Source organism: Danio rerio, chromosome 6 (assembly GCF_049306965.1).
Source record: "Danio rerio strain Tuebingen ecotype United States chromosome 6, GRCz12tu, whole genome shotgun sequence".
NCBI classification, from domain to species: Eukaryota; Metazoa; Chordata; class Actinopteri; order Cypriniformes; family Danionidae; genus Danio; species Danio rerio.
Window position 1 is genome coordinate 8,391,084 of NC_133181.1, and position 576,716 is coordinate 8,967,799.

At 35.5% G+C, this 576,716-nt stretch overlaps 10 protein-coding genes, 2 long non-coding RNA genes and 4 other non-coding genes across 53 annotated transcripts; 6 read left to right on the plus strand and 10 right to left on the minus strand.

Moving 5' to 3' along the window:
- Positions 1-9,623: 9,623 nt before the first annotated feature.
- Positions 9,624-75,615, plus strand: erbb3a (erb-b2 receptor tyrosine kinase 3a). 4 transcript variants are annotated; one of them, XM_005165701.5, is made up of 29 exons: positions 9,624-10,110; positions 33,618-33,775; positions 34,408-34,594; positions 39,826-39,951; positions 40,704-40,766; positions 42,578-42,696; positions 42,773-42,914; positions 43,594-43,707; positions 44,917-45,040; positions 46,221-46,294; positions 47,106-47,196; positions 48,363-48,380; positions 49,137-49,354; positions 50,867-50,999; positions 52,827-52,920; positions 53,011-53,168; positions 55,213-55,266; positions 55,357-55,498; positions 57,520-57,639; positions 57,755-57,853; positions 60,190-60,375; positions 60,469-60,624; positions 63,289-63,364; positions 63,451-63,597; positions 63,985-64,082; positions 65,128-65,307; positions 68,369-68,437; positions 69,553-69,817; positions 72,253-75,615. In XM_005165701.5, exons 1-29 carry the CDS (start codon positions 10,008-10,010, stop codon positions 73,053-73,055), a joined length of 4,317 nt encoding a protein of 1,438 aa, XP_005165758.1. In that variant the 5' UTR covers positions 9,624-10,007; the 3' UTR covers positions 73,056-75,615.
- A 1,633-nt stretch (positions 75,616-77,248) lies between these two features.
- Positions 77,249-94,708, plus strand: pa2g4a (proliferation-associated 2G4, a). 3 transcript variants are annotated; one of them, XR_012407208.1, is made up of 13 exons: positions 77,249-77,422; positions 79,798-79,926; positions 83,860-83,965; positions 84,984-85,053; positions 85,994-86,086; positions 86,374-86,437; positions 88,384-88,462; positions 89,127-89,205; positions 89,315-89,523; positions 90,906-91,052; positions 91,147-91,274; positions 91,741-91,794; positions 93,518-94,708. XR_012407208.1 is itself a non-coding variant. In XM_073952643.1 (13 exons), the coding sequence occupies exons 7-13, from the start codon at positions 88,386-88,388 to the stop codon at positions 93,578-93,580; spliced, it is 630 nt and encodes a 209-aa protein (XP_073808744.1). In that variant the 5' UTR covers positions 77,249-77,422; positions 79,798-79,926; positions 83,860-83,965; positions 84,984-85,053; positions 85,994-86,086; positions 86,374-86,788; positions 87,201-88,385; the 3' UTR covers positions 93,581-94,708. The 3 variants fall into 3 exon arrangements, 2 of the variants coding, with proteins under 2 accessions (XP_073808744.1, NP_001002070.1); XM_073952643.1 differs by having other exon boundaries at positions 86,374-86,788; positions 87,201-88,462; positions 89,315-89,448; positions 90,958-91,052; NM_001002070.2 differs by having other exon boundaries at positions 77,286-77,422; positions 89,315-89,448; positions 90,958-91,052; positions 93,518-93,631.
- LOC141386179 (uncharacterized) lies at positions 91,217-97,395 on the minus strand. Its single transcript, XR_012407631.1, has 2 exons — positions 96,555-97,395; positions 91,217-91,835 (listed from the first exon to the last, which is right to left on the minus strand). It is a non-coding gene; the product is annotated as an uncharacterized lncRNA (long non-coding RNA).
- Positions 96,672-217,850, plus strand: myh10 (myosin, heavy chain 10, non-muscle). 11 transcript variants are annotated; one of them, XR_012407609.1, is made up of 45 exons: positions 96,672-96,832; positions 99,161-99,535; positions 109,643-109,799; positions 132,029-132,056; positions 134,504-134,606; positions 137,384-137,413; positions 138,045-138,062; positions 144,139-144,231; positions 144,854-144,917; positions 146,508-146,606; positions 147,280-147,423; positions 148,324-148,419; positions 151,786-151,904; positions 153,529-153,681; positions 155,367-155,540; positions 155,852-156,025; positions 158,069-158,183; positions 167,524-167,717; positions 167,800-167,921; positions 168,277-168,346; positions 170,004-170,164; positions 170,294-170,402; positions 170,529-170,660; positions 173,018-173,224; positions 173,450-173,587; positions 173,679-173,802; positions 173,880-174,051; positions 176,836-177,048; positions 180,270-180,414; positions 180,574-180,780; positions 181,788-181,892; positions 182,177-182,329; positions 182,643-182,891; positions 186,179-186,391; positions 188,677-188,889; positions 189,589-189,750; positions 191,750-191,878; positions 191,966-192,054; positions 194,566-194,689; positions 195,867-196,075; positions 196,211-196,319; positions 196,395-196,567; positions 200,448-200,633; positions 203,466-203,583; positions 216,361-217,850. XR_012407609.1 is itself a non-coding variant. In XM_009302145.5 (44 exons), the coding sequence occupies exons 2-44, from the start codon at positions 99,182-99,184 to the stop codon at positions 200,581-200,583; spliced, it is 6,045 nt and encodes a 2,014-aa protein (XP_009300420.1). In that variant the 5' UTR covers positions 96,672-96,832; positions 99,161-99,181; the 3' UTR covers positions 200,584-201,849. The 11 variants fall into 11 exon arrangements, 6 of the variants coding, with proteins under 6 accessions (XP_009300420.1, XP_009300424.1, XP_073809697.1 ...); XR_012407608.1 differs by lacking the exon at positions 216,361-217,850 and having other exon boundaries at positions 203,466-204,039; XM_009302145.5 differs by lacking the exons at positions 203,466-203,583; positions 216,361-217,850 and adding an exon at positions 162,317-162,382 and having other exon boundaries at positions 200,448-201,849.
- On the minus strand, positions 203,140-230,159 carry ubn2a (ubinuclein 2a). Of its 4 annotated transcripts, XM_005165715.5 has the most exons (17): positions 229,614-230,159; positions 226,918-227,034; positions 226,721-226,822; positions 226,321-226,449; positions 224,430-224,530; positions 222,827-223,340; positions 218,734-218,804; positions 218,496-218,625; positions 215,936-216,045; positions 215,704-215,814; positions 215,466-215,606; positions 214,529-214,576; positions 211,925-211,970; positions 209,658-210,941; positions 206,904-207,111; positions 206,619-206,687; positions 203,140-204,498 (listed from the first exon to the last, which is right to left on the minus strand). In XM_005165715.5, exons 1-17 carry the CDS (start codon positions 229,914-229,916, stop codon positions 204,452-204,454), a joined length of 3,531 nt encoding a protein of 1,176 aa, XP_005165772.1. In that variant the 5' UTR covers positions 229,917-230,159; the 3' UTR covers positions 203,140-204,451.
- Positions 230,160-232,054: 1,895 nt separating this feature from the next.
- Positions 232,055-254,894, minus strand: ift56 (intraflagellar transport 56). Of its 8 annotated transcripts, none has more exons than XM_073952915.1 (18): positions 254,635-254,894; positions 254,455-254,523; positions 253,228-253,374; positions 252,571-252,663; positions 252,346-252,460; positions 249,682-249,731; positions 249,439-249,584; positions 248,304-248,475; positions 246,181-246,358; positions 246,030-246,085; positions 243,499-243,552; positions 243,337-243,400; positions 241,071-241,159; positions 240,903-240,986; positions 239,179-239,230; positions 236,930-237,036; positions 234,839-234,972; positions 232,055-232,461 (listed from the first exon to the last, which is right to left on the minus strand). In XM_073952915.1, the coding sequence occupies exons 2-18, from the start codon at positions 254,455-254,457 to the stop codon at positions 232,350-232,352; spliced, it is 1,656 nt and encodes a 551-aa protein (XP_073809016.1). In that variant the 5' UTR covers positions 254,458-254,523; positions 254,635-254,894; the 3' UTR covers positions 232,055-232,349.
- A 205-nt stretch (positions 254,895-255,099) lies between these two features.
- On the plus strand, positions 255,100-255,172 carry trnar-ccu (transfer RNA arginine (anticodon CCU)). Its single transcript has one exon. It is a non-coding gene; the product is annotated as a tRNA-Arg (tRNA).
- A 1,735-nt stretch (positions 255,173-256,907) lies between these two features.
- Positions 256,908-263,850, minus strand: rpsa (ribosomal protein SA). 3 transcript variants are annotated; one of them, XR_012407271.1, is made up of 8 exons: positions 263,805-263,850; positions 261,481-261,652; positions 260,810-260,928; positions 259,411-259,656; positions 258,382-258,970; positions 257,580-258,249; positions 257,174-257,209; positions 256,908-257,057 (listed from the first exon to the last, which is right to left on the minus strand). XR_012407271.1 is itself a non-coding variant. In NM_201052.1 (8 exon segments), coding segments are annotated over 7 exon segments (927 nt in total). In that variant the 5' UTR covers positions 261,614-261,652; positions 263,805-263,850; the 3' UTR covers positions 256,908-256,962.
- LOC137496038 (small nucleolar RNA SNORA62/SNORA6 family) lies at positions 260,603-260,741 on the minus strand. Its single transcript, XR_011016119.1, has one exon. It is a non-coding gene; the product is annotated as a small nucleolar RNA SNORA62/SNORA6 family (small nucleolar RNA).
- LOC137496037 (small nucleolar RNA SNORA62/SNORA6 family) lies at positions 261,240-261,381 on the minus strand. Its single transcript, XR_011016118.2, has one exon. It is a non-coding gene; the product is annotated as a small nucleolar RNA SNORA62/SNORA6 family (small nucleolar RNA).
- Positions 261,728-261,869, minus strand: LOC137496039 (small nucleolar RNA SNORA62/SNORA6 family). The gene has a single exon (XR_011016120.2). It is a non-coding gene; the product is annotated as a small nucleolar RNA SNORA62/SNORA6 family (small nucleolar RNA).
- Positions 263,851-263,981: 131 nt separating the features above from the next.
- On the plus strand, positions 263,982-294,966 carry LOC141386178 (uncharacterized). The gene is made up of 3 exons (XR_012407630.1): positions 263,982-264,149; positions 281,504-281,762; positions 293,908-294,966. It is a non-coding gene; the product is annotated as an uncharacterized lncRNA (long non-coding RNA).
- On the minus strand, positions 264,803-278,609 carry slc25a38b (solute carrier family 25 member 38b). 2 transcript variants are annotated; one of them, XM_073953319.1, is made up of 10 exons: positions 278,420-278,609; positions 277,991-278,074; positions 277,759-277,853; positions 276,694-276,771; positions 273,971-274,095; positions 271,867-271,951; positions 270,203-270,382; positions 269,938-270,106; positions 269,693-269,859; positions 264,803-267,524 (listed from the first exon to the last, which is right to left on the minus strand). In XM_073953319.1, the coding sequence occupies exons 4-10, from the start codon at positions 276,742-276,744 to the stop codon at positions 267,402-267,404; spliced, it is 900 nt and encodes a 299-aa protein (XP_073809420.1). In that variant the 5' UTR covers positions 276,745-276,771; positions 277,759-277,853; positions 277,991-278,074; positions 278,420-278,609; the 3' UTR covers positions 264,803-267,401.
- myh9a (myosin, heavy chain 9a, non-muscle) lies at positions 279,411-319,315 on the minus strand. Of its 4 annotated transcripts, XM_005165694.6 has the most exons (41): positions 319,156-319,315; positions 311,322-311,653; positions 307,901-308,057; positions 307,789-307,816; positions 307,425-307,518; positions 306,847-306,867; positions 303,889-303,981; positions 303,746-303,809; positions 303,155-303,253; positions 302,646-302,789; positions 302,337-302,432; positions 301,355-301,626; positions 301,104-301,277; positions 300,811-300,984; positions 300,590-300,704; positions 300,120-300,310; positions 299,684-299,805; positions 299,481-299,550; positions 299,224-299,384; positions 298,165-298,273; positions 297,957-298,088; positions 297,237-297,443; positions 296,966-297,103; positions 295,368-295,491; positions 295,034-295,205; positions 293,170-293,382; positions 292,441-292,585; positions 291,885-292,091; positions 291,690-291,794; positions 290,766-290,918; positions 290,410-290,658; positions 289,426-289,638; positions 288,198-288,410; positions 287,746-287,907; positions 285,225-285,353; positions 284,900-284,988; positions 284,659-284,782; positions 284,374-284,582; positions 282,511-282,619; positions 281,551-281,723; positions 279,411-280,466 (listed from the first exon to the last, which is right to left on the minus strand). In XM_005165694.6, the coding sequence occupies exons 2-41, from the start codon at positions 311,646-311,648 to the stop codon at positions 280,358-280,360; spliced, it is 5,886 nt and encodes a 1,961-aa protein (XP_005165751.2). In that variant the 5' UTR covers positions 311,649-311,653; positions 319,156-319,315; the 3' UTR covers positions 279,411-280,357.
- Positions 319,316-334,034: 14,719 nt separating this feature from the next.
- plppr2b (phospholipid phosphatase related 2b) lies at positions 334,035-491,296 on the minus strand. 6 transcript variants are annotated; one of them, XM_073953652.1, is made up of 8 exons: positions 491,129-491,296; positions 458,826-458,929; positions 383,958-384,146; positions 344,917-345,037; positions 342,906-343,156; positions 340,205-340,381; positions 337,269-337,417; positions 334,035-334,782 (listed from the first exon to the last, which is right to left on the minus strand). In XM_073953652.1, the coding sequence occupies exons 2-8, from the start codon at positions 458,901-458,903 to the stop codon at positions 334,674-334,676; spliced, it is 1,074 nt and encodes a 357-aa protein (XP_073809753.1). In that variant the 5' UTR covers positions 458,904-458,929; positions 491,129-491,296; the 3' UTR covers positions 334,035-334,673. The 6 variants fall into 6 exon arrangements, with proteins under 6 accessions (XP_073809753.1, XP_073809754.1, XP_017212052.1 ...); XM_073953653.1 differs by lacking the exon at positions 491,129-491,296 and adding an exon at positions 481,701-481,772; XM_017356563.4 differs by lacking the exon at positions 491,129-491,296 and adding an exon at positions 479,759-479,988.
- palm3 (paralemmin 3) lies at positions 490,973-576,212 on the plus strand. Of its 2 annotated transcripts, NM_001080085.1 has the most exon segments (9): positions 490,988-491,372; positions 548,422-548,476; positions 550,948-551,028; positions 556,303-556,421; positions 562,846-562,951; positions 570,141-570,171; positions 571,820-571,879; positions 572,914-575,656; positions 575,843-576,212. In NM_001080085.1, coding segments are annotated over 7 exon segments (1,296 nt in total). In that variant the 5' UTR covers positions 490,988-491,372; positions 548,422-548,428; the 3' UTR covers positions 573,765-575,656; positions 575,843-576,212.
- The last annotated feature ends 504 nt before the right edge of the window (positions 576,213-576,716 follow it).

Consider the following 576,716-nt stretch of genomic DNA (forward strand, 5'->3'; position numbering starts at 1 on the left):
TAATTAGATTATGCCACATTTTGAAGTTCCGCTATTATGCTATTTCAGATTATTTTCATGTATCATCTGATATATAGCTGTTTGTGAATGTAAATGTTTCAATTTTTTGACATAAAACTATCAAATCCTAATTAATCTGTTCAAAAAGTAATCTAAAAGTAATCCGATTACCTGAAATGTGTAACATAATCCAATATTTCATTTCCGTCTAGTGTAACGGAGGCCAGCTCACCAGTAAACCTCACTCCTCTGACCTCTAAAGGTGCTCTAGCCACAAAAGCTAGAGGCCATGGTCTTTAGCCTCCTTGTTAGAGCAACCGACTCCCATGCGGAAGGTCTCCGGTTTGATTCCAGCTCGGAGCGGGTTGCGTAGTGAAGGACCGGCGGGGTTACACTAGCATTACTTTAAATTAGTGATGTGTATGAATACTCATTAAAGGGATAGTTCACCTCAAAATTGTACTATCATTTACTTACTCTTCACTTGATCAAAGTGATTTGTTCTCCTACTTTGGAAGTGGATGGGTGCCAGCAACCAGCATTCTTCAAAATATTACACATAAAGAATCCCATAAAGGTTTAAAACCACATGAGGGAGAATAAATGAAGCACTTTTGGGCGAACTATCCCTTTACGAGTTTACAAAGTAGATCAGCAGTTACACTCATTCCACAAACATCCATTTTTGTTATTTAATAATGCCAGGATATCAGAGAATGACATTCTTTTTTTCTGTAAATGAAAATTGCGATGTTTTAGCTTTTCGTTTAAGTTCAAAACAGATGGAACCAAAGCTAGTGTTTAGATCAAAACTAATGTTGTCTTGAGCTTGTCTTGCATCTGTGTTTCTGCATCCCCCCTTGCCTAAATCGTAAGTCAAACGTGGCACTGTTGCGTAGTCCAAAGCTGTAAATAAAGCTTTTTCCAGTTAGAAGCCCCTCGACGTTGTTGTAGAATTGACTTGGCTAATTGTTGCATGAATAAAACCGTATTGTTCCGTAAAAATCTCAAGCATTGTCTGCATGGCGTGCATGCTGTGCTGTTAGTCCAATAGATACTGTAGGTAGGTATGTAGTAGGGCAACACTATGTATCGTAAGATGTATCGTTATCGCGATAATAGTATATGCGATATACGCATCGCAGACATTTGTCATACATTACGTTTGTTTCATGTATTGGTTGTTTATTTAAATTTGACCAGATGGTACCTTACTATCTTTAGCCCCGCCTCCTCATAAGTTGCTGTTCGGCTATTGGCTGGAGGCCCCAGAGCTGCTGAAAATAAACACAAATGGCGGGAAATGACAGCAGCCAATACATCGTAAAAATGAACGTTATCGTGATAATAGTATATATATATATATATATATATATATATATATATATATATATATATATATATATATATACTGTTATCACAATATATACTTATTGCAATATACTTATCTTATAACATACTTACTATATATCCCAAACGTGGGATAAATTACATTTATTTTATGCATTAGTTGCTTATCTAAATTTGACTAATCAGATGAAGCCTTACTATCTTTAGCCCCGCCTCCTCATTAGTTGCTGTTCAGCTATTGGCTGGAGGGCCCAGAGCTGCTGAAAACACTAACACCCAATTCACACAGGGCTTCAGCGTCAAAACTAGATGGAGAGTGTGTCTGAAGTTAGGACTGATGCAATTGTCATCGCAGCATCAGCTAATAAATTTGGCTGACGCTTCCTTTGGCGCTTGAAAAGCTATAGCATCGCTGCTAAGCGGTGCTGATGGATCCACAATTCAGTTCGACAGCACATGATGTCACCCTTTCAAAGTGAATGGGAAGCATTGACGCTGACGCCCCGTGTGAATGGACCGTAATGGCGGGAAATGACAGCAGCCAATATCGTAAAAAGTATCGTTATTGCGATAATAGTTTATATACTGTTATCACGATATATACGTATATATATATATATATATATATATATATATATATATATATATATATATATATATATATATATATATAAATATATATATATCTTTAGGCCCACCTCCTGTTTATGCCTCCTGTTCTGTTATTGGCTGGAGCGGCCCAAACGCGAACCCAGAGCTGAAAATAAACACTTATGGCAGGAAACGACAGCAGCCAATCAGAGTCAGAATATCTGCTGAAGCTTTTACTCACTCATAGTGTTTTAAAGACTAAATGCTTGCACCATGACACGGTTCTTTAGTCTGAATTAGATTTAATTTGATCTCAAGCATATCTGTTTATGTTAATATCATTAATTAAATAAAGGATTTAAAAAGTAGCTAATACAAATAGCAGTTTTTATTATATGAAATATTATCGCAAAACTCAACAACAACATTGCATGTTTTTCCAGCATTGTACAGCCCTGGTAGGTAAGTAGGTAGGTAGGTAGGTAATGTAGGTAGGTAGGTAGGTAGGTAATGTAGGTAGGTAGGTAGGTAGGTAGGTAGGTAGGTAGGTAGATAGATAGATAGATAGATAGATAGATAGATAGATAGATAGATAGATAGATAGATAGATAGATAGATAGATAGATAGATAGATAGATAGATAGATAGATAGATAGATAGATAGATAGATAGATAGATAGATAGATAGATAGATAGATAGATAGATAGATAGATAGATAGATAGATAGATAGATAGATAGATAGATAGATAGATAGATAGATAGATAGATTTGCCACTGACATGATTAGTTGCTTGTTGTGACACTAAACCTATAGATATCTTTGCACAATTTGAATCCTATTAATTAACAGCACACACATGTAGTCTTGGTATGTCAGTGGTTTGTGGCGAACTGCATAATAACGCATCTGCTTCTGTGTTAGTTACCATGTTTCTTGACATATCAACCCAATGAATGTGAATTTCTGTGCGTTCTCACTCATTCAGCGTTTGTTCGTGATTTGTAGTTCAGAAACAAGCACATGTATAGATATAGATATTCAGGTTTTCTTTTGCGCCCAGTGCTGATGTATAATTCAGAGTGCTAACATGATATCTTTGTGTTGTAGGCTTCGTGAGCAAATGGAGACTCAAATGAGAACATGTTTTACTGTACATACAACACAGCTACTTATCCTGCATTGCCTACATCTCTGGAAATGTTTAAGAAAACACTTCCGTTTGAAATATATTATTATTATTATTATTATTATTATTATAAGTTGTTAATATTTATAATGAGTTATTATTATTAATTAAGTTAATCTTAATTAATTTACTTAATTGATAATATTTAAGTATTTATTATATATTTATAATTAATTAAGAACTAATCAATGATATATAATAAGTTAATATTGTTTTGGGGGGTTTTGTCAGTAGTTACATGCTTTCAGTATTTCTTAAAGGGATAGTTCACCCCAAAATTAAAATGTACTCACTATTATACTCATCTTCAAGTGTTTCCAAACCTTTTATGAGTTCCTTTCTTCTGTTAAAATCTAAAGAAGATACTTTGAAGAAAGCTGAAACCGGTAACCATTGACATTACATCACAAAAATACAATGGAAGTCAGTGGTTACAGGTTTTCAGCATTCTTCAAAATGTCTTTTTTTTGTGTCTAACAGAAGAAACTCAAACAAGTGAATGATGAGTAAATGATGATAGGATTGTCGTTTTGGGGTGAACTATCTCTTTAATTTGTGTTTTATTTAATAAACTATGTAGTTTTTGATCATCATTTTGAAATATTATCATTTAGAAGAACGATTTGCAGAAAATGAGAGTTTTTCGACCTTGAATATTAAGTACTAAATGCTCTAAATAATAATATTTAACATATATGTACACTTTAAGGTAATGGCAGATTCGTAAAATAGATAATAACTCAGAAGTGTCCTGTTAATCTTTTTCCAGAGGTGTATGTTGCTAATCCGTCATTCATATGAATCTAATCCAGTTTGTTTGTATGCTTATTTATTTGTGCAATAAAATTATCGGTTTGCTTCTTTTTACAGTCTAAACTTCCTAAATAGACTTTTACCTTTCAAAAAGGCGAGTCTTTTCAACATTCTGTATTATTTTGAGTGCTGGATTGGAAGAGTTACTGAAACAATTGTCATGTAACCTCAGATCATCCATATGCTTGGTTATCATAACATTCAGACAGCATTTCAGCATCTAATGCAAACAGTGATACGTCCGCAAGGCCGTTTCTACACAAGTGTGCAGTGTGAACCGTCCAGTCTGTTAAGTTTTGTGGCCTTAACTTCTTACAAAAGTGTGTTTGGCAAGGTTATTTATTAACTGGGTCACTGAGTTACTCGTTTTAGTTGGTCTGGGAGCAAAAGGGGTAAAAAAAACCATCTCAAATACATTGATTTTGTTCTTTGCATTAAATAGTTTGTGTGCTTATCGAGTAGCTAGGGAGGAAAATTCTAGGGTTTAAGTTTGATCTATATATTTTTATTTATGTATTTATTTCGGTGAGTGTTTTGGTGAATGTGTTTTTACCTTTGTGTGCTTACGGATTTTCTTTTTATTTATTTATTTATTTTATTTATGTTGGGTAAATCATTTTGATGGCTTATTATACAGTGTCAGTGAACATAATCAACGAAGGGGAAAACGATTGAACAGTGAAATAGAAGTCTTAGAAATCATGAACGAAATGTTGTAATTATCTGTTACAGTAGATTATGAAAGATTATTGTTGATTATTATGATGTAGACACCAAAATCTTTCTCTCCCTCTGATCCTTTGACTGTAACACTACACTCAAATAAATAAAAAAAAACGTGGAAACTACCACTTTTTTTGGTTGTGTTTCATTTTTTGTGTCCTTTTATTATCAACTCGGACATTACGTTGTTAGAATCTGAGGAATAAACTAAAAGCAAAAAAAATGTATACTTAGTACTTATACTCACCGGCCACTTTATTAGGTATACCTGTCCAACTGCTTGTTAACACAAATTTCTAATCAGGCAATCAGCAGCAATGTCATGGTCAAGAAGATCTGCTGCAGTTCAAACCGAGCATCAGAATGGGGGGAAAGGCGATTTAAGTGCCTTTGAACATGGCGTGGTTGTTGGTGCCAGACGGTCTGGTCTGTGTATTTCAGAAACTGCTGATCTACTGGGATTTTCACGCACAACCATCTCTATTGTTTACATAGAATGATCTGAAAAATAGAAAATATCCAGTGAGTAGCAGTTCTGTGGGCGCAAATGCCTTGTTGATGTCAGAGGTCAGAGGAGAATGGCCAGACTGGTTTGAGCTGATAGTAAGGCAACAGTAACTCAAATAACCACTCGTTACAACTGAGGTATTGCAGAAGAGCATCTCCGAATGCACAACATGTCCAACCTTGAGGCGGATGGGCTACAGCAGCAGAAGATCACACCAGGTCCCATTAGCACCAATTGAGCATCATGTCAATGCCACAGCCTACCTGAGTATTGTTGCTGACCACAGTGTCTTCATCTTCTGATGGTTACTCCCAGCAGGAGAACACTCCATGTCATAAAGCGAGAATCATCTCAGACTGGTTTCTTGATTTCACTGTACTCAAATGGCCTCCACAGTTACCAGATCTCAATCCAATAGAGCACGATATGGGGGAACAGGAGATTCACATCATGGATGAGCAGCCGTAATAATGAGCTTTGGTAGGCGCCAGTAAGGATCAAGTCTATTCTTACATTTAATTGCAGTTTAAGCAAACAGCATTATTCATTGCTAAGGTGTCACAAAGATCAACTCTGCTCTTAAACTTCTAATAATGGGATGTTACTGATATTTGCACTTTTTGTAAACATGATTGTGAAGACATTTGTCATTTGTTTTTTTTCATGCAAAAAATCATCTTGCTTTTCCAAGCGGGGCAACACGGGAGCACAGTGGTTAGCACTGTCGCCTCACAGCAAGAAGGTCGCTGGTTCGACTCCCGGCTGGGTCAGTTGGCATTTCTGTGTGGAGTTTGCGTGTTCTCCTCCTGTTTGTGTTGGTTTCCTCCGGGTGCTCCGGTTTCCCCCACAGTCTATAGACATACAGTTGAATTGAATGAATTAAATTGACCGTAGTGTATGTGTGTAAATCTGAGTGTATGGGTGTTTCCCAGTACTGGGTTGCAGCTTTAAGGGCTGTGGTGACCCTAGATTAAGAAAGAGACAAAGCTGAAGGAAAATAAAAGAATGAATGAATGAAATGTGATACTTGAAAAAAATATGACAAGGTCTTTCATGCTACGTGAATTTTATTTATTTGATGTTTTAACTGTGTTATTGTTTATTGCATTATTATTATGATTATTATTTATTTTATGTATTTACATTTTTGGTTTTGCTCTTCTTTCCTGTTTATCCAATGTGTATATTGTGTAAAAGAGCTGTTTTCTTTTACTGTATACTTCATTCATTCATTCATTCATTCATTTTCCTTCGGCTTAGTCTCTTCATTCATCAGGGGTTGCCACAGCGGAATGAACCTCCAGCATTTGTTTTACACAGCGGATGCCCTTCCAGCTGCAACCCAGTACTGTGAAACACCCATGCACACTCATTTACACAACTCATACACCACTGCCAATTTAGCTCAATTAATTCACCTGTAGCGCATGTCTTTGGACTGTGAGGGGCTCCCTGAGGTAACCCACGCCAACACAGTGTGCACATGCTAACTCCACAGAGAAATGCCAACTGGCTCAGCCAGGACTCGAACCAGCGACCTTCTTGCTGTGAGGCGACACAGTGCTAACCACTGGGTCATAATGCCACCCTTTATTCTTTATTTAAAAAATAAACTTCTAATCTATTGCAGTTTCTCATGTCGGCCAGGAGAGGGCAGAACTATTTTGAAAACAGCTTTTTACAGTCTACAGAAAAACATTCACAAATTCAGACACTTTTCAGTGCGGAAAGTTTTCTCTTTGCTATGTGTGTAAGAGTGTGTGTGTCTCTCTCTCTGGTTTGTGTTTGTGTGTGTCTGTCTCTCTGTAGTGTGTGTGTGTGTGTGTGTGTCTCTCTCTCTGGTTTGTGTTTGTTTGAGTGTGTGTGTGTGCGCCTGTATCTCTGGTTTGTGTGTGTTTGTGTCTGTCTCTCTCTCTCTCTGTTGTGTGTGTGACTGTGTGCATGTCTGTCTGTCCTGTGTGTGTGTGTCTGTGTGTGCCTGTCGTCATCGTATGTTTCTGTCTGTCTGTGTGTGTGTGTGTGTGTGTGTGTGTGTGTGTGTGTGTGTGTGTGTGTGTCTGTCTCTGGTTTGTGTTTGTCTGTGTGTGTCTGTCTCTCTGTAGTGTGTGTGTGCATGTGCGTGTCTGTGTGTCTATCTTGCTGGTTTGTGTTTGTCTGTGTGTGTGTCTGTCTCTGTAGCATGTGTGTGTGTCTCAGTTGTGTGTGCGCGTCTCTCTCTCTCTGTCCTGTGTTTGTGTGTGTGTGTCTGTGTGTGTGCCTGTCTTTACCGTATTTTTTGTCTGTCTGTGTGTCTATTTCTCCGTTATGTGTGTGTGTGAGTGTGTGTGTGTGTGTGTGTGTGTGTGTGTGTCTGTCTCGTGTATGTGTATGTGTGTGTCTGTGTTTTTCTGGTCTAGTGTGTCTGTTTGTTTGTTTGTCATCTGCCTTTCTGTCTACTGTTACTCTCTCTCCTTGTCTGTGTGTGTGTTTGTGTGTGTGTGTGTGTGTGTGTGTGTGTGTGTGTGTGTGTGTTTATGTGTGCCTGTCTGTCTCTGTTATGTGTGTGTACTTGTTTGTTCAATCAGTTCTTCTCTCTCTCTCTCTCTCTCTCTCTCTCAGACCAGTCCTGCAGGTAGATCTGGTCTTTAAACCTGTTGATCAACTGAGGCTGCTCCTCTGAACACACACACACACACACACGCACACAGACAGGACGACTGAATGATGAACAGGGGGAAATAACTGCAGGAAATCTACCAGTATGAACACAAGTTTTACAAGTTACAAGTTTGCTCAGTGGTTAGCACTGTCCCCTCACAGCGAGAAGATTGCTGGTTCGAGTCCCGACTGGGTTCAGTTTCCTCCGGATGCTCTGTTGTCACTCAGTCCAAAGACATGCGCTATAGGGGAGTTAGATTAACTAAATTGTCTGTATGTGTGTAAATGAGTGTGTAAGGATGTTTCCCAGTAATGGGTTGCAGCTGGAAGGGCATCCGCTGCCTAAAACATACGCTAGAATAGTTGGTGGTTCATTCCGCTGTGGCTACCCCTGATAAATAAGGGATTAAACCGAAGGAAACTGAATGAATGTATGTAAAGCATTTAGCCCAGGCATGTGCTTTAGGAACTGTGTTGATCAATAAAACTAAAAATAAAAGGTGTAATATCAACTCATTGACATTCTTTTCGGCTTAGTCCCTTTATTAATCTGGGGTCGCCACAGTGGAATGAACTGCCAACTTATCCAGCATATGTTTTGAACAGCGAATGCCCTTCCAGCTGTAACCCAGTGCTGGAAAACATCCATACACACTCATACACTCTCATACACTACAGTCAATTTTAGCTTACCTAATTCACCTATGGCGCATGTCTTTGGACTTGTAGGGGAAACCCACGCCGACCTTTGATGAACATGCAAACTCCACACAGAAATGCCAACTGAACCAGCTGGGACTCAAACCAGTGACCTTCTTGCTGTGAGGCGACAACCACTTAGCCACCCATATGTTTATTTATAAACATATTTGTTTGTTTATTCCCCAAATTGAAGCTAATACTTCACAATTTGGGTGGCGCAGTAGGTAGTGCTGTCGCCTCACAGCAAGAAGGTCGCTGGTTCTTGTCTCAACTGGGTCAGTTGGCATTTCTGTGTGGAGTTTGTATGTTCTCCCTGCGTTTGCGTTGGTTTCCTCAGGGTGCTCTGGTTTCCCCCACAGTCTAAAGACATGCGGTACAGGTGAATTGGGTAGGCTAAATTTTCCGTAGTGTATGAGTGTGAATGAGTGTGTATGGATGTTTCCCAGAGATGGGTTGCAGCTGGAAGGGCATCTGCTGTGTAAAACATGTTGCCGGTTTATTCCACTGTGGCGACCCCAGATTAACAAAGGGACTAAGCCAAAAAGAAAATGAATCACAATTTGCCTTTAATATATATTTAGTCAGGATTTACAGCGAATACACTTCAAAATGTACATTAAATCTATCTTATTTAAATCATTCGTTGCGTGTGTGTGAGTGATGTGCTGAACTCAAACACGGTGCTGTTCTGTGGCCATCTGAACTGAGGGACAACAAAGTGGCCTTTATGAGCCTGTGAGTCCAGAGCCATCAAAGAAACAGTGATAAACTAGTGGAAGATACTGGCGCACAATGGCAGCCTTGACTTGTGCACAATGAAACCCCTCACTCCAAAATCACATTATTATCAATACAGCCGAGCCCGGATGTGTGCAATTGCGTGTTTGCTCAGAGAGATAGATAGAGAAATTCACCTCAGTCTTCTTCAGCAGCTGTGCCTGCTGTCGAGCTGTCAGGAGTTCATTATTATGACTTGTTTACATGTTGGAAATAAATCACTGCACTGGCTTTGGAATCAAACAGACGACGTCACGCGTGATTTAGCCAATCAGCAGCGCGGAGTATCGCTCTCACCTGTCCTCGTAAACAGGTAACAAACATCGAGACAACATTCCTGCGCGCGACAGGCTTTACACTTTCACAAACATCCTTAGCCTCGTGTGTATTTCGATGCCTTTCAGACTTGTTTTGTGTTATATTATGTTTGTTTATGAGCTGACGTGTAGCGACTGACGGATTTTATAGTCGAGCCAGGCTATAAACACATCGAAATGGACTACTTCATTTATATTATTGCTTTATCTATATAACATTTCATATTTGAAACATTTTGGGGAGCAAATAGGAAAGAAAACAACAAGCGAACAAACGTATAAGGATTTCTGTCAGACAAGCCCAAGCGAAGGGAGCATCATCTCTTCAGCGATCCTTTCGCCATGGATATTTAACTGGCACCTGAGCCTGACGGATTGACTTCACATCTATAATATCCTGATGAAAATTATGAAGATGAAATCAGCTATGCTCCAGATGATCGCGATGTGCCTAGCGCTCCGTTCACCTGCGCGCGCTCAGACGCAGGAAGGGAAACCTGAAGGTAAACCTGCTTCACTGTCACTCACGACGCACCTGTTTGTGCCACTGAGGTAAAAGTTAGTTTTACATTCACACATTCAGACTTTCTCCTTAATATGATATTCTCATAAAAGTAGTATTTGCAAAGCTGTCGCTCGAGTAGGTCGCTCGAGTCCCGGGTGGCTAGTTGGCATTTCTGTGTGGAGTTTGCAAGTTCTCCCTGGGTTTGCGTGGGTTAACTCCGGGTGCTCCGGTGCCCCCCGCAGTCCAAACAATATGAATAAACTATGTGTGTGAATGAGGGTGTATGGGTGTTTCCTAGTACTGGGTTGCAGCTGGAAGGGCATCCGCTGTGTAAAACATGGTGGATAAGTTTGCGGGTCATTCCGCTGTGGCGACTTCTGATGAATAAAGGGAATAAGCCCAAGGAAAATTAATGATAGGAAGATTATATTAGCAGCCAAAAACGAAGTTCAACATTGTTCACAGTAAATTAAATAGTGCTAATGTTTTTTTGGCCGGTTCATTTTACTGTGGCGACCCCCTGATAAATGAGAGACTGAGCCGAAGGAAAATTAATGAATGTTGTCATACTTACATGTGATTTCAGACCGAATATTCAAAGTACCATGGTAAACATAGGGAGCGTGTCACAAGTTACTGAATGAATGTGTGAATATAAAACCAACTTTACCTCAATGTTTATACCTAACAGCAACGGAATAAACATTTTTAAATTAGAATGCTTACGCTATTCTCACAGTTGGTGATGTCATATCCATTGTGGGTTCCAAAAACAACATTGTCGTTTAAAAAAGAACGTTTTATAATATGAAGAATCTTGTGAGGAACATCTTGTAGAACACGTTCCATACATGTTCAAGAATCTGTATTTTAAGAGTGACGCATGACTATCTATATATATACCGCTTTAATAACAGTTTATATTGCATTTATTCCATGCAAAATTGCAAATATGTACGTAATATTAATAATCCAATTAAATATGCATATAAAAAAGTGCATAAGAAGAGTTCAGATGCAGAAGCATTTAAATTTTTCTTCTAAAATGAGCATTTTTCCAAGATTCCTCCCAGCAGGCACAGGACATCAACATGACGTCAGATTGACGTTGCACCCCAACAACATGGGGACTTTGCATTTTGTTTGGAAATGAAAGTCGAGTTGACATCAGAACCCGACATCAGGCCAACTTCACTGTTCAACGGCCTAAATCTAATCTAATATTAACGTCATTGTGTGCCTGCTGGGCTAAGTTTATGTTCAGTTATTTCACTTTAAAGGCAATAAAATGAAACCTATTCATATAGCCAAAGAACCTAATCGAACTAGAGCTGTGCAATATTGGAAAAATCTGACATGTGATATTTTGTATTTCTGCGGCTATACATTGCAAAATAAATTTAATTTCAACAGATGACGTAAATAGGAATATTTGTAAACAATTATTTAACTTTCTATTCATTGGCATGATTTAGTAGATGTAAAAATCGTGCACGGAATGTAATAAACAAATTACAATACAGCTAAATACAGTAGAGCAAACATAAAAGTGAAATAAGCAGTGCTTTTTTTGGTTTTCATGGTAGTCCAATCACATTCAGTTACAGAAATGAGAAAAATCTACTATAAAATAACACTGCAAAGATTTTACTGTTTAAATAGTTCAATAAATGTATTCTCTATGAAAGCTACAAATGGTCAAATTGCTTGTGTCTGAATGCTTTAAAATCTTTTAAGTACTCAAAATGTGCAAATGAAGAGCTTAGATGCAAAAACCTCTAAATGCTTTCTGAAATTTTTCTCTAAAATGAGTATTTTTATCAGGCTTCTGTGTGTATGTTCATTAATATCACTTTATGGCAAAGAATAAGTTTTTTTTCATGGCTTTGAAAGTAAATTATCTAAACATAAACAAAGGAGGCTGAGAAAAATGTTCACTTTGGATGGAAATTTCAGTTTTTGCATTCTGAACTCTTCAAATGATCGACTTTTGCTTCATTATGGTTAAACTCTGCTGTAACTCAACAAATGCATTTTGAACTGTATGACTATATAATCCCAATACAATATTCATAATCCTAAACTATATAATCCCAACTCAACAATGCAGATCTTATAATGTGATTATTGCGTATGCACACAATGCGATATCAATGCTTAAACGATATATTGTGCAGCCCTAAATCAAACCCATAAATCTTAAATAGCTGAACATAAACATAGGAGCCAGAGAAAAATGCTCATTTTAGAAGATAATCTCATATAACTTTTCATATAATTGTAATCTAATTTACATACATTTCAAAACATATGTGTTTTCAGATCAATATGCTTACACATTGCTTTATTTTGCTGCTTTGATCTCAGAACACTGTCAGCAATGTCTACAGAAATTCAACACTGTTGTGTCCAAGTGATGGAGATGTTTTTGTTTATCTTTGATTGTGAGTGTAAAAGCAGAGGTTTGTTTCCTGTACTAAATCACTGCTCGGTTCAAATAACAAGTGACTCAACCTGTAGACTTTGTTAAACCAGTTCCCTGACTCAACGGCTGTTTTCTGCAAGGATACAATCAGAGGAGTTTGAACTTGTGATGCCTTTGTTTTACAGTTCCTTGTGTAAAGAAAGGGTACAAAAGTTGTCACTGAGGCAGTATAACCTTTTAAACTGTACACTTTAGCACCTTTTGTACTACTATAGTGTGCTATTTGTTTTATTCAATCTACAAATTAGTACCTAAATGGTATATATTAATACCATTAGAAAAGGTATAACATTTTAATAATTCATTTTGATAGAGGTTTATTTTGGTTTAAACTCAAAGGGCTCTATTTTAATGATAAAGGCGTAAAGTCTGAAGCGCATGGTGCAAGAGCATGTTCTAATCCACTTTTGCTATTTTAAGGACGGAAAAATACACTCTGCGCTCTGGTTCATGGTCTAACAGGGTTGTGCTTATTCTCTTAATGAGTTATGGCTGTGTTTTCAGTATAAGGTGCATTTGACCAATCAGAGTCTCATCTCCCATTCCTTTTAAGAGTCAGTTGTTTTTGTGGCATGGTGCATTTGCTATTTACATGGAATTACATGGACTTGAGGAAAAACTGAGCACTTTGCTAGTGAGAAAGCAGTTAAACAGATCATCTGCAGCGTGAGGATCAAGAATGAGCCTCCTCCAATCGGCCTTCACATTCTCTTTACTTTACTTTTACTCTTTACTCCTTTACTTTTGTGGATAATGAAATGGTGTTGTACACAGTCCACCAAAGACATCCATTAGCCTACTTATATAATTTAATTTGTGAGGCACAAATATTTGTTTTAAAACTATTTCTAAATTTAGTTCTAATTTCCAGCAAACGAATAAATGAACAATAATAACGAAGTGTGCCCAAAAAACTGAATTATATCAAACACAAGTTCTGTGCTCCATATGGTTCAAAACCCAAGAGGTGGACAAATCTAAACTAGTTTTTATTAAATCAATTATAAATATGCATATAATAAATAATTAGTGGTTACAGTGCCTCATTAGTGGCAGTGGTTTTTATATTTATGTAGAAATTAATAATTTTTGTAACATTTTAATCCTTCATTTTTCTTCATATGTAAAGATATTTGTGTATTGCTGTATATCCTATGTGTATTAAGCAACGTGTATGTGTTTTGGACCTGCATGAGCGCATAATTAACGCATTAGTTAGCGTTAGACTGGCTTTTAGTTGGTCAATGGCGCAGTCTATTTCAGTTCCTCAAATTACAACGCAACAACCATGCGCCTTTACACACCTCTTTTCTAGACCGGAGTCCGCAAAGTCACACAAATGGATTTGCTATTTATACAACGTGACGCAAAAAGTGAAATATTACTGTTGCGCTGGTCTGAAAATAGCAACAAATCTCGCCAAACACGTCTTGTGCCTTAATGTGCCGGCTGTATGATACTGTAGCTCCCAAAGCCCAAAGTGTTTTTTTTCTTTTCAATAAGAGCATATCACTCTTAAGTATAGTGATATGATGATAAATAATTCAGCAATAATTAAAGTAGATAATTCCTGCATTAAAACATAAACAATCAAATTAAGGAACTGTATATGCACAAACAACTACAGCTTATTTAACAATACATACAGCCAAATATTTAATGCCGGAGATCACCAAAAATAAAATATCTATTAATGAATATACATTCAAAAAATAACTTTTGCTGCTTGTTTAAATTAAATACTTAAAATAAGTTGAAACAGCACACTTCATAAGATTTCTTTGAGCCAACTTAATTGGTTTATGTTCAATCCACTTAAAGTTGTACAAATTATTAAGTTAATTTATTCAAATGCGATGTAAATAAAAATACTGGGTTCCACACAATTCCTTCATGTTGTCCCAACACAAACCGATTATATTAACTTAATCGGTTTTACAAATTTAAGTGGATTGAACATAAAACAATTAGCTTTTGTCCCCAAAAAAACGTAAATAATTGTGTTGTTTCAACTTGTTTTAAATACGTAGTTTAATTAAGAAGCAAAAGCCTTGAAATACAGACCAAAACACATCAGGTTTAGCTTGCACACACACACACGCACACACACTCGCACAGATAGAGACTAGAGCGACGTGATTTGATGCACTGCTTGATCTTTGCCCTCAGCAGTAATGTTGACTAAGAAGGGTGGGGCACAATGGCATGAACAACAACAACAGGTGTGTGTAGTTCAGATGATATCACTGCGAACAGGTCAAACTACTGGAGCAAACGTCATCTTGCAGACCATTCGATTTGACTGCAACCCCCTGAATCAGCATCTCCTACAAACTAACAATAGCATTTAAATGACCAGTAAATGTGCAGAATAGATGTGCAGTAAATATCATAAAGGCACATAATTGATCTCAGATTTCTTGTTTTGCATATGACTCGTTCCAGAATTGCCGGTACATTTCAAGCATTTTCAATTTTTTTTTCTTATAGTGGAATTATTACATATAAGAATGTAAAATTTACGTCAAACTAAATAATGTAATTATTGGAATATGCTTATATTTGTGATTGAGAACATTTGATTCTGTTGCTAATTGTTGTTTAACTTATTGTGAAACTTTTTAAACCACCACAGAGTTGACATTTTCCACCATTTTGGGCTTTACACTGTCAAAAATGCTGGGTTCCTGCACACACAAAAAAAAAAGATTTGTGTTGGACACTTCATAGAATTACGTCAGCTTATTAGTTTTTACAGATTTAAGTGAATTAAACATAAAACAATTAAGCTGTCAGAAAAAAAAACATTTTTAAAATTTTATGTATTTAGTTTAAACAAAGGGCAAACATTATTTTATTAGTTTAGCTCAAGATGCTAACCTCAAACCAGACACATGGCATGAGTAAAATGACTGCATTTGATGTATTTTCCTAATATTATTGTTTTTAAAAAGTGGATGAGGAATTCACCAAAATATCGCAATAACAATAGTTGACAAATAATGAACCTACACTGTAAAAAAATATTGCAGCTTAATTTCTTTGTTAAATTTAATTACATTTTTTAGTCATATCAACTTAATTTAATTAAACAGACTCAAAAAAGTTAAGCTTTGTCTAACTTAAAAACATTCAACTTAATAAAACAGGTTAAAGTGACATAAAAACATTTGTTGTCATGACTTTTTTCCTATCATTTTTTACAGTGTACTATTGGTCTATCCTAAACACTCTGTACAGAATAACGAGAGAAGAACAAAAATGCCTTCCAAAACTCCCGCCTGATGAAGTGACGTCACACTATTCTATCAATGCTTTAAAATAACATTTTATTACCATTGTAACAGAGTTGAACAGAATGTAGAGACTCAAAATGTATTTTTTATACTGAGGTGACAAATAATAAAAGAATAGATGTTTCCCCTACAGTCCAAAGACATGTGCTATAGGTGAATTAAATAAACTAAATTGTCCGTACTGTATGTGTGTGAATGAGTGTTTGCTGTGTAAAACATATGCTGGATAAGTTGGCGGTTCATTCCGCTGTGGAGACCCCTGATAAATAAGCCCTAGGAAAAAGAATGAATGAATGAATGAGACTTAATTATTTCAGGATAATTGAAGCCTATATGATTCAGGAGGTGGAGACAGTCCAAAATAGGTATAGTGTGAGTCTTTAAGTTAATATTTTATTACATACAAACATTATTTTAAGAGATATAATTTTGTGTCATTTTAAGTGTTTCATTAAAGGTTTTGACAATGAATAAAAAGTTTATCTTAGAGATGCTAATGTATCAGCCATTCAGGAGCCAACCATTATTTATTGTCAAGTGATTTAAAATCTCACAGTTCTTTCAGATCCTTACTCTGTACTCCAAAATACAACTTATCTACCCAAGAATTCAAATGAAGATTTATTAGATTTACATTTATTTAGTTATTTAGTGAAAATTTTGCCATTTCCAACCTCTTTGGTCCATGCATTCCTGAGAGTGAAGGAAAATGAGTCATTTTAATCAGATGTTTTATTTAATTGTTTAGATTAATCATAATTTAGATTCATAATTTGTTCCTTGTTATGAATCACAGTGAAAGCGTTCTCGTTCTGATGACTCAGTAGCTAAATGGAGGACAATTATCAGCGAATAACAACTTCAGCTTTGATTTTCTGTTAAAAAGAAACTCTTTCGTTTTGGAGTAATTGTGGTTTGACATAAGCAAGAATAAAAGCTGAAACACACTCGACAACCTTGAAAATATGAACACAATGCATTTTGCGGACTTTGTAAATGGTAAAAGAAAACAAAATGGCCATAATACACTTGCTGACTCTACTAGAGGATCAGACTTTCATCAGATTAGGGCTGGGGAAGATGGCACAAATGCAATCTCTTTATTATTTTCCATATTGAATGATAAATTTATACAGTTGAAGTCAGAATTATTAGCCCCTCTGTTTATTTTTTTCCCCAATTCTGTTTAATGGAGAGTAGGTTTTTTTCACCACAATTCTAAACGTAATAGTTTTTAATATCTCTAATAACTGATTTATTTTATCTTTGCCATAATGAGAGTAAATAATATTTGACTAGATATTTTTCAAGACACTTCTATACAGACTAAAGTGACATTTAAAGGCTTCACTAGGTTATTTAGGTTACCTAGGCAGGTTAGAGTAATTAGTCATTGTATACTGATGGTTTGTTCTGTAGACTATCGGAAAAAATATAGCTTAAAGGGGCTAATAATTTTGATCTTAAAATGTTTTTGGAAAAATTAAAAACTGCTTTTATTATAGCCAAAATAAAACACATAAGACTTTCTCCAGAAGAAAAAATATTATCAGACATACTGTGAAAATTTCCTTGCTCTGTTAAACATCATTTGGAAAATATTTTAAAAAAGAAATTCAAAGGTGGGCTAATAATTCTGAATTCAACTGTATATTTCGATATAAGTTGTTGATTCTAGATTTAAAAAAGACACCCAACAATGACTGAAGCCACAAAAATTACAGTGTCCATTAAATGGCATAACATAGTTTTTGGCCGATACATTTTCGGTGGCCAAAAATCCGGTACATCTCTAATATTAATACACTTTTAGATTCCCATTGTTGCACATTTCTACTATGTGATTGGCGCTTAGATCATTATAGAGGAGTGGTTCTCAAAATGTGGTACGTGTACCACTAGTGGTACAAGGGCTTTCTTCTAGTGGTACGCGGATGAATCGAATATGTCATATGGACATGCTACATATATTTAAATAAATGATCAAAAATGATTTATGTATGAATATGATGACATAAAGTCTATATTTGTGAGGTCCAGGCAACATTTCCAGGTGCTGATAAACTCGTTTTTTTACTTTTTAGGAACTGTAACGTACCATTTTTAACTTTTAAAAGCACATTATAATTTAAATCTTCTTAATATTAGGAGCTTATATGCCTCGTTTTTGAACTGTACAGAGTTTTAGCTGCTTTACTGGACCAAATACGCTACTATATTTCAATACTGCTCATTATGATGGTACTTGCAAAGACAACTTTTTTCTGAGGTGGTACTTGATGAAAAATCTTTGAGAACCACTGTTATAGAGTATAAAAGTCCAGAACTTATCATTGTTATTGACCTTAATTGCATCGCGATTCGATATAATATCATTTACATCACATTGTTCAGAGCAATGCACATTTTTTATGTTTTTGGTATTATTATGAGGGTTTTATACAGGTGATTTTGGGGGAAAAAAGATGTACTGTAGATGTGTCCTTGCGGTTTCTTTATTTTCTGTAGTTAGGTTTTAAGTTGTCCACTTAAGTTGTATGTACATTTTTGTGCCTATATTTTAGTTATCAGCTTCTAAAAATCTAGTTATTTGTATCAGTCAGAATTGCATAAAATTTCACCTCATTCATTCATTCATTCATTCATTTTCCTTCGGCTTATTCCCTTTATCCATCACTACAGCGGAATGAACTACCAACTTATCAAGCATATGTTTTACACAGAGGATGCCCTTCCCGCTGCAACCCAGTACTGGGAAACATCCATACACTCTCACGTTCACACTCGTACACTACGGCCAATTTAGTTTATTCAATTCACCTGTAGCGCATGTCTTTGGAGTGTGAAGGAAACTGGAACACCCGGAGGAACGCACCAACACCAACACGGGAAGAACATGCAAACTCTACACACAAATGCCAACTGACCCTGCTGGGACTCGAACTAGTGACCTTCTTGTCGTGAGGTGACAGTGCTAACCACTGAGCCACCGTGTCGCCCAAATTGTCACTTTAAATGTTTTAATTTTAAAATATTTTTACTACTGTATGTCAATAATTTCATCCTCACTTGGAAAACTCAGTGTTAGGTTTGTCAATGTCATATTGAACACCACAGTGTATTTACCTTGCTAGAGGAGTAATGTTGAACACGCTGAGGTATTCTGGTGTACAGAATGTACTGTGTGCCGAATAGTTTTCATGGTGACAGATTGTCATTGTCAGTCATGTCACAAGAGCTGCTGAGGCGCATTTATGAAAACAAAGAACAGGACTGTGAAAAGAAGTGTCAGGAACACCTGTGTTTATGAGAGATGCAGAGACAATGAGACTCATATACAACACTAAAAACATGCTTTTAAGATGATCAGTGCTCTTGAATGGTACCAACCGTTGCCCATAATGCTCTCAGAATATTGCATATCGTTTCTTAAAAGCTGTGTAGATGTTAGCATAAATAAAGTTTTTGGGTAATGATAAAGTTATTCTTAGAATATTAATTTATTAAGACTGGAACATTCCAAAACATTTAAACACCATTATTATAACCAATAACATTAAGATATCATTTAAAAACTGACAGTCTAAGAATAATTCCACAAAAATGTTTCAATTAGTATTTTATAATAATATTTTATAACATACAAACATTACTTTTAAAGTTAACCTGATCAAATTTGTAGTATTAATTAAAATGTTTCATTAAAGTTTTTATTTTTGAAAAATAATAACTCAGTATTTGAAGGTAATGTCAAATGATTTAAACTCTCACAGTTCTTTCAGATCAATGTTCTGTACTCCAAAATAGACTTATCCAACCATTAATTCAAATTAAGATCATTTATTTAGTTATTTAATGAAAACGTTGTCATTTCCAACCTTGATTCATGCATTCCTGAGAGTCAAGGAAAATGAGTCATTTTAATCAGGTCTTTCATTGAATTGTTTAGATTAATCATAATTTAGATACATAATTCGTCATCATTCTTAGAATATTAATATATCAAGACTGGAACATTCAAAAACATTTAAACAATGTTTATAATAACCAAACAATAACATTAATAAATCAGCTAAAAACCGACATTCTATGAATGTTCCTCAAAAAAATATTTATAAGTTACCAACAACATTAGGGAAACGTTCTTAAAACATGAATATAATGTGATTGGAATATTCTTATAATGTTCTGAGAACAATAACTAACATGAGACTGAAATGTTATTTAAACATTTGAGTAACAACATTATAACCAATGTAATGTGTATTTATATATTGGGATATGTTCCAACAATCTTCCTTTAAAAACGTGTTTACATCTTATGAAGAACATTTGGGAAACATTCTTAGAACATTAATATGATTTGAATGTTCTTGAATGTTTTAAAAATGTTCTGAGAACAATATAGTTTCATACTGAAATGTAAATAAAATGTTTTGAATAACGTTATTATAACCAAAAATAATGTTAAAACATTGTCTAAAAACTGGACGTTCTAACAATCTAATAATATAATATTTTAAATAACGTTCTGAGAACATCACTCATGAAATGAGACTGAAATGTTATGAAAGCATTATGTTCTTTTTATAACCAAAAATAATGTGAACACATCATCTAATAAGTGGATGTTTAAACAATCTTCCACAAAACGTTTTTATAACTTATGGAGAACATTATGGAAACGTTCTCAGAACATTAATATAATGTGAATGTGAATGGAGCATTCTAATAATGTTTAAAATAACGTTTTGACAATATTGATATATTTTGAGACTAAAACGTTATTAAAATGTTTGTGAATAATGTTATTAAAACCAAAAATAATGATAAAACATTGTCTCAAAACTGGAGGTTCAAACAATCTTTCACAAAAACGTTCTTATAACTTATGGAAAACATTAGGAAAATGTTCTGACAACATTAATATAATGTGAACAAAACGTTCTAATAATGTTTTAAATAACGTTCTGAGAACATTAATATAATTTGAGGCTGAAACGTTATTAAAACGTGAATACTGTTATTATAAACAAAAATAATGTTAAAACATTGTCTAAAAACTGTATGTTCTAACAGTTTTCAAAATAAAGGTTTTATAACATTTTTATAACTTATAGACAATATTAGGCAAACGTTCTTAGAACATCATGTAAATGTTTTAATATTGTTTTAAATAACGTTCTGAGATTTCCCAGAGATGGGTTGCGGCTGGAAGGGCATCTGCTGCGTAAAAACTTGCTGGATAAGTTGGCGGTTCATTCCGCTGTGGCGACCCCGGATTAATAAAGGGACTAAGCCGACAAGAAAATAAATGAATGATAACATTCTGAGAAAATCAATATAACACGAGACTGAAACGTTAATAAAATGTTTGTGAATGAGACTGAAATGTTATAAAAGCATTTTGAATAATGTTATTATAACCAAAAATGATGTTAAAATATCGTCTAAAAACTTGAGGTTTGAACAATCTTTTCCAAAAACGTTTTTAATAACTGAGAAGAACATTAGGGAAACGTTCTTAGAACATTTATATAATGTGAATGTAATTGAAATGATCTAATAATGTTTTAAATGACGTTCTGAGAACATTAATATAATTTCAGTCTAAAACGTTTTGAGTAACATTATTATAACTAATAAATAAAGTTAATATCATTTTGAATGTTCTAAGAACTTTTAAAAACATTCTATAGCTTAATGGGAACATTAAGAGAACATTGTTAGAACCTAATATTGATTGACGGGTTTATGCGAAATGTCAAAAGATTATGGCAGATGTTGACCCTTTGCCATTGTTCTGTAGACGTCAGTATGAGCAGAAGAGCGTTTGTTGAAGACTCCCACACACATACTGAAGGCCAAGAGCGTTGAATAGATTCACAAGCGCTGTGTGTGTAGCCTCTCTGTTTCTGCTGTCGCCTCCGCATTCACTGAACATTCATTTATGGAAATGCTCAGTTTTGAGCACTGCCAAACGTTTGGTTTACGTCAGACGTTCATTTCAGTAGCAAATAGTCGAGCATAAATGGAACATCCTATGAACATTTCATTTTACGATTCAAAATGTATGTAATCTATATATATACATACCAACAATTTGGTTAGGAACGTACACTTTTTCATTTATTTATTTCATCTCTATATGATCAAATAAAGATGTTCTAACAATTAAAACAAATAATTGTTTAGCTCTAGATCAGGAGTGCTTAAACTTTTTTCTTTAAAGGCTCAAAAACCAAGCTTGATTGATGACTGTGTGCCAAATATATACCAAACCTTATTACAATAAATTTGCAAAGGGGAATTTCCTAATTTATTTTAGGTAAAAAAATTTTAAAATAGAAAACGTTGCTTCAACTCATATTAACTAAACCAATGTAATGTTTAACATTTTATAATGATTTTATTACAGTAAAAACAAAAATTCCATTTATAACAGATTGGAGTTCAATGCTGAATACACTAATCGAGCTGCTCCTTGCTGCCTTTACCTTGATTTCCTCGCAGATGACTTGTGCGTTGTCCTCTATCTGTCAAGTGACAGTATTTACATTTTAAAAGTCTGATTAATTTACAACATTTAATTGAATCATTTCATTTCAGTTGGCTTTCTTTTTTTTGTTGCTCAGCAATCAAACAAAGAAACAAAAGGTTACGTTAAATTCAAAATGAGGATAATCGCTACCAAAGGCTTTCACCTCAACCATCTCCATCAATCTCACCTGTTTTCAGATGGTATGGTGGGCCAAATCAAAGGTTACTGGACCCTACTTCAGGCATCTCTGCTCTAGATATTCAGTTATAACCCGCTATTTCCCGATGTTATCAGTTTGTCTGGTAGCTCAAAACGTATGTCAGCAGACTTGAGAAGCAGAGTGGGGTTGACCACAATGATGGGGTTCGAGTCCAGTAAAGAGCTGTTCTAAAAAGCAGGTAAAACAAAAGCCAAAAAATAAAATGAAGAAGTAAATAACAGGGTGAGATTGGGGTAAAATCTGAAAACAAGGTTAAAATTAGTTTTTTTTCTTTTTCTGGATTGCTATTTAAAAACGGTGCAAACAATCAGTGCTTTTGAAAACACTATTAGTTGGGTTAAGGAAAAGGGGAGAGTGGGGGATCGGTCAGTTGGTTAGTCAGTCAGTTAACAGCGCCCTCTGGTGGATTTATGTGAGAACAGCAGGTGCGAATGGCACTTGCGAGAGAATCTTGAGATCTCAAAAAGTGTACACAGCGGCCTCTGGTGGATTTACGAAAGCAAAAACTGCAACAAAACTGCAGACCTGGTGAAGTGCAATCTGAGCTGCATCCAATGCTTTTTAATGGGCTCACCTAACCTCACCCCTTACCCTACCCCTCACAATGACATCACTCACTCCATTTGAGTGCACTATGTCTGACATTGCATCGCAGAGTGATGCAATCTTAGCTTGCATCATAAAGGCTGCATCCAGATACTATCAACAAAATGTACCTCCTAGGACAAATTTTGCTCTCTCCAGAAATTTATATAGTGGTACATAATCAAAATGAGCCTGAGATGTAAGATATATTTATATTTTATGAGTTTTTTTTTTTTTATCAAATGTTAATGCAAAACATTTAAACATCTAAACAATTTTCCACTTGTACAGTTTTTTCCATTGTGTAATAAATATAGTAATGGCAAATATGTGCCGTTTTTCTGTGGGTGCTTGGCCCACCTGATGTTTTATTGTATTGCCAAAATGTCCATTACATAAACATTTAAAAAGAAAGATGTCTTATTTTAGCCTTCATTTGTAACACAACATTGTTGATGATCCACGTGCAGTTTATTTATAAGATTAGTCAAGCAGGCAATGGTCAAAACAGGGGCAAACAAATACATACAGATAATCCAGAATCGTGGTCACAAACAGCCGAATGGTCAACACAGGCGGCAAGAAATCAAAAGGAGAAAACAAAGCAAGGACTCAAAGCACGGCTAGGCTAGACGAGACAAGAGAACGCGTCGTAGTGTAACAAGATAACAAGACTCAGCGAAGTCTGTGTGTTTGTGTGCTGTATAAAGGTTCTATGTGATCAGTCTTTGAGCAGCTCCCAGCTGTGTGTGTGTAATCAAAGAAGAACCGGAACAGGTGTTAGTGTGTGGTGCATGACAGGGTTTTTAGTTCCTCTGATGACAGGATTGTAGTCCGGGTGATATGGAATGTTTTCCAGCGACCAATCAGGGTTAGATTGCTGGTGATCGTGACATCATTACAAGATATTTGCATATTGACAATTAAAATCTATTAATAGGGTAATTCTTAGCCTTTAACCCTTTTACGGTGCCATCAAATTTGTTTGTTTGTTTGTTTGTTTGTTGAGTGTTTCTTTTTAACTGCCAGCTGTCATGTGAGAGGTTATTTCCATCCTTCAAAAGTTATCATTCACTATCACTCGTCAACACCAGGAACTATTACCATTTATTTACTACTTACTACAGTCATTTCATTATTGTGGTTTTGTAGCTTCCACTATGGCCTGCGCACATATTCACATTCCCCAACATGTGTCTGATAAATCAAAATAATGCATCTGCGCCTTCTTTTGCCTGAGGAACAGGAGTAACCTGTAACTTAAAATGGCTTTTAGCTGCAAAACAAAGTCATTAAGCGAAGTATGGTTTCTGTGTGTGTGTGCATGCCTGTGAGTTGTCTGTTACACGACTCAATAATGACAATAAATGGTTCAGACATTAATGTGTGGATTAATTTTATGCTCGTGAGAACTGACCTGTCAGGTTTGGTTAATCTCTTGGTGACCAAGGCCAAGTTTCTGTTTACCAGGCAGATCTGTTGTGTGTGTGTGGTTTTAGACCTCCCCTGGCTTTTGTTTTTGGTACCTGTTTCTGTAATTGTGATGTGAACCTGATAGCTGAATCTAGTGTGTGTGTATTTTGTGCACGTTTGTTTGAGTTTTGGCGGGTTCCTACACTTGTTTTCGCGCTCTGCTTGAATGGGAGCATTGTGTCATTGTCTGCATGCTTGAGTTCACAGCACACTGAGGGCCGTTCACACCAACACACTCCTGCATTTAGCATTGAGAAACAGAAAAATGAGCATGCATATTTGTATGAACTGAACTTCTTTGAACTAACTTTTTGTCTTTAATAATGCAGAATTCATGTTTGAGATATATTCACAGATTTATTTTTTTAAAAAAGGATCTTTGTAGGCTTTATTATATTTTTAACGGAGTGCTACGCTGTAAAACCCAACGGTCAATTTTATCAAATGAAATAAATGTAGTTAACTCAAACTTGACTGAAAGTTAATTCTACTTATTTGAAGAGTTTTGGGCGAAGCAGTGGCGCAGTAGGTAGTGCTGTCGCCTCACAGCAAGAAGGTCGCTGGGTCGCTGGTTCGAGCCTCGGCTCAGTTGGCGTTTCTGTGTGGAGTTTGCATGTTCTCCCTGCGTTTGCGTGGGTTTCCTCCGGGTGCTCTGGTTTCCCCCACAGTCCAAAGACATGCGGTACAGGTGAATTGGGTAGGCTAAATTGTCCTTAGTGTATAAGTGTTTGTGTGTAAATATATGTATGGATGTTTACCAGAGATGGGTTGCAGCTGGAAGGGCATCCACTGTGTAAAAATGTGCTGGATAAGTTGGCGGTTCATTCCATTGTGGCGACCCCGGATTAATAAATGGACTAAGATGAAAAGAAAATGAATGAATGAAAAGAGTTTTGAAACCAGTGTTGAAGTAAATGAGTTTATTAAATACCTCATTACTTCGACTTAATGGATTAAGTTTACAATACTCATATACAGTAAATTAGTTTTTTAACTTAAATGGTTTGTTGCAATCGGTTTCCTTAAACGGTTTGAGTTACCTTAACTTATTGGGTTTTGCAGTGTAATAATGGAAAAACATTATGTGAATGTAAATGGAAGATTATAATAATGCATTAAGTAACATTATGACAACATTTATATAATTTGAGATTAAACATTATTAAAATGTTTGTGAATAATGTTATTATAACCAAAAATAATGTTAAAACATGATCTAAAAACTGGACGTCAAACAATCTTCCACAAAAAAATTTTTTATATCTTATGAAGAACATTAGGGAAACGTTCTTAGAACATTAATACAATGTGAATGTGAATGAAACATTCTAATAATGTTTCGTATAGTGTTTCATTTTGAATGCTTTAAGAACTTTTTTAAAAACGTCATATAACTTAATGGAAATGTTAAGGCAACGTGTTTTTTTTATGTTGGAGATATATTTGCAGAATTATTTTTTAAAAAGGATCCTTGTAAACTTTTATATACGTTTAAAAGTAGTGCTAATAATCGGAAAACATAATGTGAATGTAAATGGAAGATTATAATAATGCTTTAAGTAACATTCTGACAACAATAATATAATTTGAGACTGAAATGTTATGAGAACATTTGTGAATAATGTTATTATAACCAAAAAAAAATTTAAAACATCACCTAAAAATACAATTTTTAAACAATCTTTCCCAAAAAACTAAACGTTTTTAAAACTTATGAAGAACATTGGAGAAACGTTCTGAGAACATTAATATAATGTGAATGTGAATGGAACATTTTAATAATACTTTAAACAACGTTCTGAGAATAATAGTATAATTTCAGACTGAAACATTATTTAAACTTTTTGAATAATATTATTATAACCAAAAATAATGTTAAAACATCGTCTAAAAACTGTATGTTCTAACAGTCATTCCCAGAAACGGTTTTATAACGTATGGAGAACATTAGGGAAATGTTCTTAGAACATTAATATAATGTTAATGTTAAGGGAATATTCTAATAATATTTTAAACAACGTTCTGAGAATAATAATATAATTTCAGACTGAAATGTTAATAAAGCGTTTGCATAAAGTTATTATAGCCATAAAAAGTTAAGTTAAAATATCGTTTTTGAAAGATTTTCAGAGATATATTTACAGAATTATTTTTTGAAAAGAATCCTTGTACACTGTACATTTAAAAGAAGTGCTAATAATGGAAAAAAATAAACAATGTGAATGTGAATAAAAATGTTTTAAATAACATTCTGAGAACATATATATAATTTTCGACTGAAACGTTATTAAAACGTTTTGTGAAACGTTATAACCATAACAAAAAAGTTAATATATAATTTTGAATAAAAACATTGACTAAAAGATGGTCTAAACTCAAACCAGGCAATTATGTTTTGTTATTTATAAAGTACAATAGGATATTCATCTATATAAGTGCGTACATGTTGCTTATTACACACCGAGGGATGCTCAGCAGGACATAAATCTTTAAATATGAAAAAAAAAGAAAGGATAAAAATGTAAATAATTATCATTGCATACATAAATATAAAACAACTGCTCCCTCATTTCACGCCCTCTTGCCTCAGGGGGCTTTGGTGGAATTTGGCTCATTCCGTGTATGATCTGCTTGCAAAAACCTCACGCACAAGCAGATCCATTTCCTCGCTAGTGAAGTGTTCAGTTTTTCCTCTTACAAAGTCCGCCATGAAAATAGCAAATACACCAACTCACTCTTTAAGGGAACAGGAGATTATACACTCTGATTGGTGAAGTGCTCATTACACCCAAAACACACCCATAACTCATTAGGAAAAAATAGCTAAACTTGATTCAGACATGCCCTGAGTGCACTTTTGACGTGCATATTAAACCATGCACTTAGATCCTTAAAATAGATACATGTCACACTTTCTGATTTAAAACTCTGCAGGATGTTTTCATTCGCTTAGAGCTGTTCTACACACTGCATGGAAGGCAATTTTCAGAAATAAATAAGAGTGGCGCTTTAAGATTAGAATTGCTCGTGATGCTGTTACGTGTACACTTTTCACTGGGTGAGTTATGAAATGACTCTTGACTTGTGTTTGTTAGTTTCATGCGTCTGTTCTGGGGTTTGGAGCATTACGGTTGGAATGCAGTGTTGCTGCTTCCTTTCAATGGCCTCTGTGAACTTAAACCCAGAGGAGAATTACAATGCTCCGAGACTACTGTTTCACAACACAGGAGAACAAGTGGTGTAGCAACTTTTTTTAAAGTGTCTTTATAAAAGTGTATACCTTAAATTGAAATGAAATTAAGGTTGTAATAAATGAGGTGGGAGTTTGCATGTTCTCCCTGCATCGCGTGGGTTTCCTCTGGGTGCTCCGGTTTTCCCCACAGTCCAAAGACATGCGGTACAGGTGAATTGGGTAGGCTAAATTGTCCGTAGTGTATGAGTGTGTGTGTGAATGAGTGTGTGTGTGGATGTTTCCCAGAGATGGGTTGCGGCTGGAAGGGCCAGTGCAGAGCCTTTACATTCTTTGATTTACATCTTTACATCTAAGAGCATTTTAAAAGCTATTTTTTTAACTTCCTGATATATTTGTAAGTATTAATAATAAGTAGTAGTATTAAGTAAAGAGAATTACAAGTTCTCCTTATTTCCTCTGCGAGACAAACAAGTGTAAAAAGCCACAAACCCCAGTAGATAGGACAGTATTAAGACAGGAAGCAAAGTGGGAGAGAGGGGGTAGGGTAGGGAAATGTCCTCAAGCCGGGATTCGAACTCACGACGCCCTGTCGTGCTGTTGCACCATATGTTGGTGCGCTAACCACTGGGCTATTGCACCGACATCTTGAATAGTTTTTAAGGTCTAAGCATATTTTGACATTGCTGAGATCTCTTCTGAATGTTTAGTGAAATTAGTTTAGTGAAATGTTTAGTGAAATTAGAGATTAGTGCAGCTAACTGAGTATGTTCTCAGGACAAAGGGCTGGGCGATACGGATAATAAATTGTTATTATAATATCAGTTGATATTAATAATTAACACAATAAGGGTCAAATCTTTTTTGTTTGTTTTGCAAAAGTTGTAGAAACAAGTCAGTTAATCAATCATGGCAACATTTTCACTGTTTTGAATGTTTTTCTCTTAGAAATAACAGTAGCTTGAATGGCGGTTGAGATGAGGATCCATTTTTAAAGAGTCAAATTGAAATATAATGACTGTTTTTAGTTAATATTAAAATTAAGCACTGCACCGTAAAAACTATTCATAAATTACATATTTTACATATTTTGTGATTCATGTTTTATTTTTTTTTTAAATAAATTTTATTGTTTTCATTTTTTTAAGGAAGTTTATTTCTGCTTTTAAATTGCATTATGGTACTTTGATCTTTTTTCCAACAACTTTTAACCTTAGAAAAGTTTGAAAAGTGACTTTTATTAACATTTGTAATAGTTTAAAGTTATATATTGTCTGGGTTGGTGTTGGATATTACAGTTCAAAACTTTGCAATAAACTTATTTCTGATATATTATATGATTTAAATCAACTAAAAAGTCAATAAAAGACTTTGTTAAACTTTAAGTTGGATTTTCAACATCAAAAGTCAACAGAGCAGAGATCAACATGCCATAATGCAATTTATAACCATAAATAAATCGAAAACACTTTTTATTTTTTACAGTGTTTGGATCATGTCAACCACAGATTCATTTTTGCATTAGCAGTAATAATTAGCAACATTCAATTGTTACTAACATTCATTCAAGTGTTCTAGTCATTATTGAGGCTTTCAAAGCATAAAAAAACATTATATACAGTATAAGTATAAGAAGTAAGAATTATTAGCCCCCTTTTGATTTCTTTTTCTTTTTTTAAATGTTTCCCAAATTATGTGTAACAGAGCAAGAAAATGTTCACAGTAGGTCTGATAATATTTTCTCTTCTTGAGAAAGTCTTATTTGTTCTATTTCGGCTAGAATAAAAGCAGTTAACCATCGTTATACAATGTAATAAATAAATCCATAAAATTTACTGTAAAAAAAAACATCAGCTGTGGTTGCCAGTATTTTACCATTAAAAAATAAATAATTAATGATAATAATAATAATAATAATATTAATTAAAATACATAATTGACTTCTGCTGTCTTCATTAATTTCAAAACCACAGATTTCTTTACAACACATAAATAAAAAAAACTGTAGAGCAGATAATTTTAGGGGTTTTAAAACCTTGACTTTTTTAAACCGCGGTATACCTTGAAGCTGGTTATTATCCTATGACTAATTGTAACCTATTTGAAACTTTAACAAAACATTTTCTGAACATCCTTTTTTTATTTAGCTGCATGGCTAGACATTTTCCTTGAGAGCATGCAAACGCTCAAAACGTTTTACCCTTAAAAATGCAAACTTCTGGTTTGACTAATGCTTCGAAGCCGTTTCTGACATTACTGGCCTTTCCTGTCTCATAGTTAGCCATTACGACATGCTGAAGTCTCAAATCAAGATCTTATCACTTCAAGTTCCCAGCACACGTATCTATAGTATGGGAATTGTGTGTATCTGTTAAAGGCAAGACTGTGTTTGTTTAAGTGTGTGTTTTGCACTGAGAGAAAATAGATAAATCCCAGTATCTCAGTGCTCGGTGAGTGTGTGTTTGCTCTTGAGAATTTCTTGAGCATTTCATTGCATTTACTAAAGGAGAAGTTTGATAAGGTTTCCAAATACAGGCTGGAAATGCACAAATTCTTTCTGGAAAGCATTTCAACACAATGTCTGACCCACAACCTCACCTGCGTGGCTGGAATGAGCACCTGTTTGCATTTCACAAGAGACTTTTAGACTGATTTGTTGGACTCTGTAATGCTGTTAAGGGTTTATATGTGTGTTATCAGCAAGCGCCTGTGCTTTTCGGTTCATTTATGTAAAACGAAGCAGCACTATATCGCGTTTCAGCATCAACATCGTATTGTGAGCATATGCAATAGTCACATCGCAGGATTTAAACTGTAGCTGACCAGGCACAAAAGACTTACTACAGAGTTTAATTGTAAAGTCTAGAAGGGATACAGCTGCAGATACTCACCTCAATATAGCATAGTTTTTGTGATGCTGTACAACAATAATTTATATTCTTACATTACTGTGAGGGTTGGGGTGGTGATGTGCGTTAATAATCTACAATTTAATGGGTATTTTAATAAATAATATGAATAATAATCTGTATAATTACTGTTTTTACATCACTGTGAGGGTTGGGGTGGTGATATGCATTATTAAAATAGAATTTAATGGGTAGTTTAATAAATAATATGAATAACAATCTGTATAATTGCTATGTTTACATTACCGAGAGGGTTAGGGTAGTGATATGTATTAATAATATACAATTTAATGGGTAATTTAATAAATAATATGAATAATAATCTGTATATTTACTGTTTTTACATTACTGTGAGGGTTAGGGTGGTGATATGTGTTAATAATGCACAATTTAATGGGTAATATAATAAATAATATGAATGATACTCTGCATAATTACTTTTTTACATTATTATGAGGCTTGGGGTGGTGATATGCATTAATAAAATATAATTTAATGGGTAATAAAATAAATAATATGAATAATTCTCTGTATATATACTGTTTTGTACATTATTGTGATCGTTAATAAAATACAATTAATGGGTCATTTTTTAATAAATTATATCAACAATTCTTGTTAATTTTCAGTCGTAGCTGTATACCTTCTCGCAACAATTGAGTTTAACCCTAATTGAGTGAAAGTTTATCATTTGCATGTGTTTTTAAGGCCTGTATGAGCATTTTAAGAGAGCTTAAAGCATTCTGGCACAAAGCGTTGTGTGTGTTTAAGTAACTTTACTTAAGATTAGTTTTATTGAACTTTTTACACAGTGAATGCACTATGCTGTGCTGTTTTACACTTGACTATTTACTTTCTGTACCTAAGAATCACTAGAAAACTGTAAAGCACTGTTTATTTCATTTGTATCTTTGCTCTACTGAATTTATCTATTCTTGTAATATGTTTATTATATTTTATGCTCGATTCACTCACTTACAAACCCCTCTAATCAATCAGAAATAATTAATTGTTTCCAAATAGTGTTATTTCAAAATATACTGTAAATTGCAATTTTCCAAGACTGTGCAGCTCCAAAATGAAGAGATACAATAACTGCAAAATGGGCTCATTCTGAAAATGTAGCCCTATGTACATTTCTGGAGACTGTGAATTATGTATCCAGAAATATGTATGGCTGCATTTCGTCTTTAAAAGGAATGCTGCGGATTCCTTTTTACGATTACCAACTGACAGGTTACCTCCGTTTGGATGGCTTTTCTGCAGTTACCAGTTTGCCCGATGGCTCGTTGCGTACGTCGTCGGACTTGATGTAGAGAGAAGTTGACTACAATGACGGGGTTGGAATCCGATGAAAAATGATTGCAGAAAGCGGGTAAAACAAAATCAAAAGACAAAAAATAAAATAAACAAGTATATAACAGGGTGAGAATGTGAACTCTAAATACCTGGTAAAAATCAGGCTGCCTCAAGGGCTTTTATTTTTCTGGACTGCTTTTGAAAACTTTCAGTTGGGTTTAGGGTAGTGAGTGGGAAATGGTCAATCGGTACTTTTGAAAACACTATTGGTTGGGTTTGGGGAAGGAGGAGGGGGGGGTCAGTCGATCATTCAGTCATTCAAGTCGGTCAGTCAAGTCAGTTAGTCTCAACTTTTCTCAGATCTCAAAATCGCGAAAACAAAAACTGCTAAAAAAGTACCTTCTGGGACGTATTTGGTGCTCTCCAGAAAGGTATATAGGGGTACGTTTTCAGAATGAGTCTGTGTAAGATGTAGAAACTGGATTTCTATAAATGTGGAATTTTCTGCAAATTAATTTTTATTTAACTCAAATAAACTTTTCTTGTTATCTCAATTTACATCAATCAAACGGACTAAAAATATTAAGATAAGCTTTGTATAACTTAAACCGTGTAGCTTAAAAAGGTTGGTTGTCATGACTTTCTGTCATATACATTTTTTTACTGTGTCATACTGTATCTTCAGCTGCAATTACGTGGTTCTATTCTTACATGCAGTATTACTGAACCTGATCTTAAAGGGTCATGAATGGCCAATTTTCCAAGAAGAACACTTTGTCTTTGAGTTTTAATGTGTAAAGGTTCCTGGGGCCATTTCTGAGTACCTCTTTGAGTATTAGCCATATTATGTTTTCCTAGAGTCGCACCTCAGTAATGGTTTGTTTTGACCGTGGCGCATTTGAACCAAGGACAAAATTTGAAATGCAAAGTAGTTTTACCTCAGACTCCCTCAGAGCTTTTTAATAAGGTGTAATGTGCACCCGCTCAGGCATTGTTGTAAATAATAAGCTCTGACAAGTAATTTTTTGATGATATACAATTGCTGGTTATTGTTTGACTAATTACAATGTTTGTTACCACTTTAATACCAAAAAGCCTTAAATATTTAAGATTACCTAATATCACTGTGCGCTGTGTAATTCATTTTAGCAGTCATTAGAGAACCATGCAAAGATCTACAAAGACAGTACAATTTTTCTTTGAGGAAATTAATATAACAAATTTAGCAGCATAGCAATTTTTACTGTTAATAATAATAAGAAATGTTGAAATGCTGTCTAAAGGACCATGTGACAGTGAATGATGCAAAAAATTCAGAGGAATAAGTCATAGGAATATTATTGATAGATAATTTGTAAAAATATGCCATGATACTTCTATGTAGCTGGCTTTTTAAGCTAATAAATGCAGCTTGAGAGCATAAGAGACTCTTTTCAAAGACATGAAATGTATAAATGCATGTGTATTTGTGTTAATAAATTCACTCTTTCTCTGTCTCTCTCTGCAGTTGGAGTGTGTACAGGCACTCAGAATTTGCTGAGTGTGACGGGAAGCTCTGAGGTCCAATACAAACTCATGAAGGAAATGTACACAGGTTGCCAGATTGTCATAGGAAACCTGGAGATCACACAGATGGAGCACAACCGCGATTTCTCATTCCTACAGGTGGGGAAAATAGATCTTTGCAGTTTTTACTGTATATACCTGTAGAGTGCATTTGTGCATACTCACTTGATCAATGGCATTGGTTCCAGGAGCTTTTTTTAGGGATGCACTGATATTGAATTTTTTACTGATACCGTTACCCGATAACGCTATCGAATTGGAGGCCGATATATTAGCCAGTAAACATACCAGCGACCTTTTTGCTGTGAGGCGAACGTGCCATGAACTGCGCCACCGTGTCGGCCCTTATGGGAAATATGATAGATAAATAAAAGATTTAAAGGGGGCTGATCATTTATTTATTTATTTTATTTAAATTAATTAATTAATTTATTTATTTATTTATTTATTTATTTATTTATTTATTTATTTATTTATTTTTTATGATTTATTTATTTTATTTATTTATTTATTTATTTATTTATTTATTTATTTATTTATTTTTTATTCATTCATTTAAATCTTGAAGATAACATATAAAAAAGTTTTAATTAATATAGATAGATATAAAGCTATTGTAGATATAAAGCTATAGATATAAGTTGCTCTCTTTAACAAACAAAAACGTGAATAACGTGAAGTGTCTGTAATGTTTCATCAACTGAACGTTGGAACTTCATCTCTCTCCACAGTCTATCCGTGAGGTAACCGGCTACATCCTCATCGCTATAAACCAGTTCAGACGTTTACCGCTGGAGCAGCTGCGGGTTATACGGGGAACGTCTCTGTATGAAGATAAATTCGCCCTCGCTGTCCTTGTCAACTATCAGAAAGACGGAGTGTATGGACTGAGGGAGCTGGGCCTCACACACTTGACAGGTGACACATTCTCACCCACAGAAACACATTCTGTCAAAACACCTACGCGCTTTAACAACTAGACACTTGAGAGGGTGTGGTGTAAAGAGTGAGTCAACGGATGGAAAAAAAAATTTGCGCCATGTGTGCTTTATAAAACCTTGTGTGTGCGTCTTTGTTGGAGTTTTTTGTCTTTTTTGTTTTAGTTTGGCAGTGTTAATGCAAACAGTATTTACTAGTGACGTGACGAGATCTCAACCTATGAGATCTCACGAGATTAAATTGTGATGAGATTTCTCATCAAGGTGAGTTGTGATGTTATGATTGAGTGTGAGGGTGAATTTAGCACTGAAGATTGGAGGCAGAATTGGATTTGAACTGCACATTAAGTGCTTTACACACACCTGGCAACCCGGGCTGCCTCTGTATTGCACGTCACACGTTTGCTTGGGTGAACGCGTACCTGCTTTTTTCACCGGAGTTCAAAGGTTGCCGCATCCAAAGGTAGAGACCACCACAAACACAACACAAATTAACTGGTTCATAGCCAAGCGATGGAGTAGCACTTTAGATATGCTTAAAGTCATGATCGTTGTAAACAGAAATCAAACTAAGACATATGGGGTATTCCTATTTCAGTCGCATTATTGAAGTGCAGTACAAGCATGTTAACACCGTAATCAAATTATTACCGTCAACTAGAACTTTTAGCCACATTTTGTGACAGGATAAGCCATACACACATGATTGTTGGACACTATTCTATACACCTACTGAATCAGTGTCAGTACATCAGTAAGTCAAATAGTCAAAATACTTAGGACCATGTGATATTTCTGTGTTTTTCTCACAACTTAAAGCATTTTAGCAAATGGTTGCATCATAACAAAGGTCTGAATACTTTCCGTACCCACTGTACGTATATATATATATATATATATATATATATATATATATATATATATATATATATATATATATATATATATATATATATATATTCAAGAACCAGACAGAACTGTTATATATATATATATATATATACAGTTCTGTCTGGTTCTTGAATCTGATTGGCTGATAGGCTTGTGATATTCAGCAAATAACAGCAGCACATTTACAGCCCCTTCACCCTTCACTCCGGTGTATTACTCCGCCCACATGCAGCAACAAGCAGAGGGTGCTCTACAGTTTGACTAATATTGCTGCTGTTGGACAACATACTGTACTCTTTTTTAGTCAAGAATGTGGTTTAGTTTGCGACCATGTAATTGTTTACAAGGATAGTGCCTATTTTAAAATATTTATAATTTTGGAGGCCCAGATTCAGTGCATCAGCCATCAGCCTGTCATACTGTGCAGACCAACGAGAGTGATGGTTGACGTTCCGCCACAAGATGGCGATGGAGACCACAAAATAAGTCCTTAGAGTGAGAATAACCTTAGCGTTTTCTCAACGTAAGTCAAATTATTATAAATCAAGTAAGTGAAATTCTGAGTTGATCTCTCCTTTTTGTATGATGTAATGCTGTATTTATACCACATAACTTGGTAGTGTTTGCTTTGCTTCTGCTATTTCGGGGTTAATTATTGTGATTTCCTGATTGCAACAGAGAAATACTGGGAAATCTCTGTAGACTGATGGCATTTCATGCCGTTCAGCCTTATAATCTTAAAATGTGAGCAAAAATGACCTGTTTTGTCATCACCTTAGACATTAAGCTAGAGAATCATTCAAATAGTAGCACTAAAGTGACGTTTGTGAAGTAGCAGCGGTTTCTGCTGGTCAGCTGCAGATAGTAGTTCCTCTTACAAAAAGGTTTTTGAGAAGGTGTTTGATTTTCATTTTTATTTACACGATTATGCCGTCGAACTGTTATATAAGCACAATATCACACGAGTAGCAGTGCGATGTGGCTGTATATCATAATGTCATAATTATATATATATAATACACATTCATATTATTTATAAATACAAACTTTTATTTCATATTGGATGCGATTAGTTGCGATTAATCATTTGACAGCTCTGTCGTTAAAATCCTTAAAATTAACACAATTTAAATTCATAACTGGTGCTGGTAAAGAAATTGATGTCAAGGAAAGTGTAAGAAACTATTTATATATATATATATATATATATATATATATATATATATATATATATATATATATATATATATATATATATATATATATGTATATATATATATATATATATATATATATATATATATATATATATATATATATATTTAACTATATATATTTAACTATTTTAAAATATATTTTTTTTAACTGACATTTTTGTCCTTTCTAAACAATGTATAACCTTTCCAGTTCAACACACAGTGGTTAAAGAAACCACTTGCATGCAATTGTGCATTCAGTCATCTTGGACCAGCACATACTTTCTAATTGCCTTGAGCGCTTCATAGCTTAAGGAAAAATCCTATAATGTATTGTTCCCGTGATGAATTCCAGTAGATTGGCGTTAGATGGCTACAGTTAGACGAGAACATGTCTCGACCTGCTTCAGCAAACAACACACATCTAAAGTGAAATTCAAGCCTTGTAGTTTTATCTTTCCATTGTGTGTCTCTGAGTGTGTGAATCAATGAACATGTTTGTCATGATTTCCAGTGCCCTTCCTCTAACCTCCTTCAGATGCCATTGTGACTCAGTGTGTAGAATCAATACAAATGTTACTTATTTTTCAAATGAATCATGGTACATGTCTTTATTAAGAGAGATTTCTAGGTCAAAATCTCTGCTTGAGTGTGATTGGTTTCTTGGAGTTCATTTAGGAAACCACCTTGAATGTTTATGCATTTGCCAAACAAAACATTTATATCAGCTACTTTGTGGGGAAGCACTACTCAAATATTCATTCATTCATTTTCTTGTCAGCTTAGTCCCTTTTATAAATCCGGGGTCGCCACAGCGGAATGAACCGCCAACTTAACCAGCAAGTTTTTACGCAGCGGATGCCCTTCCAGCTGCAACCCATCTCTGGGAAACATCCACACACACATTCACACACACACACTCATACACTACGGACAATTTAGCCTACCCAATTCACCTGTACCGCATGTCTTTGGACTGTGGGGGAAACCGGAGCACCCAGAGGAAACCCACGCAAAGGCAGGGAGAACATGCAAACTCCACACAGAAACGCCAACTGAGCCGATGTTCGACCCAGCGACCTTCTTGCTGTGAGGCGACAGCACTACCTACTTCGCCACTGCCTCGCCACTAATCAAATATTATAAATGAAATTAGACGAAATTAGACTAACTTTTTATAAAAAACACTTTTCGGTTTGTGGGTCAAAGATTTGTGGTCCCTGCCCTGAAGAAAATGATTCATTGGATTTACTAGATTTTTGTAAGGTACAGTGGGTGACACTTTAAGAAGAGCATTACCGCCATGAGTCGTACCGCCGCCGCACTAAAGGAGTACAAACGTTTTTTTAGGTACAACAACAATTTGCGACTATGCTGCCCGGTGGCACAAAGGGACCGGATGCAAACGGACAGAAATATACAGTAGCTGTAAATACCTTGCTACTTATAAGATAAAATAAAGATAAAGATAAAATAAAGAGACAAAGCATTTTAATTCCTTCATTCATTGTTAAAAACTTTGATGACAAGCTTTATTATCATTGTAAATGTGTTAAGTAAAATGAGGATTCACTTTGGAAAGTAAAATTAAAAAAATAAAAGACAACAAAAATGAAAGTACAAACATACACATAAATAAGTCTACCCTAAATAAACAAATAATTCTATATAAATAAAGCAGTTTTTTAGCCTAAAAATAGAGAGATGTACAGTGTTTGTTATTTTAAGAGTGATAGGACTAAGACAGTCAATAGAAAGTCATTTACAGTTTTCTTTTACATTTTCGTTGTTGATTATATTTTCCAATCTAATTTTATGTCTCAATTACTGTACATAAATTATAAATTAATAATTAAATAGGCCTAAATAATTAGTTAGACAGTGGTTTGCAAAAAAATATATGGGCTGAATATAAACAAACACTAGGTTGGACATTACTAAATTTCATTTGTTTGTTTAAATTTAGCCCAAGTTTGCAAAAACATTTAGTTAATCCAATGAATCATTTTTATTCAGTGTGTATCAAATTTTAAAAATCTTAACTGTGATTTTATTTACATAGAAAGGATATTAAATGCAAAAAGCATCTAACTGAATGCTTAAAATAACACTTGTGAAACAAAAGTGTCAAAATATAAACAGTATTTATGCAGAAGCTAGCCAACACACATATAAGATGTACAGTTGAAGTCAGAATTATTAGCCCCTTCGATTCTTTTTCTTCTTTTTTAAATATTTCCCAAATGATGTGTAACAGAGCAAGGAAATTTTCACAGTATGTCTGATAATATTTTTTCTTTTGAAGAAAGTCTTATTTGTTTTATTTCGGCTAGCATAAAAGCAGCTTTTAATTTTTTAAACACCATTTTAGGGACAAAATTATTAGCCCCATTAAGCTGTATATTTTTTTGATAGTCTACAGAACAAACTATTATATTTAGAAATCAATCTGTTGTAACCAATCTGCTCTCAGTTAAACAGAAATTGGGGAATAAATGAACAAGCAGTCTAATAATTCAAGGGGGTTAATAATTCTGACTTCAAATATATATATATATATATTTTTATTGCTTATTATCCAGAAATACTGAATGCGAGAATTTTAATATGTCATGAAATGATTCTTGTTTGGGTGGCATAATGGCTCAGTGGTTAGCACTGTCGCCTTACAGCAAGAAGGTCTCTGGTTTGTGTCCTGCTGGATCAGTTGGCATTTCTGTGTGGAGTTTGCATGTTCTCCCGTGTTGGCGTGGGTTCATTCTACTGATGAATAAAGCGGCTACACCAAAGAAAAATGAATGAAGGAATGATTCTTGTTTTAAATATCTGACATTATTTGGGGACAAATAAACCACTGTTACACTAAATGACAGTTTAGCAGTTGTCTTTCATAAATCAATGTTAACAATGACTATTTTTGCTCTGAAAATGCAAGACACATTTTAATTAATACAATTTTAATGTATTAAAGCATATTAAAGCACACTTTGACTGTTATATATTACTTGATTGTCAGTTCATGGGTGGCACGGTGGCTCATTGGTTAGCACTGTTGCCTCACAGCAAAAAGGTCAACAAGAATGAATAAATCATTGTCATTTCAATTTCCTAAATTCGTCTACAGAGATCCTGGAGGGTGGCGTGCAGATCATCCAGAATAAATTCTTGAGCTACGCACCGCAGATTAACTGGCAAGACATTGTGAAAAACAGTGGAGCAGAAGTCATCATACAAGACAATGGACCAGAAGGTAAGGAGACAATACTAAATGCATTCATTATTTTCACATCTTCATTATAAAATTTACGGTCAGGAGGATTTCTTAATCTTTTGAAATACATCTCTTATGTCCAATAAGGCTTTATTTATTTGTGCATTTGTGAAATATTATTACATTTTGAAATCATTGAAAACAATATTTTATTTAAAAAATATAGATTAATTTAATTTCTGAGGCAAAACTGCATTATTACTCTGGCCTTCATTGTCACATGATCCTTCAGAAATCATAAGAATACACTGATTCGCTTCTCAAGAAAAATTTATTTTCATTATTAATGTTAAAAACTGCTTAATATTTTCATAGAATCAATTAGACATTTGATCATGCAAGCAGAATTTACTTTTAAAAAAGAGTTTTATTTGCACCAAAAAACGCATCTTTGCTTTTTTAATAGTTTTATTCAGCAAGGATGAAATATTTTTTTACAAGAAAAAAGTCTTACTGACTAAAGATTTTAATATATATATATTAATGATGGTGATATGTCATGTTTTATTTAATAATCAAATGTTGTTTGACTTTTTTATAGCTATTGAGTTTACCAATTTTCCAGTTCCAGGTTGCTTAACTTGTTTTATATATTCAGATTTATAAAGTATGAATACATTTTTAAGATTTGACTATATTTGTTTTGAATGTGTAGATAAATAAATAGAAAAACTCTCACTTTGGCTGCTGATCTTAAGGAAAAATATAAATTATTGTGGATTTTTGTTTAGTTCCCTGTCATGAGTCTTGCGGGGGTCCATGTTGGGGTCCAGGAAATGACACCTGTCAAATCTGTAAGTCCCCAGAAACTCTCTCTCTCTCTCTCTCTCTCTCTCTCTCACACACACACACACACACACACACAAAGTCATTCATTCATTGATTAATTTATGTTCCTTCGGCTTAGTCCTTATTTATTTATCAGGGGTTGCTACTGGGAAACACCCATACACTCTCACATTCACACATGCTCATAAACCACGGCCAATTTAGTTTTACACACACACACACAAACACAAATATGTGGCTTAAAGCACCTCTTGAAAACTCCTCCTATATTATAGTAGGTGATGTAATCAAGGTAGGTAATATATAAAAGTTCAAAAATACTTTCAATTTATCAAAACATGCATTGAAGCTTTAGAACTTCTCCCGTTAAACTCCAACATTCTTAAGGAGCTTTTACACCTGTAGATTGAATGTTTTGTTCCAAAACATGAGTTTAAATTGTTACAATGTTGCTTTTACACGGGGTATTTCTAAACTAACCAAAATTGTTCAAACAAGTCACGTATGAGTAAACTCTCCTCACGGTTTATTTTCCGGCATTCCGTTTATAGTCGTCATACGTCATTTTAATTGATGATAATGAGCAATAAGACATTTAAATTAGGGCATTATAAACTAAAAAGGTGCATATTAATTTTAAATGGTGACACCCACAGACATCGTCACCAAAGAGATAATACCTTTTGCTTTCATTCACATTTTAATGATTAATTATGCACTTACAGACTGAGTTGACTGGAATTCTGCAATTATGCATTTATTTATGGAGAGGATTAACAGATGAACCGATTGCATTCAGAACACTATGCAGATTAATGTTTGATCTTTCTTTCCAAGTGTCCAGTACTGGGTTGCAGTTGGAAGGGCATGCACTGTGTAAAACATATGCCGGAATAGTTGGCGGTTCATTCTGCTGTGGCGAGCCCTGATTAATAAAGGGACTAAGCCGAAGGAAAATGAATGAATCACTAGATTATTAAGAAAAAAAATCATCTTCCATGAAGACCTTTTTTTTCTCACTAGTTTTATGCATTTTGATTGGTAAGATGCATTGCTAAGAATTTAATTATAAAGGTAATTTTCCCAATATTTGTATAAAATAAAATATTCAAATAGATTTATCTTGGACAAATATTATTGTGCAAGAGTGGCTTGACACAAGGAATGTGACGGCTGAAACCCATGTCTTGCATACATCTGTGCGTAGTGGCTCTTAAAGCACTGACTCCAGCTGCAGTCCACTCTTTGTAAATATAGCTGAAGTCAGATTTATTAGCCGTTCTGATTTTTTTCCCACCAATTTCTGTTTAACGGAAAGAAGATTGTTTTCAACACATAATATTTTAGTAGATATTTTTAAGATACTAGTATTCAGCTTAAAGAGCAATTTAAAGGCTTAACTAGGTTAATTAGGCAAGTTAGGGTAATTAGGCAAGTCATTGAATAATGATGGTTTGTTCTGTAGAGAATTGGAAAACAATATAGCTTAAAGGGGCTAATAATATTGACCTTAAAATGTTTTTTAAAAATTAAAAACTGCTTTTATTCTAGCTGAAATAAAACAAATAAGACTTTCTCCAGAAGAAAAAAATATTATAGGAAATACTGTAAAAAATTCCTTGCTCTGTTAAACATCATTTGGGAATTATTTGAAAAAGAAAAAAATTCAGAGGAGAGCTTATAATTTTAAGATTAAAATATGAAGGAAAAAAATGCCAGATGGTAATTTCGGACAGTTTGGCCCCCATTAAGATCTTGTTAATTAATCAATATTACAATTGATTTGTATCTTACTGTATTTCTCTGTTATTCTCAGTGACTAAGACAGTGTGCGCACTGCAATGTAACGTGCGCTGTTTTGGACGCAGCCCGAGTGAGTGTTGCCATAATGAGTGTGCCGGCGGCTGCACCGGACCCCTCGACACCGACTGCTTTGTATGTTCAAACACAACAACCCAACAACATGATTCCAGCAGTGCTAAATTTGACTTGAGCGTCTGTGTATTCACAGGCCTGCAGAAACTTCAACAACTCGGGCTCGTGTGTGTCGCAGTGTCCAAGGGCTGATATTTACAACAAAGTGACATTCAAAATGGAGCCCAATCCTAACGCCAAATACCAGTTTGGCTCCATGTGTGTGTCACATTGCCCTCGTAAGTGATTCCACGATTAATTTATGAAATACATTTCTCTTTAGCAAGGCATCAACAATAGCTAATATATCAAATTTTATATTATAAGTGACCTGGGACAACAAAAGCAGTCTATATTGAATAGCCAAACTGTCTTGTATTGGTTATTTTGCCAAAAATCACTAATATATTTAGAAAAGGTCATCTTGAATGTTTCCAAACCTTTTATTTATTTTTTTATTGTTTTGTTTTATGAATTTTTTGTAATATGCATGGCTAAGGATTACATGTTAAAGGTTTTTTCCAATATTTACCTATATATATTTATAATTTTTATATAAATATATTTATTTATATTTATAAATATATATTTTTTCTCTTCCTATCTTTTTTTAATCTTTTTTTTTATTTCTCAAATCCCTTAAAATTCGATCAATCTAATCTGTTGTAAGTCAGTTTATATGATATATTTGGCTGGATATATATGTGTTTCACGTAAATCTTATCTCCTATCAGCTCAATAATATGTATATAATAAAATAAATAATTAAACAAATCTCAATTTTTAAAAAATGCTTATGGTTCAGGAGTCACATATAAGAGTTTATGAAGAACTTACTGTGTAAATAATAATAATAATAATAATAATAATATATAATAAATAATATATACTGATTGGCCTTATTTTTTTGTGCTCCAGCTAATTTTGTTGTAGATGGCAGTTCGTGTGTTAGCAGCTGTCCAGCAGACAAGATGGAGGTGGATAAAACAGGGGTGAAAAGGTGTGAGAAGTGTGAAGGCCTCTGTCCTAAAGGTAACAGCACTGTTTTCTTTGCCTTTAATTTTTTCTTTAAACTTGTGTTGCATGAACCATATTTCCTATAAACTCTAAACCACTCTTTAAAAACTGCTTTTAAGGTTTTTTGTTTGGTATTTTTTCCTTTGTTAATATAAAATAGTTAGAGACATTTTGCCTAAACAAAAAACAAAAACAAAAAGTTTAATGGACAATAATATAATTTATAAATAAATAAATAATTAAAAATAAACATTCATTGATTTTTTGCAAGTGCAATTACAAAATATAAAATAGAATTCTATTGTTAAACATACCTCAAAATTACGAAAACAAAATCTTTTTTTATACTTTTATTTTTATTTCTCTTTTTAAGGAAGAAAAAGAAAAAAGAAAAGCAATACAAATACAACTAATAAATGATAGATTAAAAATAAATAAATGCAATAACACATCGGAACTTAAATGAACATTGAATGTTGTCTGGTCACATATTTCCTTACAGGTCACATCAACAAATACATATAGAGATCAGTTCACTCTGTGTAAAGGCATAAGTACAATCCATTTCTCCCAATATTGCAGGTCTTTGTCCATTTGTAGTTTTAAAGAAAAAGTCATTCTCCCCATATTTTGAACATTAGATACGATATCCAACCATTCCGATTTTGTAGGCGGTTCGAATTGTAGCCACTTTCCAGTTACAGTTTTCTCACTGGTTGCTAGAAGTATTTAAAAAGAAAGTCATTTTTTCTACTTTTTGTTTACTTTTTTCTTTTCATATTATTATTTTTACAAATATATATATATATATATATATATATATATATATATATATATATATATATATATATATATATATATATATATATTTTTTTTTTTTTTTTTTTTTTTTTTTTTTTTTACCTAGTTGGTATGGAAGATTACATTTTTTTTACCATAATTTTATCTATAATTAAACTTTAACCTAAATCACTATATATGGGAAATCCTCAAAAAGCTCCAATATTATTATCATGAAAAAGACACTTGTAAATGTAAGGTATCAATATGAAAACAGAATACAACGGTAATAAATATTGAAATAATGAAATTACGAATAGGCTACAATAATTACAGTACATGTAGGCTCTTGAATTCCTCAGGTTATGGTAATCATTATCGTAGACATATCTCTTAACATAGTGAAGAGGTGAGTTGAGTTTGTGTGTTTTTCTCTGTGTTCAGCCTGTGTTGGCACCGGCACCGGCACCGCCTCCAGACAGACAGTAGATTCCCAAAACATCGACAGCTTCATAAACTGCACCAAGATTCAGGGCAGCCTGCACTTCCTTGTCACAGGAATTAAAGGGTGAGTGGAAGAACACTGAGAGATTGTAACTTTGAACCTGGATGTAAAGATTTAATCATTATCATTTCTAATCAAACACCTAATTTTAAGTATTATTAGGGTTAGGGTTATTCATGTAAAATTTTAAATGTAAAAAAAAGTTTTATATAATTTACTTTTATATATTTTAAATGATGATAATAATCATCAGATGATAATAATTCATCGAAATGTTATATTCCCTCATTTGTTTCACAAGTTAACCATTTATGCAAAGTTTTTAACAAAGAAAATAAAAATGTGCAAGAAGTGATGCATGAACTGAAATGCGAGATGTCTGATGAAAGAAGTGTCAGACATGCTGTAATATGATGAAAGTGAAATTAATGTCACAAAGGGAAGAGGATTAGACACTTTTATAGAAAATGAAATGTCCATCATTTTTAACGGTAAATAACAGAATATACTGTATAGTGACTGGAATGTTTCTGGTAAAAATTAGTTCTGTTTTTATATCTACTGTTGCACACGGTGGACAAAAAACTAAAGGGTAGATAGATATACAGTTAAAATCAGAATTATTAAACCCTCTTTGATTTTTTTTTTTTTTTTAAGTAATTCTTAAATGATGATTAACAGAGCAAGGAAATGTTCACAGTATATCTGATTATATTTTTTCTTCTGGAGAAAGTCTTATTTGTTTTATTTCGTCTAGAATAAAAGCAGTTTTCAAATATTTTAAAACCATTTTAAGGTCAAAATTATCAGCCCCTTGGAGCTGTATATTTTTCGATAGTCTAACAATCATCATTCAATAACTTTCCTAATTACCCTAACCTGCCTAGTAAACCTAATTAACCTAGTTAAACCTTTAAATGTCACTTTACACTGAATTGAAATGGAATAGATAAAATAAATCAGTTATTAGAAATGCGTTATTAAAACTATTATGATTACAAATGTGTTGAAAAAAAATCTGCTCTCTGTTAAACAGAAATTGGGGAAAAATAATTCAGGGGGGCTAATAATTCTGACTTCAATTGTATATAGAGAGAGACTGAATGATGTCTTAAAGTAAATTTTCTAAAAAATAAATTCTGTATTATTTTCTGAACACTTTTTATTTTTTGTAAATCAGTGCTCAAAGTTAAAGGTAATGGAAAATGCTTCATCTTAAATCATGTCTCTCTTCCCTCCACAGAGACAGTTATAATAACATCAGTGCTCTGGATCCAAAGAAACTTAAGATCTTCAACACTGTCCGAGAGATCACAGGTGTGTGTACCTTGTATTGCTTAAGTTGTGGAGACCAGATGTCCCAATAAAGGATAGCAATAGCAGTAAATTGTGACCTTGTGGAAATTTAATTTGGTCCCCTTGAGGCAAACGGCTCGTAAATCATCCAGAATGAAGTATTTTGAAAGTGTAAAAATTCAGATTTTCTGTCTTGTGAGGGTTGGTTTTTGGGATAGGAGTGAGGAATCGCCATGCATTTTTAACGCTTGTATTGTATTCTATTGTTTTTATTGTGTTTTTATTTGAATTTATTGTTTAGCTGTCCTGTTCGGTGACCTTGAGTGTCATGAAAGGCATCTTTAAATAAAATGCATTATTATTATTATGTAATAAGCAGTTTTTACAGTATATAATACATTCGGACTATGTAGAGCCCAAATATGTATTTTATACTGTACAATGTGGTTATTGTACAGCCTTACTGTACTTTAAACCTTTAAAACTAACCCTCAAAGGAAACCTGTGGCAAATTTTGAATGTGAAAAGACCCTGTTAACTATGATTGTTAGGAATTTTGAATTACACGGACACAAAGCATGTCCTCATAATCCGGCTTAATAGAGTACAATTAGGTCATACTTAAGTCATTATATAAGTTTGTGTCCTCATAAACCGCAATAGAAGTACACATGTATTTGTGTGTGTTCGCCATTCTGCACTCTACATTCAGTCTTTTCCGTATCACTTTTAATGCATCATCCATAAAGTATTATTGCGTGTTGTATATGATTTGTTTGTGATAAATAAAAATCTTGATTCGGTCTAACTCACCTCTCGATCTGCTTAATAGACATTCTGAGTATTCAATCTTGGCCTGAAGAGCTGGAAGATCTTTCTGTTTTCTCCAATCTAGCAACAATACAGGGAAGAACACTGTATAGGTGAGCATGGAGTAAAAAGCATTCATGTTATATTAATATTTGCACTGAGAGTTTTTTAAAAAGATTCTTAATTAGAGCAGTAAAGGCTATAATATACTCACAGTCAAGCGCATATATATTCCCAAAGTATACTTCATTTGATAATGTGCAAACACAGGCATTCGACACGTTGACACAATGCTAAAAAGATTCCCTCTTGTAGAGTTTTATACTGTTATACTTGCTGTTTTTGGTACTTCAATTCAATAAAAAGTGCAACTATTAGCTAAATTAAACACACTATTACAAAAACTATTAGGTAAATACAGTACTTAACATATACAGTATATAGACCTAGCCTAGTCATTTATTTTTTTCATTATTTTATTTTATTTATGTTATTTTGTTATTATTTATGCACTTTTATTTTTCTGAATTACCTTTTATCTTTATATTTTGTGTTTTGCATTTTTGTTTTTCTTTAGGTTTTAGTCATTTGATGTGTATATTTGTAATATATATATATATATATATATATATATATATATATATATATATATATATATTATATATTTTTTATCATTGTTTTATATATATTTTTTATCATTGTTATATATATATTTTTTTTTTATCATTGTTTTATATATATATTTTATCATTGTTTTATATATATATTTTATCATTGTTTTATATATAATATATATATATATATATATATTTTTTTTTTATCATTGTTATATATATATATATATATATATATATATATATATATATATATATATATATATATATATATATATATATATATATATATATATATGTATGTATATATATATATATATATGTATATATATATATATTATTTTTATTTATCATTGTTTTTTATGTATATACTACTAGGAGTTTTAAACATTTAATTTGTTAATTCGTGACTATATTTTGCTGTAGATTATGTGTTTATCTAATAATTTTGTTTTAATTATCGAATGCAATTGATACAAAAACAAGCCTAGTTTACTTTTTTTTTTACAATAATATTCAACAATGTTAGGGAATCATCCAGACCTCTAGCTGTAGTTTTTACATTGACAATCATCACTAAATGCTTTTTTAGAAAACTGAACATTTCAAGTCTCTAGAAGTTATGTAGCATTCATTTGCATGCCGCTTTTTTATTCTTCCTCCAGAGGAGTGAGCTCTAAGAGGTAGGATTGGATTTGGATTTTTTTTTTTGCTCTATTTTCTCTCTTTATCTGCTTTTTAAAAATAAATACTGCAAACTTATTCAAATTTCAAATTTCACAGTTTGCATGATTTGTCATTGCTTCACAATCAGCCCTGTGGTGTGGTGTTTCTAAGCTTCAGATTGGTGGTTGGAAATCTTGCATGGGAAACATTGATGTGGAGATTATAAACTCATTTACTGTCAAGATTTCACCTGGGGTGCATTTCCCAAACAACGACATAACTCGTGGCTGAATGCATTGTTTGTAACACAGGCTCATTCTGAAAACGTAGGCCTATACATTTCTGGAGAGCCCCAAATATGTCCTAGGAGGTCGTTTCTTTTTTTTTGCAGTTTTTGTTTTTGAGAATCCACCAGAGGGATATAGGGATATAGTTGCAAGTCTACAAGTTTTCGAATGTTTGTTGGATTTAAGAAACACCAATCAACGAACTGTGCATGTTTTTAACAATAGAACTTGCCACCTTAGTTGGGTAACGATGGGTTTCGGAAACGCACCCCTGATTTCCAGAAAAGTTATTTTTTATATGATGTGGATAAAGCCATCATGGAAATGCATGGCTGAAGCAAACCAATTAGTTCTTTGGGGAACTTAAAAGGGTTCTTCTATGATATCACTTTTGAAAATGTTTTTTTGTTTATTAGAGTAAATTCATGACATGCAATTTCGTAAGATATATCTTGAGTATTTTTCCACTTACTCCCTCTCTCTCAGGGGTTATTCTCTTTTGGTAATGAAGATCCCAACGCTGAAGTCTCTGGGCCTTCGCTCTCTGAAGCGAATCAGTGATGGAGGGATCTACATCACAGGAAACACACAGCTCTGTTATCATCACACTGTGAACTGGACGCGTTTGTTCGGCAGCGGTCCGCGAGCCCTGCGCCGCCAAAAATCACTGGACATCAAGGAGAATCGCCCTCAGGAGCAATGCAGTGAGTACTTCTGAAGATAGCTTTCCTTGAGTTATGGGCTGTCTGAACTACTATATTGAATGCGTCCCTATTTTACTTTAAAAACATTTTTCTAAAGGTGCTGTTGACTTGAAATTTTCAACAGATGTCAGCAACAACCAAAAAAATCCATGCAGCCAAATAAAACAAAACTGATTACTTTAGAAAATAAATTATGTATAATAAAATGAAATGACAGAGGGAACAAAAGTATTAAACACATGAAGAAAGGGAGGCATGAAAAGTCATGGAAAGCCCAGACAGCAGCTGAAATCTCTCAGTAGTAATTTAGCACCTACCGCTCATACAGTAAGTGTAATGAATATCAGCTGCTTCAGTCCCAAACTACATTAGCAGCATGATGAAGATGAAACCAGGGTGGACATTTCAGCAAGACAATGATCCCACAGCCAAGGAAACTTTGAAATGGTTTCAGAAAAGAAAATAAAGCTGCTAGAACGGCCCTGCCAATCACCTGACTTGAATCTAATAGAAAATAAGAGCTAAAGGTCAGAGTTCACCAACACCCACAGAACTGTCATAAGTTTTAGACTCTTTTGAAATGTTCACGACTGCATTCTCCATACAAGAGGCGTTCTCATCGCCCAAAAAAGCCATTTATTCATTGTAAATACATGTCACTAGTTCAGAATTTTCAGAATTTTCTCCTTTCATTGTTATTGCACATTCTCATTTTGTTTAAATGTATGTTTGGGGTTCAATTTCATGTCAACAGATTCTTCAGAAATATACTTACTTGGAAAAATCTTGACGTTTTCAATATGTAATTAATATGCTATATTGTATATGAAAGTTTATTTTTATGTAGTATTGCAGTATTTATTAGAAACCATTTATACTACAAGGCTATTGAATGCTTACTTATGATTGGTTGATGAAGATTTGCAGTTATTTTCAAGGAAAGCGTATATAAAGTCATTTCAGGCTGGTTTTGATCACTTTAATTATACCCTGAATTATTTCCAAGGTTCTCACAGCCTTCAACAGCAAAATAACAGAAAGTCATTGTATAAGCATGAAAAAATATTAAACTATAGGCTAGAAATAATAAGTTTTTCCAATGTTAATATTTTAGTTTTTCTCTTAAAATAATATTTCTTGTCTACTGAAAGCACACGCTCTCTTGTTCCTGTTTTTTCCTACTATACAAACACACATTAATTCAGTGTAGATGCACACAGAAACATACACGACACAAAAGTGTGTCAAATCCCCAACATTGATGAATGTTTTTGGTAGTTATTAACAGGACCGATGCTGGTGAAGACATCAGTCAAAAGCAGAAGAAAATGTTACAGATAGTGATCATTTCGGCAGTTAACATTAATTACATTTTTGTCTATCAAGACGCCAACAATTCTGTCATCTAAGGATTGATTTATAACTTTTTTAAATGATGCAGCGCTGGGGTTAATCTTTGTTTTCATAAATATCAATGTGTGCCTATGTGTGTGTGTGTGTGTGTGTGTGCAGAGTTAGAAGGCCATGTGTGTGACCCACTGTGCTCCTCTGAGGGATGCTGGGGTCCGGGACCCGATCAGTGTTTGTCCTGCAAGAACTTCAGAAGAGGAGGAACATGTGTACCAGACTGCAACTTCATGTCCGGGTGAGTGAACGACCGCAGATCAACACACACTAACAAGGGCACTGCATTTGTGCAGACCAGCTTACAATTCCCGTGTATTGAGCAACCACTGCATGTAGGAATTTCTGAAATGATAGTTTCAGTACATTGGAATGATTTTGACTCTAAAAAGGTGCTTAGAAATGGTCAACACCCTGGGCAGTGAAGTAAGGAGTGGTTTGAGACACACCTAGTGTGCACTTTTGATGTGTGTTCTGTCGATAGATAGACAGACAACAGTGGTGTTTTAAAGGGACAGTTCACTCAAAAAATGGAAATTTTTTCATCACTTACTCATCCTTCATTTATTTTAAAAGCGTTTAGGGTTTCTTTTTTCTGTTGTTGAAAACAAAAGAAGATATTTTGAAGAATGCTAATTACTGGGACCCAGTTTTTGGAGGAGATTTATGAAGGAGATTTTGACAATGTTGACAACTGTCATTTTAAATGCAAAAGATTACATAGTTTGAGATGTCTTTGTCATGACAACTTGACTTTACTAAGACAACATAACTTAATCATCATGATAATACTACTACTACTACTACTAATAATAATGATACTACTACTAATAATAACAATAATAATAATAATAATAATAATAATCATCATGATAATAATAATAATAATAAGATTCATGATAATAATAATAATTATGATAATAATAATGATAACAATAATAATAATGATAATAATGATGATGATAATAATAATAATGATAATAATAATAATAATAATGATGATAATAATAATGATGATGATGATAATAATAATAAGGATGATGATAATTATAATAATAATATTAATAATAATGATGATGATAATAATAATGATGATAATAACAATAATAATGATGATAATAATAATAATCATAATGATAATAATAATAATTTTGATAATAATAATAATAATAATAATGATGATAATAATAATAATAATAATCATAATAACATTAATAATTATGACAATAATAAGATTTATGATAATAATAATAATAATAATAATAATAATAATAATAATAATTATAATAATAATAATAATAATAACAATAATAATAATAATTATTATTATAATAATGATGATAACATTAAAAATAATGATGATGATAATAATAATAATAATAATAATAATGATGATGATAATATTAATAATAATAATGATGATTATGATGATGATGATGATGATGATGATGATGATGATGATAATAATAATAATGATGATAACATTAAAAATGATGATGATGATAATAATAATAATAATAATAATAATAATAATAATAATAATGATGATGATGATGATGATGATGATGATAATAATCATCATCATTATGATAATAATAATCATGATAATAGTAATAATAATAATAATAATCATGATGATGATGATAATAATAATAATAATAATAATAATAATAATCATATTAATAATAATAATAATAAAACATATAATAATATTTATAATAACAATAATAATAAAGAGAAGAAAGTCATTCATTAGATTTACTAATGTTTTTTAAGGTACCTGGTTGCAAACAATTGATATGGGCTGAATTTAAACAAACAAATTAAGTTGAATATTAATTCAATATTGTTTATATTCAGCCCATATAATTTGTTTTCAATCATGTCATGGTTATAAAGCTTATGACAGTCTTCATGACAGTCTTATGAACAACCCCTTCAAGTAAACACTAAAATGAGTAATTAACTCTGATCTCCAGTGTGTGTGTGTGTGTGTGTGTGTGTGTGTGTGTGTGTGTGTGTTGTGATGTGATGGTGCTGTCTGAATCCTCTGTCCTGCTCTTCACAGTGAGCAGCGTGAGTTCGCAGGCCCTAAAAACGAGTGTATGGCTTGTCATCAGGAGTGTGCGCTTCAAGACAGCGGAGACACCTGCAAAGGACCGGTAACACACTGTCCTCTGATGAAAAGCTGCTGTCTGTTTGCAGTTATTGTTTGATTCATTGACTAACATGCCATCTCGCTGGTCTCGCAGGGCTCTGATGAGTGCAAAGCGTGTGCTCATCTGCAGGACGGCCCGTACTGTGTGTCCTCCTGTCCAGAGGGAGTTCAGGGGGAAAATGGACTCATCATTTATAAGTTCCCTAATAGACAAAACAAATGCCAACCTTGTCATGCCAACTGCACCTTGGGGTGAGGAAGCAAATATGCATGCATTTTCATATTGTTTTATTTTGTGTTTTTGATTATGTTTGTTTAACTGGTTCTGCTTAACCCTCATATTGCATTCAAAATCTGCATGCGATTTTCACATTGCTTGCTTTTTAGCACCAGAAATTGTTAAGCATTTTTTCTATTAAATAGGCTCATTATACAACTCCTCCAGAGTTAACAAGTTGAGTTTTACCATTATAAATCCATTTAGCTGGTCTTCGAGTCTGGGGGGAGCACTTTTAGCTTAGCTTAGCATAGATCATTGAATCGGATTAGACCATTAGCATCTCGCTCAAATAAAAGCTGACCTTGTCATGCCATCTGCACCTTGGGGTGAGGATGCAAATATACATCAATTTATATATGTATATATTTGATGCTAGTGATTATATTTGTTCGACTGGTTCTGTTTAACTCTCATATTGCAAAATTTATGCATGATTTTTACATTTCTTGCTTGTTTGGCCCCAAAAATTGTTAAACACTCCACTTTTTTTCAAAATAGGCAAATTTTACAACTCCCCTAGAGTTAAACTGTTGAGTTTTACCATTTTTACCAATTTTTTGCCGAGTCTGGTGGAAGCACTTTTAGCTTAGCTTAGCATAGATCATTAAATCAGATTAGACCATTAGCATCTCGCTTAAAGAAATGGCAACTTCTTTTTTCGAAATAGGCTCATTATACACTCCCCCTGAAGTTAAACAGTTGAGTTTTACTATTTTTAAATTAGTTCTGTCAAACTTCGAGTCTTGTGAGAGCACTTTAAGCTTAGCTTAGCATAGATCATTGAATTGGATTAGACCGTTAGCATCTCACTCAAACAAATGCCAACCTTGTCATGCCTGCTGCACCTTGTGGTGAGGAAGCAAATATGCATGCGTTTTTATATTGTTATAGTTTGTGTTTAAAATTATGTTTTATTCAAAATCTGCACACAGTTTTCACATTCCTTGCTTGTTTGTCCCAAAATTGTTTTTTTTTTTTTAAATAAGCTCGTTATACAACTCCCCTAAAGTAAAAGAGTTGCATTTTAACATTTTTAAATTAATTCAGACGATCTTTGAGTCAGAACTTTTAGCATAGCTTAGCATAGATCATTGAATCGGATTAGACCATTAGCATCTCGCTCAAACATTTAAAAAACAAATTTGATGTTTCGAATTTTATGATAATTAAAATTTTTGTATTTAAAGCTAGACTCTTCTGAATGAATTCTAGAATGTCTAGAAACTACTCTCATTCTGGTGCAATGACATTATGCAACAACACCTGAAATTAAGTAACAGTGCTACCTGAAAAACTTTAACAGAAATATTAACAGAAGTTTAGCTTAGCTCAGTTTAGTTCAGTTTAATTTAGTTATGTTTATTAACTTGTAATGCACAATAAAAAAAAAAAACAGAAGTTGCAACCAAAATGCTGTACAGAGGTCATTAAAACAGAATAATAATAAAAAACAATAATAATGACACCAAAGTTAACATTCTGGATCAAAATCCACAGGGACAAATGTAACAATATGGTACACTTTATTTTAATTTACAATTCACGCTAATAACAAACCGTTAACAAATCATTACCATTTAGCTCAATATTATTTTTAGTAAGTAAGGTAGTAGTTGGCTTTAGGTATTGTGTAGGATTAAGTATTTAAAATAAGACATTTAAGTGCTAATAAGTGCTAATACTTAAGTGCTAATAAATAGTTAATGTCTTAATAACAGAATGTAATAAGCCAGTAGTAAATGGTGTGAATTGTTACTTAAACTACATATTACCAAAAATATAAAAACAACTTCAATAACAACATAAAAAAAGGAAAATTACGTTTTTGTTAATTATTTATTTATTTATTTGCTTAAAAGTTGTTAATTTTTCTTAATTTACTAAAACATATGCTAAATAAAGGTGCTCACTTCTTTCATTTTAGGAATGTCTTTTTGAACAATAGTGCATGCCACTGTGACTGTAATCTTTAACATGACTGATAAACTAAAGCTGTGTTTTGCGTGTGTGTGTCAGGTGTTTGGGTCCGGGTCAGAATGACTGTGTGGACTCGTCCAGGTCCAGCGCTGGGTGAGAGTCTCCCTCTGCTGGTCTCTTCATGAATCGCCTGCATTTTCCCGTCAGCTCAGCTCATTATGGTGTTAATATTGTGCGTTACAGGCTGCCGGTCACCGCCATCGTGCTGAGCGTCATATTCTGTGTCCTGCTCGCGTTTTCGGTGTTTGTGCTGAGTGTGCTTTACCGCAGGAGTCTCTCCATCCGCAGAAAACGAGCCATGAGGAGATACCTGCAGAGCGGAGAGGTGTGTGTAGAAAACTTATTATGAATGACTGAATGAAACATGATGAAGGGTTTAAAGATTTAATATGTTATTTCTTTTGTCTTTGCCAACACTTTATAAAATCTTCTTGGTTATTTTTCAAGTTACTACACTGTAAAATCCTACAGTCAGCTTTATCAATTGAATTGAATGTAGTTAACCCAAAATTGACTGGAAGTTAATTCTGCTCATTTAAAAAGAGTTTTGAACTCAAGGTAATGAGGTAAGGAGTTAATTAAATACCTCAGTACTTCAGCTTAAATAAAGTAAGTTCACAGTACTCATATTGATTTTTTTATACTTAAATGGTTTGTTGCAATCAGTTTCCTCAAATGGTTTAAGTTGCCTTAGCTTATTGGGTTTTACAGTGTAGTATTCACCTTAAAGTGTGATTTAAAGGCTTAAATAATTTGATTAGGTTATCTATGCAGGTTAGGGTAATTAGGAAAGTCATTGGACAACAGTGATTTATTCTGTAGACAATAAATATATTTAAATATTTTTTTTATTCCAGCAAAACTAAAAGAAGACTTACTCAAGAAGAAAAATATAATAGGAAATACTGAATTATTTTCTTTGCTTTGTTAAACATCACTTAGAAAATATTAAAGAAAAAGGAAATTAAATAGTTATTAATTATAATTTTATCTTCAACTATTTATCTGCTGAAATATATTTAAATATTTTACTACTATATTTATTGGAAATATTGTTTGTGTATTTTTAAAATTGTAAAGTTTATTTAAATATATATATAAATATATATATAATAAATTATATATATATATATATATATATATATATATATATATATATATATATATATATATATATATATATATATATATATATATTATACACACACACACACACACACATATACATTTTTATATAAATTATGCAAGAAAAAAAAAAAAAAAAAAATATATATATATATATATATATATATATATATATATATATATATATATATATATATATATATATATATATATATATATATATATATATATTTATTATTATTATTTTTTTTTACATCACATCTAAAAGAAAGAAAGACTTGATCCAGAAGAACAATGTAACAGGAAGAACTTTGAAATTATTCTTGCCCTATTAAGCATCACTTAGGAAAATCATACATATTAATAATAATTTTGTCTTCAAATATATATGGTGAATATATGCTATTTAAATGCACTTTCTAAAACTATATACTATTTTAGCTAATTTTCTGTATTTCTGATATATATTTAAAAAAAAATAAAAGATTTTTTAAATAAATAAATGTTAAAATAAAATAAATGTTCTGTTGTTTTCATGATAATACATGATCATTTAACACTGGACTTTAATCTTCATTTGATGTTTAAAATTAGGAAACCCTACAGGAAATGACTACCACCAGAACAAACTAATATTACAAATGTATATAATTGCCTCAGCAACAAATACTTTAGATCTCCATCCACACTGTATTGAATCAATAGAAAGACATTTTTAAATATATTTTTTGTATGAAGTATTGAAACATTGAACATAGTGAAGATTGAAATTAAATATAATTCCAATTACATAATATTTTATTGAGCCTGACAAATTATATTGAGAGGTAGAATGTGTTTTAGCATAAAATAAATTCCATTTACAGAAACTGAATTGTTGTTAAATGTTCTGAATGTGAAAATGTGTTTTAGAGGATGAATAAGGTCACTGTGGTGAGACGCACGGTAAAAGTGCAATTATCTTATTTTATTTATTTATTTATTTATTTATTTATTTATTTATTTATTATTATTATTAATGTTGTTGCTTTACTGTTATTTTTTGTATGTGTGTTTTTTATATTATTTGTGTTTACTGGACTTATGATAGCAACATCTAACTGTAACTGCCTCTGTTGGTGAGGGTAGAAAAAAGGGTAAAAGGATGTAAAAAATGTGTAAAATGATGGAACTGTTAAATTATTGGAGAAAAAAAAAATTGAAAAAAAAAATGTGTTTCAGAGCTTTGAACCGCTGGAACCCGGAGAGAAAGGTGTGAAAGTTCATGCTCGGATTCTGAGAACTTCTGAATTGAAGAAGATCAAGCTTCTGGGCTCTGGAGTGTTCGGGACGGTTCACAAGGTACTGCTCTCATTACCTGAGCTCATCCTATATGCAAATAACTGGCATCACTTTCCGAAGCTTCCTCTCCAGGTGATCTCCTAATGTTTCTCCTTCCTCTTCTGTGTGTTCACAGGGCATCTGGATACCAGAGGGAGACACGGTGAAGATTCCCGTGGCCATCAAGACTATTCAGGACCGCACGGGGCGACAGACCTTTCAGGAAATTACTGATGTAAAAACACAATCGCTTATATACATTTCTGTTCCAAAGTAAACTATTTGTCTTTTAATATTTGCAATAAGCAAGGATGAAATAATTAAAATGGTTAAACGTGACAGTAAAGAATAGATTTCAGTGAAATGCTGTTCTTCTGAACTCTTCTCTAACAAATTAGGTACAAACATTTTTGTTTTAACTTTGATAATAATCATAAATGCTTATTGAGAACTAAATTATATATATATAAAAAAATACACTTTCCGGCCACTTTATTAGGTACATCTTACTAGTACCGGGTTGGACCCCCTTTTTCCTTCAGAACTGCCTTAATCCTTCGTGATGTAGATTCAACAAGGTACTGAAAATATTCCTCAGAGATTTTGCTTCATATTGACATGATAGCATCACACAGTTGCTGCAAATTTGTCAGCTGCACATCCATGATGCAAATCTCCCGTTCCACCACATCCCAAAGGTGCTTTATTGGATTGAGATCTGGTGACTGTGGAGGCCATTTGAGTACAGTGAAATCATTGTCATGTTCAAGACACCAGTCTGAGATGATTCAAGCTTTATTACATGGTGTGTTATCCTGCTGGAAATAGCCATCAGAAGATGGGTTATAAAGTGATGGACATGGTCAGCAATAATACTCGGGTAGGCTGTGGTGTTGACATGATGCTCAATTGGTACTAATGGGCACAAAGTGTGCCAAGAAAATATCCCCCACACCATTACTCCACCACCACCAGCCTGAACTGTTGATTCAAGGCAGGATGGATCCATGCTTTCATGTTGTTGAACGCGCAGCAGAAATCGAGACTCATCAGACCAGGCAACATTTTCCAATCTTCTATTTTCCAATTTTGGTGAGCCTGTGCAAACTGTAGCCTCACTTTCCTGTTCCTAGCTGACAGGAGTGACACCCGGTGTGGTCTTCTGCTGCTGTAGCCCATCCACCTCAAGGTTGGACGTGTTGTGTGTTCAGAGATGCTCTTCTGTATATCTCAGTTGTAACGAGTGCTTATTTGAGTTACTGTTGCCTTTTTATTGACTCGAACCAGTCTGGCCATTCTTCTCTGACCTCTGGCATCAACAAGGCATTTGTGCCCACAGAACTGCCGCTCACTGGATATTTGATCTTTTTCAGACCAGTGATTGGCTGATTAGAAATTTGTGTTAACGAGCAGTTGGATAGGTGTACCTAATAAAGTGGCCATTGAGTGTGGATTAACTAAATTGTAATTAAACTGCAGTAATATGTACAACAATATTACTGTTTCAACTTACAAAATTATGTAAAAATCTAAGAATGTGATCATAGACGTAATGTTATTTTTATTCATTTATGGTGACAAGTTACTCTGACAGAATTTTACAGCCTGATCTAGTATTTTACGTTTTGTCAGTTTAGTGGCTCGAATGAAAATGCACGATTTTAAAAAGGAGGCATGGCACCTGACCCCACCCCTAACCCCAGCCGTCATTGGGTGATGAGCAAATCATACTAAATTGTACGAATCAGATCGTACAAATTCATACGAATTAGCCACTAAATCAAAAAGTTACGAATTGCCGTGAGATTGCGTTGGAATTTTACCCATTCTTTAATGCCATTTAGTGATATTTTAGTATTAACAAACTTAATTTAAATAGTTTAGTGTTTTGTCAGTTTTTAAAGTATATCAGTTTAAATCAAGGTTTGAGGAAAAGTGCAATATTTCTTTTGAACTAGTTAACATAAAATAAGTTTAATTTCTTTACATCAGCACATACACACATTCTTGTATATATGGTTTATGAGGACTCTTCGTAGGCATAAAGCTATACTGTAAAACTGGCTTATTACATGGTTTAACCCTACTCCTAAACCCAACCCTCACATTAAACCTGTAATGTCAAAAGACCTTGTTAAATGTGATTTTTAAATGTGAAGACATGTCCTCGTAAACCCCCATAAAATAGTACAACTAGGTCAAAGCCATGTTATTATACAATTACATGTCCTTGTAAACCACATAAACCTGTACACACACAGACACACATATGAATGTATTCAGTAACACTCAAGATGATTTGTAATACCTGTGTTATTAGCTTAAGTGGTTGTTATCTGGGAATAACATACCTTGTAAAGTCATGAGTTACCAATCGGAATCAAGTATTTCAGGGAGCTGTGTAAAAATGCCACCTGCTGGCCTGTCATGGAAAACACGTTTCTGTTTTAAACAGATTGCTGCCAAGTAATCTTATCCTTAGTTTTATTGTTTTAGCACATGAATATAAGTCAACAGATTAAAGATTAAAAACCACACATGCCTAATAATGATGCCTTTTCTGTCCTGCAGCACATGTTGGCAATGGGTAGTCTGGATCACGCGTATATTGTCCGCATCCTGGGCATCTGTCCGGGTGCCAGTCTGCAGCTGGTCACTCAGCTCAGTCCACAGGGCTCTTTACTGGATCACATCCGCCAGCGCAGGGACAACCTGAACCCGCAGAGGCTGCTGAACTGGTGTGTGCAGATCGCCAAGGTCAGACACACTGAGAACATGCATGCTTTGAGTTTTACCAACATTTCCAGCACACAAAACAGCTAAATCACTGCTCGTCTGCTTCTCTTCTAGGGCATGTACTATCTGGAGGAGCAGAGGATGGTGCACAGAAACCTGGCTGCCCGAAATATTCTGCTCAAGAGTGATTTAATTGTTCAGATAGCCGATTATGGCATCGCTGACCTGCTCTATCCTGATGAAAAGAAATACTTCTTCAATGAAATTAAGGTAGGGCAGATTCTGAGTTGGTTGATCAATAGATTGCATCACACAGACAGATCGCTGTTTAATAATATAATATATTATAATAAAATAAAATATAATATAATATAATATAATATAATATAATATAATATAATATAATATAATATACTGTAATACACAGTTCAGTGTTTGAACTCTCAGTAATGATTAAATCACACTGAACTGAGCTAAACTGAACTGAACTGAACTTAAACACTAAAACCTGAACCACACTGTTCCAGTTACTATGACCATTTATGTGAAGCTGCTTTGACACAATCTACATTGTAAAAGCGCTATACAAATAAAGCTGAATTGAATTGAATTGAATTAATATAATAAACATAATATAATATAATATACTGTAATATAATATAATATACTGTAATATAATATACTGTAATATAATATAATATAATATAATATAATATAATATAATATAATACACTGTAATATGATATAATATAATATACTGTAATATAATATAATATAATATACTGTAATATAATATAATATAATATAATATAATATACTGTAATATGATATAATATAATATACTGTAATGTAATATAATATAATATAATATACTGTAATATAATATAATATAATATAATATACTGTAATGTAATATAATATAATATAATATACTGTAATATAATATAATATAATATAATATACTGTAATGTAATATAATATAATATAATATAATATAATATACTGTAATATAATATAATATACTGTAATATAATATAATATAATATAATATACTGTAATATGATATAATATAATATACTGTAATGTAATATAATATAATATAATATACTGTAATATAATATAATATAATATAATATACTGTAATGTAATATAATATAATATAATATACTGTAATATAATATAATATAATATACTGTAATGTAATATAATATAATATAATATAATATAATATACTGTAATATAATATAATATAATATACTGTAATATAATATAATATAATATAATATACTGTAATATAATATAATATAATATACTGTAATGTAATATAATATAATATACTGTAATATAATATAATATAATATAATATACTGTAATATAATATAATATAATATACTGTAATGTAATATAATATAATATACTGTAATATAATATAATATACTGTAATGTAATATAATATAATATAATATAATATAATATAATATAATATAATATAATATAATATAATATAATATAATATACTGTAATATAATATAATATAATATAATATACTGTAATATAATATAATATACTGTAATATAATATAATATAATATACTGTAATATAATATAATATAATAAATATAATATAATAAAATATAATATACTGTAATAAAATGGGCGATGCGGTGGCGCAGTAGGTAGTGCTGTCGCCTCACAGCAAGAAGGTCGCTGATTCGAGCCTCGGCTGGGATATGTTGGCGAGATTGCTTGTTCTCCCTGCTTTCGCGTGGGTTTCCTCCGGGTGCTCCGAATTCCCCCACAGTCCAAAGACATGTGGTACATGTGAATTGGATAGGCTAAATTGTCCGTAGTGTATGAGTGTGATTGAGTGTGTATGGATGTTTCCCAGTGATGGGTTGCAGCTTGAAGGGCATCCGCTGCGTAAAATATTTGCTGGATAAATTGGCGGTTCATTCCGCTGTGGCGACCCCAGATTAATAAAGGGACAAGGTTAAAAAGAAAATGAATGAATGAATAAATGTTTATTTATTTCATTTTTACCATGACAATTTAAAAGCATATAAATATATAAAACATATAAATTTATTATATTTTTTTATCATGGCAACTCAAAAGCATGATTTTAAAAAGTAATATTTAGTAATTAGAGTAAATATTAAATAGAATATAAAATAGTAATTATATATAGTAAAATAAATAATAATTAGATAAATAGTAACTTTTTTAGAACTTCTTTACTGCAGTTTTGATCAATTTAATGCGACCCAGCTTCAAATGTGTTTTGTTTAAAAACAAATCAAGTTTCTTTTGCTCAAGATAATATTTATTTATTTATTTTTTTATTTATTATTTTATTTTATTTTATTTTATTTTATTTTATTTTATTTTATTTTATTTTATTTTATTTTATTTTATTTTATTTTATTATTTTATTTAATTTAATTTAATTTAATTTTATTTTATTTTGTTTTAATATCAACGCTGAAAATTGTCATACGGCTTCATTTTTATATAAACTATGACACACTATATATTGACAAAGTCCTTTTATTCATCAAGGACACATTGACTGATCAAAAGTGACAGTAAAAATATTTAGATTTTATATAAATTCTGTTAATTTTTTCCCAGAATCTTGGTAAAAAGCATTTTGTTGTGCTGAATAATATTTAAATAAATAAATACAGTTTCCACAAAAATGTTAAGCAGCTCAACTGATAATGATTGATAATAATGAGAAATGTTCATTGAGAAGAAAGCCAGCATATTAAACTGACATCTGAAGGATTGTGTCACTTTGGAGGAATAAATAAGACTTGTTGACCATAAGGCACTTCAAAAACAGTTCAAATCTATAAAGATAATGTTTTTTAATTTTAAACCAGTCATCACTACACTCTTCCTGACTTTATTCCTACTGTTTTGTCATTTCTAGACTCCTATAAAGTGGATGGCCCTTGAGAGCATCTTGTTCCGCAGATACACTCATCAGAGTGATGTATGGAGCTACGGTGAGTTCATGTGCTGCGAGATAAAATGTAAATGCTACACTGGAAGCTGGAGCAGAAGATTCAATAGAAGGGTTCTGTATCTTTAGGTGTGACGGTCTGGGAAATGATGTCATACGGGGCAGAGCCTTACTCTGCGATGCGACCGCAGGATGTTCCTGATCTGTTAGAGAAAGGAGAACGACTCTCTCAGCCTCAAATCTGCACCATTGACGTCTACATGGTCATGGTCAAATGTGAGTCTTCTTATCTTCCATGATGCAAAGTGACAGTGATCTCATGATCCCATAAATCTTCTAGACACACGCCATATTATTAAAAATTCATTTGGAATTTAGAATGTACCTGGAAGTCCTGTATCGGATAAAGATGATTTCTTTATCATTATGTGATATAGGATATAAGTATTGAACACGTCACCATTTTTCTCAGAAAACATATTTCTGAAGTTGCAGTGGATTAGAATTTTTCCCTGGATATATATATATATATATATATATATATATATATATATATATATATATATATATATATATATATATATATATATATATATATATATATATATATATATAAATCTCTATTGGCTTATCTATATTGTTCTCTGTGCAAATATTCAACAGGCTGGATGATTGATGAAAATGTACGTCCAACTTTTAAAGAGCTGGCCAATGAATTCACCCGAATGGCTCGAGACCCACACCGTTACCTGGTCATCAAAGTAAGTCAAACTCCTTCAGTTATTGATGATTTTTTTTTTCTTTTTTTTACCATGTCAATTTTAAAGCATATAAATATATTTTATTTTTGTATTTATTTTTTGTTTGTTTGTTTATTTTATTTATTTGTTTAATTTAATTGTAATTTTAATTAATGACTTATTTCATTTTGTTTTACTTTATTTAAGTTTTTGTTTGTCTATGTATTTATTTAGTTAATTTATTTATTCATTTATTATTTGATGATTTTATTTTATTTTAATTTGATTTGTTTGTTTGTTTGTTTTAGTAGCATGGCAATTTAAAAGCATACAAATATATTTTATTTGTTACTGTATTTTATTTTTTGTTTGTTTGTTTAATTTTTTTTGTTTATTTTTATTTTTTATTGTAATTAATTAATTAATTTATTACATTTTTAGTTTTTTGCTTATTTATTTTTATTTGTTTATTTAATTTTTTAATAACTTAATTAATTAATTTATGTATTATTTCATTTTTTTGTTTATTTTTTTTTTATTTTAACTTATTTATTCGTTTGTTTGTTTTAGTACTATGGCAATTTAAAAGCATATAAATATTTTATTTGTTTATTTGTTTATTTGTTTATTAATTTATTTTTTGTTAATTAGATTTGTTTATATATACATTTTTTTATTTAATTAATTACTTTATTTATTTATTGTTATATTTTTTTTTATTTGTTTGTTTGTTTTATCACCATGATAATTCAAAAGCATGTAAATATTTACTTTACTCATTCTTTAAACTGGTTTAAACCTTTAAACTGGTTTAAACCTTTACCATGTGAATTTTTAAAGCATGCTTTTAAATAGTAATATTTAGGAACACTTTACTAAATAAAGTAGTATATCGTTACTGTCACGTTTGATCAATTTATTGCAACCCAGCTTCAAAAGTGACAACTCGTTTTAAAAAAATTATCCAGCTTCCTTTGCTCAAGATAATAAAAAAATTTACTTCATTTATTGATGATGTAGCTGAATGTGTTTACATGAGTGCTGTTGGTTGATGTTCCACCATCAGGAGGAAGACAGAGCCCCAGACTCAGCCTCAGATGAGACTCATCAGAATGGTACTGAAATAGACATTCTCGGGGTGGCACTGGAGGACCAGGATGATGAAGTCTTGGAGGATGCCATAGATGCTCCACGCTATATAACACCATCTAGAAGCTTCTCTAGACTGCGTATAGATTCTCATCGGGTACGTCATATATTGTTGACCATAATCAATGCATAATGATTTGAAAGTAGAGTAATATATGCTAACATTTGAAAGTTTGGTATGGTTGGATTTGTAATTATTATGCTGACCAAGGCTGCATTTATTTGATCAAAATGCAATAAAACTGAAATGTTATTATAATTTGAAATTAGTGACTTAGTTAAAAAAATCTATTTTTTATTTTTCACTTTTTAAAGAAATCAGAACAATAAACACTTTCAAAAGACAACATAAAACAAAAAGACAGACAATATAAGTGCCATGATCACCGGATACCATCTTATTTACATTAAAAAGTTTTGTTTAATCAGATCCAGTTTTGTAAAGGGTTAAATATGAAAGATAGAAAAGCTCCAGATATATAAATAAAAGCACCCCAATAAAATAAAAACATTAAATTTTTTCTCAATCACTTTCCCCAGTATGAAGAAATTTTATAGGATTGTGGTCTTAAAGGGGTGGTCCACAGTGTATTTTTAAGGCTTGGTTGTGTTCATAAGAAAGCAATGTGTGCTCATTTTTCACTTGTAGAAAATCGCGTTATTTTTTCATACACTGTATCTTACTTTGATTATATACAGCTACTTGGCTAACATGAAAACGACTATCATATTTCCTAGTTCCTCTGAAAGCCCGCCCTCTAGAGGCTCTGATTGGTCAGCTAACATAATGTTCTGTGATTCACGGATTGGCTCTATGTCACCAGGAAAAGCATCACGCCCCTACTAGTACGCACTTTTGCGTTGTGTAAACAGTCATTCAGAGCAGCTGTTAGCATTGTTAGCTGTCTGAATCATTTGTAGCTAAATTGTTAGCAGCGCCAAACAGCATTTCCCTTTGTTTACGTCCTCGCTACAACATACCGTTAATGCTAGAAACTATGCATGTAATAGATCAATTCAAAATCCACAGCTTCGTCTATTATGGTTGGAGCTGCTCCTTCTTTGAAGAGTTTTTGCCGAATCCAGCTCTGAATTGAGAAAGATTCTAGAAGTTGTCCTGTGTCAAATGCTAGGTATATATTTTATAGTTCTCTGGAGCATAATTAAAATTAAACTGTAAGCTTTTCTCTCTTTGTGTGTCGTGTCATTTGGAAGCCCAAAAACAGAAACAGAACAAGCTCTGTGGAAATAGCAGCATTTGGATGCCATTTTAGCTTTCTCTACTACAGTACAGCACTACAGCGCCTCTGGCCACGCCCATTTGTTGCGCGGGTTGTATGCGCTTGCACATAACCTAAAAAGCTAAAAATGTCTCCCTTTGCATTAAACTTGAGCATTATACATTCAGAGATGTTGTTTATGTTCACACAGCTACATTACACATCAACTAAAGCTTCAAATATGACATGGTAGTGGACCACCCCTTTAAAGAAATACAATATCATGCCATTCACCTAGAAATGGAGGATCTTCCTTGAGTCATTTCTTTGTAATGGCCTTTTTACTAGTTGTTAGCAATGTATTAAGGAAATATGTCTCATTTTTTTGGCATTTCTGAAAAATAAATTCACAAGTGCTTAGTTTTAAAATGATTAATTATTTACATTTCCAGATTCAATCCTGTTATTGCATTAATTTCTTTATTCAGATCTTATTCAGTCTCGTGACTTAGTTTTTAATGCATTTTTAAAATAAAAGGACAGTTCAGCCAAAAATTGTCTGATTTGAAAGTTTCTTTCTTCTGTTGAACACAAAAGAAGATATTTTGAGGAATGTTGGTAGCTGGCACACATAAACTTCCATTGTAGGGATAAAAATTACTATAGAAGTCAATGGATGCCAGCAACCAGCATTTTTTCCAAATATCTTCAATTGTGTTCAGCAGAAGACAAAAAGTCAAACACGTTTGGAATAAGTGAAAGGTGAGTAAAGCATAACAGAATTTTAGCTTTTGGGTGAACTTTGCCGTTATTTTTCATTGTCACTCTTCCAGTGTTCACATGATTTTTCATAAATCCTCCTTATATATGCTGATCACTGCTCAAGAAACACTTATTATCATTAACAATGTTGAAAACTGTTAGGCTGTTTATACCAACAAAACTATTATACCATCTTTTGAAGTAGAAAGTCTAATAGAACAGCATTTTGTTTGGAAATTGTAACATTTTTATTGAGTTTTTTTTTTTTGGTCATTTCAGATGCACAATGCTCAGCATATATAACTACACCCCTCACATCTTTTAAATTTATATTTTTAATAGGAAGCTAGACAATATTATATTTGCCCATGTACATTAGTTTAGTCAGTACCGAAGCCAAATCTGGAGCTTATCTAACAAATAACTTAAGATAACGGTCCAAAAACTAGTACATTCAAATTTATGTGTTATATAATATTAAATACAAATTTTAAAAATGAGGAAAAATAAAGAGAAGCAAAAAAAAAGGGCAAACTTTGTTTAAATTTTGTAGGTTGTAATTTATTTTAGCAACATTTTGCTTAAATTTAATTGTATTTTCTTTCAGTTTCTAAATATGTTTGGTGACTAAATTATTATTTTAATAAATATATCTGTTTAATAAATCAGTTTTGTTTAAATGCACCAAAATACATTGGCTATATTCACTGAGAAATGGACAAAATATTAATTTTCAAAATGGGGTGTACTCAGTTATGCTGAGCACTGTAATTGACATTAATTAGAACAAAACAGTAAACAAATAGGAAAAACTACAAGAAGAAAAATATTATTATAAGAATAATAATTGTAATACTATTAATACAAAGGGAAAAGTATAATAATACATTATACATAGATTATCTTATAGCGACCCACGAATTCATCTTAAAATAAATCTACACATAAAAGAGGGACAAAAAGAAAAAATTGTAAAGTTTAGTAACACAAATGTCTTCTATCTCTGTAGAGCAGTTTATTTCATCCAAGTATTAGTTTAAGTATTTTAAGAATTTACATTTCTGACTCCAAACTTGAATGGCGATGTACATGTTCAGACGATCTGTGCAGGCTTTGTGAAAGCATGCATTAGAATACTCTATATTTATGACACTTTTCTTTTTATTGTGACACCAGTCAAGTTTGACTCCATCCACTACTGCTGGATATCTACCTATGACTCCGGGTCTGGAGAGCTCTGTACAGGTCAGTGCTTCACCAAATCATGCCTAACTCCTTTTAATGTTAATATTATTAGTAGTATAATTTATTATATGAATATTTAGATTTGCTTCAATAAAGACAAGTTTATATTTGTCCACCTGTCAGGTTTTGGAGCATATACAGTACATCACCACACTCTCAGAAATAAAGGTGAGCTGTCACTGGGGTGGTACATTTTAAAAAGGTACAAATTTGTACCTAAAAGGTCTATATTAATACCTCAGGGATACATTTTAGTACCTAAAAAGTACAAAAGTGTTCCTCTTAAAATTTTTATATACTAATATATACTTCTGAGGTACCAATATGAACCCTTTAAGTACAAATGTGTACCTTTAGAAAAAGGTACCACCCCAGTGAGAGCTTGTGTACTTTACTTCTGAGAGTGCCTATGGGGCATAAGAATAGGACGTGTGTTTGGTTTTTTGACCACACTTCATTATTATTGTTTATTAATCGTTTGCTGGAAATTAGAACTGAATTTAGAAATAGTTTTGAAACAAATCTTTTGTGCTTAAATTGAATTAAATATGTAGGCTAATGGATGTCTTTAGTGGAGTCATACAACACCGTTTCCTTACTCCACAAAAGTAAAGGAGTAAAGAGTAAAAGTAAAGAGGCCAAATGGAGGAGGCTCATTCTTTATCCTCGCGCTGCAGATGGTCTGTTAAACTGTTTTCTGGCTAGTGAAGCATTCAGTTTTCCACTTACAAGGTCTGTCATGTAAATAACAAATGCGCCATGACTCAATGCAACTGACTCTTAAAGGGAATGGGGGATGAGACTCTGATTGGTTTAATGCACATTGTGCTCAAAACACACCCATAACTCATTAAGAGAATAAGCACAACCCTGGTAAACCATGCGCCATGGTGCAAACCATATTTTTCCATCCTTAAAATAGCAAAAGTGGATTTGAACACGCTCTTAATGCTTTTGTGCTTTAGACTTTGCGCCTAGATCATTAAAATAGAGCCATATATATAAACACAGTTAACCTGCAGTTATATAGTGTATAGATGATGTCTATGTGTAAATGTTACATACAAAATATTGGCCACATTTCCTCAATATATTATTCACCTCGTTTGCTGTAGACTGGATGGGCGTCTCGGTCCCGTCTGGACTCAGCGTGCACTGTTTCTGAGAGCTCGGAGGGACGAGGAGCGCTGGAACTGGAAATGAATGACGACTTCTCATCCGTTGGCAGTCTAAGGAGGGTCAGACATCGTGAAGACAGTGCTTACATGTCACAGCGGGACAGTCTTTCAGGACCACCAGAAACAACCTCCACAGGAACTCAAGGAGAAGAAGACCAGAATGAATATGTGCTGCCTGGATTCGGTGAAAGCCCAGAGAAAGGTTAGAATTAACTTATTAAAAGGGGGCGCTAGGGGGTGGGGGGATGGAATTGTGAGGATGAAATCCAGCTATTTCAATAACAATCCATTCAATCAGGAGTTTTGCTTGAGAGCAAAAGTTTTCCTTGTTTACGTTTTGTAACATACTGTAAGTTAGTCACATAATTTTACCACTATCACCAGTTAAAAGTGCTTGATTTTAGAGTTATTTTACATAAAAATGAAAATGTTATTATTTTTATTAATTATTCCCCTTCATGTCATTCCAAATACCTGAGACATTTTTTAAGCTTCAGAACACCAATGAAGAAATTTGAGAGAAAATCCAAGAGCTCTCTCATCCTTCATAGATCGCAATGGTCTTGAGACATTTAAAGTCTCATGAAAAAAAAAAGAAACAACATTGTCAAAACATTTCATGTGACTTCAGTGGTTCAACTGTAATCATATGAAGATCCAAGAACACTTTTGTGTGCCAATAAACTGTAAAAACGACTTGTTTGCCTGTGCTCTTTAGTGTTTGAACTCTCAGTAATGATTAAATCAAACTGAACTGAGCTAAACTGAACTGAACTGAACTTAAACACTAAAACCTGAACCACACTGTTCTAGTTACTATGACCATTTATGTGAAGCTGCTTTGACACAATCTACATTGTAAAAGATAATATACAAATAAAGCTGAATTGAATTGAATTGAATTGTTCTCATCCGTGCCGGTCAGGGTGCATGTTTACTATGGGCAATACAATGCTTGCATGTTGTGCTGCTGACTCTAATGACAATAGATCATAGGTTCATTAGTTCCATTCAGAAGGGTACATCACTATGCCCTAACCCCTTCGGAAGGTCTCTCTGAACAGATAGGGATGAGCCCTTCCAAACTGAGTGCAGTCTATGATACCAAACAATTCCCCTGCTCAAAGGATCATGGCAGCTAGCTCGTCGCAGCTAGCTCTCTGCAACTCTCACATGGTCACTCACTGAAGCTAAGCAGGGCTGCGCCTGGTCAGTACTGGGATGGAGACCACATGGGAAAGCTAGGTTGCTGTTGAAAGTGGTGTTAGTGAGGCCAGCATGGGGCGGTATACGTGGGTTCTAATGCCCCAGTATAGTGAAGGGGACATTATACTGCTCAGTGAGCGCTGTCTTTTTGGATGAGACGTTAAACCGAGGTCCTGACTCTCTGTGGTCGTTAAAAATTCCAGGATGTCCTTTGAAAAAGAGCAGGGGTTTCACCCTGGCATGCTAGCCAAATCTGCCCACTGGCCTCTGTCCATCATGGCCTCCTTACCATATCCATATCATAATTGGCTTCATTACTCTCCACCAATGAGCTGGTGTGTGATGTGCGGTCTGCCGCAAAATAGCTGCCGTCGTGTCATCCAAGTGGATGCTGCACACTTTTGGTGGATGAGGAGATTCCCCCTATGTGTAAAGCACTTTGAGTGTCCAGAAATGCTCTATATAAATGTAAGTAATTATTAATTATTATTATTATTATTATTATTGCAAAATCCTTCATTCCAAAATGCCCTTTGAAGTGGCCAGTTTCGAGCACTTTGGTATGAAATGACACTTCAAAATGGCAGCCCTGATTTTTTTCACTGTGAAGTGTCCTTTAGAGGTTGATGTATCCTGATATAACTGGCCATAGTAAACAATTTTACTGATTTATGGTGCACAAAAGTTTTTTTGGATCTTCATCTGATTGCAGTTAAATCACTGATTTCACGGGGAATGATTTTACAATGTTTTTAGTTCATTTTCTGGACTTTGAATGTCTCTGGACCATTGCTGTCTATGGAGGATGAGAGAGCTCTCATAATAATCACATCTAAAATATTTAAATGTGTCTTCTGAATATGAACGAAGGTCTCAGAGGTTTGAAATGAGTTGAGGATGAGTAATTAACGACAGAATTTTGGTGAACTAACCCTTTAACATGACTTCATACATCATAATCCCATTGACAACAACTTTGCCTGCAATATTTGTCCCAGTAACACCATCACACCTTTAGAAAAAAAACAACAGCTTTAACTCATGCATAAGGGCCATTCTTCAACTACGGGCACTTTTAGCCTTGTGAAGTTGAGTAAAAAAACTTGAAAAATGTACTATCATAGCCTCATAAGTTTAAACTAATTGTCTAGTTTTAAGATCTGTAAGTGGACAACAATGAAAACTGATTTTGACACGTAAAAGGAGGTTAAATAATATGAAAAATATATAATAGAAAGCTGGTAAATTTTTTAAAAACAGGCTTTATTGTTAGTTTAACAAAGAAAGAGGAATTTTGAACAAAATTATATATATTTTTGGAAATATGATCAAAGGACATAAAAGTGCCCGTAGTTGAAGAATTACCCGTAAATAAGCTTCCATACTTATAAATACCTACATGAACATTTTTCCTTTTATGGTTTTCTTTAGAAACTCTTCTGTTCACATCATCACGTTCAACGCTTTCTCAAAAGAGACTCTCGAGAGGTCATTCTGGAGACTTTCTGGAAGCCAACAGAGGTGCTGGTGAAGAATACGAGTACATGAACAACCAGACGCTCTCTCTCAGCCACATACCAGGACAGCTAAAAGAGTACAATCAACGAGCGCCACGAAACCGCAGCGCCTCCTTTAACCCTGGCGGGATGTACAGCAACCACAAACCCAGCAGACCTAGTAAGAGGTCATCGATCGAGGGCTCGGAAAGCAGCGGAGGACTCTCTCAATCCTCAACTGACCAGAGGAGTCACAGCGATGGAGATTTCCTCTCCAGTGAAGCAGAATACACAGATGGGGATCTGGAGGTGGAGTACGAGTACATGGACATCCGTGGTGCAGGAGGACCAGCAGCAAACATGCTGCTCAAACTTCACCTCCCGAGACCCGTTTCCAATCCTCCTCTCAGAAGATCTCCAGAAGATGATGATGAAGATGAAGATTATCAGTACAGCAACCATCAGCCCCGGTTGAGAAACTCGCTCAGAGTGCAGGGCGGTGGAGGAGAAGCGTATGAATATGAGGATATGGACTCACTGGCTGCAGGCGGAGCTTCGGGAGCTGAATATCAGAATCTGGATGGAGAAGATGAGGAAAGGGATGAAGATTGGTCTGGAGGACCTCGTAGCCCGGGACCGTATGTACAGGTGCACGCTGGGACCAATCATAATGCTTTTGATAACCCTGATTATTGGCACAGCAGATCATTTCATAAAACTAAAGCTGTCCGCACGTAGAAACGGAAACAGCTTGAAGGAACTTCATGCAAATGATCAAATGTTCTGGATGGTTTTCAGAAATGCACTTCATACTGCTATGAGTCCAGGGGAAAAAAACTGATGCGATGTATTTTGATGTAAATTGTATTGTTGTTGTAAAATAATGGGGCATTAAAAGGTTAGTAGTGCTGTTAAAATCAACAGTGTGAAATCAAAATGGACAATGTTTATTTTGCTAGCGCATATTGTTATTCCAACCTGATCTCACGAGGAAACGTAACTATTTTACGTTGTGTCAGTTTAGTAGCTAATTCGTACAAGTTCAGTCTTATGAAAATGTACGATTTTAAAAAGAAGCCCACCCCTAAACCCAACCATCATTGGGGGATCAGCAAATCGTACTCAATTGTATGAAAAACGATTTTATACAAATTAGCCGCTAAATCAATAAGTTATGAATTGGCGTGAGATAGCGTTAATCCAATGCATTTGGAGTGATGGTGCTTCTGTTGACGTCAGGTCAACCACTCACACATTATTTTTAACCATGCCCCATTTGCAATTTATATAAGGGAATGATGCGCAAAATGTAAGCCCCGCCCCCTTTTCAATAGTCCTTTTAAGTTGAAAGTACATCAACTTCCGGTACGCGCAGACTTTAAACGAGTAATCGTGACTTATCGCATACAAAGCTAAATTTGCAAGTGTGATTATTATGAATATATAAATACATCTATGCGTATCTACATGTATAGAAAATGTTTGTTTATATTTAGATTATTATAACCCAAAATTATATATCATGCTAGAATATATGAAAATTAGTATATACACATGCATATGAGTACATTTGTATTGTCACGTAAGTGTTTGAGACAACAGAGGCGAGGATCCACGTGCGGTTTATTAACAAGCATAGTCAGGCAGGCAACAATCAAGACTTGGGGAAACAGGAACTTGCAGGAAATCCTGAATTGTAGTCAAAAGCAGGGCGAATGTTAAGTACAGACAGCAAAGAATCAAGTTAAATCGTAAAACAAGGCAAAGATCAAAACAATGGAAGGCAAGACGAGGATAGCGCTTGCGTGATGCTCTAAACATAAACAAAACAGCAACGTTGTTCTTCTAGTTTTATGACTGATGCCGCGGTCACGCTAGAGTTTGAACATGCAAAGTTCTGTCATACGGCACTGCGAAAAGGGGCGGGATTAAAGAAGAGGATTAGACATTTAAAAAAGTGAACGATTGGTCCATATTTTAAATTTCTGTACAGAGAGGTCATGTTTTGATCTTTGATTGGTCTCACACAACCACATGATGCGATATTGCAGGTCAGAGTTCACCAAGGTTGAACTTTCTAAATCAGCCAACTGCAAAACTTGTCGCACGAGCTTGCATTTCCAGTCTGTCACATTAGCGTGCTTATGGAATGGAAGTCTATAGGGAGAGAAGTGCAGCGTAACCCCGGCATAATAGTGCATTACAGCCTTCTATCTTTCAAATGGACCAGACACTCCTGATTCCTGATTGACCTACATACCCACAGACAATCACTCTTGGTTAAACCAGTAACTGGTTCAGAGACTTCATTGAGTTTCCTCCTTCCACCCTTAGTACTCTTGGTGAGACTCAGCAACAATGTGTGTGTGCTGTGTTTATGGTGCATCTAATTAGTCCTGAACAGCTTTAACTGTGTGTGTTTGCAATCAAGGCCAGGTGTGTGAGTGAAGCGCATGATGGGATTTGTAGTGCAGATGAATGTGAGTGTTTTCCAGCAATCTGCAAGAGCAACACTACTGGTGATCATATGCATAATAAATATACACAATACACACACACTTATTATGTACATACAACTTTTATTTTGTACTTGATTAGTCACGGTTATTGTTAAACAGCGCTAGTTGAAATAGCATAGCAGCTTTGTTCTTGTATATATATGTGTGTGTGTGTGGTGGTGGAGGTACTAGAATGACCAGATGCATAGCTACACGTTGAATGCACTGATATTTACATATGAATGAATGCGTGTGTGTGTGTGTACGGTACGTGTGCGGTGGCTGTCAATGTTCTGTCAGTGCCAAGTTTGTGTAACTCATCAAGCCATGTGTTTGTGGATTTAAAAGTGAGTGTTGTGCTAAATATGTTTTTAGTGTGTTTATGAAGTGCCCTATTCAGCCAACAGCTGTTAATGCTACTCTATATGCTAAATCACTGTGCATCTGTTCTTTAAAAACAATGTAATGTTTGAAAAGTGTCAAATCTGTTGTATATACATGTGGAATTTATACGGTTATCATTTGATGATGCTAGTTGAACAGCATATTTGTTGAATTTGGGTTGACTTTTTGCTTTGAGAGGTGTTGTCCGTGCCTTCTGAACAAACCCTAATGAAGTACTTGTGTAACGTTTCAAATGGAATGGCCAGTAAACAAGCTTTTACAACAGAACTATAGTTTTGTACACACACATATCAGACTAAAGTATTTTCTAAACTTTGTAATAGATTTTTTTATTCACTGTTTGTTAACTACTTGTATCTTACACTTTTAATAAAAGGTTTGTATATAAATATGAATCAACATTTGAAACCTTCACTTTCAGACATACACCCTATTTTATGTCTGTCATTTATTCATTTTCTTTTGAGCTTAGTACCTTTATTAATCCGGGGTCTGAACTGCCATTTTATCCAGCACATTTTTTATGCAGCGAATGCCCTTTCAGCTGCAAACCATCCCTGGGAAGCATCCACACACACTCATTCACACTCATGCACTAAGGACAATTTAGCTTACCCAATTCACCTGTAGCACATGTCTTTGGACTGTGGGGGAAACCGGAGCACCAGGAGGAAACCCGCTCCAACGCAGGGAAACTCCACATGCAAACTCCACACAGAAATGCCAACTGACACAGCCAAGGCTTGAACCAGCTACCTTCTTGCTGTGAGGCGACAGCACTACCTACTGCTCCACTGCATCACCCCCTATTTTATTTATTTCATTTGGTAGTGTCACAACACATTATTCCTTCAAATTCTTTTCGGCTTAGTCCCTTTATTAATCTGGGGTCGCCACAGCGGAATGAACCGCCAACTTATCCATTATATGTTTTACTAAGCGATTGCCCTTCCAGCTGCAACCCATCACAGGGAAACATCCGTACACACACATACACTACGGACAATTTAGTTTATTCAATTCACATATACCACATGTCTTGTAGGGGAAACTGGAGCACCTGGAGGAAACCCGCTCCAACGCAGGGAGAACATGCAAACTCCACACAGAAATGCCAACTGACCTGGCTGGGGCTCAAACCAGCAACCTTCTTGCTGTGAGATGATTGCCTATATTAAATTAGTTATTATTTAGTTTTTATATTTTTTGGTCGATGGCTATTTATTTTATTATATTTATATGTATTTTAATTAATGACATTAATATTTCTATAATCAATCCATATCGCCAGCAAAGCTTTAAAGTAGGACATTTTAGTGTTAAATCATAATAAAGTTTAAAAAAAACATGTTAGCAATAATATAAAACAAGCAATTATGCCAAAAGATACTAGTAATATGTTAGCAATGTGCTAAAATGCAATTGCCATGTTAAAATATGCTAGTGAAATGTTAGCAATCTGCTAAAACATGTTACCAGCGTGCAAATGCTTTGCAGCATGTCAATAGAGCAATAGAGCATGCAAATACTTCAAAAACTGAAAACCAAACTTCCCTCGTGAGGCACATTCTCAAACAATGTTTATCTTGGTAAACTTTTAACATAGATAAACTATACAAATTGTGCTATTTTTCTTACTGATTGCTTATTAATAGTTAGTTTTTTAAATAATTATCTTATTTAATATTTATTAATTTAATAAATGTATTATTAATTAATTAATTTATTAATTTTATCGTTCTATTTATTTATTTTTATTTATTTTTTTTTTCTGTCAGTACTGCTTGTGAATGTTCAATCAAAATGCCTGAAAAGGTGTAGCAGTGGTTACATAAAGCTTAATCTTACTGTAGAAGCGTATTGGACCAAAAATTAAATAATTAATAAAAAAGGGGAAAAATACTTTTCTGGAAAGTATCCAAATGCCTGTCGGTTTTGGCGCCATAGAATATGACGACACCTCTGACGCGGCTGCGTAGTGGGCGTGGTCACGCAATGCGTGGAGGTCGTGGGCGGAGCGGCACGTTCGGTGAGCCGCCTGGTGGTAGCGTGACTGATTACTGCTGTCCGTTCACCGTACAGACTCACAGAGAGCCTCTTCCAGAGCCGGTGCAACGATGTCCGACGACGAGCAGCAAGAGCAGACCATCGCCGAGGACTTGGTCGTGACCAAGTACAAGATGGGCGGTGACATTGCCAACCGTGAGTTTGACGTTTTGAGGTGTTGAGTGGCTGACACACGGGCCTCCACGCCGCTTCTCATGCATGCCATGTGTTGGGACGAGATGTGCAGCGTGGGTCGACAGATATCTATCTGTTCCGGAGCTGTGACCTTACGCAACACACAGCTGCATTAAACCTCTTTTAAATGCACGGCTGTTCCTCCGGCGCGTGTCTGTAAAGCACATAACATTACACTTTAGTGCAGTCCTACATTATGGAGGTAGTCATTCTGGAGCTAATGCTAGCTAGCATTAGCCCTCAGTGCATGTCAGGGGACACTTGTGGCTCTCTCGTTGCCAACTGGTGTGTGTTAGTCCTCAAAGGCGTGTGTTACTAGCTCGACTAGTGATATCCACTGCTGGCTTACTGGGGCAGAACAGCAGTCCTGTGTCAGCAGTGACAATTCTGGAGATGCTGACGGGTTTTTGACTATCTGTACCGAGCAGCTGGTGTCAGTGACTGGCTCATTGTGCCTATTTACACTGTGAACTTGAATGGTTGAGCTCCATTATTGGCTCGACAAGGACTAATAGTTCTGCCACATTAGTCTCAGAATTTGTTATTGATATTTTGCTTGTATTAGTTAGCACTTGTTAAATAGATTTCTAATCTTGTGATGTTAGTACTTAAATATTTTCAGGACCCTAATCACTTATTTTTAAAACCTTGCAATAAAGCCTCATTAGTAAATGTCTAATAATGCATTAGAATCAGGAGAAATAACCATATTATAGTTAGATAAAAATAGTAGTAAAGTAAATCCAAACCAAACTTATAAAAATATCTCCATTTATTGAGATGTTTACAATTAGTTTTAATACTTCATTAGGCATTAACTAAGAAAGGAACATCACCTATTAATAATAAATTCACATCTATTAAGTCTTCAAGCATTTGTTGCTGCCGAAAGCACTGGCAATATCACAATCTGAACCTTCATTGAAGGCACTCTAAAAGCTTAATAAATAATAATTCACTGTATCTTGAAGTGCTCATGACATCATTATAGTGCATGTTCATTATCACTATATATTGAGTTATAGAATATCAGCATGTGCTTGCTTCTTGTTGAGCTATGCTTCACACTTCACAGCCATATCACCCTGCAGCCCATATCACCCTGCAGCCCAAGACTGTTTACTCTCTGAAGCTAAGCAGGGCTGAGCCTGGTCAGTACCTGGATGGGAGACCGCATGGGAAAAACTAGGTGGCTGTTTTAAGTCGTGTTAGAGAGGCCAACAGGGGGTGCTCAACATGCGGGCTATGCCAGTCCTAATGCCCTAGTATAGTGAAGGGGACACTAAACTGTCAGTGAGTGCTGTCTTTTGGATGAGACATTGGGGTCTTGACTCTCTGTGGTCATTACATTTACATTTAGTCATTTAGCAGACGCTTTTATCCGAAGCAATTTACACAACTAAGAGCAACAATGAATAAGTGCTGTAGGCAAGTTTCAGGTCTGTAAAGTCTAAGAAGGAAAGTATTAGTAAATTTATTTATTTATTTATTTATTTTAGTACAGTTAGTGGTAAATCCAGCGAGGCAATTGCAGATTAGGAAGTGAAGTGGAGACTAAATAGTTGAGTTTTTAGTCGTTTCTTGAAAACAGCGAGTGACTCTGCCGTTCTGATGCAGTTAGGGAGTTCATTCCACCAACTGGGCAGATTGAACGCGAGCATTCGGGAAAGTGATTTCTTCCCTTTTTGGGATGGAACCACGAGGCGACGTTCATTCACAGAACGCAAGTTTCTGGAGGGCACATAGATCTGCAGAAGTGAGAGCAGATAAGAAGGGCCAGAAATCGCTTTGTAAGCAAATATCAGAGCTTTGAATTTGATGCGAGCAACAACTGGCAGCTAGTGCAAACGGATGAGTAGCGGAGTGACATGTGCTCTTTTATGTTCATTAAAGACCACTTTAAAAATTAAAAATCCTATGGCAGCTCTCGTAAAGAGTGGAGGTGTAACCCTGGTGTCCTGGCCAAATTCCCTAGATCATCCCTTACCAATCATAGCCTCGCAATCATCCCTATCCACAAAATTGGCTCTATCACTGTCTCTCCGCTCCCCCTATAGCTGGTGTGTGGTGAACGCACTGCCGTCTGTGTCCTGTGGCTGCGGGTCGCATCATCCAAATGGATGCTGCACACTGGTGTTGGTGTGGAGAGACCCCCCCCCCCCCCCCCCTTCATGATTGTGAAGCGCTTTGGATGTATGACCATACACGATAAATGCGCTATATAAATACACATTACATACATTACTTCACTAAACAGTAAAAACGAAAGGTTGGACTTTGAAATTGCACCATTACACTTGTATATTATACTTGAATGCATTGTGTTGTGTCTGTAGAGGCGTTGAGGGCGGTCATCGAGGCAGCCAAACCAGGAGTATCAGTTCTCAGCCTCTGCCAGAAAGGAGACGCTTTCATCATGGCAGAGACTGGGAAGATCTTTAAACGGGAAAAGGACATGAAGAAAGGTGAGACCTAAATATACAGCGCACAGCATGAATGAGTACACCCCTATTAAAAAGCTATCTATACAGGGTGCAACGCTAAGGATTTTTTTTCTACTGGTTCGATCAGGCCAATGGTTCAGATTTTTAACTTGCCCTGCCAAAATTTTCACTGGCCCCACCAAAGAAAAAATAAAATTTTATAGCAATTTTAAGCCACATATTTTAAACACTGTGTCAAAACTAATGTCTATAATTATTTAAATGTTAATAATTATTCAAATAATGTATTTAAATAAAATTTAAAAGTTTTAATAAATGTATAGTGAGCAAAATCTTGTGTTAGCAAACCAAAAAGAGCAGTAAGGAAGATGGGTGTATTTTATTGCAGTTTAAAATTATTTAACAAAACGCGGCCCCAATTGGGGCAGGAATGATCCTGTCTACTGTCTCAAGCGTCTCTCACACTGGCAATCGAGCAGTCCCTATTGTTGAATACTGATATATATTAGTCCAGTTCTCAGTGAATATAGTCTATAGCCCCTTCACACAGGGATACCGATAAATATCCTGAAAATTTCCGACTTTACCGGTAAATTCAAAAAAGCGCTGTTCACACAGGCGAGGACGTTACGGAATTTTTCCGGAAAACAGCATTCACACATCCATCGCAAAATGCCGGTAAATTCTGACATCATTAACCAGAAATGAGCTTTAAACGGCTGCGCTTGTGTTTGTAAACATTTGACTACATTTAAAACTCTTCGGATGGATCAGTATTGAGTACAACTCCAATGAAAACATAGAGAAACACTTTCGCATGTCGAGATGTTCATGATATGTGTGTGTGCTGGCGCTATGGGCGCTCAAGGGCACACGCAAAGCTTGAAGGTAAGCAAACAACGGATTATCATAAACATTTTATCGATAATTATTTACACAGTTGGCATTAAGAAGGAACATAAAAATGTTATCTGACTAACATCTAGCAGCTAAATGTGTCTGGAAAAATATTTAAAGGCTTTTATTCTCATAAACCGCGCGGACGTAAATGCGTCTGACTGTTCTGATTGGCTAAAGTAGACGTCTTACGTCAGCACGTTCTAGACATGTGCACGCGCGCTCTTTCCGGCAATCTTCCTTCTGCATTCATACATCGCAGCATTCCGGCAAATTACCGGTAATGTTACAACTTCTCTTTCCGGAAAATAGCCAGACTGAATTTACCGGTATTTTCAAAAAGGGCCTGTTCACACATACAACCTTTCCGGAAAATTGCCGGTAATGTGTATGTGTATGTGTGAAAGGGGCATATATCAGGGGTGCTCAACCCTGTTCCTGGAGATCGATCTTCCTATAGTGTTCAGCTCAAACCCTGATCAAACACACCTGAATCAATTAATTAGGACCTGAACAGCACTTGATAATTACAGGGAGGTGTGTTTAATATGGGTTGCAACTGAAATCTGCAGGAAGGTCGATCTCTAGGAACAGGGTTGGTCACCCCTGGTCTATATAGTTTGGTGCATTTAAACATTCATTCATTCATATTCTTTTCGGCTTAGTCCCTTTATTAATGTAGGGTCGCCACAGCAGAATGAATCGCCAACTAATCCAGCATATGTTTTACACAGTGGATGCCCTTCCAGCTGCAACCCATCAGTGGGAAACATCCACACATACTCATTCACTACGGACAATTTAGTTTACCCAATTCACTTTTATCACGTCTTTGGACTTGTGGGGGAAACCTACGCGAACACAGAGAGAACATGCAAACTCCACAGAGAAACGCCAACTGACTTAGCTGAGGCTCAAACCAGCGACCTTCTTGCTGTGAGGCGAACGTGCTACCCACTACGCCACTGTGCTGCCCTGCATTTAAACAACGCAGCTTGATTAAAAGGTTATATTCATCAATTTTCCAGTTTGGTCCACTGAACATCATTGGAAATACAAGATTTTACATTTAAATTTTAAATGAGAAAAACAAATGGGTACAAACTACAAAATTTTAATTAAAGCTGCAAGCAGCATTGAGGGGCCCCAACCATCGGTGGCTTCAGAAACACAGTGCACAACAGGCTAGAGCTGGAGATCTTTGCTCAAACCCAATGAGACTTGATGAGTCCTGACGGGTTCAGTCAGGTTTGTGCTTAATGTCTATCATTTTACACTGTAAATGAGCGTTTATGTGATGCATTTCGATTTGCGTTTGTTCCCCAAACATTATTAGTAATAGAAAGATAATACATTTCAATTTACAATGAAGTGTTACGAAAAAAGAATTACAAACTCCTAAATGGCGTAGTGGTTAGCATGATCGCTTCACAGCAAGAAGGTTGCTGGTTTGAGCCTCGGCTGAGTCAGTTGGCGTTTCTGTGCGAGTTTGCATGTTCTCCTTGTGTTCATGTGGGTTTCCTTAGGGTGCTCCGGTTTCCCCCGCAAGTCCAAAGACATGTGCTATAGGTGAATTGAGTAAGCTAAAATTGTCCGTATTGTATGTGTGTAAATGAGAGCGTATGGATGTTTCCCAATGATGAGTTGCAGCTGAAAGGGCATGCGCTGCGAAAAACATATGCTGCATAAGTTGACCTCTGATTAATAAATGGACTAACTTAAAAAGAAAATGAATGAATGAATGATTTAAACTCCAAAATTTTACCTTTGGGTGCAAAAAACTTATCGATAATTATCGAAACTGAAATTTGTTGTCAACGAATGGCGTTATCGATTAATTTGGCTGCTCACATAACTGAGCAGGATATTGACGAACATGCCCCCCCAGTCCTCCAAGGCAGGGGAGAATGTTATATTAAATGCATCTAAGAAGACTGTAACATGCCCGCTATTCAAGACAGCTTTCATGGACGGAAAGTAGCTTACCATAGTCGTCATCATCGTGTCAAAGTGGTATAGTTGAAGTTAGATTAGTTAAATTAATGATCTATTAAATTAGATCAGTTCAGTTGCTACTCGTGAGTATAACATAGTGATGATTCATTAAATGACGCTACTTTAACTAAAATTAAGCGCTGCGAATAGAGTGAGACACCACATATTAAAAATCAGCATGTGTGACAATTAGTCAATGTTGTGGTTTGCAGCGAATTCTAATAACGTTCCATTTTGCACTGAGCAGTGGAGTATGCCTGCTCTTCTGATTTCTATCTCAAAAATAAATATATATTTATTATTATTATTATTATTTATCATTTTTATATGTGAACACATTGTGCTGCTTAATATTTTGTCAGTGTGTTTATTTTAATTTTCTAATGTGAATATAGTAGGAGTACAGCACCTGTTTTGCTTTTTTATAGATTTCTTTTTCGTTTCCCCCAAACTTAGTTTCTCATTAAAGGTTTTAAATGTCAAAATTAAATATAATTAAACTCCATTAACAATGTGGCTTTTGCATTTTTTTACTTACTTTTATACATAAATACTACCCTGATTTACTGTTTTATGGATTTATAAGAAGCAAATTGTCAAATAAAAAAAGACATTTAGTTTTTATTCAATTAATCACGAAAGAAATAATCACGCAGCTTATATATCGTCAAAATAATCGTTAGTTGCAGCCTTAATTTCAACAACATTTTTAATCTGTTTTTTAATGTTTCTCTTGATTTAAAAAAAAATCTTTTTTCTTTTTATTTAATTAACAAAAATATTTTACTCTAACAGATTCATTTAGGTGTACTATTTTTAAGTTATATGTTTTGACAGTGATTAATCTAATGTTGTATATACACATATTATTGTAAAGCATCCTGTTGAAAATCTGAATTTCAAAGCGAGATCTGAGAGGGGTGTACTCATTAAATTCTCGTGGTTCATAAGAGAGCGAGTGGGCTTCATAGGTGTGCAGGTTTTATTTGAAGCGTCTCTCTCTCCTCACACATTATGCAGAAGGTCTTTTTGTTGAGGATTGGTGGTTGTCCTTTCTTGCAGGTATTGCGTTCCCCACCTGTGTGTCAGTCAATAACTGTGTCTGCCACTTCTCTCCCCTGAAGAGCGACCCCGACTACATGCTGAAAGATGGAGATTTGGTCAAAATGTAGGCAAAACTCCTCCAGCTCGTCTGTCTAACCTCCCTGTGTCTTTTCCTTCAGTCTCTGTCCTTCAGTCCATCTTGTATGCAGTTGTCCCTCAGTGATGCATCCCAGTGCCGTCTCTACCCCTTCTTGTCTTCCTGCTTGTTCCCTTGTTTTCTGTGATCCTCCACACATGAAGCTGTTTGTTTTTTAGACATACAGATGACATCTAAAGGATTAGCCCTCTATCAAAATTTTGATTCTTTTTCAAATATGTTTGACAGAGCAAGAAATTTTTCACAGTATTTCCTATAATATTTTTTCTTCTGGGAAAAGTCTTATTTCTTTTAGTTTTACTGGAATCGGAACAGTTAGAAATATTTTTACACTTTTACACACAGTGTTATTCAATAACTTGCTTAATTGTTCTTACCTGCTTAACTAACATAATCTAGTTAATGTCGAGTTCAGTCTGCACGATTTTCCACTGCATGACTTTTTGGGGTAGCATTCCGTTGATGCTGTGTTTACACTGAAAGATGTATCGGCAACAGGGGGTTTCACACTGCATGACTTTACAATAGGAGAATAATTACTATTTGAGCTAAATACTAGTGTCTTGCAAAGTAAATAGTAAAATATTATGTACTCTCATCATGGCAAAGACAAAAGAAATTAGTTAATTAAAATATTACATCTAAAAATCTACTTAATATTTGTAAAAGAATAAAAATTTCACAGGAGGGCTAATTTTGATTTCAACTGTACATATTTAATAAGTGGTGTGAGTGTTTTAATGTAGATTCTGTGGTATAATAATTATGGAATGTGTTTTTATAGATGTAATTTTCTTTTTCAATGTGATTCCTCTTAGAGCAAAATGCTCAATGTTTTCCAATGGACCCTTTTCACATGTCTAGAGTTCTCCCAAGTAAAAGTCATCAGAGTTAGTTCACATAGGAGTTTCATTGACTTTCCCCCTGGCTGTATGTTTTTATTTTTCTGTATTCTCTCCTAAATTTCTCTCATTGCTTTCAACAGTGATTTAGGAGTTCATGTTGACGGCTTCATCTCTAATGTGGCCCATAGCTTTGTTATTGGAGCTACTAAGGTTTGTGTGTCTGCCTTAATATTTATTCTCTCGCTGTTACTTCTGTTTACATAATATAAGCAACATTTTATTTTGTCAAATCCCTCTCAAGCCTGCTTTTTTTACACCATGTGCCTAACCCAGAGAGTTTTTTACTCAGTGAATACTTTTGTAGAAATCTAAACACAGTGAAACCTAATATTATTTTAGAGTTTTTAGAAAAAGTCTATTATAAACGTCAGATTTTTAGTTTTAGCTCAATTTTCTTGCCATGATTCCGTCATTATTTACTCATCCTCCACTTGTTCCAGACCTGTTTATTTTGTTAAGCACAAAAACAGAAATATGTCGAAAAATACAGCCATTGATTTTTTTTTTTTAGTATTTTTACTTTTTTCTATGGATCTCATTAGCTTTTTTTTCTTCATCATTCTTCAGAATATTGTGTGTTGTGTTCAACAACAACAACAAAAAAAAAATTAATAAACATTCAGACCTGCTTGAGTGAGTAAATGGTGAGAATTTTCATTTTTTGGGTAAACTATCCTTTTAAACCAACTAACAAACTTCATGGTATTATCTATGATAGATTTTGGACGATACTTTGTCTCCATTAATTCGATCACATCACAATACAATATGCGGTGCTGTTTATTTATATTATTATTTTTACATTTGCCTTTCTACAAGTATTACAATACAATTTTACAGTGTTTTACAGATTTTCCCATGGGTAAATGTTGACTCGTCTTCTGTTTTTTCCCACATGCCTGTAAATTACGCTGTTATGGTCAATGATCTCCAACATGGCCTTACTATTTATTTTTTATGGTTATTCTACAATTTTCTAATACTAGCTTGTTTCCTCAACTGCATAGTGTAATAGTTGAATAATTAAATGTGATGTCAGTTTATTCAATATATTATTTGTGACTGATTGTACATTATCACCTGCTTTCAGGAAGCACCTGTGACAGGAAGGAAAGCTGACGTCATCAAAGCAGCACACCTATGTGCAGAAGCAGCGCTGCGTCTTGTTAAACCAGGCAACCAGGTTAGTACATTACCTCAAGCTAGAATCAGAAATGAACATGGTGTCCCCATACATTCAACCTAAAGGCCAATTAAATGAAACTATTACGGCTATACTGCGCATTTTTGGCTCCATAATTAAAAAATGCACCAAACAGTAAAGCTTTTTAGCAACTTTGACAACGTTGGCGGTCAGCTCTTCAATGTGAGTGAGCAGAATAGACAGCTTAATGTTAATATTAATGAAGTGATGGTCTGTTTCTCATGCAATGTCTTTTGTCTTTTCTGCCTGCCCAATTTACCTTGAAGAACACTCAAGTAACCGAGGCCTGGAACAAGATTGCCCACTCATTCAAGTGCAATCCAATTGAGGGTGAGTTTTGGCTGATGTTTCTTTTGGTACAGCCTGACCAAAATTTAAAGATTATCCACCCAGAAAGCAGTTTGAAGGTGTGGATTGTATGAGTAAACACATTAATTAATATAATGATTTGAAACAAAAAAACTTGATAGATATCACATAACTGCATTAAAGAACCAGTTTAAGAAATGTTATCCTGCAGAAATCAGAGTATTTTTTTAATTAAAGTTTATAAAGACAGTGTTCATACAGTCATGGAAAACCTGCAAAAGTCCTGGAATTTTGACATGCCATTTTCCAGGCCTGGAAAAGTTTTGGAAAAACAGAAAAACCCACAAAGTTTTGGAAAAGTGATGGAAATTAGTTTAACAAATATCTGTATACTTGAATTAGGGCTGCACGATATTGGAAAAATATGACATTATGATATTTTGTATTTCTGTGATGTATATAGCGATGTGAATACAATTTCACCAGATGATTTAACAAGTTTATTTGGATTGATTGGGGGGGAATTTTGTAGAGGAGTGAATCTCGAATAATACACAACAAACAAATTACAAGCAGAGATAAATAAAATATAGTAAAGATCAAAGTGAATTCTAGTTTTCAGGTATTTACTATTCAACTACAGATATTGAATAATCAACATTGCATAGTCTTCCTTTGTACATTATTTAATCTTTATTAAAGTTTCAAAACATTTCTTGTAGCCAGATGTTTCAAAATTTGAAATATTGAAATGTTCACACAGTCACAGGCCTTAAAGAGACAGTTTACTTAAAGATTCAAATATTTACTCACACTTGTTTCAATACTATAGGAGTTATTAATTATATTGTTTTTGTGTTCATTTAAAAAAATGAATGTTTGAAACAAGTGATGGGTGTAATGAGAATGGTATGTAATTTCTGGCTGAACTATCTCTTTAAATATGCATGCAGATGATAAACTTTTACTCCATTAGGATTTAACTCCATATTAAACTATAATCCCAACATTGCATATCCTGCGATGTGACTATTGTGCATGCTCACATTGCATTATCAATGGTGAAACAATACATTGTGCAGCCCTAACTTGAATACAGGTTAGTTGTCTTCTTTCCTTGGCCAAAAACTTGCTCTCACATTGTTAGTGTTGCGTAAGCATAATCAAAATCAATATAAAAACAAATGTTAACAAAATAGATTGTTGCGTGTTCTATGATGTGCTGTAATAAATCTGAACGTCGTTGTGTTTCTAATTATTTATCATGTATATGTAGACATTACAAGAAACATTACGTTATGAAAATGTACCTGCAAGTTGTGGAAAAGTCATGGAATTTTAGTAGTAAAAATGTGTACGACCCTGTAAAGAGATGATGCTTGCATACAAGTAAGTCTTGTCAGTTGGGCATTTTAGTCTTTTAAGGAAATAAATCTAGCTTTTATTCACATAACTTTGGTTATTGCAAATACATGGAGCACTTTAAAGACCTCCTTACATTTGGTAATAAAATCTGATCAAGTAGACTGCAGTTAGTGTTAATTGGTGGATTTCAATTTTGCAGTTTGGTTTAAAGATGTAAAAAGCATTCTGTTCTGATTGCAGATTAACTGTTGTTATTTCACTGTTGTCTTTCATCTTAATGTGTAAACTGCACACATTTATTTTGCAATGTTGTATTGAAAGTTCAGTAGCAGCCAATATGTATACCTGCAAAAAACGCCCCCTCAAAAAACTAAAAGTTGGTTGAAAGTGTATGAAAGAGACCGATTCCTTGATCACCCTGTGATCCTGCTGGTCATTTTAATTGAACACATATTAACATTAGAACATGTTTCAGTTATGAGTGAAATAATCACACAAAAGATGAAAGGTGTGAAGAACTCGATGTACCTGCAGAAATCAACAGGAATGCCTGACTTTCTGTGTGTGCCATTATTCAGTGTTTCTCTTCTGTTCATGGATAGGTATGCTGTCCCATCAACTAAAGCAACATGTGATTGATGGAGAGAAAACCATCATCCAGAATCCTACAGATCAACAAAAGTATAAAAGACAAACATTTCAATTTAAATAAAATGTATTATTATTTTTACAGTTATTTTATATTTGCAGGTTTTTATGCCACCACAGAGCTTGGTTTATATTTTTCTGCTATTAGTTTATATACAATATCTCCATGTGAATAATCTGAAGGCAGGAAAAAGTATTTTATTCCCTTTAAATTTTTGTTTTTTAGAAGTAAGATTTTAGTCTAGTGGATTATTTTACGGGACAAAAAATCCATGTGGGGTTTGATTGTATTGAAGCAAGCTATCAGCTAAAACAGCCTTGCAAACACATGTACTAAAACAGTATTAGTCAGCAGATTTTAAAGACAACTAGACAAGATTTTTATACTGAGAGCAATTTGGATGTGTTTAAAAATGTGTTACTGGGAATAACCAAGTAATTTATAATATATTGGACTGAAAATAATCCTATGTAAGGTTTTTAATGTAAAATATATAACTGTTTTTCAATTATGAAGTACATTGTAAGTTGTTATTATCATGTATTATACTTTTACCTATATTTATTTTGTCAAGACTAATGTGGCAATTTATTTTGGCAATTTATTTTGTCAAGTTGCTAATGTGTCAACAAATAAAATCAAAAAATAATTTGTCATCAAATTTGCATTGACTGGCTTCTGTTGGTCTGGTTACAGGAAGGACCATGAGAAGGCAGAGTTTGAGGTTCATGAAGTGTATGCTGTAGATGTGCTGATCAGCTCAGGAGAGGGGAAGGTGAGGGATAATCCTGCCTTCTCTCAGCTTTATTGTTGTCATCTCATAGATGTGATTTGTGTTCAATAAAAACAACTGGAATATTTAGCTTGTCTGCTCTCTGTCATAGGCTAGAGATGGAGGCCAGAGGACAACCATCTACAAAAGAGACCCCAGCAAGCAGTATGGGCTGAAGATGAAGACCTCTAGAATGTTCTTCAGTGAGGTGGAGAGACGCTTCGATGCCATGCCCTTCACTCTCAGGTTGGAGACACTTTTCTTCAGTTCTTTCATTAAAATCAGGTCGCTAATATAAAGGCAGAATTATATAGTCTGTTTGTCTGTGAATGTTTAGTTTGACTAGAAGACACTGAACACCTTTGAGAAGTCTTTGATATGATGGATGCAAGCTTGACTCTGAGGATGTCATTTTTGTTGTCTACTTTAAAGGTCCCATGAAATAAAAAAGTTTTTTAGATGTCTATATCAGTATTGTTTTTAGGATATTTACAAGCTAGTGCGCACTAAAACAGTGAAACAATTCAGGTTTAGAAGATACAAATATGATATAAACATGTAAAGCTTGCAGTTTGTCACTTCGCCTAAATGGATCAACGCTTTTTTTTTCATCACCTCATACTTCAGTTTCTCATCAAATCGTGACCAATGAAATGCTCTCTAGTATCTGACATGCCCCACCCCCTTTAAGACACTTTTCATATGATGCGTTTGAGCTCAACTGATCTCACTAGTAAAATGGTGGTATAACATAACACTATTGGCTGTTTTTTTTAAGAAAGGGAGGAGCTACACCGTCCCGCCCTCTGCATGTTTCAGTTGAGATTGGCAAACATTAAATAAAAGATTTCAAATCAGGCTATTGCGCCAATGTGATCTTGATATTTTAATTGTTAGTGTTACATACCAATGTTTTTTCAATGAAAATATACCAAGTGAAGTTTATTTATAAACTAATTTTGAGAGGATCACATGATTATGATTGAACACAGCTGGTTCTGCATTAGCTACGTATGATCCACCAATCAGGCCAGTCCTAACCCACTATAAAGAGCCAGGGTGTCTCGCTAAAGCCATCTTCGATTTGAAGAATTCCCCCTTCCACCCTTCTCCACCTTTCCCTTCATAGGGCGGCACGGTGGCCCAGTGGTTAGCACTGTTGCCTCATAGCAAGAATGTCACTGGTTCAAGTCCTTCAACAGACCGGCGGTCGTTTCTGTGCATAGTTTACATGTTCTTCGTTTCTAAGCATAGTTTACATGTTCTTCCCGTACTCTCATGGGTTTTCCTCGGGTTCTCCGGTTTCCTCACACATTCCAAAAACATGCACTACAAGTGAATTGATCAATGTAAATTTAGCACTATAGTCAAACTCTCATCCTGCAGCATATCTCTTCATAGCATTCATTTTAGTCATCAGCTCTTATCAAGGGGGGAGTTGTCGAGATCTAGCCGAGCTCAAATCTCCCCTCTCACCCTGCAATCAGGAGGGAGCCCAGGGCTCTCTCCCGGGACAGCATGCCAAACTTGCTTATAATCAATCATCAGCTAAGTGTGAACTCTTGAAATACTAATACCGTCATCTCACAATTTAAGATTGTTTGTATGCTCACAGATTTATTCTTAGTCACAAACACAAGTGAAATGCTCACACCGAGCCCTGATGTTTGTCATGTCATGGAAATTCTAAGAGAATGATGTAGTGATGGACAGCTGATTGAGATGTCAGTGTAATTGAGTGTTGGTATCCTGCAGGGCGTTTGAGGATGAAGGAAAAGCTCGTCTTGGAGTGGTGGAGTGTGCCAAACACGAGCTCCTGCAGCCTTTCAGTGTGCTCAATGAGAAAGAAGGTCAGTCTTAATATCAATTTAGTAGTTTCTCTTCATTTGACCTCTTTGTTTACTTCCACAATTGGTAAATCGTTGTTTCCACCTCTTCCTTTAGGTGAATTTGTGGCTCAGTTTAAGTTTACAGTGCTACTGATGGCCAATGGGCCTTTGAGAATCACCAGTGGACCACTTGAAGCAGAACTCTACAAGTCTGAACATGACGTTCAAGATCCTGAACTGAAGGTATACAAGACCCATTTATTCTGTTTACATTCGCAGTAATAATAATACAGTTAGGCTGGCACGGCCAGTTAACGGCAGTTAGCACTGTTGCCTCACAGCAAGAAGGTCGCTGGTTTGAGTCCCAGCTGGACCAGTTGGCATTTCTGTGTGGAGTTTGCATGTTCTCCCAGTGTTGGCGTGGGTTTCCTTCGCGTGCTCCGGTTTCCCCCACAGTCCAAAGATATGCGCTATATAGGTGAATTGAATGAACTAAACTTGCCGTAGTGTATGTGAATGTGAGAGTGTATGGGTGTTTCCTGGTACTGGATTGTGAATGGAAGGGCATCCGCTGCATAAAATGTAAGCTGGATAAGTTGGCGGTTCACTCCGCTGTGGCAACCCCTGATAAATAAGGGACTAAGCTGAAGGAAAATGAATGAATAATACAGTTTTTCCTACCATGATGTTTCCACTTCTTTATTTTCAGTCTCTGATCCAGAGTTCTGCAAGTCGTAAAGCACAGAAGAAGAAGAAAAAGAAGGTGAGGCTTCATGTTGTCGAGCATGTCTGGCTTTTTCTGACCTAAAACACAAAACATGGTTTGATGGCCTTTTTTCATATAATTTATCATACATACTGTTAAAGTCAGAAGTAAAACAAACAAGACTTTATCCAGATGAAAAAATATTATAGGAAATACTGTGAAAAATTCCTTGCTCTGTCAAACATCATTTGTAAAATATTTGAAAAACAAATTCACAGGAGGGCGACTCATTTTAAATTCAACTGTATACTGTTTGTATGTGATTAAAGTGAATAGTAGTTGTAGTGTGCATTTATCTATCTCTCCAGGATTTAAAAAATATAATTCAATCTGATTTTGTGATGTTTTATCAACCTGTGGCATTGTTTGCTTCAATTATTGTGTTTTGCTGTGAAAACACACAAAAATCATGTCAAATGTATCTCTTTTTATCTCAAGAACTATTGGAGTTGCAAAATCCTGGAGGGACTGACTTACACACTGAACTTTTTATACCACGATCCACTGGATGCAATAAAACTGAATTACCACCACTATTGCGCTACACAAAGAAATTCTAATGTTCCATTCATTGCACAATGTAAGATTGTCCAATTCTGTTATTCAACATGAAACATAGTGTTAGTCTGCAGACAGGAAAACAGATATGCAGATTTAAAGTGTATACTGTCATGGCGTTTTGTTTAGGTTGCATTATAGTGTTGTCTCTATACTGGAATTCAGTACTAATCGATATTGAGATTTTAAAAACGTCCATTTCCTGCTAACATTTGAACCTGTTTGAAAACATCGCTGATTTGCCATTGTGTTCACGTGCTCAACAGAAATGTCTGTGATTGGCCGTGAAGGTCATCAGTTTACCAAACTCACCACTGTTTAATGAGTGTAACAACAGATACAGAGACACTGGAGCGCTTTAAAGTCACGTCGATCAGCTGCTTTGTCTATAAGCTGAGGTACGGTCAATCCGCTGACGAATCGTGTCTTTAAAACGCTCCAGTGTTTCTGTATCTGTGTTTACACTCAGTAAACGGCTGTGAGTTCAGTGAACTGATGACCTTCTCGGTCAATCACAGTCATTTCTGTTGAGCACATGAACACAATGGCTGTTTAAAGAGCCCCTATTATACATTAAAAGGGGTCATATTTTGGTTTTAAAGGTCTCCAACAACAGGCTGATATGCATGCAAGGTCAAAAAACACTTTCATGGTCTTATAATAAGCATTTATTTTTACCTAATTATCCTAGTGACTCCCATATGAATCGTACAGCGACTCATTTGTTCATAAACCCCTCCTTAAAAGCTAATCTGCACTGATTGGACCAATGACAGCCTGTTGCGATTGGTCGACAGCGCGAGACAGAGTGAAATACCCACCACGTCTTATCAGCAATATTGAAGTAGTCAGAGTGCTGAGTGTATGTATGAGCATGCCTGCCAACACTCTTGTTTTTCCCGGGAGTGTCCCGTATTTCAGCCCATCTCCAGCCACCCTCCCATTTTGTTATTTATCCTGGAAAACTCCCATAATTTGAAAACCCATAATAGGGGCTCTTTAAGAACATGCTCAACAGCACTCACATGTTAGCAGAAAACGGACGTTTTAAAAATGTCAGTATCGACTGGTACCGAATTCCAGTATCCTGACAGCACTATTGCATAATTGAACACCACCAGTTCATAGTCTGTATTCACTTTTCTATTGCTTTTGATTGCAGGCCTCCAAAACTGCAGAGACTGCAACAGGCCAACCAGCTGAGAATGAAGTTGCAGCCAAATAGAGGCAACTCAAGCCTCTCAAGACCCCCACCCCCACCCCTGACGAGCAAAAACTCCCAACATTTCTCTCCGTTTTACCCTCATCACTCATTCGATCACGAGCCACTCTTAAACCTGTGTTAAACATGTCTGCCTCCCCCCATTACGGAGAAACGCCACTCCACTACGAATTTGTATTTTCATAATGAATCTATTTGCCATTTTGAAGCACTCGATTTGCATTTCAACTGGAACGCAAAGCCTTTTTCAAAATGTTATTAAAAAAGCTGCGCAATTCTTTTGTAGAGTTGCGTTTTTCACAACCGTTGACTGTTTGAAATGCTTTGTTTGGCCCTAAGGTTAACTTAAAACCGCATTACGTTTGATTAGATTAAGTGGTTCGAGGCCGATAATTCAATTGCAGCTATTTCTCAGGGTTTCAAAGATGAAACAATCTTCTTTATCTGAGAAGTAGGATCGAGAATAGCTTACAGGGGCATTAGAAATCAAATTGAGTATATAGATTTCCTCATTACATTTGTACATCTGAAGACGACTCCTGAATACTGGAGAATTATTTGTTCATATCTTGTTAATCCCGTTCTTCATCTTTTAAAGTGTGGAATAATTTTGTTGGTGCAGGGCTGTTTTTCCAAACAAATCTGACATATTATTAATTCAACTTAGCATTAGAAAGTCTGATTTATCATGGGTTTGCTTTAAAGGTCTGATCTAAAATACATCTGAACTCGCTGAAGCTGAGTTATTACTTCCTCTGGACAAGGACCAACACGTTATCACTTTACTTTTACTGAGCAATAGAGTGTCCGCTTGACTGAATATTCAGATCAAAACTAGGCTCGGACTGGATTGTAAAGCTTTTCAGGCATTATTGTTCAATCCAGTCAGTGCAACAATTCCAGAAGAGGTGATGGGAAGTGGTTCTGTAATATTTGACTTTTTCGCAGGTTTGGTTGAGGCTCAGTAGATCGTCCGAAATGTTGGTTATTGTGACATGCTTACAGAGTGTAAAGGTTTGTGTGGGAGAGGAGAGTGGAGGTTTGGAATCGACACGATCTTGTTTTTGTAGTACAAACCATCATATGGGACTATTTTACAACTAATGAAATAAAACATAACTTTGAATATAATTTCTTTGAAATTGTCATTATTAATTGAAGAAATGTACACACTCGGGACCTCTGCATGGTTTCTTTTTTATAATAATAATCCCTTATGTTTAAAGCAATTTTCAGGGAACTCAGCGTTTTGCACATTTTTACGAAATGACAGGAGCATGCTGGAGGGTTTGTGTCACTATATTCTATTCAAGGCAGATAATTCTATATCTACCGATATGGTTCAGTGTCCAGCAAAGAGATCTTCTTAGTGTTAAAGTAGATCTGATTAAAGCTGACAGGTGGCGCTGTTTGGCCCAGACTAGCAAACTCATGTTGAAGTTTATTCAGTTCATTGGTTAAAGATTTTAAATTGTTTTATAAATACAAACAGACAATTATTGAAAACTATTTAAGAGCACTGGAAAATATAAAAGCAGAAGTGTTTCTCAATGAAAACGTTTCAATTTTAATTTACTTTAAAATACAACATTTCTAATAAGTATAATAATATTAATATCTCTTACATTTATAATACTTTTTATAACCAACCTTTATATTATTTATATTTAATAACATTTATATAATGTTAGATCATTTTGCAATACAAAAATAAACGTCAATTAAATTTAGAGTTAAAATGTCTTAATTTAATCAATCACAAAGTGGCGTTTTAATCTTTTCCATAAAATTACTGGTATTACTGTTATCAGTTTAAGGTTACGAGTAAAATTACGGATATAATCCTTCATCATTTACCATGTTTTTACACGAATCGTGGTTTAGAGTCGGATCTTTTGAATGAATCACTGATGAATTCGACTCTGAATTAATTCGAACAAAAGAGAAACATTACATAATATATTGCTGCAGCTTTATTTTACAGCCTATATATTAGACCAGATGTAAACTTTAAAATATTTTATGATATTTACCCATCTTCTGTGTTTCTTAGACTTAATTTTGATCACAATAATTGTACATTCTGTGAGGTTAGCATTGAAACAACTTTTATTTTTTGACTTTATGTAGCACAACCATAGACTGTAAAATATAGAGCAGAACCTTGGTCTGATTCGTTCGAGTGGTTAAGTTTCTCAAGTTGTCCTCTCTATTTTCAAAAAAAGTATATTTATTTGGCTTATTAAGGGAAAATATTAATATTTTTTTAAAAAATTATATTTATAAATGCAAGTGCCTTTAAACAAAACCACTGTTTTTGGTTTTCCAAAAGGAATTTTGGTTATACTGTAAATCTTTAAAGTTGGTAAAAATCTAAATTATGAAAAAATGAAATTAATAGAAGGCCCTAAATGTTTATTTGTTTGTGTGTCTATTCTGTTAAAAAATTTTTTTGCATTATCTTATTGATTTGATTATTATTTGTGCTCTGTTCTGTAAATGTAGATAAAAGTTTAATTTTACCTTATTGTATTTGTGTTATAATGTATAATAATAATTAATATAAGACTTGTCAGCATTTGTAACCTGAAACAGATAAAAATTTATATAGAATAAAGTTAATTTTGAAAGAATCGATTTGTAAAGAATAACAGCATCATCAGAAAATCAAGGAAACTTAAATCTTTGTGAGATTGTAAACGTCAATCTTAGATAGGCATTAGAGATTAGATACATCACTTGGTTTTATAATAAGTTTTCAACTTGTATTATGTTATTTCGCATATTATTTTTAAACACTTCTATTTGTAAGACATTTCTGCTCTTATGCTTGTACTTATAATAATAATATTTTTTTTATTATAAAACGTCCTGTCCTCGCGGCCTTGCAACCAATGTATTTCTATGGATTCTGCTCCCGCTAGAAGAAAGCTTGCGTGAACAATCACTTTTTGTTGGGGGTGTAATGGTAACAAACCAATAGCTTGTGGTCAAGGCCCGTTTCAATCCAATCCCCGTTCCATCAGGATCTCAGTGGGTGTGACCGAAGGGGCGGGCGCAGCAGAATGCGATGCTGAGTTCGGTTGAGGAGTTCGGAGAAGCGGCGGCGCTGCGGACGGTGGCATCAGTGCAAAGGGGCGAAACAAGGGAATATTTGGCCGACTTTCAAAATAACTGGATTATAAAAACTGGACGCGCTGGATAGCCACTCATTCATCTCTTCGTGCACGTAGCTCTCATCTCTGACCGCCCGTGGTAAGTTTATGCGTCTTTTCAATTCGCCTCAGCTTTTTCCTCCGTTGCAGTGTAACGGATTATTTTTCGCATTACTTTTCAAGCAACCGGGAGAGCTCGCGCGCTAACCCACGCTAGCGAGTTTGTTATTGCGGCTGTTTTAAACAGGGATACAGTCCTAAATGGTACGGTTGTTAGCCGTTGGGTGGTCACGGGCTCCATATGTTGGCTAAAACACTTATAAAACCGTTTGTCCGCTTCGCCACAGGCCATATAACGGGAGATGGTGATGATGTTGAGGAGGAGGAGGCGCGTGCAGCTCCCGGTTTGAGCACGCGCTTGGCGGCCTCAGAAACTTCAGCTCGTGCTGGAGAATATTGTGTCCTAGCTAACAGTCACTTCGTCCCATTAACGATATAACGTTACAAATGTAAAATATCTGTCGGCAATTTTAAGTTATTTATGAGAGTGACCGTTAGAAATGCGTTTTTTGAGGGCGTTATCATTGAATGAATTTTTGAAGGACTAACGTTATCCCGGCCCAGGAGTCTCGCTTCAGTTTACCGGGCATTCATCTCCCGTATAACGGATCTCGTGTTTGAAATAACAGGCATGACCTATTTTTTGCCATGCTTGCCTTATTTTAGCTTTATATTTCCTCTGTGGGAATTACAGTAACTCCAGTTGTAGGCCAGACCATCTGGTTTTTGAATTTATTGAGTTGTTTTTTGTTAATTCCACTGTGAAGAGCCACTCAAGGTATATAAATTAACAGATTAAGCCTAAATCATCTGGCATGTGTGGAATGAATGATACAGAAGCTGTTTACATAATTTTTTTCTGCTGTGTGTAACTCCTACTTTTGGATTTCATCTTCAAACATCGAGCTTGAGGGGTATTTCACATATGCACTTTTTTGTATTTTAAGCATTTATCAATTTCTTAAAATGAGAGTTGAATGTCAATATTAAAAAGACAGATCAGACACCCTAAAATGAAAATTTGCTGTTTATTTTCACATCGTAATTTCATCCAAGATGTGAGCAAAGAATGTTCAGAAGAACATTCAAGATATTTAGTAGCAAGTCAATAGTTCTCGCACTTTGAGAGGAAAAAATACACCAGCACAGCTAAATTAATACCTGTGGAGGCTGCAACCTACATTCAAAGATAAGAATACATCAATGTTTGTGATCTTAGAGATTAATTCTCTCAGATTTCCAGCATGTTGCATCAGAAAGCTTGCTCTCTATGCAAAATCTGTGAATTGAAGGTAAAAATTATGTAAATATTCTTCAGTTAATTATCTGATTGTCCAAGACCTTAGTTTTATTAGTATGTGTTTTGCCTGTAATAATGCCAGTAGTTTCAAAATAGTGGTGCCAATTGACTTTTGATATTTTTTAAAATCGCAATGACCACGGTATCAGTTTAAGATCTTTAATGTTGTTTTACTCAGAGAAAAAAAGTCACTTTAACAGTGTAATGTATTTATGTAAATGCTAATCGAACATTCCCTATATCCCCGTAAATATTAATAACCTTTATTTAACTAGGTAAGTCAATTGAGAACCAGTTCTCATTTACAATGACGACCAGGCCAAGAGGCAACATGAAAAGCAGATACAAAGCAGTAGGGACACAATACAATAACAATTTCACAAATGCAGATAATAACATATAAATCCAACGAAAAACTAAAAACAAGCACAGTGATCTTGAACTACTGACTGAATTGAATTATTATAAGACGATGGTGGAATGAAAGTGCTGGGCTTTGAGTTCTGCTGGAGATGATTCCAAGCATCAGCAGCAGAAAACTGAAAAGAGTTACGACCAAATAAAGTGCGAACTTTGGGTATGCAAAGGTTAATGAAACCACTAGAGCGCAGATTTAAAAGTGATTCCTGAATGTTAAGAAGTGACTGTAAATATAGTGGAGTTTTTCCAGTGAGAGTTTTGTTAATGAACAGAAACCAATGAATTTGTAGACGTGATAGAAGAGAAGGCCAATTCAGTAAGGAATACAGTTGACAGCGATGAGTATTAAATGGCGCACCAATAACAACCAATTGCTGCATGATAAATAACATCCAGTTTGCGAAGAAGAGTTTTGAAGCTGATCGGTAAATAAATCCCCATAATCGAGAATTGGTTATACTGTTAATTTGACCAAATGCTGCTTTGAAGAGCGACTAAAGGAATATTTGTTTCTGTAAAGAAAACCAATCCGAGCTTTAACCTTTTTGAGTAAAACCAATTGACCCTTCGAAATGTCATATTACATAAACCCTCAGTGAATCTCTGTGCCTTCAAATCACCAAATAACACTCTAACACTTTTTTTCAGGTGGCCTATTTTTAGTTCCTCATGCCGGAGATGGCGCAGCGGAGTGGGCAAGAGGACCCTGAGCGGTACCTCTTTGTGGATCGGGCCGTGGTCTACAACCCAACTACCCAGGCAGACTGGACGGCCAAGAAGCTGGTGTGGGTTCCTTCTGAACGGCATGGATTTGAGGCGGCCAGCATCCGAGAGGAGCGTGGAGAAGAAGTGCTTGTGGAGCTGGCTGAAAATGGCAAGAAGGCCATGGTGAACAAAGATGACATCCAGAAGATGAACCCGCCCAAGTTCAGCAAAGTGGAGGATATGGCTGAACTCACCTGCCTGAACGAAGCATCTGTGTTACACAACCTGAAGGATCGTTATTACTCTGGACTCATATACGTAAGTGGGATTGATATTTGTGTGATTTCGATTTGTTCTCAAGCTGAGCATTGTAGCCAATCACACATTTCTGTCGTGCTCATGAATTCAGCAGCCAGTTTTGGTGTGATATTGGTCACTGCATGAAAAACACTGGATTTTTGTTGAATGCTCATGCTCACAGCAGGGATCTCTAGACCAGGGGGCTCAGGCCCTGTTTACACTAGTGCGTTTTAGTTTGAAAACGCATACGTTTTGCTACGGTTACGCCATCCGTCCACACTACGCCGGAGTTCTCGAGCGCCGAAAACGGAGCTTTTTGAAAACGCTGGAAAGGTCGTTTTCATTCTAAAACGCTGCTGCTCCGTCTCAGTGTGGATGGGGAAAGACGGAGACATCTGAAAACAGAGGCGGGGCTGCAAACGTTCGCCTATCTGATTGGGGCTTTTCCTCAATATTAAGTAGCCCACACACAGTTCAGTCTCGCATCCTCATCTTGTAAGTTAAGACTTCGCAAGTTTGATCAAGGCTGCAGTCTCCCCCTTCTCAGTTTGATATGGAAAACATACCGAGGACACGGGTAAATCTTCAAAGGGAACAGTGTACTTTATAACTTCATTCACATCACCTTGGCTACGTTGTTTCACTTTCTCAACAATAAAATGTAAACATGATTTAAGGAACTGCCTATTTTCTTTTTAATATTAGCAACTTAACAGACAGCAGAAATGTTGAGGCGTCGTGCTGCATATATGAGCGTCATCTTCACTGTGTGGATATTTATAACAAAACGGAGCCTATAACAACTGCCTCCTTTCAATTTGAGTGAAAATACGAAACGCACCCTCTCTTTTGCTGAATATCAGTTTTAATAATCGATAATTATAAAAGTATAACATACAATAAGTTTATACATTGTTGGAAATAAAGGCAAGCGATCAGTCAATGTACCTGGATTAATCATTAACTTATCTTTGCGCTTAACCAAAACATGTTACACGTGAACAAGTAACTTAATAGATTCCAATGACCAAAGTCAGAGAATTGGCCTTTGTCGTTAGATAAAGACAACAACATGAATGAAATATCACGTTTAGCAAATATAGTGAGATTAGATCCAGCGGGAGATGCTTGATGAGCAGTCCGACAAGCAGAGCTCTCATCTGGGTAGAAATGCTGGAGCGCTTGCCCGAGAGAGTGTGTGTGTTCACGTGATGTGCGTTTTCAGCGTTTTGGTGTGGACGGAGAGCAGTTCAGAAACGCTGGGTAAAACGCGAGTGTGGACGCGGATCGTTTTCATTCTACAACGCCGTTTTAAAACTAAAACGCACTAGTGTAAACGGGGCCTCAGCCCTGTTCCTGGAGATCTAACAGCCTGCAGAGTTCAGCTCCAACCCTTATCAATGATAACTAAACCAACTAAAGGCTGATTTATACTTCTGCGTCAAGCTCACACGTATGGTTCGGCACAGCCTTCACACGCTCCCATAGCTCTCGCTGTGGCCAATGCTGATGTGCACTGTAATACCCAAAAGTTACCATTTTCAAATGAAATGAGTGTAGTTAACTCAAAATTGACTGAAAGTTAATTCTACTCATTTGAAGAGTTTTGAACACCGTGTTGAAGATAGTGAGTTCATTAAATACCTCATTACTTTAACTTAAATAAAGTAAGTTCACAGTACTCCTATAGATTAGTTTTTAACTTGAATGGTTTTTAGCAATCGGTTTCCTCAAATGGTTTGAGTTGCCTTAACTTGTTGGGTTTTACAGTACTCCGTTGGTTTGAGTTCTCTTTATTTAATGGGTTTTACTGTGCTCAAATTGCTTCATTTACTCAAATGGAGTAAGTTCACAGTACTCATCAGGATTAGTTTTTGAACTTAAATGGTTTGTTGCAATCGTTTTCCTCAAATGATTTGAGTTACCTTAACTTATTGGGTTTTACGGTGTATGAAAAAATTTAACTACATGTCACAACGACACATATCTCTGTCTGCATATCAATCTGTGATTGATCGGCTTGGTAGCTGTGACGAGCGTTGGCGGTGCTGAGACCACGAGCCTGATGGAGCGATTATTTACAAGTGTGGAGTCCCATAATGGAGCTCCAAATGAAAACTTTTGTTTTGTGTTTACCTTATGATTAGGGTCGCTAATAATTCAGGAGGGCAAATAAATCTGATTTTATAAATGCACAGGTTTTTTCCTCCCTGTAAATAAGGAAGGAAATAAATGCAATAGAATAAAATATGAAACAAACTGTGCTTTAAGCATCTTCACTATAAGAAAAAACTTAAGCTACAAAAGCTCTCCAGTCAAGAGCAGTGAGGGATTTTCTCCTTTTGTTGTTTGATTAATAATAAAAACAGTCGGAAGCAGGAAAATTGCGCACTGTCACTTTAAGAATAGATTCTCTTTTACGTGTCTTTTGATTCTCAACTTGTTTGTTTGTTACACGATGAGGGTGAATATGAATAATCACTAAACACCGCTCTCTGACACAAATGTGCATGTATTTGACCGTTAAAGCGCTCACATTGAGATGGCGTTAGATGTGTGTGCTCTGCTCGTCGCCGAGGCTAAGCGCGTGTACACACTCAGAAGCATGCTATGCGGTCCCGTTCACGCTATTAAAAATATGAATGATTTGAAGTGAACGTACATCAATAAATGATGCACATCTCGTGCTGCAAACGTTACATTACAGCACATGCTTTAAGTCATTTTCATGTGAAACTGAGCTTTGTAGAGCAACAAATGTGTACAACTGTCACTTTCTATAACAGAAATTTATTATTATTTTTTTCCTGAGGGGTGATTTTGAATTGACGGATGGGGCCGGATCAAATGTTCTCACGTGCCGGATGGGGCCGGATCAAATGTTCTTAGGCCGGATGTTCCCCACCCTTGGTTTAGTTGAACATTAAAAAAGATAATGTGAAGAAAGCTGAAAACCTATATCCAGTGACGTCAATAGTAATATGAGGGTGCTTTCACACCTGTGAATCGATTCAGTTGTTCCGAAACAGAGATTACAATTGTTACGTTGTTGCTCTTTGCTCTTGGAGCGGTTCACTTTCACACTGAAAAGTTTCTAATCGGACCAAAAGAGCTAAAACAAGTCACATGCGAGTAAACTCTCCTTACATTGGTCAGAGTGTCAGGGTTTATTTTGCAGCGTTCTGCTAAGCTGTCAGGAGAGGTGGTGGTTTGGTGGTGATTGACAGGGTGTGGCGCGCGACGTGTCTGAGGAGAGACGCGGCGGGGAGGGGTGAGAAGGGTGCGCGACGATGCCTATTTGAGGACCGGGAGGGAGATGCGAGATTAACAGGAGATCCTCACTCGTTTGCGGGCATCCGGAGACTCGCGAAACTTCCTGCCATACTCATAATTCTCTCTCTATATATAGCCGTATTCCTATTACATATCCATAAAACACTGTGATATAACCGCGCTCGGATCGGATCGCTTTCTCACTGCAATCGAACCGCTCCAGGGTTCGTTTCAATCGAGCGGAGACCACCTTATTCATGCGGTCTTGGAGCGATTACTTTGGTGCCGAACAGAGCTTGATTGCCCTGTTCACATATGCCAAACGAACTGTGCTAACTGGGCAAACGAGACACGTTCCGAAACAAAAGTGTAGGTGTGAAAGCACCCTAAGAGTATTAGTTTTGGGTGAAAAAACAAATTAATTTAACTTCATATTTACCATTACTGGAAGTTTTTCAGGTCATCGATGTCAGAGTTCGGCTGATTTGGCCACAATTTTAGATGTTAAAGCAGTCCCTGTTGTCATTTTACATGGATTGTAATTCTTGTTCTCTGCCTTTTTTTAAGCCTCTGTTCCATGTGGCCGCTGTGCTCCCTCCCTACAGGCTACAGTAATTGGCCATAGAGGCCCATGCTTGGCCTAGTAAAAGCAGAAGCTTTATAACAGGACCTTTGTGTTTGGCATTGCGCAGGCTCGTAATATCTGTGAGATGTCAAGATGTCAGACTGACTGTTGACAGCACCTTCACACCGCTGCATTCCCCACATTTCTCAGGTTCCTTATTGCTGTTGGGTGATGCTTTTGTTAAAAGAAATACAGTCTGCGTTAATGGAGGTGGAATGTTATATATTTACAGAAAGGTTATATATATTGTCTCGTATGTGCGTGGATGGTGACCAGAGCTTAGGCTGGTGTGTGCGGTATACGTGCACTCATATCTGCTGTGTGGGCAGAGCTGTGGAGGTGCTGCGTTCCTCTCTGCCTTCCCACGCCCCTCTGTTCTTGAATAGCATGTTGGGTGACGAAAGACAGGTTAGATTTTATTCCTCTCTATGGGCTGTTATATTCCAGTTGCTTAAAATTAGCATGACATGAATTCTTTTAGGTTAAATGATAAAGCTACTTTTTAAATCTATGCTTGTTTTGTTTTGATGACATTTTTAAGCTTTTAATTAGGGCTGCACTATATACGTTTCAGCACCGATATCGCAATGTATGGATCCGCAGTATAGTCACATCGCAGGATCTGTAGTGTCGAGATGATATTATAGTTGAACAGGAGCCACAGTTCAAAAAAAGGCCTCATTTGTGGAGTGGTTGCCACTTTTTAACCATAGATTTAACAAATAGTTGCATGTGTTTTTAAGGCCTGTGACTAAATTTAAGCACAAGGAATTATGTTTGTAACTTTAAGAAAGATGAATTGTATTTATGTGCATATATCAATTATTAAGATACAGTATACAGTGCTATTTTAAATTTGATTATTTCACTTGTGCCTGAATACTGCTAGACTGCCAGAAAAAAACAAACAAGAAATACTGTTTATTTAATTAGTATATTTTGCTCTACTCTGTTTATCAATGCTTGTGATTGGTTTGTTATGTTTTGCGCAGATACACTGCCCTACAAAATAATTCCAGTTAATCTATTTTATGATTTTTCTTTTTAAAATGATAGATGCATTCATTTTAATCTAGTGAAAGTATCCTCAATATCGCAATATGTATTGCAGGAAAAAACAAAATATCACATTGTTGTTGTTTTTTTTAATATCATGCAATCGGGCTGCTCGATATTGAAAAAAATCTAACATTGTTTTTTTTTTTTTTTTTTTACTGATTATATATTGCGAAACGAATACAACCTCACTAGATGAGTTGAATGACTATTTGGATATAAATTATAATTTTAGATTAATTGGGATAATTCTGTACTGGAGTGCATAAAATATAATAATCTACAAGTTTAGAGCAATTCAGTAAAGAAAAATATACAAATTAATTAAACAGCGTTTTGTTTTCTGAGGAGTCGAACTGTCTTCAGGTATACAGTAATTAAACAATGAAATGTAAAATAATACTGCATAGTAGGGCTCGGCGATATGGGCAAAAAAATGATATCTCTGTGTTTTTTGGAGGAATGACGGTATACAATATAAATCCGGTATTTTCCCATAAATGGTTACTTGATGGTCAAAGTCTTTATTAAAAGTTTATCGAAAAGTTTTTGAATGAAATATAATTCAAACACATATTGTTATTTGTTTAAAGAGTAACTAACAGTGAGATGTTAAAATAGAAAAAGAAATATTTGGTAGACAAATGCATGTTTTTATATTTGACTTTTTTTTTTGTTTTGTTTTAATACTCATTTAAACCACCAACTGTTTGTACACTAGGCTCACGCGTCAAATCAAATCACGTCTTCCAGTTAAGGGGCTTAAATAAATCAATCAAACAGAATGACTAAATAATTAAATAAATACAATGATTAGAATCGGAATTGAAGTCAATATGCAATAACAGAGCAGAACGCAGAGCTAAATGTGTTATAATGTAAATGTAAAGAAGAGACCGTTGTGTAATAAATACTGAACTTATAATAATAAGTGAATATGAGGTGGTTTTACTTTCAAAATACAGTATAAATTTGTCCCATTTTGGCGTTTTTAATTCTTTTATACGCATTCAGGTGCTGCTTGTCAATTTGACAAGGCTTCTATGTTCGTTGTGACTGTCAATTGCAGAAGAAATGATCGATAAGGCATGGTGTGATGCACAAGCTCGCGAGGGGGAGTGAGATTTGTTTGGGGAGTCAACACTGGCACTGCATGTTCCTCCATGTCGCATCAGTGATGGGTCGTTCTTGAACGATTCGTTCTTTTTAAACAAATCTTTTGTATGACTCATGGAGTGAATCATTCATTTGCGCATGTGCACATTTGTGCAAGTGGAGCTCGCGTGCTACCTTGGAGTGGTCTGTTTCTCGCAGAATCCACGTGTGTGACCAATATTGGATAATCCCGCATCGCATTTGGAAGTTATATTGATATATCCCCAGAACTAGATTTACCGCCTAGCCCTACTGCATAGTCTTTGTTTTATAAACAATTCAATAAAATGTTAATAAATTATTAATTTTTATGCCTGAATGTTTTTTTCTAAACCTTCATACAGTTATAGGCCTCAAAAAACACTTGTGAAATGATACATTTATAATCCAGACTCAACATTGCAAATACTCGTGATGTATTGCGAATCATTACATTGTGATAACGATGCCGAAATGATATATTGTGCAGCCCTATCGTGCAACCCTACTTGTAATTATAGACTTTATTTTCACCTGATGTTGACTTGTTGATCTGACCCTGGTGTTCAGAAACGCATTATGGCATCTACAGAAACCGTATTCACATCTCAGATTTCATAGAGAACATTTCCTCATATTATACTACTACTTCTTTACTTTCTCAGAGAAAGCATGCATATTGTGAGAAATTAATAGTAATAAAGCAAAAATTTCTGTCTGATTGTCATATGCCAGCTACTTTTTCTGAATCTTAATTTTACGTTGGATTAACCCATAAGGACAATTGGCCACGGTCATTATTATAATATATATATATATATATATATATATATATATATATATATATATATATATATATATATATATATATATATGTATGTATATGTATATGTATATGTATATATATATTTTTTATCAATTCCTATTACTCCCAGACACTTAAAATATGTTGTAGGCGTCTCAAAGGACCTTCAAAATTCAAAATTTACTACGTTGATAGTTGTCTTAACATCTAGAGCCTTAAGCAAGCTCTGTTGAGGATGGTTTATAATCATGACCACTCAAATGGATTTGTTAGTGATATTGTATGTAGATTACTAAACATTTAGCATCTAAAACCGTAAATGTGCTAAGTATAAGTTACATAAGCTTTGAGGATTTGGGACATAACATCATTCACAACAGAGTACCTTATCATGGCTAAAGCAGTACGTTACGTTTCTTAACCCTTTATCTGTCAACACATTTTGAGCACACTCTTGAAAATGATATTTGAGTATCAATATTGAAGTTAATTTTCTTAATAAATATGTACTAAAAACCTCCCTCCGATTAAATTGCTTTTGATTGGACTAGTGCATAGCTTATATATGAGATAAGCTGTTTTCCTTCATATATAGCTTGAAAAACATGGAGGACGATACTGGAGAAACAACTTTCCAGCCACAAGTCTCCTGAGTCTCAAGTCTATTGTTCTGTCTACTTTGTCTATCTACTTTGGCAGGGCGGCTTTGTCTAGTGGGGCGTTAGGAGTTGGAAGTAGGCAGGTCTGTCCTCTGTGCACCCCCCCCCCCTACTTTTCCACACCCATATAAATGCCCTCTCGTAAACACAACCCAGCCAATAAAAAAAGACGCTTTGCTAGACGGGATTAGCTCTCCCCTGATTTACCCCTTACCCTTGTGTCTGGATCCAGGACTAGGCAAAAAAAAAAATCAGTATTTGCCCAATGTTGTTCAGTGAAATAATGATAAAGATTCTAAAAACAAATATATTGTAGGGATTTTATACACTTATTGTACAAAAAAGGTTAAAATTACATGACAATCTTCATTGTAACACCACAATCTATAATAAGTTTGTTTGTTTTTTTAAATAGAAGTTAAATAGACTAAACTGTTTTGATTGCCCCATTACAATAGTCACTTCGCAGTTAAGTAGGGTTGTCGCGATACTATTAATTCACATTACGATACTATACCAGCTGAAGTATTGTGATACCAAGTAGCATTGCAATACTGTAATTTATCATAACTCAAATCTATAAAATAAAGAAAATTGTCAGAAATACTATATTTTATGTTATAACAGACCTACTTGAATTAAATTCATAATTCCCTTATTATTGATGATCACTTCACCTAAAATGCATTCGTTCTTATTGTTATTTTGTGGATAACTGACCAACAAAAATATATTAAAATAAAGATACAAATTATACCAAAATTTGTTACAAAAAGAGCAAATTAGGCTATATGAAGTGATCAAATTGTTTCAATGTTTCCTGTTTTCTGGCTGTCCCATCCGTTTGTTAGATGTTTGCTCTCACTTATTTGCAGTCTAAAGCGCTTCAAATGCACAAAACAACCAATATGCGCCACAGCAAGTCTAATCGCATCTTTGCATTGCCTTCACATGTAAATCACTCGCGCTTCATCCGCGTCTGCTTACTGCACAGTCTGCAAAACATTTCCTCCTCTCTCGTTTATTGTATTGATTGTGAGGACGCAAGTGAGATGTCTTTTTTGAGAGACACTCAAATACATCACGTGCGCTGCATATGCAATGTCTAACGGGATTACATGGTTTGACATTAGATGTTTTAAGAGATTATTTAATTTTTTGCGATTATTTTGCAGATCACAAAAATTTGCGACTTTGTTGATTTTTCGTTGGAATCAGCGATTGTGAAATTGTAAAAAACTAGGGTGTTTGTCTTTTAAAGCCACTCATTTAAAGCTTGACTTATTTAGGACAGTGGAATAGTAGAGTGTACACTATTTAATACTGAAGCTGTTTTGTAGATATAGTCTTATCACTACGTTTGCACTAATTTAAATGCATTCTAACCATACCTGTCAACATAGGTATGTGAAAATAATGGATATGCCCACCACACCAAAGGGATTTCCCCTACACCCCCTTTAAAAATTCCTAAAACTACTAAATATGTTAATTTGGAGCTGCTTTGTTGTAAATAAACAGTTAAAGGGTCAGTAATATCTTTATTATTATTATTAAAAAAAGAAAAAATAAATAGTATACATTGGCGGCTAATAAATTAGCGAACAGTTCAGCTTATTAAAATTAATAGCTATTATATAGAAATAGAATCAAGCTATCAAATCCCACTAGCCGTTTCTTCACTGTATAACTCACACTTTCTGATTAAAGGGTAACAAATGAATGATTATTTAGATTTTTTTGTTTGATTACATTAAATAACAGAGTTGTCACTTTAAAAATGCTCACATCTAACGTTATAATGAAAGCATTCAGTTGCTTTCCTAACTTTTTATGCTCATTTAGGATGAAATTAAATCAGTTTAGGAAACAGTGTCTATTTAACACTATAGAGTCAGCTGACAGTCATATATGAATTGCATATAAAGGGGAGATGGCACCTGTAATGAAAAGGAAGGGAATAGCGCTGTTTTTATTTCAGTGTTTTCATGCCTAAAAGCGAAAGCACAGAACAGACTCGCATTTAAGAGCAAGAGGTGGCCCCTGGTGGTTCAGCGGTATTGGTTGAGTATAAGCAGGCTCGGCTCTTTAATGTTTATTTGCCACCCTTCAGAGAAACACTGAAAATACAGGAGAAATATGGGATGATAGCGGGATAGAACTGTAAAATATGTGAGAATCCCGGGAAAATGGGAGTGTTGACCGGTATGATTCTAACTACGTTGAAAGTTGTGTACAGTTGCAGTTTTGTATGTGAAACCGCCGAAAGTAAAGGGTTAATATCTTGTAACTGTCTTCTGTAATTTAGTGCGTGATCGCTGCACGACAGCTGCAATCATTGTGAATGCATGCCAGCATTGCTCGGGAAAAATACCTTCATTGTGTTTCAATGTGTACAATATTCTGGACATGGAATAATAATGCTAATATTAATATTAGAAACTTGCTGTTTTACTGTCCCTTCATGAACTGCAACAAAATGTAAATGTAAAATGTTTTAAATTAATAATGAACAGTAAAGTTTATTGCATCTCATTAACAAAGTGTTTATGTTTTTGGCTTGTGTTGCACAGACATACTCAGGACTCTTCTGCGTGGTCATAAACCCATACAAAAACCTCCCCATATACTCTGAGAACATCATCGAGATGTACAGGGGCAAGAAGAGGCACGAGATGCCGCCTCATATCTACGCCATTTCCGAATCGGCATACAGATGCATGCTTCAAGGTAAGACCACATTTGTGAAGTATTCCTTCAGATTCCTTCCTTTCAGTGGCTCTATGTGTTAGAAAAACAGCACAGAATTCTGCACTCCCCCTGATGATATTGCAGTGAAAGTAATAGTGGCTGTGTTGTGTTTTCTTAATCTTTGTTCAGCATTCGCTTTGATGGATGTAGTGTAGATGAGACCACCCTGTGTTGAATTAAAAAAAAAAAGTCTCTCTCTTTTGTGCTTTTGAGCAAGACTAAATTTCCTACATGAATTCCATACTCAAAGCTGTATCTGAACTTACGGCAAGTTTCAGCCAACCTTAAATTGTATTGTCGGTACACTACCAGACAAAAGTCTTGTCGCATGTCCAAGTTTTAGGAACAACAAAAAATAACTTGACTTCTAGTTGATCATTTGGTATCAGAAGTGGCTTGTATGATGGGTAAAGGCCTCTAGATTTCACTTATTTTACCAAAATAAAATATGTTCATGATTTTTAATTACTTAATTATTATTAAATGTGATATTATTAAATTATTATTATTATTTAATTAGACAAAACTTACTTGGACAAAAGTCTTGTCACTTAACAGAAATAATGTAGAGTATCGAATATAAAGTCATGGTGCAGTGGAAAATTAATTAATATTGTGTATGACTGCATGAGCTTGGAGGACTGGATCCATACATCTCTGTAAAGACTCAAAGTTATTAATAAAGTCATCTGGAATGGCAAAGAAAACTTCTTGCAGGACTCCCAGAGTTCATCAAGATACTTTGGATTCTTTAATGCCTCCTCTTCCATCTTACCTCAGACATGCTCAGTAATGTTTATGTCTGGTGACTGGGCTGGCCATTTCTGAAGAATATTGACCTTCTTAACTTTCTGGAACTTTGATGTGGAGGCTGAAGTATAAAAAGGAGCGCTATCCTATCCTAAGTGTTTTCACTCTCGGGTGGTTTGTAATGTAATGGGCAGCACAAATGTCTTGATACCTCAGGCTGTTGATGTTGCCATCCACTCCGCAGACCTCTCGCACTCCCCCATACTGAATGTAACCCCAAACCATGATCTTTCCCTCACCAAACTTGACTGATTTCTTTGAGAATCTTGAGTCTATATGGGTTGCAGTAGGTCTTCTGCTGTATTTCTTATGATTGGGATGCAGTTCAACAGATGATTCCTCAGAAAAATCCACCTTCTGACACTTTTCCAAATTATCAACAAGAAGTCAAGTTATTATTTGTTGCTCTTACAACTGGGATTTACGAAGGTAGGTAGTGTACTTAGTTTGTTACGCAAGCAGAAATGGACTGATCTCCATTTCCAGTACTATTTATTATATTTCAGTTTGTTTTTCCACTCTGAGAGTTAAATTGATTTCTCTGCCACATCTGGTATTCTCAGATAAGCCCTGAGGATGGAAAGAAAAAGGGCTGAGTTTTTCCGAATTTCACTGCGGTGGGTTTGAGCTTTTTTTTAGGCCTGCTGTGCATGTTGAAAGATAATATACTTCAGCTACTACTATTAGATTCTGTGTTGTTCAGCTACTGACTTGTGTTGATTTAGTGAGTCAAGATTTTCAATAAAACCACGTGTCTAATGCCTCTGTCCATCATAGTAAGAGCTCAGAAAGTAAGCCTCATCACTCGTCTACTTGGACAATTGTTTTCTTAACTCAGTAAAGCGGATAGGTTAAGGCTAGTTGTGACTGGTGAGATCAGACTTAACTCTGTGATTCGGTCAACCATGCTTCTTTTTTTCTACCACTGTCATAATCTTTAAGTCATCTCTTAGTAAATCTGGGGCAGTTGGATATCGCAGTGGGCAACTGTCTCACAGATTAAGATGTGTTTGGCAAGGTGTGCTCCATTACAACTGTAATCATTTCATCTCTTAACTCTGTTTAATTCTTTCTGCATTTTGGAGTGTTTTTGAGTAGCTTATACAATCACTGAGCTGCAAATTTAGCCATGCATAACTGTTTGCTCATACTTTTTGTTCAGATCTTTTGGACTTGTTTGGTGGGCATCATGGTTTGGATTGTGTTTTCTGTTTTTTAAGATGCAAATTTAATGGAAAAATTGAATTTTCGAGTGTGTCGAGTGCAGCCTGTTTGGCCTGTCGTGATAAAAAAATATATAAAATAAAAATAGCCCTGAATATATATACAGTTATATTGTATTACAAGTTACCTGACAATTTCTTTTTTTCCTTTACATCTCATATACACACATTTGACTTCTTACATTGGTGATTCTTCTTAGTAGTGAACAATCATTCAAACTTTGAATTAACCAAATTCTTTGGGCATTTGGAGAAAGCTTTGGACATTAATGCAATGCAGAATTATCTCCTGAAGCTGACACATAGTAGGACAGAGCAGTTGTCCAGATCTGTCAGAGGCCAGGGAACAAGAGCCGTCCCAGGCTGGGAAGGAGAGCTGACCTGCATTGTGGGGTACAATATGTCCTTTGTGTGGCGATAGTGGGGGGGCAGCACATAGTGTGACGTGCTGGGTCAAGTGTGGCCGGCGCACATGGATCCTGGTGTCTGCCTCTGGAGGAAACACCCCAACAATGCTGCACGCGCCCACTTCATTAGATCTGCAGGGATTACAGCAGTGGAACCAAGCTGTTTACTTTTCCTCTTGAGACGTTTCCTTCATCATGGCTCAGTTCCAGTTTTTGTCCAAGTGCACTTGTGGTTTGTTGCATTAATAGTTGGAAACCTTTCTGTTACACTCTTTTATCAGAACACCAAAACCATCCAAGTTTTGATCAGACTGTCTGATATGCTGAATTAAAGTGTAATACTAACTGGCCATTAGGGCTGCATAATACTGAAAAATTATGCGATGTTATTGACTATTGCTATTTCTTATCTAGAAAAATGCTATTTTTACTAGCTATGTTTTTAAATTATTTATTTATTTAATGATGTTAAAATAAAGTGGTAATATATATATTTTTTTTCTTTTCTTTTTTTTTTTAAGTCTAATTGATTCTAGTTCCAGCTAAAAAAACTGTGTCTGTGCAAACATTTAGTCCTTAAAACATTATGAATGAGTGTAATCCTCAGCAGACATTCCGACTCTGATTGGCTGTTGCCATCTTCCTCCCTTGTCTTGACTCCAGCCTTAAGTATTAATTTTTAGCTCTGGGTTCACCTTTGGACCGCTCCAGCCAATAGCAGAACAGCAACTACTGGACAGACAGGGAAAAAGATAGTTAGGCCCCATCTTATTGGTCAAATTTAGATAAACAACCAATGCATAAAATAAATTAAATTTTTCACAAATATCTTTGATACGTGTATAGCATATGCTATTATCACAATAATGATAATTTAACGATATTGTTAGTGATAACAAAAATGTTTAACTATAACAATGTTTCTTGTGTTATTCATCTTTTTTTTTCAATAGGAAAATTCTTTCTATATTGCCTTTCTGGGCTTAGAAATATCCACAAAAGTCGCCTGCTAATCAATTTCTGTTCGGAAGCAGATAACCAATATATTGAGAGACTGATAAATATTAAGTTTTCTCAGCCTCATAATAAATAAATGAAAAAAGCAGGGGTAATTTCATTTAAATGCCATAAAATTGCAAAAAAAACAAACAAACATCTATGTTATTTTCCCAAAATCATTTAAAATTTGTAGTTCTTAAATCTTTTTTTTTTGCTCTCATAGAAATATGCACAACTTCAACATCTTATTTTCCAATAACAACGCTTTACCATTATGGCTGCCAATATATTGTCCATCAGTAATGTATTGTATTGGTCAAATGTATTGGAGTCCAGTCTAATTGTAGTTAGTTAGAAGTTGTTCAGTTAGAATTTCGTAGGTGAGACTGGGTTGCCTTCCCAAAATCAAGTAATCCGTTTATTTTTACAAATTTTTATATTGCAAGAATAAGGGCTGCACTATTAATTGAAATAAGATTGTGATCTCGATTCGACCCTACACACAATCTTAATTTAGCTTTTCTACTATTTAGCCAATCATATTTTCAAGGTCAGGAGAGAAGCATAAAGGCGGTCGCACAAGTCTTTACATTGTTGTCAATGACAGATGACAAGCACATGTCTCAAACATAAATCATCGTTAGAATTATGAATGGTCATATTCTGATGTCATTACTTTACTTTGAATTAACAAACATGACAATATTTAAAGTCCACCATTCCAATTCTATACAAAATTTAGCATTTTAACCAACAGTAGACCTACACACAGGCCTAATATTACTGTTGTTTTACAATTTGCAGGGTGTCCGCGGGGTCTTAAAGTATTCTAAAGTTGATAAATCAAATATAAGAAAATTAAGGCCCTTAAAAGGTATTAAAGTCTTAATCGCATTTTTATGAGATCTTAATTTTTGTTCAAGGACTGTCCAAAGCGTTTGACTCCAAAAAAGCACAAATATATAAATTTTACTTTAAATATTAACATTGGGGTGCTCGAGCCACATGATGAGTTTGGGCTGGGGCGCGTCTGGCCTAGGGTCACGTAATTTGCAACGCTCTGCACATGTAGCCATAGAGCAAAACAGATGGCAAAATGTAAGTTTGTGTACTCCTAGTTGGAGAAAGACGAGTTTAAACAATGACTGAAGACTGAAGCCTGTCGCTGAAAACAACCACATAATTTATTCTTTGAAGCTTTGTTTCGTCCGAGCTTATCCGAGTTCTGTTGCATGGTTGTGCTTCATTGACTTATTAAACTACAACTGTTTATTAGCAACCGTTTAACAAGTTAATGTTTGTTTACTGATTAAAACTTGAAGCTGCAAATGAGGTCTTAAAATATTCTGAGAAGGTCTTTGAAAATTCTTAAAAAGGTAATGACATTATCATTAGGATTCGTGCATATACCCTGATTTGTTTGCGAAATAACAATTAAAATTGCATACTCATATTAACTTTTATTTTACATTCATAGAATTCTGAGAAAATAGTGCAAAATAAAGCAAAGCAAAATAAATTGTGATTCTCATTTTAACCAGAACTCTGCAGCCCTAGCAGGAATTAGTTTAGTCTACTCTCACTAGACATTTGTAGTGTGTGCCCTCCTCTCCAGTAAATGCAATGAACTTTGTGCGGTTACTTGAATTTGATAAATTACAACAAAAATGTTGTATTTGTCATGTTTCATATGAGATTACCTGTGTAGTTGAAGAAATGTTTTCCTTAACACAATTGACATGTACTGTACCTGATAATATATATCAAAACAACATTTTTGTAAGCCAATTGAATCGAGAGCTTGTTTATCATTATCAAATTCATTCAAGTGTTCAATTTAGCACTGTGCTTGAGTATATTTGTAAATCATTTTTATTTTCTGATATTCAAATTAAAAGGTTTAATGAAATTTAGCTCAGGCAAAGGTCAATTTTAGAATGTCTCCACCGGATGCACTTACACAACCGCACATCTATTCACATCTGTCACTGATTAGTGAACTAGCCATAATCTGCCTGTTGACTGAACTCTGTTATGAAGTGCTAATTATAACAACTTGAAGAACTCTGAAACTGCTGATCTTCTCTTCTACAATAACATTTTTGGAAAAGGCCCAGACGGTGCAGCCACTGGAGCGCAGGAATGTCAGTGGCACCCGTCTTTTCTATAAGGGATATGGAAGCTATGAAATCTAAACACAGTCACGGACTGGAAAGTTATGTCTGAAACGTATAATTACAATCTTTAAAACTCCAGTCTTCCAACCACATTTTGCCCAGTGTAGAGGCACACTTAAATTACAATTACATCGAGTCCCCAACTTATCAGCATGTAGCAGAATGGGTTTTGTACTATGATGTGGGAGTTTTTTGTCCCACCTGGTACTAATACCTGTGTAATGAGCTGTAAATTGTTTCATGTCTTTTGAACTCAGTCCAGGTTGCTGCAATAAAGACCTTGTCTATCCTGGTCTACTGGAACATAAAGATCTTGTGTAGATTATGGTGACTAGAGAGACTCTGTTTCAAAGGCATTCCAAGGTGATCTCAAAAAACATTTTTGTACCTGTTTTAGATCAACTCTCCTTTTTTTTAGACTGGATAACTAAGAGGTATTACTGAAGAGGATTTTATATATTGTTTACCAGTGGCCCCCAACCTTTTAATTACCTCGGACCGGTCAACGCTTGATCGGTTCACCACGGCCTGGGCTGGTGGGTATACTTGGATTACTAGGCAAATCAACCGTTTTCTCACAAGACTTCAAGCTGACAAAACATTGCTGCAACTCTGATACAAGTTATATTCTGGGAGAAAATTTAAAAAAAGCACGGCAGTGTTTGGGTGTTCTGTGTTTGCAGGGGTGGACTTAACCAATAAGCAGCCGCTTAGGGCCCCGGGGAATTAGGGTCCCCCGACCAATGCCAAGAAGCCTAATCAAATAGCTCTTTTATACATTTTCTGTCGTATGTTGTAAAATCTTGAGATTTTTTAAATTAATTTTTTTTATAAAATTTTGTAGAGACTCTAATGTGTCTGTGCCATTCCTAATGTTACTCTTCACGACGAGGTGCGGGTGATGCCGTCAGACTCTTGCCCTGCCTCGGAGCACTCAAGGTGGCACAGTGCCACACAGCCATCTCTCACACCTGCAGGATTGGGAGTAGATCATTCCTCTGCATACCGACAGCAAATGTTTTAGCACTGTGAGCGTGAGGTATTTGGGATAGTCAAATCCATCTGCTTCTACTCTGTTTTAAATATAATAATTTAAATGAACCGTTTATTATTTTTTTACTGTTGTTAGTGACCAGAGTAGATCAGAGTAGAGGTAGGTAAAGTGTGCAAGAGTGAGAATTTTGAGAACATGTGGGGAAAAAAATAGAAATACGACAAACAATGAAACGCAGCTTCATCCGTGATCCTGCTGCGTGGCCGAAACATAATTTGTGAGTTTATTGCCTTTAATTGTTCCTTGGCAGTTGCTTCATTGGGTCTTTTCCCCTTCGCAAAGTAACTTTCCAAGACGTCTGTTTCATACTTCCTTTGCTAGCTTTAGGGTTAAATTTTAGTGCTCAAGAGAACGAGATAAAACTGAGAGAATACGGTCGTTTTTCAAAATAAAATATTTTTTCAAAATAAAGGATCGTTCGGGCTCAAAAAAGACTGTCCAGCAAACCACACGCAGTGAATTGTGCAGAGTTTCTGTGTTTCTTAGGTAGTTGGAGTATTTTCATTACTTGCACTCGCCTCCCTTGCCATAGTAAGCTTCTGTAATATAGCGCATATGAGATAAATGACATCAGTATGTAATAACCGGTTAGGATCTATTACTAAAACGATACTGAATTGTTCGCGTCTGCACCAAGGTGCACAGATGAAACAATTAATTGTGACACCCCTAATGGTTTCCATACTTTATCAGTTGACATTATTATGATATAACTATAATTGCCATATCATCTGGCTTAGACTACAAATATTTATTACATTTCAAATTTTTCAAAAATAAAACATTCGTTCCAGGTTACATGTATAATATGTCTGGTTAGTAAACTAAATTGTTTAAATGTAAAGTTCACCCAGTAATTAAAGTGTACTCTTCCTCGAGTGGTTCCGAACATTTGAGTTGATTTTTTTCTGTTAAACACAAAAGAATATATTGTGAAAATGTTAGAAACCTGTAATTGTCTATATCGATAAGTAGGAAAAACAAATACTTTGGAAGTCAACAGATTTATGGATTATTATAGAAGTCAACATTTTATTTATTTATTTTATTTTATTTTTTTATATTTTGTGTTCAATAGAAAGAGAAACTTAAAAAGGTTTGTGACAAGTCAAGGTTGAGTAAATGATGAGAGAATTTTCAGTTTTGGGTAAACTATCTACATTCCTCCAGACTGCATTTGCAGTAGATGGGCTCTTTATTCTCTCGCCGATGCTGGTGGTTGCATAGTACTTAAGTTCATGTGAATGATTCACCCATAACAATTTGTCTTAGCGCCTATAGTTGAAGTCAAAAAGATTAGGCGTCCTGTGAACTTTTAAACAATATTTACCAAATGATGTTTAATAGAGCAAGTAATATTTTACAGTATTTCCTAAAATATTTTTTCTTTTGGAGAGAATCTAGAATATCAGCTCGAATAAAAGCAGTTTAATTTTTTATAAAACCATTTTAAGTTCAATATTATTAGCCCCCTTAAGCAATGTTTTTTTTTTCCGATTGCCTACAGAACAAGCCAACGTTATGCAAAGACTCGCCTATTTAATCTACTTAAGACTTTAAATGTCACTTTAAGCTGAATACTCTTATCTTGCAAAAAGTCTAGTAAAATATTATGTTCTGTCATCATGGCCAAGATAAAAGAAATCAGTGATTAGAATTGAGTTATTAAAACTTATGTTTAGTAATGTGTTGAAAAAATTCTGGAAATTGGAAATATACAGGGGGGCTAATAATTTTGACTTGAACTTCAACTGTATGTGCTTGTTTTTTGTCTGTTCACATTTGATATTATTCACGTCGTATGAAAATTTTGTGTTTAAATATTTCTAAAAATGTCACTTCGCTTTTGTTAAAGGCTAAGTTTACCTGAAAATGAAAATTGTGTTATTAATTAACCTCCTATCGTTATAATGCCTTGAGACCTTTGTTCATCGTCGAACACAAATGAAGATATTTTACAAATTAAAATCTGAAAGCTTTCTTATTCTTATTCTCAGTCCTTGCTGATTTTGTTGGTACCATTGGCATAGAACGATGATCATTGAACTACCTGTACATTTGTGCCAAAATCTTTGAACTGCAAGCCATGAAATAACAGAAGAAAGAGAATTAAAGTCTATTAAAACAGCAGTCAGTGTGGTTAATTTAACGATTTTATCAACTCATTTTACAGGGTTGCTTGTCTAGACATATAGGTCTTTACGTGAGGCACTTAGTAATAAACAGAAAACCTCTTTATGTGATTGTTTTAATAATGCTCAACGATTATTTTTTTGTTTTGTTTAGACTTTGAACATTTACGGACATAAGGGTTTACCACGGTTGTTTGTGTCTGATGGCCATGACCTTTGAGGTGTTTGTTTTTTCAGTAGTTTGAGTCACTCCTCAAACACAACAGGATCAGGAAAACAACTGCCCTCCTACGCTACATGGCTACAGTATCCCATAATGCTTCTCTGAACTGAGCCTCTGACAATGCAGATGAGATATTCTTAGCTTGCTAAATATCAGCTGATACCATGATGCTTCATTATTTCATTCCAGCGGTCCTGGTCTCTGTTTTCATCTCCTGTCTGTATGTAGATTGGATTTTAAGCAACCGCATGTTTATAATATCAGTAATATAGTTAGGATGTAATGAAATCACTAAGTGCTTGTATTCTGAAGGTGTTTAGTGATGGTGGCAAACATGATGGTGTTGTTTGTTATAGAGCTGCAGTCTTCAGTGGTTTCTGATCAGACCATATCTGGCTCGTCTCGTCAGTAGAGTAGCTACTGAGTCATATTTCTGTGTGTGTGTGTGACTGACTGGCTTGTCACGTTAAACAGCTACATGCTACATTCCTGCACACTGCATTTGCAGCAGATGGGCTCTTTATTCTGTCGCCGATGCTTTCGGTTGCCCTCTTGTTACATAGTGCTTAAGTTCATGTGAATGATTCACCCATACCGATTTGTCTTAGCGCCTATAGTTGAAGTCAAAACGATTAGACGTCCTGTGAATTAAAAAAAAATATTTACCAAATGATGTTTAACAGAGCAAGGAATTTTTCACTGTATTTCCTATAATATTTTTTCTTCTGGAGAAAGTCTGATTTGTTTTATTTTAGCTTGGATAAAAGCAGTTTAATTTTTTATAAAACCATTTTAAGGTCAATATTATTAGCCCTCTTAAACAATTTTTTTTTGATTGCCTACAGAACAAACCAACGTTATGTAATGACTCGCCTATTTAATCTAGTTAAGCATTTAAATGACACTTTAAGCTGAATACTCTTATCTTGAAAAATATATAGTAAAATATTAAGATCTGTCTTCATAAAATAAAAGAAATCAGTTATTAGAAATAAGTTATTAAAGCTATTATGTTTAGAAATGTGTTGAAAATCTTGGAAATATACAGGGGGGGGCTAATAATTCTGACTTGAACTGTATGTGCTTGTTTTTTTGTCTGTTCGCAATTGATATTTTTCACATTGTATGAAAATATTGTTTAAACTGTTTCTAAAGAATCTCACTTTCGCTTTTGTTAAAGGCTAAGTTCACACGAAAATTAAAATTGTGTTATTAACCTCCTATCGTTATAATCCCTTGAGACCTTTGTTCATCGCCTGTACACAAATGAAGATATTTTACAAATTAAAATCTGAAAGCTCTCTTATTCTCAATTTACAGCAGTAGACATGGGCCGGTATACGATTCTGACGGTATGATAACCTTGGGTAAAAATACCATGGTTTCACTGTATTATGGGAACGGTAGAACAGAACATTTTCGCGGTATTAAAACCTTGACTTTTCCAAACCGCAGTAAACCTTGAAACCAGTTATCGTCCCATGCCCAGCAGTGGTCCCAGAACTTTTAAAGTCCAGAAAAGAAAGTTGTCAACTTTCAATGTGATTTCAGTGGTTCAAATGTAAGCATGTGAATCTCTAATGTCGTGTTCACACTAGACGTGGTACGTGCGAATACATTGCGCTGTTTGTGCGTAAATAGACACGTGAACATTGAGCTTATTTGCTTCATTCGTGCATCAAATTCGCTTTACAATAGACATGGATTCACGTCATAAACAGGGCTTTTTTTGCCCGGTGACTCTAGTTTTGTTGCTAAATCGCTAACATGGATTTTATTCAGAGAGTAGCTGTGTCTTGTGTGCTTAGGAATGCTGAAAAACAGTGTAGATTCATGAGTGTCTGAGTCCACTAGATCCATTCTGTGGTGAACCCAACTCTGAGTTCAATAACTCCTCCAGAAACTATACCTGGATGATGGAAGCTTTCATTGATGTTTTCGCAGTGGCCGAGGCCATTTTGATGAGCTATTGTCTGGTGTCGGCTGGAGGATTTCCCCTCGGTGCACCAACAGCAGGCCCTACATCATAATCACACCCCTATAAGAGCAAGCTCCTGATTTGTTATATGGCACGAATGTCCGATAAAGTCCAGATTTTCCAAAACGAGCAATTCACGCTTTTAGTGTGTCAAATGTTTAAACACTCAATTTGCATCTCCTCATTTGCACGAATAGCGCTGCAGGATGTCTATTCACTTCTTTGCATTGACTTAACATGTAAATCACTTGCGCTTGATGCTTCATCTGCATCTGGTGTGAACACACAATAAGAACGCAGACTATTAACTTTGTACTTGTTTCTGTGTATTAGATTTGTGCATTAGGTCTTAAAGGAACAGCAGCCTGTAATCTGTTCCGATAATTTTAATTCAAAGCTTTTCTTAATGTAACTCCACTATTGTCTGCACACGGTTAATATTCACCTTATTCTTCACGTACGAGGAGGTGTAGCCATATGAATCTTTTTGGCTTGAGACTTCCGCTCTCATTCACTTCCATTCATTTTTAGACGTTAAAAAGGGCTTGTTATGCTGCTTGATGTTGCAAACTGATATTTTCTTATTATATTATTCTACTTGGTCTGTATAGTCATGGAAATACTTCAAATCACTTTTATTGTCACATCATCAGCAGCACGTGTGCTATGAGTGAAAAACTTGTTTGTAGAGCAAGTAGTTTGACCGTTTTCTGATGTAGTTTTTATTCCTAGTCATTTCTCCCATATGCAGCTGAATGCGAAGTTCTAAAACAATCACAAAAACGAGCGCACCTCGCATTGAAGAACAAGGTCAATTGGACCTGCTAACAAAGCCTGTATACAACATGTCTATAATTCCACCCACTTTAAAGCTGTACTAATCTGCAGTGTAAATATTATTTATACATGGAGAGAGTTGCAGACTTTGTCTATTATCTTTAAGCATGGTCTAATCTTCCTAAGAAGTCCAGTTGACCGTTGTTTTTTTCACTTTGCGCTTTACTTTCACTTTGCATCACCAATAGTGGTGAACCAGACCCGATTGTCTGACCAGTTTGTAAACACTGCCTCTGTCATCATCACTGTTCGAAATTAATACATTATTAAAATAATTTCCTACACTTTTGCAGCTCTATGCACTTATTTTTGCACTTATCAAGGTTTTTTTTCTTCACTGCTATAAAGTGAAGTTTTTTTCCCTCTCTGCTGTCGCCACTGGCTCGCATGGTTCAGAATTGGTAGAGCTACACATCGATGAATTTTCTCTTCAGTGTTTGAATTCTCAGTAATGATTTTAAACCACACTGAACTGAGCTAAACTGAACTGAACTTAAACACTAAAAACTGAACTACACTGTTCCAGTTACTATGACCATTTATGCGAAGCTGCTTTGACACAATCTACATTGTAAAAGCGCTATACAAATAAAGCTGAATTGAATTGAATTAAACTTATTAGCAGCTCTTTTGTTAAATTATAAATGCATGTCTGTTGTCATTTCTTTCAGCTGCATTTTCATGTTGCTTTTGGTTTGATTGGAGGCACAATTCTCTTTTAGTAGCATTGTGAACTTTGTTTTATATAAAAACTGGTTTCAGATGTTGAACTCATTCCTGCTCGAGCACAATGTTTTATTTGTTTTGTGTCGTCAACTGAAATTGTTCCAAAATCTGTGGGATCCTATTCGAATTCTGTTCATGCACAAATGTTTTTGATCAATTCTTCCATGCTTTATGCAGTTCCCATAAACAGCGCCACATTTCAGTACAGCCATTAAAAGTGTCAATAAACTGTATTTGTTAAAATCAGTTGTTAAGTAAGGACTTGAGCGTGTTTTCTGTCCAGCAGCTTAGTTTACTAGTCCAAGCACATGCACACATAAGATAGTGTAATGAATGCTTCTGCATCCCGTGTTGCTGAGGCGAATGTGACTTTTGTGCGGTTTTCTCTTTGTGTCTGTGTCCACCCTCCTCTCTCTGGGGTCTGGCAGCGATGCAGTTTGGTATGTTAGGAATGTGTCCTGTTGTAGGTTAATCCAGCAGAAGGGGGTGGCGGGTGGGGTCGGGTGGGCCAGCTGAGGGGTGCGAAGTGAGAATTTGGAGTTGCAGCTCGTATTGTCAGACTGGAGGTCTGGGCAGAATAAACACTGGCACCCTAATATGTTACCTAGATATCTTAAATAACTTTAGAGCTTTGGGTTATAGAAAAGCACATTATAAATTAAATATATTATTATTATTATTATTATTATTATTATTATTTTTATTTTTATTATTGTTATTAGTATTAGAGAAAGGTTTATAAAAGGCTTGGGCGGTATCCAAATTTTGACACCATCAAATCTCCTCCCTATTTTACCTCGGTATTCGGTATTACCATGCATAATAAAAAAAAATAATATGACGTAAGGCTCAGACAACGTCACCAAACTGTTGGCTTGTGCCTAAAACATTCAGAAACTGAATACAGTGTATGCGACCTTAGGTTCGCGGTTACCTGTTTGTCTTTTTTGTATTAGAGATCTGTGCGGGACGCTCTCTCATTCGCACGTACGCACGCACGCACGCACGCACGCACGCACGCACGCACGCACGCACGCACACACACACACACACACACACACACACACACACACACACAGAGAAAGAGAGACAGCACCAAGCGACGCACAGCACCACATTTCTCTCTCATTCATTCACTTACTCACTCACTCACACACACATACACACACACATAGAGAGAGAGCACCAAGCGACAAAGAGCTTCACACTCTCTCACATACACATGCATACACACACACACACACACACACACAGCATCCATGCGGATGCGCGCGTGCTCGCTCACTCGGGAGCGATATTGTTAGACAGCTCTCCCGCTTTCTTTCAAATTACACCAGAGTTACCAACCGCTCTCGTGCTTTATTCAGAAATTTATTCCTGCACCGCAAGAAATCTGGTTGGCTCCCGTGGTACAGCGGGATTGCAGACCTCTAGTTCGTATTTACCACGTCTACCACGTTTACCACGTAACCACAGATACAGGGACACTGGAGCATTTTAAAACCCTAGTGCCATGCCTCCTTTTTAAAAAATGTAACATTTTTCACATGTCTTGTGTATTGCCCTGCATTTATACTTCTGCGCCCGGTTTGTGTTGCTCTGCTATAATACTTCCGAAACGCTAGCTGGCAGTAAGTGTTTCGTGTTCCTCTGTATTGTGTTTCTTCGCTGGTGTTTTGTTTTTTCTGAACGTGACCTTAATGTAGAAGTAGCTCAAACGCACTTATTTTGTGGCATGAACCGGGGGACGTGCAACAACTTTAATCATAAGGTAAAACAACAGTTTTCATCTGACGCTCCTTCATGGGAATCCACACCTGTAAACACTCACTCCAATGGGTTCGTGCTGCTCTCCGTCCCACCCACACTCGTCAGCGTTATGATCAATCACTGAACTTGCGCTACGTGTCGTTGTGACATGTAGTTAAATTTTTTGAGAGGTGCGCATCAGCGATGGCCACAGGCATGTGTCCATATGCAGGCTGTGCCGGAGCATAAGCGTGCGCTTGACGCAGAAGTGTAAATCAGCCTTAATAATTCCGTCATGTTGCCCCAACACAAATTGATTGCCTGGAACCCAGTGTTTTTTAAAGTGTATAAGCACATTTACATGTGAACTTAATCTTCAGATCTGCTCTGAGATTCACACTGCAAGCTTTTTACAGTTTTATGTAAGAGAAGCGATTGATAGATTGTGTACACACAAAAACTGTTGTCATTAAAGGCATCCTGTCAAAAAAAAAAAAAGTTATACTTGGAAATTGTTGCTGATATGTCTGCGCAGTGGATTGCACTTCTCTTGTAATAGTGTTTAAAACTTTTTGTTATATTATTAATAGGGGTGTAACGATTTATCATTGTACGATTTATTGCGATGCAAAAATGTCACAATATGCATCGTGGCTTTATGACGATTTGATTACGATATGACGTCCGTTTTCTCTTATTAGTTGAGCTGTTTGCACGTGAGCTACGTTCCACCTACTGTTGCATGTGAGTTCAGATTGCAGCAGCAGTAATGTTAGCAGACCAAGATGAGTGGAGTTGAAATAGAGGATGGCCCATCCTCTCAAAATCAGACGTCTGGCAACATTTCGGTTGTACAGTCATTGCTTTAGACTCGTCCGCTTTTTGACACGCATACTGGGTCAAACACTGCCTAAGTTTTAAAGTCTTCACAGTGATTTACATACTTTGCACTGCGACATGAATACCTCCTAATGGTGTTGAAAGAGTCACATACTGTATTAATAAGGTACAATTCACCCTAAAATATCATTCTGTCTTCATATAATGATGTATTGGCGGACGCAAAATCACACATGACGTGAGCTGACCGTGAGGGCGGACTATGAAAGACGCGCGCGTATGGCAAGCCGTTTTAGCATTTAAACTCTTGTTCTGACTATCCATAAATATATTTAGAGATATCTCTAATTATATTTTGACTAGTCATAATTATAATTCGACTAGTCAAAATGACAATTAGAGATATCTGCAATTACAATTGTATTAGTAAGAAATCAGATTGGAGATATCTGCAAATATATTATGACTAGTCATATTCCTCCATTGACTTCCATTGAAAAATATTTGCAGATATCTCTAAATGAGTTTTGACTAGTCACAATTGTAATTAGAGATATCTCCAAATGAATTTAATTAAATATGAATTAAATACCTGGAAATGTGGATTTTTTTTGCACACACAAAAAACGCAAGTGACCAACCAAAGCCTTAAGCTCTTACTGTTAAATTTAATTGAATAGAAAGCTTATTTTTTTTTGCACCTTTACTTAAATTGTTCCTTAATTTTGTCTCTGTCATTTAATTAATATTTTTTAAGAAGTTTTTAAATTGTTTTATTTTCCAGAGACAGGCCTGTTTAATTTATTTTCTTAAAGAAGGTTCAGTTTAACAAGTTGAAACAAAAGAAATACATAAAAAATAGTTTACTTGGTAAAATTTGCATTTCAGTTTAATTTTCAATTTTTATTCCAAATATCGTGATACATATCGAACCGTGAACATTATATCGTGATACACATCGTATCGTGAGCTGAGTGTATCGTTACACCCCTAATTATTAATCATTGTTAATAAATAGTTCATTAGACATAATTGTTTTTTTAAGTTTATTTTGACCGGAATCAAATGATTTTCAAGAGGAAAGAAGTAAAATATTTGGGATCCTAAAATGTATTTATTACACTTATTAAATTCTTAATATTAAAAAGTGTTATAATTTTTTTTCATTTTTAATTGAAGTATTTTATTTTCATTTTAATTGAATTGATGAAATTTTCTATAGTACAGAACATGTAAGAAAAGGCTTTGTTTAATAGTAAGTTATATCTTTTTAAAAGTTTGCATCCATTTTCTTAAGAATTCGCTTCCTTAATGTCAGAAACATTTAATCACTTCAGAATCATGAAACTCTTCCAGTTCAGATCAGATGTAGAACTAATCAATGAACAAATCAAATAAAAACCTGAAGTATGCAAGTTATTGTATACTGACCAAATGTTGACGCATTACAATGATAGCCGGTTACAACTATCAGATAATGTTCTATGAGTGCTCCATTTCATTCTTAATTATTATTTTCACACACCCCTATCTCACTCTGCCTCTGTTTTGCCTGTCTGCGTATTCTGGCATCACTTTAATCAGCCATTTATTATTCAGAGAAGTGTCGCTAAGGCCTTGACAAAGGATGCAGTGAAAAGAAGTCAAGAGGCTTCTCTTGACTCGATTATATGCTTCTCTTTTCTGCAGCTGTGCTGATAGGAGAGGCCATTCTTCAGAATCCTGGGCTGCCATATCTGTGTGTCTGTATCAGAGGCCGATAGTGTCATGAACATTCACAGAGGTTGATGTACACCACACAAAAGGAAGCGTCTCTGAATGGCCTCCACCCCAGCAACTGCTTCCAGTTCATGTGACCCAAGCCTTGAACTTTTATCTAAAACAAAAGAGTTTTTCCTAGTTCTGCTTAACCCTTATGTGCTGTGGGATGTTTTCATCCACTTTAGGGGTTTTGAGTTCTGATTTGGCCACAACTTTTTTTGTGTTTTAGCAAATGGAATGATTTTGGTGACAAACCTTCGACACATATTCTGGGAAAATTCTTTAAAAATTAAAAACAATCAACAATAAACTGTGGGCAAATTGACAAACTTTCTTGTATGTTCGTGGGTGTTTTTGCCACATTGACTTCCATTATAATTACATTTTTTGATTGCCTAGCCATGACACCTGGCGTCCCAGTGGCGCAGTAGGTAGTTCACTGGTTCGAACCTCGGCTCAGTTAGCGTTTCTGTGTGGAGTTTGCATGTTCTCCCTGCGTTCGCTTGGGTTTCCTCCGGGTTCTCTGGTTTCCCCCACTGTCCAAAGACATGCGCAATAGGTGAATTGGGTAAGCTAAATTCTCCATAGTGTTCCTGTTGATTCATCCATGATGACACTTTGAGTTATTAAATTCTTCAGTTTTTCTGCTTTATATCTTTTAAACTAAACACGTTGCACATTTCCTTTTATGGCACTATTCTTCTCTTCCACATTCTCTTACGTGTTTGGCCTCTGAAACAAGGGCGAGTTCTCAAATGTTGGACTTCTAGTGAGCAAACTGAGTCCAGGTGGAGGAAACCCCATACCGAGGATCTGCCCAGCTGTAGATCCTCTTCATTTCAGTTGGCCCTGACCTCCTGCCGACTGCACAGGAAAGCAGTCAGCACTATTTTATCTTCAGGCATCCTCCGTTCCCATAGGTAGACTTAGTTAAATACTCCCACGTCCCATTAGCAGACTACAGAACCCAATCCTTTCCAAGCCAATAAGGAGGAAGTCAATTGCTTTTGGCGTTCTGAACGACTACACACTGCAGTTAAAGAGTTTGATAAATCTTCTACATGAAAGTCCTTTGAGGTGTGTAAATTATGTATAAAACAGTCAGTATTCTGACTGCTTTAGTAGAGCGGTGATCAGTCTACTATATGAGGCTTTCAAGAGCACAGCTGGTGTTTTATTTGGAAAAAAAGTTCTTGGATGTTTTCATGAAGGCTGATTCACACTAAGTGACATGTATCTTGACATAAACAAAAGAACAACTGGTAATGTGCATTTGCTGATAAATACCTTTTAAAGATGATTTTTTTCAGTGTTTTTACTTTTTAAAATACTACTTTTACTCAGTATTTTTTTTTCTCTCTTTTTTTTTTTTTTTGGAATATTCAAATTCTAGATTTTTAAATGATTGTGTGTCTACCAAATCCTGTCCTATCCTAACAAACCGTGCATTAGTGACAAACTTTAGTGCACCAAAACAATTTTATAGATTTGTTTTAATATATATATATATATATATATATATATATATATATATATATATATATATATATATATATATATATATATATATATATATATATATATATATATATATATATATAAAATGTTTGTATTAATTGTTTTGTTCTATTTTTTTATTATTTTATATAATATTATTTTATATAATAAAATTTTTATTTAATTTTATTAGTTTTTTATATAATTTTATATAATTTTATTTCATTTTTATTATTTTATTTTATTTTATATAATATTATATTTCATTTTATTTTTTATTTTATAGTAATTTATTTGTTTTTTATATTATTTTATTTTTATTTTATTATTTTATTTTATATAATTTTCTTATTATTTTTAATTTTTAATTTTATTTGGTTTTTAAAATATATAATATTATTTATTTATTTTGTATGTTTTATTATATTATTTTAATTTAATTTTATTTTTTAGATTATTTTATTTTATGTTTTATTTTTATTATACTGTTTTATTTTATATTATGTTATTTTGATTATTTTTATTTTGTTTAATTTTAGATTTTATTTTATTTTGATTATTTTTTATTTATTTTAATAGTTTTTTTATTTTTATGTTATATTTTATATTATATTATCTAATTGTTTTATTATATTGTTATTTTTTTGTTTTTTATACAACATTTTTGATATTTGTTTTTTATATTTTATTTTATTTTATATTATTTAATTTCTATATTTTTATTATATATAATTCATTATATTTTATTTAGTTTTGTTTTGTTATATTTTATTTTATATTATATTGTTCCATATTTTTTTTTTGTTAGATTTTATTTTTATGATTTTATGTTTATGTATTTATTTATTTATTTATTTTTCTTGTATGCTTTAAGCAAAAGTTGTCTGTAACTACTTTTTTTTTGGAGTGGGTTGGCCAGGTTTATCTTATCTAGTGCTTCTTGGTTCCACCAGACACACACAAATGCCAGAGGTTTCAAGGATGGCCTGTACTCGGCAGCTATCTGATACCACAAGAGCAACAGTTTAACAGTGACATGAAGTTATTTATCTGCATCATTAGCAACATTCTGCAGCTACAGATTCGGGAACTAAGACACCACCCAAATGATCACTTGGAAGAGCTCCCAGTGTGGATGTGTGTTCAGTTGTGTACATTTAGCAGACCATAGTTTGCAAACATAATGTATTCGAGTGAATCACAGGATGCAGAGAGCTGTTAAGCTCTAATAAAAGGCTTTATTAATCATCTAAGGAAATAATCAATAAGGAAACAAATCATTATTAAGTGTGTGTGTGGGATGCACCAAACCATCCTAAAACATCGAGTACTGTGTATTTGACTTTGAAACTAATGCAGAGGAAGCAGCTTGCTCTTTGTAAGCTTATTAAATCAGACGTCCTGCATGAGGATATTAAGTTGTATATTGAATCTGATGATCTTTGTCCACTCAAATGTTCTCTACCGCTACAGATTGGGCTTGACCTGAGCCTGCTGTGTCCTGACATTGTGGCCAATATTGGCTGTAGTTTCTTAATACTCCAAACCCATTTACCCACTGTCCACTCTTTGATTTAAATGAGCTGAAGTTACTGCTTTCACTGCACTTAAAGCATATCAGAGGCTTTGTAGAGCTCTTGTGTTCATGCCAGTAGCTTTGGTTTGGCAGAGTTGTTATTTAACTCTTTCCGTTTGGGAAGTGATCTTCATAACAAGTGCAGAATATAAGAGATAGCTTTGAAGTTACTTTCAAATCTAAATGCATAAAATATTACGTATATCACATGATGCCTTCCGTCTTGCTCTTGCAGAGGTTTAATATCATGGTTTAAGAAATGATTACTTGCTTCAGAATTGGTTGAAATCACAAAATTATTTCATTTCTTTGAAAGACTGACTTGTTTATGAAGTGAGATTTTACAGATGAGTGAGTAACCCACTTTAAATAAAGCCTAGATGCGACTCGACTGGTTTCCCAGATGTTTTTTTGCCTCTGATTTTAGTCCAGCACAGCATTTTCAGTTGGCGCTCATTTCCATTTTCTAAATGTCTTTCTCTGTGCTGTGTTTTCTTTAACTAAAACTTTCCATCTGTCAAATAGGCAGAATAGTCATAATATACCAGGTTTGGTTTATGCAATTTCGACAGTTTGAAGTTATAGGCGAAGACAAATAAATCTTAAAATAGGTTTATCGTTTCTGTTACCCCATTGTGATAGTCTTCTGTATTTGATTTAGCTTATTATGATTTTATTTGCTTATTTAAATAGTACTGGGCAATAAAATCTGCATCGATATTTATTGATCCAACACCATTGTCAATATTGATTATTTTGGGTATAAAGCGCTATAGTTTTATTTTAATGTGGCTGCTGAGTGCGTGCCTTGGAAGCAGTGCCAACAAGCATAGAGTGCAAGTTTCATACGGAGTCATTTCTAATTAAGGGTGCTTTCACACCTACACTTGTTTCGGAACGTATCTCGTTTGCCCAGTTAGCGCGGTTCGTTTGGCATATGTGAACAGGGCAATCGAGCTCTGTTTCGCGCCAAAGTAATCGCTCCAAGACCGCATGAATGAGGTGGTCTCGGCTCGATTGAAACGAACCCTGGAGCGGTTCGATTGCAGTGAGAAAGCGATCCGATCCGAGCGCGTTTATATCACAGTGTTTTATGGATATGTAATTAGCATACGGCTATATGAAGAGAGAATTATGAGTAGGGCGGGAAGTTTCGCGAGTCTCCGGATGCCCGCAAACGAGTGATGATCTCCCGGTAATCTCGCGTCTCCCTCCCGGTCCTCAAATAGGCATCGTCGCGCACCCTTCTCACCCCTCCCCGCCGCATCTCTCCTCAGACACGTCGCGCGCCACACCCTGTCAATCACCACCAAACCACCACCTCTCCTGACAGCTTAGCAGGACACTGCAAAATAAACCCTGACACTCTGACCAATGTGAGGAAAGTTAAATCACATGTCACTTGTTTTAGCTCTTTTAGTCCGATTAGAAACTTTGCAGTGTGAAAGCGAACCGCTCCAAGAGCAACAATGTAACATTTGTAATCTCTGTTTCGGAACAACTGAATCGATTCACAGGTGTGAAAGCACCCTAAGACACATGACGTGCATGACGCGCACATGGGAGTGAACCGTGCGCATTTTTTAGCCACACCTAGTTAAAAAAACATCTCAACTTTTCTGAGTGCTGTGAGTGCACCGCGATACATGCAAGTAGAACGAACCAATCTGCTTCACACTTTGTATGAATATACATGTTTCAGTAACAGCAGACTAATTACCTCAGACAAACACAGCGCAGCAAAGGTTTGTCCATTTGTCATCCTCTGAGAAATTGGTTGATGGTCACCTACTGTAGTTACAAGTGACGCCAAGGGACTTCAGGTCTGGTCAGAATAACAACACATGTGAAAATGAGTGCCGTATAGCAGCAGTGAGGAGATTGTAAATTAAAAAGGGTGTAAGGATGTCACCAGAGTAGCTTTTTGGTTTCTTTTCTTGTGCATCCCAGCCACTAGCTCCCTATCAGAAATATCTTTATCATAGGGGGTAATGTAGTCATTCAACTTCATTTGTAATGTTGCAGTTTGTATTTGAATAATGATGGTTGCTTCCTTTACTTGAAAGCTCAGATTTGATCATCATAATTTGTGTTGTTGACAGAGTTTGAAGTGTACTGTATTCTTGTATTGAATTGAATTAAATTGTTGAATTAATTGAATTAAAATGTTCCTACAAAATGCTGACCTTTTTTCCCTATGTCTCTTTTTTTTTTTGCAGATCGTGAGGACCAATCAATTCTTTGCACGTGAGTAACTGTTAAGTCATCTCTCTTCAGCAGGTTGCGTCAGTCAGTCTGGACTAATGGAAGTGATGTCAGAAATCAGTGTTTTTGGAATCAAACACACATGTCCGAGTCATGTATTTTTTCGGTATTGAATATCAGTAGCTGCAGCTGTTTGGCATGTGAAGCATCTCACACCAAGTCATGTCTGTCTGAGCATTCATGGATGGAAATATCAGCTTTAGATTGATTTAATCATGTCTTCTTTGACGTTGTAAATAAGTAAACATCCTCTCTTATATCATGGTGTCACTGTAAAAGGTTATGAGAGTAGATTTTAGCATCTTTCCCTCAAAGTTGTCCCCTTTTGACATACTGATATACCACTGCAGCACATGCCGTCCTGCACACCCACTATGCAGACATGATGTCCATGAAGCCATATGTCCATGTTGCTGGAATGTATATTAAAGGAATCTCACACTCAGCAGCTTAACGGCAAATAAAAAGCAGACATGCCAAGTGCATTTACACACAACATACATTTATCATTTATTCTGAAACACTCAAGACTTAATCTCTTTTGTGTGAAAGCACATCTTTAATAGCATAACGGCCAAACTGTTCTGTTTTATACAATAAAAATGGTGTCCCCGGTTAATGGCTTTGCATGTTATGCGCAAATCGTATTACTCAAATCATCGCAAATTACATAAATACATTTTGTATAGGTATCTTGAGAGCCCCCTCTTTGTAAAAAATACTACCGTGACATAAAGTTACAGTATAAATGTTTCCATAATCATCCTAAACTCAATATAAGTGTCTCTTATGAGCAGCTTTTGTGTGATTCACCCATTTTTATGAGATTTTGCTTTTGTTTTTCATTAGATAAATCCACTAATAAGTAAATGACTTTACAGATCTGCGTGGAAAAAGTCTGCCTGAGTCTTTCTAAAGGTTGTTTTTTCCATTTATGGGCCGATTTTGGGAGATGAATATTTGGATAAGAAGAACCATATTTCTCACATATGTATTATACAGTGTTTATGATAAAGTCCTAATAGCCTCATGAGCTACATAATAGTTTTAATAACTCATCTCTAGTAACTGATTTATTTTCTCTTTGTCATGATGACAGTAAATAATATTTTACCAAATATTTTTCATGATACTTCTATACAGCTTAAAGTGACATTTAAGGGTTTAACTAGGTTAATTAGGTTAACTAGGCAGGTAATTAGGCAAGTTAATGTATAAATGTAGACTATCGAAAAAAATTAGCCTAAAGGGGCTTATAATTTTGTCCTTAAAATGGGGTTAAAAAATTAAAAACTGCTTTTATTCTAGCCAAAATAAAGCAAATAAGACTTTCTCCAGAAGAAAAAATGTAATCAGACATACTGTGAAAAATTTCTTTCTCTGTTAAACATCATTTGGGAAATATTAAAAAAATAAAAAATAAAAATCATATGGGGGCTAATAATTCTGACTCCAACTGTACCTGTGAAACGTCGGCGCAATAGCCTTGTGGTTAGCGCACTAACATATGGTGCAGTAGCACGTTTAGAGTTGGAATCCCAGCTCGAGGACATTTCTCATCCCTACCCCCTCTCTCTCTCTCCCACTTCACTTCCTGTCTGAAATTCTGTCCTATCCACTTAATAAAAGCAAAAAGGCCAAAAATAAATCGTAAAAAAAAAAACATACTTGTGAAAATGGTATTATAGTTAATGAAAACGAACAAAAAAAAAATTAAGCTAGAATTGAAACACATTTTTGATAACTGAAATAAAAATAAAAAGGAGAGTAAAAAAAAAACTAGTTAAAAAAACTAGAACTAACTAAAACTGCATCCTGTCTGAACTAAACTAACTGAAACTAACTAAAATTATACCAAAAACATTCTTCGTTTTCTTCCTTGTAGTTGTATGAAATACATAAGGCTTTTAGAAGTAAATTTATTTATTTCGTGATGCCAGTTTTACACAAGATGTTTGACCATACAGCGCTTCGGAGTCTGTAATCCTGATGCCATTGGCCAGATCAAGCCAGTCCTCCTCCAGTCAGGTCCTTGCTGTTGCTACCGTGACAAAAGCAATGAGTGGATATAACAGCAACACAGTGACTATTTTAAATATGACCCGAGCAGACAGTTAAAAGTATTCATTTAACACATTTATGTCCAATAATGAGTTTTATTTCCGTATTAGTGCTCTCGATCGTGAACAAATCATTCTTTTTTATGGTGAAACTAGCTGAATTTAAAAACAAAAAGTCAAAACTAAGTAAAAACTAAAACTAATGAAAAATCTCACCTATTATAACCATGACCTGTGATACAGCAGCTTGAATCCATTGATCAAACAAATGTGCATAAAGATGGTCCTAATCTTTTTTGTGTTTGGGGTGTATTATATGTGTAATGACATGAGTTGATGGTTGCTTTTGATTGCTAATTTTTCTTGCAGCGGAGAATCAGGTGCTGGAAAGACCGAAAACACCAAAAAAGTCATCCAGTACCTGGCTCACGTCGCATCATCTCACAAAGGAAGGAAGGACCACAACATTCCAGTGAGTTTCTTTTCTCTCGGCTGTCCTCAGAGTTAATGCAGAGATTAATACAGGCGTGAAGGGCAGGATGTTGGGGTATTCTGGGAAAGACTTCAGCAAGGTTTTTGCTGAGCAGAATATACAGTAGGCTTGCATATTAAAATCTCACTTAGTTTTATTGTCTCATTTAGAAGGTTGAAAAAAAAACTCAAAAAAGAAATCTCAAAGTAAAATGTAGACATGATTCTTTTAAAGGTCTGGATTAGTGAGAGGGTTTTTACAATAATTTTTTTTCTCATTTTAATCTTAATCAGTCATTTGGAAGTGTTTGTACTTTGGGTGGGAAAAAAATCAATTTACAGATGGATCCATGATTTTTCTCTAATGATTTTGAAGCTATTCTCAAAGGTTATTATATTGCAATAATGTATGCCTGTGGGCCTTTTTTTATTCAAAAATAATTGTTGAATATAATTTTTATATAAAGATTATTAGTTTTAGGAGATTTATTTGTGAAAAGGGGTTATAAACAACAACAACAATTTATATGAAATAGGAACTTTTTTTCCTTAATTGCTCTTTTTAATCTGACATTTCAATGTTATATTCAGAAATTATAGCACTACTGTTATAGATTCCAATCATACTTCTATTATGGTTCAAATGTAAAGTTGAAAAGATGTATTTACACTGTCGAACAATTAGGAAAACATACATAGAGAATCAATTTAGAATCGAATCGTGACTCCCAGAGGTGCCTAAAGATCCCAACACTTAGTTTGTAGTATAAATGGTGCCCTCCAGGATTTCGTGGGACTTTTTTCAGAATTTTGCTGCCTAAAATGAATAATTTTCCTGTAGCTTTTCTTAACATTTGCAGCAATATTTTTGGTCTTATTTTATGTTGATTTGCTGTTAAAGAAATTATACCACAGACAAAAGTCTTTATTAAATATAGTTTTTATTACTCCGAGACCCAGACACTGGGTTCTGGAACTTACATTTAAAAGATACTGTATGTTTAAAAAAGGGCTAATAATTCTGACTTCAGCTGCTGGTAAATGGAAACAGAAGCCACCTACTATCAGGATGTGTGTAAAATAATGGCTAAGCGAGGGTTGTTTGCGTCCACATAGCCTTTGTTTTGGGTAAATCTGTGTCATGATGACGTCATAGAAATCGTCAACACCTCGAATTTCAGAAAAAATACGCCAAATTTTCCAGAGTTTGCTGGATTTTGCGATAATATCAGCGATTGCGAAATCATGAAATCCTGGAGGGACTGACTATTGCTCTAATTTGGCTGCAAGTCATTTACAGTTAACGCATTCACACTGTGTACCACACATGGTGGAGTGTCGTGATTATTTGGTTTCTTTAGTGATACTATTGCACTTATTGCACATATCATTTATGTATGATACTGAACATAATGTACATCAGTTATCACAATGATTGGTCCCACTATTAGATATAATACACTAATATGCACTTTAATCACAGACAATACAGTGTAATAGGCCTTTATTAAAAAGAACGGTGCAAAAACTAAATTTAAACAATAGGCAGTTACATGCAGCAAAAGAAGTCACACAGATTGCTTGTGGCACTGCACAATGTACATTCATAGTTTTTCATCTTACGTCAGCTTCAATGACATCAGGGTGCTTTTGTGTGAAGGGTCATTTTTAACCAAATTAACAGAACATAACATGCACTTGTATGTCATTGTTAGTGTTGTGTGTAGATTTGAATGTACACTACCTGACAAAGGTCTTGTCGTCTGTCCAAGTTTTAGGAACAACTAATAATACTTGACTTTTAGTTGATTATTTGCGATCAGAAGTGGCTTGTATAAAAGGCAAAGGCCTCTAGATTATGCTTGAAGTAATCTGGAATGGCAAAGAAAGCTTTCTTGCAGGACTCCCAGAGTTCATCAAGGTTCTTTGGATTCATCTTCAATGCCTCCTCCTTCATCTTACCCTACACATGCTCAATAATGTTCATGTCTGGTGACTGGACAGGCCGATCCTGGAGCACCTTGAGCTTCTTTGCTTTCAGGAACTTTGATGTGGAGGCTGAAGTATGAGAAGGAGCGCTATCCTGCTGAAGAATTTGCCCTCTCCTGTGCTTTGTAATGTAATGGATTTCACAAATGTCTTGACACCTCAGGCTGTTGATGTTGTTATCCACTCTGCAGATTTCTCACACGCCCCCATACTGAATGTAAGCCCAAACCATGATTTTTCCTACACCAAACTTGACTGAGAATCTTAGGCTTATGCAGGTTCCAGTAGGTCTTCTGCAGTATTTGTGATGATTGGGATGCAGTTCAACAGATGATTCATCTGAATAAACTTACCGTCTGCCACTTTTCCAAACGATCAACTAGAAGTCAAGGTATTATTTGTTGCTCTTACAACTGGGATCGACGACAAGACTTTTGTTAAGTACCATGCTGATAATGCTGGCTAGATGTTTATCCATTAGTATCTACTAGTTCTGGTTGTATGTGTGTATGTGTAGTATATTATGGGCACATTGTGTATATTTAAAAAAAGGCTCGTGTGCTGGCTTGTAGTTTGCCATCCTTGTGCAGTTTCTTGATATATGATAACATGTTTAAATATATGAAAGCATGTTGTTCATGCTGCAGTCATTGACTTTACTGTATTCGCATGGCCAATTATGTGCTACATCCTAAAGGCTTCGAACTGTCCCCATTAGTCTAAAAGATATTGGAGAATGTGGCCCTTATGCCTTCTAACATATTACATCTGTTTATTATATACGAACAGCCAGAATCACCTAAAGCAGTCAAACTCCAGGCAAGTTCCCTTTAAGCTTTTTTTTTATTCCTGCTCTGCTTGTGCATGCAAAACTAACCTCCTGTATAAAATACGACTGGGATATAGTCAATTTAAAGGGACATGTTTCTGTATACTGGGAATTTTTGTCATATAAACAAAGATTGTATTAATTTACTGGTGATTTATTTGTCACATGTTTGTTAAATGCTTTTGAATATATGCACTCTGCTCTGTCCTTCATGTAGGGTTATTGTAAGCATCTTTAATGCTGGATGAAACGTATAAGAGATTAACCTAGTTAACATCTATGGATGGCTGGGGCCAGAACGTATACAGTATTTAAGCTTGCATGACGTAACAACTGTCATTTAAATAGCATTTTCGTATTTAGCCTTGTACATTGATGACGCATTTCAGATCTTTGCATGTTAAATCATTTAATGTATTATAAAGTGTTTATTATTTAGACGAGCCACATTCTAAACCAGCCAGAAATTGAGAATGCTTCCTTTAGGAATATTCACAACTCATTTCTGTTCAGTTTGAAGTCACCCCTTTGCTATGCGTGTTCTGTCTGTCACATGTTTGTGTATTTCCTGCTGTGTGATATTAATACCTCTGTGTTTCCATCATAATAATTTGATTACAGAACGGAATCCTGTTTTATGTGAGTAGCTTGTAGTTCTTTGTTTTATTTCCCTCCATTTTCTTTCGTCTGTCTCCCCATAGTTCTTACTGCTTACTATTTTTGTTCATTCTACTTTTTAAATAGTTTTTTTACTAACCACTTCCCATTCTGCCATGTAACATCGGCTTAATTTTTTTTCCTGGTTTCTAAATCCTACACTTTTGGGGTGATGTATCTCTGTTAAACAAAATTCTGCATGTAAAAGTACTGCATAGTTGTGGGTCCCCATTCTAAAATCACATGCTGTCCATTCATTCAGTTGGAAGTTTCTGGAATGTCCATTTACAAAGAGCAGCTCAAATGCCAGTAGTTCTTGGCACAGTTTCTTTAATGATGGAAGTAAATTAGGGTGTGTTCACATTTTGCTGGTTTGGTTCTATTAAAACACAAAGTGGGGGGTCTTGGTCTGCTTTCAAATGATTTTGAGTGCTGTTTGACTGAAATATGAGTGCAACATGGACCAAAAGAAATGAAAAATAACCCATATCAGAACCTGATGTCAAAAGATGTGCCTTTATTACTTAGTAATGCAGCTTAGCAGTTATTTTTGTCTTGATGTTTTGCGTTACAGTTCAATATGGTTGTCTGAAACTCGCCTTCATGTATTATAAGCTTTTTAAAAGGTCATTATGGATAAAAATACCATCACTTTACACTAAAAGGACACATAGCATTGTATTAGATGTTTAGTACATTTTAAACAGTAGGGCTGTGCGATATGACGACAGTTTCATAACACAATATGTCATCTCATGTTCTGATAATAATATACATCACTATATAGTACCTTTGTCTGCATGTACATTGACCACGTGGAAAATTTACTACTAATAATAATAAAACGGTCTTAAATTTCACTCAGTAAAATGCTAAATGTAAACCTTTTAAGACTGACGATAGACTTTTTATTTTGACCTTAAGACATACTCACCGGCCACTTTATTAGGTACACCTTACTAGTACCGGGTTGGACCCCCTATTTGCCTTCAGAACTGTATTAATCCTTCGTGGCATAGATTCCACAAGCTGCAGGAAATAGTACTTAGAGATTTTGGTCCATATTGACTGATACCATTAGCAGTTGCTGCAGATTTGTCGACTGTACATCCATGATGCGAATCTCCCGTTCCACCACATCCCAAAGATGTACTCTATTGGATTGAGATCTGGTGACTGGAGGCCCTTTGAGTACAGTAAACTCATTGTCATGTTCAAGTCTGAGATGATTTACGTTTTATGACATGGTGCGTTATCCTGCTGGAAGTAGCCATCAGAAGATCGGTACACTGTGGTCATAAACGGATTGGTCAGCAACAATACTCAAGTAGGCTGTGGCATTGACATGATGCTCAATGGGTACTAATGGGCCCAAGGTGTGCCAAAAACATATCCCCCACACCATTACACCACCACCACCAGCCTGAACCATTGATAAAAGGCAGGATGGATCCATGCTTTCATGTCGCTGATGCTAAATTCTGACCTGACCATCCAAATGTCGCAGTAGAAATCGAGCCTCATCAGACCAGGCAACGTTTTTCCAATCTTCTATTGTCTAATTTTGTTGAGCCTGTGCGAATTGTAGCCTCAGTTTCCTATTTTTTAGCTGACAAGAGTGGCACCCAATGTGGGCTTCTGCTGCTGTAGTCCATCCGCCTCATGTTTGACGTGTTTTGTGTTCAGAGATGCTCTTCTGCAGACCTCTGTTGTAACGAGTGCTTATTTGAGTTACTGTTGCCTTTCTATCAGCTCCAACCAGTCTGGCCATTCTCCACTGGCATCAACAAGGCATTTGCGCCCACAGAACTACCACTCACTGGATATTTTCTCTTTTTCCGGCCATTCTCTGTGAACCCAAGAGATGGTTGTGGAAATCCCAGTAGATCAACAGTTTCTGAAATACTCAGACCAGCCCGTCTGGCACCAACAACTATGCCATGCTCAAAGTCACTTTCACCTTTTAAAATCACCTTTCTTCCGAACTTTTATGTTCAGTTTGAACTGCAGCAGACCATGTCTAAATGCATTGGGTTGCTGCCATGTGATTGGCTGATTAGAAATTTGCATTGATGAGCAGTTAGACAGGTGTACCTAATAATGTGGCCGGTGAGTGTGTATGCCCTACAAAAGAATATAGCAGTAGAATATGTCTTAAAGGTCTTTTTTTTTTTTTTTGTATCTTTAGACTTCATCTTAACAAAATGCAGTGTGGATACCAAGCAAACCATGACTAAATGCAGATTTTTTTTTCTAGACCAAATAAACCAAGAGAACTAAGCTACAAGTGTGAACAAACCCTTAAACCATCAGACTTTCTAGAAAAGTTGTCACTAGCAGCTTTTGTATAAATGTTTTCCTACAAAGCTTCCCTACTATTGCTTTTTTCAAAGTTCACTCCAGTCTCCTAGATACACCAAAATATGTTTAAACAGTTTAGCTATTAAATACAATTGGATGGATGCTGCAGTCTATTTTCACCCTTTTGTAATATTGGATTTCCAAAAGCATGAAAGTGTTCAAACTTTAAACCACAAAGCCTCCCTGGACTTTATCCACTCTTCTTCTGCCATTTGGTTTACGTAATGGGAACAAGAGTGTCAAATCACAGTGGTCATTCTCTTTTGCCGTGTTGTGTTCCTGTGTCACGACAACAGCAAGAACAATGGGACACCTGTCCAAACTTCCTATCAGGTGGACGTGGACAACACTGAGGGGCGTTAGGGGGGTGGATGTCCCAGATTTGCTGCTGAGATGCAGGCTAGCTCTGTGATGTGGCACAGTGGGACTTTGGGCGTCTGTCGTTGCTAATTTGAGGAGTTTCCTCTCCAACCCCCAGTGCCTGCGTTTCAGATTTTGAGCAAAAACCCTCTCATGGCAACCCATGCTTTAATTAGGTTTGTAGGGTAGTGTATTTTTAACTTCAGCTAGATGTTCTGCTTCTGGTTTAGGGTCAAATGCAGAAAGCTGGCTTTACTGTAGAAGCAAGCAAACGTATATCTATACATATATTTAAATTAGTGCTGGGCAAAGATTAAACTTGATTAATCGCATCCAAAAAAAAAAAAGTTTGACTTGACCTGTGCATATTATTATTTATTTTAACTTTTTTTAAAAAGGAAAACAGTCACTGTTGGTTTTAAGCAATGTGTGTTTTAATTTTAGTTGTTCAGCGGTGATGTTCAATAAATAATTGTAGATAGTGTGTGTTTCCTTCAATTATTTTAAAATTCAGTAATGCACCCTTCATTCAGAAATCTTTCACTTGTATTATATGAGCATATTTACTATACAAAACTTGTCAGGTTATTTTTTAGGGCAAAAAAAATATATAAATAAATGAAATAATCATTCATTTAATCATAATCAAGCTAAAATGTTTAATTAATTAAGATTTAAATTTTAGGCCAAATTGGCCAGTCCTATTTTAGACAGGTTTTCTTTGGGGGAAATGCTTAACATTCATTACCTTTGATTCGTTTGTGTTCTGACCACATGTGCTTGGTTGTGTACTATATCAATAAAGTCTTTTATAAACACTGTTGTAATACATTGAACCACTAAACATTTAAACATTTTTCTACGGGAGGAAAACGCAAATGACCTTCAAATACTTGTCAAATATAATACAATATTATAAAAATATAGCCTGTGTTAGTAAATGCAAGGCTATTTATGAAATCCAGGCATAACACTGTATGTCAACGTTTCAAATGACTGTTTAGTGCCTACAGCTAATCAATCTGGCAGATTCTGAAGTGCATTAAAGTTTTAAATACAATTATAGATGGTAAATAATATTAAGTAAAACAAACACATTTAAAGATAAAAGTATTTAAAAATTTCTCTCACCTAGGAAATGGAGGCCACATGAATGGTTTGTGAGCACAATTAAGTGCTCAGTATGCTATCTGATAGTTCCGAAATTCTCTAATAATCCCAAAAGGCAACTGACTGTGTAAAGTCACTCAAAACTAAACAAAAATATGATGTATATGCCGAGTTCAGCGGCTAATCAGCTAGAATCAGCTGATGGTGATGAGACAGCAAGCAGCGAGAACTAGCTGTCACTCAAGAGGCCACGCCCTTAATTAAGGAGACTTAATATAAATGAATCGAATTGAGTTATAAACTAAATTCACTTCTCTCACAGTTGTCATGAAGGATGATTTTAGCTACATGCACCAAAACAATCTTGTGTACCAGGCTGTAAACATGTTTTTATCAGCTGTAAATTTGGCTAACTTAGCTTTGCAGTCATCTGGGGTTTGTGGAGCCAGCCCTCTGAGGCCAGTCGATGAATTGCAATTTCAGTTACTTCCATATTAGCTTCACAAGAGAGAGCAGGATGTTGCCGCTTGGTTTAATCATGATTAATCTCTGCCCAGCACTAATCTAGATCTAATAAAAATGTTGTGTTGGGATTTATTTATTCCCCCTTTTCCTAATTGAATGCTGCAGATCTGACATCAAAAACGAAAAGACTAAATTACTGCTGATTCCCTCAAGATTTTTATGATTTGGGGTTTTCAACTAACAAGTAACAAGTTCTTTGGTGAACAGCTTGCACTTGAATGTTTAGTCATATAAAAACAATACACACCGCATAGATTTTTATGCACTAATCTAGTAGAAAAATGAGCTGGTTTCAAATACATGTTTTAGTAATTCATGTTGTAGAGCATTATTTGGAAAGTTAATTTTTACCACAGGTCTTGATTTACTCACGAATTGAGAAAAAATCTGTTGGAAAATCCTGAGGAAGCCGCTGGTAAATTGGTCTTTTGTTTTTTGAGGTCACGGCTGCTGCACTTTATACGTTTAAATGTGTTAAAATGGATGATGATAAACTGATTTGATTTGCTTTGATTGATCGGTTGAACCTAACTAATAATACAGACTAACACAAGATGATCTGCAGTATACAATAATGGGATAGTTCATCCAAAAAATAAAGTTTTTTGCATTAATTTACTCCCTTAAAATTATTTGAGTTTGTTTCTTTCTGTTTTTCCTACTATGGAAGTTGATGGGTACCAACAATCAACATTTTTCCAAATACAGTGGTCCCTCGCTATAACACGGTTCACCTTTCGCGGCCTCAAAGTTTCTTTTGTGCAATTTGACATGCTTCTTTTCAAGACTTCTGTGTCTTGATTGACTGTAGACCATTGTCATTAAATCTCCTCCATGCCATGTCTCTGGAACAGTAAAGAATGTGTTCAGCTTGTCAGGTTTACACAAATCTTCGATCGCTAGCAGTGCTGTACAGGTTATTTGCAGGCCCCCCCCCAACAAATTCCACAATGTCGACGAAACATTCTGCACCATCAAAGGCACCTGCAGTAGCACCAAAAAGGCAGAGAAAGATGCTAACCATCGCTTAAAGTTCTTCTGGATATGATAAAGGAAGATAGAAGTTTTGCTGCTGTACAGCGTCCTTACAGAAAAAATAAATCTTTGGTTCGTTACATACAGGAGGAAGAAAATATTCTATAATACTGAACTTATTTTTCTAGGAAGGTTTGAACTTTGAGAGTGTTTAAACAACAGAGAAAAGTGTGAAAATTCAATTCATATAATGCTATTAATTGTTAATAGCAATAAATTCAATTAAATGTTAATGCCTGTCTAAAAAATTGTGTACAAAGTGTGTAGTGAGGGGGTTTTACAGCCTTAAAACATTTAGAATTGTATCAAACAAAGCTGACTACTTCGCTATTTCGCCTATTGCGGGTTAGTTCTAGAACGATACTCTGATTAACGGGGGACCACTGTATCTTCCTATGTGCTCAACAAAAGAAAGAAACTCATAAAGGTTTAACAGTAACATAAGGGAGAATAAATGATGAGGTAATTTGTGGATGAACTATCCCTTTTAGGCAGTAAATGCTTAAATTGTTATAGTATTAGAAAGGTTTCTGGTAGTTCAAATTTTTCCAAGCAGTTTTTTTTTTCCTCCAGATTTTTTTTCAGAACTTCAAATTTTGTCCGTACTTGTATGAAATGCAATCATCCTAGTGGTTAGTGTTTCTAATCAGTGACCATTGCTTTATAGGGAGAGTTGGAGCGTCAACTCCTACAGGCAAATCCTATTCTGGAATCCTTTGGAAATGCCAAAACAGTGAAAAATGACAACTCTTCACGTTTTGTAAGTTGACCAGTTACATCTAATCTGACTATTCCTATTGTTTTTCCGACTGTAATGTTGCTTCAACTTTAAAACATATAATTAATCTTTCTTTACTTAAGGCATTTGCACACATTTAGTGTGCATGTAGCATCTGAAAATGGACATTTAGGCACGCACGCGCACACACACACACACACACACACACACACACACACACACACACACTCACACACTCACACTCTCATCAAATCCACATTCAGCAGTCTGAAAGATCTAGGCGTCTGTCTTGCATCGGCTCTTCTGTCCAGCTGATTGAGTTTTCGCTGGCATGCGTTAAAGTCAGCAGAAAGCTTTTAAGCACACAAACAAATCAAAAGCCACAGAGGAATTTGTTTCTTCAGGCCTTCCTCTGGGGAATTATATTGGGGGCATTTGTTGCAAATAAGCATGTCTGTAAGCTTCTAATTACCAGTTTCGGCTTATACATACTCAAACCTCTCTGTCTGATCGATAACAAGACAACAATAATCTCTATTTATTCTTAGAGATGTTGGTTAGGCTCATAAAATATAATGATATTTCCATGATGCAATTGAATGGTTTGTAAAGCATGAACAGTAAAAAATCTGTCTTTCCACAGGGCAAGTTCATCCGCATCAACTTTGATGTAACCGGTTACATTGTGGGGGCCAACATTGAAACCTGTATCCTGATCTGATAGCCGTTCCATTACATTTAAGCAATACTGCAAACAGCTGTCAAGTCAAAGCAAGCATTCAGAAACACCGAAATAGTTGAGTTTGTGTATGCATCATCAATGTTAATGGTGCAACTTTCTATGAACTTTTAGAACAGCAACACCGTTTTGTACAGCTACAATAGATGGTATACAGTAGGAAAAAAAGTCATTTGAAGTAGTATCCCAGATAAACACCACATCATAAGCAAGCTTTGATTTAACAAATAAAATTGTTTTTACTATGAAAATGTTTGTACAACCCCAAAGCAGAAAAAGTTGAGACAGTATGGAAAACGCAAATAAAAAAAGAAAGAAGTGATTTCTAAATTTACTTAGACTTGTATTTCACTAAGACAATACAACAAACATTATTTAATGTGTTCCTCATGATTTTTTTTAATAAACAAATTCCAATTTTGGCTCTTGCAACAAATTTTTACTTTTAAATGCTATGGACACTGTTAACATATGGCTTCCATTTGACACAGTACAGTTTTCACTGGCATTTGTGGATGTGAATATGTATGGTGGTACTTGACGAAGGTTTGCCAAAGTAGCCCTGAGCCCATGTGGTGATATCTCATATAGATGATTGACAATTCTTGAAGCAGTGCCGCCTGAGAGATCAGAGGTCATGGTATAGTTCAGCTTAGACTTGCCCCCTTTGTCGGACTGTAATTCTTCCAGATTCCTTGAATCTTTTAATTATGCCATGCACTGTTGAAGGTGAATTATCGAAATGTCTTCCTATCTTCTTTGAGGAACATTGTTTTTAAACATTCAATAATTTTCTCATGTATTTGTTGGCAAATTGTTTATCCTCGGCCCATATTTGCTCCTAGTGGACTGGACCTTTCTTGGATGCAACTTTTTTACCAAATCATAATTATTATAGTTACCTGTTGACATCACCGGTTTCAAATCACATCCTTATTTAAACAATTCCTCTCATTACTAGCCGTAAATTGCTCCTGTCCCAACTCTTTTTTTTTTTTTTTTTAATGTGTTGCAAGAACCAAAATTTAAAACATGTTAATTTTAAAAAACACAAACAATGAAAATCATGAGCAACCCATTAAATAATGTTTGTTGTTTTGTCTGCAATAAAATATCCTACACTGTAAAAACTGTTCAGTTGACTTTACTTCAAATAAAGTGAGTAAACCCATTTTCTTAACATTATTAAGTTATTAGAGGTGTGTGTGTGTGTGTGTGTGTGTGTGTGTGTGTGTGTGTGTGTGTGTGTGTGTGTGTGTGTGTGTGTGTGTGTGTGTGTAATTCCTAAAAATTAAGTTAAATTAACTTAACAGTTCTGAATTACAAAATAATTACTTCCAGTTTTGAAGTAAGATCAACTTGTCTCTTTAAAGGCAATGGATTGACTCACTTCTTTTAAGTAATTGCTTCTTACAGTGAACTCTCCTAACTATTTTTCTGAGTTGGGGTTGTAAATTAAGGTGGCATTAAAAAATGTGTAAAACTTAACTTATTTGACACAAAGTGATATAAAATTGGCTGTACAATAGGCTTCACTTGCCCTTAACACAATCTCAAGATCTTCTTGAAAAGTCCAGGGCCATTCGCCAAGCCAAAGATGAACGCACCTTCCACGTCTTCTACCAGCTGTTGGCCGGTGCTGGAGAACATCTGAGATGTGAGTGATTCTTTTAACATGATGACTAGGGTATCTAGAAATGAACTTGCACTTAGATTAAAAAGTCTATATAAACATGTTTGTGTCCTTTAATAAATTTGGGATATTTTTAATAATAATAGTGATGATAAAAAGGAACAAACTTGCTATGAGGTCTGAGGTTGCTGTATGTTTTTGTTGAACCCATCTGTTCATATTGTTTTAAAGCTATACTGTTTAAATTTGTAAAGCCAAATGACATTAATGTGGAACATGTCACCAACTACAGCAATGTGAAATAAAAGTGCTCTTGAGCATAAATGCTGCTAACAATATAATCAAGTCTGCCTCCATGTGATCTCAGAATATATGATTTTATATTCTGCTTTTGTTTGTAATTTCATTACCAGTTGCAGTGCCTGATTGGATTGTAGTATATGAGTACATCGTTTCGTACCACCTTCTTATAGTCTGGTTTTCATGTACTACCTTGCTTCAAAAAATAGATTGTAATGTCTCCACGTAGTTATTTGGCTTGATTCATGTCTTGTAGTACTTTAAACTAAGACTTCTTTGAATATTTATGATAAAAATGAATTGTAGAAATGCCAGTGCTGATGGAAAAAAAAGGTAGCATGCGTTAACACTCCCTGTGATTGCAGTTGTGTGATTAATCCTCTTGTTCTTTTGGCAGCTGATCTACTCCTGGAGGGTTTCAATAGCTACCGCTTCCTCTCCAATGGTAACATTCCCATCCCTGGCCAACAGGACAAGGATAATTTCCAAGAGACCATGGAAGCCATGCATATTATGAGCTTCAATCATGAGGAAATCTTATGTAAGCATTCCTGAAACTTACACATCTCTATGTAGTTTATTTATTGCTGTTTTATATAGGCTTGCTAGTAAATCATAGTTCTTGTTAAGCATTTGTAGAATTTTCCCCCCTTTTTATTATTTGGATTAGATTACCTTTTGCATTCACTAGCCCAGTGTTTCCCAACCTTGTTTCTAAAGGCACACCAACAGTACACATTTTCAACCTCTCCCTAATCAAACACACCTGAATCAACTCATTAGAATATTATAAGAGACTCCAAAACCTGAAAATGGGTCGGATACTGTTGGTGTGCCTTTAGGAACAGGGTGGGGAAATACTGCACTAGCCCATGTGCAATGGTCCTGCGGTGGGATTATTCTCTTTTAATTAATGGGTTTTTAACAGTATGTGTTAAAATATCAAGCTGTCCACATTAACACATGCATTTTTTTATATTTTATAACTTAAATTACACAGTTTACCATACAAACTGAATATAAGCTACATCTCCAGTATACTTTTTCGCACCTTGACAAAGACTGTAGAAGCCGTCATGCCATTAAACACAAATAAACAGTTCAACACAGTTTAATTGTTTGTGTGTTTGAAAAGTTTGATTAGTGAGAACCAAAATTTGGCATAGATTTCTCAATATATAAAATCAGGTTTGCTTACAGATAAATAATTCCTTAATTAAACCAGTTAGGATCTTTAAAGAAATGTATAAAACTTATTTGATATATTTATGAAAGGTTAAGTGGAATTGTTATCAGATAATATAATTAATATTAAGTATACAAAAGTCTGCCAAGTTCTGGTCATAGTGGTTTTGTATTATAAGCATGCCACACTGGACAGAACTTTTTTATGTCAAATCCCTGCATACAGTTGAATGTCCTTGTTTTTCTGTCACTCCAGCAATGCTGAAGGTGGTTTCAGCCGTCCTGCAGTTTGGTAACATTGTGTTCAAGAAGGAGAGAAACACAGATCAGGCCTCTATGCCTGAAAACACAGGTACCACATACTCGCTCACCTGTTTCAAAGGCATTTTTGATGGGGGGTGGGGGTGGTGATTGGGAGGCTATGATGGGCAAGGGCTGATGTCTCATGTGTTGTGCGTTTTCAGTGGTGTGGTGTAGATGTAGAGCTGTTCAGAAACGCAAGGTGAAACGCTAGTATGGACGCGGATCGTTTTCATTCTAAAATGTCATTTTGAAACTTAAACATACTAGTGTAAATGGGGCCTTAGACCGTACTCACACTAGGTATAGTTGCCTCGAACCGGGCCAAAGCACGCTTGTCCCCCCTTCCTTCTCCCTCGACGGCCCGCGCTCACACCACAAACGGGCCTGGGCACGCTTACGTCATCGCTGCTGCGCTGTTCAGTGAGAAGCGCTCTCTCACTCGGCAGCACAGTGGAGATTTCTCTAGTTATATCGTTTCAGTCGTTTGTTATGCAGTGACATGCAGTCAAATATTTCGCCAAGCAGTCCTTAGGGATGCGGTGACACGCAGTCAGATATTTCGCTGAACAGATCCGCCACTTTTGACGCTCATAAACAATCATAAAGCCCTCGGGCTGTAGGAATGAGGACGTCTGCTGAAGCCGCGCAGCTGTCGTGCTGTGAGCAGTTCTTGTCTTTAATAAACTACGGCAGTTTGCGTTCACTGAACAGTAAGAATGATTAATAAATCCATATGAAATAGCCCCTTAAAAGTCACGACTCGCTTTTAGTTTCGGGCTTTGTCGCGTTTTGCACTCACACACAAGCGCACCGTGCCAAAGCCCAAGTGAACCGCGCTCAGACACACCTCTTCCAACCGGGCCAGGGCCGGCCAAGTGAACCGTGCTTGAGCCCGATTCAGCGCACTCACACTTCTCAAACGATCCGGGAAACAGGCCTGGGCATGGTACGGATGGCATAGTGTGAGTAGGCCCTTAGAGACATTCTGGCAACACCTGAGCCTTTTATTGCCTGTTGTAAAAAGAGCATAATAGGAACATTATAAATTTTTCAAAATTGCAAAAAGCCCTATTTTAACTTCCTAATGTGTGTGTGTTAAAAATACTCATGTGTGTGCATAGTAATGCTTGTCACAAACAATCTATCTGTGTAATAATGGATTTCTTATAATTTTCAATCAAGTATCATAACCTTCTTTCTCCTCTTGAAATTACTTTTTGAAAAAAGGACTTAACTTCCGTTTTATGGTGACTTTAAAGTGACGTATAAAAACAAGGCGTTTTTTTTGTATTTACCCAAGCTGTTTTTGTTTTTCTCACAGCACAATATAATAAACGTTCTGTGGGGTATTTTAAACTTAAACTTTAGAGACATTCTGGCAACACCTGAGCCTTTTATTGCCTGTTGTAAAAAGGGGCATAATAGGAACATTATAAAGATTGCAAAATTGCATAAAGCCTTATTTTAGCACTGAGTTAACATCTTTTTTCAGTAATGGAAATTTGAATGCATTATGTGATCGTACTTCAATAACTCCATAAATCATTTGGCAGTGCATTAGCATTAAAGTGTGTTCAGTATCCAGACTGCCCTCCAGTATAACCCATGCACCAGATGTGCACTGCGTTGTTTTGACAAATTACCCGTTGGACTTTGCTTGGGCTCTTTTAGTGACAGCTCGAATGGTTCCTGGATCCATTTCATATTAAAAGAAAATACCAGAATAGTTGTGCTAAATCAAAACGCGTTTACGTAAGAGCCTCAGAAGCAACCGTTTTTTACAGCCACGATGCATTCCAGCAGGCTTACTCCACTGGCGTTTGAATTAATTTATTTTTATTCTCACCGTTAATGGAAAGATATTGAAACTTTCTTCTGTTTAAGCCACGGTTCAAGCTTTTGCATTCGTAACATAAAGCTAGAAAGTTATAGTTCTGCTGGTGGTCCTGAAGGGGAACTTTTTATGGCTGCAGAATGAGCTGTATGGATTTAAAAGTCAGTAAATTGCAATAACGACCTGGGTTATTTGAAATATCTTTTATACACGAGCAAATATGCCTTATAATAACTTCTCTCACCACCATTTAAGTGCATAAGGGAAGCTCCTAAAATCCTATAACTCGAGAAGGAATCGTACCATTTTTGGTCAGTTTGCATACAGATATTTTTTTCATCTTTCATTTTTATTTCTATAGCGCTTTTATTCTGTAGGTTGTGTCAAAGCAGCTTAACATAGAAGTTCTAGTAAATTGAATATGAACGCTCATCGTGAAGAAGCTGCATGTGTGAGTAGGTCACTAGTCTCAAGCTCTTCCCTCCTTCATGACCGCCACAGCATCTGCTCAGAATACGGCCTGATCTAGTATTAAGGAGACCTCGAGATAATAAAAAAACAGACTAACATAAGCATAGATGCCATTCAAATTATACGTTTTTTTGGGAAGTGTTCCTGGTTCCGGTTGCCCTAATTAACCTCCTTGGGCAGGGGTGTCCAAACTCTGTCCTGGAGGGCCGGTGTCCTGCAGATTTTAGCTCCAACTTGCCTCAACACGCTTGCAGGGATGTGTCTAGAAAGCCTAGTTAGAGCTTAATTAGCTAGCCCAGGTGTGTCTGATTGGGGTTGGAACTAAACTTTGCAGGACACTGGCCCTCCAGGACCAAGTTTGGGCACCCCTGTCCTAAGGCTTAGTGGCCACATACGTGGACAGCGCATTTTAGCTTTTATGTTTTATGTTTTGTTACTAATTTCGAAAGGAGCACGTGGTTATGATTGAACACGACTGGTCCTGCATTAGCCAATTCATGATTTACCAATCAGATGATTCCTAATTCACTATAATGTAAATAAGCAGAGTTTCTCAGTTATCTTCGCCTTGAAGGATCCCTCCTTCCACCCCTACTCCTCCACCTTTTTCTCTATAGGGCGGCACGGTGGCCCAGTGGTTAGCACTGATACCTCACAGCAAGAATGTCACTGGTCCAAACCCTTAACAGGCCAGCTGTTGATTCTGTGCAGAGTTTACATAATCTTCCCATGCTCGCGTGGGTTTCCCCCGGGTTCTCCGGTTTCCTCCCACAGCCAAAAAAACATGTGTCATAAGTGAATTGATCAATTTAAATTAACACTATAGTCGAATTCCTAACCAGCAGTATTTTTTTCTACACAGCAAATTTGATCTGTCATCAACTCTAAAAAAATGGTGGATAGTTCTCCAGACCTACCTGAGCTCAAACTCCCTTCTTGCCCAACAAACGGGAGGGAGCCCCGGACTCAAGGATCTTATGAGCTCAGGGCTCTCTCCCAGGACAGCTTCCCAAACTCACTTTATAATCAATCATCAGCTATGTGTGAACTCTTGAACAATCCTTTAGAGGACTTGGATTTTAAAAGCATTTGTGTTTTATGTGTTTTCAGCTGCTCAAAAACTTTGCCACCTGCTCGGAATGAATGTCATGGAGTTCACTCGTGCTATCCTGTCTCCAAGAATCAAAGTGGGCAGAGACTACGTACAGAAAGCCCAAACTAAAGAACAGGTAATGAGATAATCACTTCCCCTTTGTAAATCTGTCAGATCACCACCCCTTCAGCTATAAGACAATGTTTTCTTTTGGATCCTGATAATTTCCCTTTGTACCTCTCTGTCCATTTACAACAATAGGCTTACAGTGTCCTGTCATAAAATTGTCATCACTATTATTCACATTTAACTGTGCAAATGAATGCTTTTCTTAACATTTAAAAGTCCTGTGATATTAAAAAAAAAAAAAAAAAAAAAAAAAAATATATATATATATATATATATATATATATATATATATATATATATATATATATATATATATATATATATATATATATATATATATATATATATATAAGCTAGTTTTAAGGATATCTATTAGCTAGCTGTTCCAAAACAGTGAAAATTCACATTTACACTTCCTGACAAAAGTCCTGTTGTCAATTCCAGTTGTAAGAGCAGCAAATAATAACTTCTAGTTGATCATTTGGAAAAGTGTCAGAAGGTGGATTTTTCAGATGAATCATCTGTTGAACTGCATCCCAATCATCACAAATACTGCAGAAGACCTACTGGAACCTGCATGAACCCAAGATTCTCACAGAAATCAGTCAAGTTTGGTGAAGGAAAAGTCATGGTTTGGGGTTACATTCAGTATGGAGGTGTGCGAGAGATCTGCGGCGTGAATAGTAACTTCAACAGCCTGAGGTATCAAGACATTCGTGCTGCCCATTACATTACAAACCACAGGAGAGGGCAAATTCTTCATCAGGATAGCGCTCCTTCTCATACTTCAGCCTCCACATCAAAGTTCCTGAAAGCAAAGAAGGTCAAGGATTGCTCCAGGATTGGCCAGCCCAGTCACCAGAGATGAACATTATTGAGTATGTCTGGAGTAAAATGAAGGAGGCATTGAAGATGAACCCAAAGAATCTTGATGAACTCTCGGAGTCCTGCAAGAACACTTTCTTTGCCGTTCCAGATGACTTTATTAATAGGTGATTTGAGTCTTTGCAGAGATGTTTGGATGCAGTCCTCCAAGCTCATGGGAGTCAAACACAATATTAAATCTTTTTCCACTGCACCATCACTTTATATTCTTTACTGTGCATTATTTTTTTAAGTGACAAGGCAATTTGTCTAAGCAAAGTCAGACCTTACTGTCCTAATTAAATAATTAAAAAGCAAGGTATGATCATATTTTATTCTGGTAAAATAAGTGTAATCTAGAGGCCTTTGCCTTTCATATAATCCTCTTCTGATACCAAATAGTCAACTAGAAGTCAAGTTATTATTTGTTGTTCCTAAAACTTGCATAGGAGACAAAACTCTTGTCAGGTTGTGTACATAATATAAAATGTGCTTGAGTTTCACCACTCTCACTGGCAGTTGAGATTACGTCAAACATCGAATAAAAAATGCCCATTTCAAAGCACTTCATTGGCCTTTTTAAAATTGTAAGAAATTTTTTTTTAAATAAAAACAATTGCAATAATAATTGGAGCAAAACTAACATAATTACTAATTAAAATCTTAATGTTTAGTCTTAGATTATATTTTGTGTTTTTGCATTAATATTAGCTTGATTATATGTTCTAATGCAAAGGTTTGTTGACTTTCTCTGTTTCTCTATCTAGGCTGACTTTGCAGTGGAAGCCCTGGCCAAGGCCACTTATGAAAGGTTGTTCCGCTGGCTTGTTCACCGCATTAATAAAGCTCTGGACAGAACCAAGCGCCAGGGAGCTTCCTTTATTGGCATCCTGGATATTGCTGGCTTTGAGATTTTCCAGGTGCGGCTTCCTCGGGTTTAGTGCTCAGCTGTCTGTTAGATATTAATCACTATGCTGCCACAAATCAGAGCTTGTGCGATTGAATGTTTTTAGAAATTCAGGCAATGCAAGTACCTGAAAATGCTAAAAGTTTCTGTACTTTTGATTTTAAACATCAAATATCACAGATTTACACTCACCGGCCACTTTATTAGGTACACCCGTCCAGCTGCTCGTTTACACAAATTTCTAATCAGCCAATCACGTGGCAGCTACTCAATGCATTTAAGCATGTAAACATGGTCAAGACGATCTGCTGCAGTTTAAACCAGGCATCAGAATGCGGAAGAAAGGTGATTTAAGTGACTTTGAACATGGCATGGTTGTTGGAGCCAGACAGGCTTTTCTGAGTATTTCAGAAACTGCTGATCTACTGGAATTTTCATGCACAACCATCTCTAGGGTTTACAGAGAATGATCAGAAAAAGAGAAAAGTAAGCAGGAGTTATGTGGGCCCAAATGCCTCTATTGATACCAAAGGTCAAAGCAGAATGGCCAGACTAGTAAGGAAAGGCAACAGTAACTCAAATAACCACTCATTACAACCGAGGTATGCAGAAGAGCATCTCTGAACACACAACACGTCTAACCTTGAGGTGGATTTTCAGATGCCTTCAATTGATTGATATTTTTTCATTTTTAAAAAAAGTGTAATATCAGAAATGCTAAATATATTTGAATGGACTCTAGAACTAAATGCATGTAAAACATTGTAAAAATGATTAAATTTAAATCTGTCATTCGGATGAGATGTTAAATCGAGGTCCTGACTCTCTGTTGTCATTAAAAATCCCATGGCACTTCTCGTAAAGAGTAAGGGTATAACAAAAGTGTCCTGGCCAAATTCCCTCCATCGACCCTTAGGATCATGGCCTCCTAATCATCCCCATCCACTAAATTGGCTCTATCACTGTCTCTCCACTCCTCCTACAGCTGGTGTGTGGTGTGCGCACTTTTCGCTGTTGTCCTGTGGTTGCCGTCACATCATCCAAGTGGATGCTGCACACTGGTGTCGGTGTAGAGAGACCCCCCCATGATTGTGAAGCGCTTTGTGTATATGACCATACACAAAACATGCACTATATAAATTCACATTACTTACTTACTAGATAATGTCAATATTATATTATTTAAATGTAATTGATTAAACATTCTTATTCATTATTAGATTTTAGTTGTGCTAAATCATTAAAAACATTGTCCAGAAAAATGTACATGTAAATGGAAACTAATTTTACAAATATAAAAATAAACTTCCTAAAGATTTGAAGATATGACAATTGTAAAACTTAATACATTTTGTTGTTATAAATTAAAAAACAACAACAAATTAATTTTGAGTACAAAACCTAGTTATTGCTCATTTGAGCTTTCTTCTTTCAGGTTTCATCTCAGAGCTGGACTTTGCTTTGGATAAGATGCATCTGCTAAATTGAATAATATAATTATGACTTTGTTAGGAAACCAAATAACAAGGTTTACAGTAAACAGTGTAATTGGACACCCACTCATAGCTGCGATATCCAGTTAGTTGATATCGATGTTGCAGATCTTGGTTAAAGAGCCAATTAGGCCTGTTCTGGGGCTAAAAATACTACGGACAAAGACAACTCATTCATGCTTAATTCTCTTCTATCTCTCTGTAGCTCAACTCATTCGAGCAGCTTTGTATCAACTACACCAATGAGAAGCTCCAGCAGCTCTTCAACCACACCATGTTCATCCTGGAGCAGGAGGAGTATCAGCGGGAAGGCATCGAATGGAGCTTCATCGACTTCGGCCTCGACCTGCAGCCCTGCATTGACCTCATTGAGAGACCCGTGAGCAGCTATTCGCAAATGAAATTGTCCTTAAATTGGTTGATAGAAATGTTTTTGCTCCTACTTTATATTACAGGGTGACTGCGGGGTCTTAAATAAAAAAAAAAACGAATTTTTTTACAATATTTACTGTACACAATAAGTACATTGTAACTGAATAATTTCAGTGTAAGTACATATTAGTTATGGACACTTGATATGAATTAGGACTATATTTTCTAACCCAGATTTGAATGGCAGTAAAGAATGTTTTCCTTTGGCTTTTCTGCAAATATAGTTGTCCTAAATGGTCATTTTTTTGTACTTCTTAGGCAAATCCTCCTGGCGTGTTGGCTCTGTTGGATGAGGAATGCTGGTTCCCCAAAGCCACAGATAAAACCTTTGTGGACAAACTTGTTCAAGAGCAAGGCACCCATGGAAAGTTCCAGAAACCACGGCAGCTGAAGGACAAAGCCGATTTCTGTATCATTCACTATGCTGGAAGGGTATGTTTACATTTATGATGCCACACTTACTTTAGGCCCACACAGAATCTGCGGATCCGAATGGATTTGCATTGTAAACATTAAATAAATGTTAAAATTTTTTTTTTTTTGCCATAACATTTTTTATTTTCATTTTCAGTTTGTACACATTTAAATACAACACTTTACGTACATTTTTATACAACAATAACCTTGCTGCATTTACAAATTATATAAAATAAAAGGATATCTATATATATTAAAAACTAAGCAAAAACAAACATCAAACAAACAAACAAAAAAAAAACGCTCATTTTTTCGTTAATCTTTTCAAAAGTGATCATTATAATGCTTCTGAGTACAATGTACAGCAAATATATATTGAAGAGTGTGTCAATACAGATAGGGAAGACTAGTACTACATTGTCCACACAAAACTTATTCCTCAACTTTTTCCTCTGTTAATTCCACATCTTTGGTTTAACTGATGATAGCACTCCATTAGCCTTATTATACACCCGGCGCAATAAGCTGCAAGACGTGCTTGTCACGATTTGTTGCTATTTTCAGGCCAGCACAACAGTTATTTTTATTACTATTTTTTATTTTTCATATTATTTATTAGATGCCTTTTTATATTTGTTGTAATAAAAACAAGTTTAGATTTGTCCACCTGTCGAGTTTTAGACCATATGGGGCATAAGAATAGATGTGTGTTTGGATATAACTCGCTTTTTTATTATTGTTCATTTATTTTTTTGCTGGAAATTGGAACTGAATTTAGAAATAGTTTTGAAACACATCTTTGTGCCTAACAAACGAAATGAAATATGTCAGCTAATGGATGTGTACAACAGTTTCCTCATCCACGAAAGTAGAAGTGTAAAGTAAAAAGTAAACATTAAGTAAAGAGGCCAAATGGAGTACACTCATTCTTTATCCCCGCACTGCAGATGCTCTGTTAACCATTGTCTCACTAGTGAAGTTCTCAGTTTTCCACTTACAAGATCCGCCATCTAAATAGAAAACACTATTGACTCTTAAAGGGAATGCCGGATGACACTATGGTTGGTTTCATGCTCAAAGCTTACCGTAACTTATTAAGAGAATAAGCACAACACCATTAGACCATGAGTCGTGGCGCAGAAGCTGTCCGTAAAATAGCAAAAGTGGATTCAGACAGAGCCTTAATGCTTTTGCGCCATGCCCTTTAGACTTTGCGCCTAGATCATTGAAATAGAGCCCCATATGTTTTCAAATATATGCTGTTTAGCTTTTAGTATGCGATTTATATTTCTAATGGAAGGCTTGAAAACATCTGTCTTATCCATTGAGTAGTGTTTGGTCTTTGCGTTTTTGTCCATAGCAAAGCTACACATAATTTGGCATAAAGCAAGCTGAGGTCTATAGATACTTATTCGCTTCTTTAGTTATTTTTGTTATATATATTATGTTTTCAGTTTTGATTTTCCCAAAATCATTCCGCATAAATCCACAGATTTTTTACAAAATTTTGCTCAGAAATAAATAGATTTTGTGTGGCCCTTCTTATAAGGTGCGATATTTACCTTTTGTGCTTCAGTCTGAATTCAGCCCAGTTGTTAATGTTTAAAAGAAGCCTGGAATGCATGGTAACCTTATGTAATTGGATTTAGTCAGGTCATCCTGGCTTGCAGTTGAAATGTTGCATTGCTGTCTTTCGAGTGCTGCAGAATCCAGCTGTGGTATGTGCTAACCATAGGCCACATCTGGTTCAGATCAGCAAACTGTTTGCAATAGAAACTTGACGCTGCATGAAATGAGGAACTTTTAATATTTCTCTCCCTGAGAGCTGTTTTTAGGTTAAAAGCCAGAAAATTGCTGCTTGCTTTGTTTCCTGTTGTTTAAGAAAAGAACTAAAACGGTTGATTTATACCTTCAGTAATACTTCTATAAGACTATGCAAACAGCCAATGACTACCGAACTGCAGAAGCACAGAATCCAGACTGTGCAGGAGTAATTCAGTTTTTCTCATTCTGAGTGTTAGTTTATTAATGCAGTGCTTATTTCCTTTTATTCTGCAGGTTGATTATAAGGCTGATGAGTGGTTAATGAAAAACATGGACCCTCTGAATGACAATGTGGCTACGCTTCTGCATCAGTCCACGGATAAGTTTGTGGCTGAGCTGTGGAAGGACGGTAAGCAGTTTCTTCTCAACATGTGAAATATTAAACGACCCATTTTTATTGCTCTCGCCCTCCCACTCTGTGAAGAAAGAGACTGTTGTTTTCAATCCTCAGTTTCATGTATTTAAGAAAAAAGAGCTTGTCATGCATTTCAATGGCTTGTGCGAATATCTTAACATAGCAGGAGAGAACTATTAATCCAAGAGGAGAAATGTCAAACAAGAGATTTTGCAATGTATATACCACAGCTGATGTTTTTATATGCTATAAGTGAGAAAGACTGCTTTACATTTGGAATATGTAAATACAAGTGAGAGCAGGGAAGACATATTTAATAGTGTTAAAATACAGAGTGGGACGTGCATGTTTGGTGGCTTTATTTTATGACAGCTTTTTCACTGCGATTCTAGAAAAAATAACACTGTATGTGTGTCAAAGACAAGGCAAATATTTTACAATTAATTTAACATGTAATGAATTTATTTAAAAGTGATTTTATATAGAAGGAAAACATAATAATGCGAGTGCAGTGTCTTTTTTAAATATTTCAAAAGTCTTTTGTGTACATAAATTGCAAAAAAAATGATATTGTATTATTATATTATCATTCAGTAGCTGTGTTCTAAATCACATTCTGCATCTTCTGAAAGTTGAAACTGATTGAGTCACCAAATGTCAGCAGAGAAATACCGAATTACACTTTAAAATGCACCATAAGTATATTGTTTCAAACAGTACTTCAAAAATTCCTTTTCTTATATTTTTTTGTCTTGTTTCTAATCCAAATGTCTAAAAATACTTAAAGGTGCAGTAGGTGATCTGCCAAAATGCTAACCGCTTAGCATATTATCTTTGGATGGCGGGGAGGGACTGGGATTTCAAAGCCACACCTCCTGAAATTGTGAGCGCGCACCGCGTCACAACAGCAGACAGACAACCCACTAGTTCATGTCATTCGGCAGTTAGTTAGTGTTAAGCCAGCGCCGTGCAGAAATTACATTTATAACTTAGCCACACTTACATGCTTTTTCAGAGCGAATATTCAGAGTAGCATGGTAAACAGTATTGGAAGGCTGTCATTGTTCAAAATTGACCCAATGTGAATAAAAAAGCAACTTCAGCTCAATAAAGCAGGTTAGGCGAAATAGCACTATTTTCTGATGTTTTGTTGTTAAACTAAATATAAATCTACATTATCGATGCTGTCAAAGGACCTTATGAAACTGAAAATAATCCCATCAATCTTTCACCGGGAGATTTCAGTGGCTTAACAACACGTCTGTGCATATAAGTCATTCATAACAGAACGCAATCTAACATAAGCTAAGTCCGACTAAAACAGTTTTAAAACAGAACATTACCTGTCTAACTGTAATACTTCAGCCATGGTTTCGTCTTTCCTCCAGTGTGCTAAAGTAACTCGGATATTGATTCAGGTTTTTAAAAGTTTCAATTCAGCATTTGATTTCTCCCGGTCTGTCTCGTGACCGCGCGGCGCTTCTGCAGACAGGCACGTGCGAATGGCGGATCTGCTTGAACAGTTGCGCAGAAGTCCAAATCGACATTTGCTGACGGACAGTCTGAGCTGCTTATCGGAATTGTGGGAGATGTCGGTCCGACAATATTTAATGGATGAACATTTTTTAGTTTTATGCTTTACCCAGAATATAGAAATACATATAAACACATTTAGATCATTTACTGTAATCATTACTATTGGACTGTGTGGAGACTTTCAACCAGCACAACAACAAATGTTTCTGAAGACAAAAACCTACTGCACCTTTAAATCAAAAAGCATTTTCTAGGCAAGCAAAAAATCTTTGAATTATTTTAAGAAATAATAAGTCAAAATTAAGTGAGTTATAAATGCGGTTGGCAGTATAATCTTAAATCAAAAGGAAAAACAAGATTCTGTTGGTTACCTCATTGGTAGGTTATTTTGAAAAAAATGTTTTTTCTTAAAACATGCAATATTTTTTGCTGCTGGGTTTAAGAAGTTTTAGGACTAGACACAAGACAAAAAGGTTTCAAGTCAGAAAAGCATTTTTTTGCTCTGTAAAATGTTCAAAAACCACTGAATATGCAGTTTGTTAGCAGTATTTCAGTGTAACAATTCATTTTAAAGAGCCCCTTATTATGCATTATAAAATGTCATATTTTGGTTTGGGGTGTCTCCAACAACAGGCTGATAAACATGCAAGGTCAAAAAACACTTTCATTGTCTTAGAAAATGCATTTATTTGACTTAATTATCCCAACGACTCCCATATACTTGTACAGAGATTCATTTATTCCCAAACCCCTCTTTTGCATGATGCTAATCGTCAGTGTTTGGTCTGAGTCTAGTGTGATTGGTTGACTAGGTTCAGCATGAGATGGAGAGAAACGGCCAGCACCGTTATAAAGTAACACAGAGTATATATGTGAACTCGATGCATGCAGGCAAAAGATCAGAACAAAAGACAAATCATTAATTTGACTCTATAGAATTAATAGATTTAAACACAATGCAAGGTACACTTTTAAGATTTAAACCTCAGCTGGATGTTTCCCTTCGCTTACAGCTGTGTTACACACTGCATGGATGGTTATTTTCAAAAACCCATAATAGGGGCTCTTTAAAATCATACATATAAAAACCCTTATAGTTATTTAACAATCTGTGACATCATCCAAATGACAGCTGCAACTCTGATTTTGCTTCAAAAGTAATTGATTATTTTTAAATATGTTAATTTCACAATTTCATGGTCTGGCAATCTAAATGACAAAAAACACATCATCAATCAGTGAAATGCCCCTAAAAAAGCTATTTATTGTTCAGTTGATTTTGAAATAAGTAGATGTGATATTTTATATAGGTGTCCAGTTGATAGCCTGCAATATTAAGCTGAATTAGAAGTTTCATCGCTCAGGTTAATGCTTTGTTTAGTGTAATACAGATTCTCTGTTAACCGCAGTGTCATTCATTACACTGAACTACAGTATGCCTGTATGTTTGCAAGCAATACTTTCTTATAAATAAAGCTGCAACAGGAATTTTTTGACTTAACTCATTATCTCAGGAATATTGTTGTAACACATTAAATGATATAGACGTAAAACCTTGGACTATCAGTATTTTCTCCTTTTCTGCAAAACATAATTCAGTATAACAAAAATCGTCTTTTAGCGTTTTGTCTTTGACCCATATACTAATATCCTAATAATGTAGTTGTAAATAAAATGATTAATATATTCGCAACATACACTGGGGGAAATAATTATTCAACAGCTTAAAGATGTCTCTCATCTGGAGAATGAAGTGAAATATACAATTTTTATTTATATTTTTTTTACAGACTTCAACAGAGTATTAAAATCTTGATGGTTCTGTGGGTCTCGTTTAGCCAAATCTGATCTTTATTTTCTATTTTCTATTGGATTCAAGTCAGGTGATTGGCTGGGCCATTCTACAGCTTGATTTTCTTTCTCTTAAAGCATTTGAGAGTTTCCCTGGCTGTGTTTTGGATCATTATCTTGCTGAAATGTCCACCCTGGTTTTATCTTTATCATCCTGATAATGTAGATGTTGTGCTGAAGCAGCCAATATTCATTTACAATGACGAAAGGTAGAGGGTTGCTACTGAACTACTGAGAGATTTCAGCTGCTGTCTGGGCTTTCACTGCCTTTCTGCACCTCCCTTTCTTCATGTGTTCAATACATTTTTTCTATGTCATTTTATTTTATTACACATCATTTGTAAACCAATAAGATTTGTTTTCTTTTCATATATGTGTTTATTTGTTTATAAACATCTGGTGAAAATTTCAAGTCAACAGCACCTCTAGAAATATGTTTTCTGAGAAAAAAAGGTGACATGTTTAATACTTATTTCCCCCCACTGTAATTACCTAAATGAATACAAAATTAAAATTGTGCGTGTGTGAAGATCTTAAAAAGAAAAGCTACCGAAACATTACACTATTGCAAATGGAAATAACTTACTGTTGCTTGTTCTCACCTGTGTTGCAAAGCACTAACCAGTGTGTTTACTACCATTTATGTCTTTATGTTCTAGCTGTGTTTTACTACTTTTTTATTTTGCTTTTTTTTTCTTGTTTATCCCCCCCTTTGCCTCTTCTCTGTCTCTCGACCATAGAGATTCAGAATTTCCAAAGAGCGTCTTTTTATGATGTCTCTAGTCTCCATGAATCGCCAGGTGAAGGTATACGATGCTGTAGGTCTCTGCTTACCAGCGCATTGTGTACTTTCAGACTCTCCCATGGCTTGTAGACCTGGGCCCTGGACCCTTTAGCTGGCTAACTTTAGAGTTAGCTGGATCCATTTGAAGCAAAGCTTGACTTGGCTGATTCATTCAGATGTCCAAATGGCTTGAATGAAGATTGCATGAAAAATGAGTGCATGTGCATAGAATTAATGGAGAGTATTGACGTAAACAAACTATTTGAGTTTCTGGGTAACTCTAGGTGACCTGGCTACAAGGATTAGGGCCCTGCTTGTTCCTTAGTGCCTTTCAGCAATTTTGAGCAGTTCCCATGCCCTGTAACTGTTAATAATTAGTCTAAAAATTGTTAAAGGAATATCAAATATTGCAACTTGTCAGACGATATTAAAAAATGTCTTTTTGATGGGAAGAAAACAAGTCAATCTTTCAATATTTGTCAGGAACATGTAAGCAGCTCTGGAAGATATTAGAAGACCACTTGAATTTTCTCATGGATTTACTTGATTTATTAGTTATGGGTTTGAGTAGATGTGTTGCAATTTATTTCATGATGGTCTGATGACATTTCTTTAAAAAAAAATTATGTAAATAAAAGCTATTTATTCTCAGAAGATTTCAATTATTAAGTAAATATAAAATGGTTAATGAAAAACGGGTTATGCCACCAAATATTGATTTCTGAACTCTTTCTGAACTCACATCACAATCACATTGGGTAATGTTTAAACCGAAGTTAAAAATCACAACAAAAAGATTTAAATTCAAAAATATATAACAGCAAAATAGTTTACAGAATAAAAGAGTTTAAACTTGGGCTGCACGATATTGAAAATATTATTTTATTTTTCTGCGGTAAATATTGCAATATAAATACTGTTTCAGAAGATGGTTTGAATAGCTCTATTTGACAGTTTTCTGGGAAGTTTTTACTTTTATTTACTTTTTGTTTTGTTTCTAGTCAAAACACCAAAAAAATACCAAGTAACCAACTAAAAATATTGCTTGGTTTTCACTGTCAGAAGAAATAAGTCAAAATCAAGAGATTAACTAAAATTCTAAGCAAGAAATTAATTTTATTTTTTATTTTTTTGCATAGATAATACAGTAATTAAATAAAATTCTATACTGTGGCTCCTGGTCAACTATCATTCAGATGGGATATTGCATATCATTGCGATATGTTTATTGCGGATGCACACATTGCGATATCGATTTCACTGTAGAACATATTTATAAACTATATACTATAAACTATATAAATTTTCTCCAATAATTAGATTTCTTATTTCACCCTGAAATCTAACAGATAATAAAAAAGTAATTAATGATTTATTAATTCATTTTATTAGTTACTTACACATATTTATACATATTTACATATTTTGCTTAGAATTTAATAGAACAGTTAAATGTTAGACTTAATTGTAGAAGTCTATCAAATATTTATACTATTATATATTTTTTCTTAAAAAACAACAACAAAAATTTGTTAATTAAAATTATTTTTATTACAATAATCCATATCTGCTTGTTGAGTCTGATGTCACGCAAAGTGGCTTCCGGGTCCAAACTGTATGGGGAGACTCAACAAATGGTAATAATAAACGTTTAAAAAGCAATATGCTACTATCGAAAATCCCAATTGCAATATACAGTTGAAGTCAGAATTATTAGCCCCCCTGACTTATTAGCCCCTCTGTTTATTTTTTACCCAATTTTTGTTTAACAGAGAAGATTTTTTCAACACATTTCTAAACATAATAGTTTTAATAACTCATTTCTAATAACTGATTTATTTTATCTTTGCCATGATGACAGTAAATAATACTAGATATTTTTCAAGACACTTCTGTACAGCTTAAAATGGCATTAACCCCCCGTATCTTAGACAGTTAAATATAGTGTTTGAAACATTTCATATGCTACAAAACAGTTGCAGGATGACACTGTATGTCTGTAAAAAAATATAAAACATTTAAAGTATTTTAAACTGCCACTTAAGAGCTAAAATGTGCTGTCAACGTATGAGCCACTAAGCCCTAGGAGGTTAAAACCACAACAAATAAAGTGTCTGTGCACATTATGGTTATTTTAATTTTAAAGAGTTACTGTTGAACAAACAGTGAACACAAATGAACAATTACAAAAGGTAAAAATAGTAAAAAAAACCCTAAAACAAATTAATATTTCTTATTTAATTTGTAATTATTATTATTTTTTTATTTGTGAGATTTTGGCTGAAGTGATCAATGTGTGTGGTATACCATTTTGCCCCTGCTTCTCGCAGTCAGACAACTTGTTTGTTTAAAGTGTCAGACGGTGATTTGATAGGCCGTGTGTGAGGGAAATGGAGTTTGGGTGAGGGGTGGAGGAATTCTGTAGTGTCTCCGACAGGCAATGTGGAACAATACAGGTCTTGTTTCACTGGAATCCAAAAGACTTGCTGTCTGGGCCAGTCAACACTGACAGCTCAGTAGATTCTCCATAGAGGAAACGGAAATCATGTCAAGAGCCTCTTTATGAGCAGAGCAGTTGCTTGAAAGCGGTTCTTAACAATGACGTTTACAGGAGCGTAGCAAGACCTAGAGTTTCATAGATCTACTGTACCAAATGTACTTAGACATTGTCATCCTCCCTTTGATTTATAAATTAATTTGTCTTTGTATTTTTAATTGTTTTAACAGATTAAACATTTATAAATACCTTTTCTGATTAGAATTTAGCCATTTATTGCTATGCACATTTATTTATTCAGTTGCTGAAAGGATACTTTTTTAGCAGTGTGACTCTGAGTGACAGAACTTCATATCTGGGTCATATTTCACTCCAAGAAAAAAAGCTTATTTTTTTCTTAAATTAGATTACCACATACATCCAAAGCTTTTACTTTTTTTGTCATTTGTTGTTGTTGACTTATTAAAATCTCATTACTCTAATACAATAGGAATAACATCAAACCTTTTGTTTGTATTATTATAGTAAGCATTATCCGCTTGTTAAGTGTGACGTCACGCGAAACGGCTTCTGGGTCCAAGCGCTCTATCAAACTGTATTGGAAGATTCAACTAATAGTAATAATAAACGTTTATAAAGCGATGTTCTACTTTTAAAAATCACAACAGAAACTATGTTTGTACATCTATCTCCCACTTTGAACTGTTAGCAGATGAACATGATGTATATAAATGACCTTCTACCTCTCCTGATGCCTAATTTGATTTCCCGTTTTCTAGATGTTTTTACTGGTCAGTTCGACATATCTACTTTGTATTTGAAATATTTAGACATTCGAATTACCAATGAGGACTGGAAAAAATCTATCAAGGTCATAACCAAATGTTCTACATGTTACATGTTCTATTAACTCAAGAGACCAACTTATCCAATGTAAAGTAGTACATCTGCTTCATTATTCTAGGGTTAAGCTTAATAAATTCTACTCCTCCATCTCCTCTAAATGTAACACATGTGAATCTGTGGAAGGCTCTTTAGGATATCTTTTTTGGTCAACGTTTTCTAGCGAAATTTTATATTTATACTAGCCTAGAAATATACAGTTGAACTCAGAATTAATTGTTCCCCTTTGATTTTTTTTTTTTTTTTTTTTTTTGGTTTCTTTTTTAAATATTTCCTAAATAATGTTTAATAGAGCAAGGAAATTTTCACAGTATGTCTGATAATATTTTTTCTTCTGGAGAAAGGCTTATTTGTTTTATTTCGGCTAGAATAAATGCAGTTTAATTTTTTTTAAAAACCATTTTAAGGTCAAAATTATTAGCCCCTTTAAGCTATATTTTTTCGATAGTCTACAGAACAAACCATCGCTCTGCAATAACTTGCCTAATTACCCTAACCTGCCTAGTTAACCTAATTAACCTATTTAAGCCTTTAAATGTCACTTTAGTCTGTATAGAAGTGTCTTGAAAAATATCTAGTGAAATATTATGTACTGTCATCATGGCAAAGATGAAATAAATCAGTTGTTAGAAAAGAGTTTTTAAAACTATTATGTTTAGAAATGTGTTGAACAAATCTTCTCCGTTAAACAGTAATTGGGGACAAAAATAAACAGGAGGGCGAATAATTCTGACTTCAACTGTATATGTGTAACATTGTTAACCTATGTATAATACTGGAGGAAAGAATACGAAAATGAAATGAATATTTTCTCAATTTGAATGAGTATAGCAGCTTGGACCTGAAAACAATCTTCTATGCGTCACAACTTAAGTGAATAATACCGTTTATTTTAAATACTTTTCAGTTTGCATTGTTTGCATTGTTGTTATTATTTGTAATTTATTATATAATAACGAGAAGGAATGATTCTGCATTTTATAAATGAAAATTATTTGGAATATGTGCAGATCTTAAAGTTAGCACTTTTATAACCATTCTTTCTGCCAAATAGTTTAATACTTTAAAAAAGAATTAAGAGAAATTATAAAACTAGGAAGGCAAATTATTCACCGCCATAGTTGAAATTCATTCTTGCACCAATTTGTTGTTCAATTTATTAATAACCAAATTATTGTTCACCAGTTTTGTAAATAAGAGATGCATTCAAAGTGTTGTCCTATTCACAAACAATTGATTCCTACTTTTGAAAACACTGTGTCTCGATGAACTGCTGGGTTTCGGGGTGAAATATGTCCTATAGATGGTTGTGTGGTTCAACCTTCCCTTTGATTTCCTTTGCAGCTTGTGCTTGTTTATAGATGTAGTCTTACCCTTGGCTTTCTCCATCTATTTCATGTCTCCATTTGCCTAGCACTGGACCTGCTGGCGTAGTAAGGGCCGTTGGCTCTTGGATTGACCGAACTTGTGGCATTGAGTCAAAATACACTGTACCACTTTCAGAAAGCTATTTTCTGCTTTCTTTTGGGATATGATGACTGAAAGAATCTAAGGAAAGCTTTTTTTTAAAGCGCAGAAACACACAGCGTATTTTGACCTTCTGCTTGGTTGTTGTTGAATTAGAGTTTAGATGTAGATTTCCCTCTTTCATCTTCACATGATTTGGCTGTGCTGTGTCACTATTATTTAATTCTATTGCTTTAAATACTCTTTCACAGACCTAACTGATTGGTATCTTGTTTTCTTCTCACTCTTCATGGCAGTGGACCGTATTGTTGGTTTGGACCAAGTGGCAGGAATGAATGAGACTGCATTTGGAGCCGCATATAAGACCAAAAAGGGCATGTTTCGCACTGTGGGTCAACTATATAAAGAGTCCCTTACAAAACTCATGGCCACACTCCGAAACACCAACCCCAACTTTGTTCGCTGTATAATCCCCAATCATGAGAAGAGAGTAAGTGACATTAGTGCCTTTAGTCTGAAGTAAATCTGAGTAAAAATACAGCCCATTGTCATAATCTCTGTTCTTCTGTTAGGCTGGTAAGCTGGAGCCCCATCTGGTTCTAGATCAGCTGAGGTGTAATGGAGTTCTTGAAGGGATCCGCATCTGCAGGCAGGGATTCCCTAACCGCATCGTCTTCCAGGAGTTCAGACAGAGGTGTGTTTCAGAGATGTGTTCAACAGTAGAGAACCATTGCACCTCTTCTTTCTGTACACTGTAAAATCCAACAGTCAACTTTATCAAATGAAAGTTTATGAAAGTTAATTCTACTCATTTAAAAAGAGTTTTGAACTCAGTGTTAGTAGTGAGTCAATTAAATACCTTAATACTTCAACTTAAATGGATTAAGTACTCCTACAGTACTCATATAGATTTTTTTACTCAAATGGTTTGTTGCAATCGGTTTCCTCAAACGGTTTGAGTTACCTTAACTTTTTTGGTTTACAGTGTAGCATTAGTTTATTGTGTTATTTTCTAAGTGATTAAACTGTGATTTCTGTTTTCATTTCAGATATGAGATTCTTACTCCTAATGCAATACCTAAAGGCTTTATGGATGGCAAACAGGCTTGTGAGAGAATGGTGAGATATTTTAAACCTCAGATGACTATAAAATGAGACTGGAAAGCTCTCATATAAAGGTCTAAAGTACAAAATAAACTGAATAAATCATAATATTTAAAAACATCAGTATATTACTAAATATTTTTTAATGAAGACATTCTGGTGTAAGCTTCATTTAGCTTATTTAGAAAGAAGGTAATGCATATTTTTATTCTGCAAGAATTCAAGGTCAAGGTAAAATCTATTGTATCCCGTAGGAGAAATTTGTTTTAGAACAAAAAGGTTCTGCTGTACATAGACACCCAACAAGACAACATATAACATACATACACATTAATAATCTGATGCTAAAGTACCTCCTAATTTATACACCGTTCCATAAAAATAAAATAAATACAATGTGCCCCCACTGCCCTCTGTTATGCCAACCAATGCAGCTATCTTAATCTTTGACCGCCCTACCCTACTTGCTCATTGATCAATTTAATTGTAAAAGGAGCAAAAGAATGTTTATATTTATTATATATGCACAACGGGACCCTGTATCTTCTGCCAGAATTCATCAGCTTATACTCCAACGACAACACATGTTCAAAGACTCAAAACTTTAGTGAACCAAGTGTCTCAATTCCCATGATTTTACCTGCCAGTCTCATCAGGTGTTTACCTGGGTTCTCATTTATACAGTCAGATTTCCAAACCAAACAGTAATTCCATATCCTAAAATAGACTCCAATATTGAATTTCATCAATTTATTGAATTGATGAAAAGTGACAAGTTTAAGTAGCAATGTTCTTTTGAACTTTTTTCCCATCAATTTCTAGGAAAATGTTGATTCTTCTCCACAATAAAAATGTTGAGCAGCTGTTGGTAATGAAAAATATTCAGCTGAACAGAAGTGTAATTGTTTTAATATGTTCTAGATAAATATCTAAAATACACTCAATTTAAATATTAGATTTTTCACGATGAAAACATGTATGGCCATATTCCAGTCTAAATAATAGACATTTCAGAATCACACCTGATAGTGCCTTATAGCAATGCTCGTATATAATAATATGTCATTTTTATAATGGACCCTTTTCACATTTCCAGGTTTATCAACAGCAGTTGTCATAGTTGTATAAAGCGCAGTGAATGGGAGAGTACAACAAATAATTTTTTTACATCCTATTTGATAAAATAATGGAAGAAAAACTTCACGATAGTGTTCTCAGGACTTTTAGGAAAAAGGAAAAAAAAAAGTTTATCGCATATGTGATAACATTAGCCAGAAGACGTCACATTTACTGTCCTGCTCAATAGACACTGCTTTAGAAAGGCCTCACACAAGCGGTAATTCGTTTTTTTTTTTTTTTTGTAATTTGTTGCAAAGATGATGTAATACATACGTGAATACATATAAATGTACATAGTTTTTTTTTAAATATCTAAATATTCAAAACTTTCAAGGATTTATGATTATGATGACTTGTGGTATTGTGAACATGGTCCATTAAAATTAAATTAATATTTAAAAATATAAGGACACTTAAAGTTTAATTGTTCTGCTTTCAGTACTTCGACGTTACATTTCATAGTTATTTAATTCTGAATAATGTCCAGTACTAAAAAAGTAGCATTAGAAATTTAGCTGCTGATCAATATGAAGCATCAACTTAATATTTGCAGATTCGAGCTTTGGAGCTCGACCCAAACCTCTACCGCATCGGTCAGAGCAAGATCTTCTTCCGCACTGGAGTTTTGGCGCACCTGGAGGAAGAGAGAGACCTGAAAATAACAGACATCATCATCTACTTTCAGTCGGTCTGTCGAGGATACCTGGCTCGCAAGTGAGTACAAAGGCAAAAGACTGAAAAAAAAAAACTAATCCACAGGGACTGGTGAAAAAACATGCAGCTTTTACTGTTTGTAGTGTACAAATTTACAGTATATGAAATGTGAATGTGTTTGTTTCTTAGGGCCTTCGCTAAAAAGCAGCAGCAGCTAAGTGCTTTGAAAGTCCTCCAGAGAAACTGCGCTGCTTACCTGAAACTGCGCCACTGGCAGTGGTGGAGACTCTTCACTAAGGTTGGTCTAGGTTGATATAATTCTTAGGATGGTTTGACCAGCTAAATCTATGTGGTTGTCCTAACTTATTTGCATTATTTTTGTAGATGTTTTTAATTGAGACATGCATTGGATCCATGTTTGCAGGTGAAACCCCTCCTCCAGGTGACCCGCCAGGAGGAAGAGATGCAGGCCAAGGATGAGGAGCTTATTAAAGTGAAGGAGAGGCAGGTTAAAGTGGAAAACGAGTTGGTAGAAATGGAGAGGAAACACCAGCAGGTTAGCACATGCATTACCACCCACTTCCTCCCTCGCTCTTTAGAAAATTACATTAATATTTAGTGTGGTAAATCCAATATTGTTAGACCTAATGTCTGATTCAGTGAGGAAAATTCAAGGCATTTTAACACATCTACGCTTGAGAACTACGGGTATGAGATATCATAATCATAATAGAGATTTGAAAGGTTTTGATTTGTAAACTTTTATCACATGAGAATGTACAGAGCTGTTTTTTCGTGAAGGGAACACACACTAGAGCAGTGGTCACCAAACTTGTTCCTGGAGGGCTGGTGTCCTGCAGATTTTAGCTCCAACCCTAATCAAACACACCTGAACAAGCTAATCAAGGTCTTACTTGGTATACTTGAAACATCCAAGCAGGTGTGTTGATGCAAGTTGGAGCTAAACCCTGCAGGGACACCGGCCCTCCAGGACCAGGATTGGTGACCCCTGCACTAGAGTTTAGATTCTCTGCCCGAGCCCAGACTTGACCTGACCCCGATATTTTCTGCCACTATTTTTTCCCATTTCCACTGACTGGAACAGTACGGAACAGTATCGGTCACCTTTATCAGGCTTGTGTTACCACTACCTAAAAGGTACCAAGAGTATCCTTTTGGTGGGCGAGGTGTACGACAGAAAGTTTCAGTTGACATCATTCTCGCTCGAGGAAATCTCGCTCAAAGTAAAGCTGTACGGGTGGTCCCATACCATATGAGAAGCTCTTCTCACAGAACAGATGCTATATACACATAAATACTTGATAGATCAATGATAGCCTACAGTAACGACTGCAATTATATAAAATAAATAAATAAATGCAACATATATGAACACATACAGACTTCTACTGTCTCTGATATTTCACCATTTACAGAAAAACTGCACGCAGCATATTTTGAGTCCTTATTTAGGTTCAAAAACAACACATAACATATAACCCATTCATTGCAAACCTCTTATCTGTATCTTTAATCTTCAACAGCACATGTAGCCTCTTTTACAAAGTAATTCCGTCATTCCGAGTTCAAAATAGTCCAAAAGGCGATAATAAACATGTCAGTTTGTTCATGGTTTAGGTTGAAAAAAGAATCATTTGTTTCAAGAATCATTTGCCTGTTTTTCAGGCTTCTCCTTTGTTTCAAAGATGTCAGAAGCACTTCAATAATCACACGCACGTTATTATCATCAGCAGTTCGTTATTTCAAATATAGACGCGCACACAAGAGATGAAGGGCTTCCTTGAAAAAATGAAACCGCTCGCACTTTTAGCCTCGTAAAACAAAAACAGGACACGGCAAATTTTGTTCTTTGTGGCTGTTCATCAAGACAATGACACGGTTTGTTTGAGCTCAGGTTGACCAAGGTTCATTATTATATGCATATAGCATTACGATGTAATGTCTCGGCTTTGTTTTAAAAAATGGCTGTTTCTTTGTTTTCATTCTTCTGTTTGTGTATGCATGAGTGACGCTTCTCTCTAAACCAATAGCGTTCAGCTGCCCTATTTATGTAGGACTGATGCGCTGCTTCTGCATGCAAGATGAAATCTGTTAGCATGGATGCCAAAATTGCATGTGCGATGTGAAAGGTGTTATGATAGCTAAAAACCTGGGACTTCCACGATGAACAGACACTCGAAGCAGGCTTGCCATGGCAGAAAGGATGATAGTCAGCTTTCAGTGACCTTTTTTGTTACGTTCCATTCAGTAAACAAACAATGCAGTTTACATGCTTCGTCCTTATTACATTATTCATTAAGATAAATCTAAACTAATTTCTGTAGTTCAAACAACTCAGAATTGTAGTTGAGAACGTCTGTTAAAACAGGCCACGTATTAGGCTAAAAAATTGTCCGGTGTAAATTGGGCTCGGGCTTATAATTATGCCATTGTCAGATCGGGTCGTGCTCGAGTGCGATCAGGTTTAATTTTTTGGGCTCGATCTAAGCTCTAACACATACTTAATTTATATTAAATATTTAATGACTACACTCTGTACTGTATATAGATTATATAGACAGTTAATACATATAAATAAAATACTAATAGTAATAAATACATGTCCTAATCCTTTTATTTGAAGTATCTGCTGCACACTATTGAGAATATTAAGCTCTAAATTGCAAAATCGAATCAATCACAATATCAATTAGAAAAATCGCAATTTGGTTTATTTATATTTTTCCCTAAATTACACAGCCCTACTAAGAACACTTATAAACAAATGCAATGTATCTTTATTCCATGATCTTCTTTAGCAAAGCTAAATTATAGTTGTTGTTTTTAACCAAATTCATTCTTAAAATTGTTGGAGAAATGGATAAAAGAGCATGTTTTCGTGTTGTTTTCCAGCTCTTGGAAGAGAAGAACATCTTGGCCGAGCAACTGCAGGCCGAGACTGAATTGTTTGCTGAAGCTGAAGAGATGAGGGCTCGTCTGGTGGCTAAAAAACAAGAGCTGGAGGAGATTCTTCATGACCTGGAGTCCCGCGTGGAGGAGGAAGAGGAGAGGAACCAGTCGTTGCAGAACGAGAAGAAGAAAATGCAGTCACACATACAGGTGGAGCAGTCACACTACATCTCAATCCATCAAATTTCATTTCACGTTCAGAGTGAAATATTAAGCTGTGATGTCCAGTGATGGGAATAACGGCGCTATAAATAAACTGTGTTACTTACGGCGATTCTTTTTTTCAGTAACGAGTAAATTTAAAGTATTTAAATTTAGCATTAACAGTTTCACAGAATCCTACATCAGTGCTGGATGCATATGCATGTTTTATAGGACCTAGAGGAGCAGCTGGATGAGGAGGAGGCTGCTCGACAGAAGCTGCAGTTGGAGAAAGTGACTGCTGAAGCCAAGATCAAAAAGATGGAGGAAGATATTCTGCTGTTGGAGGACCAGAACTCCAAATTCCTAAAGGTCAGTGTAGATGTTAACCAAAATGCAGTCCAGGGACTTTCTGATAAGCATGCTCGGAGATGTGCTAATTTCTTCCCTCGTTGTGCCTCAGGAGAAAAAGCTCCTGGAGGACCGTGTCGGTGAGATGACCTCTCAGCTGGCTGAGGAAGAAGAGAAGGCCAAGAACCTCGGCAAAGTCAAAAACAAGCAAGAGATGATGATGGTGGACTTGGAAGGTGAGGACAGGGTTGATTTTGTTTTGTTCTATTGGATATAAAACAATAAGTTTTACGTATTTGTGTTTGAACATCAGAGCGTCTGAAGAAAGAGGAGAAAACTCGACAGGAGCTTGAGAAAGCCAAAAGAAAACTGGATGCGGAGACCACAGACCTACAAGACCAGATAGCTGAGCTGCAGGCCCAGATTGATGAACTTAAGATCCAACTGGCCAAGAAAGAAGAGGAACTGCAGGCTGTGTTGGCCAGGTAAAGATCTGTTCAGGGAGAAGCACTGAATAATGATAAAAATAGAGGTTATTCCAAGAAGACTCTCCTCTTGGAGCCAAAATAGTTTTGCTGTCATGTAAATGACCGTGTCTAAATAATAACTTGTGGTAGACTGAATTTTTTTGAGGTCAAGTAAATTGGAATATTAGTCATGGAATAAATCTATTCTTGACCTTTGTGTTGGTTTTTTGTATCGCATTGGTCAAATGTATGACATCACACCATAACCATGTTAACATGCCCATGCTTACTGAAATATACATCATTTAATAATCTTCAAATATTTTACAGTTCAAACATTTGGAGTCTTAGATGTTTACGTGCAAAGAAACATAGCACACATTGATTCTGTTTTTTTTCCCCCTTCTCCCCTTCTAACGGCAGCCTTATCCATACTCTGGACAATGATGACATTTCGGACACTAACAGAGGTGGTCTTGAGTAGTAATCTAACCAACTTTCTCTATACCACCACCAACAGTTTAAAATGCAACTCTTCTTTAGGTTTTACCTTTTAAAACTTTTGTCTTGGAGCTTTTGTCATTCAGACTACATCTCACATTAGCACTCTAGGAAATTGCGGAATTAGGAAATTGTATTTTGTTTTTGTAGTTATTTCTTCAGATTTTACCCAAAATGGGTCATTTAGAACTAGCTGCATAAAAATGACCAGAGTTTTGGAGATATGATTTTATTTTATGATGATATAAACTTAACAGAGTAATTTAAAGTTTTGATCATTTCTGTTCAGTACTTTTTATTAATCAAAAAGAAAGTCCATCATGCCTTCATCAGCAGCATCATTTGAGAATCTTTTCCAAATTTTGTAAACGGGGCACCTACTGATCATGAGATCTAAAAAAGAAAACTTAAATATATATATATTTTTACTTTCTAACTTTTCAGTAGAATTAGGGTTTTATTTGTATTAATTACAGATTTTGAAGTTGCAATTTCTTTTTAATTCAAGACATTGGCAAAAAGTTTAATAATGATCATTGAAGGAATGTTTTGAAGATACCTGAGAAGTTCAAACACAGCGCCACCTAGTGTTCTAGAACTTTTTTCTTTTTGGTTCATTTTTGTGCACAAAATGAAACAGTAATAACCCTTTTTAAGGATTCTGTGATGAATCAACCTTTCAAAACCATCTAAAACTATTAGACCAAGAAGCATTTTCTAGACAAGCAAACAATATTGTCTTGTTTTCAGAAATAATAAGTAAAAATTATGGGAGTTTTTCTTGAAAACAAGTGAAATAATCCGCCAATGGAGTAAGCAAAATAATCTAGTTTTCACTTTGACATAAGGTTATTTTGCTTAGCCCATTGGCAGATTATCTTGCTTGTTTTGAGGTAAAACTCACTTAATTTTTGCACATTATTTCTGAAAACAAAACAATGTTGTTGTTTTTTTGCTTTAGAAAATCCTTCTTTATTTTAAGAATTTCTACATATTTAAACTAGAAACAAGACAAAAAATATTTTTTTTCTGTGCATTGTTTAATTAGAATAAAAACCTGTCAAATTGAATTTAAATCGAATTTTTATGTGTCTTTGCTAAATGAAATTATTAAAAGTGCTGTTTGTAACTTTTGGACTCTTCTAAAACATAAAAATACCATCATATGTTTGCAGATATTTATGAAACATTCTAAGTGAACATTCTAGTTTATCTGAAAAACAATGCTGAAGTCACGTATTCTGCTTTGAAAATATCTGAGCAGCTGTCTTTATTTTGGTTCTTTAAACCCGCCCACTGCCATTTTAGTCAATAATATTTGAGCACTCCTGGTTGCCTTCATGGAAAACAGCGTATTTCATTCATTCGTTCAGAAAGGCTCTCTAAGCATGTGCCCACAACCGAAAATGCAACCTCCGGTGGACAGTAACAACCCTGAAATGAGACACAGATTCGGAGTTCCACATAAGGTGGTTATTAATGAGCAAATAATATAAGTATTACAAATGTAAACATTAGTGAGCAGGTTACATTGTAACCACACGTCCTAACAACATGCTATATGTCGAGATTTGCAGTAATAAGCAATTTGCACCAGATGCAACACGACAGAAATTTAAGGACAGCCATTCAGAAGCATAGAATAGTGCGCACACTCTTGAAATGGGAAGGTTTATAATCTTATCAATACATAATAAACCTCTTACCATTATTACATCTACATGCTGAATGACTTATATTTGTTAACTTGGCTCGCACTAAGTCCCAGTTCTATATGGTTTATTTTATTTTCAAGATCTGAGGTGAACTATCTGCTGCTGCTTTCAGTATATGGCAATAAATGTCACGTGAAATGGCATTCAAACTCACATTATTAGCATTTAACACTGGATAAAGCAGATGAGGTGTACCTGAGGTGATCATAGTTCATCCTGTTGTTCACCTGTGAGAAATAGAAACCGTTTCTACGATAGAAATTTCAGGTGTTGTTAGAACAAAAACTCCTTTTAATATGAAAAATATTTGTTATATTGCGTAACATTGCTTTTAATTATAAAACGGCTCAAATCAGCCTTAAATCAGCCTTTAGGCTCGATAGTCAGGCACACGACCTGTTTGAGGAGCCAAGTAGAAATGTGTTTTGATCAAGGAGTGCAATACCTTGTTTAACCACTGGGTGTCAAACTTGCACACTGCACCTTTAATTCCTAGTTTGTAAACAAATGTCTATTAATAAAGCCCCTGTACATTTTGCCTGCATTGTTTTGCTGATACTCTCTCCTCGTGTTTGTTCTTCCACAGAGGTGATGAGGAGGTCGCTCAGAAGAACAACGCCCTCAAGCAATTACGGGAGCTGCAGGCCCAGCTAGCTGAGCTGCAGGAGGATCTGGAGTCTGAGAAAGCAGCCAGAAACAAAGCAGAGAAGCTTAAGAGAGATCTGAGCGAGGAACTGGAAGCTCTTAAGACTGAGCTGGAAGACACGCTGGACACCACCGCTGCCCAGCAGGAGCTCAGGTACAAGTCTGCTCCACCAATCTGAGACTAGATGGAATTAGAGACTGTTCTAAATCGGATATTTATCGCTGCAAGGATTCATTTCAATCATTTGTTCAAACTATTTAATTACTTAAGATAAATTATTGTGATAAATGTTTGTGTTTGTGTGTTTTAATTTAAAGCAGTTAAGAAACTAATCAAATGCGTGCTATTAGACCAGTGCATTTGGCATTATGGTGACAGCACACTGAGGGTTAATCAAACAACAAAAGAATCATTCACTAAATCACTCACAACTATAAGTTTATTAAGAATCCATGTGCAGTTAACTCAGATTGTTGAGGCTATTCATTGTCTTTTCTATTTAATTACTTAATTCAATTTCTTTTTATATTTTTGGCAGGCTAAATTATTTTATAACCCTTACTTTTTATTGCTTTACTTGCAGTTTTAGCTCACTGTCATGTTGTGTAACAGATTAAGAGTTTTAAAAATCACATGTACATAAGTATTCACAGCCTTTGCTCAATACTTTGTGGATGCACCTTTGGCAGCAATTACAGCCTCAAGTCTTTTTGAATATGATGCCACAAGCTTGGCACACCTGTCTTTGGGAATTTTTGCTCATTCCTCTTTGCAGGACCTCTCAAGCTCTTTTGGGTTGGATGGGACGCAACAGTGTACAGCCATTTTCAGATCTCTCCAGAGATGTTCAATAGGATTTAGGTCTGGGCTCTGGCTGGGCCACCCAAGAACATTCACGGAATTGTTATGAAGCCACTCTATTGATATTTTACCAGTTTGCTTTGAGTCATTGTCCTACTGGAAGATGACAAAGGCTGTGAATGCTTGCGTACATGTGATTTCTCAGAATTTGCAACAATTTCTAAAAATCTTTTTTCACATTGTCATTATGGGCTATTGTGTGTAGAATTTTGAGAAAATATATACATTTAATCCATTTTGGAATAAGTCTGTAACATAAACAAATGTGGAAAAAGTGAAGCACTATGAATAATGTAATCTACTGTAATGTATATTTAAAAATATTACATTTTGTATCAGTTATTTTGAAGAATAATTAAATGGTTCACAAATAAAGCATTCATTTGTTTCTGGTTACTGTATAAATAATCATTTCATCAAATTAGATTCTCTTGAACAAATTTGAACTTTTTTTTTTACATTTCTAAAGATTTAATTGATACATTCTCCATTTGTTGCTTCACATTACTTTAAAAATTGCTCTGCTATTATATCTATATATCTATATATTATATCTGCTATTAGCTCTGCTTCTATGGTCACTATTAAAGGCAGCATTTTTGTTTATTTCCAAAAGTAAACATTTATTACTGCACTTCTGTAGTTTTGTAACCTTAACAAAGATTAATTGCATTTAATGATTTATACATGAGTCCATAGACAGTTTTTATTTTCTACTTTTTAATTTCATTTTCTGAACCTGAATACCTTTAGATTTTATACAGTGCTCAATATAATTGAGTAGACCCCAATTTGAAAATGAATGTTTTTCTCCATTTCTCAGTGAATATAGGCAATATATTTTGGTCCATTAAAACAAAACTAATTTAATAAACAGATATATTTATTAAAATAATATTTTAGTCACCAAGCATATTTAGAAATTAAAATAAAATACAATTAAATTCAAGCAAAATATTGCAAAAATAAATTACAACCTACAAAATATAGTTTTGTTTTTTTTTTGCTTCTCTTCTCATTTTTAAATTTGTATTTAATATTTTTCTATGCCATATAAATTTGAGTGTACTAGTTTTTGGACTGTTATTGTAGGTTATTGTGTTAGATAAGCTCCAGATTTGCCTTCAGCACTAACTAATCTAATGTTTATGCGCAAATATTATATTGTATAGCTTCCTTTTAAGAAGATTAACTTAAAAGAGAGATTTGTGAGGGTTGTACTAATATATGTTGAGCACTATATATACCTTTTACCCACATCACATAAATAGTTGACTATATGCAACTATAAGCAAAACATTATTTCTTTTCAATGGGTTAAAGTAAAAAAAAAAGAAAGAAAATCCACTATTTCTCTTTTATGCTATTCCATAGCCATGTGCATACACTGACTGGTAAAAATCAGCTTCTCTGTATCTCGCATTCAGGGTAAGGTTGCTTTATTGGCATGACATTTTTGTAGAGTATTGCCAAAGCATTTTAGATGTATAAAATATGTAATAAATTGACATCATCAAATTAATAAAATATACAGCAAATAAATAAATGACTGAAAAAGAAAATCCCAAATCCCTGACATTTTAGTCGATTTAGAAACCCCGGCCGGACGCAAAAAAAGGTGCTTCTCTGTGGGTCTGCAGAGCATGTGAGACTGCTTGTATCAGTAGAAAACGAGTTAATGAGAGAAGACTTTCCTCTACGTAATCGATTGCGGAAGTTTGGTAATCTATGGCTGATACAAAAAAAAGTGTAAAAAGATGATAATAATCCAAAAAAAGTGTGACTAAATACTTGGGCTACCATTATAAAAACATATTATTACTGTTGTTATTATTTTAATTTCAGTATTAAGACATTAAGATAAACCTATTCAAGTATTCTGGTGAAACTGTATTTGTAACGCTATATTTGACAGAAAACCTAAATGTTGTGCAGTTTTAATTTAAATGTTTAAATAATTTCAAAGAACTAAACTGTGTTGAAAAGAATGAAGCTGCTTCATTTGTACGGGGTGTTAAAACTAATAAATCAATTTAGAGAAATTTAAGACCCTTTAAAAGTATTAAACGCTATTTTACAAGGTATTAAATCTTGTATCAGTAGACTAAAGTTTGCCTGAATTTAATCTTTGAATATTGGGATGCTGTGTAGTTTATGAAATTAGACAAATCCTGCTAGATTTGACATCAGGTTGCTTTGTTTACTGCAGTAACCAGGGAAACTCTTTTATTCCTGCTGTTGTAAAGGCGCCACCTGCTGGATTAACATTTTCATTGAGTATATAAATACAGTTTTAATTTAGGATTCATTTCTTGCTTTCAGTATTTAGTAAATATGCTGCAAGTTAAAATATCTGCATTGTTACTGGTTGAAACCTGAAGTGGTGATGAGGTCTTAAAATGTATGCAAAGAGTCTTAAAAAGGTCCCTGTTGTACGTAAGCCTCACTTTTATTTACTTTTTTAAAAAAAAAATTTTTAACCCTTTTCCCTCAAATGTGTCTCACCAATGAAGGAGTAAGCGAGAGCAGGAGGTGGCGGAGCTGAAGAAGGCCATTGACGACGAGACGAGGAACCACGAGTCTCAGATCCAGGAGATGAGACAGAGGCACGGCACGGCACTGGAGGAGATCTCCGAGCAGCTGGAGCAGGCCAAGAGAGTAAGAATCAACCAGAGCCCTTTCACTGCTAATATCTGGACTGGAGCGCAGCCAGTTGTCTGCTGTCAGAATGATGTGTTTGGCGTTAATTTCCTCCTCCAGTCTTGGCTTAGACCGAATTCTGGCTCCGTCTCATACTATCTTGTCTGTCAACGCTAGGTCAAAGGAAATCTGGAGAAAAACAAACAGACTCTGGAGAGCGATAATAAGGAGCTGACCAATGAGGTGAAGAGTTTGCAGCAGGCCAAGTCTGAGTCCGAACACAAGAGAAAGAAACTGGAGGCTCAGCTGCAGGAGGTCATGGCCCGCTTCAGTGAGGGGGAGAAGGTTAAAGGAGAGCTGGCCGACCGTACCCACAAGATACAGGTCAGTGCTTTTACAGAAACCACATGTGAGGGATGTTAATCTTTCTGTCATATGATGAGCACTCAGAAACGCTTCTGTCTTCACATCAATCCATCAAAATAAAGTTTTTTAGATATTAGCATCAGTATTGCTTTTTTAAAGATATCTATAAGCTAGTGTGCTCCAAAACAGTGACAAAATTTATGTTTAGAAGATGTAAAACTGATATAAACATGTAAAGCTTGTAGTTTGTCACTTCCACCTAAATGGATCAATGGTTTAATTCAAGTCAACCCATACTAGTTTCTCATAACGTCATAACCAACTAAATGCTCTATCTGACATGCCCCGCCCCACTCAAGACGACCACTATTTAGAGAGCTATGAAAAAGCAAAATCATATTGGCTCTTTTTTAAGGGGAGGAGCTACACTGTCCCGCCCTCTTTTAGTGTTTCATTTAAGATTGTGTCAAATATTGAATCAAAATGCACAATTCAAAGCACTTCACGGGACCTTTAGATTAAACATTGTGACAGAAATATAGGCCTATTCATTTTACATGAGATAATACTTTCCAATGTAAAATAAAAAGGATGCATTTACTAAAATTCATCAGTAAGTAGCAGAAATAAAATGTTGTTTAAAAGTATTTTTTTATATTTAAATATGATTATAATTTAAAAATGATTTAATGTATACATTTTATTTTTAAGTTTATTTGACTTTGTAAATACAATTTTGTTAAATTACTATAGCTAAAATGGGGGGGGGGGGGGAAATTAAATGGAACTTATGGGCAAAGGATTAACTTTTTTAAGATTAGACTTTTGCAGATGCGCACATTGCGATATCAATGCTAAAACGATATATTGTTCAGCCCTAATGCATTTCTTGAGTCACCAATTGCTTATATAGACTCATTTTCATTTTGTTCCTGTATATTTTTTTAATCATTTGCAAACTTAAATCCAGAGTACTTGTGAAATATCCTCCCACCACAGAGTTTAATGCTTATCATATGTTGCAGACGGAACTGGACAATGTTTCATGCCTTTTAGAAGATGCCGAGAAGAAGGGAATCAAACTGACCAAAGACGTCTCCAGTCTAGAGAGTCAGCTTCAGGATACTCAGGTAAAGTGTCTCTGACCACAGGACATCCACTTGCTAAATCTACTTTCTAATGTACAAGATTGATGCTCATTATGTTCCAGCATGTACTTCACTGTTGAACCTGCAATAGAAAAGACTGCACAGAACTAATGCAAACCGTTTATTTGTGTGTGTGTGTGTGTGTGTGTGTGTGTGTGTGTGTGTGTGTGTGTGTGTGTGTGTGTGTGTGTGTGTGTGTGTGTGTGTGTGTGTGTGTGTGTGTGTGTGTGTGTGTGTGTGTGTGTGGTGTGTGTGTGTGTGTGTAGGAGTTGCTTCAAGAGGAGACGCGTCAGAAGCTGAACCTGAGCAGCCGTATTCGTCAGCTGGAGGAGGAGAAAAACAATCTTTTGGAGCAGCAGGAGGAGGAAGAGGAGTCACGAAAGAACCTAGAGAAACAACTGGCAACACTACAAGCCCAGGTACACACAATCACTAACAGAAAAAAACTGATTAACCAGTATTGCCTCACATACAACCAATGCATCAATTTACATATTCTTTTAAATGGTCAAGGACTGCCTTTTCCAAACTTTTGTACTCCTCTCTAAGGCCTGCTCATGAGGTTATCAATACTTTTACATAAACAACTACATAATTTACAAGAAATAGGCCACATAGATTGAATAGAATTGGCTAATTGTAGACTCCAAAGTCAATGACCGCTGCTATGATTGGGTAACCATTTTAGGAACAAAAAAGGCAGTCGTTTTAAATCCTCGTTTTTTTGGGTAGCTGGTGGAGACCAAGAAGAAGCTGGAGGATGATGTTGGAGCCCTTGAGGGTCTGGAGGAGGTCAAGAGGAAGCTACAGAAGGACATGGAGGTGACCAGTCAGAAGCTGGAGGAAAAGGCCATTGCTTTTGACAAGCTGGAGAAAACCAAGAATAGGCTGCAGCAGGAGCTGGATGACCTCATGGTGGACCTAGACCATCAGAGACAGATCGTCTCAAACCTAGAGAAGAAACAGAAGAAGTTTGACCAGGTAAGTGTCAGTTTTGGTTAAAGGAAAGCAATTTGAAATGAAAGTAACTTACCCATCCTTATACTGTTAAACCAATGGGATTTTCATCCCTGATTGCTCAAATAAAGATATTTTTGATAGTCCTTTCCACCACAACGTTGCTCACATATTTTTAAGGCTTAAAATTGTTTCATGGGTTTACAAAGTTGATTGTATATCATATATACGTCGAACAGAAATATATTAATAACAAGTAAAGAGTCTTTAATGTTTCAAATAACATAAAAATAAAGTATGAAAATAAAAGTTTGTATTATTCCATCATTATTCAGCATTGCAGATATGACTATAAAATTAAAGAATATACATACAGTTGAAGTCAGAATTATTAGCCCCCTTTTGATTTTATTTTTATTTTTTTATATTTCCCAAATGATGATTAACAGAGCAAGGAAATTTTCACAGTATGTCTGATAATATTTTTTCTTCTGGAAAAAGTCTTATTTGTTTTATTTCGGCTAGAATAAAAGCAGTTATTAATTTTTTAAAAAACATTTTTGGGACAAAATTATTAGCCCCTTTAGGATATTATTTTTTTCAATAATCTACAGAACAAACCATCGTTATACAATAACTTGCCTAATTACCCTAACCTGCCTAGTTTACCTTATTAACCTAGTTAAGCCTTTAAATGTCACTTTAAGCTGTATAGAAGTGTCTTGAAAAATATCAAGTAAAATACGTTTTACTGTCATCATGGCAAATATAGAATAAATCCGTTATTAGAAATAAGTTTTAAAACTATTATGCTTAGAAATGTGCTGAAACAATCTTCCCTCCATTAAACAGAAATTGGTGAAAAAAATAAACAGGGGTGCTAATAATTCAGGGGGGCTAATAATTCTGACTTCAACTGTATTACCCGTACTTAAAATATATAAAAGATTACATCATCATACTTAATTTTAATGAAAAACTTTTTTGCTGGCAAATGAGTAAAACCTAGTCGTTTTAAAGTTGGTGGCAAATTGCTAAGAATTTAAATTGCAAATAGTATATGAGGCAGCATTTTCATTCATAGGGCATTTGCAAAGAAAACTAATCTAATTAGTTTACAAATCAAGTAATGCGTAATAAAATTAAATGACACAGGAAATGTATTTAACACACAAAGAAAAGGGGAAGGTGTAGAAAGGCAGTGAAAGCCCAGACAGCAGTTAAAATCTTTTAGTAGATCTTCAGCACCCATCTGTAACTGAATATTAGCTGCTTCAGTCCAACATCTGCATTATCAGGATGATGAACCCCGGTGGACATTTCAGCAAGACAATGATCCAAACGCACAGCCAAGCTAACTCTCATATGCTTTCAGAAAAAGAAAATAGAGCTGTTGAGTGGCCCTGGCAATCACCTAACTTGAATCCGATAGAGATTACTAATCAAAGATCAGATTTGATAGACAGAACCATCATGACTTCATTCTCTTTATGAGAGGTATCTTAAAGCTCACCAAAAAAGCCTTTTATATAAAGTATTAAATACATCTCAGTAGTTCAGCACTTTCTCCTTGTGTCATGGTTACTCATTTTTCAGATTTTTTTTTGTTGTTTAATTTTTATGTTTGTATTGCATTTACATTTAGTCATTTAGCAGACGCTTTTATCCAAAGCGACTTACAAATGAGGACAAGGAAGCAATTTACACCGCTATAAGAGCAACAATGAATAAGCTGTAGGCAAGTTTCAGGTCTGTAAAGTCTAAAGCCTGATTTATACTTCTGCGTCAAACACCGGCGTATGCTACGGCGCTGACGCATAGCCCTTCGCCGTGGCCATCGCCGTCACTGACGTGCACCTCTCAAAAAATGTAACTACACGTCGCAACGACGCGTAGCATAAGCTCTGTGATTGGTCGGCTTGGTAGCGCTGACGAGTCTGGGCGGGACCGAGAGGCGCGCGAATGGCGCGACGCCGCGCGAGCGATTGTTTACAAGTGTGGAGTCCCGTGAAGGAGCTCCGGATGGAAAGTTTTGTTTTGTGTTTACCTCATAGTTAAAGTTGTTGCACGTCCGCCGGTTCCTGCCTCAAAATGAGCGAGTTTGAGCCACTTGTACATCCCGGAAGTGTTCAGGAAATGCAAAAAAGTAGCGAAGAAACTTGACACAGAGGAACATTTACACCTCACTGCCAACTAGCGTTTCGGAAGTGTTAATGCAGACCGGCAGAGACAGCGCGCAGAAGTATAAATGCACAGCCACGCGCGTTGCCTGCGCCGTGGGTTACGCCGGTCACCTGACGCAGAAGTATAAATCAGGCTTAAGAAGGAAAGCATTAGTAATATATATATATATATATATTTTTTTTTTAATTAGTGGTATATCCAGAGAGGCAATTGCAGATTAGGAAGTTAAGTGGAGAATAAATAGTGGAGTTTTTAGTCGTTTCTTGAAGACAGCGAGTGACTTTGCCATTCTGATGCAGTTAGGGAGTTCATTCCACCAACTGGGCAGATTGAATGTGAGAGTTCGGGAAAGTGATTTTCTTTCCTCTTTGGGATGGAACCACAAGGCGACGTTCAGAACGCAAGTTTCTGGAGGGCACATAAATATGCAGAAGTGAGAGCAGATAAGAAGGGGCGCAGCCAGAAATCGCTTTGTAAGCAAACATCAGAGCTTTGAATTTGATGCGAGCAACAACTGGCAGCCAGTGCAAACGGATGAGCAGCGGAGTGACATGTGCTCTTTTAGGTTCATTAAAGACCACTCGTGCTGCTGCGTTCTGAAACAGCTGAAGAGGCTTGATAGAGTTAGCTGGAAGCCCCGCTAGTAGAGAGTTGCAGTAATCCAGTCTGGTGAGAACAAGAGCTTGAACAAGGAGTTGAGCTGCATGTTCAGATAAGAAGGGTCGGATCTTTCTGATGTTATAGAGTGCGAATCTGCACGATCGAGCAGTTCTAAAAAATGTGGTCAATTGTTTGGGTTTTTACCAAAATCTGGTTCAATTTCATGTCAACAGCTCCTAACAAAAGCGTAATGTGTTCAATGCATATTTATGTTCTTTTAGTGAATGGACCGAAATCTCACGTTTCATTAAAGCAATCTGCTAAGGTGATCAACAAAAAAAATCATGTGTTTATAAGTAAATTAAGTGGCATGAGGGTGATCAACTAATGGCAGAACTTTATTTGTTGGTGGACTATCTCGTGTGAAGTTTTTATTTGTATATAGTTTAGATATACAGTTTATTTTTTCCATTGGAGCCTTTAAAACTGCTGACAATAATAAGTGCATGTGTAAATGTGTGTGACAGATGCTGGCGGAGGAGAAGACCATCTCTGCGCGTTACGCTGAGGAGCGGGACCGTGCCGAGGCCGAGGCTCGAGAGAAGGACACCAAAGCTCTGTCTATGGCCCGAGCCCTGGATGAAGCTCTGGAGGCTAAAGAGGAATTCGAGAGACTCAACAAGCAGCTCAGAGCTGAGATGGAGGATCTGATCAGCTCCAAGGATGACGTAGGCAAAAACGTAAGTCACTGTGGCCACGTTCACTAAACCATATGTGCATAGTTTTAGGGTGCACAGACCATACACAAAACATGTTCAGCAGATGCAAGGGGAAAATTGACAATGCAACTAAACATTCGCTCCCAGTGATTTATTTCATTGGTGACTCAATAGTCTTTACTCAATAGTCTTGCCAGATATTGCTAGAAAAACTTTGCTAGAGAAATATGAGCAAAGACATAATAAACATAAACCCTAATGCTTTATCTTGTCACCTCATAATAAGTGGACAGGATTTCAAACATATAAACAAAAAAAAACTTGTGGCAAAGGTGATTTAGATGTAAAAATTGACCAAAACAATCCTAGGGTAATCACTTTTATATTGCAGAAAGTGCAGATGTCAAATAGATGAGATGAGTTTAATTGCCACAGTGTTAATCATCGCGTTTCCCAAGAGTCAAGTACACACAATTGGACAATTTGTGGGTTTTACGGTTTCAATCCCGTTTCTTTAAACGCAGCTGTCACTCCTGTATCGTTAATCTATGTACTTGTCCAGACTATTTATGAGTGATTGATTATGAGTGTAATTAAGTAGGTTCTGTTTACTCCATGTATGGTGATGGTTGAAGTCATTATTAGCGTTTGAATCGTTTTTGGTGTTTTGTAAACTGCAGATTGTGTTTTGAGAGCTCATAATGTGCTCACACCCTTCGGCATGTGTTAAACGAGTGTGATAAAGCAAGTTTCAGGTGTCAAGTAATTTGCCTGTCATCACTGCCACCAGAATATGTAGCAAGATGCAAAAATAAGCCTGTCAGAACATTTGCATTGTTAGTATTACAGCATGAAAGATTGGAGACTATAATTAATTTTGTTTAATACTAAATCCTGACTTTTTTTTAATGACGAAACGAGTTTAGCATATCTTTAGCTTACTAGAACTAATTTGGACAGAAAGTACAGCCAATCAATCGTTTTAAATCCTATGCAAGTGTAATAAAGTGGTAAACTTGACCAGGGATGCGTTTCCGAAAACCATCGTTAGTCAACTAAGGTCGCAAGTTCCGTCGTTACAAACATAGTTGGTTGATTTGGCATTTCTCAAATCCATCGTTCCAACGAACATTCGCTAACTGCGTTGCAAACTTGTATGCTTGCAACTACACCTCTGGGGCTGTTGTTAGAAACATAGTTCCTGGCTGTGTTCTATTCCCAGTTATCCTCCCTATGTTTTATCGATCTTCATGTTTACAATTGCGCTCTCTTTGCAGTGCACTTTTTTTTTTTTTTTTTTTTTGAACATTGATGTCATTTTGAACACAAACGTGGCTCATGACAAAGCTATTGGTAACCTATTATTAAAAAATCTGAATTTATGTTACATCTCTAAAGCTTGTGAAAACAAAAAACACAGCATACGTTAATGCTTTTCATTTATAGTAGGTTATTTATTAAGTATCTGTCTGTATATGTCATGGGCCTGTAGGTTAGACCATTTCTGCAGTGGTTTGCATGTGTCTAATTGTAAAAGTAGGCTTGAAAAAAAAAATAAGTAAACAATATCATACTTAATTATAAAAATCATCATCATCATTGATGTTATCATTAAAGTAGGATTTGTTTTTTTTCCCTAATAAATAATACATATTCAATTTCATTTATTAAAAAATTGCCTCATTATTTATTTATTTATATGATTTATATATGATTATATTAGAATACGTGTTAGAGTTTGTAAGTGATTTTAAGTTTTAGAATAGAAAATGTAACGTTCTCAGTAATATTTGTAAAGGAAACACCGGCCCTATATGTGCCATTTACACGTATTTAAATAAATATGGAAAGCAAGTGCATGTTTTTACCAAAACTAATATTGGATTTTTTTTAAATGCGTGTGTGTGTAAAACAATATTATTTGTACAAAGAAATTATGGGGTTCTTCTCTAAAGAAGTTGTTACCACCCTGTTTTGAACATAAATATGGGCATTTTTCGTTATAACTAACGTGGTTTAAACGATGGATCTGCAGTAGAAACTACGGGTTTGGGAAACACTCATCACTACATCGCTCTTTTCTCAAACTATGCATCATACTATGATAGTTTAGCCATGAGTTACGTCGTTGTTTGGGAAACGCATTCCAGATGTGAAATTCCTATTCTTGAAAAATGGAAATCTTGGAAATAAGGGATTAAAACAGACCAAAAAAAGTCATTGTCATTTATTGTTAAGAAAGAGTGGCAACTGTTCGTCACATTGTGATCATCACTGTGTATTCATTTCCGTTGTAAAACGTGCAGGTCCACGAGCTGGAGAAATCTAAGCGGACTCTGGAGCAGCAGGTGGAGGAGATGCGCACTCAGCTGGAGGAGCTGGAGGACGAGCTGCAGGCCACTGAAGATGCCAAGCTGCGTCTGGAGGTCAACATGCAGGCCATGAAGGCCCAGTTTGACCGAGACCTGCAGGCCAGAGATGAGCAGAACGAGGAGAAGAAGAGGGCGCTGGTTAAACAGGTCTGTGACATGTACAGTTTACCAATTAAAAAACTGTGATTGAAAATAATAATTCAGAAGGATTTTATTTCATTTATTTATTTAATAGTTACTGGCGTCAGTTCCTATGAACTTTTATTTTTTAATGTTAAACATTATTCTTTCATTTGGCTTTCTAAAATTGTTAAACAGATGAAGTTTTTAGTTGTTGGATGGCTTTTTAGAGTTGAAGATTTGATCTATAATTTGAATTGAAATTTTTACTTGAATTGAAAACTATCTGATGTTCCGAGGGTATATTTTTAAGAATGGACATGATATTTTATGCTAAAACTCATTAGGCTATTAAAATCATGTTTAATTCTGTAATTATATCAAAACTTTATTTTTGATGAGTAATCAACATTGCTATGAACTTGGTTTGTACACGATTTAAAGATGATTTTATTATATTCTTTTGTAATCCTAAGATTCTAAATTGCCAAATATTGTCCTATCCTAACAAAATCTCACTTATAAAAAGGGACGCTTATGTCTGTTTTTTTAGTTCTGGCTCACATTTATAAATTGTAATTGAACATTAATATTCTTGTGTTTCTGTTTCCTTTGAGAAACAACAATAAATGTGTGACAGCCTTCAAGAGTTTTCCTACAAGATAAACCTGTGTGTTTCTGTGATCTGGTTCAGTTTTTTTGATCCATGAGTCCTCTTGTCTTTAGGTGCGTGAGATGGAAGCAGAGCTGGAAGATGAGAGGAAGCAGAGAGCTCTTGCTGTTGCTGCAAAGAAGAAGCTGGAGATGGACCTGAAAGATGTGGAAGCTCAGATTGAGGCTGCAAACAAGGCCCGCGATGAAGCCATCAAACAACTACGAAAACTCCAGGTAAAATCTTTTCCTGAATGTTGCAGTTTAGAAATGTGATGACGCTGTAATGACCGTGAAAGTAATGACACAAAAAAGGATTTTAGACAACCACACTGCAATGGATTTGGTTCAGTCTGCAAAAGTTTAACATTTGGATTCTGACGGTATGATAGTTTGGATTAAAATATCACGATATTGTGATAACGGCTCTAAAATGTGTTCTTTTTAAATGTCTTTTAATTGAATAAACATTTAAAATATTTTAGTACAGTAAACATTAAAATAAATAATTGACTTTGACTGTTTTTATTAGTTTAAAAAGGTTTATTTACAACTTAAAAAGGCATCTTTTGGATATTTTTCTTTTCTTTGAATATGGACGATCCTTTTCTGCTGGAGATGCTGTTGCCCTAAAAAACTAAATAAAATGGTCGTAAAAAACACGTAAAAAAACAAAATGAAAAATTTGCATATACCATAGGAATGGTACGATAAAATAGAAAATTTTTGCAGTTTTTAAAACCTTGATTTTTACAAACTGTGGTAAACCTTGAAACCGGTTTTCATCCCATACCTTTTGTACTTTCATCCACACAACACTTTTTGTATAACGAGTAACAAAGTAGAAAAATCTCAAAATGCCATTCCAAGCGTAGCCATGTGGATAGACAAAGTGCCACTTTTTGTAAACGGTGACATCACAGCATCAAGTAACCAGAAGAAGCAAGAACGCTGCATGTAACTAGTGGCAACAACAATAAAGTCAGTTTACAGAGCTGTGTTAAATGTATTAATACAATTACAGCAAAACCTGGTAATGCTGTATTAACTATGAGGCATTCCACATTAAGTTACACGCATTCAGCATCATTCGTGTCTGTACTCGGTGCACTGAAGAAGGACTTGCTTGCTGCATTCTTCTTTGATTTGTGTGTCTGTGTTTGTTTACAGCACCACATATAGAGGTGGCTTGCAGTGGGGAAAATAGGTATTGAACATGTCATCATTTTTCTCAAAAAACATATTTCTAAAGGTGCTGTTGACTTTAAATTTTACCTGAATGTTAGTAATAACCAAAGAAATCCATATATGCAAAGAAAAAAAATCTAATTAGTTTACAAATGAAGTTACATGTAATAAAAAGAAATGACGCCAGAAGAAAGTATTGAACACATGAAGAAAGGGAGTTGCAGAAAGGCAGTGAAAGCCCAGACAGCAGCTGAAATCTCTTAGTAGTTCTTCAACATCCCTCTGCCCTTCCTCATTGTAAATGAATATTCGCTGCTTCAGTACAACATCTACATTATCAGGATGATTAAGATGTAACCAAGGTGGACATTTCAGCAAGACAATGATCCAAAACACAGCCAGGGAAACTGTCGAATGCTTTCAGAGAAAGAAAATCAAGCTGTGGAATGGCCAAGCCAATCACCTGACTTGAACCCAATATGAAATACAAAATAAATCTTAGATTCAATAGACAAGACCCACAGAACCATCAAGATTTTTACACTCTAATGAAGTCTCTGAAAAGCTCACAGCTGAGCAATTCATGTGACTTTATTCTCCATAAGTTAATAAATGTGTTTCAGTAGTTCAATACTTTCTTCTCGTGTCATTTCTTTGTTATTACACAGATTTAATCTCACAGATTTTTTTTTTTTGTTTAGTTTTATTTTGATGTTTGTATTGTTTGGGTTTTTACCAAAATCTGGTTTAATTCCATGTCAACAGCTCCTTCAGAAATATTATTCCCAGGAAAAAAACACATGTTCAATGCTTATTTTCCCTGCTGTATGTGTTGTACCGTTTTTAACCCAGTTTTTCCGTTTACAGCTGAACACTGAGATTTCTTGAAGTGATACATGTATGCATGCGAACATTTTACAGAATCCGTAAAAGACAACAAAACATGATCGTTGCTGTGTGGACGTAACCTTAAAAGCTTGTCACCGCTGCATTAGTCTTGGTCCAAAATGCGAGACGTATAGACGACAACATCTCTCTTTTCAACCAGGCTCAGATGAAGGACTACCAGAGGGAGCTGGAGGAGGCACGCACTTCACGAGACGAGATCTTCACTCAGTCTAAAGAGAACGAGAAGAAGCTCAAGAGTCTTGAGGCTGAGATTCTGCAGTTGCAAGAGGTAAACTGACACTTCTGAAGAGAACTGATGGTGTTAATTGAGATTAGTTTGTCTTGCAAATTCATGGTTCTGTTTCTGTGTTTTTAGGATCTGGCATCTTCAGAGAGAGCCAGACGCCACGCTGAGCAGGAAAGAGATGAACTTGCTGATGAGATCTCCAACAGCGCCTCTGGAAAGTAAGTCTTTGCTCTGTAAACTTCTTGCAGTGCATGTTTAGTTTAGTTTATTTGTTTACAGGGACAATGCACATTAATAAACACTAAAATGTGCCAGAAATAGTCAAGAATGGGTATTTTTAATTTGTAGACCCTTAACAGAATATTAAAAAAGTCATTCATTCATACATTTGATACATATCAGAGGTCACCACAGCGGAATGAACCACCAACTATTCCAGCATATGTTTTACACAGTGAATGCCCTTCCAGCTGCAACCCAGTACTGGGAAACACCCACACACTCTCACATTCACACACTCATACACTACAGCCAATTTTTGCTGACCCAATTCACCTGTACCACATGTCATTGGACTGTGGGGGAAACCGGAGCACCCGGAGGAAACCCACACCAACACGGGTGAACAAACTCCACACAGAAATGCACACTGGTCCACATTAAGCTGAAAGTGTTCTTCAATGTTGTTTCTGTTGTTTGCTCCAGCTTACCGTTGTTATTTCCGTCATCAGCACAGTTCATTTACGTCTGTGCACGCCATTCGTGTGTATCCTGATTTGAGTGAATGACGATTTGAACACTCCAACACTCCAAAACAAAAGGTCCCCTAGTTTGTGTGCATCCACCATAAACATTAACACTAATGGTGAATAGAAGTTCCTACAATAGGTTTGCATGCTTTATTGTGTAAGAGCCCTGGTGATCTTCCCAGGCTGTTTTAAACACTATTTCTGAGGGGAAGCTTCAAGCTTATGATGGCAAACAATTGTTTTCTGTCAGTTGACTTGCATAGATCAATTGCATAGTTTAAAACTTGCTGGAAATGGTGTGAAATTTGATGCATTGTGAGTTTTGAAAGTTATTTTAGTATCTCTTGCAAAGTACAATTAGATTTTTATTATGCAAATGTTGATTAAATACCATCAGAATTCATAGATTATGTAATGGAATGTTTAAATGTAGTCAACTGCAGTCTAAGGAATGCATAAAATATTCCTTTCTAATTTCCAAACTTATGCTTCTGAATAAAATATATATATATAAATAATGTTTGAATATAATAATAGACCTTTGAAATACAGGTTTGCATACATATTAACATTCAGCTGTTGTGAGAGAGAACATCTTTATCTTTAAGACAACTTAAAACAGTTATTTACCAAAGAGAGTTATTACAGGGTGTCCGCGGGGTCCTAAAAAGTATTAAAAGTTGATAAATCAATGTAGAGAAATTAAAGCCCCTTAAAACGTATTAAAGTCTTAAGCTATTTTGCAAGGTATTAAATCTGAGAGCATTTTTGATTATGCAACGTATGGTTATATGCTAAAGTTTGCCTGAATTAAATCTGTGAATATCAAGCTGCTTTGTTTTACTGCAGTAACCAAGGCATCACCATTATTTCTGCAGTTCTACATGCGCAAACCTGCTGAATCAGCTAGATTTAATATATTTTTATCGAGTATATGAATGATGTTTTAGTTTTGGATTAATTTCTTACATAAATATTTTGTAAATATCCTGCGTGTGACAACATGCCAAGGATGTTTTTTTTCTGTCTCTGTGTGCATTAAAAACCAAATCAAACCCATTTATTTTCATGCTCTAATAAATTTATCCTGTCTGGTTGGCACCAATAGCCTAGTGGTTAGTGCATCGACTTATAGTACCCAGGTTCTCGTGGCAACCCGAGTTCGATTCCTTTGCGGATCCTTCCCCTCTCTCTGCTCACCTTACTTTACTGTCTGTAAATCTCCACTGTCCGGTCATTAAAGGTGAAAACCCCAAAACAAAAGTATCCTGTCTGCTCTTATAGATGTCAACATTGTTTGAATGTTTTATTAAATATACAGTAAATGTTTACTAACTTGTATCCGTATGGCTTGATCAGTAAGTTCTAAATAATTTTTTTTACGTCTAACCTCCCATCCACAGAGGAGATACAATCTGACAGGATCTCTTCAGAAATCATCACATTTTCTTATTTTAAACGTTGTCAATAAAGTCTAATGATTATTGTCGTAGTTTTTCAAAAACATGTCTTAAACTCACTGAAATATTGTCTTGGAGGTCTTAAATCGTTTTAAGCAAGTCTTAATTTTCCATTGTTTATGTAAAGCTAGCCAATCAATTCAACATCTCAATAAAACTATTTATAACTAACACAGTAACAGTCTGTTGTGCATGCATTTAGTTTTAAAAGATTTTATGAAAGTTTTGTTGAAAAAAATGTATGCATACAACTAAGATCTGCTTGCTTTGACACATTATTTAAAATATGTGGCCAGGATATTATTTATTTTTGCTGGGCCATTAAAGCAAATCCTTTGTGTTTAGCCGGGTATAAGTTTAAAATGTCATCTTTATGGTCTTAAAAAGCTCTTAAAGTCTTACATTTGACTTGGTGAAACCTGCAGAAAGCCTGGTTTAGGTATTGTGCAGTTTTCATCTGTAATAAAGTCAGATTATTGAACAATGACATGAACAAGCATTTGTGCTTGTTTTTGTTCAGGGCAGCCCTGTTGGATGAGAAGAGGAGACTGGAGGCTCGTATCGCTCAGCTGGAGGAAGAGCTGGAGGAGGAACAGAGCAATATGGAGCTCCTGAACGACCGCTTCCGCAAGACCACTATGCAGGTGTGCAGTGCTCAGAACCCTGCTGTCATTATGAGCAATGTATTTGCAAAACTCTGCACCCTTGTGAGCTTTCTGTAGTTGGTGCAGAGAGCAAGCCCATGTAGGCCTGTCACTATAATCACTATATCGACTCATTGCACAACACATAGGCATGAGCTCAATCATTTTTGGTGATGTAATATATATATATATATATATATATATATATATATATACACAGTTGATGTCAGAATTATTAGCCCCCTTGAATTATTAGCACCCCGGTTTATTTTTTTCTCCAATTTCTGTTTAATTGAGGGAAGATTTTTTCAGCACATTTCTAAGCATAATAGTTTTAAAAACCTGTTTCTAATAACTGATTTATTTTATATTTGCCATGATGACAGTACATAATATTTTACTTGATATTTTTCAAGACACTTCTATACAGCTTAAAGTGACATTTAAAGGCTTAACTAGGTTAATAAGATGAACTAGACAGGTTAGGGTAATTAGGCAAGTTATTGTATAACGATGGTTTGTTTTGTAGACTATCGAAAAAAGAAATTGCTTAAAGGGGCTAATAATTTTGTCCCAAAAAGGATTTTTAAAAAATTAACGGCTTTTATTCAAACCGAAATAAAACAAATAAGACTTTCTCCAGAAGAAAAAATATTATCCGACATACTGTGAAAATTTCCTTGCTCTGTTAAACATAATTTGGGAAATGTTTAAAAATGAGAAAATAATTCAAAGGGGGGCGAATAATTCTGACTTAAACTGTATATATCCCATAGATTAATATCAACTCTAGTCACATATTAGCTGACTGTGTTTTACTGGAGGTGTCAGTGGGTTTGGTTAAAAAATACTTTAGTATTTACTGTAAATTACTTTGGTATACTTTCATGTGGGTGAGTGATGAATGACAATAGATCTAGTGGCAGATATGGCAGCCTCTATTACTTTTTAGCTTGCACTTTTTGTTAACATTCATTATTATTTATTAGTTCAGGATATATGTGTTTTCAATCATAAACAGATGTATCAATACAATGTTAACATATGCTTTCTCTGTGAATTTATATTTTAAGTTTTTACTCCGAATGTCTCATCCAAAGCGTTGGAATTGCTCTGTAGTTCTGATCTTTGTAAGTGTTTAGATGTTTAGTGAGAGCTGCTGTGTGTGAATGTTCAGGTGGACACCCTGAACACAGAGCTGGCAGGAGAGCGCAGCGCTGCACAGAAGAGTGAGAACGCACGTCAGCAGCTCGAGCGCCAGAACAAGGACTTAAAATCCAAGCTGCAGGAACTCGAGGGATCCGTCAAATCAAAGTTCAAGGCCTCTATCGCCGCCCTGGAGGCAAAGATCCTCCAGCTAGAGGAGCAGCTCGAACAGGAAGCAAAGTACGCAAACGTTTTCACAATCACTACTCAGAAATGAACCGATTGAGTTATTGTTTTCTCTAATACAACAGGTTACTTGAGTAAGGACATTTTTTATCAGTGTTTTGCTGAAGCTGAATGCTTGTCTGATCACAGGGAAAGAGCTGCAGCTAATAAGATTGTGCGTCGCACAGAGAAGAAGCTGAAGGAGGTGTTCATGCAGGTGGAGGACGAGCGGCGCCATGCAGACCAGTATAAAGAACAGGTGAGATGAAGCTTCTCGCACACTGCCAGTCAAAGCAAACGAAACACCTCTGACACCAGTGTTGTGTATGTTTAGATGGAAAAGGCCAACTCGCGCATGAAGCAGCTGAAGAGGCAGCTGGAGGAGGCTGAGGAGGAGGCGACGCGAGCAAACGCCTCCCGCAGGAAACTGCAGAGAGAGCTGGATGACGCCACTGAAGCCAGCGAGGGGCTGAGCCGAGAGGTCAACACACTCAAGAACAGACTCAGGTACACACACACACACTCATAGACTGATGTACTTTATAAATGGCCATTTATAAATCTATGTACAGAGGTGGGTAGAGTAACTAAAATGTACACTCAGGTAAAAGTACAAGAACTTGAGGACGTTTTTACTCAAGTACCAGTAACAATCTTTTTTTTTTTTTTTTTTTTTTTTTTTTTTTTTTTTTTAAACAGGACAGTGGTACTGGTATCTCGTAACAATATGTACAGCAGTTATTGTTACATTCTGACAAATGCATACAGATGCAAAAAGCAAAGACAAAGATAAAAGAAGATTATAAAACAAATTTAGAAAGACATGGTTATTGAGTATTTTCAAGGAAAATCCAGAAAGAGGACCAAATGCGCCAGAACACCTCAGATCTTTGATGTAGATCGTAAGTCAGTTTTTCCAGTGGTAGGAGTCTGATTGCCTGACTCAGCCACATATTGACTGAAGGTGTCTGCGCAGTTGACCACAATAACAATACATTTTTTGGCCAAATATATATAATAATTCGATATACATTATTTGTCATGATCAAGACACAGTTCCGATGTACAATTCAGAAGGTATACCTTTGGAGACGAAGCAAAAGTCTCTCCAGTTATTTTTTGAATCATTTTGGGAATCTCTTTCCAGTACATTTTAATTTTGTCACAGTCCCAAAATACATGCATAACTGTGCCAATGTCTAACTTGCATTTGAAACATAGCTGGGAACAATTGGGAAATATTCTATGGAAGCGAACTGGAGTTTGATAAATCCTGTGAATACATTTATAATTTTGCTCATGAACCGAATTGAAGTACTTTCGGGATTGATATTTGAGCAGGCAGATCCTCCTCATCACTAAAACTAGACCTCAGATCCTTTTCCCATATTGCCCTTAAAGAATCAAAGATTAAAGGGCCAGTATTACACAGCAATGTATATAATTCAGAGATCTTTTTTTTAATCATACATAAAGAAAAAAGCTGTTTTTCTATTTCAGTAAAAAAAATTGTATGTTACCTTCTTTTAACTGGAACTCTAAAAAGTGTCGAATTTGCAGGAATTTATAAAAATCTTTACTGGGAAGATTAAATTCCTGTCTTAACTGCTCAAATGATTTTATTTGGCCGTCATCGAATAGGTGACCTAATTCTGACACTCCAAGTCAAAAGGCCATTATTCTGTATTGTAGTGGGAAAATCAGGATTAAGGGTAATAGGTGACTTCAAGTAACAATCTTAAAAGTTACTTGAGTAAGAGTAAAAAAGTATCCAATGAAAACTTACTCAAGTAACTACTTACTTTTAATCTAATATCAGACCCGCAAGTTTTTTACTTTTCCACGATCTCTGAATCCAACACAAAATCAACAAAAAAACAACATTTTTTGTAATCCTGCAAAATTCTTAATTAACCGCAAAATAATTGCCAAAAATATAAATAATCTCATAAAGCATCCAATTCCAAACCATATAATCAAGTGATGTTCATTTCAGTTTGCAATTAATTGTTTTACATAACTCATAGATGTTGCATACGCAGCACATGCGATTGTATTCGAGTGTCTCTATAACAATGATGGCTTGTGGGTTTGAAAGACCCACCCTTCATTGACAGGTCCAGAATTGGTCCCCTATATGAACTCACTTATCCCATGTTTGACTTCTATGCTATCATAAATTAAGAAAATAACCAATCAAAGAAGGCTTTAAGACCAAGAGGACCCTTCTGTTGGATTATTATTACATTTGAATATTATGTGTGAATTATTCAAATGGTCAAATTCTGAAGTTGAATGAGCTGGCCAGTTTGTTATGTGCATATAGACTTCAGTTTTTAAATTTAAAACAAGTTTTAATAGATCCATAAAAAAGATTTTAATGATGGAGGATAATAAAAATTTATTTTAAAAATAAGAATCTTTTTAAATTTCTTTATTCTAAATATATAAAAACTTGCCGTTTAAATGTTACAAATTTAGCGTTAATTTACCTGTAAAAAAATTTATTCATGCGTTCCTCACTTGTGTTCCGAACCGTGAGTTGTGATCCGTACAATGTGATTTATAATGCATTGGATTTATGATTTGGGCAGTTTTGATGCACATTTTATTAACAGACACATTCAAGGTATGAGTAAATGTCATTTAAAAGGGTAGATGGCAGCAGTTCAATGTTGTGCTTGGCAGTTTCCTTTGAATACTATAAAAGAAAATAACATCTGATACATGATGAGGTGTGCATATGTGTGTAAATATGTCATGTGTCACATTTATAAATTGCTTGAACATTGAAAGTGTAAAGCTGGAATTATACTTGCGCCACATCGCGCACCTCTGCTGACTGCGCGTGCACCTTGTGAAACGGCCGGGGCTTTTATACTCGCCACGTTCGCCATTGTGATATTCTTTAAAAATACAGGAGGTGGTCAAAAGAAACCCACCGTAAAGTCAGACGGATAAACGGAGAAGTAGAAAGTTTCCGGAACTACGTCATATCATAATATAGTTCAGTATTTTTAAACTACTGATTTTGTATTGTTTTTATACATTATTTTAATGATTATAAGTATTTTATTATAACAATTCAAGATTTCAATATTTTTTTATCAAAATTCAAGATTTTTTTTATCAAATCACTTGCTTTTGTTCTTATCTTGACTAGATTTACCATTTAAAGTTTATTATAATATTAATCACAAGAGAACACGAGTTGCTTTACAAATATATTTTATTATGGCAAGAATAGAAGCAAAAAAAAAAAAAGATTTTTTTAGAAAAAGATTCTTCTTTCAGATTTAGCCCCTCCACAAATATATAAATCAGTGTTACCAGTGAAAAAATTTTTGTTAATTTGTAATTAATGACAACAGAACATGAGTTACTCTACAAATATATGTTTTATTATCACAAAAAAAGCACACTTACTAAAAAAATATAGATTTTTTTTTAGATTTAGCCCGCTCCACAATTCACACATTATTGTCTGGCTAGTTTCTGTCCTCTTATGCTTAAAAGGCAATGATGGTCCAACATTACAGATCATTATCACCAATAAAGCCCAGAGAAACAGGGCATCAGTATATTGTAAACCGATAGGTTTAAATATTCCTTCCCAGTTGTCAAAGAAATACTTCTGTGACTTCATTAGTTTTGTAACTATTAAACTGTTTTAAATTCAAAATTAAACAAAATACATCAGTATAAAACCTATAAATGGTGGAAAAACATATTCTGTGATTGTGTACCGGGTCTCCACTTTTGCCATGGCCTCTTTTTGTTTTAATAAATTTATTCTTCAGGTTTTTCCAAACCGTTTTAACAAAAACGTTCTCCTTTCCCACGGCTGTTGCTATTTCTAGCCAAGAATTATTGATCATTAGGTTATCTCTCTGATCACGGGTCATTAGATGTGTGTACAGTCGTACTGTTTCAGACAAAATCTCTTCAAAGTGTAGCGCGCACTGTTCGCTCGAGTCTCAAAAAATGCCCGACGCACCGCCAGCCGAAATCATGTCGCATGCACCCAAAGAGAACCTCCGCAAACTCCGCTATGACGTCACATTCGCCGCGCGCACTCAAGCAAACAAGCGGACGCGTCGAGTATAAACCAGGCTTCAGAAACCTGAATATAGTAAGTCCACCAACCTGATTTCACCAAGTAAGACAAGTTCCTAAACTAACATCTGTGTTGATCCTGGAACAACACTCCGGTCAGCCAATCAGAATGAAAGAATATGTTTACTGTTTAAGGTTAGGTTTATGATTGTTCTCCATTTATTATTCCCCTCTGATTTTGGGAATAATTTACAGTTATGGTTGGGTTTGGAAGTAATATCACACTTGGCAAAATCATGACGTGTAAGTCTATGATGTGTGTGTCCTGCAGACGTGGCGGTCCAGTGAGCTTCTCCTCCAGTCGTTCAGGACGCAGGCAACTGCAGATGGAGGGAGACTTCTCTGACGACGACGCAGACAGCAAAGCCAGCGATCTGAACGAGAACCAGCCTCCTCCAGCAGAATAACATAACACACCCTTCATCAACACCTCATTCTGCTCCTGCAGCTCTCCGTGGTACACAAACACACACACACACTCAGTCAGAAGCTACATCTCCATCAACTCTGCCTTATTCCCAATTCAAGATGCTTCAAGACCCATTAGTGTTTTCCTGTAGCCTTCCACGACACTATAGAAGTGCATTTGCTCCGCTCATTCGGTCAAAACGGTCACTCCAATCTAGTTTAGCTAGCTAAGCCAACGTGACGGATCGCATCTTAGTTGTACAGTTCAGAATTTCGGGCTCGGTTGAGATGCATGTGCTGCTCGTTCGCTTTAAAAGCAACTAAATCAAGTCCTATGGCTCGAAATAAATGTGAAACCACTACATCTCGTCACCGGGCTTCGTAATTTGGGCTTGGCTTCACTCGAGGCCTCCTGTTTGGGAGATGTTTTACGAAATTTGACGTAACTGCGAATCGCTTTTAACTGCACATCATTTGAGAAGCCATGCAACTGGAAACCAATATGACGTTTTCTGGATGCACGTCAAGCATTACAAGCCTTTACCTATATATATATAATCTATTTAGGTTTCCCCCCCTATATGTGACACAATGATGGTACATCCCAAATCCAGCTGCTCTATTTGATACACTACATGTGAATCACGGCCACTAGAGGAAGTGTATGGAGGAAGACGTTTGAGACACTAACGTCTAGATTGGATTCGTCAACTGGAACACGTTCATTCACAGCTACTTCCTTAAAGACTTGAGTTTAGGGATGATTTGAACAATAGATGAATGGAAAGTGTACTAACCTGTTAGCATTTAATGACGTGTTTCTTAAAGTGCCTTAGACACTAACTAGAAAACATCCATGAGAGTTTGTCATGAAGAAACGCTAACATGAAGGTAAAAGCGGATGAAGGAAATTGGAATAAAACTGTTATGTAACCTCCTCCCCCCTATTTTTTTTTGTTGTATTTTACCGTGGTATGATCATATCCAGTATATCAGTCTCCTGTATTTGAGGATGATCTGGGGAATCAGTGTTAATGATGGTTTGCTATAGAAGTGAAGAGAACTCATTTGGTTTAAAGCTTTATCATATCATCATCATCATCATCATCTTTATTATTATTAATGCGGTATTATTATTATCACTTCTGTTGTTGGCGAGCAGACGTCTCTCCTCTTGTTTTTCCTCTTGTATACTGTAACTATTTCTAGATGACAGTGAGTTTTGTAAAGGAAAAAACAATAAATAAAAGGTTGATTGTAGAAGAGACGGACGCCTCTTCCTGTTTCTGATGCTCATCTTCATTACTTGCACAAATAAGCAACGAGTGCTCATGTGGAGAAGAGTGCTTGTTTGAGTGCTTGCACAGTTGATCTGGGAGTTTATTCATCCACTTCAAATGTGTTTGTGTTTGTGTGTCTGCTTATGTATTTGTGTGATTGTGTGTGTCTGTTATGTACGTCTATTTGTGTTTGTGTGTTTGTATGTATTTGTTAATATTTTTTTTTCTGTGCATCTGTATATTAGTGTGTGTGTGTGTGTGTCTGTCTGTGTATTTATTTGTGTGTGTGTGCGTATATATTCATATATAAATATATTTATAAATAAATATATACGTGTGTGTGTATATATTTTTGTTTTTGTTTGTGTCTGTATTTGCCTGTATGTGTGTTTATATATTTATACATGTGTCTGTATTTGCGTGTGTGTATAGTTGTGTTTTTGTTTGTGTATATTTGTTTTTTTTATATATATATATATATGTGTGTGTGTGTGTGTGTGTGTGTGTGTGTGTGTGTGTGTGTATTTTTTGTGCGTTTGTGTGTGTGTATATCTGTTTTTGTTTGTGTCTGTATTTGCGTGTATGTGTTTATATATTTATTGGTGTTGCTGTATTTGCGTGTGTGTGTTTATTTTTGTGTGTCCGTGTGTGTATAGTTGTGTTTTTGTTTGTTTATTTGTATACGTGTACATTTGTGTGTTTGTCCAATTGTGTATTTATGTATATGTATTTGTGTGTGTGTCCGTGTGTCCATATTTATGTGCTTTTTTTGTGTCTGTATTTTTGTGTGTGAGTGTATGTTTGTGTGTCTGTGTTTTTGCGTGTATATGTGTATTTGTGCATATTTGTATGTTTGTTCTGTACATGTGTGTGTGTTTGTCCATATTTGTGTTTTTTTTCCCCTGTAGATTCATGTGTATTTTTGTGTGTATATATATTTATTGGTGTGTCTGTATTTGTGTGTGGATGTTTTTGTGTTGTTGTTTTTTTTCTGTGCGTCTGTATATTTATGTGTGTGTTTGTGTGTGTGTACATATAAACTATCCATTGCAACTATGTATTTTGCATACACACATTGTTTATACATGTATATTTTATAGATGACTGCATGTGTTTCTGTATAACGGGTGTACACACATGAATGTTTATTATATTTAAATGCATAGACAACAACTCGAACACGCCTGAACATTTGACTATTCTCATCATAAGTGTGTTGGTAATCATACTGGACAACGTTCAACTTAAACAGCAGCACATGAATAACACCACCCCCAGTTTTAAAACCTTTTTTATTGAATTAATCTTCAGAGCTTGTACTCGAAACAAAAATGACAGCATTATAATTCCAGGATCAAGACAAAAATAATCTACCCATAAATCATTTCAAGGGGAGCGTCAGTTGAAATCCTGCCCGCTCCAATCGAGCGCTTTACAAATAAAATAAAGCAAATATATAAAACTCCATTTGAAAAGTCTGTCCATCACGATATAACCACAGAGAGAGAGACGAGCAGAGATCACACACACACACACACACACACACACACAGAGAAACAACGAGCACACACAGACACCTGACCTGTTGCTTGTCCACACAGAGTGAACGCCGCCGTCATCTTTGGTGCCATTGAAACACAGTCAGAAGATGCAGATGAGCAGTGCTGGACATGATTAGTGATGATGAGATGCAGAAGGAAGATCTAGCTGTCCAGTGAGGTATTGGGGAGGAAGGGACCAGACAGATGTAGACAAACACACACACACACACACACATTAATCTCCACAACCACAGCTAAAAGTGGAGCTCTAGCTTACATTGCATTGAAGCATTTACAGACCTGCATAGTTATTAAACGTACAAACTAAGGCGTCTTATTGAAAGTCTTGGGAGTTTCTGTACTGATATATTATTATTATTATTATTATTATTAAGCAAAACTAAAAGTTCAAGTAGGCTATAATCATCATAATTTATTATCTCTGAAAAGCTTTCACATGTCATTCATCTGTAAAAGAATCTTTCACAAGGTCCAGTGAGATACGCACGCAGCACCAAAGACAGCAATACATGAGGAACGTCATACATACCAGCCTCCAAAATCGAGCACACAGTATTCATGTATACTTTCTATATACATACCCATTTTATTCTACAGACACGTCATAATATGTCCCTGTGGAAAACATGATCAATAATTTACTCATATGCATTATTCAACAGCTACTATTCTAACAGTCTGGAGAAGGAACCGGTCGGACTAACCCGTCCCTTTAGGAGTTAACAAAAGATCTACTAAGAAAATAAACAGGTTTCCAGCCGACTTTAACTTAAATAGAAATTACGTTGCTTTGCTTCGTACTCTTCTTCCTCCTCTAGTTCAAAGTCCACAGTGATTAAGGTCTCGTGTAAACATGTTGACGAACAAAATCTAAGTAAAATGCAGCAGCTCACTCCAATCATCCTGACGGATTCAAAGCAGAACGGTGTTAACTGAAGGGGGCTTGATGAATGCGCAGTACAGTGTCCGTCCACCATCTCATCTGATCCGAGCAGCTGAACACATCTACATTCTGCCGGCGGAGGTCAGTGGGATTTCCTCTTCGTGTCTCCCCCCTGACTTTGGTTTGCATCTGAGGAAAAATAAAGGTAGGGTGGTCACCATACTGGAACTCTGGATCTCACAAATAAAGGATTTTTCCAACAAAGGCCACCAGGAGGCAGTCATGCCTGATTATTCTTAAAGGACACTTATTTGCCACTACATCATGTTACTTTTCAATCACAATCGCAATATTTTGGACTAATACTAGAAATGGGTTTTGTTTTGACTGTTAAGTCAATTTAATAAGGCAGAATTATTTAAAGGGGCAGTTCACACAAACATTAATCGTCAACAATTACCCTCTTCACTTCTTCAAAACCTTTTAAAGTTTCTTTCTTCTGTTGAACACCAATGAAGATACTCTGAAAATGCTGGTTGCTGAGACTCATTAGCTGTTTTCATCCAAAAATGCAAATTAATTTTATGCGCAAAACTGGAATATCACATAAAAGACGTGGAAATAAAGCAGCGCTGAAACGAGTCCAAGCAAACAAAATCGCCACTTCCTGATTAACTTACAGCAGATATCAACGAACTGAATTCAAACTGAATTCTTTAATAAATGACTGGCACCTCAGAAGGCAATCCTGACATAGTGAATGTGCGGTGGCGTTTGAGACTCGGAGCACAGATGCTCTTGATTCTGGAGGTCATTAATAATATAATAACACTAATACTCAGTCAAGTTTAGGTGTTTTAGAATGACCAAAACAACATTTCAGATGATTTATAGTGTGCTCAGCCTGCCGGTTTGTCCAATCAGACTTATTTTTATCATCACATGATCCCTCATAACAAAATCACACGACTTTAATGCGCACACTGCAATTTGTTTAGTAAAAGTGCGCATCTTTTGAATAAAAAGTTTATCCTACTCAATTATGCGCTTTTTCAAAATTTATGCGCATCTTGGCGTTTCCATCAACCGTTTTTTATGCACATGCTGGATGGAAACATAACTAATGACTTTCAAATTATTATGAAAGTCCAGCAACCAGCACTCTTCAAAATATGTTTAGAAACTCACAAAAGTTTAAACCACATGAGTGAGAGTAAATGATGTGAGGGTGAACTCTCCCTTACAATTGTACAATTTGGAACACGAGAGTTTGACAGATTTATATCTATCTACATCCATCCCTGTATATCTTGCATTGGTGGAAATATTGATAAAGATAAACATAATTTATATATAATATATCTATACATACATATGGATAGATGTGTATACACACACACACACACACACATATATACATATACATATATATATAGATAGATAGATAGATAGATAGATAGATAGATAGATAGATAGATAGATAGATAGATAGATAGATAGATACAGATGAAGTCAGAATTATTTGCCCCCCTTTAAATTTGTTTTTCTTTTTAAAATATTTCGCAAATGATGTTTAACAGGGCAAGGAAATTTTCACAGTATGTCTGATAATATTTTTTCTTCTAGAGAAAGTTTTATTTGTTTTATTTAGGCTAGAATAAAAGCAGTTTAAATAAAAAAAAAAAAAACATTTTAAGGTAAAATTATTAGCCCCTTTAAGCTAGTTTTTCAATAGTCTACACAGAACAAACCATCGTTATACAATAACTTGCCTAATTACCCTAACCTACCTAGTTTACCTTAATTAACCTAGTTAAGCCTTTAAATGTCACATTAAGCTGTATAGAAGTGTCTTGAAAAATGTCTAGTAAAATATTATTTACTGTCATCATAACAAAGATAAAATAAATCAGTTATTAGAGATGAGTTATTAAAACAATTATGTTTAGAAATGTGTTGACAAAATCTGCTCTCCGTTAAAAAGAAATTGGGGAAAAATAAACAAGGGGGGCGAATAATTCAGGGGGGCTAATAATTCTGACTTTAACTGTATATATATATGTATATAAAAACTAGAAAATATAAATAGCTTTTGAAATAAAATGAAAAACATTTTGACTGCTTAGCAAAGAAAGCAAATCTACCCAAGTGAAAGAATAGCTGCTTATCAGCACACTAAGATTTGGAACAGAGCCGATTATCACAAACAGCGATTGAAACAAGCAAAGGGAAGTACAGAAAGGTGGAGATCAACAACACAAGAGGGCGACAGTGAGCTGAAGGGAGTGAGAGTTTACTGCAGCATTTACCTGAGAAAGCAAGCTGCAAGTGAGGAGGTAGAGCAACCTGAGACCCTGGCTGAAGACTTTTAAACAGATCTGGGGGAGGACAGCAGGACAGGGCAAACACAGAGCACAGAGAGAGATGCACAGCAATCCAGCAGCACACCAACACAGGGGAAGAGAAGAAGGGGATAAAAACAGATTAGGGAGATGCAGAGAAATGCACTACACACGTCTGCTTGCTAGCTATATCACAAACACGGACAACGTCAGCATACGGCCGCGGGAAACATTAAATCTGCACACACTCACTCTGTGCCAGCGTGTATCCTGAGTTGGGGGCGGGTGAAGAGCCCAGGTTACTGCAGCTGGGGACTCCGGGACCTGTGGGGCTGAAGTTGAGGAGCGACGGGAACTGGAAGGGGAGAGAAACAGGCACTAGACCCCCGAGCATCCCAAAACCCAAGGGGAGTGAAGGGGGCACAGAGCCCAACAGGTTACTTCCAGAAGACGGAGACCCCTGCAGGAGAAAAACTTCATTAATGCTTACAATAAAAGAACTGTTCTGACAATAACACATGCAACATTTTCTATTTTTTTGGTACATTCAGACCAATCATAAAGAAAAACTTCACTGTTTTGGGGAAACAAGCTCATTTTACAAGTCACTTAAAGGTCCCATGAAATTAAAATAAAGTTTTGAAGATGTTAGTATCAGTGTTGTTAGTTTAAGATATCGATAAGCTAGTGTGATCCAAAACTGACAAAATTTGCATTAAACCCATAAAATTGCACAGACGTTTCCTATAGGATAATGAGACGATGTACAAGAGTATTTACAAGAGAATTCACTATCAAACTAAAACTTTGTCTGAATTTGCCTGGGTTATGAATAATTACAAGCTTGCCATGAATATATTTTACCTCTCTTATCTCTATACAGAAATCTGAAATGGTCATATATGAACATTAGGCTACAAAATTAGGCTAGTTTTAAAGAATAAATCTTGATAGTAACTTAATCTAGCTCAATTCAGCCTGCTTCCATGCAACTCAGTCATGGTTAAGCCTGGTTTATACTTCTGCGTCGAGTGATCGGCGTGACCCACGGTGCTTGCCTTGCATGTAGTCCAGCATGTATAATTCTGCGTGCTGTTTGTGTTGCTCTGCAATAACACTTCCAAAACGCTAGCTGGCAGTAGGGTTTTATTTTCCTCTGTGTCGAGGTTCTTCACGGGTGTTTTGTTTTTTTCTGAACGCTTCCTTAAAATACAAGTAGCTAAAACTTGTTCGTTCAGAGGCAGGAACCAACAGACGTACAACAAGTTTAAAGGGCCATGAAACCCCCTCGTTTCAGCAGGGTGTTTTCACACCTCTACTTTGGAAAAAGTCAGAAAAGTGGGCGTGTCCAGCTCTGTTTAGGGGGGAGTGTCGGAGGAAGAAAAGAGGCTTGGTGTGGGAGTGTCTATTTGGGCGCGCTGAATTTCAGAGTCAAAACACACACCCACAGCGGACAATGTGACTGTGTTTACATGGACATCTGTTGTCGAATTATTTGCCAAATTATTAAATGGTGGACTTTAACTGCAGTTTGGCTCTTTTATTCAGGGAATTCATTCATGCCCCTCCCGACAAACGAGATATTTGATTCGAGGAGCTGCTCTAAGCGTGTATTTTTCATGCAATGTTTGATATCGCACGGCGAATGAGAGAAAAAAAAACTCAGCATTTCCCGGAAACTTAGATACACACGGCAGGTAGCGTCAGAAAGCCGCGTGTGTTATTCCGGTCACAAAATCCAACACGAGGTTATAGTTTGGTTGTAACTGTTAAAGCTAACTTGTTTACACTGGTGCAATAGTTTGTTTGATACGAATAAAATACGAACTGAATAAACAAAGAGCACTGGTCGCTCACTTACCAAATCTGTAGAGACAGGACAATCACCAGCAACTAGAGCCGCGTCTTTATTTAGAGGAGACTACAAGCGAATCCAGATCTCAGCGTTTGCAGATGAGAACAGCTCTCAGGTAAACAATAATCCTCCTTAGACACGCAAGTTATTGTTGTCGCGCGTCGCGTACACTGTAATCCACGCGTGACTCTGAGCTCTCACAGAGAGAAAATGAAAACGAAACTTAACTGCAGCAAACTATAAAAGCAACACTTCACGCTTGTTTTGCCAACACAACGTGGCGTCTCTGCCGTCTACACTCTGACAGTAATGAATATTAATGAAGTTGCACAATAGAGCGTGCTGATTGGTTTGAACCAAGCCTAACTCATGCATTAATGCAGCACACTGTAAGACGTAACAAGACTCACTCTGGCACAGACGCCCAGTCTGCACGCTGGAATACAGGCTATTATGTCATGACCGTGACGCAGCTTCAAAAATTAGTTTCAAACCGGAAGTACAAATTTGCTTGATATAACGCAAAAACAACCAATTTACACTTTTTAGTGAAATATAGGTGTCTTAATAGTGTTTTTAGCAGTGTGGGACACATATACGACTGTCAACAGCTCAAAAAATGTGTTTTGGTGTTTCGTGACCCTTTAATCATAAGGAAAACACAAAACAAGTTTCCATCTGGAGCTCCTTCACGGGACTCGACAGCTCTCAGCACTACCCACACCCATCACTGCTACTAAGCCAACCAATCACAGAGAACATTTTTGAGAGGTGTGTGTCAGCGCCAGCCATGGCGATGGCTATGCGACCGCACAAAGGCTGCCCCGGAGCATATGTGTGCGCTTCACACAGAAGTATAAATCAGCCTTCAAATTCAGCAAGGATAGCTTGAAAATTCCAGCTTAACCCCTTTTTGATTTTGTGCAATGCCACTCAACAATCATCATTGTTTGTTGCAACCAAAACCTAAAAAAGCAGCAAAGGAACCAACAAAGTGAAACAACCAGACTTACCTCAGATGTATAAATGCTAATGACAATGTCAGGCATGCGAGTAGCAAATGATGTAGGCTACAGCATTCACTGACAGGTTTAGCATGAGCAAGTATTTTGTATAACCCAGTTTGGAGTGACTGAGGGTGCTGGACTGACCTGTGACAGATGAGAGGAGACCGGTGGAGAGGGCAGGGTCATGGCTGATGCCCGACTTGTTGAAGACTTGGCAACCTGGCTAGCCCCTCCCACCTGCCTCTGCCGCTGGTTGTGATTGGCTAGTGGTGCAGAAGGGGAGGGACTGCCGTCCTTGCACGCAGCAGACAGGGGTGCAGTCATTGGGGTGGTGTTGGTGATGCTAGCTCCACCAACAGGAGGACTGGCGGATTTGTGTCCACCTGCAAAACTGTAACTAGCTTGTCCTGAAATGGATTTGACCGCAGATGTGACTCCGGCAGCTTGTGTGGTGAAGGGAGGCCTGAATGCAGGGCTCTTAGGGGTGAACTGATGTGAGGTGGGGATCAATTGGGGTCTGGGATGAGTAAGAGAAGGGGATGATGAAGGCGAGGGTGAAGATGATGGAGGAGGAGTAGGAACAGGGGGTCGTGGCGTGAGTTTGATGATGGGAGAGTTGCTACTGTGGGAGGACTTAGTGAGAGTGGCCTGCATTGGCGTGATGAAGTTCGACTGGTTGTGTGGGATAGTCTTAACTTGTGCCAGCAAGGTAGAAGGAGATGACGTGGTCGGAGGAGGAGGAGACTGCTGTGAGGGATTAGCGTTCACACGTGGCTGAGAAACTACAGTATTGCCACCAGTAGTGGGTTTATTAGCACAGTTTTTCACTAGGGGTGGAGTCTGGACCATCTTCACTCCCATTGTCCCATATGACCTCTGCTGTGGAGGCAAGAGGGGTGAGGCAGTAGGGGGTGGACGGGGTTTTGCGGACTGCACCGTGCTCATTCCTGAAATGCCAGCTCTGTGAGTCGGCGTCCCCGAGAGTCTTTGCAAGGCCCCGCCGTCTTTTAGCATCCCGAAGTTGTCACCTCGCATGGAAGATGACGGAGACGAGATGGAGAGGGAAGGAGAGGTAGATATACTGCTCATATTCCCCAGAGGGATACCGGAAGGCTCCATTTTTGCTGAAAGGGTGGAATGTGAGAGAGGAGAAGAGTAGTGAGTGACTCCTGATGAGGATCCGGGGACACTGGGAGCAGAGGAGGCGGCGATGCCGTTGTTGGGCGTCAGGCCCTTGGCAGCGTTACTGAGGAGAGCGAGAGCTTGGGAGATGGAGTCCAGAGAGTTGGCTGCCAGATCCTCATCCAGTGAATCTGAGAGGCAGATGGGCTCAGACGGGGATGAAGGTCTGCATGCAGACGCAGGTAAGGCTGGTGAGGCTGAGGTGGATCCAACACCTGGAGCAGGTCTTTGTGTCCAGACCATATCCTGCAGCAAATTATAGGTAGAACAAAAGATACGTCTCAGAAGGACATCTAAACATGTTTGTAATCCCATGCAGATGTAGATTATATTCATGTTTTATACATTCTTTTTGTTAAAAACTTAAAGTGTAATGCTGTGTTCACACTAGACGAGGAACGCGCGGACAAATAGCCGTGTGAACATTTAAGTTTACTCGCTTCATTCGCGCGTCAAATTGAGTTCAGAACAGATGCAGATTTGCATGATGGGCAGGGCTTCTCACTTCTGCCCTGTGACTCTAGCTTCATTGCTAGAAGGCTAGCAAGGATTTTATTAAGAAAATAACTGTGTTTATGTGCTTTATAAAGGCTGAAAAACAGCGTTGATACGTTTAGGGCCGTGTCTGAGTCCACTGGATCCTTTCAGAGGTGCATCTAGCTCTGAGCCCATAAACTTCTCTAGAAACTTAACCTGGATGATGGAGGCTTTCAGCTGTGCTTCTGATTGTCAGTGTTGGCTGGAGGATTTCCCCCGGGACATCAAAAACAGGTGCTATGTCACAATCACGCCCCCACAAGAGCAAGCTCCTGATTGGTTAACGCGGTGCGAATGTCCATTTAAGTTCAGATTTTTGAACAAGAGCGATTTGCACATTAAGCGCAAATTCGAGTCATTAACGCCACGCCATTCACATGTATCGCACCGCAGGATATCTATTCGCGCATTTGCATTGACTTAACATGTAAATCTCTTGTGCTTGACACTCCTTCCGCATCTGGTGTGAACACAGCATTAGAGTGTTAAAAAATGCTTCAAAAGAATCATCTAAATAACAAATTCCTCACAGAATTGAACGTGACAAAGACTATGACAATATGCTTGATAGTTAAAATGCTTTTACGCAAAAAAAAAAAAATCTTCAAGTATTAATAACTTGCATCACACTACAGCGGATAAAAAGATCTGGTCCTTTACCAATAGATGCAGTTCAGTCAAGGTTTACATACCGTCATTTTGGCAGCTTTTGGGGTTGGAACAATCCTTTTCTTGCCTCTGTTAGACAAATAAAAATAAAAGTCACCAATCACAAAGAATCTTTAAAATCTTTTCTATATAATGAGACTCGAAATCATTTCATATGATCTTGATTTCCATGTTCCAGCTTTCTATTTTTAACATCTACATGATCTACCCTTTCCCACACATTATTTATTCAGGTGTTTGTAGTCAAATCTATTTTAGGAACAAAGTTACCAACACTGGTGTTTCACTCTCTTCAAATCCACCTCTTGTTTGTCCACGTAAAGAACATCAAGGATGTGAATATACACCAGCTTCTTAATATCCACAACCACATCAACAGGGCAGGTGAAATTCACTTTATTTTTTCATGCCGCAATGACACAGAGATCAGCTTCAGTTAAGGGAACATCAAATTAAATGAAAATAAAGCCCTTTTTAGGACCATATACAGTTTTTGTATGGTGAAATTTATTTCATCCTGATTTGCCCTCAAACAGAATCCTGTCACAGAATCGAGAATCAAATTAAATTAGAGGGAAGCCCCTCTGGACCAGCATGTGGTTTAATGTGTTGTCCTCTAGGCAAGGAGACAGAGTTCACTTACACTGCCCATTTATATTTCAGGAGCTGAAATTAGAACATCTACTATAGCAGGGGTCACTAAACTTGTTCCTGGAGGGCCGGTGTCCTGTAGAGTCTAGCTCCGAGCCCAATAAAACACACCTGAACAAGCTAATTAAGGTCTTACGTTGCGGTCACACTGCATCTTTCACACCATAGACAGCAGACCTGGAACACAAGCTCATTCAGCAAGTTTTGTATAACGCTGCGTTCCAAAGTTTTATTTTGGTTGAACTCTGACCTGCGAAATTGCACCATGTGACTGACCAACAAGAGTTAGGAACGTGACCTCTCTGTATAAACAATTTATGCATTTTCAATGTCTAATCTTGTTTTATCCTGCCTCTTTTCGTAGTACCATACGACGGGATTTTGCAAACTCAAACTCTCGTGTGTGTGGCTTTATTAGGTACACTTAAAACTTCCAGGCAGGTGTGTTGAGGCAAGTTGAAGCTACACTCTGCAGGAATACCAGCACTCAAAGAGCGAGACTGGTGACGCCTGATCTCTAGCATAAGGTGCTAGAAATGTAGCTTCTTCATACAGTATTAGTTTGCATCATTTCAAAAGGTAAAATGAGTAATGGGGAAATGCATTAAAACTCGCAATAAGGATTAAACAAGGACCAGAACCTACACAAGTAAATGCTGCACATCACTGATAGTTTTGCAAACTAGCATGAAAATAAGTCATTTTGAATGTCATTAAATCTTTTTTAAATGTTCATAAATCAGTAGGACCACCAGTGTTGGGGGTAACGCATTACAAGATTACAAGTAACTCAAGTTACATAATAATATTACTTTTCTAAAGAACAAGTAACGCATTAATTTAAAAAATAAGTAATAATATTTGAGTTACTCTTTTGAAAATGTAATGCGAGTTTAATCAATTCTTTTATAAATTGAATTGCTGAATTAAAATTAAAGAAGTCACAATAAATCATGCAGTCAATGAGAGAATGTTTTCATTATTTTGAACGCAGTGGAGAAAAGGAAAAGGACATTATAGCCTCAATGGACAGGGGTTTTACTTCAGACAAATAGTACAAAAGTAGCAAACACATTGCTTTAATCTTTCAATAATCTGTATAAATGGCATGTATAGCTCTGGGGTCAGGAAGTTCTCAGATAACATCATCCTGAAATATTTCTTTATGGTGCTTTTTTAAAGGTAACTGAAGGTGAAGGTTATACAGTGCGTTGTTAATTGCGGAACTCCTCTATTTAAAAAAGAAAAAAAGTTCTGAAAGAGGTTAAGCCTCAGTCAGCTAATAAAAAGTAACGCAAAAGTAACGTAACATAACCTACTTATCATAAAAAGTAACTAAGTAATGCAACTAGTTACTTTTTTTGGGGTGAATGAAATTGGGCATATAAAAATACTGTTTCCGGGTCCAAGCCTCTACTTGAATGAATTGAGAAAATATTCGTTTATGACCACTTTTTAGTCATATCACACATTAAAGGGATTTTTAAAAATAAAATAATGGTGTATACAACAGTCTCTGTACTTGCTGCATCTCAGACATCAATATTTTAACAATTTATAAATAAAAAAATATCACTTTCTGGCCATCTAATATTAGGCATGAATATATATATATAAAAACATGTACAAAACGCTATAATAATTACCATTTGTTGAGTCTCCCCATACAGTTTGATATGGCGGTTGAACCTGGAAGCCGCTTCGCATGACATCACACTTATTAAGCGGATTGTGATATATTACTTTCAAAAGTAACTTTCCCCAACACTGATGATCAGTGAAACATCGCCAACCCATTAATATCCCCTTAAATGTTGCTTTCTCATACACATCTGCTAAACACTAGTACTATATTTTCACAAAAACAATTCCAACCTGTCTGTAAGAAGCAGCAAAGCGCATTACTCTACCCCTCCACAATACATGTTATTGATTGGTGATTGCAAACGTGGAAATGTGCATGAAGATTTACTCACAGGCCAGTGAGGTGTCCATGTACTGCACGACTCTCCTTAAAAAGCATCCTGAAAGAAAAAAAGGGAAAGTCTCTTTTAGTCACACTATAGCAGAGCAGGAATAAAGCTTCATTCACACTATCAGCGACATTGTAGCTGCCTTTTGCATTTTCAGCTTCATCGTATTGATTGAGATCATATCCTGTCGCTCACATAACCGCTGGTCGCTAACTCTTCACTGAAATAAATGGTCACTTTTGCTTTGTCACTGTGTGTCACTGTTAGTATAAAAGTTATAGCACATAGATTCTGTAATTTTCTCGCATTAAAAAATACATTTGACCTCACGCTGTGTCAATCCTATTGAAACCTGCATCATCACAAAAAAAAAATCATAGAGTTTTTAAATACAAAACACAATTTATGAATTCACAAGTTAGAAAAGCATAAATATTTTCGCGAAATAATTGGATTTGTGTATTTATTATGAATTGTGTTTTGAATTTACGAATTGGATTTGTGTATTTATGAATCGGATTTGTGTATATTACGAATCGTGTTTAGAATTTACGAATTGAATTTGAGTATTTTCGAATTGTGTTTTAAATTAATGAATTGGACAAAGCGTTTTTTGAACCTACGAATTGAATATCTGCATTTTTTAATCATGTTTTTAAATTTACCAATTGAATTTGGGCATTTTTTGAGTTGTATTTTATATTTGGGAATTGGATTAGTGTATTTACGATTTACTTTTCAATTTATGACAGAAACCATCACTTGAGCCTTCAGGAGAGATAACAAAGAGAGACGAGAACAAAGCATCGTTGCTTTAATCGACTGAAATGTTTTACGTTTTTCTAAATGAATTTATACGCATTGGACTCAGTATGCAAGGTTTGTGCATTTAACCAATTTTTCGAATATGAACACAAAACACACAGAACCACACACGCACCTGGTCTGCATCCAGCCTTTGGGCCACAGGGGCTTCACTTCATTCTCCATGAAGGCTTTGAGATAGTCCTCCACAGACAGAGAGCACTGCTCCAACTGGTAACAGCTCAGCTTCACACGCACCAGGTTACACAACAGAGTCCTGAGAAAAAAACAACACATGCACACATTAATGGAAAAACAGATTTAAAGGGCAAACCTCGCTATTCTTGCCGTTTGAAATGAGGCAGATGTTTAACCTGAGTTTGTCATCCCATATGAACTTCTTCCTTGGTCCCATCACCCTCTTTCCTGGTTTTTCCTCATCGTCATCCTCTGATCCGTTCTTCTCTCCATCTTCTATCTGCTGTCTGCAACACAAACAGTCAAGCTCATATAATATCCACTTTCCATTCTCCACAGTTTATTACACAAAGCTTAAACAGATCATGAAAGCAGGCAGAGGCAGGAAAAAAAGACTTTAAGACTTACTTGGCGGCAACTTTTGCCATGCAGTCCATGTTATATCTGGCGATCTGCTCTGGCATCACGCTGCACACAGCCAGTTTGAGCTTTAACAAGGGTGTGCGGAGACTGTCATCCTGCCAAACAGAAACAAAGACATGTGCTAGACGTGAGTTATACAGTGTTGAGCTACTTATATCTATAGGCTTCTTTGTTGTGTAATCTAAGTTTTGAAATGAAGGTCGTCCTCATCAGAGTATGCATAAATCTACTAAAGGTAATGTGTGTCTATATGAGCATATTTGTACCCAGAACTCAAGTGTGTTTATGTGCACACTTGTGGCAAATTAATCTCATTCTGATTCTTGAATTTTCTTTAAAGCTCATTTTTATTCAATTCTATTTGAGCACTTCAAACTTTCCAGAGTCAGATATTTTGCCTTCTTCTGCAGAAGAGCATCTCTGAACACACAACACGTCCAACCTTGAGGCGGATGGGCTACAGCAGCAGAAGACCACACCGGGTGCCACTCCTGTCAGCTAAGAACAGGAAAACTGAGGCTACAATTCACAACAAAATTGGACGATAGAAAATTGGAAAAACGTTGCCTGGTCTGAGTCTCGATTTCTGCTGTGACATTGAGATGGTAGGGTCAGAATTTGGCGTCAACAACATGAAAGCATGGATCCATCCTGCCTTGTATCAACAGTTCAGGCTGCAGGTGGTGGTGTAATGGTGTGGGGGATGTTTTCTTGACACACTTTGGGCTCATTAATACCAAATGAGCATTGAGTCATATTGTGGCTGACCATGTCCATCTCTTTATGACCACAGTGTACCCATCTTCTGATATCCCAGCAGGATAATGCACCATGTCATAAAGCACGAATCATCTCAGACTGGTGTCTTGAACATGACAATGAGTTTACTGTACTCAAATGGGCTTCACAGTCACCAGATCTCAATCCAATAGAGCACTTTTGGGATGTGGTGGAATGGAAGATTCACATGATGGATGTGCAGCCTACAATTCAGCAGCATCTGCGTGATGCCATCATGTCAATATGGAGTAAAATCTCTTGAGGAGTATTTCCAGTAGCTTGTTGAATCTATGCCACGAAGGATTAAGGCAGTTCTGAAGGCAAAAGGGGGTCCAACCTAGTACTAGTAAGGTGTACCTAATAAAGTGGCCGGGTATTGAATATTGCGATATGAAAACAAATCATAACATACCAGACTTTGTAGGGATTGCATGAATATAAACTATAAATAATAACCAAGCAAAAGATAAATAAGAAAATGAACAGTATTTTATAAGAACGGCTGTTTGCAAAGCATGAAGCCGCCATCTGCTGTCAAAAACAGCTCAGATTTGATTTAAAGAAAATAGCGATGCACTTTGAAAATGAAAGAATCAATAGCTTAAACTACATCTGTAATAGCCATGACCATAACACTACTGACAAACGGTTTACAAATAGCACTTGAACTGAAAATAATCATTAATAAAGTAATGAAAGGTTTAAGTAGATTACTCAACACATGTTTTTAATTTTTAATCTGCCAGCCTAAGCGATTTTGGTGAATTGTCTCACCAGTATAAAATTGTCATGTTTAAGACTGGATTTCTTGAAAAATCTGTGATCTTCACTGCCTGATATACGATATAAAGTAGGGTTCAAACCGGACAAAAAAATATTGCATTAAATAAAATTATGGAACATTGTCTTCAAAACAATATTTTCAATGGAGTTTCTGTGCAAGCCTGCGTTCTCTGCATGCTGCTGACATTTACACTGTTTTTCATATCATTTTACACTTGAACAACTAAGTGAACACTAAAGTCTATTTAACAGATTGTATTTTAACAACATTACAACGACGATGCTGTAAAAAAATCAACATAATAAAATTTAAATTGGGTCACATTACCCTTACACTGGAAGTACATCTTTGGCTGAAAAACACTAGCTGTGCATAAAGCTCATTGTATGGTTAAAAACTGGCCTCAAGCGCCATCTGTTGTGCAAAACTCAGCTCAGAACCAATTAAAGAATTGCATTTTCAAAATCTCAGGTTCGATAGAGAATTGATTTCTGAATGCACTGGAGAGTGTTTACTAAAGCCATCAGATTGAGGTTTGACAACCTCTAGAACAGGGGTGTGAAACTCAGTTCCTGGAGGGCCCTCACAGTTTAAATCCAACCCTGCTCTGACACGCTTACCTGTAGGTTTCAAACAAACCTGAAGCACTCCATTCATTTGATCGGGTGTGTTTAATTAGGGTTGGAACTAACCTGTGCAGAGCTGCGGCCCTCCAGAAACCGAGTTTGACACCTGTGCTCGAGAAAGTCAAATGTGGACTCAAAGCCAAAATGTTTCAGAGACTTTTTACATTATTATCTACAGTCGTCCACTTATCATGAGGCTAATAAAAATGTATCTTAATACCAGATTTAAACACCTAATAACTAGAATAGAGGCCCTAGTAACTCAAACATTATCTGAATAAATATAGTGGTTGTGCTGCTACTATTAAACCTCAATGTGCACTTATGACACAATATAATATGTATAGTCCTATACCTGTATGTTGAGGCTGAGCTTCTTCAGTCGTTTGAGTAGCGCCTCCTTGTTACAGGGCACAAAGGCCTCTAGATGAGAGTAAACCTCTGAACGCACGTGGTCCGGCTGCTCCTGAACCTGCAGCTCAATACTGAAGAGAAGACAAACGATCAATGGCAAGAAATTACAGCCTGTGAAATTATCAAGGAATTTAAAGTGGTGGAAACAGCGGAACGAAACACGCTCATATTTCACTTACTCCAGCAAGATATTATTCATATCCAGAGTGAAGAATTTCTTTCTGCCCTCTTGATCAAATTGCCTCGATGCCTGAGTTGGAATAAATAAAAGCAAGAAGAAAATAAAGTTATACAGCAAAATGGTATTGCTTTCAGAACATGAAGTCCCTGGAGCGGATTGGTGGGTGTATATTTGCTCTCAGTTCCTCTATGCGTTTACCTCCGGTGAAAACATTTAATGCATCACATTTTAAACTTGGTTACCAGTTATATAAACAACATTACATCTATCACAGAAACATTCGGTCGCCTTTACTTTTTAATATCCATCCCAACCTGTGGGAGAAGAATGAATTTTAAAAACACCTTCAGCTTTAAAGAGATCCTTTTAGACAGAAATTTCTAAGACTTGTAAGAGCAGACTTGGGTTTACCATTGATATATAGTTTGAACTGTGCTCTCCTTTAAAACCAAATTTCTTTGCAAATCCTGCATTACACGATGGCTGAGTCCCAATTCACATAGTAACCATCCTAAATAGTATTTGAAAATAGAAGTAGTATGTCCCAAACCATGTTATGTTAAAAAGATTATGCCAAAGGTTCGCGGATGATTTCCTATTTCCAATAAAAATAGTAAAAAAAAAGTGTAGAAGTGTCCATACTCTAACCGCTAGTATTACCCAGAATACATTGCATGGTGGACGTGATTTTGATTAGAACTACAAACTTGGGTAAAAAGTGTAAAGAAACTACAAACGTGGCGGATGCGCGAGACCAACCGACAAGTAGAGAGATTTTGAATGACCGTTTATTATATCTAGCCATCTAGAACACATTTAAGCTGCATTTCCATGGTATATTTCATCTGCAACAACAATGTGAACTTATACAGCATCAAGATAGCCTATGCTTGGACATCCATATAACTTCTGAATGCATTACCCAAAGGCCTGAGGACATTTCTGTGCAAAATAAACTCGTAAATGGGAGATTAACCTGCTGCTGCTTCTCCAACATGGAAGGCAATTAAAAATGAGCTTGTAACTAAGCAGCATAGCGATCTGTAGTAGTTTTTACCAAAGGTTGCATACTCTTCTGTTACACACTCAAAAGTATAAACTTTTCCTTCACAAAAAAGTGCATACTTTTAAGGCGTACTAGTATAAGTATGTGAATTGGGACACAGCATATAAGAAATCAGGGTTTCATGTAATGAAAAGTAATGTGTATTTATATAGCGCATTTATTGTGTGTGACCATACACCAAAAGCACTTCACAATCATGAGACGGGGGTTTTTACACACCACCCCCAGTGTGCAGCATCCACTTGGATGATACGGTGGCAAGTACAGAGCAATGACGCCAGTGCGCTCACCAGACATCAGCTATAGATGTAGTGGAGAGACAGTTATAGAGCCATTTCAGTCGAGGGGATGATTGGGAATCCATGATGGGGAAGGGCCGATGGAGGAAATTTGGCCAAGACACCAAGGTGACATCTCTACTCTTTAAAAGAAGTGCCATGGGATTTTTAATGACCACAGAAAGTCTGGACCTTGGATTATACTGAAAGTATATTGTCCCCTTCACTATACTGGGGCATTAGGACTCACACAAACCACTGGTTGAGCGCCCCCTACTGGCCTCACTAACACCACTTCCAACAGCAACCTAGTTTTCTGTGGTCTCCAATTCAATTCAATTCAGCTTTATTTGTATAGCGCTTTTACAATGTAGATTGTGTCAAAGCAGCTTCACATAAATGGTCATAGTAACTGGAACAGTGTGGTTCAGTAACTGGAACAGTGTGGTTCAGGTTTTAGTGTTTAAGTTCAGTTCAGTTCAGTTTAGCTCAGTTCAGTGTGATTTAATCATTACTGAGAGTTCAAACACTGAAGAGCAAATTCATCGATGCGTAGCTCTACCAATCCTGAACCATGCGAGGCAGCATCAAGATAGTGATCAAGATAGTGATATTCAGATACTGATCAGACTCAGCCCTGGGCTGCAAGATGATAAGGCTGTGCTTTATTATCATTTTCATGAATAGTGAAAAAATTATATATATTTGTTTGCTTTTGGTTCAAATGAATCGAGTATAACTCCAATTCAACCTAATGCATTCCTGTTGGAAAACTTGAGTTTTATGCCTATCTATAAATATTATGTTCACTCTCCCTTTTGTGTGAATGAACATTGTGTAAAGGGATATATTGCTGTAATTATCATGAGGAATTGTGCAATTGTTTTTAGTTTTTTTTTCCTATTAGAAGTTTAAATGAAGAGAATTTGCTGTAAGCATGTCTAACTGCTGTTGGGAATTGTCTCTTTGCAAAAACAAAATTGTCTATATAAAAATGATTTAGATGGATAGTTGGTGATTGGATGGCTGTCGGTCTGATTGGCTAAATCTACTTGGACAACATTTAAAAGTAAGCCCTGTTTAAAATGATTGAAGACCTACAGCAGAATATTTCAGCAAATTTTAGGGCTGCACGACTCTAAAAAGAGAATCACAATTTTATTGCTTAAAATCAAGATCACGATTTTTTCACGATTTTGTAGATGTAGAATAAAGGTTAATGTAAGTAGGCTATGATTATTGTTAATTATCAAAGATGGCAAAACAACAAAAATACTATTAGGCCTGTGTGTAGCTCAACTGTTGGGTAAATTGCTCAGTTTTGTATAGACTTGGAATGGTGGACTGGAACAGACTTTAAGTTTGTCCTGGTCAGTAATGTACAGTAAAGTGATGCATCAGGATACAACTATTCATAATTCTGATGTTGAATTATTATATTTGAGTAATGTGCTTGTCATTTGTCATTGACAACATTATTAGACCATTGTTTTGACTGGTAAAATGAGACAATTGTCTTTATCAGATTATCTCCTGCATTATATTTAACATTATACAGGCTAGAGTAGTTATACTGACCCAGTAAACATTTATTTTCATGCACAACACTTTGTGTTCACTATGAAAGAAAAAAAAACATATCAAATGCTTCTCGTAATCATAACTCTAAAATGCGATATGATCGTTTAAATTAGGGGTGTCCAAACTCTGTCCTGGAGGGCCGGTGTCCTGCAGATTTTAGCTCCAACTTGCCTCAACGTACCTGCAGGGATGATTCTAGAAAGCCTAGTAAGAGCTTGATTAGCTAGCCCAGGTGTGTCTGATTGGGGTTGGAACTAAACTTTGCAGGACACCGGCCCTCCAGGACCGAATTTGGACACCCCTGATTAAATGATGCAAGCAGTTTCAGTTTCTCTTTCACGGCATGGTACGCTCATGTCATGGCTGCTGTAACTTAGAGGAAAAAAAAAACAACATGCATACAAATCATACTTCCCGCGTGGCTCTCAATTGATCGTGCTGTCCATCAAACTTACAACTTTATTCCCTGTTATTTAAAGCCTATGCAGGTTCTGTTCACTAAAGTAGACATCTTTGGCAGGCATGCACGCGTCCTCTCTGTAGTAAACAGCGAGTCTGCTCGTGTGTGATTTCACGGCTGCAAATACATCATTACATTAAAACAGAAATGACATTTTTGGGTGAATTATACCTTACAAATACAGTATGTGATACTTTTAACACCATTTTAAGGTGTCCATGTTGCTGAGCAATGTGTGTAAAACAGCGTAAAGACTTGTGCGACCACCTTTATGCTTCACTCTTGACCTTGAAAATATCATTTGCTGAATCGTAGAAAAGCCGAAATAAGATTGTGTGTAGAGTCGAATCGAGATTACAATTTTTTTTTGATAAATTGTGCAGCCCTAGTGAATTTAAGACTTTAAGACCTAAAATTTTGTTTTTGAAATTTAACACAAAGACTTTTTAGGATCCAGCGGACACCCTGGAAAATCTAAATACAGGCCATGCTGAAATGTGCAGACAAAATCAGCCTGAAATCATCAGGGACCTGATTAAAAATAAACTTCAGTCACTTAACATTACAGATGCATACAGAGCATTTCATTTCACTAGATTACTTTGTGTGTGTGTGTGTGTGTGTGTGTGTGTGTGTGTGTGTGTGTGTGTGTGTGTTTCAACCTAATAGGATTGAGAATTTGAAAAGTGACAAAAACAGGACTCACGGCTCGTAGGTCCTCTATGCGCTTGATCAGAGGTGCTGGAAGTCCATTGGGAAGAGTTGGAAAAGACACAACCCCGGCCTGCCCTCGATTCAGCCCCCCTACTCCAATTTTGTTCCCCAATGACGAACCCATCCCAACCTGCCCATTCTCCCTGCATGATGGGGGAGTCTGGGGCGCTGCGTCCAATGAACTGAAGTCCAGGTCGCGCATGATATCCTGGAGTTCACTCTCATTGGCCGAACTGAGCAATGACATCATGGCAGGGTCAGCGGTCAGGTCAGCTAGAGAGAGGTCAGTGTGGTTGGCATGGCCAATGTGCAAATGAGAGTTCTGCAGTAGGTTGTTGGAGTTAGGAGCGCTGGTGAGACCCAAATGAGAACTGCTGATGTCCTGTTTCCGAATCTCTTCTTTCTCTCGAGTGAAGCGGCGGAGCATTGCAGCCAGACAGAGAGAATCCTTCATCAGTTTCTTTCTCTTCTTTTTCTCAGGACGATGAAGGCTGAGACCAGCCACTCTGTGAGCAGTAGAAGTCAGAATTATTAGCCCCCTGTATTTCTTTTCCCTAATTTATTTTTAAGGGAAAAGTCATAACAGTTTTAATAACTGATTTATTTTATCTTTGGCATGATGACAGTAAATAATATTTGACTAGATATTTCTCAAGACACATCTATAAAGCTTAAAGTGACATTTAAAGGCTTAACTAGGTTAATTAGGCAGGTTAGGGTAATTAGGGAAATCATTGTATAACGATGGTTTGTTTGTTAGACAACAGGAAAAAAAATCTAAATTTAATCAAAACTGCTTATTCTAGCCGAAATAAAACAAATCAGACTTTCTGCAGAAAAAAAATAAATATTATAAGAAATAGCATAAAAAGTGCATTACAATGAATGTACCCTTTACAAGAGCTGTCCCTGACCGCAGTTTTTGCTACAAGACTCTACTTTAATTGTAGCATACCTACATCAACATTAAAACGTCATTTTGTTTTAAAAATAAAGTTAGAAAACCAGCACGCAACACTTTCTGTGCACTTGGACTCTGCCTTCTGAAATAGTTTCAGATTTTATGACAAGAGTTGGCATAAATTTTATACAAAGCCTGCGGGATACCTGTGCCCAAGTCCACAACACATTTTCACTATTTTTTTTGAAGAAGCTCCAAGTAGTGCTCACAGCAGGCAGAGCTCGAGCTCCTCCATTCTTGCAGTGATGTCACTGGGGGTAGGGTTAGGGGTGGGTGTACACATTAAAACAGCTTATAGGAGGAGGAGCGAGAGCTCAAGCTCCCCCTCGCTGGAGCTCAAGTGGCTCTGCAGCGAGCAGTGTCTTGATGTTTCTCCACTAACTCCACTATATATTTTGGTCTGTTTTACACACAAAATTGAAGCTAAAATAGGAGCACATCATTTTAGCACAATGACTGGTCAGATCTGTCAATCAAACTCCATGCAAAGGGTCGATAAAGTTAAAATTACGCATTCTATAAAACAAAATATTGTTTTTACAAATATACCAAACTAGACCTTTTTTAACTTTTTAAATTGCATGATTCATTCAAGCAGTTGCTACATTTTTAATTTCCAGTTTTTTCCCCTCACCCTTGTTTTGCTACTTTGTTCTTCCTGGGTTTTTTCTCCTCTATACCGATTACATCTTTCTTCTTCCTTCTTTTCATCAGTGGTTCTTCTCCATCTCTTATCTACAAATAAAAAAACAACGGTCACAATTTCATGAATGAAAAAAAAAACATTAAAACAAACGTGTAAAGGAATGTTTTACGCAAGAATGGTCATTTACTCAATTTCATGTGAAACTTTCCTTCATCTTTCAAGCACAAATAAAGACATTTCTAATGAGATTTCTGTACTGAAATAATAGTAAAAAACATTGTTCATATAAACATAATAACAGTAGTAATAATAAACATAATAACAGATTTATCCAGTAATAATAAACATAACAGTTTTATCCAGGCACTCTAGAGAGAGACAGTGTTAATGTGATAAACAGATTCTGAGCAGAGCAAATTTATCACTTTTCATCAAAATATCTCAATTTATTCATTCATTCAGTCATTCTCCTTCGGCTTAGTCTCTATATCAGAGTTTGCCACAAGGGAATGAACCACCAACTATTCAAGCATACGTTTCATGCAGCGGATGCCCTTCCAGCTGCAACCCAGTATTGGGAAACATTCATACACATTCATTCACACGCACTCACACACTACAGACAATTTAGTTCATCCAGTTCACCTATAGCGCATGTCTTTGGACTGTGGTGGAAACCGGACCACCTGGAGGAAACTCACGTGAACACGGGAAGAACATGCTAACTCCACACAGAAATACCAACTGACCCAGCTGGGGCTCAAACCAGTGACTTTCTTGCTGTGAGGCTAACCACATCAGCCACTGTAATTCTCGGGCGAACTATCTCTTTAACAGGTCTATACAGCATTTAGTGTCCATGTTTGCACAGACAAAAACCGTCTGTGGTGATCTGATCACAAGTGCTCACTGAAGTCACATTATAAATAGAGGTGTAAATGAAGGCCACATTGTTTTCGTGATCTGATCACTTAAGCCACGTTTGAAAATTAGTGACATTTTGACATGACCGAGAGTTTCAAACTATGATGATTTCCTGCTCCTTAACCTGATATGATTTGGAAAAAGTCGTCCTTATTTCTTGACAGACGTCATGAAAAGTACTGACATCTGATACAAAGCAAAAACACATGATTGAAATGTCATGGGGTAAGATTACAACTCAAACCTGTATTAAGCATCAACAGTGTGCTGATTCTTTAGCTTCTACCCCCAACCCAACCCTCACAGTAATGTAAAAATATGTCAGGGCTGAGTCACAAAGATAATGCTATATTGATGCAAGTATCCGCAGCTGTATCCCTTCTAGGCTTTACCACCCAACAAAATTAATATATTATGCAAAACATAAGTTCTGCTGTTGTTTATAAACTCCAGTTTTGATGTATACGGACATTCTCATGTCGCACTCTGAGACCCAATGTGTAGTGAACCAAGCTCATCGCTGTCCTTACCAGTGCCCGAATTCATGTGCACAACGAATACAGGGAGCTGACTGAGACGCACCACATACCTCTGACAGCATTTAGAGCAGTTTTTCTCAACCACACTCCTGGTGGACCACCAAAACTGCATGTTTTGGATGTCTCATTTGTGAGTCATACCCATTACCGGTCTTTCAGTCTCTGCTAATGAGCTGATGATCTGAATCAGGTGTGTTTGGTTAAGGAGACATGGAAAACGTGCAGGGCTGGTGGTCCTCCAGGAACGTGGTTTGGAAACACTGATTTAGAGAAGTCACTAGAAGATCCCAAAAGAAATGCACAATTGAACAGCAAAAATGTCTCCGCTCCCCATTTCTGATCAGGCTGGCTGTTAATTACCAGATGTAAACATTGCTGGAGTGTCATTTGGCACGATCGCCATTTGCAAAACTCACCCTGGGTTTTTCATCTTTCACTTTGTCCTCTCCCTCCGATTCAGAGGCAGCTCGAAACTGCAAAGTACCCGTATTAATGTAGAATCCGCCAAGCTTGGTGGTCAGGGAGGCTGGTACAAGCTCATCATACTGACAGGAAAAAGACACAACGACTTTAAAATGCTGTTGGCTGACTACATTTCTGGGGCTATGTCAGAGTTTAAGGAAGAAAAAAAAAACACTCATTTGAATCAATCCATTGAGTAAATCTAAATATATCCATCACTGATATGATTATGAATGAAAATACACCCTTTGAGTTCAAAGAGCAATGAGAGAGAGTTGGTAAACAGCATGTTAAATGCCAATCGATCATCTCCATAGTGATGTCTGTCTGTTGCCATGGCAAGTGCCCACTCACTGCTTCCGAGTTGTCTATGAAGGGGTCACTCTCATCATAGCCGAAGCCAATGTCAATCAAATCCTGCATCCGATCTTTCCGCCTCTTTTTCCCTGCATTACCCTGTAAGGACGTCAGCAGTAGCGGCATCGTGACATTTGGCATTTGAGGGCCCACACATTTGAAAATGCAACTCGAAATCATCAAGCAGTACTTACGTATTTGCTTTCGAACTTTTTGGCCAGGGCTTCGACCTGCAGACGTTCCTTCTCATCATCGTTAAAGGGATCATTGGGGTCCAGGGAAGACTTTGAACATGGTGGATTCTTCTTGGGCTGTGGGGGAAATATCAGTGCACCTGATCAATCCAGTCATTGATTTCTCCAGTTTTGAACTGGTGGATCAGCATATAATATATTCACAATCAGTATTATTCATTATTGCGCTTCTGATATGTGATGTGGAACTTTTTATGCATCTATTTAAAAAATTAAGGAGATGGTTTACTTCCCTAGTGGTTTATTTTACTACAGAACACAAAATATTATATACACACACCGGCCACTTTATTAGGTACACCTGTCCATCTGCTCGCTAACACAAATTTCTAATCAGCCAATCACATGGCAGCAGCTCAATGCATTTAGGCATGTAGACATGGTCAAGACGATCTGCTGCAGTTCAAACAGAGCATCAGTGATTTAAGTGATTTTGAACGTGGCATTGTTGTTGGTGCCAGACGGGCTGGTCTGAGTATTTTAGAAACTGCTGATCTACTAGGATTTTCACAAACAACTATCTCTAGGGTTTACAGAGAATGGTCTGAAAAAGAGAAAATATCCAGCAGTTCTGGATGATAGAAAGGCAACAGTAACTCAAATAACCACTTGTTACAACAAAGGTCTGCTGAAGAGCATCTCTGAATGAACAACACTTCCAACCTTGAGGCGGATGGGCTACAGCAGCAGAAGACCACACGGGGTGTCACTCCTGTCAGCTAAGAACAAGAAACTAAGGTTACAATTCAAACATGGTCAGTATTGTTGCTGACCATGTCCATCCCTTTATGACCCAAGTGTAGCCATCTTCTGATGGCTATTTCCAGCAGGATAACACGCTATGTCATAAAGCTTGAATCATCTCAGACTGGTTTCTTGAACATGACAATGAGTTCAGTGTACTCAAATGGTCTCCACAGTCACCAGATCTCAATCCAACGGATTACCTTTGGGATGTGGTGAAACGGGAGATTCACATGATGGTTGTGCAGCTGACAAATCTGCAGCAACCGCATAATGCTATCATGTCAAAATTTCTCTAAGGAATATTTCAGTATCATGTTGAATCTATGCCACGAAGGATTAAGGCAGTTCTGAAGGCAAAAGTGGGTGCAACCCAGTAGTAGTAAGGTGTACCTATTAAAGTGGCCGGAAAGTATAGATAATAGTTCAACGGCTACTAATTTTCATTATTTTTCAGTGTAGCTTATTTTATATTCAGAAGAGGAAAGAAACCCAAACATGTTTGGATACAATTGACAGGAAATCATGATGTTTTTTTCCACATTTTTGGATGATTAATCGATTTAAAATGATAGGGCACACAAAACTGTTCTAATTCAAACTGACATGGATGTATGCATTTTCTTTACATGCAATAGAACCAAATAGAAGCAAAACTGTTTGGTTATCAACATACTTCAAAATATCTTAAATAGGAAAAGGTGCACTGGCCCTTTAAGGCTCATTCACACTAACAACAACAACAACAACAACATGCAGAACTTTTTATAATCATTTGAATTCTTGAAGAATAGAAAATTTTATAAAAAATTACCAGAATCACTTTTAAAAAGGATGACCAAACAATAAAAGCTATTTAAAACACAGATTTATAAAGAGAGCTCATCCAAAATACTGAAAATACTGCCGTGATTTACTCATCTTTCACATAGCCCAATCCTATTTGGGCTTCTTTCTTCTGTTGAACACAAAGGAAGATATTCTGAAGAATGTTGGTGGGAAAAGGCAGCCATTGGTTTTGATAATATTACTTCCGATTAGGAGCGTCGATGGCTGCTCTTCTTCCAAGATTCTTCAAAATATCTTGATTTGTGTTTAAAAAATAACCTTTTCACCTTTTAAATAGGTGAACTATGCCTTTAAAATGACAAGATAAATAACAGCAGCCTGTGCATTTTATTTATTTGATTTAAAACAGAGTTACTGATGACTCAATTTGCATGTTGCATAGTAAGTTTTATTATTATCACAGATAATTTTAGCATCTTAAAATAAAACGACACCACTGGTCATGTGATCTCAACATGGCATTTATGAGGAGGTAACCCACTTCATGCAAAAAAAACAGCTGTTTCTAGAAGACTTTAATCTCCAAATTCATGGACACAAAGGAGTCCCTTAGCATTTCTTAAAAGTGACATTTGTTAATTTGTAAAATCCTTTTAATTAGTAAAAAGGAAAAAAAAAAACAATATGACAAATGGCAAAGGCCAGCCTGCCTTTATTAAAACATTCATGAACATCCCTGAAATGAAGCTTAGATTAATTCAGCAGCCCTTTAAGTGTCAGCGCACACGGAGCCCTAGGGGGCCACAGGGGTCACGTACTCAACAAAGTGCTCTAAAGTTAATGAGCAAACAAGATAGAGACACGTCATAAAAATTAGAATAATTATTTAACGTAATCAGCTCACAACATATGTCACACTCGCCATTCACACGGGGATCCCGTCAAGAGCACTACTTTATTTTTAACTCCTCTGCTAACAGGCTAACGCACAAGCAAACTCAGCAAAAACAAACAAGCAAGCAAGCGGTGTGTTTATGATAACAAGTAAACGTTTGAGCGGCGCACACACTTATTTCTAAAAGTGTTCCGGACAGTTTTTGTACCTGTTGAGACTGGATAAGCTCGCTGTAGTTGAACTCGGCCGAGCACTGCTCGCTGGGCTCGGACAGACACAGGTTGAGGCGCACGGTCTTCCCTTTGGGCTCCTCGCTGTCTCTCTTCCCGATTAAGCCCCCGCGGTCACCCGCTGTCGTCACCCCGGTCCCCATCATCTTCATCCTGCCCTCTCTGTCAAAACTCATCTCGGCGGCCCCGTCCTCCTCCAGCCGCCGTCTCCTGTTATCCGCGCCCGGACCACCGGCTAGGGCCGACAGGGTGACAAACTGCACTTTTCTCGGTTCGGCCATTTGGATGTTCAGCGCTCCTGGACACTCACTCACTCACTATCAGTGGCGGGGCTTGACTTCGCCAAACAACTTGATTTAAAGAGCTTCAAGCCGGATTCGAGGGGCTTTCGGAGGCTGTACCGATGCTAGAGTACCCTCCGCACCTTACGGGGTGCGTATGTGAAGGGATGGCCGGGTGAAAGTTGATTCTGGAGGCGCAAGCATCCTCGGTCGCTACGCTCGGGGGACTCAGGAGATCCGAACAGCCATCTTAGATGAGAGTGAGTAAATAAAAGAGTGGAGACGAGCGGACTGAGCCTGCGCAGACACGGACACCGGAAACGGCGTGCACGACGGAGAGGCAGCGGCGGCCAATCAGAGGAAGCCGACGGCAGACGCGTGTCCAATCGGAGGCGAGCCTCTAGGCGACAGACGCTCTAATGAGCAATTAGATGTTTCGGTGGAGAAAAAGGATTCCTCGTGAAATTGAACTAATTCTCAGATATGAAACTAATAGAGGAAAGCGTCGCTCATTGCTCTGCAGCTCGAGAACGGAGGATTATAAGTTCCGTTCTTTTGGAGTTAGGATATCAATTGACCAGAAATCAGTTTATATAATAGTAAGACTTTAGAACAAGGCCTCTAGATAATCTTTGTTAACGCCCTGAGTATTATTAACTAATGACAAACGAAAGAGTGTTGCTGTATTTATTATTCTTTTTCGACAATAATTTTGTTGGATCATGTTAGCTAAGGTCAAATTATATTAATATAGAGCAACAACGTTTGACTTTAATAAATATAAAAATTGTCAATGTTAAACTTACCATAAACTAAGATGTTTTTTTAAATGTCTTCATGATAAATAATAATAGCTTTTTTGATGCTATTAAAAGCAGTTTCACCTGTTCTGTGAGGTTTTTAATACATTTACCTGTTCCATTCATTCATTTTCCTTCGGCTTAGTCCCTTTATTAATCGCCACTGTGGAATGAACTGCTGACTTATCCAGCATATGTTTTACACAGTGGATGCCCTTCCAGCTGCAACCTAGTACTGGGAAACATCCATTCACACACATACATTCATTCACTTTCTTTTCGGCTTAGTGCTTTTATTAATCCGGGGTTGCCACAGCGGAATGAACACACAACTTATCCAGCACATGCAACCCATCTCTGGGAAACATTTATACACTCTCATTTACACTCATACACTACGGACAATTTAGCCCACCCAATTCACCTGTACCGCATGTCTTTGGACTGTGGGGGAAACTGGAGCACCCGAAGGAAACCCATGCGAACGCAGGGAGAACATACAAACTCCACACAGAAACGCCAACTGACCCAGCCAAGGCTCGAACCAGCGAACTTCTTACGGTGAGGCGACAGCACTACCTACTGCACCACTGCGTCGCCTCACACGCATACACTGTGGCTAATTTAGTTTATTCAGTGGGTTTTATGCACAGCAAGTGTTTTTCAGCCAATGATGAACTTCCGGTGAGAGCTTTATGTGGCGATTTTCAATTTCATAAGGTTACTTTTGCACCATAGATGTGTAATGTAATTCAAATATAATCTGATAAATAGACTTGAGCATCTAATTGTAAAAAGTGACACATTACATTGAAAATACTGAGGTAAAATTAATTTCCATATTTTAAAGACATGGCGCTGAGAAATAGAATGAAATGTAGTGCTTCTTGTTAGGTCTGATGCCCACTTTACATCGTATCTCAGTCAGGCAGCAAAGATCGCTGTTTTTTAAAGAAATCAGATCTTAAACGCAGCAATTTTCTATGGGATGACTATTAACAGGAAGACCTGAGGCTGGCTGGCAGGCTGAGATTAAAAGTCTAGGTGCATATACCCGGAGGAAACCCACACAAACATGGGGAGAACATGCAAACTCCACAGAGAAATGCAGAGTGGCCCAGCCGTGGATTGAGCCAGCGACCTTCTTGCTGTGAGGAGACAGTGCTAACCACTGAGCCACCGTGTCACCCCTTAAACTTTTACAAATGTATAAAAATATAATGAATGAGAGATAATTATTTACATCGATCAATCTTCACAGTGCTGTATGTAGTTTTACAAACTGCTGTATTTAATGAGTTGGTGTTTTCCACCACACAAAACAAAGATAGCGAGATATCAAAAGATAAAAACTTTATTTGTTACGCTGTCACTCTGACAGAAAACATTCACACAGAGAAATATTGTAAATGCAGAGTTTTCTGTTTATGACAACCGCAAGTATTCGAAAAATATACAATACAATATAAGAAATATAGTCAGGCCACAGGTATACGTTTCTCTGAGTCTGAACAGTTTTACTCACCACATATTTTGTTGATACAAACAAGCAATCATACAGATAAGATACAAAAGCGTTTTTAAATATCATTTACAGAAGAATCAGTTTGGGTATGCTAGTCGATGTAGTCAATCAGAGAGCCACTCTGTTGTCTTTGGCCCATTTCTTCATGATGCGGATGATGTACTCAACCTGTGGGTTACCAGTGCTCCTCAACATCGGCAAAACCTCTTTCAGTATTTCTCTGGAAGCAAACAAAGCACAAGAATAATTGTTATTATAAAAATGGATCAAGATTATAATAAATATAATTTATAATAAACTTCTTCAACTTTTAGTACAGCGAAATTCTCATGTTCATGCTTTTATGTAAAGAAAAACAAAACTTTTATTGTTACTTTTATTGGTAACTAAAATCTTTTTGTTAGTAATATTTCAAAGGGCTCTATGCACAGCTAGGGCTCTATTTTGACGGTCCATGCGCAGAGCGCAAAACGCAGGGCGGAAATGCTTTCAGGGCGTGTCAGATTGCATTTTTGCTAATTTAAAGATGGGAAAATCCGCTTTGCGCCGTGGTGCATGGTCTAAAAGGGTTGAGTTTATTTTTTTGATGAGTTATAGGTGTGTTTTGAGAATAAACCAATTAGAGTCTCATCTCCCATTCCCTTTAAAGCAGGTCGCACACCAGAAGCGCCGCGCAGCGCCATGCATTTTAGAATTCTAAACATGGGTTTCTATCAGGATACACACACCGGCGCCGCAAGTCGGCGGCTGTCGGCGGCGCCCGTCCACGGCTCAGGACGCAGTTCATTTTTCAGTCGCGCCACAGAGCGCCATCTGATTAGTTTCATGTTAAATATCATTCGAATGTGCGCGTCTGGTGTGCGATACTTTAAACTGTCATGTGCGCGCCGTGTCGCGGCGCCGAGCGGCGCTTCTGGTGTGCGACCTGCTTAACAGCCAGCTGTGTCGCGCCATAAGCGCATTCGCTATTTACAGGATGGAAAGTAAAGCAGGTCGCACACCAGAAGCGCCGCTCGGCGCCGCGACACGGCGCGTACATGACAGTTAAAGGTATCACACACCAGACGCGCACATTCGAATGATATTTAACATGAAACTAATCAGATGGCGCTCTGTGGCGCGGCTGAAAAATTAACTGCGTCCTGAGCCGTCGCCGGGCGCCGCCGACTTGCGGCGCCGGTGTGTGTACCCTGATAGAAACCTATGTTTAGAATTCTAAAATACATGGTGCTGCGCGGCGCGCCGCCGAGCGGCGCTTCTGGTGTGGGACCTGCTTAAGTCTAAGTGGAAAAACTGAGCATTTTACTAGCAAGAAAACTGTTAAACAGAGCATCTACTGCGTTAGAATGAGAGATAATGGATCTACTTTCACTTTCACTCTTGGATAGGGAAGCCTTTACGCACAGACATCAATTATAAATAATTAATTGCGTTTTTTAAGCGCAAATATTCGTTTCAAAACTGTTTCTAAATTCAGTTCTAATTTCCAGCAAACGAATAAATGAACAATAATAACGAAATGTGCTCAAAAATCAGAGTTATATTCTAAAACACATGCTGTGCCCCGTATGGTCTAAAACCTGACAGGTGGGCAAATCTAAGCTTGTTTTTAATAAAACAAATATAAATATGGATATAATAAATAATACTGCTAATAATAATAACATTATACAAAAGCAAATTGTTATGAATGAACTGAAAAAGCCTCCGGAGATGAAGAAGACATAAAAGCAGTGATTTTTCATATTTATGTAAGCTAGAAAATAATGTTTTGTAATATTTTAATCCTTTATATTTATATCCTATATCTATTCTTATTATATCCTATATATATCCTTAATATTTAATTTTTTTCATATATAAAGATATTTGCCTATTGCTCTCTTGTGCGTATTAAGCAGTGTGTAAGCGAGGCGCAACTCTGCGCTGGAGTTTAGACCGGGTTAGTTTTGGTATAATGAAAAATCTATTATAGTTTCTCAAAATAGCAACGCGCCAGCGGTCCGCCTCAGAACGCCTCCCTTTTTATACCAGAACGCCTATGGGCGCACAAATGAGCGCTAATGCATTTGCTATTTAAACAGCGTAGCGCAACGCCCCAAAACCACTCTTGCACCAAGCTGAAACTAGCAAAAGACTATTGCGCCGAGCCTTGCGCCACACTGCGCTGGGTGTATGATAGGGCCCCTAGAGTTTTAAAGCCAATAATACATTTCCGGTGATAGCTTAATGTGAGTACTTTCAATTTCACAAGGTTGTTTCAGAAGGTTTTTGATTTCACTCCAAAATGGCGGAATCCGAGGCTGTTGCAGGGCGCTGCTGTTGCAATTGAACGTTCTGTTGAGTGTCGCCTCTTGGTCATTCTAAGCCTTTTTGGCTCAAGCACTCTCACTGGCAGAGCTGTTTTAAAACAAAACGCTATTAGCTGTTTTTTTAAAAAGGGAAGGAGCTACTCTATGTCCCACGCTGTCTTCATGTCTCAGTTGAATTTAAGTCACACATCACACACTTCACAGGACTTTTAAGTAAAGAACTAATGAGTCTAAATAGTCTAAGCATTTACTTCAATAATCTGATTGTAATAATAATGGCTATACCTAGACTCTCGGCCTGCGAGTATGAGTTGGAAGATGCCGACACAAGCTCCACGCTTCCCCTCCCAGTACTCAGGGTTTGGATCCAGTCTCTCCAGAGCATCGAATGCTTTAGCTGCATAATAGAACTGCCCCATCTGAAAAAAAGATCACAAAACTGATTTTAATAACATATCTAAAGCAACTGTTTATTAAATAATCGCTGAAATATTCTAATTCAAAATACAATTTTGAGGGAACAAAACAAGCAGGATCAGAGCTGTAGAAACTACCGAAATGTGGCAGTGGTCTGAACAATTGACAGTCAAACTACTAATAACAGATTGCCTTGATTTTCTTTGCAACAGAAAGTAATAGACTGATAGTGTTTCAAAATAATTATGATATTTAATGTTTTATGCTACTAAAAATGTAATTAATTAATTCATTAATTCATTCATTTTCTTGTCGACTTAGTCCCTTTATTAATCCGGGGTCGCCACAGCAGATTATCCATCACGTTTTCATGCAGCAGATGCCCTTCCGGCCGCAACCCATCTCTGGGAAACATCCACACACACACACACACACACACACACATACACACAATCATACACTACGAATAATTTAGTCTACCCACTTCACCTGTACCGCATGTCTTTGGACAGTGGGGGAAACCAGAGCACCAAGGGGAAACCCACGCGAATGCAGTGAAAACATGCAAACTCCACACAGAAACGCCAACTGAGCCGAGGTTCTAACCAGCAACCCAGAGCCCTTTCAGAGTATTAGATCCCGTTCAGCTAGACTGCTCAACATGTTTCCATAAAATCCTCTCCTCCACACCACACCACAGCAAAATCTCAAAACATGTTGCATTTATGAGTGTGCCTCACACAGGTGGGTGGGCTTGACAAACCACCTGTAGAAAACACACACTTTCCTCTGTTTATACACCAGACACTTTCTCACAAACACTCCACATCTTTAGATAAACATTGTGCATTTCTGAGTGTGCCTCACACAGGTAAGTGGGCTCAACAAACCACCTGTAGAAACACTCTTCTCTTTTTATGCACCGAATACTTTTTTTAAACTTAATTTAATAAGGACTCAATGAGGTAAACAAGATTGTACGGAAAATCCTATTATACTACTTACTGTTTCAACCTTTGCACAACATTGTGTCTGTAAAGTAATTGTATAGTCGGTCTTAGGTTATGTGTATTGTTAACAACAATGTGTTTACCACAACAGTGTTGTGGATATATTTTTAAATTTTCCTTCAGCTTAGTCCCTTATATATTAGGGCTTGCCACAGCGGAAAGAATGAATGAATGTTTTACGCAGTGGATGCCCTTCCAGCCGCAACCCAGTACTGGGAAACACCCATACACACTCATTCACACACACACACACACTCATACACTAAGCCCAATTTTGTTTACCCAATTCGTTACCTCGTTACCCATGTGAACACAGGGAGAACATGCAAACTCCACACAGAAGCCATCTTTTTGCTGTGAGGCGACTGCTAACCACTGAGCCACCGTGCCACACATGACTGGAATCAATTATTTATAATATATGCAGATTAAAAACTGTTTTAAATACAAACAACTCTCCATAATATTACTGTCTTACTGTATTTGACAATACTTACTGTATATTTGATTTACTTACTGTATATATGGGGGTTAAATTTCACTATACGAAAGTGTATGTGACAAAGGCCTGATTTAATTCAACTAAAAGGACAGTTCACCCAAAAACCATTTACTCCCATCCCCCAACTGTTCCATCCTGTTTCAGTTTCTTTCTTGTTTTGAACACAAAGGAAGATATACTCAAGAATGGCTTTTAATAGTATTTTTTTTGTTTCTACTACGGATGTTATTGATAGCTTTTTTCCAACATTTTTCAGAATATCTTATCTTGTGTCTTTCGTAAAAGCTTACCAATTTTGGGTGAACTACGAACAGAAAATGTAGAATCATTATAACATTTGATCACCGCTGTATGCTAGTGTTGTGGATTGACACTAGAGGCATCATGGAGATGTGTAAATGCTGATGTTTAAATGAAAATGAGTTCACAACTGGCTAATTGCGGCACCTTGTAGCAGTCATTAGCGATGAGCTGCAGGAGGCTGAAGGGGTCGGATGAGGTTTCCATTCTCAGATAAAGCTCCCAGGCCTGTCGAGGCTTCTGATTCATGATGTCTGCGACAGAACCAAGAAGAAGACATGAGAAAGAGAGTCTAACTTGTCTACAGATGCAAAGAGATGCAAATTTCCAAACTCATCTCTGTGCTATTTATTACAGGGAAAGCTGAATTGTACACTACCTGACAAAAGTCTTGTCGCCTGTCCAAGTTTTAGAAACAACAAATAATAACTTCTAGTTGATCATTTGGTATCAGAAGTGGCTTATATGAAAGGCAAAGACCTCTAAATTACGCTTGTTTTACCAAAATATGATCATGCCTTAAATTTTTAGTTTAACTCTGTTTTTTATTGAAATATGTTAGTCAGAGAGCCACAGCATCAGATACACAGAATCATTAGACATCAACTGCTCCAATGTGGTGGTAGAATACAATTTGCTCATGTTTTCTTTCTCTCTGAATAAAACAATATAATTACATATTCATGCATTAAGGAAAAACAACAACAAAAAAACAACAACAACAACAGTACAGAGAATAAATAAATACAAATACCCAAAGGGTACAACTGTAGAAAATAAAATTATATATATATATATATATATATATATATATATATATATATATAATAATTAAAAAATAAAAATAAATAAATAAAACACTCTCCATTCATAACTATGCCAGGGGCAGGGAAAATAAGTCAGCTATATACTTGCATACATATACACATACATATATACATGCTTATTTTTTTATTTTTTTTATTTTTAAAGTGTAAGAGGAAGGGTTGCCAGATAGTGTCAAATTTTTCAGTATTACCGCAAACTGTATATCTTATCTTTTCTATTTGCATAGACTGCATCAGATCATGCATGCAATGTATGTAACTGGGTGGGGAAGGATTTTTCCAGTTTTAGTGTTATGAGCCTTTTAGCAATTATTAAACAAAAGGCAAGTGCATTTGATTGTGTAGATGACAAAGAAACATTTGTAGGGTTAAGTCCAAATAATGCTACTAGGAGGCATGGCTCAATATCTAAAAGAAAGCATTCAGAAATTGATTTAAAAATTAATGCCCAAAATGTGCTTAGCGCTGGAAAAAGCCAGAAAGTATGAAGAAGAGTGGCCGGAGCTTGTCGACACCGATCACAAGTTGGATCAAAACCAGGGTTATTTTAGATATTTTTGCCTTAGTCCAATATACTCTATGCAATAATTTGAATTGTATAAGGGAATGACGAACACAAATAGAAGAGGTTTGTACACGAGACTTGGACCATTCCTCGTCTGTGAAAACATGATTGAGATCTGATTCCCAGCTCTGCTTTATTTTAAAAAAGGATGAGGAATCTAACTGTCTAATAAATGAAAAAATTGTTTTATAAATTTTAGAGACTGCACCTTTACAAAGTTTTGCCTCTAAAACCTGATCGATTTCTTGTTTGGGAGGTGCAAGGGGAATCATGCCTTGAATTTTAATTATTTAATTAGCACAGTAAAGTCTAAGTTTGCTTAGAAAAAAGTCTTGTCACCTAACAGAAGTAATGTACAGTATAAAATATGAAGTCATGCTGCAGTGGAAAAAGAATTAATAATGTGTATGACTCCCATGGTTGAGCTCAAGTGCATCAAACGAAAAGCAAATGAGAAGCGTCTTGAAGAGGGTGGGGCATCTCAGACACTAGAGAGCATTTGATTAGTCAGAGGATTTGATGAGAAACTGAAGTATAAGGTGATGGGAAAAAACATTAATCCATTTAGGCCAGGGGTGGCCAACCCTGTTCCTGGAGAGCTACCTTCCTGCAGATTTCAGTTTATCTTGTGGTTTTCAGGTCCTAATTAATTGGTTCAGGTGTGTTTGATATGGGTAGCAACTGAAATCAGCAGGAAGGTGGCTCTCCAGGAACAGGGTTGGCCACCCCTGATTTAGACGGAAGTGATAAAGTGCAAGCTTTGGATGTTTATAATGGTTTTATATCTTCTGCAGACACTAGCTTATAGATATCTTCAAAACTAACAACACTCTTACTAACATCTAAAAAACATTAATTTCATGAGACCTTTAATATTCAATAAGAGAACTTTAAGGAGAATAATAACAACTCATTACACACATCTTCACAGTTTCACAGCAAAGCATCATGGGAAATAGGAAAAAGTTTAATGGGAAATCTTGAAAACATATAGTAGAACTTACAGCAGCGCGCTAACCAGCTCTGGAAAACATAATCGCTCTTGATCTTCTCATTCTGGATGAGCAGGAACAGCTGTTCACATTGAATTCAGATTCATTCAGGTTTATAACTGGGGTAAAGGTAGAAGGGATACAGCTGCGGATACTCACTTCAACATTGCTCATTTTTGTGAAGCTGTACAACAATAATTTATAATTTTACATTACTGTGAGGGTTAAGGTAGAGGTAGATGTTAATATAATACTATTCAATAGGTAATTTAATAAATAATATGAACAACACTCTGTATAATTACTTATTTTACATTATTGTGATAGTTGCGTTTAGGGTCGGAGTGGGGGTAGATGTTAATAAAATACAATAATAGATCATTTAATAAATAATATGAACAACACTCTGTTGTACTGTTTTACATTACTGTGAGGATTAGGTTTAGGGTTGGGGGGTAGATGTTACTAAAATATATTTTAATGAGTATTTTAATAAATAATATGAACAACACTCTGTATAATTACTGTCTTACATTACTGTCATGATTAGGTTTAGGGGTGGGGTGTAGATGTTACTAAAATACAATTGAATGGGTTATTTAATAAATAATATAAATAACACTGTGTATCCGCTTGTTAAGTGTGACGTCACCCGGAGCGGCTTCCGGGTCCAAGCGCTCTATTCAACTGAATGGGGAGATTCATGAAATGATAATAATAAACATTTACAAAGCGATTTAATACTTTCGAAAGTCACGATCGCAATATATATGTCCATGCCTAATATCCGATGGCCAGAAAGTGATTCATTGTTTTATAAATTGTTAAAATTTTGGTATTTGTTATGCAGCAAGCCCAGCGATTGTTGTGTACACTATGACTTTATGTAAAATTAACTTTAATGTGTGATATGAATAAAAAGTGATCATAAACGAATGATTTCTCAACTCAAATGAATGGCGACTTGGACCCAGAAACAGTATTACACGCGTCACAAACACGTCACCACTTTACAAGAGGATAATTACTGTTTTACACTACTGTGACGGTTAGGTTTAGGGTTGGGGTGGGGGGTAGATGTTACTGAAATACAATTTAATGGGTTATTTAATAAATAATATGAACACTCTGTATCATTAGTGTTTTTAAATTACTGTTAGGGTTTGGGGTAGGCGTAGACATTAATAAAATACAATTACTAGTTAGTTTAATAAAAAAACATAAATGCTTCTCCATCCCAAAGAGGGAAGAAATCACTTTCCCGAACTCTTGCATTCAATCTGCCCAGTTGGTGGAATGAACTCCCTAACTGCATCAGAACGGCAGAGTCACTCGCTGTCTTCAAGAAACGACTAAAAACTCAACTATTTATTCTCTACTTTCCTTCCTAATCTGCAATTCCCTCTCTGGCTATACCACTAACTGTACTCAAAAAAAAAAAAAAAAATAAATAAATAAAATAAACTTACATTACTAATGCTTTGCTTCTTAGACTTTACACACCTGAAACTTGCCTACAGCACTTTGTTTATTCTTTGTTGCTCTTATAGTTGTGTAAATTGCTTCCTTGTCCTCATTTGTAAGTCGCTTTGGATAAAAGCGTCTGCTAAATGACTAAATGTAAATTTCTAAATGTAAATTCCGGCCGCAGCTGTATCCCTTTTAGCAACAGCCTATAATTGTTTAGTAATTCATATTATACAATAACATATTTTCTGAATTATGAGTATGTGTACCTCTTCAGCTTCTCTGTAGTTCCCGAGAGCCGCCTTGGCCTGAGCGTAGTTAAAGCTAAACGTGTCATCATTGTAGAAGTAACTCTGCAGAGAAAGAAGATGAATTATTTGATGCCGACTCTTTTATTTCTTCTGTTCGCAATCTAAACAGCCTGATATGTGCTTTACCTTGACTGAGTTGAGGTAGATGAGCACATCCTCAAACTGTTTCAGCAGGAAGAAGCAAGAGGCCATGCACTGCCTGCCTGGTATTGTGTCTTTAAAAACAAAAAACAAGATAAATGTTTCCATGAAGCTTATATACAGTTGTTTTATTGATGTAATATGTCTGATTCATGTGCTAAAAAAGATAAAAGGCAAAAATCAAGGGCCTAATTAAACGCAGCACTAAAGGAAATAACTTTAGTAAAAACAGCAATGTTAAACACTGATTAAAATACACTGTTTTTCAAATGTGTGGGATGGGAATGTAGAATGTCTGATAGCGTTAAACCGCAAAGGCACAAATAGAAAAATAAAATCGAAAATGCGAAAATACAATACATCTTTCAATATGCAAGGTTCATAATATGTATTTACAGTCTTTTGTTTATCATAATCTTAAAGCAAACTAATAAATTAATATGCCTAGAATAATAATAACAGTGGTTTCGTACTGTAAAATGAAATTAATGAATTAAAATGTAATTATATGTATCTTACATATACAGTTGAAGTCAGAATTATTAGCCCCCTGAATTATTAGCCCATGATCCCCCCCCCCTAATTAGGTTAATTAGGATAACTAGGCAGGTTAGGGTAATTAGGCAAGTTATTGTATAACGATGGTTTGTTCAGTAGACTATTGAAAAAAAATTGCTTAAAGGGGCTAATAATTTTGACCTTAAAATTGTGTTTAAAAAAAATTAAAAACTGCTTTTATTCTAGCCAAAATAAAGCAAATAAGACTTTCTCCAGAAGAAAAAATATTATCAGACATACTGTGAAAATTTCCTTGCTCTGTTAAACATCATTGGGGAAATATTTAAAAAGAAAAAAAAAATTAATGGGGCTAATAATTCTGACTTCAACTGTGTGTGTGTGTGTGTGTGTGTGTGTGTGTGTGTGTGTGTGTGTGTGTGTGTGTGTGTGTGTATACCACCGGTCAAAAGTTTGGGGTCAGTTTTTTTTTTCCATGTTTTTTTTTTTAAGAAGATTATTCTGTTCAAGGCGGCACTTATTAAATGTAAAAAAGAATAATGTTAATTGTTAAATATATCATCACCTTAGAATTATAAGGTTCTTTCTAAAATTTTTGTCAAAATTTAGTTATTGAAATATTCTTATTAAATTACAACTTATTTACATTATGGGATGTTCTTTTATAAGTTGTTTACATTTAAGACAATTAATTAAAAAACAAACATTACACACATGCTGTTTGCTATATGGAATGCAAAAACTTTGAAGCTCAATATCTCAAAATCATTCAGAACGCAGATAGAACCTTATTATTCCAAGGTGACGATTTATTACAATTTTTTAACTGCTTTTTTATTGTATGTAGTTTCAAATTAAATTATTACTTGTTATTATTGCTTTTATTACAATTACCATTAATAATAATAATAATAATAATAATAATAATAATAATAACAATAATAATAATAATAAATATTAGAGTGATTTCTGATGGATCATGTGACTCTGAAGACTGGCGTAATGAAGCTGAAAATTAATCTTTAAAATCACTGGAATAAATGATTAAATTAAATTATAAACTACTTATAAACAGTTTTTTTTAGTGCAATAACATTTCACAATTGTACAATTTGTACTGTATTTGATTAAATAAATGCAGCCTTGATAAGCAGGAGAAGATTATTTTAAAACATTTAAAAATCCTACTGACCCCAAACTTTTGACCGGTAGTGTGTATACACACAAATATAAATTATAAGTCTTGTATCCTTTTAATTTTTTATTCTTTTTCAAATACTTCCCCAGTTTTGTTTCACACATAAAGTTTTTTCACAGTATTCACTGCTATTTTTTATCCTGCAGAAAGTCTTATTTATTTTAGGAATTAGTATAATAAATAGATTTTTTTCCATTTATTTGGAATGAGGTTTTTTAAAGGTCAATATGATTAGCCTCCTACAGAACTATGTGGATGTTCATTGATTTACACAAATAACGTTGTTGACAATGCGATTGTCATACATATAAATTGTTACACAAACATAAACTACTGCTTCCTTTGCAAGACATTAAACACTAACTAAATGTAATGCTAAAAATGACAGGATGTTTAATTGAGAGCCACATTTTCAGTCTAGGATGAAGCATGGTTTGTGTCAAAAAAAACAAACTTTTGTCACTGGCTCACAGCGCAGTGGCCCGGCTGCTGAACCAGCGCTAATATTGTTATTGTTAGCCGAAACAATGACGTTACCGCATTCACTAGCTGAGCCTCCAACCAACTGGAAAAACTGCTGGGCAATTTTCAAATGGTCCCTCTGTAAAAAAAATACAAACACATTGACCTAGAGATTTGAGAAACAGGTCAAAGGATTCACTGAGAAAAAAAAATAAGAGGAAATAAAAGTTTGCTAACCGATCCGATTTCTTGTCCCAAAGCAGCATTAACCACCCCTTTCAGGATATATTCCTGTGAATGACGGCAGAGGAGACCATCATCACACTATCAAAATCAATGGGATATTGTTGAAAGTAGTCATACGATGTATCAAATTTGCTTGTTCTGAGAAATGCTAAAGCTTTGAAACAATTTACAGTAATATCATATTCACATGAGCTGCAAAAATGTTTACTTTAACAAGTACAACACCAAAAACAACTTTAAATTGCTGTGTATTGCTTTATTATACATAAACATTCAAAGTAAACACAGTTTTCAGTCAAATTAAATTGTAAATTGACTAAAATATTACAATAGGTAACACCTTTCAATAAGGCCTCATTAGTAAATGCTATTAATGCATGAACTAATATCAACAGTGAGGAATAGCTAACGTTTGTTACAGAAGTTTTTATTAAATATAACAAAAATATAAAAATAAAAAACTTTTTATTTAAAAACTCTATTAATTTACAACTTTTGATTGTTAATTAGCCAAGAAATCAACATCACCTAAGATTAATAAAGGCTTTGCCTATAGCTTTCATGTGGACGGCTTTCCTATTATTCCAAACATTGCTTTCTATGAGCGTATGCACATCAGCGGCACATTTTGGTGAGTCTGCGTACCGAGCTATGCCAAAGCACCAACTGAAGTCTTATATTAATAGCATTATGATCGTATATAGAATGGGAATGATCGGTGTGCAATCTCTTGAATTGTCATAGACGTGGTGTGGCACTTCTTGTCTTTAATGTTAAGTGTTAACGAATAAAATCTATACACTAGATATTAAGGTTAGAAGGCACTTCAAGGTGGAAACTTTAATGTGGCTTGAGAACGCCTGCTAGAAGTAGTTAGTTTAAAGTGGTATGGATAGATAGACAGACAGACTTAGCATTATTAGCATGAATTAGTGTTATTAGCATGCTGCTAATATACATTAGCATGCATTTAGTGTGAATCATAGATATTTACATTAGATGTCACCTACGCTATTGTTGTCTATTGGAAAGAATGCATCAATAGAGCCGCCATTTTAGTACAGGGTAGTGCTCCTTTGAAATGAATGTGGAAACAAGGTGCAGTGGAGGACTGGCCATCGATAGCCAAAGAAATATAAACATATATATGAGTTTTCTCGCTGGTCAGTGTTCAAATTTATTTATTTTTTTATTATGAAAATTATAATTTTACATTACTTTTCTATATCAATAGATAAGTTTCCGCATGGACATTGCCGACAAAGAGCATGTGTTTGTGTGTATGGAAATGTATCATCTCTCTCCCTGTTAAATTTGATCTAATCCATGTCCTGAAACACACCCCCTGTTCTGCTTTCACTTCTAATGCTAACGAGCGATTCATTTGTGAAAGAATCTCCGTTAAGAACAATTCGCTTGAACACTTGGCGTTTCAATGTGCATATCCAGCTTTCTGATCTAAATGGCATATAACTTTTGTAATATTCAATAATTTATGGTGGACAGGATAGACATTGAGACGCAGGCTCTGTTATGTTAGCACCCTTATAAGTTACTTCAAAAACTAGCCATTACTTCACTTAGCCGACAATAATACAAATAATTACAAATTTTCAACAAATCTTGTCATGTTTCATTTACATTGTTTGCTGATTTTATTCAACAACAATAGCATAAGCCTAGAATTTAGTGCACGTTTGCTACTTTGCCTTATGGTCAATACAGTAGGTGACTGTATTAGCATCAATAACGTTACTTGTTTAGCACAAAAGTTCGTAACATACAAAAAAAAATCTTACCTATGAAATGTTATGTCTTTATGCTTTGTTTGCTCATTACTACACCCGTACGCAGCGCAGAAGTCCAACATCTTCAGATTGAATGACATTTGTTCTGGGAGTACTGTACAAACATGGCGACGGTATTGACGCATACCGAGGACCCGTATTCGATATTTAAGGTATACATCTATGAGTTAGCATGTTGTTAGCATGTTTCTAGTTAGGATTACTTGTTGTCAGCATGTTTCCAGTATGAAATAACATGTTTCTAGGATGTTTTAAGTATGAATTAGCATGTTGTTAGCATGTTTTCAGTACGGATTAGCGTTTGAATGGCAGAGGCAGGAATTGATGAGGTCAGATAAACAGACAGTGCCTCACGTTCATTTCACACAGATTACAAAACCAGAGAACATTTGTTTTCAATTGTTTTGTTGGTTCGTTTAAAAGTAGAGATTTTAAATTTAATGCGAATACATTGCTCATGTCTCTATTCACTGAGATACACATTTCCCTAATCAAACCTTAGTAAGGGCTCATCTGATAGGCCAAGTTTAGATAAACAGCCAGTGCATAAAATAAATGTAAATTTATTGTCACACATGTCTGCGATACGTATATTGCACATACTATTATCAAAATAATTTTGTGATTTTGTATTGTGCAGACCTAATTACCATGTAAATAAAACACATTGTAATCGTTTATATCTTCTAATAAGAAACTGAATGAACTGAATACCTGAGGCGTGGTGGGCTCAAGGTCTTTGATTAGTTTGTAGGCCTCCTGAATGTCATCTAAATGTGAAATGACAAAGTTAATAGCAAACTTGATAAGCCAGTCTCAGTATATCTGCAGAACACGAGAGGCCACACCTGATCAACATGCATACCTTGTCGGAGATAATAGATGACCAGGTTGAGTCTGGCCTCAGATATGACGTCAATCAGAGGAGGTAAAACCTGCAGGGCCCCTTCACCCCCGCGAAACACCACCAGATTGTGCTGGATCAGCTCTTTAGCAAACTGAAACGAGCTGGAGGAGATGTCGATCAGGTTCTTCAACTCCGTCTGAAGAATAATAATAAAACAAGAGATAAGATAAACCATTAGCAAATGAGTACCACCAAATTAAACCATCAAGGACAAAATCCATGTTTTTTCCTGACATACAGTACTGTGCAAACGTTTTAGGCCACCACCAGCTTCGTAAAAATCAATAAATCAATCAATCAATCAATCAATCAATCAATCAATCAATCAATCAATCCATCCATCCATGCATCCATCTATCTATCTATCTGTCTGTCTGTCTGTCTGTCTGTCTGTCTGTCTGTCTGTCTGTCTATCTATATATTTATCTATCTATCTATCCCACAGAGATGGCAAAACTAGGGCCCGCGGGCCAAGGTTGGCCCATGGTAACCTGTGATTTGGCCCCCCAACCCATCTGAGAAGAGAGGGAGAAGGTTGGGGAGAATGCCTTTAACAGAGATCGTCATTTCTGATTTAACGTAACCTTTTAGTTTGTTTCTTTCATTGTTGAGCTACAAAAAAATCTAACTGAAATTAAATGTTTAAATTAAATGTTGTGCTTAAATCAGATTTTTAAAAATGTAAATACCGTCACTCGAAGGCAGACGACAATGCACAAGACATCGACGAGCAAATCAATAAAAAGTTTCTTATAGAATTTAAAATATGTATTGAAATTCTATTAATTTTAAAATCTTAATAAACTAGGAAATTACCATGGCAACTTTAATGTAAATGTTTTGTATATTTGTATTTTACAAGCTAGACGTTTTATTGCTCATAATTGAAAAAATATAATCAAACCTAAAAGTGCAGATTAAAAGAAGATTAGAGAAATGGCGTCACAAAGTCACATATTTTGTTTTATTTTATTTTATTCATTTATTTATTTTTTAGGAAATGGGTTGATGGGATGGAGAAAAGGGGGTAAAATGCTTGCTGTGTCTACATGATTATTATTCTGTAACTGTAATCTGTTGTGATATGCAAACTGAAAAAGTAATGAATATATTGTCCAAATTTGGCATACTTCCCTTCAGCCCACCACCCTCAATCAAATGTTTTTTTGGCCCTTCATAAGAAAGGTATGAAGCAAGTGCAGGCTCGTTAGATTTTGGTAAACTATACCTTTAATATATAAACAGAATAAAAATGGGAAATATGTACACAATATTTACAACATAATTACTTTTGAAATTAAGACTAGAATCAAAAGTCTGTGTTTAACATGACCTCTTTAGCACCAAGCAATAGCTTGAACTTTTATGTTGATTCTTTTTAAAAAATTATGTGTTATTTAATATCAAGCATCTTTCAGCATTTATAACTGTCATTCCATAGATTAAGCATGTTGTATCTTTCTTTTTCTCCCCAGGTGAATCTCATACTGCCTATAATATCGCCTATACATACTGCATATAATATTCAGGTCTGGACTCTGTGGAGGCCATTTCATTTTTTTTTTTTTTGTCTCCAAAAATTATTTCATTACATTAGTAGTGTGTTTGGGATCATTATATGGCTAAAAAATAAAACTATTACAAAACAGATACTTTCTAGTAGGAATTACACAACAAATTAAAACCTGTCTATACTTTTCAGCATTCACAGTCCCATCAATTCAAGCTATATTGAAACCAAGACAGAATCTCCAGTATTTTTCTTTTCTTCTCCTATCTTTCTCTAATTCTTTCTTTCATATGTCTTGAACAATTAGACCCAAAAAGTTCAACTAGAACCTGTATTAAGTGGTTGTATTTTAATAAAGAGAATGAGAAGTAATATATAATGTCATTATACCCTCACTAAAAAACAACAAATGTAACTGGGGGCCTAAGACATTTGCACAATACTGTACGTTACAAAATCTTTAAAGAGGAAAGCTACTTTTCTAACTGCAATAACATTACTTTTTTCATCGGAAAATAATTAACCATTAGTTCCAAGCCCATATATCATGTGCATAGTAGTGTAAACAGACCTCAGCAGCTTTGCCATTATAGAGTCTGAAGTGGTTGCAGGCTTTGAGGTTGAGGGCGATAGTAGAGTCAGGAATACTCTGCAAATACACAGCCAGCACCTCCTGAGACACGTCATAGTAATCCAGCTTATAGTAGCACAGAGCCACATACACATTCAGGGCCAGAAATTCTCTGTAGAAATGGAGAGAAATACATTTTTGGTCAATATTTTTGAATAAAGTGCTTATGTTAAAGTCTATGTGATCCGGAAGTCGATGAAACATTTATTTAAAGTATGTTGATGTACTTCCAACTGAAACAGAATATTGAGTAGGGGGCGGGCTTTCTTTTACTGCATCATTTCCTCATAGCAAACTAACAGTAAATGGGGCGTGGTTAAGAATATTGTGGCTGAAGCCATGAAAGTGAATAGAAGGAAGGACCACCAATCCAAACATGAAAGCAAATGGTCAGACTTTCACTGAAGATGACCAAAACAAACTTTTTTTCAGTGGATTAATCTGCATGGATTAATAGTACAAAAAAAATAACAATATGCGTTAGTAAATATACATTGTAACTTTTGATTTCATATAGACTTTGATGTAATAAAAACATGTCAAAATTAGTAAATAAATAAATAAAAATATCGATACTACTGAATAAATACAGTTTAAAGTTCCTGTGAAGTGCTTTTAAATGTGCTTTTTTTCTCAGTGTTTGACGAAATCTCAACTGAAACGTGAAGAAAGGGTGGAACACAATGTAGCTCCTCCCCTTTTTAAAAATAACAGCCAATAGTGTTGTTTTATCACCACTCTGCCAGTGTGAGGTTGAGATCAAGCACATCAAATGTGAAGCATCTTGAAGGGGGTGTGGCATTTCAGATACTACAGAGCATTTGATTGGTCAGAAGATTTGATGAGAAATTAAAGTATGAGGTGGCATAAATAAAATCGTTGATCCATTTAGGCAGAAGTAACAAACTACAAGCATTACATGTCAGTTTCATATCTCCTAAACGCAAATTTTGGTGTGCACTAGATATCCTAAAACCTGACAATATTCTTACTAACATTTAAAAAAAATAGTTTAATGTAATGGGACGTTTAATGTTTCTGTGAGGTACTGTTTCATATGTTGGTTCTGATGCACCTGTTCTGCAGTAAGATCCGTTTGTAGATGTCTATGGCCTCCTGGTAATGAGAGCGCATGTAGTGGATGGAAGCCAAGCTCAGCTGATCCTCTGTCACATCCTCCAGGTTCTGATGGAAACCCATCAGCTTCTTTTCATCATTGAACTTCAGAGAGCAGAACAAAAGCAGGGTCTGTCATTATCGTCTGATGCACAGCCACAATAATGCCGAGCAGAGGATGAAACGATAATGAAAAACTGACCTTATGAGCTAAATGAAAGAGCAGGCGATTCTGAAGCTGAGTTTTCGACCCTGAAAAACACAATATTTGGATGGTGAGCAACAATTTTTTATTCATAATGAGAATAAGGACGAAAACAGAAACTGATACAACCAACACTGGTCGGTCACATGATAATGACTACATGGCGAATGTAATACGTCTGGATTACGTAGAAAATACACACGTTAAAGAGGTAGTTTAGTCAAAAAAATGTAATTGTCATGATTTAATCACTCTCCAATTGTTTCCAACTTGCTTGAGTTTCTTTCTTCTGTTGAATACAAAAGAAAATATTTTGAAGAATGTTGGAAAGCATCAGCCATTGTATGTTTTTTCCTACTATGGATGTCAACAGCAGCTTTTCTTCAGAATATTTTCTTTTGTGTTCAACAGAAAAAAAAAATCATAAAAGTTAACAAGCACTTGAGGGTGAGGAAATTAGGAGGAAATTTTCATTTTTGGTAAACTATCTCTTTGATACTGTACAGCAGCGTGTAACCACGGGGAGTGACACTAACAACAGAAGTTTGGATCCACATGCAGGTTTATTCAAAGTCAGGCAAGCAAAGGTCAGCACAGGTGCAAACAGATATACAAGGGATGTCCTGAATCGTTGTCAAAGGATCAGGCGAGTGGTCAGAAGGCAGGCGGCAGACTAAGACAAGTAGGCTAACGGTCGGTACACAAGATAACAAGACTAAGTAGTTGTAGCGCTACTTAAAGTAAACAAGACTCGGCAAAGTGAATGAGTGAGTGTGTTGCTTAAATAGTGTGTGCAGTCATTCTCTGACAATTCTCAGGTGGTGTGAGTGTAATCAGTTTAGATGAGAAAGCATGTGTGAGTGTGAGCGGAGTGCATGTATGAAAATGTAGTCCAGAAATGGGGGATAATTAGTCCATGGTTATAGTTAGTGAAATCCAGCGATCTTATGAAAGACGATCGCTCGTAATCGTGACACATCGGTTCTCAATTCTGATCCTCGCGGCCCTCGCACACACTGCTTATTTAGCATGTCTCTTTTGTTTAACACACCTGATTTGGATAACCAGTTCATCAGAAGAGAGCTCCAAGAAGGAACTGTGTTAAGATTGATATGTTCCCTAAATACTATTCACTGATTTCTACACCCTCTACACGGGAAATCGGTGGAAGTTGACATCATAAAATAAAAAGAAAGAGAGACTACACAACTGTTTGCAACATTTTCAACTAATACAGAAGTGTGAAGGTTATTTAACTGTAATCATGTGATTAGCATAGAAGTCATGTCACGCACATCACGCTTTGAACTGAACCAAATTTCAAAACAGAATCATGGCAAAATATCCTGCGATGTCCACTTCGCTGGGTACTTACAGTCAAATAGAACAAACTTCTGAAACGGTAAACAAAAATACAAAAATATGCAAAGTGGGGGGCCACAAGGATGAGGATCGAGTCATTACAAGGGTCAGACAGAATCCGCAGACATTTTTTGCTCTATCTGCACAGAATTTTATACAAAATCTGCGGATTTATGCGGAATGATTTTGGGAGTATCGTAACTACTATATGAACTAACAAGTAATACTTTTTAAACTTGTATTTAATGTTTACAATACAAATATAATTAGATCCACTTATTTGGTAAACAAAGTAAGTCTTGTATATAATAAATCTACTAAAAGACAGAAAATATGACTTTACAAACTGTATTGTAAATAAATTATATGAACAGTTTCATATTAGTCAATAATTATACTGAAATTTATTTAAAAACTGAATAAATATAAATTTACACACATTTACACAAGTGAATAAACAAAATAAATGATGGGCTAAAAATCTGTGGAATTCTGCGTGCGCAGATTCTGTGTGGGCCTGGTCATTACTTATTCAACAATATTCATTGTTTATTAAAAATAACGATATTATTGCTCGTTGAACTGTTCAATCAATGCCACATTTGCTGTTCAGCACTGAAATTTGGAAAAACAGCACTCTTACTTGTATGTCTGCACATGCAGAAAGCTGCAGATTTCCAAGCCCATAACTTAATCCATTTACTTACTCTTATAAATGTGTGTAAAAATATATTTATGCAGTTTTTATAATCATTTTAGTAGCATTATTGAAAATATTTAGATAGTTTACGTACAATTAAATCTGTAAAGTAATATTGTTTGTCTTTAGTGGATATATTATATGAGGAAAAGATGTAGCTTTGTTTACTAAACAAGTGATTGTAACTGGATTCTGACTGTAAACCTTAAATAAAAGTTAAATTATTTTTTATTTTGTGTGTTCAGTTTTCAGTTTAAAATTTGCAGATTTTTACTATTATTATTATTATTTATTATTATTATTTATTTATTTTTTACAAAAATCTGTTCAAAAATAGCAAAAACAAAAAATGCAGATTCTGTCAATTATATACATTCTAACAGGCTTCATTATACAGTGACTACTTGTGGACTTTCAAAACATGTTCTTGTTTGTCAAAAAGTTTTGCTGTTTGTATTGTCACACATTGTTGAAACAAAATCACAAAATGATTGTATGAATTTTTATCATTTTAAAATTATCATAACTTTTTATCATAAAAGGGGTGTTTTAAAAACTCTTATTTAATCAACTATGCATGCAGGAAGTAAAAGACAAACCTTTCAGTGCTGCCTCCTCGGCCTCTTTATAAAGCCCAAGGAAAAACAGTGCGCAGCCCAGATATACCCAAACATCCACTGGACAATCCGGCCTCAAAGTGAGGGCCTTGTACTCCTGAATATACATATAATGAGACAGAATATTTAAAGTTCTCATCATATCAATCTTAATCATTTAATTTAATTCTTCCCCTGGCCAAACTGGCAGTGAAAACTTTCGCTAACCTCCATTGCTCTCTTGTGGTCTCCTACATGAAAGGCACAGAAACCAGTCCAAAGATCTGCGTGCTCCACTGAGACCCCGCTATTACGCTGGAACTGAGACAGAGTTTAGAATCGATTGTCATATCAGCTTCAATAACTATTACAAACAAACCTTTAAAAGAGTTTTTGGAAATAGGCTCTTTAAACAAGTCACTTAGAGTTAAAAAGTTGAATTTGACCATTTCTGAATCCATTCAGCTAATCTCTGGGTCTGTCAGGAGCACTATTAGCTTAGCATAAACGAATTAGACCTTTAGCATCTCGCTCAAAAAGAAAGAAGAAAAGTTTTGATCATTTTAACTCTTATTACTTGACTCTTCTGTAGTTACATTGTACAGGCCAATATGGCTAGGAACTCTACTGTCATTCTGGCGTAATGAAACACAGCAAAGTTGTGTTGAGTTTTGATCATTTTAAAGCTTGACTCTTCTGTAGATAAAACAAAAACTCTTAAGACAGATTTGAGTAAGATGCTAATGGTCTAATCCGATTTAATGATTTATGCTAAGCTAAGCTATACAATATATATATATATATATATATATATATATATATATATATATATATATATATATATATATATATATATATATATGTCCTATGTGGCTGTTTTTATACCTCTAATAGAGTAAGGGCACCCAGGTAGTCTCTTTGGTTTAGATAATCCTCAAGCCTTGGGATCTTTTTGCTTTTATTCTTCCTTTTCTTTTCATTAGAACTGGTGGAGGCCTCACCACCCACTGCTGGCTTCATCCGAGACAAGAGCTAAACAACACAAACAAATCATTCAAAGATTAATTTACTCTGGCATCATCATTGAAAATAAGGTAATACCAGTAAAATATTATTACAACTCAAAATAAAGTTTTTCTAATTTAAGACATTTAAAATGCATCTAATTCCATGATGGCAAAGCTGAAAATTTAGTATCAATAGTCCAGTATTTACAGTTTGACATAATGTTTTAAAACCCTTCTAATGTGCTGATTTGGTGCTCAAAAAATTAATTATCAATGTTGGAAAAAGTTAATTATTATTTATATTGTAAAAAATCAAAAGAGCAATTAATTTAAAATATTGTAGGTTATTAATTAATTTAAAACATCTACTGACTATGCAGCCAACATTTTTTTTCTGTAAGACTTATACAAAAACTATTTAAGATTTTGTTTTTGCTTTAAATAAAAAAGTGCAACATATACCATTATTAATATTATATATTACATTTCTCATAAGACAAGATTTAGCATGATATTTTTCTTCTCCATCCAGTGTATCTTTTTAAAGAATGTTCAGATGTTTTTGCTGTATTTTTTAGATGCATGTAAAGCTCATTAATTTAGGATAATTAATTTGTATGGGGAAAATGAAAACTTTAAATAATGTTTTAGAGTTCTGATTATTGGTCTTTATTCTCTTCCTGTAACTCATGTTTACTTTAAATGATGAATATTAAAGTACTATACTAATCTATTTAGCAAAATCCCTAAATTTAATTTAGTTAACCAAACGTTACCTTTTAAATATTAAAACAGAATTCTTGTTTGATATATTACTTAAGACTTAAAAAGTGAGGGCTTTTCACGTGGGTAGCTTTACACTATGACAACAAAATGATGAGATTTATTTAATCGTATAGAATTGAAATTAGGAGTAATACATTCAGTTCAAAAAGTAATTAGAAAGACACACGCAAAACTAGTATTCTTAAATATTATTGATAGCTACGATTTATTGTATTTATATGATGAAGGCTATGCACAAAAAGCTTGTTTGCTTAAAAGTTGCACATTGTTATATATTTAAAAGCAGTAAGGTTAACGTTACATGTTGATTTATACTCACCATGGTGACGACTGTTCTCTTTCTTCAAACACCTCAGTCATGAACCTAATCAGTCATTTTACTAACCGTCTAAACATCATAAAGCGGATAAAACCAAAAACGAAATCAACAAGCTGATTTGACTTATACGTCAATACATCTAACGTTAGAAGTGTAAATCTGTGAATGAAGTGAACTAACGTTAGCCAGATAACGTTAGCCTACAAGCTAGCAAACTTGCTAAGCAACTATTACGTGCACGCAGAAGTGAAGCAGATCTGCGTTCGCCTTTGAACAATTCGCTTGATTCTAGATCCTGATTATTAAATCAGACTACATATGAATATGTGTAATCTGTTACTGCGCTCGTCGTATTGTGTAAGATGCTTTTCTTAGCTAATCTTGTCTGCCATGTTTGCTTGTGGCGCGGCATCAAGCTGTTGCTTAGCGACCCGTCCTTCACTATTGAGGCAGATCCAGAATATTATGAAGCTGTACGCCCGGAGACCAACAGACTACGTTGTGATTTGATTCAGGCTCGGCGCTTAATCTGCGTTTGTTTAAAAAAATCGAAATGTGAAAAAAAGATCACAGAAATCTGGAAATAACTGAGATTTCAGACAAAAGGATCACATAGATAGGTTTTACATTATCACTCTCATCACAGCCCCAGTGGCCTAATGGATAAGGCACTGGCCTCCTAAGCCAGGGATTGTGGGTTCGAGTCCCATCTGGGGTGGATCGTTTTCATTGAATCGCGAGAGCAAAAGGAAAAACTTTCATCACTCACAATAAGGTCATAAAAAAAGAATAACAGTGTTTAATTACAAACCAAAAGCAGACATTCTAGATTGAAGGATAATCTTGATTTCTATCAGTGGTTTTCTGTTAAAAAGGTTTTTTTCCCTTAACATAGACTGCATGGTATGAAGCCTGGATGAGCAACCAATTCTTTCTATAATAAAAGCTGCTCTTTGGAACCATTTATATGCAAAATGTTAAGCAGCACTAGAATAGTAAGCATTTCCAGAAGATGACTAAAATGAAGCCTCATTACTGTTGCTGCTTACAAGTAGTGAAAACTAGGATTTGGTAATTAGAGAACAGTGGTTTTCTAAAAAAAAAAAAAAAAAAATAAGGATATTCTAGAATAAGAGATCCTTGGACCAATTACTTCAGACAAAGAACGGTTTGTTTGATGAACTGACTATATATACAGGATCTTACCAGAATCCAAAAAGCTCAAATGCACTTGATCTTAAGTACTGTTTGAAATGGTAGCTACTTGTATTTAGATCTTTTTTTAAAAATGATGCCAAACGCAAAAGAAACTAAGTGAATTGGTATGACGTAAAACTGTCAACAGTAACAGGAGTGAAATATTGTCTCTCAATAGGTTTTTTTTACATAAATCAGAAACTTTAAGATTAAAATCTGTTTTCAATGTAAAAGCAGCATTACAGACAGTCTTACCCACTGCTATCAGTCAATGCAATGCATTAGTGCCATCTTTTCAGCAGCTAGTTCATGAAGAATGCTTCCCAGAGATCATTGTAAGAAAAATGTATTAAAATACAAAACTGTACCGTGTGCTCTATAATCCAATAAAGCGCTCTAAATAACCAAATGAAAAATGTCAAGAAATCAGGGTTTCTGCAGGTTTATTCGTCAAATTTAGAACCTTTTTAAGACCATTATGAATTCAATTTTAGACTTGTACAAGGACCACTAATTTTTAATAGCCTGGTTGGTTGTGAATAAATATAAATGCAATTATGTCTTAGCGACATGTTAAAATAAAATAAAAACTCGTTTCAAAACAATACTAATGTTTTTTAAATGACAAGTTTAACATCGTAAAAAGCTTATTTAAAATGGAGACAATGACAATCAAATATACATATGTTGGCTTTTGCTCCAAACTGAGTAATGTTTCATTTAAAGTATTGCTCCGTTATTATCATGAGGAAGTGCAATTGTTTTTAGTTCTTTAATTTAATTTAGAGAAATTACTGTAAAAAAGTCAAACAGCTATTGTAAATTGAAATTCTTTGCAATAATTTTTTTTTAAACATATATAAAAATAAAATATATATCTCAAAGGGTTGAGATGGATTGTTGTTGACTGCATTGATGTCAGCTCAATTGGGAACCTTTACTTGGACAGAGAAAAATTTAGACCCGTTTAAAATGATTTAAGGCCTACAAGACAATATTTCAGTAAATTTAAGACTTTAAGGCCTAAAATTGTTAGTGAAGTTTCAGACTTTAAGACCCCGCAGGAACCCTGAAAAATGCAGAAGTATTTATGCATTGTACTATAAAAAACAAAACAAACATGCTTTTATATGCAAATATGACAGAAACTTTAGGAGCTACAGATCTCTTTTGATGCGACTTATTCACTGCTGCAGGTAATATTACAGCACAGATTCCACTACTAAAGATGTTCAATTAATGCAAAAGAGGCAAAATTTAGACAAATCAAATTTATTGATTTCCAAGCATCACACCAGGCTAACGCTTCACTTAAGACCAGTCTGCGGTGGCTCCGCCCCAGTCTCCGGCCTGAGCTGTGGGAGCAGCTGACCAATCCTCAGTGGCAGGCTGAGCGCTCCAGTCCTCTGTTGAAGACAATGACACATTCAGTCATGAATGACAGCCAGTTTCACACGACTTTTGTGCAGTTCATGTTGCTACACTCTTACTACATCGCAGAACGTCAGAAAATGTTGCTTACCTGCATACACCTCAGCAGGCGCAGGCTTGCCAGGAGCTGAAGGTAAGAAAAGTTGGTCATTAGTGGTAATCTGTGTAATGCCATGTCAGTAGCATCGGCTACATTCATGGCAACACTTGCACTAAATATTCAATAGATAATTCACAATCATAACCATTTAACCATTCATTGAACGATTAATATACAAAACTCATAAAAAGATATTTCAGTTTGATCAATTATAAATCTTTTAAAATTCATTAGAGTTTAACAATAAAACTATACACAAACTATGAGAGTAGCATCACACATACTGTGGTGGGCAAACCATGGCTTTCTGTTCAGTCTGAATATCTTTACAGCCCTAGAGTTCATGCAAAACAGTTCATTTTCCCATCCTCATATCTGGAGAAATAAGTCTGCTTACCCTCAATGCCAGCTGGGAACTGCTGGATGGGCACGGATGGAACCTGGACACCTTCAGACCAGTCAGCAACCTCAGGCTGGTTGAAGTCGGGCACAGGGGCGGTCCATTCACCCTGGAACTCCTCCTTGCCAACAGCCTTCTCAGCAGCGGCCTGCTCTTCCTTCTCAATCTGGAGGTACAGCAGAAAACCAGTGACAATGAGCACACAGTCTAGATACAATATAATTATAGCTGTCTAACACACTGAATTGACTCGAATGGTGTCCACTTAGGAAAAGAAAGGCACATTTAGAAATTCTATAATTCACATTTAATTTCAAGCCTTTAAGATACAAATTAATGAAATTTCTGACAATACTCATTAAACATGTCAAAATAATGCTGTGCACTGGGCTTCGTGCTCGTGATGGAATTATCAGCAAATGGCTTAGAAAATGACTAAAGTGGTCTTAGCAGCTAAAGGAATTCCTCAAATTTTGACAAAACTGGTCCTAAAAATGCAGTTTTATGACACAATTTACAGACACAAGTGAGATGGGTTTACAGGCACTGTGTCCTATTCAATAAATGCTCATGAGTCAGTCTAGTACGGCCTACAATACCCCTTGTACATTTCCCACCATAGGATTCACTTGTAATTGGTTTAAGCATTCTTTCATTTAGATCAGGGCTGCCCAAACTTTTTCATATGAAGGGCCAAAAACCAGACTTGATTGAGGGCAGTGGGCTGAAGGTTTATATGCCAAACGTTATTAAAGTTGCCATTGGTGATTTCCTAATTTATTTATTATTTAAAAATTACCAGAAAACACTGTTTTATATTAACTAATGCAGTATATATTTTTACATTTATAATGAACTTAAGAGTAAAAAAATCCAATTGATGACAGAATTGAGATACACTAGTCAAGCTGCACCTATTGTCTGCCTTGATTTGCACTCCTATATCTTCTTCATAGTCCTCTATCCACTTAGTGACAGTATTTATATTTTTTAAAAATCTGTTTACAGCATTTAAAATAAACATTTTCATATTTGTCTGCTTTTTTTTGTAGCTCAGAAAAAAATGGTTATGTTAAATTAAAAACTATGATCTCAACAACCCTCCCGATCATTCTCACTCTCTTCTCATGTGGGATGAAGGGCCAAATCAAAGGTTACCATGGGTAAAAAGGTTACCCTGTGGGCCCTACTTTTATACTTCTCTGATTTAGATGGTGTTTATCAGTTTGTTTGCACTAAGTTTAAGTGAGGGATCATACCTCCTCAGGATCTCTGTAGAAGTACAGATCAGGCATGACCTCCCATGGGTGCTCTCTGGAGATGGTGCCTCTCATCCTCAGCACCTCCCTGGCCAACATCCACCACATCAGACCCACTGAGTGGGGACCCTATGACACAAAGCATTACACTTTCAAATGTTTTCAAGACTTTCATCCAAATCGACATGCAATTGATTTCAGCTAAGGTCAAAATTATAAGCCTCTCCTGCAAATTATTTTCCTCTACAGAACCACTGTTATACAATAACTTGCCTAATTAACCTAATTAAGCTTTTAAATTGCACTTTAAGTACTTAATTTATCTAGTAAAGTATGATGCACCGTCATCAAAGCAAAGATAAAATAAATCAGCTATTATAAATGAGTTATTAAAAATATTGTTGAGAAATGTGCTGAAAAAATGTCCTTGCAAAATATTCACAAAAAATACAGGAGGGCTAAGAAATATGAACAACTAAATATAATGCATTTAAAAAAAACATAGATATGCCTACAGTTTCAGCTACAAGCGGATCAAACTTCATCTGAATTCAGTCTCTAAATCTTACCTTGTTGTTGCATGGGATGGCAATGTCGACGTATCTCAGAGGAGAGTCTGTGTTGCAGAGGGCAATGGTTGGGATGTTGACGTAAGAGGCTTCAGTCAGGGGCTGGTGGTCAGCGCGAGGATCAGTCACGATCAGGAGACGAGGCTCTCTGAAAGCAGCCTGAATCTGATTGGTGAAGGTTCCAGGAGTGAAACGACCAGCGAAGGTGGTCGAGCCAGTGGCAGAGGCAAACTTCAGCACAGCTCTCTAACAGGGAGAAAGCAGTGACAATTAACATCACTGAAGACACAGGCAGTCAGGGCTGCTCGATTATGGAAAAAATCATAATCACGATTACTTTGGTCATAATTGTAATCACGATTATTCAAAACAATTATCAGTCTAAATTCAAGTCAAAATTATTCGCCCTTCTGTTCATTCAAGCTGAATACTAGTGTCTTGAAGAATATCTAGTAAAATATAATGTGCTGTCATCATGGCAGAGATAAAATAAATCAGTTATTAGAAATGTTATTTAATCTGTTGTGTTTAAACTGTGCTTTAAGCATCTTCACTGTAAGAAAAACTTTAGCTACAAAAGTCCTTCAATCAAGTGCAGTGAGGGATTTTCTCCTTTTGTTTGATTAATAATCATAATAACAGGCGGCAGCAGGATAGTGTGTGCTGTCACTTTAAAAATATTGCGGTTCGGATATGGTTTCTCTTTCACATCTTTTGATTCGCAACATGTTTATTACACAAATGAGGGTTAATATAAATGATGACTAAACACCACGCTCTGACACAAATGTGCATGTACTTGACCATTAAAGCGCTCTCATTAAGATGGCGTTAGATGTTTGTGCTCTGCTCGTCTCTGAGCTTGTCTGAGGATTAGCGAAGCGCGCGCACAACACATGCTCTTTCGCGCCAATAAAATATGAATGATTCGAGCGTACATCAATGAATTTTGCACATCCTGGCTTCAAAAGTTACATTGCAGTACAGGCTTTTGGTCATTTTCACATGGAACTGAGCTTTGCAGAGCGACAAAAGTGTACAACTGGAAAGGGGCGGTATATGATGCAATAATTGTTTATCTCGATTAATGGTTTTTCATAATCGTTAGAAGCCAAAATCGAAATGGATTTTCGATTAGTTGCACAGCCCAACAGGCAGTCATGATAATGATTTAAAATACATAAAGCGAAGACATTGTGGCTCAGGTTACTATCAAACCCCAGTCATGGGGCAAAGCCCTCATGGTGTTAGCGAAATCCCGGCCGAGTTACTATAGCACACTTCCGACACTCAAACACTGACAACAGTGTTGAGTTTTAATAGTGTGCATGTCTATTTTAAAAGATAACAAATAAAAATCTGTTTTAAAAAATATTGCAGCTGGTTGAGAGTGAATTACCTGGCCAGTGTTTCTGGAGGAGATAACGCAAACATCAGCTGGATTCTCGATGGCAACAATGGCACGAGCAGCCAACAGCAGCTTCTCCCAGGTCTTTTTAAGGTTGATGATGTACACGCCTGCAGAAATACAATTAGAGCAGGAATTCACAAACTGTCTCTCTGATCTCTTTCAGAAAGTTCTTCAAGTATCCCCCTGGCATCTTAATTAAAAATTTCCAACATTGTAACATTCTCATGGTTCCCTAAAAGCAGGCAAAAATTTCTAAATGATTCCAGGACTAGAATTAGTGCCATTCAAAAGGTTCAGGACTTTAATGAAAGGTTCTGATCCACTTCAATTGTTCCCAAGTGTGTGTATTATATAGCGAATGTTCTAATTTAACCTTGTAAATTAACTAACTAAAATGAGTTATATATGAATTTAGATCAAATGTAGCAAAGGTTGCTATCAAACTCCAGTCATGAGGCGCTTCAGCCCTACTGGTGTTAGCGAATACCTAGCCATGTTTATTTAGCACACTTCCGACACCCAAACACCAACATCAGTGCCAGGCTTTAACCGTGTGCATGTCTGCAGATTGAAGCTTACTAACTTGCTCCATTCATTTAGTCAAGTTAAAACAAAGGCGTTTCTCTGCAATTCCATCCGAGTCTTCCTGCACTTCTCACCGTCACTCTTTCTCTTGTAGACATACTGCTCCATCTGGAAGTCCAGGTTGGTTCCTCCCAGATGGGTTCCTGCGGCCAGGAACTTCAGCACATCCTCCTCCTTCATTTGAAGGACATCCAGACCTCCGGACATCGTGACCACTTTCCCTGCGTAACGAGTTTAGTGGAAAAGCTAAAGAAAAAAAAAAAGACACAGATGTGTAAGTTGGGAGTAAAATAAATGGGTGTTTGTAGGTTGAGTTGGGATAAATGTAGCTCAGGTTGCTATCAAACTCCAGTCAAGGGGCGTAACCGCCCTACTGGTGTTAGCGAAATCCCGGCTGAATCACTCTAGCACACTTCCGACACCTTAACACCAACATTAGTGTGAGGTTTTAACAGTGTGCGTGATGTTTACAGACTGAAGATTGATTTTGCATTCACTAAGTACATGAAGCCTTGTTTTTATTTGTACTACACTTACTGATCCAAACACAGATTAAAATGTATAAACAGGGTACAAAACATTTGAGCTTTAACAAATTCCAAAGATAAAAAAAAACTGCTATTGGTTTGCTGTTAGTGTAAATGTGAAGTCAAACGAACGAAGAAAAAAAATGAATAAATAAAAAACACGACCACAGTGAAGCAAACGCTCTGGCCGTTTAAAGAGGGAAAAAGGCTTTCCTATGTTTTCCAGTCTCCTTTAACTTTAAAGGAATAGTTCAACACAAATGAAAACTGTCATCATTTTCCAGGGTTTCTGCAGATTTCACCAAGTTGAATTTAAGACTTTAAGACATTATACATGAACAAAGGAAAATTAAAAACCTGTTTAAAAAGATTTAAGACCTACAACACAACATTTCAGTAGATTTAAGGCTTTAAGGCTAAAAAATTTTGTTTTTTGAGATTTAAGACCCCACAGATACTGTTCTCTCACTCCCGTTGGTTCAAAACTGTCTGTTTTTTTCCTTCTGATTTAAAAAATAAATAAATAAATTATATATATATATATATATATATATATATATATATATATATTTATTTTTTAAATCAGAAGGAAAAAAATATTATATATATATATATATATATATATATATATATATATATATATATATATATATATATATATACACACACACACACACACACACACACACTGAGCAACTTTGAGGGGAAAAACAGCCAGACATCCTTTTTTGTTCTTCTATGGATGTCAATTGCAGACTTTTTGTAACATTATTCAGAATACTGTTAGCGTGTTGTATATTAATAAAAAAAAAAGTTTAAGAGTAAATGGTGATAGTTTTTAGGATGACTATCCCTTTGATAAAGAAAAAAACATTGGTTTTCAAACTATCAGATTAATAAATGTCCCATTCATTAAATATATATATTAAAAAAAAAAAACGTGTAATGTGAAATTGTAACATTCTGCATTTTTATTGACTAGACTTCGAAACTACACATTTAAAAATGGACAAACATCAATATTAGGCTACTAAAAAGAATATACATCACTCTTGTGCATCAGCTTCACAAAGAAACTGTTTTTGCTACAACATTTTTAATGTTGTTAACCATTTTGGTTTAACGTTACACAAAGCAACATCGTGGTAAAAGTTTAGACGTTCTCCTTAATATAATTTTAAAAAATATTATTTGCGATTTCTGAAGTATGAAATAATATTAGCAACCAAAGACTGTCAAAGTACAACATCGTTTACAGTCAAATAAACAGTGCTAATGTTGCTTTCAGTCATACATGTTAATTCAGACCGAATATTATCCAGATAAACCTGGTAAATAATATAGGGACTATTAAATGAACAAATGTGCGAATATAAAAACTAACTATACTGTAACAGCAACAAATTAGCAGAATTTGCCAGTTTTCTTAGCTTGTAAAGAATCGCCTGATACCTTTAGGGAAATTACTTTATTAGAAACGAAACTTAAACTATTTACTTTGTTTCAAAATTGTCAACATGACCTGGAATATTACGCATTCTCGCTTTAATTAACTGAATAAATGCGAGTATGACTTATTACCAACTAATATCGCTAACGTTATACAATATAGAGACAACGTAAAACAAAACAATAGTGCTCATAAATTTTGGGTCTGACCACCGCGCGCGCTACTCTGACTGCAGCCGAACACGCGTTTCCTAGTGCGACATCACAAGTCAGGGATTAAGCCGTTATATTTCACGAGAACTGCCTTAAACTTCGCATTTAACATATCATCTGATGAAAACAGATTATTATAACCTTTATTATAAAAGGTCTGATAGACGTACACATCTAGAAATCATCAAATTTATAGAATTTCTGCTCACCACGAGACAACGCCGTATGGAGTTCTGCACCTCACGGCAAAAAGAGGGCGGGAAGAGGAAATGACGTACATTATATACTCGGGTGTTCACCAATGACTGTTGGGGGATTTTTTACTCGTTGCTTTTCTCATTTCTAATTCGATATTAAAATACTGACATCTGCTGGTGGAGAATTTCATACGTGGCAGTTGTGTTCAAAACATGTACCCTCACAGCAAGAAGGTCGCTAGTTCGAGCCTCGGTTGGGTTAAATGGCATTTCTATGTTCTCCCCGTGTTGCCGTTCGTTTCCTCTGGGTGCTCCAGTCTTCCCACAGTCCAAAGACACGCAGTGCAGATGAATTAGGTAAGCTAAAATGGTCTGTGTATGAGTGTAAATGAGTCTATGGGTGTTTTCCAGTGATGGGTTACAGCTGGAAGGGCATACGCTGTGTAAAACATGCTTGATGAGTTGGCGGTTCATTCCGCTGTGGCGACCCCTGATTAATAAAGGGACTGAGCCAAAAAGCTCATATTGTGGTTCATGTAAATAAAGGGCTCCTCGGCTCTTCAGAGACCGTGCAGCTTTTGATTTGTGTCTTTGCAGTGCTTCAGTCTGGTGTCCTCATATCCCCGAATCACACTCTGTCTGTCTGCATGTCAGATTGAGCCATCAGGCTGTCAGCTTTTGTGGCATCAGCAGCGCCGGCAGAGCGGAGAAAAACACAGAGGAAACACTATTTAGTGCCACTTGTTTTTGCCATTTTGAATTTTGTCTAAAACTTATATGATAAGTAGTCATCACTATGGAATGTTTGATCACAGTCTGTATTACTTACCACTGGAAAAAGTATAATGCTAACTTGGTTATGTGAAGCAGCTGGCAGCCTTGAATCACATAATTGCATCTGGTCTCCTTCCCAAAGATACAGCTTCTTTTGCATTATGGTTGTAGGCTTGCCTTCAATAAGTATTGGTTCATCGCAAACAGACCAAACTTGGGAGTGTATGACAACAATAATGTAGAAAACGGGGCAGATTTATTGACATATTCACATAGGCACGACATTTGCATGTGCAAACATTCTCACATACAGAAAAATACCAACAATAAATGGCCATAAGAAATACAGACAATACTGATTGTGTGAAGGCAAAGAACATCTCCACAGTACAGCACAAGAGCACAATGGCTTATATAGCAACATTTGACCAACACACACACACACACCCAAACAGGCCCGATTCAATCGACTTCACTGACTTTTAAAGTGCTTTGACAAACTATTTACATGTAGATTCAAAACTTGACATAAAACTAGTGTATCATTTGGCTCCACAAGTCTTTATTAATCTTAATATGGGTATTAAATTTATTTTGCCATATATAATCTGGGACAAGCCAATGCGATTCTAGACATTTTAAAACAGTTAATGGAATTTAATTTGTTATTATAACGAGCTGAGCACATCAACTTATTGAATTTAAATGGTCAAACACACTTGATGAAATATGATTATGGTATCTGCAGAAAAATAAAAACATTTAAGTTTTACTGGGATCAAAATTGTGCACAGCATAAACCCTTAGTGTATTTAAGTGGCAAAAAGCAAACTATATTCACAAGTATCACCAAGAGACAGAGAAAAGGGTGAATTTCATGAAATCATGCCCAGCACCTGCTTCGAATGTAATCACTTGATTGAATGGGCGTTATCAGATGATAGATATGGGCCAGTAGGGGCCTTCTGTGCCTACTAGTAGTCTCAGAAAGTTGTTACTATCCAAAATGCAAAGAACTATCACCAAGAGAAAGAGAAAAGGGTGAATTTCATGAAATCATGCCCAGCATCAGCTTCAAATTTTATCACTCAATTGATTGGGCGTTATCAGCTGATAGATATGGGCCAGTAGAGGCCTTCTGTGCCTACTGGTAGTCTGAGAAAGCTGTTACTATCCAAAATGCAAGGAACTATCACCAAGAGAAAAGGGTGAATTTCATAAAAAGCATATCCAGCATCCCCTTCAAATGTTATCACTTGATTGAATTGCCGTTATCAGCTGATAGATATGGGCCAGTAGGGGCCTTCTGTGCCTACTAGTAGGCTTAGAAAGCTGTTACTATCCATCCACATGGTTAATCAGCTATACTAATGGAGAAGACTCCAGATCCAGATCTGTTTTTACATTACTGTGATGGTTGGGTTTAGGGTTGGGGTAGAGGTAAACGTTAATAAAATACAATAATGGGAAATTTAATAAATAATATAAATAATTCTTAATGTGTATAATTCAGTCGTATGTGATCTATAGCTGATTAACCATGTGATTGGATGAGAACAACCTTCAGACCCTACCAGTAGGTGCAGAAGGTCTATATATATTAGCTGATCGAATCGGCTGTGCCTAGGTAATATTTAGCCCATAACATTTCCATTAAACTCTAATTATACTGCTTTTTAAGTTTTTTCTCAAAAGTTACATCGAAAATGGTTAAAAAATCTGAATAAATAGGGGTAGAACAACCAATATTACAATGTTCTACACAATTATTATCTCCTTAATTCATTTATGATCACATTATTATATATAATCACCTAAATTTATTGATTCGAGAAACATTGAAGGAGAAAATGTTCCTAAATACGATGAAAATAATCTCAAATGGGCCTCATTTCCCTTAACTATTGTACTGGTTCTGCATTTTTAAGAATAAACAACTATCCGTAGACATTTTTGACAGATTTCCTCAAATTCACCCTGATGGGTCATGCAGAGGTAACATTACACTGACGATACGATGGCATCTTAGCACGCTGATTACTACACAACGCAACAAAAGTCAATCAATATGATCCAAACGCACGAACAGCTCATGTAGTACTGTCACGTCTCCATGATATGTGCACAAGTCCTTTCCATTCCAAGCAGAGCACTACTTCTCTTATTTTTAAATAAATATGAAATGTTTCTCCAGGTCTAAAATCTTACAATGTCTTATTATGTACAAATCCTGGCTTTGTCTGTGCCCAGAAGCGCTCAAGAAAGTAAAACCCAGTGCACTGCAACACACTTAAAAATCCGTCCAGTCCTACAGCACTGGAGATCAGTAGCACAGCACAAATCATCTCATCGAGACGTGCATAATCATTCACAGCAGTGTGTGTTGGTGTCAGTTCGGTTTTCAGCCCTGGAGTAATTGGGTTTGATTGTCTGGGTGCTGGAGTACTGTGAGAATGTTTTTGTAATGCCCGCTAAACCTCATCCTCGAATAAAAAAAGGATGACAAGGTTTAAAAACGCTGCATAGGAGGGCATGTTATCTTATGAGAGGAGTGTTTCTTGTAAGAACGGCACATGGTTTAGCATTTCATTGGTTTTCCTCTGTCTCAATACACAGACAAACTCACAATGTGGCAATTGGGGAATGTCACTGTCAGAGGTGTCACTGGGTAAACACTCACTGCACTTGAAAACACAGACACACACACACTACCTGTAGCTCAGCCAACATTAGCTGCTAGTGTTTTTATCAACCCTTCACAGACGACAGATCGCCATCATGTGAAATGCCCTTGAAGCACAGTCTGAATGCACACATGAAGTGCAGCGGAGGTCTTTAGGACTTCAGGCCCATGCGTGCCATCAGCTGCTCGTACACAGTCCAGGCCATTGCAGCCATGAGGGTTCTCCTCAGAGAACGAGGAACTGCCCCGCGGAAGAACCCACTCAGGCCATGCTTCTACAATAAGACAGACAGAAAAAGAGTTATAATGATGATCTTTGAAATGCTGGCAACGTTCATATGAAAGAGGAATATTCAACTAAATCAAAAAGAAAACTGTAATGCGAAAAAGAAGACCTCTTTGAAGGCCATGTCCACACGAATATGTTTTCATTTAAAGCTGCAGTATGCAAGTTTGATACCCAGTCATTGCATTTCTGGATCAAAACACCCGCAAGCGCAGTTTGCCAGATTGAGGATTGACTGATTTAAGGCTGATTTAAATCGTGTTCAGTACAAAAGCAACGGCACGCAGTAGAAGGAATGTATTAAAAGGAGTTTTTGTTCTAACAACATCTGAAATTTCTACTGTAGAAACGGTTTCTATTTATCACAGGTGAACAACAGGATAAGCTGATCACCTCAGGTACACCTCATCTGCTTTATTCAGTGTTAAATGCTAATAATGTGAGTTTGAATGCCATTTTACATGCCATTTATTGCCAAACTACTGAAAGTAACAGCAGATAGTTCACCTCTGATCTTGAAAATAAAATAAACAGTTTGAAATTAAACTTTAGACTCAAAATCAACACATATTAGTGAATCAGCATGTACATTTAATAATGTTAGAGGTTTAATTTGTATTAATTAGATTATAAACCTTACCATTTAGTGAGTAAGTGCATATTCAGTGCTTCTGAATGGCTGTATTTAAATTTGTCGTGTTTCGTTTGGTGCAAACAGGCAAATTGCTTATCACTGCAAATCTCCTCACGTAGCGTGTTGTTAGGACATGCGATTACAATGTAATCTGCTCACCAAATGTTTATGATCGTAATATTTATATTATTTGCTAATTAATAACCTCATGTAGAACTCTGAATCTGCGTCTCATTTCGGGGTCTGCTATTGTCCACCGGAGGTCGCATTTCGGTCACGGATGCATGCTTTGAGAGCCTTCCTGACTGAATGAATGAATGAAATATGAGGTTTTCCACCAAGGCAACCTAGGGTGCTGAAATATGATTGGCTAAAGTGGCAGTGGGAGGGTTAAAAAAACCAAAACAAAGACAGCGTTCCGGCACATAACAGACATTTTTCAAAGCAGATTATCTGACTTCAGCATTGGTTTTCAGATAAACTAGAAAGTTCACTTAGCAGGTTTCATAAATATCTGCAAACATATGATGGTATTTTAATGCTTTAGAAGAATCAAAAACTTACATAAAGCACATTTAAAAAGTCTTATTTTTCTCTTCATTTTGAGCTTCCATCCCCACTAAGATGTCATTTAAGGCAACAAAAAAAAACTATATTTTTGAAAATACTCTCCCAATTTTAAACTGCAAAAACCAAGACTTTCAAGAACGACACATTTTTAGCCATGTGACAAATTCAGCTAAAATGGTGGAAGACATTGTACAGCAGTTGTTTTGGTTGCTCCATGTGTGAAGTTTGGACGACCAATCAGCAGTGAGGGTGTGTAACCTACCCACACAGAGAACAAAATTTAAAGTCTGCATGAACCGAAAGCTGCGACTGATTTTTTCTTCTTCTTCATATTGTGAAGCAGTTTCTAAAGAAACAGAATATCAAATGAGAAAACAGTGGGCGTGGCTTGTTTTTCTACTGCGAGCTGATTGGATGTAGAAAAGCAGGCATTACATTAGGGAAGATTGGGAAAATGGTTTGGGGAGAGTTATTACAAACCAATAAACACCTCCTCCTCACCATTTCTGTTTGTTGATAAAACAGACAGTTGAAGGGGCATGGTTAGGTCTGTTAGCCACGCCCAGTTACTAAGATATTTGTAATCTGACAATTTAACAAAGAAAAACAGTAAGTACATTTTCAGATTTCAATTAAAGATTAGAAAGGCAAACAATTTTATTTTTCTTAAAGACATGCACAGATGAATTGTTCACCACAAAACTAGCAATGTGAGCAAACAAAATCATATGGTTAGTTTTGATTCATTTGTATTTTACGCTGTCTTTGTTTAGTTTTAATCGCATTTCATTTTGTGTGTAAAAACAAAATGTGATAAATATTTGAAAAAAAAAATATTTTATGTTCGTAAGACAAGTCAAATTTGGCATAAACGCACTGTTTCTTTTTTTTGTGTAGATTTAAAAAAAATCAAAATGTATAAAGATAAAAACATTTCCCTCCATGATGCTTACAACATAAACATGGCGCATGGCGTCGCTGGTCTTGGGATACAGCGCCGGGCTCACTTGCATATGGGTTTTGATCACATCTGCTGGCTGAGTGGCAAGAGAAGCCAAAATCCCAGCCACCACACCGCAGCCAAAATTAACCAGTGGGGCAATGGATGACGAGCTGATTTCTGAGAAAGAGATAATGCATTATTAATTAATGAAACATCAACAGATTACATCACATTGATAACCCATCAGAAGCTCACCCTGTGGTAAAGCCTTCTTGGCCTGGCTATAAAACATGACGTAGATGCCAGAGAATGGGGCGTCTCTGAGCAGAGTCGCTGTGAGCCCGGAGTAAAGAGCCTTGGGACCCTCATTCTGGCACACACTTTTGAGAGCTCCAGCTACACTTATGTAATTGTACCTCCCGCTCTGAAATAAAACAAGCAAGAGGAAATAAACACAAAGATACAAGTGGTAAACATGCACTTTTAAATGTAAATGCAGCTTGTCTGTAAGATTCCTCACCTCAAAACGAGTCTTAATGACTGTGAAAGGTAGCATGGCTACACCTGCCACACAACGAGCCCCTGCTCCGAGCAAAACCGCCTCCCCAGCGCTTGGGGACCCTTCCTGGAAATAATGCTGCTTCAGTGAGTAAAATGTGCTGAAGTAGATTCCTACACCAGGGATACAGCGCATGAATGACTGCAGGACAGAAAAACAGGGAGAATATTAACCAATTTCAATACGAAGTCTAAACCAATCACATCTAAATCAGCCAATCACAGCACCAACTTAATGCATTTAGGCATGGAGAGATCAAGACATGCTGTTGCAGTTAAAACAAAGCATCAAATGGAGAGGATTGGTCATTTTAGCGCCTTTGAATGTGGCACTGTTGTTGGTGCTAAACAGGCGGTTTAGTAGAGTTATTATGCACAAATATCTCTAGGGTTTACAGAGAATGGGCAAAAAAAGAAAGAAAAATATATTCAGCAAGCAGAAGTTTTGTGTGCAAAAACTGCCATAAAAGGTAAGAGGAGAATAGCAAAACACAATATATAATTCTGAACAGCACGGTGGCTCAGTGGTTAGCTCTGTTGCCTCACAGCAAAAAGGTCGCTGGTTTGAGTCCCGGCTGGGTCAGTTGGCATTTCTGTGTGAAGTTTGAATGTTCTCCCTGTGTTGGCATGGGTTTCCTCCGGGTGCTCCGGTTTCCCCCAGAATCTAAAGATGTGCACTATAGGTGAATTGAATAAACTAAATTGGCCATAGTGTATGACTGTTTTCCAGTACTGGGTTGCAGCTGGAAGAGCATCCGCTGCATAAAACATATGCTGGAATACTTGGCAATCCATTCAGCTGTGGCAGCCCCTGATAAATAATGGACTAAGCCAAAGGAAAATGAACATATAATTCTCACCACTAGAGGGTGCTTAATTACAACAAACAAAGACGCTGTCACTGAGTATGGAATCATGGAAGTTGTTGTCTTCATTGCATCATATGGAATGCTCAAAACGTCATATGGTGTGAACTATTTTAAGTAAATAAATGTGATGCTTTTGAAATGACAACAAGCTGTCAAGATCGGTGCAGTAAATACATAGAGAACTTTTAAACAAATGTTATTGGAAGGAAAATAATTAAAACATTATGGTAAATAGAGTTAAAAATTACGTTTTAAATAATAAGTTTAAAGTTTTATTGGTGATTGTATGGGTTTTGGCCAGACTGAGTAGCAATGCACAAACAAAGTAAAATTAAGACATAAACATTTAAGACCTACAACACAATATTTCAGTAAATTTAAGACATTTAGATTCTGCAAAAACCCTGGTTTTAAAACGATAATGGCCTCTTTTGCATTTTTAAAACACTATTTTCGGGTCTCGAAAACTCCAGGGAGGTGCGGCATAAGGTGTAACCAAAGCAAAAGTTATGCCTTTATAAAACTAAAATGTATTAGTGTAAACGAAGCCATAGACCCCTCTAAAAGGCAAAATGGGGGTTAATGTGTAACAAAATAATAGTGGGTTTGTTTTCTAATAAAAAAAGAGGAAAACATACAGTAAAGCATTATTACCACATTACATGTCATCTACTAAACAAAGGTTCAAATTAAATGTAGACTCCATATCTGAGATCAGATCACTAGTACTGTCGTGATATCAAACACAGAGACTCACTGGTGAAACCCCCTTCCACAGACCAAGCAGCTTTTCTGTGCGGATCACGTTGAAAAGGACTGTAATCATCCCCACTTTCGGAGCACTGGGAGACAAAGACAGAAATAGAAACGGTCATGGCAAACACGGGCAGAGAGGCAAAGAACGACACGCATGGAGCCAAAAACCTTTGCATTTCGATGGCAAGCTGAGCATATGAGCACACACACACGATTTGACATGGGGGTATAACGTTATTCTCTGCAAGGCTGAGAGAGGCAGACAATTTAATAATAGAGGACGACACTCCCACACAGCATACAGAGAGGGCACGGTTATATAAACACAGACACATACAATGACACTCACAAGTGTTTTGCCAAAAAAGAAAAGAGGAATAAACCCTCACAGTCACCACAACAACCAGAAGGCAAGCAAAACACAGTGTAAAACCAGTGAAAAAAGGTGGATTTTTCAGATCATATTACCTTTAGAATTTATAAGAACAAGATTTTCTATATATTGTAAATTTCAGTTGCGTGTTTATATGTAAAACTCATTGTAATAATGCTTGCGTTCTGATTTGCTGAATAGCTTTTATTGTGTCACTCTGGATTGTTGTGATTCTGCTAAATGGCTGAAGATGTGCTGGTAGTTTTAATGCATTACTATGCTGCTTCTTAGTTGTTGCTACAATATTTTTTATTTATTTATAGGTTTTGTTATCCCAACCAAGCATCCCAGTTACTTTTACTTAAAATGGCCAACTTTCAGAACGCCTACACAAAAAACACTAGTAATTAGAAGCTTTCGCATCTAGGCCCTGGCCATGGGCCGGAATAAGATTTTGAAGGTATGATAACCTTGGATAAAATTATCACTTTTTTACATTACTGTGATTGCTGCTCTAAAATATATTACTTTTAAATGTCTGGGTAAAAATCTAAAACTTTTTTTTCCCTTCGAACACAATATATTTTATTTTGAGAAACATTTAAAATATTTTGGAACAGTAAACATGTCAGACTAAATAATTCACATGAATCATTGACTTATACTGTCTTCATTAATTTCAAACACACAGATCTCTTCACAATCTAAAATGGCATCTTGGATATCTTTTCTGCTGGAGATACTGTTAAACTTACATATACTGTAGGAACAGTATAGCAAAAAATGTTAGCATTTAAAACCTTGACTTTTTCAAACCGTGGTATACCTTCAAAACGGTTATCGTCCCATGCCTATTCACACCTGATAGATATAAGAACTAAAGAACTTACTAAAATTAGCCGTCAAGTCGGCGCACTGAGAACTTAATTTCCCCCTGGACCATTTTCCTAGTTACATTTCTTCCATCACTAAAAAAAACGATGGCAGCATCAAGCATGATATTCAGCAAAATAAACAATTGGTGGACTGCATGACTGGAGCTTGTTTTCATTGTGTTGTAAAAACAGATTTGAAGAAAGCTAAAAGTTGTAATACCTGCTTTTTTGATAACAAATTTAGCTGTAGAGCCCAAATTTAGGAACTTAAAAGGTGCAGTAGGTGATTGTCTTCAGAAACATTTTTGTTGTGCTGGTTGAAAGTGTTCACATTCCAATAGTACTGATTATAGAGTAAATGATCTAAATGTATTTATATGTATTAAACTAAAACAAAAAAAATGTTCATCCAATTAAATATTGTCGGACTGACAAATAACTCGACATGTATCTCAAACTGTCTGTCAAAACATTTAAATGTGAATTTCTGCACAGCCTCTTTAAGCAGACAGCTACGTCACTCGCGCGCACACATACCGCTGACAGAGAGACGTCATCCAGCAAACTCTGCATCAACCTGAATTTCTTTCTGAAAGACCAGCGTGGCCTTGCATGCATGAAAAGAAAGATTGTTTCTAAAAGAAAACTGAAAATTGGTCGCGCGACAACAGTTTTATGCAGTCGCACAAATGCTCCCAAGTATATTTTGAGGGCCACAGATAAAATTTTGGGTGCATATGAGACCAAAGCAGTCGCAATGTTGAGACCTGTAATACCAGAAAAAGATCAAGACCGTTTATCTGCAGGCTTTTGTCTAGACAGGGCCACAGCAGGCATGTCTGTTGGTGGCGTCTCACCCTGGGTGCATGTTATTCTGCAAGGTCTGTAGTCTTGTCTTCACCAGATCCAGCGGCTGGAAGAGCAGAGTGGAGCAGGTGCCGCTGAGAGAGCCGCACATGAAGGCCTTCAGGGCAGGATGAGCCTGAGAGGACAAACCGAGAAGACAGAAACTGAGAAAACAAGGATTGATGAAGGCGGCAAAGGTTAACAGGAGCAAGCAGTATGAATAGATAGATACAAAATATGGAGTGACAGCAGAGGAGAAGACAAATTACTGTGAAAAGAATAAGGAGATGATGAGACTACAGTGCAAACAGCACTTTAAAGGGGTCATTTTAAAAACAGATGTACCAGTTATAAGTCCATTTGTATTTCTAGCACCAAAATAGGTTAAAGATTTCCACACTCACTCTCTGAGCCATTGAACCAAACCATCTGTTTTTGCCACTGCAAGAATAGAGACGAAGGGACTAATTTCTAAACAATATGGGTGGGATATTTTGTACAAATTTTGATCCTTATTTACAAGCTTATTTTGAGTGTAGCTCATTTGTATAGTCCAGTTTCTGGCCCAGGTATACTTCCTTTTCCACGTTCTGCTGTCTCATGAAAAAACTGTACCCATGCAGCTTTCATATCGTACTCAATGGGGGCATTTGACACATGTGCAGTGCCACCAGGTGACTGTGTTCTGTTTGAACTTTCACCTCGCTTCTGCACATGTATTGCCTGCATGGACTGAAATCTGCATGTGCATGAATTGTCACAGAATGTGGTTGGCTGAAGTATACTTTGGACTTTATAATATCATTTTTGCTAACTAATGAAAGAAATCTCAAACCTAAATCTGTAAATCATACACTGAACAACTTGTAGGTTGTTATAATACAAAGTTGGGGCAAATATAGACAAACCCAATGCATTTGCTTTTCAATTAAAGGGGTTGTCCACTAACAAATCATATTTAAACTTTAGTTCTCAAAGTTCAATGCAAAGGGAGACGTTAACTTTTACAGTTAGCTTAGCTAAGCCTACAGCGAAAGAAGTTTGGGGACTACAAAAAAAAAAAAAATACAAAAAAAACATCTGGGCAAGTAAGATTGCAATCGCTTCAGGTTAAGCACATTCACCATGCACATACACTCTGCACAACAAAGAGGCGTGGCCAGAGGTGCTGTATTGTAGCAGAGAAAGCTAAAATGGCATCCAAACGATGCTATTTCCACAGAGCTCATTCTGTTTCTGTATTTGGGCTTCCAAAGAGAAAAGTGCTTACAGTTTAATTATAATTATGTTACAGAGAATTATAAAAAAATATATAGCTAGCATTTGACAAAGGACCTCTTCCAGTTCAGTGCTGGATTCGGCTAAAAGTTCCTCCAACCGATGAAGTTGTAGATTGTGAGCCACAACCTGTAAGTATCTTTATTTGTTAAAATTGATTAATACATGCAAATTTTCTAGCATTAAAGGTAGGTTGTAGTGAGGATGTGAACAACAGGAAATACTGTTTGGCATCACTAACAATTTATCTACAAATTCATATACATGTTAGCAGAGTAGCTTATATATATATATATATATATATATATATATATATATATATATATATATATATATATATATATATATATGAAATCAAAGTAAGATATATAAAAATAACGGGATTTTTTACAAATGAAGCATGAGCACACAACGTTTTGCATCTTATAAACACAACCAAGCCTTAAAAATACACTGTGGACCACCCCTTTAAATTTAAACGACCCATTTTAACCCAGTGGTTGGTTTGTTTGTATTTTTTCCAAAGTAGGGTTATGACAACCCAGCATTTCTTTAGAGTGTGCAGAACAATGTTTCAGTTTGATCCAAACCAGTAACTCGTCTTTATAGACTAACGGTGTATAATTTAATTTACAAAATAAATGCAAACATTCATTTAGCATTTTACAGTTGGACTAAGTCCATATTCAAGTGAATGTAGCTCTATAATTAGAATAATATGCAAAACATAAAATTAAGCAATCTAGTCATAAAAAACAAATATAACCATTCTAAAATGAATGAAGATTAAAAATAAACCAAAACTTATAGGGCTGAAACAGACACACATTAGCTATGTCCACTTTCATGGATGGATGATGTTTTCAGCAATGCTCTGGTTTGACTAAATAGAGCACTTGAAAAGTTTTATTTCAAAACGGCAAAGAAAAATCCTGTTTTTCACATAATGCCCCCTTTAACAGGCTCGGCCACACAACTGCTTTCAATTTCCAACACAATGGTCACCATCAACTTCAGAAACACTGTAAATAAATACCACAGCGACCAACACTGACAACCCAGAAAAAAGGATATTCCATATTGTCCCACACTGAATATCCAATCCAGCATTTGGTGCTCTGTATGAACACCAAACCTTACAACACACTGCCATTTGCATATGCGGATATATGCAAATGAATAACAACAAATTAAGTGTGAATGACCACTTAAACAAGTACTTCAACACGGATTGACCATAATAGAGAATCACACACTGACACTGTCAGCACCATCACACACTCGCTGACATGCACATCAAGGCTCCAACGCTGCCGAAAGGCTCCTTAGAGCAGAGATTCATTTAGAAGCATGAAAACAGCTAGACAAGTGATGGGCAGACACACAAATCACATAAACACACACACACACACATACAAGAGGAACATACAGTAAGCCACTGACTAATCTGCCCTACCTTTCCCAGGCTGCTGGCAGATTTGGGCTGATGGTCCTTTTTCTCTTGCATCTCTCTTTCTCACTATTTCTGCTGCCGCTAACAGCACATGACAGTGTAAGCCCCCATTTCTCCCATCTCAAACACAATGCCCAGATATCTCTCTTCTCCCCCCACCACCCCCAGTAGGAGATTCAGCAGCTTAATCCACAAGCTTCCATGCTTGGCGATCTCAGCGCTGCTTTTCCACACTCCTTATCACTGCTTTACACCTAAACGCACATCCGTGGTCTCACTCTCCTCACTCCACCGGATCAAGTGCTTTCAGCACAGCGTGACTCATACAGTCGCCGTTGGCATATGTATATGTGCGTGAGCGTGTGCTTGTGTGGATGTGACAGAGGAAATGTGGGTCATTCATTGGATGCTTGTTTCTTAATATTTCAGTATAGGTTGAGCAGGGTTACACAACAAAGAAAGACTTTAAGATGATGTATGACGTTAAAATGGGTTATGTGCAGGGAAAAGTGACATCACGATGTACACACAATGTCTCAGACTTATCATTAAAACTAAAAAAATGAGACAAAAATTATGAGCTTTTGTTTATAACTTAATATGCAAGACTTTTTGTTTATTTACTACGCCACTGCCATTTAGGGGCTAAAAATGCATACATTAAAAACAGGTTTCTTAATGCATACATGCAGTGTTTTTAGTCATTTTTCTAAATCTGTAAATGTAGATTAATTTAACAACACTGTTTTCAAATGCATCAATGTAAATAAAAAAGTTAAACAATTCGGTGAATTCTGAATGAGTAGATTGTAAACGAGTGCTATTCTCATATCAGCATTAGTGTGTAAGAATTATATTGCAATATACATTTACCTCAGCCCAAACAACATTGACAGCCAGTCATGTTTCTTTCCCCAAAAGAGTGTTGCACATACGAGCATATGTTAATGTTTTATAATCAATCTCTGTGTAGATTTTAATGGAATTAGCATGACATTTAACTACTTATTCTGACAAGCCTGTTGAAACAACCTTCATTTAAAGAAAACTTAAAGAGCACAGACTCACCAGGGCAACTTCCATTGCAGAGGATGATGATGAAGTTTGCACAGAGGAAGAGCTCAACTCCCTCCTTTTAACCTCCTCTATGGCCGTTGTGCTGTCTGATACGTGAAAGAGAAATTGATACATCCCTGATTAAATCATTGCATATCTCGCAAAACTATCCACACAAACTGGTCGTGTATCAAAGCTGGGAAACGCGAGTCTGTCAGACTGACTTCAGTTAAATGTGAATTACCTGTTTGTTAAGGACCGAAGAGAAAGAGTGAATGAGGACTGATCTTCATCATGATTCTGGCTCTTTCTGTGACTCCACACGCAGCTATCAAGTGTACAAAAGAGAAAAGCGACTCATTTAAATACAGTAACAGCCGATTTAATTAAACATTGTATAAAAATGTTCAGCACGGCACTCAAAACGTCAAAAGAAAACACTAAAGCTGATCTGAGTAAAAGCTAATGCTAATTTCTATAGCACGCCGCGTTTATAATATTCTACTACTAACTGATTTTATATAGATTTGTGCTCAAATACAAAACTGTGAAGAAACACACAGAAAGCTTGAAAATGAGGCGATGCAACACGCGTCAGCTGATTCCTGTCAGTTTTAGCCGGTAAGGCTAACAGTCACCGTGACACCAACATAACCAACAAACATCAACTTACACACTATTGTTTCGTTTTCCAGTGTCTGAAACTGCGTATTGACGTTTCAAGCAGTTAATATGTGTTAAAGGCGCTGGGAAAATGCCGGTAAAAAGCAGATGTACGTTACAACAGTTTCAATATCACATTGCTCAGCGGAGAAGACCGTGAGCTGCGAGTTTGGAGTTACGCTTGCGCAGAAAAGTTCTGCGTAGTTTGCGTAACTGCAGTCTACTTTTTGCGTAGTCTCCAATCCAACGGGCAAAAACCGGTTTGAGCTCGATTATTCCAGCGTTGCCGGTGACACGTGCTCAGGGGAAAGACACTTGATGCGCGCGGCCCGGTGCCCCCCACTGGAACACAGAGGTAAATGTGTTTCCAACCCTGAAAAATTAAACTACATCTTATTTTTAATAAATCTTTACTATATACATTTGTGACATAAAATATAAACTCTAAATGTGCACATATAACTAAAGACTGGACTTCTTTAACGTTACTTGCGGAATATATATATATATATATATATATATATATATATATATATATATATATATATATAATACACAGATCACTATATATATTAAGCAAATTAGTATGAAGCAGTTAAACAGCTAGTCTTTAACAAAACACTGCAGTAATCTAGAAAAACAAAGAGGTAAAAACTCAGGGGGTAGGGGTCAACATAGTGGCTCAGTGGTTAGCACGGCAAGAAGGTCACTGGTTCGAGTCCCAGCTGGATTAGGCTTTTGTGTGTGAAGTTTGAAAGTTCTCCATGTGTTTGGATTGCTCTGGTTTCCCCCACAGTCCAAAGACATGCGCTATAGCTGAATTGAATAAACTAAATTGGACATAGTGGATGAGTGTGTGTGGATGCTGACTGGGTTGCAGCTGAAAGGGCATCTGCTGTGTAAAACATGTGGGGATAGGTTGGTGGTTCATTCTGCTATGGTGACTGACTGATAAATAAAGAAACTAAGCTGGAGAAAAATGAATGAATGAATCAACTGGGTACAAAAGACAAAGCTTTATTCAGATGCAATGGAACATGTGAAGTGAGAAATACATTTTCAATTGTTGCAAATACAGTAATTCCACTACCAATGCACAGAGTTTGACAATTTATAGGCATATCATGATTTCTTCTATCGAACTAAGGTGATTTCAAGAAAAATTGTGTATCATGCAGCAAATACTATTGGGATAAAAGCAGCACGTATGTAAATTCATGGAAAAGAACCAACAATAACAGTTTGAGTATAAATGTAAAAACTACAACCCACCACCTTAAGTGTGAAACTCCAAACATCATGAATGGATTAGAAACGGTTTGCAGTAAGTACACAAGTCCTGAGTGAGAACTCAAATCATTAACAATACCTTTAATAAAATTAAGGCAAACTGTCCAAAATAACTTTTAAAACGGGTGGAAAAGTGCAGTGAAACTACCAGGAAAAGGCTTATTGGTGCTGAAGTGCTCTTGAAACAAAACGGCTGCAAGATAAATCTCTTTGGCTGATTGTTGATATTTCTGCAAATCCTAGATTATGTAGTATTTCAAAAAGGTAATGTCTTTCCATTATAAAAAAATTATTTATTTTGAAAATGTATAAACACTTTGTCTCTCATGTGAAATATAAATAGCCGATATTTATTGAATGCATTGTAAGGCAGCTGTCAACAGGGTAAGGACAGAACAGGCCGAATGAAACATTTCAGCATCATTGCAAAGATAATTCTTGGTAATTGGCAAGATGAACACATTCCCAACCTTATACCTTTTTTTTTTTTATTTATTAATGTTGAACACCAAGTGGTCCAATTAATAGTTTAACTCGTAATAGACTTTAAAACCTTGCAGGGAAAACCCCATTAAGTATACAGTTGTGTAAAAACAGAGGAGCATGATGGCTGATAGCAGGTCCTCATCTGGTATACCCAGGGGCTCAGCACTGAATTTTACTCAGGAGTTGGCTCGGACCCCTCACTCTTCAGGTCATTCTCATCATCACTTTCCACACCAGTGCGCCCAATAGCACGACGCACATTACCAGTGAAATCTCCACGCCTGGAACACACAAACACAAAAGACCTATATAAACACTAGCTGTGTGGACATTTATGAAGACTGTGCTTGTTGAAGTGCATCATTTTCAATAGATGATTTCAATAAAACCTGGTCGTGGGCACCCCCTACTGCCGACAACTAGAATATTTAAGGGGATATGACTGCTTACTCACCCGGCCACTTTATTAGGTACACATTGACTAGTACTGGGTTGGACCTCCTTTTGCCTTCAGAACTGCCTTAATACTTCATGGCATAGATTCAACAAGGTACTGGAAATAATCCTCAGAGATGTTGGTCCATACTGACATGATAGCATCATGCAGTTACTGCAGATTTGTCGGCTGCACATCCATGATTCGAATCTATGGGTCCATGCTTTCATGTTGTCGACACCAAATTCTGACCCTACCATCCGAATGTCGCAGCAGTAATCGAGACTCAGACCAGGCAAGGTTTCTCCAATCTTCTATCGTCCAATTTTGGTGAGCCTGTTTGAATTGTAGCCTCAGTTTCCTGTTCTTAGCTGACAGGAGAGGTACCCGGTGTGGTCTTCTGCTGCTGTAGCCCATGTTGTGCGTTTAGACATGCTCTTCTGCATGCCTCAATTGTAACAAGTGCTTATTTGAGTTACTGTTGCCTTTCTATCAGCTCGAACCATTCTGGTCCATTTTCTCTTTTTTGGACCATTCTCTGTAAACCCTTGAGATGGTTGTGCGTGGAAATACCATTACAAGCAGTTGGACAGGTGTGCCTAATAAAGTGGCCTGTGAGTTTATACATTTAAATGCTCTCACTCGGTATAAAAATCTTTTCTAGGAGTCTTTAAAATGTCACATTCAAATAAAACATGTTTTATGGTGAAAGGCTTGATCGAGGTTACAGATTGGACTTGCATCATCTTCAATAAATAGGAATAAATCTGCCTGATGTGACTAATTCGGCATGTATAGACTGAATACAACACAAAAATATTATAATCGTTTCCGGAAGAAAATACAAAACATTTTAGACTGATTTGTTGCTATTAATTGCAGATTTTCAAGTGATATTTCCTGAAGGATGATCATCCGTGTCCCAGTACCTGAGTTTGTTCTTGAGGGTGCTGACCTCCCGGTTCATGGCACTAGCAGATTCAGTGGCGTCCTCCAGCTCTCTCCGCAGTTTCCTGCAGGAGGCGTTTGCTCGAGCCGCTTCCTCCTCAGTCTCCTCCAGCTGCCTCTTCATCTGCTTCAGACGAATGTTCGCCTTCTCAGTCTGACCAAGAGCAACAGTTCATTAGGAAAGGAACTCCAGGTACAGGGTTATAAATAATATGAAAAAAAATCAAACAAATTCGCAGACCTCTTAAAATGCATGAATAAGACTTAAATAAAATTACTAGGAGTAAAGACAAGACAGGCCTTTAATTTTGAGATTTTAATTTTTTCTCCCAATCAAACCATAAATAATAAGAACTTCTTGATAGAAATTAGCTTTTGAAAGCATTATTTTTAATTTAATACAAACATTTAGGCTACAACCCCCCTCCCCCCCACCCTACCCCAGTAGTAGCAGACATGGTGTTCATGTAATGATTTGTTGATTGAACACTGACTGAACCCACTCCATCTTTCATTTAAGTATGCATTTATTATTTCCACTTAAACTAGCTTAAAGTATTTTCTATTTTAAGTGCACCACACATGCTAAAATATTTACATAAAGATAGATGCAATGAAGGCAAATATTGTAAAAATACAATAAAATGACAAGTGCTTAAATATTCATCAACTACACTTTCTCCCCCAAAAATACAGTACGTGCTAAACATTTAGTTAGATTCAAGTATCTTTTCATCCTCCTCAAAAAGGGTTTTTTGTATCTTCCAAATCAACTTTGGCATATGGTTAACATGCATTTAAAAAAATAATAATAATAATTATATGGGCAAAACATTACATTCAAAAATCAAGAAAAACCTTTTTTTTCACAAAAATGAACAAGCTGAAATGTCCTATAAAGATCATTAAACTAGTTTATTGCATTATAAATCATTGCTCACCTCAGTTTTGGACTGGTCAGCATTGCGCCTCTCATCCTCCACCTGCAGTAACACCTCTTTGAGTTTCTTCTCTACACGCCGGACCTGTTTAGTGGACTGCTGTCTCTCCCTGAGGAGTTCAGCACAGAGACAGAGTAAATGAAAGGTCAACCTGATAACTAAAAGGTTATTGGGGAATTATGCATATGATGCAAAGCCTATGAAGACAATTCACATATTCTACCATGTTAGGGCTGTGCAATATATCCAAATATCACATATACCACCTATAGATAGACATACAGCAATGGTGTGCGATATGGAGTGATTTAATACAAAAGTAACTTAATGAAAGGTAAAAAAAAAATGATCAAGTAATCATGTTAAAGAGACGATTCACCTGAAAATAAACTCCTTCCTCATTTTTTTTTAGACTGTATTTACTCAATACTCAAATACACTTCATTAAACATGTGCACAGACATCACCTACTTCCACTATATAACTGCCGGTATGCCTGTCTGTCTATCCATCTATCTGATGTACTATGAACATTACATACAGGATGCATTAACTATGAACAGATTTACAGTAGATGATTACATGTACAGGTTAGAGTTGGGCTGATAAATGATATATCGAATTGAGATAACATTTATGTAGATAATGATAAGCTCTGGACTTATATACTCTATATTGATCTAAAAGCCAACAACACAGCAGAAATGTGCAACAATGGGAATCTAAAAGGGTTTTTATATTAAAGGTGTAACGATTTTTCAGCCACCAAAAATGTATTAGGCGAAAATGTTATGTCGTTTATATAGACCCTCTAATTTTTGTGGCTTCGGTCATTGTTGGGAGACTGTTTTAAATTTGAAAGTATTAATACTTGTTTCAAAATACATGTCGTTATCATTCAGTATGGAAAATATTTATCTAGATTGTAATCTATCTCATGAACGCTTGATAATAGTATTGTGAAACAAACACCACTACTTGCTATACACCTTTTATATACATATATACTTATTTACCATACTTTACGTCCCAATTTGCACATAACAGCTGCAAATATGTTGTATATATTAATATAGGTGTACATACACTTATCAGTTTGTATTTTTGCATTCACTACTTCTATTTTTAAAATATATTTATTTATTATCTGTTTGTTGTCCTGTCTTTGTTTTTGTGACAGAGCTTCTACAGTGCAACAGAATTACAAACTCATCGTATGTGTGAACCTGGCATTAAAACTCTCTGGTTTTTGCCATATTGCTCAGCCCAATACAGGTTGCCTTAGTAATCAGAAGTATGCAAAAAGATATGAACAATTACAAATGTATAGGTGCAGTGGATATGTACAATTCAAGATGTATTAGTGCAATGTAGTTCAATTTTTAATTGTGCATTTTAAATAAAATAAAAAAAGATTAATATTAAATTAAATAAACGTGTTTAGCTGAGAAACAATCAGTATTCTGAAAAGCGATATACAAAAACTTGGATGTTTCTTCCACTGAACAAAACAATATTGCAGATAAGAATTATAATATTCTGAAGAATAGTCATTGACATGCACAAAAATAAAAAATAATAATGCTGAATGGCTGTTTTTTCCTCCAACATCCTTCATTACATCTTCCCTGGTGTTCATAATTTCTCTTAAAAAAAATAAATAAATAAAAAAGTGCATTTATATATCCCTTTAAGAAAGCAATATAAAGAAATAATTTCACTCAATTTTTTGGGGTTGACAAAACTATACCAGTAATCTAGTTGGCATGCTACCAGACTATTCTGCGATATTGCACAGCTTTAATGACCAGGTTTGCAATTTCCTGCCAATAACCTACTCAACTCCTCTTAATCTGAACTCACTTCATCTCACTGTCCAGCTGTTCTTCGAGCTGCTGAATCTTGGTCTCCAGCGCAGTAATGGTAGACTTGTACTTGCTCTTCACAGCTCCTTCCAGCTCCTGTAGTTTCTGCTTCATGTCCTTGTTCTGGCGGTCCAGCTGAGAGCGCAAACCCTCCAGGCGCTGACTATTACTACGCTCTGCAGTCAGCTCCACGGTTACCTGCTCAGCCTGACAGTCGATGAAAAACAGCATTAGTACAAGAGCATCATAAGCATAACGCATCTGAAGTACTTTACTAACGTACCTGGAGTGATGCTTTCTTCAGTCGATCATTGACCAGCTCCACACTGAGATGTTCTTCCTCGAGTTCCTCCTCAAGCTGAGCAATACGTGCTTCCAATCTCCTCCTCTCGTCGCTGCTCAGTGAGCTTAGTGAGAAATACAACAACATTAGTCAACAGGGTAAGATGCACTTTGATTTTGTAGGAGTGTGATGCAGGACACCCTACCAGACGATACATCACAATAACAGCAGGTAAACTCACTTCTTGGCATTCTGGCTATTGATCTCATCCTGTAACTCATCTCGCTCTTGCTGGATTTGTCTCTTTGCTCTGTCAGCAGCAGCCAGATCCTACAGAGATAGAAAAGCAAACATTTTACACATGACTGAGTTTTCCTGAAAAACTCCCTTTAAACAAGGAGTGCTTAAATCAGTTTCTGATGGATTCTGAAGCTAAACTGTGAAGGATGACCTTCCAGGAGAAAAAACAGGACACTGACATCCTTAAAATTGAATTGACCCTAAAGTACTTAAAGTTTAAGCTGCAGTGCAATTCAGATACATCCTTAAAAAAATGCAAGACAAACCTCATGTAGTTGCATGATCTCGGCTTCCATGCTCTTGATCTTGCGCTCGTTTTCTTTGGCCTGGTTAAGAGACTCATCTCTGGACAGACGGAGATCCTCAAACTCTCTCATCTGTTCTTTCATCTGAGCCTGAAACACAAGGGAGGGACTTGCAATGTTAGATCTATACCTAACAGACGGTTTACCCTTCTATTATTCAAAGGGTCAATTTTTCAATGTCTCACATCAGTAAATATGTGATTTATTTCAAGAGTTCACACTTAGCTCATGATTGATTATAAAAGCTTGTTTGACATGCTGTCCTGGGAGCAAGCTCTGAGCTTATAAAATCCTGGAGCCCGGGGCTCCCTCCTATTTGCAGGGTCAGAGGGGAGTTTGAGCTCAGGTAAGCCTCGAGAACGCCCCTGCTTATTTATGGCCAATGACAAATTAGAGATTGCAATGTAGAGATATACTGCTGATTAAGAGCTCATCTATAGCGCCAATGTGGTTTGGTCAATTAACCAGTCGAATGTTATTCGACTGTGGGAGAAAACCAGAGAACCCGAGGGAAACCCACACAAGCACAGGGAGAACATGTAAACTCCACACAGAAACATTGACTGGCCTGCTAAGGACTTGAACCAGTGACATTCTTGCTGTGAGGCAACATTGCTAACCAATGGGCCCCCATGCCATAAAATCAAGGAAAGGGAGTAGGAGGAGGGATGGAAGGGTTCAAGACTAAAGCTTTGCTCACACTGTGAGATTTCAGGCAGGATTTTGTCATCCGAGACAAATTTGGGAAATTTCTGAAATCCTAGGCTAAAATCTGTGATCTATGATCATTGGTTTGACATGTTTATAGAAAGCCGCATAGAGCCCGTTGAGATTAGATTTTTCCTCTGAAATCTTCTGATGAAGTTCTGGCAGTGACAGACACTTTCCTGCAGTGTGACACCAGCTGCGATAAGCGCCCATCCAGGAACCAATAGGAGCTCTGAATTCAATGCGATCCATGCAACAATTCAAATGAAGGCGGGAAAATGTCAAGTTTTTTTTTTTCCTCCTTCTTGGTTTTGATTCACACCGTGTGCAAATTTGGTGCTACAGACTGTTTACGTTTGCTGTGCGAAATCATTTCAGAATGAGGGATAGTGAAAATGTCACGTGTGGATGACATCAAACTCTGAAGGCGTTTTCTGTGTGTTTGGCGCGTCTTCATAGACGTTCAGTCTGATTTTCTGACAGCAGAGATCTCAGTGTGACATGGGAGCCTGTCATGCTAAAATCGTTCAGGATTATTTATTAAAAAAATAAAATAAACACAGTGTGAGCCAGCCTTAAGACAACTGAGGTTAGAAACTCTGGTTATTTATAGCAAGTTAGAAATCATCCTATTGGTGAATCATGTGTTGACTAATGCGGGACCAGCCGTGGTCAATCATAAACATGTGATCCCCTCGAAATTAGCTTAAATGATCATTTAAGATGTTAACAACAAATTACTTGGCAATCCTATTAAAAAACATTATAAAACATGTTATTCTGGAGGTTTTAAGGGGTGAGGTCACCAGTGGGGAAATCAGATAATCAGATTTCAGATTAATAAGAATGCATCTTATTAAAAAATAAAAAATAAGTTTAAACTAGGACATTTACGAAGCATCTATATGGAACATGAGGTTTACTTAATATTTTAATGATTTTTGCCATGAAATAAATGATAATTCTGACTTACACAATGTATTTTTAGCTTTTTCCATAAATAGGTCAAATTAAAATTTTATTAGTCACACACAGTAAGATATGCAGTGTAATGCTTATACAAACACCTGACACCTTAGTCAATAAGAATATGAATTATGAAACATTAGTAAACACATGTTTAGAAGTTAAACCTATAGAATACAAAACATAATAATAAAATAAATAAACATTGAGAATATGGGGTACCCCACGTTACGTAGTATCGGAGTACAATGAGATCCAAACATTTTGGAAAGGTTCTTATGATTGGTAATTTAATTGAAGAAAAACCTCTGGTTCCTAAATTATGTTAATGTATACACTGTAAATCTAGAAGTAAACACATGCAAACTAATAGATTTTAGTTTAATCCACTAGCTACAGGATGGCCTTTGAGCTTGGAGTAAAGATATAGCAACCTCGCTGTGGAGAAGCTCAAATGATTAAGAAAAAACAAAATATTTATCAAATATGGACCCCCTTTCAACACTTCAAAATGTGTATCGAACATTGTTATTATAGTTTTTTTTTTAATTATGTATTGTTACTATTTACATTTATGTAATTCCATGTATTTGTCACATTAACCAAATCTCTTGACTCCTGAGGTTTCAATATTTCAGAATAAGTTTGTATTTTATTTTTCTCCATATTTTGTTCTGAATTTCAAAACAAAAACCAATAAATATATTTAGGAAAAAAGAAAAAGCTCTTGAAATTCTTGTGATCAAAAACATCTCACCACTTAAGACACATTCTACATTAGCATCACTTTTTGTGTCCTCGAGATTACCTGTAGTTTCTTGAGCTGTTTGAGGGCCTCATCTCGAGCCTTGTTGGCCAAATCAATCTGAGCAGCCAATTCCGACAGATCAAGCTCCAGCTTCTTGCGCACAGATACAGCCTGAGCCCGCTGTTTCCTCTCATCCTCCAGCTCCATCTCCATCTCACGCACCTGACATTTACACACAGCATCAAAAAAATGAAATAAAATTGTATTAGTCACATATAGTCAAACAGCACGATATGCAGTGAAATGCTGACACACACTCGTGACCGTAAAATAACACAAAACACCAACACAAACAACAACTACCTAAATTTGGAGAAGTAGAAATGCAATAGAAAATAAAAGCGTATATAAACCATTTAAAGACTTTCAATAGAGTATGTGGTTGTTGCATATTTAGTATAACGGTATAACGTCTCTCCATTGTTCTGCAGAGGTGAGACAGGTGAGCATACCTGTTTGACGAGCTGCTTCCGCTTCTCCTCACCCTGCTCATCTCTGCTCTGCAGGTCCCTCTCGAACTGAGCCTTCAGGGCCTGCATGTTGACCTCCAGGCGCAGTTTGGCATCTTCTGTAAGCTGCAGTTCATCCTCCAGCTCCTCCAGCTGAGTCTTCATCTCTTCTAACTGCTGCTCCATTCCTCTCTTGGCTCTCTCAAGCTCGTGCACCTTAAAAGAAAAACAACAGCTGCAATTAAGATGAAGACGAAGCACACCGGATGGGACATTTTACTTAAATGTAGAGCAGAAGACTTTGTGGTTTTCATAAGGGGCTTAAATAAATTAGAAAGTCTTCAAATAACAAGGTCACTATTTTAAAGGGCACCTATTTACCCCTATTTACAAGATGCAAGACAAGCCTTTGGTTTCTTCAGAATGTGTTAGTATGTGTCTGGAGCTTTCAGCTCAAAATAACAGTCAGCATCAGAGACGGACACTGCTGAAGCTGAAATACGGCTCATTAGTCAAAAATACCAAGTTTTTCATGTATTTGTGGTGGAGTTTATTCAAGCCTTTCTGAAATGAGTCGCACACAAATGCCGTTAGTAACACACACACACACACACACACACACACACACACACACACACACACACACACACACACACACACACACACACACACACACGCGCGCATTTACGGACACAATGCGGTGAATTTTGCAGTTAACAATTACATAGATTTTACTGTGTTTATTAGAAACATGCTCTGTGATTTTAATAAGTTTAAAATATATTTTTCAATAGTAAGTTTTAAAAACATTAATCTGTTTATTTGCAAAGAAAAAGAGAGTTATTTGATATCACTTTAATATGACAGTAGTATCATCATAGGTACTCTTTAAATAACAGTTCTCGCTATTAATATACCAATAGGCCATTTAGCTCAAACTACTATGCTGCTTACTAACAGTTAGTATGGTAGTTAGTATGGGCAGGATTAGGGGTGTACTTAAGTCCTTAAATTTTAATTAAAAAAACACCCATATTGTAATAAACAGTGTGTAATAATCCAGTAGTTAATAGTGGGAATTGGAACTTAAAGTTAACAAGAATAACTCTTTACACAAACAAACCCTGTTCATTATATCTTGGCTGTAGACATAATGATGCCTTCTAAATGATAATAGTTAACATGTCTTCTCAAATTCCTTGAAACACACGTTTGTGGTAGTTTCACTTACACTCTTGCCAGCATCATCCTTAGATGACACCAGGTCCTCCATCTCGGTTTTGAGCTGCTTGTTGACCCGCTCCAGTTCATTCTTCAGGTCAGTCATGGCCTCCAGCTCTCGGGCCAGAGTCAGGGATTTGGTCTCTTTCTCACGGGCCTCTGCTTCAGCACGATCCCTCTCCTCAGCGTACTTTGTGGAGATGCTCTTCTCCTCTGCAAGCATCTGTACAAATTTGAGCATCAAGTTTGTTAAGGCAATCAAACCAATAAAAAATAAATAAATAAATAAATAAATAAATAAATAAATAAAAAGCATCAAGAATAGTAGGTGTTCGAAATGTCCAGATATGGCTACTGAGAATGCTTGATTGATCTAAAGTAATGTTGCACATCGCCGCAGTAAACTTGTAGATGTATACCCATGATGAACATCCACAACATTGATAATCACAGGCATTTTAAAATACTGTGAATAATTACTTTATTTTTAAACGGTGCCTTTTAAGAATATTAATTCACTCAATTATAAAAACAATTCCAGTAACCCCTGAAATACGTACTTTGGGTTTATTTCCTAGAAGTCTGTAACTAAAATGATTGACATGTGTCTTATTGCAAGAGGTTTGATAGAACTTCTTTTGAAGAAAATAGAAAGTCAATCCATTGACCACTGGCTGAAAGATTTGACATTACATTACTCTGGAAAGAATTACCTACAGTATAAGGGCCAATTAAAAGAGTACTATCAAATTTGGGATCTGTTTATACAGTTTCTGGAACAAAACCATACACTGGCACAAGCAAATCCCTCTCTCTCTACTGATTGATTGATGTGTACTTATGTATTTTTGTATGTGGAATACAACATATTGTTTTATTTATTTTGTATAACAATGTTAAATTTCAAAGTGTATGTGTGCAAAACCATCACAAGCCTACTTCTGTGCTCTTTTTCACTCGCAAAAAAGCAATTTTCTGAAAATAAGTCCTCTACCTGGTCAAACTTCTTCTGTTTGCGTTCAAGTTCCTGCACTGTCTGCCGGAGGTGACCCTGGTCAACCAGGACATCATCAAGCTCCCGCTGCAGACGTGTCTTGGTCTTATCCAGTTTATCGTAGCTGGCATTTCTCTCCTCCAACTGCTGCAGGACACTTTCCACCTCCCTCTGCAATTTCTTCTTCCCGTCCTCCATGCTCTCCAGGCTCTGTGCCTCTTGCTCAATCTTTTTCTTCATCTCTGCCAACTTAAAAACAAAGGAAGCAGCTTAGAAAATATATATCAAAAAAATCTAATGCTTTTAGTGGAGCGTTATGAGTACCAAAAAACAAAATAAAACAAAAAAGCACACACCTGAGCTTGAGCGGTGTGCAGCTGCTTTTCAACATTTTTCTTGCTCTCCTCTTCCTCCTCCAGCATCTCTTTGAGATTGTTCTGTTCATCCTCCAGTTGCCGAAGACGAGTGGAGATCGCCAGCTTCTGCCTGGTCTCTTCCTCTAGCAACGCCTTAACAACACACAATGGCAAATGTCACAATATTGCAGTTTCTAACTTCTATACAATGCCTGACACACAAAAAAGCAAGACAATAAACCCATAATCACCAACCCAAAAAAACTTCTTGCTGTGGACTTTGATAGTGCTTCAGTCTACATTACATTATTACTTGCCCTGAAAGCGCTGCTGGTGTCAGGGTTTTGGAAAAAAAAAAGCAAAGTATTGTTTGAAATATTTTGATATTTGCATGAATCAAAAATGATAAGACTAATATAAAAAAACTAATTTCTGGTAAAAAGATTTTATTCTGGGATGCAATCATTTGAAAGGGGGAAAAAAGGGGGTGGGGGGTGTCGCACTCTACACGTTAGTCTTCAATGTTAAATCAAGAAAACTGATTCTCATTTCCTTAAATCCACACAAAAAGCCAGCAATTATTATTACTCTTATAACCGTTTTAATTTGTTCTGTTCTGCCAATTTTAGTTTATCAATTGAATTTAGCCCTAAGAAAGTCACCTAAACCAGGTTTAATAACACAAGTTAACACTGCAAAGCTTTCATTATTTGTGTGAAAAAAGAATGATGTGTCTTCAGGAGAGCTTGTAAAACATATGGTCAAACCCATCACTGCCTAAGCATATAATATAAATGATTTTAAACAAACAAACACTATTATTATCAAGTTCAAACATTCAAAATTAAGTTAATCAACAATAAAGTCAATTAAAGGTTACACTCAATAATATGAATGCATGCTTATGGTTCATAAAATATGTACCTGTGCGTCTTTGAGCTGGGACTCAACAGCAGAACAGTCTTTTGCAGCTTTGATGGATTTGCTCTCCACCTTAGTCACAGTGCCTTGAAGAGATTCAAGCTCCGCCTGTATTTATCGCACAATATAAATGTTATTACAGTAAAAACATGTTTGTCTTGCAAGTGTAAAAACCTGAGACCATTTTCTTATCATTACCTGCATTTTTGACACTTTATCGAGCAGTTCGTGTTTCTGTCGCTCGCTCTCGGTGTGTTTGACCTGGAGCTCCTGCAGCTGAGATTCTGCTTTCTTCCTGCGGTTCTCCGAATCGTTTTTACTTTGCGACAATGACTTGAGTTCAATCTGAAGCTCATTGCGTTCACTCTCCAGAGCCTGTTTAGCTTTGTCCACAGATGCTTTACTCTGAGGGATACAAGAGTGAAAATAAGAATGCTTTTAAGTTAGTTTTTAACTAAAAAAACCGCATCTCAGACACAAACCTGCCAAAAAGGAGTCAAGTGGAAAACTAGATATTTCTTTTTCTAAAATTAGTGTCAATATATACAGTTAACAATTGAGGTTCATTTATAAAAACATTTTGATCCCTTTCAGACAAGAATAGGTAATGTTTAATAGTTTTAGGATCACTTTAATAGGTTTCATTTAATTTAAATGTTGCCTACTCTATACAATATGCAACTATGGCAGCTCACTGGAAAATGTCATAGGATCAGTATTACAAATTGTAACGAGTTTGGCATCTTGTTCTCACCCTCTTGGACTGCTCGAGTTGTTCATTGAGCTCCTCAAAGGCCTGGTTGTGTTTCTGCCGCACTTCACTGAGCATCTGTTCATGTGCTCGAGCCTCATCCTCCAGAGTCTTCTTCAGCTGAGTCACTTCAGTTTCTCTCTTTGCCCTTCAGATAGGAAGAAAAGAATCATGACGATGACATATGATACGGTCACACCTGCATTTTCCCTTAAAAGTCCTGTGAAATTAAACTTTCTTGGATGTTAGTTTGTCTGTTAGTAAAGGGTATCAGTCACTGAAAAGGGTATCTATTAGCTAGTTTGCACCAAAGCAATGACAATTTGCGGTTTGTCACTTCCACCTAAAATCGATCAAGAGTTTCACATCACCTCGTACTTCATTTCGTTGGTTGAGATTTATTGAGAAATGCTCTCTAGTATCTGACATGCCCTGTCCCCTTCAAGACACTTTTTATTTGATGTGCTTGATCTTAACTACTTGCACTGGCAGAGCAGTGATAAAAACAAAACATCATTGGCTGTTTTTAAGAGGAGGAGCTACTCTATGCACTGCCCTCTTCATGTTTCAGTTGAGATTACATCAAACATCCAAAACAACCTTGCGGAATTACTAATGACAGACAATTCTGTAATTACCCCCAGAAGTTGAATAGTTTGTATAGATATACATCAACAATAACATTTAAGAAAGCAGTTGAGATACTCAGATCAATTTTTCCTCATGGCTGACCTGAGCTCTTGCTGAGCGGCTGTAGAGTCAAGAGTGTCCTCCAGTTCTGTCTTCAGTGCCTCCAGCTCTTCACCCAAGTCTCTACGTTGTTTCTCGGCTTTGTTGCGAGCAGCTTTCTCCAGCTCCAGATCTTCCTGCAACTCAGAGATCTGAGCCTCCATTTCTCGAATGCTCTTCTGGGCAGCGTTTTTCAGTGCGGCTTCTTCCTCAATCCTACAGCGAACAACAAACGGATTTACCAAATGTAGCTAGATGAAAAACAGGCTATTGAGTTAGAAAGATTAATTTATAAACACCAATGATTCTGCATAATTATTAAAACTAAATTACAATTTATTTTCCTGGTACAATTACAGTATAACTCTAATATGCAACCTCAATTAAACAATTCCTCCAACTCTTACAAATAAATGACAGTTGGGAAGACATTTTTCTTAATTTTCTATGAAAAAAAGGCTGGTGCATTATTCTGACTGTCATTAAGACCCACGGAGCAAAATAAAGTAAATATGGAAAAAAAGTTTTCCCCCTCCATAATATACTATACCTTTATGGTATTAAAATAAATCAAAATGCATTGGTTTATTGGCAGTCACTAAATAACAAAAAACAAAAAGCTGCTTTTAGGAAATCTATAGCAGAAACATTTATGCAAACATTGAGCATATTGGGTCCTTTACACTGTAGTTTAGTAAAACTTTCCCATTTTCTCCCTTATATTACATCAAATTTTAAAAGGAATGAATTCTGGATGGACTGAAGGAAAGGAGGAATGGAAGAAAGGCTGGAATAAGGAATAAGGAATAAGGATGGATAAAAGAAAGAAAAAAGGATTTATGGATGAAGAGATGGAAGGAAGGAATAATGGATGGAAGAATAGAATTATGGAAAGGCTGGATGGAAAGGAAGAAAAAAGGTAGGCATAATGGATGAAAGAGGATTTATGGAAGAAATAATGGAAGGATAAAAGGATGAATGGATGGATGGAAAGGAATGAAGGCTGTATGAATAAGGAATTATGGATTAAATGGATGGGTAGATGGAAGTAATAATGGATGGAAGGATATAATTATGGAAAGGCTGAATGGATGGAAGAAATTATGGAAGGAATAATGGATGGAAGGATAGAAGAATGAATGCTAAGAATTATTAATGGAAAGGAAGGAAGGCTGGATGGATGGATAAGGAATAATGGATGAAAGGAAAGATGGAAGGAATGAAGACTAAATGGAAAAGGAATTATGGATTGATGGAAGAAATAGTAGAGGAAAGGAATTATTAATGGATGTAAGAAATTGACAGATGGATGAAATAATTGACAGATTGGATGAATGGAAATGCAGGCTGGATAGATAAGGAATTATGGATTCAAAGAAAAAGAAAGGATTTATGGAAGGAATTATTGAAGGATGAATGGAAGGAAGGGTGGCTGGCTGGCTGGAAGCAAGTGTGAATGGATGAAAGGAAGAAATGAAGGCTGGATGGATGGATAAGGAATTGAGGATAGAAGTAAAAAATAAAAAAAAAACTTATGAAAGAAATAATGAATGGATGGAATTATTGGTGGATGGAAAGATGGGAGTAATAAATGGATAAATGTTAGGAATCATGGATGGATGGGTGGATGGATGAGGGATGAAAAGAATGAATGAGTGGATTATGGATAAACATGTAAACTTTCTATTGCTGATGCTGACTAATCCTTTAAATTTTATACTCAATAATTTCAACCCTACCCTGTTAAGTGAACTCATTACATGGTAAAAATTAAAGTGATTGACACATCAATATGTAGTTAAAAAAAAACAAAAAAAACTTGTTGCAATCTAATGTTGCAACTAACATCACCAAAACTTTCAGTCACCTTGCTAATGCAGCCTGGAGCTCTTCCTCTTTCTTGGCCAGCTGGGCCCGGAGCTCTGCAATCTGAGCCTGCAGCTCTGCGATCTGATCATGCAGCTCTGTAGAGTCGCCCTCCAACTTCCTCCTGTTCTTCTCCAACTCCTGCCTCATTTTCTCTTCCTTTCTTAAACGATCTGAGAGCAAGAACAACAAAGTATGACAAAGTAACAAAACCTGAAAGATATATGAACATACTGTATAGCCAAGTTTATTCCTAGGACTCTTGGGCTGTCTTTAAATGAAAGAGCGTTTCCAAAAAAAGTACTGCATTATTTCAGGAATGCAAATATATTTACCCTCCAGGTCAGTAATCATGGTCTCATGTTTGGTCTTCAGTTTCTGCAGACTCTTTGATTTCTCCTCCTCTTCAGCCAGGTTAGTGGTGAATTCGGAGATTCTCTCCTCCATCTGTTTTTTCTCCTGTTAATACAGAAACCCACAAACAAACATCACCATCCTGACTAAGAAAAAAGCGTTTCTGCAGCAGATAAATGGATGCATTTTATTTAATAACATGTCAGCAACCAAGGATATTTTCATGGCAAGAACATTTCAATAAATGTACAACTAAAAACAAACGAATTAATACATGAATTACGCAAGATTTGTGTAATAATAATAGAATTAAAAAAAAATTTCCTGGTGTCAAAGCTTAAAATGTTGCTTAAAATGTTCTTGAGAGTTAATATCGTCTGTGCAAATAGCCTAGTGGTACTGTGCACCGATATATATAGCACCGACGCACTCACGGCGACCTGATTCCCAGTTCGAGCCGATCCTTCCCCTTTCTCTGCTATGAATACATTCCTGTCTGAAATCTCTACTGTCCTATCAAAATAAAGATGAACAACGCCTAAAATATTATAAAAAAAACATGCTGAAATCATTAAAAGCAGGACAGTAGCAGATAAATGGAAACAAGTAGGCAGAAGAAGAGGTTATTTTGCAATATTAGAATGTCATTTCAGACCAAACAATTATTTTTCCCAGATGATGGAATGAGAACTAGGATAAATTCCTAGAGTCCCAAATTACTTAAGGAGCCATAAACCCCCCCCTTTTTCAGTTCAAGTCTACCTCAGAACATTTTCAATAAATGCTTCGAGATGGGCATGGAGCTCTGCGAGCAGAGGGAGGAGTGGGTGTGGCCAGCAGAGCAGTGGAAAAAGAGTGGAACAAACAGCTGTTGTCAGCAGGCACACGAAATGAGAAACGGTGAGACGAGCGAAGATTTTATAGTTTACAAAGGTTAAAATGCAAATAAATAAACATTAATTTAATGTTACCCTCCACTACTTAATTTTGGTAAAAATCTGCAGATTTCTGCTGAATTATTTGGAGAGTATCATAACTAAAACCTTAACATGTGAAATAAAAAATAAGATATTTTAACTTATTTAATATGTTTAAAATGCAAATCCAATTAGATTTACTTTATTTGGTAAACAAAGCAAGTCTCTCATATGATATCTCTACTAAAAGTCAGAAAATATGACTTTACAAACTGCATTGTACATTAATCATATGAACATTTTCATATTAGTCAATAACAGTACTGTAATTTACTTAAAAACTGAATAAATATAGATTTACACACATTTACTCAGGTAAATAAACAGAATTAATGATGGGCTAAACGTCTGCGGAATTCTGCGGAAAATCTGCGAAATTTTGCACGCGCAGATTTAGTGTGGGCCTACCCATGCGCCATCACTCCACTAGCAGATTCGCGTTAGTCCCAAAAATATATTAAACCCGGATGATGAAATTAGCTTATAAAAGCTAAACATCATCCATTTTCCCCCACAATTAAAAAGCTAACAGGTGCTAATGTTTTCTTAAATGATGCTCAACACATACAAATCTGTTCAAATTTCAAAAATGTAGAACACACCTTGGAAAGTTTGGCATTTTGGTCCTCAATGACCATAAGGTCCTCCTCAATCTTCTTCAGCTTTGCATCCATTGTGACCTTCTCCAACTGCAGCTTCTGTCTGGCAGCTTCCTCCTCGTCCAGTTGCTGCTCCAGATCCTGAAGAGGAATAGGAGTTTGATCAATAAAATTCACAAGGGAACAAAAAATAAAACTCATAAATGCTCAATGTACAGGCATCCCAAATGCAAACACTAAGTTTCCATTTCATTCATCACACTTTCTCTCTCACCCCGATGTTTTGTTGCATCTTCTTTTTCTCGGATTGAAACTGTGCGACTCTCTCCTCCTCTTCCTCCAAGCGGGACTCTAATTCGTGCAGGACTTCTTCCATCTCCTGCATGCGTGCCGTAAGACGTGACCTCATCTCTTCAGCCTCCTGACACAGCTCTGTCTCAGCTTGCAACTGCTCCTGGAGCGCAAGCTTCTCTGCATTTAACTATTAAAAAAGGAAACATGGATAAAAGTTAATCTTCAGCATATTGATCTGGCATGTGATCAATGCAAATTCTCCCCAGCCTCCCATGCACACGTTTTGGTCCTGTTCAAAGGAATTTCTGGGTCCCCGTTTTTGACCCAGTCTCTTAAATTATAGGTAGAATAACTTCCCTCTTGCCCTGAAGAAACAGGAATAATTCATAAATATCAATCAAATCAACAAAACTACAGACTGATTGCATTGCCTTTTTTACGCTCTTAAAGTGGTTGATCTTGTGGAACTTTTACACAATAGTCTTGAGATGTACCACTTCCTGAAAGTTGCAAACTTGAATTACTCCAATTTGGTCACGTTGCGTTAGTGTGCTTATTTGTAGATCTTCTTTTTATTTTATCATCATTTTTTATTAGTACTAGTGCTATTGCTACGATCATCATCAATAATTATTACTATCATCTTCATGTAATTCTAATATTCATAAAAGTTAATTAAACAAAGAACACTAAATTATACCTGCTTTTGTTTGGCCTCAGACTCTTTAAGCTGGTCTTCAGCCTGCTGTTGTCTCTCCTTCATCTTGACCAACTCTTCCTCTTTAGCAACCATTTCCTCTTCCTGTCTGGTCACTTGCAGCAAAGGCTTCACCTGAATTGGAGACACTACTTTTAGACCTCTGGCTGATCTTTAAAAGACATACAGGTATATGAACCTGGATGTGTACCTTGGTGAAGAGTCTCCACCACTGCCAATTCCTGAGTTTCAAGTAGGCAGCACAGTTCCTCTGAATCACCCTCATGGCCGTCAGCTGCTGCTGCCTCTTGGCAAAGGCTCTGTATTAAACAAAGCCCAAAATGCGGTTTAGTTATCTCCCCAAAAGGCAGCATTTCAAATTAAATAAAGACCTCAGTTATCTATCTAAATTTAACACTGGAATCGCCATGCGGTCAATTTTACCCCTCACTGGTATTCAAAATGTACATAACAGACCTTTAAAATATTCAAGCCTCTCAGTCATTGACTTTTACTAAATTTGCCTTGTTTACAATTCCCATATATTCAAAATTGTTTAGATAAAAATAGATTAAAAAGTGGGACATTTATACCTATAAGCGCCAGCGTGGGTCAATCTTACCCACTATAAAACTATGCTTGTATTTATGCACTGCTTATGTTTGAAATTACTTTCAATTTCACTCACTGAAATAGTGTTAAAATAAATGAATAAAGTCACAAAGACTAAAAGGCGATGATTGTAGAGCTATTAAAAACACAAAATGCAATTATTGATGGAGAGTCTGGAAAAGTTCGTTATGCATAAGAGTATGATGGCTCAAATTTAGATATTTTAACCTACTCATAACCTACTCGTATAATTATTATTTCAGGATAAGATTTTAGGAGTTGCCGAGAGATGGGTTGCGGCAGGAAGGGCATCCGCTGCGTAAAAATGTGCTGGATAAGTTGGCGGTTCATTCCGCTGTGGCGATTAATAAAGGGACTAAGCTGACAAGAAATTGAATGAAGATTTTAGGAGTTGAGACTTTGTTAACAGTGGCAAAAAAACGTGATAGTATTTTTTCAAAACTATATCTTTAGTTATACATTCAAAACAAAATTTGTGCTGGGTAAAATTTACTCGCACTGGCAATTTTAGGTATACAGCAACCTCCAGCGGTTCTAGTGTTGAACAGACTTTTAAATTTAGGTACATCTATAAAAATCATTCAGCTAAGATCACCTGTAAATGTACAAAAGTTAAGATAATTTAGGAAGTCTATACCTCCTAGCAACGTAGCCTCTACACCAGGCTTGGAAGCTGATGATGACATCGGTGATCTTCATATCTCTCTCCTCCTCCAGGTGGGCAAGAACTCCAGCCCTGAAGAACACTTTACTCTGACCGATACGGTACAAGTTTGAATCTAGCTCGAGGGCCTTGACCTGCGAGAGGCAAAAATTATCAATATGAAAGACATGTTTACACCGAATACTAAAAGAATCAATTGTAAGGCTGAGAAGATGCATAACCTCTCTTACCATTAGGACACAGGCCTGCTTCCCATCCATAAAGCCCTTGGGAATGGCATTTGGAGTGAGAATCTCATATCTGAAATTACAGTGGAGAAGAAAAATGTAAGACCAAAAAGCATGGTTTAAGTCTATAGTTTATTAAAAAAGTCAAATCCTGTATTCTTTGTGCACTAATAGCAGCTGAATATTATTCATTATAATCTAGATACCTTTGTCTGAACTCCTGGAAGACAATACGGTTGGGGAACCCTTGTCTACAGATCCGAATTCCTTCTAGAACTCCATTACACCTTAGCTGGTCTAGAACCAGGTGATGTGCCAATTTACCAGCCTACAAGAGAGGAGCAGAGCAGTGACTTCATTGTGGGAAGCATCAACAAGGTACATGAGCCATTAGGCCAGGGGTGTCTAACTCAATTCCTGGAGGGCCGAAGCCCTGCACAGTGTAGATCCAACCCTGCTCCAACACACTTACCTGTAGGTTTCAAACGAGCCTGAAGGACTCAGTTTAATCAGGTGTGTTTAATTAGGGTTGGAACTAAACTGTGCAGGGCTGCGGCCCTTTTGGAACTGAGTTTGACACGTGTGCATTAGGCTATACAAATAAGCTGATGACTGGAGAGGGTGGAAATGTATTCTTCATACCTTTTTCTCATGGTTGGGAATTATGCATCGGACAAAGTTTGGGTTGGTATTTCTGAGGGTGGTCATCAGATTCATCAGCTGCTCTTTGTACAGTTGTCCAACGGTACGGAACATTCCCTTACGAGTTTTGACTGCTCCATGCAGGGATTCGCCCATTCCAGCAACTTTGTCCAATCCCACAATTCTGTCCACTGAAAATGCAAACAAAACGTATTACACAAACCAATGCAAGAGTTGATTTTAAACTATTAACTGTGGAATCTTTAGGTTTCCAGGATGAACAGTCAGCAGACCACCTGCAAATTTACACACTGGCAAAACCAGACTCGCTTTACTCTCTGACGACCTAAAAGCCTGACACACAAAAGCTCAATGTAGCAGGTGGATTGTCGTCAAAAAATTGTGGCATCCAAATAACTAAGCATTAAATCAATCTACTGGTTGATCAAGTCTAATAATTAGTTTCATACCATCTTTCCAGAGCTCAGACACAAACTTGTCCACAGATTGGTTGAGCAGAGTGGCCACATTGTCATTTAGAGGATCCATGTTCTTCATTAGCCATTCATTTGCCTTGTAATCGACCTGTTGAAGACCACACAAAAACATGCTGGTTACACTTATAAAAGAAACAGGATTGTAAAAACTTCAATAAACTAGTTTGAATAGCATTTAAGACGCATAAACTCACTTTTCCAGCATAGTGAATGATGCAGAAGTCAGCATCATCTTTGAGTTTCTTGGGTTTCTGGAATTTTGGGTTGTTGCCCAATTCTTGCACCACTTTCTCCACAAAGGATTTATCTGTGGCTTTGGGGAACCAGCACTCCTCATCCAACAGAGCCAAGATTCCTGGTGGACCATTCTGGGGACAAGGAGAGGAAATAAAAGGAGACCCAGATATCAAGAACGGACAAAGATAACTAAGGACAGTTTGACTTTTACTAAAATTGTAGCGCACTATTCTAGGCTCAATAAACATACAGGCTTCTCGATGAGTTCAATGCAGGGCTGCAGGTCAAGACCGAAGTCGATGAAGCTCCATTCGATGCCTTCCCGCTGATACTCCTCCTGCTCCAGGATGAACATGGTGTGGTTGAAGAGCTGCTGGAGCTTCTCATTGGTGTAGTTGATGCAGAGCTGCTCAAATGAGTTCAGCTACAGAGAGAGAGAAAAAGATTCAAAAATCAAACTTGCCCATTAGAATGGAGATACTCAATGTATTTCTTCCGCACCTCAAAGATCTCAAACCCAGCGATGTCCAAGATTCCGATGAAAGAAGCTCCCTGACGCTTGGTTTTATCTAAAGCTTTGTTGATGCGCATGACCAACCAGCGAAACAGTCTTTCGTATGTGGCTTTGGCCAAGGCCTCAACCGCAAACTCAGCTTGTTCTTGAGTCTGAGCCTTCTGAACAAAATCACGACCCACTTTGATGCGTGGCGAGAGAATGGCACGAGTGAAATCAGTCACATTCATCCCCAAGAGGTGGGACACCTTCTGGGCAGCTGATAAAAGGGAAAAGGGGGGGAAAAATTACTGCATTTGCATTATTACTGATTCTGGTCTATAATAATTGAAAATCCAAATCAGAGAATGTAGAACTGGAGAATACATGAAATTGTAAGTACAGATGCACAGATCAGTTCTCGCATGATTCCTCCTGACTGATGACTGGCTAGTCACCTGTCTGATTCCAGCCAGCTATTTTTTTTGCTGTGGAATTTCTCTTAAAATCTCTGCTGCGAGATTTAAAAAAAAAAAATAAATCTGCTAAAAACGGTCAGAACTACTAGAGAGAGAAATCATTAATCATGGTAAAGTTTTACCGGAACCAGATTAAAAGCATTAGGGGAAAAAATAGCATCTATAAAATAGAACAAAACTATAACAAATGTTAATTCAAATATAAAATGTCAATTTCTTTAGCATATATCTTTGGACCTTTGTGAAAACAGAAAAGTTTTGGGACAACTAATTTATTTTAACAATGAATATAAAAAAGGTAATTAATTTTAAAATTAACCGTTTCTGTAATCAATCCTTTATTATGACAAAGTGCAACAAAAAAAGTGTTGCATGTATACACTATCAATTACAAAAAAGATAGAAATCAATAAAAACCAGCATCAACAGGTCAAAAAAAAAAAAAAAAGTCAATCTCTAGTTGTAATGAAGTTCAATTGGGACAAGTAGCGCATCTTAAGGAAAACGAAACCTGTATCATCGGGCATGGAGGCTTGGTCAGAGTTGCGTTCCTTTTTAAAACTCATGTTTCCCAGCTGTAGTACAGCAGACACCACCTTCAGAAGTCCTGGGACAAAACAAAACACACATTACATTTCCTCTTACATAAGAGGCAGTAACCAACACATCAGCCGCTAGTGAATGAAAATCTTATCTTCAGGTTCAGTTAATATAAAGCCAATACAGTTCTGAGTAGAATTTTTTTTCAGAATCATGGCTTTAGGTGATTACAAACACTGTAGACTACAGATGAAAAAGTGCCTTGTTTGAATCTCTATACCTGTCTGCTCATCCTCCGGGATGCCCATAATCCTGAAGGCATCTATGGTTTCTGCAAACAGTTCTCTATCCTGTTGTCCAGGGATAGTTACATTTCCATTTGACAGGAAACGGTACTTATTGTAGTCCTCTAGGCACAGCTCAGCTGTAGAGTACAAAACAAACTTGAAAACGTTCTTTACAGATCAGCCTTAGAATACAGAGGGAATTGTCTGTTTAATTCTTCCTATGGCTATTATAAATTCATATGAAAATCTGCAAGCTAGGATTGGTGAATGGGTCAGGAAAATTGTTGAGTCCACAAGCTCAGCCCACAAAAAGTGTTTACTAAACTGAGAGAAAAAAGAGAGATCCTGAAAAGCTTGTTTAGCTGCTGAGGTGTTTTACTTAGGATTAAAGGCAGAGGTCTTCAACTGTGGGGAGTTTACCTAACTAACCCTCCACATGGGCATTCAGTATTAAAAGTACACAAGTAAAAAAAAACAACAACAACAACAACAAGGTCCTCACAGCGTAATTTGTCTCCTGCTCCTGTTAGCAAGTAATAGAAAATATGGAAAGCCCGCTCATCTTTGGCCTGCCTGATCGCACGAGACTTCTCCAATAGATCTGAAACATTTATGTTAGGGAAATAAGGAAGGTAGATGCATTCTGCATGATAATTTATTTTCCAAGTAAAAACTAGGAATGTGCCAAGAATTTGACTAAACAATAGAGTTGCTGCTAACTGATACTAAACATTATTTTCATATTTTTGCATTATGGGTTTACAAAGGCCACATTTAAATTACTGTGGTATATATAACGGCCTTAAATCACTGATTGCACCCATCCATTTCATCATAGGATTTTGCCAACTAACAAACATTTACGTGATGACTTCTGTTAATTCACTCTTAATTTCAAGATTGTCTTTACAGTATAGAGTTTGTACTTACTCATCCTGCAGCTTCTATATTGATTTAGCTTTTATGTCAATATTGGCTAACACTTAATACAGTGTATGCAATATTCTGCATTGTGCTATGATCATAGTCTTTTTGAGGGCATGCTCTGACGTTTCAGTTTCCTAAGTGATGGCCCAGTCACTGAAAAGGATACAGGTTTCAATATTGGCTCCAACGATGTAACCATTGACATCGAAGTTTATCCTGATAAACTTTCCCTGTGAACGAAAAGAACTTGGATTCATATTGAAACATTATGGGAGACTGTATGATTTATTTTTGTCTGTGCACACTTACAAATCGAGAAGAATTATCATTCTTCACAGTCTTGGCATTGCCGAAGGCCTCCAGAATTGGGTTAGCCTGGAGTAACTGTTTCTCCAACTCACCCTGGCAGACAAAGAATTGATAAGAGGAAATTAAGTGCATTTAAATGCTACAATTCACCACTGCAGGAAATGAAAGGCCATTAGGTGCAACAGACAACATCTTAAAGCTCCAACACCATCAATATACAGCAGACACAACTCCAAGATTTCCAAATTAAAGCTTTACTGCAAAAAGGAGCATCAGTTGGAAGTACATGCGTCTGCTGAACATATGATAAAACTCCTGCACTAGCCTGCTAATACTGATGGGCGCGTGTGTGTAAACTCTTTTTACGCTCTAGCAATTAAATGAATGCCAGTTTATTTAACAGATAATATTTTGATTACATTACAGCATCAATGCTGTAAAAAGAACCGTATAAAATGGAGTCACATTAACCGTTCACCGGAAGTTTTTCATTATGGAGAAACAATAGCTCTGCATATACCCTATTAATTAATGCTGTACAAGTGTTGTTCATTGACCACGTTTACATAGACAAAAGTAATCAAATTATTTGCCTTAATCTGAATATAATATTATAATTACATGAGTTTCTTTTTGAATGTTCCTTTCATGATCCCTTTTTACATGTTATAGCCCATAGATTGATTAACGTCATTGCATCACTGTGCCATCTACACTACCTCCGGAGTTTCATGTAATTTCCGGGGCCTCATGTACAAAGACTTGCGTTGAATTTATACTAAAACATTGGGTAAGGACAAAGCTGTAAATGTGCAAACGCAGTAAAAAAAAAAATCTGATGTATGAAACGCTGCGTATGGAGAATCCCACGCAAATTCTCTTTGTACATCAGATTAATGTGAAACTGAGCGCACGTACATGAGCGCAAAACCCCTGGGAGAGTTCAGCTGGCACGGTTAATGCAGTGGGGTCCGAGCATGGCACTTTGAGTGAATTAAAAAAAAAAAAAAAAAAAAGAAATGGTCCGATGTAAAGGTGCAGGTAAAGAGGAGAACAGCGGCGCACCGTCAAAGTGTGGACCGAACAGGTGGGGGAACAGGATGCTGAACTAACACCCTGTGAGGATAGAGTTGCCTCAATTGTGGGCGACACTTTACTGTCTGGAGTAGTATCAGTGTCTGTGGGAGACACAGATGTATTAAAGAAATACTTTGTTAGGGCGGTATAGCAGCACCCCTCCGCTCTTATCAAGGCAGCGCCACCATTCGCCCGCTCTACAATGGGCCGAGTGCGAGAATGGACATCATCGTCTCTGCTCTCTTGGTCAGTTTGTGGGTTGTTGAAGGGGGGGTTGGGAGTTAACAGCCCCGTCTTTAATGAATAACCACAGTCTCGTTATTACGCTCAATAAAAAATAAAATAAAACTTAGCTGGAATAATCTCTTTAAATACATCACTCTCCAAAAACCTTGGAGCCTCATCCCAACCATGCTGTTAGTGAGGATGTATTAATCATGGATTGACCCAGGTCACCTTGCTACAATATTTCAATGCACACCGAATGATAAAAAAAACCTTGGCATTTCGCGATGCAGGTGTCTGTGGTCCTTTACTGACTCGATAGGTGGAGAGAGCAGTGTCAAAAATTGGTCAAACACCCCTGACGTGCGTGTATAGACTACTTTGTCTATGCAAAAATGCACCAAAAATCCTACACAACGGTAATAGTTTGATTGCGGCGCTTACATATTTGTACTGCGCTTCAATAATGCCATTAAATCAGCATACTCTACATGTCTTAATCTGATTTCTATTTAGTTTATGACTTAAGGCGGATTAAGGAAATCCAAAAATCGCTGTTTACATGGTAGACTCTTAATCAGAGTATTGTCTTAATCATATAAAAATCTGATTATTGGTGTCCATGTAAACGTACTCATTAGCCCCTTTCACACATACAGACTGTTCCGGAAAATTGCTGGCAATTTTTGGTTGTATGTGTGAACGGGTCCTTTTTGAAAATACCGGTAAATTCGTTCTGGCTATTTTCCGGAAAGAGAAGTTGTAACATTACCGGCAATTTGCCGGAATGCTGCGCTGTGTGAATGCAGAAGGAAGATTGCCATAATAAGCGCGTGCACGTCTAGAACGTGCTGACGTGAGACGTCTGCTTTAGCCAATCACAACAGTCAGACGCATTTACGTCCGCGCGGTTTGTGAGAGTAAAAGCCTTTTAATATTTTTCCAGACACATTTAGCTGCTAGAAGTTAGTCAGATCACGTTTATATGTTCTTCTTAATGCCAACTGTGTAAATAATCATCGATGAGATGCTTATGATAAGCCGTTGTTTTTGTTTACCTTCAAGCTTTGCGTGTGCCTGTGAAACAGCCTGTAAGCGCCTGCACACGCACATATTATGAACATCTGGACATGCGAAAGTGATCCTGCGAAAGTTGTTCACAATATTGATCATCCACAGAGTTTGTAATTTAGTCAAATGTTTACAAATACAAGCGCAGCCGTTTAAAGCTCATTTGTGGTGAATGATGTCAGAATTTACCGGTATTTTGGAATGGATGTGTGAATGGTCTTTTCCGGAAAAATTCCGTAACGTCCTCCCCTGTGTGAACAGCGCTTATTTGAATATACCGGTAAAGTCGTTCCGGAAAATTTCCTGATATTTACCGTTATCACTGTGTGAAAGGGGCTACTGTCTGTTCATGTTAGGAAACACATTAACTATGTGCTCCTAATTCTAATGAGTTACCAGAACATGCACTAGAAAGTTCCACAACAGTGTTAGTATTTGCATTAACCAAAGCAGGAGATTTAACACCATATAATACGGCCTTTAAGAAAAACATTCACATGATCAGGAAAGCAGAGTGTGCATACAGCAAGTGAAGGATTGGTATGGTCAGATAGAGTAAAGAAATGAGCGAGGTGTACAACTCACATGTGACAGGGCGATACTGCTCTGGTGGATGAAAACAGAGAGAAAGTCTCAAAATACAGGTTTTTTTAAAATGCTGGTGTGACATAGAACAGCAGGAGGCTTTTACAGTAAAAAGGGCTTAGTATATTATCAACCACAAGCAAATATGCAGGTATTCACAAAATGATTACAGACCCAGTGGGAACAGGTCTAGACCTGATACAGGAATGTGAAAATAAAGCCGACTTCCTGGTCTGAACAGTAGAGAGGGGAATTTTAAACTCAAAGAATGAGGGAGGAAGACTTTGACAGAAAAAAAAAATGGACAGAAAACAGGAAAAGATAAGTCTGACATCAACTGTGGGGCTGGAGACAGGATAGGTGATATTAAAAATGGATGTGGTTTATCATTTATGAGCGGCTCCATCATGACGATCAGCTTTATCTGTCAGTTGTGCACACAAATCAACATTGACTCTGAATCCACTTTGCACACAAGAGCATGACAGATTCAAAACTGAAATCCTGTGAATATACTACTGCATGTCATGCACACACCATCAATCCAACACGGAGGGAAAAAGTAAGTCTGTACTCACTTGATCTTTCTTTGTTTTGAAGGATGATGCAACATAAGCGAGGTACTGAATGACTTTTTTGGTGTTTTCGGTTTTTCCAGCACCAGATTCACCCCTGAGGAAATAATAGAAAGGTTTGAAAGTGACATTTTAATGCTTAAGTGCTGTGCCATGCCAAGCTTGAACCCATTTCACTTTATATGGATTTAATATCATCACCAGTAACTACTAATATAAAGACTATGCAGACCCCAGGACTTCATTTCACTTTTATGCAAACCCTTGTAGCTCAAAATGAATATTAAATTTCCATATTTAAATGTACTTTAAGATATGTGACTTTTTGTAATTAAACAAAGAACAAAAAGGAGGTCGTCAAGCTTACGTGCACAATATGGACTGATCCTCACGATCTAAAGATGAACAAGAAAAATATATTTAAGTGACTGCATCACATGAACGGAAGTCTGTCATTATGTCATGGTTCATGTCCTCACCCTGCATCATGCTTCTGTAGGCCGTGTCTGTGATGGCGTAGATATGAGGGGGCATCTCGTGCCTCTTTTTGCCTTTGTACATCTCCACGATCTCTTCTGTGTAAATGGGCAGGTACTTGTATGGGTTTATTACCACACAGAAGAGCCCAGAATATGTCTGAAACAGTCATTTACACGCAGTCATTAGACACAAAACGCACATTTGTATAAAGCCACTCTTCTCGAACACAAAGCTCAAGTTTGCATGATTCTCAGTTTAATGATGAGACTAATGGAGAAACATGCACTTTTAAAAAAATTTATTAAAAATTGTAAAAATTCTTGCTGCCTTAAAATTTGGTCGAATCAAATATACATTCCTAGTCATCACAAGCTACATTTAGCATTTGATTATTACAGGTTTATACTGAGATGATCATGAACATTTTATATCAAATACATTTGATTTCCTATTTAAGAATGCATTTTGATTTATTTGGGAAGTTATGAGAGTTTATTATAAAAAAAAAAAATAGGCATTTGAATTTTCATTTTAAATTTTGTTAGGGAAAAAAAAAACGTCTATAACCTACATCAATCAAGCTGACTAAAAATATTAAGTTATTTTATATAACCTAATTATTTGAAACCGGATTAACTTATTAGGATAATTTAAAGCAACAAAAATAGGTCTTGACTATAAAATATTTTTACAGTGTGTTGACAAACTGCAGCTAATAAAGTGCAGTTTATATTTAACCTACACTGTTAAAAATTGATTTTTTGCCAAGTAAATAAAAACTGTATTTTACAAGATAACATTTCATTCTTATGAAAAAGCAAAAAAAAAAAAAAAAAAAAAAGGCATTTACTGTACTTTACTTGTACTTCAAGGTTTCACTTATTTCTCAAAAATTACTTGTGAAATCTACTAGTCATTTCTCAGTGAAACATGCTAAACACCCCATGTATTAACCACGCATGATTTGAGCAACAAGAAATTTGTTTGTCCACACCATAAGGGACACAAAAAAAATCCAATCAGACAACTCAGAATCTTTGCAAATGCTCTCCACTAGCACTAAAACATACAGTTGGTTTACTATAAAATTCATACATGAGCATTTTCATTTGATTAAAAGTGCATTCCAAGTGATTAACACCATCTTGGTTATGGAATTTCCCCCGAATAATTCTTATTTGTGCGTCTTCGTTTCCTTCCCTCACATCCTGGAAGGGGGGAGCTTAGATGCAAGGATGCAAGGAAATGAGGGCAAAGGAACTACCCTCCCTTCCTTTAGCATCACTTCAAAGTATTGACGAATTCAATTAACAAATACTTTACACAACTGATTTTGATCATGTCGGAACTCTTAAATAGAGAATTTTATACCGTAACAATTTCAACCTCCACTAAAACCATTTTATTTAACCATTTACTAACAATGAATTATTCTCAGTTAACTTTATTTGTTGAAAAGTTTTACATTAAAATTAAATTAACTATGAACAAACATTAACTTCCTTAACATCAACTTCTCTTGCTTGGCATTTACATTGTGTTTGTGCACTGTAGCTGGGGATAATTGGTGTGGATGAGAAGGGGAGGAAATATTTGCAATGTGTCACATCAAGTCGATAAAATACTTCTTCAAAGAATACTACTTCTGCCAGCTTTAATCGCTATTTACATAGGGAGAAAATATAATCTAACTGCAATATAAATTGTGATAAACTAAAACTTCATTTGGTTAAATGTTAAGGTCTTTAAAGAATGAACTATAGAAAACAAAAAACAGAATTAAAGCTGACAGAATCCAATACAACATGCTTAATAGATAAAGTTTCATCAGTTTTGATCCGTTTCACGGTTGTTAGACAGAAGGTGCGTCCCAAATCGTAAATTTGTACTATAAAATGGCTTAGAATAGTGCATAAGTAGTGCATTCACACTGAAAACTCAAAAATAAATAATAATAATAATAATAATAATAATAATGTGCACTTTAATTTCTCGGATGACACACTTATTTAACCGTTAAAAAGAAGTGTAAGGTTGGACACTTCACACACTCAACAGCCTCTCCTTTGCTCAAGTAGTGGAAGGGTCAGAGCTTTCGGGCACTGATGTTGGATTACTTTATTTTGGATTGTAAAAGCAAAGTTCTCCTACGAGAGTGATTATACAGTCTCCTAATGGTGAATGCGGTTATACTCATGACAGGCATTATTTGATAGTCAGATCATTTATTGCACTAATTTGGCAACAGTCAAACGTCATCAGGAAAATGTTTTGATTTCCTGATTAGTTAAAAAAAAAAAAAAAAAAAACGACACTACATACATATACTAGATGTAGCTAGAAAAAGCAAGAGCGAGGAAGGATCTTCAGAAGCACTTTGGTTGTTTACCCTGAGTTCATGTTTCCTTTAACGTCTGTTCAAGATCTAAGATAAACAACCTATGATTGCTTTACTGCTATTGAGGTCATGTAAAAATCGATTCAAACCTACAACAGACATTTAACTTTAAAAGCATCAGTTCTTCAGAGCAGTGTCTCAACCACGTTTCTGGAAGACCACCAACACTGCACATTTTGAATGTCTCTTTTGTCTGTCACACCTATCACAGTTCTTTCCATCTGAATCAGGCGTGTTTGGTTGAGACACGGAAAAAGTGGAGAGCTTGTGGTCCTCCAGGAAAGTGGTTGAAAAGCACTGCTTTAGAATTATGACTCTCTCAATACGAATCTTATCGTACCAGGCCTGATGGTGCATAAATGGAAATAAATAGGTAAACAACAACAACAACTTTATTCCATAATCAGGGTTTCTGCAAGTTTGAGTTAAATTTAAGACATGAAGACAATTATGAATGAATCTTTAGACCCATAAAAGGGCTAAAGGACAAGGAATTTAAATGGAAAAGAACATTTGCCCTATCAATATATATATTTAGAATTTAGTACATTTAATAATACAGTAATAATTTATAATTTAAAATATTCAAGATTTTATTTCTTAGCTAAATATTTTAAATAGTGTAAAAGCAAAATCCATGCACAACAATCTGTTTTGGCCGATGTCCTCAGCAGTAAATACACGGAGAACGTTTAAACAAATGTTACTGTAAAGAAAATAATTAAACCCTTGAGAGAGTAAAAAACTACCTTTTTTTTTTAAATAATAAGTTTAAAGTTTTGAGATGATTGTTGGTGATTAAATGGGTTTTGGCCAGATTGGATAGCAATACATGAACAAAGGAAAATTAAGACCTTTTTAAAAAAAAGCTTTAAGACCTACAACACAATATTTTAGTAAATTTATGACATTAAGGCCTTAAATTTGGATTTTGAGATTTAAGACATTAAGACCCTGCAGAAACCCTGATTATGCATATTACTCTCTGAACATACAAACAGAAGCATTTCAGTCAGACTTACATAGATGAGTCCTGAGTAGTATCTTTCCCTCAGATTGTGCAGAACAGATGCTTCATTCAGGCAGGTGAGTTCGGCCATATCCTCCACCTTGCTGAATTTGGGTGGGTTCATCTTCTGGATGTCATCCTTGTTCACCTTGATCTTCTTGCCAGAGTCAGCCAGCTCCACGAGACACTCATCTCCAGTCTCCTCTTTGATGGATCCAGCCTCAAAACCCAGCTTCTCTGAAGGAACCCATACTAGCTTCTTAGTGGCCCAGTCTGCCTGAGCCAAAGGGTCGTTGATCGTGTTGCGGTCGGCATAGAGGAACTTCTCTGCGTCTGACATTTTGGCTGAGAGGGAAAGAGAAGCATTTAGTTTAATGGTTTTGTGGTTTTAAAATAAATCCTAATTATTGGACTAACATCTATAGAAGGGGATCTGAGAAATAAAGCAGCATGACAACTGTGTTTATAAAAAAAAAAATGCTTTTGCCTAACTATTATAGACCGGTTGAAGCATTTGAATATTGCATGTGTCAATATTGTCCTAGAAATGACAACCACTCCTCAGACATCTGACTGATCAAGCAACACTTCTGCTTCCAATTCTCCTTCCCTTTCCCCCATTTGTTTCCTACACACACTAAAATTTGAATTGCTTTAACCCCTAATTATAAGAATTCCACAAATTCCCAAACTCATTTCAGAACAGCAACTCCATATTAGTGCACATTGAGTGTGTGTGAGTGTGTGTGTGTGTGTGTGTGTGTGTGTGTGTGTGTGTGTGTATGCCTAGAAACAGAGTCTGACTAACCTGTAAAAAGGTAAAACACAAACAGTTATGGGTGTGTGCGCATGTTCATGTAGATTAGAAATTATGATTCAGCATAAAAGGTTCACACAGTAAGATAAAACTTCCTGACAGCTGAAACACCACTTCCGAGGTCATTTTAATTAGAAATGGAGTATTATATTTCACATTTAACATGCTATTTTTATATTGTGAATATTAATATGGTTACATTTTATTCAATATACAAATATATGTGTCTGTAGGGTTAAAAAAAAAGAGTTTTAAATTTGAATATTAGCTTCTCTGGCTATAACATGGCAAAACTAGAACATTTTTGTAAATATAATTTCTTTTCTTTAAATGACAATTTTTTGAGAACTAAATTTTATAACATTATAACATATTTATAAAAATATAAAATTTTACTGTATTGCACATTAAATAAAAAACAAATACTAGACAATTTGTGCGCGTGTGTGGGTGTGTGTGTGGGTGTTGGGGGGAAGGGGGGGGGGTTCTTTGTTCCAGATTCTTGTTTCTTGTTACTTTGTAACAGTTGTTAACATTGCAGTAATTAATTCATTTCTTCCAATGTTTTTGAATTAAGTTCTTTAAGTCTCAAAATAAAATTTTAATTCTTCCATATTGCTGATTTGCTTTACAATATCCATCCAATAACCAAAAGAGGGGTTGTCATGCTTATACCAGTATCTGGTAATACTCTTCTTGCTTGCAACGCTTAATATATTTACAAGGTAAACATCCTCCTTTACAACCACCTCTTCATAGTTTCCATGCGAATTTGTAAAAGTCTTTTGGTATATGGTCTCCTAAGACCTTTTCCATTACCAATAAATCTCATTCCAGAAAGGTCATATTTTTGCACAAGTCCAGAAAATATGGAGATGACCTACATCAACCTTCCCACATATGCTCCAGCAAGTTTGAGGTGTGGGCAATCGTTTGCTTTTAATTTAGGGCGTAAGGGAAAAAACGTACTAGATTTGACCAATTCTTTCTATCTCCACCAACTGGTTGTGTGTGTGTGTGTTTCCAATTTTTCAACTGGAATTTCTTCCGCTAATTCTCTTCCCATTTCTGCCTAATATAGTTTGTGGTATCTTTTTCACTCTCTATATGGGAGAGAGATTTTACTTTTTTTTTTTTATAAGAATCTATAATTAATTATTAGATTAAATAATTAGTTTTATTAATTAATTCGAATCTGTTCAAAATGAATAAAAATGTCTTTTGCTTTATATTCCGCTTCAAAGTAATCTCAAATTTGCAGATAGCGGCACAAGTCTGTCCAAATTATATGTTTTAAAATTCTGAAAAACACTTAAATTGTCATTGAGCCACAAATGGATAAATCAAGCATTACCTGCTTTTTATGTACATCTTTTGAAACCGGCATCATTAAGACTCAGTTTAAAAGTTATGGTCCAATGCCATCTATCTTAGCATTATAATGGGGTCTTATTATACTGCTCAGAAATCAGTCAGAAATTATCTTTGTCTCCCAAAATACCTTAAATAGCGAACCCTTGGACTGTACTCTCTTTACTTTTCCACTTTAAGGTATAGCTACGATTAAAGTATCCCTTTTCTATAAAAACAATTACAAAAAAAAAAAGACATCAACAATAAACAATACATAAGAAAATGTACTTTTGATAATTCTAGAATGTGAAAGATTCACATTTAAAAATATACATAAAAATAAGTGTCTCCAGATAAAAATTAATGTCTGACAACATTAGTGTTCAACAGTTTGGTTTCTGTAGTAATATGAACATTTTAGGGGAACTTCTCCTTTTAGTAAATGTCCATGTAAATGTCTCGTGTGTCCAATACACCATCTAGTCCAAAACGACCTCATCATAAGCTAAAAAAATAAAAAGACTTTCTTCCTAATACAGGATGGATTTCATAAAGTTTATTTTTTAAGCATTGATTGCATTCAGCTTGCCTTTTGTTAAGAGTATAGCCTTTTATTAGTGTAATTTATTAAATCTGTAGGTGAGATTTTGCACTTCTTTATACTTCAAGTTAAAAAGTAGTGTCCAAGCAGTTTCTTCAGTATTCATGACTCTGTATTTAGAGTCATGTCTACATTTAGATAACTACAGCGCATTAACCAAACTTACCTTAGGCAAGATCACATGTTAAAGTGCTCCTAGTACAGATCTACTGTGTGCTGATGTAAATGTACACAAGACACAAGCTACAACAGTTTTGAAGTGAAGGGAACATCTGCACTGAAGGAGTAATTCCTAAACAAGTTTGGACAATGTCATTATGCGCCACACCCTGTGGAGGACTCCAGTACTCAGAAAAAAAGGCTAACACCTTCACTTTTGTTGAACAGAGCAAAAAATGTAACCTAATAAGGCTTACAGGGCTTGGAGCGCTATGCATGTTAAATTAGTCACCTGCAGGGCAATAGAGACAGAATGGATACATCTTTAGCAAAGTTCCTTTGGAACAACAATGAAGTCTAACATACAGAACATGAATATCATGCCAAATGTTGCTCAATAAGACCCATTTAAAAGCAAAACATTGCAAAAGAATGCAAGACGCCTAACTGTTTTGGGGGTATATCAGTGTTGCAATTAGGCATGGAACAGTAACCGTTTTCAAGGTATACCAGTACAAGTCGAGGTTTTAAAACCACCAAATTTTCTGCAATAGCATTCCTAAGGTACAGTAATGTGTAAGATATTTTTATGTTTTTAGGACGACAGTATCTCCAGCTAGGCATCGGCCGGTATAAGATTCTGATGGTATGATAAACTTGTATAAAAATATCACGGTTTCACAGTTTGGCAGTATTGTGATTACTTCTTTAAAATATATTCTATTTAAATTCTAAATAAACAAAAACTTTTTCCCCTTTGAACACAATATATTTTTTTGAGAAACATTTATGATATTTTGGAACCGTAAACATGTCAGGCCAAATAATCCAAATGAATTTAAAACAGCATTTTTGGAGAGGTTTTCTGCTTACTCATACCGCGGGAACGGTATAGCAGAACACTATTGGTGGATTTAAAACCTCGACTTTTCCAAACTGTGGTACACCTTGAAAATGGTTATCATGGCTATCTCCAACACAAAAGATAAGATGTCATTTTAAATTGTAAAGAAATCTGTGTTTTTGAAGCAAATGAAGACAGCAAAAGTCTATGATTCATTTCAATTATTTAGCCTGACACGTTTACTGCTCCAAATTATTCTAAATATTTCTCAAAATAAAATTGTGCTCAAAAGGGAAAAAAAGTTATTGTGTTCTACCCATACTCACAAAAAAGATAATATTTTAGAGCAGCTTCACAATACCGTGAAACCGTGATATTTTCATTCAAGGTTATCATGCCATCAGAGTCTTATACCGGCTCATGCCAAGTTACAACATATGAAGAGTTTGGAGAACATTTGTAGCTAGAAAAAAACTAAAACTTTTTCCCTTTTGAACAATAAATCTTATGTTAGGAAACATTTAAAATATTTTGGAACAGTAAACATATCAGGCGAAACAATTAAAATGAACCACTGACTTTTGCTGATTTCACTACATCCAAATACACAGATTTCTTCACAATTAAAAATGGCATCTTAGGATATTTTTTTTTGCTGGAGATACTGTTGTCCTAAAAAAACACAAAAACAACTTCACATATACCTTAGGAATGGTAGAGCAGAAAATTTGGCAGTTTTAAAACCTTTAATTTTCCAAACGAGATATACAGTTATCTGATATATCTATTAACAGATCTCGAAGTGCTCAAAGATTCTCTGGAGTAAAAATCTTCACCATCCCCAAACCAAAACTAAAATATAAGTTGGTGGCGAAAATAAAAATCATAGCAAATAAATAGGTGTAATAATAAATAAATAAATAAATTAATTAATTGAAACCATAAGAAATAATTAATAAAAATAAAATGTCCTTCAATTGAGCTTTCTGTACTCTGTTGTGAGAGTCTCATGAGTGTTTTTACTGCCAGTGGCTACTAAATACTAAATTATAACCACACAAAAGTACTACACTGGGCAAGAGAAAAAAATAAAATTCATTAGATTTACTAAATTTAAGGTAAACGATTTCAAACAATTTATATAGGCTAAATTATAAACAAGTTAAATTGAGTATGTTCAACTTAATTTGTTTAAATTCAGCCCACATCAATTGTTTGCAACCATTTACCTTAGAAGAAATTCAGTAAATCCAATTAAACTTTTTTTGTAGCAGAAAAAAAAAGCCAAATTATGCAAGGTCAGGGTACCAGCGGCAGCAGTTACATTATGCACAAAGCGGAAAGAGATGACAACAGCACAGCTTTAGCGCTCTGAGACACTGAGTGTGAGAGGGATAAGGAGATTAGCAGGGTGTCATCTCTGTCTGCAAGTTCATTAGCAGCTCCAATACAGTCGCTGTGATTAAATGCAGATGACAGCGTGTACACATGACGTCCACTTTTGTCGGACTGGCCCTCGATGCTTTGATATGCGATTACCAGAACAAAAACAGGAACCGACTATGAGTGCATAACACATGACAAAAGTGTAGTTGAGCAAAAAGGAAGAGGACAGTGAAATGGGACGTGATGATATTGAAAAATTGCTCCACCGCACTGACACACTTCCTCTAGAGGCTTAATAAGGCAACATGTTACAGCCTGTTGTTTGAAATTAAGAGTAACAGAGGAATTAACCTTTTAGACCTGGGGTTAAAATAGTGTTTATATAAGAACAAATGTGACTGTTTTACAGGATTACAAGTACAGTATTTATTTTCCTGACACTTTTACAAAGGTGTAGGTAAAAAATTGTTTGTTTTACAATTTTATACTAAATACGGCTAGAAATAGAAAAAAAAGGGATAGTTCTACCAAAACTGACAATTCAATTCATTTTATATTTACCAAATAAGTTATTTTAAAGTACAGTATGTTGGACACCAGTATCCATTGACTACTATAGTATTTATTTTGATCCATGTTATATGGGTATCAATTGCTACTGATGACTAACATTTTTCAAAATATCTTGTGTTAATGGTGAGAATTTATTTTTTATGGGTGTACAATCCCTTTAAATAAAACAAACCTTAATCTGGGAACCAAATATAATCATATTAAGCTTATAGTGCAATGCATTTTGAACTTAAAATGTGAATCTTTTACAAATGCTAGAATTATCAAAAGTAAACCTTAAACCTGTACCCAAACCACCGATACTCAAACCTGTTGTATTTTGGATATCGGTGGTTATTGGTGTCTTAAATTCTTTGAATTGCCTTGTTAATGTTGAAAATTATTATTTGTGGGTGTTTTATCCTTTAATTAAAACATGCCTTATTCTAGAAGACAAATCTAATCATATTAGGCTTAAAGTGCAATGCAATTTTAACTTGAATTAGTTTTTTTAAATGTGAATCTTTCATAAACGCTAAAATTATCAAAAGTAAACCTTAAACCTAAACCTGTACACAAAGCACTGATACCCAAACCTGTTGTAGTTTGGGTGTCGGTGGTTACCACTGGTGTCATGCATTCTTGAAAATATCTTGTTGATGGTGAGAATGAATTTTTAGGGTGCACTTATCCCTTTACACAAACCAAACCATACCTTAATCTGGGACCCAAATAACCTTATTAAGCTTATGGTGCATTGCAATTTTAACTTAAGTATTTTAAATGTAGCCTTTCACAATTGCTAGAATAATCAAATGTAAACCTTAAACTTAAACCTGTACCCAAACCACCGATAACCCAAACATGTTGTATTTTGGATATCATGGATAGCGGTGTTGTACATTCTTCATAATATCTTGTTGATAGTGAAAATGAAATTTGTGGGTGAACCATCCCTTTAAAACAAAACATACCTTAATTTAGGAGACAAATATAATCATATTAAGCTTAAAGTGCAATGCAATTTTAACAAAGCATTTGATTTCGATATTTTAAAATGTGAATCTTTCACAAATGCTAGAATTATCACAAGCAAACCTTAAACGGTTTTAGATTTTTATCTTATATATTATTTATTGCTTATGATGTCACTGTTATATATATATATATATATATATATATATATATATATATATATATATATATATAAATTTTTATTCTTTTATTGAAAAGTGATATTTATAAAAAAAAATGTGATTTGATTTTGCCATGAAACATCCAGCGAATCTAATCTCAGTCTAAACTCCAAAACTCTCCCTCTCTTTTTTAACCCTATATAGATACAATACATTTGTTATTGTTTTTTGGTGTAGTGGGAAATGATTTCACAAATGCACACATAAACACTGTCAGGGTGTCTGTCCTGCCATTGCTGTGGTCACCTGCAGTGCCATGCCTTATTTTATCCCTCAATCAGCACGTTCTCTTATCCCACTGATCTTAGTTGGCTTAGTTGGTTCAATCCTTGCTTATAGTTCAAATGCCAACAGCTCTGAGATGAAGTCAACAACACATTAGACGCCAGTGCTCTCAGTCAACACGCAGCATTTTATGCAAGTGTACGGTGAAGGAGCTATGGGACAAGTCTTCACAATGAAAATAAGACAAGCTAGTGAAACTTTGTAACTTGAATTGTTACATAAGACTTGAGGCCTCCTGTTCCGAATTTATGTCCTGAGGGCTAAGCAAATCAGGTCGAGTCTGCTGCAAGAAACTGGTCTCAAAGCAACTGGGCGTGTTACTCACACACATACACACACACACACACACACCTGAGATGTTACAGATAGCGAGTTTCTCTGGAATTTGACTACCGAAATTAATTTGGGTAACTTAACAGTACAACAATTAAACTTTAAAGTAACAACACACCACAATATTGTCTTTATTATGAGTTTCTCAAAGATTAAATTATAATTGATGATAATAGCCTACATTTCTATTTCCATGAAATTGTTTTATCACTTATATCGAGGAAGCATAGTTCCACGCGCGTGCACTGGATGATTGTGCATAACAGGTTCAGGTGCGCGCTTGCGCTCTCAGGTGAGATTGTAACTTAAAAGTTTCCTCACCTGTTTTTCCCGGAGCCGTTCGTCGAGAACTTTCCTCAAATCTTCAACCTTTCACGGAGAATGACACGAATGCGACCAAACTTTCCGACAGGCTCTTGAGTTTGTGCTACTTTCCTGCTTTCTCATCGGCAGTCTGCTCTCTAGTTTCCTCACTCACTTCTCTAAGCAAACTCCCTCTGACTCTTAAATCAGCTGTGTGGGCGTGGCTATGCAACGTCGACAACCCCCAATGTCCCGCCCCTTTTGTGGATGTGATTAAACCCCTTTCTGGTGTCAATCAAGCGTTGAGATTTCATTGATTGGTCAATTCTTTTTGTATTTTTTCTTGTAAAGTAGGGGTGCCCAAACTTGATTGATTGGTATATTAAAATTGCCATGGGAAATTTTCTAATTTATTTAGTAATATTTAAAAATAACTAGAAAACGTTGCTTTAAATCATATTAACTAATGCATTATATATTTTTTTTACATTTATAATGAACTTATTACAGTAAAATCCCATTTTAACACAAGGCAAGGTAAGTTTATTTATATAGCACATTTCATACACAGTGGCAATTCAAAATCCTTTACATAAACAAGAATAAAAAAGACAAGTATAAGAAAATAAAAACAAAAACAAGTTCATTGCTGAATACACTAGTCAAGATTACTTTGATGTGCTCACAGATGTATTGTGCATCTGTCAAGTGACAGTATTTCACATTATAATGATCACATTTAATAAGTTATATTATATTATATTATATATTATATTATAAGTAAATTAAAAGTATATATATATTTTTTCTAGACTAGGCCTCCTGTGTTTATGTTCAGTTATTTCACATTAAATGCAGTGAAAATAACTTATTTTTTGCTATAGAAATTGTAAAAGTTAAACAACAAAAAACTGAGAAACAGAGAAAAATGCAATATGCTATATATATGTACACTACCGGTCAAAAGTTTGGAGTCAGTTTTTTTTTATGTTTATTTATTTATTTATTTATTTTAAGAAAATGAGTCTGTTCATCAAGGTGGCACTTAATAAATGTAAAAAATAGTCAAATGTTAAACATTTATATTATATATATTTGATAAACTGTTGATTGAGTAGTGATTGAGTAAATCAAATCAGATCTGACATTGCACACATTGTAATGCACACACTGTTTGCACACATGAAATCACTATTGCACTAAAGCTTTTCAGTCCAACTGAGCCACCAATCTGATTACTTATAGATTATTTGGTTGTCTTTATGCACAGCATGAACTCAGTGTGATATAACTGGCCACAACCATTGGCCAACAGTGCAAAAAAAGCTTTTATTTACCAATACTGATTATAAAGTTCATTAGTGCACGTTCACTTTGTGTTCAGCAGAAATGGGTTGCAGAAATATTTTTCAGTTAATCTTACGTTTAGGGATATTTGAAAAAGTCCTTGTTAAAGAGTTACAAGAACCAGACCAACCAGCTATGAGAAGAAAATCAACTTTGATCTGAAACAAAGAAGAATTTAAAGACTGTGAACTTAATGGCTCTATGGAAGGAAACATCTAAGCTAAGCATTAATTTTATAAGTAGAAGAAAAATATTTTGTAAAGTTCATGAAAAGTGAGCGTTTCTAGCATTGCAGAGTCTCGGCTGGGTCAGTTGGCATTTCCATGTGGAGTTTGCATGTTCTCCTCGTGTTGGAGTGGGTTTCCTCCGGGTGTTCCAGTTTCCCCCACAGTCCAAAGACATGCAGTACAGGCGAATTGAATAAACTAAATTGGCAGTAGTGTATGAGTGTGAATGTGAGAGTGTATAGGTATTTTTCCGAGTACTGGGTTGCAGCTGGAAGGGCATCCGCTGTGTAAAACATATGCTGGATAAGATGGCGGATACACCAATAGTAGACTATTTGTCAACACTTCTATTGTGACAGTTCACTGAATTTTGTGGAAAAAAAAAGTGGTTTGAATAAAGCACAAATGGCAGAAATGTCCACTCTTAAGTAAACAATAAGTTAAACAACAATCCCCTATCACATTTAACATTATTTTACACTTAATAATGGAGTCAGTTTACTGTAAGTTCGACATTTGGTGTAGTCATTCCAGGTTAAGGAATGAATAAATTTAAAACGAATGTAAAATGCTTGAAATGTACCTGAAATTTTGAAATGGATCATTCATTCATTTTCTGGTCGGCTTAGTCCCTTTATTAATCCGGGGTCGCCACAGTGGAATGAACCGCCAACTTATCCAGCAAGTTTTTTTTTTTTTTCACACATTAGATGCCCTTTTCGCTGCACCCCATCTCTGGGAAACATCCACACACACATTCACACATACACTCATACACTACGGACAAATTAGCCTAAACTATTTACCTGTACTGCATTTCTTTGGATTGTTGGGGAAACCGAAGCACCCGGAGGAAACCCACGCGAACGCAAGGAGAACATGCAATCTCCACACAGAAACGCCAACTGAGCCAAGGCTCGAACCAGCGACCCAGCATCCTTCTTGCTGTGAGGCAACAGCACTACCTACTGCGCCACTGCTTTGCCGGAATGAATCATATATCAAATATTAAAGTATTCTGAGAGAAAGATGTGGAGATAATCCAATACTATATCAATAACCACATTTAAATAACTATAACTTGTGGTGTTCTTTGTTAGTGGGAGGAGCCAAATATTTCATTTGGTGAACTTTATTCACCCCCATATCTCTGATTGGTGCATTGTTTCAATAATTTTTCTGACTGAAAAATTAAGTGAAAAATGAAAACACACTTCTGTCCAGCTGAGGCCTGTTGCACAAAGCCAGTTTGGGGGTTTTCACCCATGTAAGTTCGCATTTAGTTTGCGCAAACTGAGTTTTCGGGCTCAATAAGGCAGCTTGGTTTTGATCAGGTTTCATTGCCATGACAACTTACACAGCTAACCTGCTCTGGAACAGGTTTTATTCTGATTTAGTAACACAAAATGGACCAATCAGCTGTGAGTAAAGTCACAATTATCTGATGCTATATCGCCACTCCCAGTCCCTGTGTGTCTTTATTTGATCCAAAATTAAGTCTTTTAGACTAAAAAGACGCATTTTTTGTTCATGATATGATTATATTTAGTAAAGTATAGTTATTTACATCATATAATCAAATACTTTTGAACTGTCAGTGAATAATACTAATGCCTTTAACATTAACGCTTAAATATTCAGATATGAATTAGCTTGAATAAATAAGCTTTTTAAATGTCTTTTGAATTTGTCAACCTACCTACATTATTAAAACAATATTTACCTTCTGAACTCCACAGCTTTAAACATAGACATAATGCAAACACGTCCAACAAAAGCACATACTGTATAATTAAATAGCTCATCACAAATATACAAATTTCCACTTACCTTTTTGTTCAATTTATTAGGATAAATATGTAATTTGTGGTGACACAATAGCGCAGTGGGTAGCGTTGTCGCCTCACAGCAAGAAGGTCGCTGGTTCGAGCATCGACTGGGTCAGTTGGCACTTCTGTGAGGAGTTTGCATGTTCTCCCCATGTTCTTGTGGGTTTCCTCTGGGTGCTCTGGATTTCACCACAGTTCAAAGACATGTGCTGTCGGTGAATTGGGCTAAATTGTCCGTATAGTGTATGACTGCATATCCTGGTCCTCCAGGTTGGAGGTTGAACATTGGGCTAACAACCCACCTCATAAAAACTAGATTCAGTTCTCAGTTCTACTCAGTTCAGAGAGTATGTGGTCCCTCTTTAAATAAGGGCAAACAGGTTGGTAATAAGCAAAGCTGCTGTTTGTGGAGTTGCTTAATGATCCTCTGCTGAGATTTTGAGAGATTCAATGTACACTCAAAAAAACTTTTTTTTTTAACTTGGTCAAACTACTTATTTAAATGAGCTGAAACAACAAAATTTCTGAAATTTCATTGGGACAACATAATTTTTGATGTTCAATCCACATAAATTTGTTGAAAGTGTTAACTTAATCGATTTGTGTCGGGACAACATGAATGAATTGTGTGGAACCCTGCATTCTTTACAGTGTATTACAGTATATTTCAGCTGATTTCATCTAAGGCTTTGACTTAAGCCAGTTGTAGTTTTGTGTTTCTCTTCTGATTCTGCTTATTAAGAGCTAGTGTTAATCACCAGTGCTCAATCATCACCTAATTAATCCTTTCGTTGTCTCATTAACTTGAGTAACTTTAACTCAATTTAGATAGGGACCAAATACTGTCTAAGCTGAGTAAAGTTTACTTGGTGGATTGTGCTGTGTACGAAACATCAATATGGTGCAGCTAAATATCAACTTCGCTTTAAATAGCCCTGGGAGTAAATAAGTAAATGTGTAATTTGTATTGAAAACAAATGCCAAATAGCCATTTTTATCTCTCTAGAAGTAGACCTGCTTATGATGACGTCATTACACTGACTCATATTTAATTACTTAAATGACCTCTGTAATTACCCCGTTATCCTTTTGTAGTTATAGGAAGTTTGTGGAATATAAGCCGTAATGCAGGAGTGCTGGAGGTGCCGGTGGAGGGTGAAGGAATGCAGAGCTCTGTCTGTACCTGCAGGCCTGCAGTGATTTTCCCCTGTGCATTTAAAGAGTCCGGCTGAGGAGGTGGAGTCCCACAGAGAGAGAGAGTCCAAAGTGAAACTTCCAGCAGGCCTGAGTCATATATACTGTAGGATATCATAAAACCGTGATCGGGTGATCACTGAGATAAGCTGGTCTGTAAACTACAGACATGTTATCTTCATGGGCGTTTATAGATGTTGGATATTCTCTGTGTCAGTCTGGGTTTGCCAGATATGAGCACTGATTACTGTAAATGATGCTGTCAACTGAGTAAATAAGCCTATATATATATATATATATATATATATATATATATATATATATATATATATATATATATATATATATATATATGTATGTGTATATATATATATATATATATATATATATATATATATATATATATATATATATATATATATATATGTACATACATATATATATATACACATACATATACACACACACGCACGCACAAACACACACACACACACACACACACACACACACACACACACACACACACACACACACACACACACACATATATGTGTGAACAAAACACACTTCTGTCCAGCTGAGGCCTGTTGCACAAAGCTAGTTTGGGGGTTTTCACCCAGGTAAGTTCGCGTTTAGTTTGCACAAATTGTGTTTTCAGGCTCAAGAAGGCAGCTTGGTTTTGATCAGGTTTCATTGCCATGACAACTTACACAGCTAACCTGCTCTGGAACAGGTTTTATTCTGATTTAGTAACCCAAAATGGACCAATCAGCTGTGAGTAAAGTCACAATTATCTGATGCTATATCGCCACTCCCAGTCCCTGTGTGTCTTTATTTGATCCAAACTTAAGTCTTTTAGACTAAAAAGACACATTTTTTGTTCATGATATGATTATATTTAGTAAAGTATATTCATTTACATCATACAATCAAATACTTTTGAACTGTCAGTGAATAATAATAATGCCTTTAACATTAACGTTTAAATATTCAGATATAAATTAGCTTGAGTATATAAGCTTTTTAAATGTCTTTTGAATTTGTCAACCTACCTACATTATTAAAACAATATTTACCTTCTTAAACTTTCGCTGCATCAACATTGTTTATTTCAGCCTTGTTTTGAAACTCATTTAATTTCTGATATTAGTAAATATTTGGAAATTTCTGGAACAACTTTACCGGTAAATTAAAAAAAAGCGCTGTTCACACAGGCAAGGACATTACAAATTTTTTTCGGAAAAGACCATTCACACATCCATTCCGAAATACTGGTAAATTCTGACATCTTTAACCAGAAATGAGCTCTAAACAGCTGCGCTTGTATTTGTAAACACTTTCACATGTCGAGATGTTCATCATGTGTGTGTGCTGACGCTCACAGGCTGTTTTACGTGCACACATCAGAGCTTGAAGGTAAACAAACAACGGCTTATCATAAGCACTTTATCAATATTTTTTTTCCACAGTTTGCATTGAGAAGGAACAGATTTGTTATCTGACTAACATCTAGCAGCTAAATGTCTCTGGAAAAAATATTCAAAGACTTTTATTTTTATAAACCGCGCGGATGTGAATGCGTCTAAGTGTTCTGATTGGCTAAAGTAACGTCTCAATTCTGGCAAATTACCTGTAATGTTACAACTTCGGAATGAATTTCCGGAAAATTGACGGAATGCTGCGCTGTGTGATTACAGAAGAAAGTTTGCCAGAAAGAGTCAGGAAAGCATCGATAAGCATCTTGTCGATAATTATTTACACAATTGGCATCAAGAAAGAACATTTAATGTTATCTGACTAACATCTTGCAGCTAAATGTGTCTGGAAAAATATTCACAGGATATTATATTCATATGCGCGGATGTGAATGCGTCTGACTGTTCTGATTGGCTAAAGATTGCCATCTCACGTCAGTGCGTTCCGTCTAAAACGGAACTAAGATGGCAATCTTTAGCCAATCAGAACAGTCAGACGCATTCACATCTGCATAAATAATTATCAATAAGATTCTCATGATAAGCCATTGTTTATTTACCTTCAAGCTCTGCTTCCTTCAGTTGCTTGAAGCGTTGGTGTGCCCGTGAAGCAGGCTGTGAGCGTCCGCACAAACACATATCATGTACATCTCGACATGTGAAAGTGTTTCTCTATATTTTCATCGAAGTTGTTCACAATACTGATCCATCCACAGAGTTTGTAATGTAGTCAAATGTTTACACATACAAGCGCAGCCGTTTAACGGTCATTTCAGTTTAATAAAATTATTTTTTTTTAAATTAACAAAAAAAATTTATAAAAATTACGTAAGGTCCTCGCCTGTGTGAACAGCACTTTTTTTTATTCACTGGTAAAGTAGTTCTGGAAATTTTCCAGACATTTACCGGTATCACTCTGTGAAAGGGTTTTTTGAAACTACCGTTAATTCATTCCGAAGTTGTAACATTAGCGATAATTTGCCAGAACGCTGCTCTGTGTAAATGCAGAAGGAAGATATCCGGAAAGAGCGCGTTCAAGTCTAGAACGCGCTGACGTGAGACGTCTACACCAGCCAATCAGAACACTCAGAAACCTTCACATCCGTGATGTTTATGAAAATAGTCTTTGAATATTTTTGCTGACACATTTAGCTGCTAGATGTTAGTCAGAACACGTTTCTATGTTCCTTCTTAATAAAATGGTGGACAAGATTATCAATAAAATGCTCATGATAAACCGCTGTTTGTTTACCTTCATGCTCTGCTTGCGTTGCTTGATGCATGTGCCTTCAAGCATCCGGTGAGCACCAGCACACACACACATATTATGTACCTTCAACAAAAGGCCGACCCCTTCTTTGTTTACAAATACAAGCGCAGCCGTTTAGAGGTCGTTTCTGGTTGATGATGTCAGAATTTACTGGTATTTTGGAATGCAATGCTCTTTTCCAGAAAAATTCCGGAACCTCCTCGCCTGTGTGAAAAGTGTTTTTTTTATTTACCAGTAAAGCCGTTCAATAAACCTAAACGAGCACATGTCACTTCGCTGCTATTCCGTTTGCACTGGCTGCCAGTTGCTGCTCCCATCAAATTCAAAGCTCTAATGTTTGCCTACAAAGCTACTTCTGGCCTTGCTCCTTCTTATCTGCTCTCACTTCTGCAGATCTATGTGCCCTCCAGGAACTTGCGTTCTGAGAATGAACGTCGCCTCGTGGTTCCATCCCAAAGAGGGAAGAAATCACTTTCGCGAACGCTCACGCTCAATCTGCCCAGTTGGTGGAATGAACTCCCTACCTGCATCAGAACAGCAGAGTCACTCGCTATTTTCAAGAAACGACTAAAAACTCATCTATTTAGTCTCCACTTCACTTCCTAATCTGCCTCTCTGGATATCACACTAACTGTTCCCCCACAAAAAAAAAAAAAATTAATAAATTTAAAAAAATTACTAATACTTTCCTTCTTAGACTTTACAGACCTGAAACTTGCCTACAGCACTTATTCATTGTTGCTCTTATAGTTGTGTAAGTTGCTTCCTTGACCTCATTTGTAAGTCGCTTTGGATAAAAGCGTCTGCTAAATGATTAAATGTAAATGTAAATGAAAGGGGCTAATGTTATCTCTTAACCTGATCGTAACCAAAACAAACAAACAAACAAACAAACAAGCAGCAAACAAACAAACAAACAAGCAGCAAACAAACAAACAAACAAACAAACAAACAAACAAACAAACAAACAAACAAACAAGCAGCAAACAAACAAAAATGTTCAAAGTAATTTCGACTGCAAGTAGAAAGGCATATGGGATCATTTTCATTTTTGTGTGAACTATACTAACCCTTTAAGGAAGAACATTTATCTCACAGCAGAACGTTTGCGAGGCCTGTTTTCAGCACGTTGAGTTTTTCTGAGTCTGCCTCAGGTGAGTCGATTCTTCCTTATATGGTCTGAGAGCTCAGCAAACACATGGCTGTGCAGGTTTTGTATTACCCACAAGCCCACCCTCTTCTCCAGCTTCCTTCTTCCTGGTCTTCCTCTGAAATACTGCGTGGCATGAAAGATGAAGAGATGGTTTTGAGGAGAAGGCCTGTTGCTACATGACCGCACAGATAAGCAGAGAGCAGATTTCTGAACACTGCTTGGGTTTGCGCAGCCTTTAGTTGAGTTCTGGTTCATATACACTCTGGCATCTGTAATCTTAGCATTAGTACCAATGCCAAGTGTGTGTAGTGTGTGTTGCTTGACATTATAATGAAGTCAACGAGGTTTCTTAGCCAGGTTATTGCCTTATAGATCCTTCACAGACTGTTTCTTTTTGCAGTGGAGAAAAGATTTATTTAGCAAGGATGCTTTAAAAGTGTATTAAAATGACAGCAATTAATAAAGTGCTTTTGAAGTTTCTATTTACCAAAAATACCACACTAAAATGTAGTTCAACATATATTAGTTTACACAAAATTTAAAACAGCGCTGTTTTGAAAAAAAAATTGTAAATATAACAAATGCTTCTAGACTCTCATTGAGAATTTTTAGAAATATGAAAACTTGTATTCTGAAGGTGTCTTAAAGGTGCAGTAGGTGATCTGCCAAAATGCTAACCGCTTAGCATATTATCTTTGGACAGCGGGGAGGGACTGTGATTCAAAGGTACTCCTGATATCGCGAGCATGCGCACCGCGTCACAACAGCAGACAGACAACCCACTAGCTCATGTCATTCGCCAGTTAGTGTTTGGCCGACGGCGTGCAGAAATTACATTTATTACTAAGCCACACTTGCATGCTATTTCAGAGCGAATATTCAGAGTAGCCTGGTAAACAGTATAGGAAGGTTGTCATTGTTCCAAAATGACCCAATGATTTTGATGAGATTTTAGTGGCTGAACAACACGTCTGTGCATATAAGTCATTCATAACAGAACGTAATCTAACATAAGCTAAGTCTGACTAGTTTTAAAACAGAACATTACCTGTCTAACAGTAATACTTCAGCCATGGTGTCGTCCTTCCTCCAACGTGCTAAAGTAACTCCAATACTGATTCAGGATTTTCAAAAGTTTCAATCCAGCATTTGATTTCACCGGGTCTGTGATTGTCTTGTGAATGCGCGGCGCTCACGCAGGCATGAACAGAGATGCACAGAAGTTCGAATCTACATTTGCTGACAGACAGTCTGAGCTGCTTATCGGAATTATGGTAGATGTCGTCCCGACAAAATTTAATTGGATGAACATTTTTTAGTTTTATGCTTTAACCAGAATATAAAAATACATATATACACATTTAGATAATTTACTGTAATCATTACTATTGGGCTGTGAAGAGACTTTCAACCAGTACAACAACAAATGTTCCTGAAGACCTTTAATGCGGAAATAGATGCACCTAAATCTTTTAAGAATTTTAAATATTTCAAAAATTTGAATAAAATTTTTTATTCTTTCAAAATCTTAAAATCTATATATATATATATATATATATATATATATATATATATATATAAACAGATCAGATAAAAAAAAATGTCTTGTTGTTGAAAATATGCACTTAATTTTTTTGGGACTTTTAAAAATAATTATTTCAAAAATGTTTAATCTTAAAATATTTAAGTTTTTATAAACAGGTCAGATTAAAATGATTAAAATGTCTTAATGTTTAAAATATGCACTTTATATTTTAGTGAATTTTAAATTATTATTTAAAAATGTTAAATATAATTTTTTAAAAATGTTAAATCTAAAAAAATGTTTTATAAAATATAAATATGTAGTTATATGAACACAGATCAGATTTAAAAAAATATACTCTTAATATTTTAGTTATTTTGTATTTATTTGTTTTTTTTGTAAAATTTAAAAATTATTTTATGTAAACAGACCAGATTAAAAATGTCTTAATGTTGAAAATATGCACTTAATATTTTTTTTTTAGATTAAAAAAAATTCTTTCAAAAATGTTTAAAAATGTTAAATCTTAAAATCTTTTATTTTACATAAAGAGATCAGATAAAAAAAGTACTTTAAATGTGATTCAATCAATGGACATTAAAATATGTTGTTAAATTACTGAAATATTAACACAATTGACTGAAAATTTTATGATGTATGCTCGCTTCAAATGAACAAACATTAATAAACAGGACTTTCAGGTTTCTAAATATTTATCAGTTATATTTAGGCAAATGTTTTGAACGTTGCATACCTGTATTATAGATGACAAAACCACACTGGACAAACAAATGCATATGTTTAAGTGTTTTTAGCAGACTTGCTAATTCTCAACACCTGTTCACAGGAGGCCTGACAAAATGAAAATATAATAAATACAAATACACAACATTATACTTCTTTACATAAAATTACTGAAGGCAAAAGCAAAGGCGGCATGATCAAACAAACTAATAGTAGACTATATTTGTAATCATGTGGACTACTTACATTATCTAAAAAGAGTACTGTAAAAGACTATTTTAGTAACATTTTCACATTACATTTAGACATAAGACTGCATTAGATCAGGTCCATATAGCTGCCTATTAAAGGTGGTTCTGTTTTCTCAAAAATTGGACCTTTTTGCAGTTATTCGCCTCATATTCAATAAAATTAAGAGGTTCAAATACTGCATTTCAGTGACATTTTAAGCACTAATGTTATCTGGATTAGCTTGTCGGATGGTTATCATTATCACGCTTTTTGATGCAACAAAAATACTTTCCTACATTTTTGTCAAAGTGCTTACCGTACTATTTTGTTTACAACAATGTATGTTTATTTACAAATGTGAATTTAAAATGTAAGTTATTACAGTTTTATAAATAATGTAATGAGATTAGAATTTTAGAAATATTAAAAAAAACGCAAATTTTTTATCATCCCTCATAAAAATCCCTATTAGGAATCTGTTAAAACTTGTTTTAAATTTTAAAAATGTAGCCTACAATATAGGCAAATAACAAATTGGCCAGCTCATTTCCTAAGTCAGAATTTGTCTATTGAAATAATAATTCAGAAATTTTTCTTAAAGCCTTCTTCGAATGGTTATTTTCACAATTTATGATAGCATATTTTCAAAAACTTTTCAAACCACTACCATATAAACATATGCAGAAATGATATGTGACATAACACATTTTTAAAACGATATTAAAACATCTTAAAAGTACCATATTTACTGTTTCGTCGGTCTGAAGTTTCATCAAGCACCAGCAAGGGGCGACCTGCAATCAAAACTTCAAGCCATTTCCTTTTATTGAAATCTTTATTAACAACCAGTCCGTCATTTATTTATTAGTTTTTACAAAATGAAAGGGGAGCTATACCTGAACAGTCACATTCAAGCACCATGTTTACACACAGAGATTTTATCCCATTCCTCCAGCGGACAAACTATGTAAAAAATGCTGGCTTACAAAATAGCCAATTACATCAATAGATAAAACGCCTGATAACAGCTTTACAGAAGGTTTCTCTCAGTACGGTTTCACAATGGCGGCTGTCACAATCCCTCTCGAAGAAAAAAAAAATACGAGTGTTTCACAAGTCTCTGTAAATGTTCAGTAAATCCTACAGACTGAAGTTGTTCCATGATAACGTTAGCAATGCTATTTGTATGTAAAATACCAAAAATATGAAGTGAAAAAGTTATTTACACACACAAAAACAAACCAAAACATGATATAATCGTATGACGAGACATATGGACGGTTAACCTTAGGGTGAAACCTGAGGTAAATTCTCTTAAAGTCTCTGTGTTTTTGGTTCTGGATTATATCACTCAGCTGACTCAATTCTAACAGGAATATTCCAAAGGGAAAACATTCACATTTTATACAGTATCAGGTATAAAACATTTTGCTACATCCTGTACATATTTTGCCTCCTTTACATTATCAGGCTGAATGTCATTTCTTAAATATATTATAGTCTCTGTACAGCTCTAATTTTTGTAATTCTCTATCATCAGAATTCTGAACAATTAAATACTTTCCTGTGGATAATTAATTGAAATACTTAGCCATAAAAAATAGTGCTAATAATCTATTTCATTTCTTTCACTAGTAGATTCACTACATTCTATCAATCAATATTTCCAAAAATAGAGTTGCTTTTCCTCTTTTCGCTCTTAAATGTTGATTTAAATGTTAAATTTCACAGTTGATTATCAGTTCCTGTATGGCTGTTGGATGGGGGAATATAAAATATGTATATAATGTTCACAGAATGTTCATATGGGTGATTCTACAATTGGAGATACATTTAACATAAAACAGAATTAGGGACAAAAACTAAAAGAAATTGTTGATTTTTCTAAAATATATTCTTTTAGGTTTCCATATTGGGAACATTTTATTAGTTTAAATTAAACAATTGTAATTATTCAGTGAATTACTTTACAGTATTATGTCAACTCTGTTACATTTAAAAACATTTAGTAAAAATTACACTGACTAATTCAGACAATAAATCATAATTTCCATGTATATAATTATATTTTTTGCACAAAATATGTTTTGGCCTGTAACATTATCTGAGCAATGATAATCCTTCATTAATTTTCCTTCGGTTTAGTCCCTTTATTCATCAGGTGTCGCCAAGGCAGAATGAACTGCCAACTTATCCAGCATTTGTTTTACACAGCGGATGCCCTTCCAGCTACAACCCAGTAGAGGGAAATGAGCCATGACAATAAATGACCAATTAATAAAATTGTTAATATATAACCAATTAATTATAATCATTTTTTATGATTATTTATTGATTGATTGATTTTTTAAATTATTTATTCATTCATTTTCATCAACTTTTCAGGGGCCGGGTCATGGGGGAAACAGTCTTAAGAAAGAACCCCAGACTTCTCTCTCCCCAAACACTTTCTCCAGCTCATCTGGAGGGGTCCCGAGACATTCCTAGGCCAGCCGAGAGACATAGTCCCTCCAGCGTGTCCTGGGTCTTCCCCAAAGCCTACTCCCGATTGGAGATGCCTGAAACACTGTAATCTAAATAACATCACCTGCGAATAACATGAAATCCTGTGGTAGCCGAACCGGACCCCATCAGGCCCAAGGCTGCTCTTTGAAATTCTGTCCATAAAAACTATGGACAGCATTGATGACAAAGGGCAGCTCTGCTGGAGCCCAACATGCACTGGAAACAAGTCTGACTTATTGCCGGCAATGTGAACCAGACTCCTACTCTGTTCATACAGGGAAGAGACAGCCCTTTACAGAGCGGCTCTGACCCCATACTCCCTGAGCACCCTCCACAGAATGCCACGAGGGACACGGTCAAATGCCTTCAAAGCTCATGTAGACTGGTTGTGCATACTCCCATGAACCCTCGAGCACCCTGGTGAGGGTATAGAGCTGGTCTAGTGTACCATGATCTGAAAAAAAACCTTAATAACTTCAATAAATATTACTTAATAAATTTACTAATTGACAAACAGGTCACTTACTTTACAGAACGATATCAACTCTGTAACTTTAGAGAAGTCAAATCAAACATTTTTAGTGCACAATAATATATAATAGATAAAACACTGACAAATTCAGACAATAATAAATCCAGATTTTCAGCTATATGATCGTTTTTTACAAGAATTATATTGCTAATAATAATGATAATTAATAACCAATTATTAAAATAGTAAAATACAGCCATTTAATTACAAATATTATTACTTTTTAAAATATATATTTAATTAATAATTATTTATTAATTAATCATTCATTCATTTTCTTTTCGGCTTAGTCCCTTTATTAACCAGGGGTTGCCACAGCAGAATGACCCGCCAACTTATCCAGCATATGTTTTATGCAGCGGATGCCCTTCCAGCCGCAACACAACACTGGGAAACACCCATACACTCTTGCATTAACGCTGTGGCGACCCCGGATTAATAAAGGGACTAAGCCGACAAGCAAATGAATGAATGAATGAATTTTAATAACCCACTAATTGGCAAACAAGTTACTTAAAAGAAATTCGGTTAATTTTGTTACATTATACACTCTCAGAAATAAAGGTGCACGAGCTGTCACTGAGGTGGTACCTTTTCAAAAGGTAAACATTTGTACTTAAAGGGTCCATATTGGTACCTTAAAAGTGTACATTAGTACCTAAAAATTTTAAAAGGAACAATTTCTTTTTGGTACTAATATATACCTTTGAGGTATTGATATGGACCTTTAAGGAAAAGATGTGGAAAAGATACCGCTTCAGTGACAGCTCATAGCAGTAAATACAAATATGTAAATTCATAATATTGTGATTATGCAATAATACACGAGGAAAAATAAACTAAATTGAACAATAATAAATCATGATTTTCTTTTTTTTACAGAACATATATTGCTAAGGGTCTGTAACATCTTCTGATTTATGATAATGAGTGAGCCATTATTACAAAAATACATGTTTGGAAAATTATTTGTTAAAAGCTGAAAGAAATAATGACTCCGGACACTAAAAGTAAAGTACCTGCAATTGTAGAATCACCCATACATCAACATCTTTCATTAGTTAATGTTAGTTAATGTATTTTTTACACAAACTAATAACAAACAATACATTTATTAATGCATTTATGCGTAATTGATTGATGATTAATAATGCATTTATTAATCATAGTTCAACATTTACTAATGTATTACTAAAATCCAAACTCCTAACACCCGATACACTGAGTTAACTTTAATTCCATTATTTAACGTTAACTAAAATGAATAAATGCTGTATTGTTCATTGTTGATTTGTGTAAGTAAACACAGTTCAGAATTAAAACACCTCCCCAAAGGCAAGGGAAGATTGAGACGTGGACATGGAGCGCTCTCACCTAAACACAGTAATGTGGACGAGACGAGTGGCTATTGCTGTGTGGTCAGAGGGACTCTAGACCTGCGTGGAGTATGATCTGGTGAGTGAAGGTCGAGGACGAACACATGTCCTGGACTCTGAAGGACCGTCTAGACTGCGCTGGAGATGGAGCGACGCGAGTGGATGAGCACATCTGGAGGGACGGGGGCCAGGTATGGCTGATGGTCATGTGATGCCTGTGTATAAAACCCCTGGAACCTGCTGAGGACACAAAACACAGAGTTTCTGAAAGGGTGCAAGAAAAGCAGAGCACTGGGTCAAGGGGATGCTTTAGTTTTGAGGGATGCAGCGCTTGTTTAGAATCTCAGTCATTCAAGGTTACTATATACTGTCAGAATTATTAGCCCGTCTGAATATTTTCTTCCCCAATTCCTGGAATGTTCACTTAAAGGTTGTCTTAAGCTGTTTCAACAATAATAATAAAAACTTCCTGCAATGTTCTGGGAAGCTTAGTTTGTAATTTCTGGAAAAATTAAACAGAAAATGTTCACTAAAACAAAAACAATAGTCAAGTTCAAACAGGCTGCAAATCAGGAAAACACATATTTATCAGTTTGACAACATACTGTAAACATGGAGCCAGATCAGTCTCAATTATAATACCTCTACAGTTATAATATTCATTCATCCATTCATTTTCTTTTCGGCTTAGTCCCTTTATTAAACCTGGGTCGCCACAGCGGAATGAACCGCCAATTTATCCAGCACATGTTTTACACAGAAGAAGCCCGTCCAGCTGCAACACATCTCTGGGAAACATCATTATATTCATAATTTAGATTTTTTCCCTTCACTCTGACAAGATTGTTGTCTTTTAAGTTTAGTAATTTAATCAGAATAATATAGGCTGATAACAATTTAATAAGTGACTTCTATAGAATGGCAACGCAGTGGTGCAGTAGGTAGTGCTGTCGCCTTACAGCAAGAAGGTTGTTGGTTCGAGCCTCGGCTGGGTCAGTTGGCGTTTCTGTGTGGAGTTTGTATGTTCTCCCAGTGTTTGCGTGAATTTCCTCTGGGTGCTCCGGTGTCCCCCACAGTCCAAAGACATGCAGTACAGGTGAATTAGGTAGGCTAAATTGTCCTTAGTGTATAGGTGTGTGTATGGATGATTCCCAGAGAATTTTATTTGGTTTGTTGTTTATTTAGTTAGTTGGTTATTTATTTATATGTTTTTTTTGGTTGTTTATTTATATATATATTTATTTTTTTATCTATTTAGTTTGTGGTTAGGAAGTTTATTTATTTAATTTATTTATTTGGTTTGCTATTTATTTATTTATTTAGTTGGTTTATATATATATATATATATATATATATATATATATATATATATATATATATATATATATATATGTATATATATATATATATATATATATATATATATATATATATATATATATATATATATATATATATATATATATATATATATATATATACATATAAATATATTTATGCAGTTAGGCTGTTGTTTATTTATTTAGTTTGTTGTTTAGTTAGTTAGTAAGTTTGTTACTTATTTAATTATTTATTTGGTTTCTTATTTATTTAGTTGATTATTTGTTTATTTATTTATTTGGTTTGTATGTTTTTTAATGATTTTTAGCTGGTTTATTTATCTATTTAGTTTATGGTTTAGTTAGTTAGTTGGTTTGCTTATTCATTCATTTAGTTAGTTTGTTGTTTAGTTTGTTGTATAGTTAGTTATTTCCTATTGATCACTGATCACTATTCTTAAATGTATTTATGTAAGATGAATATGTGTGCACATTTTGAAATATTTTTGCTTTTACTTTTGAATTGATGAATTGTGTATTAAATTTACTAACTGTGTTGTGCATTTAAGAATTTTATGAATGCAAATGTATTATTATTGAGACTGATCTGGCTCCATAGTAAATACACACAAATTCTCACAACACATGCATATCAAGAAACATCTTATAAACAGAGCTATTTGCAGGGTGAACTCAAAACTCACAAGTAGTGGCGGCTCTGTAGACAAGTGAAACAGTGACAACCTCAAAAACACCTAACTCAACTGTATAGTACATAATATCCTCATATCAGTTATCACATTCTAGATATATAACTCAATTTTTCACAGTTTAAAAAACCTTACATATATATGGTATTTAGACTTCATTCAGCTGAATACATACAGTTGATGGCAAAATTATCAGCCCTCCTGTAAAATTTGTATTCTTTTTTAAATATTTCCCAAATGCTGTTTAACAGAACAAGGATTTTTTTTTCCAATAATATATTTTTCTTTTGAAGAAAGTCTTGTTTCCTTTAGTTTGGCTAGTATAAAAGCAGTTTTTGAAAATTTTATAAAAATTTTTAAGGTCAATATTATTAGCAACTGGCTACAGAACAAACTTCTGTTGTCCAATGAACTGCCAAATTACCCTAACTTGCCTATAACCTAATTAACCTAGGCAAGTTAGGCTAATCATGGCTAAGTAATTCGTAGAAATGCATTATTAAAAAAAATTATATGTTTAGAAATGTGTTGAAAAAAATTCTCAATTAGCACTTCAACTTTAACAGTAAGCTAAACATTTTGACTTCATCTGTATGATTATTATTATTATGCATCAGAGTTAGCCGTTAGCACTCCACCCCTCCCCATCCTGGTATCCTTCTACCCGTCTCCCCTTACCTGAGGGCCACTTAACTTTTCGAGTGGACTCTCCACGCAGGGCATGGCCACCATGGGCATGTTGAGCGAGGGCTCGGGTCGCGGCGGTGGTGGCGGCAGCACAGGTGGAGGTAAACGTGGCACATGAGACTGAGTCTGCTGGAAGTTATTGATCACACAGGTGACCTGCAGGTCAATGGAGAAGAGTGTTAATAATTCATGATTAATGATAAACTTTGACATTTTGTCCATATGATGTACTTAATCAAGCTTGATGATTCAAATTCTGACTTAAAGTTTCTTTTATTCAACTAGTAATTTTTTTTAGACCGGAAATGACACAGGCTTCTCTCAAAAGATAATAAGAGGATGTACAAGAGGCATCATTGTGAAAAAAAAATTCTCATCTTTTATTTACATTTGAACAAAAACTTTAAGTCAGAATTTGCCAGGGGTATGAATCACTTGTCTGTATATTGGCATATTGCACAGCCCCAGCCTGGACTTGATTTAAGAGGATGAAGGATGGAGTGTAAAGCCAGTGGATTAGCTGCAGACTCACTAAGCACCTGAGGACTAGTATTAGCTGTTAAACAGGTATGTGTGACCTGTTTCACCCTCTGACGTGGCGTGAGACTTTGGCTGAGGCCCAATTTACTCTCTGTTTGTTTTAAATATAATACGCAGGAATAACAGGTAAAAATTCTGTCTTTTATTTGATGAATGTTTTATATAATATAAATTTTATTTATTATATTTATATAATATACAGTTGAAGTCACAATTATTCGCCCTCCTGTAATTTTCTTTTTCAAATATTCTCCAAATTATGTTTAACAGAGCAAGGACATTTTCACAGAATCCCCTATAATGTTTTTTCTTCTGGAGAAAGTTTTATTGGTTTTATTTTGGCTAGAATAAAAGCATTTTTTTTTAAACTCCATTTTAAGGTCAATATTATTAGCCCCCCTTAAGCAAAATTTTACTATAACTATCGTTATGCAATGATTTGCCTAATTACTCTTATTTGCCTAGTTTAGTTAAGCCTTTAAATGTCACTTTAAGCTGAATACAAGTATCTTAAAAAAAAAAAACTAATCAAATATTGTATTTTGTCATCATGGCAGAGATAACAAATTAGTTAATAGAAATGAGTTATTAAAACTATTATGTTTATAAATGTGTTAAAAAACCTCTTGTCGTTAAACAGAAATTGGGGAAAAATATACAGGGGGCTTATAATTTCATGTTTTCTATTTTGCATACAATGAATATTTTATCATTTAATCTAAAAACTGACTAACTATTTAAATATTTTTAGTTTAAAGTCAATCTTATCGTGTCGAATTTACAGCAATTAAATATGTTACTGTTATATATTCATAAGAAAGTGATGTAGATGATTAAATTGTGTAAATCCAACACAATTGTTTTTTTGTTCTCCCAACACATTTGCTGGAATTCAGTTTTATATTATGTGCATGTTTTTTCTCTTTAAAATAAATCTGTGTAATTAATATTACATTAAAACAAACTAATGCTGGTTGACAATTAATCACGACTAAAATCCAAAATCATTTGTTTTCACATAATATATACTGTATGTGCATATTCTTTATATTATCGTGCATATATGAATACACACACACACACAAACAAAGCTATACATAACGAATATTTATGAATGTATTGTATACATACTTACTTACTTCCAGAGCCATTATTTTGAAGTTGATATTTAGCCAGCTGCACCATATTGGTGTTTCGTAACATCTAGTTTTTATGTTTTTAGCCTAACGCTCAAGCCCCAAACCTAGAGGACCAGGACATACACACATACAGATAATGTAGCTTACCCAATTCACCTATACCACATGTCTTTGGACTGGGGTGTTGTATACATACAGTATATATTTTATTGAATATTATTTTATTTCTCATATATATGCACACGTATGAGTATTTTTATTTGTATAATAAACAAATAAATAAACCAACACAGTACACACAGATATATTATCCGAATAAAAAATTGCTGATTTGATTAATCATTGCCCAGCAGTAAAATAAACATTAATTGTTATCAAATTTTAGGGGTTGGACCAGTTATCAAATTATATTTATGGCTCACTGATTTTGCAGAAATATAAACCTTGTAGTACAAGGCCTTACAATCATACTGCATGCTCAAAATAATAATAATAATAATAATAATAATAATAATAATAATAATAATAGTAGAAGTAATAATAATAATAATAATAATAATAATAGCAATAATAATAATAACAAAAACAATAATAATAATCATATAAATAATAACAATAATAATAGTAGTAATAATAATAATAGTAATAATAATAACAAAAATAATAGTAGTAGTAAAAATAATAATAGTAATAGTAATAATGATAATAGTAATAATAGTAACAATAATAATAGTAGTAGTAAAAATAATAATAGTAATAGTAATAATAATAATAGTAATAATAATAACAATAATAATAGTAGTAATAATAATAATAATAATAAATAATAATAATATTAATAAATATATATCTAAAAATAATAATATTATTTTCAAGAGATGGGTTGCGGCTGGAAGGGCATCCGCTGTGTAAAACATGTGCTGAATAAGCTGGTGGTTCATTCTGCTGTGGCGACCCCAGATTAATAAAGGGACTAAGTCGAAAAGAAAATAAATGAATAATAATAATAATAATAATAATAATAATAATAATAATAATAACAACAACAACATCAACAACAATAACAACATCAACAACAATAACATCAACAACAATAATAACAATAATAATAATAATAATAATAATAAATGTTTTTACAATTATGAACAATTTATTTCAACTGTACATTTTTTATGAATTTTCCACTACAGCACGATGCTATATTACAGCACATACTGTAGTGGCTATGGCATAAGCACAGTATGTGCTAATATGAGATCCTCACCAGAAAAGCAGCGATGGCTCCTCCAGTCAGATATCCAGCTAACACATCAGACCAGTGGTTGCGATATTCAGCCACCCGCACGATGCCCACCAAAACAGCCAATGAGAGCAGAGTCAGGCAGAGAGTGGGTTTGGTCAGTCGTGTGCCTTTAGTCCTCCAGACCAGAGTCACATACATCTGCAGAGAAATACACACAGTAGTATGCATGAGTGCTGTACTGAATATACAGTTGAAGTCACCCCCCTTTGAATTGTTTTCTTTTTAAATATTTTCCAAATGATGTTTAACAGAGCAGGGAAATTTTCACAGTATGTCTGATAATATTTTTTCTTTTGGAGAAAGTCTTATTTGTTTTATTTTGGCTAGAATAAAAGTAGTTTTTCAAACTTTTTAAACACACTACTTTTGAGAAAGTAATCAAATGGTTTGTTACAACATTAAAATCCATCCTTGCAAAGGTGAAATAAATAATGACGGAGAAGTCAAAAATTTTTTTTTGATTGTTCATTCATTGCATATTACGGTATTTTTATTGGTGTGTTGGCCAATTTAAAGGCTAAGTGTATGTACCTAGGGCTATTTAGAGTGCTGAGATGTTCTGATGTTACAGGTCACTTATTTTTTATTTCTTTGTTCCAACTTCCTAGTGGCCTTTAACCTACGTTTTGTAAGAGGCTAAATTATTATATGCATTTGTTTATAAGGCAAAGCATGTTTTTTTGACTCAAGATGATTGTGGATGATTGTGAAATTTGCACCTCACAACATTTGTGAGGTGCAAATGTTTCTCTGTGTCGAGTTTTTTCGCTGGTATTTTGTTTTTTCTGAACGCTTCCTAAATGTACAAGTGGCTCAAACTCGCTCATTTTGAGGCAGGAACTGGCGGACGTGCAACAATTTTAACTATGAGGTTAACACAAAACAAAACTTTGCATCCGGAGCTCCTTCACGGGACTCCACACTTGTAAACAATCGCTCCTCTCGGTGCCGCCCAGACTCGTCAGCACCACCAAGCCGACCAATACCAGAGCTTGCGCTACGCGTCAGTGCGACGTGTAGTTACATTTTTTGAGAGGTGCAAGTCAGCTACGCCGACGGCCACGGCGTAGGGCTATGCGTCAAAACCCAGGCTGTGCCGTAGCATACGCGTGCGCTTGACGCAGAAGTATAAATCAGCCTGTAGTTAGGCAGAAACCCAGTTCGAACCGCTGTGGTTTAAAACCCATTCTTACAGTTTGTTATAAATAAATAATGTTAAAACACATTTAAACGACTTATTTACGAAAAAGGCAAAAGAGCTGTGTGCATGTGCACATTTGAATAATGTCGGGCTATAATCGGGTTCGGGCTTAAAAAAAGCTTTGTGGGGCTCCGGCCGAATTCTGTCGGGCTCAGGCCCTATCTAATCATTTTGATTGTCATAGACTAGGGATGTAACGGTTTCAGAATTTCACAGTACGATAATACCTCGGTATGAATGGCACGATACGGTATTGAATTATTTTAATTATTGAATAATTTACAGGAAAAACAAAACTAATGAAAATACCCCCAAAAAAGTGCCAAAAGTGTTTATTTACCTTAGCACAGAACATATCAATGACATACAAATTAGCCATCTATCTGTAAGTTTTAAAACAGGAACATCAATTTTTCAATTTTAATAACAAAAAACTATTAAACCACATAAAAGAAATATAGTTTCAATTTAGTATTGTTGAAAACTCATCACATACAACATTCAATCACTCACTCACTTAGATAGAGATGGGTTTTGTAAGGAAAATTATCATATAACTATAATCTGGTAAAAGCTGAGATCTCTGGGCATGTCCCCTGCAACAGAAAAAACACTCTCATTTGGGACTGAGGTTTCTGGGACAGAGATATGACTTGGCCCAGGTTGACAGCAGTGGGTAACGTTGTGCTATGTCTTTCCACCACTTGAGAGGACAAGCCATAAGTGAGATAGAGGTCTCTTTGCAGTACAAGTCAATGTCTGCATCAATCTAACAAGTGTGCTGTGTTCTGCAGTCCCCATGACTGTTTTTAGTCGTATTCCCCGACTTATATTTCACCACAGTCTGGCAGTGCTTGCATACTGTTTTTTTCTTTGTCTGTCACCTTTTCTACTTTTTCGTATCTTTTCAAAAAGAAACCGAAATGCTTCCACACATCTGATTTAAAACCCGCTTTAGGTTCGATCATTTCCAGCTCTTTTTCTTCCCCGCTACTAGCAACACACTCCATTTCCGCATTACTGGATCTGTAGTGACAATAGACCGCAAAGGATGATGGCCACGCCTAGGCTGATGGGAATTGTAGTTCCCGCTACCTCCCGTTTGCTTCATTCGCCTGAGCAAACTTTTCTCATAAATATAGTTTAATTGAGTCATGCGCCTACGGTAATATTGAAAAAAATTACTATTGCAGTATGACGGTATTTACAATATTGTTACACCCCTATCATAGACCAATAATTTTCTTTTAGAAACATAAAAAATCTTTAGGATATGTTGAGAATCCAAGACACGGGTTTTGCTGAGCATTCAGATATGCTGGTCAGCGTCAGCCGAACATTCTGAATCATCATCATTTTGCAGTATCTAGAGGAGTAAGATGCTCTGTCATCTCTCATGACTGAATCAGAGCAGAGGATGACAGTGATTTCTCTCGGAGATCTTGTCCTGGATGAACTCACCACCGTGTAGACAGCCGAGTACATGCTGAGCGCAGAGTCCTTCGATGGGAAGGATTTGCGTGCGGAGGCGATGAGGTATGGGTTGCCGGTACAGGCGCGGCGCTCTGTGATGTACTGCATTGGGGAATGACAGCCCAGTGCTGTGTAGTTCGGCCGACATGTAGACAGGAAGTGAGGCGTCTGGTTTCCTGTCACTACCTGCCCTGCATTAGCAAAGATGGTGGTGGTGAAGAGGCCAAAGGAATAAACACCTGAGAGGAAGAGGAGGGATTTGATTATCTCATGTTACTACTGTACTAGACTTTCTGGAATATTTGATTCTGATTGGTTAGTTGTGACATTGTAAGGTATTTTATACTTGGATAACAACTGCTGAATTTAATCTATAATCATCTTGACTGTCAGTGAATACATTCACATTTAAATACATAAAGTTGATGTCAAAATTAAAAGCAAGGCAAGGAATTTTTCACACCATGTCTGATAATATTTTTTCTTGTGGAGAAAGTCTTATTTGTTTTATTTTGGCTAGAATAAAAGCAGTTTATATATAAAAAAAAATTAAAAAAAAACATTGTGATGTCAATATTATTATCCCCCTTAAGCAATTTTTATTTTTTGATTGTCTACAGAACAAACCATCACTATACAGTACAATGACTTGCCTAATTACTCTGACTTGCCTAATTAACCAAGTTACGCCTTTACATGTCACTTTAAGCTAAATACTAGCATCTTAAAAATCTCTAGTAATATATTATTTACTGTCATCATAACAAAGATAATATAAATCAGTTATTAGAAATGAGTTATTAAAACTGTTATGTTTAGAAATGTGTTGAAAAAAACTTCTCTCCGTTAAACAGAAATTGGGCAAAAATATACGGGAGGGTGGGGGTGGGGTTGTGGGGAGGGGAGTTTAGTTATAATAATTCAGGAGGTCTTATAATTCTGACTTCAACTGTTATATATAAAATGTATATAATATAAATAATATGTATAATATTTAGGTTAGTGTATGCTCCATTCAGCCATTTTCTGCAATAATGGATGTACTTTACTCACAAGCCTTCTCTGCCAAAAATACTTGGATTTTTTTGTATTTTTTCTAGTTCAAATATCTAAAAATTCTTAAATCAAGTTTTCTAGACAAGGAAAATAAACTAATTTTAAGAAAGAATATCCAATAACCCTACAATTCTGAACAGTAGTGTACTAACACACACTCACACATACACTGCCAGACAAACGTCTTGTCGCCTATCAAGGTTTTAAGAACAGCAAATAATAACTGGACTTCTAGTTGATCATTTGGTATCAGAAGTGGCTTATATGACAGGCAAAGGCCTCCAGATTACACTTATATTACCAAAATAAAATATGATCATGCCTTGATTTTTAATGATTTAATTAGGACAGTAAGGCCAGACTTAGCTTAGACAAAAGTCTTGTTGCATAACAGAAATAATGTACAGTATACAATATAAAGTCATGGTGCAGTGGAGAAAGAATGAATATTGTGTTTGACTCCCATGAGCTTGGAGGACTCAAATAACTTATTAATAAAGTCATCAGAAACGACAAAGAAAGCTTTCCTGCAGGACTCCCAGAGTTTATCAAGATTATTTGGATTCATCTTCAATGCCTCCTCCATCTTACATTAGACATGCTCAATAATGTTCATGTCTGGGGACTTGACTGATTTCTGTGAGAATCTTGGGTCCATGCTGGTTCCAATAGGCCTTCTGCAGTATTTGTGATGATTGGGATGCAGTTCAACAGATGATTCATCAGAAAAATCGACCTTTCCAAATGATCGACTAGAAGTAATTATTTGTTGCTCCTACAACTGTGATCAAGGACAAGACTTTTGTCAGATAGTGTACACACAGACCAGTTATTAAAATGCCAAAGGATTTGAAATAATACAGGATAGCAAAAGTTGGATGCTGAGTGTCCAAAAGATCAACAGCATGAATATAAAGTCTAAGAATTAAGAAGAATCGCTTACCGAGGAAGCGGACGATACGTCTGAGCAGCGGATTGAAATAGCAGCAGTCAGCTGTAACGATTGTCTTCTCCTGCGAGGCCTCAGGTTTAGTGAAGAAAGATGCCAGCTCTCCCAGCAGAATCTGCACACACACACACACACACACACACACACACACACACACACACACACACACACTCAAATGAGATTTCTCAGGTGCATATGGCTTACTGAGAACAGAACTCGGGGGAACCGCAATATTTATTTTCCTTAAACTGATTAAACGGATTGGCAAACATACGAGGCAGCATTTGTCATTGTCAAGATTTGCTCGTGTTTCAATTCAAGGGTTTACGAGAAATTTACCATAAAGATAACATCTCATTTTCAATCCCATGAATATATAAGTGACAAATCCAGCATCACAGCTGAGACATGTTAGAAATATGTTCAATATGCACTATTATGGGGCGGCATTCATAAAAGATGAATCCACACAGATGGGAAAGCAACACCACACGCTAACTGAAGGGGGCAACTATAAAGAAAAGATAGTTTTTAACTCTAATGTAAAATAAAGCAATAAGCTTTATTTTAGTCAATAATAGTTTAATGATGTCAGAGGTGTATGTTTAAAGAGTAACAGCTTCTAGCTCAGATTTAAGCATCCAACTATTCATTTTACAAATTTCTGAAGTTATTAAAAATGCACCATAGATTAAAGCTGGTGTACACTGTAAAATATTCTGGACTCCACACAATCGATTATTGTGTTGGGACAACATGAAGGAATTAAGTTAACTTATTTATTTATTTTATTTGTTTATCAAATTTAAGTGGATTGAACATAAAACAATTAGGCTGTTCCTCTCCAAAACTCAAGAATTGAGTTGCTTTAAGTTATTTTAAGTAAGTAGTTCGAACAAACATAATTTTAAAGTCTAAATGGTTATTTTTTTCTGTTTTGACAATGGTTTTCAGTAAAGAATTCGTTAAAATTGCCATAAGGATTAGCCATCAAGAATATTGTGTACACTTACATATTTTTGTTTCTACAAATAAAATAAATAATTAATTCATAACAACATTCATCACAAGTTTATTTGCTAATCTGACATTATAAGATTATTTGTTTTCAGGGATCATTTCTATGACTTTCCTGTTTTTTTTCAGCATGTTTCTTGTGCCAGTTGATTTTCTTTTCATAAGTAATATAGCAGCGAAATAATTTTTTCGGTAGCACTTTCAAATAATGGTCCATTACTTAAGGTATTTACTAAAATGAACAAATTATTAATGATACATTTATTACAGTATTTATTTATCTTTTATTCAACCCTTTAACTGCCCCACCAAAAACAAAACAAACAAATTTGGATTGCTTTGTTTAAACTCCTAATGTCGCTAGTTAACACACTCAATTCTTTTTTTTTTTCAACACATCCCATAATTTAAAAAATATCAACCTCTACCAAATGGTTAATATGTCAGTTTATGGTAACCGACCTTAATACATACGTATACTACGAAAAAACAGAAAATATAAAGTGTGATTTATTTAAAAACAATCAAAATTAAACATTCTGAATACTAAATCACCTTTATTTTTTGAAGTATGCTGTGAAATATTTCAGATTCTCATTTAACATGCTTTCTTGCCTTTTGTTTTATACAATAAAACCAAAATCAAGTGTAGTAGTGCAACAGAATTATGCTTGTTTGATTTTCTTTGTAAACCAACAATGCTGTGAGTAAGCCATTACTTAAAATAGTCATTCTTTAAACTACTTTAAAAGTCATTATTTAAAACAGTCAAAATATGGTCAACCATTTGGTAGAGTGGGCAGTTAAAGGCTTAATAACATTAGTTCATGGTAACTCACAGTGCATTAACAAATGTTAACAAGAACAACTTTGGATTTGAATAATGCATTAGTTAATGTTGATCTCACTATTAATAAATGCCTAAACTAACATTAACAAATGGAGCATTATTCTAAGGTGTTGCCTTTGTTTCAAATATGTTAATTTAAACATGAAAACATATACATCCTATTCAAGTCTGCATCATCACACATTATTACATAATTTGTTTTTAAGACAATCTTTTCAATTTGAATAAATTAAATCCCATGCAAGTTTAATTATCACATACAATTAAATAATAATATTTAATATTAATAGCAATATAAACAAAAATGAAAATATATTTATATCTAACATTATATTGTTTATCAACACAAATTAACCCTGATTCTAACTTCAAAAATTATAACTTCAGGAAAACTTGACTCTCATTTTTGGATTTCTATCTTCGATTTGATATTTCAATCATCTACTATACTTTATACCCTTATTCATTTTAATCTGAATAAGTTTTCATCTGAAATGACATGCTCAACTCAGGCTCATTCTGAAAACGCACCCCTATATACATTTCTAGAGAGCGGAAAATATGTCCCAGGAGTTGTTTTTTTTTTTTTTACAGTTTTTGTTTTCGCAAATTCACCAGAGGCCGCTGTGTACGCTTTTTCAGATCTCAAATTAATCTTGTGAGTGCCATTCGCACCTGCTGTTACCCTGTATATCCTGTATATAGAGGCCGCTGTCGACTGATTGACTGACTGACTGACTTACTGATCGACTGACTCACCCTCCTCCTTCCCTAAACCCAACTGATAGTGTTTTCAAAAGCACCAGTTGACCCGCCCATCCACTTCCCTAAACCCAACTGATAGTGTTTTCAAAAGCACCAGTTGACCCGCCCATCCACTTCCCTAAACCCAACTGATATTGTTTTCAAAAGCACCAGTTGACCCGCTTATCCACTTCCCTAATCCCAACCGATAGTCTTTTCAAAAGCACCAGTTGACCCGCCCATCCACTTCCCTAAACCCAACTGATAGTGTTTTCAAAAGCACCAGTTGACCCGCCCATCCACTTCCCTAAACCCAACTGATAGTGTTTTCAAAAGCACCAGTTGACCCGCTTATCCACTTCCCTAATCCCAACCGATAGTCTTTTCAAAAGCACCAGTTGACCCGCTTATCCACTTCCCTAACCCCAACCGACGGTGTTTTCAAAAGCAATTTAGAAAAAGAAAAACCCTCGCGGCAGCCTGACTTTTACCACATTTTTAGATTTTACCACACTCTCACCCTGTTATTTACTTTTTTATTTTATTTTTTGGCTTTTAGTTTTGTTTAATTTGCTTTCTGGAACTGTTCTTCAGGAAACTCCAACCCTGTTGTCGCGGTCAACTCCACTCCACATCAAAAGTCCGCCGATGTACGCAGCGAGCCACTGGACAAACTGGGAAAAGTGAGAAAGCTGTCAAAAACAGAGGTAAGCACAAAAAGGAATGGCGTCATACCACCCCGTATTGTTCGTTTTAAGGATGAAATGCAGCTATACGTATCTCTGGCTACATAATTCGCAATCTCCAGAAATGTATACAGGGCTTCATTTTCATAATGAGCCTATATATGTTGCAACATACTCATCATAGGTGCTGTGATTTCAAGTTAATAATTACATATACAGCAATTGCATTTAATGCATTCAAAACAAATTATATCAATATCAAGAAACCAACATTAAAGCCTGAGACGGAAAATGCTCTCTTCAATGCAGAAGCAGACAAGCAAAACACTACTACATTTAGTGAGGCACAGTTTGCCATGGCGTTCAGTGTCTGAGTTAGTTACACTTGTGAAAGGTTTGTGTGTTATCTCAGACAGCAGAAGTGTGGTGCTTGATCTCCCAATGAGACACCTTTTATATGTTACTTAACCTAAACGAAAAGTCTTTAAACTGTTTAACCTCAACGGACATGAAGATCCAGGTCAGCATGTACCTGCTGTTCATCCGCTGTCTAATGGCTAATTTTTATGAGTTCACGAATGCCGCTCTCACTACAAGGGAAAAATGTAAATTACTCACAGACATAAAAGCCTGAATTTCCGAGTAACCTTCAAATGTTTAGTGATGCCGAATGATATTTTGTGGGGCACATTGTGGCGTTTGAGGGCTCTTGTATTGCATATATAATAGAGAAGGTGAAATTAGACAGACAGAGGAAGAGAAAGAGGGAGAGAGAATGAATATTTCACTAGAACATCATCCTTGACATATTGGAGAGCTCTGAAGCTGCAGTGTTGAAGCCGTACTGATACTGGCATCCATTATGCTTTCAAATCCTTAACGCACATCACGATTATAACACATCTGCTCTCAAGAGTTTCAAAACTCCCGGAAAACTGTCACACGCAAATACATAAAACATTCAGAGGTCGCTGAAAGCACAAGTGTCGAACTTTAAAGGAGCTCAAAAAGCACTTTTTTTAAGAGAGTTCAGTCGCAGACACATTAGGGCTGTTTTTTGCTGGTAGTTCCTACAATAAAATAAAGCAGAGTAAAAACTGAGTATCGAGTGAATAAAGCGTATGTCATTTATTTATTCTCATGTCGCTCCAAACTGATATGACTATTCTCATACTAATCTAAGGGTGCTTTTACACCTACACTTTTGTTTCGGAACCTGTCTAATTTGCCCAGTTAGCACGGTTCATTTGGCATATGTGAACAGGACAATCCCGCTCTGTTCCGCACCAAAGTAATCGCTCCGAGATCGCTTGAATGAGGTGGTCTCGACTCGATTGAAACGAACCCTGGAGCGGTTCGATTGCCGTGAGAAAGCGATCCGATCTGAGCGCGGTTATATCACAGTGTTTTATGGATATGTAATAGGCTTATGGCTATATGAAGAGAGAATTATGAGTATGGCAGGAAGTTTCGCGAGTCTCCGGATGCCCGCAAACGAGTGATGATCTCCCGATAATCTCGCGTCTCCCTCCCGGTTCTCTCTGAAATTTAAATTCTCTCTGAATTTATTTTAGGTTTTAGTATACTGTACACAGTGGTGGAAAGAGTATTGAAAAATCATACTTGGGTAAAAGTATCATTACTTCCCCAAAAACGTAACGCGAGTGGAGTAAAAGTATCTGTTGTAAATTTTACTCAAAGTATGAGTAAAAAGCAGCCCTTTTAAAAGTACTCAGGAGTAGTGAGTATTACGTTGTGAAAGCTGATGCGTTTACATGTAATTTGTGGATGTGTGTAAACGTAACATTCTGTAGTGCATTTAGTTATTGCCCAGCAGGCACACAACGTCATAAGACATTAATATTAGGTTAAATTGAGGTCGTGATGTCAGATGACCAAAATTCAATGTCTAGTTAGCGTTTAAGGACAACGTTATTTTGATGTCCAACAATGACCTCAAATGACGTTGATATTTGGTTAATTTTAGTTTGTGTTAGAATGTGACCAAAATTCAACGTCAAGCCAACATCTTAAACCAACGTCATATCGACAACAAATACTGACATTTATTCATCAGGTGTGGTAATCAACCAGTCAAAATATATGGAAGACGCTCAGTGTCATTCACACAATAACACACAAAAAAATAAAATAATGCAATAAAGATTACTTATCAACATAAAACTGTAAATGTACTGTAAAACGTTACTATAATATAACACAAAACTGTGATCACTGAGGAGAAAGACTAAAAAGAACCATAGTAATATCAAGAAAAAGGCATGAAGAATCAAGTGTCATGCAGGGAATTCCAGGAAACTTAATTCTCTGTTATTAACCTTTTATATTAAGGAAACGCTCTGTTAAACAGGTTATGGTTGAAATTAGGGTTATTTTAAAAACTATTTTACTTTTTACTCAACACTTTATTCATTTATGCAAACAAGAGGATTTTAACAATCATTTAGCAACTTGTAGTAGTGCTCATGGTTACAACACAAAATGCATTACTCTCATGGAAAACCTATTTTACGAACAAATAAAGTCGGAATTATTCGCCCCCCTTTGATTTTTTTTTTCTTTTTAAATATTTCCCAAATGATGTTTACCAGAGCAAGGAAATTTTTACAGTATGTCTAATAATATTTTTTCTTCTGGAGAAAGTCTTATTTGTTTTATTTCAGCTAGAATAAAAGCAGATTTAAATTTTTTAAACACCATCTTAAGGTCAATATTATTAGCTCCTTTAAGTTATAATTTTCTACAGAACAAACCATCATTGTACAATAACTTGCCTATTTACCCTAACCTGCCTAGTTGCCCTAATTAACCTAGTTAAGCCTTTAAATGTCACTTAAAGCTGTACAGAAGTGTCTTGAAAAATATCTAATCAAATATTATTTACTGTCATCATGGCAAAGATAAAATAAATCAGTGATTATAAATGAGTTATAAAAACTATTATTTTTAGAAATGTGTTGAAAAAATCCTCTTTCTGTTGAACAGAAATTGGGGTAAAAATAAACAGGTTGTCTAATAATTCAGGGGGCTAATAAATCTGACTTCAACTGTATATGTGTTAGTCAATTTTAGTTTTTTTGGAGGTGATAATGCTATCATCTGTTCTGAAACCTGTTTTTAAAAGTTTGCATATTTAGGCCGCCAAAAGTGACAATGAACCTGCAATTGTGTAGGTAATAATGACACAACTGCTCTATTTGCTGAACTATCCTTTCAATTCATCTGAGCTGAAACGGCCAAATTATACGATCAGTAACATTCTCTGCAAGCATTTTGCTGTAAGAAGCATTTGCTACACACAGCAAGATGTTCTCATGGTTCAGCGCTAACAGCAAACCCCCAAGGCAACATCACCCTCGCTAAACAGACAGGAGAGAGTTGTCAGTGTCGCTTCATATGAATTAAGACACAATGTTTAACTTGTCCTTTGGAAGCCGAAGCAAGAAAGGACACAAAAACATGGTCTTTAGAGTGGATTAATGGAAGCTGTTGAGGTGAAGTGCTTACATGTTTAATTGATGAATTTTCTCTGCTGACTCTGAATATTTTGAGGGAAGGACAGACTAAGGAAAAGATTGGGACAAGGATTTCAAAGCGAAAAGAGATGGAGAGAAAGATCGATAGCAAAGCCAAACCACCAAAAAAAAAAAAAAAAAATGGAAAGAAAGATGAAGTTAATGGAAAATCTGTCTGTTTTCTGAGGAAATCATACAGCGCATGAACATTGTTGGCAGAGATGTTTGTCGTAGCTGGAAATGCTGTCAAATCAAAAACATCTAGCGGAAAAGAAAAGTACCCAAATATGCAGGCACTTAGCGATGCTGAAAACTTCAGGTGTACAAAGAGTCAGACAGACAGTTAAAGAACATACAAATACAATTATGCCATGATTCAAAAAGCTCTGCAAATCATATAATAAAATTAATATTATTATTAGTTAAGGGTAAAAATTACATACAAATCGCATCAAAATAAAAGTTTGTTTTGACATCACTTAAGTGTGTATGTTTTTATTTATTAAGTAGTACTGTTTATATAAATACACACAGGCATGCAAATATTTGTATATTTATCTATCTATCTATCTATCTATCTATCTATCTATCTATCTATCTATCTATCTATCTATCTATCTATCTATCTATCTATCTATCTATCTATCTATCTATCTATCTATCTATCTATCTATCTATCTATCTACAATAAAAATTGATTAGATAATATTTTACTAATTATTTTGCAAGACACTATACATCTTAAAATGCAATTTAAAAATGTAACTAATGAGGTTAACTTAAGTTCCAGTTTTTCTCAGTGGCTTTAGTGCATTTCTCACAACACTATTCACATTTGCACAACAGTTAATGCATTTCTCAAAACAATTAGTACAAATTGCAAAACCTAGCTGATAACCTGCAAAAGCGTGTCACTTGCTCAAAATGGATAGCTCATTGCTCAAAAGCAATAAAAGTGTCAGTGTCATCAAGATGAAAAGTCCTGACACCATTGCTGATGAACAAGACAGTCAAATGACTTTGTCATGTTTTCATTATGACAGTTTACTCAGATGTTGGTGACACTTCCTGAAAATGCTCAAGACAGCACTATATACTATTTGCACAGCCATCTGAAAACTACAGTAAAGTTAGACATCGCTGAATTTAGTGAGGTATCTGAGTACAAGACACTGAATATATTTCACATTTTTACTGCATTTGCTTTTTGTAATTCTAATTTATTCGCAGCATTGTTCAAAATAATAAATGCACCCTTATTTACAACAAACATGAACTCCCTTTGAGAAGAGCTGTGCACAACTGTAAACAACAATTTTGCAGTACATACTGGAACTGAACCTACAACACACACAGCTCTGTAAATCTATCATGAAATTAGTCAATTTAGAAGACATTTTTAGAAAAAAAAAAGAATAAAAATCTTTATAAAATTGGCTTGACAGATTTCGACAACTAGTTCAACATTTTTGTATGTAATGACTCAAGTGGGTGTCGCAGTGGCGCAGTAGTGCTGTCGCCTCACAGCAAGAAGGTCGCTGGGTCGCTGGTTCGAACCTCAGCTCAGTTGGCGTTTCTGTGTGGAGTTTGCATGTTCTACCTCGTAGGATGTGTTCTACCGCGTGGGTTTCCTCCGGGTGCTCCGGTTTCCCCCACAGTAAAAAGACTGTTTGTCCGAAGTGTATGAGTGTGTGTGTGTGAATGTGTGTGTGGATGTTTCCCAGAGATGAGTTGCGGCTGGACGGGCATCCGCTGAGTAAAAACTTGCTGGATAAGTTGGCAGTTCATTCCGCTGTGGCGACCCCGGATTAATAAAGGGACAAAGCCGACAAGAAAATGAATGAATGAATGAATGACTCAAGTGATGAAACAATTCACAAGTTGTTTGCAAGTTTGGTACATTTCTCACGACACTATTTACATTTGCACAACAGTTAATGCATTTGTCAAAACAAAGTCATTTGTGCACATCCTAGTAGCAGTTTCTCATTCCTTCCAACAAATTGCAAATGCTTTTGGACATGCTTTAACTGCTTTCATACAACTCTCTGCTGTTTTATAACATTATCATTTGCTCATGTCATGTCAGTCAAAATGAACTAAACGTGTGAATGCTGAATAGTCATTCCAAATAAGACTAATAGTCCTCATTTCATTACTTGAGTCATTACATACAACAATGTTGAACTAGTTTTCAAAATCTGTCAAGCTAATTTTATAATCTAATTTCTAAAATTTGAACAATTTGATGAATGATTTACAAACCTGTGTAAGTTGTAGGTTCAGTTCCAATATGTACTGCAATATTGTGTACAGTTGTGCACAAAGGAAGCGTTGTCTGTTGTAAATAAGCCTGCATTTATTCTTTAGCACAATGCTGTGAATTAATTAGAATTGCAGAGAGCAGATGCAGTTTACAGATAATCGGGTCTTTCTATTCAAAGTCATGGGGAATGTAGTTCCTTTGTTGTAATTTAATGATTACATTTGCTTATGCTGATTACGATAAAACTGTGATATCAACAGATACTTGTATTGTACAACTGATAACATCAGAGATTTTGGTCATTTTGCCATGAGACTTAATATTGAAATACTGTAAATAAAAGGAATGAATACAACTTCTGGATCCTGAATGTGGCGCACTATTATGCGTAAGCTCATAAGATGGACCAAAGACAGGATGGGTTTTTTACATCAGATGGGATGCCAGCAGTACTTGAACCACCAACTGTTATTTTACCCAGAAAGCTGGCAAAAGGGTCTAAATCCATAATGAAGATACAGCAGGCAGCCAGAAGATCTGTGCACGAGGACAAAATTAACTTTATTCTGCCATTTGATAAAGGTTAAATTAAACGAGGACAGGCATTGTGCAAATTCATTACACATCATTGAGGATGCCTGACACATATACACAGAAAACAATAGGTGATTTGCTCTGTAATTGTTTATTGAGGTTGTGTAAGAAAAGACCCGAATGCGTTTGATTCATTTAGTCTGCAAAATTTACATAAGCTTGTCTGGGAAATCCTGTCCTGACTGAACAGTGCTTAAGAAATAACCTAAATGTCAGCGAAAAAAAATTGCCTCTATTCTACTACACTGCATCGACTCTGTAATCATGCAAATACTTCATGTTTGGGTTGAATAAAGCATAATGTGTTTTTCATTCATTAATTTATTTTCCTTCGGCTTAGTCCATTAAATATCAGGGGTCGCCACAGCAGAATGAACCGCCAACTATTCCAGCATATGTTTTTACGCATCGGATGCCCTTACAGTCACAACCAGTACTTTGAAACAACCATACACTCACCCACGCCAACACAGGGAGAACATGCAAACTCCACACAGAAATGCCAACTGGTCTAGCCGGGACTCAAAGCGACCTTCTTGCTGTGAGTTGACAGTGCTAAACACTGAGCCACCATGTCGTTCTGTTTTTTTTAATAATTTACTTTTTTCAGTTTACACAATTTTAACATCCTTTTAACGTCCCATTTCCCTTCCCCTCCCCAGCAGCATCAGTTACAGTAATTAGATGTTGCTATCATAAATCCAGTAAACACAAATTAATAATATAAACTCAAAAACAAACAAACAAACACACAATTAATAATAATAAAAAAAATAAATGTTTTTTTTTTTCTCTACATTAAATCATGCGGTAACACTTAAGAATAACTATCCATTATAACTAGTTAATAGTCCACCAATAAACTGTTAGTTAACGAGTTATAAATGACTTGTTAAATAAAAGTTAATAGTTTGTTAATTATAGCTGTACCTTATAGATAGCCAATAGATAACTTACAAGCTGTCAGTTAACAAATTATAAATGAAACATTTGTAATTATTCCTGGACAAGCGGTTAGTAAATCACTTACTAAAGACTTGTTAAGTATCAGTTAATAAACAAATAAAAATCACATCAAATTTCTGTACCTTGAACTTGTTCTATCCATTTGCTGTTCTACAAAGTTTCACTGGTGTTAGTAGATGGTTAACACACTATAAACATCTGATCTTTAAAGTGTGGGTTAATATATTAATTAAGTGTTACTTATTAGTATGTTATTGGGACGTTATTCTAAAGTTGCAACTATTACTCATTTACTAACAGTTAATAAATAAAGAATAGCAGCAACTTTAGAATAATGTCTCAATAACATATATAAACTATTAACTGATACTTGAAGTCTTTAGTAAGTCATTTACTGACATCTTGTTCATGATCTATTATTACTAGTTTGTTAGGTATAGTTATAAATCATTACAATTCAGTTAAAAAGTCATTTATAACTTGTTAACTAACAGCTTGTAAATTATCTGTTGGCTATCTATAAGACACAGCTATGAATAATTAAACTATTAACTTTTATTTAAGAAGTCATTTATGACTCATTAACTAATGGTTTATTAATGATCTATTAACTAGTTATAACGGATAGTTATTCTAAAGTTTTACCAATCATGCTAACGTATTCTCTCACATTAAACATACAAAAAAGACCATTTAAATTGGTCTCATATTGCTCTATTAAAATTATGCACACCAACTAGCAGTTAATCAAGTAGTAATTAGTCTCAATTTTGAAAGCAGATCCACATCAGTTTCTTAAACAGGTGGTCAGCACTCCTCCATGCTGATGACTATCCAAAAGCACACCATGCAGTGATGATCTGTCAGTTTAACAGCAGAAATAACCATGGTTTACAGAGCAGATGATATAACACCACCATCAGTACTGGACATTTCACCCGCAGTGCACTGCCCCAGGCACTGGCCCACTTCTGTTCTGCTAAACCAATTCTCTTGGTAGACTAAGCACTCGTAATATACTGTCCAGTCTATAGTGAAACTGAACAATATTAATAATTCATTGAACACTTCATGTACCTTAAAGGAACTGTTTGAAATGGTGCAAGTTCATCATTCCTAGAGAGAACGGTTTGCTACTTTCTAGACCTGCTACTCTTTATTATACTAAGGGACAGATTTACATAGTTTGCACTAGCACAATAGTATTAAGATTTACTAAAAGGCAGTAGCTACTCTTTAAAAACATATGTGGTAATTAATAGTTCCATTTATTTTTGGTTGTGAATGACATTATGGGACGTTCTATTTCACATTATATTATTTCAAACTACTAATATGTCAATAAAAGTCACTGTGTTAAACTGTAGAGTTGAAAAACGTCGACAGAGCAGAGATGCTCTGTCGACGTTTTTCAACTCTACAGTTTAACACAGTGACTTTTATTGACATATTAGTAGTTTGAAATAATATAATGTGAAATAGATCATACATAGAGAAATAAGTCTGTAAAATAACAGAAAATGTGCTCCAGTTTATTACAAGGTTTTTGCACCATAATAAACAACATCAAACCAAGAATATTTATTACTTTCAACTATTAAACATGGTAATAAAAGTCATTTTTTTCTAACAGTTTTATTACAAATATATTTTATTAGGTTTTCTACATGGAATATCAATTACAAAATTCATTTATAATTATCCTTCAATGTTGTTGTAAACACTACCCCAAATAAACACTTCTCTCCCTCAGACCATAACTTCCCTTTGAAAAAACAAAATAAACATAATTAAGTCAAATTAATAAGAAAATAAATAATTAAATAATATTTTATTGAATTAAGAATCAAGAGAGTTAGCCAGCAGATAATCTTAAAAGAAGCACCTTGTCAAAAGTCCGTGAAGGACACGCAAGTCTAATATTTTCCACACTGTAAAACCCAACAGTAAACTTTATCAAATGAAATGAGTGTATTTAACTCAAAATTAGCTGAAAGTAAATTCTACTCATTTTTAAAACGTTTTGAACTCAGTGTTGAAGGTAATGAGGTAATTAAATACTTCATTACTTTAACTTAAACGAAGTGAGCTCACAGTACTGATTTAGATCAGTTTTTTTTTTTTTACTCAAATGGCAATCGGTTTCCTCAAATGGTTTGAGTTTCTTTAACTTATTGGGTTTTACAGTCCTCAGTTGGTTCTCTTCATTTATCGGGTTTTACTCTGCTCAAATTGCTTCGTGCACTCAAATAGATTAAGTTCACAGTACTCATTTAGATTAGTTTTTGAACCTAAATGGTTTGTTGCAATTGGTTTCCTCAAATGATTTGTGTCACCTTAACTTTTGGGGTTTTACAGAGCAAGTAAACAATTTTTATCCATGCATCAAAAGAGGGAGGGGAGACATGTTTCCATTTTAAAAGAATGAGATGTCTTGCTAGTAAAGTAGTTAAAGCTACTAGTGCCATCTACTACTAAGCTACTAAGCATCTACTGCCAACCCAAAAATGGCCAAATGTAAATTTGTATCCAGATCTGTTTACGCATCTTTCATTTTTCTAACTTCACGAGTTAAAAAGATGTTAGAAAAAAGATCAAGGTCCCATAATGCAAATCAAAAGCGTGAATAAACGTGGGAAAATACAATATAAAACATGAATCACAAAATACGCATATACAGTTGAAATCAAAATAATTAAATCCTCTTTAATTATTATTATTTGAAAAATATTTCCTAAATAATGTTTAACAGAGCAAGGAAATTTTCACAGTATGTCTTTTGTATGTATATTTGTTTTATTTCGGCTAGAATAAAAGCATGTTTTTAATTCTTAACAAATATTTTAGGGTCAATATTATTAGCCCCTTTAAGTTATATAGTTTTTTGATAGTCAACAGAACAAACCATCGTTATACAATAACTTGCCTAATTACCCTAACCTGTCTAGTTAACCTAATTAACCTAGTTAAGCCTTTAAATGCCACTTTAAGCTGTATAAAACTGTGTTGAAAAATATCTAGTCAAATATTATTTACTGTCATCATGGCAAAGATAAAATAAATCAGTTATTAGAGATGAGTTATTAAAACTATTATGTGTAGAAATGTGTTGAAAAACTATTTTCTCTGAAAAAAATAAACAGGGGGGCTAATAATTCTGACTTCGAACGTAATTAAATACACCCTGTTCTGTTGTCACCGCTTTACCATGGTATGAGTAAGACAGATTAACACTCCACCTTTTTTTGAAAAAGGCTCATTTTACAGGTCTTTCAATTGAACCATTTTTGAATCCATTCAGCCGATTTCTTGTTTTAGCAAGGTCACTTTAGCTTAGCTTAGCATAATGAAGTGAATCGGGTTATTAACCTTTTTTTTTCTTTAAGTGTCCACTCAAGCATACCCACATGGTTTGTTCAGCTTCCCCTGAGACTGACAGCTTGCTTAGCATCTTTCCAGGTGACAGGCTTGCAGATCCAGGCAAATACACCCTGTTCTGTTGTCACCGCGTTACCATAGCATCAGTATGACAGCTGAAGCCCTCATGCTCCTGCTAATCCAATACAGATCACAAATAGACTGCACCGCATCACACATCGCATTCATTTCCACATGCTGTCGGAATAATTTTTAGCCAGCATTTAAACATATCAAACCGAGATAGCAGTGCATTTGCGTTGATCTTCTCCATCCACAATGCACACTGCCTTCTTATATTTCTTTCATCTAGCCGTTCTTTTCTCTTGCCCCCTTTTTTTATGGGTTTCACACTCTGTCATTCCTGATTCGTGGGATTTCGTCCTTCTGTCTTTCTGCGGGCATCTCTCCAAGTACCATATAGGGAAAGTGGGTTAGCATCATCCCTCTATCTCTCTCTCTACCCACAACTGGTTCTTCTTCATCTCTCTCACTGCATGTCTTCATGCTTTATTCCCTTCTTTAAAGTCAACGTGAAATCAAATTTGACCCCGTTTACTTTCCTAAAGCATCTTTTTAGCTCCGCTGTGGAGGATTCATCAGTGCACATTATACAGCAAGGAAAAACAAATGTTAATCATTCATCAAAAAGTAATAACTTGCTTGATGGTTTTCCTCCGTGACGGCGGGTCTAAAATTTCTAGAGAGTGCTAAATGTGTGCGTTTTTTCCATCTCAATGAAAGCTGCTCTGCTGGCACAACACTACTTGGAAGAAGACGATTTGAAATCTGCCAGATTCTGGGCACTGAGATCTGCAGGTTGTTCGGAGTTTTGAATGCCAAGTGACTAATCAGTTTGCAGCTGCAATGAAAATGACATCATGAGAGAACTGATTGGCTGATGGCACGGCAAGAATGCACACGCACACAATAAACCATCCACAATTAGTGACTGTCATGTCCTGTGACACCAAAGGCAGTGATTCAGTAGAAAATGAATACTAGTAAAAATATGAACAGAAGCTTTTATACATGAACTTCCATGCAACCCAGGCTCATTCTGAAAACGTACCCCTATATACATTTCTGGAGAGTGCCAAATACGTCCAAGGAGCTAAGTTTTTGTGCAGTTTTTGTTTTCGCAATCCACCATAGGCCGATGTGTATGCTTTTTCAGATCTATAATTTCTCTCTTGACTGCTATTCGCGCATGCTGTTCTTGCGTATATCCAGTAGAGGCCACTGTTGGCTGAATAATGACTGACCAATCGACTGAACCACCCTCCTCCCTAAACCCAACCAGTAGTGTTTTCAAAAGCATTTGAGAAAAAGCGATTGACCCACTCACCCACTTTCCTAAGCCCAACCCACAGTTTTCAAAAGCAATCCAGAAAAAGAAAAGCCCTCATCTGATTTTACCACGTTTTCAGATTCTACCACATTCTCACCCTGTTATTTACTTGTTTATTTATTTTTATTTTTTTGGCTTTTGGTTTTGTTTTACCAGCTCTCTGGAAACGTTCTTCGCCGGACTCGAACCCAGTTGTTGTGGTTAACTCCTCTCTGCGCCTCCAGTCTGCCGACATACATGGCGAGCTAATTGAAACTGGTAAGAAACTGAAAAAGGTGGTAAAGCCATCCATACAGAGGTAAGCGGTCAGCTGATAATCACGAAGAGGAATGGTGTCATACCGCCCCCTAGTGTTCGTTTTAAAGACTAAATGCAGCCATACGTACTTCTGACTACATAATTTCCGATCTCCAGAAATGTATGTAGGGTTACAGGGCCTGAAATGGGAACTGTAATAAAAAGTGTTTAAAGTGTAAGTTTTTAAAAACACTGAACTGATTTAAAACATGCTTTCTATGTTTTAATGCATTTTTAAAGATGTAAGTACCTCCTCAGATGAGGAGTATTGGAATTCATCAGGGGTTGCCACAGTGCAATGAACCGCTAACTTATCCAGCATATGTTTTACACAGCGGATGCCCTTCCAGCTGCAACCCAGTACTAGGAAAGCATATATCTTTTTATATAGAATTTTTAAAATAAAATAAATATCGAAAGAAATGTATTAAATGTATTTATTCTCACTTTTGATCAATTAATTGCAGTTTTGCCAAATTAGTATTAGTATTCATTTATTTTTAAACAAATCTTTGAATTTTAGTGACAATTCTGGCAATTAAATTTTAGTGACAACTTTTCTCTTAATATGAAGTGTTCAAATGCAAATGAATTTGTTATTATTTATTATTAAACCTAATAATTTAATAATAATCGTAGTACCATTAATGAAGTATAATTTCTTATTTTTAATGTTCAAATTTTAAACATCACATTTTAAAAAAATGACCATATCAATATAGTTTTTGGGCAGTGCAATGGCGCAGTGGGTAGCGCTGTTACCTCACAGCATAAAGCCTTGGCTGGGTCAGTTGGCATTTCTGTGTGGAGTTGCATGTGCATGTTCTCCCTGTGTTAGTGTGGGTTTCCTTCGGGTACTCCCGTTTCCCTCACAAGTCCGAAGACATGCGCTATAGCAAAGTTCCTTTAGGGCAAGCCATTTCACTTGGCGGCCATCTTTAAAACGCCTATCGGGCAGTGTGCTCAAGCATTCTGTTTAAATGGGGGAACTTATGATGAATCCAAGCTTCCGATTACATTACATATGCGGAATCACCAATAAGATTAAACAACAACTGTCTCTTTAATTTCATTTCTAAACATCCAAATCACACAAAATCTGCAGAAACTCATATCTGGTCCGAGCCCCTCCCCCAGAGTATCATCGACCTATAACAATTGATGATTGGTTCCTGTACTAGAAGGCGGGCTTTTTTCGCCATATATCGATCGAGGATTGGCTCTTGTACTAGTAGGCGGGGCTTTACTTACCATATTGACTAGTTCACTTTTCCCCATTCAAAAAGAAACGAGTGACATGTCTTGTGTATTCTAGAGTCTTTGGCTATGGGTGAATTTGGTAAGCTAAATTGTCCGTAGCGTGTGTGTGAAGGAGTGTATGGGTGTTTCCCAGTGATGGGTTGCAGCTAGAAGGGCATCCGCTGCGTAAAACATATGCTGGATAAGTTGGCAGTTGATTCCACTGTGACGACCCCAGATTAATAAAGGGACTAAGCCAAAAAGAAAATGAATGTATGAAAGAATCTTGTTGTTGTTCTTTGCAAACATTTATTGCTGTTAAGTATTTTAAAAAAAGGACATATTTTGCATATTTTGACTGTCTAACACTGCACACTTCCTGCTTTCTTGCTTCCTAGCAACCTTGTAGAATTGCTCTTCCGTGATTCTATCTGCCATGCTTTTCAAGTGAAGGTCACAGCAGTGCAAGATGCATGTGTTGAGCTGTGTGTGTGTGTGTGTGTGTGTGTGTGTGTGTGTGTCCAAAAACAAGCCACGTGAAAGGACATTCGTTTCCTCCATTTTTCATATTTCCATCCACAGACAGCCCTGCTTCTCTCTTTACTCGAGCACATCTCTCATTTCATGCCCACATGGCCAACTCCCAGTGTTCCCGAGGCTGAGTAGGAGTGTTAAACAAAAGCTGATGCCTTAATCTAAGGCTTACTAAGATTAGGCTGAGGATCGTCTCCGCAGAGAGAGGTTAAACGCATCCTCTGGGCATTTGTGTACACTTACAAGAGCTGAGTGCGAATGACAAGGATCTCAATGAGAATATCATCTTTAAGTGCATGTGTGCCTTTCTCCATTCTCTTTACACCTCATGCTCCGTCAATATGCATTCCCCAATTCTCTTCTCTGCTCAACACACATTAGAGAGATAAAGTGGATATTTTTAGGATTGATGTAGCACCCTTGAAACCTATTATTGTCACAGTGCAGCCAAGGGAAGAACATCAGAGGGTTTCAGCTGAAGTAGACTTACTTTATTTAGTAAATACAAAAACAAAGAATATATTATGTTAGACGATAATCAATCTAACAGCTCCACACAAGTAAAGACAATACAGTACAAAGCGAGGGCTTAATTACATAGCTAAATGAGTAACTAAACAAGGCACAGGTGAACACAATAATTATAAGCAACCATTTGCTGTGTTCTGAATATCGCCCATGACTCTTGTAATATAGTTCACTTGAAGGAGTTCATGAAAATGAGTAAGAGAGTTTTGGACACTGAGCGTGCTTGAATGGTTGCAGCTTTAAGCTTGGCTCACATTGCATGATTTCGCCAATGATTTGGCCATTGGAGACAAATTTTGGAAATCCTAAAAAATTCCTATAATTCTAGGCTAAAATCTGTGGTCTTTGATTGCTGGTTTGATTGCTCACTAACAGATTACGATGATTAAAAGCCATTGTGATTAAATGTTCCCAAACATTTAGTTCTAGCAGTGGCTCAAGATTTGAAACACTTCCCTGCAGTGTGACTTTCAAGTATGCTCACCGTCAAAACAAGAACCAAAAGGAGTACAGAACCTAATCACGAAAACTTCAACCATTCATTCATTCATTCATTTTCTTTTTTCGGCTTAGTCCCTTAACTAAGCTGGGGTCGCCACAGTGAAATGAACCGCCTAACTTCAGACAAAATGTTGAAAATTAAATCTACAGACTATGTTTACTGTTAGGTACCATTTCAGAATATGAGTCAATGAGTGTGTGACAGATGGATGATGTTAAATTCCATATGAGTCTTAATGTATGCCCGTTTTTGACGTATCTTGATTGTCGTTTAGTCTGACATTATGATAACTGAGATATTAGACATTTACACAGAACATGTTTTTACTTTTCTGTTGTTTTTAATGTAAACATAGGCTTAAGATTTCAATTGAAGCACTTTCCATATGAGCACAATTTTTAAGATAGACAAGATATAAGATATGGATTAAGATAGATTTAAGATGTTTTTTTGATAAATAATAGTGGTGTAATGTATCACAAATCTAACGGTTTAATTGATTTAATGGTTTGATAAATCAAATGTATTATTTGGCTGGTCTATGTGTTCAAAATCGTAGGTTGTGATTGGTACAAGTTACGGAACAACCGTGATTCGTTACACCCCTAATAAAAATTTTAATTTTTACAAGACGGCATATGAAGAAGGTCAAAACCCTCGACTACTTTGTTTAGACTTTAGTAACTATACTTTTGACTTAATATTTAGTTTGTGGTCTCATTTTATTTGTAACACTGTAAGGTATGACATTGACTTGCCTTTTACTACAAAGATGCAGTTTTTGCGTGAAAGTAGCATGGTAAAGTGATGTAAACAATAGGTCTCTGGCAGAAACGGTGACATAAACAAATGAATAACCATCCAATTGAATAACCATCTAATTCAACACCATTGTGACTAAATGTGCTTGATGGGATGTTTTTCTATGGACTCTTACCTTTTAAAATAAGCAGTGATGTACAGCAATGAATGCGTGTGTGTCTTGTTATTACGTTGATATGTACTCCATATCTAATAAGAGTTTTCTGCAAAACTTACACAAATTTAGCAAATACATTCTTTATAAGCTTCCTATTGAAAAACATCTAGCTGCAATGGGTGCTTGAGGGTTGTAGCTTTAAACTGATCTAAAGTTTGTCAAGATTACTCATGTTATTTTTGGTGTAATCTATTCATAAACATTGACATGTGGAAAAACAGCACCCCCGTGTGTCGGCGTTGGGGGCAGGCTGTCAGTTCCAAAGCAGTCGACCAATCAGAAGAGCTCAGAGCAAGCATTGCAAGCTTCTGTGTATTGACCTTATTCTAAAATGCGGAAGTGCGCCTGTTTTCGCGATTGTCTTAGAACTTCCGATTCAGTCGCCTAAGGGAGAAATGACTAGAAATAATAAATGGCAGAAAATGGCCAAACTACTTGCTCAACAAACAAATGTTTGCATGACTACACAGACCAAGTAGCATAATATAATAAGAAAATATTAAATTGCAACATCAAGCAGCGTAACGAGCAGTTTTTAACGTCAAAAAATGAATGAAAGTGAATGTGACCGGAAGTCGCAAGACAAAAAGATTCAAATGGCAGCGCCCACTCGACAGCTGAGAATAAGGTGAATAGTATAAAGCTTGCATGACAACGGTTTTATTTGACATTTATCATAGGAGAGATGATGGTTTAAAAAAAATCCTAAATGCTGTGTCAAGCACAAGTAAATTCCTGACAGCACTACAAACAACTATTTTAGTTTTGTTTTAAAGATAATCTACCCACAATATTTTAACATTATTAGTCATTTAACATTACTCTGGATCCATCCGTAAAACCTACAATGTTGTTACAACAATTCTTTTTTTTACTTTAAAGCTCTGGCAACCAGCTGCAATTAGATTGTTTTTATACTACAGTTAGTTTCTGTCCTCGAATTTGATTGCCAAGCAGCACCAGTGTGTACCAAATATACATTAATTTATTCATTTTCTTTTTTGGCTTAGTCCCTTTATTAATCTGGGGTGGCCACAGAGGAATGAACCACCAACTTATCCAGCATATGTTTTACGCAGAGGATGCCCTTCCAGCTGCAATCCATCACAGGGAAACACCTATATACATTCACACACATACACTATGGACAATTTAGCCCACCCAGTTCACCTATAGCACATGTCTTTGGACTGTGGGGGAAACTGAAGTATTTACCCGTACACACGGGGAGAACATGCAAACTCCACACAGAAATGCCAACTGACCTAGCTGGGGCTCGAACTAGCGACCTTCTTGCTGTGTGGCAATTGTTCTACCCAATACGCCTCCATGCTGCCCCAAAAATACATAGTTTGTATAATTGTGATTGTACGCAGCGTTCTACTGTATTTATACAGTATATAACATCATTTCTTGTTTGATTTGGACCGTTTCATCTCTCTCTTTCTCTAAGGTATCATGTGAGCACTTTCAGACAAACAGAATGAGGTCACAGAACACACTTACAGCAAGCCCGCATCGCTGGGATATATGAACACACAGTCCCCAAACATCTATCATAAATACAGAGATGTGACATCAGGCAGCTGCAGTCTCTGAATGGATGGCGCTGTACATCTCTGCTGGGCCAGAGCTCAAATCAGATCAAAGACACAGAATACACTCGAGCTCACACATTTACCACAAAAAAAAACACAACATGTGGCTAAAAATGAAAAGCAGCATGAATAATTTAGGGTGTTTTTGTCCGCATTTGTACATTTCATTAAAATACTAGTTTATAAAATATAAAAATAAAAAAATTAAAAATTGTTTGGTCGCTGTTTACTCAACTTCTTAATCCAAACCTGCTTGTTGTTACTGGTTCCAAGAATCACACAATTTTTTTTTTACACAGATTACAAACTTTAAGTACACTCAAAAAAATTAATCTCTACGAAGTTTATCATTAACTCTTTGTAACCTTCAGATTTTAGCAGCCCAGGCTCATTATTGATACTGTACATACCCCTGCATACATCTCAGGAGAGCACAAAATATGTCCCAGGAAGTAAAATTTTTGTAGTTTTTATTTTTGCAAATTCGTCAAAGGCCGTTGTGCATTCTTTTTCAGATTGCAAATTTCTTCCATGAGTGCCATTCGCGTCTGCTCTTCTTGCTTAAATCCACCAGAGGCTGCTTTTGACTGACTGACTGACTGACTGACCAACCGACTCCCCCTTTCCTAAACCCAACCGATAGTGTTTTCAAAAGCAATCCAGAAAAAGTCCTTGCAGCTGCCTGATTTTACTAGGTTTTGAGATCTTACCACATTCTCACCCTGTATTTACTGGTTTATTTAATTTTTTCTTGTTTACCTGCTTTCTAGAACCATTCTTATACAGACTCAAACCCGCTCAGTCCACTCAATGTCTCAAGTTTACTAACGTACGCAGCAAGCCACTGAAGGTAAGCGGTCAGCTATTAGTGCGAAAAGAAACAAAAGTCATACCGCTTCGTAGCGTTTGGTTTAAAGACTAAATGCAGCCATACAGTACGTACCATAATTCACACACTCCAGATATACGGCGGTAAGTTCACAATGAACCAGTGTTGCATTTTATTTAAAAAAAAATAATAATAAAATTTTATTTTATTATATTTAATTAGTTAAAAAAGATGAATATGGTATAAATATATTAAGCTGTAGGACAAATCTGATCCAATTCTATGAGATTGGTTTACTTAATATTCAGAGAAAAATGTGTTTTAAATAAATAAGAAGCATTTCAAGAGTTCAGACTTAGCTGATGATTGATTATAAAGTGCATTTAGCATGCTGTCCCAGGAGAGAGCCCTGAGCTCAAAAGATCCTTTAGCCTGAGGCTTCCTCCCGCTGCAGAGTGAGAGGGGAGTTTGAGCTCAGGTAGATCTCAAAAACTCCCTTGCTGTAGTAGCTAATGAACAGATAGTGATTGCTCTTAAGATATAACTACTTACTAGGAGCACGTCTTTGGATTAGTTAATTAACTTAAGTGGCTTGGATGGTGGGAGGAAACCGGGGGAACCCAGAAGACACCCACATGAGCACGAGGAGAACATGTAAACTCATAGAAAAGCACAGAAACGTCAGCTGGCTTGGTAAGGACTAGAACCAGTGACAGTTCTAACCACTGGGCTACCGAGCAACCCATTTAGGAAAAGAGGAGGAGTAGGGGTGGAAGAGGGGATATTCTTCTAAATGAAGATGGTTGTGATATGAAACTTAGGGTATTTATAGTGGCCTAGGAATCGTCTGATTGGTGAATCATGAATTGGCCAATGCAGGACCAGCTGTGTTCAATCATAAGCACATGATCCTCTCGAAATTAGATTATACATTTAGTTTATTATAATTTAGTTTATTTAGTTAATAATTAGTTTATTACTTAAAACACTGGATTTGTTGATATTGTTACACAAATCATGTCCTTAATTGTTTCATCTATGTCTAACAAATATCAATCACATAAAGTTTAATGGTTCAATTATGTTGGATCCAAATGGATGAACATTTTATATGCAATCAGAATATTAATTTTCCTTCAGCTTAATCCCTTTATTTATCAGGGGTCACCACAGCGGAATGAACCACCAACTTATCCAGCATATGTTTTAAGCAGTGGATGCCCTTCAAGCTGCAACCCACTGCTGGGTAACACCCATACACTCATTCACACACCTACACTACAGCCAATTTAGTTAAATAAATTCACCTAGAGCGCATGTCTTTGGGGGAAACCGGAGCACTCGGAGGAAACCCACGCGAACACGGAGAGAACGTGCAAACTCCACACAGAAATGGCCTAGCCGGGACTCAAACGAGTGACCTTCTTGCTGTAAGGCGACAGTCACCAAGTCACCATGTCACCCGCAATCAGAATACCAAACGTAACCAAGACATAGAGGAAATGATTTTTGAATGAATAAAAAAGACCACTTTGGTGGGTTTGAAAAGTCCAGTACGTGGCACTAAAAGCATGTTCAATTTTCTCAAAAGACTAGAGTGAATCTGATTATATTTTATTACACAGGCCTGTGTGAAATTTCAGATGAGTGATGCTAACAATCATGGTAAAATGCTTTAAGGTCACAATATTGTGGAAATAAATGCACAAAAATCTCCAGTTATTAATATATAATGTCAAAAGTAATCAAATATTTCCATTTCTAACTGATTTTGCTGTTTATACTATGCATAAATATGTTTTTGCAGATTTAGAGCAAAAAATGTAGCTAGAGTCATGTTTTTTCAATGAGATTTTGTCCGTATATCCTTGAGTAAAAAGTGGGCTTCAAATGGATCTTCACAGCAACAACTTCTTATGTAACTTCTGCCAAATTTTGTTCTATTAATGTTTTTGGTTATGGTGTGGGTTTGTGGCGGTTTGCAAGGACGCCTTTTTACACCACCTCTTCTGGATTTATATAACACTTGATGCCTTCACCATCAATAGTCATAACTGGTCCACGCATTCGAGTCTAGCATTTCTTTCTAGCGAACTTAATCTTAGACCTGTTGTTTTAATCTTATACTGTATGTGTTTTTAGGGTGTTTTTAGACCAGATGATTCGCTTTTCATTGCTGAAAAATGACTTCAATTGTTCTAATTTCTTCTCGATTCAGTTCGTTTAAAGGGTTAGTTCACCCAAAAATAAAATTGTTCTTCCAATTTTCTCTTTCTCAACAGGTTCCAAAGCTTTATGAGGTTTACGGGCTTTATGAGAACACAAAATAAGGTATTCTGAAGAATGTTGGAATCCATCGACATCCATAGTAGGAAAAACAAATACTATGGAAGTGAATGGTTACCAGTTCCCAATGTTTTTCAAAACAGTTTTGGAACAAGTGAATGGTGACAGAATTTTTATTTTTGGGTGAACTATCCCTTTTAACAAGTCACAAAGTGTGCCAAAATATGTAGTCAATGAGTAAAGCTGACATCTCTTTGGTCAGATTACACCTTTTTACATGCTTTATAAGAAAATACATAAAGATTTTATTAGGACAAGAATTAAGACTTCATCTGTTTCATAGAGCCTTTTTACACCTGGTACTAACATGTTTATTCACAAGTGCACGACACCAAATTCAAGTGTAAATGGGTTCTTAAAAGTTTTAGACCACTCCCAAAGGTAATTGAAAATACTTAAGATCATATTGCTTTCATAGTTTAGATCAGTGTGTCCCAACCATGTTCCTGGAGGCACACCAACAGTACATATTTTGGATGTCTTCCTTATCTGACTCCTTTGGAGTCTCTTCTGATATTCTGATGATTGTTTCTGATGTGTTCGATTGGGAAGAGGTTGAAAATGTGTACTGTTGGTGTGCCTTCAGGAACAGAGTTGGGAAACAGTTGTTTAGATGCACATTTAGCCAAACCAATACACCTTATTTTAAGGTGACGTAGTGTCATTATTTATTTAACTACTGAGCAGTAATATTAATTACATGTACTTACTATTTGGTTAGGCTAGACTGTGGGTTAGTTTTAGGGTTAGTTACATGAAATTATGCATAATTTGTTAGAAAGAGCATAATTACTATAGTAAGTGATGGAACATGTGTAAGTACATATATTACATTAAAGTGTTACGAAATCCGCCAGTGGTGGAGAGTAACTACAGTATAAGTATCTATACTTTATCAGTTTTCTACATTTACTTTTGAATTTACTCAAGCACTTAATTTGTGTTCTTCATCCATCACTGCATACTCTACTGAATTAGCACATGATTATGGAATGTGTTGTAAGAAAAGTATTCAATACTATTCAAGTATCACATTAAAAAAGAGGGAACTTAAAGGGTACAAACCAAGCAACTTTGTGTTTAATAAAGACTTCATAGAAGTCCAAACATAGACGTCTTGGCTAAAACAAGGCCAAATTTTTGTGTTGTAGGGGAAAATGTAATAGATGTCTAACAATACTCAAAAAAATAAATAAATAAATAGTCATCATATAGACCAGGGGTCACCAATCTTGGTCCTGGAGGGACGGTGTCCCTGCAGGGTTTAGCTCCAACTTGCCTCAAAACACTTGCCTGGGTGTTCTAAGTATACCTAAGACTTTGATTAGCTTGTTCAGGTGTGTTTGATTAGGGTTGGAGCTAAAACCTGCAGGACACCGCCTTCCAGGAACAAGTTTGGTGACTTGTTGTTGTTCATTAAATGCAGAAAATGATTACTGGAAAAGGTCCCAACAAAATCTAAACATATGTGGTCAAAAGAGATGCATTTGAATGCAATACTGGGTGGAAATGATAATAATCTCAGCTGATCAGATTACTAAAAACATGTAAATACAAGAAGGAATCAGCATGAAAGTTTTAGAATTATGTAACCCACTGGTCCTACTGCATCCATCACTTTCTGAGCTGGGATCGAACCGGCGATTCTTTGTATGGGAGACAGTTGCTCTAACAAGGAGACTAAAGACCATGGCCTCTAGAGACCATGTTTAATACATCATTTGGATACATTTGCGCACATATCATAGAAATGATATGTATCATATCATACATATGAGAACATATCATAGAAAATGATGTTATATATAATTTATAGGTATAATGTATACTTCTAGGCATAGGCGTTGCTAGGCCTATTTTTTTGCCTATTTTTATTTTACATAAAATGTTTGTATATATGCATTTCCTGTAGAAAAAGTGCATTAATAACTCTGGTTAATAATTAAAATTGGAAAATGTGCGCAATATATTTGTATGTAATTTGATACATTGTACCCTCTCATCTGTTTTTTTGTTTTTCTTTCTCTTCTCCTTTACTTTTTTCTCTCACTTATTTCATTCTTGTTAAGAAATGTAAAGCGATTGTATTGTATTGTATAAGAAAACTGTACATGCTGGTTCTTGATTATAAAAAAAAACAAGTGAATTGAATTGAATAAGCTAAATTGGCCACAGTGTGAGTGGGTGTGTGCAAGAGTGTATGAGGGTTTCCCAGTGTTGGGTTGCGACTGGAAGGGCATCCGCTGTGTAAAATAATGCTGAATAAGTTGGTGGTTCATTTCGCTGTGGTGACTCCTATAATAAAGATACTAAGCCGAAAAGAAAATGAATGAATGAAAGATGCTTTACCTGTTGTTATTATTTTTTTTACATCAAGACAAAATGTAGAAAAGGAGATCACTAGAGCACCTTTAGAGGTCAAAGGAGTGAGCTTTACCAGCACAGCACTTAACTAGCTGGCCTCCATTACACTAACCCCACTAAAGGCTGATTTATATTTCTGCGTCAAACGCCGGCGTATGCTACGGCGCTGACGCATAGCCCTTCGCCGTGGCCATCGCCGTCACTGACGTGCACCTCTCAAAAAATGTAACTACACGTCGCAACGACGCGTAGCGTAAGCTCTGTGATTGGTCGGCTTGGTAGCGCTGACGAGTCTGGGCGGGACCGAGAGCTGCGCGAATGGCGCGAGCGATTGTTTACAAGTGTGGAGTCCCGTGAAGGAGCTCCGGATGGAAAGTTTTGTTTTGTGTTTACCTCATAGTTAAAGTTGTTGCACGTCCGCCGGTTCCTGCCTCAAAATGAGCGAGTTTGAGCCACTTGTACATCCCGGAAGTGTTCAGGAAAAGCAAAAAAGCAGAGAAGAAACTCGACACAGAGGAACATTAACACCTCACTGCCCACTAGCGTTTCGGAAGTGTTAATGCAGACCGACAGAGACAGCGCGCAGAAGTATAAATGCACAGCCACGAGCGTTGCCTGCGCCGTGGGTTACGCCGGTCACTTGACGCAGAAGTATAAATCAGGCTTAAACCTTACTCCCATCCTGGATGAGCTCCCACATGTCACCCACCGGCCCTACTGCACCCAGCCCGCTCTGAGCTGGGATCGAACCGGCAATTCTTTGTATAGAGGTCAGTTGCTTTAAAAAGGAGGCTAAAGACCATGGCCTCTAGTGTCTGTCACTAGAGCACCTTTAGAGGTCAGAGAAGAGAAGTTTACCAGCACAGCACATCATTACACTCACCACCCTAAACATTACTCCCATCCCAGACAAGCCCTCATATGTCACCAACCGTTCTTACTGCACCCATCCTATTCTGAGCTAGAATTGAATCGACAATTCCTTGTATGGGAGTCAATTGCTCTAACGAGGAAGGCTAAAGACCATGGCCACTAGCATCTGTCATTAGAGCACATAAAGAGTTCAGAGGAGTAAAGTTAACCTCCACAGCAATTCACTAGCTGGCCTCCATTACACTCACCACCCTAAACCTCACTCCCATCCCGGACGAGCTCCAACATGTCACCCACTGGTCCTACTGCACCCATCCCATTCTTAGCTGGGATTAAATGATTCTTCGATTCTTTGTATAGGAGTTGGTTGCTCTAACAAGGTGGCTAAAGACTACGGCCTCTAGCGTACCTGCACAGCTCTTCACTAGCTGGCCTCCGTTACAATTAGAATCATAAAAAAATATGTAAAAAATATATATAAAAGGAGTTTCTTAAATGTTAGTGTCCAAAGTTGTTTGAGTTGCCATGTATGTCTACTGTATTCTTTGTGCATTAAGTCAACTCATTGGTCACTGTCATTTCACAAAACCCTTTAATTTGACAAATGACATGCGGTCGGGTAAATGAAGACTGAATTTTCATTTTTGATTGCGATATCCCTTAAACGAGCCGAACTCACAAGTACCTGACCCTGATCCAGCACTCAGCATCACTCCACTCATTAGGGAACACAAACGTCTGCGACTGTTGCGAATCAGAGGGCCACTTGACATCTTCAGATGTGGAGAGCAGCATGTCTCAATAATTAAGCCCTTCAGCGGGGTTCAAACACGTGTTTACAGCAGGATAAGCAGCCTCGTTTTATGTGCTAGAACTGATGAGAGAGTTTCTCATTTTCACTATCGCAGCTTCCAGATTCTACTCTCAGCAAAAGATAGAATCCTCCATCCGCCCACACACACTCCAAGAACCCACATATTCACACACGTGCACAACCACACACACATGCACGCTGGCACAGGGCAGATGCAAACGCTCGCTATCCTCAAGACAAAGAGATGAAGGCAGTTACACACAAAGAGAGCTTTGCTGCAGAGATACATTCATCTGTGGGTGAACAGAAAGAAGATGCCCGGGTCAGGTTTCACTTCAAAACCAAAAGCAAAAATTCACATCACATTGTGCATGAAGAAAAAAAAGAAGCATTTCTTGTTGAAAATTATGTCGGCATGTGAATACAAATTCAAACGGCTCCATTTATAAGTGAAATATGACATGCAAGTTTTATGATTTATGACTTGTATGCTTAGAAAGATGTAGAATTTTTTCCTTTTTAATTGTTATGTGTCAATATATTGCATAAAAAAATAAATATCTCCATTTATGTGAAATACGACATGTGAGTTTTATGAATTATGCCCTGTAAGCTTAAAGGGTCACGAAACACCAAAACACATTTTTTTAGCTGTTGACAGTCGTATATGTGTCCCACACTGCTAAAAACACTATGAGGACACATATATATCACTAAAAAGTGAAAATTGGTTGTTTTTGCGTTATTTCAAGCAAATTTGTACTTCCGGTCTGACACTAATTTTTGAAGCTGCGTCACGACCATGACATCTTAGCGTGTATTCCAGCGTGTAGACTGGACGTCTGTACCTGGGAGTGCCTTATTACGTCTCTGAGTGTTCTGCATTATTGCAGGAGTATGGCTTAGTTCAAACCAATCAGCTCGCTCTATTGTGCAACTTCATTAATATGCATGATAGTTAAAGTGTTCAGATGGCAGAGAGACCGCGCGTTGTGTTGCCAAGCGGGAGAAGAAGAATTGTTTGGAGATATGGGTCGTCAGTGTTGCTTTTATAATTTGCTGCAGTGAAGGTTTTGTTTTCATTTTCCCTCTATGAGAGCGCAGCTGGACTCATGTGTGGATTACAGTGCATGCGACGCGCCATAGAAATACAAGTCTTAGGAATATTGTTTACCCGAGAGCTTTTCTCATCTGGAAATGGTGAAATCCGGATTTGCTGCTCGTCTCCTTTTAATAAAGACGCGGATCCAGTTTGTGTGGATTGTCCTGTTTCTACAGATTTGGTAAGTGAGCGACTAGTGCTCTTTGTTTGTTTATTCAGAGGCAAAGTTAGTTTGTATGGTCAACAGTACTCTTTCAGTGTTTAAACCTTAGTCAAATGATTTTTAAGTTATTAAAGTTTACTATATTTTAACATCACTACAATATTATGGACTAAAATATCCGCTGTAAATGCTGCTTTCCCGAGTGTAAACATGTAAGCACCACAATCAAACTTAACGTCGTGGAGGATTTTCGCCGCATTTTGTGACAGGAATAACACACACGGCTTTCTGATGCTACCTACCGAGTGCATCTAAGTTACAGAGAAATGCGGAGGGTTTTTTTTCTCTCATTCGCCGTGCGGTAACAAACATTGCATGAAAAATACACGCTTCCAGGAATTCCTCGAATTAAATATTTTGTATGTCTTGATGGGCATGAAAGAAATTGCTGAATGAAAGAGCCAAACTGCAGTTAAAGTCCACTATTTAATAATTTGGCAAATAATTTGATTACTAATGTCCAAGTAAACACAGTCACTGTCTTCCTCTGTGTCTGTGTTTGTTTTGCCTCTGTAAAAATCAAATCCAATTGACACTCCCATTTTTATGCAAATCTTTACGGACCATGCCTTTTTTTACTCCTCCTACCCTCCCCCCTAAACAGAGCTAGACACGCCCACTTTCCTGACTTTTTCCAAAGTAGAGGTGTGAAAAAACCCTGCTGTAACAAGGGGGTTTCATGGCCCTTTAATAGGCATAGCATTTTTTCTTTTTAATTCTTATGTGTCAATATATTACATATAATAGATTATTAAACAAGAGAAAAGGGTAGCATTGTACATTTAAGCATCTTTACCGTGCACTTGTTGTGTACTTGATGCATTTGTGTGCATGCTTTAACAATGTAAGCACAATATCTGAATGTACTGATATTTGTAAATTATTTCTGCAAATACTGTACATCCTCTTCAACCATTCTGAAGCCCAAAGCATGCTTAATTTTTCATGCATTACCCTTTCAAAGAATACTCCATTTGATAGCGTGCACAAACACAGGAGCTCCACACATGCACACTAGAAAGGGTTTACTCTGCCTTTCCCTTCCCAGAGAAAGCACAATGTGTGAGCTGTACATAAACAGTTACAAAAATCAGGTTGTGCAAATGAAGTATGTGCATATTATTCCAGTGATGAAATGATGCTCACAATATAGCATTTTTGCAAAAAAAAAAACTAAATATACTTTTGGCCCAGCCCATTTTTCAATGCATATGCACAATATGCAATGCTTTTAAACATTGTGCACTTCCTAATTTGTCCACAAGGTGATAAAACTATTGTTCTATGTTCGAAAAAGGAATGAAGGAAATGTAACAAGAACAACAACAAACTACTGAAGACAGCAAAAACAATCAGCATCTGCATTGATGAGCACTTTTGTGAAGTAATTATCACTACATCTCTATTATAAACAAGTTTGACATTTGAGTCGCTCATAACTTTTATAGTAGTGCACACACTTGAAAAAGATGAAACTTTCTACAGAGCATATGTCAAGCAACATTGTTTGCCACATGCTTTTAAAGGGAAAATATTTTGAAATGCTGTGTGTTTGATTATGTGTAAACAGTAATTAATACAACTTGAACATTCTGTCTGCTTGCTTCAGTAACAGTCGTCAATGAAAAAAAAAATTAAATGGGGTATATGCCGAAGCATGCTAATAGGACTTTTAATTTGCCAGTAACCTGGGTTAAGCGCTTCCGGCGAACTGAATGCCAATGCAAAATCCGGTGCATTTAAGGTCTGTTTTCTTTAAAAATCAGCGATCTCCACTAGCTGAGTGATATCCGATTTAAAGTGGATCTCAGATTGTACAATAAGCACTGCATTAAATCACATTTCCGCCGTCATATCTTTATAATATGAGCATTTATTTTACCCCAGTATATTCAATGGAGCTTCTGCGCTAGCCTGCCGATTCTGAAGGGCGCGTGCGAGTAAACAGCTTTTTGTCTCGTTTTACGCTTGAGCAACCAAATAAATGCTAAAGTTTATTTAACTGAATGTATTTTAATGACATTACAACATCGATGCTGTAAAAGGAACCGTATAAAATGGAAAAAAGTTCACAATAACAGGTCACCGGAAGTGTATCAGCATGGGAACAGCACTAGCTAGGCATATACCCTATTGAAGATACCAGCATTTCCATCTCTACACAATCTGAAAAAATATTGCTTAAGGTGGATAATATTATTGACCATAAACGGTTAAAAAAAATGCTTTTACTCTAGCCAAAATGAAACAAGACTTTCTACAGTATTTAAAATATTATAGGAAATACTGGGAATAGTTAATTTCTCTACAAAACATAATTTGGGAAAAATTTGAAAAACCTCACAGGAGAGCGAATATTTTCGACTTCAACTATACATACTGTATGTGCCCAACCCACTTTTATGCATCTGCACAATTTGCATATGCTTTTAACCATTTTACACTTCCTGATTTTTGTCCACAAGGTGTCTGATTATTGTTTTGCGGTCAAAAAAGGAATGGAGGAAAAGTAACAACGACAACAACAAACTACTGAAGACAGCAAAATCAATCAACATCTGCAATGATGAGCACTTTTGAGAGGTAATTATCACCACATCTCTATTATAAACAAGAACAAAGACATTTCTGTCGCTCATAACTTTTAAAGTGAAAGCGCACACATTTGAAAAAGATGACTCTTCTGAGAGAGCATATGTCAAGCAATGATGTCAAGCTTGGATTTTGAGCACTACTGAGTGGATTCTTGGACTGTGCTGTTTGGCGGATTGATACAATGGCCAATCGGCACTGCAAAGGCCGGGACACATAGTCAACAGTCAGCCATTGGGCTTGGTTTGGTGTGTTCCACACATCGCCTTTTGTTGGGTTAACTTTGGAACTTCGTAACTTTGTAATTTCTTACAAAGGCTCATTGTGGATATATACCCCTGTCTACATTTCTAGAAAGCGCAAATTATGTAACCAGAGGTACATTTCGCTGTATTTTTTTTTAAAACTAATGATGCAAGAACGTCTACTTTTGATGTTCTCTTGATTGCTTTTGAAAACACTATCGGTTGGGTTTAGAGAACAGGGTGGTTGGGTCAGTCGATCAGTCATTCAGGTGACAGCAAGCTGGCCTTGTCGGCTGAAGTGTATATTACGCCCTAAGGTAGATTTTCGTAAGAAGAGGATGCATGATAGATTTTCAGACCATCAAGACGCGCACACATCGGCCTCTGGCGGATTTGCAAAAACAAAGACTACCAGCAGACCAGTTTGTTGTCCACAGAAATGTAGACATGGGTACGTATCTGCAATGAGTCTGGGTTAGTAATTTCGCAACATTTTTCAAATATTTGCAGATGACATGGATTATTACATTATCAGACATTTTTGCAGGAGCGAATCCCTTCACGGTCAGCAACAGTTAAGTGATAATGGTACTAATGGTACAAAGAACATGAACATTTTGGTTGAACAACCTAACCATCATTTATGGATGCTAGTACACAGCAGCCCTAAAGTGGGCCCAAAAACATAACAGTTAAACAAAAGCCCACACTCTCTATATGCCAAACATCTACAGGGTATCTCTATATCTAGACAGTATATAAATCTATTTATCACAAAATGCACATAGCAGAGGACAAAGCCCTAAAATAACATTGTATTGTTTTCAGAGAAACCCACATAGAAGAAAAGCACACATCTTTGCCCAAATGAAAGCTCAGGTGACTACCATGAGCCTCAGGTGTGTCTATGCACACTGCTGTCTTCTCCACGAGAAGGAAGAAAAGCGGAGAGATTATATCACCTTCTGCTCTCATTTGCACAGATGAGGAAGGAGTATAACTCTGTGTGTGTGTGTGTGTGTGTGCAGCATGCGTAAAAATACTCAAAAGTGAAGAAAGCCCCTCTGATGTCTAATGCTGTGTTATCTCACCATCTGTTTTTCTGTGATGTTGGGTGAGACAAGACATTAATTCACCCTCCCCCTGATAATGAATCATTTGATACCGTTGGGAAATCTTTGTTTTTTTGTGTGTGTTTTTTTCCTGGCTAGCTGAATCGGGACTCTTGCACTGACCTGATCTGATCCAGCTTTCATTCATTATACTCCGTCACACTGTAGATATCTGACCTTGTTAATGTCACTTATGTTTGGTCTGACCTAAAAAATAATGGCATGACGTCTCAACCTTGACATTCCAACTATAGAGACAGAGCAGGTGCAAAATGTAGCTTTTCTGCAACACTTCTATTCAAAAGTGGTCAGCTTAGATCAGTAAGATATTCTTAAGGAAATTATAAATACAGGCTCATTCTGAAAACACAGCCCTATATACATTTCTGGAGATTACAAATTATGTAGCCAGAAGTATGTATGGCTGCATTTTGCCTTTACGACAAACGCTACGAGGCAGTATGATGCCATTGCTTTCTGTGCTTACCAACTGAGCGCTTACCTCCATGTGTACAGCTTTTCAGCTGTAACAGGTTTATCCAGTGGATCGCCATGTACATTGGTGGATTGAAACACAGAGCAGAGTTGACCGTGACGACAGGGTTCGAGTCCGCTGAAGAATGGTTCGAGAATGCAGGTAAAACAAAAAACAGAAGCCAAAAAATAAAATAAATGAGTAAATAATAGGGTTAGAATGTGGTTAAATCTGAAAACGTGGTAAAAATCAGGTGAGGGCTTATCTTTTTCTGGATTGCTTTTGAAAACACTGTCGGTTGGTTTTAGGGAAGTGGGTAGTTGTTGGTAAATCGTTGATTTTTAAAACGCTATCGATTGGGTTTAGAGAAGAACAAGGGTGGGTCAGTTGATCGGTCAGTCAGTCAGTCAGTCAGTCAGTCAGTCAGTCAGTCAGTCAGTCATTCGACAGTGGCCTCTTGTGGATTTACGTGAATGGCGCAAATGGCACTTACAAGAGAAATGTGAGATATCTAAAAGTGTACACAGTGGCCTCTGGTGGATTCAAGAAAACAAAAACTGCAAAAAAAAACGTAGCTCCTGGAGCATATTTGGTGTTCTCCAGAAATGTATATAGGGGTACATAATCGAAAGATCCCGGGTTGGAAATTATAGTCACACTTTCTTTCATGGTACAAATATCGATATTAACTAAGATTTTTAGATCAATAAACTACTAATAGTTTACTATTTATAGTCAGTAGGGTATAGTTGAGATAGGTATTGGGTAGGATTAGGGATGTAGTATAAGATGATAGTTTGTGAAGTATTAATAAACAGCCAATTTATTACTAATAGGTATCTAATAAGTTAGTAGTGGGTAATTTGGTACCTAAAGTGTTAATAACATTTATTTTAGTCAGCAAGAATTAAAAAAAGTAACTGCTGCTCTTTTAACATTCATTAAAAAGTTTTATAAAGAGAAAAAGGTTTATTAGTTTTATAAATATGTCATTTATAATGTTTTCAAATTCATTATGATACTGAAGGACAGATAAGCATATTAATTTATTATAAGCATATTAACTTATAAGATTAACTATTTCAAGGATCATGTGATAATGAAGTTGGGAGTACAGATGCTGCAAATTCAGCTTTGCATTAGAGGAAAAAATTGGAATATATTACATTTATAAATATAGTAAAATAGTAAATAGTTATTTTAAATGATTGTTAAATCAAACATTCTTGCTTGATTTGCAAAACAAATAAACAAATGTAGCCTTTGTTAGCAAAAATACAAGGTGAGTAAGTTAAGCAGTGGTGTAAAGTAACTAATTACAAATACTCAAATTACAGTAATTGAGTAGTTTTTTGTTTTTTGTTTTGTTTTTTTAGAAATTGTAATTTACTAAGTAGTTTTAAAAATGTGTACCTTTACTTTCATTTAAGTACATTTTTAGTGCTGTATCTGTACTTTTACTCTACTATTTTCCTTCAACCTGCAGTCACCACTTTATTTTTTTCTTGTCTATGAGGATTAGAAAAATCAGTCCTGGGATTCTTGTCTAACACTTTATAAATGCAGCAAACTGTTTAGAAGCAATAACAGTGTCCAAGAAGATGTCCAAAATCATTACATGCAAAGAGCAAGAGAATGTTTAGATGCATGTCTCTGGTGATGCATGCATGTTTACTGTAAGATAACCGAAATGGCCCAGCAGGCACAAGACGCCAAGATGACGTTAGATTGACGTTGTACAACAATTTCATAGGGACTTTGCATTTAGTTTGGAAATGAAAATCAGGCTGACGTCAGAACTCAATGTCAGGCTGATGTCCAACCTAAAATCAACCAAATATCAATGTCTAATGATGTTACAGCTTGATGTTGTGTGGGTGTTACCACCATCTAGTAGACATTGGATTCTGGTTGCCAAATAAATGTCAGTATTTGATGTCAATATGACGTTGGTTTCAGATGTTGGCTCGATGTTGGATTTTCATCACTTTCCAACCTAAAATCAACCAAATATCAACGTCATTTGATGTCGTTATTGGACATCTAAATAACATTATCCTTAAAAATTGGCTAGACATTGAATTTTGGTCACCTGACATCATTGCCTAAATCTAACCTAATAATAACGTCTTATGCAATGTGTGCCTGCTGGGCAATAACTAAATGCACTACAAAATGTTACGTTTACACGCATCCACAAATTACATGTAAATTCATCAGCTTTCTACTTTTGAAAGGTCTACTTTTCACTCATACTTTGAGTAATATTTACTACAGATACTTTTACTCTACTACATTTTTAGGCAAGTAATGGTACTTTTACTTGAGTATAATTTTTCAGAATTCTTTCCACCACTGAAGGTAAGCCTTAAAGTGCTTCCAGAGCTTGTTTTGTCAGACATTCAGTTGTTGAAAAGTTCAGTCTTTATACTGTACTTATATAAGCAAATAGATGCATCAGAAGTCACTTTTAAAATATGCCGATTTCTTTAGTCAACATGGCAAATTTGTCTAACCAAAGCACCTATGGAAATACTCAATCGCATTGATTCTACTGAATTTCACCTTTAGAAATAGCTGAAAAAAATCAATAGTATCTGGATGCAAATGTGGATTAGAAGCTGAGACTGCATATCTCAGAGATGCAATGTCAGACACAATGCACTCAACGGAGATAGTGATTTCACTGTGAGGGGTGGGGTTATGTGCGGGCATTAAAAAGCATTGAATGCAGCTCAGATTGCAACTGCACCAAGTCTGCATCCAGACCCCTCTCAAAAATGGTAAATGTTTAATGTCATAAACATTAAATGTAATGTAATGGCAATATTTATTGAAAATTGAAGGTTACTTAATCATAGGCTATGTTCTTTCCCCACACACAAACACATACAGGGTTCTTACACCTTTTCCAACAATTCCAGCACTTTTCAAGCACTTTCAAGGTGCATTTGTATGCTTTTCCAGCATCTATTCACAACGGTTAATTACGTTTATATATGTTGTATGTACTTTTTCACATTTAAATCCATTATGTTATTTTTTAAAAACACAATACAACAATTCAGTTTAAATTGTTGAGTACTTTAGAGCAAAGATTTATTGGGATAGTTCACCCAAAGATGATTAAAAATCATTAAAAAATGTGTTTTACTATCATTGGATTGGCGTTTCAGGTGCAAAGATGCATTTTGGGTGAATGTCTCCTAAATACTTATGAAGCGAATAGTGCCAAAACAATCTGAATTTGAATTGTGTTAATTTGAATTATTAAAAACGTAAAACTGTATTTTTACATTCTCAATATCTGCAGTCTTTAAATTCAGAACCAAAAAAAAATCTGAAGTTTAAAAATGTGTCTATAAAAATTTGACTTAAAAAATTAAGTTGTCTTAAATTTCAGATGCTCAATAATCAAGTTTCAGTAAGTACATTTCTAACAGGACATAATCAGCCTTATTAACTTACAATTGTTAATAATAAAATTTAACACAATTCAAATTCAGATTGTTTTGGCTTATTTTTAACTCCATAAATACGCACATGGCGTGAACATTTTGCAATGAAAACTGGTCGCACAACAACAATTTATGCACTCGCACATATGCTCCCAAATATATTTTGAGGTCACATAGATAAAATCATGCACATATGCAACCAAAACAGTCACACTTTCGAGACCTACAAATTCAAATTCAAGCAGGTTCAAGCACTTTTTCCAAAATCCATGCACTTTTCTAAGATTGAAAACACTATATTGAAAATCAAGCATTTTCCAGGATTTCCAGCACATGTAAGAACCCTGCACAAAAAGGTTTGTGAATTGTTGTTTTCAGGTTTCTATTGTATTTATACAGAGCAAACTGTATTTTCTATTGCCCTACACCAGCCCTATTCCTAACCCTACCCCTTCCACACTGTGTGCAGTTGTACTTTCAGAAGAAAACTCTTTCTGTTTGATTCATAAGCTTAGAAATATATGAAAAATTAGAGATGTTCTCATAGTTCACAATCTGAATGTAATACCTATGCAATCCCCAAGTTGTTATACATATCTGTGTCCTTATATTGTATGTCACAAAACAACTCATTTTAGAGTAATACTTCTGGACTTTTACTGACACAACTTTAGGTTGAGTGTTAATAGTGGTTAGCAGTCATCTCACAACAAGAAGATCCCTGGTTCGAGCCTCAGCTGGGCCAATTGGCATATCTGTGTGTGGAGTTTGCATGTTCTCCCCATCTTGAAGTGGGTTTCCTCCAGGTGCTCCAATTTCCCCCACAGTCCAAAGACATGTGCTATAGGTGAATTGAATAAACTAATTTGGCTGTAGTGTATGTGTGTGAATGAGTGCGTATGGGTGTTTAGGTTAGTGTGGAATAGGTGGCGGTTCATTCCGCTGCAGTGACCTCTGAAATAAAGACTAATTCGAAAGGAAAATGAATGAATGAATGAATAAACTTTAAGTTGCATTTGTTAACCTGCCTCTGCACAATGTCCAACCAAACCAAATCCAATGCGCCCAAAACAAACTTTATTCTAAATAACTAATCCTTATCTTAAAAAAAGATCAATAATCAGCTGAATTAAGTTCAACTAGCCTAGTTTATTATTTTTTATATATTATTTCTCATGTATATCTTATATAAATCCTAATCAGATTAAAAAGCAAACATAATGCTACATAAAACAGCTCTCAGATCTCAATATCTTCACATTTTACTAGACACTGAAATCACTTTAAAAGCAATCCTCATTGTCATTCTATTTGCCAGACAAATGGCAAACATGCTGGAGGAGTTGGTAAAACATCAGCTATAACGATCACGCTGACACACATTCACAGTGAAACACACTCATTATCGCTCCCACACACTGACGTACACACACACACACACACACACGTGCAGCACCTTAGAAAAGTGTGAGTTTATGAATGGCAGTGAAACTCTTACGGTGACGGTGGGAATGGCGGTGACCAGCGAATACACCAGCACCGGAGGAGCTTTGCTGTCATCTTCAGGTCCTGGATACGGCTTGGAGAAGGTTTTATCGTAGCAGAAGAATCCTTGAATGTGCACCGGGAACGTGTCTGTGTACTCAAAGTAGTACGCAAGGAGAACCGTCCCTGCCATGATCACCAGCTGGAAATAGAACATGACTCCAGTTTAGAATGGAAAATCCGCTCCGAAACGCAGATGCTGAAATAAAAGCACAAGCTGCAGTCGGAACAAATGAAGAAAAACAATAAAGAAGAAGACAGTTCTCCCTCCGTGAGAGAAGTGGCAGAAGATTTTGAGCTTTGAAGGAGTGAAGACAGCATGAAAAGATGCTGAGAGAATGGCTAGAATGCTTTCAGCTGTGGCTGTCTATGGAAAATAAAAAAATAAGGCATGGAAGACAAATAAAGACAGACATTTTACGCAAAAGAAAACAAGGAGGATGAGAATGATCAAGGGAGAGAAGGAAAATAAGGGAGGTGGAAAAGAGATGGCAATGTTGTAGAGAGAGAGGGAGGAGGAGGAGTGAGAGAGAGAGAGAGAGAGAGAGATAGGGAGAGAGAGAAAGGGGGGAGTTGTGCATCTGTGCTCACAGCGGGAGAGGAAATTGCTACATCGCTACAAGTAAAGCATGCAGCTCTTTCAGATTTTTGGGCAGCAGAGATAAACAGCATGACATTTATTCCCATCATTTATGAAATGCCACTTTCAATGAATAGGGTACAAAAAAGGGCCTGAAAATTTTTTTTCGATAGACAGTCAAATGATTTGCTTCCTTTCAGAGTCTCTGGAAAATTTTGACTGTCAGCCCTAAATATTATGAACTATTTACACAGTTCTGTTCATTTCGGTTTGAAACTGACACTTTCTAGCAAGAAAACACATAAACAGCGTTTGATTTTCACAGTTCTGTTCATTTTGGTTTGAAATTTGCACTTTCTAGCAAGAAAATACATACACATAGCTTTAGATTTAAGTTTCTCTAAAAGTGCTGTTTATCAGCATTTGGTTAGGATTACATTAAGCACAATATTTAAAAATTGTAAGAAACAGCACACATTTTCATTTTGAAAGACAAAATATTTTTGTCTTTTAGTGGATTTTTTATATGAGACACTAAACAAATGTCTAGTGTATTTGCACTGTAAACCTTAAAAGATACTTTTATATTTTATTTGTTAGGTTTTCAGCTTTCACATACAGTATATTCACAGATTTTTTTAAAAATACAGTCATAGATGTTAGCAAGTCAAATAAATATTTGGTCTTTTGCATAAGTAGTTGTAAATATTTTAGTATTTAAGGTATTTGAACACTGAAATCTGAAATGTACACGTGCGTTATTTTTTATATTCACTTTCGAGAAAAATAATGATATTGTGTCCGTCCAATCCATTGCACAGAGACAAAGAAGAATTCATCTCCTTATTAAGAGCTGTGTGAAATTCTTCCAAATTAAAAGTTTATTTTAGGAAATCTGTGGCATTTTGATACTTTGTTACAAAACTTTAGTTACATACCACAAATTTCTGGAAAAAAAAAAACAATTCTCAAAATGCCTTTTTCAGATGCAAAAAGCTGAAAAAGGAGGAACCCAATCACATTTTTTAAAAGGGACATAATGTGTAAATGTGATTGACACAACATGATGCAGATTTAATTTTTTCTGCAAAAGTTTCAGATGACTACTCCATGAACCTAATCTTGGTGGAAGGCAGGCACGTGCACACATAGGGCTCAACCTGTGCAGTGCACATGCCCTTTTTAGTCTTGGATAGAAAGTGCCCTTCCAAAATGATCAAAAGTGCCCCCGCGACGCGGCACACCCTCGGTCCCGCCCTTCAGTAGGCACGCGACAACACCGCTCTTGAGTACGCGCGCGACTACACAGCTGATCAGAACACCCGCGACAACACCCCCCCCCCCTTTTTTTTTTTATCCTGCACATGCCCTTTGGACGGTCTCTGCACGGGCCTGGTGGAAGGGTTTGAGTGCCTAAATGATCTATGAAAAGAGCTACGTTGTTGGGGGCTAATGCCCCTTTTAGGGTCTCCCAAGGCAAAAAAGACTGTGTCGTCACCTGGTATGGCGAATCCGTGGCCACACCCTGGAGCCAGGCCTGTGGTTAGGGCTCATATGCGAGAACCTGGTGGCTGGGTTCAGCCCGAAGGAGCGATGTGGGACCATCCTTCTACAAGCTCACCACTTGCAGGGAGAGCCGTAAGGGGCCGGTCTATTGTGGAATGGGTGGTGGTCAAACGTTAGGACTATGAAAACCCAATCATCAGGCACAGAAACTCACTCGAGTGAGGGAAAGATGGAACATGAGATTGACAGGCTGACCAGTGCAAGAAAGAGTAGATTTTTCGGTCAGTCTGCATTCCTTCTCTCACCTCTGGTCATGAGCTTTGGGTCATGACCAAAAGGACAAGATCTTGGATACAAGCAGCCAAAATGGGCTTCCTTCTCAGGATGGCAGGGCGCACCCTTATAGATAGGGTGAGGTGTTCGGTCCCCCCAGGAGGAGTTCGGAGTAGAGCCACTGCTGCACCAGATTGAGAGAGGTCAGCTAAGGAGGTTCTGTAATCTGTTTCGGATGCCTCCAAAATCCTAGGGAGATGTTTCAGGCATGTCCCACCGGAAAGAGGCCTCGGGGTAGGGACTGGAGGGACTATGTCTCTTGGCTCGCCTGGGAACCCCTTGGGATGACCCCAGAGGAGCTGGAGGAAACGTCTGGGGAGAGGGAAGTTTGAGTTCTCTCCTAAGACTGCGATCCGGACAAGCAGAAGAGAATGAATGAATGCATGCACAATGACCTTTAGTCTATCACATCACCACAACATGACTTTCCAGAACTTTTTCTTTCGCTGATCATGGCTGTAGGAATGATCTTCCAAACCCCCTTCCAAATGTCAAATCGTAGACTCATAATAATAGGTAATACTCATGATGGGTAATATCAGAGATGATTATATTTTCAGATCCTATTGTACATCAGTGCTTCAGTTCATTATCATCCACGAAGCTCTTGTATAAACCGTTGCCTGGTTATTGCTTCATTCTCGTTCTACTTGCCTAAGATCTTTTCTGCTGACTGCTTCGGTCTCCCCCCGCTGAGCGTGCTTTCATGTTATTTCTAGCTCTTATCCCACATGAACATGAGTTTTCTGCTAGCGCTCATCTAAAAGCTATCAACAGAGCTCTGCACCCTGCTTAGTCTGCTTTGTAAGCCCACAGAGAGCTTCTTAACCTTTTTTGTCACTGGAAACCCAACAGCCACATCAGTAGCCTTTCATTAACACCAAACCATTAACACGCATTTCACTGATATTATGATGGATGTCATTCAGCATTAGGATTTATTACAATAAAGTGTCATGATTTTTAATGATTTTAACAATTGTAGTGGTTTTAAAATATGTTGTTTTAATGAGACACATGGCCTGTTTTGTTGTCTACAATTCGTGGTTTTAACAATTAATGGTCAATTATGTTTATGTAATTGGAAAAATGGAAATTAACACTCTCTGATGGAAGATTTGGCTGTTTTTCATGTTCATATACCAGTTTTTACTCAAGATTTTGTTGCCGTTTGTACATTGCTTTTGGCTCAAAAGATAAAAACGCATTTGAGTTCTGTCATATTGACACAGGCTCATGTCACAGGGGTAAAAATGCAAAATGATGCTTTCCAAAGTAGGTTACAGCTAACGATTTTGATGGCTTCATCAAACAGTTAATCAAATGGAATAATTCAATCTTGACACAAAGCTGAAAATAACGAATCACTCATGCTTTAAATCATGTGCTAATAAAAGTATTCTAAACACAAACACACAGATTCAGTTTTTAGGTTTTACTTATGGTTTGCTTGAGGATTAAAATCCAAGACTGAAAAAAAAAAAAAAAAGAAAAAAAAAAAAATATATATATATATATATATATATATATATATATTTTTTTTTTCAGTCTTGGATTTTAATCCTTTTTATATTTTGATGGGAATTCAGACGGCATGTAGAGGTTTTCGCATCTGAACTCTCAATTTCTTTAAGTTCTCACCACAGGCAATGTTTTGAGCCTAGACACTCTTCAGACTTCATCATTATTTCTGATGAAGAGTGAGTAAGCTCAAAACGTCACCTTTGTTGAGAACTTAAATAATTAGCTATTTCTGGAACTGTGAAGTGCCTACTCTGGCTTCTTTTGGTTCTAAAGGATAATTGCAAAGACTTGCAATTATTAAAAATGACTAACAATTTTTCAACAAAAATGCTATTAAAATGATTAAACGATACATGTTTAGATTATTACTAAGAATTACAAGATCATGGTTTCTACAAAAATCATTAACTATTATCATTCTTCCTAACTAATGCTTTCTTAATTAGAAAACTATCATATTAGAATGATTTCCGAAGAATTGTGTGATTCAAAAACTGTTGGGATGATGCTTTAAAATTCAGATTTGCATCACAGAATAAAATTAAATTCTATAAAGGAAACCAGTTATTTTAAAATCACAATAATATATCAAAATAAAAGGCAGGCTAACATAAGCATGTAATGTGAATGTATAATGCAAACAATTTGAAGTTTGTCAAGACGAATGAGTGTGAAAACAATCCACCTAACAGGAGTGACAGGATCAACTTCATTATCACATTTTCAAATGTCCTGCTAATTGCAAACTAATTGTGCGCCTTTGTTTCGAGGAAAGGTCAAACATTCACGTAAGCGGCAGGAAAACAGGACAGCAGGGCACAAAGTCAAACACTTTCACATGAACTAATTATAAATGCAAACAAGAAGCAAGGCCATATTTTTGGACACATTTCGAGAGAGTGCTGCCAATGTCATAAACACACTTCTCAGTTTGTGTCTGGAGAAATATGCCACAGATGTGTTTGCTAACATAAGGGACTTTTAAAGAGTGGTCCACTTTTGTGGCCTCGTTTCTCAGAGCGAGTCCATTGCTTAGTCAGTTTTTCTGAATTTTTTAAGTGCTGTGCCAGCAAATACAAAATCAGCCGTCATGCTAACTCTGCCACTCTGTCACAAACATGGACATGAGGGTGACAGAGAGGAAAAAAAGTCTTAGGGAGACGTCATCCATCACTGTTAACAAAGCAAAAAAGAAGTCTCAAACCTCTCTAGGTGGTTATTTTGCTGATTACGTGAAGTTTGATAAACTAATTTCAAGATAAGCATGTGATATGATTGATCGTGGTTGGTCTCACATCCACGGTAAACCAATCAGATTAAACCAATCCTACAATAAATAGCGCATTTCACGTTACTTAGCTTATCTCCATTTTTGAAGAATCCCTCACCCACCCTCTTTTTCCTCCTTTACCAGGGGGAGCTCTCGAGAAATTTACTTGGACCCCTTTTACATGCTTATTGAGCAGGCGGGAGCCCTGGGTTGGGCTCAATTGTTTCCGAACTCATGAGGGTTTTCTCTGGGAACAGCACGCCAAACCTACTATTAGTATCAAGTGTGAAGTCTTGAAATGAAATGTATACGGTTATTGGGACCAGTTGACTGACAAGTTAAACCTGCTTCAGTTTTGTCAATGTGTGAAAAAAACACTTTTAATTATTATTTTCACTTTGTTTATCACTATAGTGTGATTATGAATCTAAGTTCATTAATAATAACAGCAGAAACAAAAGCCTAGAAAAAACATTATATATTACAGTTTATTAATGTTAGCTAATATGAACGTTTCCTTGAAGCTTCCGTCCAGATGAATGGTGTAATTGTGCCCTCTGCTGTTCACATACCACATTTCTAAAGTCAAAATATAGTTCAAAGTTTTTTCAGGCACCTTTTTGTTTATTAGTATAGTGTACACATATTTAATTTACATACAGTACAGGACACAGCAAAGTATTGATTGTGTTTTATATAGTAGGACTTCTTAGTTGTCAAGAAATAAATACATATGGTTGTGCATAGAGTACTGTAAACACAATATGTGTCTCTTAAGGTGCATTAATCTGATAAAAATAAAGATTCTTTTAAAATATATGATAATGTTTTTTGTGTTATATTTTACAATGTCTTTTTACTGTGATGACAGAGTTTTAAATTATTACTCTAGTCTTCGTTGTCTTAGATACTGTTCATTTGCTGCATAAGCGGTATTTCTGATTACTATCAATGTTGGAAGCAATTTTGCTGCGTCACGTTTCAGAGAATAAAAACAATTTTAATGTACAGGTATAAGTGTAAAAGTAAAAGTGATCGTAAAAACATTGGGACTTATCAAATATATGACATGTGCAGACAAAACAAAATCTTTAAAAAACTAAAACTCATCTTTATTTATTTATGTTATACTATGCATGGCCTTATATAATTTGATCTTTTTATAATGTTTAATCTCAATACTTTAAAATTAAGTAAACATCGTCACTAAGAAATTATATCATCTTAAATACTGTCAATAACATTGGACAGACTGTAAGAAATTTTAAAAAGCTGTTTAATTGTAACTGTGGAATTTCTCTAAATAATCGATCAAATGGGGTGACGCAGTGGTGCAGTAGATAGTGCTGTCGCCTCACAGTAAGAAGGTCGCAAATTTTCTGAGCGGAGTTTGCATGTTTTCCAGCGTTCGCGTGGGTTTCCTCCTGGTGCTCTGGTTTACCCCACAGTCCATAGACATGCAGTACAGGTGAATTGGGTAGGCTAAATTGTCCTTAGTGTATGAGTGTGAATGAGTGTGTATGGATGCTTCCCAGAGATGGGTTGCAGCTGGAAGGTCATTCGCTGTGTAAAACAAGTGCTGGATAAGTTGGCGGTTCATTCCAATGTGACGACCCCGGATTATTAAAGGGACTAAGCCAAAAATAAAATTAATGAATGAATAACAGCGCAAATATATGCGTGTACAGTTGAGCAATAAAAGCATTTCTGCATCAAAATCAATGTAATGTGTTCATTGTGTTTGAACTGATTTGAATGGGACATTTGCACTAGAATCTGGTGATAGAGACTGGAATATATTTAAAGAGAGTGATAAAAGGCTCGAAATAAAGTTGTGTGCAGAACACCTAATAAGGAGATGTGTTGGATGTTTTATGCAAACAGCCGGCAAATGAGAATTGTTTACTGTGGATTAAAGGTCATACATTTGTAAATAGTGTTTTGCTTCTTGAACAGACAAATAGTTTTTCTTCATAAAAGCATCAGGACTCAAAAGCCACTCTTATTTGACTCTCAAAAGGCCAGCAAAATAAAAAAAAATTAAATTTAAACTTTTATTTCAATTGAATATGTTTTGGTAATGTTAATTTTAATTTCAAATATTTCCCAATTGCTGTTTAAAGAAGACATATAAAACATTAAACATAACAGTTGCCATAATAGTTAAACATAATAGTTGCCATGATGATAGTACATGATATTTTACTAGTTATTTTACAAGGTAGTATTCAGCTTACATTGCAATTTAAAGGCTAAACTAGTTTAATTCGGTTAACTAGGCAAGTTAAATTAAAAGGTCAAGTAAGGGCTAATGATACTAAACTTTACAGATTTTATCTTTTTTTTATTTAGTTTTTTATTGTAGCCAAAGTAAAATAATTAGAAGAATATTAAAAGAAAAATATTATATGAAATCATGTGGAAAACATCTTTGCTCTGTTAAACCTCACTTGGGAAATATTAGGAAAATAATAAGAAATTCACAGGAGGGTTATTCATTTTGTATATAATGTAGTAAATATACAATACTGTATAGTGTTCTGTTTATTGACAAGTTTTATCAGATGCTTTTATGCAATGTGGCTGTTTTAAAGTTGCAAAAGTGCTTTGTTAGTATTTTGAGTTTTCCAAAATGTTTCTAACATTTTTTTTTTCAAAATATCTTTTGTATTCAACTGAAAAAAGAAACAAATTTGTGTGGTCCAAGTTCACATATATTATTATTATTATTATTATTATTTTTAATTTTGAACTAATTTGAACTACACCAGCCTTCTACTAATATTCTACTTATTAAATTGAATATGTCCCACAAAATAAAATATTGCTATAGGATTTATTATTTTCCTGTTTCTGCAAAGTGCATGACATTTGACAATCTACATCAAGTGCTATAATAAATTTTGACTTTTACTAAATCAAATATTTGATTTGACCGAGACATATTTCTTCATGCTCAAATTCTGCCATATCTTTTTTTCTCAGCAAACCAAATTAATTATTAATGCATGAATACTCCTTGATATCCTTGATTTAGTCTTCTCTGTTCATATTATCTTCTGTTATGAGCACATTTTTCTGTTTCTTCTGAACACTTTTGAGTCTCTACTCAAATTTTTGATAAGTTTGATACTTTTCGATTGCATTTTTATGCAACACACTGCATTCTTCATCTAATTCGGCCTGCTTTTGTGACTGTGCCGCAAAGAACTAAGACAAATTGTGATCAAAGTAAGGATCTTTCCTCTTGGCGAACGCTTCCATGTGTTCCTCCCACCTCTGCTGTTCTGTGGAACTTCAGAATGAGTCTCTTATCTCTGGTCTTATCTAATCTCCAGCAACACACTCACTGAACATCAACACGGGAAGGAGAATTATCTCCTCTGAGGGACTTAAGAGGGACTTCAAAAACTGATCTCTAACAAAACATGTCTAATAGATTAAGAGAAGCATGGGTGGTGGCAGCTCAGGGCGCTGAGCGTATAAACCAAAGGCTGCAGTTTCAAATCCCAATAGGAAATTTCACGATTACGAAAATGCATCTGCCTTCGCTGCACTCAGCCAATGATCAGTCATTAAAATACTGTACACTGCGTAACATTTTACATTCATCGCCCCTTTAAAGGAAAACCATTATGTAAAAATAAAAATTACGTTTATAAGGAGTTTAAACAGAGTTGTGTGTAGCAAAAGTGTGTGAATATATTAGTAAGAATATATTAATTCTATTTTTTTTTTTTTTGCAGAAACACGTTGATTATGATTATCCCTTTGTATATGTCATCGGCGCGGGAAATCCCCACCAATTATCAACAATCTCTCCCTTAAGCCTAGTTCACACTACAGGATTTTAAACATCAGCAGATCGCTGTGCCGTTCACACTACATGACCTGACTTTGTGTCTTTTAATCTTTGTGGTGTTCACACTACGCAACACTCCGTGAACGATCCACAAGAGGGGGGTCACACACTACATGATCTGACAACAACTCATTCCCCATCAGCTCATTCAAGCTACCAAACCACAGCCAATGAAATTTTGAGAGAGGAGTCGTCAGAAAAAGCTGAACACTATTGGCTGCTTGTGTGCGGATTACATCACTGACAGCGTTTCAAGCTTTGGAGAAAGCATTTAAAAACATTGTCAAATCAGCTGATTTATCAGCGGATTAATCACTCATCTGCAGGTTCCAGTGGAGAGATACACAGAGAGTTTTTAATTTTTGTAATTTTATAACTCTTTGAAATAAAACTAACATATTTATAACACCCTGCCGTTTTCTAACTATTAGTGTATTTCTTTCTGACATTGTTTTTTTTTTTTTTTACAAAACAGTAAAGAACTGAGCATTTCTGCCTTAAATGACCATATTGGTTAAACTGACTGCATGCATGTCTGATACTTTTCACTGTGACTTTAAATATGTGTGCATTTTCTTGCCTAGCAACTTCCTGCTAACATAAACAAAACTTTCTGATGGCAAAAACATCAATTTACTTTAGATATCTTTAAGCATATTATGTGCTGTGAAATAGCTCCTGTTTGAAAGTGAAAATGAAAGCCAAGCCTTTAAGTGTTTTAGTATCTTAACTACATATTTATAGGCTGTATTACAAAAAAAAGATTATATTTTTAGGGTAATGGTGTCATTAAATATGATGCCAGACATTCAAAGCTTAATTTTAATATCTCAATAATAGCTTTGAATGTAAATATGTTGTGACAATATGGCGTTTCATATGAGAACCGTCAGAATGAGCAGTATGGTAATTCTAATAGTTACAGAATTCTAGTTCCACTGTTAATATATCCTCCTCTCATGTCTGTGCTAACGCAGAATGAAGCGAGTGCACCGATGCCCATTCTGACCAATCACAGATGTTTCTGCTGAGCTCCTGAACACACAGGCATTCAGCTCATGCTGATATGCTCTCTCATTGGCTGCAGCTCGTCACTACATCTGACCACACGTGGGGTTGAGTCGGCCGACTGCTCTGGAATATTTAGCATGCTAAATGTTGGATTTCAGTCTGCGAGGTGTCGGCGACGCGTCAGCGAGCCTCGTTGATGCGTTGTTCAGTAGTTCACACATAAAGAGCGGCGAGCGCCGTGCACCTGCAGATTTCTTCACGATCACAGCCCGATCTGTCGGCGAGCTTGTTAACTTCCAAATCGGGCTCAAATCAGGCTTAAAATCCTTTAGTTTGAACTAGGCATTAGTAGCATAGTCAGCCCTGAGTGAGAAGCAGCCATTTTGAATTTGCTGTTATGTAGGCATTTGTAGCTCTGCCTTCTTTTCCTAAGAGAGCTGGATGAACAATCTCATTTGAATTTAAAGTGGCAGTCGCCAAAATGGCAACATTTGGATCAAAGTGTAAAAGACGCAGTTTCAGAGTTATAAAAACATTATTTGTGGGGTATTTTGAGCTAAGAACGTCACAAACATACTCTAGGGACCTTAAAGACTTATTTTATATCCTGCAAAAATGGGCAAAATAGGTACCCTTTCAAAAAATAGCTCACACTATATAGTTAGTCCAGTAGGTGGCAACACTGGCGTTTTAGTTCCCCATTACCCACTATCATTGTGGTGACATCAATACAATAAAACATATAGAAACTTTGCAGCAAGTTAATTTATATAAACAGAAGATACCCAGCAGGCATACAATGTCATAAGACGTTTGTATAAGATTAGATTTAGGTTATGAAGTCAGGTGACCAAAATTCAATGTTTAGCCAGCGTTCAGGGCCATTGTTATTTTGGCGTCCAATAACAACGTCACATGACGTTGATATTTGGTTGATTTTAGGTTGTGTTGGAAAGTAACCAAAATCTGACATCAAGCCAAAATCTTAAACCAACGTCATATTGATATCAAATACTGACATTTATTCGTCAGTTCAGGGGTCACCAAAATCCAACGTCTAATAGATCAAAGTGGTGACGTCCACACAACGTCAAGCTGTAACATCATTAGACATTGATATTTGGTTGATTTTAGGTTGGACTTTAGGTTGAGGTCAGGCCTGATGTTAGGATCTGGCGTCAACCTGATTTTCGTTTTCAAACGAAATGCAACATTTCCACGATGTTAGGGTATAACATCAATTTGGACGTCCTGTGCCAGCTGGGTGTGTATTTAAAAGATTTCCTAAATACTGAAATGTTTACTCTGTAAACATTTACAATTGCTTTTATCACTGCTTTAAAAAGGTAGAACTTTTTAAATACAGTTGAAATCAGAATTATTAAACCCCCTGAATTATTAGCTCCCCTGTTTATTTTTTAGGTACAGAAGATTTTTTTCCAACACATTTCTAAATATAATAGTTTTAATAACTCATTTCTAATAACTGATTTGTTTTATCTTTGTCATGAAGACGGTACATAATATTTGACTAGATAATTTTCAAGACAGTTCTATACAGCTTAATGTGACATTTGAAGGCTTAACTACACTCCCAGAAATAAAGGTACGCGAGCTGTCACTGCGATAGTACCATTTCAAAAAGTACAAATTTGATCCTTAATGGTGTATATAAATATCTCAAGGGTACATATTAGTTCCTAAAAGGTACAAACGTGTTCCTCTTAAATTTTTTAGGTACTAATATATACTTTTGAGGTACCAATATGGACCTTTCAAGTACAAATGTGTTCTAGCTGAAATAAAACAAATAAGACTTTCTCCAGAAGAAAAATATTATTAGACAAACTGAAAATTTCCTTGCTCCGTTAAACATCAGTTGGGAAATACTTAAACAAGAAAAGAAATTCAAAGAGGGCTAATAACTCTGATTTCTGATTTCACTAAAGAAATGTTAATCTTAATTTAAACCGAGAATAACATTTCTAACTGCATTTCTTTAAAAACCAACTTGCATTTTTTATAACACTAAATTTTGTGTCCCATAGATTACTCAAGTGTTGGATGTCTTTATTTTCAGGGCTACAAAATGTTATAAATGAATATCCATGAAACACTTTAAAAGGTAATCTGTTTATAGCTGTTAATAAAACTAAAAATCTATTAATAATGACGTTTGTTGTGATGCTTACCGTTAAAATGCCATTAAAACAGGTTATTTCTAAATTTTCAACATTATTAATAGCACTTACTGTCCCACAAAAATGCAGTAACTATATATTTTCTTAATATTGCCAAACTGGGAAACTCAGCAGTACTTTCAAATAATATATTATTGCATAATATTATTGTCACATATTTATTTTGAAGTCTTCATTATTGTATTTTCCAAACAATCATTAGTGAAGTTCTCTGCATTAGAATATGAAGTGCTCCGGCTGTGCAGTAATGCACTAAGAACTTTGATTAAGGTCTATATGAGGAACATTTTATGCAAACCAAATGATATTAAAAAGCTGTGTTAGTTGCTATGGAGACTCAATCAACATTGAAGTCAGTTTCTAAATTAAAATCTTTAATTACAAAAACAAAAAAATCTTTTTTTCAATCAGTTATTACTTTGCAGACTTGAGCAGAGTTGGACCAGATCACACTTCATGAAAAAAGTTTTTTTTTAAAGCCACACCAAGTGTTCATTGAGGAAGCGCATCAGTGCTGAGAGATTCTCAAGCTTTTAATGTGCAGATAATGGATGTCTACAGTGTTGAGATGAAGCATGGAATGAAACCGATCTGGAACTGCATCAGGGAAAGGGGAGAGAAAAATTCTAAAGACAGTTTTACCAAACGCAACTGATAATGAGATGCAAATTTGTAGAACAAAGGATTATGGTCCACAGGGGAGAGCTGATACTAGCAGAGAGAGAGGGAGAGAGAGAGAGAGAGAGAGAGAGAGAGAGAGAAAGAGAGAGAGAGAGAGAGAGAGAGAGAGAGAGAGAGAGAGAGAGAGAGAGAGATACTATGCTATGAAAGTGATAGTTATCGTCAACTTTTGGCTTTGTTTGGAATACTAGCTTATTTGAATAATAAGAAATGGAAATGTAAAAATATGGAACTGGTTTACACTACCTGACAAAAGTCTTGCCTATCCAAGTTTTAGGAACAACAAATAATAACTTGACTTCTAGTTGATCCTTTGGTATCAGAAGTGGCTTATATGAAAGGCAAAGGCCTCTAGATTACGCTTATTTTACCAGAGGAAAATGAGGAAGTTGTAATGTAATGGGCAGCACAAATGTCTTGATACCTCAAGCTGTTGATGTTGCCATCAACTCAGCAGATCTCTCACATGCCCCATACTGAATGAAACCCCAAACCATGATTTTTCCTTCACCAAACTTGACTGATTTCACTGAGAATCTTCTAATAGGTCTTCTGCAGCATTTGTGATGATTGGGATGCAGTTCAATCGATGATTAATCACAAACAAGACTTTTGTCAGCTAGTGTATACTGCAGACCAGGGATGTCAAATTCAATTACCAGAGGGCTGCAGCCCTGCACAGTTTAGTTCCTACACTGCTCCAACACACTTACCAGTAGGTTTCAAACAAGCCTGAAGGACTCAGGTGTGTTTAATTAAGGTTGGAACTAAACTGTGCAGGGCTGCAGCCCTCCAGGAATTGAGTTTGACATCTCTGCTGCAGATAAATCCTCACTGCTTGTTTGAACATTTTTTTTTTGTATTCAGTTATTGCAGTAATTTTACAGCAATATACTTGTTATTTATTTGTTACTAAGATACGAAAGGTACTACCATTTCAATGCAGCAAAAATGTAATTAAAGCAAATTTGTTAAAATTCTATCAGTTTGTGAAGGTAAGACTGAGATTACTGATGATGCATTTCAATAGAGAGATAATCCATCTCAATAAATTGTATATTTTTGTATTTTTACAAGTTTACAGATCTTTACCTTCACAAACGGGTATATTACACAACCTGTGAAAGGTAAAATAAAAAAAGCACAAAAGCAGTGGTTCTCAAATAGTGGATTAAGACCTAGAAATGGATCACAGGTGTGTCCTAAAAACCTCAAACACATGCAAGATTAAAAAAACAGTACTTTTATGTTTGTTTACAATAAGGATTTGTGCAGAGCTTTACCTGAATGCTTTAAAGGGGACCTATTATTAAAAAAAAAACACTTTTATAAGTCGTTTAAATACAGTTGTGTGGCAGCAGTGTGTGAATATAGCCAGCTTTTAAATATAAAAATTAATAAACTGTATTTTTTATAATCACACTTGATAAGAACAGAAACACTGCAGAAACACTTTGATTGATATTTTCCCTTTGTACAAGTCATTAGAGGGGGAAAGCCCCGCCCATTATTGATGACCTCTCACTCCTTGGCATAAGACGTTAGTCTTTGAAACTGCCACTATATGCTGACACACAGGCATTTGTAGCTCCGCCCTTTTTTGAAAAGAATCTCATTTGAATTTAAAGTGACTGTCAACAAAATGGTAGAATTAGATTCAAAGCATAATAGAAGCAGTTTCAAAGAGTTATAAAACATTATTTGTGGGGTAATTTTGAGCTGGCATTTCACATACACTAGGGATACTTGCTTTACATCTTTTTAAAAGGGGCATTATAGGTTTACTTTAAGAAAAAAAGTTACTGTTCAATCAATCAAGGGCAGTTCATGTTTTAATAGATTCATTCATTTTCTTGTCAGCTTAGTCCCTTAATTTATCAAGGGTGGCCACAGCGGAATGAACTGCTAACTTATCCAGCATATTTTTTACGCAGTGGATGCCCTTCCAGCTGCGACCCATCACTGGGAAACATCCATACACACTCATTCACACACATACACTACGAACAATTTAGCTTAAACAATACACCTATACCACATTTCTTCTGAGTTGTGGGGGAAATCGGAGCACCCGTAGGAAACCCAAGCGAACATGGGAGTCATGTTTTAATAAAATAGAAAAAAAAGAGAGAGATCTGCCATCTTTCTTTTCTCCACAGAAGATAGAAAACAAATCACATGTAAAATTCTGTTTTCAGTTATTAGTAGGGCTGTGCGGGCGGTTCATCCCGCTGTGGCGATTGCTGATTAATAAAGGGACCAAGCCGAAAAGAAAATGAATGATTGAATGAATGAATCGTAGCGCTGTTCGATTAATCAAAATCAAATCACAATCACGATTTGAAATGTTGCGATTAGCTAATCAAAAGAGGCTGTAATATGAAATATATAGCCAGTCTGGGTGTGTGCCAGTCTTACTAGCCAACTGGGTAAGCATACTTTCGTTCACTCTTGCTTAACCGAACTATGCAGAACACCCACAATAGAAGACAATCAGACAGGAAATCGCGAACGAGTGGGATGATGGCATTTGCTGCTTCAGTAGCAATAATAGACTAATCAATATCAAAGAAAAACAGCACGTCTGTAATATGGAAATATTTTGGTTTCAAAGTCACAGACACCAAACGAAACCAGCTAATTTGTAAGAGCTGTCGCAGAATTGTTGCTACATAATGAGGAAATACAACAACCGGCACCTAAAAAAGCAACATATGAGGAGCATCTTGCCAAAAAGTCAACTGTTTGCTAATATAAGTAAAATCTTTTAAGTTTATTTTTTAACGAACACTCACTGCATTTTAGCAGTAAAAGCTACAATACAGATTATTGAGCTGGAGCTTTACTACAAATTTGAATTGCAAATCACATCGAAATCGCTATATCTGTCAAAAAAATAAATAAATAAATATTGCACAGGCCTAACTAAATAGAACGTAAGCTTCCGAAAACAACCGTAGCTGTTGTACTGCATTTCAGTTTATTCTACTACCCCTAGCCTGACAGTCTTCTAATACCCTAATAAGAGTCAGCTGACAGGTAGTCAACACAGTGTCTAACGGGACCGTCAAAATAGTGTGCATCCAAACGCAGTCCCATTAAATTTCCATGTAAGTCTGATGCAAACATTTTTGGCTGAAATCTTTGCCTCCGCACTGGGCCTAAGGCGATTGAAGCAATCAGGCACTGTGTACGCTAACTCTGCTCATTAGCAGGATTAATTAAGAGCGCTTTTGAGGGTATTTGCCTCAGAGACGGAGGAGCCAGCGAGGACTTCAGAATAAAGAGATGTGGGATGAAAACATCACAGATGAGTAAGGAGGTCATGGAGAAACGCAGACTGACAGTATACTGTGACTGAGTTCAAAGGATGACTGTGATGTTCATGCTAATGTTAAGTGACTCATGCGTCACACTCAGGTATAGCGTGTGACGGTAATGCGCGCGGCTCTGGAAGTATTTATTAGAGCTGCCAGTCAAGGGAGCCGAGTTTCAGGTACGGTTTAATGTATTTCCACTCCATAGATTATTGAAAATGGCAGTGCATGGAGAGTGCTCAGGCGGAGAGAGCTTCTTACAGAGGAACCTCAGACATTTAATAACATATTTTTATTTTCTGAAATATCTGTTTCAACCTCACACTGTTCACCACACACTTAAAAGCCCTGTAAACTGACATTTAGCAATTCTATTATTATTATTTTATGACTTGCATGTTCAGAATTCATTTCGAAATTGAAGTTTTAAAGTAAAATTACACTCACCTGCCATTTTATTAGGTATTTACAAGTACCATGTTGCACCCCCTTTTGGCTTCATTACTGCCTTAATCCTGCATGGCATAGTCACTTAAATCACATTTCTTCCCTATTCCTGATGCTCGGTTTGAACTGCAGCAGATCATCTTGACCATGTCTATAAGCCTAAATGCATTGAATTGCTGCCATGTGATTGGCTATTAGAAATTTGCATTAACGAGCAAATGAACCGGTGTATCTGATAAAGTGGCTGGTGAGTGAACAATTTGTCCGAAATGTTTAATGGTTCAGAATAAACTTTAGTGAATTTATATATTGATGGTCCAGGATCAACATTAGTGAATTTTTAAATTGATGGTCCAGGATCAACATGAGTGAATTGAAATATTAATGGTCCAGGATCGACATTAGTGAATTTATAAATTGATAGTCCAGGATCAACATGAGTGAATTTATATATTGATGGTCCAGGATCAACATGAGTGAATTTATATATTGATGGTCCAGGATCAACATTAGTGAATTTATATATTGATGGTCCAGGATCAACATTAGTGAATTTATATATTGATGGTCCAGGATCAACATGAGTGAATTTATATATTGATGGTCCAGGATCAACATTAGTGAATTTATATATTGATGGTCCAGGATCAACATTAGTGAATTTTTAAATTGATGGTCCAGGATCAACATTAGTAAATTGAAATATTGATGGTCCAGGATCAACATGAGTGAATTTTTAAATTGATGGTCCAGGATCAACATTAGTGAATGAAATATTGATGGTCCAGGATCAACATGAGTGAATTTATATATTGATGGTCGAGGATCAACATTAGTGAATTTTTAAATTGATGGTCCAGGATCAACATGAGTGAATTTTTAAATTGATGGTCCAGGATCAACATTAGTGAATTTATAAACTGATGGTCCAGGATCAACATTAGTGAATTAAAATATTGATGGTCCAGGATCGACATTAGTGAATTTATAAATTGATAGTCCAGGATCAACATTAGTGAATTTTTAAATTGATGGTCCAGGATCAACATGAGTGAATTGAAATATTAATGGTCCAGGATCGACATTAGTGAATTTATAAATTGATAGTCCAGGATCAACATGAGTGAATTTATATATTGATGGTCCAGGATCAACATGAGTGAATTTATATATTGATGGTCCAGGATCAACATTAGTGAATTTATATATTGATGGTCCAGGATCAACATTAGTGAATTTATATATTGATGGTCCAGGATCAACATGAGTGAATTTATATATTGATGGTCCAGGATCAACATTAGTGAATTTATATATTGATGGTCCAGGATCAACATTAGTGAATTTTTAAATTGATGGTCCAGGATCAACATTAGTAAATTGAAATATTGATGGTCCAGGATCAACATGAGTGAATTTTTAAATTGATGGTCCAGGATCAACATTAGTGAATGAAATATTAATGGTCCAGGATCAACATGAGTGAATTTATATATTGATGGTCGAGGATCAACATTAGTGAATTTTTAAATTGATGGTCCAGGATCAACATGAGTGAATTGAAATATTGATGGTCCAGGATCGACATTAGTGAATTTATAAATTGATAGTCCAGGATCAACATGAGTGAATTTATATATTGATGGTCCAGGATCAACATGAGTGAATTTATATATTGATGGTCCAGGATCAACATTAGTGAATTTATATATTGATGGTCCAGGATCAACATTAGTGAATTTATATATTGATGGTCCAGGATCAACATGAGTGAATTTATAAATTGATGGTCCAGGATCAACATTAGTGAATTTATATATTGATGGTCCAGGATCAACATTAGTGAATTTATATATTGATGGTCCAGGATCAACATGAGTGAATTTATATATTGATGGTCCAGGATCAACATTAGTGAATTTATATATTGATGGTCCAGGATCAACATTAGTGAATTTTTAAATTGATGGTCCAGGATCAACATTAGTAAATTGAAATATTGATGGTCCAGGATCAACATGAGTGAATTTTTAAATTGATGGTCCAGGATCAACATTAGTGAATGAAATATTGATGGTCCAGGATCAACATTAGTGAATTTATATATTGATGGTCGAGGATCAACATTAGTGAATTTATATATTGATGGTCCAGGATCAACATTAATGAATTTTTAAATTGATGGTCCAGGATCAACATTAGTGAATTTATATATTGATGGTCCAGGATCAACATTAGTGAATTTTTAAATTGATGGTCCAGGATCAACATGAGTGAATTTATATATTGATGGTCCAGGATCAACATTAGTGAATTTATATATTGATAGTCCAGGATCAACATGAGTGAATTTTTAAATTGATGGTCCAGGATCAACATTAGTGAATGAAATATTGATGGTCCAGGATCAACATGAGTGAATTTATATATTGATGGTCCAGGATCAACATTAGTGAATTTATATATTGATGGTCCAGGATCAACATTAATGAATTTTTAAATTGATGGTCCAGGATCAACATTAGTGAATTTATATATTGATGGTTCAGGATCAACATGTGTGAATTTGTATATTGATGGTCCAGGATCAACATGAGTGAATTTATATATTGATGGTCCAGGATCAACATTAGTGAATTTATATATTGATGGTCCAGGATCAACATGAGTGAATTTATAAATTGATGGTCCAGGATCAACATTAGTGAATTTATATATTGATGGTCCAGGATCAACATGAGTGAATTTTTAAATTGATGGTCCAGGATCAACATGAGTGAATTTATAAATTGATGGTCCAGGATCAACATTAGTGAATTTATAAACTGATGGTCCAGGATCAACATTAGTGAATTAAAATATTGATGGTCCAGGATCAACATGAGTGAATTTATATTTTGATGGTCCAGGATCAACATGAGTGAATTTATAAATTGATGGTCCAGGATCAACATTAGTGAATTTATATATTGATGGTCCAGGATCAACATTAGTGAATTTATAAATTGATGGTCCAGGATCAACATGAGTGAATTTATAAATTGATGGTCCAGGATCAACATTAATGAATTTTTAAATTGATGGTCCAGGATCAACATTAGTGAATTTATATATTGATGGTCCAGGATCAACATTAGTGAATTTTTAAATTGATGGTCCAGGATCAACATGAGTGAATTTATATATTGATGGTCCAGGATCAACATTAGTGAATTTATATATTGATAGTCCAGGATCAACATGAGTGAATTTTTAAATTGATGGTCCAGGATCAACATTAGTGAATGAAATATTGATGGTCCAGGATCAACATGAGTGAATTTATATATTGATGGTCCAGGATCAACATTAGTGAATTTATATATTGATGGTCCAGGATCAACATTAATGAATTTTTAAATTGATGGTCCAGGATCAACATTAGTGAATTTATATATTGATGGTTCAGGATCAACATGTGTGAATTTGTATATTGATGGTCCAGGATCAACATGAGTGAATTTATATATTGATGGTCCAGGATCAACATTAGTGAATTTATATATTGATGGTCCAGGATCAACATGAGTGAATTTATAAATTGATGGTCCAGGATCAACATTAGTGAATTTATATATTGATGGTCCAGGATCAACATGAGTGAATTTTTAAATTGATGGTCCAGGATCAACATTAGTGAATTTATAAACTGATGGTCCAGGATCAACATTAGTGAATTTATATATTGATGGTCCAGGATCAACATGAGTGAATTTATATATTGATGGTCCAGGATCAACATGAGTGAATTTATAAATTGATGGTCCAGGATCAACATTAGTGAATTTATATATTGATGGTCCAGGATCAACATTAGTGAATTTATAAATTGATGGTCCAGGATCAACATGAGTGAATTTATAAATTGATGGTCCAGGATCAACATTAATGAATTTTTAAATTGATGGTCCAGGATCAACATTAGTGAATTTATATATTGATGGTTCAGGATCAACATGTGTGAATTTGTATATTGATGGTCCAGGATCAACATGAGTGAATTTATATATTGATGGTCCAGGATCAACATGAGTGAATTTTTAAATTGATGGTCCAGGATCAACATGAGTGAATTTATAAATTGATGGTCCAGGATCAACATTAGTGAATTTATAAACTGATGGTCCAGGATCAACATTAGTGAATTAAAATATTGATGGTCCAGGATCAACATGAGTGAATTTATATTTTGATGGTCCAGGATCAACATGAGTGAATTTATAAATTGATGGTCCAGGATCAACATTAGTGAATTTATATATTGATGGTCCAGGATCAACATTAGTGAATTTATAAATTGATGGTCCAGGATCAACATGTGTGAATTTGTATATTGATGGTCCAGGATCAACATGAGTGAATTTATAAATTGATGGTCCAGGATCAACATTAGTGAATTTATATTTTGATGGTCCAGGATCAACATTAGTGAATTTATATTTTGATGGTCCAGGATCAACATTAGTGAATTTATAAATTGATGGTCCAGGATCAACATGTGTGAATTTGTATATTGATGGTCCAGGATCAACATGAGTGAATTTATAAATTGATGGTCCAGGATCAACATGAGTGAATTTATATTTTGATGGTCCAGGATCAACATTAGTGAATTTATATATTGATGGTCCAGGATCAACATTAGTGAATTTTTAAATTGATGGTCCAGGATCAACATTAGTGAATTTTTATATTGATGGTCCAGGATCAACATTAGTGAATTTATATATTGATGGTCCAGGATCAACATTAGTGAATTTATATATTGATGGTCCAGGATCAACATTAGTGAATTTATATATTGATGGTCCAGGATCAACATTAGTGAATTTTTATATTGATGGTCCAGGATCAACATTAGTGAATTTATATATTGATGGTCCAGGATCAACATGAGTGAATTTATATATTGATGGTCCAGGATCAACATTAGTGAATTTATATATTGGTGGTCCAGGATCAACATGAGTGAATTTATAAATTGATGGTCCAGGATCAACATTAGTGAATTTATATATTGATGGTCCAGGATCAACATGAGTGAATTTATAAATTGATGGTCCAGGATCAACATTAGTGAATTTATATATTGATGGTCCAGGATCAACATGTGTGAATTTGTAAATTGATGGTCCAGGATCACCATTAGTGAATTGATATATTGATGGTCCAGGATCAACATTAGTGAATTTATATATTGATGGTCCAGGATCAACATTAATGAATTTTTAAATTGATGGTCCAGGATCAACATTAATGAATTTGTATATTGATGGTCCAGGATCAACATTAGTGAATTTATATATTGATGGTCCAGAATCAACATTAGTGAATTTTTAAATTGATGGTCCAGGATCAACATTAGTGAATTTATATATTGATGGTCCAGGATCAACATTAGTGAATTTATATATTGATGGTCCAGGATCAACATTAGTGAATTTGTATATTGATGGTCCAGGATCAACATTAGTGAATTTTTATATTGATGGTCCAGGATCAACATTAGTGAATTTATATATTGATGGTCCAGGATCAACATGAGTGAATTTATATATTGATGGTCCAGGATCAACATTAGTGAATTTATATATTGATGGTCGAGGATCAACATGAATGAATTTATTTATTGATGGTCCAGGATCAACATTAGTGAATTTATATATTGATGGTCCAGGATCATTATTAGTGAATTTATATTTTGATGGTCCAGGATAAACATTAGTGAATTTATATATTGATGGTCCAGGATCAACATTAGTGAATTTATATATTGGTGGTCCAGGATCAACATTAGTGAATTTATATATTGATGGTCCAGGATCAACATGAGTGAATTTATAAATTGATGGTCCAGGATCAACATTAGTGAATTTATAAATTGATGGTCCAGGATCAACATGTGTGAATTTGTATATTGATGGTCCAGGATCAACATGAGTGAATTTATATATTGATGGTCCAGGATCAACATGAGTGAATTTATAAATTGATGGTCCAGGATCAACATTAGTGAATTTATATATTGATGGTCCAGGATCAACATGAGTGAATTTTTAAATTGATGGTCCAGGATCAACATGAGTGAATTTATAAATTGATGGTCCAGGATCAACATTAGTGAATTTATATATTGATGGTCCAGGATCAACATTAATGAATTTTTAAATTGATGGTCCAGGATCAACATTAATGAATTTGTATATTGATGGTCCAGGATCAACATTAGTGAATTTATATATTGATGGTCCAGGATCAACATGAGTGAAATTATATATTGATGGTCCAGGATCAACATTAGTGAATTTATATATTGATGGTCCAGGATCAACATTAGTGAATTTATATTTTGATGGTCCAGGATCAACATTAGTGAATTTATAAATTGATGGTCCAGGATCAACATGTGTGAATTTATATATTGATGGTCCAGGATAACATTAGTGAATTTATATATTGATGGTCCAGGATCAACATTAGTGAATTCATTTATTGATGGTCCAGGATCAACATTAGTGAATTTATATATTGATGGTCCAGGATCAACATTAGTGAATTTATAAATTGATGGTCCAGGATCAACATTAGTGAATTTATATATTGATGGTCCAGGATCAACATTAGTGAATTTATATATTAATGGTCCAGGATCAACATTAATGAATTTATATATTGATGGTCCAGGATCAACATGAGTGGATTTATATATTGATGGTCCAGGATCAACATGAGTAAATTTATAAATTGATGGTCCAGGATCAACATTAGTGAATTTATATATTGATGGTCCAGGATCAACATTAGTAAATTTATATATTGATGGTCCAGGATCAACATGAGTGAATTTATAAATTGATGGTCCAGGATCAACATTAGTGAATTTATATATTGATGGTCCAGGATCAACATGAATGAATTTATATATTGATGGTCCAGGATCAACATTAGTGAATTTATATATTGATGGTCCAGGATCAACATTAGTGAATTTATATATTGATGGTCCAGGATCAACATTAGTGAATTTATATTTTGATGGTCCAGGATCAACATTAGTGAATTTATATATTGATGGTCCAGGATCAACATTAGTGAATTTATAAATTGATGGTCCAGGATCAACATGTGTGAATTTGTATATTGATGGTCCAGGATCAACATGAGTGAATTTATAAATTGATGGTCCAGGATCAACATGAGTGAATTTATAAATTGATGGTCCAGGATCAACATGAGTGAATTTATAAATTGATGGTCCAGGATCAACATTAGTGAATTTATATATTGATGGTCCAGGATCAACATGAGTGAATTTATAAATTGATGGTCCAGGATCAACATTAGTGAATTTATATATTGATGGTCCAGGATCAACATGTGTGAATTTGTAAATTGATGGTCCAGGATCACCATTAGTGAATTGATATATTGATGGTCCAGGATCAACATTAGTGAATTTATATATTGATGGTCCAGGATCAACATTAATGAATTTTTAAATTGATGGTCCAGGATCAACATTAATGAATTTGTATATTGATGGTCCAGGATCAACATTAGTGAATTTATATATTGATGGTCCAGAATCAACATTAGTGAATTTTTAAATTGATGGTCCAGGATCAACATTAGTGAATTTATATATTGATGGTCCAGGATCAACATTAGTGAATTTATATATTGATGGTCCAGGATCAACATTAGTGAATTTGTATATTGATGGTCCAGGATCAACATTAGTGAATTTTTATATTGATGGTCCAGGATCAACATTAGTGAATTTATATATTGATGGTCCAGGATCAACATGAGTGAATTTATATATTGATGGTCCAGGATCAACATTAGTGAATTTATATATTGATGGTCGAGGATCAACATGAATGAATTTATTTATTGATGGTCCAGGATCAACATTAGTGAATTTATATATTGATGGTCCAGGATCATTATTAGTGAATTTATATTTTGATGGTCCAGGATAAACATTAGTGAATTTATATATTGATGGTCCAGGATCAACATTAGTGAATTTATATATTGATGGTCCAGGATCAACATGAGTGAATTTATAAATTGATGGTCCAGGATCAACATTAGTGAATTTATAAATTGATGGTCCAGGATCAACATGTGTGAATTTGTATATTGATGGTCCAGGATCAACATGAGTGAATTTATATATTGATGGTCCAGGATCAACATGAGTGAATTTATAAATTGATGGTCCAGGATCAACATTAGTGAATTTATATATTGATGGTCCAGGATCAACATGAGTGAATTTTTAAATTGATGGTCCAGGATCAACATGAGTGAATTTATAAATTGATGGTCCAGGATCAACATTAGTGAATTTATATATTGATGGTCCAGGATCAACATTAATGAATTTTTAAATTGATGGTCCAGGATCAACATTAGTGAATTTATATATTGATGGTCCAGGATCAACATGAGTGAAATTATATATTGATGGTCCAGGATCAACATTAGTGAATTTATATATTGATGGTCCAGGATCAACATTAGTGAATTTATATTTTGATGGTCCAGGATCAACATTAGTGAATTTATAAATTGATGGTCCAGGATCAACATGTGTGAATTTGTATATTGATGGTCCAGGATCAACATTAGTGAATTCATTTATTGATGGTCCAGGATCAACATTAGTGAATTTATATATTGATGGTCCAGGATCAACATTAGTGAATTTATAAATTGATGGTCCAGGATCAACATTAGTGAATTTATATATTGATGGTCCAGGATCAACATTAGTGAATTTATATATTAATGGTCCAGGATCAACATTAATGAATTTATATATTGATGGTCCAGGATCAACATGAGTGGATTTATATATTGATGGTCCAGGATCAACATGAGTAAATTTATAAATTGATGGTCCAGGATCAACATTAGTGAATTTATATATTGATGGTCCAGGATCAACATTAGTAAATTTATAAATTGATGGTCCAGGATCAACATGAGTGAATTTATAAATTGATGGTCCAGGATCAACATTAGTGAATTTATATATTGATGGTCCAGGATCAACATGAATGAATTTATATATTGATGGTCCAGGATCAACATTAGTGAATTTATATATTGATGGTCCAGGATCAACATTAGTGAATTTATATATTGATGGTCCAGGATCAACATTAGTGAATTTATATTTTGATGGTCCAGGATCAACATTAGTGAATTTATATATTGATGGTCCAGGATCAACATTAGTGAATTTATATATTGATGGTCCAGGATCAACATGAGTGATTTTTTAAATTGATGGTCCAGGATCAACATTAGTGAATTTATAAATTGATGGACCAGGATCAACATTAGTGAATTTATAAATTGATGGTCCAGGATCAACATTAGTGAATTGAAATATTGATGGTCCAGGGTCAACATTAGTGAATTTATATATTGATGGTCCAGGATCAACATTAGTGAATTTATTTATTGATGGTCCAGGATCAACATTAGTGAATTTGTATATTGATGGTCCAGGATCAACATTAGTGAATTTATATATTGATGGTCCAGGATCAACATTAGTGAATTCATTTATTGATGGTCCAGGATCAACATTATTGAATTTATATATTGATGGTCCAGGATCAACATTAGTGAATTTATAAATTGATGGTCCAGGATCAACATTAGTGAATTTATATATTGATGGTCCAGGATCAACATTAGTGAATTTATATATTAATGGTCCAGGATCAACATTAATGAATTTATATATTGATGGTCCAGGATCAACATGAGTGGATTTATATATTGATGGTCCAGGATCAACATGAGTGAATTTATAAATTGATGGTCCAGGATCAACATTAGTGAATTTATATATTGATGGTCCAGGATCAACATTAGTGAATTTATATATTGATGGTCCAGGATCAACATGAGTGAATTTATATATTGATGGTCCAGGATCAACATGAATGAATTTATATATTGAAGGTCCAGGATCAACATTAGTGAATTTATATATTGATGGTCCAGGATCAACATTAGTGAATTTATATATTGATGGTCCAGGATCAACATGAGTGAAATTATATATTGATGGTCCAGGATCAACATTAGTGAATTTATATATTGATGGTCCAGGATCAACATTAGTGAATTTATATATTGATGGTCCAGGATCAACATTAGTGAATTTATACATTGATGGTCCAGGATCAACATTAGTGAATTTATAAATTGATGGTCCAGGATCAACATGTGTGAATTTATATTTTGATGGTCCAGGATCAACATGAGTGAATTTATAAATTGATGGTCCAGGATCAACATTAGTGAATTTATATATTGATGGTCCAGGATCAACATTAGTGAATTTATATTTTGATGGTCCAGGATCAACATGAGTGAATTTATAAATTGATGGTCCAGGATCAACATTAGTGAATTTATATATTGATGGTCCAGGATCAACATTAGTGAATTTATATTTTGATGGTCCAGGATCAACATTAGTGAATTTATAAATTGATGGTCCAGGATCAACATGTGTGAATTTGTATATTGATGGTCCAGGATCAACATGAGTGAATTTATAAATTGATGGTCCAGGATCAACATTAGTGAATTTATATATTGATGGTCCAGGATCAACATTAGTGAATTTATATATTGATGGTCCAGGATCAACATGAGTGAATTTATATATTGATGGTCCAGGATCAACATTAGTGAATTTATATATTGATGGTCCAGGATCAACATGAATGAATTTATATATTGATGGTCCAGGATCAACATTATTGAATTTATATATTGATGGTCCAGGATCAACATTAGTGAATTGATATATTGATGGTCCAGGATCAACATTAGTGAATTTATATATTGATGGTCCAGGATCAACATGAGTGAATTTATATATTGATGGTCCAGGATCAACATGAGTGAATTCATATATTGATGGTCCAGGATCAACATTAGTGAATTTAGATATTGATGGTCCAGGATCAACATGAGTGAATTTATATATTGATGGTCCAGGATCAACAATAGTGAATTTATATATTGATGGTCCAGGATCAACATTAGTGAATTTATATATTGATGGTCCAGGATCAACATGAGTGAATTTATATATTGATGGTCCAGGATCAACATTATTGAATTTATATATTGATGGTCCAGGATCAACATTAGTGAATTGATATATTGATGGTCCAGGATCAACATTAGTGAATTTATATATTGATGGTCCAGGATCAACATGAGTGAATTTATATATTGATGGTCCAGGATCAACATGAGTGAATTTATAAATTGATGGTCCAGGATCAACATGAGTGAATTTATATATTGATGGTCCAGGATCAACATGAGTGAATTTATAAATTGATGGTCCAGGATCAACATTAGTGATTTTTTTAATTTATGGTCCAGGATCAACATGAGTGAATTTATATATTGATGGTCCAGGATCAACATTAGTGAATTTTTTAATTTATGGTCCAGGATCAACATTAGTAAATTGAAATATTGATGGTCCAGGATCAACGTTAGTGAATTTATATATTAATGGTCCAGGATCAACATTAGTGAATTTATATATTGATGGTCCAGGATCAACATTAGTGAATTTATATTTTGATGGTCCAGGATCAACATTAGTGAATTTATAAATTGATGGTCCAGGATCAACATGTGTGAATTTGTATATTGATGGTCCAGGATCAACATTAGTGAATTTATATATTGATGGTCCAGGATCAACATTAGTGAATTTATATTTTGATGGTCCAGGATCAACATTAGTGTATTTATATATTGATGGTCCAAGATCAACATTAGTGAATTTATAAATTGATGGTCCAGGATCAACATTAGTGAATTTATAAATTGATGGTCCAGGATCAACATTAGTGAATTTATATATTGATGGTCCAGGATCAACATTAGTGAATTTATATTTTGATGGTCCAGGATCAACATGAGTGAATTTATAAATTGATGGTCCAGGATCAACATTAGTGAATTTATATATTGATGGTCCAGGATCAACATTAGTGAATTTATATTTTGATGGTCCAGGATCAACATTAGTGTATTTATATATTGATGGTCCAAGATCAACATTAGTGAATTTATAAATTGATGGTCCAGGATCAACATTAGTGAATTTATAAATTGATGGTCCAGGATCAACATTAGTGAATTTATATATTGATGGTCCAGGATCAACATTAGTGAATTTATATATTGATGGTCCAGGATCAACATTAGTGAATTTATATATTGATGGTCCAGGATCAACATTAGTGAATTTATATATTGGTGGTCCAGGATCAACATGAGTGAATTTATATATTTATGGTCCAGGTTCAACATGAGTGAATTTATATATTGATGGTCCAGGATCAACATTAGTGAATTTATATTTTGATGGTCCAGGATCAACATTAGTGTATTTATATATTGATGGTCCAAGATCAACATTAGTGAATTTATAAATTGATGGTCCAGGATCAACATTAGTGAATTTATAAATTGATGGTCCAGGATCAACATTAGTGAATTTATATATTGATGGTCCAGGATCAACATTAGTGAATTTATATATTGATGGTCCAGGATCAACATTAGTGAATTTATATATTGATGGTCCAGGATCAACATTAGTAAATTTATATATTGGTGGTCCAGGATCAACATGAGTGAATTTATATATTTATGGTCCAGGTTCAACATGAGTGAATTTATATATTGATGGTCCAGGATCAACATTAGTGAATTTGTATATTGATGGTCCAGGATAACATTAGTGAATTTATATATTGATGGTCCAGGATCAACATTAGTGAATTCATTTATTGATGGTCCAGGATCAACATTAGTGAATTTATAAATTGATGGTCCAGGATCAACATTAGTGAATTTATATATTGATGGTCCAGGATCAACATTAGTGAATTTATATATTAATGGTCCAGGATCAACATTAATGAATTTATATATTGATGGTCCAGGATCAACATGAGTGGATTTATATATTGATGGTCCAGGATCAACATGAGTAAATTTATAAATTGATGGTCCAGGATCAACATTAGTGAATTTATATATTGATGGTCCAGGATCAACATTAGTAAATTTATATATTGATGGTCCAGGATCAACATTAGTGAATTTATATATTGATGGTCCAGGATCAACATGAATGAATTTATATATTGATGGTCCAGGATCAACATTAGTGAATTTATATATTGGTGGTCCAGGATCAACATGAGTGAATTTATAAATTGATGGTCCAGGATCAACATGAGTGAATTTATAAATTGATGGTCCAGGATCAACATTAGTGAATTTATATATTGATGGTCCAGGATCAACATGAGTGAATTTATAAATTGATGGTCCAGGATCAACATTAGTGAATTTATATATTGATGGTCCAGGATCAACATGAATGAATTTATATATTGATGGTCCAGGATCAACATTAGTGAATTTATATATTGATGGTCCAGGATCAACATTAGTGAATTTATATATTGATGGTCCAGGATCAACATTAGTGAATTTATATTTTGATGGTCCAGGATCAACATTAGTGAATTTATATATTGATGGTCCAGGATCAACATTAGTGAATTTATATATTGATGGTCCAGGATCAACATGAGTGATTTTTTAAATTGATGGTCCAGGATCAACATTAGTGAATTTATAAATTGATGGACCAGGATCAACATTAGTGAATTTATAAATTGATGGTCCAGGATCAACATTAGTGAATTGAAATATTGATGGTCCAGGGTCAACATTAGTGAATTTATATATTGATGGTCCAGGATCAACATTAGTGAATTTATAAACTGATGGTCCAGGATCAACATTAGTGAATTTGTATATTGATGGTCCAGGATCAACATGAGTGAATTTATATATTGATGGTCCAGGATCAACATTAGTGAATTTATATATTGATGGTCCAGGATCAACATTAGTGAATTTGTATATTGATGGTCCAGGATCACCATTAGTGAATTTATATATTGATGGTCCAGGATCAACATTAGTGAATTTATTTATTGATGGTCCAGGATCAACATTAGTGAATTTGTATATTGATGGTCCAGGATCACCATTAGTGAATTTATATATTGATGGTCCAGGATCAACATTAGTGAATTCATTTATTGATGGTCCAGGATCAACATTAGTGAATTTATATATTGATGGTCCAGGATCAACATTAGTGAATTTATAAATTGATGGTCCAGGATCAACATTAGTGAATTTATATATTGATGGTCCAGGATCAACATTAGTGAATTTATATATTAATGGTCCAGGATCAACATTAATGAATTTATATATTGATGGTCCAGGATCAACATGAGTGGATTTATATATTGATGGTCCAGGATCAACATGAGTGAATTTATAAATTGATGGTCCAGGATCAACATTAATGAATTTATATATTGATGGTCCAGGATCAACATTAGTGAATTTATATATTGATGGTCCAGGATCAACATGAGTGAATTTATATATTGATGGTCCAGGATCAACATTAGTGAATTTATATATTGATGGTCCAGGATCAACATTAGTGAATTTATATTTTGATGTTCCAGGATCAACATTAGTGAATTTATATATTGATGGTCCAGGATCAACATTAGTGAATTTATATATTGATGGTCCAGGATCAACATTAGTGAATTCATATATTGATGGTCCAGGATCAACATTAGTGAATTTATAAATTGATGGTCCAGGATCAACATGTGTGAATTTGTATATTGATGGTCCAGGATCAACATTAGTGAATTCATATATTGATGGTCCAGGATCAACATTAGTGAATTTATAAATTGATGGTCCAGGATCAACATGAGTGATTTTTTAAATTGATGGTCCAGGATCAACATTAGTGAATTTATAAATTGATGGACCAGGATCAACATTAGTGAATTTATAAATTGATGGTCCAGGATCAACATTAGTGAATTTATATTTTGATGGTCCAGGATCAACATTAGTGAATTTATAAATTGATGGTCCAGGATCAACATGTGTGAATTTGTATATTGATGGTCCAGGATCAACATGAGTGAATTTATATTTTGATGGTCCAGGATCAACATTAGTGAATTTATATATTGGTGGTCCAGGATCAACATGAGTGAATTTATAAATTGATGGTCCAGGATCAACATGAGTGAATTTATAAATTGATGGTCCAGGATCAACATTAGTGAATTTATATATTGATGGTCCAGGATCAACATGAGTGAATTTATAAATTGATGGTCCAGGATCAACATTAGTGAATTTATATATTGATGGTCCAGGATCAACATGTGTGAATTTGTAAATTGATGGTCCAGGATCAACATGAGTGAATTTTTAAATTGATGGTCCAGGATCACCATTAGTGAATTGATATATTGATGGTCCAGGATCAACATTAGTGAATTTATATATTGATGGTCCAGGATCAACATTAATGAATTTTTAAATTGATGGTCCAGGATCAACATTAATGAATTTGTATATTGATGGTCCAGGATCAACATTAGTGAATTTATTTATTGATGGTCCAGAATCAACATTAGTGAATTTTTAAATTGATGGTCCAGGATCAACATTAGTGAATTTTTATATTGATGGTCCAGGATCAACATTAGTGAATTTATATATTGATGGTCCAGGATCAACATTAGTGAATTTATATATTGATGGTCCAGGATCAACATTAGTGAATTTGTATATTGATGGTCCAGGATCAACATTAGTGAATTTATATATTGATGGTCCAGGATCAACATTAGTGAATTTTTATATTGATGGTCCAGGATCAACATTAGTGAATTTATATATTGATGGTCCAGGATCAACATTAGTGAATTTATATTTTGATGGTCCAGGATCAACATTAGTGAATTTATATATTGATGGTCCAGGATCAACATTAGTGAATTTATATATTGATGGTCCAGGATCAACATGAGTGATTTTTTAAATTGATGGTCCAGGATCAACATTAGTGAATTTATAAATTGATGGACCAGGATCAACATTAGTGAATTTATAAATTGATGGTCCAGGATCAACATTAGTGAATTGAAATATTGATGGTCCAGGGTCAACATTAGTGAATTTATATATTGATGGTCCAGGATCAACATTAGTGAATTTATAAACTGATGGTCCAGGATCAACATTAGTGAATTTGTATATTGATGGTCCAGGATCAACATTAGTGAATTTGTATATTGATGGTCCAGGATCAACATGAGTGAATTTATATATTGATGGTCTAGGATCAACATTAGTGAATTTATATATTGATGGTCCAGGATCAACATTAGTGAATTTGTATATTGATGGTCCAGGATCACCATTAGTGAATTTATATATTGATGGTCCAGGATCAACATTAGTGAATTTAAATATTGATGGTCCAGGATCAACATTAGTGAATTTGTATATTGATGGTCCAGGATCAACATTAGTGAATTTATAAACTGATGGTCCAGGATCAACATTAGTGAATTTGTATATTGATGGTCCAGGATCAACATGAGTGAATTTATATATTGATGGTCCAGGATCACCATTAGTGAATTTATATATTGATGGTCCAGGATCAACATTAGTGAATTTTTAAATTTATGGTCCAGGATCAACATTAGTGAATTTATATATTGATGGTCCAGGATCAACATTAGTGAATTTGTATATTGATGGTCCAGGATCAACATGAGTGAATTTATATATTGATGGTCCAGGATCAACATTAGTGAATTTTTAAATTTATGGTCCAGGATCAACATTAGTGAATTTATATATTGATGGTCCAGGATCAACATGAGTGAATTTATATATTGATGGTCCAGGATCAACATTAGTGAATTTATATATTGATGGTCCAGGATCAACATGAGTGAATTTATATATTGATGGTCCAGGATCAACATGAATGAATTTATATATTGATGGTCCAGGATCAACATTAGTGAATTTATATATTGATGGTCCAGGATCAACATTAGTGAATTTGTATATTGATGGTCCAGGATCACCATTAGTGAATTTATATATTGATGGTCCAGGATCAACATTAGTGAATTTATATATTGATGGTCCAGGATCAACATTAGTGAATTTGTATATTGATGGTCCAGGATCACCATTAGTGAATTTATATATTGATGGTCCAGGATCAACATTAGTGAATTTTTAAATTTATGGTCCAGAATCAACATTAGTGAATTTATATATTGATGGTCCAGGATCAACATTAGTGAATTTGTATATTGATGGTCCAGGATCAACATTAGTGAATTTTTAAATTTATGGTCCAGGATCAACATTAGTGAATTTATATATTGATGGTCCAGGATCAACATGAGTGAATTTATATATTGATGGTCCAGGATCAACATTAGTGAATTTATATATTGATGGTCCAGGATCAACATGAATGAATTTATATATTGATGGTCCAGGATCAACATTAGTGAATTTTTAAATTCATGGTCCAGGATCAACATTAGTGAATTTATATTTTGATGGTCCAGGATCAACATTAGTGAATTTATATATTGATGGTCCAGGATCAACATTAGTGAATTTATATATTGATGGTCCAGGATCAACATTAGTGAATTTTTAAATTGATGGTCCAGGATCAACATTAGTGAATTCATATATTGATGGTCCAGGATCAACATTAGTGAATTTATATATTGATGGTCCAGGATCAACATGAGTGAATTTATATATTGATGGTCCAGGATCAACATTAGTGAATTTATATATTGATGGTCCAGGATCAACATTAGTGAATTTATATATTGATGGTCCAGGATCAACATTAGTGAATTTATATATTGATGGTCCAGGATCAACATGAGTGAATTTATATATTGATGGTCCAGGATCAACATGAATGAATTTATATATTGATGGTCCAGGATCAACATTAGTGAATTTATATATTGATGGTCCAGGATCAACATTAGTGAATTTATATATTGATGGTCCAGGATCAACATTAGTGAATTTATATTTTGATGGTCCAGGATCAACATTAGTGAATTTATATATTGATGGTCCAGGATCAACATTAGTGAATTTATATATTGATGGTCCAGGATCAACATGAGTGATTTTTTAAATTGATGGTCCAGGATCAACATTAGTGAATTTATAAATTGATGGACCAGGATCAACATTAGTGAATTTATAAATTGATGGTCCAGGATCAACATTAGTGAATTGAAATATTGATGGTCCAGGGTCAACATTAGTGAATTTATATATTGATGGTCCAGGATCAACATTAGTGAATTTATAAACTGATGGTCCAGGATCAACATTAGTGAATTTGTATATTGATGGTCCAGGATCAACATGAGTGAATTTATATATTGATGGTCTAGGATCAACATTAGTGAATTTATATATTGATGGTCCAGGATCAACATTAGTGAATTTATATATTGATGGTCCAGGATCAACATTAGTGAATTTGTATATTGATGGTCCAGGATCACCATTAGTGAATTTATATATTGATGGTCCAGGATCAACATTAGTGAGTTTATATATTGATGGTCCAGGATCAACATTAGTGAATTTATATATTGATGGTCCAGGATCAACATTAGTGAATTCATTTATTGATGGTCCAGGATCAACATTAGTGAATTTATATATTGATGGTCCAGGATCAACATTAGTGAATTCATATATTGATGGTCCAGGATCAACATTAGTGAATTTATATATTGATGGTCCAGGATCAACATGAGTGAATTTATATATTGATGGTCCAGGATCAACATTATTGAATTTATATATTAATGGTCCAGGATCAACATGAGTGAATTCATATATTGATGGTCCAGGATCAACATTAGTGAATTTAGATATTGATGGTCCAGGATCAACATTAGTGAATTCATATATTGATGGTCCAGGATCAACATTAGTGAATTTATATTTTGATGGTCCAGGATCAACATTAGTGAATTTATATATTGATGGTCCAGGATCAACATTAGTGAATTTATATATTGATGGTCCAGGATCAACATGAGTGAATTTAAATATTGATGGTCCAGGATCAACATTAGTGAATTTGTATATTGATGGTCCAGGATCAACATTAGTGAATTTTTAAATTGATGGTCCAGGATCAACATTAGTGAATTCATATATTGATGGTCCAGGATCAACATTAGTGAATTTATATATTGATGGTCCAGGATCAACATGAGTGAATTTATATATTGATGGTCCAGGATCAACATTATTGAATTTATATATTAATGGTCCAGGATCAACATGAGTGAATTCATATATTGATGGTCCAGGATCAACATTAGTGAATTTATATATTGATGGTCCAGGATCAACATTAGTGAATTCATATATTGATGGTCCAGGATCAACATTAGTGAATTTGTATATTGATGGTCCAGGATCAACATTAGTGAATTTATAAATTGATGGTCCAGGATCAACATTAGTGAATTTATATATTGATGGTCCAGGATCAACATTAGTGAATTTATATATTAATGGTCCAGGATCAACATTAATGAATTTATATATTGATGGTCCAGGATCAACATGAGTGGATTTATATATTGATGGTCCAGGATCAACATGAGTGAATTTATAAATTGATGGTCCAGGATCAACATTAGTGAATTTATATATTGATGGTCCAGGATCAACATTAGTGAATTTATATATTGATGGTCCAGGATCAACATGAGTGAATTTATAAATTGATGGTCCAGGATCAACATGAATGAATTTATATATTGATGGTCCAGGATCAACATTAGTGAATTTATATATTGATGGTCCAGGATCAACATTAGTGAATTTATATATTGATGGTCCAGGATCAACATTAGTGAATTTATAAATTGATGGTCCAGGATCAACATGTGTGAATTTGTATATTGATGGTCCAGGATCAACATTAGTGAATTCATATATTGATGGTCCAGGATCAACATTAGTGAATTTATAAATTGATGGTCCAGGATCAACATGAGTGATTTTTTAAATTGATGGTCCAGGATCAACATTAGTGAATTTATAAATTGATGGACCAGGATCAACATTAGTGAATTTATAAATTGATGGTCCAGGATCAACATTAGTGAATTTATATTTTGATGGTCCTGGATCAACATTAGTGAATTTATAAATTGATGGTCCAGGATCAACATGTGTGAATTTGTATATTGATGGTCCAGGATCAACATGAGTGAATTTATAAATTGATGGTCCAGGATCAACATGAGTGAATTTATATTTTGATGGTCCAGGATCAACATTAGTGAATTTATATATTGGTGGTCCAGGATCAACATGAGTGAATTTATAAATTGATGGTCCAGGATCAACATGAGTGAATTTATAAATTGATGGTCCAGGATCAACATTAGTGAATTTATATATTGATGGTCCAGGATCAACATGAGTGAATTTATAAATTGATGGTCCAGGATCAACATTAGTGAATTTATATATTGATGGTCCAGGATCAACATGTGTGAATTTGTAAATTGATGGTCCAGGATCAACATGAGTGAATTTTTAAATTGATGGTCCAGGATCACCATTAGTGAATTGATATATTGATGGTCCAGGATCAACATTAGTGAATTTATATATTGATGGTCCAGGATCAACATTAATGAATTTTTAAATTGATGGTCCAGGATCAACATTAATGAATTTGTATATTGATGGTCCAGGATCAACATTAGTGAATTTATTTATTGATGGTCCAGAATCAACATTAGTGAATTTTTAAATTGATGGTCCAGGATCAACATTAGTGAATTTTTATATTGATGGTCCAGGATCAACATTAGTGAATTTATATATTGATGGTCCAGGATCAACATTAGTGAATTTATATATTGATGGTCCAGGATCAACATTAGTGAATTTGTATATTGATGGTCCAGGATCAACATTAGTGAATTTATATATTGATGGTCCAGGATCAACATTAGTGAATTTTTATATTGATGGTCCAGGATCAACATTAGTGAATTTATATATTGATGGTCCAGGATCAACATTAGTGAATTTATATTTTGATGGTCCAGGATCAACATTAGTGAATTTATATATTGATGGTCCAGGATCAACATTAGTGAATTTATATATTGATGGTCCAGGATCAACATGAGTGATTTTTTAAATTGATGGTCCAGGATCAACATTAGTGAATTTATAAATTGATGGACCAGGATCAACATTAGTGAATTTATAAATTGATGGTCCAGGATCAACATTAGTGAATTGAAATATTGATGGTCCAGGGTCAACATTAGTGAATTTATATATTGATGGTCCAGGATCAACATTAGTGAATTTATAAACTGATGGTCCAGGATCAACATTAGTGAATTTGTATATTGATGGTCCAGGATCAACATGAGTGAATTTATATATTGATGGTCTAGGATCAACATTAGTGAATTTATATATTGATGGTCCAGGATCAACATTAGTGAATTTGTATATTGATGGTCCAGGATCAACATTAGTGAATTTAAATATTGATGGTCCAGGATCAACATTAGTGAATTTGTATATTGATGGTCCAGGATCAACATTAGTGAATTTATAAACTGATGGTCCAGGATCAACATTAGTGAATTTGTATATTGATGGTCCAGGATCAACATGAGTGAATTTATATATTGATGGTCCAGGATCACCATTAGTGAATTTATATATTGATGGTCCAGGATCAACATTAGTGAATTTTTAAATTTATGGTCCAGGATCAACATTAGTGAATTTATATATTGATGGTCCAGGATCAACATTAGTGAATTTGTATATTGATGGTCCAGGATCAACATGAGTGAATTTATATATTGATGGTCCAGGATCAACATTAGTGAATTTTTAAATTTATGGTCCAGGATCAACATTAGTGAATTTATATATTGATGGTCCAGGATCAACATGAGTGAATTTATATATTGATGGTCCAGGATCAACATTAGTGAATTTATATATTGATGGTCCAGGATCAACATGAATGAATTTATATATTGATGGTCCAGGATCAACATTAGTGAATTTATATATTGATGGTCCAGGATCAACATTAGTGAATTTGTATATTGATGGTCCAGGATCACCATTAGTGAATTTATATATTGATGGTCCAGGATCAACATTAGTGAATTTATATATTGATGGTCCAGGATCAACATTAGTGAATTTGTATATTGATGGTCCAGGATCACCATTAGTGAATTTATATATTGATGGTCCAGGATCAACATTAGTGAATTTTTAAATTTATGGTCCAGAATCAACATTAGTGAATTTATATATTGATGGTCCAGGATCAACATTAGTGAATTTGTATATTGATGGTCCAGGATCAACATGAGTGAATTTATATATTGATGGTCCAGGATCAACATTAGTGAATTTTTAAATTTATGGTCCAGGATCAACATTAGTGAATTTATATATTGATGGTCCAGGATCAACATGAGTGAATTTATATATTGATGGTCCAGGATCAACATTAGTGAATTTATATATTGATGGTCCAGGATCAACATGAATGAATTTATATATTGATGGTCCAGGATCAACATTAGTGAATTTTTAAATTCATGGTCCAGGATCAACATTAGTGAATTTATATTTTGATGGTCCAGGATCAACATTAGTGAATTTATATATTGATGGTCCAGGATCAACATTAGTGAATTTATATATTGATGGTCCAGGATCAACATTAGTGAATTTTTAAATTGATGGTCCAGGATCAACATTAGTGAATTTATAAATTGATGGTCCAGGATCAACATTAGTGAATTTATATATTGATGGTCCAGGATCAACATTAGTGAATTTATATATTAATGGTCCAGGATCAACATTAATGAATTTATATATTGATGGTCCAGGATCAACATGAGTGGATTTATATATTGATGGTCCAGGATCAACATGAGTGAATTTATAAATTGATGGTCCAGGATCAACATTAGTGAATTTATATATTGATGGTCCAGGATCAACATTAGTGAATTTTTATATTGATGGTCCAGGATCAACATTAGTGAATTTATATATTGATGGTCCAGGATCAACATGAGTGAATTTATATATTGATGGTCCAGGATCAACATTAGTGAATTTATATATTGATGGTCGAGGATCAACATGAATGAATTTATTTATTGATGGTCCAGGATCAACATTAGTGAATTTATATATTGATGGTCCAGGATCATTATTAGTGAATTTATATTTTGATGGTCCAGGATAAACATTAGTGAATTTATATATTGATGGTCCAGGATCAACATTAGTGAATTTATATATTGGTGGTCCAGGATCAACATTAGTGAATTTATATATTGATGGTCCAGGATCAACATGAGTGAATTTATAAATTGATGGTCCAGGATCAACATTAGTGAATTTATAAATTGATGGTCCAGGATCAACATGTGTGAATTTGTATATTGATGGTCCAGGATCAACATGAGTGAATTTATATATTGATGGTCCAGGATCAACATGAGTGAATTTATAAATTGATGGTCCAGGATCAACATTAGTGAATTTATATATTGATGGTCCAGGATCAACATGAGTGAATTTTTAAATTGATGGTCCAGGATCAACATGAGTGAATTTATAAATTGATGGTCCAGGATCAACATTAGTGAATTTATATATTGATGGTCCAGGATCAACATTAATGAATTTTTAAATTGATGGTCCAGGATCAACATTAATGAATTTGTATATTGATGGTCCAGGATCAACATTAGTGAATTTATATATTGATGGTCCAGGATCAACATGAGTGAAATTATATATTGATGGTCCAGGATCAACATTAGTGAATTTATATATTGATGGTCCAGGATCAACATTAGTGAATTTATATTTTGATGGTCCAGGATCAACATTAGTGAATTTATATATTGATGGTCCAGGATCAACATGTGTGAATTTGTATATTGATGGTCCAGGATAACATTAGTGAATTTATATATTGATGGTCCAGGATCAACATTAGTGAATTCATTTATTGATGGTCCAGGATCAACATTAGTGAATTTATATATTGATGGTCCAGGATCAACATTAGTGAATTTATAAATTGATGGTCCAGGATCAACATTAGTGAATTTATATATTGATGGTCCAGGATCAACATTAGTGAATTTATATATTAATGGTCCAGGATCAACATTAATGAATTTATATATTGATGGTCCAGGATCAACATGAGTGGATTTATATATTGATGGTCCAGGATCAACATGAGTAAATTTATAAATTGATGGTCCAGGATCAACATTAGTGAATTTATATATTGATGGTCCAGGATCAACATTAGTAAATTTATATATTGATGGTCCAGGATCAACATGAGTGAATTTATAAATTGATGGTCCAGGATCAACATTAGTGAATTTATATATTGATGGTCCAGGATCAACATGAATGAATTTATATATTGATGGTCCAGGATCAACATTAGTGAATTTATATATTGATGGTCCAGGATCAACATTAGTGAATTTATATATTGATGGTCCAGGATCAACATTAGTGAATTTATATTTTGATGGTCCAGGATCAACATTAGTGAATTTATATATTGATGGTCCAGGATCAACATTAGTGAATTTATATATTGATGGTCCAGGATCAACATTAGTGAATTTATAAATTGATGGACCAGGATCAACATTAGTGAATTTATAAATTGATGGTCCAGGATCAACATTAGTGAATTGAAATATTGATGGTCCAGGGTCAACATTAGTGAATTTATATATTGATGGTCCAGGATCAACATTAGTGAATTTATTTATTGATGGTCCAGGATCAACATTATTGAATTTATATATTGATGGTCCAGGATCAACATTAGTGAATTTATAAATTGATGGTCCAGGATCAACATTAGTGAATTTATATATTGATGGTCCAGGATCAACATTAGTGAATTTATATATTGATGGTCCAGGATCAACATGAGTGAATTTATATATTGATGGTCCAGGATCAACATTAGTGAATTTATATATTGATGGTCCAGGATCAACATTAGTGAATTTATATATTGATGGTCCAGGATCAACATGAGTGAAATTATATATTGATGGTCCAGGATCAACATTAGTGAATTTATATATTGATGGTCCAGGATCAACATTAGTGAATTTATATATTGATGGTCCAGGATCAACATTAGTGAATTTATACATTGATGGTCCAGGATCAACATTAGTGAATTTATAAATTGATGGTCCAGGATCAACATGTGTGAATTTATATTTTGATGGTCCAGGATCAACATGAGTGAATTTATAAATTGATGGTCCAGGATCAACATTAGTGAATTTATATATTGATGGTCCAGGATCAACATTAGTGAATTTATATTTTGATGGTCCAGGATCAACATGAGTGAATTTATAAATTGATGGTCCAGGATCAACATTAGTGAATTTATATATTGATGGTCCAGGATCAACATTAGTGAATTTATATTTTGATGGTCCAGGATCAACATTAGTGAATTTATAAATTGATGGTCCAGGATCAACATGTGTGAATTTGTATATTGATGGTCCAGGATCAACATGAGTGAATTTATAAATTGATGGTCCAGGATCAACATTAGTGAATTTATATATTGATGGTCCAGGATCAACATTAGTGAATTTATATATTGACGGTCCAGGATCAACATGAGTGAATTTATATATTGATGGTCCAGGATCAACATTAGTGAATTTATATATTGATGGTCCAGGATCAACATGAATGAATTTATATATTGATGGTCCAGGATCAACATTATTGAATTTATATATTGATGGTCCAGGATCAACATTAGTGAATTGATATATTGATGGTCCAGGATCAACATTAGTGAATTTATATATTGATGGTCCAGGATCAACATGAGTGAATTTATATATTGATGGTCCAGGATCAACATGAGTGAATTCATATATTGATGGTCCAGGATCAACATTAGTGAATTTAGATATTGATGGTCCAGGATCAACATGAGTGAATTTATATATTGATGGTCCAGGATCAACAATAGTGAATTTATATATTGATGGTCCAGGATCAACATTAGTGAATTTATATATTGATGGTCCAGGATCAACATGAGTGAATTTATATATTGATGGTCCAGGATCAACATGAGTGAATTTATAAATTGATGGTCCAGGATCAACATTAGTGAATTTATAAATTTATGGTCCAGGATCAACATGAGTGAATTTATATATTGATGGTCCAGGATCAACATGAGTGAATTTATAAATTGATGGTCCAGGATCAACATTAGTGATTTTTTTAATTTATGGTCCAGGATCAACATGAGTGAATTTATATATTGATGGTCCAGGATCAACATTAGTGATTTTTTTAATTTATGGTCCAGGATCAACATGAGTGAATTTATATATTGATGGTCCAGGATCAACATTAGTGAATTTTTTAATTTATGGTCCAGGATCAACATTAGTAAATTGAAATATTGATGGTCCAGGATCAACATTAGTGAATTTATATATTAATGGTCCAGGATCAACATTAGTGAATTTATATATTGATGGTCCAGGATCAACATTAGTGAATTTATATTTTGATGGTCCAGGATCAACATTAGTGAATTTATAAATTGATGGTCCAGGATCAACATGTGTGAATTTGTATATTGATGGTCCAGGATCAACATTAGTGAATTTATATATTGATGGTCCAGGATCAACATTAGTGAATTTATATTTTGATGGTCCAGGATCAACATTAGTGTATTTATATATTGATGGTCCAAGATCAACATTAGTGAATTTATAAATTGATGGTCCAGGATCAACATTAGTGAATTTATAAATTGATGGTCCAGGATCAACATTAGTGAATTTATATATTGATGGTCCAGGATCAACATTAGTGAATTTATATTTTGATGGTCCAGGATCAACATGAGTGAATTTATAAATTGATGGTCCAGGATCAACATTAGTGAATTTATATATTGATGGTCCAGGATCAACATTAGTGAATTTATATTTTGATGGTCCAGGATCAACATTAGTGTATTTATATATTGATGGTCCAAGATCAACATTAGTGAATTTATAAATTGATGGTCCAGGATCAACATTAGTGAATTTATAAATTGATGGTCCAGGATCAACATTAGTGAATTTATATATTGATGGTCCAGGATCAACATTAGTGAATTTATATATTGATGGTCCAGGATCAACATTAGTGAATTTATATATTGATGGTCCAGGATCAACATTAGTGAATTTATATATTGGTGGTCCAGGATCAACATGAGTGAATTTATATATTTATGGTCCAGGTTCAACATGAGTGAATTTATATATTGATGGTCCAGGATCAACATTAGTGAATTTATATTTTGATGGTCCAGGATCAACATTAGTGTATTTATATATTGATGGTCCAAGATCAACATTAGTGAATTTATAAATTGATGGTCCAGGATCAACATTAGTGAATTTATAAATTGATGGTCCAGGATCAACATTAGTGAATTTATATATTGATGGTCCAGGATCAACATTAGTGAATTTATATATTGATGGTCCAGGATCAACATTAGTGAATTTATATATTGATGGTCCAGGATCAACATTAGTGAATTTATATATTGGTGGTCCAGGATCAACATGAGTGAATTTATATATTTATGGTCCAGGTTCAACATGAGTGAATTTATATATTGATGGTCCAGGATCAACATTAGTGAATTTGTATATTGATGGTCCAGGATAACATTAGTGAATTTATATATTGATGGTCCAGGATCAACATTAGTGAATTCATTTATTGATGGTCCAGGATCAACATTAGTGAATTTATAAATTGATGGTCCAGGATCAACATTAGTGAATTTATATATTGATGGTCCAGGATCAACATTAGTGAATTTATATATTAATGGTCCAGGATCAACATTAATGAATTTATATATTGATGGTCCAGGATCAACATGAGTGGATTTATATATTGATGGTCCAGGATCAACATGAGTAAATTTATAAATTGATGGTCCAGGATCAACATTAGTGAATTTATATATTGATGGTCCAGGATCAACATTAGTAAATTTATATATTGATGGTCCAGGATCAACATGAATGAATTTATATATTGATGGTCCAGGATCAACATTAGTGAATTTATATATTGGTGGTCCAGGATCAACATGAGTGAATTTATAAATTGATGGTCCAGGATCAACATGAGTGAATTTATAAATTGATGGTCCAGGATCAACATTAGTGAATTTATATATTGATGGTCCAGGATCAACATGAGTGAATTTATAAATTGATGGTCCAGGATCAACATTAGTGAATTTATATATTGATGGTCCAGGATCAACATGAATGAATTTATATATTGATGGTCCAGGATCAACATTAGTGAATTTATATATTGATGGTCCAGGATCAACATTAGTGAATTTATATATTGATGGTCCAGGATCAACATTAGTGAATTTATATTTTGATGGTCCAGGATCAACATTAGTGAATTTATATATTGATGGTCCAGGATCAACATTAGTGAATTTATATATTGATGGTCCAGGATCAACATGAGTGATTTTTTAAATTGATGGTCCAGGATCAACATTAGTGAATTTATAAATTGATGGACCAGGATCAACATTAGTGAATTTATAAATTGATGGTCCAGGATCAACATTAGTGAATTGAAATATTGATGGTCCAGGGTCAACATTAGTGAATTTATATATTGATGGTCCAGGATCAACATTAGTGAATTTATAAACTGATGGTCCAGGATCAACATTAGTGAATTTGTATATTGATGGTCCAGGATCAACATGAGTGAATTTATATATTGATGGTCTAGGATCAACATTAGTGAATTTATATATTGATGGTCCAGAATCAACATTAGTGAATTTATATATTGATGGTCCAGGATCAACATTAGTGAATTTGTATATTGATGGTCCAGGATCACCATTAGTGAATTTATATATTGATGGTCCAGGATCAACATTAGTGAATTTATTTATTGATGGTCCAGGATCAACATTAGTGAATTTGTATATTGATGGTCCAGGATCACCATTAGTGAATTTATATATTGATGGTCCAGGATCAACATTAGTGAATTCATTTATTGATGGTCCAGGATCAACATTAGTGAATTTATATATTAATGGTCCAGGATCAACATTAATGAATTTATATATTGATGGTCCAGGATCAACATGAGTGGATTTATATATTGATGGTCCAGGATCAACATGAGTAAATTTATAAATTGATGGTCCAGGATCAACATTAGTGAATTCATATATTGATGGTCCAGGATCAACATTAGTGAATTTATATTTTGATGGTCCAGGATCAACATTAGTGAATTTATATATTGATGGTCCAGGATCAACATTAGTGAATTTATATATTGATGGTCCAGGATCAACATGAGTGAATTTAAATATTGATGGTCCAGGATCAACATTAGTGAATTTGTATATTGATGGTCCAGGATCAACATTAGTGAATTTTTAAATTGATGGTCCAGGATCAACATTAGTGAATTCATATATTGATGGTCCAGGATCAACATTAGTGAATTTATATATTGATGGTCCAGGATCAACATGAGTGAATTTATATATTGATGGTCCAGGATCAACATTATTGAATTTATATATTAATGGTCCAGGATCAACATGAGTGAATTCATATATTGATGGTCCAGGATCAACATTAGTGAATTTATATATTGATGGTCCAGGATCAACATTAGTGAATTCATATATTGATGGTCCAGGATCAACATTAGTGAATTTGTATATTGATGGTCCAGGATCACCATTAGTGAATTTATATATTGATGGTCCAGGATCAACATTAGTGAATTTATTTATTGATGGTCCAGGATCAACATTAGTGAATTTGTATATTGATGGTCCAGGATCACCATTAGTGAATTTATATATTGATGGTCCAGGATCAACATTAGTGAATTCATTTATTGATGGTCCAGGATCAACATTAGTGAATTTATATATTGATGGTCCAGGATCAACATTAGTGAATTTATAAATTGATGGTCCAGGATCAACATTAGTGAATTTATATATTGATGGTCCAGGATCAACATTAGTGAATTTATATATTAATGGTCCAGGATCAACATTAATGAATTTATATATTGATGGTCCAGGATCAACATGAGTGGATTTATATATTGATGGTCCAGGATCAACATGAGTGAATTTATAAATTGATGGTCCAGGATCAACATTAGTGAATTTATATATTGATGGTCCAGGATCAACATTAGTGAATTTATATATTGATGGTCCAGGATCAACATGAGTGAATTTATATATTGATGGTCCAGGATCAACATGAATGAATTTATATATTGATGGTCCAGGATCAACATTAGTGAATTTATATATTGATGGTCCAGGATCAACATTAGTGAATTTATATATTGATGGTCCAGGATCAACATTAGTGAATTTATAAATTGATGGTCCAGGATCAACATGTGTGAATTTGTATATTGATGGTCCAGGATCAACATTAGTGAATTCATATATTGATGGTCCAGGATCAACATTAGTGAATTTATAAATTGATGGTCCAGGATCAACATGAGTGATTTTTTAAATTGATGGTCCAGGATCAACATTAGTGAATTTATAAATTGATGGACCAGGATCAACATTAGTGAATTTATAAATTGATGGTCCAGGATCAACATTAGTGAATTTATATTTTGATGGTCCTGGATCAACATTAGTGAATTTATAAATTGATGGTCCAGGATCAACATGTGTGAATTTGTATATTGATGGTCCAGGATCAACATGAGTGAATTTATAAATTGATGGTCCAGGATCAACATGAGTGAATTTATATTTTGATGGTCCAGGATCAACATTAGTGAATTTATATATTGGTGGTCCAGGATCAACATGAGTGAATTTATAAATTGATGGTCCAGGATCAACATGAGTGAATTTATAAATTGATGGTCCAGGATCAACATTAGTGAATTTATATATTGATGGTCCAGGATCAACATGAGTGAATTTATAAATTGATGGTCCAGGATCAACATTAGTGAATTTATATATTGATGGTCCAGGATCAACATGTGTGAATTTGTAAATTGATGGTCCAGGATCAACATGAGTGAATTTTTAAATTGATGGTCCAGGATCACCATTAGTGAATTGATATATTGATGGTCCAGGATCAACATTAGTGAATTTATATATTGATGGTCCAGGATCAACATTAATGAATTTTTAAATTGATGGTCCAGGATCAACATTAATGAATTTGTATATTGATGGTCCAGGATCAACATTAGTGAATTTATTTATTGATGGTCCAGAATCAACATTAGTGAATTTTTAAATTGATGGTCCAGGATCAACATTAGTGAATTTTTATATTGATGGTCCAGGATCAACATTAGTGAATTTATATATTGATGGTCCAGGATCAACATTAGTGAATTTATATATTGATGGTCCAGGATCAACATTAGTGAATTTGTATATTGATGGTCCAGGATCAACATTAGTGAATTTATATATTGATGGTCCAGGATCAACATTAGTGAATTTTTATATTGATGGTCCAGGATCAACATTAGTGAATTTATATATTGATGGTCCAGGATCAACATTAGTGAATTTATATTTTGATGGTCCAGGATCAACATTAGTGAATTTATATATTGATGGTCCAGGATCAACATTAGTGAATTTATATATTGATGGTCCAGGATCAACATGAGTGATTTTTTAAATTGATGGTCCAGGATCAACATTAGTGAATTTATAAATTGATGGACCAGGATCAACATTAGTGAATTTATAAATTGATGGTCCAGGATCAACATTAGTGAATTGAAATATTGATGGTCCAGGGTCAACATTAGTGAATTTATATATTGATGGTCCAGGATCAACATTAGTGAATTTATAAACTGATGGTCCAGGATCAACATTAGTGAATTTGTATATTGATGGTCCAGGATCAACATGAGTGAATTTATATATTGATGGTCTAGGATCAACATTAGTGAATTTATATATTGATGGTCCAGGATCAACATTAGTGAATTTGTATATTGATGGTCCAGGATCACCATTAGTGAATTTATATATTGATGGTCCAGGATCAACATTAGTGAATTTAAATATTGATGGTCCAGGATCAACATTAGTGAATTTGTATATTGATGGTCCAGGATCAACATTAGTGAATTTATAAACTGATGGTCCAGGATCAACATTAGTGAATTTGTATATTGATGGTCCAGGATCAACATGAGTGAATTTATATATTGATGGTCCAGGATCACCATTAGTGAATTTATATATTGATGGTCCAGGATCAACATTAGTGAATTTTTAAATTTATGGTCCAGGATCAACATTAGTGAATTTATATATTGATGGTCCAGGATCAACATTAGTGAATTTGTATATTGATGGTCCAGGATCAACATGAGTGAATTTATATATTGATGGTCCAGGATCAACATTAGTGAATTTTTAAATTTATGGTCCAGGATCAACATTAGTGAATTTATATATTGATGGTCCAGGATCAACATGAGTGAATTTATATATTGATGGTCCAGGATCAACATTAGTGAATTTATATATTGATGGTCCAGGATCAACATGAATGAATTTATATATTGATGGTCCAGGATCAACATTAGTGAATTTATATATTGATGGTCCAGGATCAACATTAGTGAATTTGTATATTGATGGTCCAGGATCACCATTAGTGAATTTATATATTGATGGTCCAGGATCAACATTAGTGAATTTATATATTGATGGTCCAGGATCAACATTAGTGAATTTGTATATTGATGGTCCAGGATCACCATTAGTGAATTTATATATTGATGGTCCAGGATCAACATTAGTGAATTTTTAAATTTATGGTCCAGAATCAACATTAGTGAATTTATATATTGATGGTCCAGGATCAACATTAGTGAATTTGTATATTGATGGTCCAGGATCAACATGAGTGAATTTATATATTGATGGTCCAGGATCAACATTAGTGAATTTTTAAATTTATGGTCCAGGATCAACATTAGTGAATTTATATATTGATGGTCCAGGATCAACATGAGTGAATTTATATATTGATGGTCCAGGATCAACATTAGTGAATTTATATATTGATGGTCCAGGATCAACATGAATGAATTTATATATTGATGGTCCAGGATCAACATTAGTGAATTTTTAAATTCATGGTCCAGGATCAACATTAGTGAATTTATATTTTGATGGTCCAGGATCAACATTAGTGAATTTATATATTGATGGTCCAGGATCAACATTAGTGAATTTATATATTGATGGTCCAGGATCAACATTAGTGAATTTTTAAATTGATGGTCCAGGATCAACATTAGTGAATTTATAAATTGATGGTCCAGGATCAACATTAGTGAATTTATATATTAATGGTCCAGGATCAACATTAATGAATTTATATATTGATGGTCCAGGATCAACATTAATGAATTTATATATTGATGGTCCAGGATCAACATGAGTGGATTTATATATTGATGGTCCAGGATCAACATGAGTGAATTTATAAATTGATGGTCTAGGATCAACATTAGTGAATTTATATATTGATGGTCCAGGATCAACATTAGTGAATTTTTATATTGATGGTCCAGGATCAACATTAGTGAATTTATATATTGATGGTCCAGGATCAACATGAGTGAATTTATATATTGATGGTCCAGGATCAACATTAGTGAATTTATATATTGATGGTCGAGGATCAACATGAATGAATTTATTTATTGATGGTCCAGGATCAACATTAGTGAATTTATATATTGATGGTCCAGGATCATTATTAGTGAATTTATATTTTGATGGTCCAGGATAAACATTAGTGAATTTATATATTGATGGTCCAGGATCAACATTAGTGAATTTATATATTGGTGGTCCAGGATCAACATTAGTGAATTTATATATTGATGGTCCAGGATCAACATGAGTGAATTTATAAATTGATGGTCCAGGATCAACATTAGTGAATTTATAAATTGATGGTCCAGGATCAACATGTGTGAATTTGTATATTGATGGTCCAGGATCAACATGAGTGAATTTATATATTGATGGTCCAGGATCAACATGAGTGAATTTATAAATTGATGGTCCAGGATCAACATTAGTGAATTTATATATTGATGGTCCAGGATCAACATGAGTGAATTTTTAAATTGATGGTCCAGGATCAACATGAGTGAATTTATAAATTGATGGTCCAGGATCAACATTAGTGAATTTATATATTGATGGTCCAGGATCAACATTAATGAATTTTTAAATTGATGGTCCAGGATCAACATTAATGAATTTGTATATTGATGGTCCAGGATCAACATTAGTGAATTTATATATTGATGGTCCAGGATCAACATGAGTGAAATTATATATTGATGGTCCAGGATCAACATTAGTGAATTTATATATTGATGGTCCAGGATCAACATTAGTGAATTTATATTTTGATGGTCCAGGATCAACATTAGTGAATTTATAAATTGATGGTCCAGGATCAACATGTGTGAATTTGTATATTGATGGTCCAGGATAACATTAGTGAATTTATATATTGATGGTCCAGGATCAACATTAGTGAATTCATTTATTGATGGTCCAGGATCAACATTAGTGAATTTATATATTGATGGTCCAGGATCAACATTAGTGAATTTATAAATTGATGGTCCAGGATCAACATTAGTGAATTTATATATTGATGGTCCAGGATCAACATTAGTGAATTTATATATTAATGGTCCAGGATCAACATTAATGAATTTATATATTGATGGTCCAGGATCAACATGAGTGGATTTATATATTGATGGTCCAGGATCAACATGAGTAAATTTATAAATTGATGGTCCAGGATCAACATTAGTGAATTTATATATTGATGGTCCAGGATCAACATTAATGAATTTATATATTGATGGTCCAGGATCAACATTAATGAATTTATATATTGATGGTCCAGGATCAACATGAGTGGATTTATATATTGATGGTCCAGGATCAACATGAGTGAATTTATAAATTGATGGTCCAGGATCAACATTAGTGAATTTATATATTGATGGTCCAGGATCAACATTAGTGAATTTTTATATTGATGGTCCAGGATCAACATTAGTGAATTTATATATTGATGGTCCAGGATCAACATGAGTGAATTTATATATTGATGGTCCAGGATCAACATTAGTGAATTTATATATTGATGGTCGAGGATCAACATGAATGAATTTATTTATTGATGGTCCAGGATCAACATTAGTGAATTTATATATTGATGGTCCAGGATCATTATTAGTGAATTTATATTTTGATGGTCCAGGATAAACATTAGTGAATTTATATATTGATGGTCCAGGATCAACATTAGTGAATTTATATATTGGTGGTCCAGGATCAACATTAGTGAATTTATATATTGATGGTCCAGGATCAACATGAGTGAATTTATAAATTGATGGTCCAGGATCAACATTAGTGAATTTATAAATTGATGGTCCAGGATCAACATGTGTGAATTTGTATATTGATGGTCCAGGATCAACATGAGTGAATTTATATATTGATGGTCCAGGATCAACATGAGTGAATTTATAAATTGATGGTCCAGGATCAACATTAGTGAATTTATATATTGATGGTCCAGGATCAACATGAGTGAATTTTTAAATTGATGGTCCAGGATCAACATGAGTGAATTTATAAATTGATGGTCCAGGATCAACATTAGTGAATTTATATATTGATGGTCCAGGATCAACATTAATGAATTTTTAAATTGATGGTCCAGGATCAACATTAATGAATTTGTATATTGATGGTCCAGGATCAACATTAGTGAATTTATATATTGATGGTCCAGGATCAACATGAGTGAAATTATATATTGATGGTCCAGGATCAACATTAGTGAATTTATATATTGATGGTCCAGGATCAACATTAGTGAATTTATATTTTGATGGTCCAGGATCAACATTAGTGAATTTATAAATTGATGGTCCAGGATCAACATGTGTGAATTTGTATATTGATGGTCCAGGATAACATTAGTGAATTTATATATTGATGGTCCAGGATCAACATTAGTGAATTCATTTATTGATGGTCCAGGATCAACATTAGTGAATTTATATATTGATGGTCCAGGATCAACATTAGTGAATTTATAAATTGATGGTCCAGGATCAACATTAGTGAATTTATATATTGATGGTCCAGGATCAACATTAGTGAATTTATATATTAATGGTCCAGGATCAACATTAATGAATTTATATATTGATGGTCCAGGATCAACATGAGTGGATTTATATATTGATGGTCCAGGATCAACATGAGTAAATTTATAAATTGATGGTCCAGGATCAACATTAGTGAATTTATATATTGATGGTCCAGGATCAACATTAGTAAATTTATATATTGATGGTCCAGGATCAACATGAGTGAATTTATAAATTGATGGTCCAGGATCAACATTAGTGAATTTATATATTGATGGTCCAGGATCAACATGAATGAATTTATATATTGATGGTCCAGGATCAACATTAGTGAATTTATATATTGATGGTCCAGGATCAACATTAGTGAATTTATATATTGATGGTCCAGGATCAACATTAGTGAATTTATATTTTGATGGTCCAGGATCAACATTAGTGAATTTATATATTGATGGTCCAGGATCAACATTAGTGAATTTATATATTGAAGGTCCAGGATCAACATGAGTGATTTTTTAAATTGATGGTCCAGGATCAACATTAGTGAATTTATAAATTGATGGACCAGGATCAACATTAGTGAATTTATAAATTGATGGTCCAGGATCAACATTAGTGAATTGAAATATTGATGGTCCAGGGTCAACATTAGTGAATTTATATATTGATGGTCCAGGATCAACATTAGTGAATTTATTTATTGATGGTCCAGGATCAACATTAGTGAATTTGTATATTGATGGTCCAGGATCAACATTAGTGAATTTATATATTGATGGTCCAGGATCAACATTAGTGAATTCATTTATTGATGGTCCAGGATCAACATTATTGAATTTATATATTGATGGTCCAGGATCAACATTAGTGAATTTATAAATTGATGGTCCAGGATCAACATTAGTGAATTTATATATTGATGGTCCAGGATCAACATTAGTGAATTTATATATTAATGGTCCAGGATCAACATTAATGAATTTATATATTGATGGTCCAGGATCAACATGAGTGGATTTATATATTGATGGTCCAGGATCAACATGAGTGAATTTATAAATTGATGGTCCAGGATCAACATTAGTGAATTTATATATTGATGGTCCAGGATCAACATTAGTGAATTTATATATTGATGGTCCAGGATCAACATGAGTGAATTTATATATTGATGGTCCAGGATCAACATGAATGAATTTATATATTGAAGGTCCAGGATCAACATTAGTGAATTTATATATTGATGGTCCAGGATCAACATTAGTGAATTTATATATTGATGGTCCAGGATCAACATGAGTGAAATTATATATTGATGGTCCAGGATCAACATTAGTGAATTTATATATTGATGGTCCAGGATCAACATTAGTGAATTTATATATTGATGGTCCAGGATCAACATTAGTGAATTTATACATTGATGGTCCAGGATCAACATTAGTGAATTTATAAATTGATGGTCCAGGATCAACATGTGTGAATTTATATTTTGATGGTCCAGGATCAACATGAGTGAATTTATAAATTGATGGTCCAGGATCAACATTAGTGAATTTATATATTGATGGTGCAGGATCAACATTAGTGAATTTATATTTTGATGGTCCAGGATCAACATGAGTGAATTTATAAATTGATGGTCCAGGATCAACATTAGTGAATTTATATATTGATGGTCCAGGATCAACATTAGTGAATTTATATTTTGATGGTCCAGGATCAACATTAGTGAATTTATAAATTGATGGTCCAGGATCAACATGTGTGAATTTGTATATTGATGGTCCAGGATCAACATGAGTGAATTTATAAATTGATGGTCCAGGATCAACATTAGTGAATTTATATATTGATGGTCCAGGATCAACATTAGTGAATTTATATATTGATGGTCCAGGATCAACATGAGTGAATTTATATATTGATGGTCCAGGATCAACATTAGTGAATTTATATATTGATGGTCCAGGATCAACATGAATGAATTTATATATTGATGGTCCAGGATCAACATTATTGAATTTATATATTGATGGTCCAGGATCAACATTAGTGAATTGATATATTGATGGTCCAGGATCAACATTAGTGAATTTATATATTGATGGTCCAGGATCAACATGAGTGAATTTATATATTGATGGTCCAGGATCAACATGAGTGAATTCATATATTGATGGTCCAGGATCAACATTAGTGAATTTAGATATTGATGGTCCAGGATCAACATGAGTGAATTTATATATTGATGGTCCAGGATCAACAATAGTGAATTTATATATTGATGGTCCAGGATCAACATTAGTGAATTTATATATTGATGGTCCAGGATCAACATGAGTGAATTTATATATTGATGGTCCAGGATCAACATTATTGAATTTATATATTGATGGTCCAGGATCAACATTAGTGAATTGATATATTGATGGTCCAGGATCAACATTAGTGAATTTATATATTGATGGTCCAGGATCAACATGAGTGAATTTATATATTGATGGTCCAGGATCAACATGAGTGAATTTATAAATTGATGGTCCAGGATCAACATTAGTGAATTTATAAATTTATGGTCCAGGATCAACATGAGTGAATTTATATATTGATGGTCCAGGATCAACATGAGTGAATTTATAAATTGATGGTCCAGGATCAACATTAGTGATTTTTTTAATTTATGGTCCAGGATCAACATGAGTGAATTTATATATTGATGGTCCAGGATCAACATTAGTGATTTTTTTAATTTATGGTCCAGGATCAACATGAGTGAATTTATATATTGATGGTCCAGGATCAACATTAGTGAATTTTTTAATTTATGGTCCAGGATCAACATTAGTGAATTTATATATTAATGGTCCAGGATCAACATTAGTGAATTTATATATTGATGGTCCAGGATCAACATTAGTGAATTTATATTTTGATGGTCCAGGATCAACATTAGTGAATTTATAAATTGATGGTCCAGGATCAACATGTGTGAATTTGTATATTGATGGTCCAGGATCAACATTAGTGAATTTATATATTGATGGTCCAGGATCAACATTAGTGAATTTATATTTTGATGGTCCAGGATCAACATTAGTGTATTTATATATTGATGGTCCAAGATCAACATTAGTGAATTTATAAATTGATGGTCCAGGATCAACATTAGTGAATTTATAAATTGATGGTCCAGGATCAACATTAGTGAATTTATATATTGATGGTCCAGGATCAACATTAGTGAATTTATATTTTGATGGTCCAGGATCAACATGAGTGAATTTATAAATTGATGGTCCAGGATCAACATTAGTGAATTTATATATTGATGGTCCAGGATCAACATTAGTGAATTTATATTTTGATGGTCCAGGATCAACATTAGTGTATTTATATATTGATGGTCCAAGATCAACATTAGTGAATTTATAAATTGATGGTCCAGGATCAACATTAGTGAATTTATAAATTGATGGTCCAGGATCAACATTAGTGAATTTATATATTGATGGTCCAGGATCAACATTAGTGAATTTATATATTGATGGTCCAGGATCAACATTAGTGAATTTATATATTGATGGTCCAGGATCAACATTAGTGAATTTATATATTGGTGGTCCAGGATCAACATGAGTGAATTTATATATTTATGGTCCAGGTTCAACATGAGTGAATTTATATATTGATGGTCCAGGATCAACATTAGTGAATTTATATTTTGATGGTCCAGGATCAACATTAGTGTATTTATATATTGATGGTCCAAGATCAACATTAGTGAATTTATAAATTGATGGTCCAGGATCAACATTAGTGAATTTATAAATTGATGGTCCAGGATCAACATTAGTGAATTTATATATTGATGGTCCAGGATCAACATTAGTGAATTTATATATTGATGGTCCAGGATCAACATTAGTGAATTTATATATTGATGGTCCAGGATCAACATTAGTGAATTTATATATTGGTGGTCCAGGATCAACATGAGTGAATTTATATATTTATGGTCCAGGTTCAACATGAGTGAATTTATATATTGATGGTCCAGGATCAACATTAGTGAATTTGTATATTGATGGTCCAGGATAACATTAGTGAATTTATATATTGATGGTCCAGGATCAACATTAGTGAATTCATTTATTGATGGTCCAGGATCAACATTAGTGAATTTATAAATTGATGGTCCAGGATCAACATTAGTGAATTTATATATTGATGGTCCAGGATCAACATTAGTGAATTTATATATTAATGGTCCAGGATCAACATTAATGAATTTATATATTGATGGTCCAGGATCAACATGAGTGGATTTATATATTGATGGTCCAGGATCAACATGAGTAAATTTATAAATTGATGGTCCAGGATCAACATTAGTGAATTTATATATTGATGGTCCAGGATCAACATTAGTAAATTTATATATTGATGGTCCAGGATCAACATTAGTGAATTTATATATTGATGGTCCAGGATCAACATGAATGAATTTATATATTGATGGTCCAGGATCAACATTGGTGAATTTATATATTGGTGGTCCAGGATCAACATGAGTGAATTTATAAATTGATGGTCCAGGATCAACATGAGTGAATTTATAAATTGATGGTCCAGGATCAACATTAGTGAATTTATATATTGATGGTCCAGGATCAACATGAGTGAATTTATAAATTGATGGTCCAGGATCAACATTAGTGAATTTATATATTGATGGTCCAGGATCAACATGAATGAATTTATATATTGATGGTCCAGGATCAACATTAGTGAATTTATATATTGATGGTCCAGGATCAACATTAGTGAATTTATATATTGATGGTCCAGGATCAACATTAGTGAATTTATATTTTGATGGTCCAGGATCAACATTAGTGAATTTATATATTGATGGTCCAGGATCAACATTAGTGAATTTATATATTGATGGTCCAGGATCAACATGAGTGATTTTTTAAATTGATGGTCCAGGATCAACATTAGTGAATTTATAAATTGATGGACCAGGATCAACATTAGTGAATTTATAAATTGATGGTCCAGGATCAACATTAGTGAATTGAAATATTGATGGTCCAGGGTCAACATTAGTGAATTTATATATTGATGGTCCAGGATCAACATTAGTGAATTTATAAACTGATGGTCCAGGATCAACATTAGTGAATTTGTATATTGATGGTCCAGGATCAACATGAGTGAATTTATATATTGATGGTCTAGGATCAACATTAGTGAATTTATATATTGATGGTCCAGGATCAACATTAGTGAATTTATATATTGATGGTCCAGGATCAACATTAGTGAATTTGTATATTGATGGTCCAGGATCACCATTAGTGAATTTATATATTGATGGTCCAGGATCAACATTAGTGAATTTATTTATTGATGGTCCAGGATCAACATTAGTGAATTTGTATATTGATGGTCCAGGATCACCATTAGTGAATTTATATATTGATGGTCCAGGATCAACATTAGTGAATTCATTTATTGATGGTCCAGGATCAACATTAGTGAATTTATATATTGATGGTCCAGGATCAACATTAGTGAATTTATAAATTGATGGTCCAGGATCAACATTAGTGAATTTATATATTGATGGTCCAGGATCAACATTAGTGAATTTATATATTAATGGTCCAGGATCAACATTAATGAATTTATATATTGATGGTCCAGGATCAACATGAGTGGATTTATATATTGATGGTCCAGGATCAACATGAGTGAATTTATAAATTGATGGTCCAGGATCAACATTAGTGAATTTATATATTGATGGTCCAGGATCAACATTAGTGAATTTATATATTGATGGTCCAGGATCAACATGAGTGAATTTATATATTGATGGTCCAGGATCAACAAGAATGAATTTATATATTGATGGTCCAGGATCAACATTAGTGAATTTATATATTGATGGTCCAGGATCAACATTAGTGAATTTATATATTGATGGTCCAGGATCAACATTAGTGAATTTATATTTTGATGGTCCAGGATCAACATTAGTGAATTTATATATTGATGGTCCAGGATCAACATTAGTGAATTTATATATTGATGGTCCAGGATCAACATTAGTGAATTCATATATTGATGGTCCAGGATCAACATTAGTGAATTTATAAATTGATGGTCCAGGATCAACATGTGTGAATTTGTATATTGATGGTCCAGGATCAACATTAGTGAATTCATATATTGATGGTCCAGGATCAATATTAGTGAATTTATAAATTGATGGTCCAGGATCAACATGAGTGATTTTTTAAATTGATGGTCCAGGATCAACATTAGTGAATTTATAAATTGATGGACCAGGATCAACATTAGTGAATTTATAAATTGATGGTCCAGGATCAACATTAGTGAATTTATATTTTGATGGTCCAGGATCAACATTAGTGAATTTATAAATTGATGGTCCAGGATCAACATGTGTGAATTTGTATATTGATGGTCCAGGATCAACATGAGTGAATTTATATTTTGATGGTCCAGGATCAACATTAGTGAATTTATATATTGGTGGTCCAGGATCAACATGAGTGAATTTATAAATTGATGGTCCAGGATCAACATGAGTGAATTTATAAATTGATGGTCCAGGATCAACATTAGTGAATTTATATATTGATGGTCCAGGATCAACATGAGTGAATTTATAAATTGATGGTCCAGGATCAACATTAGTGAATTTATATATTGATGGTCCAGGATCAACATGTGTGAATTTGTAAATTGATGGTCCAGGATCAACATGAGTGAATTTTTAAATTGATGGTCCAGGATCACCATTAGTGAATTGATATATTGATGGTCCAGGATCAACATTAGTGAATTTATATATTGATGGTCCAGGATCAACATTAATGAATTTTTAAATTGATGGTCCAGGATCAACATTAATGAATTTGTATATTGATGGTCCAGGATCAACATTAGTGAATTTATTTATTGATGGTCCAGAATCAACATTAGTGAATTTTTAAATTGATGGTCCAGGATCAACATTAGTGAATTTTTATATTGATGGTCCAGGATCAACATTAGTGAATTTATATATTGATGGTCCAGGATCAACATTAGTGAATTTATATATTGATGGTCCAGGATCAACATTAGTGAATTTGTATATTGATGGTCCAGGATCAACATTAGTGAATTTATATATTGATGGTCCAGGATCAACATTAGTGAATTTTTATATTGATGGTCCAGGATCAACATTAGTGAATTTATATATTGATGGTCCAGGATCAACATTAGTGAATTTATATTTTGATGGTCCAGGATCAACATTAGTGAATTTATATATTGATGGTCCAGGATCAACATTAGTGAATTTATATATTGATGGTCCAGGATCAACATGAGTGATTTTTTAAATTGATGGTCCAGGATCAACATTAGTGAATTTATAAATTGATGGACCAGGATCAACATTAGTGAATTTATAAATTGATGGTCCAGGATCAACATTAGTGAATTGAAATATTGATGGTCCAGGGTCAACATTAGTGAATTTATATATTGATGGTCCAGGATCAACATTAGTGAATTTATAAACTGATGGTCCAGGATCAACATTAGTGAATTTGTATATTGATGGTCCAGGATCAACATGAGTGAATTTATATATTGATGGTCTAGGATCAACATTAGTGAATTTATATATTGATGGTCCAGGATCAACATTAGTGAATTTGTATATTGATGGTCCAGGATCACCATTAGTGAATTTATATATTGATGGTCCAGGATCAACATTAGTGAATTTAAATATTGATGGTCCAGGATCAACATTAGTGAATTTGTATATTGATGGTCCAGGATCAACATTAGTGAATTTATAAACTGATGGTCCAGGATCAACATTAGTGAATTTGTATATTGATGGTCCAGGATCAACATGAGTGAATTTATATATTGATGGTCCAGGATCACCATTAGTGAATTTATATATTGATGGTCCAGGATCAACATTAGTGAATTTTTAAATTTATGGTCCAGGATCAACATTAGTGAATTTATATATTGATGGTCCAGGATCAACATTAGTGAATTTGTATATTGATGGTCCAGGATCAACATGAGTGAATTTATATATTGATGGTCCAGGATCAACATTAGTGAATTTTTAAATTTATGGTCCAGGATCAACATTAGTGAATTTATATATTGATGGTCCAGGATCAACATGAGTGAATTTATATATTGATGGTCCAGGATCAACATTAGTGAATTTATATATTGATGGTCCAGGATCAACATGAGTGAATTTATATATTGATGGTCCAGGATCAACATTAGTGAATTTATATATTGATGGTCCAGGATCAACATGAATGAATTTATATATTGATGGTCCAGGATCAACATTAGTGAATTTATATATTGATGGTCCAGGATCAACATTAGTGAATTTGTATATTGATGGTCCAGGATCACCATTAGTGAATTTATATATTGATGGTCCAGGATCAACATTAGTGAATTTATATATTGATGGTCCAGGATCAACATTAGTGAATTTGTATATTGATGGTCCAGGATCACCATTAGTGAATTTATATATTGATGGTCCAGGATCAACATTAGTGAATTTTTAAATTTATGGTCCAGAATCAACATTAGTGAATTTATATATTGATGGTCCAGGATCAACATTAGTGAATTTGTATATTGATGGTCCAGGATCAACATGAGTGAATTTATATATTGATGGTCCAGGATCAACATTAGTGAATTTTTAAATTTATGGTCCAGGATCAACATTAGTGAATTTATATATTGATGGTCCAGGATCAACATGAGTGAATTTATATATTTATGGTCCAGGATCAACATTAGTGAATTTATATATTGATGGTCCAGGATCAACATGAATGAATTTATATATTGATGGTCCAGGATCAACATTAGTGAATTTTTAAATTCATGGTCCAGGATCAACATTAGTGAATTTATATTTTGATGGTCCAGGATCAACATTAGTGAATTTATATATTGATGGTCCAGGATCAACATTAGTGAATTTATATATTGATGGTCCAGGATCAACATTAGTGAATTTTTAAATTGATGGTCCAGGATCAACATTAGTGAATTCATATATTGATGGTCCAGGATCAACATTAGTGAATTTATATATTGATGGTCCAGGATCAACATGAGTGAATTTATATATTGATGGTCCAGGATCAACATTAGTGAATTTATATATTGATGGTCCAGGATCAACATTAGTGAATTTATATATTGATGGTCCAGGATCAACATTAGTGAATTTATATATTGATGGTCCAGGATCAACATGAGTGATTTTTTAAATTGATGGTCCAGGATCAACATTAGTGAATTTATAAATTGATGGACCAGGATCAACATTAGTGAATTTATAAATTGATGGTCCAGGATCAACATTAGTGAATTGAAATATTGATGGTCCAGGGTCAACATTAGTGAATTTATATATTGATGGTCCAGGATCAACATTAGTGAATTTATAAACTGATGGTCCAGGATCAACATTAGTGAATTTGTATATTGATGGTCCAGGATCAACATGAGTGAATTTATATATTGATGGTCTAGGATCAACATTAGTGAATTTATATATTGATGGTCCAGGATCAACATTAGTGAATTTATATATTGATGGTCCAGGATCAACATTAGTGAATTTGTATATTGATGGTCCAGGATCACCATTAGTGAATTTATATATTGATGGTCCAGGATCAACATTAGTGAGTTTATATATTGATGGTCCAGGATCAACATTAGTGAATTTATATATTGATGGTCCAGGATCACCATTAGTGAATTTATATATTGATGGTCCAGGATCAACATTAGTGAATTCATTTATTGATGGTCCAGGATCAACATTAGTGAATTTATATATTGATGGTCCAGGATCAACATTAGTGAATTCATATATTGATGGTCCAGGATCAACATTAGTGAATTTATATATTGATGGTCCAGGATCAACATGAGTGAATTTATATATTGATGGTCCAGGATCAACATTATTGAATTTATATATTAATGGTCCAGGATCAACATGAGTGAATTCATATATTGATGGTCCAGGATCAACATTAGTGAATTTAGATATTGATGGTCCAGGATCAACATTAGTGAATTCATATATTGATGGTCCAGGATCAACATTAGTGAATTTATATTTTGATGGTCCAGGATCAACATTAGTGAATTTATATATTGATGGTCCAGGATCAACATTAGTGAATTTATATATTGATGGTCCAGGATCAACATGAGTGAATTTAAATATTGATGGTCCAGGATCAACATTAGTGAATTTGTATATTGATGGTCCAGGATCAACATTAGTGAATTTTTAAATTGATGGTCCAGGATCAACATTAGTGAATTCATATATTGATGGTCCAGGATCAACATTAGTGAATTTATATATTGATGGTCCAGGATCAACATGAGTGAATTTATATATTGATGGTCCAGGATCAACATTATTGAATTTATATATTAATGGTCCAGGATCAACATGAGTGAATTCATATATTGATGGTCCAGGATCAACATTAGTGAATTTATATATTGATGGTCCAGGATCAACATTAGTGAATTCATATATTGATGGTCCAGGATCAACATTAGTGAATTTGTATATTGATGGTCCAGGATCACCATTAGTGAATTTATATATTGATGGTCCAGGATCAACATTAGTGAATTTATTTATTGATGGTCCAGGATCAACATTAGTGAATTTGTATATTGATGGTCCAGGATCACCATTAGTGAATTTATATATTGATGGTCCAGGATCAACATTAGTGAATTCATTTATTGATGGTCCAGGATCAACATTAGTGAATTTATATATTGATGGTCCAGGATCAACATTAGTGAATTTATAAATTGATGGTCCAGGATCAACATTAGTGAATTTATATATTGATGGTCCAGGATCAACATTAGTGAATTTATATATTAATGGTCCAGGATCAACATTAATGAATTTATATATTGATGGTCCAGGATCAACATGAGTGGATTTATATATTGATGGTCCAGGATCAACATGAGTGAATTTATAAATTGATGGTCCAGGATCAACATTAGTGAATTTATATATTGATGGTCCAGGATCAACATTAGTGAATTTATATATTGATGGTCCAGGATCAACATGAGTGAATTTATATATTGATGGTCCAGGATCAACATGAATGAATTTATATATTGATGGTCCAGGATCAACATTAGTGAATTTATATATTGATGGTCCAGGATCAACATTAGTGAATTTATATATTGATGGTCCAGGATCAACATTAGTGAATTTATATTTTGATGGTCCAGGATCAACATTAGTGAATTTATATATTGATGGTCCAGGATCAACATTAGTGAATTTATATATTGATGGTCCAGGATCAACATTAGTGAATTCATATATTGATGGTCCAGGATCAACATTAGTGAATTTATAAATTGATGGTCCAGGATCAACATGTGTGAATTTGTATATTGATGGTCCAGGATCAACATTAGTGAATTCATATATTGATGGTCCAGGATCAACATTAGTGAATTTATAAATTGATGGTCCAGGATCAACATGAGTGATTTTTTAAATTGATGGTCCAGGATCAACATTAGTGAATTTATAAATTGATGGACCAGGATCAACATTAGTGAATTTATAAATTGATGGTCCAGGATCAACATTAGTGAATTTATATTTTGATGGTCCTGGATCAACATTAGTGAATTTATAAATTGATGGTCCAGGATCAACATGAGTGAATTTATATTTTGATGGTCCAGGATCAACATTAGTGAATTTATATATTGGTGGTCCAGGATCAACATGAGTGAATTTATATTTTGATGGTCCAGGATCAACATTAGTGAATTCATATATTGATGGTCCAGGATCAACATTAGTGAATTTATAAATTGATGGTCCAGGATCAACATGAGTGATTTTTTAAATTGATGGTCCAGGATCAACATTAGTGAATTTATAAATTGATGGACCAGGATCAACATTAGTGAATTTATAAATTGATGGTCCAGGATCAACATTAGTGAATTTATATTTTGATGGTCCAGGATCAACATGAGTGAATTTATAAATTGATGGTCCAGGATCAACATGAGTGAATTTATATTTTGATGGTCCAGGATCAACATTAGTGAATTTATATATTGGTGGTCCAGGATCAACATGAGTGAATTTATAAATTGATGGTCCAGGATCAACATGAGTGAATTTATAAATTGATGGTCCAGGATCAACATTAGTGAATTTATATATTGATGGTCCAGGATCAACATGAGTGAATTTATAAATTGATGGTCCAGGATCAACATTAGTGAATTTATATATTGATGGTCCAGGATCAACATGTGTGAATTTGTAAATTGATGGTCCAGGATCAACATGAGTGAATTTTTAAATTGATGGTCCAGGATCACCATTAGTGAATTGATATATTGATGGTCCAGGATCAACATTAGTGAATTTATATATTGATGGTCCAGGATCAACATTAATGAATTTTTAAATTGATGGTCCAGGATCAACATTAATGAATTTGTATATTGATGGTCCAGGATCAACATTAGTGAATTTATTTATTGATGGTCCAGAATCAACATTAGTGAATTTTTAAATTGATGGTCCAGGATCAACATTAGTGAATTTTTATATTGATGGTCCAGGATCAACATTAGTGAATTTATATATTGATGGTCCAGGATCAACATTAGTGAATTTATATATTGATGGTCCAGGATCAACATTAGTGAATTTGTATATTGATGGTCCAGGATCAACATTAGTGAATTTATATATTGATGGTCCAGGATCAACATTAGTGAATTTTTATATTGATGGTCCAGGATCAACATTAGTGAATTTATATATTGATGGTCCAGGATCAACATTAGTGAATTTATATTTTGATGGTCCAGGATCAACATTAGTGAATTTATATATTGATGGTCCAGGATCAACATTAGTGAATTTATATATTGATGGTCCAGGATCAACATGAGTGATTTTTTAAATTGATGGTCCAGGATCAACATTAGTGAATTTATAAATTGATGGACCAGGATCAACATTAGTGAATTTATAAATTGATGGTCCAGGATCAACATTAGTGAATTGAAATATTGATTGTCCAGGGTCAACATTAGTGAATTTATATATTGATGGTCCAGGATCAACATTAGTGAATTTATAAACTGATGGTCCAGGATCAACATTAGTGAATTTGTATATTGATGGTCCAGGATCAACATGAGTGAATTTATATATTGATGGTCTAGGATCAACATTAGTGAATTTATATATTGATGGTCCAGGATCAACATTAGTGAATTTGTATATTGATGGTCCAGGATCACCATTAGTGAATTTATATATTGATGGTCCAGGATCAACATTAGTGAATTTAAATATTGATGGTCCAGGATCAACATTAGTGAATTTGTATATTGATGGTCCAGGATCAACATTAGTGAATTTATAAACTGATGGTCCAGGATCAACATGAGTGAATTTATATATTGATGGTCCAGGATCACCATTAGTGAATTTATATATTGATGGTCCAGGATCAACATTAGTGAATTTTTAAATTTATGGTCCAGGATCAACATTAGTGAATTTATATATTGATGGTCCAGGATCAACATTAGTGAATTTGTATATTGATGGTCCAGGATCAACATGAGTGAATTTATATATTGATGGTCCAGGATCAACATTAGTGAATTTTTAAATTTATGGTCCAGGATCAACATTAGTGAATTTATATATTGATGGTCCAGGATCAACATGAGTGAATTTATATATTGATGGTCCAGGATCAACATTAGTGAATTTATATATTGATGGTCCAGGATCAACATGAGTGAATTTATATATTGATGGTCCAGGATCAACATTAGTGAATTTATATATTGATGGTCCAGGATCAACATGAATGAATTTATATATTGATGGTCCAGGATCAACATTAGTGAATTTATATATTGATGGTCCAGGATCAACATTAGTGAATTTGTATATTGATGGTCCAGGATCACCATTAGTGAATTTATATATTGATGGTCCAGGATCAACATTAGTGAATTTATATATTGATGGTCCAGGATCAACATTAGTGAATTTGTATATTGATGGTCCAGGATCACCATTAGTGAATTTATATATTGATGGTCCAGGATCAACATTAGTGAATTTTTAAATTTATGGTCCAGAATCAACATTAGTGAATTTATATATTGATGGTCCAGGATCAACATGAGTGAATTTATATATTGATGGTCCAGGATCAACATTAGTGAATTTTTAAATTTATGGTCCAGGATCAACATTAGTGAATTTATATATTGATGGTCCAGGATCAACATGAGTGAATTTATATATTGATGGTCCAGGATCAACATTAGTGAATTTTTAAATTCATGGTCCAGGATCAACATTAGTGAATTTATATTTTGATGGTCCAGGATCAACATTAGTGAATTTATATATTGATGGTCCAGGATCAACATTAGTGAATTTATATATTGATGGTCCAGGATCAACATTAGTGAATTTTTAAATTGATGGTCCAGGATCAACATTAGTGAATTTATAAATTGATGGTCCAGGATCAACATTAGTGAATTTATATATTGATGGTCCAGGATCAACATTAGTGAATTTATATATTAATGGTCCAGGATCAACATTAATGAATTTATATATTGATGGTCCAGGATCAACATGAGTGGATTTATATATTGATGGTCCAGGATCAACATGAGTGAATTTATAAATTGATGGTCCAGGATCAACATTAGTGAATTTATATATTGATGGTCCAGGATCAACATTAGTGAATTTATATATTGATGGTCCAGGATCAACATGAGTGAATTTATATATTGATGGTCCAGGATCAACATGAATGAATTTATATATTGATGGTCCAGGATCAACATTAGTGAATTTATATATTGATGGTCCAGGATCAACATTAGTGAATTTATATATTGATGGTCCAGGATCAACATTAGTGAATTTATATTTTGATGGTCCAGGATCAACATTAGTGAATTTATATATTGATGGTCCAGGATCAACATTAGTGAATTTATATATTGATGGTCCAGGATCAACATGAGTGAATTTATAAATTGATGGTCCAGGATCAACATGAGTGAATTTATATTTTGATGGTCCAGGATCAACATTAGTGAATTTATATATTGGTGGTCCAGGATCAACATGAGTGAATTTATAAATTGATGGTCCAGGATCAACATGAGTGAATTTATAAATTGATGGTCCAGGATCAACATTAGTGAATTTATATATTGATGGTCCAGGATCAACATGAGTGAATTTATAAATTGATGGTCCAGGATCAACATTAGTGAATTTATATATTGATGGTCCAGGATCAACATGTGTGAATTTGTAAATTGATGGTCCAGGATCAACATGAGTGAATTTTTAAATTGATGGTCCAGGATCAACATGTGTGAATTTATAAATTGATGGTCCAGGATCAACATGAGTGAATTTTTAAATTGATGGTCCAGGATCACCATTAGTGAATTGATATATTGATGGTCCAGGATCAACATTAGTGAATTTATATATTGATGGTCCAGGATCAACATTAATGAATTTTTAAATTGATGGTCCAGGATCAACATTAATGAATTTGTATATTGATGGTCCAGGATCAACATTAGTGAATTTATTTATTGATGGTCCAGAATCAACATTAGTGAATTTTTAAATTGATGGTCCAGGATCAACATTAGTGAATTTTTATATTGATGGTCCAGGATCAACATTAGTGAATTTATATATTGATGGTCCAGGATCAACATTAGTGAATTTATATATTGATGGTCCAGGATCAACATTAGTGAATTTGTATATTGATGGTCCAGGATCAACATTAGTGAATTTATATATTGATGGTCCAGGATCAACATTAGTGAATTTTTATATTGATGGTCCAGGATCAACATTAGTGAATTTATATATTGATGGTCCAGGATCAACATTAGTGAATTTATATTTTGATGGTCCAGGATCAACATTAGTGAATTTATATATTGATGGTCCAGGATCAACATTAGTGAATTTATATATTGATGGTCCAGGATCAACATGAGTGATTTTTTAAATTGATGGTCCAGGATCAACATTAGTGAATTTATAAATTGATGGACCAGGATCAACATTAGTGAATTTATAAATTGATGGTCCAGGATCAACATTAGTGAATTGAAATATTGATGGTCCAGGGTCAACATTAGTGAATTTATATATTGATGGTCCAGGATCAACATTAGTGAATTTATAAACTGATGGTCCAGGATCAACATTAGTGAATTTGTATATTGATGGTCCAGGATCAACATGAGTGAATTTATATATTGATGGTCTAGGATCAACATTAGTGAATTTATATATTGATGGTCCAGGATCAACATTAGTGAATTTGTATATTGATGGTCCAGGATCACCATTAGTGAATTTATATATTGATGGTCCAGGATCAACATTAGTGAATTTAAATATTGATGGTCCAGGATCAACATTAGTGAATTTGTATATTGATGGTCCAGGATCAACATTAGTGAATTTATATATTGATGGTCCAGGATCAACATTAGTGAATTTATATTTTGATGGTCCAGGATCAACATTAGTGAATTTATATATTGATGGTCCAGGATCAACATTAGTGAATTTATATATTGATGGTCCAGGATCAACATGAGTGATTTTTTAAATTGATGGTCCAGGATCAACATTAGTGAATTGAAATATTGATGGTCCAGGGTCAACATTAGTGAATTTATATATTGATGGTCCAGGATCAACATTAGTGAATTTGTATATTGATGGTCCAGGATCAACATGAGTGAATTTATATATTGATGGTCTAGGATCAACATTAGTGAATTTATATATTGATGGTCCAGGATCAACATTAGTGAATTTGTATATTGATGGTCCAGGATCACCATTAGTGAATTTATATATTGATGGTCCAGGATCAACATTAGTGAATTTAAATATTGATGGTCCAGGATCAACATTAGTGAATTTGTATATTGATGGTCCAGGATCAACATTAGTGAATTTATAAACTGATGGTCCAGGATCAACATTAGTGAATTTGTATATTGATGGTCCAGGATCAACATGAGTGAATTTATATATTGATGGTCCAGGATCACCATTAGTGAATTTATATATTGATGGTCCAGGATCAACATTAGTGAATTTTTAAATTTATGGTCCAGGATCAACATTAGTGAATTTGTATATTGATGGTCCAGGATCAACATGAGTGAATTTATATATTGATGGTCCAGGATCAACATTAGTGAATTTTTAAATTTATGGTCCAGGATCAACATTAGTGAATTTATATATTGATGGTCCAGGATCAACATGAGTGAATTTATATATTGATGGTCCAGGATCAACATTAGTAAATTTATATATTGATGGTCCAGGATCAACATGAGTGAATTTATATATTGATGGTCCAGGATCAACATTAGTGAATTTATATATTGATGGTCCAGGATCAACATGAATGAATTTATATATTGATGGTCCAGGATCAACATTAGTGAATTTATATATTGATGGTCCAGGATCAACATTAGTGAATTTGTATATTGATGGTCCAGGATCACCATTAGTGAATTTATATATTGATGGTCCAGGATCAACATTAGTGAATTTATATATTGATGGTCCAGGATCAACATTAGTGAATTTGTATATTGATGGTCCAGGATCACCATTAGTGAATTTATATATTGATGGTCCAGGATCAACATTAGTGAATTTTTAAATTTATGGTCCAGAATCAACATTAGTGAATTTATATATTGATGGTCCAGGATCAACATTAGTGAATTTGTATATTGATGGTCCAGGATCAACATGAGTGAATTTATATATTGATGGTCCAGGATCAACATTAGTGAATTTTTAAATTTATGGTCCAGGATCAACATTAGTGAATTTATATATTGATGGTCCAGGATCAACATGAGTGAATTTATATATTGATGGTCCAGGATCAACATTAGTGAATTTATATATTGATGGTCCAGGATCAACATGAATGAATTTATATATTGATGGTCCAGGATCAACATTAGTGAATTTTTAAATTCATGGTCCAGGATCAACATTAGTGAATTTATATTTTGATGGTCCAGGATCAACATTAGTGAATTTATATATTGATGGTCCAGGATCAACATTAGTGAATTTATATATTGATGGTCCAGGATCAACATTAGTGAATTTTTAAATTGATGGTCCAGGATCAACATTAGTGAATTCATATATTGATGGTCCAGGATCAACATTAGTGAATTTATATATTGATGGTCCAGGATCAACATGAGTGAATTTATATATTGATGGTCCAGGATCAACATTAGTGAATTTATATATTGATGGTCCAGGATCAACATTAGTGAATTTATATATTGATGGTCCAGGATCAACATTAGTGAATTTTTAAATTGATGGTCCAGGATCAACATTAGTGAATTTATATATTGATGGTCCAGGATCAACATGAATGAATTTATATATTGATGGTCCAGGATCAACATTAGTGAATTTATATATTGATGGTCCAGGATCAACATTAGTGAATTTATATTTTGATGGTCCAGGATCAACATTAGTGAATTTATATATTGATGGTCTAGGATCAACATTAGTGAATTTATATATTGATGGTCCAGGATCAACATGAGTGATTTTTTAAATTGATGGTCCAGGATCAACATTAGTGAATTTATAAATTGATGGACCAGGATCAACATTAGTGAATTTATAAATTGATGGTCCAGGATCAACATTAGTGAATTGAAATATTGATGGTCCAGGGTCAACATTAGTGAATTTATAAACTGATGGTCCAGGATCAACATTAGTGAATTTGTATATTGATGGTCCAGGATCAACATGAGTGAATTTATATATTGATGGTCCAGGATCAACATTAGTGAATTTGTATATTGATGGTCCAGGATCACCATTAGTGAATTTATATATTGATGGTCCAGGATCAACATTAGTGAGTTTATATATTGATGGTCCAGGATCAACATTAGTGAATTTATATATTGATGGTCCAGGATCACCATTAGTGAATTTATATATTGATGGTCCAGGATCAACATTAGTGAATTCATTTATTGATGGTCCAGGATCAACATTAGTGAATTTATATATTGATGGTCCAGGATCAACATTAGTGAATTCATATATTGATGGTCCAGGATCAACATTAGTGAATTTATATATTGATGGTCCAGGATCAACATGAGTGAATTTATATATTGATGGTCCAGGATCAACATTATTGAATTTATATATTAATGGTCCAGGATCAACATGAGTGAATTCATATATTGATGGTCCAGGATCAACATTAGTGAATTTAGATATTGATGGTCCAGGATCAACATTAGTGAATTCATATATTGATGGTCCAGGATCAACATTAGTGAATTTATATTTTGATGGTCCAGGATCAACATTAGTGAATTTATATATTGATGGTCCAGGATCAACATTAGTGAATTTATATATTGATGGTCCAGGATCAACATTAGTGAATTTTTAAATTGATGGTCCAGGATCAACATTAGTGAATTCATATATTGATGGTCCAGGATCAACATTATTGAATTTATATATTAATGGTCCAGGATCAACATGAGTGAATTCATATATTGATGGTCCAGGATCAACATTAGTGAATTTATATATTGATGGTCCAGGATCAACATTAGTGAATTCATATATTGATGGTCCAGGATCAACATTAGTGAATTTATATTCACGCTCAATCTGCCCAGTTGGTGGAATGAACTCCCTAACTGCATCAGAACAGCAGAGTCACTCGCTATTTTCAAGAAACGACTAAAAACTCAACTATTTAGTCTCCACTTCACTTCCTAAGCTGCAATTGCCTCTTTGAATATCACACTAACTGTACAAAAAAAAAAAAAAAAAAAAAAAAAAAAAAAAAAAAAAAAAAAAAATACTAACACTTCCCTTCTTAGACTTTACAGACCTGAAACTTGCCTTTAGTACTTATTCATTGTTGCTCTTGGTTGTGTAAATTGCTTCCTTGTCCTCATTTGTAAGTCGCTTTGGATAAAAGCGTCTGCTAAATGACTAAATGTAAATGTAAATGTAAATTTATATATTGATGGTCCAGGATCAACATTAGTGAATTTATATATTGATGGTCCAGGATCAACATTAGTGAATTTATATATTGATGGTCCAGGATCAACATTAGTGAATTTATATATTGATGGTCCAGGATCAACATTAGTGAATTTATATATTGATGGTCCAGGATCAACATTAGTGAATTTATATATTGATGGTCCAGGATCAACATTAGTGAATTTATATATTGATGGTCCAGGATCAACATGAGTGAATTTATAAATTGATGGTCCAGGATCAACATTAGTGAATTTTTTAATTTATGGTCCAGGATCAACATTAGTGAATTTATTTATTGATGGTCCAGGATCAACATTAGTGAATTTATATATTGATGGTCCAGGATCAACATTAGTGAATTTATATATTGATGGTCCAGGATCAACATTAGTGAATTTATATATTGATGGTCCAGGATCAACATTAGTGTATTTATATATTGATGGTCCAAGATCAACATTAGTGAATTTATAAATTGATGGTCCAGGATCAACATTAGTGAATTTATAAATTGATGGTCCAGGATCAACATTAGTGAATTTATATATTGATGGTCCAGGATCAACATTAGTGAATTTATATATTGATGGTCCAGGATCAACATTAGTGAATTTGTATATTGATGGTCCAGGATCAACATTAGTGAATTTATATATTGATGGTCCAGGATCAACATTAGTGTATTTATATATTGATGGTCCAGGATCAACATTAGTGAATTGATTTGGGGCAACTGGTATTCCCATGGTCAAGTCTTATACTTTTATTCTGTACATGCACACCGTTGAAATGCTGAGTTCCACTCAATTGATATGTATTGGAACAAAATGAATTAATTGAGTTAAGTTATTAGTTACAAATTTAAGTTGATTAAAATTAAAACAATAAAAACAATTAAGTTATCACACAAAAACTCAAGACTTGTGTTGTTTCAGCTCAGTTTAAATTTGTAGTTTGAACAAAGAGCTTATTTAATTTTTATTTTATTTTATTTTTTTGAGTGTGCACCAAAATACATTTCTAGGAAAAGATGAAAATATGAATGAATGAACCAATAGTGTGTACTAAGATGACCCAAGAAGAAGCACTAAGTTTCTTTTAGTTCCACCAGAGGGCAGAGCATAATGTTCATACCAAAATTAAAGCAACGTGAACATGGTACAGCAGTGTATTGAACTGAACAAGCTGCAACTCACCTCTACAAACAGGAAACATGGCACTATATATTTGCTCCTCTTAACTGCTCCTCTTCCAACAAACCTCCTTCTGTCCATCCCTCTGCAGTAAATCGGTCAGAGACCTAGAACATACAGGGGCAGATAAAAAGCATTTCAATAAGATGATCTAGTTGAACTTTTAAAAAATGCTGCATTCCACAGAATCGATTTGTGTTGGGACAACATGAAGAAATAAAACTAAACTTAAGTTTTACAAATTTAAGTGAATTGAACCTAAAAGATGTACTGTAAGTCGTTCCCCCACTAAATAAATAGTTTAAACAAACAGCAAATGGAGTGAATGTGCATGTGAAAAACATTGTATAGTTTATGCATGCACTGTATATAATCCTCTCAACAGAGTGCTGCAGTGATGACGTGATTCTATAGGCCAACACAGAAGATAGGATCAGTTTCCTTGACAAAAAAGTTCAACTGGATTTGACAATTGGCTTTTGGGAGATTACAGAAGCTCTGTGACCAATACAGTTAATGATTCGTGCATTTTTCGTTCATCCATTCCTTTTCCTTCAGCTTTCCTTCTCCCAACACTGAGAGAACATGCAAACTGCACACAGAAACGCCAGGACTCGAACCAGTGAGTGTCTTGCTCTTAGTGTTAACCACTAAGCCACCAAGCCACTTCCCTTGCTTGTTTGCAAATACATTAAGAGTGCATGCTTATAATGAAACATAGTTTTAGATATTTTGCAGACATTGCATGAAACAAATCCTCAAATCACCAACAGTACATTGTGAAAACAGCAGTAATATTATAAAAAAAACAATAATAATGCAAATAGAGATGCAAAACTCTGTGCACTACAAAAAGTGATTAGTTACCTTAAAAAAGATGATAAACCTGTCGTCTTAAAACGCTCTGACTTTATTTTTTAAAAGTCATTGTAAGTGGAACTTTTACATTAAGACAACAGGTTTGCTCATTTTTTAAAAGTAAAATCAACAAATCATTGTAAATGCAACAGGTTTACTTAACATTTTAAATAAAGTCAACTAATCCTTTTAAAAGCAATGAGTTTACCGTTTTTTAAAATTTATTCAACTAATCGCTTTTAAAGCAAAAGGTTTACTCATTTTTTAAAGTAAAGTCAACTAATTGCTTTTAAAGGAACAGCTTTACTAATTTTTTTCTTTTTTTAACTAAAACCAACCATTGTAAAATGCAACAGGTCTACTCAATATTTAAAATAAAGTCAACTAATCACTTTTAAAGCAACAGGTTTACGATTTTTTCTTTTTTTGAGTATAATAAACTAGCTTAATTTAAAATATTTAGTGATTCACAAGTGTTTTGCATTTGTTTATGGTTGTGAAATGCTTTATGGGGGCTTGATCTCTACTCTGTCGACTTCTGAGGTTGAAAATTCAACTTTACAGTTTAACACAGTTACTAGTCACGTAATATACAACATAAATCCAGACAATATATCAGTTAAACTAATAAAATTGTTAATAAAAGTAAAAATTTTTTAAACAAATTTTTTTTACATATATATAGTAATTTTAAGACTGTAATAATCTGAAGCAAATTTCAGCCATTTGGGCACAATAAATTAAACATTTGTGGCTAAAGGATTAATTGTACATTACATAATTATTTACTCAAAGCGATACGGCTGTTATTATTAAGATTATTATGGTGATCATTTAATTTCTGCTCCTAAATACTGTTTGCCTCCCCAGAAAACCATAAATTATTGTTTATTTGCATCTTTTCCTTGTTGTATTTAACTTTGCTTGTCATTTTTTTAAATTATATTTTATATAAAATCATATTTAAAAAAAATAATATTTAAAATCATATATTTAAAAAAAAAATCATCCCAATTGATCTAAAATTGTAAATTCTTTACAAGCTATTCAAGTCCTCTGGTGAAATTGCATTTACATCTCAATATATTGCAGTGAATGAAAATATTGCAATGTCAGTTTTTTTCCAATATCGAGCAGCCCTAAAATAATTTGGTAATTAATAATGAGCATATTTTTGCAAACTGTGTTTAAAATCAGGAACAACAAATCTTTATTTTAGTGACTGCCTAGATATCTCAATGTCTACCAAAAACTGCAGTGAGATATGAGGCAAGCTATGCAGTTTGTTCAGTTCTTTTTGTTTTATCAGGAAATCCTATTGCAATCATTGCATTACTAATTTAAAAGTCAAGGGTAACCATGAATGAATAAGTGGAACTGAGCTATAGAAATAAAGAGAGTAGGCTATATATTTGTTTGATTTCTTGATAGCACAGCAAGCAACTGATTGTTATATTGAAGTAATGACGCATTGATCTTGAGTCATTTGTTTATTTAGTTGCAGCTCTGAGTTCAGTAAGTTCAGTCAAGGCCTAGCACAGGGGTGGCCAACCATGTTCCTGGAGAGCCACCTTCCTGCAGATTTTAGTTGCTACCCACATCAAACACACCTGAACCAAATAATTAGGACCTGAACAAAACGTGATAATTACAGGCAGGTGTGTTTGATATGGGTTGTAACTGAAATCTCCAGGAAGGTGGCTCTCCAGGACCAGGGTTGACCACCCCTGGCCTAGCATTTTTAGGGGCCATTACCATATGTGTCACATACTTTTAGCATGTGACGCTACATTTTACTTTAACAGATATTTTTTACAGTGTAGGACAGTGCAGTGTAGTGTTTCTGAGGTAAATATCAAACGCTCTTAGTGAGGGGAAACTTGTAATCAGATTATTGTACTGCATTACATCAATATTAATGCTTGCTGGGTGTCTAGAAGAATGTTTCTTCAGTTCGACAGCAAAATAAATGGAAATAGTATAGCTGCTGTTCCATAAGTAACGTCATAAAATGATCCATATAACCAGTTCAGATTGCAAATAATTTTCCCATCTCCTCTGTATCTTCAAATTGAAATCCTGTCTAGCAGAGCAGCTCAAGAACATTATCAGCAGAGTGACTGCTCATTTCATTTGCAGCTGGAACGCACAGAAAGAGAGCTGAATTCCCACTGTGCCGAGCAGATCACGAGTTATAAGACGAGGAGCTGAAATTCGAGATTAAAATCCCAGTCGGCTCTTTGAGAGAGCAGAGATCTCTTATTGAATGTATAGGTCACAAACACAGGCTCACATACATGCTGCCCTAAGCAAAGAATGCAATACTAAATAGAGCCACAATATAAATAAATATAAGCTCTCTTCTGGGACGCTGTAATGATCAGGATCACTTTTATGTTTTCTATACTATTGTTACATAATGAGGGGGTGAAAGATGAATAAAGAGAGATGAATAATACATGAGGCTTAGCTTCTGTCTTTAGCGCTGTGTTCCTCGGGCCCAACAGCAAACACAACACCACAAACATCTTGTAGCTGTCGCAATCTGCAAGGAGCCATTAAAATTCAACATCTAACAGTGCAGAGGCTTAAGTTGAAAAAGGAACAAAAGCTATTTTTTGAACCAGTTAGGAAACCAGGCCTTTAGCTTAATCAAATTAAATCAAGAAACAAGTTATTTGTGCTTCCATCGATGCTGTACAGTTTTTAATTATTTAAGACAGAGGAAGAAAATCAGCGAGAAAGCTTAAAGATAAGATCTATATTCCCAGAGATTCCTTTTTGGCTTGTCAAAACATTCCATGAACACACATTTGACGATATATTTTGGTTGAACAAGATTCAGTCATGCATTCATTTTCCTTTGGTCACAGCGAAATGAACCGCCAACTATTCTGGCATTTGTTTTATGCAGTGGATGCACTTCCAGCTGCAATCCAGTATCGGGAAACACTCATTCACTCTTGCATTCACACACACTCATACACTACGGCAAATTTAGTTAATCCAATTCACTTATAGCGCATGTGTTTGGACTGTCGGGGAAACTGAAGCACCCGAGGAAACCCACGTAAACACAGGAAAACATGCAAACTCCACACAGAAATGCTAATGACCTTCTTGCTATGAGGTGAAAGTTCTAACCACTGAGCCACAATTGGCAATTTATTTCTCAAAAATGTGTTTAAGATTCAATTCAATTTAATTCATCTTAATTTCTATCGCGCTTTTACAATGTAGATTGTGTCAAAGCAGCTTCACACAGAAGTTCTACTAAATTGAAACTGCGTCAGTCCAGTTTTCAGAGTTGAAGTTCAGTTTAGTTCAGTTCAGTGTGGTTTAATTTTCACTGCTGAGAGTCCAACACTAAAGAGCAAACCCATCGATGCGCAGCTCCGGAGGTCCCAAATCAAGCAAGCCAGTGGCGACTTTTTGATTGACGAAAGTGTAGGAAAAAAACCTAGAGAGAAACCAGGCACTGTTGGGCACCATTTCTCCTCTGGCCAAATGTCCTGTAAAGAGCTGCTGTCTAGAGACTGGAGAACCCTGGACGTCCAATGTGAAGAAGCTGCAGGTGTGAGTAGTTCACCAGCTGGTGTTCAGGCTGGCCTGCTGCATATTCTATTTCCTTTTAGCTTGTTCTGAATTTAAACTATGTTTCAAGTGTTCACACTTAGCTGATGATTTATTATAAAGTGTGTTTGGCATGCTGTCCTGGGACTGAGCCATGAGCTCATAAGATCCTCGAGCCCGGGGCTCCCTCCCGTTTGCAAAGTAAGAGGGGAGTTTGAGCAGGTAGATCTCGAGAACTCCCCTGCTCTAGTAGCTAATTAATAAATAGGGATTGCTCTTAAGAGATAACTACTTATTAGGAGCATGTCTTCAGTGCCGATTTGGATTAGTCAATTAACTTTAGTTGCATTATTTTGGACAGTGGGAGGAAACCGGGAACCCTGAGGGGAACCCACGTGAGCACGGGGAGAACGTGTAAACTCCGCACAGAAATGTCAGCTGGCTTAGTGAGGACTAGAACCAGTGACGTTCTTGCTGTGGGTCTCCGTGTCACCCATCTAGGAAAGGAGGAGGAGTAAGGGTGGAAGGGGGATTCTTCAAAATGAAGATGGATGGAACTTAGGGTACTTATAGTGGCTTAGGAATCGTCTGATTGGTGATTCATAAACTGGATAATGTGGGACCAGCCGCATGCAATCACAAGCATGTGATCCTCTTAAAATTAGTTTATAAATACATTTCAATTAAGATTCGGTGCATTCAAAACACACCTCAGTCCTGATGGATAATCATATGCGTTCAAGATTTTTATAATTCACAGTATTTCAGATTTTGCCCTTAAATTACCACTGATTAATAGCTGATAAACTAGTAGCTCACTTTGTACGATATTGTACTCATGATGCAGAGCACACTGGTTTGAATCTGGCGAAGCACAGTTTAGAAGCCAATGTAAAATCAAGATAAATATTATATCAAGATATATATCAAATATTATATCAAAATCAAGATAAATCTACAGGGTGGCAGTGCAATGTTCTCTTACGTTTGCTTCTGAAAATTTTAAAATTGTCTGAGGCACATATTTCCTGAAAATAGTTATGCTCTTTGTGAGATCAGGCTGGAGTGTTAGCTCACTTTGTACAATGTTGTATTTGTGATGCAGAGCACTCTGGTTTGAATCTGGTGGAGCATGGTTCTACAAAAAATAAATAAATCTAACGTAAAATCAAGGTAAATCTATATCGCTGCAGTACATTATTCTCTTACATTTTATTCTGAAAACACTACACGTTGGGTTTAAGTCAGTAGTTCACTAGATAATCTATACGACAAGCCCTATCTTCATGTGAACGATGTGGATGTAGAAAAGAATGGCGTGTCTATTTTAGATTTGCAAAAACGTCAACAGCGCCCTCTAGTGGATTTTGCATCTGAAACATGCAACGAAACATTCCCAGAGCAACGTATTTACGTTGCCTGAGGCACAAATTTCCAATGAACCTAGGCTGGGATTGGACCAAAGCATTTTTTTTCTAATGTAATAAGGAACAATTTGATTTATTTGTAACTGGGGTAAACCAAACAACAATTTCAAGCCTGTGTGCCACATTTTCATGTCTAAAATTCAGTTTGAAGCCTTGAGCTGACTTCTGTAGTTGCTGAAGTGACAGCGGCACAAACGCATTACAGTTCCTGTCCCGAGGACCAGCCGCATAATCCTTTATTCCCAAACACTTGACGGTTGAGTAGGTGTAATGACTTTATATAGTTCAGCTCTTGAAAGTGAACCATCAAAATCATGCTGTGTATGAGTGTTAGTGCGCCCTGCTCTTACAATTAACACCACAGTGACAAACAAAGTGACACGCATCATAAAATATCTCACCAAGCTTAAAAGTGGGCTGCTTCATTTAGAGCAAACACACAGCGCAGGAAAAATGAGCACAGGTGTACGTTCTTAAGAAATCCATCTTCAAAGGCAACGTCTGTTGCAAACCTTATGATATGTCTATCCTCTGAGCTCTTTAAAACATACACTCTTAGCAACAGAAGGAGAGGGAAAGACAAAATCAGGTCATTGCTAAGGAGTACATTAGAAGCGAGAAGAGCACAAGGGACAGGAAGGACCACAAATAGGAACAAGATAGGAAAGGACAACAAGGGGAAAAAAGGCTTCTCAAGCTCTCTGGCATACATTTTATCTTAATAAATAGCATATTTGGATTTAAAACATGACCAAGAATGATAATTTTAAAACACCAATCTTTTTTTTTTTCAGGATATGTCCATTTAAATGTATGGTCATTTAAAGAGATGGTTAGACCCAAAAATGAAAATTGTGTCAATTTACTCACCCTTCACTTGTTCCAAACCTGTTTGACTTTCTTTTCTTCTATTGAACACAAGCTGTAACCACCCAGCAGACACAGGATGTCAACATAATGTCAGATTGACACTGTACCCCAACGTTGTGGGGAAGTTTCATGTAGTTTGGAAACAAAAATTTGGTTGACGTCGATACCCAACATCTAGCCAACATCAATGTCCATCATCCAACCTAAAATCAACCAAATTTCCACGTCTAATGATGTTACAGCTTGACGTTTTGTGGATGTCAAAACTATGACGTCTATCAGACGTTGGATTTTGGTTGCCATACCAGACAAATAAATGATGTCAGTATGACGTTGGTTTAAGATGTTGGATCTTGGTCACTAACACAATTAAAAAATTCACAAAACACCAATGTCATTTGACGTCATCATTGGACATTAAAATAACGTAGTCATTAGATGCTGGCTAGACTTTAGGTAACCTGGCATAACAACCTAAATCTAACCTAATATTAATGTTTTATGACATTGTGTGCCTGCTGGCCATTAACCTTCATAGTAGATTTTTTTTCCTACTAAGGAAGTCAGTAGCCATGTTTCCATCTAGCTAATTAAATTTATGCACATTTTTGCAAATAACATTTGCGAAAAAAGCACTCTTTCCATCCAACAAGTTCAAGAGAACAAAATAAGAGCCTTTTTTGTAAGAGAATAAGAGAAACTTTTTTGTACATAAAACTTATTTTCAGGCATGTACTGTTTCTACCATTTATTACGCAACATAGTCCACGGTTTGTCATATCCTTTTAGAATATTCTGCTCTCTTCCTTCTTGGAAGATTTCCGTGCTTGTTTTTTTTTTTCTATTAAGGATGGTCGTCACTTTTTTCTCATATCAAGGGATATCAATAGTTTTTTTTAGTTTCTATATTTTGAAATGATTAAGTTTTATTTTATTTTTATTTTATTTTTATTTTTTATTTTTTTGTCGCGGGAGCAACAGTGAGGATGACTAGAGGAGGACCGGCTTGCTCTGGCCAATGTCAGCAGGACTACAGACTCTGAGGTGCCGTACGGGTCAAACAAACACTTGCAGTGCGAAGTACATAGATTTACTTCTAAATGGCATACAATAATATTATGTATTAAATACATTTACAAAGACGAAAACGAGGGTTAGGCAGTGGCACAGTAGGTAGTGCTGTCGCCTCACAGCAAGAAGGTCGCTGGTTCGAACCTCGGCTCAGTTGGCGTTTCTGTGTGGAGTTTGCATGTTCTTCCTGCCTTCGCGTGGGTTTCCTCCGGGTGCTCTGGTTTCCCCCACAGTCCAAAGACATGCGGTACAGGTGAATTGGGTAAGCTAAATTGTCCGTAGTGTATGAGTCTGTGTGTGTGTGAATGTGTGTGTGGATGTTTCCCAGAGATGGGTTGCGGCTGGAAGGGCATCCACTGCATAAAAACTTGCTGGATAAGTTGTCAGTTCATTCCGCTGTGGGGACCCCGGATTAATAAAGGGACTAAGCCGACAAGAAAATGAACGAAAACGAAGGAGGTTTTTGCACTAATTAGTTTTGTTTAAACACCATACAGTTTCAGTTAGTTATAGTTTTTTTATTTCTATTTCAGTTAACGACAATTAGTTAAAATTTTAATTTACGTTTTTTTTTTTTTTCAATTTTGGTAACTATAATAACCTTGTCTCGTATAAAACATTTAAAAATGTTCGGACCTCATCATCCACCCAAACATACCTATCATGTTCCGCAAAAGCAAAATAATATGAGTTTAATGACAATTTTTTCATGTGCATTTCCAGAATTTATGCCCATCTTGGCTATCCATCCAGGGTTTTTTATGCGATATTCCAAAATGAGCAAAAAATAGGTTAATGGTAACAAAGCTTTCTTAAAAATATCTACTTTAAAATATCCTCTGAAAGAAACACTTAAGGGTGAGTAAATTTGTATTTTTTGGTGATCTATCTCTTTAAGAATAAGGAAATATTAGCTGACATCACTGAAACTCTGTACTGATCTGTGACATGAAATACAGCAGATAAATACAAGTCCATTTCACACTTTCAAGAGCACTCCAAAAATAAAGCCATGACATGATGTCTACTATAATAAGATGAAATATGAGTGACTTTTGTATGTGTAAGAATACAAGGTTTATATTAAATGCCAATGGAGAATGACACTGTTTGCTCACATGAATTAGTTATTGCTTTGCTGCGAGAAAGCAGATGTGATTTTACAAGACAATTCCGGGCACTTCAGAAAGAGATAAATTTACTATTACACCCTGCAAACAATGTTGTACATTAGCAAATAAGCCTGTTTGCTGTAATGATGGATGATAACATACTTTGAATTGCCAAGTTTTTAATTGCAACTGTGCTGTGTGACTGGCACTAATCTGAGTGAGAATTCAGTCATTATTCACTCGCGCTGGTGATGTTGAAATGCTTTATGCACTTCTTTCTTTTTTTTTTTCATACAAGACCATAAAAATGGTAGAATCCACACAATCAATTTGTGTTGGGACAACATGAAGGAGTTCACTTATTACTTCTTACAAATTTATTGAACAAACAACAATTAAAGTGTCCCCCCAAGTATATATATATAGTGTTTCAGCTACACTGTTAAAAGTGATTAGTTACTTAAAGTAGTAAACTAATTGCCTTAAAAGCAACAAGTTGACTTTACAAAAATAATGAATGAAAAAAAGTGAACCCATTGTAACTTGGAACTGTTATGTTGACTTAATTTCTATAATTATGCAAATTGTACTCACATTTTTAAAGTCAACTAATCCCTTTTTACAGTGTCAGACTATTTTAGCACGTCTGTTTTCAATAAATACTGTAATTATTACAATATTACATATTTGTTGCTTCATTAAGTCTATAAAATATACAATTATAGCCTGTGTTGATTTAAAAGACAAACTGGAATCTAGAAGATCACATTTATTTTTGTTACTGTATGTCATTTTGCAATACAGAAAAGCTCAGAAAAAATAAAATAAAATAATATAAAATACTATACTATAATAATATAAAATAATATAATATAATATAATACAATACAATACAATGTAATGTAATGTAATGTAATATAATATAATATAATATAATATAATACAATACAATACAATATAATATAATATAATATAATATAATATAATATAATATAATATAATATAATATAATATATATATTATATAAAAATGAGTACAATTTGCATAATTATGAAAATAAAGTCAACATAAGTTTCAAGTTTCAATGGGTTTTCTTACATTATTTTTGTGAAGTCACCTGGTTGCTTTTAAGGAAATTGGTTTACTCTCTTTAAGTAACTAATCACTTTTTTTACAGTGTAGTGTGTTGTTTAGTAGTATGAACAAACACACTGTTAAAAATCCTGGGTTCCACACAATTCCTTCATGTTGTCCCACCTCAAATCGATTAAGTTAAATAAGTTGTTATTACAAATTTATGTGAATTGAACATAAAACAATTAAGTTGTTCTTAAAAAAACTCAAGAATTGTGTTGATTCAACACATTTGAAAGTGTGAATATCCCTCATATACTTAAGGTCACAAAGTAAATCATTTGTACCTACATGTTTCACTTTAATTTTTTTTTCTATTTCTATGTGTACACTATTTGAATTACTCAAATACAATTATTGTGAGTTTGCACTGAACAGTTTAGCTGCATCTTCTGAATTCTGAGTCGCAGTTGAGAGAGTTGAGTTACCATGACTACTGCAGCGCATCCTCAGACAACAAAGAGGTCCTTGAAGCAGCAACTAAAGCAGGTCGCACACCAGAAGCGCCGCGCAGCGCCACGCAACGTCATGCATTTTAGAATTCTTAAACTGTCATGTGCGCGCAGTGTTGCGGCGCCGAGCGGCGCTTCTGGTGTGCGACCTGCTTAACTCTTGTCTCTCTCACTTATTACTAAGGTTAGTTAAATTAACTAAATGTCATATAGATCTAGAATACACATGCTTTAATGCATAAATAATCAGTTTTATTTGATTGATAACTTTGAGATGCCTATGTCATATATAAGTTTATTCATGAGTTCAAGTGTAATTTGATTTCATGTATTTATAGTGTTTTGTGCATATCACTTACTGTAAATACTTAACTTGTCTTCCTGACACAGTAATATTAATTCAGCCAATTTGTGACAAAGATTCTAGCATTTCTGTAAAATGCTTAAGGTTTCATGTTGCTATTTGTTTGTTTATTTATTTATTGTGATGTGAGTTGATTAAAGTATCTATACAGTGTGTACTATTTTATCCAATATGTTTATGAATCATTTTGTGATTCAAAGTGTCTTTACCGACTCTAACATACAAATGTGTATGTGTAATAAAAGACAACAAAGAGGACGTTGAAGCAGCAACTAACTCTTGTCTCTCTCACTTATTACTAAGACTACTGCTTACAGTTTTCCCGACTGCCAGGGACCTGCAAGTAGTTTAAACAAGCAGCAAAAATATCTTTTTGAGTGCAGCAAACCGTTTTTGCGTGTACAAAGGGCAAAAATGGCACATAAACTATACTGTTGGTACTGTTATATGTGTTTATATGTTAGAAATTAATAAAAAAACTAAATTACACTTGACTTCCACCCTTAAGATTTGACCCTTGAACTGCATGATCTCTCTGACTAGGAAAAGAACAAAGGTTGGAAGAAATTGAACACAGTATACTTTTACAAAATACATTATTTTCTGTGCTTGTTGTGTTTATTGCAAAAGCAATTCATATATTCATCTGTTAACTGTCATTCTTGCTTTCATCTGACAGCCAGAGTTCTGGTCTGGAGATATTTAACTCGGAGAAGAAACAACACAAGCAGGATTTGATTTTTCAATTGTATTAAATATTAGTGGTTACAAAGCCTAAAGGACAAAGTCAGGAAATTTTGTTAAATAATGCATTAAATTTTCACCACACACCTCATTTGTTGGCCATTCTGTGTTTTTTGCTTTTTGAAATCTTTTGTAATGCTCAATATTCATTGCCATTATGGACAAGAACAGGCAGGACATCATTAAAATGTCAAATTCTTTGTAGATTATAGCATTGAAGCAACACTATTTTGAGTAACTGATGACTTCATTTTATGGTGCACTCTTTTAAACTATAGGCTCTGTTTATTATATAAACTCTTAATGAATGTATTTTACTGGTTTCACTGCATTTTAAACTTGTAACTTGGTTCATTCTGCTGTGGTGACCTCAGATTAATAAAGGACTAAGCCAAAAAGAAAATGAATGAATGAATGAATAAATCTCAAAGCAAAGACAATAGAATTGCACTCTTTAAGTCTTTATATTCAGTCAAATGTGGCATTTTAGCTTTATAAAAAGTGTTTAATATCAATGAAAAAGGGCGACGCAGTGGCGCAGTAGGTAGTGCTGTCGCCTCACAGCAAGAAGGTTGCTGGTTCGAGCCTCGGCTGGGTCAGTTGGCGTTTCTGTGTGGAGCTTACATGTTCTCCCTGCGTTCGTGTGGGTTTCCTCCGGGTGACATGCGATACAGGTGAATTGGGTAGGCTCAATTGTCCATAGTGTATAAGTGTGAATGAGTGTGTATGGGTGTTTCCCAGAGATGGGTTGCAGCTGGAAGGGCATCCGCTGCGTAAAACATATGCTGGATATGTTGGCGGTTCATTACGCTGTGGCGACCCCAGATTAATAAAAGGACTAAGCCGAAAAGAAAATGAATAAATTAATGAATTTACTGAAAAAAATGATGCATTGGATCCATTAAAAATTTTTAAGGTAAGTGTTTGAAAATCATTTATTTGGGCTGATTTGGGCTGAAGTTACTAAATTTAATTAGTTTGATTAAATTCAACCGGTATAAATTGGTTGCAACAGTTTTGCAGTAATCATTCATCAGTGTACTTAAACATTTTATTACTATCAATATTATATATATATTTAAAAAAATTTAATTACTCTGTGAAAAAAAAATGTGTATCAAAGTATGAAACAATTCAACGCTATGACACCATTTCATACTGTACATAGACACAATATTTTGTTATTAGTTTCATACTAAATTTAGTGTTTCTAATCATGTGCAGTTTTGGTGATAAATGCAACCATTTTTTAGTTGAAAAACAGAATTATTCTGCAAAATATATTTGTATAATAAACAAATAGAATTACTCTGCTTCTTATACTTTACTTTTTCAACGTTTATTAACAACAATGGCTAAGTTAATCCACAAAATGTGCTTTAAAAACTGCTCTTTTTCCCTGTTGGGGCTAAGCAGTGACCTCAAAATTAGGAAATCATAGGTTGTTCTCTAAATTCGATCTCCACTGTAACTTTGAAAGAAGCGAGCCAGAACATCATCTGAAATATGCATTTTGCAGTCCTAAAGCGTAAATTTGGCTGGCAAAAATAATGAAATAACAGCGTGAAAATTGCAACAGACAATCAATCATAAATCGCCTGAATGCTGGCCTCGTTAAATATTCATGTACTTTGTACAGCCCCAGATATTCTCCCACACCATTTAGATGTTTAGAATCTGAGGAAACAGATAAAAATATCGAGCATTGATGATAGTGTCTGCTTTTGCCTTTCTTTTTTCTTTTTGTTTTTCTAATATGCTTCAGAAAACTTCAAACAAGTGGATGTATATGCTTTGTCACCAACATGCATTGTATATTAAATCTTGCTGCCTTAAATTGAATTAATCCATAATTAAAGTAAATTAAATAATAATTAAACAATACATTAATTAAATCATATATTTAATTGAATCAATTTATCTTTTCTAGTCATCTCAACTTAAATTTTTCAAACTGACTAAAAATATTGCGCCCTACACCTGCTCCAATAAGGCCCAAGACATGTTTGGCTCGATGTGTTGCTATTTTCAGAGCAGTGCAACAATCATTTTCATGTTTAGAGCCACGTTGTTTAAATAGCCACTTTGTAGACTCATGGGTGTTCCAGTCTGAAAAAGAGGTGTGTCAAGGCACATTGTTGGTGCGTTGCTATTTTGAAGAACTGAAATAGACCGCGCGATTGACCAGCTAAAACCTGGTCTGAAGTCCAGCGCAGAGCATGTTAGTTATGTGCCAATGCAGGTCTAAAACACTCTACAGCAATACATAAATATCTTTAAAATTGAAAAAATAAATAAAAAAATTAAAACTATTATTTTCCACATAAATATAAAAAACCACTACATCCATGCCTTCTTTATGTCGAGGGCCTTTTTTCAGTTTCTTCATGACAACTTTCATTTGTATAATGTTATTATTAGTATTATTATTAGTAGTATATTATTTCTAGTATTATTTATTATATGGATATTTATATTTGTTTTAATAAAAACAAGTTTAGATTTGTCCACCTGTTGGGTTTTGGAGATATGCATCACCATATGGGGCATAAGAATAGGACATGTGGATATAACTCTGTTGTTTGACCACCCTTTGTTTACTATTGTTCATTTATTCGTTTGCTGAATACTAGAACTAGAAATTGTTTTGAAACAAATCTTTGCGCTTAAACGAAATTAAACAGGTAGGCTAATGGATGTCTTCAGTGGAGTGCGTACAACACCTTTTCCGTATTTACGAAAGTAAAGGAGTAAAGTAGAGTGAGCTAAATAAAGAGAAAGTAAAGAGGCTGAATGGAAGAGGCTGACTCTTTATTCTCGTGCTGCAGATGGTTTGTTTACTGTTTTCTCGCTAGTCCGCCATGTAAATAGGAAATGCGCTATGGCGAAACACAACTGACTTTTAAAGGGAAAGAGAGATGAGACTCTGATTGGTTTATTGTATGTTATGCTAAAAACACACCCATTTGGCCAAACGTAATCTGCGGACATTTTTTGCTATTTCTGTGCAGAATTTTGTAAAAAATCCGCGGGTTTAGCAGAATGATACATTTTTAACTTGTATTTAATGTTTACAATGCAAATCCAATTAGATTCACTTTACTTGGTAAACAAAGCAGGTCTCTCATATAATATATCTACTAAAACAAAATTTTCCTTTACAAAATGTAGTGTAAATAAATCATATGAATATTTTCATATTAGTCAATAATATTACTGAAATTAATGAAAAAACTGAATAAAGATAAATGTACACATATTTACACAAGTAAATAAACAGAATCAACGATGGGCTAAAAATCTGCAGGATTCAGCAGATTCTGTGTGGGCCTAACTTATTAAGAGAATAAGCTGTTAAACCATGAGCCGGGGCGCTGAGCGTATTTTTCCATGCTTAAAATAGCAAAAAGGGATTCGGACATGCTCTTAATGCTTTGGCGCCAAATGCTTTAGACTTTGCGCCTAGATCTTTAAAATACAGCCCATTAAGTTAACCTTGTGTACCTAAAAAATTTTACGGAAACCTGAACAATTTAATAAAATTAGTTAAAGCAACTTAAAAATATTTGTTGTCTTGACTTTTTGTCATTACATTTTTTACAATGTGGGATTCTATACTGTACAAAATCTTACTGCATTAAATTTTTTGTTGAATCAAATGATCTTTTCCAGTCATCACAACTTACATCATTCAAACTGACTAAAAATATTAAACTCAACTTTGTGTGACTTGAAAAAATAAGTTGAAACCTGATTAACTAAGAGGGGTCTGGATGGAGACTCTGTGCAGTTGCAATCTGACACCTTTTCCCACCCCTAACCCTACCCCTCAAAGTGACGTCACTAGCTCCATTGAGTGCATTTTGTCTGACATTGCATCTCTGAGATATGCAGTCTCAGCTTGCAAATCCAAGCCTGCATCTAGATACTATTGGATTAACCTATTAAAATACGCTAAAGTAACATATTGTGATAGTCTTTTGACATTTTTTTATAGTGTAGTATGCTAGTGGCCACTATAATAAACACTTTGAAATTTCCAAACTATTCCTGAGAGAACAGTGTGAAACATGGGACAAAAAGTGAACAGTTGAGTATAAAAAGCACAGTCTTCTTCCTCCCACTGTGTGAAACTTGAGTAAAGCACGAACTGTATTTGTTAACCAAATGGTGTAACTGTCTACGCTAGAAATGAATGCTTATCAGATATCTTGCAAGTGATTTGCTTCTTTCTTAAAACTCAGCCACAAATTCAAACATCAGCAGAAAGCCTGTAAAAACAGCCCTTGTTCAGTGTGATCTGAAGCTGGAGAACGAATGTTATGACAGTGCTCTGATGTTTCATGCTCTCTCTGTGTATATGCATGCAGCATTTGGGGCATGTGGGTCTCTGTGTCACTCACACTGCAAAAATCTGCTGGCTGCCCAGCATTATATCCTCAGCGCGGTGGCCAAGACACGTTCGCACACTCTGATTTAATTACTTTGACTGAATCCACATAGTCTCGGGTAGGACTTTTAACTCATGGGATTAAGTCTGGTCCGCAAAGATTACAACTTGTTCTGGCCAAGGACCACCTATATAGACAGGAGGGAACACCTCACTGATTGAAAGTGAACTACTGCAATTAGGTTTATTTTCTCTCTCCCTTATATTACAGGCAGGTTAAAGAGGAACTCTATTAAAACATTTTATTTTAAATGCTTCACATAAGTGTTTTGTCCATAAGCATTTCTCAGTGTTAGTATGTGTTTGCAGGCTTTATAGTATAATTTCTGTATATGTTTCACTTACATTAACAGAGGAAACAAATATTTTATTGAATATATAAGAGCAAGAGCTCACACTGCAAAAATGCTTTTCTTACTTAGATTTTTTTGTCTTGTTTCTAGTCCAAATGTCTAAAAATTCCTAAATCAAGAAGATTTTTCTAGACAAGCAAAACATATTGTCTTGTTTTGAGAAATAATATGCCAATATTAAGTGAGTTTTTCCTTAAAACAAGCTAAATAATCTGCCAACGGGGTAAGCAAAATAATCTTACTTCAAAAGAAAAAACAAGATTAATTTACTTAGCCCATTGGCAGATTATTTTGCTTGTTTTAAGGAAAAACTCACTTAATATTGGCATATTATTTCTCAAAACAAGACAATATGTTTTGCTTGTCTAGAAAATACTTCTTGATATAAGAAATTTCAGATATTTAGACTAGAAACAAGACAAAAAATCTAAGCAAGAAAAGCATTTTTTTGCAGTGCACATGTTTTTTATAAATGTTTTTTTTTTGTTTCACTTCAAGTACGTATCTGCTTATGCACTGCAAAAATGCTTTTCTTGCTTAGATTTTCAGTCTTGTTTCGAGTCCAAATACCTAAAAGTTTTTAAATCAAGAAGCATTTTCTAGACATGCAAAAAATATGATCTTGTTTTAAGATATAATATGCCAAAATTAAATTAATTTAATTAATAAAAGCTAAATAATCTGCCAATTGGGTAATTAAATTAATCTTATGTCAAAACGAAAAACAAGATTATTTTACTTACCCCATTAGCAGATTATTAAGCTTTTTTAAAATAAAAATATATCTTAATTTTGGCATCATTCATTCATTCATTCATTCATTTTCTTATCGGCTTAGTCCCTTAAATCGGGGTCAATATACAATGCAATACTTTCTCCATTTGCATTGGTTCAAAGCACCGTATAACCTGTATATTTATAACAAATCTGTACATACAACTCAACATCCAGATTTTTTTTGACTAACTGCATCTCTGTTTATTGTTTATCGTATTCTTCTTTTTTTTTTCCATATTTATTTTGTGTTGTCACTTGTCACTTAATGTACACTGGAAGCTTCTGTAGCCAAAACAAATTCCTTGTGTGTGTGAAGGCATTAAAACTGATTCTGATTCTGAATTTGTATTGGGTTTACAGATTATAATGAGTATTGTATTAATGGAAACTGTAATAGCTCTATGTATTTTATATGTTTCTGGTTGCATGGTAAAACCAATAAATCCTAATAAAGCATGTCCAAAAAAGCATTAGAAATCATTAAAATGTACTGAATTTGATGGTTAAAATTGATAGCTTGTAATGTTATATTTTAAAATCAGATTCTGTTTATTTTATCTGGAAATTCAAACAATAAACCTCGTTTTAACTCTCTTTAATGTGGCGTGACAAATCCCCGTTTAGACGTCTGTTTAAAGGGCAGTGGAGCGAGTAAACCATCACTCCTTCCTTATTACTAGGGCCAGACAGAATATTTACTCAGTTTTTAAATGAAGTTTTAATAATATTATTGACTAAGATGAAAATGGTTATATGGGTTATGTACAAAACAGTCTTTTAGTAGATATGTTATATGTGGGACTTGCTTTACCAAATAAGTGGATCTAGTTTTATTTGCATTATAGACATTAAATAAAAGTTTAAAAGGTTTCACTTTTTATTTCATATGTTAAGTTTTTAATTAAGGGTGACACAGTAGCGCAGTGGGTAGCGCTGTCGCCTCACAGCAAGATGGTTTGAGCCTCAGCTGGGTCACTTGGCATTTCTGTGTGGAGTTTGCATGTTCTCTCTGTGGTGGTGTGGGTTTCCTCTAGGTGCTCCGCTTTCCCCCACATGTCCAAAGACATGTGGTATAAGTGAAGTGTATGTGTGTGAGTGAGAGTGTATGGGTGTTTCACAGTGATGGGTTGTAGCTGGAAGGGCCATCTGCTGCATAAAAAACATATGCTGGATAAATTGGCGGCTCATTCCGCTGTGGCGACCCATGATTAATAAAGGCACTAAGCCGAAAAGAATGAATGTACTTAATTGTTTTTTTTTTCAATCCACTTAAATTAGTAAAAATTATTAAGTTTTTAATTCCTTAAGTCCTGCATTGTCAACAAAACAACATCTGCTGTGCCATGACTGAACAATAACCAGGTGTTCAGCCCAATACCATGTTGAAAAAAAACAACCAACCAATTTGATAACGTACACTGTAAAAAAAATGCTAGGTGCCACACCCCCTTTCATGTTGTCGCAAAACAAACTGATTAACTAATTGATTTGACAAATTTAAGTGGGTTGAGCATAAAACAATTAAGTTGCCCCCAAAAAACTCAACACAACACAACAACACAAAAGAATTGTGTTGATAAGTAGTTTAAACAAGCAGTAAAAATCATTTTTTGAGTGTATCTTGGCTTATGAAAGGCTTCAATCAAAAGCCTCACATCTGAAGCGGACAAGACAGGCTCATTGTGGCTACGTACCTCTGTCTGGAGAGCGCAATTTATGTAGCCAGAGGTATGTCTGGCTGCATTTCGTCTTTAAAATAAACACTATGGGGCGATATGATGCCACGCCTCATTTTCTGGCATTACCAGTTTGCCCAATAGCTTGCCGCATACGTCAGAGAACTTGGGACGCAGAGTGGAGTTGCCCGCGATGACGGGGTTTGAGTCTGGTAAAGAACAGTTCCAGAAACCCGGTAAAACAAAGCAAAAAATAAACAAACAAATAAATAAACAACAGGCTTAAAACGTGGTGAAATCACGTGGCGATGGCTTTTCTTTTTCTAGAATGCTTTTAAAAACACTATTGGATGGGTTTTGGGATGGGGGTGGGTCAGTCAGTCGGCCTGGTCGGCTGAAGTGTATTTTGCGCCCTCTGGTGGATTTACACGAGGAGAAGATCCGCAAGAGAAATTTGTGATTATCAAAAGGCATACACAGCGGCCTTTGCCGCATTGCAAAAACAAAAATTGGGCGCAGATGGACCTAAGGTTACATATTTCGCTGTCCCCAGAAATGTAAACCTGGCTATATATCTGCAACCTTAGTTGGAAGTGGATCAACCAGTGGAAAAATCCATAATTTACTGGCTGTAATATATTGTCAGGCCAATAAAGATATCATTAAAGCAATAATTTACTTACAGTTAATATGTTTGTTCATTCATTTTTATTCAGCATATTCTCTTTATTCGTCAGGGATTGCCAGAGCTGAATGAACTGCCAACTTATCCAGCATATGTTTTAGACAGGGGATGCCCTTCCAGCTGCAACACACTGGATGGGAAACATCCATTCACACTCATACACTACAGCCAATTTAGTTTATTTAATTCACCTATAGTGCATGTCTTTGGACTGTGGGGGAAACCAGGGCACCCGGAGGAAACCCACACCAACATGGGGAGAACATGCAAATTCCACACAGAAATGCCAAATGGCCCAGCCGGGACTCGAACCATTGACTTTCTTTCTGTGAGGCGACAGTGCTAACCACTGAGCCACAATGTCGCCTCAGATAATATATTGTACATTCTAATTATTAGAAACAGGGTTTCCAACGTCTACTTTACAAATGAAAAGCACCACTATTTTCAAGCTTCATCATTACTTTAAGGTCAAGCTAGTAAAGTCACCGAAATCATGACAAATTTTATAAAAATGCATCTATTGACACAGAGCTGATTTAACTGGATATATTAAAAGATAATTCATTTATCCCAGGATGGAACTTGAAGCTGTGCCAAAGAGTCGTGCTCCAAGCACTGGCCTGATGGTATATTTGTAATGGTGCAGAGCCCGAGTGCCAACAAAATGAAAAAGTGTGAGTTCTTATTGAAGTTTTTACCGTGTATCAGGATTTAGTGATAAAAAAACCTCACTTTATTAAAGGTTTTTGGATCATGCTTATCAGTTTTGAGTGCAATATAGATCATACGGTCAGCAAACAGACTGTGAGCATCGCCTGATGCACAAATTTGGTGGATGAAGCATTTTGATTACATTCTGATTACATTAGGACTTCGGGTTTACACACACACACAGTGAGCTCATGCAGCACTAACCGGCAGTATTCATCATTGCATATTGCAGGTCCTGCCAAAACAGTACAAGTACACAGTCTCCAAAGTAATACCTGCCCCCTGAAAAACCCAACTGTAGCAGACAATTTATTATTTACACTCTAGTACACACACACTATTAAAGCACACAACAAAAGCACGTCATGCACTTCCAAGTCAGTTTATGTGCAAAACTTTGCGTTTACATCCCTGTCACTTTTTTGGTTCAGAGAAAAAGACAAAGAGTTTCTTTTGCGATGCGCAGCGCTTTAGACTCCCCGATGTGGGTCAGAGCCTGAACACAGTTTCTCTCTGCAACAGCCTTGATCTAGTACCGCCTCTGTTGCCTTCGCATTCAAAAGCATTGAATCTATTACAGCCGGCGTATTGAGCTGCCCAAATGCCTGCCCACAGCCCACATTCACCATTATAAACACATCAGCGAGAGTGAGAGATACAGAGAGAGAGAGCTTACCTCTAATGGTAGTAGCAGTGATGGAAGTAAAAGGTGCTATATTACTCCCATTCCGGCTGGACGGGAGCACAAGTGGTTTTGGAAGTGTGTGAATGAAACAGCAGCACCTGCTTAACTCAGCTCTCTACGTGTAAACGGCTGTCTCTTCACCAGAGGCATACTGCCACATTTCTCTCTCTCTCTCTTTTCTCTCCTCCTTCTCTCTCTCTCGACTCACACACACACACATTGCCATTGGCATCAGCGCCACCCCTCTCCACATTACGAGATGTAACGTGAACAAGCTGGATTGATGTCCCAGTGTTCAAAAGATCAAGCTTATTCATTAAGGCACAATATGCAAGATTATCAAATATGCAACAACAACTAGGAACAATGTAAAATATTTTGCCGACTTACAATGTAAAAAATGCTGGGTTCCACACAATCAACTTGTGTACTGACAACAGGAAGTAATTAAGTTAACGTATTAGTTTTTAGAGATTCAAGTGGATTGAACATGAATCAATTAAATTGTCCCTAATAAAACCTCAATAAATTGTGTTGTTTTAGCCTATTTTATATTTAAGTAGCTTGAACAAACAGCTAACATCATTTTTTGAGTGTATGTACTTACTGTCACTACCGCCAGCGTTCTAGCCCTTGCAGATCACTGGAAAACATTCACTATTACCCGAACTACAACTACCCGAACTACTGCCACCAAACTGCACTACATTTCCCATATTCCAACTCACTCACACACCAGTTCTGGATCACCCCTGATTATTTGCACACAGCTCTTGAGGACTGATTAGTTGGACTATATATACACATCACATTCTTACACACACTGCTGAGTCTTGTTTGCTGTAACAAGAAGCGTACTTCTTGTTAGTCTTGCTGCGTTTTTTTTCATTGCCTTATTTATTAGTTATGCTATTTGCTGCCTGCACTGACCTCTTCGCCTGTGACCATGACCACTCTTTGGGCTCCCGCCATATATTCAGCCATTGTTCATCCCACCCCCCCCCCCCCCCCCCCCCCAAAGAATTGTAGACTATCAGTTTTGTCTGCTCCTTTGTGATGAGACATGAGTGCCGCCTTAAACCTGAGGTTCCAGTCTTGTGACTGCTAAAGGGTAAAACTTTGAGGTATTATCACATCACACACAGGTTATTTTTTTCCATTTGCATCTATGAGGCTCCCATATAGACTCTCATACATGAGACTAGGTATGGGATGATAACCGTTTTCAAGATATACTGTGGTTTGGAAAAGTCAAGGTTTTAAAACTGTCAAAACTTTGTGCAATACCATTCTTTAGGTATTTGTAAAAAAATTTATTAACTTTTTTTAATCAACAAATCATTTGAATGATTTAGCCTGACATGTTTACTGTTCCAAAATTTTTAATGTTTCTTAAAATAAAATATATTGTTTTTAAAAGATAAAAATGTTTTTGTTTTTTTACCCAGAAATTTAAAAAGAATATAGTTTAGACAACCCAGGCTCATTCTGAAAACGTAGTCCCGCGGACGTTTCTGGAGACCGCGGAATACGTCCCGGCAGGTACATACGGCTGCAGTTTTTGTTTTTGCGAATCCGCGAGATGCCACTGTTGTGCGCTTTTTCGCATTTCAAACGCCTCTCGTGAGTGCAGTTCGCGCCCGCGCTATTCTCGCGTGAACCCACCAGAGGCCGCTGTCCGACTGACCGGATGATTGACTGCGCGACCGCCAATCGGCTGACCCGCCCTACTCCTTCCCTGAACCCAACCAATTTTACCGATTGACCCGGCCGCCCACTCGCTTCCCTAAACCCAAGCAACAGTTTAAAAAAGCTGTCCAAAAAAAGAAAAGCCCTGATTTTTTTTTTTTTACCGCGTTTTCGGATTTCGCCACGTTCTCACCCTGTTACGAAACTCGTTCACTTAATTTTTGGGATTCTGTTTTTGTCTTACCTGATTGCTGGAACCGCTCTTCCCTGGACTCGAAACCGATCGCCGTGGTCAACTCCTCTCTGCATCTCAAGCCTGCCGACGTACATGGTGAGCTGAGTGAACAAACGGGTTGCAGCGAGGAAGCTCTCCACAAGGAGGTAAGTTGTCGGCCGGCCGACCGGCAAGCGCGAAAGGGAACAGCGTCACACCGCGCTGCAGAGTTTGCTTGAAAAAAATTAATGCCTTTAACAACCAGATGTATTTAGACCTGTCAAGTTTAATCTGGAATGTGTCCCAAATCACCTTCTGAAGTGATTTAAGCGTTGTGTTTATATCCATCTCAAATATGTTTCAAATGGCGTTTACATGACATAGACTAATTCTGAAAATGTAGCCCACTATACATTTCTGGAGATCGCGATTTATGTACCCAGAGGTACATATGGCTGCATTTTGTCTTTAAAACGAATGCTACCAGATGGTGTGAAGCCAGCCTGATCTCACGAGAAAACGTAAGTATTTTACGTTTTGGCAGTTTAGGGGCTAATTCATACGAATTCGTACGACTTCAGTCGTAAGAAAATGTACGATTTTAAAAAGGAGGCGTGGCACCTAACCCCACCCCTAAACCCAACCGTCATTGGGGGATACGCAAATCGCACTAAAATGTACGAATTAGATCGTACAAATTTGTACGAATTAGCCACTAAATGAAAAAGTTACGAATTGCCATGAGATTGTGTTGGTGAAGCCGTTTCTTTTCGTGCTTACCAGCTGATTACTTACCTTCGTATGGACGGCTCATGGCTCGCCATGTACGCAAGCGGACTTGTGACATAGAACAAAGTTGACAGCAACTACAGAGTTCGGGTCCAGGCAGAGAACGGTTCATGAAAGCAAGACAAAAACAAAAGCCAAAACATAAAATAAACAAGTAAATCAAGTAAAATCTGAAAACATGGTAAAAATCAGGGGCTTTTTTTCTGGATTGCTTTTGAAAATGCTGTTGGTAGGTTTAGGGAAGGTGGTGGGCGCTGGTCAATCTGTGCTTTTAAAAAACTATTGGTTGGGTTTAGGGAAAAAGGAGTGTGGGTCAGTCGATCAGTCAGTCAGTCGACGGTAACCTCTTTTTTTACATTTACATGAGAACAGCAGGCGGGAATGGCACTCGCGAGAGAAATTTGAGATCTCAAAAAGTGTACACAGCATCCTTTGGCAGATTCGCAAAAACAAAACCTACAAAGAAACTACCTCCTGGGATGTTTTTGGCACTCTTCGGAAATGTACATAGGCTTGCCTGTAGCCAAATTAAATGACAGTAGGCTACAGGCTACTTGTTTTCATTTTTCTTTATTGCAAATTTTTCTGAAATATGTTTTTTTACATCAAAAAGTGTGGTGACTAGCTAACTGACTAGCTAATCCAGCAAAAAAGTACTGCTTAAAATGTCACTAAAATGCAGAATTTAAATCTCTTAGTTACATAGAAACTGAGGCGTATAACTGCAAATAGGTCCACTTTTTGAGAAAAAAGAACCAGCCCTTTCACCAGGCTGGCTACGGGCCTGATAGGGGTATGTAGCAGCAGGCAAGAATGGCATTCGTGAGAAAAATTTGAGATCTTAAAAAGCATAAACAGCGGCCTCTGACAGATTCACGAAAACAAAAAATACAACAACAAAAAAAACGTAGCTCCTGGGACGCATTTGGTGCTCAGAAGAAATGTATATACAACACTTGTCTTTTTCATAACCAGATAGCTATCTTGTCAGAAAATATGCATGAAGTGACCAGATGCAAAGAGCCCTAAAAACCTTATTAACATGATTATCTAAGTTTATTTAAGTATTAACACAATAATCAAACAAAGCTTTTTGTTTTCTAAAACACTTTTAACATTTATCTATTTTTAGAGCATAGCGTCTTAAGAACTTTTAGGGGAATAGAATCTTTGTCATAAATGTGTGATATTCGGCACGCTTGCGTTTGCTGTGGGTGTATTAAGTAGCTTTATAAAACAAAAAGATAAAGCTGTGAATACACGCATGCAAATAATAGGAGAGCGAGAGAGGGAGGGGGGCTCTGATCAACCCACTGCTTTTAGTGAGCTAGTGCTGCTGCATGACATTGTTAAAAAATATCACAAGGTCTACATGTAGGGCGGGAGGTAGATTTGCAGTTCCCATGGAAACTTGGGCACCATGCCTCACGAGAGAGAGAGAGAGACGAGTTCCCTTACACTCTTTAACATCGACGGATCCTTCGGACAATCTATGCGAAAAATGCAACGTTTCGGGTCAGCAACAGTCAAGCTAATCAAAGCAGAGCAAGCCTTTAACAATGCATGAGCAGAATGTGCCAAGACAGCGTATTAAAATTTGAACTATCAATGTAAAATCTCTGTCAAACAACATGGTTGCCTACTGACAGTTTATAGATTCTTATTTGCTTATTTGTTACTTGAAATTGAACTGGTTTTGAAAGTTTTTCATACTGCTTTCTGTTTTTGAATCACTTTTGTCCCAATGATACAGTAGGTCAAAGTTTAAACGTTGTCCAAGTCAAAACACACAAGCACAGGCAGATGCGGTCAGATTACTGAAATGCTTGAGCAACTTACAGTAAATAAAAAGTGTTTGCTAATAAAACTAAATGTAAAATCCATATAAACTGTCCTACACTCAAAAAAAAAAAAAAAAAAAAGGTTTGCTATTTGTCCAAACTACTTATTTAAAATGCTCTGATAACACCAACCTTGAGTTTTTGGGGGGCTCAACCTAACTGATTTATGTTCAATCCAGTTAAATTTGTAAAAACCCAATAAGCTAACTTAATTGTTAGTAAACACTGTAAACAACAGGGTCCGGATGAAATGGTGACAAACGAACGAATAACCATTTAGAATTCAACACTCTTGTGTCAGTGGATTAAATGTGTTTAATGGGATATTATTCTGAGGACTCTTACCTTTTACAATAAACAGTGATGTACAGCAATGAATGCGTGTGTGTCTTGATATTACGATGATATGTACTCCATATCTAATTAGTGTTTTCTGTATAACTGGCACAAATATAGCAAATGCATTCTTTATAAGCTTCCCATTGAAAAACAAATAGTTACAATAGCTGCTTGAGGGTTGAAACTTTAGACTGATGTATAGTTTGTCAATATTACTTGCGTATTACTTTTGCACCAAAAGAGGCCCATTTTAAAATTGATTTGAATACTAATTTCAGGATTGTTGTGATCCATGAAGTTTCAAATGCACTTTTTAACTAAAAAATTGTGAAGCTCTACATTATTATTATTCGACTGAGTAAAGTTGAATGCGCTGGCCAGTTTGTTATTTTAATTAGTTATTTTTATAATTTTTTCATATTTCTTTGGTAAATATTTTTGGTACATCAAAAAGTGTGGTAATGATGACCATACGACAAGTTAATTCAGCTAAAAACAATGCCTAAAATGTATTCAAATCACATAATTAAATTAAAAATGAGGAACCACCCCTTTCACCGGGCTGGCTTGGCCTGCAAGGAATGGGTACTTGGTATCGCCTGCAAAAATCCTGATCGCAGCATCCCTAATTTTTTTTTTATTGTCAACAGAACAAACCATTGCTATACAATGACTTGCCTAATTACCCTAACTTACCTAAATGACATAATTAACTTAGTTAATCCTTTAAGCTGAATACTAGTGTCTTTAAAAATATCTAGTAAAATATTATGTCCTGTCATCATGGCAAAAATAAGTTATTTAAAATTAATTTATTCATTTTCTTTTCGGCTTAGTCCTTTTATTAATCTGGGGTCGCCACAGCGGTATGAACCACCAACTTATCAAGCATTTGTTTTACGCAGCGGATGCCATTCCAGCTGCAACTCATCTATGGGAAACGTCCATACACACTCATTCACACACATACACTACGGACAATTTAGCCTGCCCAATTCACGTCTTTGGACTGTGAGGGAAACCGGAGCACTCGGAGAAAAACCATGCGAACGCGAGGAGAACATGCAAACTCCACACAGAAACGCCAACTGACCCAGAAAAGGTTTGAACCAGCGAACTTCTTGCTGTGAAGCAACAGCACTACCTACTGCTCCATCGCGACACCATTATTTGAAATGAGTTTTAAAATTATTATGTTTGGAAATGTGTTGAAAAAATCTTCGCTCCATTAAACAAAAGTTGGGGGGAAAATATACAGGTGAGCTCATAAATCTGACTTCAACTGTTTATCTAATTTGGTGGATGAAATAAGCAAAATGTTGATTAGAAAAACAGCATTACCTTTAAACAGAATTGTCTCATTATTTGAGTTTTTGCTCAGTATTATTACACGTTCAGTTTAGTAACATGCTAACAACTCTTCAAAAGTGAAATCAGTAGTGTACAGAGCCCCAGCGTGACGAGCTGTATTTGTGTGGTGGGTTGAGTTGCTTTCTATGCAGAGCGTTCCAAATCAGTCACTTATGAGCTTCGTTAGATGCTGCCTTCAGGCGTAAGTATGCTTCTGCTGTTTGTTTACGGCTTCGTCTCACACATGGTATATGTGATGGTTAAATTTCTTATCAAGAGAGTTCACTCATACTATGCTTACAGCAGCCCACCATTTTTGGCCTTATGCACATTTGAATATCTGAACTTATAGTTTGCACATGTCCCTGGAATTTAGTACACTAATTGATGGGTCAATTAGTTGGCAAAGCACAGTCAGGGCTGTTTTCTTTTAAGAACTACTCCAAGAAAGAAATTAAAAATGCTAATTAATAACAACAGAAGGAATGAATATGCAAGAAGGTCAACTCAAACATGAAAGAGCAAAAGCCAACTAAAATCAGTTCACAGAGTTTTGGGCAATATATATTCCTAATATACACTCACCGGCCACTTTATTAGGTACATCTTACTGCTACCGGGTTGGACTTTGCCTTCAGATCGGCCTAAATCCTTCGTAGCATAGATTCAACAAGGTACTGGAAATGTTCCTCAGACATTTTGGTCCATACTCACCCAGTGGGTATTCCACCAAATCCCAAAGGTGCTCTATTTGATTAAGCTCTGGTGACTGTAGAGGCCATTTGAGTACAGTGAACTCATTGTCATGTTCAAGAAACAAGTCTGAGATGATTCAGGCTTTTTGACATAGTGTGTTATCCTGCTGGAAGTAGCCATCAGAAGATGAGTACACTGTGGTCATAAAGGGATGGACATGGTCAGCAACAGTACTCAGGTAGGCTGTGGCATTAACACAATGCTCAATTAGTACTAATGGGCCCAAAGTGTGCCAAGAAAACATCCCCCACACCATTACTCCACCACCACCATCCTGAGCCGTTGATACAAGGCAGGGTGGATCCATGCTTTCATGTTGTTGATGCAAAATTCTGACCCTACCATCTGAATGTCGCATCAGACCAGGCAACGTTTTTTAATCTTTTATAGTCCAATTTTGGTGATCATGCGTGAATTGTAGCCTCTTTTTCCTCTTCTTAGCTGACAAGAATGGCACCCAGTGTGGTCTTCTGCTGCTGTAGCCCATCTGCCTCAAGGTTGGACGTGTTGTGTGTTCAGAGATGCTCTTCTGCATACCTCAGTTGTAACGAGTGTTTTTTTTGAGTTACGGTTGCCTTTCTATCAGCTTGAACCAATCTGGCCATTCTCCTCTGACCTCTGGCAGCAACAAGGTATTTGCACACACATAACTGAAGCTCACTGGATATTTTCTCTTTTTCGAACCATTCTCTATAAACCCTAAAGGTGGTTGTGCATGAAAATTGCAGTAGATCAGCAGTTTCTGAAATACTCAAACCAACCTGTCTCGCTCCAACAACCATGCCACGTTCAAAGTCACTTAAATCACTTTTCTTTCCCATTCCGATGCTCGGTTTCAACTGCAGCAGATTGTCTTGACCATGTCTACATGCCTAAATGCATTAAGTTGCTGCCACGTAATTGGCTGATTAGAAATTTGCATTACCAAGCAGTTGGACAGGTGTACCTAATAAAGTTAGTGTGTATGTGTTTTTATCTGCGCAGAAAGCTAAATAAATGCAAGTGTCTATTTCAATGTTTTAGAAAAACATTTTATAAACATAAGTGTAAAAAAATCTCATTGCCATTCAGATTAAAAAATTATTAATATAATTATTCTGTCTTGTACTTATTAAAACATATACTGTAAAAGAATAAACTATTATTATTAGAATTATTAGCCCCCCTCTGTATATTTTTTCCATGATTTCTGTTTAACAGAAATACGATTTTTTCAACACATTTCTAACCATAATAGTTCATTCATTTTCTTGTCAGCTTAGTCCCTTTATTAATCAGGGGTCGGCACAGCGGAATGAACTGCCAACTTATCCAGCATATGTTTTACGCAACACTGGGAAACACACTCTCTTAACATAATAGTTGCAATTGCTCGTAAGATTTTTTCAAGATTCTAGTATTATCAGGGCAATTTTAAGGCTTAATTAGGGTAATTAGGCAAATCATTTTATAAGGATGGTTTGTTCTGCAGACTATCGAAAAAAAAAATATTGCGTATGGAGGGTAATAATATTGACCATAAAATGCTAAAAAAACAAACAATTTATTTTCTAGCCGAAATAAATCAAAAAGACTTTCTTTAGAAGAAAAAATAGAAAAGAAAAAAAAATCAAAGGAGGGCTAAAATTTCTGACTTCAACTGTAGGTTTTAATATATTTTAGTTAATTAAATATTTTATTGGATAAAACCTCAGACGAAACAGGACACATTCTAAAGTAATGATTAAAATTGTACTATTTTGATGCTTGAAAGTCCTTTTTTGTCTTTGACCCACAACTATTTCCTCATCTTAGGCCTGTTTCCAGCCTGCGGGTTTGAGAGCAGCCACTTTTCTCATGCAACTTTCAATGTTTTGACCTGTCATTTCCCTCCTTCCATTCAATCTTTATCAGATGATAAACACTGAAGGCAGAAAGGAAACCCAACCAATGACAGGAGGCTGAAATGCTTGCCATGCTGTGGAAATGGAACAATCCTTACACATACATCACAGGTTTCACCCTATCTAGGAGCTGTCTCAATAGGGATCCTCCTGAGCATTGCGGCGGGGATTCAAAGTAGGTCGCCCTGAACTTGCACACCCTGATTTATGTTATGTGGACGCTAGCCAAGTCAATTTTATGAAAACGGCAGTGGAATTTTGGACAGGCATGGATAATTCATACAATTTTAAAAATGGAACAAAAAATATATAAAAAAGACATTGGAGGAGACAAGATAAGAGTATTAATAAAAATACAGACCAAAAACACATAAGAAATCTGTGATTTGTAATCCTACTTAGTAAAAAAAAGAGTGTGTGGGATAGAAAATAATTAAATAAGAATGAAACAATAAAAATGTTTTCATGTCTTAGATAAATTTAGACCTGTCCTGTAGAATTATTACACTGTATAAATGACGCATCACAGCAGAGTATTCTAGCCCTTGTACAACAAACATGACAATGTGCAATACTCTATTTTTGTAATACGCAAGCTGTGCAACAAATGCTGGCACAAAGTACACACACACCACTTCTGCACTGATAATTTGACACCTTGCTTGGCCAAAATCAAACCATTATATTATGGTATAAACATTACTTGACAATCCCTTAATGTTTAGCTCCACAAAGTGAAATAGACACACCTAAAGCAGGAATTTTGAAGCTGTGGTGCGTATTTTATAAAAATGTAAGTTTCTTGTAAGTAATCAGATAAGATTATTTGGGGTGTGAGTCTGCGCTGAAGAGAAAAATTATCTAACTCTGAGATTTGGTTACCAGAAATCTTATTTCTTTCCTAGGAAAAGCTTGTTGAAGATGAATATTTTTATCCATTTATCAGTGAATATGGGTAATATACTTTAGTGCATTTTAACAAAACAGATTTATTAAACTGACATATATTTACTAAAACAATATTTTAATATAAGACCAAACGTCTTTATAAATAGAAAGGTAATACATTTAAATTCATGCAAAACATTGCAATAAAATATAAAAATTACAAACTACAAAATTAAAAAAAAAATGTTTTTTTATATTTTTGGTTTCTCTTAATTTTTGTTCTTTAAAAAAAATAATATGAATAATTTTACATTATACCCCTAAATATTTGGGCCGTTATTGCAAGTTATTTTGTTAGATTAGCTCCAGATTTGGCTTCAGTACTGACTCTGAGTAATCTAATGTGTAGTAACATGAAATTTTGATGTAAAATATGCACTGAAATAAAAAATATTAGTCATAACAGTTTAAAAAATAAAGATATATATTCCATTATTATAGTTTCCACTTTACACAAATTTAAATTCATGATGCCAGGGTTTTTATAATTATTATAAACAAGTTATAGTGCTGCCAAGGATATATTTTTTTTATTTTCCTTTATGCTCTAAAATAAATCTATATGCTGCATGGTGGCACAGTGGGTAGCATGTTTGCCTCACAGCAGGGTCACTGGTTCGAGCCTCAGCTGGGTCAGTTGGCATTTCTGTGTGGAGTTTGCATGTTCTTCCTGTGTTCGCGTGGGTTTTCTCAGAGTGCTCCAGTTTCCCCCACAGTCCAAAGACCTACAGGTGAATTGGGCAGGCTAAATTGTCCGTAGTGCATGTGTGTGAATGAGTGTGTATGGATGTTTCCCAGTGATAGGTTGCAGCTGGAAGGGTATCTGCTGTGTAAAACATATCCTGGATTAGTTGTCGGTTGAATCAGCTGTGGAAAAATTAATAAAGGGACTAAGCTGGAAAGAAAATGAATGAATGAAACTAATATACTAACTGCTTACAGCTCAAGTGCTGTTTAAAGAAAACTAAGGTTATTTAATTCAAGTGTTATATTATAATAAATGTGCATATTGTAAGTTTAATTATTAATGCATTTTTCACAAATAATATATATCTAGAATAACAGATAGATATTTATTATGGCTTATTTATAGTAGGCCTCAGGAAAGGCTGCTCCTCATTATCATGACATGTTCATATCTTCCATTTAAAACAGTCAGATTTCTAATAACCTACTACAGCAGACAACAGCAGCTCTCTTTATGGCTGATAAAATGGGTCAATGGTTGCTTAACTGCACACCACATGAGCAGTTAATTTTTAACAAGTCCAAAAAAACAAATACAAACAACCCTGGAGGGTTTCATGAAGAAAAAAAGAAACCGTTTGCCAGTAGTGGGTTGGCCTCTCAAACAGGAATTGAGAGCAGGTAACCAGAAACCTCCCTTTACTCCCTCAAAGTGCCTTCTTCATTCGGCGTGCATGAAACACATCAAGCGCGTCGAGCTGGGACGAGCGCAAAGTTTTCACTGGATGTTTTCGACCCTCATTACTTGTACTGTATGTCAAAACGACGCTTTTTTTATTTCGCTCAGGAGCAGTTGCGAACTAACCGGTTTGAAGCGTTGAACTGAAGTCATAAGAATAGCGCCTTTGCTGTCGGCGAAGCTCCTCAGGTGGTTTTCTCCTCCAGCGGGACAAGAAGACGCGGCCAAAGTTGCTGATTTCGTCAATTCGGCGCAGGTCTGCAAACAAATGTACATTTGAGACATATTAGTTCCGCTTTCCGTGTGGTTTGTGTATTTTAAAACACTTCATTACCAATTCTCAAAAAGGACAACCGGGCCAACTCAACAGGTAAGAATGTTTTTGAGTTATTGAGTGCTGTTGTTGGTCACTTGTTTCAGCAGGTTGTGTCTATATTATTGGACTTAATGATGTTTCTTCTAGCACGTTCTGTAGCATACACTGTTGGTAAACAATTACAAACACATCCGTTTTAAGCGCGTGTTTATAAGAATGGGGTACTAAAAACTTTCAATTGAGTGTAAAGCACATTTGTCAAGGTTTTAGAAATTCAATGTGCGTTAATGTTGCTTTATGTGTTTTTGTAAACTTATGTTCACACTTATTTTACAATTATTGCTATTAACAGTATATTACCTAAGACTTCTAGCAAAAAACAAAATACAAAAACAAATTAGCTGTTAATAATAGGCTAGTTAAGGTAGTTGGGTTTATGTATTGGTTAGAATTAGGGATGTAAAATAAACAGCTAATATCTTAATAATAGGAAGTTAAAAAGTCAGTAGGCTTGGGTAAAGTGTTATTATACCAATATTATTTATACCATAAGGGTCTAAACATGTTAAGAAAAGTATAAATATCGGTATTACTTTATTTTGATGGTTCATTTAACACATTTTGTTGAAATTAAATAACATTGCATCTGCTTGCCAACTAATTCTCAATAGATTATAAGTATACTGTTAGGTTGGGGTTAGGGTTAGTGTAATTAAAATTTACTTGCAAATTTCTTGAAGTTATTTAAATGTTGAAAGAGGAGAATCAGCAGATATTAAGCAGACAGGCTACTAATGCTCAAATGAGAATTAACTGGCATATAGTTGCAATGCAACTTCTATTCAACAAAGTGTGCAATAGAGACCATCAAAATAAAGGGTTACAGAAATATTAACTAAGCTGTTTTTTATATTCTTTCATACTCATGAGATTTGATTACCATATATATTTTTATTACTCAGTATAGAATATAAATAAATGCAGAATAGGCCAAGTGCATATGTTAGAATTAAAGGGAAAACAAGATGTACAATTATAACTAGGGCTGCACGATATTGGAAAAATTTGACATTGCGATATTTTATTATTCTGCAATTTATATTGCGATATGTTTCCCAGTGTTGGCTTGCAGCTGAAAGGGCATCCGCTGCGTAAAACATATGCTAAATAAGTTGGCGGTTCATTCTGGACTAAGCCAAAAAGAAAATGATATTGTGATATTTATAACCGAAGACGGAAAAGTGCATCAAAAAGTTATAAGTTGTATTTCTTTTAATAACAGCACGTATATTTCTTTGAATTGCAACATTGATATATGTTCGATCCGCCATTACGTAAAGCATATTGCTGTTTTGCCTTGCCCCATATTGAATGATTAAATATAATGTAAAATGTAAACACTGCACATTCTTCATTGCTGATCAACAATAATAATCCCATCTCCACATAGCAGATGCTGCGATGTGACTGTTACGAATGCACACGTTAAGATATTGATGCTAAAACGATATATCACGATATTTTGCCCCCAAAAATGATAGATCAGGATTATCAATGTTATACTATAAAAATTATGATATTTGTAAATGAAGAGGGGAAAAGTGCATCAAAAATTTATAAGATGTATTTTTTTTTTTATTAACAGCACATATATTTCTTAGAATTGCAACATTGATATATGTTCGATCGGCCATTACGTGTAGTGCCAGCTCATGTATATCGCTGTTTTGTCCTTCCCCTATTGAATGATTAATTGTAATGTAAAATGTAAACACTGCACATTCTTCATTGCTGATCGACAATATTAATTCCATCTCCACATTGCAGATGCTGCGATGTGACTATGGCAAATGCACACGTTGTGATATCAATGCTGAAACGATATATCGTGCATCCCTAATTATAACTGTCAAATGATTTAATGTTTGTTTTGATGTCACGTGACAACATAATGGCTACTTGTATGTGGGTTATACTGCACTGACTTGGATGTGGCAGTCAAACCTTTTGAAATATTAACAATATTGCTTGCTTCAAACTTATTTTTTTTATAAATATGTATACTTTTAAACATACTTCCTTTTCCTTGCTGAATGGTTACACAGTAAAACCCAACAGCTAACTTTTCTTTAAATGACATGAGTGTAGTTAACTCAAAATTTACTGAAAGTTAAGTTTTACAGTACTCGGTTTGATTTCTCTTCATTTCTCGGATTTTACTGTTCTCAATTTGCTTCATTTAATCAAATGGAATAAGTTCACAGTACTCATTAGGATTAGTTTTTGAACTTAAATGGTTTGTTGCATTTGGTTTTCTCAAATAGTTTGAGTTACCTTAACTTTTTTGTGTTTTACAGTGTACAACACCTCTGAGTGTAAAGAGCACAAAAATAGAAACTGTGTTAATTTAGCTGAGAATTTATGGTGTTTCTTAACAGACTCAAACAGAAGCGTGATCTTTAAATATTAAAGGGTAAAAAACACTTAGATAAAGGTTGCAATTTCATATTGTGCACAATACAAAAATAGCCTACAGCTCAACAAACATGAAACATGGCTTAAAAGTGTAAAGTAACAAAAAAATCCCCTTCGTGGTAAACACAGTTTGGCCACAATGCCATTTTCGCTACTCTTACTATCAGCAAAGGCATCTGTTTTGATCATTTAAAAGGCTTTAATGTCCTTTTCACAAATATTGAACTTTGTTTTGAGCTAATCTCGCGTAGCTTGACATAACTTGATGTGCCAAGCAGGTGTCTCCATGTTTAAAGTGGGAGTTTGCAAGTCACTGTTCTGATAATCCCATCAGCCGACATGGTAGAAGAACTAAATACATCAGTTTCATTTTCACAGTCTATCAGTTGTCATTTGATGCAAGGATCAGTACATAAATATTAGGTGCTGGTTCATGTAATCCATGGCAGAACAGAGGTATTATAATCTCTAAATAAGTAGCAAGTTTACATATTCCCCATTTACGCTTAGAATATGTCTGCAGATACTCTTCAGGATTAGCTGCCAACACAATTTCATGCTGCAGTCATTTTTTAAAAGCATGCGCACACCGAATTTGGACATTATAAGTATACGAGTGTCAGAACATGAAGGGCAAAATGGAGCATTTAAAATTCACTGAACTGAATGATTGGAGAGAAAGGGTGAATCCACTCCTGCCTGTCTGTACAAGAACTGCTTACCATTTCTTTTAGTTTTTTTTTTTTTCTGGAACTGACAAATAAATACTGCAGGCATGAAACCACTGGTAGCAGAGCTGTGAAGCCTCCTTGTCATTGCAGTTGCAACCTGTTCAAGTAATTTAAACAAATTCCATCTGGTGCCTTTCTACCCATGACGAGAAGAACTTTAAAGCGCTGCTCAGGTTCACCAGAGTGAAAAGCAGATACAGAAAAATGAGAATAAAAGTGCAGACTGTCAGCAAAAGGAAATTGAGTAGTGTAGTGAAGGTCTCAGTTGGTCATCGTGTTGTAGCGAAGATGCTCCCAGACCTGTAGATGATGGATGTTCAGATTGCTGAAGGGAAATTCCTCACTGCCATGGAGTCACCATGCCATCAAACACTCAATTACACAGAGATAGATGACCAGCGCTGAAGCATTGCTTTGTCTATGTATTTAAAAACAGGACACACACTTTGACAGATTAACTGCTTCTGTCTTTTGACGAATACATTTACAACTGAAGTGGGTAATTGTTCTTGACATTAAAAGACGTGGATCGCCCTAAAAAGCAAACAGCTACATTTCACTGTGTATACACTTTAAATTTGTATTTAAAAATGTATAATATGGTCAAACCCAATCATTGTGTTAAAAAGTATAATTTAAGGTCCGCGAGTACTAGACGTTGCTAAGACTTTTATTTCATTATGCTGATGCACTTCCAACTGAAGCATAATATTGAGTAGGGGGCAGGGTAGAAAATTAAGAGTAGGGTTTGTCTGCGGACTGCAAGACAGGGGCATAACCTGAATGGGCGTAACTTGCAGTAGAGGCGTAACTTGAAGTTATGGAGATCCACATGTCCAAACTATGTTGTCGACAAGATGGTGCTGTACATCAGTTATTAACGTCTACACCTACTTCACACCCTAAACCCAACCATCATCATTATTGACATCTACACCTTCCAAATCAAATCAAATCAAATCACTTGTTTTGTCACATCATCAGCAGTACGTGTGCTACGATGAGTGAAAAGCTTAGTGAAAAAACCTTCCTCAACCCTAAACCCACCCATCATTATTGTTAACGTCTACGGCTACCCCAACCTTCACAGTTATTAACGTCTACACCTCCCCAACCCTAAACGCAACCATCATCAATATTAACGTCTACACCTTCCCCAAGCCTAAACCCAACCATCATCAATATTAACGTCTACACCTTCCCCAAGCCTAAACCCAACCATCATCAATATTAAAGTCTACACCTTCCCCGAGCCTAAACCCAACCATCATCAATATTAACGTCTACACCTTCCCCAAGCCTAAACCCAACCATCATCAATATTAACGTCTACACCTTCCCCAAGCCTAAACCCAACCATCATCAATATTAACGTTTACACCTTCCCCAAGCCTAAACTCAACCATCATCAATATTAACGTCTACACCTTCCCCAAGCCTAAACCCAACCATCATCAATATTAACGTCTACACCTTCCCCAAGCCTAAACCCAACCATCATCAATATTAACGTCTACACCTTCCCCAAGCCTAAACCCAACCATCATCAATATTAACGTTTACACCTTCCCCAAGCCTAAACCCAACCATCATCATTATTAACGTCTACACCTTCCCCAAGCCTAAACCCAACCATCATCAATATTAACGTCTACACCTTCCCCAAGCCTAAACCCAACCATCATCAATGTTAACGTCTACACCTTCCCCAAGCCTAAACCCAACCATCATCAATATTAACGTTTATACCTTCCCCAAGCCTAAACCCAACCATCATCAATATTAACGTCTACACCTTCCCCAAGCCTAAACCCAACCATCATCATTATTAACGTCTACACCTTCCCCAAGCCTAAACCCAACCATCATCAATATTAACGTCTACACCTTCCCCAAGCCTAAACCCAACCATCATCAATGTTAACGTCTACACCTTCCCCAAGCCTAAACCCAACCATCATCAATATTAACGTTTATACCTTCCCCAAGCCTAAACCCAACCATCATCAATATTAACGTCTACACCTTCCCCAAGCCTAAACCCAACCATCATCAATATTAAAGTCTACACCTTCCCCAAGCCTAAACCCAACCATCATCAATATTAACGTCTACACCTTCCCCAAGCCTAAACCCAACCATCATCAATATTAAAGTCTACACCTTCCCCAAGCCTAAACCCAACCATCATCAATATTGACGTCTACACCTTCCCCAAGCCTAAACTCAACCATCATCAATATTAACATCTACACCTTCCCCAAGCCTAAACCCAACCATCATCGTTATTAACATCTACCCCTTCCCCAACCCTAAATCCAACCATCATCGTTAACGTCTACACCAGGGGTGCTCAATTTTGTTCCTGGAGATCTATCTTCCTGTACAGTTTAGCTCCTACCCTAATCAAACCCACCTGAACCAATTAATTAGGACCTGAAATCCACTTGATAATTACAGACAGGTGTGTTTGATAAGGGTTGCAACTGAAATCTGCAGGAAGGTAGTTCTCCAGGAACAGGATTGGCCACTCCTGGTCTACACCTTTGTCGACCCTAAAATGAACCGTCATCGTTATTAAAGTCTATAGATTAACGTTTATAGTTAATAATGATGATGGTTTGGTTTAGGCTTGGGGAAGGTGTATGTGTTTGAATGGGAGTGTATGGATGTTTTCCAGTGATGGGTTGCATCAGGAAGGGCATCCGCTGCATAGAACATATGCTGGATAAGTTGGCGATTTATTCCACTGTGGTGACCCCTGATTAATAAAGGAAGTAAGCTGATAAGAAAATGAATGAATGAATGTTCATGTTGAAAATGATACAGAAATGATGACCTAATTCATATTTATTTGCTGCAGGGCAGTTAGAATGACTTGAAGTTTTGTTAGAAGTGAATTATAAGTATCTACATGCTTGATGAGTTTAGTGTTTCATTAAAATATAAGGAAAGTCGGTTAGACATTCACTGTGACGCATCTAAATCCTAACAATATTATCTGGGTTGATGTTGATTGGTGTGAAATCAGAGATATGCGTATTGAGCTCAAATGCTGCTTCTGGTGAGATGATACTGTTTGGGTTGCTCTCAGGCCTCTTGTGTAGGTGTTGGACCTGTATGGCTGCCAGGATCACTTAAGAGAGATGAGAGAGAAAGCTACAATCAGTCCAAGAATGCACCCCAAAGATACACTGTCAGCACAATCAGAGAAAAATACCCCAGAAAACTCTGGAGGCAACCTGTCTGAGAGCTTAAAAGCTTTTTTCTTCCCCCCACCCGGGAAGGAGCGAACAGATCTACTTTGAGAATTGTATCGTGCTATTAGATGCGTTTCAGTTTGGATGCTAAATTGTTGTTTATACATGCAGCCTTCCAGAGAACCTCTTTGTACAACAGCCCGAGGCCAGAGAAGCTGTTGCTCGCAGTGTGTAATTTTACACAGAGTATTTCCCCCATCATCCTGCGCTGCTGTCTCAGTGCTCGTCTCTCGGTGTGCGCTTGGACCGTTTCACAGCGTCCTGCTGCTTAAAGAATTGGCTAGCTGCTGGAGACGTGTTTACTTTTGATGGGGAACCACTGTGGAAAACCACAGGAAGACAATGAAACGACATTGCTTTGCTGATTTTTTTGGCTTTCACGCACATGCAAAAGTTGTTAAAGAAATAGTTAGGCCAAAAAAAAAGAAAGCTCTATCATCATTTACTCACTCGCTCTCATGCTGTTGGCTTTCTTTCTTGGAAAACAAAAGGAGAACTAAGGTATATAGAACACATCAATTCAGCCATTTTTATAATTGTTTTTCAGAATTTGAATAAATTATCCCTTAGAATAAACAATGCAGAAAATAAATCTTGAACACGTCACCAATTTTCTCAGAAAACATATTTCTAAAGGTGCTGTTGACTTGAAATTTTTGAGTAGTTCTTTAGCAACTCTTTGCCCTTTGTTATTGGAAGTTAATAATAATAAAAACCATAGTGGACATTTCAGCAAGACAAAAATCTAAAACACAGCCAGGGAAACTCTCAAATCCTTTCAGAGAAGGAAAACTAAGCTGTAGAATGGCCAAGCCAATCACCTGACTTGAATCCAATATAAAATTCAAAATAAAGCTCAGATTTGATATATGAGACCCACAGAACCATCACGATTTTCACACTCTGTTGAAGTCAAAACTCACACCTGGGCAATTGATGTGACTTATTAACATTTTTTTGTAAAGTATTAAATACATTCAGTGTCATTTCATGGTTATTACACAACTCACTTATCAGATTTTTTTGTTTTGTTTTATTTTTATGTTTGTATTGTTTGGGTTTTTACCTAAATATGGTTCAATTCAATGTCAACAGCTCTTTTAGAAATAGTATTCCCAGTAAAAAACATGATGTGTTTAATGCTTATTCTCTCTGCTGTAAATACTATTGTTAATTTATGAATAGTGCATGGCAAAAAATCTTTTAAAAAATATGTTAAATTCTATATTAATCCCAAGAGCAATTAATCCATCTTATCTGAGGCCCTTCATTTCTTTGTATTAATTCCCCATTTGTGCACTTAATTCAAAAGTCATTCTCAATAGTATTGAATCAATATTTCCCCCATATTTTATATTTTTCAGACAAATCATAGACATTTATTCATATACTTATCTGTGGTAATATATTATTTTTCATATAAGTAAACACCATTATTATTAGATGATGGCAGTTGGGCAAGACAAAACTGCATTTTTTTTTAAATGTAGTCAAATTGATTTTACATTTATATTCATACTGCTCATTGTATATTTGACATGGTCTTAATTCCCTTTCATTGATTAATTTACTGTTAATTTTTTAAAAACATTAGCATTTTTAATAAATCTACTAATTGAATCATATCAAGTAAAGATTCAAATCAGAAATGGAATTGAATCAGATTAAAAGCACGATATTGGAAAAATCTTGCGATATTTTGTTTTGACGCGATATACTGTATATATATTGCGATATGAATATAATTTTACCAGATGGTTTGAATATCTCTATTTGGAAAGATTTTCGTAATTTACATCAATTAGATTATCTTTTTCTATGCAGTGCATCTGCATAAATTATAATAAATTACAAGCATGTATAAATAAATAAACAGTACTGTATGGTTTTCTGGGGTTACTAACAGTAAAGTACAGAAATTGAACAATCAAATGTAAAACAACATGTTCATCATTGTATACATAATTACTAAATAATAATTTTAATAATATCTTTATATTTTAATATTTAATAAACAATCTAATCCTGCAATGTGACTACTGCAGATACACACAATGCGATATTGATAAAGTTCAAGTGATATATTGTTCAGCCCTAGTGTAAGCCAATCAAAATCAAATATGAAAACAGTTATTATAGCTTAAATTTCATGCTGTCTCATATAGAAACTATTTATTTCAATGGGTTTTCTGTCATTAATCACTATAATTTCTTTTTGTACGCTAAGCTGTTAGAAGTGTCTGTATCCCATCTTAATTTCAGTGTGAAAATATGCAGTGGTAAGCATTCACATCTCCGCATACTGTACAGTAGACTCTCTGTCAGCTTATTATCATCTCATATAATAGAAGCTCCTAGTCCTTATAAATCTAACACTCCCTTCTCAATGGCCAGCAGGTAATAAATCTTGCGTTTACTGTGTGTCTTGTTTTACTGGTGGGCTCATTGGCCCTCAGAGAGGTCTTGCTCGGTTCTGCGTTCAGTTTATAAGTCCGTAAATCTTGGTGAAGTGGACCTAACTTGACTGCAACTTTTGTAGACTTCTATAATTGAATGTTATGAAGCACATACTAAAAGTGTTTTACAACAAACCCAGCACACAGTTTTTTTTTCTTTTTTCTTCTTTAAAGTAATAGATTACTTGGATTATCAGCTTAAGTATGATCGCTATATCAGTAAGTATTGGGAGAGTTAATAAATGGTAATAATAAATGTTTACAAAGTGATGTAATACTTTCAAAAATCACTGGTGCAATATATTTATCCATGCCTAATATCAGATGACCAGAATGAAATGGAATTAGATGGATGAATGGAATGGAAAGATTAAATGAAATAGACAGAATGCAATGGATGGATGGATGGGATGGAATGGAATGGGATGGAAAGATGGAATGAAATGGATGAAGGAATGGGATGGATTGGAATTGGATAGATGGACGGAATGCAATGGGATGGATAGATGGTAGGAAATGGAATTTAATGGATGATGGAATACAATGGATGGACGGATTGGATGGAATTGAATAGATGAATGGAATGCAATGGATGGATGGATGGGATGGATTGGATGAAATCGAAAGTTGGAATGAAATGGATGGAATCCAATGGATGGACGGATGGGATGGAATGGGATGGATGGGTTTGATGGATGGAATGGGATGTATGGAATGGATGGATGGATGGATGGATGGATGGGAATGTGATGGATGGATGGAATGGAATTGGATGGAAGTAAATGGATGGATGGAATAGGATGGATGGAATTAGATGGATTGAAGGGAATTGAATGGAAGGGAATGTATGGATGAATGGAATGGATTGATAGTGTCTAAGTTAATGTATCAGCATAACATGCAGTGTCTCATTTGATGTCTACTATTGTTAATGATGCTATGAAGTATTGTGAGGGGACTAAATGTTTAATGTTACTGTCTGTGTTAGTTTGCTGCCTTAAATCAGCATCACCCATTAACAACCCTTAACAGTTGACTAGTTAAGAGAACTCAGTCACTTTCCTTTATATAGAACACCATCCCCAAGGTCTGAACATAAGACACTTTACTCCACTTAAATACTCAATACCCATGAAGTGACCCATTCAAACAGATCTATTAACAACAGATCAAAAGGCTGGCATATATAAAGCACAACTATTTCGATGAATGATCCTCACGAAGAGGTTTTAAAGGCAGCAGATGCTCAGATACCCTGCGGAGCGTGAAGGATATGAGGTCACAGCTCTTCTGTCATCTCAGCCGTATGGAGCTGGGAATTAGCAATGAAAACGATGAATATTTTGAAAGCAGGCTTGCTGTTTGAACGCCACCTGATTAATTTCCTCTGCCTGCATGAAGGGCAGATATGGGATGCTTGTAATTATTTATGAATAGCGCTGTGTTATGATTTATATTCAGCTGCAAAATTCTCATACTTAATGCCGTGAAATGTTTTAGACGAACCCTTCAGTGCACCTTTTCCTGCATGCTTTGTTCTAGAGATATTTATATTGTTTGCTAATTTGCTCAATTACCCAAACTGTTGTGATTTCCATGCCAGGAAAGCCTTTATTCACCTGTGTCTACACATTTCACAGTGTTTATCTGTTGAGTTGATTAGTTCAGCAGCCGTTTATTGACTTGAATGTGGAATCCCGTCAATGTCTTCTGACCTTTCGTCCACCTCTTTATCCCGATTATCTTGTTGACGCGCTACAAAGGTTTGCAGGAAATCCCTATGAGATGCTGTCTCACATTTCACACACCCGAGTTCACGAGATGTGCGATTATAGAAGGCAGTATTGAGCTGTCAAAAGACTTTTCACGCCGTGTAGTGTGCTGTCAATTACCCTTATAAAGTGGGTTGAGCTATTAGGCTTAATTAGCCAGTGCTGTCAGTCAAAGACGACTAAAACTAACTTTTGGTAGTTTGACAGCGCCTTGGAAAGTAGAAGTTCTCATTCTCATAACTGTAATGCAACAGAGCTTAATGATGATGGATACATTTTGTTTCTGTCTGTGCTGGCTTTAATTTTTATTTTTTTTTGGTTACTGACATTGTAAACATAGCTTATAAATTTTCTAAACTATAAATTTTTTTCTGTGCTTTATGAACACTGTAATAGGGCATTCACACCAGATGTGGCTTATGCGAATAGATTGCGAATAATTGGATGCTTTACTCGCTTCATTCACGTGTCAAATTCACTTGATTCAAGGGTAAACTTCGCTTCACAATAGATACGGATTCACATCATGGAATGTTGTCTGTCTGCCTGGCGTCTCCAGTTTCATTGCAAAATGGCTGACATGGATTTTATTTAGAGCTTTATATGCTTTAGGAAGGCTGAAAAACGGCGTAGATTTATACGGCGCCATGTTTCAGTCCAAAAGATCCTTCAGCTTGGTGAGCTCACAAACTCCTTCAGAAGCTGCTCCTGGATGATGGACGCTTTCAGTGGTACTTCCGACTGAGCCAGTCCCAGTTTGATGACCTGATGTCCAGTGTCAGCGGGAGGATTTCCTCTCAGGAGACCAACTACTGGCCCTACATCAATCACACCTCTACTAGAGCAAGCTCTTTCTGATTGGTTAGCATGTTGCAAATGTCTGCCAAAGTTCAGATAAATATAAATATAATCTTTTTATAATCTTAAATATAAATATTAAATATATTTTTTTAATAGTTGGGTTTGTCCATATTTTATCCAAATTAGGGTTGAAACAACCCAGCATTTTTAGAAGATGCATTTTAATATCAGGAATAGGACTTGGTGATTAATTAAAATGAAATCGGAAACATGATTAAGCAAAGCTGTGAATGTCATGAAATCAGTTTAATTTTTTCCCCAAATTACATTTTATTTTATTATTACCCCTCATCCCCCCAAACCTTTCCTTCTTACATGGTTTTGTTAGAATATATATATAATAATAGTGACTAGTTAGGTTTAACTAAACAAACTGAGTAAACCTGTTGCCTTAAAAATATTAAGTAAATTGTTGTAAAAAAATAAAATAAAAATAAAAAAAGTAACAATGGGTTTATTCTCTCTCTCTTTTAAAAAAAAGTTACTTTTAAAGCAACAATTTACTAATTTTACTGTAAGCAACTAATCACATTTTACAGTGTATCTCTTACTATTTCCTTAAGTTAAACTGAACTTTAATTTTGACAGGTTGTAGTGAACCTGCTGTGAGTTTGTGAGTACACACAATGGTAGATTTCCACAAATGAAAAACAATTTTGACGATAAAACTTTCAAAAGTGCAATATTTTTTATAAAGTGACTCTGAGATGAAGTTCGTGTTTTCTCCTCATATAGCGAGACTAGAAACACTGAAGACACCAGAATGTCACGCATGCTTAAATGCACGTGAAGTAAACGAACCACACCATTCATTAACACACAACAGTCTTTTTGTGGTTTAATAAACAGACACTAATCCTCCCCTTGATGTAAACCAGCGCACTGCATAATTACTGTAGAATTATTATGAAAGTATTTTATGTTCTTATATATATTTGTCCATGCTTCTTTTTAGATTTCAGGTTGAAATATGACCCAGGCAGTTTGCGAGATTCGCTCAGAAAGGTCTTATCTTTATTTTGAAAAACAGAAGTGTTAACAGGAGCACTTGTTGTCTCAACACTGTATAATCACATTTGAGCATCACATTGTGTCGACGGCTTCTGTTGTTTCTGTGAGTTTTAGCTGCTTTTGATTTGCCATTGCTAAAGCTCAAGGGCAGCAGAGAAGCACTTGTGTGTTAAACATTAGACACTTAATCCACTGAGACAAAACAATGACTCAGTGCTTTTTGGATGCTAAAGGGCAAATGTTTTTTGATAGGCTGGAAAAGTTCATTTAACACAAAAACAGATTAGGGGAACACACAAAGCTAGATTTAAAGTTAACATGAAGTAGTGTTTCCGTTCATGCATTTCCGAGTTAAACTGGACATTCTGCTAGAGTCATTTTACATTTGACTATTTAATGCACTTTGCGGAAGCTTTTATCTAAAGTGACTTGCACTGCATCGAAAGTTCACATTTTATAAGCTTTTGCTTTCCCTGGGAATCAAACCACAGCCTTGGCATTGCTAGAAGCACACTCTACTACTTACAAGAAGGGTATACATTGATTTTGTTCATCAGGAATTTATTCAATTGTAAAGGTTCATACCCAGACTTGTGCAAAAGCTTATTGTGAGTTTGCAGTCGATTGTGTTTCCTGAAAATCATTTGTGTTTCTTTAAACAAAAAAAAAAAGCCAGCATAAATGTGTGCAAAAATAAAATAACATTTTTATATGACTCATTTTTTATTTATTTAGACATTTTATTTAATCAAAAATAAAAGTGACTTTGTAAAAATGTATTTCCTTTAATGTATATTTACATTAGAGCTGCAAAATATTGGAACAATCTAACAATGCAGTGTTTTTTATTCTGCAATTATCAAGTTAAGTCAAAGTCAGCTTTACTTTCAATTCAACCACATGTACAGGACACACAGAGAATCGAAATTGCATTACTCTCAGACCCTGGGTGTCAACATAGAATATTAATACAAAAAGTAGAATTTAAAAAAAGAAATTGCAATAAGTAAAATTACAACATATAATATAGACTAAAAATATAAGTAAAAATAAAAATTTGTAAACAATACAACTACTCTAAAGGACACATGGAAAAGAGTGCAAACCAAAGTTGTGCAGATGCAAAACAGTATATAGTTCAAAAAGCTTATAAATATTATAAAGTAACAGTGCATTAATAATATACAGGTAGTATGAGGTATATTTGTTTTATAATTTCACCTTGAATATCTATTTGGAAAGACATTACCATTTTAGATTGACTGGGCAGGGCAGCGCATCTGCATAAAATATAATAAACTATAATAAATATAATAAATCTACAAGCATTGAAAAATCAATAAAGAAAAGTGTACAAATTAAACAGCATTTTATTGTTTTTCGACAGTAATTGAATAATCAAAATGTAAAAATGATACTACGTAGTCTCTGTTGAATAAAGAAGTCAATAAAATGTATTATTAAACTCAATGTTAATATATTGTTAAATATTTGGTTGAGTAATTATTTATTTAATTATATTGCCCCCTTTTATTTCAATATATTATTCTTATTCGTCATTATTATTATTATTTATTATTATATTTAGTACTACAAGTTTGTAGAATTGGGATGGGGAATAGGGAATGAATATTCATACTATTTTAATTATATATAATATAATAATATATATAATAATTATTGCTTAAAAATAATTTTTGCTTTATTGATTATAATAAATATTGCTGTTTATAATGGCTGTTTATTTATTTATAATGTATAATTTATTTAGCATTTGGCTAACTTTACAGTTTTTCTTGTTTGCTTTGACCTGATTAATTTTCCTGGTTCATTTTCATTATCACTATCCCAGCAGAGCAGAAAACAGGTCTTGCAAATGTGTAAACCCTTTCTCATTGGGTTGACAACTTTTTCCCACCTTTTTTCAAAACAGTTAACACGGATGTCATTCAAGCAGTACAAACTTCATTGTTTTAGCTATGGCAACCAAACACAAACCATCTATTCCTAACCATTAGAAACTACCAAGATCAGCATGAATTTACTGAAGCACCGGTTTGACACTCCTTCACACAAATCTTCAATTAGCAATCAGTCTGCAAACATTAAAAAGGTCTGTGTTGTTCTGTGCCTGCATGGATGGAGGAGGTCAATAGTGGCTATGTCCTATACTCCCAATAGATTTGATTGTATATTGGTTTACATTTACCTTTACATTTACATTAAGTCATTTAGCAGACGCTTTTATCCAAAGCGACTTACAAATGAGGACAAGGAAGCAATTTACACAACTATAAGAGCAACAATGAATAAGTGCTGTAGGCAAGTTTCAGGTATGTAAAGTGTAAGAAGCAAAACTAAAGTAATTTTTTTCGTTGTTTGTTTTTGTAGTACAGTTAGGGATGGAGCCAAAATAGTTGAGTCTTTAGTCGTTTCTTGAAGACAGCGAGTGACTGCCGTTCTGATGCAGTTCATTCCACCAACTGGGCAGATTAAATGCAAGAGTTCGGGAAAGTGATTTCTTCCCTCTTTGGGATGGAACCTCGAGGCGACGCTCATTCACAGAACGCAAGTTTCTGGAGGGCACATAAATCTGCAGTAGTGAGAGCAGATAATGAGCGAAGCCAGAAGTAAACATCAGATCTTTGAATTTGATGCGAGCAGCAACTGGCAGCCAGTGCAAACGGATGAGTAGCGGAGTGACATGTGCTCTTTTAGGTTTATTAAAGACCACTTGTGCTGCTGCGTTCTGAAGCAGCTGAAGAGGTTTGATAGAGTTAGCTGGAAGACTGGCTAGTAGAGAGTTGCAATAGTCCAGTCTGGAGAGAACAAAAGCTTGAACAAAGAGTTGAGCTGCATGTTTAGATAAGAAGGGTTGGACATTTACATGTGTTTTCTCTAATATTTACAGTATTTTATTATTTTCGTCTGTTTTTTTTAAACAGTATTTCAGTTTTCAGCCACAGTTTGAAAAATGCCATGAATTCAATATAAATTTAATCAAAGCATTTCTTATTCTGAATCCAGCTCTTTGCAAAAAGGCTAATTTGACAGCCCAAATAGAAAGACAACAAATAGCGTTGGCAATAGGCTTCAATGGCAAGCAATGGTGTACTGATTTACACTGACTTCTGTATTATGTTGTTCTTTGTGTAATAATTAATTGAAAGAGCTCAAATACTTGTTTGCAAGTTGTGTGGTTCAAGCTTTTGTTGCATATTTTAAATGTTTTGACACGGTGTGTGTGTTTTGCAAAGCAAAATGTGTCATTTTGACCATGAGTCCCGCTGTTTAGGCCTGCGTTAACGGTTTTGAAAATGTAGAGTTTCAGTTGACAGCTGCATCAAAGCAATCAAGAAAACTGTAACAACACTTGGTTAACCAAAGGTGGCATGGTGGCTCAGTGTTTAGCACTGTCGCCTCACAGCAAGAAGGTCACTGGTTCATATACCAGCTTGGTCAGTTGGCATTTCTGTGTGGATTTTGCATGTTCTCTCTGTGTTAGCGTAGGTCTCCTCCAGGTGCTGCGGTTTTCCCCACAATCAAAAGTCATGCAGTATAAGTGAATTGGATTAACTAACTTGGTCATAGTGTATGGGTATGTTTGTGTAAATATATGTGCATGGGGGTTTCCCAGTACTGGATTGCATTGGGAAGGGCATCCTCAGCATAAAACATGCTGGAATAGTTGGAGGTTCATTCCTCTGTGGTGACCTCTGATAAATCAGACTAAACCAAAGGAAAAAATAAATGAATGAATGAATGATTCTGTGAGCTATAGGTGACATTTGCTGAAAGTCACTGAAACATTTTTGTTTCTTCTGTGGAATGACATGCACAAGTGAATCCCTCATACTGGAAAACATTAAGAAAATAAATAGGATCAATTTTGATTTCATATTGACCTTAAACACCCATAAGAGTAGAAGCCCATCTCCATCTTTGGCTTTAATTTCCACAATTACAAGCTCATTACAGGGTTTGATTGGATCGACCGACCGGTATATGCATTTAATTCAGCATATGGGCTCAACGAAAGTGCTGATTAATCGCTCCAAAAATGTCCCACATACACATCTAATGGACTATGTAATTATAACTTAATAGACTATTAGTGCAGTGTGCTCATAGTAGCTACACACTCCGTTTAGAGGCAATTTCAGCAGTTTAAACAAAATAAGGCCATCGGTAAGTGGACATAAGTATGCGAGGAAGGTCAATAATTGTGTTTGTCTAAATATAATGACCTGGTTGACGTCTGTCCTCAGTGTCCTGGTGTTAAAACGTGCTGATAGCAATCAGCGTGTCTGCTTTAGGCAGGATTAGGCTAGTCTTACATTCTTCTCTAAACCTGTTTAAAGAAAATCGCTAATTCCAGACAACACCAGCGAACGTGCCGTTACTTGTCACTTTTACCTGTCATTAGCTAAGGAATATCATAGGTGAATATCCTGAAGTGATTCGTTACGAAAGCGTGCTTTGAGCTCCCGGAGATGTTTAATCATTGACTGTGGCTTTACTGAGTCTCTGTTCATTAAATTCAAAATGAATAATTGACACTGGAGCTTAAAAGAAGCTTGGATGAATGTCAGATACAGCGGTATTAGTAACCTGCGCTCACTTTTTTTTTTGAAGGTTGTTATATTTAACACTTATTTGAGCTGATATGTTATAATATGGCTGGTTTTGGATTGTCAGTCTTTAACTAAACATGAGAAAGCATGGTCAAGACATTTCGATTGACTAATGAAAAAAAAAAATTCCTTCACTTACTGACAGACTGGAAAAAATCAACACTACCTGACAAAAGTCTTGTTGTCTATCCAAGTTTAAGGAACATTAAATAATAACTTGACTTCTAGTTGCTAATTTGGTATCAGAAGTGGCTTTTATAAAAGGCAAAGGCGTCTAGATTACACTTAATTTACCAAAATAAAATATAATCATGCCTTGATTTTTGATTACTGTATTTAATTGGGACAGTAAGGTCTGACTTTGTTTGTAAAATCATCTAGAATGGCAAAGAAAGCCTTCTTGCAGGATTCCCAGAGTTCTTTAAGATTCTTTGGATTCATCTTCAATGCCTCCTCCATCTTACACCAGACATGCTCAATAATGTTCATATCTGGTGACTGGGCTGGCCAATCCTGTAGGACCTTGACCTTCTTTCCTTTCAGGAATTTTGATGTGGAGGCCGAAGTATGAGAAGGAGCGCTATCCTGCTGAAGAATTTGCCCTGTTCTGTGTTTTGTAATGTAATGGGCAGCACAAATGTCTTAATACCCTAAATTTGTGTATTTATGAATCGTATTTTGAATTTACTAATTGAATTTGTGTATTTTTCAATGACGTTTTGAAATTACAAATAGAATTTGTGTATTATTAAATCGTATTTTGAATTTTAGGAATTGGATTTGACGATTTTTAAATTATGTTTTTAATTTTGGGCAGTGGATTTGTGTATTTTGAGTCGTGTTTTGAATTTACGAACTTGATTTGTGCAGTATCGAATCGTGTTTGAATTCAGGAATAGGATTTGTGTATTTCTGAATCATGTTTAGAATTTCAAATTGGATTTGTGTATTTATGAACTGTGTTTTAAGCTTACGAATTAGATTTTGTAAGCGTGAATTGTTGTAAATGTATTATTTTTGAGACTGATCTGGCTCCATACTTAGTTAAAACGAGCTACAGTTAAACAACACAATTCTTAAATTTTTTTTAAAGCGAGGGGTGGGGGGGGGGGGTTCTTGGTAGAATAACATAATTTGTTTATGTTTAATCCCCTTACATTTGTAAAAACGAATAAGCTCCTTTATGTTGTTCCAACACAAATCAATTGTGTGGAACTCAGTATTTTCTATACTGTAAACAGTGGCCAATGCGACTGGAACTTTCGGAATGTAGATTTGTCCTTTAAAGCCAAGACTATATTCATTTATTCATTTTCTTGTGGGCTTTGTCCCTTTATTAATCCGGGGTCGCCACAGCGGAATGAACCGCCAACTTATCCAGCAAGTTTTTACGCAGCTGATGCCCTTTCAGCCGCAACCCATCTCTGGGAAACATCCACACACACTTATACACTATGGACAATTTAGCCTACCCAATTCACCAGTAGCGCATGTCTTTGGACTGTGGGGGAAACCAGAGCACCCAGAGGAAACCCACGCGAACGCAGGGAGAACATGCAAACTCAGAAACACACACAGAAACGCCAACTGAGCCGAGGCTCGACCCAGCGACTTTCTTGCTGTGATGCCACAGCACTACCTACTGCGCCACTGCTTCGCCCGCCAAGACTATAATTTTGTAATATTACTGGGTGAGTTTTGTTGAGAAAAAATGTCCGGAAAGGTTTGCTGAAACAGAAGTTGTCACTGTTAAAACTATGAAGTCAAACTGCCGCAGTCATGTAATTTTCAGAAACTGACTGAGCACAGACAAAAGCAGTATTGCTGAATATGCTGCAGCAATAAGCCATAAATAAATGAAGCTTCATGTTTATATGCTCTCAGGTTCTCAGTATCAGAGCTGTTTGTTCCTGTGAATGTAGGTGATGTGCAGCAGAAGTGGAATGTCGGTGGTTTTTCATCTAAAGGTGTCGTGTTTTTTAATGCCTGAAGCCCCAGGGCGCTGTCAGGGCCCGTCAGAACAGGTGCCTCACCATCTGGCTAGCTTTTGTTACCTGCTTTTTCTGCTTTGAAAACTGCTCAATAACGTTTATGATTTTTGTTCTCTTAATATATAAAGTTCAGTGCACAAGTCACATACACTTATGAATGACATGCTCATGTTAATGCTTGGGTTGCATTTAAGTACGGTTTTATTTGTTAAAAATATAGTAAATATTACAATTTAAAATAGCTGTATTCTGTTTCAGAAAGTTTTTTTAAAAAGTTTTACCATGTCTTTAGCAAAAAAGTAACAAGTTATTAGCATACTAGCTTGAATAGCTAAACACGTTGCTAGCATGATTGTAGCATTTATGGACATGTTGGTATTTATGCTGGAGGCATAAATCGAAAGTCAAAATGAAATAAAAATTGTGATTTAGCAAAAGCTGAGGCTGTCATGCACATCTTGTCAGGGAAGCAGAGCTCTGTGCTCAGTATACACAGTAATGGATATGAAAATCACTTTTGATTGATCGCAGTTATTTGCTAGCATAAGTTAGAATGTTTTAACATGAAATTAGCATTAAGCTGTATTGAAAAAGTTTGTTGTTATAAAGTTGACATGAATTACCATCTATCAGTAATATTGGTGTACTATATTGTGAAATATTAGTAGATTTTACAGTTTTACTGTGTTTATTGCTCACTCATTATCCTTTGGCTTAGTCTCTGATTTATCAGGGGTCGCCACAGTGGAATGACCCGCCAATTACACTGGCCAGGGTATATGCAGGAACCCTAATGTTAATTTCAATAAGACTTTTTTTAAAGACTTTTTAAAGACTTTCTCTGTATATTTTAAGACTTCATCGCCACTTCAAGTTCTAATCAGTATCAAACCTGATACGGTCAAACCCCTGTTAATAAACAGTTATAATTAAATAAATCAATGAAGCACAACCATGCAACAGAACTCAGATAAGCTCGGAAGAAACATAGCTTGAAAGAATAAATTATGCAGTTGTTTTCAGTGACAGGCTTCAGCCACTGTTTAAACTCGTCTTTCTCCAACTAGGAGTACGCAAACTTGCATTTTCCCATTTTGTCGTCCATTTCGCTTTATGGTTTCGCTACATGTGGAGAGAGTCACATTACCTTCATGCGTTTGTCGCAAATTATGTGACATCCGGACAGAGGAGCTTAGCCTGACGCGAACCAATCACAAGGATGGAGAACACTGTTGTTAATATTAGGAGGAAAATAAATATATTTATGCTTTATTGGAGTCAAACACTTTGGACAATGCTTGAACTAAATTTAAGACCTTGTGAAAATGTAATTAAGACTTTTTAATACCTTTAAAGGGCCTTAATTATCTCATAATTGATTTATCAACTTTTAATACTTTTTAAGACCCCGAGAACACCCTGCTGGCATAAGTTTTATGCTAAACAAATGAGTATATTTTTTAATTTGACAGAATTTCTAATAATATTAAATATAATAATTAATAATTATTTTAATATTAACTGTAATGATCTTACTTAAATTCCAGAATTTTAACCTGTAGTGTACAATAGAAATACTTTGAAATAAAATGTCTTTATGGATGCGAGATGCTGTGCAGCTAATTTTCTATTAAAGATATTGTTGACCGCAAAATGTTACAATTATTCTCCGTCCCCTTAGGAGTTTCTTTCTTCTGTTAAACATAAAAGATGATAATTTGAGAGCAGGTTGTTTGATTGTTGCATTCTTCAGAATATTTCATTTTGTGTTCAACCGAAGAAAGAAACTCAAATAAGTTTTGAACTAGTGAAGGGTGAATAAATTACACAATTTACATTTTTGGCTAAACTATCCCTTTAATGTCCAGTTAATGACTTTGTGCATTGTGGAATCGCCTTCATAAACACTGTATGGATGCTGCTATAGATATCTTTGAATAATTCCCTGATGTCAAGATTATGTAACAAGCTGTGCACTGCGAGCATAATGCCATTAAAAAAAAAGGCATTTCTGTCAACAATGGACTCTTGAGTCTATTTTTATTTCTGGTAAGGAATTTTAGAGGAAACATCTGAAACAAGTTTACAAGTTTACAAGTTTTTATTCGTCAGTTCAACATGACTGAAAATTCTCCTGCACACTCCACAGCACTGCAGTCCAGGGACCTGAACTGGCTCTTTAACATGCTGAGAGCATGCCAAATGCTTTTAATTGTATGCCTTTTGTTGTAAGTCGCAAGCTATAATAAGCCTCATTTACATAGAATGGAGACGGTTTGCATAAAATAATGACACTGACTTTATTTTAGTTTGCATGGCACAGCACTACACCACTGCCAGTGATTTTTGCGAGTTCTAACATTTTATAGAACATATAGAGAATTTTATATGAGTGTATAGAATTTTTTTAAGATTGCTGTAAATATTTGTTTTATAGCATATAGTTGTCAAAATGGCTGTTAATTATTATTTAATATTCATTGTTTTCGTATCCTAATTTAACTATGCACTGTGGTGTTAACACATTAATGTGCACAAATTACTACATTTTGTTAATGGGATGCAATTCCATCACACCAGATTTCCTTGATCTATCAATACATAATAAGATTTACCTTTTCAAATCAATATGATGAATGATTACTTCGGTCAATTAATAGATTGTTAACTGCATATTTTGTAACTAGACTGCAAGTGTTCAAACCAGCACTGCATTTGTCACTATAGTTATTAATTCATGTTGAAAATGTTTTTTTTTGTGTGTGTGTGTGTGTGTTTCTGCACACTAAAAATACAAATGTTTTAATTTTAATGTAATGGAAAATCATCGTAAATGTAGTGCAAAGTAACAAAAAAGTAACAAACAGAGCGGGGTCACATGACCCTACACGGTGAGATAAGAAATTGAAAAAATGTACTTGAAAAAATTGGATCTTATAGGTTCTGAATGTCGATTTTGATCACTTTTCAAATAATTGCCCAGCCCTAGGAGTTAATATACAGTATATGCTCAACTGTAAACGTGTAGATAAGAAATCTGAAGTGCAAAATATTTGATCTCTTAATTTTTAAATGGCGACACGGTGGCTCAGTGCTTAGCACTGTTGCCTCACAGCAAGAAGGTTGCTGGTTTGAGCCCCAGTTGGGTCAGTTGGTGTTTCTGAGGTTTGCATGTTCTCCTCGTGTTGGCATGGGTTTCCTCCAGGTGCTGTGATTTCCCCCAGACCAGAGGTTCTCAAACGTTTTTCATCAAGTTCCACCTCAGAAAAAAGTTGTCTTTGCAAGTACCACCATAATGAGCAGTACTGAAATACAATAGCGTATTAGGTCCAGTAAAGCAGCTAAAGCTCTGTACAGTTCAAAAACGAGGCATATTAGCTCCTAATATTAAAAACATTTAAATTATAATGTGCTTTTAAAAGTGAAAATGGTAGGTTACTGTTCTTAAAAAGTAAAAAAAGAAAAAACTCCTGGTTTATCAGCACCTGGAAATGTTGCCTGGACCTCTTAAATATAGGCTTTATGTCATCATATTTGCATAAAAATCATTTTTGATAATTTATTTAAATATATGTAGCATGTACATATGACATATTTGATTCATCCGCGTACCACTAGAAGGAAGCCCACGTACCACTAGTGGTACATGTACCACAGTTTGAGAACCACTGCCCCAGACCAAAGACACGCGCTATACTGTAGGTGAATTGTATAAACCAAAATGGCTGTAGTGTATGTGTGTGAATGAGTGTGTTTGGGTGTTTCCCAGTACTAGGTTGCAGCTAAACAGGCATCCAATGTGTAAAGCTTTTGCTTGAGAAGCTGGCAGTTCATTCCACTTTGGTGACCCCTAATGAATAAAGAGACTTAGCTGAAGGAAAATGAATAAATGAATGAATGGATGAATGAACATGGTTATGTTTGAAACTGTAAGTGATGCTATATTGCAATAAGAATAATATAACAAATTACAAAGTTAAAAGGGTAAAGTTATGCTAGCTTTGTTAAACACACCTGACATACATGTAATGTTACATAATATTGAGTTATAATGTGTTATGATTTCCAGTGTAGTGAAATCTTCACAGACTGTTTGAACGCCTAGTTTAATTGCATCATTAAAAAAGAACAAGAAAAACATTTGACTGAAAATACCCTTGGTAGAAACATGGCTTGGGGGTGCTTTTTTGATTAAGAGTTTTTATTTTTTTATTTAGAGGATTAAATTAAAAGCAGACAAAAAATAGCATAGAGAATCAGAATTTTTCACCAGCACACAGTCAGAGATGGAGGGAGAAAAAGGGAAATCAGAGCATTCACATTCCTGTCCTTGACAAGGGCTCTTCCCTTCCTCTTGTGTGTGTGTGTGTGTGTGTGTGTGTGTGTGTGTGTGTGTGTCCTAGAAAGAGGGAAATAAAAAAGCACAAAACACTCTGTTTTCCGCCTTGGAAATCACAAGAATGTGAGTACCAAAACAAACATCTGAGCCATGCGTTTGCAGAAACGTGACAATTCAATAAACACGAGTGACGGGAGCCCAATCAAGCCCTTTACCATTAATTGAAAACACCTGACATCTGTTGTGTCATGCTAACATAGAATGACATGCAGAATGTGCCTGCAGTGGTGTTGTGGTTACCGAGCCGTGACTGAAAAGTTTCATCTCGATCTGTGGCCTTTGCTCACACATGGCCGCGCTTCCTGCAAGCTGTTCAAACAGAGCTTTGAGGCCTGGCTTGATAAAGAAAACCCGAAAAGTCTCTAAAAATAATCTTCGATGATAATTGATAGTGGATTTGAGGGAAGCTATCCTTCTGAAGATTACAGACAGCCCAGAGGGTGACATTTGGTGGAACCTGCCAGAGATTTGACAAGTTGCAGCAATGCTTTAGCGCATTTTGGTTGCACTGTTTAAATATGAAATCCTCTCATGAATCCGAGGATTTGATGGCTTTTCCAGTTTATAATTAGCCCAACTGTCGTCTTGTGCATTTTGATGAGGGCTGACCTTTCCTAATCATTTCTGTTTTTTCCATCCGAGCATTTCTTCAACAAACATCCAAATTTGATTAAGCGAAGTTTGCTCAGGCGTAACAGAATATTTGAAATACTCTAGCTGACACCTGGAATCCAGCATGAAATAAACTCCAGCAGTGTTCAAACCCACCGGCTCTCTCCTGTTAAGCTGATGGATAGCAGTAGCTGCAGCACACAGAGCTGGTGGTGGTGAGAGCATCAGCTTGATGATTAAGTTATCGATTCATCTGGTTTCAGTGCTTGTGCAAGAACCCAGAAACCTTTAGGTGCAGTAACTTTGACAAGATCCAAGTAGCATCACAGTCCGACTTTAGGCTGTGTGTTTGAACCTTACCAGCAAGACCAACCAGTTGTTGTTTTATTAGTTTTCCATGACATTTCAGAGCATTTACATGCTGAACAAGAACAACCCAGTACATTAACCCTTCAACAGGCACCATAACAGCCTGGCTAATCTTTTCTCCACAGGTTATCATAAAAAAAACACACAAAATAAAAGTAAAATTAAAGTAGTTTAAGGAACACAATGCAAGTAAGAAATTAATCAAATTAAAAAAATCTTACACCATATCCTAACTACATGTGATGCAGCAACACGACATGCAATATATATATACATTTTTTATGTTAAAATACATTTTTGTCCTAAAGTTTTTGTCAATTTCTATTTTCAAAACAACACAATAAACTGCTATAACAATTATCCCCACAGGTACTGATTATGTGCTTTATTCAGTGTTAAATGCTACCAGTGTGAGTTTGATTATCATTTTACATTATGCTGTGTTCTGCTTTTATTCTAGCTGAAATAAAACAAAATTATCAGACAAACTGTGAAAATTTCCTTGATCTATTAAACATCATTCCGGAAATATTTAAAAAAGAAAAAATTTAAAGGGGGGCAAATAATTCTGACTTCAACTGTGTGTGTATATATGTGTATGTATGTATGTATATGTATATGTATATATATATATATATATATATATATATATATATATATATATATATATATATATATATATATATATATATATATATATATATATATATATACATATATATACATACATATATATACATACATATGGGGGAGGGGATCTGTTGGTATCTTTCATGACCACCATTTGCACGCCTCCTTCACATAGTCAATCAGGTAGTTAATTTTGGCCTATGGAATGTTTCACTTTCGCTTCTACTATACCTAGCTAATACCTAGCTACCTGTCCTAAAACATATACAATTGTATAAGTCGTTTGTAACTTTCCTGAAATACAACTCATGGGAACCTCTCCTAAAAAAGTAAGATACAATACATTGTTCTTTTTCAAGTATGTAAAATTTAGGAGTCATGTAGCTCAGTTGGTACAGAATACAATAGGGCTAGGCGGTTAATCGAAAATAATCAAAATCGACAATCAGAACCTATAATTGGTCTAATTTTACAAGGTCAAATTTTATTATGTTCCCTACCACATGACCCTGCTCTGTTAGGGCTGATTTATACTTACACGTATGGTCCAACACAGCCTTTGCGGGGTCGCACACCCACACACCTCCCAAAAATGTAACTACACATTGCGACGATGCGTAGCACAAGCTCTGATTGGTCGTTTTGTAGCGTTGACATGTGGGTGGCGCAGAGAGAGCTGGGGGACAGCCGTGAGCCCGTTGGAGCGAGTGTTTACAATTGTGGAGTCCTGTGGAGGAGCTTCAAATGGAAACTTTTGTTTTGTGTTTAGCTTTTGGTTCCGCCTCTAAATGAGTGAGTTTTAGCTTCTTGTACATTAAGGTAGCATTTGGAAAAACCAAAACAACTAATTATTTTGATTAATGAACAAAAATAAAATAATCATTCAGTAATCAAAATTGAGTTAAAATGTTTAATTAATCAAGATTTTGATTTTAGGCCAAATCACCCAGGCCTAGTATATAGCATTACAGTACCACAGCATTGTTTTCATGTCAGGTAGAAGGCACTTAACTTTAACTGGTACTGCTGGCACAAACTACCTATTCCGTCATTTTTTCGAGAAGGAAACTCTGGAGCCTTTGTTGCTGACTACTCGTTTTTTTTCCTGTATCCTGACAGCACTAGCATGCTACAGAAAGCAGTAGTCCACCACAAGCCTACTTCTTTTCGTTTGACCCTTCGGCCTGCAGCTTCAGTCCAGCCACTGGTGTAATAACATTTCTTAAAGCTCTCCAGGGAGGATCAGGGGTGGCTGGCCGGCAGACAGCTGACTGTGTCTGCCTCCCTGGGCGTCTCTCTTTCTTGTTCGGGACGTTATTGAGCTGCGCCGGGCTGCTAGAAATGGATCAATGGCTTCTCTGTCAGGTGCTGCTCTGTACTAAACGTTAGTCTGCCTGTACAAAAGAGTCTCTGTTCAGACAGGAACAAGCTCTTCACAACCTCCAAAAGCTCCCCGTCTGTAATATCCTCTGCATGGTTCCACACCCAGCCAGAACTCATAACGGGAATATTGCAACTTCATTGAAGCTCAAAAACATGTTTGTTAACATTGTGGAGGTCAAGTACCGCTGCTAACCCTACTGGAATGCATAGAGGAGGAAGGAGGGTGTGTGTCTGTGTTTGCAGGACAGACCACGATCTAATTACTGCATGGACAACCTGATAGTGTTATCAGACCAGAAGCTCTTTCTGATAGTGTTTGGTACAGGTCTTCCAGTGACCATTCACTGACCGTCTGATAAATATTGCACACAAAAATACCATATATTCTTGGCTTCGAGCAATTTATTGAAGTCATAGTGTACAAGTTTGGTTTAACAAGGTTGTTAGGTTGTATTTTTTATGTCAGCTACTAGGGGTTCGATTTCCAATTACGTGGTTTCAGACTCGATCGAAGTCGGACGTTACCTGTGGATTAGGACTCTAATATATATTTATATATATAATATTATTTTTGAACACATCTATTGTTATGTGGGGGCAGAGAGTTAGACCTCTTTCTTGACAGCAACGTGTGCGGCATAACATCACTTTGTTGCAGAGATGCTATTGGTTAAATGCTGGGAAAGTAGAACACAGAAACAGCTTGAAGCAGAAAGCGCGAGTATGTCTGCGGTAGGGAAATATTATGAAGTTGATGACAACAACATTGTCACTGCCAACATTGTGGTATATGTAAACTTGCCATTGTAAGAGGTGGAAAGGAAAAGGGTACGTTTAACACAACAAACCTGATAAGATACCTCAAAAACAAATGTAGAACCTCGATTTAAAAATGCTGTCTCGCCGGAATTTCACAGAGAAAGCTCTGCTAGGCCTTTATAAGAAGATTTCTGTCAAACTATTTGTCCTGTTATAAGATGCACCCCTTGTTTCGTTCACCACAGACATATGGAGTTCGTCCGTAGCTCCCAAATCTCCACTAAGGCTTTATGTATTATAAAATTAAGGGATTGGGTTTTGGTATCAGTAGATACTTAAAATCTAATGACTCAGACTCGAGGGCAAAAAAACTGATCGGGACATCCCTATCAGTTACTAAAAGTCAGTTAAAATGACTAATCGAGAAGATGTAATGTAAGTCTTTGGTGTGTCCAGAATGTTTCTGTAAGGTTTCAGCTTCTTATTGATCATTTTGGCTGGTTATTAAATCTTGTGCCAGTATGGATCCTGTACTTATAGGACTTCACCAAATCACAATGCAGATTTTTGTGCCTCATTTTTGTGCCACTTAAATGCCTGAGCTGATTACTGGAATGAAGGATATGGGAAACATGTTTATGTAAATGAAGAAATCAATAAGCTACATTTTGAATAAGTAAGTAATATAAACTATAATTTTAATTATTCTTAAGCCTGCTTACTGTATGCATACAGCTGTTTTTTCCATGCTTACAATGCATGAGCAGCTTGGAAATTAGTTTTTATTATTTATTTTTAGCTTTACATCACTTTGAAGTGAATGTATAAAGGGAAAAATGCATATCAGATACTGTAAATGAGTAAAACAATTATCATATATTTTGTTAAAAATCATAGACACCACCAGCGATTGCATGGAAGACTATGTGACTTAACTGACATCAGACTTGAAGTCAGGATTGCAATATGATGTATTGTACAGTACAGTAGGTAAGGAGGCGTATCATATTTTTTCTATAAAAGGCAAATATAGTGATATTTCTGATACAGATTTCACAAGGTCATTAATTGAAACTGCACTGTTATGATTCTAAAGTATTTGGAAACTATATTGAGCTAGATATGTGAGAGTTAAAACTTGAATGAATACTCTTCTTTAATCCTTTTTTAGATAGTATTTTTTTTCTAAGGAGGCACGTAAAGGACTTTCACCATTTACAGGGGGTAAGTTAGTGATTTTATAGCTATCCAAATCCAGAATGTCTGCACTCTCAAAAAAATGCTGGGTTCGATCACACTAAATGCACTTTTACATTCCAGAAATGCGTTGCTTTTTTTTGTCGCTAGGCAATGACTGAATCAGCTGCGTATTGTGAGTGTGTTGCTGTTGATATTGGTGTAATTTTAATATTTAATAATGATGTGATATGCAAGATTTGTGAAGTCATGCAGCTCTGGATAACTCAAAAATGTAACCACAAGACTCTCCTCTATCTTCAATAGTCTCCTTGGCAAATTGCTGTCAAATCAACGGAAACCCTGCCTCTGCTTTTATTTGTTTGGCGAATAAAAAAGACGTGACTGACGTTACACTTTTTTGAAAACTGCGAGCGCACAGAGAGCAACAGCAAAAATGCGAGGCACAGCAGACAGTTTAAACACGAGGCACCCAGAGCGCAAAACTCTCGCAGATGTTAATCAAAAAAGCACACTCAGTGTGATCGGCTCCACAGTGGTTCACAATTCCAGTCCTCTGGACACCTCTGCCCTGTCTTCTTTACTAAACACACCTGATTCAGAACATCAGCTGGTTAACAGAGAGATACTGTATATAAACTGATCTATAATAATAATAATAATAATGACAATAATAAAAAGAGAGACATGCAAAATGTGCAGGGCACTGCGGTGCGAGGACTGGATTTGAGAACCACCATCATAACCAAACGTTGGGTCAAATATGGACAAACCCAACATTGGGTTAATTGTTTTTGCTTTTAGGTTTAAAATACAAATTAAAAATAAATTTTTTACACTGTTTTTGTCTCAACGCCCAGGTAAAAATCGCTGGCCAAATTACTTTCTGCTTTTTAATAAACACCAAGGTCATGTGCTGATTTAATTACTGTCTCTCTTAAAGAAGAACAAGCCAAAGGTTTTTTGGTAAAGCCTTTTTGGCCTCTAAAATGCACGGTACTGTTGCACTTTGCAGTCATTTGCATCAGGAAAGCGACGTCTCATGCATTACAAATAGAAATGTATTACCGAAGAGCTGGAAAGTTTGTGTCAGTGTACAGACTGTTTATCATAGACTAGCAGACAAAAGCTGCCGTTTTTGTGTTGTGTTGTGCTCCGATGTAATTGCCTGTTGTCATAAAAATCAGTTTGAAAAGAGATACACTCTACAAAAAAATGGATCTTGCAGTCAAAATTTGAGGATCCTACATGTAAATATGATAACTGACTGAGCATGAGAATGATATGTGTGATGTGTGCATATATATATATATAGTACGATCGCCTCACAGGAAGAAGGTCGCTGGTTCAAGCCTCACCTGGGTCAGTTGGCATTTCTGAGTTTGCATGTTCTCTTTGTGTTCAGGTGGTTTTCTTCCGGATGCACTGGTTTCCCCCACAGTCCAAAGACATGCGCTACCAGTAAATTGTGTAAACAAAATTGTCCATAGTGTATGACTGTGTGTGTGAGTGTATGGGTGTTTCCCAGTACTGGGTTGCAGATGGAAGGTTATCCGCTGTGTAAAACATATGCTGAAATAGTTGGCGGTTCGTTCCGCTGTGGAGACCCCTGATAAATAAGGGACTGAGCTAAAGGATAATAAATAAATGAACATATAAATATCTACAACATTAGTGTTGCAGGCTGAAATTCCAAATGTACATTGCATCAGAGCACAGTCTACAGTACACACAGCACAGCTCCGGTTAGAAGACATCACATGGTATCTGTTGTCCTATTGTTTCCAGGTGCACATGTCATCATAACATATGATATCACTTTCTGGAATCTGCCGCAGGGGCGTCCTGCACCAGTTGAGCGATTTGTGACACACACTGTCACTTTCACAAGCGTCCACACATGCATATTTTGTTTGGAATCAGGCACAAACTTCCCTGGAATGTGTTTGCTTCCCGTTTAAAGTGTCACTCACCCAGACCTAGTAGCGTTTTTACAACCACCACACTAAAAGTTTCAAATTCCTCTCATACCCCCAATTGTACACACACGCACACACACAAAAGCACTGTTCTGCAGCACTACGGTTAAATTCCACAAACACTATTTTGGTGTCTCTGGCCTAAGGAGAATGGAAACGGGGCCGGACTGCAGAAAACAGCCGCAGTGAATCGATGCCCATAGAAGAGCTGCCTCGAGAGAAGTAATAAAGTCAGAAATATGAAGCAGGGCTCTGCTGGTGAAGAAAATGCAAAGAAAGTCGAAACATTCTCAGAATTGGAGGGTGACACTGAACGCATATTTAAAAAAGGAGCTAGTTTCACTGCAGTGAATGTACCGTATGTTCATTTTATACATTTCATGTGTTTATTTGAAAAGATGATCACACAGTATTACACTGTGACTTAACAAAATGTAACGCGACAAGATTTCAGTGACAAGCAATTTGGCTGTCTGCACCAAAAGCGACACGACATGACAGAAATATTTAAATATAATAACAGTATATGCTGTGGTTCTGCTGTGATGTTGTGGAAATATAAAAGATTTCTAAAATAGAAATGTTGCGTGCTGCTGTCACAGATGTTTAGGACAACAATACCTTTTCAATATTATTCTCATTGAAATCTATTGTTTCAAAGAAGAAAAATGTCCATTCAAACCTATTTTTGTATTTCTTAGTTATTATGAATATTTCATTCATATTTTATTAAAGTACATATTTTTAATGTAGTGCATTAATGTGAAAAACAGTGCTTAAAAGTGCTGTGTGTAAGTTTTTGACTCTTTTAAAACATAAAAATACCATAATATGTTTGCAAATATTTACTAAACATGCTAAGTGAACATACTTGTTTATCTGAAAAACAATGCTGAAGTCAGATAATCTGCTTTAAAAATGTGAGTTACGTGCTGGAATATCTGTCTTTGTTTTGGTTCTTTTAACCCGCCCAATGCCAGTTTAGCCAATTACATTTCAGCACCCGGGTCGCCTTGGTGGAAAACCACATATTTTATTCATTCAGTCATGAAGGCTGTCAAACAGGGTTCATACACATTTTACTACTAATATTCCATAACTTTTCCATGATTTTTTCCAAGACTTTTAAGTAAATTTTCATGACCTAATGTTTCATGCAATGTCTACAGATGCAAGGTAAAAAACAATATCGTAAAACGTGCCACAAACTATTTAGTTTAAGCTTATATTTATATCCATGTAAAATTGATTTAGATCATGCTTACAACACACTAATAATGTGAGAGTATGTGATTGGCCAAGGACAGAAAAGTAGTAAAAGACAAATAACCTATATTCAAGTATACAGATATCAGTTTTCCATGACTTTTCCAAAACTTTGTGGGTTTTTCTGATTTTCTAAAACTTTTTCAGGCATGGAAAATACCATGTCAAAATTCCATGACTTTTCCAGGTTTTCCATGACCGTATGAACCCTGTCAAAGTATGCGTTCGTGACCAAAATGTGACCTTTGGACTGTAGCAGACTCTATAATGAGATGCAGATTCAGAGTTCCACATGAATCACTGATATGTGTTGGCTTGCACTGAGCCTTAGTTCAATTTCAATTGGTTTATTTTTAAGACCTAAGGTAAACCATCTGCAGCTGCTTTCAGTAGTATGGCAATAAATATCATGTAAAATGGCATTCAAACTCACATTATTAGCATTTACCACTGTATAAAGCACATGAGGTGTACCTGAGGTGATCATTGTCAGTTCTGTTGTTCAGCTGCAAGAAATAGAAATTTAAGGTATTGGTTAGGACAAAAACTGCTTTTAATATGAAAATATACCTTCTATCGTGTGCCATTGCTTTTATTTAGAACATGATTTAAATCAGCCTTTAGGCTCGACAGTCAGGCACACTGCTGTTGGTGTCGTCAATCTGGCAACCTGCACTTGTGTTTGTTCTGAAACAGGTGTGCAATACCTAGTCCAACCACTGGGTGTCAAACTTACATGCTGCACCTTTAAAATCTGTTCAAATATTGCACAAGCTTTTTGAATTATATTAAAACAGTACAACATAATTTGATTTGACAAAATAGTTTCTTTCCACTGGTTTATGCTGTATCTCCTCCCCTTTTATTTATTTATTTTTATTTTACTTATTTATTTTATATACTGTGTATGTTTAATTTTAGTTTATTTGTTGCTTAGTTTTGATGTTCTGTATTGTTAACTTTTGAAAAAACTAAATAAAAAATACATAATCATAAAAAAATATTGCACAAGCATTTACTAATTTAGCTTGCCGGTATTTCAACATCATAATATGCTTTGCATTTAAATAATGCACCACGTTGGCACTATTGTATATACTGTATAATCTCTGCCTCATTTAACTCGCAAGACATTGTACTGAAAGAAACGGCAGTCCGTTGCACTCTGATTGCTTTGTAAGGCCTTCACAAAGAGCTCTGCTTTCATTATTATACAAAGCAACCACAAGCATTCAAACCAGACAATATGGATTATGCAATACAATAAGAAACTTGACTTTATTTTACAGTGCCTCTCGCTTTCACAGGAAAGCATTGACGTGTTCCTCGCGCCAAGACAAAGCTCATAAATGTGCCAGTGTTATCAAGCATCAGGTCACAGCACTCAACCCGCATCTCAATGTGGTTCTGTGGTGATGACGAGCAGTGGACAGACTTTCACCAACAGCTACATACTGATGTCATGTTAACGCAGAGCTTGTCAGATTTGCATAGACGTGATAAACTAGATGTCCATTGAGACGTGCTGTGATTTAGCATGTTGAAAGACAGATTGCAAAACAAGCCTGTCATCTGCATTCTCTAAAGAGCACTCAGATAATGAGGCATTGTTACAACACACATACACACTATATAAAAAATGTGTCGATTGCAAAGTGAATTCTTTGTCAAGTAGAAAGTCTGCTTTTTGATTGCAGTCAAAGAAAACACAATGTTACATAAGGTGGCATTACTATGGTGGCTGAGAGAGCTTAAAGGGTCACGAAACACCAAAACACAGTTTTTTGAGCTGTTGACAATCAGATATGTGTCCCACACTGGTAAAAACACTATTAAGACACATATATTTCTCTAAAAAGTGAAAATTGGTTGTTTTTGCGTTATTTAGAGCAAATTCGTACTTCCAGTTTGAAACAAATTTTTAAAGCTGCGTCAAGGCCATGAGATTTTAGCGTGTATTCCAGCGTATTACGTCTCTGAGTGTGTTGCATTGATTCTTGAGTATGGCTTTGTTCAAACCAATTAGCGCACTCTATTATGTATACCCTGAAACTTCATTAATATGTACTGTATGCTAGCTTCGAAGACTGTACCTGAAACAGTGTTCAGATGGCAGAGAGACAACACGTTGTGTTGCCAAAAGGAGTGGGAAAAGAAGAACTGTTTGGAGATACGGGTCGTCAGTGTTGCTTTTATAATGTGCTGCAGTGAAGGTTTTGTTTTAATTTACTCTCTATAAGAGCGCTGCTGGACTCACATGTGGATCAGTACACTCGACTCGACGAGAGCTTTTCTCATCTGAAAATGATGAAATGCGGATTTGCTGCTCTTCTCCTTTAAAAAAGACGCAGCTCCAGTATGTGTTGATTGTCCTGTCTACAGATTCGATAAGTGTGTGTGATCAGCATCCTTTCTTTGTTCATTCAGATGGCAAAGTTGTAGTTTGTATCGTCAGCAGTACTCTTCCTGTGTTTAAACACAGACCTTAGTCAAAATGATTTCTAAGTTACTTAGTTTACGTTAACATCACTACAATATTATGAACTAAAAAGATCCTCTGTAAATGCTGCTCTCTGAGTGTAAACACGTGAATACTGCAAGCAAACTATTGCCATCGTCATGTTTAATTTTCGCCACATTTTGTGACAGGATTGTCTACACAGACAGGATTGTCTACACACACACTCAGTTTTTGACCTACTGAGTGCATCTGAGTTACCAAGAAATACAGAGGTTTTTTCTCTTATACGACGTGCGGTATCAAACATTCCACTGTCATTAAACACACTGTCTTTCTCCCCTGCGTCTGTGTTTGTTTTTCCTTGGTCAAAATCAAATGGGAACTCCCATTTTTTTTCAAATCCTTCCCCTTTTCCCTCCCCCGACACTCCCACCCAAATAGGGCTAGACACATCCACTTTCCTGACTTTTTGCTAAAACGGGGGGTTTCATGGCCCTTTAACGTGCTGCAATTTAAAAAAAGACATGCAATTTAAAAACAAAAAAACACCAGCAAACTAAACAAAAGATCTTTATTGTTTTGATAGCAAGCGTGTTGAAAATATTTACAATCCTAACACAATAAGAAAGCGCACTGCAAATTCTCACAATATATGCAAATAGCATGAAACACAATGGAAATGTTTCAAGGAGACCCTAAAACGTGACGGAGCCATCTATTTAGGTTATGGTTATTTAGGCTAATAATATACAAAAGACAATGGACTCATGTAATCCGGATGTTAAAATAAACAAAAAAAAAAACTTTAATTATAAGAAATACACTGCCAGTTAAAGGTTTATGGTCAGAAAACCATTTTTTTTTCATTGCATAGCTTGGCTTGCATTTTTACTGCCGCTTAGTACTGCTTAAGGTGGGTAATCAGGGTCGCCACGGCAGAATGAACCGCCAACTTATCCAGCATGTTTTACACAGTGGATGTTGTTTCAGCCGCAACCCATAACAGGGAAACACCCATACACTCTTGCATTCACTCACATACACTACGGCCAATTTATTTTATTTAATACATTTATAGTGCAAGTCTTTGGACTGTTGGGGCAACCGGAGTAAACCAGCGCGAACACAGGGATAACATACAAACTCCACACAGAAATGTCAACTGACCCAGCCAGGGCTCGAACCAGCGACCTTCTTACTATGAGGCAATTGTGCTACCCACTGCGCCACCGTGATGCTCTATATGAATATATTTTAAAATTTAATTTATTCTTTTAAAGGAAACTCTGAATTTTCATCTTTACTCCAATCGTTATAATCACACGATCTTTCAGAAGTTATTCTCATTTGCTGCTCTATTTTGGTCAGTTAATATTAGTCAAATAAAAGTATGTTTTTAAGAATTATTTTGACCTTTTCTGCAAAAGTATAAAGCAGCTCAACAAATGTCAACATTTATAGTAACAAGAAATGTCTTTGAGCTCCAAAATCACCATATTACAATGAATTCTAAAGAATCACACAACTCTAATGATGAAAATTCTAAATAAAATAATGGGAATAAATTAATTAATGAAATATAGAACAAAATAAAATAAATATATTTTATTTTTTATAGCATTTTTATACAGAAGAGAGCTTTTTCAAAAACATTAAAAACTGCTTACACAAAAACAAAATATTGTTTGTTGGAACCCAACATCGTTTCAGACCTATTTATTAGGGTAAAAAGTGTAGTTTAAATTATTAATATAATAATAATTATTATTTTTTTACATTATTTTTACATTAATCCAACATTGTTTGTCCATATTTGAGCCAACATTGGGTTACTACTTTTTTAGAGTGTGCTGATGCAAAACTCAAAATAAATAATTTTAATTTAGGGATTTTTTTGGCTTATTGGCTAATTTTTTTGGGGCTTAAAAGATGTGACATTTAAAAACAATTTTAAAAGAGCGCTGTTTGAGAACCACTGCTGTACAGTACCTGTGTAGCTTGAGGCAAGCCATAGGTTTTAGATGAGACACGCTGTTATAACAGTCCGTGTGGAACTGCATGAAGTCCAGATGAGTTCAGAAGTACGGTCAGCGACAGCACGATTTAAACCTCTAGGTTAGCATAAAATGAGCAGTTGCCATAGAGATTTTTAAAAATGTTGTCAATGTTTGCAAGTGTGTATTACAGTAGCCCGCTGGTCTCAAGCTGCCAGTGCCTAATGGTCTATTTGAAATTCTCTACATGGCCAAATGTGGGAAATGGACACACAGCCAGGTCAAGACTACAAACACTCAGCAATCACATCAATGCAGCTTCCTGTTGCCGTTTCAGCCATGGACATTCAAGGCTAGTTGAGCACAGATGTGTTTCCTCTGCATGCCCTGCTCCAGGTGCCATGTTGACAGATTTCTCATAGGTTTATGAGCTCTGGTGCGGCTGGCAGAGTTCCTGTTAGGCGTCTTTTCAACAGGCTAGTTGACACTAGCAGTGTGAAAGCTGCTTTTAATGAATTGAAGGGTTTAAAAAAACTGGAAATGTATGTTGCCTGTGGTGACATTTTTGCAAAGTTATATTACATTGGTTCTTGTATGGTTTTCAAAATGGCATTGTTACATTATTTTTAACCCAGAGATTAGTAGATCTAATAAAAAAAATACAGTGTTGGGTAAGCTATGGAAAATGTAGTGAGCTAAGCTATTTGCTACTCTACTTAAAATGTAGCTTAACTACACTAGAAGCTACCCTCTGGAAAATGCAGCAAGCTGAGCTATTAGCTACTCTACTTAAAATGTAGCCTAACTAAACTAAAAGCTACCCCCTGGGAAATGTAACAAGCTAAGCTAAAAGCTACCTGCCAAAAGTAGATTAGCTACATCTAAGCTATTTTTGCAATTTTCATTTTAAGTTGAAGCCACTTAAATTCAGGTGAATCATATTTTAGTGATCAATAAAATTGTCAATGAAACATGAGGCAGAATAATTGTTTCCTTCAGTTATTTACTACAAAAAATATGCTGTACTAAACAGAAACAAATAATAGTATATAACAGGTAAAACAAAAAATCCACACATTTAAAATACTAGAGAATGTTATAGTAAAGGTAAATATTTAGGAATTAATATCATATTTTATATATTTACAGCTCTTCGTTAATGAATTACACTACATATTGTAGTATCATTAGTAACTACAACATCAGAATCAACGTTATTGCATCTTAACATGTACTTCTTAAGGTATGGTAACGAGGAATCCTGCTTTAGAAATAACTTCTCTCCCTCAGTCATCTTTCCATCAAGCAAGTTTTTCATGTAATTGGTTGGCGACGTCACTGACCAGAGCGAGAGGTGGCAGTAACGCAGCAAAACATTTGTTGTTGATCACCGTTAAATAGGCAGAAGAAGAAATCATTATTCTTGCCATCATATGGGTTTACTTTCATTGGCTAGACACCAGTCTTCCAGCTCCATGAATTTCAGTGCCGTCACTAAGTGAAGTTTCATAAACTAATTTCGAGGAGCACGTGAAATGATTGAGCACGGCTGGCTGCTCATCTGTAATCAGTAATAGGCCAATCAGATTGACCTAAGCTTACAATAAATGGATCGATTTCCCCCTACTGCTCTTTGTTTGTTTTGGAAGAATCCCCCTTCCACCCCATCTCCTCCTTTTCTTCCATTTTCTAAGGCGAGCTGTCAAGACCTACCTGATATCAGATCCCCTAATATGCTTAATGACCGGGCGGGAGCCTTAGGCTCAAGTATCTCCGAGCTCAGGGTTCTCTCCTGGGACAGCATGCCAAACCTGCAATGCTACCGCCACGCTACTGATAAATGTAGTTAAGCTAGTACCTTCCCTACTTGTAGCAACCCTACTGCCAAACAATGAAAATTGTTGACTTTAGCAGTCTTTGTTGTACATGACAATGATTTAACCCAAGAATTATAACAAATGTATACTGTATTGATGAAGATATTCCTCTTTAAAATAAAGTACCCCACATTTGGTTTTTGACCTCTAAAAATGTGCACTTATGGCAGGGTGGCAAAGTGGTTAGCACTGTCATCTCACAGCAAGAAGGTTGCTGGTTCGAGTGGGCCAGTTGGCTTTTTTGTGTGGAGTTTGCATGTTCTCCCCATGTTTGCATGGATTTTTTTTCTGGTTGCTCAGGTTCCCCCACAGTAAGTGAATTGTGTTAACTAAATTGGCCATAGTGTATGAGTGTGTGTGTGTGTGTGTTTGTGTGGGTGTGAATAAGAGAGTGTTTTGGTTTCCCAGTACTTGGTTGCGGCTGGAAGGACATCCGCTGTGTAAAACATATGCTGGAATAGTTGTCAGTTCATTCTTCTGTGGTGGCCTCTGATAAATCAGAGACTAAGCCCAAGGAAAATGAATGAATGAATCAAATGTGTACTTACTGTAAGTTACAGGCATGCAAACGAAAAGAAGTGCCTTTTCTCATTTTTGAACTGTAACCATTGGCATGCAATCCAAAGACTGCTAAAGTAAACAGGTTCTGCTAATAGACCTGCCAATCTCTGTGTTAAACAAAACAACCATGGCATCTTTCTAAGGTCATTTCTACTGCCCTCTAATGTGGCTCAAAATCACAGGTCAAACTTGTAACATTGCCTGGTCTCAATTGTAATTTCTGCTGAAACATTCTGAGATATGGGTCGTAATATGGCATAAACAATATGAAAGTGTCAATCGGTCCGGCCTTGCATCAACTATCAAGGCTCTAGCTGGAGTTGTCAAGATTTGGGGGACATTTTTGGGACCATACTTCTGCTGAAAGGAAGGTTTAGTTTAGTACATTATCGCATGACTTTCAAAAAAAGTCATATAACTTATATAACACAAATATACTGTACATCAATGACATCACTACTGATGTTAGTTTAGATTTTTAACTAGATAAATATTTAAGAAGGCGACCTTTGGTTAAGCTGACATGGAATGGTCATCTTCATTCATCTTCATAAGACAAGTGAAAAGTATTTTGGGTTGGGAATTAATTACATGGTGAGTAAAATGATTAGAGAATTTTAATTTTGGGATGAAGTAACCCTTGAATGCTAATTTGCCACATACACTACACCCATCACTAAACCTAATGATAGTGCTCACAAAAGCAAGCGTGAGACAAAAATGCACTTGATGAGCCAACCTTGCTATTTTAGCCACTTAAGGAAGGTTTCGTCCCTTTTTTTGTGTGTTGTGAATGGTTTTTGATGGGCCTTGTAATCTCAAGTTAAAGCTTTATTATAGGTGAGCTGTTGAGCAATTTTTTTATGAAAGTCATATGAAGCTCTTGTGTTTTGAGCAAAGTCTTTGATAACCTGATAATATGTCTCCTATAATCATAATTTGTGTGGGGAGGGATACAATTTGATGTGCCAAAAAACAATAATTCCATTTCATTTTGCAATGCACATTTGAAGAGAGGTACCTAAAAAGGTGGCCAGTGAAAGTACACTTATTGACATGACAGCCTAAATGCATGCAGATGTATGCAGTCTTTTAAAAACTTCCGGAAATTTTCAAGCAAGCAGAGTCCTGTCAGGATGAAAATGCCATGCCGATGCCAGAGAAGAATGACCAGACTGGTTCAGCAAACAGGAAACAGTTTCTCAAACCACTTGTTAAAACTGAAGTCTGAACAAATGACACAACATGTCGAAACTTGAAGCAGATGAACCACAACAGCAGAAGACACACCGGTGACACCCAGTCAGTAAACTGAGGCTACGATTCACACAGACTCCATAAAATATTGCAACAGAAGATTAGAAAAACATTGCTTGGTCAGATGGGTGTCAATTTCTGCTGCAACATTTTGAGAGTCAGGTCATAATTTGGCATAAACATTATGAAAGTGTGTATCTGTCCTGCCTTGCATCAACTTTCAAGGCTCTTGGTGGAGTTGGAGGACATTTTCTTGCTATATTTGGCCTCATTTCCACCGAGCAGTATGGTTCGGTTCAATACAAGTACTGTATGGTTCAATTCTGTTGACCTTGATCTGGCTTACATTTTCACTGCCAACGGTACTCTTTTGGTAGGCGTAGTGTACGACAGAATGTTGCGATTGGCATCATTATTGGTCAAAGAATAAAGCTGTGTGGGTCGTTCAAATTGTCTTTTCGACTCAAGTTTATTATTTCAAATTTAGAGAGAAATCAGGCAAATAGCACACAAAAGCATGCAAATAGAGAGAAAGAAGCACTTTACACACATTTTAGATGCCCTCATAAACAACAATAGAGGACATACAGCAGATTCTGTTCTTGGTTTTTGGCATGTGCACTATTTGTCACAAGAAGACGAGAAGCTTTGTTTTAAGGGCTGTGTGTAAAGATATATTTTATTCATATTTTTATTTTTTTAATTGCAACAGTATTTAGCAGAAAATGTATAAAAATGCCTTTTTAAATTGTAAAGAAATTGTCTTTGAAACTAATGAAGACAGCAAAATCAATGATTTATTTAATTTATTCAGCCTGACATGTTTACTGTTTTTTACATTTTAAAAGTTTTTTTTTAAATAAAATATATTGTGTTGTATTGTGTTTTTTTTATGTTTTTTACCCAGACATTCAAAAAGAGCATATATTAGAGCAGTAATTACAATATCGTGAAACTGTGATATTTTTATCCAAGGTTATCATAGTTTCAGGATCTTATACAGGCCCATGCCTAGTGACAACGTGCTCTCATGAATAATTAAGAAGCAGGGTCTTCTCATAATATAGGAAAACGCTGCTAAGAATAATTATAAGAAACTGACGTGTCACCACTCTACTAGCAGATTTGAGCTGTGTCACCGATTTTGATCCCGCCCCCAAAATTATTTTTAACCCAGAAGATGAAATTAGCTGACAAAAGCTCAAAATTATCCAATTTTTCATACAATTAAAGCGGACAGGTGCTAATGTTGTCTTAACTGATGCTCAACACACACAAATCCGTTTTATTTGATTTTTTAAAAGTGTTACAGGGTATCCTGAACTTTTAAGCTCAGATCGATTATAGCTCACTGCTGCGCACGGTCAATGTATTTAAAAATGGGGGCTTCCTTGTTGTCAGCACCCTGACTTGTTGCATGCACTGTTGACTACTCTCTGTAAACCAATCGTGTTCATGTTCAAGTTCATGTCTAGCTCATGTCTAGCTCCCCCCTTTTAGTACCAATTTTTTGTGGTAGGTGCCCTTTAGAAAGGGTGCCAAAAAAGTGGTATGGGGATGGTTTGAGTTTTTGGCACAGTATCTTTGACCATGGAGATGAATATACAGGTAAATGTGTACTGTACTTGAACCGTAACAAACCATTAGAACCCTTTAGTAGCATTTGAGCATTGTTTGAACACCACAGCCTACCTGAGTGTTGTTGCCAACCTCACATTCATCCCTTTATGAACACAGCGAACACATATTTGTGGTGGCTACTTCCAGCAGGATAACACACCATGTAACAAAGCTCAAACTTTTGGCTTCCACTGTCACCAGATCGCAGTCCAGTAAAGCACCTTTGGGATGTGCTGAAAGGGGAGATTAACAGCATGGATATGAAGTCGACAAATCAGCAGCAACCGTTTGATACTATATTGTCAATACGGAGCAAAATCTCTAAGGAATGTTTTTAGCAATTTGCAAAAAATATGTGACAAAGAATCAAGGCAAATGAAGGTCCGACCTTTCCCAGTACTGGGTTGCTGCTGGAAGGGCATCCGCTGGTTAATCAGGGACTAAGTCTATGAATGTATGTATGTATGTATTGATGGATGGATGTGTGGATGCATGTATGTACAGTATGTATGGATGGATGTATAGATGCATGTATGCATGTATGTGTATGTATGTATGGATGCATGTACTGTATGTACGCATGCATGTATATGCATGTACGTATGTATGTATGTATGGATGATCCAACCCTGAACTAGCAAGGTGTATTTAAAGGGATACTTAGACACCCAAAAATGGAAAATTACTCAATATTTACTCACTCTCAAGTGGTTCTAAACATTTATGAGTTTCTTTTTTCTGTTAAATAAAAACAACTAAGGTTGAGTAAATGATGACAGTACTGTAATTTTTCGGGGGGTTTCTCTTTAGTAAATGTAGACATTAGGGATGCTTCTAACGATCAGCCAAAAATCGGTATCGGCCGATGATCAATTTTTATGATTTGATTGGTACTCCCCAATCAGACCAATCTCATAAACCGACCGCAGGTGTTTGTTTATGGGTTTACATGCAGAGAAAGACGCATGTGCACTCATCGGCAGCACTACCACACTTGAGAAGGTAAATAATGTGTGGCGGCAGGAGTGATCGATGTGGTGCCAACACTGCAGCTAAAATACATACAGATGTGGTGTGGCCTCTGTTTAGACAGTTTATTGGCGCGACTCGTGCGAGTGATGGTCTCTTTGCTGCAGCCAATGCATATCCAGTGTTTTGAATGTTACTGTCATGCAAGCAGAGCAATCTCCCCTTACAGTTATATTCATAGTGGCTCCATGACGCCCACAAATGAGATAAAATACCTCAGAAATCGTAGAGACAAAATTGAATTAGCAAGAGAACCTTACATTTATTAGGTTAGATCAAAGACTAGAATACATAAGAATGGAGAAAAGTGTAACTTTCAATATGGTGAATAAAGCCACGCCTACTGGTACAGGAGCAAATCATTAATCGCTATTTGGTAAAAAAAAAAAACGCCATCTTGTACAGGATCCAATCATTGATCACTATAGACTGATGATACTCTGGGGGAGGGGCTTGGACCATACGTGAGTTTCTGCAGATTTTGTGTGATTTATACATTTAGAAATGAAACTAAACGGACAGTTGTTGTTCAATTTTAAAGGTGATTCCTAATATGTAATTCAATCGTAAGCTTGGCAAGTAGTTTTGGAGAATTTGATGTTTACCCATTCAGACTGAATGCCCGAGCATACTGCCCGAGAAGTGTTTCAAAAATGCCCGCAGAGTGAAATGACTTGCCTAAAGGTAAAAGCTTACTTTGGTTAGATGCATCCTACTCTTAGGTAAGGAGAGATCTCCACTTAAGTATCATACTTAGAGGGAAAATGTGCTTAATGTATTATAAAGCTTGAAGCATCAGAATCAGTACTCTGTATAGGCCAATCACTATGACAAGGAAATTGTTCTCAGTATCGGCTGCAAATATCCGGATCAGAGCATCCCTAGTAGATACAGTATGATGTTATCGATTAGTGTTATGCAGACAAGTGAGCCTACACTCAAAAAAAAAAAAAATACTTTTGGTGCTTGTTCAAACTAGTTAAATGACTTTAAAATAAGTGAAAACAACACAATTCTTAGGTTTTTTTTTTGGGTACAACCTTATTGTTTTATGTTCAATGAGGTTAACTTAATCCATTTGTGTTGGGACAACATGAAGGAATTGTGTGTAACCCAGTATTTTTACAGTGTATGTTGAAGGCATCAAGTACTTGAAGTGTCTTGAATTGCAGCTCAACAGTAAGCACTTAAATTTTTTAACTCAGCTGTTGCTAAGGCTACTAAAGTCTTGCCAGCATTATCGATAAGCACTCATGAAACAGTTCATCTCCACTGATGTGATAGAGAATGCAGTCACACTGACAGCTCACTGAGGCAAACACAGGGTCGTGCCACAGCTGTGGAGAACATCCGCTTAGTCATATGCGGCAAAAATAAGGTAAACCACATGAACGACTCATCTCGCTTTATAAAAATGGAGCATATGTGTGCAAAGAGCATGCAGGGTGGTGTGGTGCATGCTAAAGGGACAGTGATGGCTTCTGTGTGACTGTATATTACCATAACATTAATTATTATTACTTATTACTTGTTAGCACAATTTGGAATCGTTTAGTAATGTATTACGAATAAAGAAGTTATCCAGGCAGAAAATAGACTGATGAGCAGATATAACTAGTTTCAATATATCTGGGTTCAGTTTGAGTACCTAGTTTCAGTTGTGTTTTATGTATTGTTTGCATGCATGGGTAAGGATCACTGCTATTGCACAATACTAAATACTTTGCTTTGGTGTTTTTACAAACCTCCTGAACCTATATTATACATACACTTCCTGTGCATGTCTGTGGTGTTACATTATACTTGAAATTATGCAACCTTTTTTCTTAAATGCTGCATGTTAGTGTTTGACTCTTCTAAAGCATAAAAATACAATAATATGTTTGCAGATATTTAAGACACATATTAAGTGAACATTCTTGTTTATCTGAAAAGCAATGCTGAAGTCAGATATTCTGCTTTGAAAATGTGAGTTACTTGCCGGAACAGCAGTCTTTGTTTTGGTTCCTTTAATCTGCTCAATGCCAATTTTGCTAATTATTTTCACCACCCCGAGTTGCCTTGGGTGGAAATCAGCGTATTTCATTCATTCAGTCAGGAAGGCTCTCAAAGTGTCCGTCCGTGACTGAAATGCGACCTCTGGTGGACAGTAGCAGATTCCGAAATGAAACGCTGATTCGGAGTTCCACATGAGGTGGTTATTAATTGGCAAATAATATAAATATTACAAGCATAAACATTAGGTGAGCAGGTTACATTGTAACCCGGTGTCCTAACAACACGCTACATGACGAGATTTGCAGTGATTAGCAATTTGGCTGTTTGCACCAGACGAAACATGACAGATATTGAAATACAGCCAGTCTGAAGCACAGAATAGCGCACTTACTGCACTCCAGCGAAATGGTAATGTTTCTAATTTAGTTATAAACTTTAACATGATTAAATGTACATTACTATAACATTATTACAGTACTGGATCACTGATATGTGTTGGTGCACTGAGTCACAGTTCTAAAGTTTAATTTAAAACAGTTTTTTTCATTTGTCAAGATGATAGTGGTGATGATGGTGAACTATCTGCTTCTGCTTTCAGTAGTGTGGCAATAAATATCATGTAAAATGGCATTCAAACTCACATTTTCACCATTTAACACTTAATAAAGTGTACCTGAGGTGATCATTGTCAGTTTTCTGTTGTTTAGCTGCAAGAAATAGAAGTCGTTTCTAAAATCTAAACTTCAGGTGTTGGTTAAAAAAACAACTTCTTTTATTATGGAAAATATTGCTTCAAACGTGTGCTGTTGCTTTTATTTATAACATGATTTAAATCAGCCTTTAGGCTCGATAGTCATGCACAATCCTGCTGGTGTTGTCAATCTGGCAACCTGTGCTTTTGAGTGTTTGAACAAGGAGTGCAATACCTAGTTCAACCACTGGGTGGCAAACTTGCAAAAAAGTTTTTTTACCATGAAAAAAAGAGGAGTTTAGAATTTCAACATCTCAATAATTAAAAAACAAAGATTAAGTTATTTAATCGCTCATCCTCGTTTTCTGCAGTTTTTGAAGTTTAAATATAAAATCCTTTGTCCACTGTATTTGTATGCATTTTTCTTTTTAGATTATACTCTGAAATTTGACATCAAAATATATATTAAATTAACGTCTTTTCAATATGATGCATTATTTATTTAATTATTTAAAATGTGCCAATTTTTTTAAAAAAATGCAAAATTTAAGGTTAGTATGACTAAAAAACTGAAGGCCACTTTAATAGTGCCAAAAAAGTAAAATAATTTTGACTTATAAATGCAACTTTGTAACATTTTTATTACAATAATTGATTAAAAACATGTTACTGTAAATATGTTTATTTAAATATTTACCGCCATTTTAAGGTTTCGGTGTTGTTATAAGTTTGCATTTTTGTTCATGTTAACAACTTTGTCCTGTCGCTGTATACAGTATTTGATGCAGTGAATATTTTAGCATTAACAGATCGACTGCTTTTTCATCTTTGCTTAAAAGTTATGTTAGCTTATAAGAGTTAAGAACATGAGTTATGCAAGGACTTAATTTATGTCAAAATCAACACTGTCAGAAGGGCTGCATGATATTGGAAAAATTTAACATAGCGATGTTTTTTATATTCTGCCATATATATTGCGATATTAATACAATTTTACTAGATGAATAGAATAACGATTTGGGAAGAATTTGTAATTTTAGATTTTTGATTGGGATGATTCAGTAGGGGAGTGCATAAAACAAACAATCTACAAGCAAAAATAAATTCGCCCAGTGTGGCATTCAAGCTAGAACCGTCAATATAGGAAAAGATACAAATAAAATAAACAGTTTTATTGTTTTACGAGTCGTCGAACAGCATTTACTGTACATATTCAGTAATAATCAACCATAAAATAATACTGCATAGTCTTGGTTTTGTAAACAATTCAATAAAATTAATCGTTAGTTACAAATAAATTACAAACGGTACAATTTCTTATGCCTGAATGCTTTTAAAACCCTCACACAGTCACAGGCGTCAAAAAACACTAGCAAAATTATCAATTATAGTCCAGACTCAGCATTGCATATACTTGTGATGTGACTATTGCGAATGATCACATTGATAACGGAAAGCATATATTGTGCAGGCCTAGTCAGAAATAATGTTGATATTGCTTTACTTGTACAAACTCCTGAATACTACATCTAGAAAGAAAACTCATGGAGCGACGGAGCTAGAATATCAGAGAAACTTGTGGGTGGGCTATTTTGATCAGCAAGTAACCGCCTCGCGATCAAGCAAATTACCCTAGCAACCGCATAATAATGAGCCTCCAGCTACTCTCGATACCTTAGCAACCGCATATCATTGCCCTGGCAAACATCCAGAAAGTGGGTGACTGTGGTGGTGAGGCAGTATATAAAAGTTTACTTCAGTTCTCACACATTTCCTCTTTCCAAAATGTGAAGCTGACATCGAGCCAAGCATTAGAGCGAGAGAATTTTCAGAGAAAACACACACAAAGCCACTGCCGACTCGCTCTGTGTTTCCTCAGGGTGTACTGCGGTTTCTCATGAATGTGCATAAATCAGAGGACGGGTCGTGGTGATTACGACAGTAAAGCTATGATGAAAGAGACATTATTATATTTGCTGCAACATTCGCAGCCTTCCCTCGTGTAAACGGTTGATAATGGTGAATATTAGGGGTGGGGGGCGTGTCGGTTTGTGTTCATCTGAAGGTGAGAGAGTGTTTCATCTCAGTTCCCATGATCCCCTTCCCCTGAGGCTCCATTCATCTCTCACGGTTTCCTGTGCGGTATGTCAGTCAGGTCTGCTCTCCAGCAGGGTAAATATACATTCAGTCCATCCAGCCGCCCCAGAACACATATTTGATGGAGTCCTCTCTGCTGTATTTACAAGAGCTCTTCAGCATGACTTAATTTAAAAACTTAAAGGGTTAGTTCACTCCTAAAATGTAAATTCTGTCATTAATTACTCACCCTACACTCAAAAAAGTTACTTTTGCTGCTTGTTTAAACTGCTTATTTAAAATTAGTTGAAAAAACACAATTCTTTAGGTTTTTTTAGGACAAATTAATTGTTTTATGTTCAAGCTACTAAATTTTGTAAAAATCCTTAAGTTAACTTAACTGATTTATGTTGGGACAACATGAAGGAATGGTGTGGATCCCTGCATTTTTACAGAGTAATGTCTTTGGACTTACTTCAGTCCCCAGAGACCTTTTTTATCCTCCATAGACAGCAATGGTCTCAAGACATTTAGGGTGCTTTCACACTACCACTTTTGGTCCGCACCCGGGTTCGTTTGACATCATAGTACGGAACGTTTAGCTAGTGTGAACGTGTCTTCTCAACTTGGGTGCGCACCCGTGAACCGTACCCAAGTCCGCCTGAAAGAGGTGGTCTGGGGTACAATTCATGCCAACTCTGGTACGGTTCACTTCTGATGTGAATGCAATCGTACCAAATCACGGAAGTGAACCGCCAACTGTAAAACAAACTATCATTTTCATAACGTTTGTTCGTGTTTGTGTGTGTGTGTGTCACGTTTCGTACTTAGGTGACACGCATGGGACTGAGCCAGGGCAAACAGTGATACACAGTGATGTCTGCTTGTCTCCTCCAAAAACAGCTTCTGCAGACACTGTGTGATGTTCTGAATGTTTATAATATTTTTGCGGCAGATGGACGCGAGTCGCTTTCTGTATGTCCGAAACGAAAAGCTTCAGCAAAAGCTGAATGACCATGATGTGCAGAAGTGTTTCCATTTTGGCGCTTGCTTTCATGACTGTCACCTAGCAACGGCCGTAAACAAAACAGCAGCTCGATGACGCAAGCATACCGGGGTTCAGAAGAAAAAAAGACAGTGTGAACACAAACCAACCGATGAGATTTCTTCTCCAAAAGAAAAACTATAATCAGACATACTGTGAAATATTTAAAAAAAAAGATTAAAAAAAATCAAGGGGAGATAATAATTCTAAATTTAACTGCATATACGTATGGAAAGCATCATCAATGCACCGAGATATCGTATTGAACCAAATCAATGGCATGATAATCATAACTGAACCGAATCATGGGACCAGTGTAGGTTCACACCCCTTGTAAACACATACTCTAATCTGTCAACAAAAGACAAAGGCAAAGTTGTTTCTACAGGCATACAAATGTTTTCTTGGAGCGTCGTGTGATTACAGTGAACCACTGAAGTTACAATGATTGTGGTTCATTTTCAAATTCAAGCTTATTTGTATATAATTTGTATATACTCCTATTTACAAAAGCTGCACATTATTGCATTAGAATCAGATTAAGTTAAAGTTACAATCAAATCTAAGTTATTATATATAAACAGGACTTTGAACATCTTGAGATCATTGCTGTCTATGGAGGATGAGAGAGCTCTCTGATTTCATCTAAAATATCTTCATTTATTGTCCTGTTACAAGCCCTTTTACTAGCTCAGATTAGAAATTATGAATTTTCTGTTTAATATGCAAAATGTAAAATAGTTGCATGGGAAAAATACAGGAAGCCCTCATTTTTAACAATGCTTGCAAGAATTGTCTCATTGTTTGGCCTTAGAAAAATGTATGTATATTGTTAAGAGAAAACCTGAAAAGTTTCTCAAAATATGAAATCCTTTGGTAGGATTAGTGAAGCTGATACAAATCCTTTGCCTGTATAACTTGTATCACCTGCTAATGATATACCATTGTTTTGATACCTTTATATTGTGTGTGTATGTACATGAATTTTTATGTACATTTAAAAAAACAAAATCTTAATTTATGTTCCAAAGAGGAACGGATGTCTCAGGGGATTGGAATAACCAGCACGATCTCACGAGGAAACAACTATTTTATGTTTTGTCAGTTTAGTGGCTAATTCGTACAAATTCAAGTTCAGCCGTACAAAAATGTATGATTTAAAAAAGGAGGCGTGGCACCAAACCCCACCCCTAAACCTAACCGTCTTTGGGTGAAGAGCAAATCGTACTAAATTATACTAATGAGATTGTTCAAATTCATATGAATTAGCCACTAAATCAGAAAGTTACAAAATGCCGTGAGATAGCGTTGGAATGACATGAGGATGTATAATTAATAAAGGAACTTTTGGGTGAACATGTCCTTTAAATAATTACTTTTTAATTTGTAGTCTTAATTCTTTTGAACTAGATTTCTAAATATGTTTAAGCAGCAAACAGAGAATGTTAAAGAAACCTCAGTATTAGAAGTTGTATGGCAAAATATAATTAAACGATATTACTTATAAAATGCATATTATTAATAAAACGCATGAAATATTTCAATTTTTATAAATTCACATTCATTTTGGGCAATGGGGGCTGCCATTACAGTATTAGTGCAGCCCAGTGGATGACATCAGACGTCAGAGCTACTGGAGGCAATACAACTCGTAATACAAAATCACAATACAACGCCACATGCCACTTTTAGATGTTATTTTCAGTGAAAGGACTATCAATATGAAAATGACTGTGCATTTACCAGAAGTAGCTGTTGTGCAAATTATACAAAATAAACAACTAGTTTGTTCTAGCTTTCACAAAAAAAAAAACTATTAGTTTCACTGCCTTTTCCTTGTCTAGATTAATTGCACCTATTTTGCAACATAATGACTTGCTTTCAGACTTGCTAAAAAAAAATAAAAAATCAGCTTGGTATTCCAGGACCATTTTTAAAATGAAGTTTTGCATTTAATGATATTTAGATGATTTTTCTCTAAAAATACACATCTGAGCAGCAACATTGTGAGATAATAAATGTTTATCATAACATGTAATTGCCATACAATTTAGCTCTCTGGATGAGTTTCTAAATCACAATAGCAATTAAGTAGGTGTTGATCTCATATCTTTACAGAAAGTGGCACGTTTCCATAGCAACAGCTTGGGTGGGCACACCTGATAATAAAGGGTGCGAAGAGCGCATTGTTTCTCGCATTGTCTGTTGCAGTTTTTACTTGTTTTTAATTCTCTTTCCCTCTTTATTTGTGCCTGACGGATACGCAGAGCTCCACATTTTAATTAGCATCGAACTTTTCTGTTGAGACCTGAAGAGAGTGAATCATCAAAGGCTGGTGTTTTTTTTTTTTTTTTGTTTATTCCTCGGTGCTATTCTCGGCAAAGTTTGTCTCCAGAACTCAGATGAGACAGCCTGTTCCCCTCGCGGCCGTTTGGAAGTTACCCATTAGCCTTGGGGAGGAAGATGAGTAAACACTTTCATTCTTTGGTAAAAAGCATATCTCTGCCCTCTCGCAAAGCACATGAGAGACACCGGAAGGCTCTCAGTCGCAGTCAAGGCCTCATTTGAGTTTTAAAGTCCTGTGATTTTTCTGCCACGGAAACCCACAGGTCTTCGTAACCCGTGTCAAAACAAGCTAGAAAAGAGAAGCGTTTTGTTTAATCTGCATGTATTTACTGGTCCGGCTTGTATTCGTTGGCACAATCTCAAACGAAGGTGGATTTATTCTGTTTAGCCTTGGCACTTCCATATATTTATTATAGACGCCCATATTTGTTCCCTCCTCAAGAAACAGACTACTTCTCCTGCGGGGTATGAACATCAACAAGGATCAAACGCTGCAGTCTGCAAGTGTTCATGTATGCAGACTGTGACGTGACCTGAAGGAGACACATAGCTTCTGTTCTCACCGACTGAACCGCTCTCTGTTAGCGCTTCGGGTCTTTATGACAGATATGAGAATGATGAAATGTCTTCATGAAAAGTGCTCAGACTTGCTCGGTCGGTGTATAATATATGAAATATATGCTTTTGATTGCTAAAAGGCAATGCATGAACTGGCAAAATTATAAAGATGCTATTAAAGTCAGGGTGAAACAGAAATTGTGGTTGTCTTTTCTTCTCTGTTGGAATGAATATCTGTGTAAAGCCTCTTTTGAAAGAGAAAAAAAGAAGAGCGGGACTTTATATTGTTGTGGTTTGCTGTTGCTGTGATCTCATGTCAGTGAACAGGTTTACAAAGTTTCAAAGATTAAAGTGCAGGATAGTTGGAGTTATTGTTTCCAGTTGTTAGGTTATTTTCCTCAGAAGTCTTTGGAACAAATTTGAGTAATGCCAGTCAATCAAAGGTTTTTATTTGTCCTTTTGTCCATGAGCAAAATCTGATTTGATCCTTGAACATTGTAGTTGTTGCGGCCAGGAAGAGTTTGATGTGTGCTGTTGATGAAGATGTTTTCTACATCTTGCAAATTCCTTTAATGAGTACTTTTAAAGCATGAAGACTAGAAATTAAGTCAAACTGACATCATTGATTACTGTTAGTTATCTTTGTTAAAATTGGTTAAAATTGGTTATACACACTGTTAAAAAATTCTGTTATTTTACTTTTTTTTAAAGGAACCGTAAAAAATAACAGACCCTAAATTACAGAAATTTATCACAAAATGATAGATGCTAATTTATAGAAAAACTTTCCATAAAATAACAGATGCCAAGTTACAGAAATTTATCATAAAATAACAGACGCTAATTTACAGAAATTTACCATGTAATAACAGAAATTTACTGTTAAATAAAATTGATTGTATAATAATGCCCGATTCACACAGGGCTTCAGCGTCATCGCTTAACTGAAGACGTGTTTGAAGTTGGGGCTGATGCTGATAGCAGCATCAGTCACTGAAATTAGTCAGAAATCAGCTACAGTCTGAGCTGGTGTATTTGCATACAGCTATCTGATTGACTGACGCTTCCGTTGATGCTTTAAAAGTTGAGAAAGTCCCAACTTCTGCAATGAGCAACGCCACTGATTTGGCGCTGAAGGATCCACAATGCCTGACATCCCCTATTCACAGTGAATGGGAAACGTTGACGCTGACGCCTCGTGCGAATGAGGCGCAACAGCCACTGATTTACAGAAATTTATCTTAAAAATAACATTGCTAATTTGCAGAAAATTTCCGTAAAATAACAGACACTAATTTACAGAAATTTACTTAAAAATTACACACTAAAATACAGAAATTTATTGTAAAATAACAGCTCTAATTTACAGACATTTACTGTAAAATTACACGCTAAATTAAAGAAATTTACTGTCAAATTACATACTAAATTACAGATATTTATTGTAAAATAACAGTGCTAATTTACAGAAATTTACAATAAAATAACAGTCGCTAATTTATAGAAATTTACTGTAAAATATCACGCTAGTTTACAGAAATTTACTGTAAAATAACATGCTAAATTACAGAAAGTTCCTTACATTTTAATTTTCTGTAAAGTTTTATAATTTAACAGCCATAATTACCTTTTTTCCAGCACCCCAGCAGCTGAAGTTTTTTTAAATAACAGATTTTTTTTACAGTTTATATTTAATTGGGTATATATCCAATGTCAATTTTAACAACAAATAACAGTTACAGTATTAGTAACAGTAGTCAGAAATAAAAATGTCTTCGTACTTGTTGAAAGTACAGTAGCCAGTGTCCATTATGTCCTTCATACACACCCTTGTCAACTAAATCTGTTGTTATTGCTGTGTTGTTGTTGTGAAACAAATAACAGTCCAGTTTAGCGATGACATCCTATTGATAAACTAAGCAGTGTTAAAATGATTCAAGGCGAGCTGCTTATACATCGTATGCTCAGTTTGAAAAATCATACATAAACATCAAGCAGGTTAAACAATAGTTACAGTTATTAATAATAGTAGGGCTGCGCAAAATATATCGTTCTGCATTGATATCGCAATGTGTGTGTCTGCAAGTCACATGGCTTGTCACAATGTTAAATTGGGATTATAGTCGATCAACAATTGATTACACATGAGATTTGTGGAGTCATTGCAACATATAACCATAACAGAGTGAAACTTTATAATTTTCATGTGTTTTAAAGGCATTTTAAGAGAGAGTAAAGAATTGACACAATAACATAAAACATTTGTAACTTTAATGAAGAAAATTTTACTGATTTATTCAACAATGAAGACTATACAGTGCTATTTTACATTGCTAAATTTCTGTATTTGTGTAACTTTTCAGAAAACCATCAAGAACTGTTTATTTACTTTTTTCTTTGCTCTTTTGTAATTATTCTTGCAATTTTATTTTCATACATGATTCACACACTTACAAAAACCAACCCAACCAATCTAAATGAATGGTTTTTTCATGATTAGAGCTATGCAAGTCATCTGGTGAAATTGTTTTTGTATCGCAATATATATCGCAGTAAAACAAAATATCGCAATGTCAGATTTTTCCCAATATGCCGCAGCCCAAACTGATGGGTTACTAATTAAAAATGTAGTCTATTGATTTCTTCATATACTGTACAGAACCGTACTGTACCGTTCCAATCATCTACTTCCCATGCCTCAGATTTCAGTCAACAGTTCAGGCATGTGTTTTTGGAGCTGAAGAATTCTCCGGAGCTCCAAGCTGAAATGTGGATACTGTGTGGTAATGGTCATTTGGATTCCAACCCTTGATGTACTGTAAGAGGTCAACCAATCCCAGCAGACTGGGCCATCTGACCAATGAGAGCAGAGCAGATGCTCACCAAGGCAGAAGAGACAGAACTCCTGTTTCAGACTCTGATGCTGCATTGTGTGTGACCTTGAATAAATATACCTGCAAACTTGATGTACGAGACCTCCAAAACAAAATTAGGAACATCACCTGTTTTTCCTATGGACATCATGACTTTGAATCTGTATAAATGAATGGAAACAACTATGAATCACAAGCTATGGGCATTAAAATAATTTTAATTTAACGTTTTTATAGTGCTTTGTCCGCTGTCTTTCTCTTATACAAGATGTCATGGTTCATCTGGTTCTGGTTTAGTTAGCCTGTTCTCCATCCCTAACTGTCATTGAGATGAATGAGAAGGCCAACAATTCTCACTCTGATTATTCATTTGGTCTTTTACTTAGTGTTAAATGTCCTAATTAGATTTTGTCATCCTGTTTTTTAGTGTAGTCAGATTTGAATAAATGTCTGGTCATTTTAATCTATAGGTTTAGTCAATGAAAATGTATTATATTCGTCATACAGAATAATGCTTACAATTATAAACACAATTACTGAACTGAGAATTACTTTGATGTAAGCACAAATTAAGTCAATGACAAATCATTTTTTAAATTGTTTTCTATATTATAAAAAAACACTATCTACATTATGAAAGCAAGTCGCATTTATTTAGCAACAACAATGGCAAACAATACTTTAAGATGCATGTTTAGATTAAAAAAATGTTCGTCACTGAGGTCTGATGGCAGATTTAACACTAGCTCAGACAGCTGTGTGAAAGAACACACTGACTTTATTACACTTTGATTTGAGCAGAATATTGCAGTAAAGATCAGCTGACTCCAACAACTATATTTGCCAAAGAATTGCTGGGTTTTTTTCAGTGCAGAGTAAGTGCATTTGACTGGCTGTCAGGTTAAAAATAATATTTATGTGACCAAAACTTGAGGAGAGAAGCTTGTAATAGGGGCAATCAAACTCATAACGCTTTGAAAAAAGGTGCCAAGAGATATTTTTGTTGCTATTTTTAGTTCCCATTAAAAAGTGACAAAAGACTAAAAGCAAATCACAATGAAATTCTGCTGAAGTGGAAAATACCCGGCAACATCAGGGCATGTCTGCTTTTCAAAAGAAAATTGTATTGTTCTGTTTGCTACTGTAGAATTTAATTTATCAAAATATAGTTAAATATTATAAATGTGTATAATGCATTTTAAAATATAGAATTAATTAAATCTCATTATAATAGACCAAGTGTCATATTTAGCTATTTTAACAATTCTGTACAGCAGAGTTTAGAGTTGTCAATTTAAAACAATACATTTTAAAATAAAGGTAAATATCCCCCGAAGCATGAATTTAATTAATTAATAATAATGTAGTTAATGAACAAAATATAGTTCCATTTTGCTGTCTACTAGCATGAAGGTTAATATTATTAAACTGGAAACAGAAATCTGCTCCTAGATAGAGATGTAATGAAACATTTGGACCTGGAGAAAATCAGATTCTCCCTAAAAAAGAAAGAAGACAAATTCTGTTGACCTTTTTCAATGTGGAGGTGCGCTCATTTATTGCGATTGTTTTAGAACTTCCGATTCAGTTGCCTATGGAATGAGTAGGAATTATAAATGGCAGAAAACAGTCAAACTACTCGCTCTACAAACATGAGGACAAAGCAGAACAATAAGAAAATATCAGTTTACAACATCAAGCAACAAAACAAGCTGTTTTTAACTTCTAAAAATGAATGAAAGTGAATGAGACCGGAAGTCTCGAGCCAAAGAGATTCAAATGGCTGACCCCACTCGTACACGGAGAATAAGATGTATAAAATCTGGCAACCTTTCATGGATTATTTTAAAAACATAAACTCTTCAAGAAATAGTTATATTAAAGAGCATTAGACTAATATAGATTCAATCAGAAAAGTTCTTTTGTTATTATTATTTTTTGTATTTATTTTATTATTTGTTTCCTTTTTGTATTTTTTCCTTATTGCATTCATCTTATATCACTAAAGTTATGTATGTATTGTTTGTATATTTGTTCTATTACATATTTTTATTGTCAATTGATGTGTAAATGTTTGTTGGACCAAATGTGTAAGTTGTTGTGTTTGAATGTCTAAAAAATTTTTAAAGTAAAATTTAAAGAAAAAAAAAAATTAAAATATGAATTAATTAAATCCCATTAATAATAAACAAAGTGTGATATTTAGCTATTTTTAATTAGCCATGCAACAATTTTAAGAGTTTAGAGTTTTAAATTTAAAACATCATATTTTAAAATAAAGGTAAAAATCCCATTCATTAAAATTAATTACTGAACAAATCAAAATATAGTTAAATATTATGAAGGTAAATAATGCATTTTTAAATAAAAAAACAATCATTAAATTTTATTAGTGTAATATTTGTTTTTTATTATCCATGCAACAATTCTGTATATCAGAGCTGAGACTATTAAATTTAAAACATCATATTTTAAAATAAAGGTAAAAATCCCTCAAAGCATGACTCGATTATAATTAATCAAAATATAGTTCAATATTATGAAGGAAAATAATGCATTTCATTAAAAAAAAACATTAATTGCCATGATCATTAACAAAGTGTCATATTTAGCGTTTTTTAATTACCCATGCAACAATTCTGTACAACAGAGTTTAGTTTTCAATATAAAAAAACATATTTTAAAATAAAGGTAAAAATCCCTTGAAGGATGAATGAATTAATCAATCAAAATATAGTTAAATTTCATAAATGTGTAGGATGCATTTTAAATATAGAATTATAATAAACAAAGTGTCATATTCAGCTATTTTTAATTACTCGTGCAATAATTTTGCATATCTGAGTTTTGCATTTAAGTCAACCTATTTTAAAATAAAGGTAAAAATCCTAAAGCATGAATAAATAATTCAACAATGTCTCCTAAATTGCAGGTCCAGGATGGAGCATGAAGCAGAGAAGTACCAGCAGCGACTGCAGGCTATAGCGGTACGGCCCACTGTTTGCATTTCATACATCACTACATGACAAGCCGAACCTGCTCTCAGCATGCAGTCGATTCATTTACCATTGAAACGACAGCAGCACTTAAGCCACGCAAATAATGTCACACAGAATCTATAGAAACATCCGTCACATTAGCATCTGCTGCTGTTTGACGACAGTTATTATTGCGGAAGCCTACACTTCCAGAGCCAGCTGTTATGAAATATATGATTGGAAGTTTTTTTCAAGCAAATTGGAAGATTTTGATATCGATTTTCTATTTTCTTCCAATTGTTTGAAGGTAGAAATAAGCAAATTCAATATGAGTACATGGATAATGTGTTTATTGGTTTAATCACATGCTGAATTATGTGCGCTGATTTTAAATTAGAGGAAACCACAGCACTGTATTCACGACCCACACAGAGACTATACATTAGGGCTGCATGATATTGGAAAATCTGATATTGTGATATTTTATTTTACTCTTATAAATTTTGAAATATTAATACAGTTTTACAAGATAGTTTGAATTGCATTATTTGACAGTTTTATGAGGAGCATAACAGTATTCAGGTACATAAATTTAGTAAATCAAACTGCAAAAGATGCTTTTCTTACCTTGTTTTGTCCAAATATCAAAAAATTCTTAGAGCAACTAGAAATATTGTTTTGTTATCACCGTCAGAAGAAAGCATTCAAAAGTAAGAGTTTTGAATCTGATGTACAGTACAAGCTCATGCATAGTACAATATGTATAGATATTTAGTTCAGCTTTAGATACAGATTTTTAAATATGTAATGAATAGTTAAAAACTTCATTGAAGATGACTGAATTTTGAAACCATTAACTTAAGTGATTTCCTAAACATGAGCTATAATGAAACAACTAATACTGGATACATTATTTACTGTTGCGGTAAACTGTTAAAATGTAGGGTTCCACACAATTCATCATGTTGTCCAAACACAAATCAATTAAGTTAGCTTAATCGTTTTTACAGATTTAAGTGGATTGAACATAAAACAATTAAGTTGTCCCCAAATAAATTTAGAAATTGTGTCATTTCAACTCATTTTAAATAAGTAGTTTGAACAAGCAACAAAAGTAATTTTTAGAGTGTAAAATAAAATGTAGGAAGTTCAATTTGTTGAAGCGAAAGTAGAAAATCTTGTGTTTTTCCATGTCTTTCATGTATGGTCTGTGCTGCTGTACGTCTATGGCCTCTATTTATACACTTCTAAAATTATTTTAGTCCAGTTTGTATACACGTCTGAGACAGAAATAGCCTAAATTAAAGTAAAATAAACCCAGCTGACCATCATACATTTAGAGCAAAAACTGCCCAGATACAATTTCAGGCTGGCGGATCGGTGCATCTCCACTGGTGTTAGATGCGTTCACGGGCCTGAATTATTAAGTATGATGGAATTTATCCAAACCAGGTAAAACTACACCAGACAACAGCAACCGGGAGGCTCTTCAGAGGCTCGCACACAAGCTAAATATTCATGTGCTCTGAACGCATTCGAGTGTTAATTTCAGCTCAGGTCCAGTGCACGATTATGACCAAAAATCAACATTTAAACAAAGGAGAAGCACTGATATGGAAATATCATGTTATATGGTTATGGTTTAGAAATATAGTCCACGACTCTTTAGCAAACTCCAACTCTTGTATTATAAAGTGTTAGTGTGTGTGTTTTTTTATATTAAATTTTAATACATTGCAGTGTTAGGGAGATACTTAATAAGCAAAGAGTCTTGTTTCTGTTTTATGGCTGTGTAACTGAAACAATCCTATTATTATTATTTGTTTATTATTGTTATTATTGTTTTATATTTGTTTATTATTATTATTTTCATTGTTATTGTTATTATTATTATTATATGCTTTTGTTATGGATTTAATTGTTGATGTGCATTATTCCTCTCAATATAATTTATCTTAGTATTATCATTATAGGTGTAGATATTATTATTATTAATAAACATTTGAATGATTGTGAATGATTGATTATTATTATTGTTATGAACAATAATAAAACTAAGTCCATTATATATGATTTTTATAATTAAAATAATTTTTGAATGGGTCGATGAATAATTAAAAATTATTATTATTATCATTATTATTATTATCATTATTAATGGTTGTGTCCTGTCATCCAGTAAATTGCATTTACGAATTAAAGTAATTCCACAGGGTCAGTAATCTCTGTCACAGCCGTGTTATTGTTGATCAGTCAGTATTTACGTCAGACAGACAGATGTAAAAGTACAGAAAAAGTGAGATTTCAGCAGAAAGTGTTGGTAGATTCGACATCCCCTGCCAAAACTGAAGAGCATCAAGCTAGCAGGATTCCTCTTTAAAGCAAAGCATGTGTCAGGATAGGAAACAGCATGTCAGCTTTCTCCAAAAGATCTTTTAAGTATATAGTATGATATAGTCTGTGATGTTGTCTGCTTGTAGGAGAAACGGCGGGTACAGGAGGAACAAGAGCGAGCCAGAAGAGAGATGGAGGACGAGAGACTGAGACTACAGCAGCTTAAGGTGTGAAAAAGTGTTTGCCCCCTTACTGATTACATTTTTTTGCATGTTTGTCACACTTGAATTGTCACACTTGACCCCACCACTAAACCCAAACCACATGGAAAACCTGTGGCCAATTTTAAATGATAAATCTTGTTTAGTATCTTTTTTAAGCATGTTCTAATAAACAATTTCAACATTGTAATACCACGGTCATTCCCAGGCCATTATATAAATGTGTCCATGTAAAACACGAAAACCAGTACACACACATACTTATTTGGAAGTGTTTGTGTATGGAATAATTGATGGCAGGCCATTGTGGAGCGGCTTTTACACCTTGGATGTGCGTTATTTTCAAATAATTCTGTGGGAGTCAATAATTACATTTAAACTACGGTCACAACACCTCTAGACACTGTTCAGATGTTGTAATTCAGGACATTTTTCAGGTTTTTCCTCAAACAGCTCATGTGTGTGACTAAATTTCCTATCTAAAGCCTTTTGTTTTGGTTTCTGACTGCTGTGTCGGTAAAATAACTGAAATCATTCAGCACCGTGAGATATAACTGCACTACGGTCAAAAGTGGCCTGCTGGAACTACTTTTGTACACTGTTGGATATTCATCAGCCAATCAGAATCAAGCAATTAACAGCCCCATAATTTATAATATAAAGTAATTTATCACACACAGAGAGACATATACTATTGTGGTTAATACTATGTTTGCTTATTTTGAAGTTTATTAGTAATTCAACACACACAGACCATATGGTATTGTATTTATTTTGAATTGTTGTTATAGTATTTTCACACACACACACACACACACACACACACACACACACACACACACACACACACACACACACACACACACACACACACACACACACACACACACACACACACACACACACACACACACACACTAATGCAGTTAGTTTGCTTAATTTAAAGCATTTATAGTTATACATTATTGTGCTTATTTTGAAATGTTGTAGCAATTAAACACACACAAACATACACTATTTTGGTTATTTGCTGTTTTTGAATAGTTTATAGTTCAGTATAATTTAACACACACACACACACACACACCCATCTGCTTGACCTTATTTAGCAGCAGACACGTCAGGTCACGTTTGCGTTTAAACAGGCTGCGTCACAGGCTTTAATTTCACAGATGAAAGGCTTGCATGCACACACACAACTAAAACACACACCGTCACCAGAGCCACACATATAATACAAAATCCACCATTCAGTGTCTACAAACAGACACACACACACACACACATCCTGAGAAGTGAAACATTATCCTGAAGGTTTCATGACTCCTCCGACTTTTGTGTGTGTGTGTGTTTGCTCTCCATTGTTTTCATAATATTTCCAGATTGGCGTTCCCTCTTCCTATTCCTTTGTTTTCTTACTTGGTTCCAAGAATTTTTTTTAATATAAACACAGAAGGTGTGTGTACATTTACGGGTGTTACTTTAACTATTAGCCCTTTTGTTCAGTACGTGTAGAAAAACAACATCCTTAAGCAAACTGTTCACACTCACACGGCTAGTCATTTTCTTGTTTTACTTTGATTAGTTTTATTGACACTGTCATCATTTGTATGAAACATTACAGTCATTTACTCCTCAAATTAAACGACTCATAAAGACAGGCCTGGATCCAGTCTGATGGAAGGGGTGGGTTTTTTTAAAACAGAAACTGGACCTTTTTGCAGGTTTTTGTCTCATTTTTGGTTAAATTATGAGGTTTAAATACTGCATTTTAGTGATATTTTAAGCACATTTTTAGCTGGATTAGCTTGTTAGCTGGTCATCATAACTACGTTTCAATGTACAAAAAATTTCCTTAAGATTTACAATATGTACAAAATACAAATTTTACAAATTTATCACATATCATTAGTAGAAAAAAAGAGAATCTGTTAAAAGTTTTAAATTTAAAACTGTGGCCTACTGTCATTTATTAGACAAATATCAAACTGGCCAGCACATTCAACTATCCTCAGAATTTAGCCATTTGAAAGATTAAAATTCATTGATTTTAATATGAGCTGCTTTTAGTACTTTAAATATTTTATTGGTCTTTTTTGTTTTAAGAATAATATCAAGAATATAGTAGTGAAAGGGGACTTCACTTTCATCAGATTGTATTTATTAGACTCATGAAAAATAATTGTTTGCATTAGTTTGGGAGAAGCATCAAGGTGGTCACACAAGTCTTCACATTGTTTTATTGCTCAGCAACGTGAACACCTCCAAATGGTGTAAAATAAAAAGTCACATAACATATTTATAAGGGTATAATTTACCTAAAAATGTCACTTCTGTCTTAATGTAATAATGTATTTGCGGTCGTGAAATCACACGTGAGCTGACGCACTGTTTGTTTACCATCAAGAGAACGCATGTGTGCCTGAGAATGACGTATACTTTAGTGAACAGATCCTGCATTGGTCATTTTTTGTTTCAAGAATAAGGTCCAAGATTTAGAATAAAAGTTACTTGTAAAATGTTTTCTCTATTTAAAAACAATACAGTAGCAAAAGTTGATTACACCTACGTCAGATTGTATGTTTTCTTGCGAAGCTTGGACTTGGACAAAACTGATTACTGCAGTCACATCAAAGAGACAGCCAACAGAGGATTCCACTTAGTCTTAGAGCCTTTATCGATGGATTATTTTTAATATTTACTGTATGATGGCATCGCAGTCAAACCAGGACTAAAAAGGGCTTATTTATGGGACAATTCTGGACCTTTTTCAGTGAGGGGTGGGTCGACCCACCTGAACACCTCTTGATAGATGATTGTAATGAAACATCATAATTATAATTTACCTTTAAACAATATTTGCTCAAAAATAAACATCATTAACAGCAAATTCACAGCTCTAGATTTTTCTCTGAAACTCTACCAAAGGTTTTCACTTCATAACAAAAAATGCTTTAGAGAATCATCATCATGAGATAAACTATAAAGTGAAAAGTGAATAAAAAGTTCATTGGTTTGAAAATTGACAGAAAAGGTAAAATGTTGGTTAAATTCAACAACTATGACATGTTAAATAATATGTTAATGTGCAGAGTAGAGTCTGTCTTGTGTTAGCTTTTATTAGATGTCTTTTCAGTTTTCATGTTCATCATTTCCTGTGTGCATTTATCGGAGTTTCTCGTTGATCTGCATGTGTGCGTCAAAACAGACATGAGCATTTTTATGACTGATTTAAACACACACAAAAAACACTCTAGCTGTTCTGATTCCTCTGATGTATCCTTTCAGAAACGAGTCGTTACTTGTTTTTGCAGCAGGAGCTGAAATTACCAAAGGACTGAAAGTACATTACACAGCAGGAAATTTCATTTCAGACTTTAACCTTTTGGCATTCTCAAAATTGTGTAAGATGTTTTGCAGCCGATTTATTCACTCCTAGAGCACTGCAACTTTTCTGATTCTAGATTTGCACTGCTTTGAAGACCGCATGAAGTGGTTAAGCAAACAGCTTTACATAAAAAATAACATTTGCTGTTTGTTCAAACTACTTGGTTAAAATGAGCTCTTAAACTAAAATCTTGAGTTTTTTAAGGGGGGAAATGTAATTGTTTCATGTTCAATCCACTTAAATATGTAAAAACTTTAACTTTATTTCTCCTTCTTGTCCCAACACACTTTGATTGTGTGGAACCCAGCATTTTTATACAGCGTATGAATGCTTTTTGTAAAGTTTTTTTTTCTGCTCCATTTTAAAACTACTTATTTAAAATGAGCTGATTCAACAATTTGTGAGGGTTCATGTGACAACTTAATTGTTTTATGTTCAATCCACTTAAATATGTAAAAACAATTGAATTAACTTAATCGATTTGTGTTGGGACAACCTGAAGGAATTGTGTGGAACCCTACATTTTGTCACAGTGTATATACAAAATTAGGAGGAAAGACACTGTCATTTTAGAGACTACTTTTTCCCCAGGAGAAACAATATCAATATCAATTTTAAAGCATTCATCTGCTAAAAGTTAATTTTTCAAATTTTTTTCAGTCTATATTATACATAACAATGTAAATAAAAGTCACTTTATGAAACGTTTCGTTGCTTTTTCAGATAACAAATCCACTAGAGGGCGCGGTCTACATTTTAAGTATAAAAACTGTTACGTTTTGATTTGAATTTCAGATACACATCTGATACAAGCAGGGCTTGTTGTACACATCACTAGCCCCTTTTACACATACAGACCTTTCCGGAAAATTACTGGCAATTTTCCGGAAAGGTTGTATGTGTGAACAGGCCCTTTTTGAAAATACCGGTAAATTTGTTCCGGCTATTTTCTGGAAAGAGAAGTTGTAACATTACCAGTAATTTTCCGAAATGCTGCGCTGTGTGAATGCAGAAGGAAGATTGCCGGAAAGAGCGTGTACACGTTTAGGACGTGCTGACGTGAAACGTCTACTTTAGCCAATCAGAACAGTCAGACGCATTCACGTGCGCGCAGTTTATGAGAATAAAAGCCTTTGAATATTTTTCCAGACACCTTTAGCTGCTAGATGTTAGTCAGATAATGTTTCTATGTTCCTTCTTAATGCCAACTGTGTAAATAATTATCGATAAAATGTTTATGATAATCCGTTGTTGTTTACCTTCAAGCTTTGCATGTGCCCTTGAGCGCCCATAGCGCCAGCACACACACATATCAAGTACATCTCGACATGCGAAAGTGTTTCTCTATGTTTTCATTGGAGTTGTACTCAATACTGATGAAAGGGGCTACTGTAATAACAACTAACCTAAACTTATCCTTCAATCCAACCAATAGTGTTATCAAAAATAACACTATTTACATTTTGTAGCTTGATTTTAGACTCTATATATGCACTAAACTAACGAGATTACATTAAACTGTGAATTAAAAGGCACATGATGTTTTGAAAAATCAAGCAAAAGCAAGTGGATAAACAATAATTTCATATAAATAGTATTGCTGTTTTTCACTCATGGGGATTAAGCCGAACACTGGATGGTCGTATTTGCCTGTTGACCTCCTGTTTTGCTACATCTCATAGTCATTGTGTCTTTTGGTGCAAATTTCAGTGGTTTGAATAGAACAGCATTGTTGCATTTGTATCGCAATTGTGTCACTTTTGGTGTCAGTGTGCTCCAGTAAGCAGTGTGCTGTAGCTTCTTTATTTGGCTGTGAGTGTGAACTGCTGATAAGAGACACATTTAAATAATGTACAGGCCACTTTAATTACCTCTGCCTGTTTCTCTGACAGAGAAAGTCCCTGCGAGACCAGTGGCTGATGGAAGGACCTCCAACATCTCCTGACAGTGCAGGACCCCGATCTCCCCTCTGGGGCTCCAAAGCTCAGGAGATTGAGACACACATTACCAAGTACGCTTTTAATTGTCGTATTTAATTAACCCTGAGGTTGTGGATGGTTACCACAGCACTTATAGCGGTGGCTAAACTGATATACAAGTTGTTCAAGTTGTTTTTAGTAGGATTTTTACATTATCTGACAACAAAATGACAAACTTTATTTCAAAGCAAAAGTCTGACAGAAATTGACATGTAAATTATGAGTAAATCTTAATTATGACAAATGTAAATATATTTAGATAAATGTCAGCTGCCATGGAAAATTACTCATTTATGATTTACAGACTATTAAATAACAGAAGCACTGGATAAACGTTCATAGTTTGGGTATAAACATGAACATCTATAATAGCTATAAAACTGAAAAGATCCTGAAAGGACGCTTATTTAAATATATTCTTCTACACCAGTTTATTTTATAATACTTTATTAAGCAAAAACTTGAATGACAGTAAGTACATGACATGTAAACTGAATGGTATAATTTGCTTGTTTTGGACATTGTAATAATGAAATGCAGTTATGTAAACAACCAAAACATTACCCTTATTCTAAACCAACCCCACAAAAATAATAATAAAATCAAATTAGTTAATAATAAAAAAAAGAATAAAATGTATGCTAAATACTAAAAGAAGAAGATGAAAGAAAAAACAAGGGGGGGGGGGGGGGGCTTACGTCTACAAAGAAGGTAAAGCTCAAAGAAGGTAAGGTCTAGACAAAAGAAACCACAAAAGATTATTAAAAAGTCTCGACATATGACTTCCCCTTTCCCTAATGGAGTATTTCATTTTTTTCAAATGTAAAAAAGACATTGGACCCTATCATACACCCGGCGCAATATGCGAAGCAAATGTTATTTGCTTAGTTTTTGTTCCACACAAGAGTCGTTTTTCACGGTTTGGACCACGCTGTTTAAATAGCAAATGCATTTGTGCTCACGTGCTCCCATAGACGTTCTGGTCTGAAAAATGAGGTGTGTTAAGGTGCACTGCTGGCACGTTACTGTTTTGAGGAACTAAAATAGACTGCGCAATAGACCAGCTGAGAGCAGGTCAAAAGTCCACCGCAGAGCGCGTTAGTTGTGCGCCTCGCTTACACATTGCTTAATACACTCAAGATGTACAGCAATACGCAAATATCTTTACAAATAAAAAATAATTGAAGGTATAAAATAATACAATAATTATTATTTTCTACATAAATATAAAAAACACTGTCTTCATGCCTTCTTCGTCTCTGGTGGCTTTTTTTTTTGTTTTTTATTCATGACAATTTGCTTTTGTATAATGTTATTATTATCATTAATATTATTTATTATATGCAGATTTATATTTGTTTTATTAAAAACAAGCTTAGATTTGTCTACCGGTTTTGGACTATAAAAGGCATTGCATGTGTGTTTGGATATAACTCCGTTTTTTGACCACACTTTGTTAATATTGTTCATTTTTTCATTTGCCGGAAACTAGAACTGAATTTAGAAATAGTTTTGAAACGAATATTTGCGCTTAAAAAATTAAATTTGTAGATCTGTGCGCACAACATGTTTCCTTATACGCAAAAGAGAGTGAAAGTAAAGAATCTCTCATTCTCGCGCTGCTGATGCCCTGTTTAACAGTTTTCTAGCTAGTGAAGTGTTCAGTTTTTCCACTTACAAAGTCTGTCATGTAAATAGCAAATGCACCATGGTGCGACACAACTGACTCTTAAAGGGAATGAGAGATGAGACTCTGATTGATTTATTCTCAAAACACACCCATAACTCATTAAGAGTATAAGCTCAACCCTGTTAGACCATGCGCCAAGGCGCAAAATGTATTTTTCGGTGTTAAAATAGTTAAAGTGGATTCGGACACACGCCCTGCGCCTTGGACTTTGTGTCTAGATCATTAAAATAGAGCCCATTAGGTCCTGCATCCAGGACAGATTTGCAGGGTCACATGGGGATTTTTCCAATTTAGCAAGATCTGCCTTCTGGCTAACAATGAGGCAAAAGCAATAACATTTATATTGCACTTTTTTTTAAACCTCCAGGAGGGCGAAAACCAAAAATTTCAATTATTAGGCAGGGTTTCACAGAATGATTAAGAGCACTTGACAGCATGTCAAAAAAGAAGACCAGAAAGAATTAAATTTAGGCAGGTGTAAAATGTTTGTGTTAGGGGTGTCAAAATGTATTGTTTCTTCCGTGCACCACAATGCAGACGCTGACAATTCAGTATTGGTTCAGTAATAGATCCTAACACAGCTATGGCGAGGGAGGTAAGAGCAAGTAATTAAACCACTCCAGCTACTTAAAAAAACGCAGAAACTGTGCACAATTCACTGCATGTGTGTTTGCTGGACAATCTTTCTCTGACACTGAAGTTACAGCAGAAGCCCGCATTTTACTGGAGAAAATTAAAGCTGTAAACTAGTCACACTGTGGACCTTTGACCTGCTGGTGTGACATTGCCTCTCCTATCGGCTGCTATAATGATACTTAGATCTTTACATGAGCGTGTCTACAGAGCGAGTTTTCACCACCGCGTCTATCACGAATCAGCTGATCGCGGCTGCCGTTTATCAGTTTTACTCATCGGTGAACAGCACCAGAGTGTTCAAGCCAATCGCAGCCTTTTCTGTTGAGCATGTGACCAATCAGTTGTTTAATTTTATTTAGTTTTCTCTAGAATCCTGTGTGAACTGCAATCTCCATTTTAACCTAAAAATACAACTATAGTACAATCTCAAAAACGTACAAATAAAGAAAACGTTAGATGTTTAATCACTCTTTGGACCTTTGGGATCACTAGATTATGGCTTAATGAATTCATTTTCCGTGGAAAACCTCAAACGTACATTCTGTATTTTATTTTTGTTTGTCATTGTTAATTTTGTACTGACTTTTGATGTGCCTGTTGATGCAATCAGCATTACATAAAGCACTTTACTCAAAAAAAATAAAAAAAAAAAAAAAAAAAAATATATATATATATATATATATATATATATATATATATATATATATATATATATATATATATATATATATCCCTCTTTTTTGTAGCTTGTACTATTTAAAACAATGTTTGATTTTGTTTTTTTGTTATATCCGTTTTTGTACTATAATTATGCTGAGTTTAATATATGGGGGGTTGTTCAAATCTCCAATCTAACATCTCCAGTAGTAAAAAGGATGCTTCCTCACAAACACCACTAATTATTCCTGCCAAATAAGCAGAGTGCCAAGCAGGTGATGATTTCTATCCCCCCAAAATATCCTGGTATTTCTGTGCGCGTGAGCGAGGAGGGGTGTTTGATGTTCCTGCTTCGCACATCAGCATTTATTTGCTTGACTGAAGGAGATGGTGATTATTGTAATAAGCCGGCCGCTGAGATGTTCTTCTGTGTCGAAGCAGGGCTTTAATTAGTCAGAGCAAAGTTTGGCAGTAATAAGCCACTCACGGGCCTATAGGGAACACACTTTCATGGTGTGTAAACAGCCGTCTGAGGCTTCTCATCCCCGTTCGTTTAATGCCTGTATTTGTTACAATGTGCTTTTATATAGCTATAAAGCACGCCGTGATTTCCAGAGAGAATAGCGAGAGGGTAAATGAGCGCAGGTTTTGGATGGTAATAAATCCTGAAAATCCTACAGTATATTCTGGGAGCCTGTTTGGGATGTGAAATTGTAGGCTGCCGAGGCACAGTCAGGCTACAGTTTTTAGTTACATCTGAAGCTTGCTTATAAGAGTACATTAAAAGTACATTAGGTTTGATTCTGAAACAAGCGTTAATAGCCGTTCACGACTCATTTTAACACTCATAATGTATTTCTGAGTGAACCAGGATGGTGGCGCAGGAATTGATTGGATTAAGGCTGAACGATATATCGTTTGAGCATCAATAATCGCAATGTGTGTTAGGGTTGGGCCGATAGATGATGCCATCGTCCATCGCCAATGGCCGACAAACTTCATGATTCTGAGCCGGCATTGCGATCCATTGCCCCGCTCCACATTTATATTGATATATAACTTATTATTTGCATGTCAACTTAATAGCAATAACGGTCTTTTCATGATCTGTGTTAAATTTTACATTTAGCTGCCGCTTGCACGGCTGACAGCATCGTGAGGATTAAATGAAGGATTATACAGTACATAAAATGCTTAAAATGTGTAGATTCAGTGGCAAACGCTGTTGCCTGCAAACCCCGTCCTACAGACTTTACAGTGAATGGCTTTAGTCATTTTTATAGCGGACTTGAAGCCCTTGGAAGTCTTTTATCCACTCTTGGAAAAGTGTAAATGGTGAATTAACATTCAGCACATGGTCACTAATAAGATGTGCCATTATTAGCAACTTTAGGTAAATCTGTCAGTGTTATTTTCATTCTCTCATCTTCAGCGATTCACATTTTCGCGGTTGTAGCTCCTGTCTTCTAAAGGCAGAAGGCATTGACTGAGTGATTGACAGCTGATATTAACCAATCATTCACGGTCAGTTCTAGAGCAGTGGGCCAATAAGAAGTGCACAAAGGCTGGGCAAGCATTGCGGGCTTTTTTACTACATAAATGTCTCCTAAATTTGCACACGCGGTGAGGATTTTGCAGTGAAAACAGTGACTATGTATGCACTCGCCCCAAATGCTTCTAAATATATTTTCAGGTCGCATTGACAAAATTTCGGGCGCATATGCGATCAAAACGGCTGAGCCCTAGCATCTTTACTTTTTATTATTTCCTCATGATAATAGTAATAAAATAAGGAAGTTATCATACATGAAAATACAAATTACAGTGAACTCCAAACGAACCCTCGTCTCCTCCACCTGGGTGGAAAAAGCTATTTAGAACGACACATATCACTGTGCCTATTCATGCCAGAGTCCCACGGAAAAAAGTGATTGACAGGTGGTAATTTGTGTGTAACTTTATGTATGGTTTGGTTATGGGTTGCATAGACCATGTGGGTCAGGTAGTGAAAACGGTAGACTATAATTAATAAATTTGTTATGAATTAATGATATTTAACCATAACCAAAATTGACTAAATACCTCCAAGACGAAGTAGAATTGACCATAATATAATTAAGTATAGTTAAATACATGAGACAGGTCTTGGTTCGCATTCAAACAATGTCTGCTGCAGTTTGAATGAAAAAAATTGCATCAAATGAAAACCAAAAACAAGAGGAAGGCTTTTATGCAAAAATGTAAACAATGCTGCGTCAAAAAACTAAATAGAAGTCGATGTTGAGGTCTTCATATTTTATTTTCAGCAATCAGGGTAATCATTTTCTTATATTTGTTTAGAAAACATTGAATACTTCCAAGACGATGTATAATTAGCCATGATATAACAAGACCTCTGTCGAACCTCTGTCTGAGAAACACTTTGATCAATTATATTACAAAATTGTTTGCTATTTTTCATTTTGTAATTGTTTTCCTGTTTGGAGTAGAAATGTGTATATTCAATACAAAGTATGAAGCTGATCAGTCATTTGAACTGAACAGTTTGCGGCATTCTTTTAACTAGGTGTGCCTGGAAAGGGTGAGTGTGTCGCACCACATACCCATCACTCCCAACATGCGCACGAAAGATAGCTGCGTGCCTCCAATGGATAACTTTGCTCGCTAAAAACTACCAGGAACAGCCCTTATTTAATAGCCTCAGTTAATCCAGTGTGCATGCATATAAGCCTCGGTGTACAAGTTCGGAACTTGAAACTAGCAGTTGGCGTAACTTTGTTTAGTTGCAGCATTTGTTTTTCAAGCAGGAACACTGTTAAGAAGCCTTTACGATTGATTAACCATGACGAATTAAAGCAGTGAAATCGATTAATCGTTGCATCCCTAATCCACTGAAATATTTTCTCAAAATTGAAAAATCTTGTTAATTTGATGGATGGGGCAAAATATACTAAGCCACACCCCCTTAAACGTTAATTTGCTGTAATTAGGAGGATGAGCGTAAAAATAACAATACAATTAAACAATCAAAAATAGGACATTTGCGGTTTAAACTATTTATTTAAAATGAGCTGAAACAGCACAATTCTTACGTTTTTTAGACAACTTAATAGTTTTATGTTTAATCCACTTAAATTTGTAAAAACTACTAAGTTAACTTAATTCCTTTATGTTGTCTCAACACGAATTGAGGCAGTAGAGCTGCTCAATTATGTCTTGGTCAAAATTGTAATCACGATTATTTTAAATGACTGTAAGCGATCCAAACGTTGACTAAAGTGAATAAGGACTAAATGTGTTGTTATTGTTTTTTTGTTTTGTTTTTTTGTTTTTTTTTGGGGGGGGGGGGGGGGGGGGGGGGGGGGTGGGTGATGGGGTCCAAATTAGCCAAACTAGAAGTGTGAACATGCACCTGAAAAATAAAATGTTTTTCCAGCCTAAAATAAATTGTGGCATGCATGTTTGTGCATCAGATTACAGGCGACATCTGAGCATTTGGCAGAGGAAGAAGTCAAACTGAAGAAGCTGATAGACGGCACTTCTGCTCAATCTGGCACAGACGCGCAAACACACCATAAGGTGAGATTCAATGACTGACTGCATGATCAGCTCAACACACACGTCTGCTCATGTCAGCTTATTTATCAGGCGTCGCCACAGCGGAATGAACTACCAACACACTCATACACTATAGCCAGTTTTCGTTTACCCAATTTACCTATACTGCATGTCTTTAGACTTTCTTTTAGAGAGATTTCTCTTTTAGAGAGATTTATTATGTTGCAAATGATTTAACTTTTCAGATGCTTTCCTTAAAGAAACCTGGAAAGAATGCATCAGCTTTTCTTAAGAATCATTTGACATTGAAATCTGGAGTGATTATACTAACATCTTACATTTATTATCACTGAAGTTAATTATTTTTTACAATATTTAACAACAGGACATTTGTCTTCATTTGAAAAGAACATTTTACAATATTAGTTTTAATTACATTTTAAATCAAATAAATGCAGTCTTGGTGAACAGAAGAGACTCAAAAACCAAAAACCTTTAAAAAGAAAATCTTAGAGCCAGAACTTTTGAAGATAACAAACACATCAGGCACCTTAATGTCAAAACGAATAAGTTTGTGAATGACCCTTATTATATAAGGTGAACAAAACTTTTATTTTTTAAATACGACATCAAACATGTTTGATGTTTGACAGTAGTTTTATGACATTGATATCAAAAACATGTGAAAAATACAATCGATTTAATGTCAAAACCTTGATGTCCATTTGACATTTTGATGCTCTTTTAACCATCAAAATAACAAAACTAAATGTATTATAATATAAGAATTATTTTATTTATTTAAAAGCTTGAATTCCAAATTGACATTGGATACAATGTCCCTACATGCATGGAAACTACTTTGGTCAAAATGACATCAAACTGACATCTAACACCGCTGTCAAAAATGTATTACAGGAAAGTAAACCTGTAATCCTTTTTCACTCGTTTTTTTATACCAATGTTATGTCGTTTTGACCAAGGTAGCTAATTGACATCAACTCAATTACTATTTTTTGACATGTTTTGTGACTTTTTATTGACATCAAGGTGCTCGCTGGGAGGTTTGCGAGTGACTCTTATTATAAATAGTGAACAAAACTACTATTTTTTTGAATGCAACATCAAACATTTTGTCAGCATTTTTATTCGCAGTTCACTCTATAATAAACATCTCTGAAATCATTATCAACTACTTATAAGCAGCAAAAATGGAATGTTGTATTTTATGCTCATTACCATCGCAACAAACAGCCTTGTATGGAGGTCATCTAATCCAAAAGCAAACGTTTTATTTTGACTTGAAAAATACACCGCACGACTGCTAAATCTTGACTCCTGTAAGATGTTGACTTCTTCCCATTCATATTGCTTTAAAATCCTCCACTGATCTTCTTAAAATAGCCTCCTTTTTTGCTATATTTAGGAGTGAACTGTTAATACGCTTGTTTTAATGAAGTTCTATATTTCTGAGAGCTCAAATATGGTTTATAATCATGAAGAAAAATAAATTCATTAGAAGAGCAGTATGAATGTTAAGTTTTTGAGTTTGGCATTAATTAAACACCGTCTGCATTGAATAGTGAATATGAATAATACAGTGTTGGCTTGACTCCACCTTGTGGCCGCTGAAGCTGATGTTTCTGTCTGTTAGTCAATAAATCTTGAAATAACCTTCAATTTGTTTTTAAACTGAAAATAAAAGATATTATAAAAAGACTTATAAAAGATTAAAAAAAACTCTAATTACCTAATTAGAGTGAAAAATATTAGCGGTTATTAATGAGCAAATGGACGAGCTTCACATGAATTAGATGACTGATAATATTTACAAAAATAGTGGAATGCTTTTATGCTTTTTTTATGCTTTTAGTTATAAAACAATATAAAAATTACACAAATATGTCTTGGCTAAATTGTACAATCAAATTAAAATGTTTCATATTACAGGTCATTGATATTTTAAATGGTTCCTATTAACTACAGTAGCTACTCAGATTTGGCTATATTTTAAATCAGTTAATAATCATAAATTATCACGTTTTGTTACTTTACATTTAGTGGCTTTAACTATACTGTAACATTTACCATAATCCTCAATAGAAACAGAAATGCAGGCTACAATATAAACACTATACTAGGGCTGCACGATATATCGTTTCAGCATCGAAATCGCGATGTGCGCATCCGCGATAGTCACATCGCAGGAGGGTGCAATGCAAAAAAAAAATAAATAAATAAATAAATTATATATATATTATGGGTGGAGCCGAACCGAAATACGGTATTCGGAAAAGCAGGAATAGCGTGTTTTTACAAATACTTATTTCAAACAATACTTGATAAATTATTTGTATTTGGGAACAAGAAAAACATTATATCAAAAAGCTGCGTTTCCTCATGAGACCGCACTGCATGCCCGCGTGAGTGAGTGAGTTAGTGAGTGAGACGTTCAGGAGTCGGTGGGCGGGGTGGGGCCGGGGTAAGGAGACTGAGCAGGCTGCTTCTCTATACAGCAACAGAGAAGGCTTGGCAGAGCGAAAAATACTTTTCTGCATTACTATTTTTGTTTATTTTATCATACTAAAATAACACGTGACAGAAGTTCACTCAAAAGTGAAAGTTCTTTCTGTTATTAATTACTAACACTCCCGTCATTCCTACTACTTTCAGAACATACATTTTGATATTTTACTATATGAAAATGCAATGCAGTTGTGAAAATTGAGAAATTAAAGCAATACAGAGATCTGGTCCCCGCGTCAGGTCAGGGTGCACCTGTAACCTTAAAAACGCAGACGCGGCGGAGGCGCACTAAACTCACACGGGAAAGAACTGGGCATTCAATTCATGTTTTAGTGAAATAATTCTTTAAATACAGCTCTTTTGATCTCTAAAGGGGAAAAAAGCAAAAGAAATTTGTCGTTAAATTAATTTTAGCAAAGACGCAACTGCCTGTCATTTTCACATTCGTTTTTCAGTTAGGGATTTGGTCTATTAGAGTAACCTAATAAAATTGTTTTGTTGAACACTGTAGTCTACACAATAATCGATATTATAATTTATTATATACATTAGCTATTATTAAAACTAAACTATACAATTGATAAAACAAAACCCTTTTTAATGTTTGCTTTCATTTTGACACCGCTTACAGTTGTAATAAGAAACATCACATTATGCAGAAGCATGCAGTCTCAAGTTAAAAACACCTTTTGAGTTTAAAGATGATCGGCCAGCCAAGTCAAGTTTACAGTGTCATAAATGAAATGGGTAGCATGAGTAAAGGGGATTTGCCCAGCACACAACCTAATGCGCTGCAGGTAGGCTGAATGATAATCTTTAAAAATATATAGGCTATGCAATACAAAACTTTAAACATTTAATTATTTTTAATGAAAAGAAAAGAAATCAGGAGAGTAAAATATAATTTAAACCACTGGTCTGGCGCTGATACTTTATTGTTTGTATCCAGAAGAAGGGGAAAAAAGCAGATGAAAACCTGGCTGAGGAGACGGCGATAACATATCAGTTCTTCAGCAAAGATCACGACATCATTGTGATGCGTTTATCATACAACGCAGTTCGTGTTTATAATCATTAATATTAACTAGTATTAATTCTCTCTCTAGACTTAGTTTTCGGGCTTGTTCTTGTCGGAGCAATATAGCCTCGGCTTATTGCACGTACGAATCCGATTGTGAAGAATGATTAAGCGCTTGCATTTTTTATTGCATCCTTTTCGCAAGTTATTCATTTGTTTTGTTTTTTAAGTGGTGCGAACATTATTTACTGGCAAACATGTTCCTCGATCTCGTACATCAACAAATAATGTAGCCTACTTAAGTTAATTTACCTTTTGTGTAAAAATTAAGGAATAACCGAATTTAATATTAATAAATAAAACATCCGTATAAACGTACATGTTTATTTTTTAACTTTCGTTAATAAAACAACACAAAACTGTTTATAAATATTGTAGTTAAATATTAAATTACTTTAACTGCTTGAAACTGTATAATAATAACAATTAAACGTTTATATATAACATTTTTAAGAACTTAACAAATAGTCTAAATGGCACTTTACTAATCAGTGTAATAATAATATAAATATTAATAATTATAAGTAAAAAGAAAATATTAACCTAGTAACAATATAAGTCAGATGTTTAAAAAAACAGCGTAGTTTCTCTCCACCTTTTGTAGTCATATTTTAAATTATTTGCCAGAAAAACTAACATGTTGACTTTGTCCGGTTTAAGTGAAGAATGGAGTTATAATGTTTCCAGCAATACACTGTCAGACGGTGTGCTTGTAGCGAAAATGCACAGACAGGCTACTTTTTCACAACCATGCGAGAGAGGACTTCTCCTTCTGTTCCGCCGCCCGCATTTCTCGCAACGCAGGTTTCTCTACTCTGCAGAGCGGCGCGTTCTTAGTTACCAAATAGCCTATGCTCAATTTCTCGTCAATGTCTTCCATTTATCACTTTCTCTTTTGTATCTGGCCATTTTTGCAAATGCCTCTGCCATGCCTGGCTGAGCTGGGCTTCTGCGTTTAGAAGACAGGAGTTGATTAAGCCTACATGGCTTTTTTTCCCTCGCCGTCAATCGCCACTATCTTGCATGGTTCGGGACCCGTGGATCTGCGTATCGATGGATTTGCTCCTCAGTGTTTGGACTCTCAGCACTCAGCAGTGAATATTAAAACACACTTTACTTAAAACCCCCATACAAAAAGCTTAATCCAAATTGATTCGTTCACCTTTCTTGGCACGAATCCAAAATGTTCCCAGATGTAAGAGTTCGTTTTCTAACAAGATTCATGGTTGAACTTGAACTTGCTGAATCGCGCCTAATGTTATATTCTAACAGATATGTAATACTTGGCAACATAACAGTAATTTGTGTTTTAAAGTGCGTGACTTCATGTACTACGGCCGGTGGCAATGGACAACCGAGGTGGCAATGACCACCGCGGTCACAGCCCTAGTTTTAAGTAAATATATATATATATATATATATATATATATATATATATATATATATATATATATATATATATATATATATATATAATATCGCAATATATATCGCAGGGGAAAAAAATATCGCAATGTCAATTTTTTCCAATATCGTGCAGCCCTACACTATACAGTAAGAACATTTATGTAGGCTTATATCCTATAAAGACACATAATATGAAATGGGACCATTTTAATGTTATGCTTTAGCTTTAACACTTTGGATTAATGCACTGCAGCTTTGAAAATAGTTTATGGCTTTTCTATTGACCTTATTTTTTATGTACTCATTCACTTCTATTGATTTTTAGCTGTTAATAATGCTTGTTAGTACATTTATGTTAGCTAATAACCTACTATATAAACACACCTAATTAGAAATGGGACCATTTTAGTGTTATGCTTTAGAAACTATAGCAATTTGGATTAATACACGCACTGTAGCTTTTAAAATAGTTTATGACACTTTTATTGACCTTATTTTTACGTACTCATTCACTTCTGTTGTTTGTTAGATGTTAATAACAGCTTGTTAAGCTACTTGATGGTGTGTATTGATATTGTCTTATTACACTTTTTGAAATAAAGGTACAAAAGCTGTCACTGGGGTGGTGCATTTTCAAAATATATACTTACCTTTCAGGGTTGTCACAATACTGGAATTCGGTAACATTCAATACTGAAATTTTAAAAACGTCCATTTCCCCACTAACATTTGAGCGATATTGAGCACAATTCTTAAAAACAGCTGATTTGTCATTGTGTTCACTTGCTCAACAGAAAGAACTCTGATTGGCTGTGAAGGTCACCAAACTCACCACTGTTTACTCAGTGTAACCACATGGACACTGATTGTTTTAAAGTCACACCAATCAGCTGGTTTGTCTATGAGCTGACATACGAGCAACCCACTGATGAATCATGGCTTTAAAGCACACCTTTGTTCCTGTATCTGTGGTTACACTCAGTAAACATTGATGACCTTCGACCAATCACAGTCATTTCTGTTGAGCATGTGAACACAATGGCAAATCAGCGGTGTTTAAGAACAAGTCTAAATGTTAACGGAAATGGACCTTTTTAAAATTTCAGTATCGATTAATACCGAATTCCAGTATCCTGACAACACTAGAACCTTGAAGGTCCACATTTGTATCTTCAAGGAACATATTACCTAAAGAGTACAAAAGTGTACCTTGTGGTACCTTTAAGGCATGGGTCTCAAACTGGATTCCTGGAGGGCCGCAGCTCTGAACAGTTTAGCTCCAACCCTTATCAAACATCACTGATCAAACTAATCAATTCAATTCAATTCAGCTTTATTTGTATAGCGCTTTTACAATGTAGATTGTGTCAAAGCAGCTTCACATAAATGGTCATAGTAACTGGAACAGTGTGGTTCAGTAACTGGAACAGTGTGGTTCAGGTTTTAGTGTTTAAGTTCAGTTCAGTTCAGTTTAGCTCAGTTCAGTGTGATTTAATCATTACTGAGAGTTCAAACACTGAAGAGCCAATTCATCGATGCGTAGCGTAATCAAGGTGTTCAAGACTACTAGAGACTATTAAGCAGGTGTGAGTTGGAGGTGGTAGGACCTTAAATCTGCAGCCCTCCAGGAATTGAGCTCGAGATCATTGCTTTAAGGTATCAGTGTGGACCTTTTATGGATGAAAGCTTTTGTACCTTTATTTTTAAGAGTGTAATAATACAATATCAATTTGCACCATCAAGTAGCATAACAAGCTGCGATTACAGTCTAAAATTAATAGAAGTGAATGAATATGTAAAAATAAAGGTCAATAAATGCCATAAACTATTTTCAATGTCATGAAGACAATTGGTTGTAGAGCAAGTAGTTTGACAGTTTTCTGCCATTTATTATTCCTAGTCAACTGAATCTAAATTTCTAAAACAAAATCCCAAAAACGAGCGCACTTCACCATTGCAGGATGAAAGTCAATATATCACACTGGAACTCTGCAGTATTACTTGAGAAGGCTGAAAAATTGTAGCACGTGGTAATGAAGTCGAGTAGGAAACTTCTCTAGTGTTGAGCTGTTCCACCATAAATGATCCATGACTGGGATGAAATATTAACCAGCAGAATGAGGCGCTTTAACAGCTAAAGAGTGTGACGTGTGCTCTTTAACGACCACGGTTGACCTTTTCTCTCTGTTTGACCAATAGGAGGAGCCGCTGCTGGAGTGTGTGGAAACAGGTGAGTGTGTGCGTGTTCTCTGAGCCGAACGCCATCTGTGTGTCTGATTCACTTACACTGCTGTCCATCTCATTAATATGCAATAGAATACTGCTGTTATTTTATGTTGAATTAAATCCTTGTTAGCTTGTTTGCAGTAAGGTTCAATTTGATAACATTAGCTATCATGAACTGTTAGCAATACGTATTGATCTAGAGTATAGTGTTGTTTTAATTTAAGAAGTTATGAAATAAACTTTAGGTAATCAGCCAACAGGAATTAACAATGATCGATTTAATATGAAAATAATACTTGGATATTTGTCATTTTTATGCTTGGAGGCACCAAACTTATTTACAAATATTGTAAATAATTATTCTTTATTTAAAATAAAATGGTCACATTTTAATATTAGTTAATTATAGTTAATGTATTTGCTAAGATCAACTAGAATAAACAATACAAGCATGGCATTTAATAATCATAGTTCAACATTATTAAAATCCAAAGTTGTGCTTGTTAACATTAATGCACTGTGAGTTGATAAAAATGAATAATGTTTATTATTAAAGATGAATACTGTAATTAATGTATTGTTATGTTTTTGTTTGTAAATGCATTCATTAACCTTATTGTAAAGTGTTATCAAAATATATTTATATTACAATATTTTCTAAAGGATCATACTGAAAAATCAGCTTTACTGTTATATGTTACATTTTAAAACGTTTTTAAAATAGGCATTTTGAACTATAAGAGTACTTAATCGTAATGCTGTTTTGATGTATTAATGTAATAGTAGTACTGTTTTACAGCACATTGAAAACATGAAAAAAATATATATGCAGACCTTACACTTAAAAAATAAATAACAATTAGCTAATTCAACCTGAGGGTAAAGTCTATCTTAGGCTTAATTAAAGAATAATTTAACCAATAGACCATAAGAGGGTTTTTAAAAGACAATACCATTCATAATATCAAAATAATCTGGCCAATACTTTATTTTAAGGTCACAATTCATGCTCTTAAACCAATAACTAAGACTATTGGCTCAATAAACTACTAATCAGCTGCATGTTAATAGATTGTAAGGCAGTGGTTGGGTTTAGGTTTGTTTAGGGATGTAGAATAAGATCATACCTTATAACTACAGCCAAAATCTGGGAACATTTTTTACTTTTTTTTTTTTTTTTTTTATTCTGCAGATTTATGTGGAATGATCTTTGGAAGTATCGTAACTTAAAAACGTAATTTAATAAATTGAAAAAAATATTACCTTTTTAACTTTTAATGTTTACAATGCAAATCCAATTAGATGCATTTATTTGGTAAACAAAGCAAGTCTCACCTATAATAGATCCACTAAAAGACAGAATATATTTCTTTACAAATCGTATTGTAAATAAATCATATTTTCATATTTTTCATTAATATTACTGAAATTTATTTAAAAACTGAATAAATATAAATTTACAGTAAATAAATAGACTCAATGATGGGCTAATAATCTGCAAATTTCTCCGCATGCAGATTCCATGTGGGCCTACATATAGCTCCTAATAAACAGTTAATATTGCAATAATAAGATAATAAGTAAGTAGTAAATGGCGTGAAATGTGACTTTATAGAAAGCGTTTTCAATCATTTTTGTTTCTGATCACACAGCAGTTGCTGAGACGACTTCTAATGGACCCATTGTGGAGAACGGAAAAGAGGAAAAGCAAGGTATAAAATATCCAGTTATGCATATATATTCTCTTTTCTTAGACAGCTGGTAGAGTGCCATCTGAAAAACCCAAAATGATATTGTTTTCAATGAGAGTTAGCAACTCTCAATACTAGATTATCATCTGTTCAATTATATTTGTTTTAAACTGTTGTTGACAGTAGATCTTTAACCTTTCTGTGGCTTAAATGACTTTCGAGAGCTATAACCAGGGCTGCCAACTCTCAATAGTATTCTCACGCCAAAAATCCACTTTCTCATGCATACCACTCCCCCCCCCCCCACCCACCCACCTGCTTGCTTACGATCACCTCGCCACCAACACCCATTTGAAGAGGCGTTTGAAATGCAGAGCACAAGGGCTGTTGACAATTCTGGAGGACATTAATAATATAATAACACAAAGACTGAATTGGTTAAAGGAGTTTTAGAATGACCAAAACAACATTTCTGATGTTTTAAAATGTAGTCAGCCTGCTGGTTTATCTATCCACACACATTTTTATCATCACATGACCTTTTTTAAGGCACATACTGGAATTTGTTCGGTAAAACTGTTTTCATCATAGTTTAGACGCATTTTTCTTATCGAATAAAAAGTTTATCCTGCTCAGTTATGCGCATACATTCTTTATGTGAATTTTTCTACATGTATGTGCATATTGGCGTTATATCCAAATATAATGAATATCCAAAATGGAAACAATGATGGAATTTTGTTCCTTCTTGCAGTAAACTTTTGCCTGTTTGCTGATTGAACTCGACTGCTGTCTTTATCCTCGGTGTGAATGGGCTATAATCTACATCTGGCTGTTCTCCAACCATCACCTCTTTTCTTCCCATCTCCCTGGCTGCTTTACTTTCTTTCCTCTATACTTTAATATTCATGAACAAGCCTTTAATATTCTATCAGTTATAGAATCAAAGCATCGCCTCGCCAAATCAAAGACAGCTTCCCTATTGCTATCATGTACGAATATCAAAACTGAGGCTCATTTCTGATTCTCGCTGTTGTTTTTTTTTTTGTTTGCAGATGATTCTGTGCATGCTGTGAATCACGAGGAACACACGGACGCAAAGACAGAAACAGACAATGAAACATCTTCAGCCGTTACTAATGGAAATGTGGAAGTCAACTCTTTTGTTAACGGCTTCTCCAGTCACCCCTCTGAAGGAATAGGAGCTGCCGGCGTAACCATGACCTTCCTTGGGTTCAAAGAAGCAGAGCCCGGACAGGGAGTAGATGAGGATGATGATGGAGGAGCCATAATCCGAGCAGAAAGAGTCATCATCACTGATGAAGGGGAAGAAATCCCAGAGGAAGAACTGACAGGTGATAAAAACCAAGACGGAAGCACTGAATCAATGGCTTCAAAAGAAGAAACCGAAGACGAACTGGAGAAAGCTGAAGATATGTCCGCTGAAGAGATTGTTTTGGATGTGGAAGGTGAAAAGGAGCAGGAATCGATTGATACGCAAGTCCAAAATGTAACCTTAGAAACTTCTGCTGATTTGAATGAGGAAGGTGAAACCGAAAAGGAGCATGAATCTGCTGATACACAAGTGCAAAGCGTAGATACAGAGGCTATGCAGGTTTCAGTGAATTTCACAACACAACCTTCTCCAGTAACCAAACCAAAAGTGGAAATAAAAGTAACAGAATCAAAAATCGAAGAAGCTCTAGCCTCCACACGAATCTCCGTCAGCCAGTTCCAAGAAGTTCCTCTGGATGAGTCCAATGTAGGAACCGAAAAACAGCAGGTCGAACAAGAGCCTCTGCTGATCTCCAAAACAGCGACCCAGCTGGACACCAGCCTCCCGAACCGAGCAGAGGAGACAGGAGGACCAAAGCGAAAAACCTGCCAGTGCTGTTCCATCATGTGAACGATCTGCTGAAGGTTGTTTGCTTCATGCCTGTTACTTTGTATCAAGACATTCTGATCCTCAGCTGTTTCAATGCTACTTTAAAGCGGCGTCAGAGTGTTTATAATGTACTGACGCATACCAGACTCACTTTGCCCTTAGTGTGTTGAAATATGATTTATAAGAAGATGCACACTGCCTTGCTGGAAAGGACTGGAACGTGTGTTTGTTGTTGGATAATGTGTTTCATTTCCCAGCCTCTGGTGTCTGATTAAGATGCTGTTTTTATGCTTGGCGACTCTTGAGTGTTTGGCTGACGACCCACAGAGGCCTTGACGGTTTTAACACTAGCATATCAAAATATTTTGTTTTTATAAATGCCGTGGGATTCAACCCACGGGGGTAATTAATAGGTCCTACAATAGTTGTGGGGTACTCTGTTATAAACCACTTGTGTGCCTTGATTATGAATCAAAACAAAGAGATGGAATGGTTGCCTGTGATTTTATAAGTGTTGATTTTTTTTGTTTTGTATTGCTGATTGAGTTGAGTTTTGATTGCTTTTATTGCTGTTACAGTGCCTCCAACTGCCTGACAGAAGTGTATTTAAACTTTATAGGCATAGTTCACTCAGAAATTTAAAAAACGTCATATTTTTATGAAGAGCAAAGGGGTTTAAAACTACTTATGAACAAAATGAAATCTATACAGATTTGAAAAAACATGACAAAAAATTAATCAATCAAGAGAAAAAAAATCAAGTAGTTTCACAGATTTATGTTTTTTTCAGGAATGCACTGATCCCGATACTTGGATCGGATATCTGTTACGATACTGCATATTTTTGCTGGATCGGCGATCGACCAGCAGGTACCGATCCAAATCCGATCTTGCATGTGTGCTATATTCTGTGCAATTTATAAAAGCCATGAAGGCAGCCTATTATAAGGGCCTAGGAATACAATATCTTAAATGCTCTGAAGCCATTCTATAGTTTAATGTGAAGTACAGACTAATTTTCAGGTTGTTAAATTCATGTTCAGTTCAGCGCTTCCCACTGCCGCGCCTGTCAGTCATTCTCCATTCATTCACAATTCAAACTTATGACAACTCGAAAAAATTCTCCAAGACCATTTGTTCCTGTTATTATAAGCAATCAGTGGAGAAATACATTTAGTTTTGCATTAAATGGTCTCATTCTGACCTGAAACAAGGAGATCATTGCGGTTTCTAAATCATATTGCTCTTTGTCTGTTAGATCAGCAGATTGCATTTGCAACACTGAGGGTTCTTACCTGCTCTTCACACACAAAGTAGGCCTACCTGAAAATTTACACTAGAAAAGGCTTAATAATACATTGGACAGATCCTAAACGCACTGATTTCTCCCCCTTGTGGTGCTGTTTTGAAAGTGTTAGCAGATACCAGAGGGCTGCGCGCTGTGTCTCAGTAATGCATCAAACGCGTCATTTATGCACCGACTGCGCAGACGCGATGTGCACATTCCGTAAGATTATTCTTTAATATTAAAAGTTTCTGTTCTCTCATCCTTCTGATTAAGTTTATTCTTTATACGTTCAGTGCTGTGAATAGTTTGTAAAGCCTGGCTCATTGTGGTCAAAGTAGCTAGTAATAAATGTGAAACTGACGGGCGCAATATGGATTTTCATTATCAGAAAATATTTTATTTAATTTAGCCTAATATAGGCTATTCTGATACTAAATATTTCACTGTAATTTTATTTATATTAATATTTTATTTAACAGACAAGTTTGTGTTTTCATTAGGGTCAATAGTGGTGACCTTTTATAGATTTCAAAGAAAAATCTTAATATTAATAAAAGAAACAACAGATCAATGTCATAATGATTGCTTAAATAATGTAGCTTAGTTCACAGCAAGCATCATGTTTTGAGTTAGATTGTGCCGTCTGTCATTACAGTGGGTTTATACAGTTGAAGTCAGAATTATTAGCCCCCCTGAATTATCTGTGCCCCTGTTTATTTTTTTCCCCAATTTCTGTTTAATGGAGGGAAGATTGTTTCCACACATTTCTAAGCATAATAGTTTTAAAAACTTATTTCTAATAACTGATTTATTTTATCTTTGCCATGATGACAGAACATAATATTTTACTTCATATTTTTCAAGACACTTCTATACAGCTTAAAGTGACATTTAAAGGCTTAACTAGGTTAATTAGGTGAACTAGGTAGGTTAGGGTAATTAGGCAAGTTATTGTATAATGATGGTTTGTTCTGTAGACTATCGAAAAAAATTAGCTTAAAGGGGCTAATAATTGTGTCCCAAAAATGTTTTTTTTTTTTAATTATTAACTGTTTTTATTCTAGCCAAAGTAAAACAAATAAGACTTTTTCCAGAAGAAAAAATATTATCAGACATCCTGTAAAAATTTCCTTGCTCTGTTAAAAATCATTTTTAGAAATATTTAAAAAAGAAGAAAAAAATCAAAAGGGGGCTAATAATTCTGACCAACTGTATGTCTGTTATTTTTACTAAAGAAGATTTATTATTTTAAATGATCACCACTATATAAACTGCATTATGCTTTTAAAAAACATCAAAAAAAACATCAAAAAAAAAAAAAAAAAAAACGGCACAGTATTGGGATCGGATCTTTATTAGTCGATACAAATGAACTTTGCTATCAGGATCGGATCCAAAAAAATGGTATCAGTGCATCCCTAGTTTTTTTTTTTTTTTTTTTTCTTACTGTACATTGAACACAAAAGAAGATATTTTGCAGAATGCTGGAAACCAATAGCCATTAACTTCTACTATTGCTTCCGGTTTACAAAACATCTCTTTAAAACAAAAAATTGAAAGGTTTGGAACCACTTAAATGATGACAATTAGAATTCTAGGGTGAACTATGCCTGTTTATGACACTGACAACATTGCAACATATAGGCTCATTCTGAAAATGAAGCCCCATATACATTTCTGGAGAC

Coding starts and splice junctions, on each gene's coding strand:
- erbb3a (XM_005165701.5), top strand. CDS start 10,008: ATGAAAATTATGAAGATGAAATCAGCTATGCTCCAGATGATCGCGATG. Junction 10,111..33,617: donor GCAGGAAGGGAAACCTGAAG/GTAAACCTGCTT, acceptor CTCTCTCTGCAG/TTGGAGTGTGTACAGGCACT. Junction 63,598..63,984: donor CTACATGGTCATGGTCAAAT/GTGAGTCTTCTT, acceptor AATATTCAACAG/GCTGGATGATTGATGAAAAT.
- pa2g4a (NM_001002070.2), top strand. CDS start 77,338: ATGTCCGACGACGAGCAGCAAGAGCAGACCATCGCCGAGGACTTGGTC. Junction 83,966..84,983: donor GATGGAGATTTGGTCAAAAT/GTAGGCAAAACT, acceptor TGCTTTCAACAG/TGATTTAGGAGTTCATGTTG. Junction 88,463..89,126: donor AATCCTACAGATCAACAAAA/GTATAAAAGACA, acceptor GTCTGGTTACAG/GAAGGACCATGAGAAGGCAG.
- myh10 (XM_009302145.5), top strand. CDS start 99,182: ATGCCGGAGATGGCGCAGCGGAGTGGGCAAGAGGACCCTGAGCGGTAC. Junction 134,607..137,383: donor GGAAGGACCACAACATTCCA/GTGAGTTTCTTT, acceptor ATATACGAACAG/CCAGAATCACCTAAAGCAGT. Junction 180,415..180,573: donor AGCTGGAGCAGGCCAAGAGA/GTAAGAATCAAC, acceptor TGTCAACGCTAG/GTCAAAGGAAATCTGGAGAA.
- ubn2a (XM_005165715.5), bottom strand. CDS start 229,916: ATGGCCGAACCGAGAAAAGTGCAGTTTGTCACCCTGTCGGCCCTAGCC. Junction 218,805..222,826: donor GCATAGAGGACCTACGAGCC/GTGAGTCCTGTT, acceptor ATTCCAACTCAG/GCATCGAGGCAATTTGATCA. Junction 211,971..214,528: donor CATGGACACCTCACTGGCCT/GTGAGTAAATCT, acceptor TTTGTCTAACAG/AGGCAAGAAAAGGATTGTTC.
- ift56 (XM_073952912.1), bottom strand. Junction 249,732..252,345: donor CGAGGAGGCAGCACTGAAAG/GTTTGTCTTTTA, acceptor TGTGTTTTTCAG/GGTCGAAAACTCAGCTTCAG. Junction 234,973..236,929: donor TCGCTAATGACTGCTACAAG/GTGCCGCAATTA, acceptor TCTTTTTTTCAG/ATGGGGCAGTTCTATTATGC.
- slc25a38b (XM_073953319.1), bottom strand. CDS start 276,744: ATGCAAGAGAAAAAGGACCATCAGCCCAAATCTGCCAGCAGCCTGGGA. Junction 274,096..276,693: donor CTGCCAGCAGCCTGGGAAAG/GTAGGGCAGATT, acceptor TTGTCCTCTCAG/GCTCATCCTGCCCTGAAGGC. Junction 270,383..271,866: donor TGTGGAAGGGGGTTTCACCA/GTGAGTCTCTGT, acceptor TCTGTCCTGCAG/TCATTCATGCGCTGTATCCC.
- myh9a (XM_005165694.6), bottom strand. CDS start 311,648: ATGTCAGACGCAGAGAAGTTCCTCTATGCCGACCGCAACACGATCAAC. Junction 292,586..293,169: donor GCCGCTCAGCAAGAGCTCAG/GTCAGCCATGAG, acceptor TCCTATCTGAAG/GGCAAAGAGAGAAACTGAAG. Junction 290,659..290,765: donor TGCACACCGCTCAAGCTCAG/GTGTGTGCTTTT, acceptor TTTGTTTTTAAG/TTGGCAGAGATGAAGAAAAA.
- plppr2b (XM_005165721.6), bottom strand. CDS start 458,903: ATGGACAGAAGGAGGTTTGTTGGAAGAGGAGCAGTTAAGAGGAGCAAA. Junction 345,038..383,957: donor CCGCCATTCCCACCGTCACC/GTAAGAGTTTCA, acceptor GTGTGTGTGCAG/ATTCTGCTGGGAGAGCTGGC. Junction 334,786..337,268: donor GTGGAGAGTCCACTCGAAAA/GTTAAGTGGCCC, acceptor TTGTGTCCTCAG/CAGGTTCCAGGGGTTTTATA.
- palm3 (XM_021476937.3), top strand. CDS start 548,429: ATGGAGCATGAAGCAGAGAAGTACCAGCAGCGACTGCAGGCTATAGCG. Junction 570,172..571,822: donor GCTGGAGTGTGTGGAAACAG/GTGAGTGTGTGC, acceptor ATCACACAGCAG/TTGCTGAGACGACTTCTAAT. Junction 571,880..572,913: donor CGGAAAAGAGGAAAAGCAAG/GTATAAAATATC, acceptor TTTTGTTTGCAG/ATGATTCTGTGCATGCTGTG.